General features: G+C 40.3%; 4 protein-coding genes, 2 long non-coding RNA genes, 1 other non-coding gene and 2 pseudogenes across 14 annotated transcripts in view; 4 read left to right on the top strand and 5 right to left on the bottom strand.

Annotated features, from left to right (window-relative positions):
* Emx1 (empty spiracles homeobox 1) overlaps nucleotides 1–11,764 on the bottom strand; it is a 16,450-nt gene extending 4,686 nt beyond the window's left edge. Inside the window, exons 1-2 of the mRNA XM_048416620.3 lie at nucleotides 11,214–11,764; nucleotides 5,823–6,007 (exon numbers count right to left, since the gene is read on the bottom strand). Of these exons, the coding sequence (XP_048272577.1) occupies nucleotides 5,823–6,007; nucleotides 11,214–11,733 (705 nt within the window). The 5' untranslated portion in view covers nucleotides 11,734–11,764. The remainder of the gene's footprint in view (nucleotides 1–5,822; nucleotides 6,008–11,213) is intronic.
* Nucleotides 11,765–40,936: 29,172 nt separating this feature from the next.
* On the bottom strand, nucleotides 40,937–45,444 carry LOC148121690 (sepiapterin reductase). 2 transcript variants are annotated; one of them, XM_087907069.1, is made up of 3 exons: nucleotides 45,066–45,444; nucleotides 44,485–44,775; nucleotides 40,937–42,223 (listed from the first exon to the last, which is right to left on the bottom strand). In XM_087907069.1, exons 1-3 carry the CDS (start codon nucleotides 45,415–45,417, stop codon nucleotides 42,033–42,035), a joined length of 834 nt encoding a protein of 277 aa, XP_087763195.1. In that variant the 5' UTR covers nucleotides 45,418–45,444; the 3' UTR covers nucleotides 40,937–42,032. The 2 variants fall into 2 exon arrangements, with proteins under 2 accessions (XP_087763195.1, XP_087763196.1); XM_087907070.1 differs by having other exon boundaries at nucleotides 45,111–45,441.
* Nucleotides 45,445–60,085: 14,641 nt separating this feature from the next.
* LOC146894131 (sperm motility kinase X pseudogene) lies at nucleotides 60,086–61,190 on the top strand (annotated as a pseudogene).
* Nucleotides 61,191–74,907: 13,717 nt separating this feature from the next.
* Nucleotides 74,908–83,487, top strand: LOC148121688 (sepiapterin reductase-like). The gene is made up of 3 exons (XM_087907068.1): nucleotides 74,908–75,261; nucleotides 75,597–75,887; nucleotides 82,199–83,487. The coding sequence occupies exons 1-3, from the start codon at nucleotides 74,955–74,957 to the stop codon at nucleotides 82,387–82,389; spliced, it is 789 nt and encodes a 262-aa protein (XP_087763194.1). The 5' UTR covers nucleotides 74,908–74,954; the 3' UTR covers nucleotides 82,390–83,487.
* Nucleotides 76,434–80,443, bottom strand: LOC148121689 (uncharacterized). Its single transcript, XR_015738082.1, has 2 exons — nucleotides 78,100–80,443; nucleotides 76,434–77,639 (listed from the first exon to the last, which is right to left on the bottom strand). It is a non-coding gene; the product is annotated as an uncharacterized LOC148121689 (long non-coding RNA).
* Nucleotides 83,488–109,594: 26,107 nt separating the features above from the next.
* Exoc6b (exocyst complex component 6B) lies at nucleotides 109,595–569,078 on the top strand. Of its 7 annotated transcripts, none has more exons than XM_085690547.2 (23): nucleotides 109,595–109,804; nucleotides 177,072–177,237; nucleotides 182,421–182,468; nucleotides 184,286–184,376; nucleotides 184,478–184,523; nucleotides 191,509–191,563; nucleotides 277,074–277,250; nucleotides 296,281–296,349; nucleotides 326,236–326,319; nucleotides 326,724–326,770; nucleotides 328,482–328,602; nucleotides 331,261–331,332; nucleotides 332,492–332,589; nucleotides 335,026–335,131; nucleotides 338,413–338,522; nucleotides 341,583–341,694; nucleotides 350,517–350,651; nucleotides 357,974–358,153; nucleotides 391,284–391,388; nucleotides 401,197–401,338; nucleotides 449,983–450,056; nucleotides 562,402–562,514; nucleotides 566,155–569,078. In XM_085690547.2, the coding sequence occupies exons 1-23, from the start codon at nucleotides 109,695–109,697 to the stop codon at nucleotides 566,279–566,281; spliced, it is 2,388 nt and encodes a 795-aa protein (XP_085546673.2). In that variant the 5' UTR covers nucleotides 109,595–109,694; the 3' UTR covers nucleotides 566,282–569,078. The 7 variants fall into 7 exon arrangements, with proteins under 7 accessions (XP_085546673.2, XP_085546671.2, XP_085546670.2 ...); XM_085690545.2 differs by having other exon boundaries at nucleotides 191,509–191,713; nucleotides 338,416–338,522; XM_085690544.2 differs by having other exon boundaries at nucleotides 191,509–191,713.
* Nucleotides 165,430–165,534, bottom strand: LOC125388566 (small nucleolar RNA U13). The gene has a single exon (XR_007228281.1). It is a non-coding gene; the product is annotated as a small nucleolar RNA U13 (small nucleolar RNA).
* On the bottom strand, nucleotides 559,407–569,171 carry LOC125388363 (uncharacterized). The gene is made up of 3 exons (XR_015002216.2): nucleotides 569,067–569,171; nucleotides 562,635–562,768; nucleotides 559,407–559,624 (listed from the first exon to the last, which is right to left on the bottom strand). It is a non-coding gene; the product is annotated as an uncharacterized LOC125388363 (long non-coding RNA).
* LOC148121687 (protein kish-A-like) lies at nucleotides 561,050–561,300 on the top strand (annotated as a pseudogene).
* Nucleotides 569,172–576,716: the final 7,545 nt, after the last annotated feature.

Below are 576,716 nucleotides of genomic sequence, written 5' to 3'. Positions count from 1 at the left end.
CCTTGGTCAAAGGCAATCTCCTGTGAAATAGCCGGCAGGCCTACCACTTCTATATACTTGCCTTGACTCGTCTTTCTTGACTTCCCTCGGTGATGGACTGTAATCTGGAATTGCAACCAAATAAACTCTTTCCTCCCTGAAGTTGTTTTTTTGTCAAGCTATTTTAGTAGCAACCACAGAAATAAAACTAGACTAGATAGGAAATTTGTACACAGAAGATTTGAGACCAGGAAAAGCACAAGGAAGTAAGAGAGAGTGGATTAACTATTTGCTGGAGGAAGCTGGAGGAGGGAGAGCCATTGTAGAGAGAGGGGCAATGCTCACCTTGAGTCCTGTGTGATGAACAAGAAACTGTTGTGGATGGACCAACAGACCACTTCCTCAGAGGACTGGTCCCTCTACATTATGGTGAAGACATGTGTGCGTGAGTACATAAACAATGGACAGCAAGCTTAGAAATGAGTAGAAACCAGCTCCTGCTGGTGTTTCAGAGCTCATCACTGAACTTTGGAGTGGTCTGTTTTGGACGAAGCAGGGCTCGCTCAACCTTTCTCTCCATTCCCCCAGCCTCAAGCCTTTCAGCTCCAGGGGCCTATACACTTTCCAGAGAAGACCCTGTCTTCGAGAAGTCAAAACATCCCTGTCAAGATCTTGTAACTCTGAGATGGGAAGTTCTCCTTATGTTCTGCTGTGCTTTAAGCATGTCTTCTGAGTCTGTCGGTCTCAGACACAGAAAGTCCTTAGAATAGACAGCAGCTTGGAGACATCAATCAAGCCACCCTCCAGCCTGCTCTCTTCCCTGCCCTCTCTTGGGGGATCCATTTCTTGCCATTTGATCATGTCAGTCTTCCTACGCCCAGAGTCAACTCAACCCTCACTCCGCCAAGCTAAGGCCATTTCCAACATGCCCACTAGCTGTGTAGCCCTTTCTCCTCCTGAGTCAGCTTGGATCCTGCTCCCTCCACACATCCTGGATCCTTACTCTTACTCTGTTAAATTCACCTGCCCTCAGGTCTGTGTCCCTGTCTCAGCACCTCGTTTAGCTTCTCTGTAACCCACCATGTAGGTCTTCTAGACTATCAGGAATATGGAGACGTTTGAGCCAAGGCTTAGCAGAAAGGGTATGTCATCCCAGAGCCAAAACGAGTTTGTGTCAAAGGTTTTTTGACTTTTTCCTAAAATTCAAGTCAGTTGGATATCTCCCTGATATCTATCTCTCAAAAGGCAGAACATCCCACGTCAGGAAGCACCCACTCAAATGTCTGCGAGGAAATCCCATAGGTAAAGACATACTGGAGCCTCTCGAGATCTCCCACTTGCTCTCAAACCCCAAGATGGCAGCTGGTTTTGACATCTCTATCTCCATTTTAATTTACCCTCTTCAAATCCTTGTCTTCATCTTCTCACACCTATAACCTTACACATCCCTCAAAACCTTTGAGGCCAGAAGCCTGTTGAGAACCTCCTGCCTATCTGGTCTCCTCTGACCCCCTCAGCCTGAGCTTTGACTTCGGGGCACTCCAGTTGCTTACCCCACGCTTGACCTATGGGCTTGTCTGGTAGTCATGTATTCCCCATCATGTGAAGATTCTCCAAGGTCCAAGACCACATTCATGCCTTCTCCTTCACAACTCAGCAAAAGTAAAAGCAGAAACTTCTGGTCCAGTCTAGGGGGTCAATGGAACACTTAACTAGCCAGGATCAGCACTCATTCCCCTGTGTCCAGTGACTGCCCACTGGCATCCGAGGGGTACCTTAGGTATTGCCTGATGTTTTGGTGCCTGAGGAAGTCAGCCTGCAGGCGTCTCATATGCTGGGTACACATCCTCCTGGTGTTAGAGGTACTAATCTGATCCAGGTCTAGATTTGTCAAGCAGCCAGATGAATGCAAGCTTGGAACCTTCCTAGCCATACCCCAGGGCTGCACACAGGGGTGAGGAGCAACACAACACAAGAGGGAGCACTGTCTGTGTCCCAGGTCCCATCTTTCTACCTCTTGGACAGAACACTACATGGTTCATCCCAGCATGAACCACTCTCAGCTAAGGTATACATACAGCTCTGCACCAGGTAGCTCAGGCTACCCACCTCTCAACACCTCCAGATAGAGCTCTGCCAACACAGAGCTCCCCGTCTTAGACTTATCCATACGCTGCCTTTGTGCCATCAAAACCAACAATCAACTACGACAGTATGATTGGACAATTGGAGGGGCAAGACAGGGAGGAAGCAGCCAAAGCAGAAAGCATTGGAGTGATTGATGAAGGCTAGTCGTGTGTATGGGATCAAAATACATGTGCCTGCTCAGTTAGTACAGTGTTTTATTGGTTGATTTGAGACAGGGTCTCTCATAGACCAAGATGGCTTTAGTATAATCTCAGGATGACCTTGAGCTTCTGAGTATCCTGTTTCCGCCTTTCAAGTGCTGGTATATACACCAGCTTGCCTGGCTGAAAACTTTTTAAAAAAATTTTATGTGCATGAATGTTTTGCCTGCATGTGTATATACGTGCCACAAGCATGCAGTACCCACAGAGGCCAGAAGAGGGTGTTGGATCCACTGGAATTGGAGTTATAGATGGTTGTGAGCTGCCATGTGGGTGCTGGGAATTGAACCCCAGTCCTCTGGAAGCACAGCTAATGCTCTTAACCACAGAGCCATCTCTCCAGCCCCATGTCTGGCTTTTATTCAGTACACAGTCACTGAGTATCTACTCCATGTTGGGCATTGTGCTAGATGCTATGAGGAAATAAACTTGACCTCTGCGTCCTACAATCAAGATGCTAGGATCTATTGTTCACCGTAATTACCCAGGGAGCGGTTGGAAAAATGTTCCTCTCTTGGAATGCAACTTGGATGTCCTAGGAGCATCTCCTGGGTATCCCCGTATTTTAAGAGCTCCCTGGGAGATGGATGCAGCCGATCTACAGAATGACATATGGACATGACAGATAATTAAGTCATAACAGCAAAATGTGAGGCCTATTAGGAAAGGCAAAGGAGACACTGAATTCTGGGAACATGGGGGAGGGATCTTACAAACACACACACGCACACACACCCACAAATACAGGAAAGTCAGAAACAGAAAGTGGATGGATGAGCCTCACAAATTCAAGGCCAGAGAGGATTCAGTCACAGCAATGAAGCCTGGGGATAAGCCTGTGCCAGAGTTGAGAAGGTGATAGGTAATCATGGTCAGGCGTGTGAAGATATTGTTAGTTGCCGATAGTCCTCTAGGGATGGATGGTGGACATACAGAGGACAAAATGGATGAGATGATCAACAGATAGGTACATGGAGGCTTTTGTTAGGAAGAAAAGCATGTAACTTAGAGAAAACATTTACTGATTTGGGGAGAGAGTTCAATGAATGTAGACAGAGACAGGTTGCTAGATAAAAGACAATTATATGTGAGGGGCTGAGCACAGAGGCCCGACAAATGCAGGTGTCATTTTAGGAACACATAGTGGGGAGCTGATTGGAGTAACAGATACTTGACAGGCAAGTTTGCATGTTGAATACTGAGAGATAGATGGTTAGCTAATTATACAGTGTATGTTCAAACAGAAAGTTTCAAGGACAATAGAAAAGTAGCTCTGATGATGGATATTGAATGTGGCAGGAAGAACGTTGGCCCAGGGGACATCTAGGAAAGGTCTTTGTTATGCTACTAATTTAACATATTCCTTTAAGACAAGGAATGGGAATAGATGTTACTTGAGTTCATATAAGATGCCTCTAATCCTCAAATAACTTTTTCCAGAAGAAGATGCCACTGAGAGAGGTTAAGGAACTTGCCCTTGCCCGTTGCACACAGCAGGCAGCTAGGCCTTCAAAGTCACATCTGCGACTTGGGTACTCTGCTTAGCCCATCTCTACCTCAAGGGATTTACCTGGAAAGACAGGACTACAAGGAAGTTTTCCTCAGCTCCTCAGGTAGTTCTGTGACAGGAGAGAGTGCTGTTCTGTGCGTGAAAAGAACCATTCCCGAAGGAACAGGATTAGCAAGAGTCCAGATGATTGGCAGAGCCGGACACATCATATTGTTCTCTTTGGCTTTGTTCTAAATGTATGTTTGAAATGTCCCATAACAAAAAGGACAGCAGCAAGCAGCCTGTGAACTATGAACTGGCATTGTTAGAAGCCGAAACTGACAGGAAGCTAGGTTCAGTTTGAAAGAAAATTAAACATGTTCTCACTGTGCTAGAAATTGGAAAGTTTAAAAACAATGATGTGATTTCAACAAGTGCTAATCTGTGGGTGGTAGAATTATAAACTGTTTTGTTTTCTTACATTTCTGCAATTAACATTTAATAAATATTACCTTTTACATGAAGTTAATTATAAACACCATTCTTAAGTTGACACCTTGTTTTAAACAATAATTGTAAAGCACTGTTTGCCAGGAGGGAAAAGAGGTGTTATTTTATTAGCTTAGTTTTTCAACATTGCTTCCTTAAAAACGGTTTTTTAAATTAACTCTGTTCCTTGGTAAGATTTTTTTTTTCAGTTAGAGCTCTCAACCAGCAACCCCCCAAAACCTACAGGTTCTGCAGTTCTGTGGTAGCCTGGAAGGAGGCCATGTTTTTACTGTTATATAGGGTAGCAGATACAGTAGCCAAAATGCCAGGACGGGTGGTGAGATCATTATAGGAGCCTGGGGTGCAGCTTCTGTCTACCCCAGAAGCTAATGGGAGGGCACAGGCAGACCCACTACCTGAAGAGGGGTGGTGGGGAATTGTACAGCAGGGGGGAATAGGAGGAAGGAGCAGAAGAAGGCCCAGTACCAGCAGAGACCACGCTGGGCATCTGGGAACTGGCAGGGTTGGAAGGTCTATACTGGAAAGCAGTCCAGTCCATCAGCCAGCCTGAGAGTCACTCAACTGCTTCAGTCCTTGTACACAGGAATGGACCAAGCATTTGATGGCACTTCCACGCGGTGTTCTTGTAAAAAGAAAAATCCCTCATGTTTGCCTCCTTACCGTTCCCTAGACTGCTTTAATGTTTTTCCTTAAATAACTAATCACTAAACCCTACCTGGGAATTATAATGTCACCCCCATTCAAGTCCCCCAACATCAATGCAGTTCACACCCTCCCCAACTCAGGAGGCCCTGCGTGCTCAAGTCTCCTGTCTCAGTTCCTAAACACTTTTAGAGGCTTATGTCTTTATGGCGAACAGCGAATGTGCCGCAGTCCACAGAGCCCCAGCTGATGAAGGCTCCTGTTGGGATCAGGACCACTCTCACACTCCAGCTAGGAGCTGACCCGGACTCACTCATTCCTTCTGTTGTGAAGCTGACACGGGCTTTCTTTGTCCACATACCACAGGTGCTGGAGGTCAGCTAAGGTCTACCTAGCTTTGCATACTAACATCAGCGCAGGCAGGGCAGAGAAGACCTGATCACCCCCCACAGACTTTTGGGTGTAGTGTCATTTAGATTGGAGACAGGCTAGGGATCTTCGCGGGCGGTCGGGGCGCACTGCGGATCAAATTCCATCTATTATGCTTCTGGTGGGCTCCTTCGCCCTGATTATAAGACCTGGGAAAGCTCGGCAAGTTGGCTTATGTCTGTGATGCCAACACGCAGGAGTCAGAGACAGGAGGATTGCTGCGAGTTCAAGGCCAGCCTGGGCTACAAAGCGAGACTCTGTCTCATTACAAAACAACACTCCTGCAACTTATCAAACAGAAGGAAAGGGTAGGGTGGGGGGGGGGATGCGGCGCTGCAGGTCGCTCTTGAAACCCGAGGGCTAGGGAGACCTGAACCCAACCGCCTATCTCAGGCACTCTGAGGCTGCGGCAGGGGGTTGCTTACCTGTGTCTCAGAGAGACTGAGGCTGCCGGCCAGTTGCTTCCGCTCAGCTCCCACCACGTAGTGATTCTTTTCGAAGGCTCGCTCCAGCCTCAGCAGCTGCGAGGGCGAGAAGGCCGTGCGGATCCGCTTGGGCTTGCGTGCGAAGGGCCCGTGTAAAAGCAGCCCGTCCTGGGGAACGTCGCTTGCTGCAGCCCAGAGGCGATAGCAGCACACGCAGGTACAGACAGAGAGAAGGGGCGCGGTGAGTGGCCGGCCTCTGCCGCGAACGCCCTGCCACTTATGAAATCCTGACACCTCCTCTTCTTCTCCCCTTTCCTTTGCCGCTGCCCTGAAACCTCACTCCAGAGCTACCCTCAGGGGACGACAAGCAGAATCCACTCTAGACTCTGGGCGAGTCCAGGCCTGATGAAGGCCCTACCGGCCCAAATCCAGTGTTGCCAAGGGATGGCAGAAGTCCCTTAGGTCTTTTCCTGTGCCCCTGCAACTCTACCTCTTCCCGGGTCCCAAAGATTGATTAGCTTTTAATGATCTAGTCCTGAAGTGTCCCCCTCCTGGACCAACTATAGAGAGGACAGGGCTGGGGGTCAGAAAGGTGGTGGGGGAAGAGCAAGACTGACAGGTAGATCATGTAAGACTCTAAAGTACCCTACAGCTAAGGGCTCAGGCTACTACTAGCTGCTGAAAAATCTTGCTTGCAGGCCTAGGCTCCACCACGAAGGAGGTAAAAGCAAGCCAGGTCCAGCAAGCAGGCAGACTCTGGAGTTCCCAAATCTACTTTTTTTCTGCCCTTTCCTTCTCTCCTCAGGACTTAAACACTGTGAAGGCAGGCGCATAATGGAAGGCTGGAAGAATGGGAGCGCGCGCGCACACACGCACACGCACACACTCAAGAATATTCATTTCCCTATGGGTGTGTGTGAATATACACTCCAGCTTCCCCTCCGTTTTTTTCTCCCATTACTGTACAAGATTTCAGAGTGTGACTGTCCCTTGGCAAAACTCCCACACTCTGCTCCTACACTGAAAAGGACTGAGTAAGGCTGGGGTGGTGGTCAGGAGGCAGAAAAGCCAGAGCAGGCTTCTACCCACAGCTGCAGTGTGGCAAACACTACCCCCCCCCCCCCGCACTGGGCCCTCACACAGTTGTACATTCTCAGAGACCCGCAGGCACTGGTCCTCACACAGTGGCCTGCATTGGTTCCCCTGACCCTACAACACAGAGTCCTAGATGGGATGTTTTGACAGAGTTAGTTGTTGAGCTTGACTGATCCAATTAATTTCTTCAGAGATGGCTACTGGGTTGACTCAATTGGACCTACTGCTTTATTCTGAAGACAGTAATCTGGATGATTCAGATGAGGGTCCCCATTTCTGGAAAGGCCATGTAAGTGAAACAGTCACATCATGAGTGCCCTTGTTAAAATTCGGTCAGTAGACATCCCTGGGCTTTGGGGGCCTATGCCAGGCAGTGGGGTTGCTGGAATCCTGTTTGGAACACAGTTGTCTGGGACTAACCTCCTATCTCCTACCTATTTCAAGTGTTGGGTCTGCACTACTGCACAGCAGGCTGAGGGGTGGCACTGGGGAGTAAAGGATGGTCATTTGTCCCTCAGCCATTGGGGGTAAGAGCAGACCCAGGATCTCAGGCCTGACTGAAGGAGTTTCATTGGGTCCTAGAGGGACAGTTGGAGGAGGTGGTCTCCCAGAGAGAGAAAGAGGGGAAAACATTAAAAGCCTGTTCTTGGAGTGAATAAGAAGACTGGAAGTCTTGTGTGAGGACCAGTCTGGAAGTCCAGGGAAAGGTGAGAGAAATGGATGAGACGCCTTTATTGAATGAATCGCATCAAAAGCCCATATTGTAAAGCCCCAACTGGGGTTTCCTCCGAACAAATGATCCAGAGAGGAACCTGACTGACTATCTCAGCCTTCTGAGGGTTTGGTCTCAGTTGCTGTCTGGCCTAACTTATGCAGATGTGAAGTTGCAGCAAGGAACGGCCACAGGTCTGAGTAAGTGGGATGCAGAGGTGTGCAAGGAAGGGTGGAGCTGAGAAAGCAAGCCTGAGCTCTGCTGTGGCTTCCTTGATGGCTCTGCTGAGGGAGTGTGCCAGTCACCTGAGAAGTGGAGGAAAGGGCTCTCTTGTTAACCCCATAGGATGAGGATAACTGGAACCAACTCTCTTCTGATCAAAGGCTTCTTTGCCTCCAGTCCTCAGTCTTGCTTGGCTCAGGGAAACTGCATGTCCCTGTTGTAGAGGTTAGCACGCGCCCCCGCCCCCAGTATGTGTTCTCATACATGGGCCGGAACGGAGTCTTCCTGACCCAACTATGAAAGAATCAAGAAGTTAGAAAATTACCCAAAATATTGATAAATGGTAAGTTATTTGATTAAAAAACACCAAATCATTTTTCCAGTGGGAAAGATGATGTTTAGCACAAAACAAAAAATCTGACGCTATTAATCAATAGCTACATGTTTCTGTAAAGACAAGGGTGGCGAGGTGTCCGTGTACCTGGGCGCTTCTTTCCTTGACCCGTGAGAAAGGGTCCACACCTCCCTACCACTTCCAGGAGAGTCTACCCAGCTCTCAACTGGACCACGGGACGGAACAAGCTTGAAGCTGGGATACAGTCTGTTTTGACTCAACAATTTCAGGCTGTGAGAGAGGGTGTCAGTTTTAGACAACCATGGGAAAAGAACATGAATCTATTCCTCCCGGAATTAAGAGTTAGGATGTGAAATTTTCCACATCTTGTCTCTGAAGGCCTCTACAAGGCGATGACTGGGAACTAGCAATGGAGATTCTAAGAAGCAGGCTACGGGAAGCAGCGGGAGTGAGATACCGAAGCACCCAGAGCTGGAACTCCAGCCCTAGATGGAGAGGCTGCTTTAGCTAGAGACTTGAAGCCCGGCATCCCTGCAGAATGGCCTGGAGCTAGGACCGGGAGAGGGTGACGGTAAAGCGGAGGTAATCTTCCCTCCTCGTCCGGTGTGAACAATGGCGCCCTTTGAAGCTAGTACCCACAACCGCAGAGGGTTGGGAGGGCTAGGTCTCCCTTAGACCCCTTCGGACGTAGCTTTCCAGTCCAGAAAGTTCCTGATCTCTGGGCAATATCACCGAAACGACGCCAACCTCGCTCACACTTCGCGGGTTTCTCCCGTTTGGCCCGCAGTTCGGAGGTCCTGACCGTGCACCCAGATTTCTCCTCTTCGTTTAGAGGAGAAGCGGCTTCCTGGCGCCACCGGCTCACACTGCCCGAGAGCGCTGCGCACAGAACGCGGACACGGTTCCTTTTCGTTCTGGTAGGGTTTCTTGCATCAAAACGGGACTGAAATGAGCATCGCGAAGACCCGGTTCTCTAGAAAACGCGGCGCCGGAGGGCCTGGGACGGCTCAGATTTTAGCCCCGAGGCCCGGTGGGATCTGGAGGAGGCAGCGTCGTCTGCACGCAGACTTCACGACCGCCACACTTCCGAGTTGAGAAGGTCGGTCAGCGCCCATCGGATTTCCGAGTTCGCAAGCTACACTGGAATCCTTCTCCGCGTCGAGACGCGGTTCTGGAGAGAAAAAACCCCACCGTTTGTGGAACTCCACATCGTATCAGCTGGGACTGATGGCTCAGGGAGTAGCGGAAATTTCCGAGAGGGTTTTGCGGAGAATGTATTGACTTCGCCGGGCTGCGGATGCTCCGAGCCCGAAAACTGGATCTCGCAAAAGGCGCCACCAGCCCACGGCGAGGAGGATCAGCGCTCGAGTTCAGAGGTGCGAAAGATGGAGAGAAGGGCGTGAGACTCCGGACTAAGGGCGGGAAAGTCCCATCTAGGAAGCACCTTGAATATGATGAACCTCTTGAGTGTTCCTAGTTTGGACTAGGCTCGGAACCGGCAGCAATCTCTCCTCTAGGGCCCCTGATCCTTTACAAACCAGGTCCCTTCAGCCATGGTCCCTTCAGTCCAGGTCCCTTCAGTCATGGGCTCACAACCTCGAAGACTCAAAACTCCGTTGGTAGGCGCAAAGCTGAAGATAGAGCCTACCGGGGGCCTCGGGTAGTTGGCTAAATCTGAATAAAACCTCATTTTAGTAGTAAGCATTAATGTGGAGTAGTGGAAAATGTTAGTTAAAACAACTAATACCTTAGGCTTTACCCCTCCCGTTTGGAGAAAGCTTTGAGGAAAAACCTGCCCTCCTAAATCTTGCAGAAATAATTGCTCTATTGGATGAACGGGATTTTCTCGGTTAGTATATAGTGGCCAGGTGAGGCTGGGGTCATTGGTTGACAAACCAAGGCCCTCTCCGAGGCAGTCAAGCAACTAAAGCTAAAACTTCAAATATATTTTATTATATAAATAAAAGTATCAAATATCAGATTCACTTTAGCCGTGTAGCCCTGGCTTACTGTCAAAGTAGTTCCTGGAAGCAACGTGCCAACCTTGTTTCTTTTTGCTGCTGTTTCATGGACCGCTGAATTTACCTACGGAAACGCAGAAGACTGAGGTCCAGTCTATACCAAACTGGGAACTAAAGCAATTGCTATAGGTATCAAGAACAATGTTTTTCTTAATGAAAGAAAGGAAAAAAACTACAAATCCAAGGAAGAAAATGAACTGCAATAAACACAACTCTCATTTCTTTAAGAAAGTCAGACAAGTGGGGTGTGTGTGTGTGTGTGTGTGTGTGTGGTGTGTGTGTGTATAAGGCGCTTGAAGGGGTCTTAATTAGCAAACCAATTGCGGGGTTGCAGGGGGGGACGACAAAGACTATCTATGACCTCAAAAGCCCCCTTCCTCGTCCCCCACTCAAGAAGACTATCCTGAGCTTCTAGCAGCTGGGTGGGCACCCGGAGGAGGTCAGCGATGAAGAAAGCCAATTTTCTTACTGCAAGCCTTCCCCACTTTAGGTCCATGAGGCCGCTTGTGACTTGGAGGAGTGTGGCCAAGGTTGCTGAGAAACGTCCCAAGACAGCGGAGTGAACAACACTGCCCTGCTTCCCACAGAGCCAGGGAGCGCAGGTGGACTTTCCCCTGCGCGGAGGCACCAAGAGTTGTGATGACCGTGAGAGCGAAGTACGGTCACAGCTCAAAGCTCCGGCGCGGGAAGGGCCACGCAGTTTCAGGGATGGGACCAGTTTAGTCCTAAAGGAAATTAAGTTTGGCCAAGGGAGGGTCAGAAAAATCTCCTAAGCTTGTTTCCTAACCAGCCACATTCTTTAGAAAGCGTGGCGGTCCCAACCACACTTCACGGGTGGGAGACCAACACAGATCACAAGCTAATCGCCTGCGCACAGCCAAGGCTGATCCCCCCCGAGCCTTGTCCGCAACAACTTCTGAACAGCCCCGCCGCGGCACCGAGCCTCTCCTGTGTCCCCGGGTCATGAACACAACGTGGTCACTCACCCTGGAAGCGGTGGCCGAAGAAGCGATTCCGAAGAACCCAGGGGTAGAAGTGGAGAGGGTCCCGATGCTGGGCGCCGAAGAAAGAGTGAGGGGGTTGCAGCGAGGAGGCTCCCAGCTGGTGCGCCGGGTGCACCGTCAGCGCCGGATGGTTCATGGTCTCGGGGAACACAAGCTCGGGCCCTCCGTAGAGCGAGCGACCGGCGCCCGCGGCGGCAGCGGCCGGGAAACCACTAACGAAGGCCGCCTCGGCCGCACTGGGGTGAGGGTAGTTGAGCGCCGTGGGCCTGAGCGGTTCCTCTGAGGCGGCCACTGCCAGAGGATGGGAGCCCGCGCCCCCACTGCCAGGGCTCCCGCCGGAGCCACCATCCTTGGCCACCAAGGATTCTATGGTGAAACCCCGCTTGGCTGCAGGCTGGAACATGATCGCGGCCGCCGAAGCGGAGCGAGGTAGCGGGGCTCGGGAATGCGCTCGGTTCCCTGGCGCTGCCGCCCTGCGGGGTGTGCACCGAGCCAGGCACATGCACTCACGCCCGCACTCCTCACCTCCCCCGCCCGCCCGCCCGCCCGCGCTCGGCCCTTGCGGGCGAGCCAGGCGCGGAGCGGCGAGGGGCGTGCGAGAGTCCTAGCACCGAGTTGAGCCACTGCGCACGGCCGGGAGCGTGGTCCCCGCGGCCCAGTGGGCAGCTCTCGACAACCGCCCAGGCTCGGGGCTGCTTATGCTACTGCGAGTCGCTTCTGCGGTCCTCCAGGCTCTTTCCCTTACAAGTCACTCTGCGCCCGACCCCGGCTCACGACCCTCGTAGAACTGCCCGGCCTGGCCTTGGCTGCTGCTCTGCTAGGAGAGAGTTAGCGGGCACCTGCCCCGCGCTCGCCCATTGGCCGCCGCTCACCTGCCCCAAGGTGGGGGGCGGGGCGGGGCGGGGCGATGGATGGCGGGAGGGGGTGCGGTCCCCAGTCGAAGGCAAAAACCGGACTGGAACATTGGCACTCGATCTCCCCACCCAGCCCCACCCCACCCTCTCTGCATCTCGATTTTTTGCCTCGGCCCTTTAGCTGCCACCGCAGCCTGGCCTGAAGGGGACATTGGCAGAGCCCGGGTTCGAGGGAAAAAAAAAATCAACTCTTCTAGAGTGTACTGCAGTTGAACCCCCTCCTTTCCTTCTGCGACGTCGTTTCATTTCTTAGGGAACTTGGATCCCAGTGTAGGATAGGTGTTTGGGATCCAGCCTAGATTCTCCGGAGAACCTGCTCCACGTTCGCCTAATCTAAGGGAGCCCTCCGGCTCACCTACCATCGGCCTCTGGAGCTGTATTATAAAGCTGCGGTATGTTCCTGAAATTTCACGTTTTCTGGATGTTTCTGAGTACAGCGCTTCAAATAGAACGTGCATTCTTTTCACCAGGGGCCAGGTTCGCACTGTCCGGAAAGAAGCCACAGAACCTACTCCGCAGCTGTCCAGCAGCCGCGGCGCTCGAATGCAGCAGTTTTGCTGGGCCCCGCGCAGCGGCTGTCTCCCACCAGACTGCGGTCCTCAAGCGCAGAGTGATCTCGGGCTCCAGTGTTTTATGACCAGGCCTAAAGGGGTATTTGGGTCACTTTTCCTAAACTGGGGCTGGCCTTGCTGCTCGCCTGTCACTCGTGAGGACAGGCCAGCGGTCCTTCGATAGGAGTGGCATCCTGGCCCCTCAGACATTTCCCTTCCACCTGCGACAGCAGGGCAGTGCGCCAATCTGCTTAGGCTAACTCAGCCTAGAGGGCGAGAGGGCAGTTGACTATTAGAAACTGTATTCTGTAACCTTTCCACCCAGCCTTCTAGGGCACTGTACCCTAAGAGGGCTCTGATTTAGGGGGTCGGGACCCAGCTCGCGTATGGCGGGGAGGAGATCGAAGAGAATTCTGCTACTTGTCTCTGACTGGGTGAGTTCTACTGGCCAGATCATGGCCCGAGTGCTCAGGTCCGAGCTGGCCTCCTGAGACCCGAAGGGCAGTGCGATCTCCATGCTCTACAACTCTGAGGGGACTCCAGGCCAGGTCTTGGCAGCGGCCAGCCGGAATGCCAGGAGCCTTGGTCCAGTAGAGCGCTCCGGGCGCCCTCGCAGCTACAAAGCGGGTTAAAGTCTATTTTCCAGTCGACTGCTCCGAAAAGCCCCCGCTCCTGGTGCCATTCCGGCCCCCTTGGGCGAGGTGGGGAGGAGGAGGCGAGAGGAGGCTGAAAGAGGACCGCACCTTGCAGCCCCTTCCCATCCTGGACGACCCAGGGCCGGACCTTCGGACTTCCTTGGGGACCCACTCGTTTACCCGTTCCGCGCTGAGCGCCTAGTCTCTCACTGGCCGGATCTCTGCCGCTTCTGTGATGCTCCCCCCCCCCCCCCCCACAATTCTCTCGTTCCTGTCTAGGGCTATCCCCCTTCACCTCCCGCTTCTCTGTCCACGTAACGCCAATTCTTCCCCTTTTGCCACGTCCTGGATCAAAGGGACGTGCCTGGCTGATGGGGTCTTGATCACTAAAATGGCAGAGATGAGGATCTGGAAGATGGTCTTGTTGGAGCAAGGCCTGGGCAGAGATGCAAGTTCCGGTGAATAAAATTGTCTAGGCCCTATGCTCTGGGCTCTCTATGAAGACAGAATCCCTACCATTGCTGGTTTCTGGGGCTGAATCCCATCGGCCCATGTTTAGGATCCCATTTTCTATCTTCACTTCTAGCCTTGGTAGTAGCTAAAAGCTAGTTAAAGGAGGCAAATAAGGTCGGGAAGCTGGGACTGTCTTCCCCATCCCAGTCTTGAATCTAAAGTACCTACTTTGGTTCACAACGACTCCTAAATCACAGACTTTCTAGACCACAGCTTTCCTTGCAGTGCTTTTGAAATTCTATGACACCCATTGTCAGTTTTTTAAACCCCCAATCTCCTACAGATGATGAAGTAGAGCATAGAGGAGCTTGACTTGAATCTGGTTACTGGGTGGAGAAAGAAAAGCCCAATGATCCTGGCCCATGCCAGGTTCCACCCCTAATCTGTTTTCTGGGGCTATGGGGGCTGCCCAGACTCTTATCCCTAGGAAGAGACTGATGAGATGCTGGGTGCTCTGGGCAATTTCTCACTTACCCTTCCTCACTCTTCCTCTCCTGTAATTCCCCAGTTCCCTCCCCGTCAGTCTGCAGACTTTAATCCCCTGCCTGATTCCCTGTTTCTGTCCCCCTTAGGGCCTCTTCTTTCTAGCTACTCCCCTGCAGCAACTGGAGAAGTCGCTAAGGCTTCCATCCCTTTATGGATTTTGTATCAAAGTTCCAATCTTCTCTCAGTATGGCATGCTGTCTACCCTACTCTGTCCCTCCACGGATTGCAAGCCTCTCCTACCACACCTTCCATTACAAAAATACCCCTCCTTTCACCCTCGGACCTCTGCCCACTTTAGTCAAACCTGCACTCTTCCTTCCCATCCAAACTGATGAGCTCTGCAGGAGACGGAAGCACATCACACACACACACACACACACACACACACACACACACACACACACACACACACACACACACCTGCCAGGCTGTTTGCTTCTCAGTCTACATCTGTCCAACCTATTGCCATGATTTCTTCAGAGAAACTTGGCTCCTACTCTGCTGGTCAAGCCTGAACCACCTATACTAGTTCTGTCTCTTTCTCTTTCCTTGGTCTCTGAGATGGCATGGACCCAAATCCAGACTCTGCGTACTGAACCTTGAGACTTGATCAAGAATCTTGCCTTGGAGCTGGAGGAGGCAGCGCTTACCTTTAGTCCCAGCACTCAGAAGACAGAGGCAGGAGATACTCGGGAAACAGAGAAGACAGAACTGAGTTTGAGGCCGGTCTGGTTTACAGAGTTCCAGGACAGCCAAGGTTACACAGAGAAGCCGTGTCTCAGAAAAACAAACAAAACAAAACAAAACCTCGGTTGCATACCCATTAAGAGGCATACTTTCTATGGGAAGTCTGCAGAGATTAAATCTGGTAACACATGGTGCCCAGGGCCAACACCACACTCCATAGAAGCCCTGGATTAAAGTTACTATTGCTGCCCTCTTTGTTGTGATAAACTAAGCAAGCATCTTCAAGTCTTCCCTTTAGCTGCGAGGCTGTCATGTCTGGCCAAGCCAGGCAATCTCGGCATCAGAGCCTCTGCTAGTGGGAAACTCCATTCAGCACAGTGCCTCATCCATATCCCTTGCAGTTCCCATCTCCCTGCTTCCTCTGCAGCCTACCTCTTCTGCAGGTCTCTCCACCCCTCAGAAGATTTTTCTTGTCTCATGTTTCCCTCTGTTGTCTCTTGATTTTTTTCTTAATCATCCACTTTTTTTTTTTTCACTTTGAGACAAGATCTCATTTTGTAAACCTGGAACTCACTATGTAAATCAGACCGCCCTTAAACTCAAAGTGATCTCTGCCTCTGTCTCCTGAGAGCTGGGATTATAAGTGTATGACATCAAGCCTACTGACCATCCAGTTTTCTGAATAACTTTTGCCTCTGGCCAATTCTCTCACTTCCTTTGTACTCAAGCCCTTGCAGCCAGACTTCTACCCCATCATAGCAGAAGAACGGTTTGCGAGACTCCCACTTTGTGACCACTTCCTCGCAAGAGTATATGTGCTTAGGATGATGACAGGTCCTCCTCCTGGATTTATTGTGAGGCCCAATGAGTTACAGTGCCCACATAGTGGACTTGGGGCAGTGTCCAGCACATAGTGAGCTCTTGATAAACACTAGCTGCTCTCACTGCTATTGCTTTATGGAGCTATGTTCTCCAATTTGGGAGTCAAGAGCCACATATACTAACTAGGTGACTAAAATGTTGATGACCTAAATTTAAATGTTCTGAAAGTGTAAATATGTACTATACTTGAACACATAAGCAAGAAGTCCAACAGCGTAAAATAATATACACCGTGTTGGGTAATTAGGTATTGGGCAGACTTAGTGTTTTTAGAATGTAAAATATCTTATTAATATTTTCTGTATTAGTTGTACATTGCAATGAACATATCAGGTTAAATGAAATTTATTAAGATTTTTCTGTTTTCTCTTTAGTTTTGTTTGTTTGTTTTTGATGTTGAGATAGGATCTTATTATGTAACCCTGGCTAGTCTGGAACTCACAGAGATCTGTCTGTGTCTGTTATTATGCCCAGCCCTGTTTTCTTTTTAACTATCTAATATGGCTACTATAACACTCAAAAATCTGTGTCTTATATACATTTCTATTGACTAGAATTGCTACAGAAAGACTTAAAAATAAAAAGGAGAGGTACAGGTAGGGGTGGTATATACCTTTATTCCAAGCACTTGGAAACCAGGGACAGGAGAATCTCTGTGAATTCCAAGCCAGTCTGGTCTACAGAGTGAGTTCCAGGACAGCCAAGGCTACACAGACAAGGCTCTGTCTTGGGGTGGGGTGGGGGGGAGTGAGGAATTTGGGAGCAGGGAAAATGGATTTAAAATATTTATTTTTGAGACAGAGGTCCATGTATTTCAGGTTGGCCTTACTGTGTCACGGAGGATGGCTTTGAACTGTGCTCTGTCAGTAAACTGTGTTCCCAGCCCTCCTCAGGAGAGCCTTGGAGAAGATCCCCAGATGCTTGCAGTTCTTTATCTGACTTTAAACACTATGAAACAGAAAAATAAGGAGGAGGAGCTTGGTGACCCACACTTGTAATCTCAGCATCAGGAGGCTGAAGCAAGATAAACTCAAGTTCAAGTCCAGTCTCAAAGGGAGAGAACACCCCACTGGACACTTTTATAGCATGCTTCTCCATCGATTGAAAGCATATTTGCCTCTCACTAAATATTCACTGATGAATATATTTTTATTAGTTATATTTCACTAGGTTGAACTATTGTGTGTGTGTGTGTGTGTGTGTGTGTGTGTGTCTGCATTTGAATGTTTTGTGTCCCCCCTCATTTGATTGTGGATGTGATGCCCTAAAGTTCCTGTCTTGACTTCCCTGGAGCGATGGATGGACTGCAGCCTGGAAACTGTAGCCCTAATAAACCATCTCCTCTCTGATGTTGCTTTCTGTCAGGGCGTTGGTCACAGCAATAGAACGGAAATTAGGACAGCAGAGCCAGGATTCTGGACGTGCTGCTGTGCTTGTCTTCGTGGGTGTCGGGGATCTGAAATCAGGTCTTCCTGTTTGCATGGTAGACACTTACTGAGTCAGCATCTCCACAGCCCTCTATCTTGATGCAGGTTTCCCACTTTTGTAGGTTTCCCCAGATCAAATCACTAAACTGTACATGCTTGTCATATTTTCTTGGGGACCCCTCCAGCCCCTTAGACATTCATCTACTCCAAAATTGAGCTCTATGGCTCGCCTACCAAATGGGTGCCTTTCTTTGGATTCCGTCTCCTGACAGTGGGCCCTCCTTTCTGCAGAACACCAGGACTCAGCCATGCAGTGCCTGTGGGAGCCTCTTTTTCTCAGCAATGCCCTGCAAGTCCACTCCTTTCTTTCCATTCTGAACTTTCACTGTCGCTGGCCTGATTCGGACTTCTGTTTCCTTTCCCTAATGATTCCCTTATAAGAAACACTTAAGAACTTTGCAATCTCTCTTTTCTACAGTTCATTTTATACGCCACCACTAGACTCCAACATCACAATTCCACACTGTTAAAGTTTTTTCACACAGTGGTGGGACTTAGGACATTTTCATAAATAAATGGTGACTCCAATTTTTATCTGCACTGTGGAGTTGATGATAAATGCCTTCTAACTGAGTTAGAAGGAAGCAATTGATACCCATCTACATATTGCTGTTACACATTGTATGCACTCAATAACATTGACTGTTAGTGTGACTATCTTCTCTCTCTCTCTCTCTCTCTCTCTCTCTCTCTCTCTCTCTCTCTCATTTATTTTCTCTCTGGTAGGGTAGGATTTGTCTGGCCTCAAGTCTGGCCTTAAAGACATGTAGAAGTTTTAAGATTTAACTTTTTTGTTTGTTTGCTTTGAGACAGGGTCTCACTGTGTAGTCCAGGCTCGTCCCAAACTCACAGAGATCTATTGTCTCTGCCTTCCAAGTACTGTGGTTAAGGGAGCGCACCAGCACCCATCGTTTGGCCTGCGTGCATGGTGTCCATGGATGTTAGAAAAGGATGTCAGATCCCCTGGAACTAGAGTTACAGATGTGGGGGCTGGAGGCTGAACTAAGTCTCCTTCAAGAGCAACAAGTATTCAACTTCTAAGCCATCTCTCCAGCCCCCTTGTTTTCTTTTTAATTATATGTTTGCATATGTGTCTATATGTGAATGGGTGTACAGGTCCTCTCAGAGCCCAGGTAAAATCCCCTGGAGCTGAAGTTACAGGAAGTTGTGAGCTGCCTGATTCAGGTACTAGGAACCAAACGCCCATCTTCAGCAAGAGCAGCAAGCGTTCTTTGCCACTGAGCCATCTCTCCAGCTTGGCCTTAAGAACCCCCCAAGTGAGTCTTTCCTTTCTGGTCTCCTGTCCTCTGCTCCCCTGTGGGCAGCATGCACTGGAACAAGATGGTCACAGCCATAGCATTCACCCAGGAGATCTCTGCGTGTGTTTAACATTTTTCTCCTCTAAGCCGAGATCAAAACATCACACCAATCGCAGGTTCCAACCCGAGTGCAGAGAGGAGGGAATTGTCATACAGGTGTGCAGTGAATGACCTGGAAAGTCAGCGCCATGAGAAATTTTCTGTCCTGTTCACTGCTGTGTTTCCAACACTCAGCCCATGGTTGCCTGACATACAATCAATATTCAGTAAAGATTTTTTTGACTAAATGTACTAATCCAAGAAACACATTTCAAGGTTATGTTTGTTCTGAGACAGTGTGAAAATGTAACTTCCCTGCCCTGGGACATTTGCCATGAAAGAAGAGGTGTGATCTCCTGCCTCTGATTGACGGCTTCCTTTCTAGGATATCTAGGAAGAAGACTCCTCCTATAGAATTCTGGACTACTTTGAAAGAAAACTCAAGACATCTTGAACTTGGAACCTGTTCACTAAGGGACAAACTCTCATTTGATGTACTGGTTAGTTTTGTATTGTATTGTATTTATTTATTCTGTTAACTTGTTACAAGTTAAAACCATCTAGGAAAAGAGAATCTCATTGAGAACTTGCCTGTATTATATTGATTTTTAGGGAAGTCTGTGAAGCCTTTTTCTTTATTAATAATTGATGTGGGAGGGTCTAGCCCATTGCAGGTAGTGCCACCCTTGGACAGGTGTAACAAAGGTAATTGAGCAAGTTAGGAGGCAGAGTTCCCCCAATGTCTTTGCTTCAATTCCTGCCTCGAGATTCCTGCCTCGAGTTTGTGTCTTGGCTTCCCTTAGTTGTGATATGGAAGTGTGAGCCCAAGCCCAATAAAGCCTTTCCTTTCCAAGTTGCTTTTGGTCATGGTGTTTTATCACAGCAATAGAAGAGCAAACTAGGGCATTGGCGGTGAGTTGGTTCAGCCAGGACCTTGGCAAATCCAGTACCCAGTCACAGAAAGAACATGGCGTGATTATCAGAAACAATTGGGTAGGACGGGTTAGCAGGAGAGAAACGGGCAGAAGCTGGAAGACAGCATCTCTTCCTTCACCCTTCAAAGGTTGGAACCCTGAAAAAGAGAAAGTTAAAAGCAGCATGTGCGTGGGCCAGTGAAAACTCAAGCCCCTCATTGGCACTCAGTGGCAAGGGGTGTCAGCAGGCAGTCTCTACCTGGTTGGGGGTCTTCCAGCCTGCTCAATGTGCTGACGTGTCTATGTCTGAATGACTTTGTATTATTCAACACACACATTTCTTACTGGTTTCTCATTGGTTGAGTGATCTGACCTGGTGGCTCCTTTCTTCTGAAGCCTGATGATCTCAACAGAGGGTGTCAACTTTCCTTCTAATGACACAGAAGACTACATGTGAAGAGATCCTTTGGCTGCAGAACATGGAAAAATCTATTTTACTTGAGCTTTTGTAACAAGTGTTGTAGACCTATATAAATATATACAAAATTTATAAAGAACAGCCACAAACCCTGTCCCAGGCGTCACAGTTATTAATGTTATCTATTTTGCTGTATTCCTTTTACTCTGAGGTGCATTATACCCGTCATGTTTCATCCCTATAAATATCACCATGAATCTCTAGGAGGAATTTGTTTGTTTGTATGTTTTTGGTTTTCACGACAAGATTTCTCTGTGTAACCATGGCTGTTCAGGAACTTGCTCTGTAGGCCAGGCTGGCCTTGAACTCAGAGATCTGCCTGCCTCTGCCTCCTGAGTGACGTGATTAAAGGCATACACCACCACTGTTTCTATGAGGAATGTCTTTATTTTATTTATTTATACATTTTTATTTTGTTTTGTTTTTGAGAATGTTTTTAAAGTGTCCATTTTACTCCTTTCTTTTTTTAATATTGTATGCGCGAATGTGTGAATGCATGTGTGTGTGTGTGTGTGTGTGTGTGTGTGTGTACATGCATGAATGTATACACATACATGCAGGTATTAAGGAGTCCAGAAGAGGGCGTCAGATATGCTGGACCTGGAGTTACAGGAAGTTATGAGGTACCTGTTGTGGTTGCTTGGAATTGTACTCCTGTCCTCTGAAAGACCTGCAAGTGCTCTTCACTGTCAAGTCATCTCTCCAACCCCATCCTGCCCCCAGATTAACCTTTTTCTCATGGAAAACTTCAGTCATCCTTTGTAGAGACAAAGGCATAAAAGACAAACAAAAACATCTTGCCATTTAACATTAACCACCAGTATCTTCTAGCCTTAAAAGGACATCTTTTTTCCAAGATGGCTGAAGTAGTACAAAGTTAAGGAAGCCATCTTCCGTGGCCCAGGGGTTACAGAAAGCTTGGACTGGAACAAGTAGGCTCCAGAACTGGGGTTTGGCTGGGACAGAAACCCGGTGGGCCAGAGCTTGGACCTTAGAAGACTAAGAGTGAGAGAGACAAAAAATAAGGCTTTGGAGCAGCCAAGGCAGGAAGTCAGATCCAGATCCCTGAGAAGTGACACCGCAGGGAGCAGAAAGAAATCAGACTCACAGAAGGAGGTGGTGGCACTCGTGCCTGGCTTTCTCTTACTGGTAAAGGGGAGAAGAAAGGAAGACCTGGATCCCAAGAGTTTCTAGCCATACCCCCACTCTGTCTCAAATCTGGGATCAAAACTGTTAGGAGAGGAAGCTGAAAATGTAGTACTGCCATCCCCACACATAAGAGTAGAGGAAGACAGTTGAAAGTCAAATCATTCCCGGGGATAAAGTTCTAAGAAAGGTTAAATATGAGGGGCAGTGCACAAAATACACAGAGGGAAAAAAGTATCATAAGAGTTAACCAAATCCATAAACTGTGGAACCAAATTTGCAAAACTCCCCACATAATGGGGTAAAGGGGACACTCCTGCATTGCTGGTGTGAGTGCAAGTTGGTACAGCCTCTTTGGATATCAGTATAGCGATTTCTCAGAAAATTAGGAAACAACCTTCCTCAAGACCCAGTAATACCACTTTTGGGTATATATCCAAAGGATGCCCAATCATGCCACAAGGACATGTGCTCAACTATGTTCATAGCAGCATTGTTTGTCATGTCCAAAACCTGGAAGCAACCTAAATGACCCTCAATGGAAGAATGGATAAGGAAAATGTGATACATTTGCACAATGGAGGACTACATAGCAGAAAAAAATAATGATGTCTTGAAATTTGCAGGCAAATGAATGGATGTAGAAAACATCATATTGAGTGAGGTAACCCAGACAGACAAATATCATATGCACTCACTCATAAATGGACATAAAACAAAGAAAAACCAGCCTATAATTCACAACCCAGGGAACCTAGACAACAATGAGGACCCTAAGAGAGACATACATGGATCTAATCTACATGGAAAGTAGAAAAAAACAAGATCTCCTGAGTAAATTGGAAGCATGGAGACCATGGGAGAGGGTTGAAGGGGAGAGGAGAGGCTAGGAGGGGAGCAGAGAAAAATGCATAGCTCAATTAAAATTAATAAGAATAAATAAATAAATAAGAAGGAAAAACTCACCACATAAATTAGAATTTAAAAGGCTGGTGCCTTAGCTCAGGGGTAGAGTATGTGTCCAGCCTTCATGGGACCTTGGATTTCAGTAGCCAGTGTAGAAGAAAGGAGACAAGGGACAGAGAATATTGGATATCCTATTTTATAATGCAAAAAAGAAAAGCCTGAAAAGTATATTAAAAAGAAACTTAACGGATTAGCAAGAGATCTTAATGGGTGGGGACCCTTGTGGCAGTCCAATCCCTTGAACCTACTGAAGGAAAGAACCTACTCCTGAACATTGTACTCTTACTGTAGTTAGTAGAGGGCCAGCTAGGCATGCAGAACTGCATCAATTGGGTTTGGTGCTACACACCAGCAACCCCAGGAACCAGGAAGGTGGAGGCAGGAGATTCAGGAGTTCAGGATCGGTCTTGACTGCAAGAGATCCTGTCCCTAAGCACCACAAATAATCTAGGACAGTTAAGTAAAACAAGACAAAACAACAACAAATTTTACACACACACACAAATAATACCAAAGAGAAAGAGGTCTTACAAGAGGCAGAGAGAAATGATGGGTTCTTAGGAAGTAAAGACATATTAACTCTCAACAGTGCATGCTGGGAGAGAGCAGGGTATGTCATCAAACCACTGAGAGAAAATTATTTACAGCCTAAAACTGTATTTTAGCAAATGGTGTCTTTCAAGAATAAGAAATAAATAAAGACATTTCAGACAAATAAAAAAAACTAGAAATCTCCATCAACTGAACATCAGTGAAGAAATTTTAGGCAGAAGGAAAATGGTTGCAGAAGTCAACACCTGAGATGGAAAGTCAATGGCGAACGGCAGAGGAGCGTGATGCTCCCTAGGAATTTACACACTACAGCAGTACACAGGTGGGGGTGGTGGAGACCAAAGATAAGGCACAGCATATCACACATTCTTCTGAAGGAAGGCTAGGACAGTAGCAAGCTACACATTTGTGGAAGTTAGGGGCCAAGCCAGATGACCCAAACTCTATCCCTGGGACCCACGTGGTAGAAGGAGAAAGTCAAGTCTACAAAGCTGGCCTCTGTCCCCCGTGTATACACATGAATAGCCAAATATAACAATAATTTAAAAAGTGAAGGGAGTTAAACATACTTGATCAAATGTTCGGGGCCACCATCAAAGGGATGTACACAGAGTGTTTCTTCCAAAGCAGTAAAGGAAAAAAGCAGGGTGAAAGGAGTGGGATGGTAGACAATTACATACCAATGAAGCCTTTCCTAGTGAAAATTATAATCAAGAATACTGGAGAGTGGTGCGAGACAATTCTGTATTCTGTCAAGTATGTTGTAAATAAATGTTGATTGGCCAGTAGCCAGGCAGGAAGTAGAGGCAGGGCAATGAGAACAGGAGAATTCTGGGAAGAAGGAAGCTCTTTCTCCAGTCCTGTCCAGACACAGGAGAAGGAAGATGTGACCTGCCCCGCAGAAGAAGGTACTGAGCCATGTAGCTAACATATACTAGAATAATGGGCTAATGTAAGTTATAAGAGCTAATAAGAAGCCTGAGCTGATGGGCCAATCAGTTTTATAACTTATGTAGACCTCTGTGTAATTCTTTGGGACCTAACGACTGTGGGAACCGGGCAGGACAGAAACCCCAACAAGCAGGTCCTCATGTTACAGGAGAGACTGTCCCTCTGTTTGGAACACTTGCTGCTCTTGCAGAGGACCTAAGTTCTGTCCCCAGCACCCACACCAGGTGGCTCACAACTGCTTCTGACTCCCAACTTCAGCGGATCTGAGGGTCCCTTCTGGTCTTTATAGGCACTGCACTCACATGTGCATACCCACATATAGACACACATGTATGCATACAGTTACTGCACTCACATGTGCATACCCATGCATAGACACACTTGTATACATACGCTTACTGCACTCACATGTGCATACTCACACATGTATACATACACTTACTGCACTCACATGTACATACTCACACATCTATACATATGCTTACTGCACTCACATGTGCATACCCACGCATAGACACACATGTATACATACACTTAAAAGAATAAAACCTATAATAAACAGAAGGAAACGCATAATAAACCTATTTTAAAAGAAACCTATAATAAACAGAAAGCCTCGCATTCAAGGTTTCTAGAACAGTGCAGGAGTTTGTCACAAGGCTGAAGGAGCCCCACTCGGGGACACTGATCTGCTTAGAAAACAACTGAGAAAACATGGAAAGCATCTTAACAAGAAGTGTTAGAGAATCTGTCACTGGCATTCTCTTCCCGGAGACGGAACACAATCGCTGAGCGACTCTAAATAAACACTTAAGTCACAGGAATCTAAAAATTGATGTCAAAACAAAAGTTTGACTTTCTCCTTCTCACACACACAAAAAAATTTCCAAGAGTTTATCATCAAATTACAATGTCAGTAGTAGTAGGGAGGGTGAAGGCAGGATTTCTCCAAAGTAGGGAAGTTGGGCAGACAGGAGGGTGGGTATAGGTGATAGCTCGACTCTAACCAAGGCTCTGCATGTAAGCGTGACCTGAAATTGGAGGGGAATTAACGATTACTGATCACTGGCAGCCCCAGCAGTCTCTGAAGAGCAGAAAGCTAAAGGCGAATGCACACCGCTTTTGGTTTGCTTGTTGTCATTTCTGTGTGTGCACGCAAGCCTGTGGAGGTCAGCGGTGACCCTTGGGTGCCGATCCCTAGTGGCCATTCATGTTGTTTTTGTTTTGTTTTCATTTTGTTTTTGGACACATGGTCTCCCACTGAGACTTTAGGCTAGGGTTGCTAGCAAGCTTGTGAGCCCCAGAGATCCGCCCATCTTTTCCTCCCTGGAGTTAGGATTGCAAGTACAACCCACCGTGCCTGTTTTTGATGTGAGTTCTTGGGACCCAGCTAGGGCCCTCAGGCTTGTACAGTGAGCATTTCATATCATCTGCATTATCCCTCAGGCCAGATTTTAGTAACTAGTTGAATATGGTAGGACAGGCCTGCCCTCTCCGATTTTGAGGAGAGTAGGAAGATCAGGAGAGCAAGGTCATCCTTGACTACAGTTAGTTCCAGGGCAGCCTGAGCTATGAGACCCTGTCTCAGAAACAGACGCACATGAACCTTGTTGAGTTGTTCACAGAATAAAGCACTATAAACGGTGTCCTTGTTCTGTCAGCCGTTCCCATCCTGCTGTTCAGGGAAGGGAGAACAATCACAAACTTGGGAAAAGTCCTGGAAATTTTCAGAAAACCAGGAAATACATATTGATGCTCACTTTGTGACAGCGCAGTTCTCGTGACGTTCTCTTTTGCAAACTATTTCCTGAATTATTATCTTTTTTTTTTTTTTTGAGACAAGGTCTTGAACTCAAAGCAATCTTTCTGCCTCCACCTCCTGAGCACTGGAATTACAGGTCTAGCCACCACTCCCACCTTAACTGACTGAGCGATGCCTAAGGAGTAGGAATTGTCTGAATTGACAACATTCTGTTCCAGCGAGGTGTGGAGGCAGAGGCAGCCTGGTCTGCAGAGTGAGTTCTAGGACAGCAAGGGTTACACAGGGAAACCTTGTATTGAAAAACCAAAAATAGAAAGAAAATATTCTTTTTCATGGAAAATCGTTTCTGTCACAAGTATTGGAACCCAATTTATGATTGTACAGATTGGCACTGGTGAGCCTGACATACACTGGAGTCAGTTGGGAAGGAAGAACCTTAACCGGGGGATTGCCTCCACCACATTGGCCTAGGGGCACGTCTGTGGGGGCATTTTCCTGATGAAAGACTCATCTGGTAGAGCCCAGATCACTGTGGGTGGGGCCATCTTGTAGTAGTATTTTCTTGTTGCAGACCACCAGTCTGCAAATAAAGACAAAGAGACTTCTTATTAATTATGAAATCTCGACCTTAGCTTAGGCTTGTTCCTAACTAGTTCTTATAACTTAAATGAACCCATGTATATTAATCTATGCTTTGCCATGTGGTTTGGCTACCTCACCTCCACACTGCCCAACCTGCTTCCTCTGAGCCTGGCTGGCTACTCTGTTTTGCATCTAAATTCATCCCCACTTCCTCCCTTTGCCAGGAAGTCCCTCCTAATCTTTCCTGCCTAGCTACTGGCCTTTCGGCTCAAGCAAACCAATCAGAAGGCACCTTGGCAAGGACACATCTTTACAGTGTAAATATCTCACACCACCACCTCTTGGAAGGTGGTTCTGGGTTCTATAAGAAAGTAGCATGAGTGAGTCCTGGAAGACAGGGCAGTAAGCCTCATTCCTCCATGGCCTCGGCTTGAGTTCCTGTTCTGACATCACTGACGGTGAATGGTAATATGAGAGTTTAAGTTAAAGAAACCCTTTCCTCCCCTAGTTGGTTCTGGTCAGTGTTTTACCACAGCAAGAGAAAAGGAATACAGCAATTGGTCCCGAGTGTGGGGTGCTCCTCTGATAGATCTGACGGTGTTTTGTAGGAGGACTATAGAAAGATTTTGGAGTTTGGGGGCTAGAAAATACCATTGAGTGCTTAGCCTTAATGAGCTGTTATGAGTGCTTGGGATGTAGGAAATGTTAAGAGTGGTGCTGCTGATGGAGTCCTGGTTTGTCACGGTTCAGAGGGCAGCAAGCACTCTATCAGGGACTCATGGGATGATTTGGATTAAGATTCTGCAGAAGTGAAATCTTTGCTTTGCTGGGACATTGGATGTTGGTCAACGGGAGCTGAAATTTCAGCTGTGGTTAGAAGAGGACCACCATCACTGAGGAGAAATCATCTAGGAAGTTGTGATGGCTAATTTTATGTCAAGTTGACACATGCTAGAGTCATCTGAGAGGAGGGAACCCCAAGTGAGAAAATGCCTCCATATGATTGGGCTATAGGCAAGATTGTAGAGCATTTTCTTAGAGATCGATTGGAGAGGGCCCAGCCCATTGTGGATGGGATCATCCCTAGGCTGTTGGTCCTAGGTTCTATAAGAAAGCAGGCTGAGCAAGCCAGCAAGTAGTGTTCCTCCACTGCCATTCCATCAGCTCCTGCCTCTAGGTTCCTGCCCTGATGATCCTTTGTTGATGAACAGTGAAATGGAGGTGTAAGCCACATAAGTTTCTCCCCAACTCACTTTTTGATCATGGTATTTCACCACAGCAATAGAAACCCTAAATCAGAAGTGTTACCCAGGGTCACCCACAGAAGTGGTGGGCCAGACAGGGTAAGGGCTTCATCTAAAGCTGGCACCTGAATTTGGAATTGTGTACGAGTCTCCCATGTGACACTGGCTTTGAAAGCAGGAAGGGTGCATTTTCTTGACAGCAGCTGGGGCTTGGCACTGCAAGAGGAGAAGACACTGGCAAAGGCCTAGCCTCGGTTACAATGGAACCCCCAGGGTAGAAAGGGTAATAGAGTCTGAGGCTTGGGACCATGTGGTAGATTTGGAGTCCCTAGAGAGAGGTCAGGAGGCCATAGGTGCAACATCAGCTGCAATGGAGATCCCAATATTGGGTTGCCACAGTTGTGGTAGATCCACCAAGGGTCACCGTGGAGGTGGCGTGGAACCAGGAGACAAACTGGGCCATGAATAGCAGATCTGGGGAAGGGGAACTGTCCAACCCCTTTGGAGCTCAGAAGATCATGAGTGAGTCCTGGAGATTGGATATCAATCTATTTATACCACTGGACTTTAGTTTTGCTTTGATCTGATTGTAACTGTTCCCTGTTTCATTCCACTTGGAATAAGAATTATTTAACTTGTTTTTAATTTATAGGCACCCACAATTAAGAGACCATGGACATTTAAGAGACATCAATATTTTTCTAAGATGACCTCACTGTGTATCCCTGGCTGGCCTGGAACTCACAGAGATTCTCTATCCTCTGCCTTCTGAATGCCACTGCACCTCCTGACCTTGAACTTTTAAAATGTTGAAAAGCTGTAAGATTTTTACAAGTTGGATTATGTTTTATATTATGATATTAATCTGAGATCTTGAAAATAAGCAAGAAAGAAAAAGTTATGGTTTAATAGTGATATATTTGTATGTCAGGGACAATTCCACTAGTTAGTTTTTGTCAACGCCATACAACCCAAAGTTACCTGGGAAGAGGGTAGCTCTGTTGAGGATTTACCTCCTGCTGATTGGCCTCTGGGTGAGTCTGTGGGGCATTTTTTGATTAAGGATTAATGTAGGAGGGCCCAGCCCACTGTGGGAGGTGCCATTCTCAGGAAGATGGTCCTGTGTTGTATATTAAAAAAATTAGTTAAGCAAGCCAGTAAGCAACAGTTTGAGGCCTCTGCCTTCAGGCTGCTGTCCTGAGCAGCCATCCCTCAGTGATGGACTACAAACCAAACCAACCCTGCCCTCCCCAAGCTGGCTTTGCTTGGTTGTTTTAGCACAGCAGCAGAAAACACATTAGGACAACCAGAAGCAAATGTTTTGAGTTGGAAATCAGAGAAAAACTACAATGCAGTTGTTGGTTTCTGGAGATAGTGCAACTTGCAGTGAAGCTTGGGCAGGTTACTTAACTTACATGGCTGTTTCCTTATCTGAAAAATGGGTCTGAATCATGGAACTCGCCCAGTATTCGGCTGTCAAGAGTCGGGGAGTAAATGCAGAAGATGCAGTCAGACAAGTGCCTGGTGCACAGCAGACATTTAGAATTTATGTGTTATAGTTTGTGCTTTGTCTTTTGTGTGTGAGAGAGAGACAGACAGAGAGAGGCGGAGACAGAGAGACACAGAGAGAAACAGGGAGGGAGAGAGACCGAGACAGACACACAGAGACAGACACGCAGACACACAGGCAAACGGACAGACAGAGAGACAGACCCAAGGAGAGACAAACACACGCACAGAGACAGACAGAGAGGGAGAGAGACAGAGACAGGCTGACAGACACACAGAAAGACAAACACACACAGACAGAGAGAGGGTATGTGCTAGTGTGTGTTTGTGTGTGTGCACGTGTGCTCACCATGGCATGTATGTGGAGGTCAGAAGACCACACCTGTGGTTATCCTTGCCTCCACCTCATTTGAGACAGAGTCTTTCGTTGCTTACTAGCTCACAAGCTTTTAGGAATTCACCTGCTTCTGCCTCCCATCTCACAGTAGCAGCACTGTGATTATAGGTGCGATTGCAGAGACTTGAACTCATGTCCTTACACTTGCTCTGCAGGTACTTTATCTACTGAGCCATCTCTTCAGCCCATAGATTTAGGATACTTGCTATAGGTATTGTTTCCAGGGGTTCCTCACGAGCGACACGGAGACACGGAGACAGCTGACGGTGTCCTGAGGCTTAGCTCTCAACTCCACCATACAGCTGAAGGCAGTCTTGAACCTTTGACCCTTTCTCCTCCTTCTACCTCCCAGGTACTAGATCCCCAGGGTAACACCAGCACTCCTTAATTATGCCAGTACCCGCCGGTGCCCAGGTGTGATGAAGATCACCAGGGAGGCTCTTCCACTTGGTTCTGATGAGAGTAAGTTTTACAAGACACATGACTCGGTCTACACTGGAGCCCTTCACCACTGGAAGGTTTAATGGTGTTTCTGCATCTGCAGAGGTTAAGCCAAGAGCTTCTTTGTACACACGTTGTCATGCACATAGTGGGGGATTCAAAGGTGCTGAGTTTGTCAGGATAGGAAAACTCCAAAGCCATCGCAGTTCTGTCAATTCTTTGCCTGACACTATTCAAGCATCTCCGAAAAGCTGGCAATTTTTCAAAACATTTGTGAGCGGAGTGAAGGCGCAACACATAGAAAGCTCAAGGGTTGCTGGAAACGTGCTAGATTACTGTTTGTGACTGAGGGCCTTCTGCAGATTGTTTAAATCCAGGGAAGCTGGCTCAGGCTATTCTTGACGTGCACAGGTGGCCAGGGCAGACAGGGCTTGGCTGATTCTGCCTTCCAAAACTATCTTCACCTATTGTTGACGAAGATCCAAAACAATGGGCTTAGCATGGCAGCCATTTTTTTTCCTAAAGAGCTTCTAATTGAAACTACAGACATTTTTCTCTCTGTCGTCAAAGGCTGAAGCAAAATTTCATGGCTTGTCATCTGAGAGAAGCGATAAATATTTCAAAACCAGTTGGGACAGAACAGAGAAACCATGCCAATAAGCAATCCCCCAGGGGCTCAAAGTGGGAAAACTGTTTTTCAAGGAAGAAAATGTTCGTGTTAATTCAGGTAGTACACGTTTAGAATAAATGCTTATTTCCAGTAAATTCTGGCCACAGTGCTTTTCAAAAACTATTGCTTTTCAAACAACAAAAACAGTCAATGAGAGTGCACATCTTTAATGCCACACTCAAAATGCTAAGGCAGGAGGATATTGATGAGTTTGAAGGCAGTCTTGGTTATGTAACAAGTTCAAGGCCAGCTTGGGCTGCAAAATGAGATTTGGTCTCAAAAACCAGGCAGGCTGGGAGATGGTTCAGCTGACTGTGTAAGCAAGAGGACCTAATTTGGATTCCCAGCACCATGTAGAAAGTCAGGTGCAGTGATGCATGCTTGTAATCCTAGTGCTGGATGGGTGGAGACAGGGGGATCTCTGGGACTTGTCAGCCAGCCTACCACAGTTGTCAAGGTCCAGGTTCAATGTGAGACCCTGTCTCAAAAAGAGACAAACAGAAAAAATTTGAGGGGTGACACCCAGCATCAACTTCTGACTTCCACGTGCATATGAACACACACACATAAAAACAAACAGGAACAGGAAAATGAAAGGCACCCAAGGAACTATGAGATAGTGTATAAGATGAAAAAAATATAAACATTCAAAAACTTTCAGTGTCTTTGCCAGTTATGCCCACACCTACACACACACACACACACACACACACACACACACACACACACACTGCCATGGCCTCTGGTGGACCCTAAGGCCTTCCTTCTGACCACAGCTGACTGTTGGAAAGGTCTCTGCGGGATTCACCTATGATTTTGGGCAAGGCTCAAACAAGGAGTCTCTCTCATAGGCCTCTGAAACTAAGTGACATTAGAAACCACATAGATAATGGGCAAGAGGGCCTGATGATGAGGGCCATCAACCAGGGAGTCAGGGTGGCACTTGAAGCACTGAGGGTTGGCCCTTGGAACCTATGGCAGCTCTCCTTCCTACAGTGCCAACCCTGCTCAACCAGGGCTTGCCTGCCCCACTCCCACGTGCCAGCATTCGCTTAGCTGGTACCCTTCGGGTCTACAGACCACAACTCATGTTTGGCATTTGTGTAAGTCAGGAAAGATGTGTGGTAGGGATACAGGGCTCCTGGAACCACCGCTGGGTGTGGTTCTGCAGGACTCCAGTCCCATCACTAGGTGGACGTTGAGTGGTGGTGGGTGGCGCCAGAACAAGATGCTCAAAAACAAGATGGCTACATGTGAATTTGAAACTTGTCTGGGCTATGAGTCCCTATCTCAAAAAGCACAAAAGGCGGTGGCGGAGGGAGGCAAGGTGGGTGACTGGAAGGAAGAAGAGCGAACAGGCCTCTTCCCCTTTCTGTCTCATTCATCAGAACAGGAATCCAGGGGGATTCTGGCTCCTAGATCTAGGGTCTAGTTTCCCATCATCTATCCAGAGGCCATCCTCTTACCATCCATCCCCATGAAGGCATGAAGATGCACCCACCTCCAGCAAGAGCCCTCTCTACCCGTCCATCTCTGTCACCCTCCTGTTATGATGCCAGGCTCCAGCCCCTGCACCTTGCTGCCAACCTCACCTTACCCAGCACTCATGATCAGGCAGGAAGGGCACAGGCATCTCAGCAAGCCAGGGCAGCTCCTCCTCATCCTAGTACAGCGGCTGAAAGCCCTTCTGGAGACCCTTCCTTCTTCACAGACATAACAAATTCTGTCCCATCATCTGGACCCTGTGGTGGTACCCTATCCTCCCCACCAGGCTATTATTTGTAGCACGACCTCAATCTTGTTGGTCTGGACTCTTGTTTTCTGGACCCCACCCCTGCCACCCTATTCTCCATTCTAACAATGGGGCCACAACAAGAACCACAACACGGGCCAGCCAAGCCTTTCCCTGCTGCCATGGAAGCTTCTCTCTTCCTTCTGCTGCATTTGTTTTTTCCTTCAGGATGCTTTCCATAGCCGTGCTAAGTCAAATTTAGCCAGGCTACCCAGTTCTAGACAGAAAAGTCTACAGCCCCCAAATGGCTCTGTCACATGGGCTTGCCTTGCGCATCCCTACGAGACCTCGGTAAGGACACGGAGGAGTGTCGATATAGGCTACACTTCCCAGTGCTCAGTGGAGACTCACCCAGCACCTAATCTCTGCCAGATATTGTGCTTGGGCTTGTGGACAGAGCCATGAGCCTGACAGAAAGAACATGGTTGCCTTTCTCCTCACAGAACTTATCACTGACGCTCATTGACTGTAATAAGACAAGCAGGGTGATAGCAATATGGCGTGAATGGTACAATGGGGGCAACGGGTGTTTGGAGGACACACAGTAGGAGCATGATATAAACATGCCAGTCATTTCTTATCTCCCATTAGAGCCCTGTCTGAGAAAATATCCTCCCAGACAGTTATTTTCTGCATCATGGGAACCCAGCACCAACACCCAACCACTGCATAATTTATCAGTTTAAGCATGGACACATGATCAGTAGAAGCCACTCCACAATCTAGCCAGGGACCTACAAAGGCTCTCCAGAAGAGACCTGGGCCAATTGGATTCCCACTCTTAGAGAGGAGAGCAGATTGGGGTGTGGCTCAGTTGGTAGATTACTTACTTAGCATGCATGAAGTGTTAGGTTTCATCCCAGGCCTGGTGTGATAGCCCACACTTAAAATAGCAGCTCTCAGGAGGCTGAGGCAGGAGGATGACTGTTTGTTCTATTTATCAAGTGCTAGTCCAGCCAGGTTACACAGGGAGACCCTGCCTCAAAAACAAAACAAAAATCAAAACAAGAAAATCTAGCAAAACTATGTTCTTGAGAAGGACTAGTACATCTTCCCTTTCTCCCTCCTTTCCTACCTCCCCTCCCCCTCCCCATCATCCCTACCTTCTTTCCCTCTCCTGATTTTCCTCCTCCCTTTCTTTCCCACTCCCTCTCTCCCCTTTCCCTCATATCCCTCCTACCCCTCTTCCCAATTATATTATCTTCTATTGCCATGTAATCCATGCTCATTATGGAAAAAAAATCAAGATATAGAAATCCAAAGAGCTAAATAAAACTCTTCTAAAACCCTATCGCCCAGATACTATTATTTTATAACCTTGCTGTCACTAAATACCAGCTACCATTACCTGGGCTCCTTCTATTTACAAGACACTGTTCCTGGATTTTCTGTGCTTATTCTACCAACTCCTGGCCACCCTGAGAGATGAGCAGCCTTACCTTACCTATCAGATGAGGATCTTACAGAGCTGGAACAACTGAAGCCGGGATTCAGCTAGGACGACTCCAGCGTTAAAATTCTGATGAATATATTGCTAACCTTTAAAAAAATGATTATAGACCAGCAGTGGTGGCGCACGCCTTTAATTCCTGCACTCAGGAGGCAGAGGCAGAGGCAGAGGCAGAGGCAGGCAGATCTCTGTGTTTAAGGCCGACCTGGTCGACAGAGGGAGTTCCAGGACAGCCAGGGCTACACAGAGAAACCCTGTCTAGGAACTCCCCCCGCCCCCAGTGATCGCAATATTTTTGTGATTATAAGGAGGTTTAGTCTTTTCCTTTTTTTAAAAAAATTAAAATACATTTATTTATTCATTTATTTGTGAGTGTCTGTATATGTGAGGGTTCACATACCATGGAGCATGTGTGGAAGTCAGATGACAACTTTTGGGTACTGGTTCTTTTCTTCGACCAAATTCAAGTCGTCGGGGTTGGTGACAACTATCTTTATACACTGACCCATCTCACCAGCCCCTCTATTTGTTTTTACAGAAACAGATTTGAAAGAACTTCAGGTAAGAAGTAGTCACACTCGATGTGCTGTGCATTGCTTAAGTAAGGTGTGAGTTTTCTTTTCATTATTAAATTTTTAAAAATTATGAGTGGGGGTGCTGAACATGCCGTGGTGTGTGTGTGTGTGTGGATGTCAAAGGACAACTTTGAAGCGTCGATTCCCTCCTTCCACCTTTGTGTGGGGTTCCAGGGATAGGACTCCAGCTGTCAGCCTTGCACGGCAAGCGCCTTCCCCCTGAGCTATCTCTCGGGCCCTCAAGTAAGATGCTCATCCTGAAACACAGAAGAGATGGGGTTAGAGAAAACAAACCTTTGGCAGCCCTGCCACCGGAGAGACCACCATAGACACTGAACCACCCACCATTACTGCCTTGGATGTAAGCGACCACCCCTTACACCCAAACGTCACAAGCTAGGTCTCCCGGAGGACTTGGCGGTTAGGTGCATACTGAAGTGTGTGAATGTGTTTGAAACCAGATCACTGATGTTGACTGTTGCAAAAAGTCCTTGTTTATAACTTTTTTAAAAAGTTCTGTGGTGAGAGGTGTCCAACCCCAGGCCTGTGCACGCTAGGCAAGTGCTCTACCTCAGAGTCCTGCCCCCCAACCCTGTGCACAAAGGCGGTACAAACCTAGCTACAGTAGAGAGACAGGGAATTGGGCCCGGAGATGCCCAAGCTGGGGAAGTCACTTCTGGCCTGGCCTCAGTTTCCCCATCTATACAGTGAGCAGCTACAACTCTAAGGTGGAATGAACGTCACTGGAGCTTCATTTCTGGGTTGTCTGCGGCCTTGGGGACGATTCCTGACACAGTTCCCACCCAGCTCTGGCACAAGAAACAAGAGGCCGGGAATATGAAAGGGCTGGGGTCAGGGCACACCAAAGGCTTAAGGACCCCCAAATGAGGGTATGAGTTCTATTTTCCTGGAGGGCTGGGCCAGCCAAGCCGATTAGGGGCCCTGAGCAGCTGTGGGCCGAGGAGGCCGCTGGGAGTGAGAGGATTCAAGCAGTTCTTTCCCACCCTCTCCCCCACCAGCCTGCTCTGTGTAAAAATTCCAAACTCCCAATCAAACCCCCTTCTCTTTTCCCCTTTCATTCACCTGCCCATCTTCCTCTCCTCTTCTCTCCTTTTCTATCCAAACTCATAATTAATCGCTCAAGGCAAAAGTAATGAATGTTAATTGGCCATCTGTAGGAAGACTAATTAAAATCTACCACGCTGGGGTTTAAACATACCTATAGCAACGGAGTGAATCGGGAATGAGGCGAGGAGGGACTGAGGTAACAGCTGAAAGACTGCAAAACACCATTGGGCTTAGGTGTGAGGGAACAACGCCAGAGAGGGGCCGAGATGCTGGAGAGGGAGACATGGAGACAGAAGGAAAGCCCTCCTGGACTTGCCACGCCACTGCAGGGCCTGGCATTTTGTCCCTCTTCTGTTTGGTGTTTAATGAACACATTTGCACATTTTCTTCTTGCCGGACATAGCTGAAGGGGTGGCTAGAGTTTGTCAACACACAGTCGCTCCCCAGTCACAGGTCTGAACGCACTGAGATCTCCAGGAACACCTGCCCTGTGTAAAAATCGTACATATGCACACATGCACAGCCTAGCAGACTCCTGCTTAAAAGGTAAGACGGCTCCACATGCACAAGCACACACCCGTTTGTGAGTTGAGGTCAACCCAGGGACACAATATGTAATTAGACACAATCACTCGTAATCACATGTGTACACACTGTTGCGTGTAACGTGTGGCTTAAACACACAAACCAGAAGTTGTTAAAATTCAGATGGTGACGCACACTCAAGTAGCTTGTTATGTTCAGATGCACCAGTTGGCCTCATAGGTGCTCGAACCCATGTCTGTGTATACATACTGTTAACGGGAACATTCTGCATCCCAATGCTTACAGGTTCACATAACACGTTTCCATGCACAGGAGGAGCTAAATGCTCATACTCTATGTGACTAATAAAGGTGGAAGCCACACACACACACACACACACACACACACACACACACACACACACACCGTCTATGGGCACTCTTCCCACAATGCCATACCCTGTCCTCCCATCTAAGCTTCCTCCTTCCCATAGAACGGAACTACTTCTTTCCAGAATTGAGCACAAAGACCCGGCCTCAGCAGAACCCGCCTTAACCCCAGGCCACCATTGGAACACTCTCCGCATAGCCTGCATTCACTTTTGCCCAAAGGTCAGAACATGTAGAGGCCAGAGGGTAATGTGGGTCCCTTCTTCTGTCACCCCCTCCCCCATGCTATTTTTCGAAAGAGGCTCTCTGCCTGAACCTGGAGCTGAGCAGTCCTGCTAGACTATCTGACCAGTGAGCTCCATCTCTCTCTTGCTGTCCCTCCTCTGAGATTAGAGCTGTGTTGTCGGCCTTGGCTTTTACATAGGAACTGAGAATCTGAACTCAGATCCTTCATTCTTGAACAGCAAACATTTTACCCTCTGGGCATCTCCCCAGCTCAGGAACAGGGCCTTGGTATCTATAGGCCCCATTTTACCATACAGGGATAAGGGGAGTTTCATTGTTGTAGAATTATACTCTAATGAATTTAAAGCCAGAGAGAGGGTGAAGACAAAGGAAGATCCTGGTATCTGGGCATGAGTACCTGGAACAGGCATCCAGAGAGAAAGGCACAGGGCTCCACCTAAGGGACTCTGACAGGGGACTGCTAAGTGTTCTGGGTCAAACCTCTGTGTTCCGTGCGGCTCAGTCTATGCTTCTAAGATTTCCTGCAGTCCAGATTCAAGGGCCAAAGATCATCCACAGGTCCAGCAAGAAAAGTAGCCAAGATGACAGGTAAGAGGAGGAAAATGTCTGTGTGTCCCAGACGGGCCTGGGCGTGTCCCAGAAGGCAGAGATGAACACAGAAAGGGACTCCTAGGAAACAGGCTGAAGACAAGCCCAAAAAGGATGTGGGAGGGCAGTGACCTCGGTGGGTACAGGCACTGGCCCTGTAAGCCTGGTGACCTGAGCTCAATCCACAGAAACCCGGTGAAGGTGAAACAAAGGAGCAGACTCCACAACCTCCGTGTGCACACTCCACCCCACACACCATACACACTCAACGACAGTAAATATTAAAAATGCAAAAAAGAAGGCCATAAGGCAGAGGCCTGACATCCTACCTAACATGCTCTGCCAACCCCACGCACACACCACGAGCAAGAATAGGTGACTTTTCAGGCTGTAAAGGAGCTGACCAGACTTGGTGAGCCAGTTCCTAACTCTGAGAAAGCCCTGCGCCTCTGCCTGAAAGGGACAGGACCTGCATCCTAGGGCATGGATTTCTGGAAGGATCTCCCTCTGCTGAGGCCTCTCAGTCCCCTGGAGGGCCAGTCCCCCATTCCACTCCCGCACTCACACTCTCTCACACTCACACTCACACACACCCCTCTGACAGCTTCTACATTTGGAGCTGACAGATGTGCAAGGTAGCACTCGGCCCCGCCTGTGCAGCTGAGGCCCCAGCGTCGCAAATGAAAAGGGATTATTTCCAGCAAGTCTCAGAACGGCTGCATGAGCCGTGTGTGTGTGTGTGTGTGTGTGTGTGTGTGTGTGTGTGTGTGTGCGTGCACATGTGAGAGTTTGAGTCTGCAGCTTCTTCCATCGTCAAAATCTGTCTTACTGTATCTCCAGATCTTACTGCCTTCCTCTCTGGGCTTCCTCCACCATGGTTTTGCTGACCTGTCCGAGTCTTTGATGCTCACTGGTTTGGTTTCTGTATCTGAATTCTCCAGAGAGCAAAAGAAGTATTTCCTCTTCCCAACTTTGCCCCTCATGCTTTTCAGGTCTCAAGAAAGCCTTGGGGGCTGAGGAGCTGACTTGTTGGGAAAAGACCTGCTGTCCAACATTACAGCATGAGTTCAGATCTCCAGCAGTATTGGAAAAAACTAGGTGTAGTGGTTACACATCAGTAATTTCAGTGCTGGGGAGGTAGAGACAGGAGGATCCCTGGAGCCCTCTGGCCAGCCAGTCTCCCTCCTAGTCTAGCTGAATTGGTGAGCTGTGGGGTCAGTGAGAGACCATGCCTCAAGAAAGTAAGCAAAAGGAAAATGCCTGCCTTTGACCTCTTTCCTCTTCCCTGGTGTGTGTGTGTGTGTGTGTGTGTGTGTGTGTGTGTGTAGCGCTCACATGTGCATGCTTGCACATCACTCGAATATACACAACACATGCACACACAGAAGAAACAGCCAGTTTTCCCCTAGAAAACAAGACTTCTGTCCTGTCGTTTGCATGGGGCTCCTTTCGGGTAGGTGTGCAGTGGTTGGGATATCTGTTTCAGGGCAGGGAGAGCAAGCCTCCAGCCTTGGTCCCTGTCCTTCCAGCCTGTCTTCCTAATGAGCCAGTTCTCTCCACTATTCATCACACACTCGCAGGTAGATGAGCCCTCTCTCTCCTCCCAAAGTTTATGGTTTCCATCTTCAGATTCCCAACCCCCATGCTGACCATTCTGGCCTTGGACTGGCCTCAATCCCGACTCTGAACAACTGCTCCCCGAATTTCCTCTTCTCTGAGGGGCTGCCTCCTTAGGTACTGACAATGGCACCTGGATACCCACATAGTACAACTTACCTTTGAATACTCTGGAGCAAGTAGGGACAGACACATGGAGAACCACAGGGTTAGAGGAACAGTGGGAGAGTGATGTTTACTTATTTCCTAGGGGATTCGGACACACTGCCGCTGTCTGCTTTGGGGTGAAGGTGTGAAGGCATCCTTGTAGAAATGTCTCACAGAGGGCTGTTGGGTGGGGCTCATCCCCTTGAGGCAGGTCTGCACAGGCAGCAGGCTTCACAACCAGCCCTCTCCCGGACCACTAGCACGCACAAGCTTGATCACCCTCGTCGCCACCCATGCACTAAACTTTCACTAACCTCAGCAAATGGCGGTGGTGAGCTGGGTCTAGTCAAAGGTTATAGAATACAGCTTCTTCAGGCTGAGTTTGGAAAACACCAACCCTAGCTGCTGGTACAGCCTGAGCCGGACAGGCCTTAGCAGCCAGAATAAGGGACAGAGTCTTCTGAGGCTCTTGAGAGCCTGCCCTGGCTCTGGGAGGAAGTGGAAGCCAGGCCCCTTTTCCTTTGCTTTAGGGGAAGCAGACATAGGTACTAAGAGACTTTAAACTGCTCTCAGGTCTTTTAGCTGAGGGGTAAGAGCCTCTGGGGAGGATTTATGATGTAGGTTTCTCCAAACCAAGGAAGGAATTTCTCCTCCCACCTCTTCATTGCATATTAAGCCCAGCCTCCTAACTTCAGCTAGTGCTATTAGGCATGAAGGTTCCATTTTATTTGGGGCAAACGTTAATTTCTGGAAAGGAAGGTAACTCAGGCCTCCAACAGTGGGCTGCACTATGTCTGAGAAGCCCAGAACCTGTCCCTGCCTCCAAACTACAGAGAGGAAGACAGGGAGGGCAAGGACAGCTTCCTCTCCTCTCTTCAGCAACTCCCTCACTTAACCCCTCCCTCCAGCTGGCCCCAACAAAGGATCAAGGTTTCTCCCACTAGTTTTCCAGCATATTCTCGCGGGGCTTCCAGGCTCATGACATCCAGTCACTGAGATGAAATCCATGTTGGACAGGTGTCACCATGTGAGAGAGATGGCGCCGGTGAGAGAGATCTCATCATGTTGGACAGATGTCGCCGTGTGGGACAGATGTCACCGAGTGCTGCCCCTTCTCCAGTGGATGGGAAAGGCTCATTGCTTACTTCCCTCATCCTGGGTGAAGGACACAACTGGGCCCTCCTAGCATGTTCACAAGGGGTGTGCACACAGGCCACATGAGTCAGAATTGCTGCACACATTAGCATGTAAGACCATGTTCTTTGGGAAGGATGTGGGTGGAGGCCAGAAAGCAGAGTCCCAAGGTGCCACTCCTTGAGGTGAAACATGGGACACAGAGGGATGAAGCGCATCCTCGAAAACTGATCCAGAGACAGGGGCTGAGGAGCAGCTGACATCTCCAGGCTTTGCTGACAACGGAGCCCCTTCAGCTTTGGTGTGGGGCATGTGGGCACAGTCATGGGGGAGGTTCCTGACCACACTGACCTCAGCTGGTTCCACTCCTAGGCAGAGATACCACAGCTCTGTGGGGATAAGCCTGGAGTATTTCCCTCCCTAGTCCCTCAGGGGGCAGCTGCAGGTCCCCAGCTCAGACTACTAAACAGAGACAACAACAACCCAGTTCAGTGACAACAAAGACAGGAAAGCCCTGTTTGCCTTTTGGCTAATCCGCAGCCCTGTTCACCCGCGCAGCTGGACTCTGCAAGTGCAGGCAGGTATTTCTGTGTGCGCTTGCATGTGCTCTTGTGTGGGTTAGTTAAGGCCAAGCTAAGAACTCCAGGAGACAGATGGTTAGACCCTGGAGGGCAGTACCAAAGCCCCAGGGCTGAATGTTCTGGAGACACTGAAGCCAGGGCTGGAATTGATGCTGGGGAAATCCCTGTGGGCAGAGATGGTCGTGGGTCACTAGGGAAGCCTTGGGGCCTGTCAAGGAGAGTGGCTCTATCCCTTTCTGCCCTTCCTCAATTCTCTGAGTTCCTGTGAGTCTAGAGGACAGACCACTTACAACACCCTGAAGCCTCTGTCCTTGGAAGACACGAGAAAGTCTTGCCACCTTGTGGAGGCATGTGGTATTTCTCCCTGTACTTCTGGTCTATCAAAAATAAAAGAGGCAAAGGGGCTTTCTCAACCGGGGAGCATGTAGTGTCAAACATTTGCAAACACTAGGCCATGCACAATGACCCTTTTGGACGGGTGCAATGCTTTATTTAAGTGCATTGTAATATACAGTCATTTCAGAGGCACAAGAGCAACTTGCTGTGGGTTACCAGCTGGTCAGTGGAGCAGAAGTCTGAAGCGGCCATTTCCATTCCAGAGAGGGTAAAGACTCCACTGGGAAAGGTGATAGAAGTTACCCCCTTCCACCTTGGGGAATCCTCAACAGTTGTGGTATTCCCTGCAGAAAGGGCAAGCAAGCCCCACCTTTTCACGCTGCACAGCCCCAATGCGCCCTCTGCTGGGCACAAGGAGGACCAGCGAGTTCTTTTAACACAAACAGAAAGGTGGGCTAGAGGTCACCACAGGAGCCTGGGCCTATTTACAGAGCTTCTGGGTTGGCAAGGGGTGGAACTAGAAATCCAGGTCCTCACTGATGAGGGCTGTCTGCTGTGCATTGGGCGCTGAGGATGGATACTCACCGGCTAGCTCTAGGACCCTCCAGAAAATGGCAGGAAAGGTGAGTCAGTGTGGACAGAAGCATGACAAAGGCACAGGCGTCCTGGCATTTCTACCTGAATGACTTTGGACCTATAATAACCACTATGTGGGCCTCAATGAAAGGAGGCAGACAGCTGCCTGGCAATACTCTGGGAAGAGCAAGCAATGACACGCTCAGGACACCCTAGCTAATGACCTCTAGAAGAGGACAGCAGGCATCCATGAAGGGCAACACGCACTCTACTGCTCCTGCCTTACAACTATGTATTTGGACCAGAGTCGGGGGAGAAACGGTGGGTGTCAGAGGAAGACGGCAGCAGAACAAAGATGGGAAGTTCAAGGACCATCGCCGTGATGCCCTCGGTCCTCTTTCTGCATCAGGGCACACCCTCTTCACCCCACAGGCAAGACGCTCAGCCTCCTCTCCAGTGTCTCAGCTTCTCCTCCTCTTCCCGGCTCTAAACTTCTCTTTCTGGGGATACCAGCACCCAACAATGCTCTCTCTAGCCCCCTGCAGAAGCCTTCTGATGACTGATGATGCCAGCCACGCCCTGCTGGCTGGGTCTGAGGGCTTACGTTTGTGTTAGGCAGGGCTGGGGAGGGCACTGTGGTAGGACACGGACTTTAACTGTCATAGAAGTCTATGTGAGCTCCAGACTGGAAGGTGTCCTTTTGCAGCAAGCTCAGTAGCTTCTGGGCTGATGTCCCACAATCCACCAGCTCCCCATTCGACTTCAGCTTCTGCAGTCCGTTTCTTAACTCTGGGTCCTTGGAGGTTTCTCGAGCCAACTGCTGCATGTCTGTGTCCAGGGGACCTAGAGGACAGAAAGTACAAGAGAAGGACAGAGGTTGTAGCTCCCCGCTGTGTGGAGGGTGCAGCCCAGTCAGGTCTGGCCTGAGGTTCCATTATGTCGCCTTTTACATCTTTTTCTTTTTTTCAGTTATGTTCTCTCTATGGATTTCTCTCTTGAAATACAGGCTCCTCCTACCTTAGCCTCTCTAGTACTGCGATTATAGGTGAGGGCCACCATGACCAGCTCACATTACTACTGAGTTTTGGACTCAAAGCTAAAGTCTGTTAAGCATGGTTTAAAATCAAGATCACCCTCTCTGGTCCATGTAACACCTCTTCCCAACTTTCCTACTTGTATCCGTACATACATGGACCCTGCAGGTTCCCTACTCCTCCGACGTCCAACCAGGGCCCATGTGAGACATCCAACACGGTCTCAAGCAGGTCCATGCCATAACTTTGCTTTTCTCTTTTCTTTAACATGTCCTTTAGTTCTCTGATAAATTCATCTGGCTGTACTTTGCTGGCTCACACAGCTCTTCAAAGCCCCCACATGGGGGCTCAGTTGATAAAGTACTTGATATACAAGCATTGGGACCTGAGTTCAGATCCCCAGCAAAAAGCCAAATGTAGGGGATTAGAGAGAGAAATGGCTCCCTGTTAAGAGCACATGCTGTTCTTGCAGATAACCAGGGTCTGAATCTCAGTACCAACATAGCAGCTCACAACCATTTGTGGCTTCAGTTACAGGAGATATGATGCCCTCTTCTGGCCTCTGCTGGCACTGCATGTGATGAACAGATATACTTCAGGCAAAAATACCCATAGACATCCCCCACCCTCTCATATCTCTCAAGACCTGTAACTCTTTAACAAGTTTTCTCACCCTTACTTGAATTTGTGGAGAATCTCTCCCACGTGATAACAAACAGCCCTCAAGGAACTGTGCAGCCTACCACATTTTTAATGGTGGTCAGAGACAGAAAAATCGTGGAACCCAGGGCTCAGAAAAAAAAAAAAAACAACTTTGCCACGCCTGTAGTTCCTACACGTCTCTTCGTGCCTCTAACTTGTAGCCTAGCCAGTGCTGACCTTGCACTCCGTTCCCACACTTCAAGCAGTCTACCATGTCCAGTTTCATCTCCTTAAGGGAAAGGTTAAACAGACCTTTCTGTTTTTGGAAACCTGCTAGAACATTCTTCTGGAGACTGAAGTGAAAATTGGAGTGTTTCTGTTTGTCTTCAGGCAGCGGGGGATTCCTAGGCTCTCAGGTCCTCCATGACATCTGAGGCACCTATCTTAGCTCTGTGCCCATCTCGAAGCAGCTCCTTGCCCCCAGCTGTGCTTTACAGGTGATCACGACTGTCTGAATGAGTCTCGGCTGAGCTCAGAGTAAAACAAGCAATATCACGTGTGTGTGTGTGTGTGTGTGTGTGTGTGTGTGTGTGTGTGTGTGTGTGTGTGGAGGGCAAGGACTAGGTCACATGAGGAGACCCAACAAAGACCAAGAAGTTAGAAGCCAGTTTGGATCCTGGTCCTGCCTCACTCCAGCATTAGACAGACCGTTTTGTCTCCCTGTCTCCGGGCTCCTGACCTAGTCCAAAGGGGTACAGACACCTCCATCTCACCCTTGAGTTTTCCGACAATCCACCACATATTGCTACCTTCTAACCACAGAAATCACAAGCCTAGAAGAAAAGCCCCAGCCCTGTGGCATCTTAAGAGACTGGTCAGACAAGACAAGGAGTCAGAAGACCACACACCCTGGAATTTTCATGAGAACCGGGCCCTATCTTATTCATCCTGGCCCCTCTTTCCCACCCCATCAGTGTCCCGCACAGTTCTGGGGCCGCTCACCACGCAACAATGCCTGCCTGCTTGTCTTTGAGCATTTATTGCGGCCCGCCTCCATAAAACTTTGCTAGCTGTTGAGGATACATGGAGAAATAATACGTGGCCCTTGGGGGAGAAAAGCAGACAGCTAAACATCTAAAGGTAATGCAGTCTTTTGTTTCTTAACTTTAATTTATTTTTGTTTATGTGTATGGGTGTTCTGTCCCACCTGCTAGCCAGGCAACTCCCAACACTGAGTTCCTCTGCCCCTGGCCACTCTAACTACTTGGTGCCTGTATTTTCCCTGCAAGATGAGGAGTCATGATTGAGGGGAGCAATATATTCTTGGGATTCTTAACCAAGAATACAGACCAGGCTCCCCACCTTGCCCAGTCCCCAGAAAAGTACCAGCCAGGTCGGGAGGCATCAAGGGCAGTACCACCCACCTACCTGGAGCATAGCTTAGCACCCTCACGCCAGGTTCCTCAGCAGCTAGGACCTGGTACAACATGTCTCGGGCAGCCTTCCCGGCGCAGTACAGCGCCCAGCCCTTATAGGGCTGCAGGGCACACAGAGAGGAGATGTTAACCACCGTCTTGCTGAGGCCAGGGCTATCCGGGAAGGCATTCAGGGTGCCCGAGGTCAAGCAGAGCATGGAGGTCAGGTTCAGAGTCCAGTAATTGTTCACCTCGGCTGGGTCGGTCACGTTCAGGAAGCCTTTGGAAACATCCCCAAGAGAGCCTGAGAAAACAGGACCGAATAAATGACACAGCAGCAGGGGCTTTATTCTCAGTCTTTCACAGTCTCTCTTCATCTATTTTACCCACCTACCCCACCCAGCTCTGTTGATCCCCTAAAGCAAGCTAAGAATACACCTGTCTGAGTGCTCTTCAGAAAAGCAGAGGATTTGTTTAGAGAGCTGATGTCTTGACTCAGGCTCCCACCAGGAGGCACTGCTCAAGGCGGTCTAGAAAGTTCTATAGGAGACAACCAGGCAGTCTCCACTTGGACTCTGGACTTTCAGGTATTACCCAAACGGTGAGAGCCTGGAGCCCCAGTTTGGTCGGCGGTATCACCTGCATTGTTGATGAGCAGCAGGCGCTGCAGCCCCTCGGGCCTGGGGAGCTCGCGCACCGCGCACAACAGCTGCTGCACGCCGGCCTCGGTGCAGAGGTCAGCCGCTGCCCGCAGCACTCGCAGGCCTGGATGCTGTGTGCCCAGCTCCTCCTCCAGCTGCCGCAGCGCCGAGTCACTGCGTGCGCTCAGAAGCAGCACCGAACCGGGCGACAGCAGCCGGGCCAGCAGCGGGGCCAGGGCGCGGCCGAAGCCCCGGGAGGCCCCAGTCAGCACGCAAACGGTGAGGCCCAACCCGCCTCCCTCCATGCCTGGAACTCAATGGCGCTCACAGCTACTAAACCGGCACGGGGCGTGGCCTACCCTTCGCCTGGGTAGTGGAAGATTTGGCCACCACCCACCTGCCTCTGGATGAAGAGACCAACCAATTACCAGGGGGGCGTGGCCTGATAGGAAATCCCAGTCACCTTCCTAGAGCAGCCTGGTTCCCCCTTGAGCTACTGCCACAAGCTCAGCCCCTTTCTGGAACCACGTGTTCCAGAATTGGCTTCCTCCACCTGGGTTGGTTTGTCTTCATCCATACAGGGCATACCAGGAAAGGATCAGTGATGGCAGTGGATGAAGTCCTTCCTTGCCTGTGTAGTCTGGGGTCCCTTTGCGCCCTGGGTGACAGCAGCTTCCTTTGGAAGAGTATAGCAGCACCCCAGAAGAAAATGAAGAGGACACTGGGAAAGGCTGAGTGAGAATCGCAACAATCTCATAAACAAGATCTCATAAACCCTTCATGTTACAGTAATAACACACCTTGATCCCTGGGACCAGAGGACAGCAACCTTAGACTATAAACCCGTGTCATGCATGTATTAAACCACTTGATAATCTCAAATGGTAAAGAAAAATTTCCTTAGGAAGGCACAGTGGTACACCCTTGTAGACCCAGCACTTGGGGAATGTCGGAGGATAAGGAGTGTAAGAAACAGATTGTAAGGCTCCATTCTCAATCAGGTGAGGTAGTTGGAGTGACAAACAAGTTTAGGAAGTACTAAGCTCCTCTTCCCTGGCTAGTGCTAGCCCCTCTTTGCTTCAGAAAGCTACAAGTGGTTTGCTTGGTCTCTTAGCCAGATCAGAATAGGGAAGTCAGCAATCAGAAGAGGCCAGTCTCAAGTTCCAAATTATTTATTGGATGAGGATTTTGTCTAGGCCAATGAGATGGGAGAACTAGGGGTTGCAAGTCCTATATGCCTATAGAAGAGAGACCAGGAATGTCTCTTGATAGGTTTTTTAAAACCACTGTCATGCAGCAAATCAGTACCTTGGCCTTTTATGCCTTTCCTCTATGACAGAGTACCTTTCTGCAGAACTGTATATTTAAAACCACTTAGTTTTCACGAGTCTCTTGAGTTTATTATCTTATTTCCAATAGGAGTTGAAGGATCTTTCAGACTACATGATGAATTCAAGGCCAGCTGGGCTATATAAGACCCTGTCTCCAAACAATGAGGACACTAAGAGAGACTTATGTAATCTACATGGGAAGTAGAAAGTAAAAAAAAGACAAGATCTCCTGAGTAAATTGGGAGCATGGGAACCTTGGGGGAGGGTTGAAGGGAGAAGGAAAGAGGCGGTGAAGGGAGCAGAGGAAAATGTAGAGCTCAATAAAAATCAAGTAAAAAAAAAAAAAGACCCTGTCTCCATATCAAACACAATACAGAAAAAAGGGGGTGGGATGGGGAGATAGCCCAGACAGGGAAGTGCTTGCCTTGCTGAGTTTGAACCCCAGAACCCTTAAAACATAGGTGTGGCTGGGTGATGATGGTTCTTGCCTTCAAGTGCTCAGGAGGCAGAGGCAAGTGGATCTCTGAGTTTGAGGCCAGCTTGGTCTACAGAGAGAGTTCCAAGACAGCCAGGGCCACACAGAGAAACTATATATAGTTTCTTCATATATACATGAAGAGAGAGTTTCTCTCTTGAAAAACCATTCTAAAAAAGCTAGGTGTGATGTGTGCTTGTACTCCCAGCACTGTGGAAGCAGTGCAGATCCCTGGGCTCCCTGGCCAGCCTAGCCTACTTGGCAAGCTGCTCCACGCAGTGAAAGAATCTGCCTTTTAAAAACGTTTTAAAAGGTGGACACACATAAAGAACTACACACATTGTCCTCTGGCCTATACAACCCCCTGCCCCCTCATGTAGACACACAAACAGGCACACGTGTTTACACAGAAAGAAAAATAGTAAAAGTTCCTCATATGAAAGTAAGCATATGGAGACCAGCTTATATCTTTTTAAAAATTTTTTCAAGCATTTATTATTTTTATGTGTGTGGACATTTTGCCTGCATGTTTATGTGTTGACCATACCTGTGAAATGCACATTGGAGCCAAAAGAGGGTGTCGGGTTCCCCTGAAACTGGAGATACAGACAGTTGTGAGCTGCCTTGTGGGTGCTGAGCATTGAACCATGGTCCTCTGTGTAGACCCATATTTCTATATGGTGTGGCAGCCAGGTTCTGAAGTCATAGGCCCCACCCGAGGTGGTCACATAGCCCTGCAGACAGGCTGTCACTGCCCTAACAAAAGCTAGGAAGTACTGCTCCTTTCTCCTTTGTTAAAAATGTAGATCGCCTGGGGAGAGGTGCTTGCCAAAGCTGATGACTAAGTTGCAGGTATTTCCCTAGCCATGAGTCCCCAGAAAGAGAATTTTAATGAGGTATCCAACTTGGGTTACCTGGGGATGAAAGATGTTTTGTATGATAAATGCTGCGCGGTAGATCTTCAGGATGGGGAGAAGCCTGAGATGCCCTTCCGTGATGATGGTGTAAACTCTCTGGTTATTTTTCGCAACTCCATACCAGTCCAGAGAGGGAAAGATAGTTTCTATGTTGGGGCCTTCGGTCCCTGACACCTCTGGAAGGGCAGCAAGGTGCTATACCAGACTTTCTTTTGGGCCACCAACCAGTTCCCAAATCATGACACTGAGACATCTTACTAGTTATGAATGTTTGGCCGTATCTTAGGCTCGTTTCCGCTAGCTCTTATAACTTCACCTGTTTCTCTTCATGTGTGTTTTGCCTCAGGGTGTTTTACCTTTCTTCCCTCTGTATGTCCTACTCTGTCTAGCTGACTGGCAGCTACCTGGCTTCTGGTCCCGGATGTGTCCCTCTCTTTCTCCCTAGTTCTCTTCTTCCCTCACTCCCCAGCCTAGAGTCCTCATCCTATTTATTGTCTCTGCCTGCCAGTCCCGCCTCTCCTTTTCCTGCCTAGCTATTGGTCATCCAGCTTTTTAGACGAATCAGGTAGGTGCCTTAGGCAGGCAAGGTGAAACAAGAACACATGTTTACATAATTAAAGAAATGCAGCATAAACCAATGTAACACACCTTTACACAGTGAAAATAATATTCCACAACAAAGTGCTCTTAACTGCTGAGCCGACTCTCTAGCCCTGTTTATAGTTTGTGAACAATGTGACAGAATCACAGAGCTTAGTGAGCTGCCTGTAAGTCTAGCAGTCAGAAAACTGAGACTGGAGGATCAGGTTCATGGCCAGCCTCAGCTGCATATTAAATTCCAGGTCAGCCTCCCCTCCCGAATAAGCCCCACACAATTGCATGCATGGCTGGTAAGTCTAGCCCTACAGGATGCAGTGTTTCTTAACATTTCTTTTTGGAGTTGGAGAGTCAGCTCAGCTGTGAAGAGCACTGATTGCTCTTCCACAGGACCTAAGTTTGGTGCCCAGCACCCACATGATGGCTATATTTCTAGTTCCATGGGATTCCATGCCCCCTTCTGACTTCCACAGGCATAGACATACACACAGGCAAACATTCATTCATAAAATTTTTTAAATAAACAGAATTTGGTGTGGGAGAATTGTCTGTATTCTGTCAATCATATTTTAATAAAACGCTGATTGGCCAGGCAGGCAGTATAGGCGGGAAAGCCAGACAGGAAGTAGGGGTGGAGCAAAGAGACTGGGAGTATTCTGGAAGCAGAAGCTCTCTCGCCATTCCTGCGCAGACCACTGAAGAGGCAAGATGTAAGCTGCTCCAGCTGAGAAAGGTACTGAGCCATTATGGCTAACATAGATAATGATAATGGATTAATATAACTTACAAGGACTAATAAGAAGCCTGACCTAATGGGCCAATCAGTTTATAATCTTATGGAGTACTGTGACTCTTATGGGATTTCCCTAGTCTCTTTGGGATTTGCCGGTTGTGGGGTACTGGGCGGGACAGAAACCCCAACATGGCGGCCCCTCATGTTACAAGTATTCATTTTCATTATTTAAAAACTAGACTTATTTTTATTTATGTGTGCGTTCTGCCTGGGTGCATGTATGTCACATGTGTATGTATATTGTGTACCACATGTATATGTATGTGTGCATGCACATCACGTATGTATGTGTGCATCACATGTGTATGTATATATGTGCACCACATGGATACGTATATATATGTACCACGTGTGTATGTGTATCACATGTGTAGTACATATGCATACCACCTGTGCATATATGTGTGTGACACGTGCATATATATGTATGTGTACCACATTTGCCTGGTATCTAAGGAGGTCAGAAGAGAGCTCTGATCCCCAAAACTGGAGTTACAGATAGTGATGAGCTGCCCTGTGGGTACTGATAACTGAACTTGGGCCCTCTGGAAGAGTAGCAAATGCTCTTAACTGATAAGCCATCTCTCCAGGCCCTAAAGGAATGTGAAAATATCTCCACATGGTTCTCACACACAAACAAGCCCAAGAGCTGCTGGGATAGCAACGGACAGAATAAAGCTTAAAGGCTCGGAGGACGATAGTGGAGAATTGACAAAATGTCCGATCCCTGTGCTGGTTGGTTTTGTCAACTGAACACCAGGTAGGGTCATCTGAGACAAGGAAACCTCAGCCAGGAATTGGCTCCATCAGACTGGCCTGTGAGCAAGTCTCTGGAGCAATTTCTTGATTGACAGAGGAGAGTGCAACCCACTGTGGCTGTAGCCACTTCTGGGCAGAAAGTTCTGGGTTCTACAAAAGAAAGCAGGCTGAAGGGCCTGGAGAGATGACTCAATGGTTAAGAGCACTGACTTTCACAGAAGTCCTGAGTTCAATTCCCAGCACCCACATGGTGGCTTACAACTATCTATAATGGGATTGGATTCCCTCTTCTAGTGTGCAGACGTACATGCAGGTGGAGTATTCATATACATAAAATACATGAAAAAAGTCCTAAGAAAGAAAGGAAGAAAGGAAGGAAGGAAGGAAGGAAGGAAGGAGGGAGGAGGGAGGGAGGGAGGGAGGGAAGGAAGAAAGAAAGGAAGGAAGGAAGGGAGGGAGGAAGGAAGGAAGGCAGGCAGGCAGGCAGGCTGAGTAAGTCAAGGAAAGCAAGCCAGGAAGAAACATTTCTCTAAGGACCTCTCCTTCAGTTCCTGCCTCCAGGCTCCCAAAGTTCCTGACTTGGCCTCTGTCTTAGTCAGTGTTCTATTGCTGTGAAGAGACACCATGACCACAGCAACTCTTATAAAGGAAAACTTTAAATTAGGACTGGTTGACACAGATCAGAGGTTTAGCCCATTAGTGTCATGGCAGGAAGCATGGTGCTGGAGAGGTGGTTGAGAGTTCTACATCTGGATTAACAGGAAGCAAGAAGAAAGAGACATGGGGCCTGGCTTGAGCATTTGAAAACTCAAAACTCTCCGCTAGGGACACACTTCTTCCACAAGGCAACACCTAATAGTGCCACTCCCTGTTGACCGAACATTCAAACACATGAGTAGAGGAAAGCCATTACTGTTCAAACCACCAGAGCTTCCCTCAGTGATGAACTGTAGCCTGTGTACCAAATAAAGCTTCCCCACCCCTCATGTTGTTTTTGGCCATGGTATTTCTCACAGCAACAGGAAAGTGCTAGCCAGGTGTACATGCCTATAATCCCAGCTCTGTGGAGCCCAAGCAGAAGGATTACAAACTCAGTGGCAGCCTAAGAGCCTGTCTCAAAACAAAAGCTGGAGGTGGAATTCAACAGCAGAATGCTTGCCTTGCATGCCCACAACCCTGGGTTTGAGCCCCAGCAGAGCAAAAGCTATAGGTTAATAACTGCCTTTGTGCCCATTGGAATGATAAACTGTTCTCGACAATATTCTTGTCATGAAGAATCATGTCTATAACATATGTTTGAATGTTTCAGGGAATACAAAATAAGTAATTAGAAATGTAAATATTTAGGGAAGTGTAAATGACTTTTGTACAGGGCTTCTTTATTCTGCCGTTCAGTTTTTCCTTTTCTCTTCTCTTCTCTTCTCTTCTCTTCTCTTCTCTTCTCTTCTTCTCTTCTCCTCTCTTTTCCTCTCTCTCTCTCTCTCTCTCTCTCTCTCTCTCTCTCTCTCTCTTTCCTTTTTTGGTTTTGAGAATTTCATGTTGTCAAGGCTGGCCTTGAACTCACTATGGAATAAGGCTGGTCTTGATTTTCTTGCATCCATTTCCTCAGTATTTTGATTTCAGACATGTGACAGCAGCCTAGCTTGTGTGTGTAGGTGTATGTGCATGTGTGGTCACATGCTGTGTGTGCATATATGAAAGTGAGGTAATCTTTGGGGTGTTTTCCTCTTCTCTCCCCAGCTTATTTTTTTGAGACAAGGACTCTCACTGAATCTGGAGCTCACAGACTGGCTAGGCTGCCGGGTAGGAGCTTCAGGGATTCTCCTGTCCCCACTGTCCCCAGCTTTTACATGGTGGAAGGAATCTGAACTCCAGTCTTCATGCTTACATGCAGGCATTTTACTGACAGAGGCTTCTCCCTCGCCCCTCTTTCCAACTTTTGGAAAGTCTGAAGTTGCTTCTAAATAAGAAATTGTTTTTAAAATAAACTGGATAACTGGGTGGTGCTAGCACAAGCCTTAAATCCTAGGACTTGGGAGGCAGAGGCAGAGGCAGGTAGATCTCTGTGAGTTCAAGGCCAGTCTGGTCTACAGAGTGAGTTCCAACTGTCTCCATTGCTACTGAGAAACCCTGTCTTGAAAAAGCAAAAATAAGTAGATAGATAAAATAAAATAAAATAAAGCTACAAATTCATGCCTTTCTTTGGCATGGCTTACTGTACCATAGGAGCAATTTAGTCCTGGCAATCGCAGGAACATCTGTAATGCAATTTCTGTTGTTTGTAAGTGATACAACTAAGACATTTTGCTCGAGAGTAAAGGGGCCTAGGGTGCCAGGATACGGCTCCATGACCTATATATGTTTTCTGTGGGGTTCTGGCTGACAAGTATTTTCTCCATCATTTTGAACATATCAGAACACTGTCTTCTGGGATCCTGGACTTTGGTAAAAAGTGTCAGAATAATAGGGATCATGTGATGAATGATGTCATCTTGCCCTCAGCCCCACAGATGTTAGTCCTAGGCTGTAAGGTACCATGGAAAACAGTATTTTGTCACAGTATCTCAATGTAGTCAGGAGCTGGCATCCTAAAGGAAACATCAAACTAAGTTTAAAGAAAAATGAATTGAACACTTTGAGGGTAGACAAGATGAGCTATTACAAACTTGTCACAAAAGTTTGGCTAGGAACCAAGTGAAAAGCAAAACACTATCTACCTACTAAGGAGAGAGTATCAGAGTTCATAACTGGGAGGGCCAGTGTTTTGGAGTTCATTGTCATACTTATGATTGTTTTATTATTAAAGTGGACGGGGTCCTTGTTAAGGTTTAGGTGTCAAGGTCCCACAAAGAATCAAGTGTTTGGATAGTGTTCCCACCTCGTGACACCATTTGGGGAAAATTGTGGATCTTGGAGAGTGGGCCTAGCAGGAAAAATTGGGGCACTGGTGTTGGGGTTCAGTGCTAGCCTGGACCATAAATTATTTCTCTTGACCAGACACCAAAATAAACTATCTCTCTCTGGACCAGCGTGGAGTTAAATAAAGACACAACTCACATGGCTTTATCAGGAGGGAGATTCTCCGTGATCCCCCATATCCTGAGTTCACATCCTGAAGAATTCCTCACGTTTATTCTCCAAACAGCCTTATATATCAAAACATAAACTGAAGGGGAAATACATTAGCATTCTGTCTCCTAGGTAACTAGGTGAATGTCTTTTAGTCAGGACCACATCTACCTATCTGCTCTGTATGGTAGCTGTCCCTTATGATAGAATTAGCATCTCTATCAGGCATCCTCCAAATTACAAAGAAAGAAAACAACATCCTGACCTTTTGTTAGGTAGTGATGGACAGCCTGTCTGGAAGGTTACCTGACCACTTCAGGTGGGGAACTACGGCTTGATAGCCTGGCTGCCATACCATATGGAAATATGGGCCTACAATCCACTCTCTCTTATTAATAAAAACCTGTGCTTCTGCAACAGGACAGATGATCACGCCTGGCTTGGGCAAAGACCTCTTCATTTACCCAAATTTTCCCGTCTCTGGAACAGGCATTCATATATGCAAGCTCCTGTCTTAGGCATCTGGGAAGAAGAAGCTTCAAACCCGTCATTGACTGCTGATCTCTGTAAGAAAATAGATTAAAGGAGAGAGATACTTTTGGGCTCTGTGTTGGAGCCATGCTTTGTCAGGATAAATGCTTTATGAATAATCATGTTCCCAAAGGTTATAGTCTCCTATTTAAAGGAGAAGAGAATCACCTGAGTTGAGAAAGCTTCTTCACCTAGTTTAGAGCACTTCTTAAATCTTTTACATTGTATCAAAATCTAAAATTATTTAACATATGCATTAACTCCCAACATTTACAGGGTGTGTCAAACTTTTTTCAGCAGTTGCAAACAACAACAGGTCAATATCACAATTCTTAGCATTGTTGGTCAGTACCAACTTTTCAAAAAATATCTATAGATCAGTACCATGATTCTCAGCATTATTGGTCAATACCAATTTTTCCAAATATCTTTGTCAATACCATAATTCTCAGCATTGTCAGTCAATACCAACTTTCCAAATATCTTTAGGTCAGTATCATGATTTTTAGTATTGGTCAATACCAACTTTTTAAAAAATCTTATATGTAGTAACAAATATTACCATTTGCAATACCATAACAATGAATTGACAATTAAACATATCACAATTTTCTTAAATCCACATTAATCAAAAGACAAGAAAAGCTTTTCTGATGGGTAAGAGTACAATGATATTGCTGATATCAAATACCAGTTCCAGTTTCTGAACAGCAGTTAAGCCCTTGGTCTGCCCCCTTCTTAAGTGAAGAGGGGTTTCAGTCATTTATTATTTTGAGTCCTTCTTTCCCTAAGGGGAAAGCTTAGTTCTTAGTTCTCAGATTTAATATTTTAATCAAAATGAGTTCTGTGTCTCAAAGATTAAAACAGTCAGATGTTCAGTCTGCATCTCAATTCCAAAGCAAACAGGATTCAAACTGCAGAAAATTGTAGACATCGTCGTCAGGTCCTCTCACCAGGGCTCTGGGTCTGTGTGTGTCCCAAGTGTCTGGAAGCAGCTCAGCATCTGTTCCTCAGAGCAGCATGGTACCCTGCAGTGTAGAGTGGCGGTAGTAGGTCCTGCAATCAGGCACTCCTTTTTGTGGGGGTTGGGAAGACTGGACCATGGACTCTTTTCCAAATTCTTTCTCCAACTCCTCTACGGGGCATTTGCAGCTATGATGTCGTCAGGTCTGTCACTCTGTCACTGTCAATGCAGTCATATCATCCAGCTTTTATTTTCTTTCTGTGAAAAAAGAACATAAACACATCCTCGACCCCAAATATATATATAGGTCGGGTCTTTTTTATAATTCACCGTAAGGTCTCTTTCACCTGGCCTTAGCAACAGCACCTCGGTGCCGCCATGCCAGATCTGTCTGCAACTTTTATAAGTGTTTTCAAGGAGCCATGGCACGCTCCACAATTCCTTTTCATTATTAACCATATATGCAGTTCTTCCATTGGAAGAGCCATTTGTAAAATCCAGCATAACATCCTTTAAGGGATCTTTAGCCATAACATTAGCAAAATATAGTTGTGTGAGCAGCAATGATCATCTGGGAAAAAATTATTACTCTAGCCTTTGAATTGAACAAATATTGTCCAAGAATTAATATCTCAAAATTATCAATTAATTTATTGTTTAGTGTAAGAAAACATTGATCATAGTCAATTCTCTGCTAAACTGTCTCCTAGATTTCATCCTGCTCTTTTTCATTAGATAAGCTACTGCTTTAAATTAAAAGTTTAATATCTTAACTGGCAAAAAGGAGAAGATGCAACTATAAAAAGCATTTTGTTTTTTCATAAAACTGATGTAGAATAAATTTTGTACTTAATACACAGGCATGCCATAGCTGAATCGTAATTAATATACTGTACTTGCTGATTATTGTATACTTTACCTGTTGATTTGTACTTTACCTGCTTGAGTACCTGTCTGGCAGCTTCTATAAGCTCTCTATTGGAAATTGGCTCATTGCTCCCTTTAATAATTTTACTTAGTGGCTCAAGGTCTCCCATAAGAATATTATAACTAATGCTATTAACCATTGTATATCTAATTAAAAGTTTGTAAGCTATCTTCCTCTTAAGTTGCAAGTCTGCCTGATAAAAAATGGAAAAAGAAAGTATATTTAACTAATTATGGTGGCCTAATTAGACATCAACATGTAGAAGAATGAAAACAGATCCATATTTATCTCTATGCACAAAACTCAAGTTTAAATGAATCAAAGATCTCAACATAAAACCAGTCACACTGAACCTCATAGAAGAAAAATTAGAAGTATACTTGAATGCACTGGCACATCTCAAACACAGACTCAGTGGCACAAACATTGAGAATTATATAATTAAACAATTAATAAATCAGATCTGAACTGAGAAGCTTCTGTATAGCAAAGGACATAGTCAACAACACATAATATCAGCCTATAGAATGAGAAAATATCTTTACTAACCATTAATCCATTTCAAAAACATACAAAGAACTCAGGAAATTAGTCATCAAAAGAACAATTAATCCAATAAAAATATATGTTACAGACCTAAACTGAAAACTCTCAATAGATGAACTAAAATGACTGAAAGACATTCAAAAAATGCTCAAACATAACACCCTTAACCATTAGAGAAATGCAAATCAAAACAGCTCTGAGGTTCCATTTTATCCCTGTAAGAATGACCAAGATTAAAAATACTGCTAACAATTTATGCTTAAGAGAATGTGGGATAAAGAAGAAAACTCCACTGTGGGAAGTGGAGTGCAAACTGGCACAGCCACTTTGGATTCTAGTATGGCGAATTCTCAGAAAATTAGGCAACAAACTACTTTAAAACTCAGCAAAACCCCTTTTGGGCCTATATACAAAAGATGCTCAATCATACCACAAGGACATCTGTTCAACTATGTTCACAACAGAATTACTTTGTCATACACAGAATCTGAAAACAACCCAAAATGCACCTCTTCTACACATATGATAAATGAGAGCCATCATTCACAATAGCCATAAATACCATAAAATATCTTGGAGTAACTCTAACCACACAAATGGAAAAACTGCATAAGAACTTTAAATCTTTGAAGAAAGAAATTTAAGACATCAGAAAATGAAAAGATCTCTTACTCTGTTGAGAAAGTAGAGCCAACACAGCAAAATTGACAATCTCACTGAAATCATTCTACAGATTTAGTGCAAATGCCCATTAAAATTATAGTAAAACTTTTCACAGACCTTGAAAGAACAATCCTCAACTCTGTAAGAAAAAATAAAACTCAGGATAGCCTAAACAATCTTAAAATCCTGAACAGATCAAGGAACTTCTGAATGCATCACAATCTCTGACTTTAAAACTTTACTACAGAACCACAGTACTGAAATCAATCCACCTTGAATACTGATTCACATGCCTACAAACAGCAGACTTTTGACAAAGAAGCAAAATTTGTGAAATGGAAAAGCATATTTAACATCCTTTTTAATTGTCTGAAGCTGCAGCTCTCTGAGGCTACCTTATTTGCAAACCTGCCTTGCAGCTTCCAGTTGAAGCTGAGCCACACGGCAGGGGATAGGACAGAGGCTCTCTCCTGCCAGCCTGCTGTCCCAGGCTCTGGCGGGCAGATTTTTAACTATCTTTTTTTTTAATTTTAATGTGTAAATCATAAAATTAGAAGAATTTCTGAATCCTCGCCTCTGTTTTGTTGACTGACTCTGGGGCACTGACTGTGTAAAATTTGTTCTCTAAACTTTCTCCTGCCTTTTCCCGCAGGTGGGTTAGATTCAGCTAGCCATGGTGGTCACGGTGGTCAAGTGGCGCCTCAATCTCAGCAGTAACCTAGGCGATTCCTTCACTTTTCCTACCCATTTAGCAAGTGATAAAAGTTGTATTTCTGTGACTATCACAATTACAGAATCTAAATATCTCTGCCATTGTTTCTGCTCCACTCTAATTTAAGCTACCAACATATATACCTTTTCCGTAACCCATATATATACATATATATATCTTATTTACAAATTTTTACTCCCGATTTAAATTTTGTCCGGCTTCTCTACATTTCTTTAAATTCTGATCTCTACTTCTGAGCGTTCAATACTCACGTATCCAGCTGTGCTGAAATTTTCTCTCACGGGTTCCTCAAGTCTGGTCACTTCTTGTTTTTTAGAGTTCGCAGATCAGCCTCACGTCTGGGCACCATTATGTCGGGGTCCGGTGCTAGCCCGGACCATAAGTTATTTCTCTTGACCAGACCCCAACATAAACTGTCTCTCTCTGGACAGGCATGGAGATGCGGGAATAAAGACACAACTCACATGGCTTTATTAGGAGGGAGATTCTCTGTGATCCCTCGTGATATCCTGAGTTCACATCCTGAAGAATTCCTTACCTTTATTCACCTGTTTCCTAGGTAACCAGGTGAATGTCTTTTAGTCAGGTCCACATCTACCTATCTGCTCTGTATGGTAGCTGTCCCTTATGCTAGAATTAGCATCTCTATCAGGCATCCTCCAAATTACAAAGAAAGAAAACAACATCCTGACCTTTTGTTAGGTAGCAAGGGACAGCCTGTCTGGAAGGTTACCTGACCATCCTCAGACACTGACTATGGCTTTAGAGCCTGGCTGTCACACCATATGGAAATATGGGCCTACACACTGGGCAACACTAGGGACGTCATTTGAGTATAACGAGTGCTGCTGCCCCACTGACAAGAGGGAGACAAATTAGCGAGAACTCAAGTAACAAGTGATTGAGAGCACCATGTGTGCTGGGCATCAAACTGGGGTTCTATGAAGAGCAGGAGGTGCTTTTAAACACTAACTCATCTCTCCAGAACCTCTGTATTTAGTTTTACTTCTTTATTTACTTTTGTTATGTGTTCCTTGGTTCGTTTCTCTTTTCTTATTACATGCCTTTCCTTGGCATGGCTTACTGTACCATAGGAGCAATTTAGTCCTGGCAATCGCAGGAACATCTGTAATGCATTCTGATCACATGATCATGTGATTAACCCACGCTGCTATGCTTTCTTCTCCCACTTCCCCCTCTACATTCCTAGGAGCCCCCTCTTATGTTGAGGACCTTCTCCTGCTCCCAAATTCCACATATGAGAGAAGAAAAGTGACACATTTGAAGGACTGGCTTTTCCGAAGTAGAGCGATCTTCTCCAGTGCCAACCATGTTCTCGAGAGCCCCACAGTTTCGTCCTGTATGGCTGTCCTTCTGTATGTCTGTGGCACTCTTGCCCTTGATTCTGTTTCAGTAGTGTGTTTTCAGGCTAAATATGTAGAGCTATCCTTGCAAGGATCCTTATGAGCTTATTTTAACCATGTTGCATGGCCTGACTCATGTGAATTTGGTGAAAAGTATTAAGTACTATTATTAAGGACTTTTACATCTATGTTCATCATGGAAATAGCCTCTATTTTTCTTGTGTTTCCCTGGATTTGGAATGAATGAGTTTCAAACTGCTAAGTACCTATCTATTTTGTGGAGTATTGAGGAGCACTGACATTTTAAGAGACCGGATTCATCAGTAGGTTTGCCTCATCCTGGGCTTTTCTATGCAGATTCTTTTCTCATAAATGTTTCAATCTTGTTCTTTATCATACCTACTTAGTTGAATTTGCATCAAGAAATTTCTCAATTCCATCTACATTTTCTAGTCCATGAGGATGCTCATGGTCTTAAAACCAGATTTTTTGTGGGATGGGTTAGGCTGGACAGACAGCCCAACAGTTAGGAGCATGTACTCTTCTCGCAGAAGACCTAGGCCTGCCTCACAGCAATCCCATGACATAATAACTTCCTGAAGCGCCACACCTAGGGGATCTGTTGCCCTCTTATGTCCTCAAGGTCACAGAAATAAAATTATACAAAAGACTTATATCACCATTTTAAATTATATATAGTACATGTGACTATACATGTAGGCAACCTCAAGTGTATGTGTGTGTTTGTGTGGGTGCACTTGCGATAGTGCATGCATGTGACCTTCAGAGGTCAGAGGTTTAGGATCTCCTAGAACCGGAGTCAGTGATCCACCTGTGGATCCTGAGAACCAAGCACAGGTCCTCTGCCAGAATAGTAAACCTTCTGAACTCCTAAGCCATCTCCCAACCAAGACACTCTGGGCTTAGGGGGTTTCTGTTGTCTCATCTACTTCTCTTGCATATGATTTTATTAGTATCTTCTCTCTCAGTTAGTGTTCAGCTCAAGTAAGAGGATGATTCTCCTTCCTAGTTAAGGGGCTTGTAGCTTCAGCGACCCTTTGTTTTATCCTCTCAGTTTCTGAGTGAATCTGGCCAACCTGATCTGTGTTATATTCTGCTGTCTACTGCTTTGGAAGGTACTTACTTCCCTTCCTGAGCATTACATACCTGGTTAGGTTGCCTGAAATATCTCTAACTTTTTTCTCTTTGGAATGTAGGAATTTATAGTGATTAACATTCTCATTGGTGTGATTTGAACTATTTTTTTAAAATTACCATTGTTTGTTTCAACGAGAACCCAGCCATGGAGCAGGGAAGAGAGACCTGCTACTGTGACGAGGAGACATTCACCAATGACTTTAAGATAATGACAACGCTGGGATGAGGAACATTCGCACAGGTCAAACTAGCTTTTCATATACCCACTGTAATGTATGTGGCTGTAAAAAATTCTTCAAAATATGAAGGGGTAACTCCCCACGTGTCAACAATGAAGTCAACATTATGAAATTCCTTGTCCATGTACACATCATAAAGTTGTTTCACATGGTCCAAACAAGAGAGATAACTTATCTCATCATGGAATATGCATCAAAGGGAGAACTGTTTTATCACATCCGCAAACTGTGAGACGTACAGGAGTATGAGGCTCGAGGGTTGTTTACTCAGATACTGCCATGACAACTATATGGCACAGAGACATTAAAGCCAATAATGTTCTGATCGACTACACCGGTAATGCCAAGCTGTGAGACTTTGCCCTGGTAGTTAAAGTTGTCTCTGGGAAGAAACTAAAGGATTTCTGTAGCACTCTGGCCATCTGTGCCCCAGAACTCTTTGGAGAGGAGCCATATAATGGCTGCGCCAGCGATATTTGGAATTTAGGTGTGCTTCTCTTCTTCATGGTGGCAGGGCATGTTCCATTCCAAGATAGCTCTTTTGTGGGCATGAGAAAGCAAATTCTGGCTGCAAACTTTAACATTCAATGTTTCAATCATGTTCCAATTGACATATTCAGTGTCATCGTTGAACTGCTGATGATCAATCCTGACAGGAGGCTTACCATCAGCCAAATCCTGAGGCGCTCCATGATCAGGGATAGCCAAGCATGTGCACCACATAATTCCACACAGAGTCTCCCAGGCACCCTGAGCCTAGCATTGTTGGGATCATGAGAAGCATGGGGTACAAACCTGAAGAAATTATTGAATCTCTAAGAGACCAAAAATACAACCAGGAGATGGCCACTTACCTGATTCAGTAACACCAGTCACCCGGGGGAGACTTGTACCATCACCAGGTGAAACCCGATAAATCCATGCAGTTAGGCCTTGTCCTCAACCTGGCAGATCTTCACCCTTTTCCTGGGACCCTCAGGAGAATTACTGAGCCTATTCCCCCAACCTTCATCTTACCATATGAGCCTCAGGAGAAAGAAGATGAGAAGAATTCCAGGTAGGGTGGCAGAAGGCATAGCATGCCTGCCACCCTGTGCTGCCAGCCTAGGAGGATCCACCTTGCCCACCTATCCCACCTGTGCTGTCCTGCTGATTCCCTCATGAGCAGCAGCCTGGACATCAGTGAGAATTTTTCACAGTCTAAGATCAGGTTGTGTGGCAGCCTGATGGGGAGTGCCCAGTCATCCCACTCTCTGTACACCTCTTCTAAGTCAGACCAGAATGAGACTGTACATGACACAGGCAACATGTCCTCATGTCCAAAAGAATCTCTGGAGCTCACTGGAGACAGCTCTGAGTGTAACCCCCAAAGGCTCCTCCCTTGGGGATACACTGCAGGAAGAGACCATCGCACAGGAAGTGACTACCACACCGGAAGAGGCCATCACCCAGGAGGTGACCATGACCCAGGAAGTAACCAAAACACAGGAAGCCACCATGACCCAGGAAGAGACCATGACTCAGGAAGAGACCTTCACACAGGAAAAGGCCATCACCCATCAAGTGACCATTACCCAGGAAGCAGTCATGACTCAGGATGGGACCATCATGCAGAAAGCGACCACGACCGAGGAACTGACCATGACCCAGGAACTGACCATGACCGAGGATGAGACCATTAAGCACGAAGCAGTTTTGATCCAAGAACAGACCACCACGCAAGAAAAGACTACAACTCTGGAGGAAGTGACCATCACCAAAGAAGACACCATCATCCAGGAAGACACCATCACCCATGGTCGGCCCCAGGATGCCGGGCAGCTTCCTCCCAAAACTAGAGGCACCACGGCTCGAAGAGGGTCAAGAAAACCACTATGAACTGCCTCAGATACCTGTGTTGCTAACTGCCACCTGCAAAGAGAAACCATGCCTCCTGTAAGAACCAGGCTCCACAGAAAGGGGATCCTGGAGGCACCCACAGAACCAGGTTCATTTTATTTGTACTTTTCTTCCTGTCCTTTGTGATAAGTGATGCCTGTGTCCACTCGTGGCACACTGTGAGCTCAACAACCTGTCACTTCAGAAAGACCAGGTGTCCCCTCAAGTGTGACCTCAGGCTTGTTCAGCAACAAGTGGACAGCAGAGATGCTAAGCCAAGCAGGGAGAGGTGTGGGCAAGGCCAAAGAGAAAAGATTCCTTGAAGTACCAGTCAGGTATTTGGACACTGCAGGGCAGTGCACTAAGTCTTGTGTGTTTTGAAGTCACTAAGAGTCTCCTTCCTGTGTCTTTCTCTTTGAAGCCCTGAAGAGCTCAAGTTCCAGCTCCGCGGCTCACGGGTTGAGGATTGGCCTGAATAAGATTTGACAGTCCCTCTGGGGATCCAGGCCAGATGCCCAGGACACAATCTGGCCACAGGCCCCTCCTGCAAAGGAAGAGCTGTCCACCCCAGAGAACATCTCTCCAGGAACAATCCCAGGCAGGAAGGGTAGGCTTCCTATAGGGTCTAGCTCAGTGTGGAGGGCGGAGGTGCAAAGGTGCCCTATGTTGTCTTGTGTAACAATAGCCTCTTACCCTCTCCCCTGCCTCAGGAAAATATCAGAAATTGCACTCTGGGCAGTGATGTTCTTTGCCCTGTTTCTTGGCAGAGAACATAATCTTCTCCAATGGGTGAGACTTCTCTCCCCAAGGAGAGTATTCCTAGTCAACCTGCCCTAAGTTGGGTTGAGAATGTGTCCTGAAAGCAGCCCTGTAGGACTCCTCTAGAGGGTGGGGTCATGGAAGAACCTTTTGCAAGAATCCCTAAAAGTCATCATACAAGTTCCATTGCTTGAGTCCTCAGATCGAAAGGTTGGAAAAATCTGAGCTGGGGAGTGACTCCAGGGCAGGGGAATCCCCTCTCTCCAATTCTGCCCTCCAGCTACTCACCTCCTACCTTTGCCTGCTTGCTCCTGCTCACCACCATGTGCCACACCATGAAGTGTGATAGGTGTCCTGATAAGGAGGGAACCAGAAAACCTTATGAGGGGTCAGCAACCTGCTGTGGTCCCTGCCTCGAGCCTGCCTAAGTCTGCACTCACTCAGCAGTAAAAATCCTTAAGATTACTTTTATTTCTCTGAGCCTTGCAGAATGCTTCTTACAAAGATAAGCAGGCTTTTCCACTTCTTTGGCGGGGTGGGGTGGGGGGGAGGGCTTCCAGGAAGCTGCCTTGTTCATGCCACAGTTACATTGGTAAAATCTCATCTCGTGTACTTTCTGCCTAGATCGTGTCACCATGTTACAGCATGAGACACAGAGAAGACTGTGACTGATGTGGTGTCCTTCTCTCCAGCTGTCTTCCTAATTAGAACACATGATGACAAGCATCCTATGATAGTCATCTTGCTGGGATATCTTCCCCACTGTGAGAACACATTTATGCCTCTTCTCTGTCCTCTGAGCAACACTAAGCTTATAGGACAGATATTTTTTGTACCCAATCTGAGAGGTATAGCATATGGTAATCCCCAACTAAGGCAGAACCAAAGTAGTGAAGGATCTGTGGGCTGGCACAGTTCAGCGGAAAAGCGCTTGCTGGCACACTGAGTTCCGTCCCCAGCGCCACAATAAATAAATGAATGAATGAATAAATAAATAAATAAATAAATAAATAAATAAATAAATAAGGGGGGGAGAAGCACAGGAAGAAGAAGACGGAAGAGGAGGAGGAGGAAGGAGGAGGAGGAAAGGCAGGGTCTGGGCTGGGAACTAGAAACCCATTTTTCCTCCCCTGTGACCTTGGACGAGTCACTTCACTTCCCCGCGCCCCGTCTGCTACAGGAGAACAGTAACTGTGTCCCAGCGGTGGGACTGCTCAATGGCTTCCATAGATGTATTAGCACATCAATTCGCACAATGCCTTGCTTTGCTCTCTGTGTAACAAGTGCCAGGTAATTAACCAGGTCCGTTCTGGCGGCTCCACGGGCAGCGCCGGTGGAAGCTATCGGAGAAGGAGGCAGGGCAGGGAGAAGAAGGAGCAGGTCCAGGAGCCGGCAAGGTCCCGGGGCTGCACTTGGGCGAGGTCATCCTCACTAACCGCGCTCTCAGGTGAAGGAAGGTGGGAGAACTCATCCCCCAGGACCGACCTCACCAGGACGCTCTCAAAGGAGCTGTGATGGGCAGTTCCACTGCGCGCAGAGCCGGCGCCCGCTCCTGACTGAAGAGCTGCTGCCCGAAGCGAGCGGCGGCCTAACAGAGCCGAGCCTCACCCTCTCTCCAGACAGGCTCCCCAGCAGGGCCTCGCCCAGGACGCGGGACACCCGCCCCTCTGCCAGCCACCGCACTCCGCCCGCTCCCGCCGACCCGGCCCCGCCCCGGTGCCTGAGCGCGGGCCCGATACAGGCCGTGTCTGCGCTCTCGATCTCCCTCAGGAGCCACTTGTGCTCTGCGGCCGTCTTCAGGCTCTCCTCCCCATCTTCGCCCGCTCTAACGGACGGCGCGGCCGCGCAACCCTCACTAACCGTTGACCCCTCGCGTCCGCAACCTAGGTTCCGCGGCCGTTGGACCACCACCCCGCAAAGCGACCCCGCCCTCAGATGCCACGCCCCCAGCGTCAGCCCGGGCGCGAGCGTCGTGCACAGCCGCGTGGGATTTGTAGTTTGCTGAGTCAGGCCGAGCTGGGTTCGTCCATTAACTCAGCAGATCTGCACTAATTGCTGCGACCTTGATATATATAGGCCCAGAGCACTATACGACACCTGTATGCAGTGACATCAACTCAGGCAGTGATATAAACTCTGCACAATTTTTTAAATGTGTAAGGGTATTTTGCATGCATATGTGTCTGTGCACTACAAGTTTGCCTGGTACCCCAGGAAGTCAGAAGAGGATGTGCCATCACCTGGGATTGGAGCTACAGATAGTTGTGAGGCGCCCTGTGGTGCAGGATATGGAACTCCAATCTTCTGGATTGGATAAATGCTCTTATCAACTGAGCCTTCTCCCCAGGCCCTCAATATGAAACCCAGGTTGTCCTGGAACTCAAGATCCTCCTGCCTCCATCTCTTTTTTTTTTCCCTTTGAAATTATAATATAATTACAAGGTTTCTCCCTTTCCTTTCCTCCCTCCAAGCCTCCCATATACCCCTCCCCACTCTCTTTCAAAAAATGGTCTCTCTTTTCACTGCTATCACATGCATACATAAATACAGACATATATATATATATACATATATATATATATATATGTATGTATGTATGTATTACTAAACATAACGTGTTCAGTTTGCAAAATGTAACATGTATTATGTTTGCAGGAATGACAGTTTCTGCCCACTAATATTCCTTAAAAAATACTGACGTGACCCCAGCGGGCTCGCAGAGCAACTGCTAGTCTGGCAGAGACAGCTGTGGGTCCCTGCAAGTTCCCCAGGGGCCATGTCAGAGCAGGCGGGAGTGCGTCCAGGGCAGGCTGGCTGTGGGCAGGCAGGCAGGAGATGGAGACATGGATATGTAAAATGTGATTAAAATATTTATTTGGGGTTATGGAGGAAAAGGGGAGGGGCAGAGAAAGAAAGGGAGAGGGAGAAGGCGAGGGAGAGAAAGAAAGACAGAAACAGAGAAAAGGTGAGAGAGAAAAGACAGAAAACATGTGTGCACAGCCAAGAGAAAGAAAAAAAGAGGTCAAGATGGCGAGGAGGGGTCAGAAGTCGCTGGGAGTGGGCGTGGCTTGCCCCTTAAAGGGACCAGAGATCAAAAGGAATAACATCCACCTCTTTTTTTTATCTATTTATTTTACATCCGACTCCATCCCCATGTCCTCTCTCCCATTCCACTCCACTTCCATCCCCGAATCCCCTCCTCTTCCGTCTCCATCCAGGAAAGGGCAGGTCTCCTAGGATCATCAATAAAGCATGACATATCAAGTTGCAGTATGACTGAGCACCTCCTCTGTATTAAGGCTGGGCAAGGCCACCCAGTATGAGAAGTAAAGTTCAAGAAGCCAGTAAAAGAGTCGGAGACAGACCCTGTTCCCGCTATTAGGAGTCACACAACTGTAGAATATGCAAAGTGCCTATGTTGGTCCCATGCAGGCTTCCTGGTTGCCGGTTCAGTCTTTGTGAGCCCTTATGAACCCAAGTTAGTTGACTCGGTGACCCTTCCCACGGAGTCCTTGATCCCTCGAGCTCCTACACTTCTTTCTCCTCCTCCTCTGCAGGATTCCCGGACTCCACCTGATGTTTGGCTGTGGGTCTCTGCATCTGCCTCCATCAGTTGCTGATAACACCTCTCTGATGACAACTGGGCCAAGCACCTGTCTGATCACAGGAGACAGTCAGTTCAGGCTACTTATCCACTGTTGCTAGGAGCCTAAGATGGCATCCTCCCCATAGACTCCTGCGAGAGTCATCAGTACCAACCCCAAAATGCCACCCCTAGCAAACCCCCTCAGCACTCTCCCTCCTCATACCCCCAACCTGATTGCTCAAGTTTCCATCTCCACCTTCTCTCAGTCCACTCATGAAATCTCTTCTGTTTCCCTTCCCAGAGAGATCCATGCACCCCCATTCCCTTCCACCCACCATGAACTCTTCTTGTTAACTAGTCTCTATGGGTCTGTGGATTGTAGTATACTTAGCCTTTATTTTACAGCTAATACACACTTATGTGTGGGTATACGCTGTGTGTGCCTTTCTCAGTCTGGGTTATCTAACCCAGGGTGGTTTTTCTTTCTAGTTCCATCCACTTGCTTTCAAATTTCCTGGCTTCCTTGCCTAGCATACACACTGGCTCTGGCCCTGGCTTCTTTAGCATAAAATAAAACCAGGTGGAGCATGCTGGGAATCCCAGTATTGGGGGACAGACACAAGAGGATCAGGGAGTCAAGGTCATCTTCCAACACAGAAAGTTTGAGGCCTGTCAAGGAGGAATGATACTCTATTTTAAAAACAAACAACACCTACCCCCAAATCTTAATGCCCCAATCTGAGAAAACAGTGACATAGCAACCCATTACAGCCACATATTCCTTGTGAATCAAAAGATCTTTTTGAAAGAAGAAAATCGGGCATCCAAATGTGCAGGGCTATTTCCTGTGACTCACATCTGGAATTGGCCTGAGCATTGAGTTCATTCTTGTGCACAGCACTGAGGAGCTGTTCTGTACTTACTCCCTGCTGGCCCTGTGGGAGGAACTGACAGGAAGGTTTGGAGAGTATGGAGACCCCCACCTGTGCCAATAAGAAAGGCAGGAGGGCTGGGGGGCCGTCCCACCCGTCAGAAACTCTGATGTTGTGCTGCCCTCTTGTGGCACTTCTGTAGCAGTTCCGTGTTAGTGCACCTGGTTTTCTGGGGTCCCTGCTTCAACTCCTGCCAAAAACTGGGGTGACTGGGTGTGCTGGGAGGTAGGGTGGGGGGAGGCTTCCATTGCTCTGTACCCATCTAACGTGATTTTATCCTTCTTTACTTCATTCCATTTCTACATTATCCTAATAAAAGAACAAATAGCTTTCATAGTTGTTCTGCCCAGGTGATGTCCCTGAAGAAACTGCATAGACCACACTGCTTGTTCTTCCTGGCCCTGCTGCCCCTAATGAGAGACGACTGGGCAAGAAGCAAGATTGTGAAATCTACATCCTGGGCGAGGTTCAGAAGCACAAGAAGCCTGAGACAGTGACTGTCTGTCTGTACAATGCCTGTTAACCTTGTTTGATGTGAGTTCATTGTGCAGAATGCAAGGAAAACAGCCAGCAGGCTTGTTATTGCGGGCCACCCCAGCACCTGGAGATGGAGACAAGTGAATCTCCATTTTTGTTTTGTCATTGTGATTTTTTTCTTTTGGAGACAGTTTTTCTGTTTGGCCCTTCTTCTGTAGACCAGGCTGGCCTTGAACTCACAGAGATCTGCCTGCTTCTGACTCCTGAATGCCAGGATTGTAGGTGTGTGCCACCCTTTGAGACAGATGCATCTAGACCTCACTGGCCTTGAGAAAGCCTGTGTTAAAACAGAAGGTGTACAGCACCCGTGAATTGACATTTGACACTGAACACTTGTGATACGCACACATAACTTGAGCTTGCATGTGTATGTGTTTACAGACACTGGTGCACATGTACACAAGTGTAAACATATACTGTGTGAATGTATGTGCACACACTTAAGTCAAAATAGTGGTTTAAAAAAAAGCACAAGGTCAGCCTGGAGGTGGCATAGATTTTTAATCCCAGCACTTGGGAGGCAGAGGCAGATAGATCTCTGTGAGGTCAAGGTCAGCTTGATCTACAAAACAATATCTAGGAATCCTGGGATACCCACAGAACCCGCTCTATAAAAAAAGAAAAAAAGTACAATAAAGAAACTTCTGGGGGCATCACAATCCCTGACTTCAAACTCTACTACAGAGCTACAGTACTGAAAACAGCCTGGTATTGGCAAAAGAACAGACAGGAGGGCCAATGGAACCAAATAGAAGAAATGGATATCAATCCACACATCTTCAAACACCTGATTTTGGACAAAGAAGCAAAAAATATCAAATGGAAAAAGAAAGTATATTTAACATGTGGTGCTGGCATAACTGGATATCAACATGTAGAACAACGAAAATAGATCCATATCTATCACCGTGCACAAAACTCAAGTCCAAATGGATCAAAGACCTCAACATAAAGCCAGCCACACTGAACCTTACAGAAGAAAAAGTGGGAACCACTTCCTAAATGTAACCCCAACAGCACAGACACTGAGAGAAACAATTAATAAATGGGACCCCCTGAAACTGAAAACCTTCTGTAAAGCAAAGGACATAGTCAACAAGACAAAACGACAGCCTACAGAATGGGAAAAGATATTCACTAACCCCACATCAGACAGAGGTTTGATCTCCAAAATATACAAAGAACTCAAGAAATTGGATACCAAAAGAACACATAATCCAATAAAAAATGGATTTTTTTAAAAATCCTAAGCAGAGAACTCTCAACAGAGGAATCTAAAATGGCTGAAAGGCACTTAAGGAAATGTTCAACATCCTTTGTCATTAGAGAAATGCAAATCAAAACAACTCTGAGATTCCATCTTACACCTATAAGAATGGCCAAGATCGAAAACACTGATGACAACTTATGCAGGAGAGGTTGTGGGGAAAGGGGAACACTTCTGCATTGCTGGTGGGAATGCAAGATGGTGCAGCCCCTTTAGATGTCAGTGTGGCGATTTCTCAGAAAATTAGGAAACAACTTTCCTCAAGACCCAGTAATACCACTTTTGGATATATATATCCAAAGGATGTTCACTTGTGCTGCAAGGACATGTGCTCAACTATGTTCATAGCAGCTTTGTTTGTCATAGCAAGAACCTGGAAACAATCTAAATGCCCCTTGACCAAAGAATGGATAAGGAAAATGTGGTACATTTACACAATGGAGTATTACACAGCAGAAAAAAAATGACATTTTGAATTTTGCAGGAAAGTGAATGGAGCTAGAAAACATCATTTTGAGTGAGGTAACCCAGACCCAGAAAGACAATTACCACATGTGCTCACTCATAGGTGGGTTTTAAACATAAAACAAAGAAAGCCAGCCTACAAACCACAATCCCAGAGAACTCAGACAACAATGAAGACACTAAGAGAAACTTACATAGATCTAATCTACATGGGAAGTAGAAAGTAGAAAAAGACAAGATCTCCTGAGTAAATGGGGAGCATGGGGACCTTGGGGGAGGGTTGAAGTGGGGAGGGGAGAGGCAGGGAGGAGAGCAGAGAAAAATGTAGAGCTCAATAAATATCAATTTAAAAAAAAGGAAGACAGACAGGGTACCAGGGAGTGGGCTATTGCTGTGAAGGGCAGTTAAAAAAAATAAAACAAAAACAAACAAACAAACAAACAAAGCAGCACTAAGTTAGTTGAAGAAACAGGTAGCATCCTGGTGGCCAGACCTAGGAGAATGAGACAGGATGCTGCTGCTGAGAACACTGGGTGGTCCTCTCTGGATGCTAGATGGTTGGCAGAGACCAGCAAACTAAGCTTTGGAGAATCTTATTACTGCTGAGTAAAATTCAGTTGGTGGGCTGACAAGGTGATCCCAGTTTGGTTAGCACTGTTGGGTCACCCGGATGTCTCACCTCTCTGCCTCTCTCATGTCATCTGAGAGACTGGGTGCTTCTCAGAAGCCAAGGCAGAGGGCCATGCACTAGGGAGGAAAGAAGGCCACCTTGATCAATTCTACTGGTGTTAACCCACTTCCCCATCATTGAAATACATGTTTTTTTTATGTTGGAAATAAAAAGGCATTGATAATGAGCTTTGGTTGTTTTCAGACAGGGCCTTTTCTATAATTCGTCGTTGACTGAGCTGGTACTGTGTACCCCATGTTGGCTTTAAATCTGAGGTCGTCTGCCTCAGTTTTCTGAGCTGCTGGGACTATAGCTGTGCCATCTCTTTCCTGTAATACACACTTCTTCTTCTCTGTCTCTATGCGTGTGTTTCTCTTTTCTATGTCTCAACATGTATTTCACACACCCCAGCTTATCATTGAACTTGTGATGTAGCAGGAGGTGCCCTTGAATCCTGAGCCTCCTGACTCACGCACTCACAGCCACGCTAGTTTTATGTGTTGTTGGGGTCAAGTCAGGGTGTTATGCACACTGGATGAGCGCTTTTCCCACTAAGCCAGACCTTCAGCCTATAATGTTCCTTTTTCTTCTGCTTTTCACAGTTCACCACCTAACTTATTTTGACTACTATCTTTTTCAAAAGCTGATTCAAAATGTAAGTACAGGAGGGTAATGCGGAATGGTAATTCCAGTGGGCAGGGTACCGTTCATGTTTCCTGTGTAGGCAGGCTCAGCCTTGGGTAGCCATGTGATGCTGTGCCTGTCACGTTTCAGACTCAGTGGGCCTTGTCAAGTGATAATAGGACCTCATCCCTGTGAGAAACTCTGCACTTTGTTCCTGTCTTTAATGCTGTTTTTTGTACATGATTAATGTTAGGTGCACAGGAACGCCAGGTGGGTTCTTTTCCGGTGTTCACATGGGGCACAGCATTAGAGACTATGAAGAACTTTCACTTGTACTCCATATTCCTCATTGCTCTTTAAACGAGGAAATGTGTCTCACGGTATTGAAGTGCTGACTCAGTGCTTAAGTGCGCTCACTGCTTTTCGACCCTTGTTCAATTCCCAGCAACAAATCATGTGGCTCCCCTGTAACTCCAGCTGCCATGGAGAGATGCCCTTTGCTCTCTACAGGGACTCATATACGCATATGAGCATGCACACAAACACACACAGATGTAATTCTTCTTTAAAAGGTGGGGGTGGGGAGTGTGCTTGAAAACTTCCAAGCCTGGAGACCTGGATTTGATCCTCAGGACCCACATGGTGGAAGTTGAGAACAGACTCCTGGCACCCTCCAAACACCCTTCTCCCTCATAAAAAAAAGAAAAGAAAAGAAAAATCAGGAAAAACAGCCAGGCAGTTGACATGCACTTTTCTTTCTTTCTTTTTTTTTCTTTCTTTTTTTTTTTTTTTTTTTTTTGGTTTTCCGAGACAGGCCATGAACCTGATCCTCCAGTCTCAGTTTTCTGACTGCTAGACTTACAGGCAGCTCACTAAGCTCTGTGATTCTGTCACATTGTTCACAAACTATAAACAGGGCTAGAGAGTCGGCTCAGCAGTTAAGAGCACTTTGTTGTAGAATATTATTTTAACTGTGTAAAGGTGTGTTACATTGGTTTATGCTGCATTTCTTTAATTATGTAAACATGTGTTCTTGTTTCACCTTGCCTGCCTAAGGCACCTACCTGATTCGTCTAAAAAACTGGATGACCAATAGCTAGGCAGGAAAAGGAGAGGCGGGACTGGCAGGCAGAGACAATAAATAGGATGAGGACTCTAGGCTGGGGAGTGAGGGAAGAAGAGAACTAGGGAGAAAGAGAGGGACACATCCGGGACCAGAAGCCAGGTAGCTGCCAGTCAGCTAGACAGAGTAGGACACACAGAGGGAAGAAAGGTAAAACACCCTGAGGCAAAACACACATGAAGAGAAACAGGTGAAGTTATAAGAGCTAGCGGAAACGAGCCTAAGATACGGCCAAACATTCATAACTAGTAAGATGTCTCCGTGTCATGATTTGGGAACTGGTTGGTGGACCAAAAGAAAGTCTGGTATAGCACCTTGCTGCCCTTCCAGAGGTGTCAGGGACCGAAGGCCCCAACATAGAAACTATCTTTCCCTCTCTGGACTGGTATGGAGGTGCGAAAAATAACCAGAGAGTTTACACCATCATCACGGAAGGGCATCTCAGGCTTCTCCCCATCCTGAAGATCTACCGCGCAGCATTTATCATATAAAACATCTTTCATCCCCAGGTAACCCAAGTTGGATACCTCATTAAAATTCTCTTTCTGGGGACTCATGGCTAGGGAAAGACCTGCAACTTAGTCATCAGCTTCGGCAAGCACCTCTCCCCAGGCGATCTACATTTTTAACAAAGGAGAAAGGAGCAGTACTTCCTAGCTTTTGTTAGGGCAGTGACAGCCTGTCTGCAGGGCTATGTGACCACCTCGGGTGGGGCCTATGACTTCAGAACCTGGCTGCCACACCATATAGAAATATGGGTCTACACAGAGGACCATGGTTCAATGCTCAGCACCCACAAGGCAGCTCACAACTGTCTGTATCTCCAGTTTCAGGGGAACCCGACACCCTCTTTTGGCTCCAATGTGCATTTCACAGGTATGGTCAACACATATATAAGCAGGCAAAACGCCCACACACATAAAAATAATAAATGTTTGAAAGAATTTCTAAAAAGATATAAGCTGGTCTCCATATGCTTACTTTCATATGAGGAACTTTTACTATTTTTCTATTTCTCTGTGTTAACACATGTGCCTGTTTGTGTGTGTAGAAATGAGGGGGCAGGGGGTTGTATAGGCCAGAGGACAATGTGTGTAGTTCTTTATGTGTGTCCACCTTTTAAAACGTTTTTAAAAGGCAGATTCTTTCACTGCGTGGAGCAGCTTGCCAAGTAGGCTAGGCTGGCCAGGGAGCCCAGGGATCTGCACTGCTTCACAGTGCTGGGAGTACAAGCACACACCACACCTAGCTTTTTTAGAATGGTTTTTCAAGAGAGAAACTCTCTCTTCATGTATATATGAAGAAACTATATATAGTTTCTCTGTGTGGCCCTGGCTGTCTTGGAACTCTCTCTGTAGACCAAGCTGGCCTCAAACTCAGAGATCCACTTGCCTCTGCCTCCTGAGCACTTGAAGGCAAGAACCATCATCACCCAGCCACACCTATGTTTTAAGGGTTCTGGGGTTCAAACTCAGCAAGGCAAGCACTTCCCTGTCTGGGCTATCTCCCCACCCCACCCCCTTTTTTTCTGTATTGTGCTTGGTATGAAGACAGGATCTTTTTTTTTTTACTTGATTTTTATTGAGCTCTACATTTTCCTCTGCTCCCTTCACCGCCTCTTTCCTTCTCCCTTCAACCCTCCCCCAAGGTTTCCATCCTCCCAATTTACTCAGGAGACCTTGTCTTTTTTTTACTTTCTACCTCCCATGTAGATTAGATCTATGTAAGACTCTCTTAGTGTCCTCATTGTTTGGAGACAGGGTCTTATATAGCCCAGCTGGCCTTGAATTCATCATGTAGTCTGAAAGATCCTTCAACTCCTATTGGAAATAAGATAATAAACTCAAGAGACTCGTGAAAACTAAGTGGTTTTAAATATACAGTTCTGCAGAAAGGTACTCTGTCATAGAGGAAAGGCATAAAAGGCCAAGGTACTGATTTGCTGCATGACAGTGGTTTTAAAAAACCTATCAAGAGACATTCCTGGTCTCTCTTCTATAGGCATATAGGACTTGCAACCCCTAGTTCTCCCATCTCATTGGCCTAGACAAAATCCTCATCCAATAAATAATTTGGAACTTGAGACTGGCCTCTTCTGATTGCTGACTTCCCTATTCTGATCTGGCTAAGAGACCAAGCAAACCACTTGTAGCTTTCTGAAGCAAAGAGGGGCTAGCACTAGCCAGGGAAGAGGAGCTTAGTACTTCCTAAACTTGTTTGTCACTCCAACTACCTCACCTGATTGAGAATGGAGCCTTACAATCTGTTTCTTACACTCCTTATCCTCCGACATTCCCCAAGTGCTGGGTCTACAAGGGTGTACCACTGTGCCTTCCTAAGGAAATTTTTCTTTACCATTTGAGATTATCAAGTGGTTTAATACATGCATGACACGGGTTTATAGTCTAAGGTTGCTGTCCTCTGGTCCCAGGGATCAAGGTGTGTTATTACTGTAACATGAAGGGTTTATGAGATCTTGTTTATGAGATTGTTGCGATTCTCACTCAGCCTTTCCCAGTGTCCTCTTCATTTTCTTCTGGGGTGCTGCTATACTCTTCCAAAGGAAGCTGCTGTCACCCAGGGCGCAAAGGGACCCCAGACTACACAGGCAAGGAAGGACTTCATCCACTGCCATCACTGATCCTTTCCTGGTATGCCCTGTATGGATGAAGACAAACCAACCCAGGTGGAGGAAGCCAATTCTGGAACACGTGGTTCCAGAAAGGGGCTGAGCTTGTGGCAGTAGCTCAAGGGGGAACCAGGCTGCTCTAGGAAGGTGACTGGGATTTCCTATCAGGCCACGCCCCCCTGGTAATTGGTTGGTCTCTTCATCCAGAGGCAGGTGGGTGGTGGCCAAATCTTCCACTACCCAGGCGAAGGGTAGGCCACGCCCCGTGCCGGTTTAGTAGCTGTGAGCGCCATTGAGTTCCAGGCATGGAGGGAGGCGGGTTGGGCCTCACCGTTTGCGTGCTGACTGGGGCCTCCCGGGGCTTCGGCCGCGCCCTGGCCCCGCTGCTGGCCCGGCTGCTGTCGCCCGGTTCGGTGCTGCTTCTGAGCGCACGCAGTGACTCGGCGCTGCGGCAGCTGGAGGAGGAGCTGGGCACACAGCATCCAGGCCTGCGAGTGCTGCGGGCAGCGGCTGACCTCTGCACCGAGGCCGGCGTGCAGCAGCTGTTGTGCGCGGTGCGCGAGCTCCCCAGGCCCGAGGGGCTGCAGCGCCTGCTGCTCATCAACAATGCAGGTGATACCGCCGACCAAACTGGGGCTCCAGGCTCTCACCGTTTGGGTAATACCTGAAAGTCCAGAGTCCAAGTGGAGACTGCCTGGTTGTCTCCTATAGAACTTTCTAGACCGCCTTGAGCAGTGCCTCCTGGTGGGAGCCTGAGTCAAGACATCAGCTCTCTAAACAAATCCTCTGCTTTTCTGAAGAGCACTCAGACAGGTGTATTCTTAGCTTGCTTTAGGGGATCAACAGAGCTGGGTGGGGTAGGTGGGTAAAATAGATGAAGAGAGACTGTGAAAGACTGAGAATAAAGCCCCTGCTGCTGTGTCATTTATTCGGTCCTGTTTTCTCAGGCTCTCTTGGGGATGTTTCCAAAGGCTTCCTGAACGTGACCGACCCAGCTGATGTGAACAATTACTGGACTCTGAACCTGACCTCCATGCTCTGCTTGACCTCAGGCACCCTGAATGCCTTCCCGGATAGCCCTGGCCTCAGCAAGACGGTGGTTAACATCTCCTCTCTGTGTGCCCTGCAGCCCTATAAGGGCTGGGCGCTGTACTGCGCCGGGAAGGCTGCCCGAGACATGTTGTACCAGGTCCTAGCTGCTGAGGAACCTGGCGTGAGGGTGCTAAGCTATGCTCCAGGTAGGTGGGTGGTACTGCCCTTGATGCCTCCCGACCTGGCTGGTACTTTTCTGGGGACTGGGCAAGGTGGGGAGCCTGGTCTGTATTCTTGGTTAAGAATCCCAAGAATATATTGCACCCCTCAGTCATGACTCTTCATCTTGCAAGGAAAATACAGGCACCAAGTAGTTAGAGTGGCCAGGGGCAGAGGAACTCAGTGTTGGGAGTTGCCTGGCTAGCAGGTGGGACAGAACACCCATACACATAAACAAAAATAAATTAAAGTTAAGAAACAAAAGACTGCATTACCTTTAGATGTTTAGCTGTCTGCTTTTCTCCCCCAAGGGCCACGTATTATTTCTCCATGTATCCTCAACAAAGTTTCATGGAGGCGGGCCGCAATAAATGCTCAAAGACAAGCAGGCAGGCATTGTTGCGTGGTGAGCGGCCCCAGAACTGTGCGGGAACACTGATGGGGTGGGAAAGAGGGGCCAGGATGAATAAGATAGGGCCCGGTTTGTCCCGCGCTACCGTCTCGCCAGCAAGAACCACGCGGTACACATAGGATTCTTCTGCAGTAAAGCTTTAATGCCCCTTGGGAGAGCGGGCATCAGCCAACATGGCGGAGACCCAGATAAGATGGAACCCATCCCTTATATAGGAAACAGACCCTGCTTTGGACGTGTCACTCTTTGATTGGTTCACTGCCCATTATCCCAGATGATGCCTCGGGAGTAGGCAGGGACACAGCGGTAGAGAGTTACCAAGCACGTGCGCTGGGATTAAAGGCGTGTGCTACATCACCTTGAACTCAGAGATCTGCTTGTCTCTGCCTCCCAGGCATCAGGACTAAAGGCGTGTGCCGCCACACCTTGGGGTCACAGAGGTCAATCTCTACCTTTGTTCCTAGAAGCAATGGAGAATGTGGTCCGGCCCTCCACATATCCCCCTTTTTTTACTTCTTTGCAGAAAGGCAACTCCCTAGGAAGGTAAAGATAGAGGTCGCACTTCCCAAAATGAAAACATTACGATGGGCTTGCACGGAATCTGTCCCTAGGCTCATGACACCTGGAACCTATCCGGCCTGCCCTCTGCCAATTTTCTGGGAAAGGGAATATACGGCAGGAAACCCTTAAGCAAAGCGACTTATCTCTCAGAGAGGGCCATTCTCTGTGCGATGCTCTTCAGCTCGACAACCTTTAGGGCTAGCTAAGCCAAGCACTCCACCCTGTGCAATGGACCACAGTCCTAGGGGTGCAGGAGCTGGTTGGCTTAAACCTTACTGCTTTAACATAAATAACCACACATCAGTAGAGGCCCCCTGTTCCAGGGCAGCCAGCGCTTGTTCAATAACCACTTTGTCCCTACGATTTTGGGATTTGAGTCAGCAGACCATCCAGAGGAGAAACACTAATCCATAGCATAGGACTGTTCCAAAACATTTCCACCCCCACCCATTCTTTGAAGTAGGGGAAGAAAGATACGACCCAGGACTGTAATCCTATGGCCAAGCTTATAAATCATCTCTAGGACGGTAGGGGGAGGGGGCCCAGAGTCATATTGGTTGTAAAAAGTCAAGGAAACACCGCCATCCTATGGCTGACTGGTAACAGCTTCGGGAAAGCTGAGAGTGTCCTCCATCGGTGCTCTGTCATCCATCTGCAAAATGGCAGGAGGAACAGCAGCCAGGTCCTCAGGCGAATCCGTGTGTTGTAGATCACTCTTCACTGTTCGGGTCAATCGCTCTGGCAGCCAGAATGGGCTTTCTTGATCCTGTGGGAAGACACAAACAGCTCCCCTGGATCTCAATAAGATGGGATCCGGGCCTTTCCATTCATTAGAAAGCACATCTTTCCACTTAACCAAATCTTTGGGCCGCTGCGGATCCGAACAATGTCGTGTTGCAGCATTTTGGCCATTATCATCCAAATTTTAAAAATTTATAATGAACAGAGCCATGGCGATGGCCATTCTTGGCATCAGGGGCAGTTCCTTTATTATTCCCCCCTTTTTGTTTAAATAGATATTTATCCAATTTTTAATTTAAATAACCATGGCATTTTGTAACCTATCTTGAAGATACCCATAGTGTTTAGCAGAAATAACTGACAGGATAAGGGAAACTGATAGCAAGCAATAACTGACAAAACAAGGGGAAATCTAGCAGCATAGCAATGGCACAGCAACAACAACATTGCAATGTACAACAACAACATAGCAATAACTGACAGACCAAGGGCAGGAGCTGGACCATCCCTCAGGAACCCGCCAGCTCCGCAGCAATCAGGCCAGACAGCTCCATAGCAGAGGCTTTGTCCTCAGGCCTCTGGACAGATGAATCCACAGCATGAATAGTAGTACTTCTAGAAAAAAAAAACATAAACTCTTCTCCCAAAATAACATTTAAGAGTATTAAAAAACTCAGTGTAAAAATTTAGCACAGTCAGTACTGGAAGTAGGCTGGTCTTGAACTTAGAGATCTACAGGTCTCTGTTTTAAAGAGCAGATCTTGTTTGTCTGTGCCATTACAGCAGGCCCTGTTTGTTGATATTAGATTTAAGATTTATTGGCTCCCGTATTTCTTGCCAGTATGGTGGCCTCGGGCTCCAGAGCCCGCCCACCATCCAAGGGCTGTGTGCGCTGTGTGTGGCCCTGGGCCTGTTCACTGCGCGGCTCCGTGTGTCCCAGGCCAGGAAGTGGCGGCTCCACCCCCAGGCGCCCCTGCCTTCCTTGCGGGGCTAGCCTAGTTCTCTGAGGCTGTGTTGGTGGCGGAGTGTGGCGGGAGCCGACACTCAGACCGAGGCAGCACAGGCGGCAACATCTCAAGGTCCGCGCCAGAGCCTGCGGCTCAAGGGGCCGATGGGAGAGGCGGCGAACAGGGCCGCTTCCCTACTAGCCAACTCTCAACACCTGTGCCACAGCAAAAGCGGCTGTAAACTCTCACAGATCCAGCCAACGACCCAATCACTTTAAAAATCTAAGGGCTTTTTGTATCTACCTCCCTGTGGATCCTGAAACATTAGATTTAAAACCAAATAGTTGTAAGCTGTCATGTGGTCACTGGGGAATTGAACTCACGACCCTTGGAAGAGCAGGCAGCATTCTTAACCCCTATGCTATCTATTCAGTTTCTTATTTAGATGGAAAATCTCTCGGGCTAGTAGCCAGCATTGTTTGTCCCGCCCGTTGCCCCAGGCTGTTACCTAGGATCAGCACAGCTCAGCTCAGCCAAGCGGAACAGAAGCCATTCCAGCCTCAGAGCCCCTCACAGTTTCAGGCACATTGCAAGCCTTCTGACCTGGCAGCTTGTGGCACCGTTCTCATTCTCGGTACTGCTGTGATACCCTCCAGGCCAGGCACCAACTGAGCCTGCGCAATATGTCTCCCACCATAGCCACAGAGCAAAGCTCCGCTCCAGCCGCCCTCCAGCCCCAGCTGCACCCACTCCGAGCCCAAACCGGTGCACGGAGCAAAGCTGAACTCAGAGAAGCAGGCTTGAAAGGACCTCATTTAATCTTTAAGGGAATTTGGGCGTCGTTTAGTCTCTTTGGCTGCTTCCTGCTGTTATTGGGCCGCTGAATTTTAGGGGTATACATTACAACATTTCAGGAGGTCTCGGTGATTCAAACCACATAAATCCCAAGTACACCCTTAGGCTCTCCCCCTCCGTGGAGACGAAAACAGAACCTCTCCCCCACAACATCACACTCTCAAGCCCATGCCTTAAATCTAAACTACCTTTTTTAGCAGCTCCCAAATTCAAATATCCCTCTCCTGTCCAGTACACAAAAAACAACACGAACAACACAACACAAAGCCTTCGACCCTGCAAATCAGCCTTCTCCCCCATCTCCACTCTCCCAAAATCACCGGGAGGTCCTTTTTAACTTATTTTTTCTTTTTTTCTGTCTCCCCCATTCTTTACCGGAGGGTCCTTTTTAACTTATTTTCTTTTCTGTCTCCCCCATTCTTTACCGGAGGGTCATTTTTTAACTTATCTGGGTGCGCGCACAACCTCCCACTGCTGCTCAGTTTCTGATATGCTCTCTGTACTTTAGAACGTACCTCTCTAAGCTTGCATGCCTGCAGTTCTGAATCCTCCTTGTGTCCAAGGGGTCTCCGGCGGTGCAAAGTTCTTCTTTTTCCCGGGTATCAGCACCAGATGTCCCGCGCTACCGTCTCGCCAGCAAGAACCACGCGGTACACATAGGATTCTTCTGCAGTAAAGCTTTAATGCCCCTTGGGAGAGCGGGCATCAGCCAACATGGCGGAGACCCAGATAAGATGGAACCCATCCCTTATATAGGAAACAGACCCTGCTTTGGACGTGTCACTCTTTGATTGGTTCACTGCCCATTATCCCAGATGATGCCTCGGGAGTAGGCAGGGACACAGCGGTAGAGAGTTACCAAGCACGTGCGCTGGGATTAAAGGCGTGTGCTACATCACCTTGAACTCAGAGATCTGCTTGTCTCTGCCTCCCAGGCATCAGGACTAAAGGCGTGTGCCGCCACACCTTGGGGTCACAGAGGTCAATCTCTACCTTTGTTCCTAGAAGCAATGGAGAATGTGGTCCGGCCCTCCACACCGGTTCTCATGAAAATTCCAGGGTGTGTGGTCTTCTGACTCCTTGTCTTGTCTGACTAGCCTCTTAAGATGCCACAGGGCTGGGGTTTTTCTTCTAGGCTTGTGATTTCTGTGGTTAGAAGGTAGCAATATGTGGTGGACTGTCGGAGAACTCAAGGGTGAGATGCAGTTGTCTGTACCCCTTTGGACTAGGTCAGGAGCCCGGAGGCAGGGAGACAAAACGGTCTGTCTAATGCTGGAGTGAGGCAGGACCAGGATCCAAACTGGCTTCTAACTTCTTGGTCTTTGTTGGGTCTCCTCATGTGACCTAGTCCTTGCCCTACACACACACACACACACACACATGATATTGCTTGTTTTCCTCTGAGCTCAGCCGAGACTCATTCAGACAGTCGTGATCACCTGTAAAGCACAGCTGGGGGCAAGGAGCTGCTTCGAGATGGGCACAGAGCTAAGTTAGCTGCCTCAGATGTCATGGAGGACCTGAGAGCCTAGGAATCCCCCGCTGCCTGAAGACAAACAGAAACACTCCAATTTTCACTTCAGTCTCCAGAAGAGAAAGCACGTTTCTAGCATGTTTCCTAAGATAGAAAAATCTGGAAAGATAGCAACTGGGTGTGGTAGACTGCTTGAGGGGTGAGAACAGGAGTTCAAGTTCAGCACTTTCTAGACAGCCAGTTAGGGGCTGCAAGAGCTACACAAAACTATGGGCGGGGCACACTAGAGGACCTTCGAATGAAGCAAAGTGATTCTTCTTCCAGCCTTGGTTTCCATTTTTCTGTCTCTGACCACCATTAAAAATGTGGTAGACTGCACAGTTCCTTGAGGGCTGTTTATTAGCAGGTGGGAGAGATTCTCCAGAAATGCAAGGAAAAGTAAGAAAACTTGTTAGAGAGCGACAAGTCCTGAGAGAGAGAGAAACGGGGTTGGGGGATGTTTGTGGGTGTTTTTGCCTGAAGTATATCTGTTCATCACATGCAGTGCCAGCAGAGGCCAGAAGAGGGCATCATATCTCCTGTAACTGAAGCCACAAATGGTTGTGAGCTGCTACATTGGTACTGAGATTCAGACCCTGGTTATCTGCAAGAACAGCATGTGCTCTTAACAGGGAGCCATTTCTCTCTCTAATCCCCTACATTTGGCTTTTTGCTGGGGATCTGAACTCAGGTCCCAATGCTTGTATACCAAGTACTTTACCAACTGAGCCCCCATCCAGGGACTTTGAGGAGCTGTGTGAGCCAACAAAGTGCAGCCAGATGAATTTGTCAGAGAGCTTAATGGGGTGTTAAAGAAAAGAGAAATGGCAAAGTTATGGCATGGACCTGCTTGAGACCGTGCTGGACGTCTCACATGGTCCCTGGTTGGACGTCAGAGGAGTAGGGAACCTGCAGGGTCCATGTATGCAAGGATACAAGTAGGAAAGTTGGGAAGAGGTGTTATATGGACAAGAGAGGATGATCTTGATTTTAAACCATGCTTAATAGACTTTAGCTTTGAGTCCAAAACTCAGTAGTAATGTGAGCTGGTCATGGTGGCCCTCACCTATAATCGCAGTACTAGAGAGGCTAAGGCAGGAGGAAGCCTGAATTTCAAGAGAGAAATCCATAGAGAGAACATAACTGAAAAAAAGAAAAAGATGTAAAAGGCGACATAATAGAACCTCAGGCCAGACCTGACTGGGCTGCACCCTCCACACAGCGGGGAGCTACAACCTCTGTCCTTCTCTTGTACTTTCTGTCCTCTAGGTCCCTTGGACACAGACATGCAGCAGTTGGCTCGAGAAACCTCCAACGACCCAGAGTTAAGAAACGGACTGCAGAAGCTGAAGTTGAATGAGGAGCTGGTGGATTGTGGGACATCAGCCCAGAAACTACTGAGCTTGCTGCAAAAGGACACCTTCCAGTCTGGAGCCCACATAGACTTCTATGACAGTTAAAGTCCGTGTCCTATCACAGTGCCCTCCCCCAGCCCTGCCTAACACAAACGTAAGCCCTCAGACCCAGCCAGCAGGGCGTGGCTGGCATCATCAGTCATCAAAAGGCTTCTGCGGGGACTTGAGAGAGAGCATTGTTGGGTACTGGTATCCCCAGAAAGAGAACTGTGGAGCCGGGAAGAGGAGGAGAAGCTGAGACACTGGAGAGGAGGCTGAGCGTCTTGCCTGTGGGGTGAAGAGGGTGTGCCCTGATGCAGAAAGAGGACCGAGGGCATCACGGCGATGGTCCTTGAACTTCCCATCTTTGTTCTGCTGCCGTCTTCCTCTGACACCCACCGTTTCTCCCCCGACTCTGGTCCAAATACATAGTTGTAAGGCAGGAGCAGTAGAGTGCGTGTTGCCCTTCGTGGATGCCTGCTGTCCTCTTCTAGAGGTCATTAGCTAGGGTGTCCTGAGCGTGTCACTGCTTGCTCTTCCCAGAGTATTGCCAGGCAGCTGTCTGCCTCCTTTCGTTGAGGCCCACATAGTGGTTATTATAGGTCCAAAGTCATTCAGGTAGAAATGCCAGGACGCCTGTGCCTTTGTCATGCTTCTGTCCACACAGACCCACCTTTCCTGCCATTTTCTGGGGGGTCCTAGAGCTAGCCGGTGAGTATCCATCCTCAGCGCCCAATGCACAGCAGACAGCCCTCACCAGTGAGGATCTGGATTTCTAGTTCCACCCCTTGCCAACCCAGAAGCTCTGTAAATAGGCCCAGGCTCCTGTGGTGACCTCTAGCCCACCTTTCTGTTTGTGTTAAAAGAACTCGCTGGTCCTCCTTGTGCCCAGCAGAGGGCGCATTGGGGCTGTGCAGCGTGAAAAGGTGGGGCTTGCTTGCCCTTTCTGCAGGGAATACCACAACTGTTGAGGATTCCCCAAGGTGGAAGGGGGTAACTTCTATCACCTTTCCCAGTGGAGTCTTTACCCTCTCTGGAATGGAAATGGCCGCTTCAGACTTCTGCTCCACTGACCAGCTGGTAACCCACAGCAAGTTGCTCTTGTGCCTCTGAAATGACTGTATATTACAATGCACTTAAATAAAGCATTGCACCCGTCCAAAAGGGTCATTGTGCATGGCCTAGTGTTTGCAAATGTTTGACACTACATGCTCCCCGGTTGAGAAAGCCCTTTTGCCTCTTTTATTTTTGATAGACCAGAAGTTCAGGGAGAAATACCACATGCCTCCACAAGGTGGCAAGACTTTCTCGTGTCTTCCAAGGACAGAGGCTTCAGGGTGTTGTAAGTGGTCTGTCCTCTAGACTCACAGGAACTCAGAGAATTGAGGAAGGGCAGAAAGGGATAGAGCCACTCTCCTTGACAGGCCCCAAGGCTTCCCTAGTGACCCACGACCATCTCTGCCCACAGGGATTTCCCCAGCATCAATTCCAGCCCTGGCTTCAGTGTCTCCAGAACATTCAGCCCTGGGGCTTTGGTGCTGCCCTCCAGGGCCTAACCATCTGTCTCCTGGAGTTCTTAGCTTGGCCTTAGCTAACCCACACAAGAGTACGCGCAAGCGCACACAGAAATACCTGCCTGCACATACAGAGTCCAGATGCGCGGGTGAACAGGGCTGCGTGCAGCTGCCCCCTGAGGGACTAGGGAGGGAAATACTCCAGGCTTATCCCCACAGAGCTGTGGTATCTCTGCCTAGGAGTGGAACCAGCTGAGGTCAGTGTGGTCAGGAACCTCCCCCATGACTGTGCCCACATGCCCCACACCAAAACTGAAGGGGCTCCGTTGTCAGCAAAGCCTGGAGATGTCAGCTGCTCCTCAGCCCCTGTCTCTGGATCAGTTTTCGAGGATGCGCTTCATCCCTCTGTGTCCCATGTCTCACCTCAAGGAGTGGCACCTTGGGACTCTGCTTTCTGGCCTCCACCCACATCCTTCCCAAAGAACATGGTCTTACATGCTAATGTGTGCAGCAATTCTGACTCATGTGGCATGTGTGCACACCCCGTGTGAGCATGCTAAGAGGGCCCAGCTGTGTCCTTCACCCAGGATGAGGGAAGTAAGCAATGAGCCTTTCCCATCCACTGGAGAAGGGGCAGCACTCGGTGACATCTGTCCCACACGGCGACATCTGTCCAACATGGATTACATCTCAGTGACTGGATGTCATGAGCTTGGAATCCCCGAGAGAGTATGCTGGAAAACTAGTGGGAGAAGCCTGAACCTTTGTTGGGGCCAGCTGGAGGGAGGGGTTAAGTGAGGGAGTTGCTGAAGAGAGGAGAGGAAGCTGTCCTTGCCCTCCCTGTCTTCTCTCTGTAGTTTGGAGGCAGGGACAGGTTCTGGGCATGTCAGACATAGTGCAGCCCACTGTTGGAGGCCTGAGTTACCTTCCTTTCCAGAACTTATCATTTGCCCCAAAGAAAATGGAACCTTCATGCCTAATAGCACTAGCTGGAGTTAGGAGGCTGGGCTTAATATTTAATGAAGAGGTGGGAGGAGAAATTCCTTCCTTGGTTTTGGGAAACCTACATCATAAATCCTCCCCCAGAGGCTCTGTGACCCTTCAGCTAGGAGACCTGAGAGCAGTTTAAAGTCTCTTAGTACCTAGGTCTGCTTCCCCTAAAGCAAAGGAAAAGGGGCCTGGCTTCCACTTCCTCCCAGAGCCAGGGCAGGCTCTCAACAGGCTCAGAAGATTCTGGCCCATATCCTGGCTGCTAAGGTCTGTTCGGCTCAGGCTGTACCAACAGCTAGGGTTGACGTTTTCCAAACTCAGCCTGAAGAAGCTGTATGCTATGATCTTTGACTAGACCCAGCTCACCACAGCCGTTTGCTGGGGTTTGTGAAAGGTAAGTGTGTGGATGGTTCCAAGGACCATCAAGCCTCTGAGTGCTAGTGGGTCCGGAGATGGCTGGTTGTGAAGCCTGCTGCCTGTGCAGACTTGCCTCAAGGGGATGGTCCCCACCCCAAAGCCCTCTATGAAACATTGCCTGTATGAGCCCTTCCTGTGTAAACCAAGCTGGCCTTGAACTCACAGAGATCTGCCTGCTTCTGCCTCCCAAATGCCAGTGTTTTAGGTATGTGCCACCCTTTGAGGCAAATGCATCTCAACCTCACTGGCCTTGAGAAAGCCTGTGTTAAAACACAAGGTGTACAGCATCTGTAAATTAACATTTGACACTGAACACCTGTGTTACACATATGTTCTACATATATGTACTACACATGTTTTACACATAACATGAGCTTGCAAGTGTGTGTGTATAAGGACACTGATGCAAAAGTACAAAAGTGAAACATATACTGTGTGAATGTATGTGCACACACTTAAGTAAAAATAGTGGTAAAAATGCACAAGGTCAGCCTGGAGGTGGCGTAGACCTTTAATCCCAGCACTTGGGGGCAGAGGCAGATAGATCTCTGTGAGGTCAAGGTCAGCTTGATCTACAATTGTAGAACTTGTTGTTCCAGGAATCCCGGGCTACCCACAGAACCCAGTCTATAAAAAAATAAAGAAAAAAAGAAAACAAAACAAACAAGGAAACAAGGTGAAGGGAAAAGAGGAAGCAACACAAAGTTAGTTGAAGAAGCAGGTATAAGATCTGACCTCCTCTGCAGGAGCATCCCGGTAGCCAGACCTAGGAGAATGAGACAGGATGCTGCTGCTGAGAACACTGGGTGGTCCTCTCTGGATGCTAGATGATTGGCCAAGCTTTGGGGAATCTTATTACTGTTGAGTAGATTTCAGTTGGTGGGCTGACAAGGTGATCCCAGCTTTGTTCGCACTGTGGGTCACCTGGATGTCTCACCTCTCTGCTTCTCTCACATCACCTGAGAGACTGGATGCCTCTCAGAAGCCAAGGCAGAGGGCGATGCACTTGGGAGGAAAGAAGGCCACCTTGATCAATTCTACTGGTGCTAACACCCTCCCCCTTTCACTTTCCACTTGGTCCCTAGCCTTCTGCGACAGGTTTGTAATAACTCCCGTCTACACTCAAAGCGTCCTGAGAGGTGGGGTGATGACTGTGGGGCCTCAGGACACAGGTGGTATTTAAAATACCAGTAGATTCAGGCGCAGCCATTAACCTGACAGGAAAATAACTGAAGTATCAGTGATCACATGGCAATTGTTAAAGCTAGGAATGTGGAGGCAGGGGGACCAGCAGTTGAAGTCTTCTTTGGCTACATGGTGGTCTTGAGGCCAGCCTGTGCTACAGCAGAGCCTCTCTCACCAAACCAAAAAGTAAAAGTAAAATCAAAGAGGAGAGCAAGGACTGCTTTTGTCTTGTACAAGACTGAGGGCCCCAAGGCTTCAAAAGTAACATCTGCTGTGAGACACAGGGCATGGGCACAAGTGAGTGTGGCAACAACTGAGGCGGGAGGGCTGCGATCAGCCTTTCCTCATTCTTGAAGCTTTGCTGCCGACACCTCCCAGAAGTAGTCATCAGATTTACACTTTAAATGGACCTCACAGGACCCACCCAGAACCAGCTATGGGGCCTAAGTCAAAGAAAGTGGATCAAGAGTTCAAGCAGGACGTTTTCTGATGGGCGTGGTCGACCGGCAGTTAGAATTCACCAGACCAGCTCAAAAACAAGTAATATAATTTAATAATTGGAAAACAGAGAAAACTCACACGACCGGGATATCCAGCGAGCACAGGGTCAGCCGGGAGAGAGAGAGAGAAACAAGGGGCGGGCACCTGGATTCCCAGGTCCTTGTTCCTTGGCCCCAGGCGGCCGCACCCTAGCCAAATGTGATTAGCTGAGCTTCCCCATCAGTTTTCTGTCAATAAAGCATTCACACCCCTGAAGGCAACACATGTGCGCACACACGTCACACACTTAGCTACTGGCTAGCTGTTCTAGCAAACTAAATCACCACACAATGAAAGGGAGACATGGGTACTGTTCAGCAATGGGCACCAAATCTCTACTTGCCAGTTTTCTAATGAGACTTTAGATTTTTGAAAGTCACAATGGATAGGCCCTCCGTCATCACCAACACCTGGGAAAACCAGGAAGGAGACTGAAGGTTTTTGTTGTTGAATCATGAAGGATCTGTTGCCCCATGCCTCTCCAAACACATGAAAAGATTATGGTTGGAGGTGAGGGCACAGGCCTTTAATCCCATCACTCAGGAGGCAGAGGCAGGCAGATCTCTGTGAGGTCAAGGCCAGCTTGGTCTACAGAGAGGGTGTTCCAGGACAGCCAGAGCCGCACACAGAAACACCCTGTTTGGAAAAATAAAGACAAGATTAGACGAAGGAATCGTATTTTAGCCTAGGCTTGGGAGAATCAGGTAAAAACCATCCTTGTCAAGAAAACGTCCTCCTTTTTTTCCAAAGGGATAGGTATTTGGGGTGGGTCTCTGGAGTGCTGGGCAGAATATTCCAACACTAGGTAGTTTTTGTTCCAGGACATGTTCTTTGAGGTCTTTGGCCAGCAGAACCAATCCTTTGCTTCAAAATCATTATTGCCCCCACCCCTGTGCCTGATAACACACTAGCTTTAGTACTGTAATCGCCCCCCACAAGATAGAAAATGAAATGTCCCATGAAAGGCCCACTGCAGGCAGACAGAAGGGCAGAAATATGTAGAGGGACATGGTGTGCTATGTCCCACCAAGGAATGTTCTTTTCTTCCTCAAAGAACAGGTTCTTTTTATGGTGTGGGAGAATTGTCTGTATTCTGTCAATCATGTATTTTAATAAAATGCTGATTGGCCAGGCAGAAAGTATAGGTGGGTCAACCAGACAGGAAGTAGAGGCCGGGCAATTAGAACAGGAATATTCTGGGAAGCAGGAAGCTTCCTCCGCCACTCCTGCGCAGACCACCAAAGAGGCAACATGTGAGCTGCCACGCTGAGAAAGGTACTGAGCCATGTGGCTAACATAGATAATGATAATGGATTAATATAAGTTACAAGGACTAATAAGAAGCCTGACTTAATGGGCCAATCAGCTTTTTAACTTATAGAGATCTCTGTGTGATTGATTTTCTCTGGGACTTGCCGGCTGTCGGGTACTGGGCAGGAACAGATACCCTAACAAGCAGGTCCTCATGTTACATATGGCACCCACGTGGATAACTGAATCCACAGAAAGCTTGAGAAAGCTTGGAAAAGAATAGAGTAAAGCATGTTTTTTTGGTAACAGCAATTTCTCAGGTCTGCTCTGCTTGCTATAGAGGCAAGCAAATACTCTCATCTAAGAGAGGCTTTCTGACTCAGCTTTAACTGCAAACTCCTGCAGCTCTTTTAAGAGGTCCTGCCACGAAACACTTAAACAGTGTTGATGAAAAGCTAAATGCATGCTTTTCGGGTTTTCAGCAATAGCAGGAAAAAAGCTGTGCCGTTTTAAAATGCCGGCTTTCTGGGCTGTCCTGCCAGGACAAACTCTGACTCTTGCAGGCAGACAGTCTGACTGATTTGTGGTCTTGTGAGCAGAATGCTGCAGCTTGCTTGCTGGCAGGGACCTTGAAATACTGTAGAGTTGTGACGATAAAAATGGCTCTGGCGGCACCTCTGCCACAAGGCTGGAAAGCTAAGGAATGGGCTAGATCTAGCTGTCAAAGCCACGGCTTAGTAAATTAAAGGCTCATGTGATCAGAAAAAGAGAGATATACAGTAAAGAGAGATTCAAAGAGGAAGAAAACTTCTAAATGGTTTACAGTGTGTTAAAAATATATGCAGGATAAAAGTTAAAGTTCTTAAAGTAAAAAGAAAGTAGTTGGGTGTGGTGGTACACACCTTTAATCCCAACACTTGGGAGGCAGAGGTACATTGACCTCTGTGACTTCAAGGGGCAGAGGTACATTGACCTCTGTGACTTTAAGGTGTGATAGCACATACCTTTAATCCCAATGTCTGGGAGTCAGAGACAGACAGATCTCTGTGAGTTCAGGGTGTGGTAGCACACACCTTTAATCCTAGCACTGGGGAGGCAGAGACAGGTTGATCTCTGTGAGGTCAAGGACAGCCTGGTCTACAGAGTTATTCCAGGACAAAGATATACAGAGAACCTGTCTCAAAAAGTAAAAGTAAAAATAAAAGAAATAGAAGTTAAAATAAAGCCGCATAAAGGTGGAAAATACACAGAGAATCTTGATACTGTATGCTATTATGCTCTCTTTGAATTGTTTGAATGCTGAGGAAGGAGCAACAGCTGCTAAAAGATATTTGTTTATAAATGCTGCTGAACTAACCCAAGATAGGTATTATGAAAATACCTTGGCTTCATAACTAAAGTCAAAAGGTATGTTACTTTGGAGAAGAGATTTTGCTTTTGTTTCCACAGGAAATGAGAGGCTGTGGATTCATTCTTAATTTAAAAAAATCAGGTTCAATCAAGGAAGACCACCTGAGAAATCTCCGGTAGGAACAGATGGCCTGGATACAAAGTTCTACATCCAAAACAGATTCAGGACTGCTGCCTGTGGTGATCAAGACTCACAGGTTACTCCAGTCAGGACTTGATGATAATTTTCTTTAGTTCCCCATAAGATTATCAGCACCCCCAACCAGCAGGAAGTAGCCTGGAATACTACGCCCACATTCCCAACAAATGGACTATGGGTATTTTGTTTGTTTAAAAAAAAAAGAGGGAAATGGTGTGGGAGAATTGTCTGTATTCTGTCAATCATGTATTTTAATAAAATGCTGATTGGCCAGGCAGAAAGTATAGGTGGGTCAACCAGACAGGAAGTAGAGGCGGGGCGATGAGAACAGGAATATTCTGGGAAGCAGGAAGCTCCCTCTGCCATTCCTTCCCAGACCACCGAAGATGCAACATGTGAGCTGACAGCTGAAAAAGGTACCAAGCCATATGGCTAACATAGATGAGAATAATGGGTTAATATAAGCTATAAAAGTTAACAAGAAACCTGAGCTAATGGGCCAATCAGCTTTATAACTTATAGAGATCTCGGTGTGATTGATTTTCTCTGGGACTTGCCGGTTGTGGGGTACCAGGCGGGAACAGATACCCCAACAAGCCGGTCCTCATGTTACATTTTTAGACTTTCATTTATTCTTTTCAGCTGCCCTGTTCCATACATAGTATCAAAAAAAATGGGATCTTGTCTCTGACTCTTGCCAGTCAAGATAACCACCTATGAGGACCATTTTTGCTAAAGCCCAGGGACACATGTGTGCCCTATTTTAAGACATCAGCTAGGTAAGCTGTGGTGATGCAGGCCTTTAATACCAGCATTTGGGAGGCAGAGCCAGTCAGATTTCTGAGTTCAATCTGGTCTACAGAAAAAGTTCTAGAATAGCCAGAGCTACACAGAGAAACCCTGTCTTGAAAAAAACCCACCCTCCTCCCACAGAGAGAGAGAGAGAGAGAGAGAGAGAGAGAGAGAGAGAGAAGAAAAAAGAGAGACCATCCAATGATCCCATGTCCAATGTGGCTTTTCAGTCCTCGGAATAGGAGTCTGCATGACTTGTCATATAAATATAAAGGAAGGGGCTGAATGGAAAAGGGGAACTGAGGGACTTGGAATCAGTGGGCTGGAGTTAGTGAGTTCAGAAGGAATGTATTTCAAGTTCATGTACATGTATGGAAATGTCACTGTGTGATTTCTTACTGATGTTGTGTAGTTAACATAAACTAAATCATTTTTAACTGTAAAAAACAAGAAAATCAAATGAAAATGACATAATAAACAAAGAATAAAAGTGGAAGATCATGAAAAAAATAATAAGCACAACCATTCCTGAAACCAATAAATGAGTAAAACATGAAAGCCACAGTCTCAGAAGGAAACTCAGTCTGCTGAGATTCATAGCTCTTCAAAGTCCTCGTGGAGCTCACTGGTGTAGGGATTCATCAACCAACAGCTACCACACTGTATGGACAGACACCAGCCCTAGTGTGTTCTGTGTATGGCCAGGTGTCTGCCATTCCTCGCAAAGGCTCTTTGTGACATCATAGCACATGAACTAACCATGTCTGGGCACAAACCACACTAATTTCCTCAGTTTCTGCACTCACAGAGAGGGAAGGCGTGGTAGCAGGAAAGGCAGGTAGCTAGGGCAATAGGGAAAACTGTGGAGGCTGGTTACATCCAGTTCTCCCTTGTGGCCAGTGACTCACTTCTGGCCAGTCTTAAGGTCCATACCTTCCCCAAACAGTGCCACCTGCTGATGCTCAATGTTCAAACTCATGATTCTTTGTGGCAAATCTACCATCAAAACCATAGAAGGATACTGTACACTTTAATAATAATAGAATAAATGGGGGTTTGCCAGCAACAGGCTCCAGAGTGCTGTCCTTCAGTGGGTGTGGACGCTGATTTTCACCTACTAGTGGACAATTAGCAGGGCTCCCTTTTCATTAGCTCCCTAATGCTCTAATAACTATCTCCTTACAAAGCTCATCATAGGCATACTCGAGAAAGTCAATTCCTTCTCATTAGACTCAGATTACGGGGAAATGGATGGTGGTCTCTGGCTGACAATGGGATGCTGTGATGGCTAATCTTTGTTGTCAACTTGAGCATGTTAGGAATTAACTGAAACCCATGCAGTTGTGTGCACCTGAGAGGGATTTTCTTTGGTTGAATTAGTTGAGGTGGAGACTCTGCCTAAATCTGGATCATCTGAGTCAGTGGATCCACTCTGAAACCGGGTTTCACCTTCAGGTGGCAGCCCACACAGAAAGACATGGAAAAAGGCAGTTGGTGCTTTTTCTGTCTGCTTGCCCTCACGCTCACTGGCAAGTTTATCTATTCTGAGCCCTTCCTTAGCTGGAGTTAGAACCCACTTCTTCCGGATTCCTATGTGGACTGAAAACTGGAAGCTCTCTAGGATCTTCCTGCAATACCAGCACCAGATTGGGTCTGTTAAGTCACCCAGTATCTTAGTTATTGTTCTATCTCTGTGAAGAGACACTATGGCCAAGGCAGTTTGTAAAAGGGAAGCATTTACTGGGGACCCGCTTATAGTTTCAGAGGATTGGCCCAGGACTGCCATAGCAGGGACCATGGTATCAGGCATGCATGGCATTATGGCAGATTACATCTGACCTGTAGGGGAGAGAGGTGGAGGGGGGAGGAGAGAGAGAGAGAGGGAGACAGAGACAGAGACAGAGAGACAGAGAGAGAGAGAGACAGAGAGAGACAGAGAGACAGAGAGACAGAGAGACAGAGATCAGGCCTGGCCTCACTTTTGAAACCTCAAAGCCATCCCCAGTTACACACCTCCTCCAACAATGCCACAGCTCCTCGTCCTTATGAAACACTAACTTGGAACCAAATACGAAAACTCAAAACATGCGAACCCCTGGTGGGCACCTGTGCTCTCATGCATATAACCAGTTTCAGTTCTCCAGAAGACAGTGAGTTGATATACTGAAAATGAGCAAGAAAAAAGTTGCTGGCTGGTGGTGGTCCTCCCTTTAATACCAGCACTTGGAAGCCAGAGGCCAGCAGATCTTTGAGTTTAAGGTCAACCTGGTATATAGTTTGTTTGTGGACTGCCAGGTCTACACAGAGAATCCTATATTGAAAAACCAAAAAAAAAAAAAAAAGTCAATCAGAATTGTCTATATATCTTTTCCCATAGCTGTGGGTGATAGAGCCACATCCAGGCATTCTGTTTTCTTCCTGATCTCCAAAAATTCCTCACTTGGTAAATTATAAAAAAATGGAAATTGATTACTTGTGGTCCTGGAAGTTGGCAAGTCAGGATTAAGGCTCCAGCAGATTGTGGGTGGAGTGAGGGCTGCTTTCCCACCTACTATGGTTCTGTGTTGTGTTTTCCCACATGGCTAAGAGAGTAATTGAATTCAGTCATATGAATATAATGTTTCCCTGTCTCAGGCCCAAATCTCCCTCAGGAGGTTCAATTCCCGTGACCTAACGCTAACCCTGAACATAGGAGCATAGGAGCCTCTCTACTCACTGCAAGGGTATTCCTGATCTTCATGACCCCAGCCATAAAACAACTCAGGGAATTTTTATTTATGGAGGATCTTCTGAAATCTGTTGTCTCAGCTCATCATGGCAGCTAAATTCCTGTATGAGCCTTGAAGAAACCCAAGGATGAACCATTAGATGGAACCCCAGAAACTGACACAGGTCATAAACCTCCTAAGACAAGCATATTCCTGCACCCCAATGCTGACTTTACTAAACCCTTTCTCCGCATGTGTAGGACTGACAGGGGCTAGCACTGGGTGTTTATTATTTTTATTGTATGTGTGTGAGTTGTCAGGTCCAAAGGAAACTCCATTTCCTCAAATTCCAGAAGGGACAAATGGCTATCTGAAGTGCCTATTAGCATGCCAAAGTGCATGCTGGCCTTCAGGGTCCCTCAGTATCATAAATACCCGTTACACATTTCAGAGTCCATGCATTCTCCTGGCCTTTTCCACTTCCTCCCCTTCCCTAAACTCCTTCCAGCTCATGGGTCTTCCCTCAGCTACTCATTCACTTTGAGACACGGCTATTTTGCCCCTCTTCTCTTTCTCTCTCCCTATCTCTCTCTGTCCCTCCTCCTCTCCTCCTCTCTCTGCTTTCTTTCAGTTTCTCTCTCTCTGTTTCTTCTTCTTCTTCTTCTTCTTCTTCTTCTTCTTCTTCTTCTTCTTCTTCTTCTTCTTCTTCTTCTTTTCTTCTTCTTCCTCTACTTCTTCTTCTTCTTCTTTTCTTCTTCTTCTTCTTCTTCTTCTTCTTCTTCTTCTTCCTTTTCCTCTTCCTCCTCTTCTTCCTCTTTCTCCTCTTCCTCTTCCTCCTCTTCCTCCTCTTCCTCCTCCTCCTCCTCCTCCTCCTCCTCCTCCTCCTCCTCCTCCTCCTCCTCCTCTTCTTCTTCTTCTTCTTCTTCTTCTTCTTCTTCTTCTTCTTCTTCTTCTTCTTCTTCTTCCTCTCTCTCTCTCTCTCTCTCTCTCTCTCTCTCTCTCTCCTCTCACGTACAATAAACACCTTCCCCTTAACCATACTATGGAGTAGTCATGTTGTCAGTTTATACACGAGTGTTTTTCCTACATGTATGTGCACCATGTGCACGCCTAGTGCTTGTGAAGGTCGGACAAGGGTGCTAGATTCCCTAGAACTGGAGTTCCATGGTTGTGAGCCATCATTGTGGGAATTGGGCCTAGGACCTCTGCAAGAACAGCAAGTACACTTAACTGTTGAGCCATTTCTCTCCAGTTCCATAGCACTGGACATTCCAGCACAAGTTTTGGGGCCTCCCAGCATCAGTCACTTACTGTTCTTAAATACTAAAGATTCCTTTCAGGCTTAATAGAGAAGCATTAATGGATCTCAGAAATGTTCTGTAGCCAAATTTGAAAGGGCGGAATCTCTGAACTCAGCAGTTTGGTTCAAGATAAGATATCAAGTTACAGCTAGAATTACTTTGTGCCTGATTGGCAGCCGATCTGATTGTACTGCCCTACCTTAGCACTACCATGAAGTAGGAGTTTAGCTGCTTAGTGAAGTTACAGGGCAGATTATAAGTACATGACTCTAGTTGCCTTAAGCCAGGGATGGAAGAAGCTGTGGAGGAGCATGACAAATCCCCTCTGTAGCTGCAAACACAGCACTTACGCAGGAATTTCCATGTGTTCAACATCTGACTGCTCCCATAAAATCCTGTCCTCTTGGGTTTTTACAGAGGCTTTGTTACATTGCTGTGATTATCTAAACTGTTGTTTGCTGAAGATCAACTTGACCTTAGACATTGGCCTGCTCCCCTAGGATTGGCTGAAAGTCCTAACTCTGTTTTCCCTTGAGCAGCCCCATCCTGAAGCTCCATGGGGCTGCCAGCCCTCAGTTAGCTGATAAATATACCTAAAAACACATCTCTGCAGGTTCTAGGAAATTGAGCAGTGATTAGAGCAGAGAAATACTTGACAATATCCTAAAGCACTTTGAATTTCCAGCACAAAACAGGGACAGCCTTGTGAAGGTCAGATAACTGGGAAAGATGACAGGCCGTCCTAATTTCTTTCTGTTCAACTTTCCCTCTAACAGTCTGATAAAGATCACTAGAGAATTTTTTTTTTAAATCCCCTGTGTTTCCTAATTTAGACTGGCTTGGCAGATTCCAGGCAGTTTGCTAGTGGAGGAAAGTACAGAGCGAAGCTTATAATTTTAGGGCAAGGAAGTCAGGGTGAGACAGTGAAAAGTTACTCATACACGAATAAAGATTCTGAGGACTCTCCATATTCTAAACACGGTCATTGCCTCAGGCAACGGCATGTGGGTTGAGCCCAAAGCAACAGGGGTGATGTCAGTGTGGTTGGGGACTCATGCTCCAGGCAGAGCAACAGGTGACATCACCACCCAGAGGGCCCAGTGAGGTCAGACTCCAGCGAGGCCTCTTCGTAGTCCCTAGACTACATTGCCTGCTAGAGCAGCAAACACAGAAAGAATGGCCAGAGTTCCCTTCAGGGTTCAGTCTGTGTTCTTTCCAGTACCTCCTGCCTGCACAGACCCTCCCAAGATGTGGGAAGAGCCCGCAGGAAGGAAGGGTGTTGATAACCCAGGAGGTTTAGGCCTTGTTGGGGGCATATGTCTCCCCCTAGGAACTCTTCCACTAGGGCTAGGTGTGGTGTCACACTTACTAGACCAGGAGTCAGAAGCTGCTCAGCAGGACAGGGACCCAAACCAGCAGTTCTCAGATGGTCTTTGCTGGAGGCCAGGGTGTCTGCACAGAGCTCTTGTTTCCTCTAAATGAGTCCCTCTGCCTGGAGGCTGTATGCGGCTAAGTGACTGACACTGGCAGAGGCACCGGGAAACCTGAGAGGGACACTGAATTTACCAGCAGTATTGCCCCTCCCCCAAGCTAACCTTAGTGTCTTCGGGCTGCCATGCTGCGATGAGACACCATGACCAAAGCAATTTCAGGACGAAAGGATTTGTTGACTTCTGCTTCCACATTGCTGTTCATCACTGAAAGAAGTCAGGATAGGAACTCAAACAGGGTGGGAACCTGGAGGCATGGGTTGATGCAGAAGCCATGAAGGAGTGTAGTTTACTTACTATCTTGTTCTGCACAAATTGCTCAACCTGTTTTTGTATAGCACCCAGGACTACTTGCCAAGGAGTGGCACCATCCACAATGGGCTGGGCCCTCCCTCATCAATCAATAAGAAAATGTCCTATAGGCTTGCTTGCCTACACCCAATCTTATGAAGGCTGTAGAAAAAAAAAGAAAAGAAAAAACAATAAATAATAAAAATAAATATCAACAGGGGCTGCACAGATGACTCGGTTAAGAGGATGTGCTGCTCTTTCAGAGAACCCAAGTTCAGTTCCCAGAACCCAGGTTGGATGTCTCACAACTCCCTATAATTCCCTCTCTAGGGTCAAGAATGGAATTGAGACCAAGATGAAGAAAAGGTGGGGTGTGGCTTGTTGGTTTGTATTCCAAATTTCTGTGTCACTTAAAAGACCGTTGCTAAAGTGGTAGAGCCAAGCAGGTGAATAATAATAGGATCATTTTTTTTTCTGTCAGGCAGTGGTGATGCATGCCTTTAATCCCAGCAGTCAGGAGGCAGAGGCAGGCGAATCTCTGTGAGTTCGAGGCCAGCCTGGTCTATAAGAGCTAGTTCCAGTACAGGCTCCAAACCTACAGAGAAACCCTGTCTCAAAAAACCAAAACCAAACAAACAGATTATTTTTCTTAAGTACTTTGCTTCTACCAATCAGTTTACCAATATAAGCTGGACACCATCATCAAATTCATAAAATGGGAAACTCTATTGAGATTAACAATTACCAAATCACAGGACTAGAGCCATGATAAACACCTAAGAGGTAAGCCTTGAGAATACCTGTGAAAGGTTGTCTAGATTAGGGTTAGCCTCTGGGAGTAACTGTGAAGGGTTGTTTTATTAGGTTGACTGATGTGGAAAGACCCATTAACTGTGGGTGGTACCATCATCTTGGCCTGTACAAAATGGAGAGGGCAAATTGAGTCCGAGCAAACACGTGCCAATTCATTGCTCTCTTCTAACTGTGGGTGTCATGTGACCAGCCACTCTCAAATCCCATTGCCTTGACTCCTCCTCCACATCCCACTTTGTCTGCTGGGATGGTCTGTAGCCTGAAACTGGGAGCCGGGACAAACCCTTTCTCCCTGACGCTGCTTTTGTCAGTATAATTTGCCACAGTAACTGACAGGGAAACAAGACAGGGACCTAGTAGAATTGACAAAATCTAGACTGCTTGACACCAGTCTGTGCTCTCAGGCCCTCTGCAGTAAAGGACAGAGCTGACCTAATGGTGGAGACAGTAAAAATGTCACCTGGGAGCTTCTGGGTAGACACAGGAGGCTGAGCCAAGAGGGAAAATTAGATCATAGGAAAAGACAGGCAGAGGGAAGGGTGACCCTGGAGAGGAGTCTTACAGAATGAACAGCAGCAAAACAATGTCAAGAACAGAGGCTGAAGCTGGAGAGATGGGCCAGCAGTTTAGAACATACACTGCTCTTGCAGAGAACCTGAGTTGGTGCTCAACACCCACATTGGATGGCTCACAACTGGCTATGACCTCAACACCCGGGGATAAAGACTGGAAACATGCCTTCGGATGGGCACTTGGAGGGTTTAAGATCATCTTTGCCAAGTAGTTTCCTGGGAGTGATTTTCTTTCTTCCTACTGAGTATTGAACACAATACCTTGGGGTGCTAAATGCACTTTACCACTGAATTTCATAACTCAGTGATTCTAATTTCATAACTCACTATTTCTAATTCTTAAAACTACCCAAGCTGTTGACGTGGGTCTTTGAGAACGATGGCACTTTCCTCAACTCAGATGTGCAAGACTTAGGATGCTAGACACTCACTGATCACTGTGAGGTCTCAGAGAAACCAGGGACAAACGGCTGAGGTATCTATTTAACATATCAAACGCTGGCCACCAGTCTCTCTGGGCATCACAAGTACCTATTACAGAGTCCTGGCTCCTCTCAGCACTTCTCACCACCACCCCCACTTTAAACCACTTCAAAGTCCCTGAGCTTTGTTTCCCTCCCCCCACTTTCTGATCCCTATATAACAGCCATTTGGTTCTCCTGTTGGTCCTTGGCTACTCTCTGTCCATTTTCCCTCTTTCTTCGTCCCTGTCTCTTCTCTTCATCTCTCAATCTCTTCCTTCTTCTGTCATGGCCATGTTCAGCCTGAACTCTTCAGATGCCTCTGACTGTTCTCTGCCTTGTACCTACAATAAAAACCTTCTCAACTGACCAAAGAACAGCCATGTCCTCATTTTCATTCAGTCACCAGAAGTGAACCTGAGACTGACTCCCCAGCTCATGGTTTCAAGCAGCTGAAGATTGAAGACATGACCTGGAGTTAAGCGCAGTGAGTGCAAAGCCTTATTAAGGAGCATGAAGGGAAAAATGGAACCCCCAACCGTGGGAGGGGATCCAAGAGGGGAAAAGCCCCTGAGCTGCTTTCCAAGGGTTTTTTTTACAGGACTTATGAGAGAAGTTAAACAAAGATTCAAGTGATTTTGGTAGAGACTGGTTAATTCTCTGGGCTTATCATAAGTCTAACCAATGGAGGACCCAAGGCTCTGGGCATGTTTTCCTGACCCAGCCAGTGAGATGATCATAGGTCCCTCAACCAGCATGAGAGGTAGCCACACTTTGAAGCCCCCTCTGCCCTTCTATGACGTTTTGTTCGTCTTGATTTTCTGCTGACCATCTGTCTTGGTGGGTGTTTTACTCATCTGGCAGGTGCTGCTGGTCTTAGTCTTTCGATGGAGTAATTAGACTAACCTCTCTTTGTTTCAAGTTTACATAACTAGTTTGTCATTTACCAAGGAGCTAACTCCTGTCACAGCTACTAAACTGCAGTCTTTTCTTGGTTTCTTCCTCTTTTGCTCCTAATCCATGGTGAAGTCTAGGTGGTTTCTTTTCAGGAAGAGGGGGAAGTGTTTTGTTAAAAATCATTATTACTTATCATTTAGTTATTGAATTTAGATATACCAAAATAAGGCAGCGGTTCTTCATATATGTTCTCCAGGGAAGGAGGCTTTGGGGGAACCAGCTGGCTTGCTGACACTGGTTCTGCCCCTGGAGCTCTGTTCTTCCTCTTCTCTGGTCAACTTGACAATCTCATACCCAACTGCAAACCCTTGTATTTTTCACCTCCAGTGTTCCCAATAACATGCTTCTAACTCCAAAATTCCTCTTAATACTAATATCTGTTCATATTGCTCAGTATAGATTTTAATTCTATTTTACGTAAGAGAATGCTGCAGCCATGATTTAATCAGTCTAGTCCCCTGATCAGTGGAGGACCAGGAAGGCAGAAGGAAGTTTTCTAGATGCCATAGAAATTGGGAGAAGGATAGAATTAAAGTGCAGATTCCGTAGAGATTAGACAGAGGTAAAGGTAGACAGATGAGAATCAGAATGAGGGACCTAACAGTTTTCTATCCCTGTAGGTAGATGTTTATGGCTTTTTTTCCCCTTAGTGTTGGGAGTATACATGGCTAATGAGGTGAAAAGTCTGGTCATGAACACACTGAGTATCCAGCAGGAGCAACCCAGTCAAGGCAGAAGGGATTCATGCAGTTTTTATTTTGGTTTGTTTTTTGAAGTTGACATAAACTAGAGGCATCTGGGAAGAGGGAACCTTAATAAGAAACTGCCTTCATCAGACTGCCCATAGGCAAGCATGTGATTCATTTTCATGATTAATGACTGATGGATAGGAGCTCACAACCAACTGAAACTCCAATTCCAGGGGGTCTGACTCTCTTTCAACCTCTCCAGATACCCCACACATGTAATACACACACACACACACACACACACACAGACACACAGACACACACACACACACACACACACACACACGAACACACACAGGCACACCTAACCTACAGAGAAAGATAAAATAAATCTTAAAAATAAGTGAATTCAGAAAATTGTTTTAAGTTTCTAGATGTGTCTGATATCATTGCCTATTGGATCAGTGGGAACCTTAAAATAAAACACAAATTCTCTCCAAGTTATGTTTCCCTTCACCACACTAAAGGAGCGGGCAACAACATCTCAGAAGATGGGGTGGAAAAGCAGTGGCGGGTGGAGAAGGGTGCTGTGAAGTGCTGTCTTCTGGAAGTGACCCACAGCCACTAACTGAACCCGCACAAGATCAAGTCAACAATACAGGTCAGCATTGCAATAGGCAGCACTAACTGGACACTGTATGTCATTAGCAAAGAAAAAAGGAGAGGATGTGAAAGGTTGAAGGGATGTGTTGGGTGCCTTGGAGCAAAGAGATAGCTGGGAGAGCATATGATCAAGGCACAGTGTTTTTATGTATGAACTTGTCAAAGAATAAATATATACTACTCTATTAAAAACACAGTGTAGAGACACACACTTGTCATCCTATCACTCAGGAGGCAGAAGCAGGGGGTTCACTATGAATTTGATGCCAGCTTGGGCTATTGAGAGAAATCCTATCTAAAAGTATTTTTAAATATTATTGTTCTATGTATCTAAGTATTCACCTATCACTTACCTATTTATTTATTTAGCAACATGTAGTTCAGCTTGACCTTTGACTTCATATGCAGTGCAGGCTGACTTTGAACTCCTCCTAACCCTCCTGCTCCACCTCCTGAACCCCGGGATTAACGCATGCGGTAGACTCAGAGATTTGAATACTTGATCACCAGGGAGTAGCATTATTTGAAAGAAGTAGGAGGTGGAAGTGCATCAGTGGGGGTGGCCTTTGAGGTTTCAAAAAGTTCATTTCCAGCCAGGAGTCTCTCTTCCTGCCCTCTGCATGTAGATCAGGATACAGCACTCTCAGTTACTTCTCCACCGCCATGTCTGCCTGCATGCCTCCATGCTCCTCACCACAATGGACTAAACCTCTGAAGCTGTAAGCAAGCACCAATTAAATGCCTTCTTTTTATAAGAGTTGATGTGATCATGGTGTCTTCACAGCGGTGGAACATTGACCAAGAAACCCAATGTGTATAGTGACAGGAACTGAATCCAGGTGTTTATGCTTGCTGGGTAGGTGAGCATTCTACCAATTTAAGTACACTTTAGTCCTATCTTTATCTTAAAATTAATTCTTTTTCCTCCTTTACAGTGCTGGTGATTAAGCTCAGGGCATTATGCATGCTACGTAAGTACCCTACCACTGAGATACACCCTCTTAAAAATTAATTTGTTTAAATTGTATTTGGTGGTACACACCTTTAATCTCAGCACTCAGAGGCAGCAGGTGGATCTCTGTGAGTTCAAGGCCAGCCTGGTCTACATGGGAAGTTCTGTGACATTGAGAGCTACATAATGAGACCATGTTTCCAAAAAAAAAATGTATTTAGCAGAGCTGTGGATGGAAGTTAGGCTTCAGCCATGCACAGTCACCTGCGCTATATATGTGCCATATCACTAAGCCATACTCTCAATTTTATAGTTTGTAAAGCGTAAAATAAAGGTGTTATGGTAAAAATAAAATGGCACCGTTCCCCGAGTGGTGGCAGTGGGCAGTGGGCATGAAACCACAGCGGGCCATGAAAGCAGCCAGTCCCAGGCAGGGAGCCGTGTGGCAGCGGGTGAGAGACAGAGACACGCCATGCAGAGAAAGTGGATATTTATTTAGTAGGTTATGGAGAGGAAAAGGAAAGGAGGGGAGGGGAGAAGGAGGAAGAGAGAGGCAGAGAGAGAGAGAGACAGAGACAGAGAGAGAGAGAGAGAGAGAAATAGAGGAAGGGAAGGGAAGAAGTGGGAAGAAGGGAGAGAGGCAGAAAGGAAGAAACTCAGGCTGGAAGCAGAAGGAAGACTTGCCTCAATGGATAGAGGGAGTGGGTGGGGCTTGTTTCTTAAAGGGACAGGACAAACCATTTCAAAAGTTATCACAGTTGGATCTTCTGGTATAGATATCTGCTCCCTGCTAATGTTGAAAATGACTCACAGTATTAGTTCATACAAAGTATTTACCCAGTGCATCTCTGTTTTTGAGATAGTCTGGCCTTATATTCGCACACACACACACACACACACACACACACACACACACACACACACGACTTTAAATTCTGTGTTTTAAAGAATCAAATCTCTATCTATCTATCTATCTATCTATCTATCTATCTATCTATCTATCTATCTATCTATCATTTTCCCATTTATGATCTGTAGTTAAGGTCTCATGTAGCCCTGGCTGGCCTATAACTCCGTAAGTAGTGGAGGGTGACCTTGCATTCCTGGTCTTCTGGCCTCTACCTTTAAGTGACTATGCAGTGCTCAACCCTAAATGCAACATCTATGTCAATCCTCGCCTTACCAAGGCTCAGGGAGCATAGCAGAAGAAGGGGTGAAAAGAGTATAAGAGCCAGATCTTTGACAGACATGCTGTGAAATGCAGTTTTCTGGGCATGGCATGACCATGTGCTCATGAACTCACTGAAGGTAGAGTTCTGTATTAGCTGCTAGGAGGCACACACCCTTGTTAATAAGATGCTGTACCTCTGACCTCTTTGCTATCTCAAACAAATGAATAAAAACAAGCAAAAACAAACCCAACTAAACACAACAACAAACAAACAAAACCATCCAACCAAACACAAAATGTACATTACCATACACATCTGGCTTATCTGGCTTCCAGATCAGTTTGCTTCCTGGAGGAAAAGATTTTTGCTGAGTAAAATGCTAAACTGGGAACCAAAAAGTACCCTGTGACATATATTTCAAGAGATCTTTAGAAGTATGAACGACTCCAAGTCCTTAATCTTCGCACTGGGTTGAAATGTTTCAAGCATGAGTAATGGGCTCAAATGAGGACAGCCAGGGAGTGTGTGGAATCTGACAGGTTTAGCAGCTTGTTTCTTCCTGCAAACTTGGAATGCTTTTTGCTGTCTGTTTACTGTTACTGTATTTCTCGTTAAGAACCACCATGTTCTAGAGGAAGCTGAGTATGCGCGAGAGAAATAAAGTTGCTGTCCTTTTGCCTTGGGCTGTCTGTTTACTGTTACTGTATTTCTCGTTAAGAACCACCATGTTCTAGAGGAAGCTGAGTATGTGCGAGAGAAATAAAGTTGCTGTCCTTTTGCCTTGGGCTGTATCTTTCTAGTACTCCTTACTGCGACCTCTGCTCACAGATTTTTGGGTATTTTTCTGGAAATATTTTACCTCTAAAATGTTGAATTTATATATGTATACATATGACTTTTTATTTGCCCTTTTACAACAGGCTCTCATGTAGCACAGGCTAGCCTCTAATTCGCATTCAGCTCCCAAGAGCTGGAATTACAGGCATGTGCTACCATGCCCAGCTATATATGAATATTTTTTTTTTCTTAAAAAAAGGAGAGAGGTCATGAAGAAATGGCTCAACAGTTAACAGTTAACAGTTAACAGTACTTATTGTTTTTGCAGAGGACTGGGAACCTGGGTTTGGTTCCCAGAACTCACATGGCAGCTTATAACCATCTTTAACTCCAGTTTTAGTGAATCCAACTTCCTCTTGTGACCTCTAAGGGTACCAGGCATACCCATGGTACAGACATGCATTTGAGATAAATGTTTATTTCATAAAATAAAATAAATCTAAAAAACAAAAATGAGCAGAGTCAGGCATGGTGGTGCATATTTTTAATTCCAGCAGAATTAGCTAGATCTTTCTGTGTTTGAGAGCAGTCTGGTCTTCATAGTGCGAAAACACAAGATAAACAATCCAAAGGAGTGGGAACATAATCTTGTTTCATACTTTGCTTTTTCTCTTTGAACTGTGATTTAGAAATAAATTTATATCTGACTGTCAAGTATCTTTTTTATATAAAGACTCTTTTTTGTTTGTTTGTTTTATGTGACTGTTTTGCCTGCATGTATGTACATGCACCTCTTGTGTGCCTGGGGCCTACAGAGGCCAGAAGAGGGCACTGAATTCCTTGGAACTGGAGTTACAGATGGTTGTAAGCCAATATGTAGGTATAGGAAATCTAACCTGGGTCCTCTGCAAGACCAGTAAGTGCTGTGAGCTGTTTCTCCAGCCTCAAGCGTCTTTCTTTTTTAAACGAACAGTTAATGCAGTCCTATATCTGTGGCCCAAGTTCTGTGCTCTCAACTATCCCTTTGCTTCTCACATGCCTTCTTTGATTGACAAGAACACTGTTCTCTGTAGATGTAATATCCGACCTGCCTGCTCTCTAGTAAGCTTTCCAAGTACTTCTCTCTCTCTCTCTCTCTCTCTCTCTCTCTCTCTCTCTCTCTCTCTCTCTCTCTCTCTCACACACACACACACACACACACACACACACACACAGTAAAACTATGCAAAGTTTCCAGAGGTAGGACCTTTAATCTGTATTTAAAAAGCATAAATGTGTTTTTCTAAATGCTTCTGATAAACAAACTGTTAGAGCAGTGGAACTTTAGAATAAAACACAAATGCATTCATTCTGTGTCAATTTCTCTCCAAGGTATATTGGTAGTTTTCTTTCTTCCCTTTCTTTCTTTCTTTCTTTCTTTCTTTCTTTCTTTCTTTCTTTCTTTCTTTTTTCTTTCCTTTCTTCCTACCTTCCTTTCTTTCTTTTCTATTTCCTTCCCTCCTTTCCTTCCTCCCTGCCTTTTCCTTCCCTCTATCCTTCCTTCCCTTTCCTTCCTTTCTCCCACCCTCCCTTCCATCTTTCTTTTCCTTTATTTCTTCAGTATGGTCTCACTCTCCCACCCAAGCTGGCATGGAACTCAGCACGCACCTGTGTTGGCCTCCAGCTCACAGTAATCTTCCTGTCTCACTCTCGTACTGGTATTGAGATCTGCCTACCTCTGCCTCCTGAGTACTGGGATTAATGACACGTGTCACCAAACCTGGCTCCTAAGGATGCTTACAAGGCCATGAGGCATCATATTTTTCATTTACCCAAAAATAAACATAATACAAATATGTGTATACAAACGAATAAATAGCTTAAATGAGATTAAGTCACTTGGACTGACAATGTTCCCCCTCAAGAGCTATAAACTACCTAATAAAGAACCCCAGTAATGAATATGAAAAGCCCTCTTTTGAGTGTTAGTTAGGGTTGTTCAAGAGACTCCTGAAACCGTACAGACTATTGTCATTGCCCTTGATTATCAGAGGTTGGGGCTCAATTTCTATTGCTGAATACACTATGCACTTTAGACATTAGACTCAGAGCTGGATCTGTCCTGAAAATCTCCTCCCCAAGGACTAACTTTCATAGAACTGGAAGGTATTTTTCAAAATACTGAGATAATGAAGCAACCAATAGTCCTACAAAGTAGCGCAAACACCAGCATAGAAGATCTCTGTAAAGGTGCATTCGCGACACTCTATATTTTGGTGGTAACCAGAAGTTGTCTAATGGGATTTAAAGCCTACTTTGGGGGTGGGGGGGTGGGGAAAATCATGCCTGGTACTGAAACTTAGTCACCTATCGGGCTAGTGAGGTTATGGATCGTAGAGGAGCATCTACTACTGCTACCTACTTTATTAAACCAGTATAATTCCAAATGCCTTCTAAATACCTTATAAGTCGCTCCCAACCTCACCAAAGAACTTCTCTTTGCAACAGACAGTAACCATTACAGAACACAAGTGGCCAAAATATAGAGAGCAGCTGATTATGGGTGCCCAGACCCAGTAGTTTCATCTACAGCACAACTCCTGTACCCAAGACTCAGGGAACATTTCAGAAGAGAGTGTCAGAAAGATTTCAAAAGCCAGAGATGAGGAATTGTGCTATGAGTTTGTGTCTCCTAGAAGCCACAGGGAAGCTAAACCTGTGATAATGCAACTGTATGACTGCTTAAACAAGACCTGAATGAGGAAAACAACAATAGACAAGCTAATGCAGAAGCAGGAAACACATGGTGCCCCAGCCATAGAAAAGAACTACAAGCAACTAAGGAATGCTGAGAAAGAGAGAGAGGAAGAAGGAGTCTTTCCCCATGGGAGACTCCAAGTTGGTTCTCCAAAACCAAGTGGCCAATCTCTCTCTCTCTCTCTCTCTCTCTCTCTCTCTCTCTCTCTCTCTCTCTGTTTTTCAAGATAGGGTTTCTCTGTAGCTTTGGAGTCTGTCCTGGAACTAGCTCTTGTAGACCAGACTGACCTTGAACTCACAGAGATGTGTCTGTCTCTACCTCCTGAGTGCTGGGATTAAAAGTGTGTGCCACCATGACTCGGCTACCAAGTGGCAGTGTTGTATCTCTCTCTATATTTGTACACACCCACCCACCCACCCACCCACACACACACACACACACACACACACACACAAAGGGTGTTAGGGTAGTGCGTAGATGGAGTGGGAAGAAGGAAAGAGAAATGATGTGATTTTATTTTAATTAAAAAGAACAGGTGTGGTGGTACATCTTTAAACCCAGAGCTTGGATGGCAGAGGCAGGTTGGTCTTTATGAGTTCAGGGCCAATGTGATCTATATAGTGAGTTTCAGGTCAGCTAGGGCTACATAATGAGACCCTGTCTCCAAACAAAACCAAAACCCAAACTAACTGCTTGTGGTGGGGCTTGCTGGTAGGATATGGTTAAAGGTGGAGGCAGTGTTGTCATAAAAACAGACACGTGGAGCAATGGAATCGAATTAAAGACCCAGATGTAAAGCCATCTATGGACATCTGATTTCCAACAAAGAAGCCAAAAGTATACAATGGAAAAATAAAGCATCTTCAACTGGATGTCAGCATGTAGAAGAATGCAAATAGATCCGTATTTGTCACCCTGCACAAAACTCAAGTCCAAGTGGATCAAAGCCCTCAATATAAAACAAGTACACTGAACCTGATAGAAAAGTGGGAAATAACTTCAAATATATGGCACAGGCGGCAACTTTATGAACAGAATACCCACAGCACAATATACAACAGACAATTAATAAATGGGACCTCATGATATTGAAGTTTCTGTAAGTCAAAGGACACAGTCAATAGGACAAAATGCAGTGTATAGAATGGAACAACAACATCCGACAGAGGGCTGATGTCCAAAATATATAGAGAACTCAAGAAACTAGGTATCAACAAACCAAATAGTCCAATTAAGAAATGGGGCACAGATATAAGCAGAGAATTCTCAACAGAAGAACTCAAATAACTGAGAAACACTTGAGATGTTTAACATTCTTAGTCATCAGAGACATGCAAATCAAACTGACTCCGAGATTCGATCTTATACCTGTCAGAATGGCTGAGATAAAAAACAAAAGGGACATGCTGAAGAGGATGTGGAACAAGGGGAACACTCCTCCATTGCTGGTGGGAGTGCAAACTTTTCCAGCCACTTTGGAAGTCCTCAGAAAACTGGGAATCAACCTACCACAAGCCTCAGCTGTACTGCTCTTGGGTATATACCCAAAGGATGCTCAACCATACCACAAGGACACTTGCTCAACTACGTTCATGACAGTTTTATATGTAATATTCAGAACCTGGAAACAGTCTTCATGTCCCTCTACTGAGGAATGGATAAAGAAAATGTGATTCATTTACACAATGGAATTATTACTCAGTTGTTAAAAATAAGGAGACCAGGAAATTTGAAAGCAAGTGGAAGGAACTAGAAAAAAAAAAAAAAACCATCCTGAGTTAGGTAACCCAGACTGAGAAAGACACACATGGCGTGTGTCCATGCATAAGTGTGTATTAGCTGTAAAATAAAGGCTAAGTATACTACAATCCACAGACCCATAGAGAAAACTTAACAAGGAGAGTTCATGGTGGGTGGAGGGGGATGGGGGCACGTGGATCTCCCTGGGAGGGGAAACAGAAGAGATTTCATGAGTGGACTGAGAGAAGGTGGAGATGGAAACTTGAGCAATCAGGTTGGGGGGGTATGAGTGCTGAGGGAGTTTGCTAGTGGTGGCATTTTGGGGTTGGCGCTGATGACTCTCGCAGGAGTCTATGGGGAGGATGCCATCTTAGACTCCTAGCAACAGTATAAGTAGCCTGAACTGGTTGTCTCCTGTGACCAGACAGGTGCTTGGCCCAGTTGTCATCAGAGAGGTGTTATCAGCAACTGATGGAGGCAGATGCAGAGACCCACAGCCAAACATCAGGTGGAGTCCGGGAATCCTGCAGAGGAGGAGGAGAAAGAAGTGTAGGAGCTCGAGGGATCAAGGACTCCGTGGGAAGGGTCACCGAGTCAACTAACTTGGGTTCATAAGGGCTCACAAAGACTGAACCGGCAACCAGGGAGCCTGCATGGGACCAACATAGGCACTTTGCATATTCTACAGTTGTGTGACTCCTAATAGCGGGAACAGGGTCTGTCTCCGACTCTTTTACTGGCTTCTGGGACCCTACTTCTCATACTGGGTGGCCTTGCCCAGCCTTAATACAGAGGAGGTGCTCAGTCATACTGCAACTTGATATGTCATGCTTTATTGATGATCCTAGGAGACCTGCCCTTTCCTGGATGGAGACGGAAGAGGAGGGGATTCGGGAATGGAAGGGAGGTGGAATTGGAAAGAGGACGATGGGGAGGGGGTTAGGATGTAAAATAAATAAATAAAAAAGAGGTGGAGGCAGAAACTGTCATCCCTGCAAACATACTACATGTTACATTATATAGACTGAACAGGTTAAATTTAGGAATGCATACATACAAACACACATATATATGTGTGTGTGTATATATATATATATATATATGTTTGTATTTGTGTATGCATGTGATAGCAGTAAAAAGAGAGACCATTTTTTGAAAGAGAGTGGGGAGGGGTATATGGGAGGCTTGGAGGGAGGAAAGGGAAGGGAGAAACCTTGTAATTATATTATAATTTCAAAGGAATAAAAAGAGGTGGAGGCAGGAGAATTTTGAGTGCCAGGGCAACCTGGGCTTCATATTTAGGGACTGTGGAGAAAGCTCAGTTGATAAGAGCATTTATAGCTCTTCCAGACGATTGGAGTTCCATTCCCTGCACCACAGGGCGCCGCACAACCAACCATCTGTAGCTCCAATCCTTGGTCATCTGACATCCTCTTCTGGCTTCCTGGGGTACCAGGCAAACTTGTAGTGCACGGAAATACCCATCCACATTAAAAAATTTGTGCAGAGTTAATACCACTGCCTGATTTGATGTCACTGTATACAGGTGTCATAAAGTGCTCTATCTATATCAAGGTCGCAGCAATTAGCACAGATCCGAGGAGTGAATGTACAGAACCCAGCACGGCCTGACTCAGCGAACTACAAATCCCATGCGGCAGTGCGCGACGCTCGCGCCCGGGCTGACGCCTGGGGGCGTGGCATCCGAGGGCGGGGTCGCTCTGCGGGGTGCTGGCCCAGTGGCCGCGGAACCTAGGCTGTGGGTTCTGGGGGTCCCTGGTGAGTGTGGGCCGCGCGGCTGTGCCGTGCGATGGAGCGGGCGAAGATGGCGGAGGAGAGCCTGGAGACGGCCGCGGAGCACGAGAGGATCCTGAGGGAGATCGAGAGCACAGACACGGCCTGTATCGGGCCCACGCTCAGGTACCGGGGCGGGGCCGGGTCGGCGGGAGCGGGTGGAGCGCGTCGGCTGGTTGAGGGGAGAGTCGCGGGTGTCCCGCGTCCTGGGCGAGGCCCTGCTGAGGAGCCTGTCTGGAGAGAGGGTGAGGCTCGGCTCTGTTGGGCCGCCGCTCGCTTCGGGCAGCAGCTCTTCAGTCAGGAGCGGGCGCCGGCTCTGCGTGCAGTGGAACTGCCCATCACAGCTCCTTTGAGAGCGTCCTGGTGAGGTCGGTCCTGGGGGATGAGTTCTCCCACCTTCCTTCACCTGAGAGCGCGGTTCGTGAGGACGACCTCGCCCAAGTGCAGCCCCGGGACCTTGCCTGCTCCTGGACGTGCTCCTTCTTCTCCCTGCCCTGCCTCCTTCTCCGATAGCTTCCACCAGCGCTGCCCGTGGAGCCGCCAGAACGGACCTGGTTAATTACCTGGCACTTGTTACACAGAGAGCAAAGCAAGGCTTTGTGCGAATTGATGTGCTAATACATCTATGGAAGCCATTGAGCAGTCCCACCGCTGGGACACAGTTACTGTTCTCCTGTAGCAGACGGGGCGCAGGGAAGTGAAGTGACTCGTCCAAGGTCACAGGGGAGGGAAAATGGGTTTCTAGTTCCTAGCACCGACCCTGCCTCCCTAGTCTTCGTCCTTGTCCTCCTTGTCGACTTCGTCGTCGCCGTCCTCCTCCTCCTCCTCCTCCTTCTCCTCCTCCTCCTTCTTCTTCTTCTTTTTTTTTTTTTTTTGTTTTTGGTGCGCTGGGGACGGAACTCAGTGTGCCAGGCAAGCGCTTTTCCGCTGAACTGTGCCCAGCCCACAGATTCTTCACTACTTTGGTTCTGCCTTAGTTGGGGATTGCCATATGCTATACTTCCTGTTGAAAATTGTTCACCAAGACCAATTTTGAACCCCCGCAGTTTCCTGGTATCCTAGAACCATTTTCTCCTCGTTCTTTCCTGTGGAGCTTTCTGGTCTCCGTTCAGTCTGAATGGAAAATCGCTTTACCACTCCTTGCACAACATTGGGTCCGCGCTCCTCCCTCCAGAAGGCGTCACTAGTCATTTCATGGGGAGACTTGTCCCAGTAAAGAGTGACCGAAGGCCCGGGACTTTTGCTTTTAGCTTCACTTGCACAGCTTTCTTCTCCAGGCTCCAATGTTAGTTTCAAGCAAGTTTTCTCAATATCCCTTCTCCTGGAAATGACTGTCCTTAGTAGTCTGTACCTCTCCCTCTTTTTCCTTCTTTTTTTTTTTTCTTTTCCAGTGCTAAGGTTTGAACTAAATAAAGCAACAATGCCTTACCACTGAGTTGAATCCCCAGTGCCCTTTTAGCTCCCCCCTTTTTTTTGTGCCAGTTCTTTCACACAATTGCTCCCCTGTCCTCTTTGTATCATGATCATGCTCCTCTCGTTCCCTATTTTCTTGTGCTGTGGAAGGCCAGTGATTTTCATTTCATAGTCCTTTATAAAGGCCCGGGGCCCCTCCCTAATCCTCTCCTAAATGCGTTATTAGTGGCTTTTACTGTTTGTCTTTCAGTGACTGAAAATGTTATGTTCTCGTCTGTTAGGAAGTCTGGCTGCTGAATTGAGTATTTAGGACCAGAGTTTAGGCAGGATTCCTTATTAGAGCAGCGTCCGTGTTGTCTTGAGTTGTTTGTGGTTTTTAGTTGCTGTTGTTTTGTACAATAAATAACTTAGTACCATAAATTTAGTTTACTGTGATTAATATGTTAACCCTCAGTGTAAAACATTTTATTGTTTTACATGTGAGATGTAGTTTCCTGTATCCCAGGCTGTGCTCCTACTTGCTGTTTAGTTGAGAATACCTCATCAAACCCCCATTTCCTAAGTGCCGGGATTATCGTCTAGCACCACCATGCTTAGTTTTATGCCATGCTCAGGATTGAATTTATGACTTGCTGCCTGTTAGGTGAACATTCCATTAATTGAGCCAAATGTCTAGCACCAGTAATATATTTGTATCAACTGGATTTTGGTGTTTGATTTTCTGGCATCTTGGTTTTAGTAATGTATATGTTATAATTTAAACATGTTATCCATTCTCCCAAGATTTTCTCATTATTATTACTGAATTCTTTTTCTTCTGGTTCTGTGCTTGTGCATGAATTACGAAGTCTTTACTTCATGGGAACACTGTTAAAGCAACAACAAAAAAGAAGTTCAGGAACTATCACATGACCCTATATGTTTTAGTTGTTTTTCCTGACTATATTGTTAGAGGATTTGGATTAAATTTTTACAAATTATTTTATTTTCATTCATGTTTTGTCTGCATGTATGTTTGTGTGAGGATGTCAGAATCCCTGGAACTGGAGTTACAGACAGGCTTGGGTGCTGGGAATTGAACCTGGGTCCTCTGAAAGAGCAGCCAGTATTCTTTTAAAGATTTATTTATTTATTATGTATATAGAATTCTGCCTGCATGTATTCTTGCATGCTAGAAGATGGCACGAGGTGTTACTATAGATGGTTGTGAACCACCATGTGGATGGATGCTGGGAGTTGAACCCAGGTCCTCTAGAAGAGCAGTCAGTGGTCTTACCTTCTGAGCCATTTCTCCAGCCCAGCGTGGCCATGTCTATCATGCTGTCCTTGAACTTGCAGAAATCTGCCTGCCCTTGCTTCTCCAGATGGGATTAAGGCCTGCACCAATTATGCCTGGCTGAGAGCTTCTTTTGAGGCTGTGGCATAAAAATACAGTTACACTTCAACCCTTGGCTGAAGAAAGTCAATTATCATAGAGGGCCTCCTCTTCAGTGCAGCCTGAGAAGGTCACACTTAGAACAGTGACGAAGGAAGGGAACACCTGCCTAGCTAGCCATGTCAGCCTGGTCAATCTTGGTGATCAATGTGATGCCACAGCCGAATTACCCTTACATCTCAAGTACTAACATTCTTATTCCAAGTAAGTTGTGAACAATAGCTCCGTTTTTTTCATTTTTCAAATCCCATGTCTGTATTTCTACTCTTATTTATCACATTATTTAACTAATAGTCATTTCCATGTTTTGTTTGGTGGGTCAGAGCAATTGGCATTCACTCTAATTGTACTTAAAATTTTGTTTTTAAATTTTTACCTTGAATAATAAAATAAAATACATTACCATTTAAAAAATAGCTTTACAGCCAAGTGTGATTGTTCATGCCTGTATCCCAGCACTTGGTTGGCGACAGCGGGAAGATCGGGAGTTCAGAGTCATCTTTGGCTACATAGCAAGTTCCAGACCAGCCTGGAGTATATGAAACCCTATCTTTAAAAAGTATCTTTATTGAGATATAATTCACATAATAGCATATGATCTACATATTGTTTAAAATGTGTAACTGCCTAGGTGGTGGTGATGCACACCTTTAATCCCAGCACTCAGGAGGCAGAGGCAGGCAGTTCCCTGTGAGTTCTTGCACAGCCAGGACTGTTTCACAGACAAACCCTGTCTTGAAACCCCTCCTACCCCCCCAAAAAAAGTGTAGCTGAATGGCTTGCAGTATATTGATAGAGCTGTGCAGTAATCACCACAGTCTAACTTAGGACTATTTTATCTTCCCCAAACAAACACATCTTCTTTGAGAATCACTTTTCATTGTTTTCCTCTCTTCCATGCCATTCTTCCTTTCCTCTTTTGTTTATTTTTTCATGGCTGTTTTTGAACTATGTGTAGTCTAAGATAACTTTGAACTCTAGATCTTTTTGCCCCCACCTCCTAAATGCTGGTATTACAGTTGTGCACCGCCACGTCCAGCTTCCTACTTGCTGCTTTGGACATCTGGACATTTTGTGTAAATAGATTTATACAGGAATTATTATTTTTTTGTTACTTAAGGAAATGTTTTCAAGGTTTATCCATATGGCTATGTATCTGACTTCATTTCTTTTTATTGCTAAAACTCCACTGTATGAATGTACTTGTCTCTATAACATGAGGGCTGGCTTGTTGGGGTTTCTGTCCCGCCCGGTACCCCACAGCCGGCAACTCCCAAGGAAAATCACATACAGGACTCCATAAGATTATAAACTGATTGGCCCTTAGCTCTGGCTACTTATTAGCTCTTATAACACATATTACCCCATTATCCTTATCTACATTAGCCATATGGCTTGGTACCTTTTTCAGCTGTCAGCTCACATGTTGCTTCTCTGTGGTCTGGGCAGGAATGGCAGAGGGAGCTTCCTGCTTCCCAGAATAATCCCAGTCTCTTTGCTCCACCTCTACTTCCTGTCTGGTTTTCCCGCCTATACTGCCTGCCTGGCCAATCAGCATTTTATTAAAATATGATTGACAGAATACAGACAATTCTCCCGCATCATGTCTCACATTTTATTTGTCCATGAAGTTGGTGCATATTTTGATCATTTCCATTTTGGGATTGTTACGAACAATGTCCTATGTACTGTTTTTTTGTGTGGACTTATATTTTCATTTTTGGCGATTAGAGCAAGCAGTTGTGATCGTTGTGCAGCTTCCCCAAGGCAGTTGCAGAGTGTTCCAAGTCTCCAGTGGTGTAAAGGAGATTTGGTTGTTTGCTTGACTGACATCCCCTTTGCTGAAGGCACTTAGAGCAAGGGAGTGTGTAGCAGCTGCCAATTAGGAGATCAGTTTGCTCCATTCTCCAAGATTTTTACTTATAAAAAAGTAAACATCAGAAGAATGTTTCATTTTTATCTTTACTTTTTTTAAAAGATTTTTTAAAAAATACAGTCTCCTCCTTTTACATAACTATCTTCGTTCCCACCCCCTCCTCTCCTCCTGCTTCCCTCAACTTCCCCTACCCCACTCCTTCATTCACTCTTCAAAAAGGGTAAGGCTTTCTGTGGAGAGTCAACAAAGTCTGACACTTCACTTTGAGGCAATACCAAGGCCCTCCCCTTATATCTAGGCTGAGCAAGGTATCCCTCCAAAAAGAATGTGCTCCTAGTAGTAGTTCAACTACTAAGGATAAATCCTGGTCCTATAGCTAGTGGCCCCACAGACTGCCTAAGCCTTACAACTGTCCCCCATATTCAGTGGGCCTAATTTGGTCCTATGTAGGTTCCCCTGCTGTCAGTCCAGAGTCAGTGAGCTCTCACTAGCTCAGGTCAGCTGTTTCTGTGGGTATCACCATCATGGTCTTGATCCCCTATGCTCATATTATCACTCCTTCCTCTCCTGTTCTGGTCTCAGGTAACTCGGTCTAGTGCTTTGCTGTTGATCTCTGTATCTGCTTGCATCTGTTTCTGGTTGAAGATTCTATGATGGCAATTAAGGTAGTCATCAATCTGATTACAGAGGAAGGCCAGTTTAGGTGCCCTCTCCACTGTTGCGTTGAGTCTTAGCTGAGGGCATCCTTGTGGATTCCCGGGAATTTCCTTAGTGCTATGTTTCTCGATAGCCCTTTAATGGCTCCTCAATCAAGATATCTCTTTTCTTTCTCTCCCTCACTGCCCTTTCCTCTACTTGAGCATCCCATTCTCTTCTGTTTTCCTCTTCCCTCCTCTTCTCCCCTCCCTCTCTCCCTTTCCCCTGTTCTAATTTTCTCAGAGTTCTTGTCTTTTTCCCTTTCCCAAGGGGAATCCATGTATGTCTCTCTCAGGGTTCTCCTTGTTGCCTAGCTTCTCTGGGATGGTGGACTATAAGCTGGTTATCCTTTGCTTTACATCTAATATCCGCTTATGAATGGGCACATACCATGTTTGTCTATCTGGGTCTGGGTTACCTCAGGATGTTTTTTTTCTAGTTCCATCCATTTGTATGCAAATTTCAAGATGTCATTGTTTTTTATCGCTGAGTAGTACTCCATTGTGTTAATGTACCACATTTTCTTTATCCATTCTTCAGTTGAGAGGCATCTAGGTTGTTTCCAGATTCTAACTATTATGAACAATGCTTCTATGAACACAATTGAGCAAGTTCCTTTGTAGTATTAGTATACATCCTTTGGGTATATATATATTTGGGTATATATCCAAGAGTAGTATTGCTGGGTCCTGAGGTAGATTGATTCCCAATTTTCTGAGAAACTTTCATACCGATTTCCAAAGTGGCTGTGCAAGTCTGCACTCCCCAAGCAATGGAGGAGTGTTCCCCTTACTCCACATCCTCTCCAGCACAAGTTTGTATCTTTGAGAAGGGTCTCTGGTAGCCCAGACTGACCTCAAAATTGCCATGTAGCTGAGGCTGCCCTTGATTTCCTGATATATTCCTACCTCTAACTTTGAATTCCTGATATACTTCCACCTTTAACTTCCTTCAATAAGAACCAAAAGAATCTATCATTAATGCTAATAATGGTTTTTAACAGGTTGGTAGTGTTTTATGGTGCCCAACACCTGGTCAGCCAAAGGAGGGCCTGTTGTCAATTTTATTAGGAAAGAAGTATATGAAAGCCTTTTAGTGAATTCTGATTAAGTCTATCCTTGGCAGTCATTGAAGGAAAAAAATCATTCATTACAGATTACTTATTTTTATAATTATAGCTTTTAAATAATAACATTTTATATTGTAAGTGTAAGTATAATATGATGATTGAAATGATTATTATTATGTGTGTATGATAGATATGGGGGTGCATGTATGCCATGGGGCTTGTATGGAGTCAGGTCAGCTTTGTAAAGTTAGTTTTCCTTCCTATTCCAGACATTGATCTCCAGCCATCAAGTTTTCTTCAAGTGCTTTTAACCCCCTAAGCCATCTTACCCATCTGCTTTAAAAATATATTTTAAAATTGCATTTTATCTACTTATTTTGTGTGTATGCCACACAAAATATGTATGTATGGATATGTGAAGATCAGAGGACAACCTGTGGGAGTCAGTTCTCTGTTTCTACCATGTAGGTTCTGAGGATTAAACTCTGGTTGTCAGGCTTGGTGGCAAGTGCCTTTAAACCCCATCAAACCATCTCAATGGCCCTGAGATTTTTTTTTTAAAATTTTTTTTTGAGCTAGGGTTTCTCTGTGTGTATCTCTGGCTGTCCTAGAATTCACTTTGTAGACCAGGCTGGCCTTGAACTCACAGAGATCCGCCTGCCTCTGCCTCCCTACATCACCACCACCTGGCTGGCCCTGAGAATTTTATTTTATTTTTTAATTTTATGTCTATATGTATTTCTGTACCTCATGTGTTCAGTGCCTGTGGAGGCTAGAAGATGATGTTGGCTTCCCAGGAGCTGGAGTTACGGACTGTTGTCACAAGGTGCTGGGAATTGAACCCCATTCCTCTGGAAGAGCAGCCAGTGCTCTTAACCTATAGGCAATCTTTCCAGCCCCTCCCTGACTTTCTAGACAGGTCTCAAAGTTCAGGTTGGCTATGTGAACTACTGAGAGGCTGAGGATGATCTTGAACTACAGGTCTTACTGCCTTCACCTCCCAAAAGGCTGGAATTAAAGCCCTGTATCACCCACCATACCTGGGATTTTCTTGGCTCTGAGTTTAAGACCAAAAAATTGTTTTCTCCACAAATCCTGACCAAGATGCTCTGTATGACGTCAACATATTTCCATATGGTAGATTGAGCAATGTGTTCTGAGTAAGGTTTTGTGATCAGTTTTGTTGAAAGCATAAAGTATAACCGTGTCTTAGTTACTATTCTATTGTTGTGAAGTGACACCATAACCAAGGAAACTCTTATAAAAGAAAGCATTTAATCGGCACTTGCCTCCACTTTTAGAAGATTAGTTCATTATCATCATGGTGGAAAGTGTGACAGTTTGCAAACAGACATGGTGCTGAAGAAGTAGCTGAGAGCTTTACATCCTGATAGTAGGCAGCAGGCAGAGAGAGTGAGAAACTGGGTCTTTTGAAACCTCACAGTCCATCCCCAGTGGCACACTTCCTACAGCAAGGCCACACCTTCTAATCCTTCTAAACAGTTCTTCAGGTCGGAATTAAGCATGCAAATATATAAACCTATGGGGGGCACTCTCACTCACACCACCACAACTAATGTGCAATTTGTGAAAGCAATAGGTGACTTCCTTAGTGCAACATATATCCAGTCTCCATGGTTTCTAATATTCCTATATGTATATGTATATATAGAGTATATGTGTGTGTGTTTTTTGTTTTTGTTTTTCAAGACAGGGTTCCTCTAGTTTTAGAGCCTGTCCTACTGCCCAGCTTGTGTGTTTTTGCTTAAGTATATATAGCCAATCTTTTTTTTCCAATAAATGAATATCAGTAAGTTTAGATTATATATTTTTCTTACTGACTGTATCATTTCCCTGTTTTCTTGGTTAAGTATAGTGATACATGTTTAAAAGTGAACCAACTGTGAATATAACTAGTACTTTTTATGAGTTTGAAGAACCTGAAGAAGTATTTTATGTCTCTAAAAGAATCAGAATAAACTGGGTGGTGGCTCACACCTGTGATCTTAGCATGGAAGAGCTTGAGTTCCATGACTGGGCTACAAATTGTGACCCTGTTTCAAAACCTACAGATAAACCAAATGAAAGAGAGTACCAAGGACAGGGTCAAGGTTCTTCTCATTTGGGTGTGCCATAGAATGGAAATTAATTCCATCAGTGCCATAATAATTTTGTTTAGACTAATTTAAAAATTGAGGCTTAAAAAAAAGCCAGTTCATCTTTACTGTTTGAAACTTTGCCAATCAAAATAGCAATTGTAGATATTTTATGTTAAGATATGTTAAGATAAGTAATTTAGGGGCTGGTGAGATTGCTCAGTGGTTAAGAGCACTGACTGCTCCTCTAGAGGATCCGGGTTTAATTCCCAGCACCCACATGGCAGCTCGCAGCTGTCTATAACTCTAGTTCAAGAGAATCTGACATTGTTATACCAATGCGCATGAAATAAAGTTAAAAAAGATAAGTAATTTAGAAATTATGCTGGCTGGAACATTTATTTCTGACTAAGGAAATAATTTAGTTGAAATGTCTGGACTTATCCTGCTCCAGATAAAGTTTTTTTTTTTTTTTTTTAAGAGTTTAGATAATTCTCAATGAGTGAGTGATAAATTTAATCATGTAATAGATATTTGCACAACTAATTTAGGACTGTAAAATATAAGCTACATATTGAAACATCTAAGTGGTCTAGAATGCAGTTGTTTGCCTCAATGTTATTTGTTTTATGTTTTGAGACAGGGTTTTGCTACATAGTCTTCTCTGGCCACGAACTCACTATGTAGAAGAAGAAGGTCTTGAACTCATAGGGATCTGCCTGTCTCTGTCTCCTGAGTATTGAAGGCATGGGATCAGACACCCAGCTTCAGTGTTTTTTGTAATGATACATATAGAGTTAGGACTCTGTAAAGTGCTACCCACTGTTCCTTCTTGAAGAGTTAACATGTATCTTGCATTGTATTACATTTGTTTCTTCATTTAGCTGTGTGCTTTGAGAATAGATTGATGATTTTGCAAAAGCAAAACCAGTAATAATAGCCACAAATAGTTCTAAGTATTTGGGTATTTAGTTTTTCTATTTATTTATTTTTTTCGATAGTCTTACGTAGTGTTATGTAGCCTAAGCTGGCGTGGAACTCATGCAGTTTAGGATGACTCTTATTCCTGCTGCCAATTCCACCTTAATGCTGGGGTTATGGGTGCACATCACCGAACCTGGGTCATTTGAATATTTCCATTCTTTTGGAGTTTAAGACTCCAGGTAATTGTTATATTGTATGTTAGATAAGTAATGATGTTCATTTGTCAAAAATGATGACTTTAATTAAAGTATTAGCTCTTTTGCTTTATATAAAATTTTAAAAAGTTACTTTTTTGTGTGTGTGTATGTGTGTGCATATGTATGTGTGCTTTGATGTGTGTGTAGTCATTCTGGGGATTGAATTTAGTTCAGTAGGCATGTTGTTGTTAAAATTGCAGAAGAATAGACTTTATAGACCTGGTTTTGTAGGAGGTTTTATTGGCCTGATATGATCTCAAGCATGTTTGTTGTTATGGTATTACAGAGTGGAATACCAGTTTCTTCATACATATTCCCTGTCTAGTCTCATTCTTTCTATTTGCAGCATCTGTATTATTATTATTATTATTATTATTATTTTGGTTTTTTTGATGCAGGGCTTCTCTGTGTAGTCCTGGCTGTCCTGTAACTTGCTCTGTAGACTAGGCTGGCCTGGAATGCAGAGCTCCTCCTGCCTCTGAATCCCAAGTGCTGGGATTAGAGGCTGTCCCACCACTCCAGGTAGCATCTGTATTTTTAAAACTTGTATTTTTCTTCTCTTTTGAAAGTTGTGTCTTTACTTGTTTCTTTACATTGGTGCTTGCCATTTTTTAAAAATCTTCCTCCTACTTCCTGTAATTTAGAACTTTAAAACACACATTGTTTGGTGAAATAGTCAAGCAAGTGAGCAAGCATCACTGCTGTGAAAACAATGTCTGTTTCCTGGGGAGCTCTGCTGCGAATATATAGTAAAATTCTAAAGGTTCTGTATGGAATGTGATCTTGTCAAGCAATATGGATATATAAAAATAACAGACTCTGGACCTGATTGGTTTTTAGACGGACTTTGATTTAAGGAGTGGCTTTTATGGATCACATTTGGTAATAATAGAGTTAGCCAAATGTTTGGGTTTGTGTGAAGTGAAGGACTTTATGACATCTGTAAAGAAGAGCGGTCAGTGGAGACCGTTAGCATTGGAGAAACAAAGAAGAAGGTGGGGTGAGAACAGCTCTTGAAATCCAAAGGAAATAAAATTGAAAGCATTCAGATAGTCATGGTGGTGCAGTGCAAGCCTGTCATCCCAGAACTTGGGAGGTGGAGGCAGGAGAAACTCAAATTTGTATGCAGCCTGACCTGTGTATCAAGTTCTAAGGTAGTCTTGGGTACACAATGACACCCACTGGCAAGGAAAACATTTAAAATAGATGTGGATCTGTGTGAATGTATCTTTTAGGTTTTGAATCATTTTTGGATGACTATAAATTCACATGTAGTTGCACAAAATAATACAAAGATTCCTCTGTACTCTTTACTCAGTTTTTCCCATTGATAACATTTTATAAAAACTACAGTTAACAATGTCAGGTCCACAGTATTGATATTGTACCTTGATAGTCAAATTAGCATACTTCATCATCACAAGGAGTGCTCAGGGTACCTCTCTAATAGCTTGGCCCATTTCCCTTTGCCTGTATTTTCTCCTCCAATCCTGACAACCAGTCATGTGTTTTTGTATCAGGTTTTCAAAGAACCATGACTTATATACCCTACCTAACATTCTAGGATTGACTTTTTCCACTTAGCACTGAGATTTATCCTTTTGTTGTAATGTGGCAATAGTGTGCTTTTTTTTAATTGCTGAGTAGTTTATCACAGTATGACTGTACCACAATTTATCATTTACTCATGAAGACATCTTGGTTGTCTCTGGGTTTTGGCTATTATAAATAAAGCTCTTATATAAACATATACGTATAGATTTTTCTGTGACCATCTGTTTTTCTTTTCTTTATTTTGTTTTTTATTTTGTTTTGTTTTGTTCTTTTCAAGACATGGTTTCTCTGTAGCTTGTGGAACCTGTCCTGGAACTACCTCTTGTAGACCAAGCTGGCCTCGAACTCACAGAGATCCACCTGCCTCTGCCTCCTGAGTGGTGGGACTAAAGATGTGTGCCACCACTGTTCCGCTGCATATCTGTTTTTGATTCTTTTAGCTTATCAAGGAGTAGAATTGCTAGTGTTATAGTAACTAACTTGCTTGCCAAAGGATTCTAATTCCTTCATATCATTACCAGCTTTTGGTGTTGCCATCTTTAGAAATTTGGTTAGTCTGTTATATATGTAACAATTTTTCATTGTAGGTGTTTTGTGTTTTGTTTTTTTCCAACTGGTTCTTAGGTAGCTGAGGCTGCCCTTGACCTCCTGATGTTCTCTTCCATTTGTGCTACCACATCAGGTTTTATTGTAGTTTTACTTTTAGTTCTTGTCATTAATGATGTTGAACATCTTTCATGTGCTCATTTGTTTTGTATATCACTCAGGGCTTCTTGCACTCAGGGACTTCACCACTGACCTCTATCTACTACTTTTTTTTTTTTTTATTGAGGATGAGCAGAATTTTTTTTTTTCTGAAAGTTTGAGTTGTTCTTTTTTTTTTTTTTGAGAAAATGGTGTGTGTTAAGGAAAGGGGCAGTTATACACACAGTACTAAGGGTGGGTATGGACTTCTCAAGATAGAGTTGCCTGCAACACACCATTCTTTGCAATAATGTATCAGGATCAGCTTTCCAACTAGAAAAGACCACTTTTATGGAGCAGGGAATTGCCCAGTGTTTCTTGCATAATTCTAGAGGAAGAACATCTTTCTAAGTAAGGGCTTTATTTTGATTGAAGTTTTTAAGTCAGTCTTAAACTATAAGTACTTATCTGTGATACTAGTGCTGAATCAGAAAGTGGCTTCTTCTTAATAGTTCCATGAAAAAAATACTCGATATCACTAATCATCAGAGAAATGAAAGCAAAAACCACAGTGAGATATCATATTATTACCTCTTCTCTGTTCAGATGGTCGTTGTGAAAAAGACAGAAGAAGCAAAGCTTGTGGTGCATACTCTAATCCCAGCACTTGGATGGACACCCTTGGCTACATAGTGCATAGTGAGCTCAAGATCAGCCTGCAGTATACAAAAAAAAAAAAAAAAAGACAAAGTCATGTTGGTAAAGATATAATAAAAAATCTCTGTAGGCTACTGGTGGAATTGTGGCTTGGTACAGCCATTATGGAAAATAGTATGGAGATCCCTGAGAAAGTTAAAAGTAGAAACAATCTGATCAGCAATAGATAATGCTGGCATGGTGTTTACAGGCATGCATGTATACACACAGTGGAAGACAACTCATACTTAATGAAGGGAATCCCATCACTTTTTACATGATTTAATCTCAAAGACAGCATACTAAATGAAATAAGCCTAGAACTGAAAGACATGGAAGTACTGATTGTTTTAACTTATAAATACAATATAAAAAGTTGAACTCAGAGACAGAGGCTAAAATGGTGGTTATCAGAGGCTGCCTGGGGAGAGGGAATAAGGAGATGTTAGTCCCAGGGTATAAAGTTTTAGTTGGGCTGAAATGTTCTAGAGGTCAATTATGCATCACAATTACTATAAACAATAGTGTAGCTCTTCAGAATGGTCCAGTGATTGATGTACCATCACACTTTCTACAAACTGCCTCTGACAAAAACTATACTGTAGTAGATTGGAGTAGAAAACCCTTGTAATAGAATTGTTTACCTTCATACAAAGAAGGTTGAGAAAACACCAAAATCTGCATGTGGTGTATGCCCATTCCATCTTTAAGGGGTTTGTGCGGTGAGATTCATGACACCATCTAAATCAGAATGATTTAGCAGGGCCTGTGTTGAATCCATGTATGCTAAATTTGTTCATGACAAGATCCAGCATGCTTTCCTTATTGAAGATCAGAAATCACTGTGAAAGTATTGTAGCCCAGAATTATAAAGTTAAATAAATGTAGTCTTTTTAAGGAATAAGAAAAACCAATATTTGAAAATTGCAAAGAGAGTGAATCTTAAATGTCAACAATAAAAAGTGATAAGTAAGTGAGGTGATAGCTGGTTACCTCGACTTAGACATTTTGTAATGTTTATCTGCATTAAGATACTTACCCTGTAAATTTATCTGTTGGTTATACTTTAATAAAGCTGGGTAAAATTGAAAAAAAATGAAAGTATGCACTATCATCATTAGAAAAAAAAGAGACATTGCCTCTTTTCAATAAGTTAAATTCTGACAGATTGCTAGGGTAGGAAAATTAAGCCTTCAGTGTTTTATCAGCTGTCAGCTGTCATGCTTTGGACATCATGGCCTAGAATCTGTTCTTGTTATAGGTTTATTAAAGTAAGCTAGGGGTTTATTATTAAAGCTAATTCTGAAAAAAAATCTCATGGGCCATCTTTGTATTTTTTTTATATCCTACCCTCACTATTTTGGCTTGGTAAGGAATTTTATTTTTGTTACCTGACAGTAAACTAGGTCCTGAAGCTCAGTTTTCCTACTGCTCAAATTAGTTTTAATTTACAAAGTTTGTTGATAAGAGGGGAGAAATAAGAGGGGAAGATATTTGAGACAGAGTCTCAGAGATTTCTATTTCCTTCTTTTTACATTTTTTTTGATTATTTGGGAATCTCACATCATGTGCCTTCATGGTGCTCACCTCTCAGTCTTCCCATGTCTACTTCCTGTCCACCATGATCTCCCCACTTCAAAAAAGACAAGTCCATTTTATATTGACTGTATATTCACTGATGTAACATGAGAGCTGGCTTGCTTGTTGGGGTTTCTGTCCTGCCCGGGTACCCCACAGCTGGCAAGCCCCAAATAAAATCACACGGAGTCTATATTAGGTTATAAACTGACTGGCCCTTTAGCTCAGGCTTCTTGTTAAGTCTTATAGTTTACATTAACCCATTATTCTGATCTATGTTAGCCATATGGCTTTGTACCTTTTTTAGCTGTCAGCTCACAGGTTGCTTCTTTGGTGGTCTGGGCAGGAATGGCAGAGGGAGCTTCCTCCTCCCTAGCCTTCTCCTATTCTCATTGCCCCGCCTCTACTTCCTGTCTGGTTGACCCGCCTCTACTTCCTGCCTGGCCAATCAGTGTTTTATTAAAATACATGATTGACAGAATACAGACAATTCTCCCGCACCACACTGAAATATGGTAAAATTCTTAGTGGCCAACTTCCCAAAGGGAATGAGTCTTTCTCAGCCTATATTCATGCTGGAAACTATCCATCAGCTGAGGAAAGCTTTGCAGTGGCCAGAATGGGGTGGGACTAGCTGTCCTGCACCCATACTACTTCCTGTACTGCCTGCACTGAGGGGCGGGGCAGGCTCTCCCATACCCACAGACATTAACATGGCTTCAGACATCAACTCTGACCATGGACTTCCTCATGGACTTTGGTGGTAACTTGGACCACAGATATCAACATGGCTGTTGGCCATATCAGGACCTTAGTGACTGCATGGACTGTGACCCTCAAACATGGTCTCAGGTGGTTACACATGCCACTCACACCAGCTTGGCACACCAAGACAGCAAAGCCTGAGGAGAGGACATCACCAAGGCATTGGACAGCAGCACAGACTGTATAGGTCCATATGGATCTCAGGCTTCATCTCTGTCTGGGGAAGCAGCATGAACCTCTAACACCAACATAGCCTCTTGTGCCATCGCAGACCACACTGGTCCTTTGGGGAGGTCCAATCCAGAAGATGAATGTTGCCTCACGTCAGGCCTCCATTGTTGCCCCGAGCCAGTAGGAAACTGCGGCCTGGCAGCAGCGTCAGCACCTGAGTCTGTGTCTGCCTAAGCTCAAGGCTGTTGTACATTATGCTGTATTTGAACCTTTTGTGCCTACCCTCCTCCAAACAAAGCATCCTCCTGCCTCAGCCTCTCAAATGTTGAGATTATAGATACGACCCACCATATCCAGCAAAGCAGACTGGTCATATTTTCTTCAGTTTTAAGGTAGAACCTTGATCTTAAACATACTAGACAAACTCTTAGCTTCATCCTCAGACCAGAGAATTTGGTTTATTTTATATATTGATTTTATTTTTATTTTATGTGTGTGACTGTTTTACCTGCATGTATATTCTGGGTGTAGTGCCCAAAGACCAGAAGAGGGTACTGGAGCCTCTGGAACTGGAGTGATGATTGCTAGCCTCCATTTAGGTGCTGGGAACCAAACCAGGGTCCTCTGGAAACACCATTATGTACTTTTAACCTCAGAGCCATCTCTCTAGCTTCCAAGAAAGGTTCTTTTAATCGACTTTTCTGTGTTTAGTTCATTCGCAGGTTAGTAACTCCAAATGAAAAACTTGCTTTTCTGAGATGACAGTGCTTGAATCCAGTTAATATAGTTCATTGTATGTTGAACCATCCTTTTTTTTTTTTTCCAGAGATTTGAGTATTACTGATTCTATCATTGTGTGGTTAGCAGGAATTTCAAGTTTATTATTGTTCAGAGTTTTCTGCAAGTTGTCCTGAGTATCACTGGGCTTTTGATGCCTTGTACTATCTTGGGGATATTTCTACAATTAGGTTAAGAATTTTATTTGTTCTTTTGAATTACACTAGGTAGGGCTGCTTACTTTTGATAACTTGCACTATTTGGAGATGTTTCTATAATTAGGTTGGGAATTTTATTTGTTCTTTTTGAGTCACACTAGGTGGGGCTGTTATTTTATTTACGATATTTTAAGTATTTATCTCTTAACTATTATCAGCAAACAGTACATTATTACAACTTGGCTTTCATTTTTGTTCTACTAACAGTACCAAGAGGTGTTTAATAGGCCTTTTTTCCTACATGATGCAGTATGGATCCAGGCTGTGTGCTGACATAAGTGTTTTGTGTACAGCTAGTCACTTTGCAAGGGGAAGTCACCAGCTTTTGTGTGTGTTTTAAAAAGTGGGTTTTAAACTTTACTTATTTTCCATATATAGGGCTACCTCTCTGATTTGACCCTATAGTTTCTACTTCAGTATACCTGTGGTATAGCCACAACTTGTTATTTCTTTTTCTGTAAGTTTATACCACATAGCATCACTTGAAAGGGAAGTCAGTTGGTTAAGTCAGTTAAGGCATGGTGGCATGCCTAAGACACTAAGCAATAGAGGTAAGGGGGTCCAGTCTTGACTTGCCCTGTAATCAGACTGATGATTATCTTAAATATCACCATAGAACCTTCATCCAACAACAGATGGAAACAGAGGCAGACACCTGCATCAGAGCACTGGACTGAGCTCCCAAAGTCCAGTTGAAGAGTTTAAAGTCGTTTTCTTCTACTTCTTCTGAGTCAGGATGATTAAGTCTTCCTGTTGTGTGTCCGCTGGGTTCTGGTGTTACTATGTTGCTTTTTAGGTTGTTGGAGGAATTCTTACTTTGGCCCCTACCCATCTCTTCCTTCAGATGAGGCCTGCAGTATCTTTGCGTCTTGGTCCAATCCTTGCAGTGGCTGTCTGAGTGTTTGGGAGTTTTTCTTGGTCTGCTCTGAACTGTCAATGCCTGTCTCAGAAAGCCTCTGAGGTCTCTCTACACCTGCTCTCTTGGTGTTCTCTCTTAATCCCCTCAGTGTTGTAGCAAGCTCTTGGTCCCCTCAGCAAGCTTTCAGCTCTTAGGTGGGGTGTGGCTAGTACCTTGTGGTGGTGGTGGTGGGGTCTAGTGGATAGGTTTGAGTTTTGAGGGAGCCTAGCCGCAGGAAACTTCCTGCTGGCTGGCTAGAAAAGCCTAGGGAGTTGGGGAGGGGCCTGGGGTTTTGTCCCACTGGGGAGGTCCTAGAGAGTGAGGTGTCCTGCTGTGTGGCTCTTAAGTCCCCTCAGTATTGGAGCAAGCTGTGTTTCAAAGTTCCACCCAGGTTGCAGGAGGATAGCCTTTATTATTTTTAAAAAAGAGTATTTTCAAGAAGATTTATTTTATTTGTATATGTGTCTTGAGTATGTGTACCAGGTGTGTGCTGGTGCCTTTTGGCATGGTGAGAAGAGACCTGATATCCTGGAACTGGAGTTACATGTACACGAACTTACTGATGGGGCTGCTATGATCCAAACACAGGTCTTTTAGAAGAGCAGCAAGTACTCAGTGCAAAGCTATTTCCTCAGCCCCACCTTGAGTACATTGTTTTTTAAAAAAGTTAAATTGTAATCTTTAGTATATTGGTAATAAATTAAAGAACTAGAAGTTTTTTACATTTATTTGCGCGCGCGTGTACACGCGCGCACACACGCGCGCACACACACACACACAGGGAGAGAGAGAGAGAGAGAGAGAGAGAGAGAGAGAGACTGTGACTAAGCTAACTTATAAAAGAAAGCATTTAACTGGGGCTTGCTTACAGTTTCAGAGGGTTAGTGCGTGACTGTGACTATGGCATCTCCAGCATCTTGGATCTTTAGTACAAATCCAAGCTTCGTGTTCTTAGTTTTATGTGATGGCCTCTCTGGGCCTGCATGCCACATGCCGTCAGGGCTGTAACATTTTTTTCTGAACTAAGGAGGAAGATTTCACAACCTCTTCACTCCAGTATTCTGGATTCTAAAGTCAGGCAAGTACTGCTGTACATTTAGGATGGAATATGGCTCTCTCATTGGATTACATTTATATAACCTTTGATCTCCTGGTGTTTTCCTTTGTTGAATAAGCTTTACTTTGTTTTTGGAGTAGATGCTCTAGGGATTTTCTTTTTACAAGTTGCATGGTTAGCTAGGTGGGATCTTTACCTTCATTCCATTTCTCCATACCTCTTTCAGCACAAACCTAGGTGTAGGCATTTTATTTCCTGGTCTTCTTTTTTTCTCCTCAGATTGTGCATTTGTATTTCTCTTTGCCCTGCTTGTACTTTTCTTTCTTTCATTCTTCCTTCCTTCCTTCTTTTTTTTTATTTTATTTATTTATTTTTTTTGAGACAAGGTTTCTCTGTAGCTTTGGAGCCAGTAGTTGGGATTTAGCTCAGTGGTAGAACACTTGCTTAGCACTTTTTCATTGTAGAGCTGCATTAAGAATGATTACTAATAACCATGAGTCAGTACTAGGCTGTCTTGAATGAAATCTCTTCCAATGATATTGTTACAAAACTCTTCAATTTAGCATCAAGCAAATTCTTAGGATAAGGGCCAAAAGCAGCCACATTGTTTGCTAAAACATCACAAGAATTGTCTTTATTCCAGTTTCTTTTTTTTTAAAAAAATTATTGCTTTATGAATAATACCATTCAAAATTTCCACTCCCTCCTCTCCTCCCATTTCCCTCCCACTCCCCCACTTCCCCTCCTCCCTCCCCCTCCAGTTTTAAGAGAGGGCAGGGTACCCTGCCCTGTGGGAAGTCCAAGGCCCTACCCCCTCCATCCAGGCCTAGGAAGGTGTGCATCCAAACAGACTAGGATCCCAAAAAGCCAGCACATACAGTAGAGACAAATCCCAGTGCCATTTTCATTGGCTTCTCAGTCAGCCCCCCGCCAGCTGACTTTGGTGAGTTCCCATTAGATCAGGCACACTGTGTCAGTGGGTGGACCAACCCCTCGTGGTCCTGACTTCCTAGCTCATCTTCTCCTTCCTTCTGCTCTTCAATTGGGCCTTGGGAGCTCAGTTTGTCTCTGTCTCCATCCATTGCTGGATGAAGGTTCTATGGTGATACTCAAGATATTCATCAATGTGACTATGGAACAAGGCCAGTTCAGGCACCCTCTCCTCTACTGCCCAAGGATCTAGCTGGGGACATCCCCATGGACACCTGAGAATCCCTCTAGAGCCAAGTCTCTTGCCAACCTAAAATGGCTCCCTTAATTAAGATATTGTCTTCCCTGCTCCCATATACGCCCTTCCTCCATCTCAACCATCCCACTCCCCCAAGCTCTCCCCAGTCCTTCCCTTCTACCTTCTCTCTCCCCCTCTCCCCTTCCTCCTCGCTCCGTCCCCACCCCCATGCTCCCAACTTTTGACGGGCAATCTTGTCTGCTTCCAATTTCCAGGAGGATCTATATATGTTTTTCTTTGGGTTCACTTTATTCCAGTTTCTAATACTGTTTCACTCTGAAACTTCTTGAGCTGGGCCTCCATAGTCCACACTGCTCTCAGTACTACTACTGTCTTCCAGGCTCTTATAGCATTCTTACAGCCCCACTTAAAACATTCAACCACTTCCCTCATGCAAAGTTCCCAAGTCAACATTCCTCTAATAAGCAGCTTGACCAGGCCTGTCAATACCAAGTAACAACTTTATCATAGTTACTTTTCTATTGTAAAGAGACACCATGATGAAGGCAACTTATAAAAGAAAGCATTTAATTGGGGGCTTGCTCATGTTCAGAGAGTGCGTCCATGACCATCATGTCATGGGGCATGGCAGCAGACAGGCATGGCACTGGAGAGTAGCTGAGAGTTTTAACCTGATTTACAAGTTGGTGGCAGAGGTGGTGGAGGTAGGGGCTGGACCTGTCTTGGGCTTCTGAAATCCCAAAGTCCACCTCCTGTGAAACACCTGTCTAACAAGGTCACATCTAATCTTTCTCAAAATGGTTCCACCAACTAGGGATCAAGTATTTAAATGTAGGAGCTTTTAGGGGGCCATTCTCTTTCGAACCACCACATTAATCAAAATACAATTTTAGGACCCAAATTGCTCAATATTATATGATTAAGAAATAGCAAAGCAGATTCGGAGACTACTAGAGAAAAAAAATATATATATAGTGATCATAGTTTTACTTTAACTGTTTCTGACTGCCATTTTAAAATATTAGATCTTTGGGTTTCTACAAACCATAATGCATTCCATTATTTCAGCAAGTGATAACTAAAATATTTATTATCTTATACATTTTGTTTTGACTTAGTTTATGATTTTTTTGGTGTGTTTGTTTGAGACAGGTTGGCTTTGAATTCCATGTATATATGAGGGTGGGTTTGAACTTTTTATCATCTAGTTTCTACCTCCAGACTGCTGGAATTACATTATCTGCCACTATGCTGGTTTATTTGGTGCTGGGGGTCAAATTCAGGGCTTCATGTGTGCTAGGTATAGCACTGTGCCAACTAAACTACATTCTAGCTCCTGTTTGGGTTTGTTTAAAGATAGGGTTTCACTGTAGTCCATAAAGAACTAGAATTCACTATGTAGTCAAAGCTGGCCTCAAACTCAAGGCAATACTCCTGGCTAGCCTACTGAGTACTAAGATTACAGAGCCACCACACCCAGATCTATTTTCAATTTTAAAGACTGAGTCAGAAAATAGAGAACACAGGCAAGGCTGCCCAATATTTATTAAACTTGATTTTTTTTTCATGATGACATATATCATAGTAGAGTAGGGTATGGCTTGCAATCCCAGCAATTGGGAAGGATGGAGAATCAGAAGTTCAAGACCATTCTTGACTACAAAGTGAATTTCATGTCAGCCTGTGTTACCTGAGACCTTTAACTTATGTGTTTTACTTAGTCTTTTCCCTTTACTTCATTTCTAACTTATATCCTTCCTTTTATATAAAGTCCAGATTTCAGACCATTTCAGGTTTATCTTTGTATTCTTTTAAAGACTCTTAAATTTTCTTAAAAAACCCTTTTATTTTATTATTACTGTGTATTGTATAAGCATATGCAATGGTGTGCTTTGGGAGGTCAGGAGACTATTTTTTAAAATATATATTAATTACAACTCTGTTTGGCCTATTAGCTCAGGCTTCTTATTAAGTAACTCTCACATCTTAAATTAACCCTTTTCTGTTTGTGTCTTGGCTCAAGGCTGTGGCATACTGGTAAGTGTCCAGTGTGCGTTTTCCTCCTTCAGTGTCAACATGGCATCTCTTTGACTCTGCTTACTCTCTCTTGCTGTTTCTTCCAGCCTGACTATATTCTGCCCTGCTACAGGCTGGTAGTAAAACATATTCACAGCATACAGAGGGAAATCCCACATAATTTCCCCCTTTCTGTCTAAATAAAAGGGAAGGTTTTAATTTTAACCTAGTAAAATTATATATAATAAAACAGGTATCAAGCAAGAATTACAGTTACAATATTTATATCTACTTTATCTTTTATCAGAAAAAGTATAATTATAACTTATCTGTTCTTCAACTCCATCAAAGACCTCAGAAGAATATAATATTACCTAAGTAAACAGGAAGTGCATTATAAGCAACTTCCAAAACTCTAGAATTAACAGAGATATCTTGCTGCCTGGACAGTAACCCAAAGTTCTGTAACATTGGGGCATCCATCTTCAGCCTACAGGCCCATAGTATCTGGTAGACTTTTCCATGAAGCAGTAAATTTGAAAGACTGTTTTGCCTCTATTGGCAGTTTGTCACATTCTTCTGTGTCCTGCAGAATATCTGGCAGACTCTTTCATGAAGCAGGAACCCTGAAGGTCTCAGGAGACTTTTTTATGGTGTTGGTTTTCTTCTTCTACCTTTATGCAAGTTACAGGGATCAAACTCAGGAGGCCAGGCCTTTGTGGCAAACACCTTTGCCTGTTGAGCTCTCTTATATTTTCATTTATCTTTTTCTCACACTGGACTAAGAAAATAGACTTCCTCCTTTTTTTTTTCTGAAGAACCAGAGAAAAGGCCTTTTTCTTTTAGTGGGGCATGAGAATGTTAGCAGTTGGAGTATGGAAGGATGTTTTGCACACATTTCTCTTGTCTCTTTAGAAAACTGCCCTTGTTGAGGAACCAGGTGTATGCCAAGTTTGCCTGTTTAGTATTGGGAGTGATAAGCCAGAGAAAATGAGTTTCCTGTCTGAGTTTCCTATTGGACTCAGGCATTGAGATCCAGTATGGTGTTTTCCAGCAGAAGTTTCTTTTCAATTCAATTTTGTTTCTAAGTGCCCTTCCTTGAGAGGTTGCTTCAGGTACTTAATGCTCTCTGGACTTTCCCTCCTGAGAAGTACTTCATATGTTTATTATTTGTTTGTTTTAAAGTTTTTCTGAGGTCTGTATTTGAACTTAATATGCAGCCCAGGCTGGCCTGGGACTCAGGATTCTTTCCCCTCAGTTTCTCAAGTGCTAGGATTACAAGCATGTGCCACCAGTGTCCAGCCCTGAGCAGTGCTCTAGCCTGAGATGTATTGGAACAGCATCAACTTTGATCCACTGGGAAGTGTACTTTGTGGTATACTTTTTCCCTCTTGGTAATTGCCTCCTTCTTGTTCATGGGTGATCTCTTGAGACTGAGTGAAACTGGTGTGGTTGGAGACTGAGTCAGTGGAACTGAGGGGGATGCCCAGGAGAGCTCTTCCTCCAAACTGTAACTACCCATTGATGCAGAGTGCCAGGGAGAGGACTTGTGTGTGTGGCAGTATGCTGAGACTTACTGCATAGGAAGATAGGTTTTTCTCTTTCATATTCAAAAACCTCTTAGTGCTGGTAGAACAAGAAACCTAGCCACACTCTAACCTAGAGTTCTCTTACTTTTAATCCATCTCTAAACTCAGTAATTTGTGTTTATTTTATCTCAGTATTTCTCCAATGTGTCTGTAACTCAGAATAATCCAAGTGATACATTGTGCAACAGAGCTTTGTCTTTCTGCCAGGGTTGAGAAGCACTGATGTTGCCATACTGGGCTAATGGTTTTTCTAGAAAAGTACATGGATTTTATACTTAATGCTGTTATCTCTGCTGGCTCTTGCTTGAAATTTCATCTCCTTCTTTTGTCTTTATTGAACAATCATGGTACTTTAAGTTCTTGATGAGATGGCAGCTTTTCTCTTAATGTTTTGCTGTTTTTTTCCCCCACTAGAAGTTCTGTTAGTCAGGTGTGGTGATGCAAACCTGTGATCCTATTATTCTGTGCTGGAGCGGGGGAGGACTTAGATAGTGACTGGGAGAGATAACTTGGTAGGGCAAAATTAATACTGATTCTGATAACCAAATGACTTAGGAAAACTTATTTAACCCCATGGCATCAATTTCTTTGGTTGTAGGTTGGAATAATATAACCATTTTGTGAGTGTAGCACGCAGCACACAAGTACACATTATTTGATTTATTTTCCGTGTTCTGTTGTGACTCACCATGACTTAGAGTGTATGTATACACACACACACACACACACACACACACACATACATACATACATACATACGCCACAGGCTTTTGATAGAAAGGACAAAGTTCAGTAGAAGTGGATAAAAATGAAATGAGAGGCAAAAATGGAAAAATGACAGTGACAGTGACCAGCAAACTACTTAGGGTTGCTGTTGTGTTCATGTTATTTATGATGCTGTAATAGCTGGGTGTATGATCTAATCTTCTTAATAAATCTGAGGTAAGACTCAGTCATAATAGCTAGAGCCAACCCATGCCTTTTTGCTTTGATGGTGTTGTCAGTATTTTATATGCTATTAATTAGATAATTTGACCATGGTTCTTCAGCAAAGAAATTGGATTTGGATAAAGATTTTTTTCTGCTGTTCTTAAGTGGTGAAACTTGACTTGTAATTCATCATAAAAGAACTGCTAGTTTATACCTAGTAAATATGTTCAGGTGCTATCAGATACAGTAAAAAGGTTCTCTTGAAAAACACTGGATTATGTTCATTGCCAGAGAAAGACTCCCACCTTCGTGACCATGCAGAATGGATACACTCATTCACTCAGTGCCAGGCTTTCGACATTAATTTTGCAGTCTGGACTGAAATGCTTAGGCATGCATTTTGAGAAATTATTTGGAATCTAAATTTCAGCGAAGTCAAGATTATAGGCCGAAAGTTACAGGGTTCGTTGCTGAATTATACCTCATGTTAGTTTTTCTATGTTCACTGTTTTTGATATTTATTGTGGTAAAACTGGATTTGATAGTTTGCATTTAGGATTACAGTATACTCAAAGGATTAAAACAATGACTTCATCGGAGATTGTATATCCACTAGGTGTTGAAGAGAGGAATCCTTTGGGCATTGGTTCCTTTCCTCTTGTATTTATTCTCATGGTATTACTATGCTAATTGGCATTTATGTAGCTTTTGACTTTATTTTTAATGGACTTATTTTCAATTCAGAACATTTGACTTATTTTCCTTTTTAGCGTATACATGTAGTCAGTTGGGAACTTGATGTGATGGCACATGCCTGTAATTCCAGTAATTGGTAGGCTGAGACGGATGATTGAAAAGTTTTAACCTAACCTGGGCTATGTAGAAAGTTTCAGGCCAGCCTGTTCTATATGTGGTGAGGATACGTCTTCTAAAACAAAACAACCACCTAAGCGAACAAACAGAAACCACGTAGGGAGGTTGTGGTGAAATGACAGTTGATATTCTTAGCCTTTTGACTCTGATAATAATAATAATCCCATATTCTTAATTTCTACACTCTTGTTCTCTATGAGCAATTTCATTTTAAGTGGACTACTTTTGCCTTTCATCCAAAATTACTTAGGAGGAAATAGTCAGATGTGGTTTAGCACTCAGAAAGCAAAGGCAAGAGAATTACTGCTAGCTCCAGGCTAGCCTGATGTACATTTTAAACTTCAGGTTCCAACAAGCCAAACTACATGGTAAGACCTGTGTCAAACTTAGGAAATCCAGAGGAGGCAGAAAGCATAGCTTTATGGGGCTGCATTAGTTTCCAGAAATTAGTTGAAAGATCCTTTAATAAATGAGTCACTGCTCTATTTAAAAAGTCCTTATTTTATATTATTTTAAGTTTATTTCCTAAAAAGAATGCATTACTAAAAACACCTCATTGCTGATTTTATCATCCCCTCAAAATTGAAGTATCAGTGGGATACTAGAAACAGATTCCTGATTTTTATGTTGATGGAAACACTTTGCCACTTAGGGTATAGAACGTTCCACCTTTCACTCACTACATCTGCCACATCTGCCTTAGTCTTTTCATTGTTCTTAGGTTTCGTTAATAGAATTCACCATTTTACTTTTTAGGATGTTTTTAAGACAGTGTCTTTCTATTTAATAGCTCAGGCTAGCCTTGAACTTGATTGATCCCCTTGCTTCAGCCTCATTTTTGCCTCTACCCCCGAATGCTGTGATTTTAAGGGTGACCTGCCATTACCTGGTTGGAATTAAAACATTTGCATTTTTTTCTCTCAGTGAAGGGTTCTGTGTTAGATGGAGGTGCGTTTTGTATTGAGAATACACTCAGACATCCATTCAAGAGGAGTGATGGACAGTGGGGCATTTATGGTTGTTAGATGGGCGATCCCTTTCCTAAGTGGCCCTTTACCATTCCTTTGCACATGGCAGCCTTGTGGGAGAGGATCTGTGAGCATCTAGGTAGACTGGTGTAAGACTTATAAATGGTTATAAAGAAAGGAGATGGCTTTGCTTTATGTTAGTGACTGTGATCAGTAAATTGTATGTGTTTTTGAATTTCAGAATGTTAGTATCAAGTTCTGTTTTCTTCTTCTTCCTCCTCCTCCTCTTCTTCTTCGCCTTTTATAAGAATAGTTTCTGAAGCAGGTTATGGTGATGCATACCTATAATCTTGAACTCTAGTCTTGGACTAGCAGAATTCTGTTTCAACAAGCAAACAGGCAAGTAAACAAACAAAAGGGCTGATGGTAAAATGTTCACATAACATGCACAGGCCTTGAGTTTGCTGCCTAACAGCACCTATTAAAACAAAACAAAACTAACTTGCAGAATAGAGGTGACCACTTAGACTTAGTAATTTTATTTTATTTTTTGTTTGTGACAGAGTCTCGCTGTGTAATCTATGCTGTCCTGAAACACTATATAGACCAGCCTGACTTTGAATTCATGGAGATTGGCCTGTCTCTGCCTCTGAATGCTGGGATTAAGGGCATAAGCCATTATTCCCAGCTAAGACTAAGTAATTTTATTAGATATTTTCTTTAGTGTAGTTTTTAGTTTTACTCTTTGGCTCTTTTGCTCTTTGCTCTTTTGGGGACCTGCCACCCAGCTCAAAAATAAATCACATGCAGAGGCTTATTCTTAGTCAGGAACACCTAGCCTTATCTTAGTTTGTTTCTAGCCAGCTTTTCTTAACTTAAATTATCCCATCTACCTTTTGCCTCTGGACTTTTTCCTTTTCTTACTTCTGTATATTTTACTTTCACTTTTACTCTGTGCCTGGCTGGGTGGCTACATGGCTAGCCCCTGAAGTCCTTCTCTCCTTGTTCCTTTTCCTTTCTGAAGTCCTCTTCTCACCCCTCCTTAAAAACCCTTCTTCATGTGGCTCCTCCCTACCACTTCCTGTCAGCTAGTTGCTGACACAGCATCCTGGTCATAGGTGAATTTGATTTATTTAAACATATATTTGCATCATTAAACAAATGTTCCAGAGCATAAACAAAAGTAGCACACCTTAAAATAATATTCTACAGCTCTTCAGATTATTTTTCTTTAGATACTGTGATAAATGCAACTAAAGAAGGGAAGGTTTTATTTTGGCTTATGGTTGAGAAGACATGAAGTCCATAATTGTGGAAAGGCATGATGACAGAAGCATAAAACAAACCGCTCCTATAGCAACTATCTTGTCCAGGAAGGGGACAGAAATGGAGGGAGGGAGAGTGGAGGAAGAAGGTATTACAGGCGTATAGCCTCATGTCTGGCCATGTTGTTGTGTTTAATCTGTTAATCTTTGGCTTTTAGTTAAGAGAGTTTTGTCAACTTTCATTTACTGTAATTCCTTTTCTGTCTTTCTTTTTCTTTCTCTCGCCCTCTCTTTCTCTCTTTTTCTTTCTCTCTTTTCTTTCATTCCTTTTTTCTCTTTTTTCCTTCCTCCCTTCCTCCCTTCCTTCCTTCCTTCCTTCCTTCCTTCCTTCCTTCCTTCCTTCCTTCCTTCCTTTCTTCTTTTCTTTCTTTCTTGCCAAGGTCTTTTGATAGAGTCATATAATCCTGACTTTTCTGGAACCCACTCTGTAGGACTAGGGTGGTGTTGAACTCTTAGATTTTCTCCTGTCTCTGCCTTCCATGTGCTGTTGATTAAAGGTGTGTGTCACCATACCTGGTGATTTATTTTAATTCTGATAAAGGTGGATTTAGTTTTATTCTTTTATTTTGTAATTCCTTAATTTCTTCATTATTGCCACCTTTTGTGTTACATTGACTCCTCTTTTAAAAGCACACACACACAACACACGATTTATTTTGTCTGTATGAATGTTTTGCCTGAATGTATGTATAGTCTGCCTGGTCCCCACAATTGTCAGAAGAGGGCATCAGATTCCCTGGAGCCGGAGTTACAGATGGTTGTGAGCCTCCATGTGGATGCTGTGAACTGAATCTGGGTCCTTTGCAAAACAGAAAGTATTCTTAACCACTAAACTATTTTTCAAGCCCTTTTTTGTATATATATTTTAATATATACTTAATATATATATATTTTGTATATATTTTTAATCATTCTTAGTGATTACTTTGAGAGTTATATTTAACATTTTAATTTGTGGCAGTTCAGTTCAGTTAACAGCTTGGTTTCAGTATAGAAAATCATTGTTTCCACAGAGCTCCATTCTGTCTGTCTATCTGTCTGTCTGTCTTTCTCGCTCTGTGGCTCTGTAGTCTAGCTGACCCTGATCTCGAGTCTTCCGATCTCAACCTCCTATGAGCTATGTATGGCTCATGATAGGAGCCACCATGTCCAGTTTAAAATTCTATCTTTGTATAGTGTCTTTATCTTTAAAATCATATAGAAAAAAGGCATTATAAACAACAATTCCTTAATACTGGCTTTTTATCTAACCTTTACTATGTTAACCTTTACCATGTTCTTGTGTTGGTACAATTAACATAGAAAAATGGCAGTCTTACCAAACGCAATCTACAGAGTCAATACAATGCCCATCAAAATCCCAGCAAAAATTTTCAGACCTCAAAAGAACAGTACTCAACTTCATGTGGAAAAACAAAAAACCCGGGATAGCCAAAACAATGAAATACTGTACAATAAAAGAACTTCTGGAGGCTTCACAGTCCCTGACTTCAAACTCTACTACAGAGAACAACTTCTGTCAATCAACTCTTGCCTTTACCTCATTGAGGCAGGCAGGGTCTTTCTTGTTTTTGCCATTTAATTGTGTACCTAGTCTAGCTGGTACATGAGATTCTAGCTTATCTTCTTGTCTTTGCCTTCTATCTCTCAGTAGTAGTGTTGGGATTACAGATTTTCACACTGTACCCTGCCTATTACAGGGATGGGATTGTATTGGGGGCATGGGAGAGAGTTTAGCGGATTGAACTGTCTTTTTACCTGATGTGCTATCTCTCTGGCTCCACACTGCTATTTATTTATTTATTTATTTATTATATATACAATGTTCTGCCTTCATGTATGCCTGCAGGCCAGAAGAGGGTACCAGATCTCATTATAGATGGTTGTGAGCCACCATGTAATCGCTGGGAATTGAACTCAGGACCTCTAGAAGAAGAGTCAGTGCTCTTAACCTCTGAGCCGTCTCTCCAGCCCCCACACTGCTTTTTAAAGGACACTTGAAATTAATGTGAAAGTGCTCAGAGTGATTTAGAAAAATAAACATTCAAGTTCATATGTATTTAGAAAGAATAATGAAACAAATATGGTAAATGCCATTAATTGAATTCTGCAAAAGACTTTGCCAAGTTGATGGTCTCAAAATTCAGAATTACTTACATAAAATGTACTTCAGATTAAATTCAGATTCACTTCATGATAAACTTAAAAATTATAAAGCGTGGATTTTAGAAGCAATTTTAACACACGAATTTGTGCTTTATTTGCTTGTAAATGGCTACAAGGAATCCTCTGTGCTCTGCTCCCCTCTAGTGGCCTTTTTGGTCATAAGCAGCTCATTTGAAAATGGAAATTTAGAGCACAGAGGTAAACCTAAGTATCAAGTAAAAATTTTAAAATGGTGGTAGTGATGCTATAGTGCCATGAAGCCAAACCTCGTTTTTCCTGTCTCTCCTTTTATGCTAGGATTGTCCCTAGATGTACGGTGTACAGGCTACATCTCTGAACTAAAGCATCAGCCTGCTTGCCAAACCACCCCTCTCAAGAAACTAGATTTGTTGAGTCCTCACTTCAGATGAGCTATCAAAAACTGTATACTTGTCACTTTCTTTTTCTTCACCACCAAACATTGCTTAATAGAATTATCATAGTGTTTTATTTTGTAGCCAATCATACTGGATTTGACCCATAGTTTCTCATTATTGATTCCCAATTTATAAAAGCACTGAATACCGTTTGTTCTCAAAACCTTCTTTAATTTATTGGGTAAGAAAATATGACCTGAGTTGACATGATGTTTTTGTTGTCTTTGTATTCATGAATATTCCTAACTTAGTTCCAGAAATACCAATGCGCTTGATTAGTCAGTACATCTTAAGACCTCAAAAAGGGTATCCATAGTGTATGGCAGCGTGCACAAGCATATTGTATTGCTAAATCTGCAGAATTTGGTGTAATGATCCAATCTGGGCATGAGGATTTTATATAAGGGGTTTTATACTTGTACTTGGTGTGCTTGCTGTGGTTTCAGTTGCTAGGCATGACAGTCAGCTAGCTTATTCTGCTCTTATGCCTTCTCTTGCTTTTGTTGTTGCATAATTTTTATATGCCACATTTCCAGTCTCCTCTGCCTCTAGTTTTGTTTTCCATTGCTCTTCACTTTTCACCTTTGGTCTTTCCTGCTGCACTTTCCTGTCATGTAGTTTGGATTGGGTTCCCCCTTTAGGCATTACCTTGATAAAGACTTTTATGTATGTAGAGGAGTCATTTGAGTTAATTTGCTATCTATATATTCAGAATGGTTTCTTCATACCCAAAGAACAGTTTGAAATGAAAAATGTGGCTCAGTTTCTTTGTCTTTAGTGTTCAGTGTTTCATACATAGGTTTAATGTCTTCCAGGGTCTTTCAGCACTTTCTGAAGTGCTGCTGTTTTGTTGTTGCTGTTGTTTGTTTGTTTTTAAACTTTGTTGATTCTTCTTTTCAGTCTTGATTCTTAAAGAATTTCAGCCCACATCTTTAATCATTAATATTAATACTTTGATCATTTTGTTGACAAAGCTAGGATGAGATATGCTAACATTTTTGTTTTATCCTTTTCCTATTGCTTGAACAATATCATGCATAGTAATTTACATGTTTATTTTGTAAAATACTCATAAGTTTTTAACCTTTGAGTTGGTTTTTCTTTCCTCCTGTGTCTACCCTCCTATAGAGATTACTTCTTTTGTTTGAGGAACTCCCTTCAGTGTCTTATCTTTCTGTTAGTGTGTGTGCGCGTGTATTTTCTTGCCAAATGAAGTCAAGCAGCTTTTGATAACAAACGATTTTCAAAGGGATTTGGGAGTTGATAATCAGAGATCATAGGTAAATTCAAGTATGCTTGGATTTAAAATAGAAGGCTAACTTTGTGTGAGAAAGTCACCATAGTTTCCTTAAAATTATGGAAAATTAGACATATTACTTCACCATTCTTGCTGTATAGATGAGGCTGGCTTTGAACTCTAAGAGATCTGTTCGCCCTGCCTCCTGAGTGCTTGGATTAAAGATTTGTGATACTACTTCCAGTATATTCTAACTATTTAAAAATGTACTCCTTAATAATGTTAGACATTACAACTGAAGGAGATCCTGAACAGTGCCCTGGACCCCATGATTAGGGGTCCAGGACAAACCACACCCAAACACTAGTTGTCACAGGAGAGCCTTTATTAAATGGGGAGGAAAAGTTCAAGTGGCTTCTTTCTGACTCAGGCAGAAAACAGCAGAAAATGATTTTAAGTGTAATTTTTAAGAAACGGAAAAGGGAAGTTCTGTGTTAGAATGGGCTAGGATGTGGTGGTAAAGGAGATAGGGGACAAGGGAGTGGGAGGGGGGAAGGGGACAAGGGAAAGGAAGGGAATGGGTATTTGTCCTGGAGGGACAAAGGACTGCCTCTGGATAGAGGGGAGACAGACATTACACATAGGCAATAGAGGTAAAGGGGAAAACCCCATGTTAAGATGAGGTTTTTAATTTTTTTTTGTTAACAACTCTTCGATTTATTCAAAGCAATTCAGTTTCAAAACTTAAGTTACAACAGTCAGAAAAAAAAAAGTCAGAACACATAATCAGTTTGCCTGTCCTTATGTTTAACACTGCGGTAGCTTTATTCAAAATGCAGTTGCACAAAGGCAGTAATTTCAGTCTCTAAGGACTTAAGATACTGTGTACACAGGCAGTACAGAGTGTTAAAACCAAACTCAGAACTACAGAACAGAGAGCCCACCCTTGCTTATTTGCGTGAAAATGCCACCCACAAAGCTAAATAAGTAGTAATAGTTATTTGGAGGCCCTAGTCATTGTTTTTAAACCCAAGAACTCTAATTTTGATTGCACAATAGATGATTGATTAAAAAAAGTCAATATATAGATTTCCTTTTTAAAAATAAGCATTTATTGTGAACCTGGCACAGTGTGCCAAGAGAATTCTTAGGGGCTGGAAACAGGCGTCCAATGACTGAAATGAGGAAAATGTTAGTTCTTGGAGATCCCAGTACCAGCATGGAATCTATCACATGTTTATTTCAGATATACAATTTTGTTAGCTTCTCTTTTACTAGGGATTATAGATCTATTTAAATTGTTTATCTGATCTTGATTTAACTTTGGTAAGTGGTACCTATTGAGAAAGTTATCCATTTATTATATATTTTTTTGGTTCAGTTTGGTAGAGTGCAGGTTTTAAAAGTATGTTCTTATAAGTCTTTGGATTTCTTCCATGTCTATTGTCATATACCTCCTTCTAACCTTTTCCCCTTGATCTTGTTAATTTGGATATTTTCTTTCTGTCTTTCAGTTTGTTTGGATAAGGATTTTTTTTGATTAGGTTTAAAGTCTATTTTGTTAGATAGTAAAATGGCTACACCAGTTTGTTTCTTAGATCCATTTGTTTAGACTTTTTTCTAACCTTTTTTCTAACCTTTTACCCCGAGGTAATATCTATCCTTGATGTTCAGATGTGTTTCTTGAATATAGTATCTATTCTGTTAGTCTGTGTCTTTTTATTAGGGAATTGAAACCATTGATATTGAGAGATATCAGTTGATTCTTGTTATTTTGCTATTGGGGTAGTATCTGTGTGTGAAAGTGTGTGTGCTCTCCTTTTTTGGTTTGACTGGTGTGAAATTATTTATTTCCTGTATTTGTTTTCATGAGTGTAGTTAACCTCCTTAAATTGGAATTTTCCTTCCAGCACATTCTGTACCTGTAGGTTTATAGATAGATATTATTGAAGTTTGATGGAATAAATTTTTTCCCCATTTATGGTCATTGAATTTGCTGGTCATAGTAATCTCGACTGGCATCTGTGTTTTCTTAAGAGTCTTTAGGACCTCTAGTCCAGACCCTTCTGGCTTTTGGAGTCTTCATTGAAAAATCAGATGTAATTCTGATAGGTCTGCCTTTATATGTTACCTAAACTTTTTCCCTTACAGATTTTAGTAGTCTTTCTTTGTTGTGTATGTTTAGTGTTTTGAAGTAAGGGGACTTTCTTTTTCTGGTCCAATCTATTTGGTGTTCTGTGTGCTTCTTCTTCTTCTTCTTCTTTTTTTTTTTTGTTTTTTTTTTGTTTTTTCGAGACAGGTAGCTTTGTAGCCTGTCCTGGAACTAGCTCTTGGAGACCAGGCTGGCCTTGAACTCACAAAGATCCACCTGCCTCTGCCTCCCAAGTGCTGGGATTAAAGGCATGCGCCACCACCGCCCGGCTTTGTTCTGTATGCTTCTTGTAAGGCATTTTCTTTCTTCCTTTTTTTTTTTTAAATTTTTTTATTTTTCGAGAGAGGGTTTCTCTGTATAGCTCTGGCTGTCCTGGAGCTTGCTCTGTAGAGCAGGGTGGCCTCAAACTCACAGAGATCCAACTGCCTCTAACTCCTGAGTACTGAAATTAAAGGTTTGTATTACTAATGACAGCATCTCTTTCTTTAGGTTCAAAAAATTTCTTCTATGGTTTGTGGAAAATATTTTTTGGGCCTTTGAGCTGGGATTCTTCTCCTTTCTCCATTCTTAGTAATTTTTAATTTTAATTTTATTTTTTTATTTTAGTTTTTCAAGATACAGTTTCTCTGTAACTTTGGAGCCTGACCTGGAACTAGCTTTTGTAGATCAGGCTGGCCTAAAACTCACAGAGATCTGCCTGCCTCTGCCTCCCGAGTCCTGGGATTAAAGGCTCACGGCACCACTGCCCGACTTATTCTTAGTATTCTTAGATATGATCTTTTCCTAGTGTCCTAGAGTGTGTGGATGTTTTGTGTCAGGATTTTTTCTTAGATTTAATATTTTCTTTGACTGATATATTCATTTCCTCTCTTATATGTTCAATGCCTTGAAATTCTCTCTTTCATCTCTTGTATTCTGTTGGTGAAATATGCCTCTGTAGTTCCGACTGAAATTCCTAAATTTTTCACTTTGAGTATTCCCTCAGTTTTTGTTTTCTTTATTGCTTCTGTCTTAGGGTTGCTGTTGCTGTGGAGGAACACTATGACCTTGGCAACTCTTATAAAAGAAAATATTTGGGGTGGCTTTCAGAGGTTTAGTCCATTATTATCATGGTGGGACATGGTGGTATGCAGGTAGATATGGTGAGAGAGAAGTAGCTGAGAGGCCTACATCTTGCAGGCAACAAGGAGTGAACTGAAGCACTGGGTAGTATCTTGAGCATATATGAGACCTCAAAGCCAACCCCCAAAGTGACATTCTTTCTCCGAAAAGACCACACTTAACTCCAACCATACCTCCTAATAGTGCCACTTCTTTTGGGGCCATTTTCTTTCAAACCACTACAACCTCTATTTCAAACCACTTCAATATCTATTTTGAGGTATTGAACGGTTTTATTCATTTTCTTCAACTATCTTTTTTTCTTGGCTTCCTTTAAGGGATTTATTAATTTTCTTCATTTTTTCTATGTTTTCCTAGGTTTCTTTTCTTTTTTGATTTTTTTATTGCTTTATAAATAATACCATCCAAAATTTCCACCTCCTCCCTTTCTCCCATTTCCCTCCCATTTCCCCACTCACCCTCCCCCTTTCCAGTCCTAAGAGAGGGTAGGGTACCCTGCTCTATGGGAAGTCCAAGGCCCTCCCTCTTCCATCCAGGCCTAGGAAGGTATCCATCCAAACTGACTTGGATCCCAAAAAGCCAGTACATGCAGTAGAATCGAATCCCAGTGCCATTATCATTGGCTTCTCAGTCAGCCCCCTTTGTCAGCCTCATTCAGAGAGTCCTGTTTGATCACATGCTCGTTAAAGATTTTATTTCTTATGTACACAGTGTTTTGCTTCCATGTTTGCCTGCGGACCAGAAGAGGGCACCAGATCTCATTGTAGATTGTTGTGAGCCACCGTGTAGTTGCTGGGAATTGAACTCAGGACCTCTGGAAGAGCAGTCAGCATTCCTAACCTCAGAGCCATCTCTTGCCTTCTTCCTTTCTTTCTGTCTGTCTGTCTGTCTGTCTGTCTGTCTGTCTGTCTGTCTGTCTGTCTTTCTTTCTTTCTTTCTTAATTAATTAATTAAAAATTTCCACCTCCTCCCCGCCTCCCTTTTCCCTCCCCCTCCCCACCTCCTTCTCCCTCTCTAGTCCTAAGAGCAGTCAGGGTTCCCTGCCCCGTAGGAAGTCCAAGGTCCACCCCCTTCATCCAGGTCTATAAAGGTGAGCATCCAAACAAACCAGGCTCCCACAAAGTCAGTCCATGCAGTAGAATCAAAACCCAGTGCCAGTCAGCCCTCATTGACAGCCACATTCAGAGTGTCCATTTTGATCACATGCTCCATCACTCCCAGTCCAGCTGGCCTAGGTGAGCTCCATTAGATCAGTCCCAGGGTCTCAGTGGGTGGACGCACCCCTCGTGGTCCTGACTTCCTTGCTCATGTTCTCCCTCCTTTTGTTTCTCATTTGGATCTTGGGAGCTCAATCCAGTGCTCCAATGTGGGTCTCTGACTTTATCTCCATCCATCGCCAGATGAAGGTTCTATGGTAATATAAGATATTCATCAGTGTGGCTATGGGACAAGGCCAGTTTAGGTACCGTGTTTTCTGCTGCCCAAGGAACAAGCTGGGGACCTCTCCTTGGACCTGGGAACCCCTCTAGAGTCAAGTCTCTTGCAAACCCTAAAATGGCTCCCTTAATTAAGATATTTACTTCCCTGCTCCCGTATCCACCCTTCCTCCATCCCACCCATCCCATTCCCCCAAGCTCTCCCGAATCCTCCCCTTCTCCCTTCTCTCTACCCATCTCCCCTTACAACCACCCCCACACCCCCGTGCTCCCAACTTTTGCCTGACAATCTTGTCTACTTCCATTATCTAGGAGGATAACTATATGATTTTCTTTGGGTTCAGATTCTTATGTAGCTTCTCTAGGATCACGAATTATAGGCTCAATGTCCTTTAATTATGGCTAGAATCCACTTATGAGTGAGTACATACCATATTCCTCTTTTTGGGTCTGGGTTACCTCACTCAGTAAAGCATTTTCTATTTCCATCCATTTGCATGCAAAATACAAGATGTCATTGTTTCTTTACCGCTGAGTAAAACACTAAAATGTATACGTGCCACACCTTCTTTATCCATTCTTCTATTGAGGGGCACCTAGGTTGTTTCCAGGTTCTGGCTATTACAAATAGTGCTGCTATGAACATAGTTGAACAAATGCTTTTTTAGTATGATTGGACATCCCTTGGGTATATTCCCAAGAGTGGAATTGCTGGGTCCTGAGGTAGGTTGACTCCCAGTTTCCTGAGAAACCATCACATTGATTTCCAAAGAGGCTGCACAAGTTTGCATTCCCACCAACAATGGATGAGTGTTCCCCTTACTCCACATCCTCTCCAGCATAGGCTATCATTGGTGTTTTTGATTTTAGCTATTCTGACAGGTGTAAGATGGTATCTCAAAGTTATTTTGATTTGCATTTCCCTGATCACTAAGGAGGTTGAGCATGACCTTAAGTGTCTTTTGGCCATTTGAATTTCTTCTGTTGAAAATTCTCTGTTCCGTTCAGTACCCCCATTTTTTAATTGGGTTAATTAGAGTTTTATTGTCTAGTTTTTTGAGTTCTTTATATATTTTGGAGATCAGACCTTTGTTTGATGCGAGGTTGGTAAAGATCTTCTCCCAATCAGTAGGTTGCCTTTTTGTCTTAATGACAGTGTCCTTTGCTTTACAGAAGCTTCTCAGTTTTAGGAGGTCCCATTTATTCATTGTTGCTCTTATTGTCTGTGCTACAGGGCTTCTACCTAGGAAGTGGTCTCCTGTGCCCATGTGTTGTAGACTACTTCCCATTTTCTCTTCTGTCAGGTTCAATGTGGTCAGATTAATATTGAGGTCTTTAATCCATTTGGACTTGAGTTTTGTGCATGGTGATAGATATGGATCTATTATCATTCTTCTACAGGTTGACATCCAGTTATGCCAGCACCATTTGTTAAAGATGCTTTCTTTCTTCCATTGTATAGTTTTAGGTCCTTTGTTGAAAATCAGGTGTTCATAGGTTTGTGGATTAATATCTGGGTCTTCAATTCGATTCCATTGGTCAATATCTCTGTTTTTGTGCCAATATCAAGCAGTTTTCATTACTGTAACTCTGTAATAGAGTTTGAAGTCAGGGATGGTAATGCCTCTGGAAGTACTTTTATTGTATAGGATTGTTTTGGCTTTCCTGGGTTTTTTGATTTTCCATGTAAACTTGATTACTGTTCTCTCAAGGTCTGTGCAGAATTTTGTTGGGATTTTGATGAGGATTGCATTGAATCTATAGATTGCTTTTGGTAGAATTGCCATTTTTACTATGTTGATCCTCCCAATCCAAGAGCCTGGGAGATCCTTCCATTTTCTGGTATCCTCTTCAATTACTTTCTTCAAAACACTGAAGTTCTTGTCAAATAGATCTTTCACTTCCTTGGTTGTAGTTACCCCAAGATACTTCATGCAATTTGTGGCTATCATGAAAGGTGATGTTTCTCTGATTTCCCTCTCTGTATCTTTGTTCTTTGTGTATAGGAGGGCGACTGATTTTTTGGAGTTAATCTTGTATCCTTTCACAGTACTAAAGGTGTTTATCAGCTGTAGGAGTTCTCTGGTAGAGTTTTTGGGGTCGCTTATGTACACTATCATATCATCTGCAAATAATGAAAGTTTGACTTCTTCCTTTACAATTCGAATCCCCTTGATCTCTTTATGCTGTCTTATTGCTATCGCTAGAACTTCAAGCACTATATTGAAGAGGTATAGAGAGAGTGGACAGCCTTGTCTTGTTCCTGATTTTAGTGGGATGGCTTTGAGATTCTCTCCATTTAATTTTCTTAATATTTATTTATTTATTTATTATGTATACAATATTCTGTCTGTGAGTATGCCTGCAGGCCAGAAGAGGGCACCAGGTCTCACTACAGATGGTTGTGAGCTACCATGTGGTTGCTGGGAATTAAACTCAGGACCTTTGGAAGAACAGGCAATGCTCTTAACCTCTGAGCCATCTCTCCAGCCTTCCTCTCTCCATTTAATTTAATGTTAGCTGTTGGCTTGCTGTATATTGCTTTTATTATATTTAGGAATGAACCTTGTATCCCTAATCTTTCCATGACCTTTATCATAAAGGGGTGTTGAATTTTGTCAGATGCTTTTTCAGCATCCAATGAAATGATCATATGGGTTTTTTTTCAGTTTATTTATATGATGGTTTTCATTGATAGATTTTCGTATGTTGAACCAGCCCTGCCTCTCTGGGATGAAGCCTACTTGATCATAATGTATAATATTTTGAATGTGTTCTTGGATTCTGTTTGTCAGTATTTCATTGAGAATTTTTGCATTGATGTTCATGAGTGAGATTGGTCTATAATTCTCTTTCTTGGTTCAGTCTTTGTGTGGTTTTGCTATCAGGATGACTGTAGCTTCATAAAAGGAGTTAGGCAATGACTCTTCTGTTTCTATTTTGTGAAGCACATTAAAGAGTATACGTATTAACTCTACTTGGAAGTTCCGATAGAATTCTGCATCGAAACCGTCTGGTCCAGGGCTTTTTTTGATAGGGAGGTTTCTGATGCCAGCTTCTATTTCCTCGCAACTTACAGGCCTATTTAAACTGCTCACCTGGTCTTGACTCAATTTTGGTATATGGTATTTATCTAAAAATGTGTCCATTTCTTTCACATTTTCCAATTTTGTGGCATACAGGCTTTTGTAGTAAGATCTAATGATTCTCTGAACTTCATCTGTGTCTGTGGTTATGTCCCTCTTTTCATTTCTGATCTTATTAATTTGCATGTTCTCTCTCTGCCGTTTGATTAGTTTGGCTAGGGGTTTGTCAATCTTGTTGATTTTCTCCAGGAACCAGCTTTTTGTTTCATTGATTCTTTGTATTGTTTTTTTTTGTGTTTCAATTTTGTTGATTTCAGCCCTCAGTTTGATTATTTCCAGTCTTCTACTCCTCCTGGGTGAATCTGCTTCTTTTTTTCCTAGAGCTTTCAGGTGTGCTGTTAAGTCTCTAATGTGTGCTTTCTCCGTTTTCTTTATGTGGGTACTTAGTGCTATGAACTTTCCTCTTAGCACTGCTTTCATAGTGTCCCATAGGTTTGAGTAAGTTGTGTCTTTATTTTCGTTGAATTCATGGAAGACTTTAATTTCTGTCTTTATTTCTTCCTTTACCCAGGGATGGTTCAGTAGTTGACTGTTCAGTTTCCATGAGTTTGTAGGCTTTCTGGGGTTAGAATTGTTGTTGAATTTTAACTTTATTCCATGGTGATCCGATAGTACACAGGTGATTAGCACAATTTCTTTATATCTATGGATGTTTACTTTGTTACCAATTATGTGATCAATTTTTGAGAAGGTTCCATGAGATGCTGAGAAGAAGGTATATTCTTTTCTGTTTGGGTGGAATGTTCTGTAGATGTCTGTTAGGTCCATTTGGTTCATTACATCTGTTAGTTCTCTTATTTCTCTGATAAGTTTCTGTCTGGTTGACCTGTCCATTGGTGAGAGAGGAGTGTTGAAATCACCCACTATTAGAGTGTTGGGTTTGATGTATGCTCTGAGTTCTAGTAATGTTTCTTTTACATATGTGGGTGCTTTTATATTAGATATTCAGGATTGAGACTATCTCCTGATGAATTGTTCCTGATATGAGATTAAAGTGTTCATCTCCATCTCTTCTGATTGATTTTAGTTTGAAATCAATTTTGTTAGATATTAGTATAGCCACACCCGCTTGTTTCTTTGGTCCATTTGATTGGAAAACCTTTCCCCAACCCTTTACTCTGAGGTAGTGTCTGTCTTTGTGTTTGAGGTGTGTTTCTTGTAGTCAGCAGAATGTTGGATCCTGAGTTCATATCCATTCTCTTAACCTGTGCCTTTTTATAGGTGAGTTGAGTCCATTGATATTAAGCGATATTAATGACCAGTGCTTGTTGACTCCGGTTATTTTTCCTGGTGGTAGTGTTTGTGTGTTTCCCTTCTTTGAGTTGTGCTGGTGGAGGGTTGTCAGATGCTCGTGTTATTATGGGTGTTGTTGGCTTCCTCGGTTTGTGATTTTCCTTCTCGTATTTTCTGTAAGGCTGTGTTTGTGGCTATGTATTGTTTAAACCTGTTTTTGTCCAGGAATATCTTGTTTTCTTCATCGATTGTGAATGCAAGTTTTGCTGGGTATAGTAGTCTGGGCTTGCATCCATGGTTTCTTAGTTTCTGCAGCACATCTATCCAAGACCTTCTGGCTTCATGGTTTCCATTGAGAAGTCAGGTGTAATTCTGATAGGTTTCCCTTTATATGTTACTTGACCTTTTTCCCTTGCAGCCAGAGCCATCTCTTTAGCCCCTTTCCTAGGTTTCTTTAAGGAATTTATTCATTCTCTCTAAGAACGTCTACCATCTACATGTAGTTGGTTTTTCTTATGCTTCAGCTATATTGGAATATTTAGGGCTTGCTGTATTATGATAGCTATGCTCTAGTGGAGACATTCTATCCTGGCTATTATTGATTGTATTCTTCTGCTGTCATCTTGGCATCTGGCTTTGGGCTGATTATAGGTGCAAGTGCTGATTTCTGGGTTTGTCTTGTTGGGTGGGTGTTTTATTCTTTGGTTTCTGTTTCCTCTCTGGATTTTTGAGATGTTGTTTTGCTGTTTTGATAGACTAGTGTGTTCAAAGGCAATGTCTACTGGTGTTGGATGCTGGGATGCAGCCAGGAGTCAGGGGAGGAGGATGATCTGTGGGATTCACAGGAGATGTGGAGAACAAGGAAGGGAAGCTATAGCTATAACAAAAGGTGTTCTTTTGCAGATCTAGGAATGAGCCTGAGTGTCACGGGTGTTGTGGAGCAGGTGTGGGTTCATGCATGTTTGTGAAATGAAGACTCAGAGACACTTGATGGCTACAACAGCAACAGCTGGAGTACTGGTTCATAAAGAAATCCAAACTGCTAAATTCATTAGAGACTGGTATAAACATTCATCAGAAGTTTGGACTGAATAAAATAAAATTGATAATGAATTAGCTGAGTTAAGGCAAGCTGTTATATTATTAGAAGATCAGTTAGAAATTTTGAAGCAGCAGATAAAATGAAAATATGATTGTAATATTTCTTCTTAATGTATTACACCCTTAAGATTTAATAAAAACAAGTGTGATGGGATAAGGTTAAGATGCATTTGATGGGACACTCTAATTCTTCTCAAATGGTGATGTGGAAAGTCCTTCTGTGTATGTGTTGCTTTTATTGGCTAACGAATAAAGCTGTTTTGACCAGTGGCTTATTAGAGTAAAGCCAGGCTGGAAATCCGACCAGAGATATAGAGAGAAGGTAGGCAGAGTCAGGGAAATGCCATGTAGCTGCCAAAGGAGACAGACGCAGGATCCTTACCAGTAAGCCATAGCCTTGTGTCAATACATAGATTAATAGAAATGGGTAAATTCAAGATGTCAGAGCTAGCTAGAAATATGCCTGAATCATTGGTCAAATAGTGTTGTAATTAATTTAGTTTCTGTGTGATTATTTGGGTCTGAGCAGTTGAGAAACACATGAACAGTCTCCGCCTACAAAATGGTTTATGATTTACAGAAAAAAAATTAAAGAAACTTTTGTAAAAAGGGTGCCTAATATGACAGGAATGAATATTCTGGATCTTGCAGATACCATAGCATCATTCAACCCTATGAATTACTTTAATAGATTTCTTATTTAGCAGGTGTTGTATAAGCAGTCTCTTCCATTCCCCAGCTGCCCAGACTCAAATAATCACACAGAAACTACATGAATTACAACACTATTTGGCCAATGACTCAGGCATATTTTTAGCTAGCTCTCTTAGATCTTACGTTACTCCATTTCTATTATTTAATATTTTACCACGAGGCTCATGGTTTGTTACCTCTTGCTTCTTGGGTGACTATATGCCATCTATATCTTTTGACAGCTACATGGCATCTCCTGGACTCTGCTGACTCTATATATCTCTGTTCAGATTCCTTCCTGGCTTTACTCTGTTAAGCCATTGGCTAAAACAGTTCCTTTATTAACCAATGGTAATAAAACATAATCACAGCATACAGAGGGGAATACCACATCAGTGTTTCTCCGGTTTTAGCAAGAGTATATTTATCATCCTTAATGTTTTTCCTTCCCACGCCTTAAGAGGGTGGAAGGCATGTGCCAGTTTCCACAAGTTAGTCCGAATTGAATTGCCAAATTGCAGGAGGGGACCTGACATTCCAGCTCCATGCCTTCAGATAGGTTTATTAACATAAGCACTATTTTCTACAGTTCCATTCCAGCTATATCATTTCCATCTTAACTCTGAGTGAGAATATTTTCCTTTAAGTGAGCCAAAAGGGCTCCAGTCAATGACATCTCCTTGGGAGATACTAATTAACACTTGAGACGTCTTACTCTTAGACTGTTGCCAAGGTACTCAAGTAGATTCCTGATCGGTAATCCACATCCCACAGAATGACAGATTTATGGAACTAGTAACATTAATCTCTTGCCCTTTAAAACCAGATATTTGAAGCATATAAAACTTGTTATGATAATTTTGGGATGTATTAACTATGGTTAGCCATACTTGAGAAGTTATATTTAGGCATTGAGTTCTATTTCCCATGCAAATAGGAATTATTTGTACTATCCACAGTGTAATTGTCAATCACTCTATCCTTCTCCATTGACTGAGAAAGACCTCTGTTGTCATATGGACCAGGTAGCCATAAAGATTCATTAACCATTACAGATATATATATATATATACATATATATATGTATATATATATATATATCTTTTCAACTCATTGCTATGTTAATTGGAGGATATGGATAAAGGCCCTATACATATAGTTTGTCCCTGTCACCTGTATAATTACCACAAATGCATATTTCAAGGAACAGATCTGTAGCATTTAGAGGTTTCTGGGTCATTTGCCTCCCCTTTGTTACAAATTCTTAAGCTGTTCCCAGGTGGGAGGATTCCCTGTCTTCTCCAAAGGCCTATTGTTTCCTAGAGGCCTCTCAGCAGCCAAAGCATCGGAGAGATTTTTCTTACTCATGTTGGTTTTTTATCAATTTTGATCAGGTCCACAATCTTTTACCTCCTGTGGAAACATAAGCATAACCTTGACCCTAACTTAAAACTTTCCCTGGATTATTTTAATTTTAAAACATTTATGATACATGGGATGACTTGATTTAATGTTTTTTCCCATAATCCAATGTCTTTCAACATCTGTTGTCCCTGTTTCATTAGTATTTAAAAATTTTAAATTTAAAGGTTAGTAAAACTTTATGCAGTCTGTCTCTGGGGTACCTTTTATTCCCCTTTTGTTTAACAAGCATCTCCCTTAGAGTATGATTAGATTTTTCCTGATATGCATCTTGTATTGGATCTTGATAAAGTAGTCCCACACTAGCTCAGAGTTGAGTATAATTACGGATTCTTTATTTAGGAGTAGACTCACAGATCAGTAGTCCTCTGCATGAGTGGGGAACAGAAACCAAATCCAACTTCCAAGAGAAAGAGTGCACATTTCTGCATCTGTTTTCTAGTACCCCAGGACCACACCCAAAGTGGTCCAGCATCTTTTCATCATTTTTGGCTAAAGAAGTTCCCACAGCATCTCCCCCTTTTGTCTCAATAAGAGAGTTCCAAACCCAATACAAAACTATATATAATAAAAACAGATATCAAGTATAAAAATTAGAATTACAAATAGCATAAACAATATTAAGCAAGAAACATATGCTAAATGTTTCAATAATTATCCTATCCTAAAGAGTCTAAGTCTTATATTAGAAATGGCTTGGCTAAGTCATGAGAAGAAAGTAACTATGGCTGTCTAGTCTTCAACTCCATTGAAGACCTGAGAAGGGAGATAACATTACTTGAGTAAACAGGAATTCCAATCAAGCAACTTTCAAAATGTGCAATAAATGACAGAGATAACTGGCTACCTGGGCAATCACCCAAAGTCTCATTTGCAATGTTGGAGCAACCAACTTTGGCTAAGACCTAAAGTAAGTGACAGACCATTTTCAGAGGCAGGAAAAACTTTAAAACCATCTTACCATGTCTTGGCAAGGTTTGACAGTCTTTTTTCTTGTATCCTGCTTGTCCAGTCCGTACATTATGCATTTTGTCAGTGGTTGAGGCTTGGGCATTTCTTTGCCCTAAGATCAGTTTTTCCAAGAAGAAAACAAGTTCCAAGTAGAGTATCTTCAGTGCCCAACAATCTCTTGGGAATAGGTCGGTGCTGCCAGGAACAATTGTGTCTCATGACAACAGACCCCTAAGTTATTTAAATGCCATATTCTACAGTTCTTTGATGTGGTTGAAGGTTACCTATCTATGTGGAATACACTCTCTATGTATCTAAAAGAACCTGATTAGTCTTGTAACATGGGGGCCAGGCTGCTTGTTGGGGTTTCTGTCCCGCCCAGTTCCCCCAGCTGTTTAGCCCCCCAAAAAATCACACAGAGGACTCTGTAAGTTATAAAGCTGATTGGCCCATTAGCTCTAGCCTTTCACTGGCTAACTCTCACATCTTGATTACCCATTTTTCTGATCTATGTTAGCCATGTGGCTCAGTACCTTTATCAGTGGGGCAGATCACATCCTGCTGCTTCGGTGATCTGGGCAGAAGCGGCAAGTGGCCTGGGCAGGAGTGGGAGGAATCAGCTTCCTTCTTCCCAGAATTCTCCTGCTCTCCTTGCATCATTTCCACTTCCTGTCTGGTTTTTCCACCTGCACCTCCTGCCTGGCCAATCAGTGTTTATTTAAAACGTGATTGACAGAATACAGATAATTCTCCTGCACCAAGTCTAACTATAAGTATGACAAACATGATGACTATTGACTTATAATTTTTAATACCCATATAACTTAAAGACTGGAGCTTCATAGTAGAATATTAGACAGACCTTAAACAACTGTGCAGCAAATGAGGACAATAACCTCAAAATGTAAACAGTTTATAAGTATCTTGATCAGAGGTAGACATGTATAGTACAATATGATAAATATATCCTAAAATTGTATTAATATACAAAATGTCTTAAGCAGAGGTGGAAACATACATACACACAATATGACAAAATAACTTTGCATAGGAGTACAATATTATAAACAGAAATAGGAGAATATTCAACATAACAAATATAATTTGAATTTGTATCAATATACAAGAATCTACACCATTGTAAATTGTCTATAAATAGTAGCTCACAAGTATTCATTCTATTACTATTATTATTAGTGTAAGCTCATATTAATCTACTTATTGTCCCATTCAATTTCCTTTTTTTCCCCAAAGATATCCAAGAGTCTACATAATTTCCACCCCAACTCCAGCCCTATAATAGTTATAATCAATCCCTAATTGATGTCTCTAACCCTGAGGACAAACTTTGTTGGGAGAGGGGACGTTGTCTTCTAGAATTACTTCCAGGTATCATGGGGTGATATTCTTTCTATGGGATTCTGTAAAACTAAAATGATGGTTAAGTTTTAAGATTACTGTCTGGTATGATTGTAAATAGTCTCTGAGTAGTTGATAGGGTTTTTCTGAAGTTGTTATTTGAAGTTCTGGCCAGAATATTGCAAAAAGGTGCACCATTTCAGCTAACCATGTTGGAGTCATCTTGAGCAGCAAGTACCAAAACTGATCTTAAAGTAGTGTTGTCAGCATCATGATGGTATGTCAACCAGGTAGAACCAGTGTTGTGGGGCCCCATCTTTTTCCTGGAAACTTAAAAGATTATTGCAGGAAAATTTATTGTTCATTATGGAAAATATAAGCATTATTCATATAGACATATATGCAATGAAAGGTACGATAGAGACAAAAATATTTATGGGGGAAAGTAAAATCTCTTAGGGGTAGACTCACAGATCAACAGTGCTCTGCTTGAGTGGGAACAAGAACCGGATCCAGTCGCCAAGAGAGAGAATGTGCATGTTTCTACATCTGTTTTTATTGTACTTCAAGACCATGCCCAAAGTGGTCCAGCATCTCAAAAGCCATTGGCTAAAGAAGTTCCCACAGCAACATCTTTTGCGACTGAATACCCTGTTTACTTAATTTAAATCCTAAATAGTTAAGAGAATTTCCTCTTCGTGTTTTTTTTCTGGAGAAATTTGTAATCCCAAACTGTGTACCACAGTTTTTTTGTACCACATTGAACATTTTTCCTAAGGTATCTGTATCAGAAGCAGCCAATAAAGTATCATCCCTATAATGATAAATAATATACTGAGGGAATTGTTTACATACCACTTCCAGTGGTTAGTTTACCACATATTGACATAAAGCTGGGCTATTTAACAATTTTTTTAAGGAAATACTTTTATTGATATCTCTTTCCATGCTAAGCATTATTATAAATAGGCACTGTAAAGGCAAAATTTTCTCTGTCTTGTTCTTGTAAAGGAATCCAAGGCTGTAAAGATCCCATAGATTGGATTATCTTATTAATAGCTCTTAAATGAGTGAATAGTCTCCATTTTATAGATTCTTGTATTACAAATAGAGGAGAATTTTAAGGGCTTGTAATTTCCTTGATATGCTTAACATCTAACTGTTCTTTTATTAGCTTTTCAAGTGCCTACAATTTTTCTTTAGTTAAGAGGCATTGTTTTGCCCACATAAGCTATAGCATCCTTTCTTGTTCTTCAGGTCCTATATACATTTAATCCACTTCACAGTTTGCTCCACCTGAGATAAGGTTTCAGTGTTAAAAGCTGAGTGGAGACCTCTTGCAAAGGCAATTGGGATTCTATTCTTTTGAAAATTTTCAGATATATCAACCTTACTGAAAAGTAAAGGCCTGAAATCTCAATGCCATTACTTGCAATTTTAGTTTTGTCATCGCATCATTAATAACAGTTTTCCAAAATACCCTTTTTCCAGTAATTTTAAAACCTTTTATTCTACAATCAGAGATGTTTTACTTTTAAAATATGGGAACAACAATTGAACAATTCTATCTCCAGCTTCTATCTGCATAGTCTTTTATAATAAGCCATCTATAAAAGCATTAAAGACAATTTCTATAGGATTTTAAGAGGTAACTTAGGCAGTACTCATGGAACATTTTTATAAAATCTTAAAAAGAGGATTTTTCTTTCTGTTTTTGTTCTTGTTTTTTTTTTTTTGAGACTATGTTTCTCTGTAGCTTTTGGAGCCTGTCTTGGAACTAACTCTTGTAGACCAGGCTATTCTCAAACTCACAGAGATCCACCTGCCTCTGCCTCCCAAGTGCTGGGTTTAAAGGTGTGCACCACTACTGCCCGGCTATTTTTTTATAGGTCCCAAGTAATACATTAATGCAACTTGCCAATTATTAACAGTAACCCTAACACATTTCTGACAGATGTTTTTGTGCTGCTTATTTTTATTTTATATTGGTGTAACACCTACGTGGACAGACAGATTTAAATACTAATTTAAATACTAATGTAATTGCTATTAATTGTAGTTTCTGTATACTACTTCATTAATTACAATATAGGTTCTCTCAAAGGGAAACATTTTAAACACCTTTTTGTTCTTAGTAAATGCATATCAATAGAAACATATGGTTGGGACTTGCTTAGGTCATGCAGTGTTTCCAATATTCTTAAATTTTTGAGAATAAAATTCTGTTACTTTTCTGGACCAATTTATTTTTTATTTAATTATTTAATAACCAAATTTCTCTACCCTTTTAAAAACTTATTTTTTCCATTTTTGTGCAGTTTAAACACTAAAAATGTTGCTCATCATTAAACATTTAAAAATGTTTCTTCATATTAGTTGAATAGCTGTTACTCTATTCTTTGAAGAACTAGAATGAGATGGTAATATTTCATAGCTTTTAGAGTGTCCTAAATATGAATTTTTGGAGAAGCAATATATTTCTGTCTTTGTTTCTTAGGTGATGATTGGAACTATGTCAGATCATCAGTGTTTTTAGTTTAGGGTTTGTCTGTGTAGAGTATCAGCTTCCATATAGATGTAATGTGACCTCCACCAGGTTGAATGATGACCATACACCCCGGGACAAAGGTAGGTTTCTAATATATTGCAGTCCTAGATTTCATGACCCTTTATAGTTTGTTAGTTCCTGTATTGGACTAATCACACAGCTTTGGTGACTGCAGCTTTTTCAGAGAGAGGTCTCTTACCATATTAAGCTTCATGAAAAAATTTAATATTATTGAAGTAGTGTTTCTTAAACTTTTATTTTCATCTTAGTTTTAGTGTTTGAATTTTGTTAGCATTCATTCTTTTCAGTTTTATTTGGTTTATTTTAAGACCTTTCTTGACCTAAATTTATGTACGTAATTTTTCCCAAGGTTTGATTATCTTACACAGTATTAAGAATAAAATCAATTTTGTATCATTTCTGTAGTTGACCATATATTTGGTTTTTTGGTTCAGGTATTAATAAAAATTATTAAGTAGAATGGATACCAAGATATCTCTGTGTAAGATTGATCACAAAACTATTATCATGGTCACTAACCTAACCTGATCTTGGAACAAAAGGGGCCATCTAGGAAGATTGTGTACTAGAGCAGTTTGTTGGGAATGTCATCCAGTTATGGGGTCTGGATGCTGACATTTGCAAATGATTTCTTGGTGGAGCATCTGTGATCCCAAAGTTATGAATTGTCTTAAAATTTCTTTTCAAGGCAAGACCCATATGAGAGGGAGGGTAAATAAAATATTTTGTTTATAATTTGCTGTAAAGATGATTTATTGCAGTTTAATAGTAAACAGCTCTGTAGGCCCAAAATTTATCTCACTTGCTTCTAACTGGTGTTTCTCTCTGACACATGGTGTGAATCAACTGTCCTTCCAACTTGAAAGAGCAGAGAGTTCACTGACGCAATCCTTTGTTCTAGGGAATTGTTTCCATTGTGCCTTCAAAAGGGAGGGACATGAAAAGCCTTGGCTCACGACAAGTTCTTTCCAAGTTAGACACAGTTGGGGGCTGAATGCTGGCCTGAGGAAGTGAGGTCTATTTCTTCAACTTTCTTAAAAGTTGAACATTATTAACCTTTTCACATCTCTCTTTTAACGAATTGCACACCAGAAACTTTCTACTCACATGCTTCTGCTTTCCAGGGTTCTTTCTTAGCTCCTAGAAGTTGCTTGAGTTTCTTTCCTTTCCATAGTGAATCTGCTTTGAGAAGGTTGAATGACAAGAATCACTGCCTGAAAGGTCTCACATATGATAAATAGCTGGTAAATTATAAGTTCATGATAACAGTTGAATGTATGTAACAATATATAAAGACATTAAAAGGTTTCTTCTGACTATAAGTGCCTTATATAGCATGATGTGACAGTGAATAAACATGTTAAGTTGTTGGTTTTAGTAGAAGCCAAGTAACCAGGAGAGGGAAGTATATTCCTAGTCTGACTGTGCTTTTTTTTTTTTAAAATTTGCGGGTATTTACAGGGTGCATTGTGTACCTGCCATGTTGTTACTGCTTCATTTGTATTGAATTATTAGCTATTTTTAATCCGCATTTCCCTGAGCTGGAGTTTGAAGTATACAAAAGTTCAGTAACTTGCCCATGGTCACCAGCTAATAAGTAGCAGAAAGAAGACTTGAATCTAAGATGTTGGACTTTGTAGCCTGTGCTATTTATTGTTGATCCTCATGGCCCATTTTGTTATACTTTAAGAAAAAACCCTACTGAAACTTGTCCTGAGACTGGAAACTTGCATTGAATTGTACTTATATATAGGATATTTGAATAATTTGAGATGGTTTACCATAGACTATGGAAGAGAAGGATCAGGACCTAATCTTTGTAGTTTTTTTTAGTACAAAAATAAGACAATGATGATAGTTGTAAGAAAGAGAATTTTAGTTTTAAGAACTTTGCAGTTGCTGTTGATAAAGAATTGGTTGCAGTGTAGTGAATGAACTTTTGACTAAATGTGTAAGCAGAAACTGGACTAGTAGTTGATGGAGAGATTTGGAAAACTTGTCATACTGTGAAATTGGACTGTATCACTTTTGAGATCTATTCTTTTCCTATACATTGCTGTGTTAAACAGAAATCATTAAAAATAATTATTCTTTGTGTTGTCCTTAAAGGGGGGAAAAAAGAAAAAAAGAGAGAGGCATATTTGATATCTTATGAAAATGTATGTGTTGGTTTAACTTTGGTCCAAGCCATGAAAGTTTATTTATTTATTTATTCATTTATTTATTTTTTGTTTTTCTTTTTTTCTTATTTATTTATTAAAAATTTCCACCTCCTCCCCTCCTTCCATTTCCCTCCCACTCCCCCTATTCCCCTTTCCCCCTCCCTTCCAAGTCCTAAGAGAAGTCAGGGTGCCCTGCCCTGTGGGAAGTCCAAGGCCCTCCCCTCCATCCAGGTCTAGGAAGGTGTGCATCCAAACAGACTAGGCTCCCAAAAAGCCAGTCCATGCAATAGAATCAAAACCCAGTGCCATTATCATTGGCTTCTCAGTCAGTCTTCATTGTCAGCCACATTCAGAGAGTCTGGTTTGATCACATACTCGTTCAGTCCCAGTCCAGCTGGCCTTGGTGAACTCCCATTAGATCAGTCCCACTGTCTCTGTGGGTGGATGCCCCCCTCGCTGTCCTGACTTCCTTGCTCATGTTCTCCCCTGTTCTGCTCTTTTCTCTGTAGCTTTGGAGCCTGTCCTGGAACTAGCTCTTGTAGACCAGGCCAGCCTCAAATTTACAGAGATCTGCCTGTCTCTGCCTCCCGAGTCCTGGGATTAAAGGCGTGCGCCACCACTGCCCGGCGAAAGTTTAGTTTTTAGAAACTTTGAATTCCCCACTCCCTCCATATGCACTCATGTGTTTTCTGTTTGAGATAGACACACTTACTGTGTACCCCTTATTAGCTTTGACTTTGTAAGTCTTTTGCTTCTGTCTCTTGGGTTCTGGGATTACAGGCTTGGTCCACCATAGCCCATGAAAAATTTTAAAATAGTCTTATGTTGCTGGTGTAGGGAGTTTTTTTTTAAAAATACAATATGAATGAACTAGGAAGCAAGAGAAAGGCCTGCTTTTTGAGTTTACAACTTAGTTTTCTTAGCAACAGTCAAGAGATTCCATCATAGCAACCACTGAAGCGCTTTCTTTCCCCACTCCCCTTTGAGGGATAATGAAAACACATGAATTCAGTTAATTTTGAGATTATGATCAACAATAAGAGGAGAGTAAATGAAAATGATGCTTTATTTTTATTTTGTATTTCTTAGTTTATTTCTTAAGACAGAGTCTCATGTATTCCAGGCTGGCCTTAAACTTAGTCAGTAACTAAGGTTTACCTGATCTTGATATCTTCACCTCTCAAGTGCTGGGTTATGGGAACTTGTCACCAGCCTAGCTTCTTTTGTGCTGGGCAACCCAAAACTTCATGCCTACTACATAAGCACTTTTTAACTTACAGCCAAAAGTGTTACAGTTTAGCTGTATCATCTCCCATCCCTGAGATCAGTTTTGTAACCCTGTAACTTGTAACAATCTTCTTGGGATCTGGGCTTACAGGTGTGTGCCACTACCCCAGGCTGCCATTCCATATTTCTTATTTTTATTTTATTTTGGTAATTGTTTAAAATTAGGCCTCACATTAAACCCAAAGTGTTTATTCTTGTTTCTGTTCACTTAAATTAACATCTTACCTGCATTTACTGTGAATCTAGTACTGTTCTAGACTCTTCAGATGGATTTTATTTGTTCCATTATAAAAATAACACTTGGATATTTAAGTAAAATAATAGAAACAGAGAAAGGCTAAAAAAATAAGACTTACAGTAGCCTTGGTGATGTACACCTTTAATTCCAGTATTCTGTTGGCAGAGACAGATGCTAGCCTGGTCTACACAGTGAGTTCCAGGCCAGCCAGGGATAAAAAAGCAGCAACAAAAAGCAAGAGTCACATTTATCTAGATATTATTTTTATGTTTTTCTTACTGTCCTTTCTAGTAATGTAAATGTAGATATTTGGATATATTTACTTTGGTTGTTGAGTGTGTGTATGGTTTAAATATCTTGTTGTTTTCCATATTGCTTCTTTTTTTCTTCTTTCCCCTCACCTTTTATTTTTCATTGTTATTCTTGATAAAATTGTGGTATTTTTAGTAGTAATAAAGGAAATTATTTCTGTGTGGTAGTAGTTTTGGAAAGATTGCTTCATGTGTAAGCTGATGATAATAACTACTCCTGGAGGGTTACTGTCTTAGTGTCCGGTGCTGTGAAGAGACACCATGACCATAGCAATGGTTATAAACAAAAGCATTTAATTTGGTCTTTCTTACAGTTTTGGGATTTAGTCCATTATCATCATGGCAGGGAGCATGGTGGCATGCAGATAGACATGGTATTGGAGAAGTAGAAGAGAGTTCTACATCAGGAGCTACCGAGATATACAGATAGAGGAAGAGAGACTCTGGACTTGACGTGGGCTTTTGAAACCTCAGAGTCTACCCCAGGGATACATTTCCTCCTACAAGATCACATCTCTTAATTCTTTTCAAATAGTGCCACTCCCTGATGACTAAAGATTCAAATATATGTGCCTATTTTATTTTAACCACCACATTTGAGGCATAGCTGAGTTACTATATGTAAGATGTTCAGTTGACATCTTGACACAGATTTAAAAGATACTTCGTTTTGTTATGGTTTAGAAATGACGAGTTTGGTATATCCTTTTCAGTTTGAGTGGCATGGAAAAAGTAAGATTGCCTAGATTTAATTTCTAGATAGTCATATGATTAGTTTTTTTTTTTGTGTGTGCGTTTTGCATGGTTAGTAATGTAACTCTTGTCACCTTACAGCTGTTACACACTTACTTTGAACAAGGACACACACACACACACACACACACACACACACATGCCCACCCACCTATGCAAACCTGGTTTTCAATACCACTTTCAGCTGTGAGTTGATCTAGCTTTCCCTTATAACATGAGGTAAGAGTTTTGTGTATTCTTACAATGATAGAAGAGCTTAATAGAGCCTTCAATCCAGGCCAGACTAAAGTAATAAAAATTGGTAGGTGACAGGATATTGAGAGTTGTCCCTGTCCCCTTTGTATGTCTTTGTTATGTGGGGCTGGTTAGGTACTGATCCTTATCATTATGATAGAGATCTTGACTATTTCCACAGTTTTCAGATACAAATCTTTAATAAACAACACCCTGCCTTTCCCCTTAAAAAACACAACTAAACTTTGCCCAGGATTTTTTTCTCTCCCTTCTGGGAGTTAATGCGGTAATTTGGAGCATATTACCATGCTGTTTGGAAGCTGTCTGACTGTTTCCATTGTTGCAACCTGATTGTCCATGGTTTAATCATCAGTAGTTGTGAAGAAAGGTTAAGAAAAAAAAAGGCTGCGGACTGCATAGTACCATAAAAAATTTCCACCTGGAAGCAATTTTTCCTGAAAACCCTTAGGGACTACTGTCACCCTCCGCCTGGATTGGCAGCAACACTCGAAAAAACACCAGCTACCCTTAGAGCCAGGCTTTGTTGCTCCCAACTTCTAGAAGGGCTAGAGGAGAGCTAGGGTGATAGCAAATTATTCCCAGACACTCTTCTGTAATAAATTCCCTTGAGCCTTCTTTCCTCTTTTCCTCTGGTTCTTTCTGTATTAGCATTTTAACTAAAGTACAGATTATTTGTAGTAATATGACTTGAATTTACTCTTAGTGAGTGTGTTTATTATCAACTCTAGTGCTTGTCCTTGTGGAAAGTTGAAGACTCTTTGGGTCCTGCCATAGGCCCTTTATAATGCCTTCTCTGTCAAATGTAGGCCTTGTTTCAGGTGTGAACTCCCAAGGAACTCAAGGTCTTGTGGGAGATATAGACATGTAAATAAATCATGTGCTATCCACATGATTTGAATACCATATCGACATTCAAAGATAGAAGCAAATAAACATTTTCAAACAAAAGAATATTAACCTTCCACCAGTGAATGTCCTTAATGGTGCCCATCATTCTTAGGCCTTTTATCAGTGTTACTGGAGGATAGAATGAGGTGTGTGTTTAAGAGCTTTAGGGTAATGGGAGGGTAAGTACTCTACTTTGTTTCTTTCCTAAGGTCCAGGTCAGTATAGATTTGTAATGTCAGTATTAGGGTTAAGTGTAAACTGTGATACCATGGCTGTGAAGAAACAACTCACCTATACCACTCTGAAGCAAGAGTAACCAAGTTTTCAACAGATTTTAAAGTATATTCCTTCAAAAATGGACTATTATTGCATTCTATAACTTTGATTTTTCAGTACATTTATTAATATGTGTCTTTATATGTGTAGCGTGGTGGAGGTCAGAGGGAGACTTGCCATATTCAATTCTTTCCTTTTATTATATGGGTTCGAGGAATGGAATTCAGATTGTAAACAGCAAGTACCTTTTACCTGCTGAGTCATCTTGCTGGCCTGACTATTTGCTTTTTGATAGTAATTTTGCAATTCCCTTAGTTTTGGAATTAAATGTTTAATATTTCTTTTAGTTTTGGTTTAAATGTTTACCATTTCTTTATAAATATCAATGTTTTTAATTTGTACTTATTAGTTTAAGGCTGGGCAAATCTTGATCCATAGTTTTTGTGTTTTGTTTTTATTCTTTTTAAGCTTTTTTTTCTGTCTATGTTCTAAGATTTCTTTTTCTTTTCTTTTTTAATACTTAAATTTTACTTTAAAAAACTATTACTTCTCAGAAATCTTAGAAGTATGGGTTAAGGTATATTTCTCTAGAGAAGATTTATGTTCATTCAATCAGTTATCTGTGAACACTGGGAAGGAGTTTGCTTCTAAAATAAATAACAGTTATTACTCTTGAGATGATATTTCACTATGTTTCCTGGACTGTACTTGAGCTGAGCTCAAGTGATTGATTCTGCTTCTGACTTTCTTAATCCTGGCATGAAAAAATGTATCTCCATACCTGACCTTAAAGAATTTGACATTTTTCCAGACTTCATTGATAGTAATAGTATGAATATGGAATTGTTTTTTTGGTTTAAGATAATTGGAAGTGTTTCCCCCCCCCCACCTTCCTGCAACCAGAAGAGGGAAGTTTCTTTGTAGGCTCCTTTTACCCTATACCGAGACATCTTGACTTTTTGGTCCCCTTATTTGAGGACTAGAGGCTGTCTGTCCTGTATTTAGCAGAAATAGGAGGGTATAGGTGGTTAGCAGAACCTTGATTTCTTTCCTTTTCATTCCAGCAACTGCAGATGTTCTTTATTTTCTTTACTGAGAAGTCATACACTAATGGTCTAGAACCTTAATTTAGATTAAGACTTATGAGTAGAAGCACTTTTCATTGTGTATCTAATGCTTTGCTTTGCTCACGGGGAGCATCATCTTATTTTGCTGCTTTATTCTCTATCATGTTTTTTGGATGGAAACAACTTTACTATCTTTCATTCATCCCGTAGGGTCTTCCAATGCTATGGACTTAATTATGGAGTTTTAAATTGTTCTAGTTGGTTTGGACTCACTGTCGAGACCAAGCTGACCTTGAATTTGTAGTGTTCCTCTTACTTATGCCTTTGGATGTTGAGATTCAACCACCCTGGGTTTTTTTTTTTTTCCGTTGTTGTTAATTTTTATTTCCTTAAAGACAGAATCTCACTGTATCCCAGGTTGGCTTACTATGTATATAGCTCAGGATTCTTTTTCTTATGTCAGGTGAGTGATGTATCCAACTTCATAACAAGGTTTGAGGGAGGTACGTGTCACATAATAATGTGAATACTTAATCATCATGCTTATGAATCAAAAAAAGATCCTGCCTCAAGTACTCTTATTTCTTATTTTATAATTAGTAACATTTGTGAATCAGCTAAAAAAAAAGCAATGAAATGAATCTTTTTCTTTTTACACAAATTTGTACAAAGGAGAAAAATAAAGCCACTGACAAACTTTGTTGAACCTTTGTATCTTCAGCTACTATTGGTGATGATTTGTCCCAACAGGGTATTGCCATGGTATTCGTTATGACAGTCTCTGTTTCCTTAATTTGGACTGTCCTTGCTTTCATTAGTTTATTTCCTGTTTGATTTCTGTTGTTGATTTGTCTGATATTTTGTGGCAGATTTTCTTCTTCTGAGACTTTCTAGTTGTATTTAACACAAGTCACATTATTTAATAGGTTCTTTGGCTAGATGCCACCTGAGGCTGCTCCATCCTGTTTGTAGCCTATCCCTTTCAAAAGAAGTGCTTCCCTTCTTGCTTGAGGCAGGATTCCCTCACAGCATCCTCTTGGTTGTCTGGGCTGTCTGCCAGTCAGGTACTTGGGATCTGCAAAGATAGAGAAAGGGTTGGAATATGTGACTCTCATGAGGTGTCACCAAAGCACTTGGATATTTTATTAGTTGTTTTTTGTATTGCTTTCATCAAATACCTGACAAGAATTAACTTCAGGAAGGAAAGATTTATTTTGGTTTACAGTTGAAGAGGGCGCAGTCTATCATGTTGGGGAAGGCAGGGTGGCAAGAGTAGAAGGCATTTGGTTGCATTGCATCACAGTCAGAACATACAGTAATGAAATGGTAACCACTCAAGTTGGTGGTGTAAACCCAGGAGAGTGGAGCCTAAAAAATGAGGCAGACTAAAGCCTCATGCAATAACCAACTTTATTCAGAGCATCAGACAGTTTATATTCTGAGGATATTCTTGAGGGTTCAGCAGGGTTGTATGAGCAAAGGTCACATGACTTTAGGCTGTCTATAGTTAGGAAGGCAAGTCAAGCTTGGAAACATCATTTTGAATAATAATGGGTAAGATGATGGCTTATCTAAAATAAAACCCACTCCTATTGTTACACCTGAGAGGAGCATGAAAGCACATTCCAAGAACAACCCATTGTTACGGAGAAAAGAAATTACAAGACTTGTCTTGTTTACTTGGAGTTTTCTCACAAAGTCTCAGGAATCTCCTTAACAAAGCTTCATTCATATTGCAACAGTGAGATGCTGGTGTTCAGCTTGCTTCTTCCTTTTTATTGTGTCTTAGACTCTGGATCAGTGTTTCTCAACCTGTGGGTAACGACTCCTTTGGGAGGAGTCACCTAAGACCATCAGAAAACACAGATATTTACATTATGATTCATAACAGAAGCAAAATTAGAGTATGAAGTAGCAACAAAAATAATTTTATGGTTGGGAGTTGTGGCGTTTTGAAAAAAAAAATGGCCCCCAAAGGGAGTGGCACTATTAGGAGATGTGACCTTGTTGGAGGAAGTGTGTTTTGAGGTCTCCTATGCTCAAGCTACACCCACTGAGACAGACTATTTTCTGTTGCCTTCAAGTCAAGATGTAGGGCTCTCAGCTACTTCTCTAGTAACATGTCTGCTGCTTGCCACCATGTTGCACCATGATGATAATGGACTAAATCTTTGAAAATGTAAGCCACCCTATTAAATGTTTTCCTTTGTAAGTATTGCTGTGGTCGTGGTGTCTCTTCACAGCAATAGAAACCCTAACTAAGACAGGGGTCACCACAACATGAGGAACTATATTAAAGGGTCGAAGCATTAGGAAGATTCAGAACCACTGCTCTAGCCCTTGTAAAGTGAGTCTTTCCATATTGGTTAATCTAATCTAGAAACTGCATCATGCACATTCCTAGGTGATCCTAGACAAGTTGACAGATCAACAGTATTAACTGTCACAAGTTTTGTGCTTAGGTTAGATTTCATTAATTACTTTATGCTACTCCAGGTTCTGAGAATGATAAACAATGGTTTATTTTCTCTTGTACCCAGAGCATCCAAATTGTAATGCTGAAGTTTGAATATAATCAATAGACATATTGAAGTAAGGAGAAAGGATATAAACTCCATTTGACCTCTTGTAGCCCTCTTTCAACATCATGCTCAAATCTGTTTTCCACTTTATTTTTAACTTTTGGAATAAACAAAATTGCTAATGATGCTTTTATGGAGTTTAATGAGAAGAAAATGTTTGAGGGCTAAAACCATGGCAAGTTAAAAAAGATACGAAAAAGAAAAGACCAGAATGAACTCTGGGATTTTTTTTTTTCTGGATAATCAAAACCAAAACCCCAAACTAAAATGCTTCCTTAATGCTTTGTGTTTTAAATTTTCTTTAGTCTCAAGACATCTCAGCAGATATGTTTTGTCTCCTGCATTTCTCATGCACCCACCTCTGAAACATGGTTAAATCTACTTGCATTGTCTTCTCTTCCCTCTTTGCACATTTTCCATATGCATGGTAAAATCTTTCTACTTCCAGGTCCTATAATCTGGAGTAAACTGGGTAAGACAGTCTTTGCCCAAGGGGAAACTAATGTTCTAGAATGAGGAGATTGATTGTTGAATAGGCCGTCACAGTATAGTTTGTGAGGGCAGTACTTACAAACAAGGTGGCCATGGAAAGGATTCTGGTTCCTCGGAAGAAGTTAATTGTGAGCTGTGGTTGTAAGAGTGGATGAGATTTACTTTGAAATGGAGGAAAGGGAGAAGGATAGTTGAGGCTGGAGACTGAAGTTCTTCTAAAGCAGTGGATACTAATTGTCTGTCCTTTGATTTGCTTTCTGCCTTTGAAAACTGCACAACATTCTGTCATTTAGGATACTTTGCTATGCAAATAACAAAATATAGAGGGAAACTGGCTTAAATAATTGGTTATTGACTGAGGTATAGAGTATCTGGAGACAGCTGTTCAAGATTTCTCCACAGTCCAGGACCCATATATTTCCCATTTCTCCTCCTTTTAAGCCCAGATTATTGACATGATATTCTCTTTCTTTGGGTAGTTGTTTCACCTGCCTATGAGTGTTTTATTTTTACAGGAAAGTCTTTAAGGTAAGAAAAAGCAATCTCTTTTCCTGCATTCTCCAGGGGCATATAACATTCCCGCCCCCAACTTTGTTTGACCTTTCACTAACAGATTTCCCTTCTCATTGGTGAGAGTTGTTTCACACACCCTCATGTTAACTGATCACTGACGAGGTAACATAGTGTTTACCTTTTGTGGTAGAATAGGAAGTTAGAATACCAGAGTTGGGACTCCTTAGGCAAAAAAAAGTCAATAGTTGCTATGTAGATGAAGCTAATTTGCAAATGAACTAATTTGCATCCTGCAATGAAATCCCCCCCCCCCCCCCCACCGGGTCTCTCTTCTTACCCCCCTGGCTGTTCTGGAACTTGCTCTGTAGATCAGGCTGGCTGGCCTCAAACTTAGAGAAATCTACCTCTGGAGTGCTGGGGTTAAAGACTTGCATCACTACAGTCTAGTTTCCCTTCTGTCTTCTCAACAAGGTCTTGCTTTTTAGCTCTGGATAACCTCAGTCTCTGAATGCAGAGGTTATGAGTGTGTATCAGCCTACACCACTCCTTCTGTGTCTTTGGGAAAAAAACCAAAAAAAAAAAAAAAAACCAAAAAAACCAAACCAAAACAAAACCCCAAAACAGATTGAAGCTGATTTTGGCTTCAGTAAGTCATGTAATTCTGTAGTAGTTTAGTGTAGGAGAGTGGTAAATATTTGTTGAATTCAAATTTTGAGTGCCACTTTATCAGTTAAAAACTTGTAAAATATGCTTTTGAATCTAGGTGACAGAGAGAGATGGAATCACTATGATGTATCAAAGTGTATTATTAGCAATGTACACCAGGATATACAAATATACTTTTGTAAAATCCTTTGGTTTATTAGGAGGTTTTTGAAATCAGGCTCTTTAGGCCTCCATTTTACTTGAGTCAAACTTTAGCCGATCAAAATCACTGTTAATTTCTAAGCATTTCTTCTTGTTTCCTTTTTATAGTACTAGAATATTCTTGTAATGACATAGATAAGCAACCACATGACTGTTTGTTCCATAGTCTTGTTTAACTGTTATGCATGTATCTTGGTCAGAAGCACAGAGAAGTACAGTAAGAGTTTCAAAGAGTCAACCTTTTTAAGATTCTACCTTCCATTTATCTATTTATTTGGGGAAGGTAAGGTTTCCCGTAGCTCTGGCTCTCCTGAAACGTGTGTAGCTGAGGATAGATGGCCTTAACTCCTGATCCTCCTGTGTTTGTCTACCCAGTTTTATGCAGTTCTGGGGCTTTCTGTATGCAAGACTTCACTCTACTGGTTGAGCTACATCCCCTGCCTTGGACCCACAGATTTGATAAAATGTACTTTTTAGATTTTTTTTTCAACAGTCTGTTTTATTTGGTTATATCAAATTCATGTTTTGAGGAATATTAGAAATTGGTCATCACTAGATGGCAGTCTTTCTCCACTTTAAGTCATTTCTTCAGAAGAGAAAATAGTGCTATACTTATTTAAAAACAGTCCTGATTGCTAGTATAAAGGTAACGTAGTAGATCTCTAGCTATTCTAGAGTTTAAGAATTGTTTACTTGTTTTCAACATTTATATCTGGTAGGTCTGTTGTTTCTTGATGGCTTATGTTGAAATATATTTGAAATGCTGAGTCAGTGTGAACTATAGGTTTGTTCACATTTCCTTTTTATTGTGGTAGAAGCAGTTTGTAATTAAGAATACAAAATGCAATTGTGTTTTCACCTGTTTTATAGCCACATGGAAAGTGTGTGTCCTTTCACTTGCATATACACAAAAATTCACACAAAGTCTGGTAGTTGTGGATCCTATACATTTCCACAAAATGCAAAATACAGGGTTCTCTTAGCAGTGTCTACTTTCCTTCATTTAGATGTGTGTGTTTTAGATTAAAACTCTACTGTGCTTTTGAGATAGCTCCCTGCTGGCTTTGTACTAATCACTGTGTTGCGCAGGCTCTTGCCTCATTTTCCAGAATGCTAGCTAGAATTACAGGCCTGGGTACCACACCCCAACCAATTCTTATTTTAATTTTTAAATTTTTTATTCTGAGGGTTCACTGTAAACCTTTAAAATCAGTCAACATCATACTTGAAGAGAGTGTTAATTCTGAAGATCTAAATAGGAACTCTGTGACACTAATAAGGAGATTAAAACTACCACCTGCTGACTGTTCTCAAAATGTTTGCTCTTTCTCATTATACACCCGAATTGGAAAGCTTAATGCTCAGTTTGTACTTCAGGGAAATTGTAATTGATTGCTGTTTCCTATTCCGTAAATGAGGACGCTGTAAAGGTCAGAGATTAATTGAATTGGCCTAAGATGTAACTTACTACAGTGCCAAGACCAAGGCCTCACAATCAGTCAGCTAAAATCTATATTTTCTTACTTTGATTTTTAATAGGAAATCCAGGGAGACATTATTTATCTAAATAAATTTAAGTTCTAAATTTCTTTCTCCTCTTCTTCTTCTTCTTCTTCTTCTTCTTCTTCTTCTTCTTCTTCTTCTTCTTCTTCTTCTCCTTCTCCTTCTCCTTCTCCTTCTCCTTCTCCTTCTCCTTCTCCTTCTCCTTCTCCTTCTCCTTCTCCTTCTCCTTCTCCTTCTCCTTCCTCCTCCTCCTCCTCCTCCTCCTCCTCCTCCTCCTCCTCCTCCTCCTCCTCCTCCTCCTTTTTTTGAGTAGGCCTTACATAGTTTAGGGTGACCTCACACTATGTAGTTTGGCTTGCCTTGGGTTTGTCATCCTCCGGCCACCACTTCCAATTGCTAGAATTGTGTTCAGCTATTACGATACTTGGCTCCTGAGTTTCTGAATGTTGGATTTTTTTTCCCCACTCAAGTTTTCATTTATCTTTGGAGAGAATGAATGAAAATGTTTCCTGGTATAACCTACCGTAGAGTTATTACTGAGACAGAATATACTTAAATTGAAGCCAAAAATTAAAAAAAGTTGACTAATACCAGCCTATGTCTTTAAGTTTGAGAATTTTTCAACGATCCCACAACCTGCATTCCAGTTTTCCACATAACAAGAAATATGAGTTCTTTACTTAGAAGATTCCTTCCCTTTTTTTGAAAGGGAAAAATAAGCTAGAAACTTACTGAAAATCAGTGGTAGGTTCTGTCTTGTGCATTCTAGATAGCTCTTGCCATGATATCATCCACATGGAGGACTGTTTATAATTTTTTTTCATCTTTTTTCCCAAAGAAGGGGAATGAATCTTGATTGCTGGTATTATGGTGTGTGTGTGTGTGTGTGTGTGTGTGTGTGTGTGTGTGTATTTGTGTGTGTTTCTTTGTGTGTGACACTTAATTTTAGGTAGTGGAATTGACATACTGAGGAAACTGAATTTTCCTATCTACAGGATAAGTGCCTGATGATCCTGTACCACACATCACTCCAGAGGCAGAAAGCCTGGGCTGTGAGCAAATAATGTATGTGCTGAAGGAGTATCAGGGGTCAGAGATAATTTTGGTTTGTTCTAATCAGTGTGTATTTACTTAACCCACCACTTTGGTGAATGTGAAGACTAAATTTTTTGGCCTTGAATATGTAATCTAGTCAGGTGGATTATAGGAAGAATCAGAATAAATCATGGGTGATAATGATGAAGAAATTATTTAAGGGCATAAAGATAACTATTAATTAGCTCAGGAATAAAATCCTTGAGGCGGGGAGAGGCTTCAAAATAAAGTCATTGCCAGCCTACAGATTGGGAAAAGATCTTCACTAACCCCACATTAAACAGAGGTCTGATCTTCAAAATATACAAAGAACTCAAGAAATTGGTCATCAAAAGAACAACATTAAAAAATGGAGTACAGACCCAAACAGAGAACTCTCAACAGAGGAACCTAAAATTGCTGAAAGACACTTAAGGAAATGTTCAACATCCTTAGTCATCAGAGAAATGCAAATCAAAACAACTCTGAGATTTCATCTTACACCTGTAAGAATGGCCAAGATCGAAAACACTGATGACAACTTATGCTGGAGAGGTTTTGGGGTAAAGGTAACACTTTTGCATTGCTGGTGGGAATGCAAGCTGGTATAGATCCTTTGGATGTCAGTGTGGCGATTTCTCAGAAAATTAGGAAATAACCTTCCTCAAGACCCAGTAATACCATTTTTGGGTATATATCCAAAGGGTGCTCAATTGTGTCACAGGGACATGTGCTCAACTATGTTCACAGCAACATTGTTTGTCATGGCCAGAGCCTGGAAACAACCTAAATGCCCCTTGACTGAAGAGTTTATAAGGAAAATGTGGTATAGTTACACGATGGAATACTACACAGCAGAAAAAAATAACATTTCCTGAATTTTGCAGGAAAATGGATGGAGCTAGAAAACTTCATTTTGAGTGAGGTAACCCAGACCCAAAAAGACAATTATCACATGTACTCACTCATAGGTGGTTTTTAAACAAAACACAGAAAGCCAGCCTACAAACCACAATCCCCAGTGAATTTAGACAACAATGAGGACACTAAGAGAGACTTACATAGATCTAATCTACATGGGAAGTAGAAAGTAGAAAAAGACAAGATCTCCTGAGTAAATGGGGAGCATGGGGACCTTGGGGGAGGGTTGAAGTGGGGAGGGGAGAGGCAGGGAGGGGAGCAGAGAAAAATGTAGAGCTTAATAAAAATCAATTAAAAAATAGAGTCATTCCTGGAGGGCTGGATGGATGGCTCAGCAATTAAGAGCACTTAGTGTTCTTGTAGACTACCTTGGTTTGGTTCCCTGCACCCATGTGGTGATTCATAACTATTCACAGGCATGCAAAGGCACACACACACACACACACACACACACACACACACACACTCACACAAAGTACTCATACACATAAAATAAAATCAACCTTTAAAAACTGGCATTGTAACTGGAGCATAGTGGAGGTAGGTCAAGAATGGGAACTGGAGGGAAAATGTGGCTTATATGGGGTCATACCCATAATAAAAATTCAGACTTTCTTTTCTTTGTAAAGGGAAGCTGTGATGACTATACTCTAACTCAAATGGCTGGGCACACCTGTGAGGGATATTTTTCTCCTTCCTTCTTCCCTCCCTCCCTCCCTCCCTCCCTCCCTCCCTCCCTCCCTCCCTCCTTCCTTCCCTCCCTTCCTCCTTCCCTCCCGCCCTCCCTTCCTCCCTCCCTCCTTCCTTCCCTCCCTTCCTCCTCCCCCTCTTTCCCTCCCTTCCTCCCTCTGTCCCTCCCTCTCTTCCTTTCAGTTTTTTTTTTTTTGATAAGGTTTCTCTGTTTAGCCTTGGCTGTCTTTGAACTCGCTCTGTAGACCAGGCCAATCTTGAATTCACAGAGATTTGTCTGCCTCTGCATCCCTGAGTGCTGGCATTAACCGTGCATGCTACCATACCTGTTGAGGAAATTTTTTCTTAATTAAATCATTTGAAGTGGGAAGACTCATTTCTAATACAAATCTTTGAGCTGGGATGATACACCTTTAATCTGGGACTTAAATCTACCACAGTTCTGCTGGCAGCCCATATAAAGGGCATGGAAGAAGGAAGCAAGCTCTCTCTTCCTGTTTGCTCTTGCTCTCACTGTAAGCCCATTTCTTTACTGGCATTAAAGTCTACTTTGGGATTCCAGCACATCTTGAAGACCTTCTGAAACATCCAGTCTTGGACCTTCCATTCATAGGCGGCCAAAATATTGGATTAGCTGGATCACAGCCTGTAAGCCATTATAATAAATTCCATATATAATATGCTATAATTATAATATGTATAATATAATAAATTCCATATATATTTATTTGTTCTCTCTTTCTCTTCATTCTATAAATTATTTTCCTCTAGAGAACCCTGACTAATACAGAAACCTTTGGAGAGACTAAGCTGGAGTAATGGAGTAATGTCTGGAGTACTGCTTTAAAGAGTTTTTTTTTTTTTGTTGTTGTTGTTTGTTTTTGTTTTTCAAGGTAGGGTCTCTCTATAACTTTGGAGCCTGTCCTGAAACTGCTCACAGAGATCCGCCTGCCTCTGCCTCTGCCTCTTGAGTACTGGGATTAAAGGCATGTGCCACCACCGCCTGGTTTAAAGAGATTTTTTAAACTGCTCTGTGGAGTATATACTTGGTGTGGGTGGGGATGGGGAATGCATAATGAGATTTTGGAGTTTGTTGAATTGCTTTGGTGTGCCCTTTTGGGCAAGGATTTAAATAGAAATGGTGGATGTGTTTAATTCTAAAACATCTTTTGGAGGTTGAGTTGTCATGTTTTAGTAAGTTTGATGGGTGAGAGTTTGGACAGACAGATGAGAAATGATTATAGATACTTGGCTTATGTAACTGAATAAGTGTCATTAATTGTAGTGGTGTGCGAGTGTGTATTGGGGGTGTTGGAGGGAACCGGTTTGGAAATGGAGATGGGTTGATAAATATTCTTTTGTCTTCACTACATTTGGATGACTTTTAACAATCCAATTAGAGTAGTGGAGTAGTAAGGACATTTGAGTTTAGAGTTCAGGGCAGTGCTTGGTTTGTAGGTTATAGATTAGAAAATCAGTTCTATATGAGTGGTATTTTTGAGCCATTAGATTGCTTGGTGAGAGAGCATAGAGAAGTATGATAGAGAAGGAGGCTCTAGAAGGGAGATTGAGTAGGTGTGCTAGTGAAAAGGTAAATCCACGCTAGTGTGGTTACTGTTTATATCTCCTGAAGAGAGTGCTTAGTGCTTAGTTGAGTGCCAAGCCTCAACAGATGCTATTAAAGGAGTAAAAGGAATACTTGATCAAGTGGGAGGTGCAGAAGTGGAAAGGTGTTTCATTAGAATGGAGAGTAGGAAAACTAGATGGTAACTAGGAAGAGATGTGTAGTTCAGGCAAGCTTTTCAGTGACCTTTATACAGATATGAGAATAAAGTGGTGGAGAGTGAAAAATATATGATGTAGAACAGAAGAAGTTTGTTTATTTTTTTCAAGTCAGGGTTTCTCTGGGTAACCTTGACTGTCCTAGAACTCACTCTGTAGACCCAGGCTGGCCTAGAAGTAGCAAAGTTAGCTGCTAGAAGAGGAAGTACAGATGTAAGCAGATGGACTGATTTTTATGAGGGACTAGGAAATGGTTAAGTGTATGCCCCTCCCTCCTTTCTGAGAAGTGTATTGTTAGAGCAGTAGCTGAGTAGAGAAGTGAACATTGAGGCAGGAGGAAGTGAGATTCCTACACTGTGAGATTTTGGAAAATACAAAGTGATGTTCTTTGAGGTGTTAATCATTACTTGGGTTTATCATTCCTAATTTAAAAATCTCACATATGAAGCCGGGCGGTGGTAGCACACGCCTTTAATCCCAGCACTCGAGAGGCAGAGGCAGGCGGATCTCAGTGAGTTTGAGGCCAGCCTGGTCTACAAGAGCTAGTTCCAGGACAGGCTTCAAAACTACAGAGAAACCCTGTCTCGAAAAACAAAACAAAAGCCAAAACAAACAAATCTCAAATATGAAATGCTCATAAGAAATACATGACAGCTGTCATTAGTGGAAAATGCCAGGTTGGCCTTGTGTGTGGCCTGTTGTAGTCAAAACACTAATTCACTAAGACATTCCATAGGTTTATCTTCAGGCTGTAATATGCCATATAACTCATACAAATATTCCCCTAATTCCTTCAATCAGAAACATTCCTGTTTTCAAGGATTTTGGACAAGGGATTTTCCAAGGATTTTGTAGTGGTGTTGAATGACTCTTAGATTGTAGCTATGTAGTTACACTGAATCTAGCCAGTCTGTGTGATTTTTCAGTAATCTTCAGCTCCTTGGGTGGATCATGGGGTAACTGGATAGTTAAATTTACTGAGATTGAGTATTTCTAGATGAGCTAAATGGAGACAGGGACAGGAGCTGTAATTCAAGTCTTTGACGTCGTTACGACAGTCCTCTGGTGTGTGTCAAATGTTTTTAGGTAAACTATTTATTTATTTATTCATTTATTATTTTCTCAAAACAAAACAAAATAAAAGACTCATTTACCACGGGGACAGTTGGTAATTTATGTCTTCTGGTTATCTAGTTTCTGTAGAAGTTTCTTCTGGGTTTGTAATTCTCTTCTCTGATGGTGCGGGAGGATTGTCTGTATTCTGTCAGTCATGTTTTAAATAAACGCTGATTGGCCAGACAGGAAGTATAGGTGGGTCAACCAGACAGGAAGTAGAGGCGGGGCGATGAGAACAGAGGAATTCTGGGAAGGAGGAAACCCATTCCTCCCATTCCTGCCCAGACCTCCGTGAAGCAAGGTGTAACCTACCCAGCTGTGAAAGGTACTGAGCTGTGTGGCTAACATAGATAAAAATAATGGGCTAACATAAGTTATAAGAGCTAATAAGTAGCCTGAGCTAATGGGCCAATCAGTTTTATAACTTATGGAGATCTCTGTGTGATTTTCTTTTGGGCTTACCGGCTGTGGGGTACTGGGCGGGACAGAAACCCCAACAAACCGGCCCTCATGTTACACTCTGAAGTGCTGTAATCCTCATGCTATTTTCTCCTTAAAGGTCTGTTTATGATGGTGAGGAACATGGACGATTCATGGAGAAGCTAGAAACTCGCATCCGCAATCATGACCGAGAAATTGAGAAAATGTGCAACTTTCACTACCAAGGCTTTGTGGACTCTATTACTGAACTCCTGAAAGTACGAGGGGAAGCCCAGAAACTCAAAGTAAGGAGACGCTGCTGGACTTTTGCTTCTCTGTCCTCTTCTGGGGTTCTGATTAGTTCTGCTTGAAAGAGTAGGGGCCATACTGTATGACACGTTCCCCTTCCCTTCCCTTCCCTTCCCTCCCCTCCCCTCCCCTCCCCTCCCCTCCCCTCCCCTCCCCTCCCCTCCCCTCCCCTCCCCTCCCCCCCTTTTTTTTTTGGTTTTTCAAGACAGGGTTTCTCTGTTTAGCTTTGGAGCCTGTCCTGGAACTAGTTCTTTACACCAGGTTGACCTCAAACTCACAGAGATCTGCCTGCCCTTGCCTACTGAATGCTAGATTAAAGGTGTGTACTACCACAGCCTTGCTAGCTCCCTCTTTTCAAATGTAGAATTGAGGTGAGATACATGGACAGCCTGATCAAAACCACAAAGTTTGGTATGAAGTGATCACATTAGATAAAGTACATGGACAATTGGATATGACTACTTCATTTTTTTGGTTTAAAACCCTGCATAGCTTTCTTTGGTTAGATTTAAGAGAACATAGTTCAGCATTCTTAGTATAAAACTTTAGGTGCCAGGCAGTGGTGGTGCATGTTTTAATCCCAGCACTCAGGGAAGCAGAGGCAGGTGGAGTTCTGTGAGTTAGAGGCCAGCCTGGTCTACAGAGCTAGTTCCAGGATACCCAGAGATACACAGAGAAATCCTGTCTCAAAAAACCAGCCAGGCAACCAACCAACCAACCAGCCAATCAAACAAACAAAACAACCAAACCAAACCAAACCAAACCAAACCAAACCAAACCAAACCAAACCAAAACAACCAAACCAAATCAAAACATTTTAGGTTCCATTCATCTGGCTCTGCATCTCTTTACTTTCATTTTTTGATTTTTCCTAAGATGATGATGATGATGATGATGATGATGATGATGATGATGATGATTATTATTATTGAGGTAGATATCTCAAACCTATGTATCTCAAACTGGTCTCAAACTTATGATCCTTCTTCCTCCACTTCCCAAGTGCTGGGATTAAGGGTATGTCTCACTGTTACCTGGGGTGTAGTAAAGATTTTTATGAAATAAGGAAAGGAATTTATACTTAAACCCACATAAATAAGATTATGGCTTTTTGGCTCTAAGGGATATTCTTTTAAGTTAGTTTAATTTGGATACCTACAAGTGAATTGGAACCAGCAATCAGTGACTGATTTTGTCAAGAGATTGCTCTTGAAGCCACCAGCTTCTTTGCTGGATGAAAGCCACCTCCCAGGAGTTAAAGCACAGCTCTACTTACTTGAAAGACCTGTGGTGGCTGTGGAGTGCTGCCTACAGGGTGAAGATTCATGTTCAGGAAGGAAGCTGGTCACAGAAGTCCCTTCTCTTAGACAGGTGACTTTGCTTGTTGATCCAAAAACTTTTCTTCTAAATTTCTCTTATGTTAGACAGTTTAGATTTATGATATTTTCTGTGGAAACTTATCTGTTATATCAGTAATAATAGTTTTATTTTCTTCTCTCTAGTCTTTATGCTTTTGTTTTTCTTTTTGGAATCCTAATTAGAGTCCATAATAGGATTTTGTTTTCTGCATGGGGTTAACTTTGCTCTGAGTATAAAATACATCTCAAAGAATATATTGCTGAAAAAAATTTTCAAATGGCTAAGTAAGTTATAAGATACAAAATATAGTCTAAAACTGCAGTAGTTAAAAAAAACCATTTGCCTGAAAAATATGACTTAAAATTGGACATGAAACCATTAAATTTTGCAACTTAATGTACATTTTTGTGTTTAACTACAGAAATATTGACATGTTTGAATATAGGAGCTATACTGTTTCCAGCTGTGGGATATTATATAACATACTTAGAATGCAATATGTTATATAAAATGTCATCACTTATATGAAAGTTTCCAACATTTTGAAGTCTCAAACACATTTTATCCTAAGGTTTCTATGATAAAATTCATCTGTCTTAAGAAACATGGTATTGCCAACATCATTGAATAATTCTGTCTTGTATGCATATAATTAGTTATTTTTCATATTTTAGATATTTTGATTTGTTGCTAATGTGCTGTTTGTCCTCACTCAGCCCTCACAGCTTCTATCACAATCTTGATTTTTCTTTTTTCATGTTTCTTCATTCTTGTGTATTGCAAACTTTTCTCATAGAGTTTTTGGATCCTGTTACACAGTGGGCCAAAGGATATAAAAGATATAGAGTCTGTTTTAGGCCAGATAGTATAGAATATTGTCTAGAATCTCACCAATTGCTGACCTTAATTGATGATTGATACTCACTTTTGTTCTATTTTATCCTCTACTTTAAATTGATTCAAGTTGCAAATTCTTTCAGATTAGTCAGAATGCCTCTGAAGGAATATATGACTTCATTTTTCAAGTTTGATATGTTTGGTTGCTTCAGACTCTAACCAGTTACTCTGAAGTTTGGGAATTATGTCTAGCTGTACAATTGGTAAACTCTGCTTTAGGGGACCTGTTTGATCTAGGTGAAGAATGTTGAGATTCTTAAGTCTAGAAAAGAATTTAGAAGTGGAAAAGTTAAAGTATTAACCACTTATAACACTAAATTAATACAATGACATTACACTTTCCACGATGCCCATTATTTTGTGTATATAGCATCTATATATGAGTATATATACATGTGTGTATGTAAATGCACTTCCATATCTTTGTTTTTGAATTAGAAGTGTCTTTCTACACAGTTTATATAGCCTCTTTTTATTGTAGTGTATAGAACAGTTATTAGCTAGAATTAAAATACCTATTATCTTTATTACCAGTAACATAGGTTAGATTCCTATGGATATGTTTTTGATGATGGTTTGAATGCAATCAGTTTAGTGGACATCGATCAACATTTTTAGTAACACTTCAAATTAAGTACAATAGACTTGAATAGAAAATAAAAGTATAGTATATCAAGTAAAGATAAACATTGTTTCTTGAAAGTTGTTTCAGTGTTTGCATTCATGTGTTTGTATATGAGTCTCTGGGTACCTCTGGTGTATATTTCTTTCTGTGTATATGTCTGTGTCTCTATGTGTGTCTCTGGTGTCTTTGTATATGTGTCTTTATTTCTGAGGCTTAATGTAAAAATGTTAGTTTGAGGTTAGAAAGAGTGAGAAATGATGAAGTGAACAAGATTATTTTAGTATGAGCAATAGTGGTGAATGTAGTTATACTGGAAATTTTAATTTTGGGAGATCTCTAGAATAGAATAAAATTATCCAATTTATTATTGAATAAGTACTTTAAAGGTGATAATGCTGTCATTGCTTATAACCATGCCATTTTTATTCACATTGTTTGAAAGCCTTCTATTACTTTGAGCTGAATCCTATTTTCTGGTTACAGGCATTTATTAGGAGCAGCCCTTCTTTTGCTAGCTCTTAAAGATATTTGAGGCAGCCATTGTTTAGGTGTAGGGTGTAGTGTACAGGGTCCAGGTATAGTGTGTAGTGTCTCCAATTGAACTTTCCATTATCTGTGAGATGAAATATCTTCATTTGTTTTTTTTTTATGTGATACACATTTGGCTCCTAAAGCTTATTTACACTTAATCATGCTGCAGTTTGTCAGTGGCCTTCATGACACATGATATCTGATGTCATTCTCATCATTTGATCTGCTCTTATTTTAGATCAGAGCAGCTGGGAACAGCAGCTCTGACTTGTAGACCAAATCCATTTTGCCTCTTATTGTTGTAAATAAAGTTTTATTGGGACCTAGCCACCCCAGCACATAACATTTTATTTATGGCTGCATTCCTGTCAGTGTTGATTAGTTACTGCAGAGACTCTATGGCCTGACAAACTGAAAATATTTGTTGTTTTACTGTAATGGAAAGAGATTGCTGGCCCTATTGAGGTGATGCTTCAGTGAATGCCTTAGATTTGCATTTGTCACCTACATTCCATCTTGCCTCTCACTGAACTAACAGTCTATTGGTTAATGGTATTTTTCACATATGGTGCTCTTAAGCAAAATAATAAATAGGTAGTATGAGTATTTATTGCCTCTTTTTCTCAGATTTTTAAAATCTATTTCTGGAAGAGGTAAGACTTTATTTTGTCTTTGAAAGTAAGGGGTGTATGCTCTAATTTGCTGTGGACTACATTATCCAGGTATAGTGTATAATTTAAGATAAGAATTTAAAAAATGTGTTTTCTGAAAAGTTAGTTTTTGGAGATGATGTTGAATCAAATAAGTTTGTAAACATTCCATATTATTTCCTGACCATTTATAGTGTTTTTCTCCTCTGTGTGTATATATATGCAGTGCATGTGTGCCTATATGTTAATAACACCAGCTAACATTTCTTGATGCTCTAAGGGACATTGTAAGAAATACTGGGTTGATGAATGCAATAAAAGTATAAGGAATAGCACTCACCAGCAGAAGCTAGATAGTCTCTCATTTAAGAAGTTTAGAAGTTAATATTACCTATGTTTTGATAATGTCTGAGATGATAAATTACTATTCTAAAAATTTATTTTTTATATTAGTGGAAACATCAAAAGTAGAAAATTGAAAAGGTTTGTGCTTGTTTAAATTATAAATTGTAAATCATAGCTTATTTAAGGCTTAGTCACATATTTTTGACAGTCTGATGGTGAGATTAATGGGGATATGGATGTATTAGAAACTGTTATGAATTAATGACCCCAAAATATTAATTAATTTTTTGTAGAATTAAGGTAATAACTAGTAAAAATTTGACTTGTTACAAAGTTGAAATTATACCTAGCCTTTTCAGGAATACATTGTGAATTAAGACATGTCTGTGTTAACATTTGTTTTCTAGACATTGTACCGATGGTAAAGCTCTTTGGATTACTTTCTATTTTATTTCTTTCTTCGTTTTTATTTTTTCCTTTTCTCTCCAAAGTTACAGTATGATCTTGGGACACTATTGCATCTTACTTTGTGTTCTATCTAAATCAAACATGTCTCTTGGTCAGCTTTTCTTTTTCTTTGCAAAGGTCATGGGAATGCCTAGAAGAAAGGTTGATAAAGAGTCTAAGTTGCAGAGAGAGCAGCTGTAACCCCATGTGCTGGAATATAGAAAGTATCTAGAGATACTCCAGTATTTTCATATTAAATTTTGATCTTTATCCAACTGTGTCCTAGTGTTTGTTTTTATGAGTTTAAACTATCTTCTCTCCACAGAACCAAGTGACGGATACTAATAGAAAACTGCAACATGAGGGCAAGGAAGTAAGGCCAGTTTCCTTTTAACAATACTTTTTTCTGTTTTATGCTGTTCTCTTTGAATGACTGGTCTTCACTTTGTGGCTTAGAATAATATAAGCAGTGTATTGGAATTGTTGCTTCTTATAATGTTTACCTGAATAAATACAGACACCACAGGGTTCAGTGAAATAAAATGCAACCTGTCTTGCCTGTGTAAAATCCTTACAAAAATCCTTAAAAAAATCCTTGAGTAGTCTGCCATACCTCCTGGAATGTTCCTCTTCCATTTTCACCTGCCTCTATCCCCTTCTCTTATAGTTCTTTTTTTTTTTCTAGTAAGGATTTTATGTAATTTAAACTTTCTTTGAACTGATCCTTCTACCTCCACTTTCCCAATGTTGAAATTACTGGCACAAGCCACCATACCTGGTTTATATTTCTCTCTCTCTCTCTCTCTCTCTCTCTCTCTCTCTCTCTCCCTCTCCCTTTCTCTCCCTTCCTTCCTCCCTCCCTCCCTCCCTTCCTTCTTTCATTCTGTCTCACTCTTTCTCTCTCTCCCTTTTTTTGTTATAATTATTTTATTTATTTCATGTTTGATAATATTCCAAAAATCTGTATCTTTTTTGAAACAGGGTATTATTACTATGTTGCCCAGGCTAGTCTCGAACTCACTCTGTAATGTAGACTAGCCTTGAACTTATAATGATCCTTCTGCCTCAGTCTCCAGAGTCCTGTGGTTATAGGCATGTGTATCCCACCTAGATTTTTCCCGAGGACCTTATTGGAAATTACAGTCTCATCCTCATTCCCTGCATTCTTTTTGCTTTCTCTCATTCTGTTTTTCTCCACTGTACTATCCTACTTTTGATATACATTTTTTACGTATGTAGTTGTTTTTGTTTGTCTCCCTTCATTAGAATTAGTTCCATATCGTTAGGGAATTTTACTTATTTTATTTATCATTGCATCTCTTCTGTCTCTCTAAACAGCAGCTGTTGCAAAGTGAGTGCTCAACAAATATTTCTTTTAAAAAAGAATCATTTATTCTATTAATTGACAAACTTACTTAAACTTTTCCAATTTGTACTTTTATTTACTTCCATTTATTTATTTGTTCCAAATCCAAGTCTGTTATTTCCACTATTTTATTGATGGGAAAAAAATAGATGATCTGAAATTTATGTTAATAATCAAAACAAATCTGAGCACAAAGTCAGCCTTTTCTGACCTGAATTACATTCCTTTTTTGAGTCATCCACCTTTCTTCTCTTTATATCTAAGGATATAATTTGTGTGTGTGTGTGTAAGATGAATTCTGTAAATAGATAGGTAGATTTTTTTTCATTTCACATAGTTCATATTCTGATGAAATAGTTTGTTACATTGTAAGATGATTACAAGAAGAGAATAAATTAATCTTCAGTAAACTGAATTGTGTTCAAAAGCCATATCTTCTAAATATGGAACTTGCTTGTTAAAATCAGAACCAAGTTGAAGATTAGAAGGACTGCCTATCACTGTAAAAGAAATGTAAATCATGGAGTTTGTATAGGGTTTGGAGACAATGGGCAAATGTTTTTTTTTTTTTTTTTTTCCTGGACGGCCTTTCTTTAAGGCTCATTTTACATAGCCTGTTTTAGACATGTGAGCAGGGTGGGGAGAAAGGAGGAAGCCATGTAGGAATGTTTCACTGATAGAAGAAGACAGTTCCTTAGCTTGCATTTTAGGTCTTACTAGGAAACTGACATTCTTGAATGCATTGAATGCAGGGTAGGAAAATGTAGCTGAAAACTTATTTTTTATAGTTCTTAACATAATTCTATTTTCCCCCTTTTGCCAAGCTGGTAATAGCAATGGAAGAGCTGAAGCAGTGTAGACTACAACAGAGGAATATTTCTGCAACTGTTGATAAGTTAATGCTGTGCCTTCCAGGTGAGAAACTGGGAGTGGAGTAGGATTCTTGATGTATTTCCTTTAGCTAAGTTAGTTATTTTGCTTAAATGATGCCTGTGTGATCTGTTTTCTCTTTCAAGTCCTAGAGATGTACAGCAAACTGAGGGACCAGATGAAAACCAAAAGGTAAGATTTTTTTTTTAAGTTGGACAGTCAAAAGAGATTTGTTTTCTTATTTATTTATGTGTATGTAAGTGCGTTTATGTGTGTTTGCTATGTACAGAGACCAGGAAAAAGGCATTGGATTCTCTGGAGCTGGAGTTCAGGCATTTGTGGGTTGTCTGATGGGGTTGCTGGAGGCTGACTGTAGGTCCTTTGTGAGAGCAACAATGCTCTGTCAACTCCCTACCTGCATCTTGAGCTGTCTTAGTCTTTTATTGACTTCTATAACCTCATCAGGTTTGAGGGGTATAGGCTTATTATTGTTCTTTTTTTTTCTGTTTTGGAGGTAAGAGATAGTCAGTGTATGTTACCATACACTCTCGCTATTTTTTTTTTTTAAAGGGACAATCTGTTTTTTAGTTGAGATCCTTAGATCTTTTATGGCTGATAATCTTATCTGTATATGACTTTCAGTCTAACTTATTTTCCATTTGTCTTCACTGTTCCTTGTTCTTCCTCTCTGCATCTGCTTTCGTCTCAATCAGTTAACTAGATATTTGGATTCTATTGTAGATTCACTAATGCCTTATCATCCATACCTCTTTATTTCTTTAAAATGATTGCTTCTAAGCTTATAATAATCCTTTTTAACTTATAGTGAATCTTGAAAAATTATGGCAAATAACACATAATGCAAAGTTCTTGTAATAGTAATACATATTTAAATGGAAATGCTTTATAGATTTAATCATTATCTGTTATATACATGAAATTATCTCACTGTATCCCATGTTTATATGTAATTATTACTTATCAATTCAAAATTTAAACCTGTACCTCTGCTTAACTTCACTTCCTTGGTGTTATTGTTGTCATTGCTCTTATTTCAGAATATGGCTTAGTGCCTATAATACACTTGCATTTTTGCTGTAAACTTTTACATTAAAATATTTTAAAAGTAAAATTTTAAAAAATCTTCCTTTAGCTATCTATTTTAAGTGATTCTGGCACTCTTATTTCTTTATATAGACCTGGATTCATTGTCATCTCTTTTTTGGGTTAGTGTGATAGCTGTAAATTCTTTATTAAAAAATAAATTTATTTTAAAATTTATTTTAAATTTAAACTTAATTTTATTTAAATAAATATGTGAAATAAAATAGAATTAAATAATTTAAATATTAAATAATTGTTTTTCATATTCAATAGCATCCACCATTTTATGAGTACAACTTAGTGTTGTTTTAGAATATTTCCAAGGCTGTCACTATCTTCACTTCCTGACTGTAGAACATGTCAGTCACCTCAAAAATAAACCTTGATCCCATTCTTCCTTCCCTTAGACTGAGGAGCCACCACTTTGCTTTAATCTGTATGTTTGCATATTAAGACTATCTCATATAAAGGGGGCACACAGTATGTGGTCTTCTACATTCTACATGCTTTCGTGTGAATCAATACTTCATTCTTTTTTTTTATGGGGGTGCTTTTCCACTGTGTGGATGGACTGCATTTTGTTTTTTTCATTATTAGACAAACATTTGGGTTATTTTCACTTTTATGTTATGATGAATAAAGCTATATAGCTACTTTTAAGTTTTTACATGAGCTTAAACTCCCTAAGTTCTCTTAGGAATATACCTCTGAATGGAATTGCTAGGTCTTGCTATAGTTCTGTGTTCTACTGTTTTGTGAAACTACTTGACTACTTCTCAAAGCGGCTGCATTGTTTTAATCTACCTAACATCATCAAGTGTTAGTGCTTATTATTATTTAAAACTTTCAGATTTATTAAATTTATTCATTTTATTATTTTATGCATATGAGTATTTTTCCTACATGTGTGTTTGTGTATAGTGCTTATGAAGGTCAGAAGAAGGCTTTGGATCCACTGGGACTGGAGTTAAAGATGGTTTTGCGCTAATATATGGTTGTTGGGAGTTGAACCTGGTTCCTCTGAAAGAGCAGCAAGTACTCTTAAATTCTGAACCAGCTCTCTAGCCCCAGTGTGTATTATTGATTGTCTTCTAGTTATAAGCATTCCAGTGGAAAATGTTATCTTGTTTATCTCCCGAATAAAAAACCATTTTTTTGGGTGGCGTGAAGAGATGACTCAGTGTAGAATGCTTGTTGCGTATCTGATGACCTGAGTTCCATACCTAGAATTCATGTAAAGGTGGAAGTAGAGAACTGATGCCTCAATGTTGTCCCCTTGACCTTCATGCATGCACTATGGTACTCACTTCTACCATAGCTATATATACACAATAAGATATTAAATTAAAAAACCAAAGCATTTTTTTTTTAAGATAGAGTCTCACTATGATTTCCAAGCTGGCCTTGAACTTATATGTGACTGAGGATGACCTCGAACTTCCTCAGAACCTCAGCCTTTTCCTCTTGAATGCTGTTTGAATTATGTTGCTGGGGATGGAATTCAGGAGGCTTTGTGAAGGCTAGAAAAGCACCCCGAAGTGCAGAGGCCATAGCCCTCCATTGGTTTTTGATGTTTCCTTCTTCTCACACTTTTGTGTTTCCCTTTAAGCACATATACATGGATCTAATTGCTATTTGCATGCATTTGCTATTCTGCCACTTTTGAATCTACTTTTGAACTAATTTTATTTTTCTGTTTATAGGTCAAAAATACTTTTTTGAGTGGGTAATTGACATTATTATGTTGATCAGTATCTGGAGTTTGGGAGAACTTGGCTTTTTTTTGGAGTTTTGGGTTTTATTTTGGGAAGTAGTAGTTTGCAGATCCCGTTTTATTTTTATTTTTTACTTTTTAATTAATTTATTTATTAAAAATTTCCACCTCCTCCCCACCTCCCTTTTCCCTCCCCCTCCCCACCTTCCCTTCCCTCTCAAGTCCTAAGAGCAGTCAGGGTTCCCTGCCCCGTGGGAAGTCCAAGGTCCTCCCCCCTCCATCCAGGTATATAAAGGTGAGCATCCAAACAAACCAGACTCCCACAAAGTCAGTCCATGCAGTAGAATCAAAACCCAGTGCCAGTCAGCCCTCATTGACAGCCACATTCAGAGTGTCCAGTGGTGTGGGAGAATTGTCTGTATTCTGTCAATCGTATTTTAATAAAACGCTGATTGGCCAGGCAGGAAATAATAGGCGGGTCAACCAGACAGGAAGTAGAGGCAGGGCGATGAAAACAGGAGTATTCCAGGAAGGAGGAAGCCATTCCTCCAGTTCAGCTCAGGCCGCCGGAGAGGAAAGATGTAAGCTGCCCCACTGGAAAAGGTAATGGGCCATGTGCTAACGTAGATAAGAATAATGGGGTAACATAAGTTATAAGAGCTAATAAGTAGCCTGACCTAATGGGCCAATCAGTTTATAACCTTAAGGAGGCCTGTGTGTGATTTTCTTTGGGCTTGCCGGCTGTAGGGTACTGGGCGAGACAGAAACCCCAACAAGCCTGCCGGTTGTGTTACAGTCCAGTTTGATCATATGCTCCATCACTCCCAGTCCAGCTGGCCTAGGTGAGCTCCATTAGATCCGTCCCAGTGTCTCAGTGGGTGGACGCACCCCTCGTGGTCCTGACTTCCTTGCTCATGTTCTCCCTCCTTTTGTTTCTCATTTGGACCTTGGGAGCTCAGTCCAGTGCTCCAATGTGGGTCTCTGTCTTTATCTCCATCTATCGCCAGATGAAGATTCTATGGTAATATGCAAGATATTCATCAGTGTGGCTATGGGACAAGGCCAGTTTAGGTACCGTGTCTTCTGCTGCCCAAGGAACAAGCTGGGGACCTCTCCTTGGACCTGGGAACCCCTCTAGAGTCAAGTCTCTTGCAAACCCTAAAATGGCTCCCTTAATTAAGATATTTACTTCCCTGCTCCCGTATCCACCCTTCCTCCATCCCACCCATCCCATTCCCTCAAGCTCTCCTGAATCCTCCCCTTCTCCCTTCTCTCTACCCATCTCCCCTTACAACCACCCCCCCACACCCCCGTGCTCCCAACTTTTGCCTGGCAATCTTGTCTACTTCCAGTATCTAGGAGGATAACTATATGATTTTCTTTTGGTTCACCTTCTTATTTAGCTTCTCTAGGACCACGAAATATAGGCTCAATGTCCTTTAATTATGGCTAGAATCCACTTATGAGTGAGTACATACCATATTCCTCTTTTTGCAGACCCCATTTTAAAACTCTGCTATGGCCAGCCATGATAAGCTCATGCCTTAAATCCCAGCACTTAGGAAGCTGAGGTAGGTAATCTCTGAGTTTGAGGCCAGTCTTGTCTTTATAGTGAGTTGTAGGTCAGCTCGGGATGCATAGTGAAACATTCTCTTACACTAACAACAAAAATCAAGTCTCTGCTAGGCCAAGTGCAGTCAACTTTACAGAATATTTAATCTGGTCTGGTTGGCACAATTGTGCCTATGTACCTTGCCATTCAGCTGTTTGGGTTTAGGGGATTTCTCTGCCATTTCTGACCTCCCTAAAGTGTTTATCTTATACCTCACAGTTAGTTTACCCCCCCCCCCCCCCCACTTTCCTCCATCCCTTCTCTCGCCTTTTCCTCACCTCACATACTCTGGTCTAATGCTAAGCAAAGATTCCATGAAAGCCTGTGCAGATTTCTCCTTTCTCCCTCCTTCTTTTCCTCCCCTACAGCCTTTTTGACCTACTATATGATGCCTTAAGTCAGCACATCTTCAGGTTCTGTGAGGGTATTCTGACTGTCCATGATGGAGAAATTACCTTCAGGTAGAGAGCCCACCTTGTTGGTTCTCTTTTCTTGGACCGAAAACAGTTGTTTTGGGTATTATCCAAGATCTATCTACTTGTTTATAAAGTGGAATTTCGTGGCTGAAGGACTGGTATTTTTTTTGGAGTTATAAAAATTGATTATATTATTGGGTTTTATGTTTCTAAAGAGTTTCTAGCACATATCTTTGTTAATAATGTTTTTCTATTAGGAAAGGAACTACTGTTTTTCTGTGGTGAAAGCTTATTTTTCATATTTTATTGTTATGAGTGAGAGAAAAAAAATTATAGGTAATTATTATTTAATTTCAGGAACCTCTAACTAGAAGTTAAAAATAAATCTTGAAACAGCCCCTTCACAGTAGTATTTAACCACTTTATCTCTATTAGGAAACCTCCTAGAGTAGTGGTTCCCAACTTGTGGCTAGTGTCCCCTCCCTAGGGGGTGGGAAGGTATCAACCAACTGTTTTACAGGGACTGCCGAAGACCATTGGAAATCACAGACATTTATAACTTAAGACAGCAGCAAAATTAGAGTCATGAATAAATTTTGGTAGGGAATCACCATAATGTGAGAAACTGTATTAAAGGGTTTCAGCATTAGGAAGGTTGAGAACTATTATCCTCAAGGGAATATAAGGGGGTGTAAGCACATATGTAAATGAATTGGAGCAATTGGCTTTTCATTTTTTTTTTATATAACTTTGGCTAACTTCAAACACACCGTGATCCTCCTGTCTCTGTCTCCTGATTAAGGATATGTGCTACCATACCCAGTCACATTAGTTATTTTTATACCTTTAAAGATTTTTTTAGAAATAATTTTTTGATTATATATGTATGTGTATATATTTATTATGCATTTGAATACAGGTATCCCCAGAGTTTAAAAGAGGGTGTCATTTACCCTGGAACTGGAATTATAGGCAGTTGTGAGCTGCTTGATATAGGTGCTGGGATACAAACTTGGGTCCTTTGCAAGAACCTTAAGACCCAGCTTTTTAAAATGTTTTTATTAGTATTATCTTATAATTGTATATATTATATTATACAATATATGTGGTATATGTACTTGTCAGTGTGGGTGTGTAATTGTGTATGCGAGTTTATATAAGTGCATGTGGTGGGCAGAAGTTGATGTTGGGTTTCTTTACTTGATCACTCTCCACCTTTGTATTTTAGATAGGTCTGCCAGTGAACTTCAGGGATCCACCTGCCTGTATCGCACAGAACTGGGGTATAGGCATATTCACCATACCTGTTTTTTATATGGTGTGGGGATCCAAACTCAAGTCCTTATGCCAGTGCAGCATTACTTACTGACTCAGCCATCCACAGCCTGCATTCAGTTTTTTAAACTTTATTTATTTAATTTTATGTGTATGTGCTTAAGTGCATACATGTGCAGCATGTGCATGCAGGCACTTACAAAGGTTTGAAGAGACAATTTAAAACTAATTCTTGCTTCTTTAGTTTAAAATCTTCCTTTTTATCCATTTCTATGTCTCCCTCTTTCTTTTCAGAATAGATTCAGTACTATCATATCTATATACCCTGATTATAAGAACCTGTTTATAACCTATAAGAACCTGATTATAAACTCCTTTATTCAACTTTTTTTTTCTGACCATTACCAACTTCAACTTGTAACCAATAAACTTGTAACCAATAAACAATGAGAAATATCCAGAACTCATTCAATGACCAAAAACCACCCATTCCACCTCTTGGGGATGTAGGTGTCATGTTCTTACGTTTCCTTCTGTCTGGGGGTGATAGCATCTCGAGGGGATCCTGAAAAGAAAAATTTGGGTTAGTTGTCCAGTCCTGGGAGAGGTAGCTGTTTCATTTGTTGTCCAGTCTCTGTGTAATGGGAAAGTGCAGAGCTCGTCTGAGGTCCTGGCTAGAGTAGTCTTTGAAGCTGACTCATCTCCGCTAACAAACTTGTGTGCATAGTTTTCAAGCTCTTCTTTCTGTTTTCATTGGAAGACTAGCTTGGGGTATTTCATTTTATAGCATGGTCTTTTGACACTGAGATAATTAAAAAATTATAATAGTTAATTTTATTGCTATTCATGTTTATTCTTTGGACAGATTTTTGTAAATTACTAGTCTTTAAAGCATTTGTTAATTTTTTAATAGTTAAGAAGTTTTGATTAAAACACTACCTTGAATTTGTCTAAATGTACAGTTAAAGCTAATTGAGGTTTGAATTTTTCCTGAGTAATTTATTTGTGCCCCTAAGGAAGATTAATACCTGCTAAGGTGTTTGATTTCTTTTGTAGGCATTATCCTGCACTGAAGACTCTGGAGCATCTGGAACACACCTATCTACCCCAAGTGAGCCACTATCGATTCTGTAAGGTGATGGTGGACAATATCCCCAAGCTTCGGGAAGAGATAAAGGATGTTTCTATGTCTGATCTCAAAGACTTTCTGGAGAGCATCCGCAAGCATTCAGATAAAATTGGAGAGACTGCTATGAAACAAGTAGGTTCTTGGTTAGTGACAGATTTGCCCTTGGCTTTCCGAGGATTTGCTTATACACATAATTTCTCCTTGCCAAGTGTCTTAATTCTTATCATTTTAGGAAGGTCCTTCATAAATGGAAATAGTATTATCTCAACAGAGTGATGGATGGGATGTGTTGTTCACTCTGTGGTGGTTGAGCAGTGACTGACTGTGATGGTCTGTGTCAGTCTGGAGAGAATTCAGTTTGCAAAACAAACATTTCCCTTGACTTGTATAGTATTTAAAGTCTAGAATTCGTAAAGCTTTCCTTTTAGTCAACAACATAAATTGCATTACATGTGCCGTTGGTTGGTTGATTATTTACTATTAGGAAGGTGTCATGCCATGCAAAATTTTTTTTTGACATTGATGGGTGTTAGTGACAGAATGGTCTGTTGGAGTTTGTGGATTATGATTGCAGAAAGGGAAATATTTACAGCTCAAAAATTTAGCAAATGTGTTAGGAATATTTATTTTATTCAAATATCTTCATCTCTAAAATATAATATACCTTGAGGAATGTTTTTTGTCATTGTGAATGAAGAAACAATAACGATTTGCAGTAATACTTCCTCTTGAAATTTAAGTTACATTGATGTTATACAGATGTTTAACATACTTGATATAGCCTGCAATAATAAATAGATTTTAACTATTTATGGAAAGTGTTTTATGATTTTGTAAACAAGTATTCTCTAGTAGATTTGTATAATATTGGGGGAAACAAGGCACAGTAAATAACATTTGGAAGCATTATTTTATAGTTCAACTAGCATTAATAACCTTAGTTCAAATGTTTCTCTGATACTGCAGAAGAGTTTTGCCAATTAATTTTTCATAAGTCATGTCTTTCTTTTAAAATCTCCTTTTAAATTTTATTAGTGTTATACTTTAAGAAGTTCAAAGTATAGGCACCAGTTCTTGTCTCAGCCTCTCAAGTGCTGTAACTGTAGGTTTGTGCCACTAATCCTTAAGTTCTGGACTTAAAGGCACATGCTGCCACATGCTGCTGGAAGCTGGCTTTTTAAAGGCTCCTTTTCTAGGCCTCTGCTAGATAAATTCACAAGCCTTTACTGAAAGAGAGGTCTCTTATAATTATTATCACTTCATTTAATTTGAGGATAGTTGTTTTCATTACTGAATTATCTGAAGAATGAATGCCAGGGAAGGAAAGAGACTTTATTCAAATGCTAACAACTTGTCAAGGTCAGACCCTGTAGTTGAAATCAGATAAAGTTGCAATGGATAGGTTAACTAGCTTGGATTAAAGGTGTGTGCCACCATGATCAACTCTGAATGTATTTTTTAATACTTTTTTTTCCTGTTAGAATATGAATAATTGGTTTATTCAAGGCATCTATTCATCTATTCCTTTATTTTATTTTCTAACTCACTTAAGAACTCTTCCTCTTTTCTCATGATTTCCTTTCTAGTTTCATTGCTTGTGCATACATATGCATGCATGCATGCATGCCTGTGTGCAGAGGCGCATATTGAATCAAAAATTTAAATTGCACATTGAAAACATATTTGTCTTTTTGGATCTGATTTATTTCATGTAATGGAAAGATTTTACTTCATTCAGTGCGGTATACTTACCACAGTTTTCTTTTTCCGTTTGTTTGTTGTTGTTAGGCTGGTTCCATTTCTTGGTGGTTGTGAATAGTACAGCAGTAACTGATGTGCAGATGTCTCTGTAGAATGCTGATATAGAGGACTTTGGTTGTTCCCTAAAAGTGTATGATTAGGTCATATGGTAGTTTATTTTCAGTGCTTGACTAATTTACATTCTTGATGGTTTTTCATCCCATGTGTTTCATCAAAATGAAACTCAGTGACTTGGAGACTGAGAATTAATCCTTTCTCTATGCCTATGAAGACTTTGGTCAGCGTAACTGGTCTTTGTCACCTGCTGGTCAGTAGCTGTGTGTCTTCAATCTTTCTCCCATCCATAGATCACGTTCACCCCACCCCTCTGTGTTTTATCCTGTCCATTTTTCTTGATGCTCTTCTTGCCTGTTCTGGGGCTAAAGAAATGTATGTGTATTTTATAATCACATGTTGTTACTTGGAGTGTTTTTTTTTTTAAAGTGCCTAAAGAACGTCTTTATTGATTGTCTATTATTTTCATTTTGAAATTGATTTCTTGTTATAAAATCAGTCTGTGTAGGGAACATTTCTGTAATTCTTATTTTGATTAGTTTGCCTTAGGCTTTGTGGACCTGAATGACATTTATGAGATTAACATTCTTTGTTAGACTTATTTTGGTTGTGAGGCCTTTAACTGAGAGAAGGTTTTACTTTTAAAATTCTGTCTTGCCTTTGCTAAATTATGTGGTTGTATAACTGATGTTAAGAAAAGAAGCTGTCCTTTGCATATACATTATGGCTTCCATGTTAGTGTTTTTATGGGATTCCTGAGTGTGTGAATGAGTGGGTCTCTGATTCTGATGCTTTCTCTGGAACTTTTTTCCTTTTGTTTGTTTTGTCCAATTCCAGTGTACTGGTTTTTGTCTTATTTCATTTCATTGTTAAAAAAGAAAACATACCTTTATGAAAGTAATCTAAATGGAGCCACCAAATAATGGGGGAGACAATGCCTGTACTGGATACTTTATGCCACTACCTGAAACCTCCAGTTCCAGGAATGGGTTATATCTAGTTGAGTCATTGACCATAGGGTCTCCATGGAAACCCCCAACCATCTTAGGCTATTGCCAAGCCTATTGGTTGCTCTCTGCGAATTGGTGTATTAAGACCTTATTACTGAAGACAACACTTACATATCTCATTGAACATGGAGAAGTCAAGCTGGTGCCTAACTAGAGGCTTTATTCCTACTGACTAGTGTTCCTGGTACTGGAAGGTATATTGCGTGTTCCAAGAAGAGAAAGGTAATCATCAACCCCAACTACAAGCTCTACAACTTACTACAATGACCTTTCTACAAGATATCCTGGTGTAATAATGGCACAAGTGTGGGATTAACACTCTCTGATTTGATGTAAGGTCTTCTCCCTGAGATGGAACAAAGACTTGATACTGCTCAGATAGCCAAGAACCTGAGATTAGATAACCCCAGGGATCTGGAGGGAAACCTAACTACTACTATTCTGCTAAGGGAACATAGCAGCAAAATGGTTTCTGATGACTTTTTGCTTTGCTCAGCTATCATCAGAGAAGATCCTTTTTGAAATATAAAGAAAATAAAGAGACTTACAACTCGATAGTGTATATAGAGCGAGAGACTTAGGAACACAGTCTTAAATGGGATGTTTTCATCAAACCCCTCTTCAGGTATCTCTGCAAAAGAGGAGGCAGAAAGATTGTAAGAGCCAGACATGATGGATAACTCGAAGGAAGGTCTAGAAGTGTCTTCTAGACCTGTGAAGGTCTGTGCATACTGCTACATTTCTTGTGAGTTCATATGTGTGTTAGTCCTGTTGTGTCTGCAATTGATACTTAGAAAAGAAAAATTGCTTTCTCCAATAGAGTCTTATTAGGTATATTAACCACACTTTAGGGTAGGCCCTATATTTAGGGATTGTTGGCCAACACGAAACAAACTCAGTGGTATTTTTTTTTACTTTTATTGATTATTTGTGGATTTCAAATTATGCTTTCTGAACCCACTTTTCTCCTGTCCCATTGCATCTGCCCTCTGCTCTTGAACTCCCCCCAAAATAAAGCCAAATTTAAAAAAAACATAACCATACAAAACAAAGAACCAAGACAAAAATAAAATTAAAAACAACAAAAAAGAAGAATCTAGTCATGGAAGCTATAGTATGGCCTGGTGAGTCACACAGTTTACCTGTTAGTCCATATATCTTGTAAGTGTTCATTGTTATGAGTCCTTGGTCTGATCTGAGGCCTCTGGTTTCTGCTACACCACCAGTAATAGGCTGTCACTGGGGCTTCTCTTAGATATCCTTAGATATCCTACTGAATCATGGAGATCCTGATGTTTTAGTTTTATAGGTTTGTTCCTTTCACATGCTCTAACAGTTGATAGATTCAGTGAATGCTGGGGTGGGCCAACTCATAGCCCTGATTCTGGGCCTGGGTGGTAAGTGGGTTGGTCAGCTTGCTAGCTTTCCCTCATTGTCGCTATAACTCACCCAAGACAGTCAAAGCAAGCAGTGTGGCTAGTTCTCCTATTCTCGGGCCCTCAGATCTGGGTCCCCCTTACTCATATTGCCAGGACCAGCTCTACTGTTTTGTCCAGGCAATGTGCAGGGAGGGCCCTCTCTTCCAATTGCTGGTAGGGGGCATACAGAGGTGGGGTGGGGGAGAGACACTGAGTCATGACATTATTCGGCATATATTTAATCCTTAATAAATGAAGGCTGCAATGGTGTAGTTGTTTTTACTCATTTCATTCCTTGGAAAACATGGAAATAAATCTTAACTTTTATGGGCAGTGTTGTTCCTAGCAAACTTCTAGAAACAGTTAATATCACACTTAGTTCTTAGTTATTGCCATAAGCAACAATGTCACAGAAAATACCTTGAGGAACACCTGAAATGTAGGGAAAAAAAATGTGGTACCTAACATTTCTGAATAGCAGCTCAGGCCTGGATGCCACCGTGGGCCTGGTAGCAGCAGCACAGACCCCTCAGATCAGCTTGACATGGTCCCAGGTAGCTGGCCATACCCCAGGCATCCACAGAGCTCTTGGTTGCAACTGGAGCCATGAATACCACCCTGGACTGCAGGCTCCATGGAGCCATGAACCCAGACATAGCCCTAGGCAGCAGCCTGTGCCTAGAAGTCTCTATGGCTCCAGGTGACAACACTGGTCACCCAGATCAGCATGACTCTTGGCATGGAACAGTTCTCAGACATGTAACAGATTGTGGCCCAGACTCTAGGCATCCATTCTGCTAGGTAGACTCTAGCAGAAACACGAGTCAGGGACATTAACACAGACTTTGGCTGCAGCAGGACCACGGACTTAGACATTGTCCTCTATGGGGTCTTTGGTGACCATGTAGGCCATCCAGATTGGTATGGCCCCTGCAACAACATGGCCTTCTGACACCAACATGGCACCAGTACAGGTCCCTGTAGAGACCCCAGTGACAACAGGAGCTATAGACATCAACACAGGCCCCCTTCACTGCTTGAAGGCCCCGGATTGAGGCCCAGACCAGGCTTCTCCCTGGAGTTGGGTGGCTAGTTGGCCATTCACATCAGCCTGTTACTCACCACCCTCTCCTCCTGTATCTACCTCATTTCCTACCCCACAAGCCATCCTACCTTTCTTCCAACCTCCCTCTCCACACTGGTGTCCAACTGCCCAGTGCCAAGGCTCTTGATTGGGTTACAGGTGGAGCTTGATTGAATACTACCCATCACGACCATGAAGGATAGTGCCTTTCCTTTTTCCTGTGCCTGGGCCTAGAGACCTCAGGTAGTATTTGGTATGATGGAACTGAATTGCTTGGCACCAGAGGCGCCAGGCAGGCTTCTGTTGATTGAGGCCTCTACATACCCAAAAGTCTACTGGGGTGACACCTGTGTCCATCATTGATTCACCACTCAATGGTATTTCTGTAGACTTTTGTCTCACATTTCTTTGTTTGGGCATATCCTTTGCTTGTTTTTTTTTTTTTTTTTTCTATTTTTGTGTTTTTGTAGAGGTTTGTGTGTATTTTTGTTCTTCTCTCTGTTTTTGTTTGTATGCTTGTTTTTTTTTTTCTCTTAAAGAGAGAGTGAGGAAAAGGGCATGGAATTGTGAATGAGGAGTTGGAGGAGGGAAAAGCATGATCAGATTATACCATATAAAATTTTTTTTCAATAAAAAATGTAAAAAAATAGGAAAAGTAGCTACTGGTAGCCTGTAAAAGAGAGGGTGCCTAGGGATTCTTTTTAGTAACTTTTTAAAAAAATATTTATTTATTATGTGTACGGTGCAGGCCAGAAGAGGGTACCAAGATTCATTACAGGTGGCTGTGCACCACCATATGGTTGCTGGGAATTGAACTCAGGACCTTTGGAAGAGCAGGCAAAGCTCTTAACCACTGAGCCATCTCTCCAGCCCCTCTTTTTAGTAACTTTTGAAAATTGTTTTTATTGGGCTATATTAATTATTCATAAAGATGGGTTTAATTACATTGTTTTCACACATTCATAAAATGTACTTTGATATTATTCAATTCCCTTTATTCTTTCTTATTCCCTCCTTATATGTTATTATTCTCATTTATCTCCTTTCTTTCCCCAGCTAGTCCACTTCTACTTTCATATTCATTAGACTTGTTTACAGGAACATGAACATCTCACCAGTGGCTATACCACCGAAGAGAATGTCTTTCCCTTCCTTGGCAACCATTAACTGCGTATAGATCCTCAGGGAGGTCTAGGCCTTTCAGTCCAACCCTTTTATGAACTGTTTTTTTCAGAACCTACCTTGGAAAAGGACTAATGGTCACCATGATGTTTTTCAACTTTGGACTGTGTTGGCTAAGTCTTGACTAGAACAGGATGAGCCCTTAGATTTATTGAACAGAACATCTTTAGATTTAATTCTGTCACAGTTTTCCCCACTGAGTTCACCCAGGTCATGTAATGACCATCATGCAAAAAGTATGGTTGAAATATCTTTTGTGCTGGATTCTAAGCATAACATCCACAGAATAAATCCTTTGAAGCCAAAGAAGTTGTTCTTAGTTTTATTTTCTATTCATGTAGCTTTTGGTACTTAGCAATTTTGAAATAAAATTTTGGAAAGACAAGACAGAATTTTAAAAGTAAATAAGTCATCCTCTCAGTTATCTGAGTTAACTGAAATCAAACCTGGCCAAGAATATTTATCTCAAAAAGTATATGATTTTGATACTTAACTAATTATGTGTTCCTTTTAAAAAAATTAAAAATTATATTTATGTAGTGTGTGTGTCAGAGAGAGGGGATGTAATTTTGAAATTCATAGTCAAACCACTTGAGGATTCTGAGTGTGATGAGCCCTTAAAACAAACAGTGTGGTGGCTGGAGGGATGTCTCAGTCAGTAAAATACCTGTCAAACAGAGGTGAGGATCTGAGTTCAGATTCCTAGCACCTATGTAAAAGCTGGACATTACCAGAGAGGTGGAGGCTGCATGATCCTGGGAGTTTACTAACCAACTTATTGAATGAATTGGTGAGCTTAGGTTCAGTGACTCAAAAATTAAGATGGAGAGTGCCTAAAGAAGTTACTTTATGTTTAGGTTTTTTTCCTATTTAATATGTAAAAGTTGTATGTACTAGTGGATTGGTGTTGCATAAAGATTGGGTCAAACTTAATTATTTTAGAGAACGTGTCTAAATGATGTAGAGCAGGTCCTTATGGTCCTGGTGTATATGATTAGTGTCTACCCTGACATGCGAGTCAGCAGGATGCACTTCTGCTGCTCTGAACTAAGCTTTAGAGCACTCTTTAATGCGCAGTCTAGGCCGGTCTTCATGAAAACTTTATAAGCAGCACATGAGGCAAAACCCATTTGATTCATTGGTCATGAGCACTCTCTTTAGTTGTGGAATAGGCTTGATGCTCACACAGTTCAGAGTTCAGAGTAGACATTTTAGGGACGTGTGTGTTTTATTTTCTCTCTGTATACATGTGTGTGTACAATACACATACATACACATACACATACACATTTTGGGACTTAAGGGGGTTGGGGGAGATTCTGGGATCTTTTCACTTTTATTAAGTTTTCTTTTTCCTTTTCAAATCTATCAGTGGCATATTTCCTTTGGTTTCTGTATTTAAGGAATATCTTTCAGAGTATTTTCATTATGTTTTTAAGTATATGGTGTTTGCTTTGCTCGTCTTGGTAAAATTCTCTTCACAGCTGCCATGTGCTGATGTGTGTATCCTCCTACTTGACCTATTTATCTTTTCCCACAGGACTGGCCTGTTGCATCTCAGAAGGCTTTGCTTTTCTTGTTTTCACTCCTGAAAACATTCTCAATTTAGTGCACTCATGCTACTCTTCTATCTGTGCTTTTCTGTGGTCTGCAGCTATGAAGAATGCTTCCTCCTTGTAGTCAATAGGATTGACAGATGGTCAGTCTGAACCTCAGAGCATCCAGTCTTCTTTCCTGTTTGACCCCATAACCTCTTCCCTGTTTGGCAGTGTGCTGGTGTTGACAGTTCTTTTGGTTCAGCCAGAGGTGAAAGATAATTGCTTGTGGAATAGCAGCTGGGATGGTATGAGTTTCTGTAGCAAGTATCTAACCCCCACCCTCAGGCAAAACTTTGGATCTGGTGCGTATTTCAAAGCATGTGTTAAACTTTACGTGATGCTGATTAAAATGGAGAGCTGCAGGGTGAATTGGCGGCCCCACAGCTGCATCTGCCAGATGACATACAGAGAAAGGCCCAGGACAAATGGAAGGCTGTAATCTGCCTATCTTAGCACCATACAAACCTGTGGAGGAAAGGTGATCCTCAAGTGTCTCAGTCTACGCCAAGGCACATATGATTCATTGGTAACTCCTTTGTTGTAGTAGTATTTTTCTTTTTCATTTTCCTCAATTTTAAACAACAAGAAGAAAACCTCCCTGTAAATACTAATTTGCAATTATTATTTCCTTTAGTTCTCTGTTGTTGAAAATTACACCAGTAGATTCTGAGATGTTGAAGCTTGATTTGCAGGTTGTGGAGCTCAGATCTGTGAAGTGTATCCTAGGAGAATAGATGCTCTTTATAAAGCCAGAGAAATTTCTATCCAGGACTTTGGTTTTAAGGTCGGCTTAGTATGTATTTCTTTTAGAAGGAGTTATGTATTTATTGTAGGCATAGCTCAACAGTTTCTGAAAGAGAATCTAGAAATATTAGTGTGACTTCTTTAATTCCACAGGCAAAGAAAGGCATCATTGAATATACAGTGGATCCTGATTGCAAAAACCAAATGCTCTTATTGTTCAGAACTTACTTTTACAAAATTTGTTTTCTAAGTTTTAAGTGGAAGGATCTATCCTTGTTCCTAGGGGAGATATTGTTTCATATGTAAGTGCTTCCTGTGTCTTTTTGTGCCTCAGATTGCTTCTCTTCTACCTCTTCTTCCTTCCGCCTCTGTTCTCTGTTTTTTAAAATGAGGGCAAGGAATATGCTGGGAACATAAAGAGGAAAAGTAGGCTCCTTACATGACATTTTGGAACTTTTATTGAATTTTCATATAGCTTCTATTTCACTAAAAAGCTCATTTTGACATAAAAATTATAAAGTGTGATTTGGGGTTGAGTGCATAGATGATCTACTTTTCTTGCTTCTACTGTGTGGGTTCATTTAGATTGGATCTGCCCAAGGATACTAGTAATGACTTCATAGATTTCACATAGATTCCTCTCCTATAGAATATTTTATATATAGAGAAAAATATATCTTGGATGCTGTCAGCCACTGAATCCTAGTGAATCTCACTTCTTTTTAAGGATCATTTAAAAAAGTGCCAGGTGGGTAGTTTACCCAATAGAAACTTCAAATAGTGTAAAACAGTTTTAATTGAAAAAAAAGGGAAGATTCTGTACACTTCCTTGTGCAGTGAGGGTTATAAAAGTAAATAATATAGAATTTGGAACCTGTCCATAACCATGTCGTTTAATTTCTTTATTTAACACTTTGATCCCACTAGTTTGCTGTATGCCTGAAAGACTACTCTAGTTTAGTTTTTCTTAATTTGAAGACAATTTAAAGACATGTCCACACAAATTATCTTGATTTCAACTTTATTTTTTTAGTCAACAAACAGTGTGTTTGTTGGATATATTGAAGGATATGTTGAAAACAAAGTCACTATGTTATGTTGGATGATAGTATTTGCTAAGAAAAAATAGCAAAAGGATTAATATTGTTTGTCTTGATTAAAGTATTTACTTCTTTGATAAACTAGCTAAATACTTAAAAAGTGGAGGTACTGGTATTTTCTAGTGGCCTTTTTGATTGGTTGATGCTAATAATTCGTTCACAGTTAGGCTAACTTTTAACGGGACTTAATGCTTCTTCCTCTTGGGGAGGCCCTATCTGATGAGAAATACCTATATATTAAATTAATAGACATGCAATTTTGTATTTATTTTTTGGTGTCTTTCCCAGTATCTTTGATTAGCATATCAGGTTACTAAATAATATATATTAATTCCATCTCTCTATATATCTATTTCCATCTCTATATTTCTATAGCTATCTAAATCTTCATATATGTCTGTCTTTTTCTATCTTTATTTCCACTGATATGTCTGTAGATCTCATCTATATCATATTTCTCTCTCTATCCATATCTTTATATCTTTTTATGGCTATATCTTTGTAGCTGTATCTCCATATCTGTATCTATCCTCTCTCTCTCTCTATGTATTTTTGTCTCTCTATATCTCCATCTGTAGGTGGCAATTCTCTGTGTCCTAGCAACTGCTTTCAAATAACCACAAGAGACTTAATGCTGTACAACATCCTTCTCTATCTAATCTATTTCAAGGCTAGAGAGATGGCTGAGTAGGTAAAACACTTGAAGGACCCAAACTTTGATCTTCAGAACCACTTAAGTTGCTAGGCTTGGTTGTACTGTGATCCCAGTGATGGTGAGATAGGAAGCAGAGATAGGCAGATCCCTGAAAGTTCAGGGGCCAGCTAGTCTGGCGTAAGTGGTAAGTGGTGACTTAGTGGCCTCATTTCAAATAAAATGTGGAAGACTCCTGAGAACCTATACTCGAAGTTGCCCGTTGACCACCATTTGTGACATGTGTATTTGTATACTTACACACGTGCAAAGTATTTACAACTCTAAGATCAAAGTTTGTATTCATTGTACACTTATTTATGAAGTAAAGAAACTGATTGAGATGCTTTCCATATTCTTGGTGCAGTTGGTGCCTTTGAGCCAACTCTTCTTCACACAGGTAGGTGATAAATATAGTGCTCCATTATTTAGATGCATATTGCACAATCTTCCTCCTCCTCCTCTTCCTCCCTCCTCCCCCTCTTCTTCTTCTTCTTCTTTTTTTTTGAGACAAGGTTTCTTTAGCTTTGGAGCCTGTCCTGGAACTAGCTCTTGTGAACCAGGCTGGCCTCAAACTCACAGAGATCCGTCTGCCTCTGCCTCCCGAGTGCTGGGATTTAAGGTGTGCACCACCACTGCCCAGCTTTAATATTAGGATAATAGACAAAGGGGATATTCTGGTTGTACTTAACTCGCAAAAGCCTACTATTGTAACCTGGTACAACTTTTAGTTTGCTGACTATGAAATAACATGTACCTTTTTTATCTAGTTGCTCTGGACTAAAATTCTTAGAGCTGGGGATTGGAATAAGAAATGTGAACATGAAAGTTTATAAGCATGCAGGGATTGAAAGTTTCAAGAGGTATCCACAAGTTTAGCTTTTATTTCATCTACTGTGGCACTTTGTTGAATTTGACTCATTTTCTCATTGACAAAATAAGGATCACTTGTAGGTGGAGAATGCTCATTTGTTCCCAGCAGCCCAGACCCAAAATAATTACACTGAAACTACATTAATTGCAATACTGAAATTAATTGCAACTTGGCCAATGGCTCTAGCATATTTTTAGCTAGCTCTTACATCTTAAATTAACCCATTTTTATTAATCTGTGTATTGCTATATGGTTGTGGCCTACCAGTAAGGTTCTGTCTGGCATCTAGTGTTTGTCCCCTGCGCTGGCTACATGGTTTCTCTTTTATTCCACCTACTCTCTCCTCCTCTATCTGCTTGGAATTCCCACCTTGCCCTATTTCATGCTGCATTAGGCCCAAAGCAGCTTCTTTATTAACCAGTGGTATTCACAGCATACAGAGGGGAGTCCCACAATCACTAATGTGTATCTGCAATGTGAGAGTGATGAGGTTCTCAACTATTAGCTGAAATGGTGCATGACTGAGCTATATGTCTGTGTAAATGTTCTTGATAGCATAGCAACCTCTATCATTTACCAGTAAATATTAGTTTTGTTAAGGACAGAAAAGAAAGTCATTTAAGAGTGAGTTTGTAAGAGACTAGTTTTACAGTGGTTAAGCTGGTGACAAAAATGAGCTCATTTTCATGATGACTCCTAGGCCAGTGTCTCACAATCAGTAACTCTTTCAGGTTGCTGTAAAAATACCCAAACTACCTTGCCCATCAGATCAGAGCAATGTACAAAACATTCTGAGGCAGGTAGTGTTATCATTCCTGAATTCTTTGTGAAATTACTTCTTAAATTTAAATTCCTTGCTAACATATCCTATACTGATTTCCTCTGCTTCACTTTCTCATATCCCTACTAGTCTTTCCTGAGGTGTTTTACTAAGTAGATTCTTTGAACTCAAATCTTAGTTTCAGGTTCTATGTCCGCTGAAACTTGTTAACAGCAGTGAAAAGTTCGGGCATAGGTTCTGTGCATATTCAGTGGATCCAAGCCTGTATACTTACATTGCCACTTAACTCTTCATGTTCATGTCCCCCAACCCTTCTCCCAGCTTAAAAGGTTGTCATGGTTGGACAATCTCTTGGGTGAAATCTCATTTGTAAGTGACTTTTAGGAGCTAGTCTAATTATTTCAAGAAATAACCTGTGGATTTTTTCTTGGTTGCCATCATCTAAAGGATTCCGAGTGAGAGGAAAGACGAGAGTAAAGGGTTTCAGTATTTAGTATGTGACCTGTTGTTTTGGATTCTCATTTTCAGAATTGTACTCCTTGCCCTAGTTGTGTTAGACATTTTGTAGTCATCTTCTTTATGTTCTCTGAAGTCGTTTAAGGTGATGCTAGCGAAGCAGTTTCTTGGTTGGGTGAAGTTGGAGGTTTCCAAGGCTCTAACTGCTTCCATAGAAGACCTTCAGCTTAGTTCTTAAGGCTTCTCTGTTCTGTCCTCCCTCCCAGAGTCCTTACTCTTCCCACTGGGATGTTAGTCCTGTTGCCTCTTGACTCCCTCTGTTACTTACTTTTTCTTGTTACTGATTGATTAAACTTCCAAAACTTTGTTGCTGTGTTTCTTTTTCTTCTTTGCTTTTGGGGGGAGTTTGCCCTTTTTAAAAATGGCTTTTAAATTTTGTTTTAGTGTAATTTTAAGAGAGGAATTCAGTTCAGTGTACATGTTCAATCTATCATCTTAAACTTAAAGTCAAAGAAAGTAGTGTTACATCAAAGGAAACAAATGAGTCTGTGTAGATAGAGGTATTGATAAAAGTGGTAGATGGTGTAGAGTGCCCCAAAGTTAGCTACTTACTTCCCTGAGAATCTGAGCAAAAACCACTGTGTGTTAGTCAGGTTTCTGTCGCTCCAGCAAATATCCAAGGATCAACTTATCAAGGTGAAGATTTCTTTTGGCTCATAGCTTTGGAGATTCTAGCCATGATTGATTTGCCCCATTGCTTTTGTGCCAGTGGCATGGTAGCACACACAGTGCAATGCATAGCAGAGCGAAACCCTTTACTGCAGAGCTGTGGAGCCAGAGAGGAAGGGACGGCATACAGATATACCTTTTAAGATTCTAAGGTCTCACAGTAGGCTGCATGCCTTAAAGATTCCACCATTTCTCAGTAAGATGTGAATGGCTATACACTAAGGTGTGGACTAAGCTTTAAACAAACAGGCCTTTGGAGGGATATTTAAGATTCAAATAATAGCAGATACCAAGTGATTATTTAACAGACTACTCAAAAAATAACACCTTGAAAGAAAAATACAGAAGTGAAAGTTGGGGAGGAAATGAGAATTTTCACTTTGGTGTATATAGAATATGAATTCCCTACTTGTGTGCATTATTTTGTTGTGAATAACATCATTTGGGGATGAGCGCTCTTTATATGCACTATACAGAGCATCATTTTTCACCAGAAGGAATGAGCCTTAATAACATTCCTTACTGTTATGTGAGGAGGTCAAGCCTTTGACTAGCAGCAGAGAGTTTGGCTAATTGTGTAGATGGTATAAATAAGACTCTAGAATTTGACTCAAGGGTTCTAGAATTTCAGAATATAACACTAATTCATTATCTTTGAAACTTGGCCTTTTTCAGAGATTCCTTGAACCCCGGCGAAAAAAATTCTGGGACTTCTTAATAGGTTGTTTTGCTTTAGTAGTATCATCAACTCAAAATGCTGTTAACTTTAAGAGAGAATTTTCCTCTTACCCCTTGGCACTACCTATTTGAAGACGGTATGTTTGTTAAGTTGTATTCTCTAGGTGGCTTTTTGGTCATGAGTCTTTAACTTATCAGACTTCAAAGACTGAGGCTACCTAAGGAAATCCACTTCTGCAGATTCCAGGCTTCATTTCTGATGGAACTCAAAAGGAAAAGTTTTGGCTAGACCTGAATGTTGAAAACCAGTTAAGTGGTTTTCTCTGTCTGGAGAAAATAGAAAAAAGAAATTATTAACCCCAGCAAATGTAATTGTTGATGGAAATGCTGACAGATGGATCCTGCCTGGTGCCACTGTCATAAGAAGTCAGTATCAGAAGAACTGCTCTGTGTACAAGTGGTATCTGGTCAGCCTTGACACATGTAAATAAACCTTTTAAAAATGTTAAGTGATTTCAATAAAAAAATTATTTTGTCTTTCTTATTAAGCCAGATTCTTGTTGTTTATGGCTTCCTGTACCCAACAGTTCCTGATCGTCTCAAAAAGTAAAACATGTTCTGTGTGGATCAAGCTGCTGAAATGCCCTTCAGGCATTGTTTATGAGTCTGTGCTCTTTATTTTCAGAGAGAAAGCGAATACTTTAATGTCTTCCATATTTCATAAATCTGTCCCATGCTGCAATTCAAAGCTGTATGTGTTTTTGTTAAAAGGTCCTTCTGGTTGTGCTTAGAGCAGAAAAGCTGCCCAAGAATGTTAAGGACTGTTTGGGTGTTGGTAGCAGACTCCCCTAAAGGGGATTTAGTACTGGTTAGAAATGCTTTTGGTTTTTTGACTCAAGCAAGCAGTCAGGGAAGGTACTCTGACAATAAGAACTAGTGTAACCATTCTTTGATGAGTTTACCCCAGAGAGTTTCCTGTCTGGCTCATCTTTTGAGACTAGTCTGCCCTCTGTGCATGCTTACTAGTTTACTACTTCAGACTCCACTGCTAAGAAGCATAGAGTGTGCCTATCTGGTAGTCAGAGACGAGGGAAGTTGATTTTGCCTGTCACAGATGAGACTCTCCCTGGAGATCCAGCAAAAGTAATTTGAGTTGGAGATCAAAGTTTACTATTTTCTTCCTAACATTTCATTTACAAAAATTTTTAACATATGGAAAAATTGTATGATCAACATGCACATTTATTTACCACCTACATTCTATAATTAACATAATACTTGCTTTATTTTAGATCTATCCATCTATCAACCCATTGCATCTTTTTGTATGAATTTCAAAGTAAATTTGAGACATCTGTACACTTTACCTCTAAGCACTTCCGCATGCATGGCATTAGAGCTTAGTATTTGTTTGATCATTTTTTTCTTTTAAGATTAAATTGAAAACCACAATATGTACAGATCTGAAGTGAGTTTTTGAGAAATGTATACACCTGTTTAACCTAAACCTGTATTAAGGCATTGAACTTAACCATCACCCTGGAGAATTCTTCTCTACAGTCCTTTGCCCAGAGGCAACCAATGTTCTGGGTTTCCCCCAGCATAGATTAGTTCTGCCTATTACAAAACTTCATATGAATGGAATCCAATAGTTATGTATGCCTTTATATAAGGCTCCTTTCATTCAACATTAAGGTTTTTGAAGAGTATCTTTGTTGCTAGAGGCTAATTCCTTTTCACTGATAAATAGATTCTCTTGTCTGAATTTCATATTTTAAAAACTCCATTCTCATACCGACCCATACCTGAATGTTCTGGATTTTGGCCATTTTGAGTAAACCTGTGAACATCCATCACGATCTTTTTGTGGGCATATGCTTTATTTCTTGAATAAATATGTGCAGAAGTAATATTCTGTGTCAGAATTGTATGAGATACTCTAAAATAATTTTTAAAAAGTAGTTGCAACAGTTTTAGGCTTCTTCAGTTAGTCTCTGAGAGCTTTCGTTGCTCTACTTTGTTGCCAACATCATTGCTATTTTAGCTGTTCCAGTCATAAGTATAGTACTTTTGTTAGGTTTGTTTTTTTTCATTATTTTGGCTTGCTGTGGAAAATGAAGGAAACCTGAAAACAAATTTCAGTGGCTGAAATAGTGAGTTTTTTGTTCCAGTGTTGAATATGAATAAATCAAATGGTAAAGAAAAAAAAAAGCAAACTGGGGTTGCAGACACCAGGTTGATGTGACTTTTAAAGCTTTTCCGTGGATGCTGAGGACTGGATCTCAGGTCTTCACTGAGCTGTTCTCTCCCTAGCTCTCGAGTATTTGCTTTTTAAATGACTGTCATTTTGACTGAGGAAAGGCAAAATCTCAGTGTAGTTTTAATTTGCATTTCACTGATAGCTAGTAAGGCCCAACATTTTTCCTTTGGCCATTTGTGTTTTATCTCTTGAGAACTGTATATTCATTTGATTAGCTCATTTTTTAAAATTTTTTTTGAATTCTTTGTATATTCTAGATATCAGTCCTCTGCCAAATATATAAACAGTAAAGACTTTTTCCTGTTTTTACATTGCTTCCCTGCTCAATTAGCTGTTTCTCTTGAGTGCGAAATAAGCCATTTATTTTCAAGAGGTCCCCATTTGTCATTTGTTGATATTATTTTTGAGCAGCTTTAGTTCTAGTCACCGAGTCCTTAACTAGGCCTCTCTTGTAGTATTTTCCCTCTGAATTTCCAGAGGTTTAATTATTATATCAAGATCCTTGATGATGATGATTTTGGTGTTGATTTTGTACAGATGAGAGATAGGTATCTATTTTTATTCTTTTACATATAGATTTGTCACATAGAAATTTTCTTTCCCCCAATTTTTTTTGGTCAAAAAATTGAATGCTAATAGTTGCATGAGTTTATATTTGGGTCTGCTAGTCAATTTAACTGATCTGTGTGTTTTTCTGCCAGCTGGTGCTTGCTCTCAAAATAGTTAAGTCTATTTTAGTTGCCTCTGTCATACACCTAAACCCCATGGGCATACTATAACCATTGCATAGGCCAGTGGTTCTCAACCCTTCTAATTCTATAGCCCTTTAATATAATTCCTCATGTTGTGGTGACCACTAACAATAAAATTATTTTGTTGCTACGTCATGACTGTAATATTTCTACTGTTGTGAATCATAATGTAAATATCTGTCTTTTCCAGTGACTGTAGGTGACCTCTGTGAAAGGGATGTTCAACCCCCAAAGGGTTGTGACCCACAGGTTGAGAGCCACTGGCATAGACTGTCATGGAAGATTCTTCTTTGACTTTTAAGTCTTTGAATCCCAAACACAAAACCTGAGATAATACATGATTTCACTTAGTTAAGTATATGAATCTCTTGATAAGAAAACAATGATGAATCTCTGCCCTCATATATACCCTGACATATTCCTGAAATTCTAGTGTGTATATGTGCAGGATAATTGCATAATGAGTGAAAATATTTATGAAATGGAAATGGTTAATGTCTAATATAACATTATACTTTTGAGAAAATTTATAAAATGTTATCTAGGACATTTTAATCATTAAAAACGAACACTAATAAAGCTTGTATTCATGCTTATAAATTTAGAAAAAGTAAATGGGAATATAGTTGGTAAGTAGGGAAATCCCCCAAACCATGTTCATGGATTTCCTAAGATACAAGTCACAGCAGTGTTTTAGTTTTCATTTGTTATAAAGCAATATAACAACTAAAAATATATCTGTTGCCAGAGGCATGCACCACATAAAATGACAGTGCTTAGTTCATTCTCTCTATTAGCCATGAAATAGCAGGCCCAATTTCAGTTCATGAAGTTATTTCTAAACAGCATATTAAAAACCTTAGTGCAATCTGTCTGAGAGGCTTTTAATCTTGCTAGTCTTGATGGTTGGTTAATTCCTAGAATCAAAGTCTTGACCAGAGTTCCCTTTCCCCACTATGAGTTGGGCAAAACACATGGCCAAATAAAAAAGGTGCTAGAAAAAGGCCCTTGAGCCATATTAAACACAATGGAAATAACATTAGAAAACAGTAACCTTTCCAGCTGGGTAGGAAATACTGTGGTTCCAGCCATCTGTTCTTTCTTCCTAGAATTCCTTTTTCACAAATGGTTGGAAAGACCTTGATCCCATCTAAGAAATAAAGTCTTGTAAGTTGAGAATCACAATTTAAAGAGAATAAAATTCAGACTGAGGTACAACTTAAAAATGCACAAACAAGGTTGGGGTGTTTCACTTATAATCCCTTCATGAGAAAAATTAGCAAGAAGCTTCTTCAAAGAAAGCATATTAGAATACCAGGATGATCATAGGCAGTACAAAAGAAGTATAGAGAAAAGCAGACTATTGAATCAATAATTTTCAAAGATTTAAGTTTTCTGGTGACAAAGTTGCTAAGATTGGTATTTTAACCTCTTGGGTTCTACATTAATAAGTGTAATTAAAAAGAATAGCACAACAGGAAAAAAAAATCCATCTTAACCCCAGACATAAAGAATAAACATAGTCAGGTGTGGTGGCACACACCTTTAGATCCCAGCACTTAGAAGGCAGAGGCAGGCAGATCTCTGAGTTAGGAGTTCAAGGCCAGTTGGTCTACAGAGTGAATTCCAGGACAGGCAGGATGACACAGAGAAACCCTGTCTCAAAAAGCCAAGGTGGGATGGAGAAGAAAAAAAAAAAGGAATAAACATTGTGAAGCTATTCTATGGCATTGAATTTTTTGCATTTGTTTATTTCATGTGTGTGTGAGGGAGTATATACACATGCTATGGTGGGCATGTAGAAGTCAGAGATAACCCGTGGGAGTTGTTTTTTTCAGACTTGGTGGCAAGCACCTTTCATCTGCAGAGCCATATGGCTGATCTTATTCTGTGGTATTCTTATTCTGTGGTATTCCATATCCTACTGTGAGATTTTATATAATCACTAGAAAAGTAATTTTTTCATTATTATTTTTTTTCATCGAACTCTTATTGAGTTCTCATGCAATTCTAGTGTTTCATAGAATGACATTTGAAAATCAGAAGGATATTTTTCTGTTCCCACTTTACTATTATATATATATAGTATAGTTAACACTTTACTATTCTTAGAATATTAAACTCTACTTAAATGAGCAATCTTGCAAGGGATGGTGACAAAGCCCTTTAATTCCAGCACTCCAGAGGCAGAGAGTTTTTGTTTTTTTTTAATGAGTTTGTGGACAACCATTTCTATGTCGTGAGTTCTAGGCCAGCCAAGGCTACATAATGAGACTGTGTCTCAACAACAATGACAATGAAGTTGATGATGACAATAATGAGGAGAAATCTTGCTGTCCAGATATATTAACAAAGGACTGGCTGGTACCCGTGTCCTGTTATCTGACTTGAAAGAATTTTTACACAAACAGCCATATACTTTGTATCTCATTCAAAAGACTGATCTTGATAGCTCTCAGCATCTGTTTCTTGCTTGCTGGTATGAGTTCTAGAAGACATTATAAGATCATTTTTATTTTGGATTTGCAGTCTGCCTTCCCAGAACTTGATACCTCGCAGATGCTTAAAGGGCTCATTAAAAAACAAAACAAAATAACTACAGCAACAGAATAGTTAAAGTCTACCTGAAATGTGTATCAAAAGGCTGTCATTTAGAATCAGCAAGCCTACTTTTACACATATGTATATATCAATATGCATAGATAGATAAATTATTTTCATCGATTTTTTTAAACTCCAAAGCCTTTTCTCTTTAATATTAATATTAATAGTGTTTATATGTGAGTAGCACAGTTTTGAGTAGTTCTTACATTCTTGTTTACATCTACCTTTATGTAGTATAAGACCTCTGCCTTTTACACATGTGCTTATGCAAACACACTTGGGCATCTACTGCCATATATGCACACACTAAATGCAGAAGAAAGAAGTAATAACATATGCTGTTGAAGACTCAGGCAAAGGAAAATGTGGTTCACTTCTGGTAGGAGTGCAAACTAGGCCGGCCATTATGGAAATCTATATGATGTTCCTTTAAAAAAAAAAAAACCAAAATAGTGCTTCCTTAAAAACTAAAATGATGGCCAGTGCCTTTACTCTCAGCACTTGGGAAGCAGAAGCAGGAGGATCTCTGTGAGTTCGAGGCCTACCTGTTCTACAGATTGAGTTCCAGGACTGTTACACAGAGAAACTCTGACTCAGAAAACAAAACCAAAAAAATTAGAACTACCTTTTAACCTAACTATACCACTCTTGGGCATTTACCCAAAGGACTATAAAAGCAATATATCACAGAAATACTTCCACATTGGTCTTTTTTGTGGCACTATTCACAATAGCTGAATTATGGAATCAAACTAGGTATCTGACAACAGAAGCCTGGAGAAGAAAAATGTGGTATATTTGCAGTAAGAATTTGTACAGCTATAAGGAATGAAATTAAGTCATTTGCCGCTAAAAGGATATAATTAGATATATAAGGAATGAAATTATGTCATTTGCCGCTAAAAGGATATATTAGATAATTATTTTAAGCAAACTATTCCCAGTTTTGAAAGACAAATGTCATATGCTTTCTCTCATATTTTGTTTGTTGATATTTGTATAGATATATACGTATGTGGATACATTGTAGTAAGAGACTGCTCATTCATTTCCTGGTTGCCCAGAACCGAATAATCACACAGAGACTATATTAATTGCAACACTGCTTTGGCTATTAGATCAGGCTTCTTCTTTTTTTTTCTCCTGAGAAAGGGTTTTTCTGTAGCTTTTGTGCCTGTCCTGGAACTAGCTCTTGTAGACCAGGCTGGCCTCAAACTCACAGAGATTCGCCTGTCTCTGCCTCCCAAGTGCTGGGATTAAAGTTGTGCGCCACCACTGCCTGACTTAGATCAGGCTTCTTATTGGCTAGCTCTTACTTATATCTTAAATCAACTCATTCCTATTAATCTATGTATCATCACGAGGCTCTGGCTTATCGGAAAGGTTCCAGGGCATCTTTCTCCTTTGGCAGCTACATTGCATCTCTCTGACTCTGCCTACCTTCTCTCTATATCTCTGTTCAGAAATCCCACCTGGCTTTACTCTGCTAAGCCATTGACCAAACAGCTTTATTCATCAACCAATAAAAGCAACATATATATAGAAGGACATCCTACATCAATACATATATGTCATATGTTTATGACATAAGAGTGGAAGCCAAGCTATCTGGAGAACAAAAGGGACTGATGGTGAGAGAGGAGGGTGGACAAAGAGGATAGAAGGGAGGTATGGGGTGGTAATAGTCAATATGTAATATGCACTTACAAAATGTTCATATGTAATACAGTACCATGTGGAAAAATTATATAATGCTGAAAAGGGAGAAAATGCAATCTTAGCCTTTTAAGAGTCTTTCTTGCTGTTTAGTTATGAGACTGGCCTTTAGTAGTAGTACTTTCTCACTGGGACCACCTCAAATAAGACATGGAGACTTCTTATTAATTATGAAAGCTTGACTTTTAGTTTAGATTTGTTCCCAACTAGCTCTTATAACTCAATTAACCTGCTTTTATTAATCTACATTCTACTATGTGGCCTTTTGCCTCTCTTCCATTCTGTATGTCTGATTTCCTCGGTGCCTTGCTGGTGTCTCCCTGCCTGTCTTTTTCCCAGAGTTCTCTCTTTCCAGAAACCCTGCCTATTCTCTCCTGCCTAGCTATTTATTCAGCTCTTTATTAAACCAATCAGAAGGCACCTTAGGCAGAGTCACATCTTTATAATGTACAAAAAGTTTATCTCACAATTAAAGGCTTGAACGATTTCTCCAGCCTTTGAGAGTCTTTCTTGAGGCAAGTCCTAAACTGACCTCTCTTTACCTAGTGAATTTTGCGAGAAGCAGCACTAAGTAATGTGAGCTTCTGAACAGAAGATGTTGAAGTGAGATATGAGGTTCACCCACAGTTTATCCCTATAAAAGTAGTGAAGGAAACATACCCATAGGCTTCTGAACTCCTTGCCTTTTCAAAGGCAGAGGCATGCTTAAAACAGAGCACACCTCATAATCATGGCACCTAAACATGGTTATAGCACAGTTCTGTGTGAGTGTGACATATTCATGGGGTTTTGGCATGAGCACAGAGGCATCACCATCAGACTTAAAGTCATTTTGAGGGTGAACGTGGTTTGGCTTGATGTAGAATGGGTGAAATGCTGTTCGGGATAGAACAGGCAGCTTCTAGGCAGACTTCTGTGTTCACAGAACTAACAAGTAGTTCATTGAGGCTTCTGTAAAGGAAGGTCTATGGATCAGAACAAGGAAGCTCATCGTGGTCCTTATATTCTCATTGAAAAGAGTTGGATTTCCATCTATAAAGCTAAGAAAGGTTTTGATTTACTATAAATGCACGAAGTTCACAGATTTCTCTAACAGCATCTGGATATAAGGATAAAAGAGGATCCTAGAGTCTGGGACCCTGCACCTGTAGCCTGCAGCTAAAAATATAGAACATTGATGCCCACCCCCATTATCTGTTTGCTTCTGTCTCATTGTCTAGGGTTGACTTGATCTAAGACAGAGTAGTCAGATGAAATGGGGAGGGATAGTGTTACATTTGAAAAGGAATGTCAAGAAAATGGCAAAGATGGGGTTAGTGTCTTGCACTTTTCTAAATACTTCATATAAATGATCTGATCTTCATTTATTTACCACAACAACTTGAGCTAACACTGTTATTGATCTTTATTTTATTAAAAACATTTTACAGATTATTTTATATGTGAATGTTTTGTCTGCATTTACATAGGTCCATCATGAGGGTATGGGCACCACTTAGTGCCCATGGTGTTCAGAAAAGGACATTAGTTCTACTGGAACTGGAGTTATGGATGGTTGTGAACAGTCGTGTAGGTGCTAGGAACTAAACCCAAGTCCTTGTCAAGAGCAGCAAGTACTCTTAATCACTGAGTCATCTGTCCAGTCCCTAATCTCTAGTTCCAAATAAGAAGAAGAGCATACAGTCATTACAATACTGGTTTCTACAGGTCACATAGCTTGGAAGTGGTAGAACTGTGACATGAACATCTGTGCCCATGCCAAAAGAAACAAAACCCAACCCTTTCTTGAAACAGTGTTAGGGTCCCAGGGAAGTTATGAAACCAGCAAAGGGAAAAGCAAGTGTACTTCATTCAGCTTTATTGAGATGATAGTATTTACTATGCTTGTTATGGCCGTTCCTCTTTACATATAATTATACATTTTTTTTTTTAAATCTTAGACCTACTTGTGGACATAGTGAACTCTTAAAGAAAAACAATTTTTCTCAAAAATCACATTACCAAACCAGGTCATTATTATTTATCCAATTTATACTTAAATCATTTTTTTTTTATAAAGGAAAGAACAGCACAAAAACACTTGACCTGGTTCGGGATTCCATCCAGGATTGCTGTTAAGAGTCGGTGTCTTAAATCTGTGTAATGCTAGCCGCTGAAATGCTGGGGGCCTCTTGGCTACACTTTCACAATCCTCATCTCCAGGCATGTGCAGACTTACTACTATTATGTTCCTTTTTTCCCTTCTTGAATATTTTCTTCAATTATAAGTACATCCTTTACGTTTTCTGTTACAGCCTTCTGTTATTTTTTAAACAGCTTTTATGCTATTAGTGAAGTCCTATAAATTGTCAGTTTTAAAATCAGAAATGTTTTATTCTTTCTTTTTTTGCCAAACCTTTCTCATTGAAAGTATCCTTCTTAAAACCAAAATCTTGATAGGTTATATGTGTGACTCACATTTCCTTTGTTTCTTTTAAGATTTGTTTTACAACTAGAGCCGGTTGTGCTTATGTGATCATGCATACACATGCATATGTGATCATGTGTGTGCAAGTGTATGAGTTGAGTGTGTGTTTGTATACATGCATACACATGAATGATTGGAAGGTAAAGGTCAAACTTAGGTAGTATTCCTCAGGAATGCCATTTACCTTGTTTTTTCAGACAGGGGCACTCCGAATTTGGACTCCCTAAGGCCAAGGTGACTGGCCAGTGAGCCTCAGGGATCTTAACTGTTTCATCTTTCCCAGGAGTGGGATTAAAAATGCTTGCAGTCACACCTTTTTTGTTTGTTTGTTTGTTGTTTGCTTTTTGGGACAGGGTTTTTTCAATGTAGTCTTGACTGTTCTGGAGCTTGCTCTGTAGACCAGGCTGGCCTTGAGCTCACAGAGATCTGCCTGCCTCTGTCTCCCAAAGGCTGGGATAAGGCTGGGCTTAAAGGTGTGCACCACCACTGCCCGGCCCACATCTAATTTGGGCTCTGGGAATTGAACTCAGGTCTTTCTCCTTGTGTATTTAGCTCTTTCTGACTGCTGTCTTCCCAGTCCTGGAACTGGAGTTGTTAATCTAGCCCTCAGTGCCTAGTTATTGTTCTGTTGTTGTAAAGAGACACCATGACCAAGGAAACCTAAAAGAAAGCCTTAAATTGGTGCTTATTTACATTTTCAGAGGGTTCTTTAAAGTAACAGAACTGATATAATAAATATCCACTCATCCATCCATCCATCATAGTTACTTACAGGCTGTGGTTCGGCTAGTCTAACAATGGCTGTCCATCATCAGAAATTTAAGAATCCAGTAATTTTTTTCAGTCCATAATATTTGATGCTTTATTTGATCTTTTGTATATGCTGGAGTCCTGAAAAAGGCTAGAATGCCAATGAGAGAATGAATTTGCCAACAAGAACAAGGGCAAGCAGGCAGAGACAGAGACACTGGATTTAGCATGGGTTTATGAACTCTCAAAGCCTACCTCTAGCAGCACACTTCAAACAGGGACATGCCTAATCCTTCTAATCCTTCTCATAGTTTCACTCCCTTGTGACTAAACATTCAACTATATGAACCCATTGTGGTCATTCTCATTCAAACCATCACAGAACTCATAATTTTACTAGAGTTTGGAACAATTGATAACCCCAACAGTTTCAGAGTTGCCTTGCTATATGTTTGCATCTAACAAAGTGTTGCATCATTTCCCTGCATTATGAAATCTTAGCAGGTAACATAATAGTAGGTCCTTGCAAATTTTAACAAAGTGCACTTAGTGAGAATTCACTTAGTACATAGTCAATTTACTATATCTGTGTCCTAATTAAAACAGGCTGGTTGTTTGTATTTTAGTGACCGATCTCTTTCAGTTTCTGAATGAATGGTGCTTTTTTTTTTTCCTATCCTCTTCTAGAAAATGATTGCCAATACAGAGCCACATTGCTTATCTGTTGGGCAATGAAATCAACACACTAGTTGCAGCAGCACTTACAGACATTGAGCCAGAAACTGATCATTGCCACAGTTGTCCAGCAAGCCACATTTAATCACTAGCATTGCAAGACAAATCTATAGGCATGCATAGCTGTAAGTGAATCACATTTTCATTTGGGTTTCAGAGGCAGATAATGCTTTATTAGCTGTGATAGCTAGATTCCTAAGAGTTTGATCTAGTTCCACAAGGCATTTGATGATGCATGATGTTGCAGACTTTCAGTGTACCCTTGAGAACTGTGTCAAGATCCTTGTTCCTCTCTGTTCCCCCACTTTGTTCTTTTAGATCTAGACAGTCCTACTGAAACCTAGCAATCCAGTCACTAAAAGAGCTGTTGACATAGGAGCTCCAGTGGTGGCTTGCCCTTTCACGAGGCATGCTGACAACTATTACGTAGGCAGCTTCCTCATGGAGCACTTATTTTTTTTTTGTTTGTTTTTAAGAGACTTCAGTTCTGCCTCTCAGTGTCTATAGCTCTTGTCCTCCATTTTGTCTTCTCTGTGCCTGCTCTTGTGGGTTCCAGATACTGAGAGCAGAGTTAAACCTTATTGATGAGATTACTGTAAGCTCACCTGTGATAATGTTTATTATCAAATTGCTTGCCCTCCTTTTCTCTATCAGCTGTGAATTAAACTTACAAATAATGTGTAGTTGTTTGTCTCTTGAGCTTCCTGAAGCACAGTGTTGAGCGTTTTAGAAACAGTCCAGATGAAAATATTAAACAAAATTACAAATGTGCCTTGTAGACTTGACGATGATGGATGTCTGACACTGGAAGAAGTTTTGGGAAGGATAGGAAAAACTTAGTATTCACCATTTGAGCAGTTCCTTTACAGTCAGTGTTACTGTCTTTCAGCCATTTTCCCTTCCCTATTTAACTATAGGAAGGGAAGTCTAGGACTTATGTTCTGCTTGCTGATAGTGTGTCCTAGTAGAAGTTAAGACAGTGTTGATTCTGAAACTGAAGTGAATTCTAAGACCTAGAAGATTTTTAGTACATTAGTATTAATAAGGAAATCAATTTATGGCTGAGATGTAGCTCAATGGTATAGTGCTTTGAAAGAATTGTCCCTCTCCCATCCAAAAAAGGCAAACTATTTTTTTTTCAGAAACAGAAGTATATCAAAAGACTTTCAAAGATCTTTAACTCAAATACTATATGTATTTTCTTACATATAAGAAAGACTTACAAAGTGAGTTTTTGAACTTGGTACTAATTCCGTGTTTATAATAGTATAATGCAATTTGCTAAAAGATACATAGAAAACAAAAATATAAACATAAAAGGCCATCTTTTGAAATTTAAAGATAACAGTTGAACGTTCATTCCCTTAGTCTGACGGAAATCATCAGAATCTTCTGAAAAGCCCATCATTAAAAGCTTTCCTCCTCAAACCAGGTCATTTACTTGAATACTTTTATTGTTGAATTGCTATGGCTCATGGGATACCTGAGGAGATTTCAAGCAGCTAAATGCTTTAGAAAAGCTCAGCAAACATAAAAAAGAAACAGAAAAATTTATCTGTCTACCCTGCTGCTGCTTTAACATACGTTCAAAGTGCTAGCCTCTGTGTTCTGATGTCACCTCCTCCCTCACTGCTCCTCTCTCCCTTTCTCCTCTCTTCTCCCCAGGGCCTTTGTTAAGGGATCTGACATGACTATGCAATTCTGTGAACCATTATGTGAACATCCCATGTTAGTTTAAAATGATGCAGGCTTTGAGTGTTAAAGGGAAGTCTGTTTTGCTACAAGTCATTCTTACCCTTGAGAATGCATGGGCTATTTTGTTTCTGTCCACCCAGAGCTTCAACCTTTGAAAGGATTTTTTTTTTAAAGGTTCCAACACTATAAAGCATCTGATTTAGTGAAAAGCACTCTAAATACTTCTCCAAGTACTCCCTCCTGGATTAAAACGTCACAGAAACGTTGTAAACACTCCCAGCCATGTTCCAGAGTACAATTTAAACAAACATTGTTTTGCTCTTTTGTCTGGAAAAGTAATTTCTGAAGTGAAGAGTTCAAAACTTTCAGCCCTACACACTATGTAGTAAGGAAAAAAAAAACATCTTTTAAACATCAGAAGCAGAATACACAACAGGCTTTGTCTCATTGAACAAAAGAACATGCTTTTCTCCTCGATCATTTCCAGCTGTATGATCTGCCTTCATGGGATCAGAAATTAACAGCATATGGCATCTGGCTACCTGCACAGACTGCATATAAATCAGAAGTCTTCAGTAAGATTAACGGGACTGATGGTTGAAAGTGGAGAGGGAGTCACCAAATTCCACTTCTTATACAGAGGCAATAACCCCAGCTAAAGAAGTCAGGAGAAATCACCTTGTCTAATCAGATGTCAACTCTATTCTTGAGAAATGACTTAAATCACAAGACTATCCCACCCGCTACACAGCTGTAGAGCATAATACCACTGATAGAACTGGTTTGGATCTCAAGTAAAGAGGGAATTCCTATAAGGGAGGGGAAAAAAGAACAAAAAAGTCCTGGATTAAACATATTAGAATGGTGTTCGACCAAGCAAGCCAGAAACAAAGAAAATCCAAATGACTGTCATTGTTATTCTAGATCTCACTGAATCAAGGCTATGCATTTTCTTATATGTAAGAAGGAAGCTTACTAAATGTTCAGAGAGCATTGGTTCTATGACCAGTAATTGACAAAACTCTTTCTAGAAGAGTGAGACTCTGGGTTTAAAAGAATGTAGAAGTTAGTAAAAATGACCATTTATAGGAGATGGGACCTTATTAATTGTAGAGACCCACTTGAGAGAAGTCCCAGGGATGGTGTAATCGAAGGGAGATCAAGAGCATGTGTGATCTTCTGGGCTGGTCTAGAGCATGGATATTACATGTTCTTCAGAATTCTGTACATGAGAGGCTGTAGCCCTTTATTTGACCAGGAGTCTTATGGGTCAATAGACCAATGGAGGTATGCCCTTAAAAGAGATTTGGGACACTATTTCCTTTTTCCATCTTCCTGCTTTCTGGATGTTGAGATGAGTGCATTTCTCATGCTCCCATCATTGCCATCTGGTTTCCCCACTAGAGACTGAAAACACCGGGCCCACCTGATCTTAGATTAGAGCCTTTACAACTGCCTTAATTAGGGTTTTATTTTTGATGAGACACTATGACCACAGAAACTCTTTTGAAGGAAAACGTTTAATTGGGGCTGGTTTATAGTTCAGAGATTTGGTTCATTATTGTCATGGCAGGAAGCATGACTGCACAGGCAGACATGGTACTGTAGCAGGCATCAGGGAGAGCAAGTGATCCACTGGGCCTGACTTGAGCTTCTGAAACCCCAAAGTCCACCCAAGTGACACACTTACTTCAAGGCTACACCTCTTACTAGTGCTATTTCTTATGAGCCTATCTTGATTCAAACCATCACATTCTTCTCCTTGGCCCCTGTAGATTTGTAGCCATATCACAATGCAAAATACCTTTAGTTTAATTTCAAAAGTCCCTATAGACTATCACAGTGTCAACACTCCACAGTTCAAAGTCTCTGATACTTAAGACAATCTCTTAACTATAACACCCACTAAGATAAAAATCAAAAAAAGCAGATCACATACTTTCATTGTACAGTGGCACAGAATATACATTACCATTCCAAAAGGGAGAAAAGGGAGCATAGTGAGGAAATACTAAACCAAAGCAAGATGGAAAACCAGGGAAACAAACTCCAAACTGTGCATCTCCATGTCTGATATCAAAGCGCTCTTCAGATTTTCACCTCCTTTTAGCTTTGTTGACTACAACACACTTCTCTCTCTTGGGCTGACTCTACTCCCTGTTAGCAGCATTCCTTAGCAGGTGCCCCATGACTCTGGTATCTCAAACATTTTGAAGTCTCCTAGGTAATCCAGGCTTCATCTTTACAACTTCAAACAATGACCTTCTGTATGCGGGGACATCCCTGACATATGCCTGGCCTCAGCGGCTTTTCTTAGCCAAGGAGGGAGATTCCATCACCCGTTTCTCGTTTACTTAATTCTTAAGCCATAACCACATTACTCAAGCTCCAAGTTCTGCTTGCTGGGGCTGGAACATGACTCCCCTTGTTCAAATACATTTTCATCAGCTTTCTGTTTTTGATGGTTTCTTTCACTGCCAAAGCATGGCTGTCTTGGAATTCACTGTAGAACATGCTGACCTCAAATTTAGAGATTGGCCAGCCTCTGCCTTCTGTGTGCAGGGACTAAAGCTGCACACCATCATGCTTGGCCCTGAGCATTTCTTTAATTCCTTCCTTCCTTCTTTCCTTCCTTCTTTCCTTCCTTCTTTCCTTCCTTCCTTCCTTCCTTCCTTCCTTCCTTCCTTCCTTCCTTCCTTCCTTCCTTCCTTCCTTCCTTCATTCCGTTGGAAGCTTAGCTGGATGGGTCTTGCTCTGAGGTCACTACTCCCTTTTTTCCAATCAGCATCAGCCTTTTCCTTAATCTGTTTATACTTCTTGGTGCCTTTTCACAAACTGTACATTTTGTTTTTTAATTGTTCAGCTTTCTCCTTTCTTTATAGGTCTGTATATGACTGGTCACTAATAACAGGACACAATCAACACTAGGCTGTTTTGAAATTTCTTCCAAAGTTGTTAATCCATAACTCTTCAATTTAACCTCAGGCAGATTTTTTTTGCACAAGAGCAGAAAGCAGCCACATTTTTCACAGACATATCACAGGAATGATCTCTTTGCCACATACTAATATTCTTCTCCTTTGAAACTTTTTGAGCTGGGACCCCACAGTTTTCACCCTTGCGCCATTATCTTCCATGCTCCTATTAGTGTTGCCCATTAAGGCTCACTTAAAGCATTCAACTGATTTTCTAATCTTTACTTGCTGATTTTGTGTGTAGTGTGACACAAGCTAGAGTCATCAGAGAGGAAGGAGACTCAGTTGAAGAATTGCCTCCATGAGATCCAGCTGTAAGGCATTTTCGAAGTTAGTGATCAATGTGGGGAGGGCCCAGCCCCTGGTGGGTTGGTGGTCCTGGGTTCTTTAAGAAAGCAGGCTAAACAAACCATATGGAAGCAAGCCAGTAAGCTGCACCCCCTCAATGGCCTGTGCATGAGCTTCTGCCTCCAGGATCCTGCTCTGTTTGAGTTCCTGTCCACCTTCAGCGATGAGCAGTAATGTAGAAGTGTAAGCCAAATTAACCCTTTCCTCCCCGCCTTGCTTTTTGGTCATGGTGTTTCGTCACAGAAATAGAAACCCTAACTAAGTCATAATCCAAAGTTCCCAAGTCCACATTCCTTTAAACAAAAGCATGGACAGACCTATCATAGCAATACCTCAGTACCTGGTACCAACTTCTGCTTAGTTGCTTTTATTGCTGTGATGAGACACCATGACCACTGCAACTCTTATGAAGAAAAACATTTAACTGAGGCTAGCTTACAGTTCAGAGATTTAGTCCATTATCATCATGTCGGAAAGCATGGTAGCTTGCAGGCAGACATGGTACTAGAGAGGTAGCTGAGAGTTCTTCATTTGGAGCAGCAGAGAGTAAGAAATAACAAGTGATCCACTGGGCCTGGCTTGAGCTTCTGAAACTTCAAAGCCCACCTGTAGTGACACACTTCCTTTAACAAGGCCACATCTTTTAATAGTGCCAATCCTTATGAGCCTATGGGGACCATTGTATTCAAACCATCACAACTGTGAGTTGAAACTACCCTTATTTCTTTATAAGTGTATCATCTTTATTGTTTCATCTTGGTGATATAGGTAGGAAGGATTAACATAGGGAAACAGAGGGCATTTTTCAGACTTTGAAGCTCACTTATATGAAAGAATCATAGACTCATAAAATCAAGCAGATGGTTGGAGAGAATGTTCATGTTTAAGAGCATGTTCTATTCTTCAGAGGGCTTGAGTTTGTTTCACAGCACTACCATCTGTAACACTAGCTCTAGGGTATTTAATGTCTTCTTCTGACCTACATAGGCATCTACACTCACACATATGTATATGCATTTAAAATAAGCTTTATAAACCAAAAGGAAAAGACAGCTTTAATGTCACAATTTCTGTCTTTTCTGCCATGGAAAAAAATCTCTTCATTAGAAGTATTGCTTCTAGTGAATGCAACTTTTAAGTGTTAAAAAAAATGCCTTATTTGCTCCCTTGTAAACAGTTTATTTGCCATGCGTCAGAAATTCTGATATTAGGACAGGTGATATAGCTCAATAGATAAAGGCAGTTTCTCTACAAACTTGGTGACTTGAATTTAATCCCTGTATCCACATGAAGGTATGAGGAGAGAACTGATTTATCAAAGTTGCACTCTGACTTCCACATGCATGACACCACACATAGCTCCCATCATGAAGACACATATATAATAAAAAATTATGCTGTTGCTATCAATACAGTTGTGAAGAAAATAGATAAAATCTCTTTTCATGGGTTTGACTAACTATCTAGCTGAGGATTCATAGTGATAACAGACCAGTTTTCAAGGGTTTGAAAGCTATACATAATTGTCCCTTGGTTTCCATAGGGAACTGATTGTAGGACCCCTGTAGACAACAAAACTCATGAAATTATTAAAGTTCTTTGTGTAACAGGCATAGATCATACATACAATTTACATTCTTCTGAATATGTTTGGTATCTCTAGACTTTTTAGTATTCCCTATACATGCAAAGGTATGTAAATAATTATTGAACAAAGTCTGTGCACATTCAGTATAGAGTTCATTTCTCCTCCATTTCAAGGATCCTCCCATCAGTCCTGTCAAGAGTCTATAAACAGCAGAAAGATATTTGTTTTAGAAAGGCTTGATGGCAAGAGCAATTTAAACAGAAAAGGGGGAAATGGTGTGGGAAGTCCTTCTGTCTGTGTGTTGCTTTTCTTAGTTAATGAATAAAGGCCTTGGCCTGTTGATAGGCAGAACTTAGGTAGGCTGGGAAGATGTAATTGAATGCTGGGAGGAAGAAGCGTGGTGTAAGAGAGAGATGCCATGGACCTACTGCCAGAGATAGACGTGCTGAAGCTTTGCTGTTCAACCACAACCTCATGGTGATGTCCAGATTAATAGAAATTGGTTAAATTAAGATGTAAAAGTTAGCCAATAAGAAGTTAGAGCAAACAGGCCAAGCAGTGATTTAATTAAAAAAAAGAAAAGCTTGGTGGTAAGCAGTGTATAGCTTGACTAGATACAAAGGGTCCTAGACAGTATATCCCTGTAGAATATCTCAGGAGAGAGTATGTATTTCAAGGAAATGAGTGATTTATGTCAGAAAGACATCTGTACATCCATGTTAAATGCATCATTAGTCATGGAGTGAAAGATGGACCCAGCCTAAGTGCACATTAAGGGATGAATTCATAAAGAAAATATGACACACACATTAAGTAATATATCTTATCTACGTACACATACACATGTCTACTATCTTGTAGAATATCATTCAGCCTTTTTTCTTGATTGTCTCTTCATTTTTTTTTACATCAATAGTTTCTTTCTTTAATGATTCAAAGTATAAGTTAGAAGGAACAAGCTGTACTTGGAGGTTGATAATGGTCCTTTGATTGTTGGATCGTTTCTTTCCTGATTTGGATAAATGTAAATTTATCATATTGGAAAAGCTGGGAGACCTTTCAGGTAACCATAGGATTTGGGTTTATACACAGAGAGCTACATTGTAGGGTTAGAGAACTGATGATAAGTGCAGGGCACACATAAGCTATAAGGTCATATGAACTCAGTGGCTTATTAAAAGACTTTGCTGTGACTAAGTAGAATTCATTATGGAATTGAGTCCCAGCATTTAAAATGAAGATGATGTGGCCTATCATTATCAGTGTTCAGCCATTGGTGAAATTCATTTTAGTTCAGTGAAAATTCTCTTTCACAAAAGTATGAAGTGAGTTATACAAGCAAAGAATTAACTTGCTGGATAATAATGCTTACAGTTTAAGGAAATTAATTAAAAGCAATTTCAATTAATAAGGTAAGATGAGGGAGTACTGTAAATACACAAATTCAATGAAAATAATGAAAAATAGAAAACAAATTAGTGTGGAATGATGAAGGGGAAACATGAACAAATTACACCAATTGTAGATATGTGGAAGTATGATAATAAACCCCATTGTCTTCCCACTAACCAAAACTTTAATTGAAGAGGTTTCTGTGATCTCAGTTTGGTTTACTATGACTAAGTTGCTGGTGTTGGTTCAAATATGGGGAGTCTGACCCTGAGTAGTGCATTTTAGGCATATTTAAGCATAGCATAGTTTGGTGAAAACTTTTCTGGTGATAATTAACACAATCCTATGTATACAATAAAGCATATGTAAATCTCCTTGAGGAACAAAGTAAACTAAATAAAGATAAGATGTGACTGTATTGTAACTACATATACAGTACATGTAACACCTTCCATGAAGATGGGTTTTGTGGCTTGATTAAGTAAAACAAGCTTATGATAAGTGTCTGGGGGAGGATTAACCATGTCTGCTCCTTGCCTTCTGGGTAGATAACAGGTTATGTGTTCCCATTTGAAGGAACAGTTCTGTATGTTTAACATTCCAGATTTGCGTAGTGCTTATCTGTGAGCACAAGGACTTCCATGCCTCCTACATTTAATAGAATGGAAAAAAGATCCTAGACATGAGAGCACTGACAAGTGAATCTGATTCAAGCACATGTAAGACTGAAGAAATCATCAAATACACAGTCACCTATTAAGCACAGCATCAGTGAAGATGACAGTTATTAATTTTGAAAGATCAGACTTGAAAAGTGATTTCATAATTCACTTAGCAGAGGAAGTTTAGTTACAGTACCAAGAGTAATGGCATGGTACTGTTTGTGTATCTATTTGTGATTTGGTGCAGGTATTGAGATACATAAAGTAGCAAGGTACAGTAGTGACAGAACAATGAACTAGAGCAGGGAGTTCGTAACCTCTAGTAAGTATGAGAAGTTGATATATGATAAATGCAACATCGTAAATAAGCAGAAAGACTAAAGGGTTTGGTGAGATAAACTGTAGGTGCATTAAAAAAGTGTCAAAACACATCAGTATCAATGCACTAGGCAATATGATTCATTATTTTCCTAATCTTGTGGCCAGTAGGGATCTCAAACAAAAGTGTAGCAAAGATGGAAAAGTTTGGTGATTTCATTATAAGAATTAAAGGATTGTGTTTGTTTGCAAAAATTACGAGTTTTTGCAAACTTGTACAGCCTTGGAGAAAGTATTTTATATCAGATAAAGCACATGTACTAAAAATATGAAAGAAACTTAAGACAAGAGTGAAACATAACTTGATTAGAAAGTGAACAAAATTTTGCAACCTTTGGTGTCTCAGCAGAGTCACAGGTTGGAAAACCTATGTGAGCATTGTGTGTCAGTAGAGAATTGCAGACAAAGACAACAAGGAGATGCAGCACATTTCTTAGAATGGCTGATGCCCATAGAACTAACATGGTGCATGTTGGTTGGAATATACAATGACTAGGCCTGTAGTGGGAATCCAAAGAAGTGTAGACTGTGTAAATGAGAGTGGCATTTCCTGTATAGCTAAACACAAGACTTCAGTAGTCCCCATGTTGAAACCTAAAGTCCAAACACAAGTCTAGACAGGAATGTTCAGAGCCACTATGTGTATAATTTTCAGATGTTGAAAACAATCAAGATGCCATTCATCAAGAATACTCATGAATGAGTTGTGACAGCCATTCAGGGAAACATAATGTAGTGGTAAAGAGAAATGAAAAGATCAAACCAGAAAATATATGAAGGAATTCTAAATGCGTATTACTAAGAGAAAAAAGTCAGTCTTCGAAGCTACATTTATCTGATTTTAACCATATGGACATTCTGGATGATGCAGAACTGTGGTGACAGTAGCAAGATTGCCAGGATGCTGGAGTGATGGCTTAGTGGCTACTCTTGCAGAAGACCTGAGTTCAGTTCCCAACACCAACATCAGACAGTTGTGAACTGCCTGTAACTCCATCCCTAGGGAATCTGACCTCTCCATCCTTAATAGCTATCTACATATATATATATATATATTTACAGATAAGCACTTATTAAAAGAATAAAAAATAAATCTTTAACAAGTACTTTATAGGTTTTTAATTCTCAGTATAAAATCCAGACTTATACCTCTTTTGCCATTATTCAAAAGTTTCCAGATATTGTTTGCTTTTATAGTGGTTTATAGTAAATGTGTTTTAGTTCCCTAGCTTGCTGAATTAAAAAATTCTTTTAATTTTTGATATTATAATTACATGATTTTCCTTTCTTTTCCTCACTCCAAACCCTCTCATATATCTCTCTGTACTCTCTTTCACATTCATGGCCTTTATTTGACTTTCATTGTTATTATATGTATATAATACATATTCATAAATACATATATAGACTCTGCTCAGTCTGTATGTTATTACATATATGCATGTTTCAGGGCTGATTATCTGGTATTGTGTCATCCGTTGGTGTGTTCTTTCCTGGGGAAGACTAGTTTTCTTACTCTCTGCGATCCTTAGTTGCCTGTTATTCTTTTTGTAGGGTGGATGTGTCTTAGTCTTTCTCCTGTCCACTTTAGCATATCTATTGTTGTCTTTATTCTGCTCATGTTTACATAGGCATGTTGATAAGATTTTATAGGCTACCTTCTGACATTACTAGGAGTCACAGTCTCACAACTTTCTGACCTGGCTGTTACACCCACTCTTTTGCAATAATCCCTGAGCCTTAGTAGTGGGAGTTCTATCCTTTGGCCTGGACTCTACAACTCTGCATTTCGACTGATTGTGGTTTTCTGTAATGGTCTCATTTAGTTACAAAGAGGAAATTTTTTTGATGAAAGGTGAGGACTACACTTACCATACTAGACTCTGGAGAAGGATCCTGTCTGAATGTTCCCCCTTTATTCTTTGTAGGGTTTATTATCCTCCTTCATGGCTGATCTGGTTAATTCTTGTTAACTTGAATATAATTCTCATTTTTTCTGGGGAGCTTTTTCTAAGTCCTCATTACATTCCTATTCTTGGTTAAGTTCTCTGTGTATCCACCTGAAATCCTATATACTATACTTCATTTGTATATAGGTTGTATTGTCCATTGGACAGTATATTCTAGAGCAGGAATGTGCAACCTTTTGACAGCGCAACACAATGCCATTGTCTATAAAGCTTATGCTTCAGAGCTTCACAGTTGAGTTATAAAACAAAAAGCTAAAATTTGCATAATATTTAAAGTAAGTTTTCTCCCCCCCCCCGTTTTATTGAGACAGGGTTTTGGTTTTTTATTTTTTTGGTGTGTGTGTGTGTGTGTGTGTGTGTGTGTGTGTGTATCCCTGAGTGTTGTAGAACTTGCCCTGTAGGCCAGGCTGGCCTAGAATTCACAGAGACACACCTGCCTCTGTCCCTGAGTACTTGGATTAAAGATGTGCACCATTACTGACAGGCAAATTTACCTATTTTTGTTGGGGTATATTCTTAGGTATTCTGAGGTGTATTTGGGCTGCAGGTTAGGCACACCTGCTGGAGGATACACAGTAATGCCTGGCCTAGTGGGAGCTTCAAGAAGACTGAAGCTGCTGCCGAGTTGCTAATGAGCAGATGATGAATGAAAGGAAAGGACATGAATGTGTAATGTGGTTCGCTGTTTTGTGGTCTTAAGTGTAACTTATGTGATCTGTTCTGCTTACACTATAACTCCCTTTTCTTTTTGTGTTCTACCCAGTAGAACTTTGAAGGATTGCTATAATAGACTCACTGTGATGATTAGGGACTGTCTTAGTTGAGGGTTTCTATTGCTGTGAAGAGACACCATGATCACAGCAACATTTAATTGGGGTGGCTTACAGTATCGGAGGTTTAGTCCGTTATCTTGGTGGGACATGGCAGCATGCAGACAGACATGGTACTGGAGAAGGAGCTGAGAGTTCCACATCTTGATCCACAGGAAACAAGAAGTGAACTGTGTCCCTGGGAATAGCTTGAGCATAGGAGACTTCAAAGCCCACTTCCACAGTGACACCTTTCCTTCAACAAGGCCATACCTACTCCAACAAAGCTACACTTCCCATAATGCCACTCCCTATGGGAACCATTTTTATCAAACCACGATAGGAACCTAGAAAGTTGAGCTAGCGAGTCAGTTAATAGAGTTAAGAAGATTACGAAAATCACTTGCAAAGTAGCAGGATGATCTAATAACTAGTTTAAGTGTTTGTGCATGCAGTAAATTTTGAAAACTACTGATTAGTTGTTTTCCATTATGTGAGGAAAAATAGTTCTGTTAATCCTGTGGCAGAATTTAGAGTCATTTTGGATGGAGACATTTTCATGTCTGCAAATAATTCTGCAGTTATTTACTAAGCAAGGCGATGGCAAAGAGCTGACTTTTGTTTGCTTAATACAGGAGAATGGTACCAACCTTCCTTGGAAAATGGTTTCCACTTTGTTAGTTGAGAAATCTAAAGAAAATAGATAAAAGCGATTTCTGATTTCTGTTTTGTTAGTCAGTGAAATACAGGAAACTGTAGTGCCTCAGATACTCGGGATACTAACTACAATTTCTTTTCCAAAGGAGGCCCTCAGAAATGAACACTGGTGACAAAATGTGCTCTTCAGACTGGGCTCACAGTGTCCTCTCACATTTAGGAAAACTGCTAATGTGTGGAGAAAATACTAATGTCAGAATCTGACATGTTGATAATCAGTATTCCAAGAGCTATTTTTGGCGTAGTGTGAGCCTTGCAATGTTGACTTGAATGAGTTGTGTATATCCTACATAATCAGCAGAACGTTCAGCTTTGGTTTCTGAGCAGCTGCTGGAGACACATATAATTAATACTGAAACAATTATCTTGACAAGTAAGTCAAACTCAATTAGTTCCCAATTAGAACACTTAACATTTTCTCAAATATTATGTGGTTGCCAGATGGCTCTGCTTGTTTTTGTAGACTCCTACCTTTCTTTAGAAGGTTTACTTTTCTGCTACTGTGTATATTGTTTATAATCACCCAACTGTTTTTTAAGTTTTTGAATAAATGATTAAAGTTTAACACATTCTTTCTTAATTCTCTTGCCTAGATGTATGACTTTATTTTATTGAACTCTGGGAAAGTTATAAAAACAATTATAAGATTAATAAATTCCAGACTATACAACATGTATCATTGTGGAAGAGACTTTTGAAGGTGTTGTAATCACACCATTTAAGAGACTGGCTGAATTACTTGTAGATGTATGTGTCCCTGTGCTATCTAGAAGCATCCGTCTCTGTGGGTTTTATAAGTGTCAGCACTCCAACAAAAGACTGCTATTCATACTAATATGATCAATTAGAAAGAACTGTCAAATCTGAGGCATATGTGGAACAAATGTGTCTTTAGAGGTTTTCTTCTCAATCGCCTTTTCAAAAGCCAACTATTATCAATTAAGTTCCCTGTTGCCTCAATGCAGTCTTACATTCAATTTACTGAATTTTATTTGGTTGTTCCCTTACAGATAAGGGTGGAGATAGTAATAAATCAGTGATCAGTGCTGCCGGTTTTGTGGTTATACTGTCTGAATTTTGAGTCTTGACTGTATGGTTTCATAACAGGCTCTGAATATAGACTGTGTAAGGTAGCTTCAGTCTAATTAAAACACAAGGAAACAATGTAACTCCTGTCACATACAAGACCTCAGATTTTGCTTTTATTTTTGTTACCATTCATTTACTCAGTTTTAAAGTGTCTGATTCATCTACTTTTTCAATGACTACTTTAGTAATACATTTTCATTAACCTGAATTCTGAATTTTCATGAGTCCATATTTTGTTGTCTAGCACACATAGATGATGAGACAGTCTCCTTATTTATTTCCTTCTATTTCTTTATAGTATTTGTGATTCACAACCATGACTTCAAGTCTTTTGTGTTTGTTATGTTTTCTGTGGTGATTGAAAGGATTCATTCTGCTGTAGTCAGGTCTGCTCCATAAATGTCAGTAATTGCTTAGTTCCTCCATATTCTTGCTGTTGGTTAATTTTTCTGAATTGTTTCTACTTTTGATTGTGGATTTTAGTTTCATCTTGAAACTTCTAACTACTCAGTATACTGTAGATACCGAATCTATCTATCTATCTATCTATCTATCTATCTATCTATCTATCTATCTATCTATCTATCTATCTATCCATCTATCTATCTATCTATCTATCTCAACTCTTATTCATCTTTGGAACTTTACACATAACACTTTTCTCCTCCCTTGGATTATTCTTGTCTTCACTGCCTTCCAAGAGAGTTGTTTATCCTTTAGAGTTCTGCCTACATATCTATTTCCTATGGATTTTCTTTGACCCTTTGGAGTTAAGCTGAATCTATATCTTTGCTTCTTTCCAATCCTCTTCTCTTTTATAGTATTAATCAGGGTATCTTCTTCTAAATTTGTTAATGCAATTTTTTAAAAGCTTTTTTTTTTAAATTTCCATTGGAGTACAGATTCTTTAGTGAATTTGTTAATGCAATTTTTTAAAAGCTTTTTTTTTTTTTAAAATTTCCATTGGAGTACAGATTCTTTAGTGGAAGAGAATTTATTTTACTCAGGATAGTGAGGCCTTTGTAATTAAGTTTTTAGCACAGGGCCTCATACCTCAACACTATGGTGAAGGGAAGTGACTATTTAGTTAAATCAGCCTCATGATGTTGGTGTAGGTGCTTTTGTTAGCACTGGGCATTGAACATAGGGCTTTGTGCACGGTAGGACGTGTACTCAAACTGAGCTACAGGCCCGGTCCCACTGTAGATGTTTTGCTTATACTCCTGTATTTGCTAAGCTAATGTTTGTAAAACCTGTAAGACATTTTTTTTTGTTATTCTCCTTTTAGGTAGTCATGCCAAAGTTCTAAGACCTAAAGTAATTTTTTAATAATCAGGAAGTTCTAGAATCTGATGGTTGCTTGAATCCAAATTAATCTTACTTTAATTATATCATATCTTGTCCCAGGGGCTTCATTTGTGGATAAAGGATCTCAAGTGATTAAAACAGCAAAAGCAGTAACCCCCAGCCCAGTTCCAAGCTATCCTGTGTTGTAAGGAGCGGGGGCCCTTTGTTTGTCCCTGCTGCCTGGCTAGCTTACACCCGAAATAACCACACAGAAATTGTATTAATTAAATCACAGCCTGGCCAATTATCTCTAGCCTCTTATTGGCTAACTCTCACATCTTGATTTAACCCATTTATAATCATCTATATATCACCATGAAGCGGTGGCTTACTGGGAAAGATTCAGCATGTCTGACCTGGCAGCTCCATGGCAGCTCTCTTTCTTTCTCCCAGAATTCAGTTCTGTCTTTTCTGTCTACTTAGGTTCTGCTCTATCAAAAGGCCAAGGCAGTTTCTTTATTCAACCAATGAAAGCAACACATAGACAGAAGTACCTCCTACACTAATCTTGTGCTGCTCCCTGCCTCTTCCCCAGTGTTCTCGGTGGGGTTGATTCAGGGGTGGGCTTGAAATATGGGTGCACCAACAAAGTGGTGCTTTTAAAAGAATTTCTGTATCTCTGCCTCAACAGTACTTTTTATTAGAGGTTTAATTGATATTTGGTAAATATCAAAAGCAAAGTTTATAAATTTCAGTGAGCTGTCCTGTACAGCAGGGAAAGGAAAACACTAATGGAAAGTCAAAGCAATATCGTTGGACTTGCCAAAGTCAGCAATTAGCCCCAGCTGGACAGGGACAGACATTTGCCCACATCTCATCCTTTTATGGGGAATTAGGGGGTAGATTAAGAGGCTGATCTGAAACTTACTTCCTGATGTCAGTCTACCAAATGCAACACTGGGTCCTAAAAAGCAGGCAGCTCCATAGAATTGTCGGAGTGCTATTACTAAATTTAGTCTGCTTGTTTTTCTGTAGAACTCTTACCTCTCATGGCTGCACTTTTAATGTATTCTTATTCTTAATCATATGGTGTGTGCATTTTTATACTCATTTCCTCTTCGCTCACAGATGTTTCCATATTATATTTTCCATGTAAACTATGTAAACTGTCCTTTTTTTTTTTTTTTTGACAGGATCTCAGGTATTCTTTGTTGCCACTCAGTTCTGTATATAGCAAGGCTGAATTTGAATTCCTGGTCCTTCTGTCTCTATCACAGTTTGTGCCACTGTCTGCAGTATAAACTTCAACCTGATTTTAAAACATTTATTTATTTATTTGTGTGTGCATGTGCAAAGGTGTTAGTGTAGAGGTCAGAATCAGTTCTCTCCTTCCACCATTTTTCAGTGAGAGTTTCAGGGATTGAACTTTGTTTCCCAGGTTTTCAGGGAAAGCACCAAGTACTTTTATCTGCTGGACCATCTCACTGACTCATAAACATTACTTTCAATTTAAAAATTCTTCCAGACAGTTGTCTTAGGCTTTCTAATGCCGTGATGAAACACCATGACCCAATGCAAATTAGAGAGGAAGGGTTTATTTTTGCTTACACTGACACATCACTGTGAAAGGAAGTCAGGACAGGAACCCAAACCCTCCTGGAGGCAGGAGCTGATGCAGAGATCATGGAGGAATGCTGCTTTTTGGCTTGTTCCTCATGACTTGCTCATCCTACATCTTTATAGCACCCAGGATTACTAGTCACCCAGAATTACTATCACCCACAATCAATTAGTATTTATCAAAATGCCCTACAGGCTTGCTTACATTTGATCTTATGGAGACAGTTTCTCAATAGAGTTTCCCTCCTCACAGATGACTCTGGTTTGTGTCAAGATGACATAAAAACTAGCCAGCACAACAATCATGTTATATGCTAGTTAAATATTTTTAGTAAGTGATGAACATTTAATTTATCCCCAGATTTACAAAAATATTACTGTACCAATTATGTGAGTTTTTCTACATTGAAAACCACTCAAAGATTGATTTTGGGTAATGGCATCCCTGGACTTAGAACACAAACTTTCTTGTCACGTATTAAATATTAAATATGATTTTCCAAACATTTTTCATTTACCTTTTCACTGCTACTTTCAGAGATTTTCTGGTTGCCACATTCTGGCCTCATGTGTTATTATTTCCCTCAAGTGTCAACTACACTAATCATTAGTAAGTCAAAAACATTCAAAGGTATTTATTGAGAACTGTTTCTCTTTTGTGTATTGTGTTCATTTCCCTTGTTCCTTCTGCTCTACTGGGAGACTGAGCCTACTGTTTTTTAACTGTCTTTTGTTTCCAGTCCCATGTATATAATCTACTCCTCTTGAAAATACATTGTTTTTATTGTGGTTTATTTGTATTTTATGTTTTTAGTAGTTTGAGTGATTTCCTCCTTCAGTCTTTAATTAATGTGAAATTTACTTTAGTGTGTATATGATATAAAAATCTAAGTTGCTTACTAGCTAGGCATCACTATGTGTGGATGATCCTTGTCTTCTGCTGTGACCCTGTGACTCTTCCAGTGCCCAGGGATGCGTGCCTGGGTTTTACAGGTTTGCGTTCAAGAATTGTGCATTGTGATGGGATAGGGAGCAGCTGGAGTCCTGTGTAAGGACAGTGATAGAGGATTAGACAGGTGGATGCCTTATTTGACTTATTAAAAATTTAAATTGTTTTGTGCAAAGGACTTCACATTTCCATACATGCACACCCCCCTCCCCCATATATTTTAACATTTCCTATCAGGGACACTCATAGCACATTCATCCTTTATCGCCTGGCTTTTGCAAGGTGATCTACTTTTTGTGCATGTTCTCATAATGCAGAGTCATGGTGAGTGCACTGTTGTGCCATTTGTTATTTAAGGGCACCACTGTGGGATTATTTAGTTAGGTTGGTGATTTGTTGCAGTGCCACTGTTTTTTCTTCAACACTGATTATTGTGGCTTTACATTGCTACTCATAGTGCTACTTCCTCCTTAGATTTTCACTTGAACATTACATTTTTTTTCCAGAACAAAAATGTAGTTAATATCTTTTTTCCTACTATAATTGTTTAGTTAATTAAACCAGGAATTCTTTTCTTTTTATTTAGCTTGAGGAATAGTTCCATATTTTTTAACTTCTGGTAGCATTATTACTTCAAAATTATAAAATGATTTGTTTATTCATTTTTGTTTGGGAAAATGTGTATTATATAAAGGATATATAAACATTTAGTGATATTAGAATGAGAAGACAGAGGTTACATTAGGACAGATGCTGCATGGTCAGGTGACTCCAGGCATTAATTGGGGTGTATAGCTAGACCGTGTGGCTACGGACTTAGCTACCACTCAGATCTAACTGGTGATTTCCACTGGGAGTTTAGACATAGTGCAGAGACTGTGAATTGTTTGAAGAGACAACCTTGGGTTTTTGTGTGAATTTTCATTTTAAATACTGGAAGAGTGTATGATTGTGTTCTTCAACTTAGGAGTTTTCGGAAGCATGTGGAGATGATAGTCAGAGGGTGAAACATGATTAGAGGACTAGACTTCCATCACTGACGTACTTGGATGTGATCCACAGTGCAGTTAGTCCTCACAGTGGAAGAAATGATGATGAGTCTCCAGAACTCTTGCTTAGCTTTTAAGTCCCTCCTTTTGGAATTCTTGGCTCTGTGAGGCTTTTCTTTAAGCACTAGTCATGACTAATGGTGCTTCCCAAAGCTTGCAGTATGTTAGTTTTAAAGGCAAGAAGAAATTACAAAAACGGGAACCGAGTCTCATAATGGAAATAAAAAGAAATTCTGAATCCGAAGAGAGAGCTGTCTAACCTAGATTCTGTGATCAAAACTTTCCCCCAAATGTAGTATTTTAGCTGAGACAGAAGAGGTTGATATAGGTCAGTGTTATGGGGTGACATATTGTGGGTACATGTTGGAGCTTACAAAGACCAAAGGCAAGAGAAATGACATATTAGAAACTGGAAAGTAACGAACTGTTAGCAACTTTTCATTTTAGCATTGTTTTATTTATCATTGTCATCTGAATCACCCACCCACCTACCCACCCATCTACCCATCTATCATTTGTCTGGAAGATGGGAACCTTGCTTTAAATTGTTGATTTGTGCAGTAGCTCTAATGTGGAAAAGGAAGGGCTACTATTCAGATCTAAGTGAGGGTAAAACAGAAGGCAGGGGCAGTTTATAGAAACTTTGAAGGACAACCAGTACAGAGACTGTTAGTATCTTTGAAACCATGGAAAAGTTACAGTTTTATTAAAACCACAGTAAATTCAGTTCAAAACCCTCAGTGTAAATGGTGACCAAATGTGCATTGGAGGTGAAACTATTCCTAAGTTAGGTCTGTGATGGGTCACCTGTGGTGGTCTTATAGCCACAGAAGAATGGACTATACGCTAGTATTCATACTATTCAGAACACTAACAGTCTCTAGGTAGTGCATGACATTTGAGATCTTGCACTGAGTGTAGGAATTTGGAAGTAATTGGTATAGCCTGGAGCTTTGCTTGGCATATGTTAGCAAATTTGGGAGGAAAGGGAGTTTTGTTTCCAGATGTGTTACATGGGAGCATTTCACAGGAGCTGCTGGAAGAAGGACAATAGGGGAAACGAGAAACTGATGTTTCCTTGCTATCCTCACACACAGAAGGGGCTGGTCTGTCTCAGAGTCTGGCAGGGATTCTGTGTAAGAGATGATTGACTGCCGTGGGTGCTGCAGTGCTGTCATCCATTGGCTATGGAGTCACAGGCAGATTTTAAAGACTGTTTCAGTCTCATTTGGAATTTTATTAGTAAACAAATGTCAAACAACTTTGAAAGCCTTTTTATATTTCTTCTTCTTTAAAGGAAAATTAATACCTGTATTCACTTTTGAGTATTTTGAGTAAGAAGATATGGATTACCTGGCTTTTGTCACTGGAGGGTGAATTCTATATGAGACATTGTATCAAATTCTACTTTTGTACTTGGAGTTTCTGTGACCTTGTACCATGGGATACCTGTGTGTTCCCCATCATGCTTTCCTGACATTCCCTTACCTGGAGAGGGAGAGCACCTTCTCTCTGCCCTTATACAGCCTCTACAGACACTGTAGGGAGGATGCTTTGGTCACTACTGGATGATGAATAGTTCACTTTCTTGCTAGCTCTCTTCTGTCAGCACCATAGTTTGTATGTGTGTTGGTCTGTGTGAGTATGTGTGTGTCTGTTTGTATGTCATCATCTCTTTTCCACTTCATTCTGGATATTGGCGTCTAGGACTCTCATGTAGCATCCCTTTCTTACCCCCCACCCCCACTCTTCCTTGGTGAAGGCCCTCAGTACTGCCTCAGCAGCATAGTGCCTTTTCTACAGGAAACAAGGTGAACTGCATGGTATTTGGCAATCCAGTCAAAAGCTTGTCTTACTGGTTTGCCTCTTTTCTAGCCCTTGGCTCAGAGGAGTCTTTTCCTGCACCCTGTTATCTTTTCCTGCCTATTGGCTTCTTTTGCATCTGCTTTTGGATACATGAGGCAAAAAAGCAAAAGCAAAACAGAGCAAAATAAAAAAACAATCATCATCAACAGCAACGACAACAACAACAACAATAACAACAACAAAGCCCATAAAGGAAAAAAGGAAATCCTTGCTGTGTTCCTTGTTTTTCCATGGCCTTAGTCCATCTCTGGATTTACTTCTCCCTTTCAGAATTTTCTTATATCTGATTTATATATAATGTGCAACATTTTTAACTCTGCTTAGTTGGAGGAAAGGGGAGAAGTGCAGTCTACTTTATTTTACATTATTTAGTCCTTTAAAAATCTTAAGCTGAGTGGTGGCGGCACATGCCTTTAATCTCAGCACTTGGAGGCAGAGGCAGGTGGATCTCTGTGAGTCAAAGTCAGTCTGATCTACAGAGTGAGTTCCAGGATAGGCTCCAAAGCTACAGAGAAACGCTTTTTTGTTAAAAGAAAAATAGCGTTAATCTTATGTTTTTTATGTGCCCTCTTGCTTGGTCCTGATATGGATATTATTAGCTACATTTAAAGTCAGGCTCAGATATAGGATCAGAAAGCTAAAGATTGTGCCCAGTTTTCCTATGAGTTACTCTAACCATAAGTCAGTCTTCTCTCTGCATCAGTAGAGTCTTCGTGGGAGCTTCTAATTGTAACTTATTTCTTTATATATTTGTCTTAGCTCTGAAATAACATTTTAACTTCTTGAATGAGTGGTTGGATCCTACTTGTTTCACTTTTGGTTAGTTATACAATATGATTTGAGTGTTTAAAAACTCTGCATATGATGTGTTACTGTGCCCCTTTACATTGCTGCTTCAGATTGGCTCTGTCTATCTTGGGGAGATGAAGCATTTGGGCCCATCCTGAGGAGGAAAGTTGGAAAGACCAAAAAGATGTCTGCGGAAGGGTCTGGGAAGTTGAATGGAAATCATTATGGACAGAAGTGGTCTTCCTTTATCAACTTCAACTTCCCGTCCTTTTTCTTCCTAATCTCAGCATTGTGCCATGCAGCTCTCGTCTTGTGCTACGTTCTTCTTGTTATTCTTCTTTCTCTGTGTATAGCTGCTGGGTGTCCTAGTTTTCATTGCCTTTATCAGTTTTTCCTAATCTTAATGAATTTTTAGTACTTCAAGGTTTTCTAAAGCCAACTGTTCTGAGAAATTTGGTGGTGAGTTTTATTTTCTTAAAAAAACTCTACTCAAAAAACTTGAGAATTGCTTTGTTTTGTTTCTAACGTCTAAGCTCTGTCCTTGAACATTATTTTTGTTTCTGCTTGAAATTTTCTGCTTGGAGAAACATAAAAATTTTAGGATTTTAGCCACTACCTGTGTCTATTGACTTGTCTGTGGATTTTCGTGCCCTCTGTAGTTCCACTCCCTCATTCTGATTGTTGACAGTACAACTTGTATTGGGTGTTGCTTAGAGTGACACTCACCCTTTTTCACTTAGTAGCTGCTTTATACAGTCTTTCAAGTTAAGGCCCCAGGAATTGTTTTTGACTTGCTCTCTCTCTCATTTTCATATGCATTTCATCATCATAACCATCAGTGTGATTGTATTGCTGCCTCTCTGTGTATCTGACAAGCAGATGTTCAGAAATGGCTGCTACTATTTTGAACTCTTTACATGTGTTGACTCACTTAATTCTTACAGCATGTCTTTCAGGTGGTTACTGATAGGTTTTTCCTGTTTTATTTTTGAAGAACTGGAGGTACTAAGAAATTATATTGCCCTAATCCACACCGCCAGATCATGGAAATGCCTGTCAGGTTTTGACAGTTTGTGGAATATCCACCTTGAAGATACTTTAAAATCTGTCCCTATCCATCTCTTCTTTGGATGCCTCAGTGTAAGCCCTCTGTGTCTGAAGTGTGGGCTGATAATATCCCAGCCCTTTGCTTTTTCCTTCAAGTCTGTTATCTACATAGTCATTGGAATGACAGTGCAAAGGTCTGTTCTTCTCTCTCCAGTAACAGTAGCTTCCAAGCACCTGGAACGAGCTTTCCAGATACTTCCACTTCTGTCCAAGGGTGTCCATTGCTCAGTTCACATCAGGCCTTCTGGTATCTAGTGTCTGTGAGCTCAGTGCTTTCTGAAGTCATTCACTGTAGAAACTGCTCTGTGTTTCCCTCCCTAATTTCTTCTTTGTGTTCCTTTTTATTTTCTATTTTTGGTGTTCAAAATTTCTTTCTCTCTCTCCTATCAGTTTTCTCATATTTTTTCTTCTTGATATATATCAAAAGAAGATTATATGTCTCTCTATATTTTTTCTTTTCAGAACAAACAATTTGGGTATTACTGTTGTTAGTGATCTCTGTCTGAGTCAGGTGTTTCTATGTTCTTAGTGTCTTTTTCAAAGAATTGAAGAAGCACACACAATAGCAAATGATTTTATTCAGAGGTAAAGTGAAAGTAAAAGGTAGAAACAGTGCTAGGGAGAGTGAGCTACCTGAGCCAGAGTGCTCAAGAGTACCTGGTTAGTATCCAGGGCTTCCTTCTGCAGATCCAGGAGAAGCAGGAGCTGGCTGCTAAGAGAGGAGTGTAGGCAGTTTTCTGTTTTGATATATCACCTTTGTTCACAATGTGTGTTTTCCCCACAATGCATCTGATTGTAATCTTATGAACACCTTGTCCCGACTGGTTCTTATTTCTGGGTCCTTTTCCTTTTCCTTTTCTTAGGGTGGGGGAACAGTACTAGAGGTTGACCCCTCAGGCTCACACATGCTAGGCAAGTGTTCCACTCCTGGACTATAGCTTCAGCATTTTATCTTAAAAAAATTCCTGGGAATGATTTAGCCTATGTTTTCTTGTGACTCATTCTATTTTGTAAACAGAAAACTGTTGCTCTTTTGTTAATTTCCTACCTCTGCATTATTTCAAGACTTTTTATTCTTGTAGTCTAATAAAACTCCTAACATGTTCTGCCAAATTCTGTGCTTTCCAACATTTTGGATTTGTTTGAACAATATGAACTTCATTTTTTCAGCCTCTGTATTTTGTTGCTTTTGGCATTGAGGTCTCCCCTATCCTGAACTTTAGCATTCATTACACAAATGTGATCCTCTAATGTTCCATGTACTTTGCATGGACTGTTAATCCCAGTAATTTCTTTATTATATTGATCAGGATAATATAAATGATTAGATTATCCCTTGCCCTAGTTTTCTTTCTGATACTGTTATAAAACACTGACCAAAACTAATTTTGGAGATGAAAACTTTGTATGGCTTATACTTTTCAAGTTATAGTCCACCACGGAGGAAAATCAGAGCATGAACTTTGAGGCAGGAACTGAAGAAGAATCCATAGAGAAATGCTGTTTACTGATTTGATTTCTTGGCCTATTCAACTTTTTTTTTTTAAATAGAACTCAGGGAGATGGCACTGTCCACAGTACCTAGTGCCCTCCCATGTCAGTCATTAATCTAGAAAATGTCCTATAGGCCAATCTGATGGTGACAGTTCCTTAATTGAGGTTCTGTCTTCCCAGGTGACTCTACTTTATGTCTGTTGATGTAAAATATCCAATATGCCTGTGATCACTAAATTTGTAGATAAAAAAGTACCTTATAGCTGTTCTTTGAGTAAATATGAAGTAGATTTCTATCATATTAATCCATTTTTATTTACTGTCATTTCCATTTTTATTCATAGTGAATTATATTGACATGTGTGAATATGTCTAATAGAGAAGATGTACAAGTCCCAGCAGCTTGCTAGCACTGGCTTGTGAAGAATTGTGTAGGTGCACAGTGAGAGACAAATTCAAGACCGCTGTTGAGACCTAAAACTGAGGAGTATTGACCACAGTGTATACTGTTCTTTTTGTGCATCCATACCTATGATAAAATTGCTTACATTGCTTATAGTTCCAGCACTTTGGAGGCAACGTGGGGAAGGTTGCTGTAAATTGAGGCCAGCCTGGGCTATATAGTAAGTTCTAGGCTAACCAGGGCTAAACAGTAAACAAAACCTAGTCACAGAAAAACTAAAGATAAATAAGCAAATAAACAAGAACTGCAACAGCATCATAATTATAACAGAATAATCATAACATTTTTTTCTATAAAAATTATGTGATTAGAGCCTATCTTCTCAAAATATCTTGATTCTCAGCCTTATGATGAAATAGAAGATATAGTACCTGTATCAAGGGATGATCTGTGATGATGTCCTTGCCCTTATCACTCAGTGTTAGCCATAGTTTCTGCAGTTGTCCTTGATCACACATGTATTACGTATCATCTTCCTTCCTCTTGGTTTAATGATGAAGATTCACTGCCGCCATAGATTTTGGTAAATTCACATGCATTTTTTTCTGTTTTAATAAATTGAGAACTTTTATCTTAAAGATGGTGTTTATGTGGGCATTATTAAAATTATAGACATTGATAGCAAAATCAGCTGCTATGGAAATGCTTGTTAAACCCCCAGAAAGTATAAGAAATCAACTGACCTTTCTATGTTTTAGTAGTAGATTTTAGTGTAAGCCATTAAGCTTACTTTTACCCACAGTAGACTGTGTTATATTTGCATGTTTCTCCTTATTACTCACACTTCACTTATTTTTTTGTGGTTGATTTTTCTAAAGTAACAGATGCTTGTGTTACTTGTGTGTTTTTAGTCCTTCCCCAGATGTGAGAGTAGTAGTACACTGGTGATAAAGAGAAGGAAGAGAGGGTAGAGTCCTCAGCTTTCCCTTCTGTCCCTTGAGAATGGCTTGACTGTCTAAGTGACCTACCTGTCTGTTGACCTTTAGAAAGTGGCTTATGTAGGTAAAATTGGTGGACAGTTAATTATCATTTCAATCATATAGGTTTTGGCTCATACGGTTTTGGTTTGTCATCAACAGAAATAAAAGCTGAGAATATTTCCTACATGCATTTTTACTGATGATATTTGTAATATTTTGTTACCCACATATTTTTATTTTTGATGAGGCTCTTGGACTGGGAATGCTGTGACCATTTCAATATTCTACTGTTTCTATGAAGTGACCGAAAGGATGCATTATTGGAACTTTACTTATGTAAAACATAAAAGTATTGTTATTTTTTAAATTATAACCATGTCTGTTTATTAGAATCAGTTCCAAAACAATAACACCATAAATTTTTCAAATGTTTGCCTTGAGTTGTTCTATTTTTAATTTTATGGAACTAACTTTTTGATTATAAAAGTAATATATTTTAATTTTATAAAGTTTGGAAAAATGCTAAAGCATAATGAAGAAATGTGTATCACTATGCATTATTACTTTATCACTCAGAATAAGATTCTTAGCAGTTTAATAATTATTGCAACTTTCATTCTTGTATTTCATCATGTACTACCTATACATCAAAATGTATGAATGAATTATATACCAAAACGATGTATAAATACATGCATTTATTAATAAAACCAGTACCATTATTTTTTTTTAATTGATTTATTTATTAAAAATTTCCACTTTCTAACCACCTCCCTTTCCCCTTCCCCTCCCCTCCTCCCCCTCCCTCTCCAGTCCTAAGAGTAGTCAGGGTTCCCTGCCCCGTGGGAAGTACAAGGTTCTTCCCCCCCCCCCTCCATCCAGGTGTATGAAGGTGAGCATTGAAACAAACCAGGCTCCCACAAAGTCAGTCCATGCAGTAGAATCAAAACCCAGTGCCATTGTCCTTGGCTTCTCAGTCAGCCTTCATTGACAGCCACATTCAGAGTGTCCATTTTGATCACATGCTCCATCACTCCCAGTCCAGCTGGCCTTGGTGAGCTCCCATTAGATCAGTCCCAACCATCTCTGTGGTGGACACACGCCTCGTGGTCCTGACTTCCTTGCTCATGTTCTCCCTCCTTCTGCTCCTCATTTGGACCTGGGGAGCTCAGTCCAGTGCTCCAATGTGGGTCTCTGTCTCTATTTCCATCTCCATCCATCCCCAGATGAAGGTTCTATGGTGTTATGCAAGATATTCATCAGTGTGGCTATGGGACAAGGCCAGTTCAGGCACCCTCTCCTCTGCTGCCCAAGGAACAAGCTGGGGACCTCTCCTTGGACCTGGGAACCCCTCTAGAGTCAGGTCTCTTGTAAACCCTAAAATGGTTCCCTTAATTAAGACATTTACTTCCCTGCTCCCATATCCACCCTTCCTCCATCCCACCATCCCATTCCCCAAAGCTCTTCTGACTCCTCCCCTTCTTCCTTCTCTCTACCCATCTCCCCTTATACTCACCCCATCCCCCACCCCCATGCTCACAACTTCTGCCTGGCAGTCTTGTCTACTTCCAATATCCAGGAGGATAACTATATGATTTTCTTTGGGTTCAGATTCTTATGTAGCTTCTCTAGGATCACGAATTATAGGCTCAATGTCCTTTAATTATGGCTAGAATCCACTTATGAGTGAGTACATACCATATTCCTCTTTTTGGGTCTGGGTTACCTCACTCAGTAAAGCATTTTCTATTTCCATCCATTTGCATGCAAAATACAAGATGTCATTGTTTCTTTACTGCTGAGTAAAACACTAAAATGTGTACGTACAACACCTTCTTTATCCATTCTTCTATTGAGGGGCACCTAGGTTGTTTCCAGGTTCTGGCTATTACAAATAGTGCTGCTATGAACATAGTTGAACAAATGCTTTTTTAGTATGATTGGACATCCCTTGGGTATATTCCCAAGAGTGGAATTGCTGGGTCCTGAGGTAGGTTGACTCCCAGTTTCCTGAGAAACCATCACATTGATTTCCAAAGAGGCTGCACAAGTTTGCATTCCCACCAACAATGGATGAGTGTTCCCCTTACTCCACATCCTCTCCAGCATAGGCTATCATTGGTGTTTTTGATTTTAGCTATTCTGACAGGTGTAAGATGGTATCTCAAAGTTATTTTGATTTGCATTTCCCTGATCACTAAGGAGGTTGAGCATGACCTTAAGTGTCTTTTGGCCATTTGAATTTCTTCTGTTGAAAATTCTCTGTTCAGTTCAGTACCCCATTTTTTAATTGGGTTAATTAGAGTTTTAATGTCTAGTTTTTTGAGTTCTTTATATATTTTGGAGATCAGACCTTTGTTTGATGCAAGGTTGGTAAAGATCTTCTCCCAATCAGTAGGTTGCCTTTTTGTCTTAATGACAGTGTCCTTTGCTTTACAGAAGTTTCTCAGTTTTAGGAGGTCCCATTTATTCATTGTTGCTCTTATTGTCTGTGCTACTGGTTCTACCTAGGAAATGGTCTCCTGTGCCCATGTGTTGTAGACTACTTCCCACTTTCTCTTCTATCAGGTTCAATGTGGTCAGATTAATATTGAGGTTTTTAATCCATTTGGACTTGAGTTTTGTGCATGGTGATAGATATGGATCTATTTTCATTCTTCTACAGGTTGACATCCAGTTATGCCAGCACCATTTGTTAAAGATGCTTTCTTTCTTCCATTGTATAGTTTTAGGTCCTTTGTCGAAAATCAGGTGTTCATAGGTTTGTGAATTAATATCTGGGTCTTCGATTCGATTCCATTGATCAACAACTCTGTTTTTGTGCCAATAACAAGCAGTTTTCATTACTGTAACTCTGTAATAGAGTTTGAAGTCAGGGATGGTAATGCCTCCGGAAGTACTTTTATTGTATAGGATTGTTTTGGCTTTCCTGGGTTTTTTGATTTTCCATATAAACTTGAAGGTCTGTGAAGAATTTTGTTGGGATTTTGATGGGGATTGCATTGAATCTATAGATTGCTTTTGGTAGAATTGCCATTTTTATTGTTGATTCTCCCAATCCAAGAGCATGGGAAATCCTTCCATTTTCTGGTATCCTCTTCAATTTCTTTCTTCAAAACCTTAAAGTTCTTGTCCAATAGATCTTTCACTTCCTTTGTTGTAGTTAACCCAAGATACTTTATGCTATTTGTGGCTATCATGAAAGGCGATGTTTCTCTGATTTCCTTCTCTGCTTCTTTGTTCTTTGTGTATAGGAGGGCGACTGATTTTTTGGAGTTGATCTTGTATCTTGCCACAGTACTAAAGGTGTTTATCAGCTGTAGGAGTTCTCTGGTAGATCTTTTGGGTTCGCTTATATACACTATCATATCATCTGCAATTAGTGAAAATTTGACTTCTTCCTTTCCAGTTCGAATCCCCTTGATCTCTTTATGCTTTCTTTTTGCTATTGCTAGAACTTCAAGCACTATATTGAAGAGGTATGGAGAGAGTGGACAGCCTTGTCTTGTTCCTGGTTTTAGTGGAATGGCTTTGAGTTTCTCTCATTTAATTTAATGTTAGCTCTTGGCTTGCTGTATATTGCTTTTATTATATTTAGGAATGAACCTTGTATCCCTAATCTTTCCAAGACCTTTATCATAAAGGGGTGTTGAATTTTGTCAGATGCTTTTTCAGCATCCAATGAAATGATCATATGGTTTTTTTTTTCAGTTTATTTATATGATGGATTTCGTTGATAGATTTTCGTATGTTGAACCAGCCCTGCCTCTCTGGGATGAAGCCTAGTTGATCATAATGTATAATATTTTGGATGTGTTCTTGGATTCTGTTTGCCAGTATTTTATTGAGAATTTTTGCATTGATGTTCATGAGTGAGATTGGTCTGTAATTCTCTTTCTTGGTTCAGTCTTTGTGTGGTTTTGTTATCAGGGTGATTGTAGCTTAATGAAAGAAGTTAGGCAATGACTCTTCTGTTTCTCTTTTGTGAAGCACATTAAAGAGTATACGTATTAACTCTACTTGGAAGTTCTGATAGAATTCTGCATTGAAACCGTCTGGTCCAGGGCTTTCTTTGGTAGGGAGGTTTCTGATGACAGCTTCTATTTTCTCGCGACTTACAGGTCTATTTTAACTGCTCACCTGGTCTTGACTTAATTTTGGTATATGGTATTTATCTAAAAAAAGTGTCCATTTCTTTCACATTTTCCAATTTTGTGGCATACAGGCTTTTGTAGTAAGATCTAATGATTCTCTGAATTTCCTCTGTGTCTGTGGTTATGTCCCCCTTTTCATTTCTGATCTTGTTAATTTGCATGTTCTCTCTCTGCCGTTTGATTAGTTTGGCTAGGGGTTTGTCAATCTTGTTGATTTTCTCCAGGAACCAGCTTTTTGTTTCATTGATTCTTTGGATTGTTTTCTGTGTTTCAATTTTGTTGATTTCAGCCCTCAGTTTGATTATTTCCAGTCTTCTACTCCTCCTGGGTGAATCTGCTTCTTTTTTTTTTCTAGAGCTTTCAGGTGTGCTGTTAAGTCTCTAATGTGTGCTTTCTCCGTTTTCTTTATGTGGGCACTTAGTGCTATGAACTTTCCTCTTAGCACTGCTTTCATAGTGTCCCATTGGTTTGGGTAAATTGTGTCTTTATTTTCATTGCATTCAAGGAAGACTTTAATTTCTGTCTTTATGTCTTCCTTTACCCAGGGTTCAGTAGTTGACTGTTCAGTTTCCATGAGTTTGTAGGCTTTCTGGGGTTAGAATTGTTGTTGAATTTTAACTTTATTCCGTGGTGATCCGATAGTACACAGGTGGTTACTCCAATTTCTTTATATCTATGGATGTTTGCTTTGTTACCAATTATGTGATCAATTTTTGAGAAGGTTCCATGAGATGCTGAGAAGAAGGTATATTCTTTTCTGTTTGGGTGGAATGTTCTATAGATATCTATTAGGTCCATTTGGTTCATTACATCTGTTAGTTCTCTTATTTCTCTGTCAAGTTTCTGTCTGGTTGACCTGTCCATTGGTGAGAGAGGAGTGTTGAAATCATCCACTGTTAGAGTGTGGGGTTCAGTGTATGCTCTGAGTTCTAGTAATGTTTCTTTTACATATGTGGGTGCTTTTATATTCGGTGCAAAGATATTCCGGATTGAGACTATCTCCTGATGAATTGTTCCTGATATGAGTATTAAGTGTCCATTTCCTTTTCTTCTGATTGATTTTAGTTTGAAATCAATTTTGTTAGATATTAGTATAGCCACACCCAATCGTTTCTTTTGTCTATTTGATTGGAAAACCTTTCCCCAACCCTTTACTCTGAGGTAGTTTCTGTCTTTGTGTTTGAGGTTTGTTTCTTGTTGGCAGCTGAATGTTGGATCCTGATTTCGTATCCATTCTCTTAACCTGTGCCTTTTTATAGGTGAATTGAATCCATTGATATTAAGTGATATTAATGACCAGTGGTTGTTTACTCCGGTTATTTTTCCTGGTGGTAGTGCTTGTGTGTTTCCCTTCTTTGAGTTGTGCTGGTCGAGGGTTGTCAGCTGCTTGTGTTATTATGGGTGTTTTTGGCTTCCTTGGTTTGTGATTTTCCTTCTATTATTTTCCGAAAGGCTGGGTTTGTGGCTATGTATTGTTTAAATCTGTTTTTGTCCAGGAATATCTTGTTTTCTCCATCAATGGTGAATGCAAGCTTTGCTGAGTATAATAGTCTGGGCTTGCATCCATGGTCTTAGTTTCTGCAGCACAGCTATCCAGGACCTTCTGGCTTTCATGGTTTTCATTGAAAAGTCAGGTGTATGTCTGATAGGCTTCCCTTTGTATGTTACTTGACCTTTTCCCCTTGCAGCTCTTAATATTCGTTCCTTATTCTGTATGTTTTGTGTTTTGTTTATTCTATTGTGAGGGGATTTTTTTTTGATCCAGTCTATTTGGTGTTCTGTATGCTTCTTGTACCTTCATAGGAATATCCTTCTTTAGGTTGGGAAAGTTTTCTTCTATAATTTTGTTAAATATATTTTCTGGGCCTTTGAGCTGTAAATCTTCTGTTTCTTCTACCCCTATTATGCTTAGGTTTGGTCTTTTCATGGTGTCCCAAATTTCCTGTATGTTTTGTGTTAAGAACTTGTTGGATTTGTTTTGTTCTTTAATCAGTGAGTTCGTTTCCTCTATAGTATCTTCAGTGTCTTAGATTCTTTCTTCTATCTCTTGTATTCTGTTGGTTATACTTGTCTCTGTAGTTCCTGTTCGGTTACCGAAATTTTCCATATCCAGCCTTCCCTCTGTTTGTCTTTTCTTCATTACCTCCTTTTCATTTTTCAAGTCTTGAACTGTTTCCCTTACCTGTTTAATTGCTTTTTCTTGGTTTTCTTGGTTATCTTTGAGAGATTTATTCATTTCATCCACCTTTTTGTTTGTCACCTCCATTTCTTTACAGTAGTTTCTCACCTCCTGTTTTAGTTCCTCTATCATTTTCATATAGTTCCGTTTAAAGTCGATTTCTTCTATTTCTTCTGCAGTAGGGTGTTCAATTCTTCTTGTTGCATGATCCCTGGATTCTTGTGATGTCATGTTGCGTTTCAGGTTGCTGGAGGAATTCTTGCATTGACGCCTGCCCATCTCTTCCTTCAAATGCAGCCAGGAGAGTCTTGGCGTCTTGGTCTAATCTTTGCTGTGACTGACTCTGGGTGCATCTCCTCAGTGCAGGAGCAGGAATTGTTCCTGGGCCAAGGACCTCGCAGACAGTAGGACAGGCTTGGGGGTGGGACAGGGATGTGTGGAACAAAGAAGCCCCTGCAGCAGGAGCTAAAGGGGCTCCGTGCTCCTTTCCACGATGTTCCCGCCCTGCTCCTGGATGGCACCCACTCACCAGTCTGAAAGGTTGTCCTCAGCACAGGGACAGGACTCTTGTCGGTCAAAGGACCCCGCAGACAAAAGCCACCAGTACCCCTATTACAGAGGAACTGTGAGATGTAGTTTGAATGTTTGTATTTTTCTCCAGGCGGTGGTGGCACATGCCTTCAATCCCAGCACTCGGTTGGCACAGGCAGGTGAATCCCTGTGAGTTTGAATCCTGCCTGGGTATACAAGAGCTAGTTCCAGGATGGCTAGGACTGTTACAGCGGGAAACTCTGTCTTGAAACAAACAAAAAAAGATGTATTTTTCATTTATTATAACTTACTTTATACATTCAAATAACTAACATTTATAAATGATAAAAGAAAAAATTAAACATCTTTGCTTTACTATCCAGATAGGCATCAATTAGTAGCTGTGAAGCCTTCTGCCTTGCTTCATGTTTATTATGTTTATACTTCCTTCCCACATCCCCTGGAAATGAATAGGACTGTACATTCTGCATTAATATTTTGAAAAAGATCTATTTTTTCATGGGTCTGATTTTTGCCTCCCCTCCCCAGTGTATGTGTGCGGCATGTGTGTGCAGCATACTGTGGGCCGTATAAGAAATGAAGAAATCAATTTGACCAAGTCATTCAAAGCAGACCAGTAAACACCGTCACTCAGTAGTTTCTACTTCAAGATTCTGCTTCGTGTTCCATTCCTGTTTATTTTTTTCTAATAGTGGATAGTGAACTGTAACCTGTAAACTAAAACAAACCCTTTCCTTACCAAGTTGCTTTTGTTTGATGTTTTTATCATAGCAAAAGGAACCTAACTAAGACACCTATCTTTTTATTTTTTTGAACAATTTTCTCAATTTCTGATACCTTTAAATATTTCAAGCATGCTTTTTAGTTTCTTGTCCGTGCCTAGGAAATAGCAATTTCTTATCCTATATAGCACTGGCAACTATATCACTGGTAAATATTTAGAACCCATGATTTCGCTTCTAGGAGTGCTCATTACTCCTGAGTTATTATTGCTTTTGGTCCCTCTCTTTGAACAGAGTGGGGTAATATGTTATACTAGCCATGAACACATATACATATTTAGTTTCGATTGGCTCAATTAGTAATTTGATGGTTTTATCTTGAGAAGTACCACTTTGTCTCCTGTTAAACATTTATTTTCTGATGTTATTGTAGTAGTATCAGTTTTAAAAAATATTACATACTGTCGTTGTCATTCTTAATACTTACTTGCTCGTATGATGGTTTTGAGGAGAGTGAAGTTGCATGTTGCAGGTAAAGAATTGAGATTTTTTTTTAATTATCAGGGTCAGTGATTTCTGGTTCTTTTTCCTGCCATTGTTCCATTCTTGTTTGAATTTTTTTAGGTTGAAAATGACAATAATCATTATTGGCATTAATGCAAAATATGAAAATTTTTGAGGAACCTCTTTTACTCTTGGATTAATCCATCTGATGACCTGTAGAGGGCAGTGCAGGTATGGTAAATAAGGTTTTGTGGTTTCAGTTTTTAGATAAAGTCTTAATAAAGATGAAAGAGGTTATGACTTATTATTCATATATCCAATATAGGCAATCACTATCAAGATGGTTATCTTTAGTGATGTTGGGTTTATATAAAATATAGTTATGAAACTAAATTAGTTATAATGACTTTTCCTCACATCAACATTTTCTTTAACTATCTTTTAATTTTTTTATGAGAATCAAAGATACTATAAACTTTTTAAATGTATTTACGCATGGATCATTGATTGATTGAGACGTATTGGGGATTGAACCAAAGGCCTTGCTATTACCACTCAAGAGTTCTACCACTATAGCTGTAGCCCCAGGAAGAAGTTAGAGAAGATACGAACCAGCCTTCCTGAGAGTCATTTGCTTGCAGTGTGAAGCATTCATGTATGGAGTGGTTTGTCTTTTTTGGGATGCTACAGTAGTGTTTTTTTCATACTCAGCAAACAAAAGGTCTCTTCATGCTATTGATGCTTTCTGACCTTAAAATGCAGAAAAGGTGTTTTGGCTTCCATTATCTTTGAGACTGGTTGTTGTGAGATATCTGTATTTGCAAGATTTTATAAAATACTTTTCCTTTAGATTGAGAGGATGTTTATGAAAGGTGAGAATGGGCAGGGACTAGTCTAGAAGTTTTGAGGCCTCCAGTGTGTCTAGTGTTCCTCTGTGGAATCTGGAGAGTCTTAGCTATAACCTTTACAGATGTATTTTCCTTCAAGTCTTATGGGGTTCATCGGTGCATAAAAGATGCTTATGTTTTGTGTTTATTATAGAATAGGTAAGTGAGAGCATTCTGTTTAATGATGTTTCTCAGAAATGGGAAATACTGACTAAATTATAGTAAACAATTCTGAATAATTTATAGAAAGATGACCTTTCTAGGAAATGTATTAACTAGGGACATCTATCCAAGATTGTTTTAAATATTTCTTTCAGTTTTTGGCACACACCTACAGTCTTGTCACTTGGGAAGCTGAGGTTTAAGGATCACTTGATCCCAGGACCTTGATACCCAGCTAGATAACATGGTAATATTTGTTCTCAACACACAGGCACAAATGCACACACACTCAATAGCCCCTTCCCAACACACACACACACACACACACACACACACACACACACACACACACCAGAATTCAATAATTTTAATATAGCATGGCCTGGGTTTTATCAGTAAGAAAGGCTGTTAATATCATGAAAGTGTAATTGCACAGATTAAGGTGTGGCACTTTCATTAAGATTTGTTTAGATCTTGGTCTGTAGCTCTGGGATTTGTAGCCTGTGGTGACTTAATATATATTTTTACATGTTAATTTCCCCTTCTCTAAATTGGAAATAACAAAAGTATTTCCCTTATAGAACCACTTGAGACTTAATTCAAATAATCCAGATTACTGTGCTGGGTACACAAAGTCCAGGCATAGTTTTCGTCATCATCATTGCTGTGGTATTCTTATTTGCAGTGTTCTGAAGGACTCGGAAGTATTCAAGGATTTTCCTAATTTTAAGAGTGAAGTTTTTTCAAAGTGTCTTTGAGAATCTGAAATCATGGTTTATTCATAGTACTTACTCCCCCTCCACTCCCAATGAGATTCACACTATGACTAACACCAGCTTTCAGAGAGAACCTTTAGACTCTCTGAGATTTATTTCAATGACACCAACTTTGGATTTTGTGTTACCCTTCTTCATAAGGTGGTTAAAAGCAGTAAATCATTTGGAAACTCTTAGAAGATCATTGTGACAGCAACTTTCATCAGCATCAAGTGACCAGGGACTAATAAATGGAATTTTTTCCTCGCACAGTTAATAATCATTATAGAAGATTTTTGATGAAATATATATAAATGAAAAGCATTCTACCAGATCAGGCCTGATACTAAATAGAGGAGGGTGCATGTTGGGAATGTGGCAGGTAGGCAAGACCTTGAAAAGTTGTTAACTTTAGGAAGGAAAATATCAGATCTCTGTGGTTTTTCAGGAGCAGAAAACATCTTTTGCAGAGTGCCTAGGGTTTGAGCCAAGATTTAAAGTGACCTTCCAGACTGGCTGACTCACCTTCCCAGTTTCCTTGGGAGAGTAAGTCACTGCCTCAGTATCTGTTCATGGCCTGCAGAGCATTCAGTAGTGGGAAGTAAGGAAATGATGGTCGAGGCAAGGAATGACTGTTATTTCTCTCTAGCAGATGGGTCCACAGCACCTGGTGAAGCTGAGAGCTGTGGGACTGTGTGGAAATGTGGGGAGGCCAGGAGGGGCAGCTCTCTTAGAATCCTGCTGGGGCTGCTTTCTTCCCTTTGCTCTGAATCACAAATGACTGTTCTTACTGGTGTTCTCTTCCTCACTCTAAATCCTACCCTCGGTGTTCCTTTGCTATTTGCAAAGGTATTTAGACAGCAGCTGGCTGAAAATTTAGGTGCTTGGGTGTGGGAAGTGGAGAGAGGGCAGTTGTTTCATCTGGCCCATCAGTATGAAAGGTACTTCCATCTTTTAAAGCTGAAGCTATTCTGTTCCACTCTCATTCCCGGACAAAAACAGGCCTCTTGGTCTGGATCTTTTCTTTTTAATGATTTCCATGAAAAGGCTTTTATCCAGGCTCTGACATGACTGTCAGAATACACATTTCAATGTGAGAGTGCTTAAAAGGCTATTGATATTTCCCTGTGGAAAAGAAAAGTACTTAAAAAATCCATCTGCCCATACACAAGTTAACCCTATTTCTTTCTTTTCTCCCCTCCCCCTCTTTCTTCCTTATTCCCTCCATCCTCTTTTTTTTTCTTATCCCCTTCCAGGTTAAAGCCATAGTCTACCACAAGGTTTGTGTGTTCCCCATCTCCCATGAGCTGTTGCTTTGGTACATTGATGCCTCTGATTAATTTAGTTTATTTTCAGGGATATTGAGTGAGGAGGAAACAAGCTTAATTTTGATTGTGTGCTACTGTTGAGTTTCAACATGCTGCTCTTTTGGAATCTGGGGCTCATTTCTCTGTCTCTGTGTGTATCCTTGATTTGTGAGCAGAATGAATAATCAATATGATTAGAGAGCAACATGTAGCATTCCTGAGCAGGAGCACACTTTGCCATGAATTTATGAGGTGTTAGTAAGGACTCGGGTTCATGTCAGATTGCTGTGCTCTGTAAGCAAAAGGGTTCTGGAGCAAAGGAGGATTTTGATTAATTTATGATTATGTGACTATGGAATTGTCAACATAGTTGATCTGTTATTTTGGTGGGAGAAAGTTGTATCTATTAACCACTCATTGCTTTCTCTTGTTATCTGAAGTGTGATGATTTTATTCAAGGGGGGGGGTGGAGAAGAACACAAACAGTGACTTCCGTAGCAACAATGGAAGGAACTTCTGTGCATTAATGTTTCTTTCAGGATGAGTGACACTGTCCTCTTTCTTTTCTTTGCTGTAATCATGCTGCTTACAGATACCTTTGCCACCTCCCAAGTCCCAACCACTCTCTGAGTGATGGTTAGATTTTCCTCCTGTTACTATCCTTCTCCCCCACCAATTTACTTCTAGTCTGCTTCTCAGCAGATGTTTTATCTCATGAGATAGAGTTTATAAGCAATTGAGGTCATTAGAATAGCCTTCTCAAATTTCTTTCGACCGTTTTCATTTTTCCTTTTGGGTAATCAGCACCCCCTCCCTTTTTTAAGAGGAAGAAGTGTTTTTGGCTTAATGCAATTAATAGCTATAAACTTTTAAAAACTCTGCTCTTGTTCCAGAATTTTCTAAAAACTTGTTTCACTTAGTTTCATCCATCTATTTAGTTTCTTGATTGGCTCTTTGACTTCTCCAAACCATAATCTTATACTTTAAAATAAAAGCAATACAAGTTATTCATTTGGATATGCTTCTATTAAATTTTAGCTTCATTTAAAAATATAGTTTTAGAGTTCTTTAGTTATTTACCATTAGTACTTTTGAAATTTTCTAGTTCGGTTCAGTATTTTCTGAGGCTTTCTCTGCTTAGTAAGAAAATAAGTCAGTGATGGCCTCTGTCTTCTAACAAGTTTCTACATGTTTCAGTTTGGCCAAGAAGATTCGTCATATATAACTCAAGTGATAGATTCTTTTTTGATGTTGAATGTTTATGGCTTCCCCAAATTCTCATGATGTAATTCTAACCCACAAGTGCATATATTAGGAGGTGATGCCTTGGGAGGTGTTTGAGTCTTGGGAGTGTAAAATGCATGCATAAGAATATAAATCTTAAGAAAGGAAAGGGTCCAAAAGAGGCCTTTTCACCACATGATGGCACAGTGAGAACCAGGAAGCTGTCCTTCATGCTGAGTTTGCCCACTCTTAGATCTTGGACTTACCATCTTTGAGAATGCTGAGAAGTAGGTAACTATTGACAATCTGCCTGATATGTAGATGTTGCAGAATATTATTTTAAGATGTGTTACATTTGTTTATGCTGTGGAATATTTGTCTAATGATGCAAAGATGTATTGCATTCTTTTATGTTGCTTTTATTTAACTCTGTGAAACTGTGTTATTTTGCCTGCCTAAAACACCTGATTGGTCTGATAAAAAGCTGGATGAATAATAGCAAGGCAAGAGAAAGGATAGGTGCTGGCAGGCAGAGAGAAAAAAGGAGGGGAAAAAGAGAGAAAGGAGATCAAGGAATGAGAAGCAGAGGAGAGGAGGATGCTAGGAGCCAGCTACCCAGCCACACAGTCAGCCACAGAGTAAGAGTAAAAGCAAGATATACAGAAGTAAGAGAAAGGTAAAAGCTCAGAGGCAAAAGTTAGATGCGATAGTTTAAGTTAAGAAAAGCTGGCTAGAAATAAGCCAAGCAAAGGCTGGACATTTATAAGAAAGAATAAGCCTCCGTGTATGATTTATTTGGGAGCTTGTTGTCAAGTGTCCCCACCCCCAAAGAGCAAATAACAAAGAGAAAACACAACCAACAACATGTAGCATCTTTTTATAGAGTCTGAACAGACTGATATGGATGCGTTAGTAGATATACAATACGTGCTCTGTGCAATTGGAGCCTGTCCTGCCATTCACAGGGTACCCTCAGCTTGTCCTTTTCTCTTACTTCCTACTGAATGCCTGGCTTTCCAAACAAAGAAAAGAGGCTAATGCCATCATGGTGTATCATTTATGCATATATTTTGGAGGGATGGTGAGTTCTGACTGGAATTATAATTTTTACATGGAAAAAAATCTTAGAATTTTTTAGATAAGATGAAACTTTTTCATATGCTAGTTGTACAGAGTCAGCAGAACCTTAATAAGTGGGTGATTGTTAGCCTGCCTTTGCACAGGAGGCAGGTGTGCTTTCTTTTGACTCAAGGTTAGTCACATTTTTAAGTTAAATTGCTAGTTCATGCAGGGTTATCATTGTTAAATGCCATTTTCCCTTGAGCACTTAAAAGCTATAAGAATATCTTGAACTTTTTGTAATAGAAATATTTTTCTTAAAACAAATAGTCTTTTGTTTTTTATTAGACTTTAGGTTATTTAATATAGTACTTTTGAAACATACTATATATAACAATGGGTTCATTATGACATTTTCATACATGTATATAATGTTTTTGGTCATATTCAGTTTCCAGTCCTTTCTTGTGCCTCTCACTTTTTTTGCTCTTCCCCTTCCTTTTCCCATCTACTCTTCTCCTGAATTGCACTGTAAGTTTTAAGGGAAGTTTTAGGTATATAGAAAAATGGAGCAGATAGTTTCCATATGCCTCCTCTACTCTCTATTCAAAATTTCTTCTGTATTTTGTGTGCGTGTATGGTGTGTGTGTGTGTGTGTGTGTGTGTGTGTGTGTGTGAGAGAGAGAGAGAGAGAGAGAGAGAGAGAGAGAGAGAGAGAGAGAGAGAGAGAGAATGTGTGTGTTGGGATCAAACACTGGGTTTTAGGCATGGTGAACTTGTCCTGACCTGCTGAGTTACACACAGCCACTCCTTTAGTAGATAGTGTTTTGTATTAGTGAGATACAGTAGTTGTAACTGATAGTCCAGTATTGAACTTATTACCAACTTAAGTTCATAGTTTCTCTTAGAATGTACCTTGTGTAGTACTGTAGGTGTTGATCTGCACACTGCCACATGTCCATCCTTGTAGCACTATGAAGAACAGTTTCAGTTTCTATAACCCCATGTTCTTCACACATGTACACTCATGTACACAAATAACCAGTGTATTTGTTCTCTATTTCTCCCAGGCTGTTATGGTGTGAAACCTTTCTCTACTCAGCAGTGTATGTTCTTGGCTGTTTGTTTTTATTTTGAAGGAATAGTCTGTTTTATGAATGCTCCTTAGCTTGTCCATCCATCTTGGTTGCTTCAAAGTTTTGGCCAGTAAGATATATAGGTACTATAATCATTTGTGCAGAGGTGTTTTGTATGGTTTCACATTTCCGAATTGTCTTAGTAAAAGTTTCCCAGCACAGTTACTGAGTCATACAGTTAGGTCATATTTAAATTTGTAGAAGACTGCCATTGAAGTCTTCTTCTATATTGAATCACACACCATCCCAAAGCACACCAGCTTCTTACATTACATATTCATTGGCATTTTACTGTCTTCACTGCCTTTTTGGATTTCAGTCATAAATGTTTGGAATGCATATCCTTTTGGTTTTAATTAATGAATGATGTTTTTAAAATTAATTAATGGATTTTTTTAAAGGTCTTTTAACCAATTTGTAATGGTAGACTCCCTTTTCATTATTTTGTTTTACAATCCAAGGTATAGGTTGTCTTTTTATTAATTTTAGTAAATTCTAGTGTAGTACTTTTTAAAATTTTATGTTTTTAAAATTATCTTAAAACTAGTAGGTTCCATAAAAGGTGTTTTTACACACACACACACACACACGCGCACACACACATACACACACACACACACACACACACACTCTTAGTCTTGGTTAACCGATCCCCTACTTTTCTTCTTCCTATACCTCCTGCCTGTGGCACCACCTCACACCCATTTTCAGAGCACATGTGCTTTTCTATCCTTTTTCCCTTTAAGGCAAGGCCCCTCTCCATCTTCTGGGCCCTTTCAGGCTTCCTGACTTCCACAGATACTCCAAATTGGACACACAAATCTAAAAATTCAGAACTGAGAATGAGCATATGCAATGTTTGTTGTTCTGGGCCAGGATTGATATTTTCCAGTTCTGCCCCTTTTCTTGAAATTTCTTGATTTCATTTTTCTTATATCTGACTAAAATTTCGTTGTGGATATGCACCACATTTTTATTATCTCTACAAGTTGATAGACACCTTGACTGATTCCGTTTTCTAGCTATTGTGACTAGAACAGCAGTGCACATGGATGGACAAGTGTCACTCTAGTGGGCTATGGAGTCCTTTGTGTATATGCCTAGGGGTGATATAGCTGAACTATATGTGAATAAAAATTTAAAACTGGAAATGTTTTAAAAATAGAGCTATTTTTAGCTTTTCAAAAAGTTCCATACTGGTTTCTGTAAGTTTTATCTTTGAAACTCTGTTTGTTCAACATAGGTACCAATAAAGTAACTGCCTCGTAAATAGTCATCTCTGTTGTTCTTATTTGCTAGAATCTTCTATTATCATGTTGTGCGAAATTGTGAGTTTCCTTCCTGATCATAGTGTGGATGTCTGTATTCTTCATCATAAGCAAAATGTGCCGTAGGTTCTCCAAGGATGCCTTTCATTATTTAGTTTACTAGACTAATTTATGATGAAGGGTATTGAGTTTTGTCAAATACTTGCTTTGCATCTCTTGGTAATGATCACGTGTTGATCAACTGTTGATGTGAAAAATTGCATTGATATTTAAATGCCAAACTAGCCTTTTATACCTGTAACAAGTCTCACATGTTGTGGTGTATAATTCATTTGATACACATTATTATGTTTGTATTTGGTTAAAGATTTTTATATTAATTTCATTAGATATTGGTTGTATGTTTCCTTTTTTGATATGGTAATAATGCTAACTTAATAGAATGAGTAGAAAGTAGTCACAATACTATTTTTTTCCACAAAGATTGTAGAGAATTCTATTATATCCTCTTTTTTTGTTTGTTTAGTTTTTTTTTTTTTTATTTTTTTGAGGCAGGTTTCTTTGTGTGTCAGTCCTGGCTGTCCTGGAACTCACTTTGCATACCAGGCTGGCCTCAAATTCTCGGAGATTCGCCTGCTTCTGCCTCCTGAGTGCTGGGATTAAGGGCGTGTGCCACCACCGCCCGGCTTATTATATCCTCTTTAGATGTTTAGTAGACCTCACCAGTGAACTCAGTGAACTGGTACATTGTGATTTGGGAACTATTCATTATTGGTTAAGCTTTTTCAGTAGATACGGACTTTGTCAAATTATCTTTTTTATTTTATTTTAGTTTTGGTTTTTTGAGACAGGGTTTTTCTGTAGTTTTGGGACCTGTCCTGCAACTAGCTCTAGTAGACCAGGCTGGCCTCAAACTCTCAAAGATCTGCCTGCCTCTGCCTCCTGAGTGCTGGGATTAAAGGCATGTACCACCACTCCCACCACCGGCTAAAATTATATATATTTTTATTAGTTAGTTTTTATAGATTGCATCTCTGAAAGAATTGCTTTGTGTTTATCTAACTTATAAAAATGGATTTAGATTTATTCCTAATGTTCTTTTGTTAGTGTGCACGGGCTTAGTATTGGTGATCTCTCTTACATTTCCGCTCTTTGTAACTTATGTCTTTCTTCTTAACCCCTGATTGTGTTAGCCTGACTAGAGAATCACCAGTTTTCCTCAAAGAACCAACTTTATTTCTTGTGTTTTTTGTTTTCATTTTCACTGATAGCAATTTGAGTATAATAGTAATAGTTTTGTTTTGGCTTTTTGTAGGTGTGTCTTGCTATCCTCTCTTCAGTTGCCTTTAGACTACCTTTCTGATGTGTGCTGCCAATATTATTAGTTCCTGCCAGCACTCACTGCTGTGTATGTTCTACACTTTCCAAGTTGTCTTTTCAGTTTAATGTATATATTATTTAGTTTCTTCTCAAAGCTTCTTTTATTGTATAGTCTTTAAATGGGTAAACTTAGCATCTTAGATACTAAAGTTTGAAATTCAGAATGCTCCAGGGTCTGAAACTTTTTAAGCATCAACATGATATCTGGCCTGTGGCTACCACAGATATGCATTCTGTCTCCATGGGCTTACCTTTCTCGAGAGTCCATCTCACATGTGTGCACCTGCCTGGCATCTTTGTTAGGGCATGAATGCCTAGCAATTTCCCATCCTCTTGCTGGATAGTAGCCCATTTTTTAGTTTTCACATGATTTCTTAATCTATTTTATCTATTTATCTATTTATTTATTAAAAATTTCCACCTCCTCCCTGCCCCCCTTTTCCCTCCCACTCCCCACTTCCCCCTCCCCCTCTAGTCTTAAGAGCAATCAGGGTTCCCTGCCCTGTAGGAAGTCCAAGGTCCTCCCCCCTCCATTCAGGTCTATAAAGGTGAGCATCCAAACAAACCAGGCTCCCACAAAGTCAGTCCATGCAGTAGAATCAAAACCCAGTGCCATTGTCCTTGGCTTCTCAGTCAGCCTTCATTGACAGCCACATTCAGAGTGTCCGTTTTGATCACATGCTCCATCACTCTCAGTCCAGCTGGCCTTGGTGAGCTCCCATTAGATCAGTCCCACTGTCTCAGCGGGTGAACGCACCCCTCATGATCCTGACTTCCTTGCTCATGTTCTCCCTCCTTCTTCTCCTTATTTGGACCTGGGGAGCTCAGTCCAGTGCTCCAATGTGGGTCTCTGTCTCTATCTCTATCCATTGCCAGATGAAGGTTCTATGGTGATATGCAAGATATTCATCAGTGTGGCTATGGGACAAGGCCAGTTCAGGCACCCTCTCCTCTGCTGCCCAAGGAACAATCTGGGGACCTCTCCTTGGACCTGGGAACCCCTCTAGAGTCAAGTCTCTTGCAAACCTTAAAATGGCTCCCTTAATTAAGATATTTACTTCCCTGCTCCCATATCCACCCTTCCTCCATCCCACCCGTCCCATTCCCCCAAGCTCTCCTGACTCTTCCTCTTCTCCCTTCTCTCTACCCATCTCCCCTTACATCCACTCCCGCACACCCCCGTACACCCAAGTTTTGCCTGGCAATCTTGTCTACTTCCAATATCCAGGAGGATAACTATATGATTTTCTTTGGGTTCAGATTCTTATGTAGCTTCTCTAGGATCACGAATTATAGGCTCAGTGTCCTTTAATTATGGCTAGAATCCACTTATGAGTGAGTTCATACCATATTCCTCTTTTTGGGTCTGGGTTACCTCACTCAGTAGTGGTTGATAAATATTTAGTTTTTTCCATTTTGTACAAAAATCATTAGTATATTTATAAGTATTTGTGTGGGTAACTGGCTTAGTAAATAAGTGAAAGTGTTCTTACTGGCCATAGGGTAGTGATATTTAGCTTTTTAGTTGTTATTGTATACCATTTTGTAGTTCTGTCATTAATATAGTGTAACAATATAATTATTTTTATGGATTGCTGGTCTTTCATTGTTGTTTTTTTCTTGAGTTGTTTTTGGACATTATTTTATTGTTTTCAAGGTTTGTTCCTCTTAGTTTTAGCTGTAACCATATTTATATTCTCTTGGTGAGGATAACCCACTTCTTTTTGTATTTTGTTCTGGCGTTTTTCTTTGGCTTCTATCATTGTCTTTGCCAAAGGTTTGACATATTCTTCAGCCTTCTCCTTGTTTTTATTAGTGCATTATTTCTTCAAAGTATTGGTGTGGCAGGGCACATGGAGTAGCAGATGCTGAATCTTGGGTGCTTTGGTTCCTGGCTTCTTTGTTTATGGACTTTCTGACAACACATTGGTGAACATCATCTTCTTCAGAGAGCTTGAAAAGTTTCCAGATTCTTCTAGCTATTTGCCTGAAGCACAGAACTAACTGTCCATCTCGAAATATTGCTCCCCCTTTCTCTCTCTAACACAATGAGAACCCCAATAAAACTCAGATTGGCATCCACAAATATATCTGTGAACAGACTTGATCCTTCTCTCTCTTGTTCTTCTTGGTCAAGAATACCCCTTACTCGGAAATAGAAAGATCTGCTGAGAAAATTGATAGCATGGGGGTGGGGGAGTAGAAGGGGAAGAGGATGGGAGAAGGGGAAGGGGAGTGAGAAGGAGAACATGAAGGAACAGAATGGTTGAGATGGGGGAAGGACAGTGAGTGAGAGCAAGGAAAGAGTTATCTTGATAGAGGGAGCCATTATGGGGCTAGCATGAAACCTGGCTGCAGGAAAATTCCCAGGATTCTATAAGGATGACCCCAGCTAAGACCCTATGTAATAGTGTAGAAGGAACCCGAACTGGCTTTCCTCTGTAATCAGATTGATGACTTTCTTAATTGTCACCATAGAACCTTCATCCAGCAACTGATGGAAGCAAATGAAGAGATCCATAGCTAAGCACTGGGCCAAGCTTCCAGAGAGCAGTCCTTGAGAGGGAGGAGCAATAATATGAGCAAAGGGGTCCAGACCATGATGGGGATACCCATAGAAACAGCTGACCTGAGCTAGTGGGTTCTCACTGACTCTGGACTGACAACAGGGGAACCTGCATAGGTCCAAACTAGGCCCTCAATGTGGGTGACAGATGTGTGGTTGGGGCAGTTTTTTTTTGTGGCTACTGGCAGTGGGACCAGGATTTATCCCTAGTGCTTGAACTGGCTTTTTGGAGCCTGTTCTTTTTGGAGGGATACCTTGCTCAGCCTAATTATAGAGGGGAGGCCTTTTGCCTCAGAGTGGTATGTCAGACTTTGTTGCTTCCCCATGGGAAGCCTTACCCTCTCTGAGGAGTAGATGGGGGGATCGGGTGGGGGAAGTGGCAGGAGGGGAGGGATTGGGACTGGGATAGGTTTGTAAAATGAGAAAAAATTGTTTTAAAAATAAATTTTAAAAAAGAAATGAAAATTAATTAGCTAATTTAAATATCACAATGAACTTTCAATTGTGGGATTCAACTTAAGAAATGTCACAAATACTTCAGCTATAATATGTAAAGACCACAAATGAAACAGTTACATTAAAGTTGAAATGTCTTGATAATGGGACAGCTTTTCTCATGAATTACTAGAAGGAACACTCATAGAACTGGAACGAACTGGAGTTGTCATCAACATCAGTAAAGATGGAGCCTATCTTTGCCATAGTGAACATCAGTGAATCATCACTCACTGGGATTTGTCTAAAGTCTGTGACACTAGCAGTGGAATTCTTGGGATCATAACCTGCAGGGTCTCTTAAAGTTGAAGGAGGAGAAATTCACTTATTGCCATCCATCTCATAGGAACCATAGCACTCAGCATGCTGCAGATGAGGCTCTCTAAGTCTGCGCTCTCATAAAACATCACTGAAAAGACAATGGCACTGGAAGATCTGAAATTGAAACTTTGCTTATGGTACTTCATAAGTCTGTGTTCGTAACAAATGTTCACAGTAGAGAAGTGTGTATTATTTGTGGAATGTTCAAAGCAGCAAGAAGAGGTTCATGGAAACTGCACTCTCATAAACAAATGAAGACTGACACTGCAGTGCCAGTACCCATGGTTTACAGAAAGCTTCTAAGACCTAAATGTGGATTTTTATTTCTGTGAATATGTTTCAAGTTTTTTTCATTTATAGTGGTGTTGGCTATGGGCTTGTTGCACACCGATTCTATTATATTAATCTGTGTTTCCTATATCCCTAGATTCTCCAGGATTTTTTTTTTAATCACAAGCAGTGTGAGATTTTGTTAAAGGCAGTTCCTGCATTCAATGGAATAATAGTATGGTTTCTGTCATTGTCTGTGTAGTTGGTTACATTTATTGATTTAGGCATATGCTCTATCTCTGCATCTCAGAGATGAAGATAACTACACCAGGATGGGTGACCCTGTAGATGTGTTATAGAATTCAGGTGGTTCGGTTTTATTGAATATTAATACGTTTATATAGATCAGAAAGTTTAGCACATAAATCCATTTTCTCTGGTCTTAGTGTGACATTGGTATTGGGGTACTACTGGCTTCATAAAAACAATCTGGAAATGTTCTTTCTGTTTTATGGACTAATTTGAGAAGAATTGGTGTTAGTCCTTCTTTAGAGGGCTAGTAGATTTCATACTGAATCTATCTAGTCCTGGGATTTTACAGGCAGGACATTTTAAATAGTTGCTTCTATGTTGGTTGTTAGGGTCTTTAAAGATTATTTGCTTCATCTTGACTTTGCTTTAGTATGTATATCCATCTAGAAATCCATTCATTTTTTATATTTCCATTTTAGTGGGATATAAAATAGAAATACATGTCCTTATGAGCCTCCAAATTTCCTCAGTGTTTATTGCAATGCCTCACTCTCAATCCCTAATTTTATTAGATTGACTCTCTGATTACTTCCTTTTAGTTATTTTAGTTTAAAGATTTACAATCTTGTTAATATCTTTAAAGGACCAAATGTTTGATGTGGGATGTACTTCTGTATATGTGTTGCTTTTATTGGTTGATAAATAAAGCTGTTTTGGCAAATGGGCCAGCAGAGTAAAGCTAGGTGGTAAGTCCAAACAGAGATACACAAAGAGCGAGTAGGTGGAGTTGAGGTGATGCCATGTAACTGCTGAAGGAGAAAGATGCCAGAACATTTATTTTTGTCTTTTTTAATTTATTAGATTTTTTTATAAAAAATACCAATGCAACTTTCCACTCCCTCCCTTGCTCCCATTCCCTCCACACACCCTCCCACCCCACCCCATCTAATCCTCAGAGAGGGTAAGGCACATTGCTTTGTGGAAGGTCCATGGCCCTCCCTACTATATCTAGGGAGAGCAAGGTATACATCCAAAGAGAATAGGATCCCAAAAAGCCAGTACATGCAGTACGGATAAATCCTGGTGTCACTACCAGTGGCCCCCCCAGGCCAGAGCATCTTTACGGTAAGCCACAGCCTCATGGTGATACATAGATGAATAGAAATAAGCTAATTTAAGATGTAAGAGCTGGCCTTGAATATGCCTAAGCCATTGGGCAAACAGTGTTATAATTACAAAAAAAGAATACCCCTTTCTAATCAGCAGGTGCACTCTGCCATGGTTCTCAAAACACCTCAAATTATGGGAAAACCTTGTTTGCTATTCCCACCACTGAGTCAGACAGCATAACCCTTCCAGTCTCCACCAGAGCATTGGTAACTAGTTCTGTGGCCATGTGTTTCTTATAGAAAGTGGGAAACTTGCGTAGATCATCCATGTCAAAGTGTTTTTGGTAGATGATGGTTAATAAGGAGATACACAGCTTCATCTTGACCCAGCCAACCACCTAGGTGGTGCTATGAAAAAGAGCTGGTCACAATTCTCAGACTGCATGAGAGTCACAAAAAAAGTGTAGTTGTATTCCATTCTTCTTTTCCTCTTCATGAACCTTGGAGCATTTGCATTTATATAAGCTAGGAGCTTAATCTTTATAGAAATTTGTTAGCTAATTCTAGAACTTATTAGATTTCCTCAGTCTTGCCACTACCATCTTTCTTATGTTCCAAGATCCAGTTGAAGACTCAGTGGTATAGTTGTCATATCTCTGTAGGCTTCTCCAGTCTGAGTCTATCCCTTAGTCTTTCTTTTCTTCTATGACCTTGATACCAGTCCATTGTTTTTGAGAACTCCTAGTTTGTATTTGTGTGAAGCTCGTTTCAGAGTTGGATTGAGGTTCTACATGATTATAATGGACATAGACTAATGTGTCTCAGTGCATCCTGTGAAGCCTACACAATATTGACCTGTGTCACCAGTCTTGATTACTTGTTTATGTGGTATCTGTCAGATATCTCTTGTGTAAAGTTATTATCTTTAATTTTGGAAATCTCTAAACCACCTCTTGGCTGGATATGTTAGTTCTTCCTCTGTACTGTTTTGCTTTTTTTGTCTACACATCTGTCTGCTATACCAGCACATAGTATATGGTCTTCTTGTACTTGTGCAGTGAGTTTCAAAATCAAGTTGTGTAGACCCACTTTGTTGTTATGCATATTTGTTTTGTCTCTTTACTACACTTTGCGTCTCTATAAATTTGAGAATGAGTTTGACAGTCTCTGAAGAAGTTTTTCTGTGACTTAGATCCTCATGCTTCACAGCAACCTTTCCTATTCATGGAATCACCTCTCCAGTTCCTATTTTTAATTTTTTGAGGGGTGGTTTTGCTGTATAGTCTAGGCTAGCCTTAGGATTTTCTTGGTCATATTAAGGTTTGCCTTGAACTCTCTCCATCCTCCTGTGTCAACTTCCCAAATGCTGTAATTAAAGGGGTGTGCCATACAACTGGCTTATTAATTCAAGGGATTTTAAGTCATGTTGTGCCAGGAACTAGGGGTAAAACTCAGTAATAGAAGACAGTGTTGTTGCCGTTATCATCCAGGACGTTATAAGGGATGTAAAAGTTTTGTGCTAGCTGCTGGAGACAATGATCAAATGGGTAGGTTTTTTTTTTTTTGTAATCATAACAGCATTTCAAAATTGTGTTTAGGATCCTTTTAAAAACTAAGGTGATGGTGTATTTTCTTGGAAAAATAGCATTTTAAATATATGTTTTTGTTGTTCTGGAAATTGAACTTAGGTTCTCACACATGCTAGTTTCATTCTATATTACTGAGATGTATTTCCAGCTCTCATGTTTATTTTTCTTAGACTTGATATGACACTAGAATACTGAGGGGTGCTAGGGCTTCATGATCAACGTAACCTGACCTTGACATAGTATGAATCCTTCGTGATCCAGTCTAATCCTGCTGTTCCCTTTTCAGAGGTTGAAGTTGTTCATACTTCTGACTCCAAATCAGGGATTTACCAAGGCTATTCCTCTTTGTATGAATTTGACTTTTTCCTGGTCTTTAGTCTTTTATTGCTCTCAGAAGAGACATTTAGCCATGTCTTATGTTGGCAAATAAGAGCTACCAAAAGAAAAAGAAAGGAAAAGAAAGAAAGAAAGAAAAAAAAAAGAAAAAAAAGACAGGCTACCAACATTGATCTTTTGCTCATGCTGCAAGCATTTGGAACCTATCCTGTTTTGTTTTCACCATTTTTTAGTTATATCTGATGCCTTTAAAAGATGACTTTAATACTTTGTTCATTTTTTGCTTCTGAATTATGTGTCTACCATTGCCAGAAGTGGGTATCTTTCACAATTTCTTATGTTCACATATGCTTAATTGAAGTTTGATCACATGATATATAAATTACATTTTGATTTTTACAAAGTTAGTGTAAGTTTATTTCTTGATACTACTTCAAAATATGAGTTTTCAAATAAATTGAATAACACTTCTTGATATTTATGTTGCATAATTTCTCATTCTTTTTATGAGTTAATTTAAGTAGTTGACACTTCCTGTTCCTACTTTTATTTTTCATTTTTGTTTGATACATAACAATAGTTTTAGAGTCAAAATTATTTAGAGACCCTCTAGTCAAATTTAGTTATGAGTGTAAATTTGGTCATTCTTGATAGTCTAGAAACCTGTGATAACAAAATTAAGTTTTAATTAGAGGATGAATAGAAACCTTGTACGTATTGTGAAACACCTGGATTTAAGTTAAAACTGGGAACAGAAGCTTTTGTGACTGTATAGTTTTACACCTAGTAAGAAGAAAACATATGTCCATCTGATCTTAGGGAGATTTTATAAGTTTCAAATGGGTCTCTGGCCCTAAGCCATTCTTGCTGTCATATTTTATTAGCTTAGTTCTTTTCTTCTAATGGAAAGCCTGCATTTTGTAACATTATTTTGAAAGAATAAGACACCGTTCAAGTGGATATTGCAGTCAGTGTCTTAAAATTGTGTCTGAGTTCATGAAAAGGATTCAGAAAGTATCACAACAGAAAATGTGCAGTGAGCAGTCAGGCCAGAGTGGACAGAGAGAAGCTGCCCTTGAGCCTGTTTGTTATCACTTCTGAGTCTCAAGAGAACAGCAAGTTAAACTGGTTTCTTTTTGAAACATATTTTACTAGTTTCTTTGCTGGGTAACAGTAAAGCATTTAAAAATCGCATTTATAGACAGGCAGTCCAAATTGGAAATTTCAGTGACTTTATTTTGATTGAACCTTACAGCCTACCCTTTAATTTTTATAAGATACTTGTGTCAGCAGCCTTTTATGGTTTTTTTTTTTTTAGAAACTAAACCTTAATTGTAAAGCCTGATATTTCAGATTGGCCTCATTTTACCTTTTCTATGTGGCTATTTATTTATTTTTACAAGAAGTAGGTAGTAGAGATAGGTGCTTAGTGTTCTCTGATAATTTTCTAGGTGTCTGCTATTATTCATAAAATTTTAATTTCTGTGAAAATTTTGATCATTCTTTTTGGTCATTCTGCTAGACTTTTCATAGTTTAACTAAATAGCAAAGATGATATTGCATTGTCTCTGACTGCTTAGTAATTTTGGGGTAGTAGAGATTTGATCTCTGTGTCATGATATTCTTCTTTCCAGACTTGTATTGTCCATGGCTGGGTAGGGGTAGGGAGACCTTCAATGTTATTAGAAGCTTTTGATAAAACAAGAAAACATTGGATTGTTATGTAGTTTTTGGAGTTTGTTCTGTGTCAGCCAGTGCTCAGAACTCTCAGAGAGTGAGATCATGAAATGGATGAGTGATATTATTTTAGTTTTTAGAACAATTGTTTGTAGTCAGGCCCGACCTTGAAGTAATGACCTCTACCTCTGGCTCTCCAGCACTGTCATTACAAGTGTGTGCGTCTAAGCTTGGTTTTGAATTTTTGATTATTTGATAGAAACTTTGAATGTGGTCAAAGTCAAGCTTTGGGATTCTTATCTTTCAGAGTGCTTTCTTTTTCACTTGAGCTGTTCCAGGAGATGCCTGGGACACATGGACACATTGCTCAAGCCCAGCATATCTGTTCATATTGTTTTCTCATTGGTATTTCTTCTGTTCTATACAGGATGCATATCTTTAGACCCTTTCTCTAAATACTGTATGTTAATATGTATATAAGTTTTATATTCTCATCACTGCAATATATATATATATATATATATATATATATATATATATATGCAAACTGCTTTGTTATCAGTAGCTTATACAGTGAAAGACTGAACCATGATCACTGTTTTTTCCACACAGAGACTTCTCTCTATCAGTTGCCTTATAAGCAGCTGAATTCCCTCTTTGGTCATAGTAGCAACTTACATTGCAATGGCTTATTCCTCAGCTTCTCTGGAATCCCAGGATCATGCTTCATCGTCAAGGTAATTCATAGGATTTACGTGTGTCCTGGACTTTTTAGTCAGCCACACTAAAGGTACATGCTTTCTCTGCCAAAAAGTGCTTTTCTTCACTTTTCTCCGCTAGTCAGAGGACAGCTTGGATTATTGTTCTTCACTTTGATGTCGTCTTGGAATTTTTTCTTGTCATTGGACTTCTTACAGAGGCCTTTATTTGAAACAGAATGTTTAAGTCACAATATGACTTTCTCTCTCATCATTTTTTTTCATTCAATGCCATGTCCAGTAAGTTGTGTGTGATCTGATATATCATTTTTTATGTAACTGTATTAGGAGATACCAAAAGTGTAGAGGACATGAAGAAGTTGCTGGTGACTCATCAAGCTTGCAACACCTTGTTTTCTCTTTAAGTTTGCTGAGGAAAGTTGCTTGGTACACTTTACATACTGAGCCCGTTTTCTTCATGCTTACATGGTCCACAAAGAGAAAGCGTAATTATTAGTTATGTTCCCTATAGGTATGGTGTTTTGTTTCCCCTGTGCTCTTCCTCAAGTTTTTTATTTTTTATTTTCTTGAAGTTTACATATTAATTATATGCCTAAGTGTAGTGGCTTTGATTTTGTATTGCTTATTGTATAGCATGGCCTCTATTCTCTTGAATCTTGTTTGGTGTGGAGCATCAACCTGTGGAAACTCTCTGTTATTGTCATTTGGATTGCTCCTGCTTTCCCCTACTCTCCCAATTCCTCTGGTGTTTCTCTCACATGGTGTTTAGCTTTTGTTGATGCCTCACAAATTTTGATCCTTTATTCTTGAATATCCTGTTGATTTTTGTAATACATTTTTTTCTGTTCGGCTTTTAGTTTTAAATTTTTTGTTGTTCTATCTCAGGCTCAGGATTACCCTCTGCTTGTGTACTGTTTGCTAACAAGCTCATCAAAGGCATTCTTGTTTGTCTTGATATTTGTGAACTCTGGTCTTTCTCCTTTGGTTATTTCTTAGAATTTCTGTCTTTCTGCTTATGTTAGCCTTCTGTTCTTGTGTGTTGCCTGATCTTCAGTTAAAGCACAGAAGTCATAGATTCAAAACATTTACAGCCAATATTTTTCTTGTATTTAGTTCTGGATCTATTGCTTCTTCATTCCTCTTGAACCATAAATTGCTCTTATATCATGCCAGAAGATTTCTTTAATCTGTAAGGTAGAATAACAGTATTGAATTTATATACCATATTTCTTCTTTAGTGAATATTACTATTATCTTGTTCTCTTGATTATTGAAGTATATGTGATCCTGTGATCCTGATATAAATTATTTTGTATACATTCTTCTGATATTCATTATTTTGAGGAGCTGCAATGCTATTTCCATAGGGGATATGTTTACCTTCTCACCAACAACACATGTGATTCCGCTTTATTCACCTTCTTGTCCAACACTAGTCATTTTTATTATTTTGTATAGTGGTGGTGCTATTGGGTTTGAGATTATGCCTCTTTATGGCTTTGATTTATATTTCCACAGTGATTGGATTATTAGTTATTTCTCATTGATGCAGTATAGTGCCTGACATGAACCACTCAAAACAGAAATTATTCACTTTGGCTCTTAGTTGTAGAGTTCTATCTGTCATTGTGGGGATTTTATGGAAGAACAGAGATATTTTTTTTTTTGTAACATAGTATCTAGGAAGCAGAGAGAGAAAGTACAGGATGAGATTGGGGTAGGATATGTAGCATCCAAGAATATGCCTCAGTAACTTAGGTCATCTAGCTAGCCCTCAATTCTTCTTTCACCTCCATCATGCAATGAATTGGTCTAGGAATAAATCCACTTATTATGGCAGAGCTCAAGATCTACTTCTCTTTGGGAATACCATCAGATGCACCCTAGATGTGTGCTCTACTAGTCCTTTAACTCAATCAAGCTGTCAGTCAAGATCACTCAATGTAAGTAATGATTCGAGCATCTTTTATATACTCGTTTGGAGAAGTTTTTATGCAGATTTTTTGTTCATTTTCCTTCTTTTTTGTTGTTGAGCGACAGGGCTTTCTTAGGTTGTTTTTGTTAATCCCTATGAGATGCATGAACTACAGGTATGTCCCCCACTCTCTGCATTACCTTTTTATTCCATTAGTCTTTTTTCCTAATGTTTGATGTTTAGTGACTAATTTAAAGCAGACATTGAATGAGCACCTTTCTTTATATAAAGACAAAGGTGCCAAAGCATTATATTCACACTTTCCTTCAGACTGATGAATATCCTTTGTGATGAATGGATCCTTACAAAGATGGCCTTAGATATGACACAAATCACACACTTCTGTGCATAGTCCACAAAAGTAGTTTTTTATGATCACCTCGCAACACTTTTTTATCTTTTTTAATAACTGTTCTTTTTTTCCTCTCTCTTTTGTTTCAGTATGACATTGGAGATGCCAAAGGAAGCTAGTGTCTAGATGAAGTCCTGAGAGGGCAGAGAACTCTCTCAGATAGAACCTGCAGCTGCTCTGCAGTCCTTTTCATGGTTGTACTGGAGTCCTTCTATCTTGACTCCTCTGTTTCTTTGTGTTATAGACATCAAATAGGCTAACAATTATCTTTCTTTGAAGGAATGAGGGAATTGAGATGAGATTGATCACTCAGCAATAAGATCCAGTGAATTGGGAATAAAGGTTAGAAGTGAAAAGAGAACATATGACTCAGTGTAAGTACTAGTTTTAGGGGTATCTGGATCCTTAATCTGTGAGACTTTGTGAAAAGCTTTGTGGAACCAGTAGCACATTGGGGACAACTGTTTCTTTCCTGAATGGGAGTTGCCTCACATATAGGTTGCGTTTTGTGAATGCCAGTCTCTTTTCTAAAGTGTTAGAAAAGCCCCAGGGTTGGAAGTTGGAGATGTCCTGAGTCCCTGAGGTTATGTTCTGTTTCTTCTGGGTTTGTAAGTCCAGGTTGCTGATAAAGCCAGAATGAGAGAGGAAACCTAGAGGATCTGTAGCAGTGCTGTATACATGCTTTGTGCTTACTAAGCTTGTATTGATGTTTGAGTTCTGATGTGTATCAGCAGTAGGTGCTCCAGTGACTGTGCATCTGAACGTGGCTAGGTCTCTGCTTCCACAGTAGACAGTGATGTAGGTTCCTGTCATTTTCAGAGGAAGGAATTTGCGGTATTTTGTTTTGATGCAATTCAAGCTCTTTTCTATGCACTATTTTGGTTGGTCTTGCTGACACTCCTATGTATATTTGTTTGTTAGTTTATCATAGATGAGATTATTGCAGAGAAGCAAAGCAAACTCACCTTGGTTATGGAATCAGTAAATTTCAAGGTTTTGAAGTAAAGACCTTTTATTCCACAAATCTTAAAAAGCATTTTCATTTATTACTCAGCCTTTGTGTAGTAATTATAAGAAGTCTCCAGCTTCTAAGATTGAAGCTCCTTCTTTCAATTAGTTTCTAAGGGTCATGTGTGTATGTTCTAAACCACTAGAGGTCAGTGTTGTGTTGATAAACAGAGGTGTCTTTGAGTCTTGTGTTTTGAACTCTGAATCTTATTGATAGATGTCTTGGGAGCTGGGACTAGCATTCCACAATAAATTTTTACTTAATGGTGTGTATAGGATGCTTCGTAGGCTTTCTGACAGTTGACAGTGTTAATAGTCATGTCCTAGGTTCACAGTTCATATTAGGTTAATGCTTGTGGCTATGTGCACAACATCTACCTCTTTCTAGGAAATCTTTAATTTTAGGGGCCAGATCCCATTCTCACACAGACTCCATTTATTAATGACTGCACTACTGTACTAAACTTGTATCTCAGTTTAGTCTATGTATGTTAGGTGTCTAGATTAGGGATTCCTACAATGGCAATTCTTACTATGAAAATAGACATTTCTTAATTTTAAATTGTGTTTTCATGCCATTTTCACCTGAATGTCCAGCAGGCTTACGGTCTTCATCTTAGTGATTCTTTGCTTAGTCTATGATTTTCATGGTCTCTGTTCTGGAGGTTGCTCCACTATCTAGCCATTAAGTCCAGAATACTTTGAATTATTCCCATTTCTTTTCCTTTCGTGTTCAACAAGCAGGTCAGCAAATCAATTGTCTGCTGCTACCATACTTCAGTTCTCATCATTGTTGTTTGGGTTGTTAGAATGATCTACATTGCTTTTCCTGCATTTAGTCTAGTTCCCCACAATTGACTGCCCCCTGTACCTAGATGACTTGTCTGGATTGTAAAGCTGACCTTCTAATTTTCTGTTAATACTCCTTCACTGTTTCTCCCTTGCTTCTTTAGCATTGAAATTGCTTCACGCAGCATCCAATATGCATTCCATACATGTTTTATTGAAAGCAGAAATACAGAAAGTACCATTTGAGTTATATATAAGGGACACTGCTTTCTTTTTTCTTCCTTCCTTCCCTCCTTCCCTCCTTCCCCCTCTCCCTTCCTCCTCCACTCTCTCCTCTCTTTCTGTTCTTGTTCTCCTTTTTTATTTGTATTTTTTTTAAAGACTGGAACTTATGTATCCTAGCTTAGCCTTGAACTTACTATGGTCCTCTAACTTTCATCTTCTAAGTGCTGGATTTACAGGTATACACTATCATGCCTGGCTATAGAAGGCTTTTTATAGGAAAAATTTGTTTTGGTTTTGGATAAAATGTTGAATTTAGTCATATTATCAGGTAGAGAAATAATGTGAGTATAAAAGTGGAAATGTCCCTAGTGTCTTACTTAGAATGCGGTTCGACCTAAGTGGTAGAGACTAGTGATATTTCTATTATGTGGAATGTAAGTAATTGGTTTTGGAGCTTGAACTTGTACTTCTATGCTCTTTACTTCTAATTTGCATATACAGTGAAAAAGAGCATTGGTTGGATAGTGGTGGAGGTGATGGGTTCCACCGTGTTGGAATCCAAGTGATATCAGAATATACTAACAATATAGGAAACGGGAGATGTGGCTGCTGGGTCTTGAAGTGAGAGAGTGAGAGAGAACAAGAGTTGAGGAATTCTCAAGGAAGAATAGATATGAGATGATAAAGGAAATATATATTACCAACCAAAAGAATCAGCAGGAAGAAAGCAAAGACACATTGGTGCTAACATCTCACTGATACTATGTGCTTTGTATTCCTTTCCTCATAGCCCAGGCTAATTCTCAGAAATTTGTTAGTTAGTGCTGCAACAGTTCTGAGTATAATTGTTCTTAGTAAAACTACTTGGCATGTTAGGAAAGAGCTCTGAATGTTCTGAGTGGAATTTTTCATAAACTTTAATGCCACATTTTCATGATGATCTCTGTTGTATTTATTTATATGGATATTTTGTCTACATCACCTCCTCCTAGTCTCATATTTTGAAAGATGGTGATTTGCATGGACATCTATAATGCTAATATCTGAGTATTTATGTGATTGTTCCACATGAAACTTTGTGTTTACATCTGGGCTACTTCTTGCATGGCAGGTTACCTATGATGGAACTTTTACAGATGTGGAGAAGCTGTGAACGCTTGAACCACAAGAACCAACACTGGGACTTTAGAATACAACACAAAAGCCTGTGACTTGTACTCACTAGCTCACTCACTACTTCAACATAGTCACTGGCACAGACTGCCTTTTATTCTGCTAAATAAACAGGAAAACCATAGGTCAACAACAGCCATAATAAAACCAAAAATAAAACTAAACAAACAAAAATAAAAATTACTGAAAAACCTAAAGTTACTTACTTAGGTTACTTCCTTTTTCAATTTGTATAGTTTCAGGTTTAATGTCAGTATCTAATGTGACTCCTCTGGATTGCTTCTGTGAAACTGGCAGTATTTTAATGTGAAAACACATTAATTTGCTTGGGATTTGATGTCAAGACATACTTATGGACAGCTTTAACTTCAGTGTTCTGAAAGAAGGTAGAGAAAGAAGCGAGCAAGTAGTCACTCTGCAATTGAAGATCTGCTCTTTGGAATAGAACTTCCATGGGAGTTCCCCATTTCTTATGCCTCCTGAGTCATTGCTCCTTGGTTTGTAGTCTGCAGTAGCTACAGTGTAGGAGGCTGTCTCATTGAAAGGTATAGAAAAAATGATGTACTTAGTGAGATCATGAATGCATTTCTTTTGTATAGGCATAAATTGTTTGTGGGTGTCTGTTCTAGGTTTGTTACTGAAGCCATGGATTTGGATGTAAGTGAACCCAGAATGTCTGGATAATATGCAGAGACAAGTTTGTGCATTGATTCAAATCTCTGGAATGTAGATTCTTTTCATTTTGTTTTGCCTGAAGCTAGCCCACGTAGTTCATGTTTTTCTGTCTTGTTATAGTTGTTTCATTTGACCAGTGCCTTAACTAACTTCTAATACTGAAGATTGCCCTGAATTCCTTAATCTCATGCAGATTTAGTGACACTTATTTTCTCATAAACTGATTTCTACTTGACATTAAGGAGGAATATATTGAATAGTTTATTGATTTTTAAGAAGTCACAAGATCAAATCTTGTAACTTGGCATGGTACGGAAAAACAAAGTTCCATGGAATGTTTCTGGAACATTCTGAGTTTAAACAAATTATCAAAGTTTCTTAAGAACAGTCATTTCCAGATTCTTTCTTTCCTTTTCTTTTCTTCTTTCATGTGTGTGATATATAAGCATGTTTACATATGCCTGTGGAGGCCCTGCATTGGCGTTGGGCTTTTTCCTTGATTACTCCCCACTGTGTATGTTGAGTCTGAGTTTCTCACTTGAACCTAGAGCTTGCTGACTTGCCCAATCTCGTTGCTTGAGGGATCTCCTGTCTCTACCTCTCAAGGATATTCAACATGCCTTGTATCTGTTGATATGGCCGCAAAACCCTTATTTTGGAAAACATTTGCCCTGCTCTTGGGCTGTTGGTATAGTGAAGGATGAATGGTTGGAACTTTGGAGATCATACTTTGAGCTTCTCTACTTCTTTACTTTGAGGGAGGGCCTGCTTTTGATCCTGGCCACCCGACTATAATACACCTGAAATAACCATCCAGAAATTATATTCTGGTTGGCCCATTATCTCTAGCATCTTATTGGCTAACTCTCATATCTTAATTTAACCCATTTCTATTAATCGGTATCACCACGAGGTCATGGCTTACCGGGAAAGATTTAGCATGTCTGACCTGGCATCTCCATGGCAGCTCTCTCTGACCCTGCTTTCTTCCTCCCAGAATTCAGTTCTGTCTTTTCCACCTACCTAAGTTCTGCCCTATCACCAGGCCCAAAGCAGTTTTTTTATTAACCAATGAAAGCAACACAAATACAGAAGGACCTCCTACACCAAGCTTTTCCTAATTTCTCATTGGTATTTTGACTCGGAACAAACCTTTTGTCTTACAGCCTCAATTTTCTGAGAGTGGCTAAGGTCACTTGTAGCTATACTGTGTAGTTAGAGGTTTTATTGTTAACTCTGGATGGGACATTCTCTTTCTATTTGATTCTATTTAAAACATACTGTCATTTTACTTAATTTTGTTAAGTTGAGGGTTTACTTTAATTCTGAAGAGGAAATCTTTTAAAGCCTCCCTCCATAGGCTGCATTTACAAGTTCAGAATACTTCCTCAGAAAATATCAATTTAAGATAATTTATCCTCTTGATTATATTTTACTGGTTTTATATTAAAATAACTTAAAAAAAACTTTCCCCCTACTTAAATTTATCACAGCTAATTCCAAGTTACTGTTCCATCTTGTACTATCATTTCTCAGTATTGCCTTATCTATGTAAGAGATAACCACTAGACATTTGTACCACATTTTTGGCTATGCAAATGAAAGTGGGTTGTAGAGTTGTTATTGGTTGTTTAGCCAATACTTAAAAAGGCCTATGATAATAGCACCAAATTGTCTTTTTTTTTCTGTGTTGACTTTGAAAAATAGATTAATACAAGATAACATCAGGTCAAAGGGGTGTACATTAAATTGAATTTGGAGATTCAAACCTGGAATCCCAGTACGTTGGAGGAGGAGACAGGAGGATTAGGATTCAAGGCATCCTCTGTGCCATAGCAAATTTGAAGCCAGCCTGGCTGCACAAGACCCTGTTTCAAACAACAACATGTATGCATTACTATGTTTAATTGTACATTTTAGTATACCTTTAAGTCTAAATGTTTAGATGTTAAGAAATCTTGTTTTTTCCTACAAGATAATGTTTTGTTCAAAATAAGTTCATTGGAGTCTCGGTTTTTTTTTCTTTGTTTCATTATTTCCTGTATTTTCCTTTTATCCTAGGCCCAACAGCAACGAAACCTGGATAACATTGTCCTGCAGCAGCCTAGAATAGGTAGCAGGAGAAAATCTAAGAAAGATGTGTGTACAATCTTTGACGCAGAGATGGAGAGCACAAGCCCGAAGTCTGAACAGGACTCAGGGATTCTGGACGTTGAAGATGAAGAAGATGATGAAGAGGTAAGTAATCTTCAAGTTGTGGAAATGAGGTAGTTTTTCAGTTCAGTATTTTATGTCTGAAATGTGCTTATTCACATAATAGCTGTGTGACTTTTAGAACATTAGCTGCAGCCTTAAAGTTAATTGAGCCCAGACTTAAAGAAATTGAAGCTGCACAAAGGTATTTTTTTTAGGTTTCTTTTTTTTTTCCATTCAAAATTTACACTTCCTCCCCTCCTCCCCTTTCCCTTCTCCTCCCCTACTCACCTTTCTCCCTCTCCCTCCCTCCTTAAGAGAGGGCAGGGAACCCTGCCCTGTGGGAAGTTCAAGGCCCTCCCCCCTCCACTCAGGTCTGGGAAGATGTGCATCCAAATAGACTAGGATCCCAAAAAGCCAGTACATGCAGTAGAAACAGATCCTAGTGCCATTATTGATGGCTTTTCAGCCCGCCCCCATTGGCAGCCACATTCAGAGAGTCCGGTTTGATCACATGCTCGTTCAGTTCCTGTTCAGCTGGATTTGGTGAGCTTCCATTAGATCAGGCACACTGTCTCAGTGGGTGGACCAACCCCTCGCGGTCCTCTCTTTCATGCTCGTCTTCTCCCTCCTTCTGCTCTTCTACTGGACCTTGGGGGCTCAGTCCATTGGTCTTATGAGGGTCTCTGTCTCTATCCCCATTCGTCGCCAGATGAAGATTCTATGGTGATAATCATCAGTGTGATAGTGGGGCAAGGCCAGTTCAGGAACCCTTTCCTCTGCTGCCCAAGGACCTAGCTGGGAACATCTCTGTGGACACCTGGGATCCCCTCTAGAGCCAAGTCTCTTGCCAACCTTAAAATGGCTCCCTTAATGTAGATATCTTCTTCCTTGCTCCTATATCCTCCCTTCCTCCATCTCCACCATCCCACTCCCCCAAGCTCTCCCCAGTCTTTTCCTTCTCCCTTCTCACTCCCCCTCTCCCCTTCCCCTACCCCCACCCCCATGCTCCCAACTTTTGCCCTGAGATCTTGTTTGCTTCCAATTTCCAGGAGGATCTATATATGTGTTTCTTTGGGTTCACCTTGTTATTTGGCTTCTCAAGTTTTGTGAACTATTGGCTTAATGTCTTTTGTTTATGGCTAGAGTCCACTAATGAGTGACTGCATACCATATTCATCTTTTTGGGTCGGGGTTACCTCACTCAGGATAGTGTTTTCTATTTCCATCCATTTGCATGCAAAATTCAAGATGTCATTGTTTTTTTTTTTTACCGCTGAGTAGTACTCCAATGTAAAAATGGCAATTCTACCAAAGACAATCTATAAATTCAATGCAATCCCCATCAAAATCCCAACAAAATTCTTCACAGACCTTGAGAGAACAATAATAAACTTTATATGGAAAAACAAAAAACCCAGGTTAGTCAAAGCAATTCTATATAATAAAGGAACTTCCGGAGGCATTACCATCCCTGACTTCAAACTCTATTACAGAGTTATAGTAATGAAAACAGCTTGGTATTGGCATAAAAACAGAGACGTTGTCCAATGGAATCGAATCGAAGACCCGGATATTAACCCCACAAACCTATGAACACCTGATTTTCGACAAAGGACCTAAAATCATACAATGGAAGAAAGAAAGCATCTTAAACAAATGGTGCTGGCATAACTGGATGTCAACCTGTAGAAGAATGAAAATGGATCCTTATCTATCACCATGCACAAAACTCAAGTCCAAATGGATTAAAGACCTCAATATAAATCTGACCACACTGAACCTGATAGAAGAGAAAGTGGGAAGTAGTCTACAACACATGGGCACAGGAGACCACTCCCTATATAGAATGCTAGTAGCACAGACAATAAAAGCAACAATGAATAAATGGGACCTCCTGAAACTGAGAAGCTTCTGTAAAGCAAAGGACACTGTCATTAAACAAAAAGGCAACCTACTGATTGGGAAATGATAACATTCTTTATGGCATTTTTGTAGAAGTCTTTTCTATACTTTTTCTATACATTGTTCATACTCAGCCCCTCATTATCCTAGTTTGTTTGCTAACACCCTTCATTGGTGCCTTATTTTTCCAAACAGGTCTCCTGGTAATTTTCATCTTACCTATATGTGTATGTTTTAACGTCTGGGTTTTACATCTGAGAGAAAACATGCAGTGTGTGTGTGTGTGTGTGTGTGTACGTACATACATATATGTACACATACATATATTTTTGCATGTATGTATATTTGTGTGTGTATGTATATATGTATGTATGTCCTAAATACAAACACCAATCTAACCCAGATTAGATTTTGTTTGTTTGTATAGTGATTGGAAATATGAACTCTGGTGTCAGACTATTCAAGTCCTGGTCCAGTTTCATTTCACTTAAAAGTCTCAACAGTTGTTTTATCATCCATTCTGAAGTGGCCCATGCACAAGGAACACTCAACCTGTGCTCAGTGCCTGTGTGTCTCTTTTCCATTATTTCTCTAGGTAAAACAGGGACACTCTGTATTCAACGCCGCTGTCCTCTCTTACACCATCCTGTCTTTTTTTGCTCTGCTTTCATCTCTGAACTGTTCAAGAATATGTCACTCTCTAGCTTTGTAATCTTAGGGAATAATTAGTATGTTAATCTGTCAAATAAAGGTAGTTGTTTCTAGTCTGTAGAGGTATATAAGTATGTGATGCATAAAAATTAGTCAGCAAATGCTAGCTTTTGTTCTGTTTTCATTACTTTTTCTTGCTGGTTCCTATTGTGCTTCACCATTATTATTCCTTATATACTTAAAAAATCAAGTTGGTCTGTTTAAGCTGTTTTGAATGTAAAAATTAATAGCTAAGTCATCTACAAAATATTAGTGTTGAAGTTTGAATGTCTCAGGGACTATCTCACAAATGCACAGGAATGCCGCCTATAGCCCTATCAAGGATGATGAGTTAGTCTCAAGTGTTTCAGTGGTTCAGAGTGCTTGCAGTTCTTGCAAAGCCTGAATTTGGCTACCAGCATCCACATACAGTGGAGGTTCAGAGTGGGGTGGGGTGGTTAGCTTGTTACTGCTGACTCTAATTACAGCTCTTACACATGGGTAAAAAGGGTTACCTCAACCCTTTTTAATATTTTCAGTATTGATTAATGGAGTGAAATTTGCACTGTGGCTCATGGGAACAGAAACTAGTCACAATCTGTACTCTAAGAGAATATATACCCAGAAGAAATGACTGTAGGGTAAAAGCAGAGAATGAAGTAGATACCTAGTTCTGATACATCAGCTGTCATTCTTCTGTGTAGGAGCCAGTCTTTATTACTAATCCTCTGGCATTCCCAAGGTCATACTTTTGAATCTGTGTGCTATGTTCCTTTGCTTTAGCCCGCGAGGTTCAGAAAGAATGAAGAAGGTGGGGGGTGGGGGATGAAATAAGTTGGCAGGAGCCTCATTGTGAAAGTATTAAAAGAATGTACTAGGAAGGTAATATTCTAAAATGACCCCACATCCCTGTCAGACACCAGTCCACATTAGAGATTTGCTGATTGAGCTCTTAGAAGAAGAATTCAGCACTTCACTGTCTAATGGCATCCTATCTTAAAAAAAAAACCCTCCCTACCTTATATTTATTTACTTCTCAGTTTGAATCTTCTTCAAGTGCACATTCTTAATCTCAAACCTCATGTAGAGAATTATTTGTTTAGATGTCTCCAAACTGACTTCTTGGCATAGTTCTTGCATGTTGTGAATAAATTCTTCAGATAAGGTCTTTCATGACCTACTGTGACGTTCTGACCTTCATTCTTGTCGTTCTTCAGCAGACCTCATTGAGAGCAGCATAGTTTTTGAAGTAACTTTGAATCTAAGAGCAGGGTGGCTGTGGCATCTTACAGGGCAAATTCTTACTCTATTTTTGGTCATATATTGTTTTGAGAATTTGATTCACTTAGAATCTTTTCCTAGGAAGATGTGTTTATTCATGTGAGAAAGTATGTTCAAGGATTTAGGAAGTTCCTTTGACCCCAGGCATCAAGTTAAGAACCCTTATTGTAGAATAGCTCTACTTGAACTTATGTGTACTTAGAACTCTCCTGGGAATCATATTAAGATGCAGGTAGTAATGAGTCTGGGAGAGCCTGTATTCTTACCATGGTTCTATGCGAAGCTGTTGTCTTTGGGCTCTGGACATGCTTTGAATTATAAGGCTGGAGAGAACCCCAAGGAAGTTTTTAAAGTACTGAGAAGTGCTTGAATTTTGTTTTGACTTTTCTATTAAAATGTTTTAATATTTTTGTGGCAATAAATTTAGTATTTAGCCATGCTGTATGCTTATATCTGCAATCTCAACATTTGGGAGATGAAGACATGGTAGATCAGGAATTCAAGGCAAACTTTAGCTATATAGTGAATTTGAAGCCAGCCTATGCTACAGGTAGCTTTATCCAACAAAACCAAACCAAACCAAACCAAACCAAACCGAACCAAACCGAACCGAACCGAACCAAACCAAACCAAACCAAACCAAAAGAAACCCAAAAAACAAAATCCTAACTAACCAACTGAAATGACCAAACAAAAAAGAGTAAATAAATGCACCAAATGGAAAAAAGGAAAATAACATAAAATATCAATGGGCTTAAAAGAGAAATATATTTTACCTTTTAAAACTCTATAACTTATAACACACTATGAAGATTTTAAAAAAACATTATATAGTTCTAATTTAATAAGTTTATGTATTTTTCTTGTGTGTGTTAGTGTATGTGTGTGTGTGTGTGTGCATGCATATGTATGTGTGTACATATGAAGCCAGAAGTTGCCAATGCATGCCTTTTTTAGCTGCTTCCATCTAATTGTGGAAACAGTCTCTTGAGTGATCATTTATTCTGCTTTAGTTAGGCTGGCTAACCAATAAGCCCCAGGGATCCTTTTGTCTCTGCCTCCCCATCACTAAGAGTATAGGCATTCATTACTTTAGTACTTTAATGACAGAGCCATCTCCCCAAGCTCTTTCCTATGCTTTTACTGAACATGTGTTTAATATATTTTTTGTGAGTAATGACAACTTAAGGTATTTACTATACCTTTGCCTAATGGTGTCTAATTAGAAATTATGGAATAAGTTTAGTAGGAAAACTCAAACACCTACAACATAGCTGTTCATATATGAAGCAGATAGTTAAATTTTTAAAGTTAATTTTCTGAAGATGATAAAAGCTGGATAGTTTGGGAAAGTGAAGAATGAAGCCTCAATTTGTCATTGTGAATGAAAACCGATATTCTTGACTAAACCAGCTTATGTAGTCAGTCTCACTCTTCCCAGTTTATTGATCTGTGATGGAATTAGCCTATTATGACTGAGCAGGGTTGCAAAGAAAAGTATTTCCTAGTAACACTTCTTTGTGTGTGTTTTAATATTTTGGTGAAGCTAATTAATGGATAATTATCAAAATGTATTTTATTTAGCCAGTCATATCTGATATTTAACCATTTTTTAAAAATGGAATACTTTTAGTTAAATTGATTTTTGTGGAAATCTGTGATGTAGAGAGATTGCTTTGAACCTTCTATAGACTATGATATATACGTGGATATTAATTCTTCTCTAAATACCCATATGAAACTTTTTTTAAAGATTGAGAATGTCTTTATAATCCTAGATATACTAGTAATACCATTATGGGATCACTTGAACATAAAACATGATGAAGCTTGAAGCTGATATCATACCTATGCAGAGGTCCACAATGTGTCTCCTGAGAATAGGGCTGCTGTGAGCACAACAGTAACTTATGACAATATAATTATATGCTTTAAAAATAAAGCTGAACTGTAAGTTGATATTCTTCTTGATAACTTGTATTTGCTTGAACCACAAGACTTTTCTGAATTAGGGAAGCAGTGAGTATGCAATAGCTTGAAAGAGCAAGGTCTAGGATTTCCTTTTTTTCCAGGTTCTCAGTGCTTCAGCAATCTCAGAATGATTTCTTATTGCCACACATATGGGACATATTCCATATTCTAGTTTGTAGCTCTTGTCTTTTGTTCATAAACTATTAAGGATCAGGGTTACCATGACATCCGTACCAATGGGGGTAAACCAACCAGAATAGAATACAGGTTAAATTAATGTTGTCTGAGTGGTTTAAGTGTTTTCAGTGGTTAGCTCTTGCAATATCCTACATTCCCTCCACCCCTCAGCCCAAAGTTCAGAGTTAGCAAAAAGAAACTGCAAATTTGCTTACAAACATTCAGTGAGAACCCTTAGGGATATTCTGATTGTGGTGAGATGGTGTGGGTGTTAACACATGAATGCACTGAGCAATGACAACCAGACATTAACTTTTCCAGTCCTGGAGGACAGAAGTCAAAGATGAAGTTTCAGTAGGTGCTTCTCCTGAGGCCTCTTTCTAACTTTTAGAAGCTCTTGAGTTGTGTCCTCACATTGCTTTTCTTTTTGTAGACTTGTTCCCATGTCTCTTGCTCTTTTCATAAGGATAGCACTGTGACTCCCTAAACCTAATTTGCCTCTTAAAAGCTCTGTCTCCAAATATTCTTATTGGGAAATAGATCTTCAACATGGTGATTTGGGGAGACACACAGTTAAATTTTTAATACAGCTCCACTGCAAAGTGTACAACTACATATCTAGGAAGTATAAGTCCTATTAGCTTTGTGCTTTTTATACAGAAAAATTATATAAATTTATTCTTTTTTTCTTCTTTTAAAAATAATGATACTTTACTGGGTAGTGCTGCTTTTAATCCCAGCGCTTGAGAGACAGAGGCAGGTAGATCTCTCTGAGTCCAAGGCCAGCCAGATCTACAGAGCAAGTTCCAGGACAGCTAGGACTGTTAACACAGAGGAACCAGTCTCCAAAAAACAATAATAATGATAATAATGATGATGATGGTGATGGTACTTCAGTGTTAACAGGTTTATTGTAAATACACAATTGAGAGGAAGGTTGCAGAAAATAGGCATCATTTGTCAGTCAGTTAGAGTGAAATATGGGACACTTAATGTTCAGATCAGCAGCCATGAACTAGTTCTTGGCCTACACAGAGCTTAAAAAAGTTTAAATTAATAGCTGTGTTAACTCACTATTGACAAAATATCTTGATAAACAGTTTATAAGGATGCATGCAGTTTATTATTTTGGGACCTGTGGCATGGTAGTACTTAATAGGAGGTAACATATGATAGATCACATCAGCTCCTCATCAGAGAGAGGGAGCAAGAGGGAACGAGTTTAGATAGAGTGCACATAAATTCAAGGGGCCTGAGTCTTTAATATCTACTTCAGAGGCATGTCTCTAGTGACTAATATCCTTCTATGTCTCAAAGCCTAACTGCCATCTTCTAACAGTGCTATCGGCTGGTGCCTAAGTCTAAAAGAGCATACAGGTTTTTGATGAACATAAAAGATCTGTATCATATCAGTTGGCACATTTAAATTAAAAATTTAAAAAATGTTTTTATTGGGTTGGAGAGATGGCTCAGAAATTAAGAGCACCTGTTCTTAAAGACCATGGCAACCCAAATCTTTCTGTAGCTCTTATTCCAGATGATCTGATGCCCTCTTCTGGCTTCCTCAGGCACTGCGTGCATGTGTTGCACATTTACATATGCAGGCAAACACCTATGTACATAAAATAAAAATAAATACATCATTTAAAAGAATAATATTTTCGCTGGACAGTGGTGAGATCTTTAATCCCAGCCCTTGGGAGAAAGAGGCAGGAGAATCTCTGTGAGTTTGAGGACAGCCTGATCTACAGAGCAAGTTCTAGGGCTGCCAGAGCTGTTACACAGGGAAACCCTGTCTCCAACACAACAACAAACAAAATAAAACAGAATTTTTTTTCTTTGGAGAATTTCATAAATATATCTTGATCATATTATCTATCCCCCTACTCCTCTCAGATTATCCCCCATCTCTCTGTCTAGCCAACTTCATGTTTTTCTCTCTTAAACAAACAAATAACTTTAATCATGGAATATACTTCTGTTCCCTCCTCTTCATGTCTAAAATATACTATTCTACTTTTTGCAGATGAATCAGCTTAATTGTATAGATTTTTTTCTCTTAGAGTTTCAGACTGTTAGAGAAAGCACATGTGCATACTGATCACCTAAACCCTTCAGTTTCTAAAATGTGCTGCTTGTCTTCTCTCTGTTAAAGCATATTGAAAGAAGTGGGCATGTACATTATCTTCTTCTCCCTGAACTGAGCCATTCACTAGAAAATGAAAGGCTTTATTGCATTTGATATGTTTCTTGAGCACGACATTTCTTGCAGTACATTGACCATGTTCTTCAGCTTTGGACAGTAATGTCACTTAATAAGCCACTCACATGCAAATCCCCCATTTGTTTCAATCATGCCCTCCACAGATTATTTTTGCATTTTCCTTGTTTTTCAGTCCCACATTCCATTTAATTTTTATATAGGTTTATTCTGCCTAAAGGTATTTTAGGGTACTTATAGTCTTAGTAGTTTAAACTTTTGAGTATAAACCTGATTCAAAAGGCAAAATTACATGAGAGGATATATTGAGTGAAATCCTATCTCTATTCTTTGTCCACTTCTACATAGCCTTTACATTATCAACATTATTAGTTTGTCTATGTATTTTTAATTATTTCTAATGCTATGTAGCATAATACATAAAAATTATCTCATTTCAAAATGTAACCTGAAAATTACCCCATGCTGGTTCATGGAAACCATTCTCATTCTGTCTTTACTGTTGGATAGGAAGGGCTCCTTTTTGGATGTAGTTTAGTTCAGTTCAGTAAGTCAGTTCACAAATGGACACATAATAATTTCTAACATTTTCTTGTAAAAACTTTGTTTCAACTTTACACTTATTACATTAGGTATATTTTTAAAAAATAAAGCAACAACAGTACTGGCAAGGATGTGCTGTGGTGCATCTGTCAGTCAGAGACACTGGTGTGAAGATGTAAAATGGGGCGGTCATTGTAAAAGACACTTTGCACAATTATCCTGAAGTTGTCATACCATTACTGTCTGGTCTGGTGTCCTCCCTAAGGTGTGATTCTCCATACATCTATTTCCTGTTTACTTAATAGAGAATTTTAAAATCTTCTCATTTTTTTCTTATCTTAACAGGAAGAATGACATTTTGGTATGGTTTTTATTTTTAGCCCTGGAACTATGGATGATGGTTGACTTATTCCTGTCTTGCTCATTTTGACAATGATTTTCTATTTTTTATTATTAAATTTATTTTTTAAACAGTCTTTTTTCATTTAACATACCTATCCCATTTTCCACTCCCTCCTCTCATCCTGCTCCCCACAACTTACCTTGTACCTCAGCTCCCCATCCACTCCTCAGTGAGGGTAAGGCTTCTCAAAGGGGGGTCAGCAAAGTCTAAAACATCACTTTGAGGCAGCACAGGTCCTCCCTCTGTACCTAGGCTGAGCAAGTTATCCCTCCAAAAAGAATGGGCTCTAAAACACCAGTTCAAACACTAGGGATAAATCCTAATCCTACTGCCAGTGACCCCACAGACTGCGCACGCCACACAACTTACCCACATTCAGTGGGCCTAGTTCGGTCCTGTGCAGTTTTCCCTGCTATCAGTTCAGTGTTAGTGAGCTCTCACTAGCTCGGGTCAGCTGTTTCTGTGGGTATCCCCATAATGATCATGATCTCTTTGCTCATATTATTTGCTCCTCCGTCTCTTGGACTGGTCTTCAGGAACTCAACCCAGTGCTTTACTCTGGATCTCTGCATTTTCTTCCTTCAGTTGCTGGATGAAGGTTCCATGATAAAAATTAAGGTAGTCATCTATCTGGTTATAGGGGAAGGCAAGTTCAGGGACCCTCTCCACTATTGGGTAGGTTCTTATCTGGGGTCATTGTTGCAGATTCCTGGGAATTTTCCTGGTGTCAGGTTTCATGCTAGTCCCATAATGGCCCCCACAATCAAAATATCTCTTTCCTTGCTCTCCCTCTCTGTCCTTTCCCCCATCTCAACCAAACTGTGCTCTCATGTTCTTCTCCTCCCTCCCCTTCTCTCTTTTTCTTCTCCTTCTGCTATTAACCACATATTCCCAATTTTCTAAGGAGGTCTTGTCTAATTCTTCTTCCTGGGGGATTCATGTATGTCTCTTAGGGTTCTCCTTGTTACCTAGCTTCTCTGGGATCGTGGACTGGTTTTCTTGTGCTTTACATCTAATATCCACTTATGAGTGAATACATATCATGTTTGTCTTTCTGGGTCTGGGTTCCCTCGCTCAGGATGTTTTGTTCTAGTTCCATCCATTTGCATGCAAATTTCAACATGTCATTTTTTTTTTTACCACTTAGTAGTACTCCACTGTGTAAATGTAACTATGTAACTTTTTTTAAAATCCGTTCTTCGGTTGAGGGGCACCTAGTTTGTGCCCAGGTTCTGGCTATTACAAATAATGCTGCTAGGAACACAGTTGAGCAAATGTCCTTGTGATATGAGTGTATATGCCTAAAAGTGGTGTTGCTGGGTATTGAGGTAGATGGATTCCCAATTTTCTGAGAAACTGCTGTACTGATTTTCAAAGTGGCTGTAAAAGTTTGCACTCCCACCAGCAATGGAAGAATGTTCCCCTTACTCATGTCCTCCCCAGCATAAGCTGTCATCAGTGGTTTTGATCTTAGCTATTCTGACAGGTGTAAGATGGTATCTCAGAGTTGTTTTGATTTGTGTTTCCCTGATGGCTAAGGGTGTTGGAGCAGTTCCTTAAGTATCATTCAATCATTGGCAATTCTTCTGTTGAGAATTCTTTGTTTAGATCTGTACCCCATTTTTTGGATTGGATTATTTGGTATTTTGATGTAGTTTCTTGAGTTCTTTATATGTTTTAGAGATCAGCCCTCTGTCCGATATGGGATTAGTGAAGTTTTATTCCCATTCTGTAAGCTGCCATTTTGTCTTATTGACTGTGTCCTTTGCCTTACAGAAGCTTCTTAGTTTCAGGAGGTCCTATTTATTAATTATTGCGCTCAGTGTCTGTGCTACTGTTGTTGTATTTAGGAAGTGATCTCCTGTGCCCATGCGTTCAAGGCTGCTTTCCACTTTTTCTTCAATGAGGTTCAGTGTGGTTGTATTTATATTGAGGTCTTTGATTCATTTGGACTGTTGTTTTGTGCATCGGGATAGATAAGGATCTATTTGCATTCTTCTACATGTCAATGTTCAGTTATGCCAGCACCATTTGCTGAAGATGCTTCCTTTTTTCCAATGTATAATTTTAGCTTATTTGTCAAAATTAGGTGTTCATATTAATAACAGGGTTTTCAGTTAGATTTCATTGGTCTTTCGGTTTGTTTTTATGCCGATACCAAGCTGTTTTCATTACTATAGCTCTGTAGTAGAGCTTAAAGTCAGGGATTGTCATGCCTCCAGAGGTTTCTCTCTTGTACAGAATTGTTTTGACTATCCTGGATTTTTTGTTTTTCCATATGAAGAAATAGATCCATCGATGTCTGTGAAGACTTGTGTTGGGATTTTGATGGGGATTGTATTGAATCTTAGATTGCTTTTGGTAAGATTGCAGTTTTTATTATGTTGATCCTGCCTATCCAAGGACATGGGAGATCTCTCCATTTTCTGATATCTCCTTCAGTTTCTCTCTTCAAAGACTGAAAGTTCTTATCATACAGGTCTTTTATTTCTTTTATTAGCATTATCCCAAGTTATTTTATGTTGATTGTGGCAATTGTGAAGGGTGATGTTTCTCTGATTTTCTCTCAGTCCTTTTATCATTTGTATATAGGAGAACTCCTGATTTTTTGGAGTTGATTTTTGTATCCTGCCATGTTACTGAAGGTGTTTATCAGTTTTAAGCATTCCCTGGTAGAATTTTTGGGGTCACTTATATATACTATCATATCATCTGCAAGTAGCAATTTTTTTTTCTTTCCAGTTTGTATCCCCCCCCTTTTTTTTTTCGTATGTGGATGCTCTTGTATTTGGGGCATAGATATTCAGAATTGAAACTTCGTCTTTATGGATTTTTCTTGTGATTAGTGTGAAGTGTCCTTCTTCATCCCTTTTGATTGATTTTACTTTGAAGTCTGTTTTGTTCGATATTAGGATAGATATCCTTGCTTGTTTCTTAGTTTCATTTGATTGGAAAATCTTTTCCCAACCCTTTACTCTGAGATAATGTCTGTCTTTGAGATTGAGGTGTGTTTCTTGTATGCAGCAGAAGAATGGATTCTATTTTTGTATTCATTCTGTCAACATATGTCTTTTTATAGGTGAATTGAGTCCATTGATATTAAGATATATTAATAACCAGTGGTTGTTTATTTTCCTGTTATTTTTCGGTGGTAGTGTTTGTGTGTTTCCTTTCTTTTGGGTTTTCTGGTGTAAGATGTGAGATTTTCTTTGCCTGTGTTTTCATGAATGCAGCAAACTTACTTGGGTTGGAGTTTTCCTCCTAGTACTTTCTGTATGATTGAATTTATAGATAGGTATTGTTTAAATCTGGTTTTGTCATGAAATACCTTGTTTTCTCTGTCTATGGTGATGGAAAGTTTTGTTGGGTATAGTAGTCTGGGCTTGCATCTGTGGTATCTTCGTATCTGTAGCACATCCATCCAGGACCTTTCAGAGCTCACTTTCAGAGCTCTATTTGAGAAGTCGGGTGTAATTCTGGTGGATCTACTTTTATATGTTACGTGGCCTTTTTCCTTTGGAGTTGTTAATATTATTTTTTATTCTGAATGTTTAGTGTTTTGATTATTATATGGTGAGGAGTATTTTTTTTCTGGTCCAGTTTATTTGGTATTTGTCAGTTTCTTGTATCTTAATAAGAATATCCTTCTTTAGGTTGGGAAAGTTTTTCTCTATGATTTGTTGAATATATTTTCTGTGCCTTTGATCTGGATGGAGTTCTTCTCCTTCTTCTATCCCTGTTATTATAAGGTATAGTTTTTTCGTGGTATCCCAGATTTCCTGGATGTCTTATGTTAAGGATTTGTTGGATTTAACATTTTCATTGACTGATGGATCTATTTCTTCTATCATATTTTCAACTCCTGAGATTTTTTTCTTCCATCTCTTGTAATCTGTTGGTTATGCTTGTATCTGTAGTTTCTGTTCATTTACCCAGATTTTCTATTTCCAGAATTCTGTCCGTTTCTGTTTTCTTTGTTGACTCTATTTCAATTTTCAAGTCTTGAACTGTTTGCTTCACCTATTTGTTTTTTCCTGATTTTCTTGGCTTTCTTTAAGAGATTTCTTTCAATTTTTTTGTTTCTTTTCTTCCATTTCTTTAAGGGAATTTTTTCATTTCCTCGTTAAGGGTCTCTATCACCTTCATAAAGTTATATTTAAGGTGATTTCCTTCTGCTTCTTCTGGGTTAGGGTGTTCAGGTCTTTCTGTTGAAGAACCACTAGGTTCTGGTGGTGCCATATTGCCCTTTATGGTGTTGGATGTGTTCTTATGTTGCCATCTGCTCATCTCTTCTTCCAGTGGGTGCAGGTGGGACTTGTGTTTTATGGGGTCCATCTCCCTACAGTTGTTTAAGGTGGGATTTGTGGATTAGGTGGTTGTTCTTCCTCCAGGTGCAGGCAGGTTTGTGCATCTAGTGGACACTGATAGGGTTCTGGGGCTCCTTCAGATGTAGACAGAGCCAACGCTCTCTACATAGGCAGTCAGGGCCAAGGCTCTGATGGTCAAAGATGTGGTGGGGAATGGTTACACATGTGGGGAGGCTGCTCCAGGGTCTCTGGGATTTGGTGGGTGGGTGTGGGGCATGGGATGTCCCTTCCAGGGCTAGGGCTAGAGAGTAGAGCCCTCTAACCCGGAACCCAGACAATTACCTCTCCAGGGGCAGTCTGGTAACAGATGCCTACATTGACTTTTAGATTACAGAGTTGACCCATGAAAGTATAGTCTCTTTTTCTCTTTTATTGTTATGCCCTATCCTCTGTCCTCCCCTGCTTTCTGCTTTTTCCTCTTCTGGTTACTCAGTCTATGGTGTTTAGTCTCTCTTCATGAGATCTTATTTTCAAATGAATTCTATACTTCTTTTCTCTGAACTTGTGATGGCAAAGTAATTCAGAAAGCAGCCTGGTGAAAAATGTCTGCCAGGTATTTTTTGGCTTCCAAACATAATACGGGCAGCTTCAGTTGAATCTCTGAATACAGAAGCTGAGTCTCTCTAGCTAATCATTTATTGTTCACTCCCTGCAGAAAATGCATGGTACATTTTAATGACTTCAGATCCATCTAATGATTAGAAATGAACCACAATTTCTGCATTTATTTGCTAATACCAAGAAACTGCTTTGTATGAAGTGGCAATTACAAGGATTTTGAACGTGGAAAATGGCCCAGATAATGAGTAATAAACATACCTAAATTCCTGCAAGCCTCTATTATATTCTTTTTGTTCAAACTATTTTGTTCATCTATTTTGAAAGGTTTCTTAAGAGAAAAATAAATGAAGAATATGTACAAGGGTGAGTGAGAGCAAGTTTTGTGTATGTGTTTGTCCTCTATGGCAAATGTGTGAACAGCAAGACTGGAGTGGAGTAATGTTCTGTGTTTATAAGCAGTGTAGGAGACTCATCGTCTATTTGTTGCTTTGGGTGGAGGGAGGAAATTAACTCTCTCTGTGTTCAGTTTTTCTTGTATAAGAGTATGCTTATATAGCAACAAAAGAACATTTATCAGGTTAGATAAGTTTGTGTACAGATTTTTTTTTTGTTATTAGACAAGGTCTTGAAATATATTCTAGGCTGATTTCAAACCAAGGTCCTTCTGCCTGAGCCTCCTGGGCATGCTAGGATGTCAACCTTAGTGAGTCTTTTAAAACAAAGAAAGTAGACTCAGTCAGACTCTTTGAGTGAAGGGAAGTTTAGCACCTGCTTGTTGAAGCTGGAGTGGCATCACTTACTTTACATCAGGAATTTTCTTTTATGTGTGATAGTACCCCATTATGCTTGAGGAGATGAACCTCCATCACTCATTTTCCATTCTCAGAGACCCCCTTTTTCCTGAAGCAAAGTTTGTTAAATAAGATCGTGTTTAAATCAGATCCTGGTGTTTCTCAAAAATTTTTGTGATCAGAAATGTGAATTCTTTTCTTCCTAACTGTGAGATAGTCCAAGATTATTCTAAATCCTCAAATTTTCTTCAAGAAGTAGTGTCATATAGATATAAGGTCATTTTCAGGTGCTGTTTATCTCATCTATACATGTAGTTTTCTTAACCTGTATTCTCTTCTGTCCTTGAGTCACTTTTGTCCTTTACGAGTAGCTTGTGTGATGACTGCTGATGCACGTATCTTATGTAAATGCCGGTTAACAAATAGTCTATAGATGAAGATTGGACTGCTTTGGCTTGCCTGAAACTGTTACTGTCTTTGTGAATGTGAAATGGTAATAGCGTGCAACACTAACATCCCTTTTAATAGCTACCATTTGTTTTGTTAAAAAATGCTTGTGTTTCTTACTTTATATGATGTTCTCTAGGGCCACAAATTGTAACTGTACCATCTGAAATTTTACCAGCCATGGCTTCTTGAGAAAATCCTGAGTTTTTGGCTGATTGGAAGCATTCACTTTGCTCTTGGAACTGTTCAGACAATTAGGCAGTTGCTGTCCTTGGTGATGAAGTGATTTCATATGAATTCTTAACATTAGACACAAAGCAGGGATGTGCACTGTGTACTGTTTGTGGTCACTGCTGGTCTCTTCCTAGGTCTATTTGAACTTGTAGAAAAATACAGACTCCAGGGTCTTAATGCCTTGAGTTCCTGACTGCCAGGCAAAGGAAATATTTAACTATTTTAATCATGTTGTTGTAGCCCCAAAGCAAGCCCTTATAAGAGGAAATGACAGTGTTCCACCACAAAGTTATCTCTTATCAGTTCCAGTCTCTGTGGATAATGATTTGTCAAATTTGGACTTGTGTAAAATGCAAGGGCTCCATTGTTTACTTTGGAAAGGAAAAATTAGATGAAGCTGATAAAAGAGTCATGGCTTTTGTTAGGAGACAGAAACCATTAGAGACAGTCATTGTTAGCTTAGGAACGTGTACTTGGGCCCCTCCCTGAAGAAACCTAAGTCTGCTTGAGTCATATTTGCCATTTGAAGGGAGAGGAGGCAAAGGAGGGGAAGAAAATATGAAGCCTGCACTGCCAGAGCAGAATAAAGAACAGAATGTGGACCTTAAAGCAGACAGGTTGCTGCCAGTGTACCAGGGCAGCTGCTTTTGTCCCAGAGCCCTCCACCTCGTGTTTTTAAGATTTTAGAAACTACATTCCATCTTGCAGAAGGGTGACATTCCTTCACGCAGTGCTTGTTGCTTTTCTCCTCTTGCTTTCTGTAGATGTAAGTGATTCTTTTTCATTAGTAGAAGCAGAGAAAACACATCCAGCTCAAAGCAACATGAGTCAGTGCATACTTGTCATGCCTCTGTCCTCTCAGCACTCTCTGCTTCCTCACAGTGCTCACTCCTAGTGTGCTCTCAGAGGGGAGCAAGGGGGAAGAAGGGTTTCTAAATATTGGGCTGTTTGTGGAGGGAGAGAGAGTCGATGAGCTGGAGCCTCTTTTTGTTCCTTTAGTTTTTGCCGAGCACTTTTTGTGGTGCTTTCAAAGCAGACAGTAGTGCTTGTACTCAGGAGAATTTATCTGTATGTTAGGTTTGGGGCATAGAAATAGTAGATCTAATATCTATTCATCAGGACACTGTAAATAGTCAGATGATAGTCTTGCTGCCAATGACAGGAAAGAACTTTTTCACCTTTCAAGATACACGTTTTAGAAAACATTAGTGGAGATAGACCAATCCTAATCTATTAGCAACAAAATGCCTTTTCTGGTTGCTAAGGGGCTATAAACGTATTTGTCACAGCTCCCTAGGGAAATGCCCCTTACTATTGATGCTTATTCTGTAAGGATGGCTCTGACAAGTCAATGGGCCAAGGTTCAGTCTGAGGAACGGCTTTCAGTGGTTTCCTTTTTGAGTGAAACCACTCTGTGGTTTTGGCTCTGTGACAAAAGTGAACCCAAATAAATAAACTGTGTGAGGAACCTGTGAAACAAGGCTGTGGTTGAATTTGCTGGTCAAAATTAGGCAAGAAAAACTCTCTATACCTTTTATACATATCAGTAACCATAGTTATTCTAAATAAATAATTTCATTTTCTGTATAGATTCTTTTTTACTTTATACTATTTCCTTTGTCTTTTTCATGCGTATACATTGTTTTTTATGTAGTTTAAATACTATTTTAAATCTTTAATTTTTTTCTTTTGATGTTGTGTTTTATATAGCTTTAAACTCTTGTTTTCTGGCAAGATAAATTTCCTTAAACCTTTCATGCTGCCTTCATATGGAGGGGATTGGTCACTTGGCATAAGAGACCTCATGACACTGAGTCTTTTGGCTCCCATAGCAGCTATTTTGCCTGCACTCTTAAAGCTTAAATAGGGAAACCTAAAAGTTGCCTGGCAGAGTGAAACAAAAGGTAGAGTGCTGGGTGGTTCCAGCCAGGGAGTAGTGCAATATGATCTGTAGGTCAAAGGCCATTTTCATTATGAGAAGAGTCTTGGTTAGAGAATCTGTGCCCCGAAGAAGAGGTAGTGTTTACTTTATGAAAGAAAGGGAATCAGCACTGTAACCATGAGTCAGCCTAACTCAGCTTAGATGCATCCACGGTTTTTATGCTTGTGTTTTACATAGTTACCATCGTGACAGGAAAAACCAGCAAGATCTTTATTGTACTTTTATACTTTTCTTCTTTTTGTTTCATTTTGTTTAACGTGTATTTGCAGGTCCCCTTTTATTCTTTGATTTTGTGTATGACAAATGATAGTTTCCTTTCTCATGTAAGGAAATTTAGATCAAAGTTCATTCCTTGTCAAGTCACCTAGTGAATTCTTATTAGTTCTGAAAAGTGATTTCAGTTCTTACCTGATTTTTACTTTTTATTTTGATGTTTAAGTTTAGTCAATACATCATTCATTATTCACTAAATTATTATTACAATTATTCATTACTCATTAAAGTCTGTTGAGTAACTTCTTGGTTTGGCTTTTCCATTTCTCAACTCACTTTTAATACAGTGTACCCTCCTTTTGTATCAGTTTTGTATTTTGATGAAAAAGACAAGCACTTTAATACTCCCTTTAATAACTGTCTGGCCATTAAAAATCGTCATCTTGTATAGCACATTTGTCTTTAACCACTCAAACTTGGCTTTTATGTAATCTCTATGCATTTTAGAAGGTGACTCAGGTCACCAAAGTACAGCCCCATTTTTATACTTTCTCTGATGATCCTTGGCTCAGGGCTCAGTGTCTCTGAAGACAGTGAAAGCAGTTTCTCTTCTCATCTCTCTGGGACTGTGCCACTTGGACCCTATCAATACAGCTTGTGACTAGAATAACAACTAAGCTTTTGGGAGCATCCCCCCCCTTCTGTGTCTCTGTCTCTCACTCTGTCTCTCGATCTCTCTTTCTCTGTCTCTTTCTGTGTCTTTGTCTCTGTCTTTCTCTCTCTCTCTCTTTCTCTCTCTCTCTCTCTCTCTCTCTCTCTCTCTCTCTGATATTTTTGGACAGAATTTCATCTACCTAAAAATGACCATGAACTCTTGATGTTCCTGCCCCATTCCAAGTTTTAGAATTACATTACAGATATGTGTCTTGCTTGGGAATGTGACTTTTTTTTTTAAAGGTTTTCCTTTTTTATTTATACGCATGTATGTGTGTCTCTGTGTATGTATGCCACCTGTGTGTGAGTGTTCATGGAAGCTAGAAGAGGGTGTTGGATCTCTTGGAACTGAGATTACAAGTGATCGTGAGTTATATCTTGTGGTGCTGGAAACTGAACTCAGGTCCTCTGAAAGAGCAGCAAGCACTCTTAATTGCTGAGCCATCTCTGTAATCTGAGAACATTATTCTTATGTTTATTTTGAATTTTCCTCTTAGAATATAGAGCTGGCTTTGAAAGCAAACCACTGTTTGTGTAGTAAAAATAAAGTTAATACAGTTTTCCATTAATACTTGATATTAATGTATTGATATTTTTGTAATTGTATGCTTCTAGGTACCTGGGGCTCAAGACTTGGTGGATTTCTCTCCTGTATATCGGTGTCTGCACATATATTCTGTTCTGGTGAGTCCTTATATGACCTTCCTAATAAAGATATGTATTGAACCCAAAATTCTGATTTATTATTATTTTTAATTTGTTTTTAAGTAAATTTTGTTTGATGAGTATTAACTAATTCCTTCTGCTCTTGCTTGAATCTTGTTTATATTTGCCTTGTTTATATTTACTATATAGCTGATGATAGCTCAAACAGCTATCAGTAGATTGTAGGTTATAAGCAGAATAGTTACATGTATTCAGATTACTCTGTTTCTAAGTTGACATATTCAACCTAGAATAACTTGCTTTTTAGACATTAAAGTGTTTATGAAAATTATTTACATTTTTTTAAAATTCCTTTTCTATAAAACACTAGTAAAATAAATTTTTCAAAAGGACAATTCTATGATATTAATAGAGTCCTAGGAAGTGGTTGTGTCCCTACCGTGTCCATGTGCCTGCATACAGAACTATGGGCAGACAGACCCTGGTGGGTCCTGAGTACAGTGTTCGTATATTTGCATTTCTCTGAGTGGTGGTATAAAACTGTGCCTTTATTTTTTTTTCTTTTCCTAAATTTATTTATTTATTTGTTTATAAAAATTTCCACTTCCTCCCCTCCTCCCCATACCGTCCCATTCCCCCCACTCCCTCTCCCCCCCCCCTCCTCTTCCCTTTCCAGTCCTAAGAGCAGTCAGGGTTTCCTGCCCTGTGGGAAGTTCAAGTTCCTCCCCTCTCCCTCCAGGTCTAGGAAGGTGAGCATCCAACCAGACTAGGATCCCAAAAAGCCACTACATGCAGACAAAACAAGACCCAGTGCCATTGTCAATGGCTTCTCAGTCAGCTCCCATGTCAGCCACATTCAGAGACTCCGGTTTGATCACATGCTCATTCAGTCCCAGTCCAGCTGGCCTTGGTGAGCTCTCATTCGATCAGTTTCCTTCTATCAGAGGGTGAACGCACTTCTCGCGGTCCTGATTTCCTTTTTCATGGTCTCCCTCCTTCTGCTCCTCATTTGGCCCTTGGGGGCTCAGTCCAGTACTCCAATGTGGGTCTCCGTCTCTATCTCCATCTATCGTCAGATGAAGGTTCCCTCTGGTCCTGCCTTTCTTGCTCACGTTCTTCCTCCTTCTGCTTCTCATTTGGACCTAGGGAGTTAAGTCCAGTGTTCCAATATGTGTCTCTGTCTCTATCTCCATCCATCGCCAGATGAAGGTTCTATGGTGATATGCAAAATATTCATCAGTATGGTTATGGGCCAAGGCCAGTTCAGGCACCCTCTTCTCTGATGCCCAGGGAACAATCTGGGGACCTCTCTTGCTTCTTACCCTCTTGATTTCAAATTCTGAAGCATGTTTTCGTTGTCATCCTTTCTGCATACTAGTCCTTCTACCTCAATCACCACTCCCATTTCATTGTTTTTCTTCTTTCATTCTGTTTCATTTTAATTTTCTGGTTCTTACTTATTTTGTACCTGTACTTGAGCAAGTTTTGCTAATATTGCAGACTGAGCTCAGTGGATCTGTATTCCCTAGGGCTTGATGTGTGTCTCTGTCTCTGTGTTTATTGCATTAACCATCATATTTAGTTGCATTCTTCATCAGTAAATGGAAAAGCCCTTTTAGGACAGGTATAGTGTTTCTTCTTCTTCTTCTTCTTCTTCTTCTTCTTCTTCTTCTTCTTCTTCTTCTTCTTCTTCTTCTTCTTCTTCTTCTTCTTCTTCTTCTTCCTCTTCCTCTTCCTCTCCCTCTCCCTCTCCCTCTCCCTCTCCCTCTCCCTCTCCCTCCTCCTTCTCTTCCTTCTCTTCCTCCTCCTCCTCCTCCTCCTCCTCCTCCTCCTCTTCTTCTTCCTTCTTTTGCTGTACCACTTAGTATTAGCACTATATAATAGTCAGTGCTGGCTTTTTTATTGTAAAAGATAGCCACCCTTCTTTTAACCCTCAAGAAAATCCAATAATCTCATCTCAGGACATGCTATTCAGTGTCAGGGCTTTATACAGGATAAAACAGTTCTATTGGTGTTCAACGGAAGAATCATAACACAAGTAACAAAAAGTTCTAATATTTTGTCATTTACAATAGTGTTTATCTGAACTTTTGGCCTGGAACATAACAAGGCACACTTTGAATAAACATGGCAATATTTATTATTTTTAGTGAAACCGACCTTCCATTCACCCCCCTTTATGGCTGTGCTGCTTATAAATTCCCAAAGGATTATTTGAAAAATCCTACTTATATCTGCCAGCCTTATCAGTAGGGCAGAAGTTCATGTATTGTAACAGGAGGTCAGATTTCGGTCATGGTCTTATAGATGGGGCCAAGCACCTGTAAATTCTTCCTTTGGTGACTAAAGTGAAGTACAATATCAAACAGGCAGTGAGACTTTCCTAGGAAGTGCTGAACTTTGGCAGGAAGGGCAAAGTTTGGTGGGTGGAGGGGAGGGAAGAAAGTGAACAAGGGTCAGATAGTGGCGGAGACGTGGGTCTTGATGTAATCATACAATGGAAGTGTGTGGGAGCAAAGGTAGATGCATTGTGTAGAATTGTTTTAAACAATTGATATGGTTTAAATCTTCAATTTACAACTTACAAACATACAGTTTAGAGATCGGCAGGTGAGGAAATAAAGCGTCACAGTCATTAGAGAAAAAAATTAAAAAGGAAAAAACAAATTCAAAGTCCTCCTGTTAAGGAAGCGATGGATAATAATAACTGGGGTTGTTGTACATTGTGCATTGTTCCTGTAAAGATGGATGGACTGTCTGTCTAGTGAATAATGAGTTTGCCTTTCATATTTTGTGAAACCTTTATTGACCCAAGGTTATCTGCCATGTTTATGAGTTCCAACTTTTAAATTAACTTCAGTACAGACATTTTCATATACTAAGCTCCTTTATATACTGAAGCATCTTTCTTAGTCATCTTGAGGTTAACTATGCTAACCCATCCTGTGAACAGTATGTAAGAAGAAGCTTGGGTGTCATTAAGGGTGCAGAGAAGAGCAAGCCTGTGAATATAGTCAGACCCCTAGTTCCTGGGTTTCGTTTACGATCTTCCCTCCTAGTGGCATTGTGGTCTCCAATGAACTGTATTATATGCTCATTAACAATTTAAATTCCCACATTAAAAATGTTGATGATATGTACAACTTTGATTTATGTACTTTTTTGCCTGTGTGTTTTCTTATAATAAAAAGTTTACTTTCTCTGACATCTTGGGTTAACAATTATAGCAGTAATCCAGATGTTAATGCACACAGCAACCCCTTAGTATTACATGAATCTTAAGAAATGTAGTTCTGTCCTTCAAGAGCAATAGGGGATTGTAGTCGAATATAGGAGAGAGTATTGCTCTGTAAAGTAACATTACTAATGAGCTCTAAAAGTGCAGTTTTCCTGGATGGGTGAGTCTGAAAATTGAATGAAGTTGTGATGTCTTTAACCCAAGTGAAATGCTCATGTGTACATTTAATTTTTTTTAAAATAGAGTTTATGTAGTCAAGGAGCCTTCCTCTTGAAATCCTCTACCTTGGCCTCTGTGCTAGATTATAGGCATATATCAGGATGCTGAACTGTACATATAACACTTTGATTAAACTGTCAGGCTTCTTCATCTCCTTGAGTCTTACCCACAGACCTCAGAAGAGCCCATCAATGGTTGAGTCGGGTTGCAGCTGACTGCAGAGTATGAGCTAGAATAGCAAGTGCTAGGTCTTCTTGAGTACCCTCCGTGTTAAGCTCCTGGACAGCTTGGTTTTTCCTTAGATTCAGATGTCTTGTCCAGTCTAACTGTAAAAAAATAATTTCAAAGTGAAATTTATGTGTGACAAGTTGATGACCTGTTTGTCTCAAGAATATGATCGCCTCTGCAACCTAGCTAATAGTTGCTTTCTGATCACTTGTATTAGAAAGATTTAGAACAGAGGTTTGTAAATAATGATGAGAAATGTTAGTAAGTAAATGTGTTAAGTTTCAGCATATTTTTTTCAGGGACCCTGCTGTAATTAGAAGTGAATCAGCTTCAGGGTTACAATTTATCCCATTTCTACCCCTGTGCTAGCAGCTGAGAATAAGATAGAGTGGGATGGGGAGGAACTTCATGGGAACATGTTTCTACCATTGTCCCATGCTTCTTTTTCACTTGGGTCAAGATAGTATGTGACCTCCCAGTCTTAATCTGCAGATTTCAAGTGGCCTACAGTGGTACCTGGGGAACTGACAAAACCATGGGCATGTACCAACCGGTAACAGCAAGGAAAGAATTGGGAGACTAGAAAAAGATATCGGTATGAGTAGTTCCAAGTGACACATCTTCTTAAGTGTTAAATTTCTTAAGAAAATTTGCTAATGAATTTTGATACAAGTTTATTGTTATGCTAAAATGCCTAGGAAAATAAATAATGGAAGAGTTCATGACACTATTGAAGTTTTAGTGAATGAAAGGATTAGTTTAGCAGTATCACGTGTTCTTAAACTCTTGATTCTATAAAAACCCCAAGACAGCAATAAGTGACAGATGAGGCTCAGCTCCCAACAAGTCATTTATAATACCACTTCTAAATTTAGGGAACACTGTGGATGCAAAGGATGTAAGAGCTGGAAGAAGGGCAGTGAAATCCCACCCGCTAGATACTACACAGGCAGTGTAGCCACTGACTCAAAGCAGCTCCTGTTACTTGTTCTGGTCCTATACAAGACAAGACTCCTGAATAGCCAGTTGTGAATAGGGGAGAGGCTCATGGAGCCGTACCTCTGCTGCTGAACTGTAAGCTACTGTTGGACTCTGGGAAAGGGAGAACTGTTGTCTTTAGTTTTGTATGCTCTGTCATACCCACCAGCTTTTAGTGAATTCTTCCAACCTCAAGGGCACACAGAAGGCCCTAGTTAAGATCAGAGAAATACTAACAAAAAGATATGAATGTGGGAAGGAGATTAGTAGGATCGACGATGGGAGAGTAGGGGCCTGGGGCTGGGATGAGAGCAGTCAGAATGTGGTATATACATGTATGAAGTTATCAAAGAAGTTTAGGTGCTAAAATTATCTACTCTTCAAAACTATGTTTTCTAAAGCTAGCATATGTGACCGATAATGCTGAAAGATATAAATATGATAAAGAACATATATAAATATATGATATAAATATGATTAGAATAACTTTACAGAAACCTTATAATGTAGTTGGTCTAGAGGAAAACTACTTTATGAGAAACAACCTGGAGAGTTCTTTTAGAACAGCTTTGCTTTCATCTGTTTATCTACTTGAACTTTGTTTTTAAGAACTCTGGCTGGCTTTCTAAGCTTTAGACCCTATTCCACTTTGTTCACTTTGTAATTATTTTATTTTAATTTTAATAGACTTTATCTTTCACTCTGAAAACATTCTTCTGCATTTCCATAGTATCTAAAACACACAGGAGTTGCAACCCTAAGGAACGTACTTAGAGAAGAAAGAGATGCATTCTGCTTTCTTTCCATTTGTGAGCTTGTGTACATCTGAGTAGTAAGAACACATTTTATGTATTTTTTTCCTGTGAAAATTTTCCCTGAAAATTTATCAGCTTAGAGTTTATTTCGGACATCTTGCAGGTTCCTGTCACTCTCCTACAATATCTCAGGACCTCAGAGAGCCACTGACCCACCAGTGCCTGGTGGAGTTAGATAGGAGTAAACACTGCATAGATCATAGAGAAAGAGCTGAGGGTAAAATACTTTGTGCACTGCATTGATAAGGACACAGGAAGAACATTTCTGGTGATAACTTTCCTGCAGTGTAGACTAATGGGCTTTGGTTTGTAGTAGCTGTAATCTTGTTATAATTGTCATAATGCTCTTTTAACCCAGTGACCTTATTACCCAGGGGCATATCTATCACTTGACTTTGAATAAAATAACAGACAAAGAAAAAGAAAAAAAGAAAAATGAGTTAAACCAAAAAAGCTTATTTGGAGATAATTAAACATCTCAAGGGTGCTCACTTGTGTGTTTTCATGTATGTTAAACAAGGATCAGCTTTAGACAGAGCATTATGATACCTTTTCAGACTTGAACAAGGCACACAAGAAGTAATTCATTTTATATATGACACCTAATAATGCTAAATACAGTTTAATCTTAGGCTTAATGTAAATTTAAATTGTAGTTTCTCATTATTTGCAGAATAAAGTAACTTTCTTACCTAGTCTGAGTAGTCTGTATTGGATCTTTGCCTTATCTCTCCCTTCACTTTTTCTCCTGGCTGCTCTTGTTATGTGCTCCCCTAGCCTGTTTGTTCTCCCATGATGTGCTCCACAGGGTGTTACGTTTTTTTCCCCTGAATGCAGTCAGAACTATCTCTCTTCCATTTTATCATCATCATCATCATCTTCATCATCATCATCATCATCATCATCATCATCAGTGCGTGTGTATCTGTCTGTGTGTTTGTCTGTGTTGGTTTGGGTTTGTGCATAAGTGCATGTATGTGGAGGTCAGAGACTGAAGTTTGTTGTGTTCCTCTGTTGTCATTTACCTTTTGAGACAGACTCTGTCACCGAATCTGGAGCTCTTTGGGTTGACTACTCTGGCAGGCCAGGTCTCCAAGGATCTACCTGTCCCTGCTTCCCTTGTGCTGGAACAGCCACATGCCACTATGCCAGACTGTGTGTGTATGCGTGAATGCTGGGCTCAAATTTAGATCCTCGTGCTTATGAAATAGGTACTTTACAGACTGAGTCATCATCCCAGGCCCCACCTTTTATCTTTTGACAACTCTTTGAAATTATACTGCCTTTATACCATCACTCAAATTTGATATTTATCCCCATCTCAGATAGTCAGTGAGAAATCTGACATTTTCCTTCTTTTTCATATTCTATTTTTTTTCTTACTGTGATCTAGTTAGGTTCTGTCAGATTTCTTCGAAAATTTTAAATTTAAAAAAATTTTTCTTATGTTTACCATAACTAAGGTATTTTCTTCCTGGATAGTGATTTTTATATTGCTGTGGCAGTTTTAATATCATGGGTGAGGGGCATCAATCACTGTAGCCAAAGCTTGTATTGTAACCCACAAAAGCACATAGGAGACAAAAGGAGCATCCTTTTGTCCTATGGGAATTAGTTTATTGAAGGAGTTATGTAAGTGGCATCCATCACAATGGATCTTCTTACCAGAAACAAAATCCATAGCTAAAATTCATGCTTATTTTTGGTTCATAATAGCTGGTGTCATGGAGAGTGTTTTTTAACTTACAGATAGAATGGGTTTATTTTAAATTTTGGGAGCATGAAAAGTCTATGTTTGAGACTTAGTGGATTTTGTACTTCCTTAGAATTACATAACTCAAAGAAGCCACAGTCTAGCACAGTGTGTCTCAACCATCCTAATGCTGTGACCCTTTAATACAGTTCCTCATGTTGTGGTGACCCTCTGACTATAAAATTATTTCATTGCTACATCATAACTGTAATTTTGCTACTGTCATGAATTGTAATGCAAATATCTGTATTCTCTGATGTAATACCTTGTGAAAGGGTCGCTTGACTCTGCAAAGGGTTCGTGACCACTGTTGTAGAAGTTGTCATTTAGGACTTTTAAAACTAGAGTAGACTGCTGAACCCAGACTTCTCCAGAAAGAATATGCATAGTCCATCTCATCATACCTCTGTTTCTTATTTAGAGCTTCTGGACTTCTTAAAGTCTTATGTTCTCCATATTGTAGCATAAGCTAATAAACAGCTGTGAGTAATGTGTAAGATACCTCAAGAAGACACTGTTGGAAAAAGCCATACAGACCACACAAGGGCTTGAGGTAAACTATTAGCTAAGAAACTGAATTGCTTTTTTGTTTCAGGTTTACATAGTTTTTTGATCTGTTATATGGAGAGATTAATTAAAATTAGGGTTTCTTGCTAACTCAAAGTATAAGAAGTACTTTATTTTATTTTTAAAGTACTGTTTTTTTTTTTCTTAATTTGTTTGTTTTTGAGATAGGGAAAGTATGTCTTGGTCAGGCATGATGGCACACACTTGTTGTGCTGGTACTGGTGAAGAAGTCAGAAGGAACCAGAGTCTAAAGGCAATATTAGCTACATAGCAAAACTGTCTCAAAAATTTAAAAGTGAGGTTGTTTATGAAATTCGTACCTGTTCAGATTGTATTTAAGTGCATGTAACAAAAATTATTTAAACTGTGGATTTTGTTTGTGTACTTTCTTGTTCTTTTTACATTTATTGAGTATGAAGGTGCTAGAGGTCCAGCATGGATGTCAGGTGAGAAATAAGACACTTTTGGATGTTGTGAGAAAGCAGAGCATAGTGGGATGGATGACTAGTAATGGAGAAAGGGTTGAGTTTTCTTTATTTATATTTGTCTAATGTCTAATCTGGTTGTATATTATCTTCTCAAACTTATCTTTTTTTATGATGGAAGAATTCAGAATCCTTTCTTCTAGTGGTTTGTTTTGCTCAGACATGATCTTGCTTTGTAGCTCAGATAGACTTAACTCACTCTATAACCCTCACTGGCCTCAAACTCACCATCACCTTGCCTCCCTCTGTTAAGTACTAGGATTACAGGTGTAAATTGCCATGCCCAGACTTGGATCCTTTTGAAATGTGTAATTCTTAATAATATTTTATTCATTACTGTGTATTAGCACCCCAGATCTTCCTACTCTTATTGATTGTAGCTTTAGTCCCCTTTGGTCAGCCATCCTGTCTCCTTGGCCTCTGGTAACCACTGTTCTTCTCTCAAGCTCTATGGGATCAGCTTTTTATACTCTACATTGAGGTGAAAGCAGGATGTACTGATGCTTTCTTCCTGGCTTTTCCTCATTTAATGTGATGATCTTAAGGTCCACCCAGGTCAAAAAGTAATAGATTTTCTTTTTTATTTTTATGGAGGAATAGTTTTCTATTGTTTATCTATCATTTATTTCATTGTTTATCTCTCAAAAGAAAATTTCTTTATTAATTGATGGGCAATTAATTAGATTGTGTTAGTTTCTTGGCTATTATGAATATTGCTACATAATATGCTGGAGAACAAACAACTTGTCAACATTCTGGCTTAATTACCTTGGTTATGCATCCAATAGTTAGATTGCTGGAAAAACCTCCTTACTGTCTTTGCCCCATCTGGGTACAGGGCGTAGTTTCTCGTGAAATGTGACTAGGCATGGGAGTGAATGGGAATACTTTTTATATTTTAGGCTACCCTTGTAAAATACTTCATTTTAGAAAAATTGCCTTTGGTGCAGACTTTAACTCTCTTATCCACAGTCTGTGGAGGGCAAATGAATGTACCACTGTGGAGAGAAGGGCCGGATTTTCTTTCTATTCCTAGCCTCTGAGATCAGTTTCTTTTGGTCTGTTGGAGGGAGCTGGCTGCTTGTTTGTCTTGGCTGCTCGGCTAGCTCAGCCCCGAAATAACCACACAGAAACTGTATTAATTAAATCACTACTTGGTTCATTAACTCTAACTTCTTATTGGCTAACTCTTGCATCTTAGTTTAACCCATGTCTATTAATCTGTATATCGCCATGGCAGCAGCTTACCAGCTAAGTTTCAGCAGCGTGTCTTACTCTGGCGGCAGATCCATGGTGTCTCCCTGACTCTGCTTTCTTCCTAGGTGACTTTAGTTTGTATCAAGTTGACAAAAAAAAAATGTAACTCATTTAGAATGAGATGTTTTGAAAGGGAGCAAGCATTGCTTTTGTATTATCACATCTATAATGTGTCACTTCACTTCAGTTTAATTGTAAGGAGATAACTATCACAAGTCAACAAGCTGGTTGCTTGTTGTCAACTTGGCACAACCTAGACATGTCTGGGACGGGGTAATCTTAGTTGAGAAAATACCTTCATAAACTTGGCCTGTAGGCAACTCTGTGGGTTGTCTTGATTAATGAATGATGTGGGCAGGCTCAATTCACCATGGATGCTACCATCCCTGGGCTTGTGTTCCTGGATTGTATAAGAAAGCTGGCTGAGCAAGCAAGTAAGCAGTGTTCCTCTATGCTCTCTGCTTTCATTCCTGCCTCCTTGTTCCTGCTCTGACTCATCTCAGTGATGGAGTGTAACCTGACAGTTATAAGCGTAAATAAACCCTTTACACCCCAAATTGTTTTTGACCATAGTGATTTATCATAGCAATAGAATCTCTAAGACAAACCCCAAAAGGGGACATTACATTAGTTGAGAAAAGTGCATTTTTATAAAAGATAAAAGAAGCTGAGGAAGTATTTTTTAGATGAAAAAAGCTAGAGACATGACAGCTGAGCTAAGCCATTACTTAGACCCATAATTAGCACTTCAGTGTGAAGACTGGTTAGGAACTGTGTTAGGCTTTTCATGGCCATCAGTTTTTGTGATATCCACCCTCCTTCACTGCTCTACTTTAGGAGCACACAGCCCAATAGGTAAATGTGTAAATAAGGTACACAGCGGACAGTGGGAAAGGGCTGACTCTTGTTCTAGACTGAATCCCCTATTTGAGGGGAAATTTGCTATAAAAGACACTGACAAAGTTGGAATGTGAACACTACTCAGGAAAATGTCAGATTTTCTAACTTTGGTCTTATTTTGTCATGATAGAAGACATCCTTATTCACAGAAAGTGAGCAATGAAATACTAGAGGTACAAGAAGCTCTGATACATGATTTAAAACAATCCTAGTCTGTGTGCAGTTGACCCTTGAAGTCTGTGGATTTTACATCTGTGGATTCAGCCAGCTACATATCTAGAATATAAATTAAAAGTTATGTCTGTTTTGAACATGTCCAAACTCCTTGAGATTCTTTATTCTATAAACCAGTCTGTATAACAGTGGTTAACAATGCATTATGTTTTACGAGTAATGAAGTGATGATTTACAGTATATAAGAGAATATTCACAGGTTCTGTATACATACTGCTTTAGTGTGTATAAAAAACTGGAAGAGCTGTGGGTTTTGATCTCCATGAAGGTCCTAGAGTAAATTTTCTGTCATACTGGACAATGACTCTGTAGGAATACATAACAACAAGCTAATCTGGATAAATGGTACACGGAGCGTTTATATCATTCTTGTCCCCCCCCCCCCCCGTAAGTTTCTATAAGTTGAAATTATTTCCAAGTAAAAATTTAAGTATTGATTTAAAAATGTAAATTTTCATGTATATTAATAACAATTCGGTTGGAAAATATTTAAGAATTTGTAGTTCTATTAAACTCTTTTTGATAGGTACCTACAAAGAAAAAAAGAGAAATTAACCATTTGAGTTGAAAATGAAAAACTGATCTATGTAATAAAGGATGCCTGCAGACATCATCCTTGGCCTAATCTGAACCACTTAGCTAACAAGAAGCTCAGGTCTAGGAGCTGGAAGTTCCAGTGCGGTCTGGAAATGAGATTGGGAGCCACATTTTCCAGTCTGTGAAACACAGGGTACCTTGTTTAGTCAGCACAGTTTAGGTCAAATGTGGTTATGAAAAACAGATGAATTCTTGTGATCAAGTTGTACTTTGACAAATATCCCATTGTTTGAACATGCAGTAATTTCTGAAAAATGTGAACCAGCCCACTCTGCCTAGATTTAGCTCTCTCCTTAACTCTTTTGCCTGCTCACAAGGTCTTGTCATCATGAGGAATAGAAATAACAGGGCAGAGAAGTGTGTTCGATGCTCTACTCCCCTTCCTTTTTGTTCCCTTTCTTTTGCTCTTCTGGCAGTCAAATTCTGGGCAGGCTGTTTAGTCAGCGGGAGGTCTTGCATTACCCTGACTCTGGGAACAACTCCTGAGTCTTAGTTTTGTGAGTGGATAGTGATGTGTTTTTATGAATTAGATACTTTGAGTTTATCCATCAGTAGAAAAATGTGGTCTGAGTCATGTTTTTATCTCTGCCCTTTCAGTTCCTACCATAAGAGGCTCATGCCTAGATTTCTGTTATTAAACCTTAGAAACCACAGTCATCGAGTAGGAGGCTAGAGGTACTTGATGCAGACCAATCACATTGATTCAGCCTGGTTGGTGTAAGGGTAAAGCACTTATGTTGTGCTGTTTTCGTTGTTTTTGCTGAATCTGTGTTACTCATCACTTTGTTCATCTGACTTAAATATTTATTGTGTACTTAAAGTTTACAGGTTGCCTGGTCTATACTGGTGCCTTTGGGTGCAATTTCTTTCCTGGGTAGTTTAGCCTTTTGCTGTCTATTTTGTAGCCACTAGCCGTATGTGGCTTGGGGCCTTTGAAACAAAAGTGACATGACTTGACCTATATTATAGGAGGCACATCAGATGCCAATCACCATAGGTCTGTGAAGTATTTATTTCATGCATTATTTTTATATAAAGTACTTAATAAATGATAGTATTTTACTATAGCAGGTAAATAAAATGTTAAATTTAGTGCCACTCATTTGCAATTCTTTTCTTCTTTGGCTGTGATTCTTTGAAAACTTTAAACTTCACTGGTGATGGACTCTGATTTCTAACTTGTAGGCATGTGTGCTGAATGTGTATCTACTTAGCAGATACAAATTAGTACCTAAGTAATTTCCTGGTTATTTCTGGTATTAGAATCTTGGTTATTTCCATAAAAGAGTATTAATTGTGCTCATAGTGCATTTCCATTTTTTAAAAAAAATTTTGATGATAGTGAGTACATAAAAATTGCTATCAGTTCTTGTCATTTTAGTATATCAGTTCTGGATGATTTAGAACCTTCATGAATATCTCTGGATAACTAAGTTAATTAACAGCAAGCTGGAGTTGGTATTATGGCTTTAATTCTATAAGTACTGCTAGGATTTTCATGTATGTTACTGATACTTGAGCTAAGTTCTTCGTAAGGAATCGTTTCTAGTTAATTTTTATGATTACAGATGGAAGATGTTGTGCTCATTGCATGATACAATAATTCAGAAATAGGAAAGAAGAACTCATCTTGGGCATTTAGTCACTTGTGATTGGTAGGAGTCCTAGTGATACTGTGTATTTTTTGGTCCTCATTTACAAAGGCTCCTTTCCATTGGTGAAACCTGCAGTGCATTCCACTCAGAGGAGAACAGGTTTGATAACATTTTAGTCATTTCTTGGTTGTTCCTTTTGGAAATGTTGGTTTTTAGTGCTCTGAGCATGTTAATAAGACTTCAGAATTGGTACCTGTAGATTGCTTCATTCTCTAGAAACTTGAAATTAAATCTTTATTGTGCACCTCTTTTTTATCATTCTAGCCCCAGTATTTAAATTTAGTTTGTTTCTTTATGAAGATCATATGTGGTATTGGTAACATGCATGAGCTTGGGAATTTTTGTATTTTTAGGTCTGTCATGGTGTGGTTATTTTTCTCACTATCATTTTGGACCCTGTCAGGGCAGTATTAATGAGGAATGAGGTATTAACAGCCCTAAGAAGAGGGAACAAGAGGCAAAAAAGACTTTTGAGATAGAGATATTTAGGTAGGAGTCCGAAGGATGAGTTTTTACTAGGAAGAAATTATGTATTCTAGACAATGCCAGCTCCATAAGAGCAATCCAGAGTGGGAAATACCCCTCCCCCCCCGCGCGCGCTTACTCCTTCCTTTTCTCTCTTCTTTTTTCCTTGTCTCTTTAGAAACAGGCCAGCTGTAGCCCAGCTGACTTCTTGTCTTTGCCTTATAGGTACTGGGGTTGAAGCCCGAGTGGGCCTTGCCTGGTATGTTTGTTATTTTTTGTTATTTTGTTCTCTCATGGCATTGCAGTGTATTTATTAGGGAAAAAAACACTCGGTTTGAAAATGCTTATTTTCTAGTATGTCTTTTCATACACTGAAGAGATAAAGTTTCCATATTTTTAGATTAAAAATTGACATAGGACATGAGATGGCTACCATAATGAGTGGAGGTTTCTTTCTTATTATTGAATTATTAGGTTTCTTCATAACATTTCTGTCCATATATCATTATATTTTGTTCTAATTTCCCCCTCCCTCATACCTGTATAGCCCCCTGCTCTGTTTTCTTATCACGTATATCTCATATAGCTGTTACTTTTTATTTTTTGTAAATCTGGAATTTTTAAAACTTTTAAAATTATTTTTAAATATTTTTACATACCAACACTGGTTCCCCTTCCCTCACCTCCTTCCGCTCCCTGTCCCCCCTCCCATCTTTCCCCCACCCAAGCACCCATACACTCCTCAGAAAGGATAAGGCTTGCCATGGGAGTCAACAAGGTGTGGCACATCAAGGTGAGGCAGCACCAAACCTTTCCCCTCTGTATCAAGGCTGAGAAAGGTATCCCTTGCTTCAAAAAGCCAGTTCATTCTTTAGGGACACATTCTGGCTCCACTGCCAATGGCCTAGAGACTTATGCACTAGGGACACATTCTAGCCCCATTACCAGTGGCCTAGAGACTGCCCAAGCCACAAAACTGTCACCCACATTCAGAAGACCTAGTTAAGCCACATTCAGAAGACCTAGTTAAGTCCTATGCAAGCTCCAAAGCTCTCAGTTCAGAGTCAGTGAGCTCCCTCTAGCTTGGGTCAGCTCTCTGTGGGTTTCCCCATCATGGTATTGACCGTTTGCCACAGCAAATACCCTACTTTTTAACTAAACTTTAGCGAGATTCCCAGCAAAGTCAGGAAGTTCGCAATACCAGATGCTAGGACAGACTTGGCCATCTAGATCCTCATTCCCAAGGTCTTAGGATGAGGAACATAGAAGAGAAGAAAATAGAAAGAATAAAAATACAATGCGGTGTTCAGGGATCTATGGAGATTTGATGTCTGGTATTATTCATTCTTCATCTTATTTTCTCTAGCCTCTGTGAAATACCCTTTGTTTTATCAGCAAGCACAGACTGTTCTGTGTATGTTTTAGTTTTATATCTGTGTCTTGAGTTCTTGAAAGAATGAAATAGGTAAGAACCAAATAAATCTTCCCTTAATTTCAGAGTTTAGTAACAGCTCTAGGTTTTATAGTCAGCATCCCCCACTGCTATGCCTGTTCACCCTTAGCAGCTCTATGGTTTTCAGTAGCACTTTCACACATGGTTAATCCCAACGGAGCTTCCTGGCACCAGCTTGTGAGCTGATTTGAGGGCTGAGAGGATTGAGGGTTAGTAAAACCAGCTGAACTGCCCAGAGGATCACAAGAGTTAATGACAAAACTGAAGCCCAATCTTTAACTTAGGAGTTAAATTTGAAATATACTTTTCTACTGTATCATTGATGTTTCCATTGTAGAGAAAATGCTGTATGGTTGGTTAAAAAAAAAGGCTTTTTGATAATAATATATTCTGGGCTATCCCTGAAAAATAAATCCATGGTATATTTTGCATTAATTCTTGTCTTTGGAGTTTGAGAAAGTTATTTATAAAAGTCATAAAGTAATGCTCTCAGTAGTTATGGAAAGACTGAAAATAATTGTCATATCCTACTCTCTAACACTGGCAATGACTTGGAATTCAGATGTATAGAACTAGAGAAAGGCAGTCCAGTAAAGTATGTCGGTCTTGGCATAGAACAGTGAATGGGTAGTAGGGGGGGGTGCTGAGCAGAAAGAATATGTTGAGTTATTTTCTCCTAAGATTGGGAGGGCTGCCTGATGAGGACGCTAGTAATGTGCTAGTGTTGATGTAGTTTTGGGCTTGTCAGGATGATTTTTAATTGAAATTTATGTTTCTCTCTGTTGCTCTCTCTTTTTGTCTGGCTTGGGAAAATCAGGTGGGGAGTTTCAGGTGCTATTTTAAGAATGTCACTGCCAGCCCAGTTAGTCAGGGCCAGAGTTGTTCTGGACTACTCTTAGGGTAGAGCTTCCTTTTACAGCTTGCCAAATGGTTCTTTATTATGCCAGATTAGTGTGCAGTTTGTTCCAGGCTCTTACTCCAAGTGGACCTTCCCATTCAGAAAAAGAGCAAAAATTTCCCTTCTTTCCAGGCATAGCTCTGTTATTCTTTTAGTAGAGCCCTTTAGATATTTGGCCATTTAAACCATGCCCTTCTGCGCCCCCCCCCCTTTTAAAAGATTTATTTATTATGTATACAGTGTTCTGTATGCCTGCAGGCCGGAAGAGGGCACCAGATCTCATTTTAGATGGTTGTGAGCCACCATGTGGTTGCTGGGAGTTGGACTCAGGACCTTTGGAAGAGCAGCCAGTGCTCTTAACCTCGGATGCATCTCTCCAACCCCCTAAACCGTGCTCTTGTTGAAAATTTCTACTGTGTGCCACTTAATGATCCTGGAGTTGTGTGTTCAGTACTTTCTGGGTTGGGGTATTGCTTGATGGCCAGCTACTGTGTTGGTAGTGACAAAAGGATGTTGATCTCAGGGTACCAAAGCTCCTAGGACAGGAAGCTCTCTTCCTGCTACCAGCTCTGCTAACACTAGACACAGTACAGGATCCACTTCAGTGGCCACCTATCAACTTCCAGGAAGCACTTTTATTCCTTTTCTGTGTTCTTTAACTCAGTATTAGGCACAGTGTTTGCCAGTAACTACCCATTATCTCATTTAGAGTCTTTTGATCCCAATCCAGTGAAATTAACCAGTAGGCATTTCAATGACTGTGAGATGGATCCTGTGTTACAGAAAAGGTAACTAAGGAAATACCTTCATGTCTTTTCTATATGTCCTTGTTCATTGTTTTAAAACAAAACAGAAAAAATTTGAAGAAACTAAGTGACAAGAGTTTCACCACAGTTTCATTGACTTCCTGATAGTCATTGTTTCCAGACACATTTGATGTTCTTTTATAAGCAATTAATTGTAATAACGTCATACTTAACTACACATACCACAAATATTTCTTTGTACAAATAGATTCATATTACTGTCTTTTTTATATTTATATGATGCTGCATCAAGAGGGAAGGAAAGATGCTAATTATAAGAGCTTATGATGAGGGTGATGCTAATGACTCTATTTAGTGAGAAATTCCTGAAGGCTGTATACAATAGCATGTGGTTTGTATCGGTTGTATTTTTCCTTTATATTATTATTATTTTTATTAAATTTATTCATTTATTTTACATCCCCACTGAAGTTTCCCTTCCCTCCTCTTCTCCCATTCCCTCCCCAACCTCCACTCTGCCCATCCCCCAATCCACTCCTCCTCTGTTTCTTTTCAGAGGAGCAGACCTCCTATGGGTATCAACCAAGCATGGCATATCAAATTGAGGTAGGACTAAGCTCTTCTATCAAGGCTAGGCCAGTGACCTAGTATGGGGACTAGGTTCCCAAAAACGAGCCAAAGTTTTAAGAACAGGTCCTCCTCTCACTGCTAGGAGTCCCATAAGTAGACCTAGCTACACAACTGCCACATTTCTGTAGAGGGTCTAAATTGTTCCAATGCAGAATCCCTAGTTGTTGGTCTAGACTCTTGTGAGCACCTATGAGCTCAGTTTAGTTGTTTCTGTGGGTTCTCTTGTGATGACCTTGATACCCATCACCCCCTAACCTACTGGCTTATACAGTCCTTCCTTCTTTCTTCAACAGGATTTTTTGAGCTTTGCCCAGTGCTTGACTGTGGGTCTCTGCATCTGTTTGCATGAGTTATTGGATCAAGGCTCTTTGATGACAACTGGGGCAGTCACAAATCTGATTACAGGAGATGGCCGGTTCAGGCTACCTATCCAGTATTGCTAGGAGTATTAGCTGGGGTCATCCTTATAGATTTGTGGAAGTTTCTCTTGCACCAGGTTTCTGCTGGACCCCAAAATGCCCCTCATATAAAGACATCTTTCAGTATTCTCTCCCTGCATCCCCACCACCGGATCCCTCATGTTCCCGTTGCTACCCTTCTCAAGTCTACTCAGGAGATCTCTTCTATTTCCCCTTCCCAGGTAAATTCATGTATCTCTCTTTGTTCCCTCCTCGTTACTTAGCCTCTCTTGGACTGAATTGTCACACGGTTATCCTTTACTTTACAGCTAATATCCACTTATGAGTGAGTACAAACAATGTTTGTCTTTCTGGGTCTGAGTTACCTCACTCAGGATGATTTTTTTTTTCTAGTTCCATCCATTTTCCTTTAAATGTCTTGATGTTATTACTTTTTTTTTTTTTTTTTTTTTTTTTTTTTTACTGCTGAGTTATACTCCATGATGTAAATGTACCACATTTTCTTTATCCATTATTTAGTTGAGGGGCATCTGGGTTGTTTCTGAGTTCTGTCTATTATAATAATGCTGCTATGAACACAGTTAAGCAAGTATCCTTGTGTTATGATTGAGCATCTTTTGGGTCTATGCCCAAGAGTTATATAGCTGGGTCTTGATTATGGGTTCCCAATTTTCTGAGAAACCGCCACACTGATTTCCAAAGTGCCTGAACAAGTTTTCACTCTGATCAGCAATGGAGGAGTGTTCTTGCTCCACATCCTTTCCAGCATAAACTGTCATCAGTGTTTTTGACTTTGGCCATTCTGACAAATGGAATCTCAGTCATTTTGATTTACATTTCCCTGATGGCTAAGGATGCTGAGCTCGTTTTAAAGTATATCTTTGCTGTGTGAGATTCTTCTGTTGAGAATTCTATGTTTAGATCTGTGTCCCATTTTTAAATTAGATTATTTGATTTTTGATGCCTAGTTTTTTGAGTTCTTTATATATTTTGGAGATCAGCCCTCTGTCAGACGTAGGATTGGTGAAGATCTCTTCCCATTCTGTAGTCTGCCATTTGTGTAGGTTGTACTATTTAATCTTCAAAATAGTATCATTTTACAACCCTGACAGTATATATTTTACAGGTGATACAGTTGAGGTAGTTTTTTCTTTTAATTTATTTTTTTAAAAAAGCTATCTTTTCTCATTTGACATGCCAAAAGGTAGTTCCCACTTCCTCCCTCCTCCTGATCCCTCCACTTCTCCCCTACCCCCTTTTCTATCCTTCATCTACTCCTCAGAGATGGTAAGGCTTCCCGTGGGAAGTCAATAAAGTCTAGCTCATTGCTTTGAGGTAGGACCAAGGCCCTTCTCACTATATCTAGGCTGAGTAAGGTCCCTCCAGAGAGAATGGGTTCCAAAAAGCCAGAACAAGCAGTAAGACTAAATCCTGGTCTCACTGTCAGTGGTCCCACAGTCTGCCCCAGCCATACAACTGTCACCCTCATTCAGAGGTCCTAGTTTGGTCCTATGCTGGTTTTCTTCCTGTCAGTCCTGAGTTGGGAGTTGAAAGGCTTCCATTAGCTTAGGTAAGCTGTTTCAGTGGGTATCCCCAATCATGGTCTTGACCTCTTTGCTTGTATTCTCACTCCTCCAGTTGAGGTACTTTTGAGATATTAAATAAATTGCTTACAATCATGTAACCAGGGCTTAAACCAGGCTTCTAATTCAAGATTGGAACTGGAACTCAAACTCATTTAGCTATGGGTATTTTAGATATTTTTCTCTACTCACTACTTTGATGGGTATTTAGTTGGAATTATTAAAGCCTTTTAAAAGGCGCGCACATTTAAAATTGTCTCACATGTAACCCCTTAGAAAAGGTAATAATTATTTGACATTTCTTAAAAAAAGAAAATGGGAGCTGACTTGTTTATTCCTAACAGTTCTGGGTTAGGATTAATATTGTGTTGTTTTCACTTGAAATCACTGTTGCCTGCAGCTAGGGGTTAGACATCACTTTTTATTTATGCAGAAAATGTTTATACTGATTGAGGCCAATATTTTTGGTTGGGATGCATGTTTAGCAATTCATGCCTCTTGTTGCATGTCTCAGCAATTTGCTTCTTTTTATTTTTGTGAATAGTGAGGGATATTGAGCTATTTCTAGTGTAAAGTTTCAGTATCGTTCTTATTCAAGCAAATCTTTTTAATGGACCTAGATACTACTTTGTCTTGGTAAAATACTTAGAACTGGGATATCCTGCTTAACTTTTTGTTAATGTTATTGTTGATTCATATAGTTCTACTAAATTTATATAGATGCCATGTATTTTAACTTTGAAATTCATGGGAATTTTCCTTATGGATGAATACCTAGTATAATTTTTAAGATTTTAAAAAGGTGTACAGTCCATACTTCCCTGAAATTGGTAAATGTCCAGTATGCAAAGTGCCAATATCCTATGCTATGTACAAATTATGTATGGGCAAATTCTGGCAAAGATTATAGTGGGGATTAAATGATATAACCACTCTGGAAATCAACATACCCGCTTTTCCAAACTTAAAGTATAATCAAAAGGCACTCTTGGTCATTTATCCCTTCTGGACTACCATCTTTACAAGGATATTTATAGCAGCATTATTCATAATTGATTCACACTAAGTAAGTGGTAAATTAAATGGTGGATTATTCCTCAGCAATAGAAAGAAAAGCACATTGACATGTCCTCGACCTGGAGAATTTTGCAGGTGAATAAGGCAGTCCTAGAAGGTAAAAATCTCATAATTCTATTAAAGAGACATTATAGTTTTTTGGCATGTGGTTATATGTAGTGTACATGCTCCTGTGTATGTGTATTCATGTGTGTGGATGGGCACAGCCTGTGCATGTGTCGATGTATGAGTGCGGAGGACTAGGCTGACATAAGAACCTTCCTGTATCACTCTCCACTTTCAACGAGGCAGGATCTCTGGTTTGAGTCCAGAGCTTATTTACTTTGTTAGTCTGCCTAGTTGGCTAATCCCAGAGATTCACTATTTGTGAAATTACAGGTGAACCACCATGTCCACTGGACATGTATGTGGGTTCTGGCGATTCAGCCCTCATACTTGCATAGAAGGTACTTTATTTGCTTATTCATCTCCCTGATCCATAATGTAAATGACAAAATTCTAGAATTGAGATGAGGTTAGTGGTTGCCAAGAACTATGTGGTCAGAGGGCAGTTAGAGCTGTAAAAGGGAACTCGAGAGATCCTTATACTTTTGAAAATGTACATCATGACTATGTGATTGTAAATATCCTTACTTGATGTAATAGTTCTCTAAGATGTTTGCTGATGAGGGAAACAGGTGAAGTGTGCTGGTGTTTTGTTTCTTTTATTGCAACAGTATGTTGATGTAGAATTCTCAAGATAGGAAAGTACAACCAAAGTGCCAGTGGAACACTTTGATCAACTTTTACCTCTATTTTTTTCTTATTTCTTATATTATTTACCAATTATAAACATATTTCCATTTGGTTTACGTTTAGTCATTCTGCTTATTTTTTAAGAGCCATTGAATCTCAGTATGACAGATTATATATTCTTAGATTCTAAATTTGTCTGTTTCTATATATCTTCTCTCTGTATGTCAGGGGATAAGATTTATTTGAACAAAACTTTCCAATCCTCACTTAAGTATACAAAGACTGTGTGTATGTGTGTGTGTGTGTGTGTGTGTAATGTGTTTTAAAATTTCAGGAGGCACCATGTGTCTTCAATAAAGGATACATTACATACATTTGTGCATCATAATAATGTGTATAACTTTGTTTATAATGTACTTTGAACCTCAGATTTTGTGTTTCTTCTAGCATTAACTTTCTTGTAGCTATCTGGGGAGTCACTTTGAAGCTGTCTGACTCTTTGTATAAAATGTTTGTGTTGCACCTTCTATGTTAAAGCCTTTACTTTTCATTTTTGAGAACTGTTGCCAGTCTTTCATTACCTTCATTTATACTAAGATGGTTATTTATTTATATTTTTAAAAGCCACATTTCCCAATTAGCTCTTAAGCAGAGGCTCTATTCATTTTTTACAAATGAAGCAGAGTAGGAGACTTGTTTGGAGAAGTTTCAACTTTCACATTGTAAAGCACCTTAACATTTTAGAAGATTAACACAAATGAGTTAGGGTATAAGAGACTGTCCTTAAAAATTACACTGTGCTGCCTGGTGGTAGTGGCACACTCCTTTAATCCCAGGACTCAGGAGGCAGAGACAGGCAGCTCGCTGTGAGTTCAAGGCCAGCCTGGTCTACAAAGCAAATTCAGGACAGTCAGAGATACACAGAGAAACCCTGTCTCAAAAAACAAACAAGCAAAAAAAAATACACTGTGAAATTAGGTGTTTATTTAGTCCTTTTGATGATTATCAGCTTTGGGAATAATTCCTTGGAGAGACTGCAGAAATGCCCCGTTTTCTTTTAGATACATTTCTTTCTAATGGAAAGAATGACTATCCTTGCTTCTTGTGTATGGAAAATTCTCTTAGAAATTTTTTGTGTCTTCTTATTGGTCTAGCAGTTTAGCTTAACCCTCTTACATATCGTTGGTTGTTCTGATATGTCAGAGACTATGTAATAAAAAGGTGGGAATTGGGGTGGGGGCAGGTTAACTCATATAATATTGTTTTTAAAAGTATAGAGTAACTTAAGTTTTAATTGTTCTGCATTAATTATGTCATATACTTAATTTTTCTTGTTAATTTTCCTGAACTGAATTGGCTCTTACTCTTTAGGTCATTAGTATATAAAGTGCGCAGTTTTATACAGATTATTCAGGTTAGGGATTCTGTAGCAAAAGGAACACTTACCTTATAAGTGAAATTCAAATCTTTGCCTGATCAATTCCCCTAATCACAGAGGAAGTCTGCATTTTTGCTCTTGCCAGGTAAGTAGGTTGTAATTCTAAGCGGTTTGGTTTACTGAGCATGATTAAGACACCCTTCCCTTTGAGGTTTACCCTTTCACTTTAAGGTACAACTGTTTATCATCTTAGGTCAAAGGTTATAAAAAGCAGTCATCAATTAGAGCTTTATTGGTTGTAATTGGTAATGCTCTGAAAGGAGCCAGCTGAACTGAATCTGATAATAAAAGACTCTTTGTGAAAATATTTAATAAATTAACACTCTGTCGTGGACCGGGGAAGCTAATTATAAAGGCCAAGATTGTTAATCATGATGTTTACATTCTTCAAAAGCACAGACTGCTCCATAATCATTAGACCTCAGGTTTCTTTCTTTTCTATGTTTAAACCCCAGAGGGGATGCTCTTCCGTGCCTCCTGCCTGGGTATCGCTGCAGGAGGAAATGCCAAGACAAACACTGGTTATATGGGCATCTGAAAAATAAACAGGACTCTGCCAGAACATCAGACTGCCTGTGCTCTTTCCTAGAAGGGTCAGAAGTTTATGTAGATTCATTTTTGAATAAAATAAAATTTATTTTGAATAAAATAAAATGTGGAAGCATTTGGAAAAAATGTTTTTAATGATAAATTATCTTGAAGAGAAATTACCCTTTCTTCATAGCTTATTTTCTAAGATGTTTTAACATTGTGACATTGTTGTGGCTTTTGAAATGAAGGCATTTTTCTGACCTTTAAAGTAGGTTCCCAGAGTTGTGACACACACCGTCCTGACTCCTGAATGACCTTGCTGGGGGAACACTCTGAATGGGTTTTTACATCTGGGAACAGAATGTTTCTCGATTTAAGCAATAGGGGGCATCTTGGGGTTGTTCTTTACATATGTTCCTGCAGTCTGATCTTTAGGGCAGTTCTAATGAAAGAAACCCTGCTTTGGGCCTGCTGTGCAAATTAGCCATCTGGTGAAGTGTAATATCCCGCTGAACATCATTATGGGGCCCTAGGAAGAGTGCTCCCCTTTACAGATGGACACAAATTAAAATTGCCCTTTAAGTTTTTTTTTTTTAAACTCTGAATAAACCTGTCTACACTTGGTTGCTGTGACAGTTAAAAGAGTGTTCCAGCTGCAGGCAGGGTGGTGAAATTACAGGCTTTGCCCAAATGGAAATATTGCTTCCTGTAGACAAGCCGGAAGAACAATGGTGTGCATTTCCCTTCTTCTATTCACTTCTTTGTTCTTTGTTTAGGTGTTTTGCTATTTCTTATCTGAAGGTTATTTTCTTTACAGTGATTAGTAAAAATGTCTTTCATAGTCGGCATACCACAGAAAGAACTGCATGGTTAAGACTTGTGGAGTCAGCCAATGACTGTCAGTATGCCATTGAAGAGGATATAGTGTTTGTCCTCTTTTGCATACTTTGTAGAATTATTGCCCGCAGGAGGCGGCTTCTTGATGTCAGCTTTTTACCATTTCTATAACACTACACAAAGATTCCATTATTATTTTAAGACATGAGACTCAGTAACTTCATGAAATAGGTGTTTGTACTTGGTTGTTCCATAGGCTCCATGGGGTATTTTCCCTGCCTTACTGTCAAAAACAGTCTCTGTGGCTTTGTCTGTCACCTGTGCATATCCTCCAGACACTATAAGTGACTTCCAGGTTAGTCATGGTGTCTAACACAATGCAAGTCTTCATAAGGAATTGATATACTTGCTGTTTAGGGAATAGTGACATGGGAAACAGGCTGCATATGTTATGTGTACAGTTCTGTGGATTTCTAAATATTTAAAGAAAATATTATATTTACTTATCTCCCCCCCCCCCCGCTTGTATGAGTGTGTAGACACATGCCACAGTGTTGTATGCTCTGATCTTAGGACAGTTTGGAAATCAGTTCTCTCCTTCCTGCATGTGGGACTCCAGGGATTGAACTAAAGTTGTCTGGCTTAGATATAACCTACTGAGCCACTTTACCATTTACCATTTACCTCTTTTTCATTTTGGAATATTTGTGGCCCATACTTGGTTGAAACTACAGATGCAGAGCCCACATATATGGATGATTAACTAGATATGGTATACATTTTATCAATATGAGGAAAGGCATCCATAGAAGGGTTCTTTGTTTGACCTTTCTTTCTTTTAGTCCTAGGCCCACATGATCCCAATTGTTTGATGCTGCACATTTGTAACCTGTATCTGCAGAATGTGTGTTTGAACTTGGTTAGAAACTGATTTTCCTGCTCCTTTATACCTAAACACAAAGCCTCATCCATTTGTCCACATTGGATGGAAATATTCATTGATTATGTTTTATTCCTGTCTAGGCAAGTACTTAAACACATGAAGAACTTAGGCTTTTTACTTGTATTTTATTTTCAAATATTTAATGTGATTCTAATATTTGTGTGTTTGGAGAATATGTCTTTGAAGATAGTTGTGTGGATAAAAGATGTTGAAGGATGTTTTACCGTGGGACAGTGATCTTTAACTATGTAAAGATTTGTCACTTGTATTAATTTAATTAAACACTGATTATCCAGTAGTGAGGCAAGAAGTATAGATGGGGCAACCAGAATAGGAGAATTCTGGAGAGTAGAGGCTCAGTCTGCAGTAGTCACCCAGCTGCAGAGCAAGCAAGATGAGAATGCCTCACTGATAAAGGTACCATTTATCACATGGTACCACATGTTTAACACAGACCACAATTATGGGTTAATGTAAGATGTAAGAGTTAGTTAAAAAGAAAACCTGAGCTGATAGGCCAACCAGTTCATAATTAATGTAGGCCTCTGTGTGTTTCCTTGGGACTGAATGACTGAGGGACTGGGCAGGACAGAAACTTCTGTCAACATTGTTTTCTAGGAAGAGTTCAAAAATAGGAACATATAAAGTGTGCTGCTACTTCTCTGTGGGGCATGTGTGGGTGAGCTTCAGGTTTCCAGGGGGTTAAATTTAGAGGAAAGCACACCAATGAGTGCATAGTAACTGTTACCAAGTGTGACTGTTGGTGGCCATTTCATGTTTTCTAATTTTTCTAAAAGTAACATTTTACTTTTGTAATTAATAACAATTTAAAACATGATAGTTATAGTGGAAAATACAAGTAGCAAAAGATTTTTTAAGAAAGAATCATTTCCATCAGAGTGTCAAAGTGCTTTATTTCCTGGCAAAATCTAATGTTGATGATTTGGTTTAGGGAACAATCATTGCCAATTATTCCAGGCTTATCTCAGGGTATAATTTAATACTAAATTATTTAAATGAAAATTGACTTTCGTAAATGGAATACCAAGTGAGGTGAGCTGTATAACAGCTTGAGACTGAAAGGCAAAACACAGAATCAGTGAGTCCTGAGACCTTGATCTTAAGGAAACGTCCTGTTAGTTTCCTGGGGGCTTCTGTCACATCGTAATCAGTTGATGACCTTGTTTCTAAGTTATTTATTTATTTACTCTTAAGAGATACCTTATTTAGCTGTGTTTGACACCTAAAAGGTGGGGCCAGGAAGATCAGTTCAGGGCCATTCTCAGCTACATGAGCGCGTATGTCAAAAAAACACCCTCTCTACTACGAGCAAAACAAAGAGCTATCTTCTTTAATATACTGTCCGTGTCAGTGTATTAAATCATATCAGCCAATTACACTATAATAATATTTGCAGAAAGCTTATCTAACACACAGGTTTTCTCTATAAATCACGTTGTAAGCCTTTTTGAGCTTAGTAACACTGGATAACATTTTATTGTTACAGGTAAGAGCCATTTTAAAGGGCAGAATAATGAATAAAAGGCACAAAATGCATACATAAAATGTGGCATTGAATAGGCCATGAAAGTGATACAGGTTTACAGTGTTTGACTGAAACAAAAGATGGTGTATTGCCTTTTTTGACCTTAACTAAAGAACGTGTGTATTGGATAATTTGAAGTTTTAGAGATTCTTCACATAGCTATGAATATTTTTGAACAGGCTCTGAGTATTGATTTTGTAGTTCAGCTAAGTTTTAACAAGTGATGAATTTGCAAGTTCAGAGTTTTTGCATAATGAAAATGCACTGTATCTTTTCCCCTATGTTCCTTTCTTTAAATGAGATGCCATCAAACTGTTAACCTAAGATAGAAATGGTGTGTGAGCTCCTGTTCTTTATCACCACATCTACTTTGTTCATGTGCCTTTAAATGCATCTCAGAACTGTCCTCCCTCCCTCCCTCCCTCCCTCCCTCCCTCCCTCCCTCCCTCCCTCCCTCCCTCCCTCCCTCCCTCCTTCCCTCCCTCCCTCCCTTCCTCCCTTCCTCCCTTTCTTTTTTGTTTTTTTTGAGACAGTGTTTCTCTGTGGCTTTGGAGCCTGTGTCCTTGAACTAGTACTTGTAGACCAGGCTGGCCTGAAACTCACAGAGATCCCGCTGCCTCTGCCTCCTGAGTGCCACCCGCCAGTTCTAATTCTTTCAATTTGTATAAATGTTACGTCCCACCTGCTCCCCAAACATTTTCTGTCAATAAATTAACCCTTTCTGTCCCTCCCTTCTCCCCTCCTTCAAAACTATAGAATCTGTTAGTGATTCTGAGTTTGGACCTAAAATGAAGCCCCTTTGTTCATCTAGTGACCTATTTCTGAATAGGGAAGTATTGTACCAGTTACTCAGACTAAACTGAGCAAATGCCTGCTTCTTGAATTTGCCTTTAGACATGAAGTGGATAAAATTGGCAGAAGGAATAGACTTATTAAAGGTGAATTGTTTAATAGCCACCAGGGCTAATCCAACTCACTTCTGTAAACGTGGACCCAGACTTATTAGATAAGTTGTTCCTCTTTCTGTTGAAGGAATATTAGACAGGAAATGAATTTGATTTTTATATAGAATTTCCTCTTGTATATTCTCTATCATTTACAAGAAAGAAATCAAATTAGTGCCTGATGGTCTAATTAGAATGGAGGCTTTCTCTAAATTCACAGCTAAGTGTATCTTGGCTCTGAAAAATGTTAAATATGTAATGTCACACTAGGATAATAAAGGTCATTTAGGGCTGTTAACCTTAAAATGAAAAGCCCTCCAGTGTATACAGCATGTAATTGACATTTAACAACACCAGTATCCTATGTGTTGGTAACAAGTAGGGAATAACTTTAGCAAATCAAATGGCAGTTTCTACTTGTTACTTAATAATTTGAATAATTTCCTTCCTCATTAAATGGTGGATGAATAAAGTGATGAAACAGTCATGCTAATATTTGATTTCATTTTATAGATAAGAAGTACTTGTAGAGAGTGATAATCACTTTGGCAGTTTAAGGTGTTAGTTTTTAAGGTCACAGGGCTTAATAGCCATGATCCAGGGACCAAGTTCATCTTGCGACCTGTATCTATTGATCCTGTGGACTGAAACTGCATTTGACATTCTTAACATAAAAAGTAAGACTGCCTGAAATGTAAAAAATTATAATATCCCTATTTGGGTTTCTTCAAGGAAGGTTTTTGGGTGCATGACTCATTTCTTTATGGTTGTCTGCAGCCATCTCAGCAGTAGAATGAGTGAAGCAGCTGCTGGTCAGCCGGGAGAAGCTGTTGTCCTCTTTACAGAGGGTATTTGCCCAACACCCACCCCAAGCTGTGGTATGTTTGTTTGATTGTGACTTCAGTTAGTGTTCTCAGTTCAGGTAGATGATAACATAACAAAGAAGTCATGCCGAATAAGCTTCAACTTTTTAGGTGGTGGAAGAAAACACCCTAGATAATTGCCCGAATAGAGGCTGCTTTCTCCTTACCACTTAGTTCATCTTATTTATCTTAAAACAGTAAGGACGTGTCTAAATGCTTGTTTTTGGTTAGGCACTCTTTTAAGAGCTTCATATCTCATTAAGTTCATATAGCAGCTGCACAAGGTTGAAATTTTTTGTGGTTTTAATTTTTAAACTTTAATTAATGTTTGATGGAGTAGAGTAGGCATTTTCTTGTTTGATGATTGATGTGGAAGGACCAGGATCACTGCTTATGGTCTCACCCGTGGACAGGTGGTTGGTTCTGGGTGGTATCGGAAAGCAGGTTGAGCAAGGCATGGGAACAAGGTTGAAATCTTTACTCATGAAAAGGATACTGCACAAGTGCAAATGAATAGACAGTGAAATTTAAATTATCAGCAAGGAGTCAGAGCAGTTACATTGGTAGGATGGGCAGAACCATAGTTAGAATGTAGTCACCTGGGTCTAAAATAGTGCTCTTAGTCTCTGTGGGATCTTTCTGCTTCTTTTTACTGATTGAGAAAAGGTTTTGGTTAAGAACATTTAGTCACAATGGAGCATATTATAACAAACCCTCTCAGTTTGTACTAGTTGTCTAGAGCTGCTAGAGCAACTACCACAGACTATATGGCTTACAACAACAGAAGTTTGTTCTATCCCAGCTCTGGAAGCTTGAATTACAAATTAAAAGCATCTTGGCATCTTGGAGCCCACACTCCGTTTTGAGACTATGGGAAGAATCTTCATTTCTTTCTGGCATCTATGGGTCCCAGAGTTGTAGGTGCTCTTTGCTTAAGTCTGCACGGCCCACCTCTGCCTCTTTCAGCACACACCATTCTCTCTCTCTGTGCCTTTCTGGGTCTTCTTGTTTGGGGATTCCAGCCATAGTATACCAGGGGCAACCCTCCAGCAGGCATGATCACATAGTTGGATTGAGCACATCAGAATTGCTCGTTCCAACTAAAGTGCTTAGAGATTCTTGGAAGGAAGTGGTTTGGGGGAGATACTGTTGGACCCAGAACAGGGCTTGTGAGTGTAGCACTCATGAGCCAGATGCTGTTCTGAGCACCACTCATGTTGAGTTCAGAAAACCTATCCAGTGTGCCTCCCAGGGGAGCTGTGAATGTGGCCAAACACATTTGTCATGTCACAGTGTCAAAAATTTGGACACCCATGCCTGGGGGAAAACTGAAAATTATATATCAAGAATATTGAGGGATTGTCTCTTTTGTTCTTGTTCTGTGTCTTCTTGGTAAGACTTCACCTGAGGAAAGGATTTGTCATTCTTAGATCTTGCCTTTCTTACTTTGAATTCTATCTAAACTGTTTTTCATTCTGGGCTGTTTCCCTTCTGGAATGTTCTATTTGTTTTTGAAGGGACATTTTCTTACTGTAACATTTTAATGTTGTTTTTTTACTTTCATTTTAGTGAACTTGTAATTACTGACTCAGAAACCGGCCATGGTATGCTGAAGCTTTCATTGTGACCATGTTGTTTTAAATGTCACTCCTGTCTATGCTTCAGGGTTTTGTGATTAGGTTCAATAAATGGTCATAGTTGCTTTTATTATTTGTGATTATCATTGTTACAAGAGTAGGTTTTGAGATATATGGTGTTGTTTAAATTCTATACCTGAAGTCTGCTCAATTCTTATTCATTTCAAGGATAATTGGTGCAATTATATTATTTCCTCTTGCTTGTTTTACAGGGTGCCCGAGAAACATTTGAAAATTACTACCGAAAACAGAGGCGAAAACAGGCTCGTTTGGTGCTCCAGCCTCCGTCAAACATGGTAGGCTTGCTACCTGCACTTTCTGTACTTTTACTCTTTTCTTCCTGGTAGCTGACTGTGTATGCATGTGTATGTGTGTATTTGTCTGTGTCTCTATGTGTCTGTGTACGTTTATGCATGTGCACCTGGCTATATGTGTTTGTTGTCATTCTGACACAACTTTGGCAAATGTGCCTTGAAGTAAAACTGGAGGTAAATGTTTCTTGACTGTTATGTGCTATCCATTATTTTATGTTCTAGGTATGTATCAGGTCACTCATTTCCATTGTTAATTTGTAGAACTGTGGCATTATCATTATACTTATCTTATGGTCTATGAGATTGAGCTTCCCAAGAATAAGTAACTGGTTTTCACATCTAAAAGTAATAATACAGAAACAGTAATTTTGCTTTTTTTGTTGCAGCATGAAACTTTAGATGACTACAGGAAGTATTTCAATCAAATTGTAGGGTAGGTACATATTTAAGTTTCTATACTTCTTTTGTAAGACTTATAAAAGATATGCCTTTACTTTTGAAGTTTTTCCTATTCTTTTTGGTAAATTCAAGAGAAAAAATAGATTTTTATTTTCTTATAATTTAGAAGGAACATCTTCTGAGTCAAGGTAACACACACCTGTCAGTCAGTGCTTGGGGAGGTTAAGAGACAAGTATCATCCTGGGCTGCACAGAGATATGCTATTTCAAGCACAAACAAACAATGAAAGGAACAGCTTACTGTTTTTAGCATTATATTTTTTTGAGGATGCTTTTATGAGTAAATAATTAAAAATGGACTCATAATGTTATTATACTTGATGTTTTGTTTCTTCATTCTTTGTTCCAATATGGAATGAGATAATCAGCTGCATTGAAAGAATTTTTTCAGACAGTAAAATATTTTAGACCTAGAAGAATTTAGCAACTTTTTCACAACAATTTGGTTCTGTGCTAGTCTGAAAACAACTGTGTATGATTCAGAAATCTGTGAGTAAAACGGTTACATTAAAATAGCCATTGTTAAACAGATTGCTGCCAGGCTGATTCCACAGGAGGGCATGAAGCAGTTGTTCTCATCTAGAGTGCACATAGTAGTGTTGGGGTTACTGAATGAAGACCTCATAAACAAGCTGCCTTTTCCGACTATGAGATGGTGACCATGGTTAGAAGAAATGCAGCAGAATTTGATTATTTCATTGAGCTTACTTGCCTACTTCTTCCTTCTCTCACTTTTTCCTCTAGCTTTCCTTCTTTCCTCCATTGCTTTCTTTCATCAGATTTATATTGCTTCAGTGTAATGAGTAACCTCCATTATGCCTATCATTGAGGGTTGAAGAATATAGCTATTGTTAGAGTGCTTGCCTAGCATGCGTGGGTTTCATCCTCAGCACGGCATAAAAGAAGGTGTGGTGGCACACACCTGTAATCCCAGCACTGGGAATGTGGAGGATCAATAGTTTAAGGTTAGTTTTTGTTATATAGGCAGTTTAAGGTCAGCCTGAATTACATGTGACATGAGACCTTGTGTGTGTGTGTGTGTGTGTGTGTGTGTTTTAGTAATTTAAAAACCTGCTGAGTTTTCTTTAGATTTGAATGAGCAACAAGGTAACTGAAGATATGTTTTAAATGCACAATAAGCTAAAACAAGGAAATTCAAAACAAGTATTTAATTTTAAAAAAAATCTCAGTCTGAGTTTTCATTTCAAGATAAAGTTTCATAAGGTTACTTTTAAAACCATTCTGTAGCTTAGGCAAAGCTTGCTTTAGCCTCCTGAGTTTCTGGAGTTATAGACCTGATTAGGGGAATTTTTTTGATGTGTTATATGTTTAATTCTTAAAAATCTATAAATTTCTACTTAAAATCAGCTTCTTGAAGTGTATTAGATTTTAAAACTACGTTGGAAGTAGGGTCTACAAGCTGTATATACTTTCCTCTTTTAAATTGTTGGGCTCGTGGTTGATAGAAATGATCCTTCCGTCTTGGTAGAGTGTCTAAGATACTAATATGATTGTAGACACATGTTCAATATGTTAAGTAATTTTATTTATGATAATGAATAGCTTTCTTCAGAAGGAAGTATTTCCTTTGAAGTAGATGGCAACTGCTGATGTCAAAGCTTCGTAGTCAAGCTATAGCAACTGTGTCCTCTGACATCTGTGTTTTCTTTTCTTCCTAATCTCAGCTTTTTTGTAGTTGAAGATCACATTTTGCATACAACCCAAGGCTTAGTGAATAGAGCCTACATTGACGAGCTGTGGGAAATGGCACTTTCAAAGACCATCGCAGCATTGCGCACCCACTCGGTATGTATGTATGTAGGGCACCACAGGAGTGCTTCCTCACCACTGAGAATCTGCATAGTGTTTGCTGTTGCACTGATTTCAATTCGACATATATCTCTTTGGCAATCCCTGTCTGGAGATTGTGCAAGTGATTAATTTATACTTCTGTGTTCTGTAACACTGAGCTTGCCTTGTTGATGCTATCTGCAATAAGAAACAGCCACTCATGTCTATCCATAATTCTTTGTGTGTCAAGCAGTGTTCTCTGTATTTTATATACTTCATTCTCACTGTCTACAAAGCAACATATTATCATTAGTACATTGTTATGTGCTTCCTATTTATGTGCTTTTCACATTTATACATATTGCTAGAGAGTTACTGTAGTGAATGTTACTCTCCTTGCTTCTAGCTCTACAATTGGCCTTCCTCTCTGCTCGCCTAGGCTGAGACCTCTAGGCTTTTGCTGGCCAACTACCTGTTAAACTTAACTCAGTGGAGGCGTTAGAGGCAGGATAGTGGATAACTTACTAAAACTTTAAAATGTCAAATTTTCTTGTTGCTGACTGCTCATCACTCCTTGAACACTTGTCCATGGTAGTCCTTCACTATTCCTGTTTCTTATGCCTGGAATACTACTTTATTGATATTTGCATAAAGTACAACTTCCTTAGTCCATTAGTTTAACTTATAGTCAGTATCTCAGTAGTTTTATTGCTGGCAGGGTGTATATCTTACATTGAATGAATATAATGTATAACGTGGAAACAGCAAATAAGAACTTAGTAACTTTAAAAAGGAAGTCTATCAATTAAAAAACTGCAAGTGAAAAACAAGGAAAGAGAAGAAAACGATTGTCATTCAAGTCATAATGCTTTCCTGAGCGGGAGTGATGAGGTTCCGATGAGCATGTCTGAGAGGCTCTTGGCAAGAGCTAGTATTTCCCGGGACCGGTACAACTGCAGTTGCAGCTATTGCCTTTTTTGTATATGTTCTATTCATAACATGAAAGGATATTAAGCAGAAGAAAATAGTGGAAAGATATCAAAATAAACTTGAATGTAAGATATAAAAATAGTTCTTTGGAAATTTAATTCAAAGATAAGACTACATGTCATTTCATGATCAAGAAGACAAAGTTGAAGTCAGAAGTTTATCCCATAGTCACAAAGAGGTGGAAAATATGAAAGGAATACTTAAAAAATAGGGATTGTAATTGGAAAATAGCTGATTGAGACTGAGAAAATACAGTGTCCAACCTGGTGCCTGTAGTAATAGAATAGTAAAGTGGAAAGGGTTCATTGAGTGACACTGAGGAAACTGACAGCCAATCCAGTCGGACAGACACACAGACTCTTCATCATGGCCATCACATTAATTAGTCCAGTAAAAGGTGAGTTACATTCAGAAATATTTAATGGACACGTTAGATTAGTTCAAATAATCTTTTAAATAATAGGCTTTAGTGTCCACTTCAAGTAATTGAAAGAACTCATACAATAAAATACATGGAAGGAAATTTGGGGAAATTAGAAACTTATAAATAGAAAACTTAAAATAAGATGACTTGAGTAGGTCCATTTTTGTCAATAACCCAGAAGTGTGGGAGAGCTAGACCATGACAGTGCCTGGAGCAGTTTTCACATAAGGAACAGTCTAGAAAGCAGAGAAAGAAGGGATTCAAGCAAGAAGATTGGAACTATTTTGTATTGATATTAGTTTTGACATCAAAAAGACAAGGGTTCTTTAGAAGTAACAGAGACATAGAGAAAAAATACATGGTAATAGGAAAAACTCAAATACATCTTCATTATGGGGACATTGAACATATTACCATCAGATCTTGAGAGGTTAGATGGAGAACAAATAATAAAGTTATAACTGAGGAAATTGGAATATCAGAATTGATGAAATTTTGAATTAATAGCATATACTCTTTAGTCTTCTTGTGGAAACTGTCTTCCAGGTCAAGTAAGTAATCAGATGTGTGCAGTCAAGGTTATATGGTACTTATTTACAATTTTTGTTTTTATTTATTTATGCGTATATTATATCCCTTGTACTGTTTAATGTCTTTTTTCTTTTTGTATAATTAGACTTACCTAAGTTATCTGTCTTACCGATTCTATGTTTATCTGGTTTAAATCATCAGATCGTTGTCTTTTTCACATTATTTTGTTTTATTACATAATTATGGTTATTTGTCATTAGTTTTCATAGTGTCATCGGCGCAGTGTTTGGTCAGGTTGTTTTCAGTATTTTGTATTTTCTAATGTTTACATATAAAGATAAATATTTATTTTGAAAATGGCTTTAGATATATACCACAGTTTTGATACAAAGTGTTTTATTGTTGCTCATTTTAAAATAATCTATCCATTTTGATTTCTTTTAAAATTTTTGTATTTTAGTTTATTGATTGCTGAGCCATCTTGTTGACCCCAGTTTTTTCTTCTTTAAAGAATTTTAAAATGTGTTTTCACACGTTAAAGATATAGATCTTTTTACTGAACTCTGTCTCCTTAGTTCTTCTCTGGTTGAGACTGTTGTTCCCTTGTGCCAGAAAATGGTTAGACCCCTCTAATAAGTGCCTTTACCAGCTGGTGTGTTAAACCATGTCATAAGTAAAAATGCAATGTTTTATGAGATATTTCTCTCCCTTTTGCCCATTTCCTTTAGTCCTACTGTTCTGATCCAAACCTTGTGTTAGATTTGAAGAACCTCATTGTACTCTTTGCTGACACACTCCAGGTACGTGCATGATTGACACTTGCCTTTCTAGAGGAGGATTCCATCAGCTATGAATTTCTCTTCCAAGCCTGACTCACTCCATTGAGTTTCTAATGTTTATTCTTTTTCTAGAGCTAGATCTTTCTACTTCTTTATAACAGTAATTAAGGCTTTATTTTGACCAGTTATGCTCTTTTAAGTAGCTCCTATTCCTTTTTTTCTCTCAGAGGAAAAAAAAATTCTCGCATCATTTGAAAATTTAGAATTTTAAGTGTTTGAATTCCAACCATAGCACCTATGTACCTTGTAGTGTATTCCACTACCATCTTTTTAGTGATGGTTAGTTTGAACCACATTAGAGTAGTATTAGATATTAGTGAGATAGTAGTAGCTGCACTTTCTCTCTGTTCTTGAAGAATTCTTTGGACAGTAAGTTACCATGGGAAGAACTTATCTAAGGGTATATGTTGGTTTAAATTTTTTTATCATTTTCTTTTTATGGCTGAACCTAGAAATTTTGATAGGTGTCTTTGACTTTTTGAGTGCTAAACACTAAATATAAGGGTAGAGATGAACAATTCTGATGTCATTTTTCATTGTTTAAATAATGAGACATCTTTTAGCAATTAATCTTACTTTTGTTTATTTAAAAAGTCTGGGGAATGGTGAGGGAGGAGGAGAGGGAGTGGGGGGGTTGGGGGAAGCGGGAGGGTATTGGGAGGAGGGGAGGAAGTGGAAAGAGTGTTTTCGGATACTTGAATAAACAAGTCTAACGGAAAAAAAAAATAAATAAACTGAAAGAAAAAACCAAAAAAAAAAAAAAAGAAAAAGAAAAAGAAAAACCCATTTCGCTTTCCTCACTGTTCCCACATCCCTTACATCTTGGTTTGTTTGAGAATGAGCTTTGTCCAGTATCCCTGCTTCTACAGACATCTCTTCCCATGAGCGGACCAAGGGCCCCATTTATTTTATTTCACATATTTCCAACATCAAGTCCAATTTCAGAGATTCAAAATTATTCAAATATATGAATGTTTAATTCGCTAATAACATATCTGACCCTGGGGCTTTATTCTTTTGTTTTATTGTGACCCATAAAGTGAAATCTGAAAACCAAAAAACAAAACAAAACAAAACAAAAAAGTCTTCTTTGAAAACAAATTAAATTACTTTCTTTCAGGTGTATGGTTTTCCTGTGAATCAACTTTTTGATATGCTTTTAGAAATCAGAGACCAGTATAGCGAGACTCTGTTGAAGAAGTGGGCAGGTGTTTTCAGGTAAGGGGCTAAAGGTTCCATATTCCTTCCCTTCCCTGCCCTATGCATTCGCACCTTTTGGGAGATAAGCAAGACTTTACAGATAAAATGAGCATCAAGAGCATGTGGCTTATTTTTTTTTAAATGCTCCAGTTTTACAAAATTCTAATGATTTGTAATTATTTGTGAACTGACCTTCCAAGGCATCCTATATCAATATATTAGTACCTGCTGTGTTGGGAAAGCCCCATAGTCTGTTTGTTATATTTGTTTCCTTAGATAAAGACAGACTTACTGGTTCACACCAAATTATCTAGTCTTCTTACCTTATTTTATAGTTTTTGCTTTTCCCAAATGCTGTGCCAGCACGGCCACTGTAGTTTTTCTGAGCAAGGGACGTCGGGATTAACACACAAGATAACTTCAGGTTCTGCAGACAAGCCTTTATTCCACTTTCTCACACAGCAGGGGAGGCTGAGCCAGCAAAAACAAGAAGCTCATCATAGTAAGGGTAAACATCTTTAGAAACATTGCTGAAAACAACAGATTGTTTTGTTCTTCTTTTTGCTCTTGTTTTCAGAACAACCAACCACAAGAGTGCAAAGCAGATCAAGTGGGGGTGTGAAGGTCTGTCCTCTAGGGACCCAACACCGAAGATCATACTTAGTTTGGCAGTAGTAGTTAAGCTGTCACGGATAGTAGTAGTCCCTCAGGAAAACATTTTATTTTATAAACAGAGTCTCCTACTTCCAGGATGACCTTGAACTCCTGATCTTTTTTCTTCACCTTTTTAAGTGCTGGAATTATTGGTGAATGCTACTGGATTTGGCTTACTTTTTTGAGCTATTCACTATTTAATAACTCATATTATCTCTTATCATTAGTTTTCATAAGCAGAGAACTGGCTTATTGTAGTTAATATCTGAAGCATGCTGTTTAAGTAGTTATTCCAACATACATACAATAATGGGAAATTCTTCCGGAACATTTCCTCCCAGCACAGGCCTCTTGGGAATAGTTCCTTAGTACACATCTCTTGTCATTTCATTTAAGTTTCTTCTTGTTTTGAACCTGTCCTCTAAAAGAAGAATGATAAAGCTATCTTGTTTTAATCTTAGTTTAGTGCTTGAAGTTTTAGCTACAGCAATACAGCAAGACAAAGAATAAAAGGAATACAAAAAGGAATACAAATAGGGAGGACTAAAATTATCCCTATTTGCAGATGATATGATTCTCCACTTTTAAGACATCTAGACTCCACCAGAAAACTCCTAGAACTTTTGAACCCCCTCAGCAAAGTTGTAGGACATAAATCAACATACAGGAGTCAGCAGCTTTTCTATATTCTAAGATCAGGCATGCTGAGAAAGAACTCAGAATAACAATCCCATACATCATTCATTGTATCCACAAATATATATATAACAAACAAAAAATAAACACAGGAATAAATTAACCAAGGAGGAGAAAGGCCTCCACAATGGAAAGTAAGGTCTCTGAAGAAGTTGAAGAAGACCCTAGAGGTTAGAGGACTGCCTATACTCCTGGGTCTCTGGGACTAGTATTATGGAAATGACTGTATTACCCAAAGTAACATACAGGTTCGGTGCCGCCCACATTGGAGTTCCAGTCTCTCCTTTACTTCAAGAGTTCTCCTTGCCCATTGTTTGTGTCTCCTTGTTAGCTTATCTTGTTTTCAACTTTATTTTTAAACCTTCACCCTCATCTTTTAATCTTACTCTTAACAGTTCACGAACATATCATTATTTAGTTCAATTCATCCATTTATTAGTGTAAATGTGTACACTTCTAGAATCCTGATGTAATTAGTGCTGCTAATTGTTTTCATGGTAAGGTTATCTCTGCAGGTAGTAGAGACAGCATGGAATAGCCACTTCATTCTGTGCTTTCATGGGTTTCTGTTTGCATTTCATGGGAAGTTTTCTGCTTTCAGAGAACTCTTAATGTACTCAAGGAGAGAGAACTTATTACTGGAAAACAACATTTGTGATTAGTACAAAGCAAAAGATAGAGGAGAAGGAACATAGCTTGGATTATTAGAAGTTATTTTTTTTCCCTCTGACACTTTCTTAAGTTAGAATGCGTTGTCTAGTACATAATTAAAACTGTGATTATGAATCAATATATCTTACTAAAATAATCAGCGCCAATATTCTCTTCTCATTTGCTTCCCAGTTACCCTTAATTTTCTGCCTATTTGTAAATCACAGACACTAGAAGGCCATGTTATAGCTGTGCTCCACGTGTTTCAGAGCTTAGTTTCTCTCTGATTTCTTTTTAAAATGCCCAAACCAAAATGTCTGAATTGTAGGAATGTAGTAAGGACTGGAAAGTGTTTATCTGAAATTGTGGTAAATGTACAATTATTAAACTGCCTTGGAAAAGTCTCTGTGTTTAACCCTCCTCTCTCCCTCCCTCTCTTTTCATTTTTTATAGAAACATACTTGATTCTGACAATTATAGTCCCATACCAGTAACGAGTGAAGAGACATATAAAAAGGTTGTAGGACAATTTCCATTTCAAGATATAGAACTGGAAAAGGTAAGGGATACATTAAGGTAAAATTCTCTCTCTCTCTCTCTCTTTTCAATTAGATTAAATTCTCTCTGAAACTGAGATAGTCCATGTCAATAGATTTTAAAACTTTCAAAGACTTTCTTCTGGCTCTTGATGTACAGAATCACTTCATTGGAAATTTGAAAAAGGCTTTGAGGTCCTACACATCTTTAGAGTTTTTCAGATCACTTGTGTAATGTAATTTGATTAAAATTTGAAATTTTTAATTTTGCTGTACTATTCAAATAGTTTCTTCTAAGACCAGACATTTAAATTTGCTCCCTTTGGTATAACTCTATTGTTTTGACAGTGCATCAGGAGCTTTCTCTCCACCAAAGCTAGAGTGCAGAGGAGTTTTTCTTTAGCAGCCCCTTTCTACCCAAGCTCTCTGCTGCACTTAAGCCCTTCACATGAGAAGTAGGAAAGTACAGATTTAAGTATTGTCTTGCTGTTTACGAAGTCACAGACACTTTTCCAATGTGGTTCCATGGCACATTTGTCACTGGGGGAAGTCAGGGCAAGAACTCATACAAGGTAGGAACTTAGAGGTAGGAAATGATACAGTGCAACTTACTGCCTTGCTCATTCATGATTTGCTCAGCCTGTTCTAACATCATCCAGCACCACCTTCCCAGAGGTGGCATCACCCACAGTGATCTGGACTCTCCCATATTAGTCATCAATCAAGAAAGTGCCACACAGACTTACCTGTAAGCCAGTCTTATGGATTAATTTTCTCTATTAAGTCTGCTTCTTCCCATATGACCCTAGTTGACATCAAGTTGACTTAAAAGCCAGCCAATACAGTTGGTCCCTTGTCAGCTTGACACACAAACACATTGCTTATCAAGACATAACCTTTCCTTTCTTGTTTATTTCCCCAAATCTCATAATAACATCAGTATCACAGTATAAAACATCCCAACTTTTAAAACTTCTACAGTCTTTTTAAAAAAATCAGGTGCTTTAATATTTTATTCTCTAAAACATCTAATGTCTCAAGTTCAAAGTTTCTCTAGACTAGCCAACGTTTCTTTAAAATGTCCAAAACATCTATAAAATTCCAGTGTCTCTCAATTGCTTGCACTTGTAAAATTGAAAATAAGTTAAATACTTTCTTACTCTAAGAAGGAAGATCCAGGGCACAGGTATAAATCAAATCAAAGCCCAAATTTAATAATATAAAAAGATCAATGCTTGATGTCTGAGACTTATGATCCTCTGGTCTCCACAGGCCCCCGGAATACTTTTTTGGCTCTGCCCTGGGCAGTATACGCAGTTTGTTTCCTTGGCTCAGGCTAGCTCTACTCCACAGTTGTTGCTTTCCTTGGTGATTGGCCCATGGTGGGACAGCCCTAAAATTTTGGTTTCTTTTCTGAATCTAGACTCTTTCCTGCAACCAATAGGCTCCTCTGGGCTCTCTTAAGGGAACTCTGACCCTGCCATATGTTGCCAAGCTTTTGTGTCTCTCCGTGGCCCCTTCAGTCCTGAGTCTTCACATTTACCATTGGCCTGTTTTGACCTCTCATGTCAAACCATAGCTGCTCTTCGTTAACCTTTGTGTCTTAAAAATCAGTACCACCTGGAGGACTCTTAAATATTAACCATGCTCAGCTGCCAGCATGATACGTAGCCTTGGATCCCAGTGGACCACAGCCTCTATGTGCTTTAGTGAGTTTTTCTAAGTCCCTCCAGCTTGTTCCCAAATATGGCCTATAGCTCAGGCTTGTTACCAACTAGCTCTTATATCTTAAATTAACCCATTTATATTAACCTACATTTTATGCAGCTTTTTACCTTTCCTTCATTTTGTGTGTCTGACTCCCTCTATGTCTTGTTTGTGTCTCTCCTGTCCATGTCTCCTGCACACCTACATTCATCTCCTCATTCCTTTCTCTCCCTAGAAATCCCAGCTATACCTCCTGCCTAGCTATTGGCCATTTAGCTTTTTATTATACCAATCACAGCAATATACCTTCACAGTGTATAGATATCCCACAACAATGTGCTGACCCTGAAAAAAATACTTCCAGATTTATGTCCTCAGTGATACTGGTCTCTTCTTAATCATCATTAGTTTCTAGACTCTAACTAACCAACACCAATTGTCCTGGTAAAGTAAAGTCTTTACTTAAGCAGTTCTGGTCTCTTTTTAAATACAGCTGATTCTTCAGCCCCAGCTGACTAGAACCACAGATTCTTAAAGCTCAAGATATCAAATTGCCCTATTAGAGTCTTGAAGGGACTCTCAATCTTCCCTTTGAAACCATTTAAGTTAGGATTCCATATTCTGCATTACTTTCAACATTCTTAACTACTAAGTTTCACAATAGCTCATTAAGCCTCAAATACTCAATAACTTTTCTAGTCCAAAGTTTCAGAGTAATTCCATGGTTCTCTTAATAACATGTGTTGAGGTCTGCTGCAGACTTACCCCATAACCCAGTACTAGTTTTTGACGTAGGATTTGTATGCTGTGGTGAAACACCATGACCAAAAGCAACTTGGAAGAGGAAAGATTTATTCCAGCTTACAACTCTCAGGTCTCAGTGCATCCTTTGGAGAAGTCAGTAAAGGAGCTCATGGCAAGAACCTGGAACTTGGAACTGAAGCAGATACTGTAGAGGATGTTGCTTAATGGCTTGCTTGCTTTGCTTGTTTTCTTATACCATCCAGAACTACCTTTCCTCAGTGAGCTGGGCCTTTCCACAACAATCATGAACCAAGAAGTGCTTTAGAGCTAGGAAGATTGCTCAGTGCTTAAAAGCACTGTGGCCACTCTTGCAGAGGACCCAAGTTCAGTTCTAAACACATACCTGACAACTCACAATCACCTGGAATTCGAGTTCCAGGGTGTCTGACACCCTCTTCTAGCCTCCTCAGGCACTGAATGTATGAGGTGTGTATGTATAAAAGCAGGTAAAACACACATGTATATAAACTAAAATGATAAATAAAATAGAAATAATTAAAAAATAAAATGTCCCACAGACTTGCCTGCCGCCCAATCCTATGGAGGCATTTTCTTGATTAAGATTCTTTCTTCCACATTCACTTGTTTGTGTCAAATTGACATTAAAAACTAGTTCGCACACTTGTCTTATTCTTTTAAGTATTAGAAATCTCTTAGAGTTTTCTTTTAACATTTGATACTGTTAGATCTATACTTCACAAAGTAGGACAAAGTTGGTTTTTTCATTTTAAGTATTTTTCAAGTGTCTTCAATGGATTTAGTGACTTTCTTTCATTAATTCTTACGTTTACAGCAGCCATTTCCCAAAAAGTTTCCTTTCTCTGAATTTGTGCCAAAAGTTTACAACCAGATTAAAGAATTTATCTACGCCTGCCTGAAGTTTTCAGAAGATCTTCATCTAAGGTATAACAGAAGACACTGGGAACCAGTCCAGTGCTAAATTTATTACTTTCTCTAAAATATATACCATGTAAAATGTTTCCTATTTCTTTAACTATGAGTTTGGAAGCCTTAGTATACGCTTTTTACTGTAGGATACTGCTTTTTATAGTTATGGTGAATAGGAATAACTTTTGAATGATGTAAAAAGATATATTTTGCATTTTAAACAATATCAGCAAAAAATTACAGGAAATTATCATTTAACCTACTCTACCATTCTACTAGATAAAATTTTATAGTGAGAATGAAGCAATAACACAGTCTTTGGAAACAGTATTATTGCTCTGCTAGTGTGTTTATCTTAACCACAGGCTTCTTTGTTTCTTTGCTCATTCATTGACTTAGTCTGTATATCTTTTGGCAAATATCTAGTTAGGTGCTGTTTAGTAGTAAAGACATTAAGAAGCTCAAAGAAGGCCTTTATCTCCAAGGAGGATTTTACTTACCTGGGGACCTAAATGCTAATAGTAACTGCTGCAGTAAGTCAAGATATGCACAGCAGCCACCCTGCTCAGACCAGCAGTGCCTGGAGAGACTCCACGCTCCATCTGTACCCACGCTTGGTAACTTTACAAAAAGAGTGAATGAACAGAACATATTTTGTGTCAGGCTTTTCTGAAAATAAGTGTAATTAGGAACTGGTTTGAGTCACCTTTTTATTAACTGTTCTACTAGTTTGGGTTTTACATAGGTCTTCTAGTATTCTAGACAAGTTCTCTACCAATGAGCAAGTCTCCAGCCTTTGTTTCTTTAAGATGCTAAGGCAAGATCTTTCTAAGTTGCTCAACACAACCTTAATTCTCATCTGTAGTCCACACAGGCCTTGAACTTGCTGTCTTCCTGCATCAACCTCCTGTGTAGTGTAAAAAGCTCTGTTAATTATTGTTCTTACTTTGAAAAAAAAAACTTGGTGATTGTACAATTTTTTTGATGAATTTTATAGAGAAGCCTCCTTTTGAAATCAGATTACTTTTGAAAGGTAAATACCAAGTTTTTTTTTCTCCATGGTTTCCATGCTTTGGTTGTAGCTCTACAATACACCCTAGAGATAGGATAACCTCACATCAGAGGTCAATCTCTAAGATCTTATTATGTATGTTTTTGACAGGAAATTATTTCAAGTCAGTTACAAAATGGCCTATTGTCACTTACTCTTTTGGAGAGATATAATATTGGGAAGTATATAAATTATTTAGATATTTTTCTTCTTATTTGTATTCTAAGTTTTTGAATGAAACTGTTTACTGTTTTCTTAATGTTATATTAGAGTGTTTTCTTCCTCTTTTTTTCTTTGTTTTTTTTTTTGAGAGTTGATCTGTGTTTATTGAGTTTTTGATCCAAAACTTCATATGATGAGGTTCACATTGACAATTTAAAGAAATATTTCCTCAACTTGAAGGAATTCTGCGCTTTCTTTCTAACACTGTGCTGACATTTGCCATTCACCTCAGAAGACATTTACTTTGTAAGCTGGAATCAGAGGCCACTGCTTCAGCTTAGAGCTGTCTCAGAATAGACTTAGTTGGGCAAGTGGGAAGCCTGGGAAACAGTACTCTCAAACAAAGGTCACCAAGTCAGAGAAGTGTTAGATGGAGATTTCTTATGCAGCTTTAAAAATAATTATTAATTTTTTGAATATTTTCCTTTCCATCAGACAGACAGTGGTAGAAATTATTATATATTGTGAAAAGTTGTGTTATCCATAAATTCTGAGGCCATGCAGCTATTTTGAAAGCTCTTATCAGTAGCAGGGGCTCCTATAATAAAGTGATATTCCAACATTTAATTAAAAGTACAATGCACAGATAGATTTTGTTTTTCTGCACACTGTGAAAGTAAATCTTTGTATAGAATTTTGGGGTGTTTTATCTTTCTAAACTTAAAAAAATAAAGAAAAGAGTTTGGAGGCTCTGTTGTCTGGGTAAGTACTTCAATTGCTGTGTATCTCTGAGGTCACTCAGAGAAAAAGTATTTTAATAGAATATTGAAATTATCATTCCACCTTACCTCAGTCTCAACAACTGTCATCAAGAAATCCAACAACAAATGTTGGAGAGGTTATGGAGAAAGAGGAACCCTTATTCATGGCTGGTGGGGTTATGAAAGTCAGTTCAGAGGTGCCTCAAAAAATTAAGGATAGAACCGCCATGTGTCCCAACTATACCATCTTTATTTATAATAAGAGAACTCCACATCCTACTTCAGAGATATTTGTACATCCATGTGCATTGCTGCTCTATTCGCTATAGCAAGGAAATAGAACCAGCCTAAAAGTCAACTAACACTTGAGTTGATAATAAAAATCTGGCACATATAAAATAGAATGCTGTTCACCCCTAAAGGAAAATAAAATCATTGAATTACAGGAAAATGGGTCTGTTTACACTGTTTAAGTGAGGTCACTCAATCTCAGAAAGAAAAACTGTGTTTTCCTTCATATACAGATTCTAGCCTGTAATGTTAACATTCATGTTTGTAAACAAATACACATGTGTGTATTATAACATATAAAAGGAGACTAAAAAAGTAGTTTTAAGTGATGAGGATGATGAACACAGTTAAATAAGATGTACTAATTTTTTTTTTTAGTTTTAACTCTGTCATAGATGTGTGTTTGCGTGTGTGTGTGTGTGTGTGTGTGTGTGTGTTATGTGCATAATGTTATAACTGATGGTGGAAGTATAAAATCCAAAGTGAAGTTACATGGCTTCAGAATGACTTTTTCTAAAACTGTGCAAGTTAACCTTCACTTCTTAAATTATTCAAATGTGAAAAAACAATCTAGGCAGAGTTTTGTAGATAGATTTTTTTTAATGAAAACTCTGCAGATAACTTGTTAATGTACTTGAAATACTTTCTGATACATAGTACACATTAGCTGTTTACTCCTCCCTTTACACTGCTGATGCTTCTGTTTCTACTAATTCAGCTACAGTTGTTTCTACTGCAAGACCTGCTGCACTTGCTCATTTCCCAAATCTAGTCACCTAGGATGCAACTGAGTTCATATTTACATTTCAGCTCCACGGAAGTTGATGACATGATCCGTAAGTCCACAAACCTGTTACTGACCAGGACTCTGAGCAACTCTCTGCAGAATGTCATTAAGAGAAAGAACATTGGCCTTACTGAGGTAAAGTAGCTCTTTGTAACGGTGACCATCCCAGATGTCCTGTGCATGCACTTTTCCTACATCTATTATTGATGCCAGGGATATTAGCCCTTGGTTCTCTTGGTTTATGTTAGACTTACTTGACTTTTCTTGCTTTTGATGTCTTCTGGATATGATTGGTAATTGCTCTATCACCATGTTACCTGCTGAACAAAAGCCTGATGATCTGTGATTGAGCCTGAGAGAGAAAGTAATGGTTAACCACCTCCCCTCGTAAAGGGGAAAAGTATAAACTGAAGATTTGGCTTGCTGATATCTAGTCCTAAAACTAGAAAGTTATGAGATTTTCTTTCCTTTGTAAATTTAGGATTTTATGGTCACATCTTACATTGCCGTTCACTGAAGGTACTGTGCTCAACCTGAGAACTTAGGTTAGGGGAAATTTTTTCTTCAGGAGAGAAAGGCTGCAGGCCATCTGTTTCTTACAGATCTGGTACAGATTCAGTATCAGTTCCTCTAGAATAATGAACATTTCTAACTGCATAGTGTCAAGAATGATGATAAAATTCAGAAAATGGTAATGATAATATATGTGCATGTATGTGTATATATATATATGTTATACTAACCAAAGCCAAAGACAGCTGCAAACTAGATGAGCACTGTCATGGAGACTTTCTTTCTCTATGTTGAGATAAAGAACACCATGCTATATGACACTGGCTGTGATAGAGCTATGTTACAACAGTTTTTAAAGTTGGAAGTTCATGTAACCATAATTTAGAATCTTCTCCTTATTCTCCTGCACTTTTTTTCTATTGCTTAGAATAGAATTGTCATGGATTAACTTTCTTGTATCTGAAAATGGCGTAGATTTTTTTTTCCTTACCAGAGCCCTAGAAACAAGGAAAAGTGGAAGTAAGGGTCAAAAACCTCTTTCATTGTCATTGTATTGTATTTTTTTTCCTTTTTGAATCTCAACTGGGAGAGAAAGTTTATACTTTGTCAGCTCTATCTTCATGATTATTCTTCTCCCAGAATCAACTAATTTAATTTTTTTATGCCAACAGAGGTAAAGATTTTATCATTTTGGGTAGAAATGGTTTGGTGTTACAGAACACTGAAGTAAAAGAAAAGTGTTGAAAATATATACTTTATCATCCTCCCCAGCATGTCAGGTCATTCAGAGTTTAAAACTCCATATAAGCTATACCTGTCAATCTGACTTATCTTGCTTTGGGGCTACACAATGCTCCTCTCTCTATGTTCTGTCTCTGTTCTCTTTTCTCCCTGGCCTTGCTGCTTTCATGGCTACTTTTCTTCCACTTGTTTCATACTACCTTCTAGGAGCTAGAACTAGGTGTCTCAACCTTGAATGACACCTACTTGAGGTGCATCTATTCATAAACTACTTTTTCCAGGTCTGTAGAAAAAGCAGCTGATGACTATGCATGTCTGCCTTTACACAGATTTACTGGGTTCCAGTGCTGCCCCTTTGTTCAGTAGTGTGTTCTTGGGAAATGACTGAGATTTATGTTTAAATGAGTACAATGGCATCACTTTTCATTGGATTATTTGAGCATTAAGTGGACATGCTAAGTATTTAGAATGGTGTTTGGACCATAGAGAATACCAGTGCACACTGATTGTTATTACTGTATTTTCTGGGCATGCATACAGTATCAGGTCTAGTATAGAATGTATTTTTTTTAATTAGGAGAAACCAAAAGTTTAGAACAAGATGTCTATATCAAATGTGTCTATATCAAGATGTATTCTCAGGAACTGAGTACAAGCTATACGTGATTCTTTACTACTTATTTTTTGGAATGTATTCAATGTATTTTTGTATCCATATTGATGATAATATCTATTTTGAGCTAAATAAACAATGAACATGACTAATTTTAAGCTCTGTATCAGCAATTAGTTCAGCATAAACTTTGAGATAACATTTGAAAAGGATTTTCTTCTAAAAGACACAGTGAAATAAGTTTTGTTCTTTGCTCTTTCTGAAACTGGAACCACTAGAATCAAAGTCTGGTTCTGGCAGGCTTAGCAAGTGAGGCTCAGCTACACATACTCATTGAATCAGTCACAGGGACAAGTAATAGTGAAAAGCAGAGAAAGGAAATTGATTCAATTTTCACATTGGAAAGAGGAGCAAATAGATCCAGTGCCCTCCAGGTTCATCTTCAGGGCCCTGCCATGAGGGTTGTGCATTCCTAAGTATTCCTGGTCAAGATTTCATCCTGCTCCTCATGGACCCCCTATTGTCTGAGTTCCAGTCTCCACTGCAAGAAGTTTGAAGTGGTCAGATTACAAGAAATCTCTTTGTAGGAGACAAGGTCCCCCTCTGGCTGGCACCAGCCTTTTCCTTCCCGAGCATGTCGTTACTGGGGGGACGTTCTAGTGTTTTAAGTCCCATTGTCTCAGTAGTCTGATAGCTGAAAGCAAGATACAAGTGTATCCTTTAGAGTATCTTCCTTTCGTGATGGGTACATTTTCACAGTAAATTAACTTAAAATACTGTAACTGGCAGAAATGGCGATAATGTAAGGAAGTAGACCCAGAGGTGTGCTTTTAGGTCATAGCTAACATCTAGACTTAGAGTTGTGATTATTTAGCCCCCAGCAGACCTGAAGCAACAGCTGCTGCTTTTATTTTGTTGTGATTTAGACAAATGATCAGAGCTGTGGCCTGTTATGTCTCTCACACACCATATACCTCCCACCCCTATTCCCAACAGCAGTGGCAGGGCATATGTTAGTTACATTAAGATACTTTAAGTCAAAAACTTGAACGAAACCTTGGAAGTTGGAATTAGGAGTCCATTTTTTTTTTTGTAATTCCATTGTTTAGGTCCTGAAGATGCACAAATTGAATGGTGGCTAAAGAGTGAGAGAAAGTCTCTCACAGTCCTAGGTTAATTCATCTTGTGAATGAGACCAGTGTTTCATTGCTGTTTAGTTTTTGTCTCCTTACGGATTTAGCAGCTGGGAATCATTAAAAGTATGTGACTTCTCACCTTATTGCTTTGGCTCAATTTCTGAAAGTTTTGGGATGGTAAATTTTCTGCTTCTGTAAACAAGATAAAAGCAGATCTAAGAGAAATCGATACATAAAATAATTTATAGTTGAGAACTAAAACCTGCTAGGTACATATTTATATCACTATTTAAGTGATGGCCACATTTCTTTTCTGCAGTTGTCCAGAATAGAATACCTGCTTTAGTGCCTTGGGTCCCTTAGAGATTTAGAGGAAGTGCTGGTACAGTGATTCCCCACAGGGCGTTCTGTGCCACAGCTCTGTGGTCCCCGCAGGGCAAGCTGTGCTGAGGCTCTCTCACATGTACTTTCATACCAACAAGGACAGGTGGAAAACCTTTTTGTTCCTAATGGGATTTTGTTCGTTATTTTCTTCGTGTGAAGTTTTGTTTGTTTGTTTGTTTTTTGAGACAGGGCCTGGCTATGTAGCCCAGGCTGAGCTCAAACTCTCAATTTTCGTGTTTCAGCCTCCTGATGGATTCTTAATAAAGTGACTTCTGTCATTTAGTTATTAGTTGCTGTTTACACTATAATTTTTCTTTGCTTGGCTGTTCTCATAGGACTTTATATGAGAGATAATTAATATGGTAGTTTGTTGGTAATTGCGTGTCCTTGAAACAATGTCAAGGATAGTTTGAAATATGAGTTGGGTTTAATGGTACTGTGGAAGGTGCTCGGACTTTGATGATAGTCTGATCTCAGGATACTTCATTTCATCTTTCAGTGCAAAAGTTAGCCTCCAAAGCCTCTCCTTTTGCAAACATTTCGGAAGCTGTCATTCAGGAATGGAGATCATCAGACCTTACTAACAGACAGTTCCCTCTGAAAATGACATGCATGTGTTATAATCCTGGAATGTTTTAATAGTCTATTCTGTGGTTGCCAGTGAAACATAAGGGGTGACTGACAGCCCGCTGATGCAATTCATGGTGATCTCTTGTGTTGACAGATCTTTTTAAAGTCATGATAAATTACTACTGTACCCAGCATAGCCGCCTCCTTTTTCTTTTTTTTTAAACTGCCAAAATCCTGCAAAACAGAACAATTTTCTCTTTGACTGCCACTGTGTTTTTTTTTTAAATTTTTGTAGCATGACATGTTTCCTCTTATTATTAGAATTTCTTTTGATAGACAGAATATGTTCCTTATAGGTAATGCTGATTTTAAAATGGAAATCTCTAATTCTCCAATTTAATTCCTTTCCATTTCTGACGCTTACATCAAGACAACCTTGCCACTCTCTATACCTTTAATCCCTTTCCTCCTTTTTGGGGGACTGTTGAAACCTTGTAGTTTTCGGGAGAGGGGTACCACCTTCTTTAGTGATGTAGCTACCAATAAGTTGTCCTTGCTCCAGTAAATTACCTTAACTGGGCAGGAAACTAATTAAACTCAGCAGGTCACACACAGACAGAAGACAAGGAAGTAGGAGGGATCTATTTACAGAAGGAGATAATGAGGGATTGAAGGGGTGAAATGCCTAAGATTTATTATATAATTGTGTGAAACTCAAACAATTTAAACTTTTAAAAAGAGTAATTTGATTTAGATGATCTAAGTGTGATTTTTGTCCTTTGAAAGAGAAACAGAACCAACAGACTGTAATGCATTGCTCATTTTAAGGGGTGTGCTTTTCTTCCAGAGTAATGTTGGATTTGGGGATAATTTATAAGAGACAGGACAATAGCCTTGTATCCAAAATGCCATCTCTGAATTATACTTTGATGATTGGCAAGAGTTTCCAGACAGATTTTCACTGTCTGGTGATTTCTGAGGAGTAATAGAAAAAGTTAGTGTTGGTGACAGTTCATCTTTTCATCTGAGAGAATCTCATAGCTGCATCTTGGTACCTTTTGTCCTTTGCTAGTGCCTCAGAAGTAGCTGCTTGCCCAGGTTCTTCAGGCAGTACAAGTAAGTAGAGGGCTTTGTTCTTTTCATTACTGAAGAGTTATTGGTAGAAGCTAGCATAAATGTCCTGAGAATAATGTACTGTGTACTTTGGCCCAGGAATGGCTGTTACAAAGGAGGTGAGCGTGCACTTTCTGATTATATATCCATTCATAGTTTGTTTAATATTCCTCAACATCATTCAGTGATCCTCTTATGTAGTGGTATATTATTTGTATTTTGATAAATAAATCTTGCCTGAAGACTAGAGGCAAAGGTAAAGCCACTAGAGGTTAGCAATGGTGATACACCTTATATCCCAGGATTTGGGAGACAGGCAGATGAATCTCTGTGAGTTCAAGGCCACCCTGGGCTGCACAAAGCTCAATGCAGAAACAGATCCAGGTGTTGGTGGCTCACACCTTTAATCACAGCCCTAGAGGGAATATGAAATGAGAGGAGAGAAAGGTTTAGGCTACTTAGTTTGCAGTCACCCAGCCTTGGTAGAGGTAAGACTTCTCCAGTGGTTTGACTGCTTTGCTTTTCTGGTTTTCAGATTGAACACAAATTTCTGTCTCTGGGTTTTTATTATTCATGCTATACTCTTACTTTTTAATTTTTAAGTGAGCATGAAAGAACCACCACAGGACACACCAAGGACCAAGTTCTCAGCACAAGGAGAGTTGTTCGCCCCAGAGGGACAAAAGGCAGGGAATAAGAGTCAAAGTTAGGAGACAGAGGACAAGGGAAAAGAGAAAGGAACAAGATGCAGGGAAGGGTGTTTGCCCCAAAGGGACAAAGGATTTCCTCTGAATAGAGAGGAGACAGACATGGCACATAGGCAAATGACCATTTTCTTTCTTTTTTTATGTGTATGTGTGTGTGTGTGTGTGTGTGTGTGTGTGTGTGTGTGTGTGTATAAACAAACTATCCTTCACTATACATACCAATCCAAGTTCTCACTCCCTCCCCTTCCCCCACTGCCTCCTCAAACTCTCCCTTCCCACCCCCTTCCAATCCTCAGAGAAGGCAAGGCACACTACCCTGTGGAAGTTCCAAGGCCCTACCCACTATATCCAGGCCTAGCAAGGCATCCATCCAAAGAGAATAGGTTCCCAAAAGGCCAGTACATGAAGTAGGGATAAATCCTGGTGCCACTCCAGTCTGCCCCAGCCATGCAAATGTCAACCACAATCAGAGGGACCAGTTTGGTTCCATACTTGGTCTTTCCCAGTCCAACTGGAGTTGGTGAGCTCCCACTAGCTTAGATAGACTGTTTCAGTGGGTGTACCCATCATGGTCTTGACCTCTTTGTTCATATTCTCATTCCTCCCACTCAACAACTGGATCTCGGGAGCTCAGTCCAGTGCTCTGATGTGAGTCTCTGCTCTGTTTCCATCAGTTCCTGGATGAAGGTACTATGGTGATATTTAAGATATTTGTCTGTCTGACTGCAGGGCAAGTCAAGGTTGGACCCCCTCTCTTCTTTTGCTTGGGGTCCTAGCTGGAGTCATCCTCGTAGATTCCTGGGAATTTCTCTAGAGCCAGGTTTCTTCTAACCCTATAATGGCTCCCTCAATCAAGATATCTCTTTCCTTGCTCTCATCTCTGTTCTTCCTCCATCTCGACTATTCCATTCCCTCAAGTTCTCCTCACCCCTCTCCTTCTACCCTCTTTCAACAACCTTAGCCATCAGGGAAATGCAAATCAAAACAACTCCGAGATACCATCTTACACCTGTCAGAATGGCTGAGATCAAAAACACCAATGATAGCTTATGCTGGAGAGGATGTGGAGTAAGGGGAACACTCATCCATTGCTGATGGGAATGCAAACTTGTGCAACCACTTTGGAAATCAGCTTTCTGGTTTCTCAGAAAATTGAGAATCAACCTACCTCAGGATCCATTTGGGGGCATATACTCAAAAAATGTTCAATCATACTACAAAGGCAATTGTTCAACTGTGTTTATAGCAGCATTATTTGTAATAGCCAGAACCTGGAAACAGCCTAGATGCCCCTCAACCAAAAAATGGATAAAGAAAATGTGTTATATTTACACATTAGAGTACTACTCAGTGCTAAAAACAATGACATCTTGAATTTTGCATGCAAATGGATGAAATTAGAAAACGCTATCCTGTGTGAGGTAACACAGACCCAAAAAGATGAATACAATATGAACTCATTCATACGTGGATACTAGCTATAAGCAAAGGACATTGAGCCTATAGTTCATGATCCTAGAGAAGCTAAGTAATAAGGTGAACATATATAGATCCACCTGGAAATTGGAAACAGACAAGATCGCTTGATAAAATTGGGAATGTGGTGGGTGGTGGGAGAAGGGAGGGTGGAAGGGGAAGAAGAGGCAAATGACAATTTTTAAAGTGAAAAAGTGAAACCGTGCATTAGAATAAGTTGGTTTGTTTTGATTGGACATCTTAAATAGGTCAGTCAAATGGGGCTTCTGATTTCTGGACTTAAATACTTTGATAGTTGTACGTTAGTAGTCAACCTCAAGAGGAGGAAGTGGCCAAATAAGGGGATAGACGTAGGGTGCTAACTTTATCAATGTAATCTAACAGCTTAGCCAGGCAGAGGGAATGGAGAAAGGGCAAGGTCTGCCAGAGCCATTTTTGCCATACTTGGGTCTACTTGAGCTCTTTAGAGCATATACAAAATAGAAGGTTTCATTAGACTAAAAGGCCCAAAGTCACCTAGTCCTCTATACTGACATTCCCCATCTATTCCAGCCTTGCTACCACACATATTCTTACAAAAAATGTAAAATAAAATAGAGAAAGAAAGCTTCTCTCCTATAGACTATGAGGAATATAAATAGTTTCAGAGTTAAGAAATAGTAGGAAACACCTGTCTTTCTCTACCTGCCCTTTGCCTTGCTTTCCTTTTTCAGAGAGTATCTACAAAGCACAGAAAAGTGAGATCAGACATTCAGATCAATACTCAGAAACAAGCCATACTCCAGGGCTACCGTCCTACACGTCTGATAAAAGGCAGATGACCTGATTCAATATTAGTTCCAGTTAACTTACATAATTGAGAAAGTTGCTTTCTTTTTATTTCTTTTGTAGTAACATGGGAATTATTATTATGCTCATTTAACCTGTGTCTCCAGGTTTTGAAAAGATGGTACACAAAAAAATGTGTGAAATTCTTACCTCATTTCTCTTCCTTCTCCATCTCTAGAGTAATGAGGATGGTTTTTATTTAGTAATACTTGTGATTGTGAATGTGTGTGTGCTGGGAACAGAACCAGGGCCTCATGATTTCAAGCATGTACTCAACCACTATGCCCTATCTCTAGTTCCAGAATGAGCTTCCTCACAGATCTGTTGTATGAGAAGAGGGAGAAACTACCAATAGCAAATAATGTAATGTTCATAGTGACTGTCTGGCTTCGAAGTTACTTCATACATTTAATCTGAGGAAACAGATTGAGAATATTGGGAAAACTGTCAAGTTCAGGGGTTTTGTCTTCTCTGCCTTCTGTGTTCAGGTCCCTTCTCTTATGAACTAAGGTTGCTTGTTGGCTTCTCACACTGTAGTCACACATGTGTGCTTTCCTTAGGCCTAATTTTGAAACTTGTGTTGTCTTTTCAGTTATGCTTATTGCTTTACTGGCTTTTTATTTGTTTGATTCACTTGGCAATTATATTTCTTTTCTAGGCCCTAGGACTAGCAGCTTTTATCTTAGTTTAACCTTAAAAAAATAAATAAAAGAATATATTTGCTACATAGTGACAAGTGTTGCTTTAAATGGGAAAATGGAAGATTCTCCAGGAGGTTGACATGTTTTCTTGGAGTACTCTTCCTATAAGGTAGCCTGTGGAGCACCCTGCTGAGATCTCAGGTGAATTAGCATTACATGTGCTTTTGTTTTCTAGCTTGTTCAGATTATCATCAACACAACACACTTGGAGAAGTCCTGTAAATACTTGGAGGAATTCATCACCAATATCACTAATGTTCTTCCAGAGACGGTTCACACCACCAAACTCTATGGTACCACAACTTTCAAGGTGAGGACACATTCGTTAGCATAGAGGGGACAGTCATGAGCACACTCCATGGACATAGTCTGGAACATTTCATATGTGGCTTCATTTCTTCAAGATGATTTTTGACATGTCTTAAAAATAAGGGAGATTTTGGTTTGCTATTTTTTTCTAGAAAAAAAATATAGATGCCAGGGTGGTGTGTGTGTGTTCAAAATAACCACTACATTTCAACTACATTGTCTAGATAGTGTGCTTATAGCGGGTACAATATCAACTGTAAATTCTGTATTTGGTAACTCCTTCCTTTCCACGTCTAGCTTTTTAAATCTTAATTTTTAGTGACAAGTCCTTATCCCAAATAGTTAGCCATTTTCTAATTATTTTTCAAGGCCATGACTTTAGTTTTCACTGACCTTAGATGAGAGAAAATGACACCTTTGTAGAACAGAAGAAAGATGAATGGTGGGTGAGTTTCTGGAGCATAAAGACTTTCTATTAGAAGAAATCTGTGAGTCTTAATAAAATGTTGTCCATTACTGTGTGAATCTTGTCATAGGTTTTAGTCAGAAACATGTTACAATTTTAAACATTAGAAATACTGAGTTTGATATAAAAATGAACCAGAGTGGAGATCAGGCCTTGTTACGTAGCTCTGGCTGGTCTAGATTTCTGTGTAGGCCAGGCTGGCTTTGAACTCACAGAGATCTGCTTGTCTTTCCTCCTGAGTAGCTGGGATTAAAGGTTGGCACCATCACACTCAGCGTGGTTTTTTTTTCATGATTGTTGTAGTTTTAAACATGTTGTATAACATTCAAAAATCCCAAAATGATGACAATTAGATAAATAGTTAAAGAGATTTAACCATAGTCCATGTCCCTTGTTGTTTCCCTTTTTCTATCCTTTTATCTTTTCTCTGTTTGTGGGTACCATTTCTCAAAAGTTGCTGCCAATGAAGAAATCAGAATTAATCTAGTGATTAGAATCTATGAAAGGGGGACTTTTGGAAGAATTTAACTGTTCATCATTGTTAGAAATATGTGCAATGTTGAACATGACCCAGTCCTTCCATCTCTGTGATAGCTGCCAGACTGAGTGAGGTGTTTACAAGATGACCCCGGCATTCTTCATATTACCAATAAGATTACATAAGATAAATTCATTACCAATAATCCTAAATTCATGCCATCCCTTTTGTATTGCTCAGTAATGTCTGATTACAGCAGCCATGATATTCATGGGCAGTTGGTTCAACAGTTCTCACTGCAAATCTCTAAAAGATCCTCCCAGATCACTTCTATATTACTTGCAACATTTTGACAATGTAAATGGTAATGTTGTCATATATATTGTTTAGGAAATGATGACATGATAATAACTATGCACAAGTTCAGCCCAAGCTCTGTTTTTTTTATCTTGAATAGTTTCAGTCTGCTTTTGATTAAATTCAGAGATGAGAAAACGACAGCCACAGAGCACTGATCACATATTGATACTGACGCCTCTTTAGAGAAGACTTCCATAATAAGGAGACCCTCAGAATGGCACGACAATGTGATCAGTGCTCCGAGAGCTTCAGAGATTTCACCAAGGCATGTTAGTGGGAGCCAAAATGATTCTTACGTATTATCATTCTTAGAGTATGGATAGAGACTTTGTTGTAGAATGTTTCTGTTTGCTCCACTATGAAAGCTAAAACTTTTCTTCAAAGAAAATGTAGGTGTAACTATCATTCAATGTTTGGCAGAGAATAAGGTGTGAGACTCAGTAGACTGTCTTCCAGATGGCGAATATGCTGGATCTACTCATGCTCTCCTCAGCCTGTCTCATTTGTAAAATTTCAATGACTTTTCAAATTATATTTTGAAATCCATTTAAAGGATGCTTGATACTGTGTTATATTGGGTTTTAGAAAGGAAGTTTTCATTTGTTTTTGATACAGAGTTTCACATGCTAGCCCAGGTTATCCTAGAACTCACTGTTTAGTCTACCTTCTGAATGTTGGGAGTGCGTATGTGAGCCCCCACTCCTAGCATGTCTAGTATTTAGAATGCTGAGGGGAATGAAGAGCAGGTAGGAAATTGTGGAGGCTGAGCAGCCAGTTAAACACTGAGCAGAGGAGTAGTGCAGAGGACATTAAAGGTCATGCTTGCAGCGCTTTTATTAGAAACATCGATCACTCAAAGCATGCTGAAAGCTTACTTTTACCAGGGCTATTTCAGATGAGCCAACCCAGAATTCAATGTAAACATGGCAACTAGGAAAGCTCCATGTTGTGTGTTTTCCTAAGCTACTGTTTCCTGAAACCTTTCCCTTACAGATGGAAATCTTTATGCTGGAAAAGAGGCAGACACACTCAGAAGGTCTTGAAGGTCCCTCTTGTTTCTTCTGCCAAGAGTGACATAATCCAGCTGGCATGCTTGACTTTTCCCACTCAGAAGGTTCTCCTGTCTGTTTTAAAACAGAGACCAAAGCTATTTACTAATTCACTTTATCATAAGTACTGTTTATATTCCTATTGTGTGGCAATATGGTAGGAGAGAATTTTGTAGGAGAGAAAAAGTCTGTTGACTTAGAGCTTCTTTGAGGCACAGGGAACACAGACACTGTTACCTTTTGGAAAGAGCTGTAGAAAGTACTAGAATAAATACATTTGATACCTTCAGTCTATTGTCTATCCAGCAGGTTTTAATAAAGCATCTGCTGTGCTTCTGGTAATATTATTAGCCTGAACAATGTAAGTGTTGCTTTATTTTATGGAACTTATATTCTAATGAACTGATAGCTGATAAGTAGATTTAGCTAATGATATGAACTAGTCGTTGGGATGGTGGTGATGACCTGACATCATATTCAAATCCAGAATCCTTTAGATTTCTTTAGATGTGCATTTTCATTAAAGGGAATAGTGAGGCAGTGGATTCTAGTATATTCAGGGATGGTAAGTGGCCTATTTACAAGCAATCACTGGTGGAAGTGTGAAGCGTCCCTGTGGTAACAGGCTATATGCTTTCTAGCCCTTCAGGACTTAATAAATACTGTAGTTTTTGTTCTGAAGTTAAATGTGAAGTTTCTACATTGGGACTGTGGTATGATGATCTAATTTCTCTTTTCTCATTGTAAATTAAGTGTGGAAGATGTTGGTTCAAGTTGGATGTCATTGAAATAGTCCAGATAAACAATAGGACTCAGATGGAGTGGTAGAGCTAGAAGTGGAGAATGTTTTGAAGACAGAAATGGCAAATTTTTAGTAACTTTTTAAAGTAAATTTTTTAGTAAAATTTCTTAAGTAATTCCAATAACTGAGAAAGGAAGCATTATTTTCAAACTTTAAATGTAATTATTATCTTATTTCCCCTTCTTTTTCTTCCTTTTTATCTCTTCATGTGCACCCCCTATTAATGGCCTTCTCTTCTTTAGTCATTGTTGTTGCCCATATAAATGTTTGTATATGTGTATATGTATGGCACAATACATGTATATAGGGCAAGAATTTTTGGGGAAGAAACTGCCTGCTCCATGAGGTGGCCAGAAAGAAAAAAAAATGACGTAGAAGGGAGCCAGAGTCCTCATACCCTCTTTATGCACCTTGTGACCTCATTTCTTCCCAGTAATCCCCAACTACTAAAGGGTCTACATTTTCCTGATAGTCCGAAATTCACTGGTGAATTCTGTAAAAAAATTAAGGATGATATTATACCCGTTTTTTATAATGTATTTCTAGAAAATCATAGCAGAGAATCCTACCAGTTTCATTTTATGAGGTCTGCTTACCCTAATATCAAACTCACACATAAGATAGGAAAGTTTCATGGGGGTCACAAACATGAACAAAACTCATTATAAAGTAGAAGTGCACTGTAGCTAAGTGCTACTCATTTTAGGTCTGCAAATGTGCGCCAGCATTCAGCCATTAGTCAATGGAAGTCATCATGTCAAACCAACTAAAAAAAAGAAAAGCTGTATATCAGTAGGTAAAGAAAAATACTTATTTATGCTAAATTCTCAAAAAACAGTAATCAAGACTGGGATAGGGACTTTTCCTCTACCTTAAAAAAATACCCATAAAACCTGCACAGATAGTGTCATATTTAATGGTGAGAGGCCAGATGTTTTCCTACTAAGATCATGAACAAGGAAACAGAGCTGCCCTCTTTTAGCACTCTGCCCCATCTAACAACAGAAGACAAGGAAAGCTGTGTGGAGAGGGAAGAAAAATAAAACTCTTTGTTTGTAAATATCAGGAGTGACTGTAGAAGATCCTAATGAAGCAACAGACTAATGAAAAGAACAGATTATATTAAGGTTCAGGTTACAGGTTAGCATTAAAGTCAGTTTTTTCTTCCTATTAATAGTAACCAACTAGAGTTTGAAGTTTGACAAAAAACAACAGCTACAAATTCTATATTAGTAACCAGAAGTAAGACAGATTACTTAATCTGGCAAAATGCAATTCCTATATGATGAAAATTACAAAACTCTGATGAAAAAAACCAAAGATCTAACTATTTTTCATGTTTATGAGTGGGAGGACAATGTTATCTGTCTTGGTTTTTCCTAACCACGTGTCTGTTTACTACATCCTCTTTCAACATCTCAGCAAATTATTTTGTGGATCTTTAAAGTAAATTTGGAAAGGTAAAACACACAGTTTTAAAAAGTACAGTTAGAAGATTGAGTCCTTGAGTTCATGCCTTACTGCCCTGCGCTCGGCCTCGCCTGCAAGAACCACGCGGGACACAGGATTCTTCTGCAGAAAAGCTTTATGCCTCTTGGGAGCTAGAGCATAAGCCACATGGCGGAGACCCAGATATGATGGAACCCATCCCTTATATAGGAAACAGACCCTGCTTCGGACGTGTCATTCTTGGATTGGTCAATTGTCCATAATCCCAGGTGAATGCCTCGGGAGTCGGCGGGGACAGTAGTGGAAAAATACCAACACGTGTGCGTTCACCTGGCGGTGAAGCCGGATGTCAGCGCCATCTTGATGATGGAGAATGTGGCTGCGGCCTTCTACACCTTACTATAAATGAAGATACAGAAATGAGATAGTATAACATTGGCAGGAAAATACTCAAATAGATGAATAAAGTGAACTACCCTCCCTAACACTAGGCATATTCATTGGTATTCAACTCATCTTTTGGAAAGAGTAAAGGCCATGTAATAGATAATGGAGTGGAATTTTACTTTTCAACCAAAGATTCTGGACATCTGTGAAAACAGCAAAACCTACAAGAATTCCAGATGCACACCTTACATCTATCTAACATTAACTGAAAACGTAAACTCTAAATAAAATGTACAATACTACAACCCTTTGCAGATAACTTAAGAAAAAATGTAGATGACCCTGGATTTGGCAATTTTTTTCCCCAGTACAGAGGTAAAGTTTAACTACTTAGGAAAGCAGTGTGGAAGATCTTAAAAAATTAAAAGTAACAATTTTATATGATATAGTAATCCTGTTACATGTTCTTATAGTGCTGGCCATGATAATCAAGATAGGGAATCAACCTGCAATCAATCAGTAGATATATGGAAAGGGAAATGTGGTGTAGAAACTCAAGTGAATCCTGTATATTGGCTTATGAAAAAGAATTTTTCGTCATTTTTAGCATCTTGGATAATCCCAGGAGACATTATGTTAAGAGAAATAACCATAGTAAAACCAATATTGATGATCTTACTTCCATATTGAATCTAAAAAGTTGAACTTGCATAAGTAGAGCAGAGCATGGTCACAGAAGACTTTGATAGTGGTTAGGCCATTTTGGTCATAGAGCACCACATTTTTGAAGCAGTTCAAGAGCTCATTTTTCAGCAGATAGTTAAAGTTAATAAGTGTATTGTATCTTGAAAATTTCTGATAGAATCTTTTTAAAAATTTTCTACACAAAAATAAATATTTGAAGTAATGCATGCCATTCTGAGCTTGATTTGTATATGCTAATTATCTCATTATGTTACTGTATACATTATGTCATTTACAATTATCTATACATTCAAAATACCTTGTTGAGCATGACAAGTATCTATAACTTTGTCAGTTAATAAATTTTAAAGCATTCTTCATGTAAATAAATACTGTCTTTAGCTATATAATGAACTCAAAATCATGCAAAATTTGAGAAAGAAATTATAGAGAAGAAAAAGTTAAAGACGAATTTAGCAATTGGAGGTTGCAGAACTCTGTTTCTGACTGTGAAAAAAAGATTCTAGTTATTCCTTATAGATTTTTGCCTTGGTCTAAAAAGAGCAAGAGTATGGAAAATCCAAGTCTTGACCTCAGTCTTATGCTTCAATATTTCTGGGGGGTCAGAGGTGACCATGAAGCAATCAGATACATGGACCATGAGGTAGAATGCATTTGGAGTAGATCTGTGTTGAAGATAGACCTGGAAACCATAGAAAATAATTAAATCACTCAGAGAAATTGAGAATATTTTAGACTAGAGTGATTATACTCCATGGATGAGCCATACAGTGAAGGTCATGGGAGGTAAGTGTTAGGTAGAGCTTTAATAGAAATCAAGGAAGCTCAGACTGAAAAATGAATATCAGATATGGTAACAAGTTGTACATGGCATTTTTCATATTAGAATCCTTATTGTTCTGTTTATATTGCATATTCATTTATCCTGATAATACCTTTCCTGGAAAAATAAGTCCAAAATACTTATTAGAGAATTTAATAAGGTAGTGTATGACATGAATACAGGGTGACACAAAAGTTATGTGATCTAGGAGCTCTTTGATGCTGTTTCAGCATCCTTTTTAGGACTGTGCTGGATAGAACAGGATCTTATGGAATATGTGTATAAGTCCTTGAAAGAGCCTTATGATAAAGAAAACTCAGTTCTGACAGTAACCAGTGAAAGTAGATTAAGTTATAGCAGAGGTATATTTACAAGCAGCTGAAGGAACCAGGGGATGTAGGAAATTTGGGAATGAAGGAGCTTTTTTTTTTTGGAGTCACACAAAGAGTCAAAATGGAACCTGTTTCTGAGAGTAAATTTACCTTTTGACATAAATGAGAAAATAAAAGGAAATAGATTCCAGGGATGTTTGTAAATATATTTTCCTCATTTAGTGAGGAAAAAGATAGCTTTTCTTATAGATCACTTAACCCTACCCTCAGCAAGAGGGAGGGAGACAGTGGGTACATGTAAAATTTGATTAGAAAAGGTTCCTTTGGGATGTTCCTGGAAGCTGATATGATTCAGCACTCCAAGCTCTGTTGCTAGGAGGATATAGACATGTGGTAGTTACATGACATACATGTTTGACTTTTTTATCCTGGACATCTGAATGTGTTTTTACATTTAAGTATTATTTCCCAGGATGCTAGACATGCGGCTGAAGAAGAGATATATACAAATTTAAATCAGAAGATTGACCAGTTTCTGCAGCTGGCTGACTACGACTGGATGGCTGGAGAGTTAGAAAGCAAAGCTAGTGATTACCTAATTGACCTTATTGCCTTCCTTCGGAGCACATTTGCTGTATTCACACACCTGCCTGTAAGTGACCATCACTTCTAGTTCCTTTAAACTAGCGTTGAAAAAGATCTTTACTTCTCATTTAAGCGGACAGGGGCCTCTTTAATGTCTAAGAGCTCCTAGTAGATAAATAAATTCGTAAAGTAGTTTTCAGGCCTCCCATGTACTTTGTTTTTAAAGACTTTTACATTTTGTCTATGATGTCAGGTCTTCCAAATAAGTTCAAAGTCATTAGTATAGGACATGGCAAATACCTCATAAAGAATATCAAAGAAACTTGCTAGTTAACATTTAAGGTTGGTTTCTTTTAATTTTAGGACGTTCTTTGATTTTTTTTTTTTTATGATTTGAAATTCTTTGTTGAACCTCTTATCTTTTTATCTGGTTTGTAGTTGTTTTCTGGTTATATTAGTCACAATCATTTAAAGTTGTGTTTATTAACGTATTATTTATATACATATTGATGGGTTTGATTTTTAGTGGTATGTTCATGATTCTTTCTCGTACTTTTTGTTTGCTCTTAGACATTGCCTTCTACAGGTAGATATCTAGAAAGAGTGTTAGAAGTAGTTTGATGCACAATTAAAAATAGTTTTTTTAAGAAAAACAAACTAAAACCAAAAAACCAGTTTGTAAGGTGTTGGTGTCTGTGTACCACTTGCTTGCCTTTTAGCTTTTCCTTTACTCTGAGTGTTTGTGTGCACCTCAAATTTATATGTTGGACCTAATTACCCCTTTGACAGCAGGCTTACCCTTACCAGACATGAAGTCTGTTATCATTTGAACCTTAAATTCCCAGGTTCCAGTATGCGAGAAACAAAGTTTTGTTGTTTATAAGCTGTCAGTGATATTTTTGTTGTTTATAAACTGCCTGATCTGCTGTGTTTTGTTACTGCAACAGGAATATATTTAAAAACAACCTACCTGATATTCTTATATATTTGTCTTGAGCTGAGTTCCTATGTCTGAGCTACTGTGACACTTTGGATAATCTCACTCTACCTTTCAAAGGTTTTGGCATAAACCTTTTATTTTCCTGAGCTGTTAAGGTTTAGAATTCAGCAAATGTCATAATGGAAAATTTGGTTCTCAGATCTCTAATTTTAGCACTCTAGTTCTTTGAAAGTAAGAAAAATTGTTTTAAATATGTAATAACTATTTTCTTTCTGGGACCCTAGGACCTAATTCTGGTTCTTTGTTTATTATCTGTGCTGGAGTTTGGCCAGTGCTGCTAAGGACAGCTGATGATCCTCAGATCACATTAAAAAGATTCTGCCTTTTCTGTAGTTTTATTCTCTTTAGTCCTCCATGCTCATAGCTGGAGCTAGTTCTGTAGACCAGGCTGGCCTTGAACTCATGGAGATCTGCTTGCCTCTGCCTCCCAATAACTGGGATTAAAGGAGGGCCCTACTACTGCCGAGTATCCTGACAACTTGAATTAAAAGCGTGCCGCAATTCCGCGGAGTATGAATTTTGATGTCTTTGAAGAAAAGAATTGTCTAATTTTTTTTACTTCTAGTTGTGCTTAGGAAAATTGTCTTACAGAAAATTGTACTAGTTTATCTCACTTCACCCTAATAACAAAAAAGGACAAATCTAGCACAAAATATTTTAAAAATTCACTGGAGCTGGAGAAAACAGCTCAGTTATTAAGAGTACATGCTGCTCTTGCAGAAGACCTGGGTTTAGTTGCCAGGACATACATGGTGGTTTACAACCATCTGTGCTAGCTTTTTGCCTCTGGGTACCAGGCACATGCACAATACAGTTATATAAATATAGGCCATACATATGATAAAAATCAGCAAATCTTTAAAAAATACAGAATAAACTTACAATTATGAGTAAAAATGAATTAAAATTGAATATCAATTCTAGATGTTGAGAGACAGTAATTTAAAAACTACTATCTAGGATTTATTATAAAAATACAAAAATGGCTCTAGATTCTAAAAATATTTTAGTATTTGACTTTCCCAGTTACTATGTAAATGAGAGAATATATCTTGGTATATAGTTATAACCTATAAATTTACAAGGACATTATATAATATCTAGTGTTCATTCTTGACTTAAAAATAAAATTCACTAAAATATAAGTAGACTAATGCTTTAATAATCGGAACTTCAACAGGTATTATAAATTTAACTAGGTTATACTAAACACATGAATTTACATTAATGTCATCAGGAGGTTAAAAATTCTTATCACCAATGTTTTACAAGTTTCCTTAAATAGATAAGATTTTCTAAGAAAAAATTGCAATTGCAGTAGTCAGAAGTGTGCCTCAGTTTTACTGCTATAACATATCTAAATAATTGTAAAGAGTAGAATTTTCTTTCTGTGTATCCTTAATAAGTAATTAGTAGAAATCATAGAATTACATACAAGTGTCCTTGGGAATACTTTGTGGTGCAGAGTTTTCCAAGTCTCATCAAATTATCATGAGCACCACATGAATTTCATAAGGAAATATGTTAGTTAAATTATTCTAAAATTGACAGTAAAGCAAAATTAGACACTATTAAAAATATAATTGTGGTTCATACCTATTAGATATGAAATGCTATAGAGCAAAATAAGGAATAGTCTTTCAAACTAGAGTAGACTGACATTAAAGGAGTAGAATTCAAAAATCTGTAAGTATTTCAGGATCTGTGAAAGAACTGCTATCTCAATTAAAAAAAAAAAGGCTTTCGATAAAATTGCTACTACTCTCGGCCGGTTTGGTTGAAGATGTAAGTTTTTGCTTTTTATATGACTGTGAATCCTACACTGAATAAATATTTGAGTCTTCCTAGGAAAATATTTGGGAAACAAGATATTGGTGCATTTTCTATAGTCTGAAAATATGTCAGTGTTCTAAAGTTGACACCAATACTTGAAGTCATCAGATACAAGACTGATAGCTTGCTTGCTTGCTGCTGAAAAGAAGGTGAAATGGAATCCATGCTCATCATAGACAGCAATTTCAATGTGTGCTTTCAATAGAGCCTGTCATACAATAAAATTTACAGCTGATAGAGAGCTTTTCAAAGATCATACTCAGAAATTAGAAAATATTAAAAATATTCTATATAGTTTGAGCTGAATTTTAGTGTACATCTTTACATATTAATCATGTTCTGCGTAGTAAATGTATAGAATTTATACTTCCAGATTTAATTATACTTTTCCATGTGTAACTTTCGTGTTTTCTTTTGTTTATCTTCCTGGTTTTTATTTTTATTTTTTTTTTCTGTGTGAAACATTTGATCTCTTTTTAACTCTAGTGGAGTGAGTGGGTAGGTGATACTTAGAATTATATTCATCTGTAGAATTTCTCAGTCTCCAAGAATTAATTTTATGTATATATAAAGCAATATTTTATTGAAGAACTATTTTTCCACTGGATTTTATTTTATTTTTTTGGAGAAAATGAGGAATAATATTTTGTCTCTTGTGGTTCCTCTGTCTTTGTGTGACAATCATGTGAGTAGATCTTTCAATACCATAAGGAGAAAGCACAGAGTCAAAGGTCTGTGTAGAAGGTTAGGGCTGGCTATGTTGTATCAGTGCTTTTACACTCATTTCCCTGCATCTGAAAAGCACTCTCTCCTGTGCTCCTGGCCATGCGCTGTTTGATGCAGTGAGCCTTGAACCAGCATCAGCTCCCAGAGCTTCTCACCATGCTTCAATTAGTTTATTGAACTTTTAGGCCATTTTTTAACTCAAAGTGCAATATTTTATCACTTATGTCATGGTTTTTCATGAAGTTTCCACTTTTTTGTCTATTTTGAGATGCTCTTTCATAAATACCTTGTTGCCTCTCATTGTGTGCTGAGCTGACTGTACATTTCAGGTTATTGTTCCATTTCATCATGTACTGTTCAGAACTGAGGTAGGAGAAAATTGAAAAATCCTAATTCCTCAAGATTATGTCTATAAATGCCTTGTATCTTTCTTGATTAAAATGAATAACTAGATAGATAAATGAAAATTTCTTTCTGATATTCATTTATTAGTTTTTACATACTAAGCTTCAGTGTGGTATTTTCATACATGGCTTCAGTACACCTTGAGAGATGTCTTTCTTATCACCACACTGCTTGGATTGATCAGTCATTAGAGTCATTAGAATCAGATATGTTTCATTTTTGAAACTTCCTACTCTGGTTTTTCACAGACAGCTAATGAGATAGACTAGCATTTGTGTTCACTTTCCCCAGAATACCAGGTAATTTCTCTGTGGAATTCTGGTACATTACTAGAGAAGGAGGGATGAGGCAAGAGCTTTTTCTAAGAACAAATCCACTTTATTCATCTTATGTATAGTGTGAACATTTTCTTTTCAGACTTTAAATTCTAAGTCAAGAGAATAAATGCTGCAAAATTTGTGTGTGAAGAGAACTGCAAAGGAACAGGTAGAGAATGCCTTCTCTTAAATCTTGAGATTTCTCATTTGTTGCCTTTGTTAGGGATGCAGCACAACAGTGACATGGTGGGAAAGGTCAGTGTCTCTGTGTTTGTGTGTGTGCATGTGTGTGTGTGCGCATGCACACATGGGTGCACAGGTGTGCATGCATATATGTGATCGTGTGTAGTTAGGTGATGGAGGGTGTACTAATTATATCCATGAGTTAATGAATTTATGGGATGGGATTTTACTGGGTTTTTTTTCTTGGTGACCAAGATGTCTTTGCCTATTTTCGTGTGGTATCCTAAATGACCATCATAGTGTTTCCAAGGTAGTCTCTTAACGATTATCATATTCCTTGAGATGACTGATGAAGCAAGTACCCAAACATTTACCTCAGATTATAGTCATTAATTCACTGTTGAATGCATATTTATGCATTTTGTATACTTAGCATCAAAGCATATTTTTCTTGTCTTTTTTATTGGTTTTTTAGATTTTAATTTATTTACAATGTTTCTCTTTCCTCCTTAAACTCCCTCCCGTAAACTCTTTTCCACTTTCCTTCAAATTTATGGCGTCTTTTTTCAGCAATTGTTATTGCATTCATTTATGTATTTCTGTATACATATATTGTGGTGATTTTAATAATAATTGCTCCCATAGACTCATGTGTTTGAATGTTTAGTCATTGGGGGTGACACTATGTGAAAAGATTAGAAGGGTTTGGAAGTGTAGCCTTGTTGGAGTAAGTGTATCCATACTTTTGATATTTTGACAAAGAATTTGACTGTCTTTTGTCATTCTTCAAATATTGCCTGAGACTAAATTGATGTATTTTGGATTAGTGGATTTGACAGAGGAGATTTCAAGACAGTATAGTATTGACTGTACAGTATGTTTATTAGTAATCACTCTTATGCAGATCTCTAATGAAAAGGATGAAGCTGGGCAAAGAGAAATACAAAAACTAGTTTTAAGAGAAAAAGAACAATTAAAAGTGTAATGAAACTAAGCCCAGTGATTAGGAAGATAAAAAGTTTAAAGGAAAGCCTGATATTAAATGGTTTAAAGTGCGTTGTAACCTCAGGAAAGACCCCATTCTCTTGTAAAAGGAGTGGTGGGCTGCTTCCAGCCACCTGGCTCCAGGCCGCCTGGCTAATTCCTGAAATAATTACACAGAAACTGTATTCATTTAAACACTGCCTGGTCCATTATATCTAGCCTCTTCTTGGCTAACTCTCACATCTTGACTAACCCATATCTAATAATCTGTACGCTACCACGAGGTTGTGGCTTACTGGCATGAGTCTAGCCAGTGTCTGTCTCGGGAAGGGGAATCATGGCATCTGCCTGACTCTGTTTTCTTTCTCCCAGAATTCTGTTCAGTCTACTCCACTTATCTGAATTCTGCCCTATCAAAAATCCAAGGCAGTTTCTTTATTAACCAATGAAAGTAACACATAGACAGAAGGCCCACCTACTCCACCATTCCTGGTACCAAAATCTATATTAGGGTTTGTTAGAGTAGCAAAACTTACAGGATATATTTATATATTCATACATACACACACACACACACACACACACACACACACACACACACACGTGTATATGGTTACAGGCTGTAATCTAGCTAGTTCAGCAATGGCTATCTACAGACGGGTGGTTCAAGAATCCAGTAGTGACTCTGTCCACAAAAGTGGATGTCTCAGCTGGTCTTCAGTATATAATTGAAATCCCAAAGAAGTGGACTCTAATGCCAGTAAAGGAATGGTACTTGCTAGTGAGAGTGAATGCAAGCTTACTTCTTCCATATCCTTTATATAGGCTACCAGCACTAGGTGAGATATAATTGAAGGTATATCTTCACACCTCAAAGATCAGATTAGAGTGTGTACTCAGTTGTTTGGATTTTAATTAATTTCAGAGGGAATCAAAGTTGACAACTATGAATAGCCATCACATATACATATACATATATATAATATCACACATATATGTATATTCATATATGTGATATGTATATATATATCCTGTTGAGTTCATATACTGTTGCTTGCTTGTTTATATGTTTTTATGACTGATCATTTTGTGCTGGATAACAGAGCATATTTTTACGGATTTATCTTTTAAGCTGGGCAGTGGTATACAACTTTAATCCCAGCTCACTAGAGGCAGAGGTGGGTGGATCTCTTTGAGTTTGAAACCAGTTTGGTCCACAGAGTGAGTTCCAGGACAGGGCTACACAGAGAAAACCTGTCTCCAAGACAAAACAAAAAGAAAGAAAAAAGAATTTATCTTTGTTATTCTGATACCTGCCTCTTAAAATTGCCGGAGAAAGATTGGGGTGGGGCATTGTCTCAAGTAGCAGAACTGGAGCTAAAGGATCCAGATTTTGTTTCCTGTCTGCTGTCAGTGTGTATGTGTATAACTCAGGGCAAAGTCTGCCCTAACTGTTGATACTGTGGTTTCATGTTCCATGCTCTTAATTTGTGTCCAAATGCAGTGCTACCTTTCCTTGGCCTTTTCCTGCCTAGAAGCTGTCTCTTAAGAGAAAGTTATTTTCTATTCTTTCCATTGGAAGAAACTCTTCTAAAACTCACATTTTTCATTTTCATTCTGCTTAACTTTGAGAACTACTGACTTTCCAAGTAATTGTCCACTGATGAATCATCTCTGCCTCTTGTTGAGAATCTTCTTTATGACTATTAAGACTTTCTCAACTAGGAGGCAGGGAGATGGCTCAGCAGGTAAATCACTTGCTATACAAGTGTAAACCCAAAGTGTAAGAGTTTCAGTCTCTAGAACTCACTTAATCTCTGTTGCCAATGTTACAGAGGCAGGGAATCTCTGAGGCAAGCTAATTAGAGTTGTCAAAATGGTGAACTCTGGGATCAGTGAGAGACACTGCTTCAATATATAAGGTAGAGAATAATGGAAAGACACATTACATCAACTTTTGGCTTCCACATGCACATTCACAATTGTGCCTGTACACATGTGCCCACACACATTCAGTCATCATACTACCCACACACATATATGCAAAAAACAAATTTCCCCAGCGGTACCCCATATTCTCTTCTTGTTTAACAAAGATGCTCCTCTCAAACCAAAGTAGTGCTGCTCATTTAGCACATCCAGAACTTTGCTACCCTAAGCCTTTGTACCATGTCTTTATCATCTGCTTTTACTACCCTATAGTATATGTAGTCCATTTACATCCATCAAATCACATTTCAAAGAACACACTCTGGAGGTTTCTCTAGTTCTAACCATTACCCAAATGGGGCGTCTTCCTTTTTAGGCGCTTCTTATATGGCAAGAGCTCATTTTGACTTTGGGTAGGTATGTTGCCTCTGTGTCTGAGTCAGGAAGGGAAAGGGTGGCAATTACAAAGTGGATGTTTGCTTCACCTGCTTTCTTGCTTTCTGTCGTTCTAATCCTTGAAGACAGAAGCCTCCCCACTAGAAAAGTGTGGGCAATATGTGCAAGTTATGGCAATATGAACTCAAGAGGGAGTGCGCTTTGCAAGGGGCAGGGCCGGGGCCAGGATTTTGTTCCTCTGTACCATCTTACTGATTATTGCTGCCTGGGGATAAGACCTGGTATTGTATCACTGTCTGTGGATAGCAATGCTTTGCATTAATGATACACAAGTTTTTGTGAATTTTGTTTGCTTTAAATTATAAATTACATGCCTTTTGCTCAAGGATTAAAAATTAATTTTTAGATCTTATGTATAATTGAAAGTAATTTGATTATTTAAAAAAATCAAGCTGGGTGGTGGTGGCACATGCCTTTAATCCCAGCACTTAGGAGGCTGAGGCAGGTGGATCTCTGTGAGCTTGAGGCCAGTCTGGTTTACAAGAGCTAGTTCCAGGACAGGCTCCAAAGCTACAGAGAAATCCTGCCTCGAAAAAAAATAATAAATCATAAGTTACTATGCTGAGATTATGAAAAAAAAAACCCAAAACATTGGGTAAAAATTCTAATTTCTTTCCCTACATATTTCTTGTGTTTCTATAAGCTGGAAACAATTTTTAAATGACAGAAATTTTTATTGGTAAAATGCCTTCCATTCTAGTATTTGTAGTATTCAAACTCTGTGTACCTTACATTATCTCATATGGCTTCTTAAAACAACTTGTGTGATAAATGGGCAGTGAGTATTTTCTTTACATGTCAAATGGAGAAAGAAAAGCCTAAAGTAATCTTGCCCTGGTTCAAAAGTAACTGTTACTCTTCTGTCTTGCATAACAGTGACTACCACTATTTCAGAAGATGCTAGATACCAAGTCTTGCATGAAAGACCTTTTCATACCTCTCTACCAACTCACAGCTATCTCTGAGGCACACTAAACTATGTTGAACATTGCCGTAATTTAAATGACTTTTCCTGTGGGATTCCCTGGATTTCTATTTAATATTAGTACATAAAGTTTTGGTTATTATGACCAAAACATTTCCCAGTAGGGAAAATAAATTATAGTAATGTCACTATAACGTATGAACTCAGTCAGTGGAGATTGTGTGTGTGTGTGTGTGTGCATGTGTGTATATGTGTGTGTCACTTGTTAGTGAGTTACTTATTTCTAACTGCGGTAACTCCTTATCTGACAAATTATGTGGAAAGTCTCTCATCTCGCAATAATGATTGTCTAAGTGGACCCACTCCCTGTGGCTCTCTGTGAACAAAATAGGGAAAGTTCTAGGGTCCTTGTGAGACAAACAGGCATAGCCTTTAGGATATAATAATAATTTTCTTCATATTAATTACATGGGGAACCAATGTCCAAAGAATTTTCTTTTTTTTTTTTGATGGGGTTAAATAACAGATTTTCTAATGATATCTCTGCCTGTCAATAAATTGGTTTATGTTTCCTGTTTCTGCACTTTACCTAGAATTCATTGAGCAGCAGATTAGCTCCCTGTCCACGTGCTGCTAGGCTTCCAAGTTTAATCACTCACATTCCTTAGAGGGTTTGTGTTTCTTTACAGAGACTTATGTGTGTTGTGCAATTACTTAGCAGTGTTTTCCCAAGAAAATTCCTGTTACTAACAGTAGTTTCTGCTGTTTCTGGTAGTTTACAGCCAGTAGTCTTTGGCCTCTTTAATGATACCAACCTTTAAACCATACCTTTTTCTTAGAGTTCATTTAAAATAATTTGACTAATCTTGACTTTGGTCATGATATATGGCAGAAAATTAGCAGAGCATGGAGTTTGAAGTAGATTCCTGTAGCTGTAACTTTGTGTCAGACAAGCAGCTTCATTGAGAAGGCCCAGTAGGTGAGATAACCTCAGCCACTTTAGTATCTCTGCTGACTGATTGGAACACTGGGATGCTCCTCAAGGTGCTGATGTGCCAGGGCTCTGAGTGTTATTTGAGAACAGGACACTGGGGCCAACATTACTGATAAAAGTAATGTAACATTACTGATAAAAGTTAAAAACCTTAACTGTGTAGTAATAGGCACACAGGTCTGTTGACTGAGTTTTCTGTCCTGCCCGGTCCCTGCAGTCATTAAGTCCCAAAGAAATCACACAGAGGTCTACATTAATTATAAACCGATTGGCCCATTAGCTCAGGCTTCTTATAACTTATATTAGCCCATTTTTGTTGTCTATGTTAGCCACATGGCTTGGTACCTTTTTTTGGTGAGGCAGTTACATCTTGCTTGCTCTGTGACTGGGTCAGGACTGCAGACCAAGCTTTCCTCTTCCCAGAATTCTCCTGTTCTTGTTGTCCTGCCTCTACTTCCTGCCTGGTTGTCCTGCCTGTACTTCCTGCCTGGCTACTTGTCAATCAGCATTTTATTAAAATATAATTGAAAGAATACATACCATTGTCCCACACCACAGGTCCATAAATTATAACACTATTAATCTGGATAGTATATATTTGTGAATCTTCTTTTATGGCTTTTGCATTATATCCTTGGAAATACTTCTAATATGATGTCAAGAAAAAGCAGAACAAGCTTTATAAACAGATTACAAATGTATGAGGTCCCTCAAACTGTAATTATAGAAAATCTCTGCATGAAGTATAAAAAGGTAAGATATTGGTGGCACATTTTCTTATTTTTCTTTAAAATTTATAACATATATATGTATATATATATGTATATATATATATATATATAGTTTGTTTTGAGACAGAATTTCGCTATGTCATCCTGACTGGCTTCAATTTACAGATATCTACCTTCTTCTGTTGGAATGTACCACCATACATGGCTTATATTTCTTTATTCTTGGAATTCAGATATTTACACATTTACATTTTTAAAAAGTTACAGATTTTTATAGTCCCTCTCATTTCAGGTTTTCTTTTACTCATACATCATTTGAGTGAGAAGGGAAAATATCTCCATTTTCAACTCTGTCAGGTTCCAGCCTCCTACATTGAGCCCATTATTGTCTACTAAGTAAATCGTTGTTGACACACAGACTTTGTAAAGACAGATATATCATTGCTTAAGATAATGTAAACCATGTATGTGGAAATAGAATTCAAATAGAATTTTTCTAGTTCCTGTGTATGCAGAGGCCATTCTCTTTTTATATGGCAGACAAATTGCTTTTCACTAAAATTTAAGATGTTAGAAACTAGTATGGTGATGTGTGATGTGAAATTGAGGTTTCCTAGCAGATTTCTAGAGGGGGGTCTTAGAAACCTGATCTGTAGTACAGTAAATGACAGCTGAGGACAGCTGGTGTGTGTGGTGATGTGGATGAGATCTTGGAAGAGTTGGAATCATTGTCACTCTTCTAGTGTAACACCCAGATGTTCTAGATGGGTCTCTCAGAATCTCTTCAGAAAGCAGTGGCTTCAGCAGAGTGTATCTGTTAACTGCTTGCAAGAATACTATGCTTGTGTGGTGTGGTGTGCTCCTTTTCTTTAAGGTCACTTTTTGTCTCCTTCACCAACTTTTGCTTTTTTAAAAATATAATTCAAGGCCCATTTTCCCTATAAAGTCTTTCCCAACCTCTTCCTTTTAAATTTATATATATTTCAGCAAGTGGTGATAATGTTTTTTTTTTCACTGCTGGAAACAATATATTATCTTTCTCCCTGTAGTAATTACCAGAGTTGTAGAAATTCTTTGAGAAAATGTGTCTTAGACTTTTTAATGTACCCAATATAGAGCAGGTACCCAACAAATGTCACAAGACTGGATGTGTCTCACCGGGAATATCGTTAGCTACCATCATTTGATGTTTTCTACTCTAGTTCCACCTTTTTTTTTTTTTGCCAGTTTATTTTGCCTTGCAGTTCTATTTCAATGTGAGGGGACTGGAAGAACACTGAAGGGTATTGCAAGTTCTATCTAATGGAAGAAAATCTTGTTGCTGGGAACATTGCTAAAGACCATATTTTTTGCCTCTTTAATAAGCAGTAAATGGGAGTGATTAGGTTGGCTCTGGGGTGGCGGTGCACTTCACCGAGCTGCAGTGAGAGGAGCTTAAAGTTATGAGAACGAATTTGGCTCATGCCACTGTTCAGCTGCTCTCTCAGGGCTTATAGTTAGTTTTAATGTGGATTACTAAGTATTTAGAATACTTAGTAATCTAAACATGTAAGATACACCATTTGTAATCAGCACAGGGTGTGCAATCTCCTTTCTTGAATTATCAGATGAGGGCTCTTTGCACTTCAGCTTTTGTCTATGTATGCGGTCCAAGCTCTTTTAGGTAAAAAGTATGAAGAAAGGTAGGTGAGAGAGGGATTTTTTTGCCCTGCTGTACATCCCGGAAACTATCATGTCTTTTTTTTTTTTTTTTGGCTTTTTGAGACAGGGTTTCTCTGTAGCTTTAGAGCCTGCCCTAGAACTTGCTCTTGTAGATCATGCTGGCCTTGAACTCACAGAGATCCACCTGCCTCTGCCTCCTGGGTTCTGAGAATAAAGGTGTGTGCAACCACTGCCCAGTATGTAATACCATATTTTAAGAAGAGTTTATGTGAGGACATGTATTTGATATTTTCATAAAATGTAGTATAATCTGATTGCCTTTAAAGGATTCTTGTAAATGAATGATTTGTTATCTTTAACTGTTCTAAAATGATGGGAGAAAAACCCAAGGTATGTAAATGGAGACTGCTTGTTCATTCCCGGCTACCCAGACCCAAAATAATTATACAGAAACTATATTAATTACTGCACTGCTTTACCAATAGCTTAGGCTTTTTATGAACCAACTCTTACATCTTAAATTAATCTATTTCTATTATTCTGTGTATCTCCACAAGGCTATGGCTTACTGGGTAAAGTTCCAGTGTCTATCTCCTTCAGCAGCTATATGGCATCTTTCTGACTCCACCTTCTATTCTCCTCTATCTCTACTTGGAATTTCCACCTTGTTCTAGTCTGTGCTGCACTAGGCCCAAAGCAGCTTCTTTATTATCCAATGGTAATAAAACATAGTCACAGCATACAGAGGGGGAAATCCCCTCTGTTTTTTTTATTTTTTTTTATTAAAAATTTCCACCTCCTCCCACTTCCCTCCCCTCCTCCTTCACCTTCCTCTCCCCCCCTCCCCCTCTTCCTTCAGGCCAAAGAGCAGTCAGGGTTCCCTACCCTATGGGAAGTCCAAGGTCCTCCCTGTTCCCCCCAGGTCCAGGAAGGTGAGCATCCAAACAGACAAGGCTCCCACAAAGCCCGTCCATGCAGTAGAATTAAAGCCCAGTGCCATTGTCCTCGGCTTCTCAGTCAGCCTCCACCATCAGCCACATTCAGAGACTCCGGTTTGATCACATGCTCCATCAGTCCCATTCCATCTGGCCTTGGTGATCTCCCATTAGATCTGTCCCACCATTACAGTGGGTGAATGCACCCCTCGCGGTCCTGACTTCCTTGCTCATGTTCTCCCTTCATCTGCTCCTCATTAGGACCTTGGGAGCTCAGTCCAGTGCTCCAGTGTGGGTCTCTGTCTCTATCTCCATCCATCACCAGATGAAGGTTCTATGGTAATATGCAAGATATTCATCAGTGTGGCTATGGGACAAGGCCAGTTCAGGAACCCTTTCCTCTGCTGCTTAAGGAATAAGCTGGGGACATCTCCTTGGACACCTAGGAACCCCTCTAGAGTCAAGTCTCTTGCCAACCCTAAAATGGCTCCCTTAATTAAGATATATACTTCCTTGCTCACACATCCACCCCTCCTTCATCCCAACCATCCCATTCCCTCAAGCTCTTCCCATCCTCCCCTTTTCCCTTCTCTCCCCCCATCTCCCCTTATCCCCACCTCACCCCCACCCCCGTGCTCCCCACCCCTGCCCAACAATTTTGTCAACTTCCAATATCCAGGAGAATAATTATATGTTTTTCTTTAGGTTCACCTTCTTATTTAGCTTCTCTAGGATCACGAATTATAGGCTCAATGTCCTTTAATTATGGCTAGAATCCACTTATGAGTGAGTACATACCATATTCCTCTTTTTGGGTCTGGGTTACCTCACTCAGTAAAGTGTTTTCTATTTCCATCCATTTGCATGCAAAATTCAAGATGTCATTGTTATTTACCGCTGTGTAGAAGTCTAAAGTGTATATGTGCCACACCTTCTTTATCCATTCTTCTATTGAGGGGCACCTAGGTTGTTTCCAGGTTCTGGCTATTACAAATAGTGCTGCTATGAACATAGTTGAACAAATGCTTTTGTAGTATGATTGGGCATGTCTTGGGTATATTCCCAAGAGTGGAATTGCTGGGTCCTGAGGCAGATTGACTCCCAGTTTCCTGAGAAACCGCCACACTGATTTCCAAAGTGGTTGCACAAGTTTGCATTCCCACCAGCAATGGATGAATGTTCCCCCTTACTCCACATCCTCTCCAGCATAGGCTATCATTGGTGTTTTTGAGTTTAGCCATTCTGATAGGTGTAAGATGGTATCTAAGAGTTGTTTTGATTTGCATTTCCCTGATCACTAAGGAGGTTGAACATGACCTTAAGTGTCTTTTGGCACTTCTGTTGAGATTTCTCTGTTCAGTTCAGTGCCCATTTTTTAATTGGGTTAATTAGAGTTTTAATGTCTAGTTTTTGAGTTCTTTATATATTTTGGAGATCAGACCTTTGTCTGATGTGGGGTTGGTGAAGATCTTCTCCCAGTCAGTAGGTTGCCTTTTTGTCTTAATGACAGTGTCCTTTGCTTTACAGAAGCTTCTCAGTTTCAGGAGGTCCCATTTATTAATTGTTGCTCTTATTGTCTTTGCTACTTGGATTCTACACAAGAAGAGATCTCCTGTGCCCATGTGTTGTAGACTACTTCCCACTTTCTCTTCTATCAGATTCAGTGTGGTCAGATTAATATTGAGGTGTTTAATCCATTTGGACTTGAGTTTTGTGCATGGTGATAGAAATGGATCTACTTTCATTCTTCTACTGGTTGACATCCATTTATGCCAGCACCAGTTGTTAAATTTGCTTGCTTTCTTCCGTTGTATGATTTTTAGCTCCTTTGTCGAAAATCAGGTGTTTATAGGTTTGTGGATTAATATCTCGGTCTTCGATTCGATTCCATTGGTCAACATCCCCGTTTTTGTGCCGGAAATCCCAAGTTTTATATCATGTTTGCCTACATGTGTTTGGTTGTAGTGAATCTATCTATCTATCTATCTATCTATCTATCTATCTATCTATCTATCTATCTATCTATCATGTTTCCTTTAACTGTTGTATATCTCGATAACTCCTATGGAGTATAATTTTAGGATTAAGAGGGGACAAGACCTTTAAATGGGAAGCTGTCCTTCATCAGACAAGTAGGTCCTAGTTCTACCTCTCAGGAAATTTACTGTAAGCCCTTTGAAAGGATGCCTTCTTCCATGTATCTTTCTTAGATATGAATGTAGATTCTCAGTTGAATTGTGCACCATCCTGTAGTACAATTAATAAAAACCCAGAAATAGATACTGGGTTTCAACCTGAAGATCTGAAAAGCAAAAGAGGTAAAGCCACTAGAGAGCTCTTACCTCTTTGAAATCTTCAGACTGAAAGAGAGCAAGTTCCTATCTCATTCCACCTTTTATTTTTCTCTAGTGCTGGGATGGAAGGGGCTCACCACTACACCGAGTCTTTATTTCTAATTACTGTGGCTGCTAGGATTAAATGTATGTGCCACTACTGCCTGGCCTATATGGCTGACTAGTGTAGCTGTTTTCCGTTCTGATCTTCAGGAAAGTTTTATTTACTAAAATGCAAATGAATAGTTTTTTATCTTAAATAAAAAAGGTTATAACTAATATAAGAAAACTATATACAATAAGTACAATAACTATACACAGTATATACAGGCAGTAAATATGTCAGTAATGTCTAATCCATTTGCATTTGTCAAATTCAGGCAAAATACTCCATATCTATCCTATCTTGGTAAGTCCAAAGTCTTGTGCCTACTTTACTTTCTATGACAACTTACTTTCTGCATCAGGTAAACCAGGAAAACTATAACTATCTAGTCTTCAACTCCCTCAGAGACCCATGAAGGAAATAATACTAATTGTATCAGCAGGAAGCGTGAGCAAATGACTTCCAAGAAATGTGAGAAATGACATAAACAGTTGGTTGCCTGGATAGTCATCCAAAATTTCTCTGCAACATTGGAGCATCCATCTTCAGCTTACAGGCCTAGAATATCTGACAGACTTTTCTATGAAACAGAGTTTTTAAAGTTCTGTCTCGCCTTGTCTGCCTGTCACTTTTTCTTTGTGTCCTGCTTGCCCGTTATGAGAACATACTGTCAACCATCGAGGAAAGGGGACTTTCTTGCCTAGTTGCTTACTTTTTCAGCAAATAAAGCAAATTCCATTGATATGCCCATCATTTTCTCTGAAATAGATTGGTGCTGACAGGAGGCAGGCATGTCTCATTTCATAAGAAAAAGTATTATTAGAACATCTTAAATGATATTCTGTGGACCTCTGAGGTATTTGAAGATGACCTGTTTGTTAAAATATGCCTTTGTTTGGGTGCTGAAAATATACCTAATGTGGTAACAAGTTCAATTATTTTAGGCGATTAACAACTAACCTGCATTTTCTTATTGTCTTAAACAGTTGATAATAATGATTTTCAAAGACTAAAACATTGCTAAATGAGTTGTATATGTACAATACCTTGAACCAGAGTAGAAATGTACCGTCAGGGTCCTGTGGCAGCCTGGACCATAAATTATTTCTCTGAACCAGACCCCAACATAAACTATCTCTCTCTGGACCGGTTTGGAGGTGTGGGAACAAAGACACAATTTACCTGGCTTCATCAGGAGGGAGATTCTCATAGATCCCTCATGAAATCCTGAGTTCTCATCCTTAGAAATTCCTCAAACAGCTTTATATATCAAAACATAAACCGAGGGGCAAAGTCATTAGCATTCTGTTTTCTAGGTAACCAGGTGAATGACTTTTAGTCAAGTTCACCTCTACCTAAGTCTCCTCTGTCACATTTTCCTGTTCTGTATGGTATCTCAATCACTTAGGCTTGAATTAGCATCTCTATTCAGGTATCCTCCAAATTACAGAGAAGGAGCAGAGCAACATCCTGACCTTTTGTTAGGTTAGCGACAGCCTGTCTGGAAGGTTACCTGACCACTAGATAGATACTGACTATGGCTTTAGAGCCTTGCTGCCATGCCATATAGAATATGGACCTACGATGTATGTACACTATATTCTAACAAAATTACTCTCAATTTTGTATCAACATACAAAATTTATATATAATATGCAAAATTCAATCCAGTGTAAAGCATTTAAAAGTAATAGTTGAGTCAATATAAAGCCAAAAGATTATGAGATTGGTAGCAATAAAATAGTTCTTAAATTTTTGTTTTTCTTTTGTCCTGTTTCAGGTGGCTCTTCTGACATGAGACAGAGATTTTGGATTTTACTTTAATAATCATGCTTGGGTTTAGAGAAGGAGAGAGCCACACTCCAACTCCAAAGTCAGCTTTACTATTTAAACTGGGACTACAAAAAAAGTGTTTGCATTATATGGTTATAAAGAACAGCAAATAAATATTTGGGAAGATTTATGAAATTTTACCCTGTTGAAAATGTGATATACCGATAGGCCAATTTTTACTTTTCCTTGAGATATTTTTTTGTGAATGATTTGTCCTTTTTCTTCAGATGTCTCATTTGCCCAGTAGTCTTCAGATTCCTTACCTGGATATCTTCATTCTCCTATAAAGATAAAAACAAAACCCTTCCCCAACACTAACTTTAAGGAGATTCTCTTTTGGCAAATTATTTCTGCTCAGATGAAAATCATTTGTTAGTTTTATATGTTATTTTAGATTGAACAGCCATAATCTTTAATCAACTATCATCTGTTCTCATTATTAGGTGTCTCTTGTTCAAATAGAATCTCTATCAATTTTGATGGAATCCATAGCTTTTCTTCTGTAGAAACAAAAGCAAAACCCCTTTCCCAATGTAATACATGTCCTTGTTTCCATTCTGAGGTCAGACATCTTTAAAGTATATCAGCTACTTTAATTCCATTGTTTTTTTTCTAGTATCCAATGTCTCCTACAGCTATTGTTCCTTTCTCATTAGCATTTAAAAAAATCAAAGTTAATAAAGCATTATGCGGTCTATTTCTAGGGGTATTTTTCATCCCTTTCTGTTTATTTTGCATATCCTTTAGAGTTCAATTTGATCTTTTTATAACTGCCTGCCCTGTAGGATTGTATGGAATACCCGTGATATGCTTTTTATTATAATAAGCAAAAATGATTTTATTTTGTTAGAGACATATGCTGAAGTATTGTCTGTCTTTATTTGTACATGTATACTTATGATGGCCATAACTTGTAGCAAATGTGTGATTATTGAATCAGTCTTTTTTGAACTCAAGGCAGTTGCCCATTGAAAACCAGAATAGGTATCAATGGTGTGGTGTACATATTTTAGTTTTTCAAATTCTACAAAATGGAACACATCCATCGGACAGATTTCATTCCTTTGAGTCCCCTTTGGGTTATTTCATACAATAGTAGTATTTGATTGTATAAAGAATAAGTTGGACATTTCTTTATAATTTCTTTGACTTGTCATGTAATCGCAAAGAATTTTCTTAAACCTTTGCAATTGATATGATGTTTTTTAAATGAAATTCTGAGACATTCAGCACATTTACAATCAAAAGTTGATCAGTTTCTGCATAATCTTGTGCTAGAGGACCTGGGACACCTGTATGTGATTGGATGTATGTTATGTATATGGGATGATGCCTATTTTTGATGATATCTTTTAACTGAATAAATCGTTCAGCAATCTCAGTTTGTAAAACAACTCTTTCTGCATTTTGCAAATTGGTATTGAGAGGTTATTTAAAATCTTTTAGTTCCATTAGAATAACATGTAATTCTGACTTTTGGGCAAAATCATAAGGGCTTTAATCCACTTTACTTAAAATTTCTTATTTGTAACTTGCCCTTTATGATTTATTTGCATTACTTACAAAATATTGACACAGGGTGGGGCTGTTTAACATTTTCTGTGGTTATAGGAACCTTTCATATAGATCTTTAGCAGACTGAGAATTATAAGTAGTCACTGTTTAGGCAAAATTTTCTCTTTTTCTTGTAAAGGTATATTGAAGAAACAATCTTTTAAATAAATAAGAGGCCTTCTTTTAGGCAATAGAGAAGGCAAACGAGTGTCAGACTGTAGAGAGCCCATTGGATGAATCACCTTATTAACAGCCCTTAGATTTGTTACCATTCACCATATTCCAGATTTTTTTTAATGGCAATACAGGAAATTTCCAAGGACTGGTTGATTCTTAAATATGCCCAGCATCTAGTTACTCCTATACCAGCTGTTCTAAAGCTTACAGTTTCTCTGTTGTTAAAAACCTTTATTTAATCCATACATGTTTGTTTGTCAGCCTTAGAAATACCTGAAACTATTATGCCCTGTTTTTGTACAACTGAATGGTCGCTCACTGTTCTTTTTAAATCCTTCTCATATTTTCCCCAGAAACATACGTTAATTTATGGCTCATTTATAAGATTGGGGGAATGTTAATCTGAGTATTTTGTTGCCCTAACAAATCATGTCCCAAATTCATTGATATGTTAGCCACATGTGGTTTTAATATTCCTCTCTGTCCTTCTGGTCCTATACATTCAATACTTCTCATGCTCTGCTTTACCTGAGATAAAATTTTTGATTCTAAAAATTGAACATTTACATTCTGAAGAGACCAATTTGGATCCTTAAATTCTGATGGCATTATTGTTAAATCTACACCTGTGTCTACCAGACTTTCAATGACAAAATCTTTTATTTGTATTTTTAATTTTGATCTTTGTTCTTTTATAGAAGTTTGACAAAATATTTGCTTTATGATTTCTCCTGAATTTTTTTGTTCTCTCTTTTATATTTGTTCAATTATCTAGTGCAGTATGGTTTCTTACTATACGCATTAGGTTCTTTAATTGCTCTGAGAAGTTTTCTCTTCGAAGGAAGGAAACAACTGAACCAGATTTGGCATGGTGCCGGAGAGAGGGAAAATATAGTGGTATATTGTTTGTGTTTTAATAAATAAAACTTGCCTGAGGGTCAGTGCAAAGCATCCATATAGGCCAGGCAGTGGTTGCACACACCTTTAATCACAACAGCCATGCTAGTTAGCCATAGCTGCTGAGTTGTTGTGGTGCATGTCTTCAATGCCAGTACTAGAGAGGAATATAAGGTGGGATGAGACAGGAACTCACTGTCTTTCAGTCTGAATATTTCAAAGAGGTAAGAGCTCTTTAGTGACTTGACCTCTTTTGCTTTTCTGATTTTCAGGTTGAACCCCAATATCTGTCTCTAGGTCTTTTCTAATCGTGCTATACCAACCATGGGTTTTCCCCCCAAGACAAATATTGTTGATGCTATGTTGACCAACAATGTAAAGTTTGCCTGTTACATACCTCTTATGTCCCTTGTAGTTAGTTATAGTTGAGTCCCCCCCCTCAAAAAAATGTATTGTGGTTTTTGTTTGCTTTTGCTTTAACAAAAGATTTTTATTGTATGTGTTTATGTATGAGATAGGGGTAGGGGGCTATGTACATGTGCATACAGGTCCTATGGAGGTCAGAGGCATTGGTCAAAGGAGAGAACTATCTCCACACACTCCCCTGCCCCCCCCCCTCTCACACACACACACACACACACATTCACGAATATTTTAGTTATCTCATAGGTATATCCTTTATCTACTCTTTCCTTTTGCATAAGAATAGGAATAATTCTTGCAAGTTATTTATGTCCATTTCCTTGAAAATGTCCAGAATCTTTCTAACCATCTGATGCAGATATCATGATATGTGACTTCTATTATAAGTTTTAGGAAATTTATTAGAAATTTGCAGTCTCATAAAGAACCAAACAAAGGGTAAAGATACCTTGCTTGCCTATTTCTTAAAGCAATTATATTAATACATTACAATAAAACAGTCTTGAGTTCATCATAAAATTTAAATGTCACTGCCACAAATTGCTAAGGTCTTTTATTTGATATCTTTCGTTTAGTTTTATATTTTGTTTGAAAGCATCTGAAATTTGTATACAAATTAAAATTTGAGTACTCTTGAGACATTGTCTGACTGAGCTAATCATGTTCCTGAGACGTCTTTTGAAAGGATGTGAAGAGCCCAGAACTACTGTAACCTTCAGCACCAATGTTATATTCTGTTCAGCCTAGACTGCTGGTATATATTGGCAATTTTTTATACAGATTAAAGTTGAATTTCAAAATGCTGATGTGTATATTCTCAGATCGTTTAGGATTTTCAAAGTAAGTGAAAAACAATCAGAAAGATGTGGAGGTTACATTTAACCAGGAAATAGCTTTAGAAACACAAGTGGTAAATAGCAGTTGTGTCTAGTTTTAATACTTCAGACACAGAAGAACAGAGATGGATCTCTTGGAGGCTCATGTCATACTGTCTTTAGCATCTAACCAACTTGATTCATAGCCAGTAGAATCTGATCAGGGATCATACTTGCCTTATAATCCTCAGTGATTTGGGAGTTGTTCATTATTGTAGTTTCAGTAAAGTTGAACTTGATTTCAGAATGGTTCGTTCTATTGTAATGAATACATGTACAACAGATACCTAAGCTATATGGTGTGGACTTTGTGGCTTAGTCACAAGCAGATGGTTTCTAAGATAAATCTTCCATGATATTGACACCTGCCTTAACTAGAATTCAGGTCATAGGGTATGTGGTTTCAGGGAAGGAATTTTGGAAATCAGTGGTTATTAGTGTTATTTATTTGGTTACTGTGTATTTCCTTTGACTAGTTATTACAGAACAGAAATGAGCCCAGAAAAATAATTTACTGGGTTGAACTAGGATATAAAAGACATTTTTCATTGGATATCTTAAGAATTTCAAGACATGAAGGGTTAAAGTTTGCAGCTGTCGGTTTCAACTGGATAGATGTATAATTGAAAATTTATTTGAATGTACAAAAGCTCATTGTATATGAGCCATCTATCAAAGACAACATTAGAGCTAAAACCAACAAATTTAGTTTAAATTTTGGAATCAATTGAAGTTCATACTTAGTAAATCCTTTCATTTTTGTTTGAAATGTCTCAGGAAGGGGTGGGGGTAGGGATAAACTGAGAGTAAATCTTCCCTCACACCCAGGAACTTGCAGCTAAATTTAAAGTAAATCATGTCTCAAATTCATGATAAGTTTTTGGAATAATAAATGACTGTAATCAAATAAATAAAAAGGTAGAGACCATGAGAGCTGTACTATCAGTAAATGTGTAGTGTGGTTAATGGGGCTGTGTCTGAGGAACATTTGTTTCTTTTCAGCCTCCGGAAAACAGTAAGCAGCCTGAGAAAGGGCTCAGCCTTCTGAAAGGAGAGAAATAAGAGAGGGAGGAGATAAAAGGTATGCAGAGAGGATGGGAAGAGAGAGGAAGGGCTTCACATATTTTATAATCTCTGTTGGTGGATCCAAAGATGGTCAAGTATAACAAATACCTTCCTGTCTAAATTAGGTTTTATTGTTATGAAACAACACTATGACCATGGCAACTCTTACAAAGAAAACATTTAATTGTGGTGGTTACTTTATAATTTCAGAGGCTCAGTCCATTATCATCATAGTAGGGAGCCTGGCAGCTGTAGGCAGATGTTGTGCTGGAACTGATAGTCCTATATCTTGACTTGGAGGCAACAGGAAGTTGACCAACAGTTTCTGAGAGAAGCTTGAACAAAAGAGTCTTCCTCCAACAGGACCACACTTCCTCATGCCACTTCTTTTAGGGGCTATTTTCTTCAAACCACCACAGGAGCCATTTTCTTTCAAACCACCACACTTTCTAAGCAATAGAACCAACCGTCTCTGAAAATAGTGGCCTACAAAGTTTTTGAGAATTAAATTAAGGAATATCCATGCATTGTAGCTTCTGCACAACAAAATTTCAGACATCTTAGACATGATTCACTATTGTGTGTTTTTTCATTCCTTTCAAACTCGAAATTTATTCCACTTATTTTATTCCAACTCTTTTATAATATATTGGTTAAATAGTAGGCAGTTCAGTACCCTTGGAAAAGAGGCTATATCATTTTGTTTGTTTGTTTTTGTTTTTCGAGACAGGGTTTCTCTGTAGCTTTGGAGCCTGTCCTGAAACAGGCTCTTGTAGACCAGGCTGGCCTTGAACTCACGGACATCCAATTGCCAACCAAGTGCTAGGATTAAAGGCGTGAGCCATCACTGCCTAGCAAGGCTACATCTTTCTTTTAAATGACTTGTACTTGGGGCTAGAGAGATGGTGAAGTAGTAAGGAACACTTGCTCCTGCAAAGGATTCAGTTTCAATTCCTGCATCACAGTTTACAGCCACCAGTAACTCCATTTCTAGATCTGTCTCACCCTTCTAGGCTTCATTGTACCAGGCACACACAGTGCACATACATACATGCAAGCAAAACTTTCATATACAGTAAAAACAAAAAACAAAACAACAACAACAACAAAAAACCCTCTGAAATCAAATTAAGTAAAACCTGTGCTTTATAAATCTTATGAATGAAAATAAATTGAAATTTATTCCCGGGCAATGCTAACGCATTCATTGGCAGCCCGTGATGGCAGTTCTACTGAATTTGTCCATATTGGGTTTCATGGTCTCAGTAGATGAAGACAACTGACCAGGTGTCTTCCTCAAGAGGGCACCAGATCTCATTACAGATGGTTGTGAGCCTCCCCGTGATTACTGGGAATTAAACTCAGGACCTTTGGAAGAGCTGGCAGCTCTCTTAACTGCTGACCTCCATAAAATTTGCATAGGAATTTAATGTTATCTCTTTAAGGGAATAGAAAGTGTATGCCTTTCCTGCTAAAAATAACCACTCCTAGCTACCAATAAGGTTGAAAGGTTAGTGTGAAGGAAAGACTGACAAGCTATGAGCAGCTTGCCAACAGGCTAGGCCTTTATTTTCAAGGAAATCTACAGAAGAGGACCACGTTAATACCAGAGCCTGTTCCCTTACAGGCTGGGTAGAAGGAGGAGGAGAAGAGGATTGAAATTTTTACTTTATGGCATGCAGTTGCCCATTGCCAGTGATTACCAGGGAATAGTGAGTTAAAGGTGACCAGGTCAGGCTGGCTTATCAGTTTAGTCACTTCACCTAGAGTCAAAGGCCTGAAGCTCTTTGAATTCAAGGCCAACCTGGTCTCTTGGGTGGATTCGGGCCAAGGTCACACAGAGAGACCCTACCTAAAAAGGTGTGTGTGGGGGGGAGTTAGCCTTTACTTTGCTCCGTGGTGCAGGGCAGGCAAGCAAAGAAGATACTTTAGTTCTGTAAACCAAATTACTGTGGTTATGGGAACAGTCTTCACAGTTCATAATGGCAGAGCTGTGCTATTGACAGGGCACTGGCTAACATTCCTGACCTTCGTTTTTATTAGATTGGTGTAAAGGGTGGGCATAGTTGTCATCCTCATAAGTATTATATTCTTGACAAGAGTTATGTCCTCATAAGGGCACTTAGGACATTGTCTGATAACAATTTTTGGAGGAGAAAAATGCTGTAAAGAGGGTCTGTCTTCAATGGCTTCCAAGCTTGCTAATATGCATATAGTTACATAATGTCCTTCTCCCAGGAATTGAAACCTATAAGTCATTTATGAGATGGACTTTGAGTGAGTCTAGCTGTCCCAGGTGACAGTGGGAGTGTGGAAGTTTTACACTGTCCACTCTTGATGATTATTAGATGTAGAGGACCATCAAGGGGACCCAGATAGACAGACTTAAGATTGTCACAGGACCATTTGAGTGTGATCAACTGTAAAGAAAAGGATACAAAATTAAGACAGCTTTTGAGTCTTGTGGTCCAGAGAGGACTAGCATCCCTACTGCGATTATTTTAGGTTTGATCCATTTCTTTGTAAAGGTCCAGAGGTCCAGTTTTAAAGCTGTCCACCAATAGGGTGGTGGTCTTTGGCATGATCTTACTCTGATTTTCTAGGCCTTATAAATCAAAGGAGATATGAGCAGATTTATTAGAAATACACAAAAAGTAGTATGTTTTTGTGTAACAAGATTTCTCTCCCGCCCGTCAATTCCCAAATAACTACTCTGAAGCTTACTATTAATTACGAACTGGCCTATTAGCTCACAGTTCTTAATGACTAGCTCTACATATAAATTAGTCTATTTCTAATAATCTGTATAGCACTATGTGCCCATGGCTTACCAGTAAAGTTCTGGCACCTGACTCCTCCATCAGCTGCTGGTGTCTCCCTGACTTTACCTTCTTTCTCTCTGTATCGTTTGATAAAAATTAAGCAAAAACCAAAATTTTAAATAAACTTTTTTTACATGTACATTTGTTTTTTGAAGCTGGATTTGTAAATAACGATCAAAGCAGTTCATTAAGTTTAGAGAACTCCATTTAGTTAAGAAAGCTTTTATTTAAGAGAACTTTGTTTTCATAGAGGTATACTCTGACTTCAAATATTTTAATATCATACATATGTCAACTCTAAGTCTCATTAATTATCTTACAAAACTTACTCAGACCTTTGTGAACTTCTAGGCTTTTCAGCTTTCCATTTATCTTTTCCATTGTGGGAACATCTGGTGTTGTGGTCATTTGATCAGGAAGCCAATGAATTGTATTGGGGAGGTTTGGCCCAATGGGCATGGTCTTCTGTGGGAATATATGACCAGATAAGAACAAAGGCAAAGGGTTATGTGCTCTCTTGGAATGTGTCGGAGCTGGCAGACAGAGTCACAGCTTGGAGCTTCCCTGTCCTCATTTGGGAACGAGGTTATGACAGCGGCTGCAGAGAGCTGGTCCCCCAGTGGGGACAGTGGAGCAGCTGGTGACGCGACCCAGATTCCTCATTCTATCATTTTCAAATATCTGACCATCTTGGGCCAAAGTCTTATCACACAGAAAGCATTTACTAAAAACACTTTTATTCTTACATCCTTATTATACTTCCTTTTATTAATAGTTTTCTTTCATAATACCAGAAGACTTAGTAATATTAGGAAATAAGTGTACCATTTTATTAAAATAAAGTTGGATCTAAATGGCATTTGTAGCGTATTATAAGTATATATGTATGTATTGCTTAACTGAGCTTTTGTAAGTTCTCAGGAAAATGCCATAAAAAACACAGACATCCAAAAATCTTTTGTGTTTTTTTTCAACTCATAGAATTATCTACTATACCTGTACTTTTGGTTTTGAATTAGTGCAAATAGCAAATTGAAGCAGCAGGTAAATAGCAAAGCATCATCAGATTGATATTCATAACATCTGCCAGAATTCCACTGAGGAAGCTGTATGCTGTAGTCATTGCTTGAGGTTTTTAGCAGAGAGCCCTCTTCATGGGAAGATAACAGCGGGACAACAGCAGCATTGCTGCCTGAGACAGCTCACCTTTCAGGGTTCCCACAGGCACAGTTCTTTCACTTTGCTCTGTTTTCTTGCTGATACGGAGTCAGAGGCCAAACTAAATCAGAACACGGAATTTGGAGAACACTTTGAAATACTATACTGGGGTCTGACGTGGGAGGGTCAAATCCTAGTACCTAAGCCAGCTTCTCTGTGAGTTTTAAAGGTATATGATGATTTACCATTATTACGTATATTTAAAAAGTCATCTAGCTCCCTGAATAACAGAAGATAAGCAGGGGGTTACTTTTCTCCTAAAGGATTAGAGAAGAGGAGGAATCCAGTGGTATGGGCTGGAAAAGAGATATTGTTGAGTCCAGTGATAGACCCAGAATATTTAGCAGAAGACTTAAAAAAGTGTGGAGCAAAAGAGCTTTGGAGTATGGTGGAGGAGAAAATGTTCTTTATTAGCTAGAGAAGAAGCAGACCTGGAGATGCTGGGCAGAGAGAGCACACATTTGACCTGGTGGAGCTGCCATCTCCAGAGTCCCACATATGTCTGGGTGAGCTCTATGTTTCTTTTAGAATTCAGTAAACACATTTTGTGAAAATAAAGGAATCAACTATGGAGGTTAGGTAATCATTCATGGATGGCTGGTCTGATGTAAGAAATGTATTAGCCTTGCTACATGGTGTCTTAGTGTTCTATTGCTGTGAAGAGACACCATGACCATAGCAACTCTTAAAATGGAAAGTATTTAATTGGGGCCTGCTTACAGTTTCAGAGTTTTAGTCCATTATCAGCATGGCAGGAAGCCTGGCAGCACCTGGGCAGGTATGGTGTTGGAGAAGGAGCTGAGGGTTCTATATCCAGATCAGGAGAAGAGAGACACTGGTTCTGGCTTGGACTTCTGAAACCCCAAAGCTCACTCCCAGGGACACACTTCCTCCAGTAAGGTCCCATCTACTCCAAATAGGCCACACCCCCTAATCTCTGTCAATCAGCACCACTCCCTAATGACCAAACATTGAAATATATATGCCTGTGGGGGGCATTCCTATTCAAACCACCACATTCTATTTCCTGTCTATAATGGTCTGTCCTGTCTCTTTAAGAGACAAGCCCCACCCACCCACACTCTTCTGCCAAGGAAGGAAAACTTCTTTCTTAGGCTTCCAGCCTGCACTCTGACTCTCTCTCTGCCCCTCTCCAGAAGAGGTTTCTTCTGACATGCCTCTTCTCCCACCTTCTCTTTCCTCCCATAACCCACTGAATAAACTAAACCCAAAACCCTCTCTCTGCATGGCATGCCCATTTGTCTCTGTCTCTCACCTGCCATGACTCCTTCTGGGACTGTCTGTTCTGTCAACAACAGGCCAAGGTCTCTCACCAGCCTCCCTCTTACTTAGGACCCACAGAGACCTTGGTTGGTGGGATCAGGGTGCCACTTGTGGCCTGTTGCCCTCTGCTGCCCCCTTGGGAACTGTGCAGCATTTTATTTAAACCATTACACTGCCCCCTCTTAGGTCGTAGCCATACCATAATGCAAAAATACATTCAGTCCAGCCTCAAAAATCCTCATATTATGTAATAGTCTCAACACTGTTTAAAGTCTCTTCTAAGACTAATGACAATCTCTTAACTGTACTGTGTATAATCAAAATAAAAAAAAATCTTATACTTCTAACATACAATGGCACAGAATATACATTACCATTCTTAAGGGAGGAAAGAGAGTATAGTAAGAAAATACTGGGCCAAAGCAAGATGGAATACCAACTGGGAGAATTCCAAACTCTGCATCTCCTTGCCTAACTCTTCATAATGTTTTCTAGCTCCATCCATTTTTCTGCAAAATTCAAGATGTCATTATTTTTTCTGCTGTGTAGTACTCCATTGTGTAAATGTACCACATTTTCCTTATCCATTCTTCCATTGAGGGGCATTTAGGTTCTGACTCTTACATCTTAACCCATAATTCTTGTTTATGTTAGCCATGTGGCTTGGTACCTTTTATCAGTGAGGCATTCTCATCTTGTTTCTTCTGCATGTGGGTGAAGACTGCAGACTAAGACTTTCCTCTTCCTAGAATTCTCCTTTTCTGGTGCTCCCTGGCTACTGGCCAATCAGCATTTTATTAAACCAATACAAGTGACAGTTCTTTATAGGGTACAAGACAGTATCCATCTCCTGAAAAGCTGCTTTCTCAGCATATTAATATCTTTGCATAGAGTGCCTCTGTCCACACTCTGTAGATAGGGCACGGATCTTTGCTCTCTTGTCACTTTTGCTAGCTGGAGTCAACACTCAAAATTGATACTAATTCCTGTTTGGTTGTGAGTAAGTATTTATAATATTTTTAATGAATATCTACTAATTGGACAATTAGATAAAGTGTTCATGCAGATGAGAAGAGCCACTGGTCATTTGTCAAGTGTGGTTTTGGAAAGCATCATGTTGCTGACTCACTCACTGTTTTTTTTTCCTTAACTTTGTGTTGTTGTTATGAGATTTTAGAAAATAATTTGCAGAATACTCCATGCAGAGCCTTTGAGTTTTCTTATTGTCAGCACAGGGATCCCAATGGATCTCAGGAAGTGATTGACTTATTAAGTAGGGGCAGTGGAAGGCTGGAATTCCTTTTATCTCATGAATTGAAGCTAAAATAAAAAGAATAATATGTCTATTTTATATATGACTATTTGATTAATGATTTGCTCATTTATAGCATGTTTGTTGATATCCTCAGTGTGCTCAGTAAAGAAGAAATGGAAATGTTAAGTAGGATATTAAAATAAATAGTTTCTATATTAAAAAGAGTGGAGAATTTGAATTGGCTAAGTTCAGGTTTAATCAAGAAGACTGTGTTCTCTCAGAAAGCTAAGTCATATAGATCAAGCTAAATAAAAATTAGATTCTATAACAGAAAAATATTATCGACCAACTTTCTAAGTGAAGCTTCTGGAAAAGTAGTGGAACTTTCCAAGCCAGAAGCTCAGGCTTTATGGAATCTGTATATATGTGTTTTTATAGAAAATCTGGGAGTAGTGACACATACGTGTAAGATCAGCACCAAGGAGGTGGATGTAGGCCAGCCTTACCTACTGCTGATCAAGAACAAGGTCTTCTCTTCCTCTGGGCTAGTCAGAGCTTCTCAGGCCATTTGCTACTATTGTTTAGTGTGAAATAAAGAACAGAAGAATTTACAAATGAAAATTTTATGAACAGAAGTTGCTAGAAACTAAATCGTCTATAAAATGAGTTCTATTTTATTTCGAAGAAAATTTGCTTGATTTAGTATAGGAAGAAACAACACAGTAAGGGCTAACACTTGAAATTATTGTCCTTCACTTGAAAGCTGTCTTAGCTCCCATGTGACAAGAAGATAGTGTGCTGTGTGTTATCAGTGTCATTCCTTGCAGGTGTTTGTGTCAAGCTGTTGGTGTTCTCTTTGTGAAAGTGCTAAGGCTACTCATGAGGTTACTCACAAAGGCTGCCACCTAAGGGCTCTTCAGAATCTGTGTCAAACAAAGTTGTTTGACACTGTTCCTAGAGCTGTGTGGATCCCTCTTGTCTATGAATGTTTATATCACATCTCTGCTCACTTCCAGTTAGCAGTTAAGAGTTCTGAACTCTCCCACTCAGTTTCCTTCAGTTCAAGATACTATTTTATTATCTTCAGCCCATTGCATTTTTCTGTTAGTCTTACTAGCTATACCTTTGTAGGCAATGTTTTTTCTTTCTTGCTATGTTTTATATTTCTTATTTATAGATAATTCCCCAACTCTCTCTCTTAGCCTACTCTATTGTATATGGCCCATTGGTATGTTTATTTCTTTTATTATTTTTTTAACTTTCCTTTTATTTATTCATTATGTCTTTCACATCACGCCTCCCGATCCTACTCATCTCAAAAATAAATAAATAAATTTTAAGAGAAAAAAAGAAGGGGAAAATCTTGTCATGGAAATTGTAGTGTGTCACAGTGAGTCACATAGTAAACCCCTTTTATCCATACATTTTTACATACAGGTGCTCATTGCAAAAAATCATTGGTCTGGTTCAAGGCCCTTGGTTTCTGCTACATCATCGATACTGGGCCCTCATTGGGACTCTTTCTGGACATCCTTTTGAGGCCTTATATTGTTGAGATTCTGCAGCTCTGGGTCTGCAGGAGCATCTCCCCACCCACCCCCACCCCCACTATGCATCAGCAGATCATAGATTGGGTGGATGTTGTTGTGGATCAACACATAACCCAGGTTCTGGGTCTCAGTGGTTACAGCATCCATCAGTCTGCCAGCTCTCCCTGTCTTTTCCACTATGATGAACTCTGCAGCATTGCCAAGGCGAGTTCATCCCAGGCAGTGAGGAGCAAAGGGGTGGGGCCAGGTCTCAGGTTTTCATGTCCTTAGGGTTCTTTCTGTTTGGTTTAATCTAAAGAAAAGCCGCTCTGCTGAAGTAAATAACTCAAGTTAGACCAGATTAGACCAAATTAAAATGCTCGTATTTAATAAATGCAGCACTCTCAGGTGTACTGAGACAGCATGGCGGTGAGAGGAGCCCACGTAAACCCTGGAGACCATGTGTTCCTTTTCCTGGAGTGAGCCTAAATAGTCTGTGGGAGTGGTCCTGACCCTCCCCGGGGGAGGGGTCAGCGCTTGGCAAGCTGGGAGTTGGAGTCTGGACCAACACAACTACCCGACCAGGGGCTGGGGTGAAGCTTCCAATCATTCAGGTTTTCCCACACCTACGCCTTCAGGGCCTGCTCTAGTGTGTTGCCCAGGCGAATTATAGGGAACATTTTCCAGAGTGCTACAGCTGATGAGGGCAGGGACAGCTCTCCTATTCTTATGGCCTCAGGACCAGCTCTTCTACCTGCCTCAGGTGTTGATAGGCCGGGGAAGGGGTGGGGGCCATCTCTCCCCTATTCATGCCGCCACATGATAGATGAGTAATGGGACAGTTCTCCCATGCTCACATCAGGACTGGCTCACACACACCTGGGCCAACAGGGTCTACTCTACTGTGTTTCCCAGGCAAGGTGCAAAGTCCTCTTTCCTAAGTGCTGCAGCTAGTAACGGGGAGGATCAGCTCCTTTGCCCACCGCAGGTATCTGGCACAAAGGGGGGAAGGGCATCTTTTTCTTGCCCTCACTGACACATGACAGATATATGACAGATAAGGGGGATATTGTTTGTTTGCTTGTTTATTTATTTATTTAACGTGTGTTCTCCCTCTGTAGCCCAGTCTAACCTGGAACTTGCTTTGTAGCCCTGACTTTTCTCAAATTGTACTGGTCTTCCTGCCTCAGCCTTAGGGGTGGTGTGAACTAGCATCATCACTGCTGTCACCCATTCTTTTTCAATTTCAGCAGCAATGTCTTTCTGTAAGTTCCCCCTCCCGCTGCAGTGTTTTATTATTTCACTATGATAGAAGTACCTTTGTATTATATGAGCATATATTCATTGAGCTTTTTAAAAATTCTTTATCTCAGGTTTCCATGCTCCTTATTTTCCATGGAAGGGTTTTCTCCTGAGCAGTTGTTCTTTGGGCAGATTTAACTTTTCTGATCTTTATTGGGAACAATCACACACCCCATGAAAACTCGTGTAGCTGCTTTGCACTCGGTGCTCCCTCGGCGTCTCACCAGTCTGTATTCAGGGTGCAGCTTGGGGATTCCTCTACTGCATGACCACCATGAGTTCCAACATCAAACCCATACTTGCAATTAATTTCTTTTGTGTGAACCAGCTTTCCACTACCATCAGCTGTACAGAGGAGACAAAGCCTCATGTCGTCCTGTTCTGATCTCTTTTCAGTGACAGGACAGCTTGTCAGGCTCTTTACCACCCAGTTCCTAGAACTGCACTGGCATCACAGTGTGGTCTGTAGCTCTTAGACAGTTCTGATTTCATGTCCTGCTAGCTCAGAGACAAACCAACTTAGGCTCTCACTCCTCTGGTTTTTGGTTTCCTTGTTCATATCTAACACCCAAAGACTGCCTTTCTTTTGAGCATGCTTTTATTTGTGTGTCGATGTGTGTATTTAAAATAATATACCTAATTCTTAATTTCTGTGTTTTAGATCAACTCAGTATGTCTCATTTCAAAAGATAAAATTTTAATTAAACTTCGTATTTTTAGTAGTATTACCCATATATGTATAAACATGAAGTAGGCATGTATACCATATAAAGGTATTCTTATACAATAATATAAAGTATACAAATAATAAATAGACAACTGTACAGTTATGAAGCTATAACACACTTAAACATTTACAGCCAATAAAATTGAAATGAACAACATTGACTTAACAGTTTTAGTGTTATTGTTTTGCTAAGTGAATCTCTGTATTTAATATGGGTCTTATACTAAATTACATGAAGTTGGTGTGATTTCCTTCACATTTAGCCCTCTGTGAGGACTGTTTTTGTACTGTTTGACAAGCCAATTTGACTTTAACTTCATACAATTTGCACAGAAGTCTCTCTCTAAGTAATAGCTTACTTGTGCTAAAAATGATCCTGACTTGCTACAGGCTTAATCATAAACACAAAAGCAAGTTGAAGTACTGAAATCACAAGAGCATTATTATAATAGAGACAACCTTATTTTATGATCTCAGATGATTACATAAAAAGAAGATGGTATTTTAGAAAGGTCCCATCCAGAATTGTGAGGACTGTCTCTGGAAATGAAATTGAGAATCTGTGATTCGTGTGGCATGTGTCACTAACCTTAGGTGTTCATGGGAGACTGGTTCTAGCCTCCTCATAGCCATTAGAATCTGTGGGTGTTCAAGCACCCGACCTTAAGTAGTTTCCCATTTGCAAATAACATGTGCAGCACTGCTGTGTTCTTTCAGAAACCTGGAGATGAATTTCCTAACACAATGCAACGTCATGCACACAGTGTGACTGCTGCTTGGGACTTGTCCTCAGTGGAAAGTACCTGGACACATGGAGAACAGGTGCAGTTTCAGTGTTCCACAAACATTTGGTTTTTGCCAATAATTCATTGGCAGTAGGAACTATGGATCTGGCTCGCTGACTTTGTCCCATGACTGCTGAAATTCAGAAGAGTAACTTCTGGCAATGTTGTTTATAAATAGTCTCGCAAGTGCACTTACCTGCTGAGCTACCTCATCTGCTCCCATTGATTTATTTATTGTTTGTTTTTTTGAGTCTCATGTAATATAGGCTGACCTGTATCTTCCTGTGTGACTGAGATTTAACTTGAATTCCTGATCTATCTGCCTACACCTCCTTAGTGCTGGGATTATAGGTATGCCATACACAACTGTTCTGATGTGGTGGGTTTTTTTTTTTTTGGTTTGTCCTTTATCTATACGACCATGTATATGTTTAACTTTGATGAACTACTTTTTAGGTATATTAGTATGGTTTTTAAAATCTTTTTCTAACTTGCTATCTTTTTTATGGTCTATTTAACTTTATTTTATGTGCATTGGTGTGAAGGTGTCAAATCCCCTGCAACTGGATCTTCAGACAGTTGTGAGCTGCCATGTGGGTGCTGGGAATTGAACCCGGGTCCTCTGGAAGAGCAGTCAGTGCTCTTAATCACTGCGCCATCTCTCCAGCCCCCCTTGCTGTCTTTTTTTATTCACTTATTTATATTTGAGATGGAGTCAAACATAGCCCATATTGTCCTGGATCTCTCTGTGTAGCCCAGGCTGACTTAGAATGTTGTGTAGCTCAGGATGGCCCAGAACTTGTGATACTTCTATCTCAAATACCCAAGTATTTTGAGATTATGAGCACATACCACATAACATGTTCTATATAATTCCATTAAACTGGGGGCTCATAGTATGTAGTTTTTTTCTTTTGTATGATCTTAAAACTAATATCTGGGTTCCATTTATTTTAATTTCTATTTTGTTTCAAAAATAAATGTGTTCAGCTTTTTAAGAAATTGATATATTTTTTGAAAGGTGTTGTGCTGTTAAATTTCCCCAAGAGCAGAATATAAGGGAAACAACCATGGAAAGTTCTTATCAATATTACTTATGCCATTTTTAAAATTGTAGTCTAGTGAGTATTTCAGTAACGTACACTGGTATTTTTCTGAGTGTTTGCTTTCTATCTCCCCAACACTTGATTATGAGGAGCGTTTCTAAGATCTCGTTGGTTATTCTGTCATATGCCTGTTAAATCTTCACCTTCATTTTAAATTGGATTGTTGCTGAGTTGTAAGATTAATGGTATATTGTTAACCAGTGTTATTTAATCTAAATATTTTTCTTAAGGCTATTCTTTTCATTTTGTTAGTCAGGTAATTATTAACAGAGAACTTTATTTTATTAGATTCATTATATCATTTTTAAATTTTCTGAATGTATATTTACTACATAGGATAAATCTGCTTAATTTTTACATATATTTTGTAGGTGGAGAGTGCTCATTCATTCCCAGCTGCCCAGACCCGAGTAATCACATAGAAACTATATTAATTTCAACACTGCTTGGCCTATTAGCTCAGGCTTCTTACTAACTAAATCTTACATCTTAAATTTACCCATTTCTATTAATCTGTGTATTGGCACAAGATTGTGGCTTACTGATAAGGATCCAGCATCTGTCTCCTTTGGCAACTACATGGAGTCTCTCTGACTCTGCCTACTCTCTTTCTATATCTCTTTCAGCCTGGCTATATTCTGCCCTGGTATTGGCTGAAAAAGCTTTATTCATTAACCAATTAAAAACAACACATACACAAGGATGTCCCACCTCAATACTTAGAACTTTGAAAAGCATAAATCTTGTATTTTTCCCAAATATTCTTCAATGTAGAATTTTTAAAATTTTGAATTTAAGTGTTAAGTGCATTATTTGTGTATTTTAATAGAAATGTCTTATCTTCCATTTTTATTCACGTTTACTTCATCTATTTTCTAGTATTTTAGTTCAAGAATACAGTTATTAAATCATTTTCTTATGTGTTTTCAGCAATAATTACTAATATCTATATTCATTTTAGGCAGTTGTTAAAGTTAACCTTGTGTTTAATTAGGTTCTGTGCTCTTTTGAGTGTATCTTTCAAAGTGTGTTTTCAAATGATGTTATTCAAAAATGGGCAAGCTGGTGGACCAGGAGACTTGGAGCTCCATGTTGGAGCTGAAGACCTTGCAACTAGAAAGACTGTTCTTTCTTCTTGCAGTAGTTTGTCTTATGCCCTGGTTATCCTTCTGTGTTAGTTTTTCATGACTAAGACAGAGTATCTAAACATACAACTTACAAAAGAAAAGATTTATTTTGTGTATGATATGAGAAGTTTCAGTCCATCCTGCCAGAGAGAGTGCTTATATCATGCCAGCCAGGAAGCGAAGGAAGAAAATGCTTTGCTCACCAGCTTGCTGCCAGCCATTTCTCCTTTATTCTTTTAATTTCATTCTAGTCTTTAGCCTCTGGGATGTGCCACCCACATTCTGGGGAAGTTACCCCTTAGTTAATCTTTAGAAATGTGATGATAAACACACCCAGAGCTGTGATTCATTAACATCTTCGTCTGGTGAAGTTGAAAGTCAAGATCGTCCAGCATACCTCCTTCCTTGTCCTCAAACATGTAAGATCTTTGCCGACTTTGTCCTAGCAGAATATTTTAACAAAGATGCTTAATTTGGTTTGTCCTTCTCCTTTCAACTCTCCATGTTCAGATAAGAAAGAAGCCTAGAAGAAGGGAATAAATGAAACAGTCCTCTGATGAACGAGGAGAAACAGCAAAGTATAGGCCCATCTTGCTTCATCGGATCGTCCAGGCTGTGTACGAATAGGAGACAGCTTTAGAGCATGCCTCTTGTTCCACACTCGCAATTCAAGGGGAATTTTCTTCCCGTAAGCTTCTGACTTTGTCTCTAGTTTCATTGATCTTCACTTTAACATTTTGAAGGTTTTTGGAAGTACTGGAGAAAAGGTGCATTGAAGAGACCATTAACTGTATGGATTGTGAATGTTTATTTCACTAGTTATTAGTTTCATTGCACTTTCATGAATTATGTGATATTAAATTCCTAGTGAATAAGGCTTTTTCCTACTCTCTGTCAACGTGTTTTGGAGCCTTTGTATAATTCCTAAAGGAGTTTCCTCTTCATGACTCCCTTTTCAAGCAATTCAGACTGGAAAATGAAAGGAATGGAGAGAATATGCTCATCTTCTTGATATGTGAATATTTTTCTTTCTCAGCACTAATTTTTGCATTTATCTGTTTCCTACAATCTAATGAACTCAGAATAGATTTCTTGGTGCCAGAAGGTTAATTATTGATGAGCCTAGCTTATGTTAGCATTTTATGTTGAATTTTTCTGTAGCTACTTTTTATGAAATATAGAGTATTTTATTTTGCCTAGGAAATCCAGGCCATTTCACTTTAAATTTTCCTTAAATTGTGGGATCATATTTAATTGACAATGTGTCTTGTAACAAAGTAGCTACCCCTCTTCCTGTTACAGGTTGAACAGCTCTGATTCTATTTTCATTCATTGCACCCAGTTAAGACTGACATTGTTACCCTAATTTACTTGTCGGGAACTGCTAAGGTCAAATGACTGAAAAGCTAAGATTCAATCGAAAGTTGATGGGAGCCAGAACCTTCTCCTCTTTAGACTTGTCATGTTTTACTGTGGATTCTCATAAATGGACATACTGCTCATGTGCTGTTCTCCCAGAGTAAGATTAATTAAAGATCTGCTTAAATTCACATAAAGAAGCTCTTAAATGAGTTTCTTCTGAGAATCACCTCAGGGTTTTAAGTATTCTGAAGTGAAGCATTTGTTATTGGCAGAGCATAAAGAAGCAGAACACCTACAGGATACATTAGCTCAAGAAAGCAAGAAGTCATGGCAGCTAATGAGGTGTTTGGGAGGAGAAGTAGTACTCTTACGCAGGAACTGACCAGTTAGGAACTGAGTAATAAGTCCTACATTGGAGTTAAAGGGACTGGCTGGCAGACAGGCAGGCGTCGGCACTATTGTGTTTTGTAAACCTTTTCCTATGGCTGTGGTGTGTTTTTTTCCAAATCCACTTAATTTTTTTATGAGGTTTGTAAAGGTCTTGAATAAACAATTGAGATTATACAGGTTTTCCTGGAAGCTTTGGTTAATATTTTAATGTGTTCTGCTTTGTCACTTTATTAAATAGCTTATTGGAAAGTTTGAAAGAGGGGTTTCTTATTTTCCTCCCCTTACCCATGTTCTAGTAGTTAAAACTCAAATTTCAAAATCGGATTTGGGTTTTTGTGGGTTTTCCCCCTGTATTTGCCGGTCACCCTTGCGTTGCTATCTGGCATCTGGGAGTCCCCCACTTAAAACACATTTCAAGTGAAATTGCAGTCCAGAGCGTGTCTCTTGAAAATGAACCCGTGATTGCCAATGTATGGAGAAAGAGGCCTGGAGAAAGGGCAAGGGGAATTGGATAGGGTCAGAGAACAGGAACCAGTAGAACTTTGGAAATTACCTCATCATGACCTTTTACTCATTAATATTTGAATCTGATTTGTTGGCATCGAGGTTGCCATCTGGTAAAATGGCAAGCACGACAGAGACTGAATACCTTCAAAAACATTTCTGTGTTAATGGGCAGGCTGAATGAAATTGACCTGTAACTTGAACAGGAATTATAGAGAGAAAAAGGAAGTTTTTGTGTTTTGCTAAGAGAGTTCATTCTGTGGAAGCCCAGAGGGCAGTAGTTGTTCTTTTTAAAATACTTCGTTACCTTTGTTTTGACTTGTAAGGCAGTTGAGGAAATGTCCAGTTGCTGTGCCGTAAATGTGGTGAGGCTCACCCAGTGATCCCCATCAGTCTTGGGAAGCTTCTGTAAATATTACAGCCTTATAACCTTTCTTCTAAAATCAGATAGGGCTTAGCATTTACTCTGCTCAATTTAACATTTAATTGCATGCTTCCCTTGATTTGCTTCAGTAGGAAGTGCACTTTTACTTCTTTCTGTAGACAGAATTACTTGGGTTAGAAGAAATTCATGTGATTCTGTAGAAGATGTGAGCAATAAAATATTCTGTATTCATAAAACATTTTGAAAACATGTACCCAATGACTTTTTAAACCACTTTTCCATATTTAGCATGGTAGGAATAAAAACTTTAAATGTATTGTACTTGCTGAGCACTTAATGCAAGCTAGGAACTGTGCTGCATAGCACTGGTTTTTATTCATTTTTAACTCAGTGTTTAAAATAATCCTAGTTTGCACATGGTAAAATGGAGAAAAGGGTAAAAATCAGTGTTTTAGGTCATGTTTATATATGTGCACTCATTAATGGTTTCACTCCTCATCCTTTATTGTCAATTTTAATTCAAAAGACCCAGATTTTTTTATGAAGCAAAAGCGTTTGCCAAGTGGTAATGGAAGTGCTGAGTGCTTAGTACTCAGACACAGGAAACTGTTAAATGTGAAGACTTTCTTTAAATGACTCTTACAGGGTTGTCCCCCCCCCAATCCTTGTTTGATATATATTGGTAAATTAAAAGGATTCTGAGCCAGGTGTGGCGACACACGCTATAATACTAACAATCAGGAAACAGAATAGAAGGCTGACAAATTGGGGACCAGCCTATGCTTGTCGTAGTTGGGATTTCTATTGCTGTGAAGAGACACCATAACCATGGCAACTCTTTTACAGAAAACAGTTAATTGAAGTGACTTGCTTACAGTTTCAGAGGTTTAGTCATTTATCATCATGACAGGGAGCATGGCAGTATACAGGCAGATGTGGTACTGAAGTAATAGTTGAAAGGCCTACATCTTGCTGTCAACAGGAAGTCAACTGAGACACTAGATGGTATCCTGAGCATAGGAAACCTCAAAGTCTACCCCCACAGTGACACACTTCCTCCAACAAGCCACAACTCCTAATAGTGACTCTCCCTATGAGATTGTGGAGGCCAGTTATACTCAAACTACCCAAGGGCTGTATAGTGAGACCCTGCAATTACCTATAATCCTATTGCTCAAAAGGGCCAGGCAGAAGCATTGGTGCAAGTTTGAGTTCAGGCTGGGCTACATGGTAAAAATCTGTCTTTAAAAAGAGACTAAAACAAAATTTAAAAAAGAAAAAGAAAATTTTTTTGGAGGTACTGGTTGTGTAGCACTAATGTTGAACTTATCTTCTCTAGTCACAAACTACTGTAAATTTTGGAGAAAATGTGAAACTGTAGCATTGTCCAAGGAAGGAGGTACTTCAGCCAATGTTTGTTTTATCAGTAGAACTATAATTAAATAAGCAGAATATAAGATAAGTGAGAAAAGAGAATTCTCAAAAAAAAAATCACCAAACCTCATTAAGTTACCCTTGGTTGTTGGCTAGCTGTTAGGCTACACAGGCAGAGAGGCACTATGCAGGATTGGAAGACAATTGTTGCTGAAGACTGTGAACTGAACAGACATTCCAGAAGTTGCCAGACAGATTCATAGAGGATTGTGTCCCTGGAGAGAACTGGTGAAAACTATGCTGTATAGCTGAAATTTCAGGAGGGCAATGCACAGGAACTAACAAGGCTCCCAGAGTAAAGGTAAGATGAGCATAGATCCATAATAATAAAGTAAAAAGCAAGTTTAACAAAACCAAGACAATCCGCCTGTCTAGCTGCTTGCTAGAGCAAAATTTCAAACCCCATTGAGGCTGAGAAGTTTATCTGAAGACTATATAACATCTCACCTGCAAGGTATGCATACAAACCAAGACTTTCTAAAATGCTATTAAGGAAAAACTGACTTACAGTAAAAGTTCACATAGTTGATATGTCCAGGTCCTGAGATGATTCACATGTTGGTGTTAGCATAAGAAAACCAAAGAAAGAAGCAACAGCAAATCTTCAGGGTAGGTGTCTTAAGGTTTATGTTGCTGTGAAGTGATACTATGACCAATCTTATAAAGGAAAACATTTCCTTGAGGTGGTGGAGTACAGTTTTAGAGGTTTAGTCCACTTATCGTCATGAGGGCGGGGATGTGTGCACATATGACTAGGATTATGGCAGTGTTCAGACAGACTGTTCTGGAGAAATAGCTGAGAATCTTACATCTTGCAGGCAACAAATAGGAAGTGGTGTGTGTGGCACACTGAGTGAGCCTGAGCATATTTGAGACCTCAAAGCCCACCCCCCACAGTGACACACTTCCCCCAACAAGGCCATACTCACTCCAACAAAGCAATACCTCTTAATAGTGCCTATAAGATTATGGGGGCCAATTACATTCAAACTACCACACAGAGTCTACGTGGACACTGTGGGCCTGTCTACTCTCAGTGTTTTAGGAGAAGAAGAGAAGGCAGTACAAAAGCATAATTCTAGGAAGTTGTGCTCAAGATGCCTCCATACCAGAGAAGATGCCGTACTGTACTCCATATTCTGCAAGGTCATAGAGACATGTAGTACACTGAAAGAACATTTTTTTGTAGGTAAATAATGGTAAGGTTGCTGATGCTGAATGTAGAGAAGAAGAAATGTTAGTGGATTTGGGATGTTGCTCAGTTGGTAGAATGCATACCTAGCACACATCAAGCCCTGGGTTCATTCTTGGCACTGCCTAAAGTGTGAGTACTTGGCCAGTAGAGACATGAGGATCAGGAATTCAAGACCACTCCTCAGATTAATAGCTAGTTTGAGGTCAGCCTAGTCTACATGTAACCCTGTGTTTAAAAAATAAAAAGACTATTTTATTATTTATTAAAAATAAGTTACTATTTATCAAAATGAATAATTTATCATTTATTTAAAATAAATTATTATTTGTTAAAATAGACAATTATTTATTAAAAATAAATGATAATTTTAAAGTCCTTTATTATGTATTAAAAAAATTAAAGGACTTTCTTTGTTCTCTAGAACAAAGACACATTGGACGTAGCAAGAATAACAGTCGAATTCTTATAGATGTGGTAGGGCCAAAGGACAATAATTGAAACTTGAGAAATTTTGGAAGAAAAATAAGATTATACTTATATAGTTATCAGTATATACTTAGCATAAGTATATTACACACATACACACACACACACACACACACACACACACACACACACACACACACACATACCCACCCCAAATGAGATGTGATAAAGTAACTGGAACCAACCTTGACATTGAGCTCTAGACTAGATGCTTTCTGTTGGACAGTTGGCAACAGTGCACTCAATGCAGGGTGGTGATCCCAGAGAAAGAAGATAATCAGAACTCCACAGTCTTCGGCTGTTGAAGCCTGAAGAACGTCTGTGCTGTTGTCCTAGGAAGACTGTGGCCAGAGCTTGGGACAAAGTGACTGATGTGTTCAAGGAAGTAGTTTAGTGTTGAAGAAGCCATCTGAGGAATGGTGTGGGAAATGAGCATTGGGATTCTTGGGAAGTTGCAGCTCATTTTTCCACATGTGAAGTAAAATCTATGAGATCAGGCAAACAAAATAGTAATAAACAAACACAAAACTACCAATGTGCAGAAGGTGAGTAGTTACCAGGATTCATACAACGAGGGGAGATGTTCAAACTCCACTTATTCCCAACCTCCAGTAAAGACACCAAAAGAGTAGCAAGTTAGGACCTATGTTTTAAGCATTGGCCTGAGATGATTCAAGCCTCCACATTCACATGTTGGGGGAAAGAAGGGATGATAATTTGCTGTTTAATGAGGAAGAAAGCTTAAAGATGTGATTCAAAAGAATCTCATTCCGTGGCAGGCTATGACAGGTTCCATCATAAGGGAAGTGTGGCACACGTGTGACTACAGGTGGCGTGAGTATGGCTGCAGGTTGACCTGAAGAATGGCCTGTTAGATATTTATCGTAGCACCATTTCTTTTTCTTTTCTTTTTCCTCTTTGTGGTACTAGAGATGGATCCCTAGTACAGTACTTACAGTGTACATAACTTAATACCAATAATCTCCACTTCTGATGCAATGTAGGACAGCAGTTAATGGTGTCATCCAGGAGCACAGACTGTGTTTGTAATATTAGTGCTTTGAATGCTTTCATAAAGATAGTTAATTATTAATTTTAAATTTGTTTTTAAAATCATGTTAGAATTAATTTATAAATCTCAAATTTTTTAAGAAAACAAAATTCACCTTTTTAATTACATTTTGGAGGCCATTTTTGTTTTGAGTTTACTGACAAATCATAAAACAGTAAGTACTGATTTGTATCTAGAGACTATTGCTAGAATTTATAAAGAATTTTTTTGGAAGAGACTTTTTCAATTTTTTTCTCTGTAATATTCTTTCTCAGCTCATTTTTAAATATTGCTTCTCTACTGTTAATTTTTAAAATATTCTTCTTGGCTCTATAGTTGGGTTTTGTGAATATAGTTTACAGTTCTAATTACATTACCAGTTGAATTGGAGTCAGCATTAATTGCTGTTAGCATATGTTTAATTCCAAGGCTGTTAGATTTATGAGTATTATGATAGGGAGAAATTCTTAATTTAAAGAAATTCTTAATTGAAGAACAGAATAAGTTATTTAAATTTTCCTATCTGGGGATGTCCACAGTTGGTGCTTGCCTAGAATGCACAAAGACCTAAGTTTGACTCCCAGCTTAGCATGGTAGTGCGTATCTACAACCCCAACATTTAGGAGGTTGAGATAGTAAGATTAGAAATTCAAAGTAGCAAAGTCATCCTTAGCTACATAGCAAGTACAAAGCCATTCTGGGATATGTGAGATACTGTCTTAAATAATAAACAACTAAATAAATTGATTTACATGGCATTTCATTTTAATCCACTAATTTTCTGGTTTACATGTTTGTATTTCAGGGAAAGGTAGCCCAGACAGCCTGTATGTCAGCTTGCAAGCATTTAGCCACATCCTTGATGCAACTGTTGCTTGAAGCAGAAGTAAGGCAGCTTACTTTGGGAGCATTACAGCAGTTCAACCTGGATGTCAGAGAATGTGAACGTAAGTCAGTGAACCCTTTTTGCTTCCTTGTTTTATAAACTTACATTGCCACTGGTGTAAAGAAAAACCAAAAAGTTTTAGGTCTGTCACGTCAGTGTTCCTCATGGTGTCAGAAAATATCTGGATGAGAAAGGTATCTTACAGGACATTTTGTTTTTTTTTTTTATTTTTTATGTTGGATTTTAAAATATGTTTTAAATTGAAATATAATTACATCTCTTTCCCCTCCCTTTTCTCACTCTAACTTCTCCCAGCTTCCCTCCTTTGAAGCCCTGCCATGATCCCTACAACTCACAAGTTGAAAGCCTCTTTTTTTAAATTGTTATTGTTACATACATATGTGTACGTATATACAAATATGTATAAATATATTTTGCTGAATATGTTTTTGTTGGTGGTATATGTATGATTTCAAGGCTCCCCGTTCTGTACTGACCAACCAATAAGAGCGCTCATCCCAAGGAGAGGCTAATTCTTCTTCCAAAGATCATTAGTTGCCTATAGTTCATTGTTTGAGTGTGACCTCTAAGATTTTCCCCATTCCTTGTTAATATGTATATTTGATATTGCTATTGTTTTGGTCCTGTTTATGCAGCTATCTCTAGAAGATACTTTTCACAGCAGTCTCCCTAATATTCTATCTCTCACAATCTTTCTGCCCCTTTTCCTGCCTTGTTCTCCGAGCCATAGATGCATGACCTATTGTAGGTGTATCCCTTTAGGCTGTGCTCCCCAGGAGCTGTTGATCTCTGCATTATGTCCAGTTATGGTTTTCTGCAATGGTCTCTATTTGTTGTAAAGAGAGGCTTCTTTGATGAGAGGTGATACATTTATCTGTGGGTATAAAGATAAGATTTAGAATGTAGTTCAGAACTATGATCTAGCAAAGAAGCCATAGGAGAGTCTTTTCTAAGGTCATTGACGTTACTAGCCCTATGAAGCTGCCTAGGTTTCCAGTATCAGGCATAATTTCCCTTCTGTTGAGTGGGGCTTAAGTCTAATTTGACAACTGTTGGTTACTACCAGCATGCACCTTTTTATCCATGTTGTGTCATGCTGGGAATCGTAGTGGCTCATAGGTGTTGCAGGTGGGTAGGGCTGTTTAATTGCTTCCCTCCTTTAGCCACTAACATTAACTGCTCAGTTGTTTCCTTTGGTCTTTTAAGTGGCATTCATAGGGATTTCTATTTCCAGCCCTCATGAAGTATTGTAGGAGGAGGGAAGCTGCTTGTCTGTCCCAGCCGTCCAGTACCAAAATAATCACACAGAAATTGTATTAATTAAAACACTGCTTGGCCCATTAGCTCTAGCTTCTTATTGGCTAACTCTTATATTAATTTAACCCACTTCTATTAATTTGTATATCACCACGTTGCAGTGGCTTACCGGCAAAGATTCTAACTGGCATCTATCTCAGGCTGAGGATCCATGGCTTCTCTCTGATTTTGCCTCTATTATCCCAGCATGCCATTTAGTTTTCCCTGCCTACCTAAGTTCTGCCATATCAACAGGCCAAGGCAGTTTCTTTATTCATTAACCAATGAAGGTAACACATAGACAGAAGGACCTCCCACACCAAAGTATCACCATAAATATCTGTAAAATTAGTTAACTGTATAAAACAGCTTTGTCCATGAACTGTACAACAGACCATATAGGTCATGGTCTTTCAGATAGTAGCAGCACAGAAGCCGCTGAGTTTCCCTTGGCTTCTATCTGCGGACACTGTTTAACATCAACACAACAGCATTCTATCACCAGGAAAAAGAAGAATAGAAACCCCAAGAGATGTGGGGTGTGGGGCTGATGAGGCAACTGGGATGTCAAAAGAGGGGCTCTGGAAATCCACAGTGGGGCAACACTGGTGCCTTTGGTCACCAGTAAGTTGCCATATGCAGGAAACCTATGAAGCTTGACAGACAACAGAGCAGCCACTGGAGTCTGTAAGATAGCTAGGATTCCAGGGATCATCATGTCCTCCAAGACCTTGAGGTGTCAGCTACCCAGTGAAAAATTTGTGTTTCAAAAGACAGCTGGTTATTCAGTTCAGACTCCACAGAACCTGTCAGCTTATTTCTCAGTTGTATATAATTGTCACAGTGTGTTTTAAAGTGTGTGTGTGTGTGTGTTGTAGAATGGCCAAATTGAGTTGAGACTCATTACATTACTGTACATTACTCCCCAGATCTCCCGTGAGCAGTTTTTCAGGAATATAGCACATTGCTATAGTCACCATGTTGTATCGGAAACCTCTTCAACTTGCTGCGATCAAACTAGAATTTTTAATCCTTTGATCTCTACTTCTCCAGTGCCTCTGCTCTCCTAGCCACCATCCCCTATCTTTCCCATTCTTCACTTTTGAGTTTGGCTTTTCCAGATTCACACTCAAGTAAAGTTATGTAGTATTTGTCTTTCTGTGCTTTGTTTATTTCACTTAGCATCGTGGCTTCCAGGTTTTCCTTCTTGTCATAAGTGTCAATGTTTCTTTTTTCTATGTACAGAAGTCACAGTTTCTTATATACTCACCCAGTGGTGACAGAGCTAGCTATTGTGTACTGTGATAAACAGGGAAAATCGTTGGAAAAGATTTCATTTTCTTTGGAGTAGATCATAAGGTGCTCTTTTCAGTGTTGAAAGGAACTTCTGCACTCTGCTTCATCACTACTGTATTGGAATCCACATTCTGCGAACAGTGTACCTTCATTTCCTTCATGTTCTCTCTAATGCTTATCTGTTACCATTAAAAAATTAATGTATATGAATGTTTTGCCTCTCCCCCCACACATACCCCTCACGTATATGATGCTTGGTGCCCACTGAGACCAGAGAGGGCATTGGATCTCCTGGAACAGGAGTTACCTATGGTTTAAGTCACTGTGTGTGTACTGGGAATTGAACGTGAATCCTCTGGAAGAGCAACCAGTCTAACTTGCTGAGCTAGCCCCTCCAGACTGTTCTGATAATAGCTAGTTCCAGAGTGTGCACTGATAATTTCATTGTGGCTTTAATTTGTGGAACTCTGACCAGTTTTTAATGCTCATTAGTCATTTTTTCATCCATATCATCTTCTGAGAACTGTCTTTTCAGATCCTTTGTCCATTTAAAAACCACCACCACTACCAATAACAACATCAACAGGAAAACCAAAACCAAGCTCACTGTTTACTTGTTACAGAGTTATCTGAGTTTCCTACAATTTTTTTTTTTTTAAATTCGCCCAGAGGTAGTCTTGCCCCACTCTGATCATGTCTAGGAGCAAGACATGATGAGATACAGCTACTCGGCAAGTAAAATAAACATTCCCTGGGATCCTCAGTCAGTTTGCAGGAAGAAGACACATAACACACTTTCACCATGCAGCACCCACAGTATAGCACACACACACACACACACACACACACACACACACACACAAAACAAAACAAAAGGCTCAACTCACGGGCAAGAAACTGTAAAGAAATGACATCTGACAGGATTGGAAGCAGGTAAGAAGGAGAAATGAGCCTAATAGTGACACGGATGTGGGAATGTGTGTTAAAGGGGCTTCAGGAAACACAGTGTAGTATAGTCAGTAGTTTTAAAAGTAAGATGGCATAATCCCAGCTATCAGGAGATTAGAGGCAGGAACATGGTGAGTTCATATCCAACCTGAGTTGGAGTACATAGTGCACTTCAGGGCAGTCTGTCTATGTAGGAAAAACTTGCCTTAAATATATTAATAATAAAGAATATATAATACTTGACTGATAGAAAAAAATTCCACATTTAGGAAAAGGTACTGACCTGTTTTTTTTTTAACCAGGTTAAACACACACACACACACACACACACACACACACACACACACACACACAATAAAAACATGGTCAGATTACTAAATAAACAATATAAAGTTTTAAAAAATTAATCAAAAGGAAAAAAAGCATGTGAATTTTTTTAGCCTTATCATCAGAAACATGCAAATCAGAACACTATGTAGTGACATTTTCAAAGTACTGTAAGAAAGAAAGGAACCTGTCAACCTAAGTAAAATTCTGAATATTAAAAGCTATAAAGGAAAAAAGGCCAAGTAACTTATAAAGGCAGACCTGTCAGAATTATACCCAGTTTCTCAATGAGAACTCTAAAAACCAGAAGAGCCTGGACAGAGCTCTTACAGACTCTAAGAGACCATGGATGACAGCTCAGACTACTATGCCCAGCAAAACTTTCAATCACCATAGATGGAGAAAGCAAAATATTTCACAACAAAGTTAAATTTATTCAATAGCTCCACAAATACCACGCTACAAAAGGTACTAGAAGGAAAACTCCAACCCAAGGAAGTTATCTATACCCACAAAAACACAGGCAATCAATAATCTCACACAAACAAAACCCAAAGAAGGGAAACACATGCACACACATATATATATACATATCACCACCACCATCAACAATGAAATAACAGTAATAATCACCAGATATTAATAATTAATATCTCTCAATATCAATAGACTCAATTCACCAATAAAAAAGACACAGGCTAACAGAATAGACATGAAAACAGTATCCATCCTGCTGCGTAAGAAACACACTTCAACTTCAAAGATAGATATTACCTCAGAGTAATAGGTTGAAAAAAAGATATTCCAAACAAATGGAACTAAGAAGCAAGCTGGTATAGCTGTCTCAATATCTAACAAAATAGGCTTCAAAATTTAATCAAAAGAAGTAGAGAAGCACATTTCATATTCATCAAAGGACAAATCTACCAAGATGATATCTTTATTATGAACATATGAGGCCCAAATACAAGGACACCCACATTTATTTAAAAAAAAACAAGCAACAACAATAACAAAAACATTGTTAAAGCTTAAACCACATATGGAATATCACACATTAAAAGAGGGAGACTTCAACACCCTACTCTCACCAATGGACAATTTGTCCAGACAGAAACTAAACAGAGAAATAATGGAATTAACAGTTGTTATGACTCAAATGGACCTAACAGATATCTACAGAATGTATCACCCAAACACCAAAGTATATACCTTCTATTCAGCACCTCATGGATACTTCTCCAAATTGACACCATACTCAGTCACAAAGAAAGTCTTAACAGATTCAAAAGACTTGGAATAACCCTCTATATTTTATCAGATCATCATGGGTTAAAGTTGAAGTTCATCAGCAATACAAACTGAAAGCCTACAAACTCATAGAAACTGAATAACTCTCAACTGAATTACCTTTGGATCAAAGAAGAAATAAAGATTTTCTGTAATTCAATAAAAAATGAATGCACAATATACCCAAAATTATGGGACACGATAAAAGCTAACAGTAAGGTTCATAGCACTAAGTGCCTTCATAAAGAATTTGGAGAAATCCCATATTAGTGACTTAACAGCATGCCTGAAAGCTCTAGAACTAAAAGAAGAAAACGCTCTCAAGAGAAGTATACAGTAGGAAATAACCAAACTGGGGACTGAAATCAAAACAAAGAAACAAAGTGTTGGTTCTTCAAGAAAATCAAAAAGATAGACAACCCCTCATCCAAACTAATTACAGGGTGGTGAAAGAACATCTAAATTAACAAAATCAGAAAAGAGAGGGTGGGATCTAACAACAGACACTAAGGAAATCTAGAGAATCATCAGGTCATGCTTCAAAAACCTGTCCTCCTAAAAGCTGGAAAAATCTAAAAGAAACAGAACAATTTCTTGATAGATACACATACCAAAATTAAGTCAAGATCAAATAAACAATTTAAACAGCTCTATAGCCCCTAAGGAAATAGAAGCAACCATTAATAGTCTCTCAAGCAAGAAAAGCCCAGGACTAGATGATTTCAGTGCAAAATTCTACCAGAGTTTCAAAGAAAAGCAAATACCAGTACTCCTCAAAGTATTCCACAAAGTAGAAATTGAAGGAGCATTTCTAATTTTTTTTAGGCCACAGTTGCCCTGATATCCAAATCATTCAAATACTAAACAAAGAAAGAGAATTACAGACTAAGGTCCCTCATGAACATTGATACTCAGTAAAATACTGGCAAAATGAATCCAGGAACACATAAAAAAAGACCATCCACCATGATCAAGTAGGCTTCATCCCAGAGATTCAGAGATGGTTCAAGATATGGAAAATCTGTCAGTGTAATTCACCATATAAACCATCTGAAAGAAAAAAAAAAAACACATGACCATCTCATTAGGTACTGGAAAAGCCTTTGACAAAACACCCCTTCATTATAAAAGTCTCAGAGAGAGATCAAGGATACAAAGAACATGCCTAGATGTAATAAAAGCAACAGACACCAAATCAACAGTCAACACCATATTAAATAGAAAGACACTCAAAGCAATTCCACTAAAATCAAGGATCAAGACAAGACTGTCCATTCTCTATGTATCTATTCAATATTCAATATAGTATTTGAAGTTCTAGCTTGAGCAATAAGACAACAAAAGGAAATCAAGGATATATATATATATATATATATATCACATATATAGAAAAGTATAATATATAGAAAAGTAATATATATTATTACTATATATTTACATACTAAATATATATTTTTCTATATATTTTATTACTTTATTTACTTACTTATTATATATTATTTATATATTGTTTTATATATTTATATTTTTATAAATAATTATATATATTTATTATATAATATATATAAAATAAGTAAGTAAATAAAGAGAGCTAAAGCAGAGATGGATGCGAGCAAAGCTCAGTGTGGACCGGCTCCTAGCATGGACAAAGCTCAGTGTGGACCATCTCCTAGCACGGACAAAGCTCAGCATGGACCATCTCTTAGCACCGACAAAGCTCAACGTGGACCGGCTCCTATCACAGACAAAGCTCATGGGTTCTAGTTACAACCCTATGAACAAACACAACAAACACAGAGGTATCAAGAGAAGTACTAGAAATGAGAAATGAATATAAACTAATTTTACTGTAGATTAGAAACTACTGAAAGACTACCAATGAACCTGAAGCATTCAAAATGAAGTATGTTAAGAATAAAAATGCTTAATAAATACATAGAGCATGGAAAACTCAAGGGATACTGGAAAACTGAAACAGGGGTACAACGTTTTGGAGTATCTTCTTTAAAAAAAGATGCATACAGTGTCTCTTAGTTAATACTGACAAACTCCAATAAATAGTAAACAAGGAACTAAAGTTAATAATCCATAAGTCATACAAATTTAAGAAAAATCAGCATAAAGGAAGACAATGGCAGAAAATAGAGACAAGAAAAGAAAGCAGAAGGAAACATACAGCATAATCCTGAGATATACAGTAAACTGTTTATGTCTGACTGTGGCTCTCTGCACCTTTTTCCATCAGTTACTGGATGAAGGCTCTTTGATGATAATTGGGGTAGTCAATAATCTGATCACAGGGAATGGTGTAAATGGAAGACTGCGCTTTCATTAACCGGACGCCCAGACCCGAAAAATCACACAGACACTATATTAACTACAACACTGTTTGGCCAATGGCTCAGGCTGTTTCTAGCTAGCTCTTACATCTTAAATTAATCCATTCCTATTAGTCTATGTATTGCTGCATGGCCATGATGTTACCTCATTTTCAACATGTCTTGTTTCCTTGGCAGCTGGCAGGCTGGCATCTGACCTGACTTCACTTCCTTTTACTCTGCATCTTTGCTGATTTCTTCCATTTACACCATTCCCTGTGATCAGATTATTGACTACCTGGCCTTACTCTGCTAAGCCACTGGCCAAAACAGCTTTATTAATCAATCCATAAAAGCAACATATATACAGAAAGACATCCCACATCAGGATGACCTGTTCTAGCTTCATATCCACTATTGCTAGGAGTCTTAGCTGTGGTCATCCTTGTAGATCCATGGAAGTTTCCCTTGTGTCAGGCTTCAAACCTGACCCTGAAAAGCCTCTCTCAGCACTCTCCTCCTCCACCCATGCCCAAATCCGATCTCTCAAGTTTCCATCCCCATCAGCCTCTAGTCCACTAGGAGAACTATTCCCCCTTCCCAGGGAGATCCATGAGTCCCCAACTTGGGTCCTCCTTGTTACCTTACCTCTCTGGAGCTGGAGAGATGGCTCAGCAGTTAAGAACACTAACTGCTCTTCTTGGGGACCTGGGTTCAAACCCCAGCACCAATATGGTGACTCACAGCCATTTGTAACTCCAGTTCCAGGGGATCTGAAACCCTCTTCTGATCTCCACAGATGGTGCACACACATGCACCCAGGCAAAACTCTCATACACAATTAATAATAATAATAATAATAATAATGGTCATTTGTGTTTTTAATCTTAGCCATTCTGATAGGTATAAGATAGAATCTCAGAGTTGTTATGATTTGCATTCCCTAGCGGCTAAGGATGTTTAACACTTCTATAAGTGCTAGATTATTCTGCTAAAAATTTTCTATTTAGGTCTATACCCCATTTTTTTATTTGATTATTTGGTTTGTTGATATCTAGTTTCTCTTGGTTTGGTAGAAGGCTTTTTCAGCATCTAATGAAATTATCATGTGGGGTTTTCCTCTTTTAATTTGTTTATATCGTAGATTACATTTCCATATGTTGAATCATTCCTGCATCTTGGGGATGAAGCCTTTTTGATCATGGCAGATGATTTTTTTTTTGATGTGTTCTTGGGTTTGGTTTGTCAGTATTTTATTGAGTATTTTTGCATCATTGCTTATGAAGGAGTTTGATTTGTATTTCTCTTTCTTTATTGTATCGTTATGTGACTTAGCTTTCAGGGTAACTGCAGCCTCATAAAAAGAGTTTGGCAATGTTCCTTCTGTTTCTGTTGTGTAGCACAATTTGAGAAATATTGGTATTAGCCATTCTTTGAAATTCTGGTGGAATTCTGTACTGAAACCATCTGGCTCTGGGCTTTTCTTGGTTGGGAAACTTTTAATGACTGTTTCTTTTTTTTTAGGGGTTATAGGTCTATTCAAATTGTTTTATCTGATCTTGATTTAATTTTGGTATATGGTACCTATCCAGAAAATTATCTATTTCTTTTAGATTTTTTAATTTTGTGAAGTATTGGTTTTTGAAGTACAACCTAATAAATCTTTGGATTTTCTCAGTGTCTGTTGTTATGTCCCCCTTTTCATTTCTGATTTTGTTAATTTGGATATTCTCTTTCTACCTTTTGGTTAGTTTGGATAAGGGTTTGTCTATCTTGTTGATTTTCTCCTAGAACCAACTCTTTGTTTCATTGATTCTTTATATTGTTCTCTTTTTTTCAACTTTATTGATTTCAGCCCTCAATTTGCTTATTTCCTGTCTTCTACTCCTGCTGGGTTTGTCTGCTCCTCTTTTTTTCTAGAGCTTTTTCAGGTGTGCTGTTAAGTCACTAGTGTGAGCTTTCTCCACTTTCTTTATGTGGGCATTTAGTGCTATGAACTTTTCCTCTTAGCACTGCTTTCATAATGTTCCATAGGTTTGGGTATGTTTTGTATTCATTTTCATTTAATTCTTGGAAGTCTTTAATTTCTCTCCTTATTTCTTCCTTGACCAAGTGGTGATTCAGTTTAGCATTTATTAGTTTCCATGAGTTTGTAGACTTTCTGCAATTAGAGTTGTTGTTGTGTTCTAACGTAAAGCCATGGTGATCTGATAAGATATAGGGCATTATTCCATTTTTTTTTAATCTATTGAGATTTGTTTTGTGACCAAGTATGTGGTCAGTTTTAGAGAAGGTTTCATGAGGTACTGAGAAGAAGGTATATCTTTCTGTGTTTGAGTGGAATCTTCTATAGATGTCTGTTAAGTCCATTTGAATCATAACATCTGTTAGTTCCCCATATTTTTTTGTTAAGTTTCTGTCTGGCAGGCCTGTCCATTGGTTTGAGTGGAGTTTAAATCTCCCTCTATTCGTGTGTTGGTTTTGGTGCATGATTTAAGCTTTAGTGATGTTTCTTTTATAAATGTGGGTACCCAATATTTGGGGCATAAATATTCAGAATTGAGACTTAATTTTGATGGATTTTACCTGCGATGAATATTAAATGTCCTTCTCCATCTCTTGACTAATTTTAGTTTGAAGTCTATTTTGTTAGATATTAGGATAGCTATGCCAGGTTGTTTCTTAGATCCATTTGATTGTAAAATGTTTTCCCAACCCTTTACTCTGAGTTAATGTCCATCTTTGAAATTGAGCTGTGTTTCTTGTATGCAGCAGCAGGATGGATCCTGTTTTTGTATCTATTCTGTTAGCCTGTGTCTTTTTATAGGTGAATTGAATCCATTGATATTAAGGGATATTAATGACCAATGTTTGTTAATTCCTGATGTTTTTTTTATTTTGTTGTTAGTGGTGGTAATGTATTGTGTTTTCCTTTTTTGGAATTTGCTGGTGTGAGATTATCTATTGCCTGTTTTTTCATGGGTATAGCTAATTTCCTTGGATTGAAGTTTTCCTTCTAGTATTTTCTGTAGGGCTGGATTTGTGAATAGGTGTTGTTTAAACCTGGTTTTGCCATGGAACATTTTGTTTTCTCCATCTATGGTGATTGAATGTTTTGCTGGGTATAATAGTCTGGCATCTGTGGTCTCTTAGTGTCTGCAAAACAAATGTCCATGTCCTCTGGCTTTCAGTGTCTTCATTAAGAAGTCAGGTAATATTTTGATAGGTCTGCCTTTACATGTTACTTGGCCTTTTTCCTTTGCAGCTATTAATATTCTTTCTTTATTCTGTATCTTTAGAGTTTTGATTACTATGTGATGAGGGACTTTTTTTTAATTCCTTTTGTTTGGCGTTCTGTAAACTTCTTGTTTCTTCTTAGGTGTGTCCTTCTTTAGGTTGGGAAAGTTTTCTTCCATGGTGTAGTCGAATATATTTTCTGTGCCTTTGATCTGCTGCTGGGACTGGGATGGGGGGGGGGCATGGAATGTGTCCTGGTGTCTAGGGCCTAGAGACCAGGGCTATGATACTGGAAAACCAGTCACTCACTTTTTCCTGTAATAAATGCAGGTGGAGCCTGTGTGGTGAGGGTTGGTTGGCAAGGGCATGGATGGAAGGTGTGTGTGTGGGGGTCTTCCCATAGGAGTCCTACCTATCATCCAGCTGCTGCAGCTGCAATGGGTGCGGCTCTACTTTATTGTCTCTATAGTCTAGTTCTCTTCCCACAGTAGGTAGAGGTGGTGTCTGTACCCCCTGGGGCACTGCTGACTGGCTGCTGAGGCTCTTCCAACAAGTGCAGGTGAAGACTGTGCCTCTGGGAGGCCTCTGGTGCTACAGGGTTGGTTGGCTGGGGGCGGGGAATTGGTGGCTGAGGTGGTGGAGGGGTCTGCCTGTTGGAGTCTTACCTATTGGCCTGAGCTGGGGCTGGGATGGGTGGGGGAGGGGCACAGGATGTGTCCCTCACTCTAGAGCCTAGAGACAAAGGCTGTCCAGCTGGGAGACCAGTCACTCACTTCTTCCTTCAGCTATTGCAGGTAGAACCTGTACCTGAGGTTGGGGGTGGGGGTTTTGATGCTTGGGGGTTAGTTAGCAGGGTAATGGGTTGGGCAAGGGAGGTGTAGGTTTCTGCCCACAGGAGTCTTACCTTCTGGCTAGCTGATGGGGCTATGATGTGTAGGGCTTTACTTTAGCTGTTTTTTGTCTCTCTTCTAGTTCTCTTCCCACAATTCTTATGTTCTTTTATGCTTTTTGACATATGGAACATTTTTCTAATAGCTGTTCACATAGTTCCTATTAATGTGTGTTTTTCTGAGCACTCTTTCCAGATTACTTTTTCCTCTGGTTTTGAGTTACATTTTTTTCTTTTTGCTTTATGTCATTGTTTATTGAGTTCCTGAGATTTTAAATTTCATGTTGTTTGATGTTATAATTCATTGTATTTTAGAAATTTTGTTAGATTTTGCTCTTATTTTCCTTTAAAGTTCTACATTTAAAGGCTTTCCCCTAATGATCTACTTCTACCAGCCTCAAGTTCAGTGTCTCATAGGATAGTGTCACCGTCTGAGGAACAATAAACCATGAACCTGTAGGGGACATCGAAGATTAATACTGTACCAGGTACAAAATTGTCTGTTTAAAATTAAAAGATTAAAACTCCATATAAATCCCTTGGAATTGGTGGAATACATTCGTATTCATAGAGTCAGTAGTAGCCTTTTGTCTGAGTCCAACAAGTACAATTCCAAAGCAGAGCCCTTTGAAGGATTCTGTCCAGTTTGCTAAGTATACCTGGCTGTTCAGGAGCTTTCACAAATTATTCTGTGTATTAGTGGTAACTCTTTCCTCAACTTGGGAAATTCTTTCCCATAAACACACAGTTTGTATCTGTTACGGTTTTAATCTAACCTGTCCTTTATGGACTCATGCTTTATTGCCTCTCAGATGATAATGCTATCCTAAGAGACATTGGACATGAGGCCGGTAGAAGTAGATCACTAGGACAGGCCTTTAAAGATTGTAAGTTGACCCTTGATTCCAGTATTGCTCTGCTTTTGGGTCTCCTATGAGATGAGGGACCTCTGTCACATGCATCTGCTGTTGTGAATGCTACCTTGCTTTCCCAGAATGAAGGGTAGAAAACTCCTAAATTGTAACCTCAAAGAAACCTTATCTCCCTTAAATTGGTTGACCTAGGTATTTTGGTCACAACAAGGTTTCACCAAGTATCCAGTGAGACACTTTTCATTTTCAGCATCAGCTTTGTTCCTTTCCTGTCTAGTGACTTGAGTTTTCATCACCCTTTGCATTGTTTAAATGAAAGTGAAATTTTGAGTACTGATTGTATTTCCTCTAGTGCTAGTTATGGAACCCAGGGTCTTGTTTATGCTAGGAAAGTGCTTACTATTGAGTTGTAGCACTAGCCCCACCATGACCCTTGTCTGATACTGAGTTTTAAAGAACCATGGCCATTGCCTCCTGGACTCTAGTTTGTGTCTTCAACTCAGTAAGACAGTCATGCTTTGTTTAAGTGCCCTTTCTTTTCTTGCTTTATAAAATGACCTGAAATCTGTCCCTAGTAGGTTTTCGTAGATCATTTTCTTTCTTTCAGGATAATAGTTCTGTGAGAAAGTGGCCTTGCTTTACCTCTTCTCTAGTATTTAACTCCGTTCTTATAGATATTTTTGTTTTTGCCTACCTTCTTTATAACATTGGAATGAATATTCTTCTGTCTACAAGTCCCTCGTAGACAGTTGTAGAATCATATAAATATCTTTTCAAGACTTTTTAGAGGTTTTATTTTCCCTTTATAGAAATACCACCTCTTCATTGTTGAAAACATTTGAGGAAACTAAAGTACATAAAGTAATTAAGGGCTAGGTAGATGACTTAGTGGTCAAAGTACTTAGCATGCAAATGTGAGGACCTGAATTTGAGTCTTTGCAACCAGCAACGTGTATCTATAATCCCTACAGCAAAATTGAAGTCAGAGACAGGAGAATCCTCAAAAAGACAGTTAGTTTGATATATGGAGTTATCAAGAGACCTTGTCTCAAAAAAGAAGTTAGGACCAACACCTAAAGGTCCTTTGTTCTCCACAAATACACTGTGGCATACATGTGACTGCACTCACACATGAATATGCATATGTGTGTATACACATATACATCATACAATTTTTTAAAAGTAAAACTACTGCATTCTCACAATTCAGAAATGAGTATAATTCTGGTGATTTAATTCAGGTGTGATAATATTCAGCAGTGAGCAACTCTTTCTAGAAGGTACCCATCATATTTTTTCATCTAAGTAGCCACAATTCATTCACATAATTATGTCTTAACCAGTTACTTGCTAGAAGAATACTTATTGGCTAGATTAATCAAAATTGATTGCTGGAGCCAAGTACAAAGCCATCCTCTTGCATTGAAGAAAGAGTGAGTAGAAGCTTGTTGTGTTAGGAAGAAAAGAGACTTAAGTTAGATGCCAGTTAGTTCCACAGGGAAGCAAAGTGTGATGAGTGATAGGAAATGACCTATTGACTGTGTCACTGTGTTTTTCTAAAGCTAAGAGGCACAGAGGGTAGAGGGAGAGACAGTGGAGCATAAGTACTAAGGGGAGAAATGTTCTGGGAAGAGCAGTGCAGAGTGAGAAAAAAATGTCACTCTTCAAGTATTTCATACTTAGACAAATGGACAGCTTCATTTAGTGGAATTTTCAGGTGTGTCCACATCCTCAGGACAGAGGTAACTCTCCTTTAAGAGTTCAGAGATCATTCATTTAAGAGCTGGGAACACATTCTTTTGGTCTCTATATTAAAGAGGTTTCAAGTTCCCAAGAGCTGGTATTTTAGGTGGAGGGCTATGCAGTATTGGAATAGCTTCAGATTTAGTTCTGGTACAGGGTAACCACTCAAGGGCCTGACAGTCTTAATAAAACTAGCATCTGCACTCAACTTGAGGCTACTTATGGTGGTTTGATTGAGAATGGCCCCCATAGGCTCATATGTTTGAATATTTGGTCCCCAGTTGGTGGAACTGTTTAATAAAGTTTAGGAGGTGTGGCCTTGTTGGAGGAGGTACGTGACTGGGGGTAGATTTTGAAGTTTCAAAAGCCCATGCCATGCCCATTTAGCCCTTCCCTGTTTGGTGATTATGAATCAAAATGTAAGCTCTCAGCTACTGGCCCAGTGCTATGCCTACCTCCCTGCATGGCAAGCTGTTAGCCATGGTGACTGTGCACTCTAGCTAACCTTTGGGAACTGTAAGCCCCAGATAAACTCTTTCTTCTATAAGCTGCTTTGATTATGATGTCTTCTCACAGAAATAGAAAACTAACTAAGACAACACTGAAGGGGCCTGACAGTTTTACTAAAACTTACCATCCGTCTTCAACTTGAGACTAACCATTGCACAGCCTGACATCCCCACTACTAAGCCTAGCATCAGCTGTAAAAATCTTTTCTATATATTGACGAGCCACGGAGCTTCATTGATTTAGGATTTAACATTTCATTTCTGACTGGCAGTAATTTATCTGTCAAGAAACTTTCCATGGACATTTATTTCACTTGAAAAGAAAGAAGAAATTCTATTCTGTGCCTATTCCTATACCACCCCCTTCATTTTTTACTTCAGAGGCTCAATGGTCTATAAAAAAAATCTTAAAGATTTGATACATAAAATTCAAATAGTTAGACAGAGGCGTATAAAGGCAGCCCAATGACAAGTTAATTAGTACTTGCATCTTCCTACCCATTGGTGTATGTGAGAGATAGTTTCTTCTTTTTGTCTGTTAGTCCTTGGAGGAAGTATCTAAGTCCTAAAAGAAAACTGTGGGCATGATGAAATGTGGTGTGCCTGAAATTTTTGACCCTTAACGTTTGTGCTGCCATTTTCATAGATCCAGATCACAGAGAAGAGTCAGGCATGCTAGTATGAGCTGAGATACTTTGGTCAGATAATATCATCTTGGTCAGCTTGACAGAATAGATAAAGTTTGTCTCTTTCTTTTAGATTGACCACATTGGCAAATTACCTAGCACCTTACAATCTCTTTTATAAAATAGGAATGATTCCTAATATTGAGGGTATGGAGTTAGAGTTAAATAAACTAATACATGACAGACTTACTTCAGTGGATGGTAAATTCTTTGTTACCCATCTTCAGTAGAACAGTAGCAGTAAGCCTAGATTTTGTCCCTTGGAAAGTTTTCTGCAGATGGTTTGAAATTGTCTGGAACTCAGGACTTAGTTAAGTATAAAGATGCTATTTAATTTAATATAAAAATTCACTTGTAATTCTTGATAATTGTCTTCGAAACTGCTTGGGTTGTTTTGTAAAGTGTGGTTCATAACTCATGGCTTTCTGTTTCCCAGCTTAATGCTTTTACAAGAAATCACCCAGTAGCTCCACTGTTCTCTAAAAGCAGTAACTACTGCCTAGGTTATCATCCTCTGATGTTATACTGATAGATAATTCTTATTGCCAGAGCATCAATCCAAGTACCTATAAGGTAGAATTGTTAAGAAGGCAGGAGAAAATTATCCCTGTACTTTTAAAAGTTAACAGTAAAACCTGGATTTTTCTGACTTGTATAGATTTCATTGTGCATGTATATATTAATTACTTTCCATTTTGCTATAATCAAATACCCAACCTTAAGGATTGAAAGGGCTTATTTTGACTGCAGTTTAAAGTAATGTAGTCCATCATAGCAGGGGAAGGTGTGGCCACAGAAGTCTGAGGCTTCTATTCATATTGCACCTGCTGTTAAGAAACAGAGAGTAGACAGGAAGTGGGACCAGGCTATCAGATCTCAAGCCTCCTCCCATTACCAGCAAGACTCCACAGCCTTCCTAATCAGTGCTCAAACACAAGAGCCATAACAGTCTTCGCCATTGTGAGCTGAGATTTGGTATTAGAAGTTAATTCAGTAACCTGTCCATTACCCAACAAAATGTGTGTGAAGCTCCCATTCCCCAAGTACAGTGTTAAACACTGGGTAAGAGCAGAGGTAAGTATCTGAACAAGAAACTTACAGAATAAATATATCACTCTGAATTGTCTTGGATTTTGTTCATTTTATTTTTTGAAGGCTAGTTAAATTTGGGTTTGAGATACTATTAGAAAAGGACAAAGTCCCCATTGTCATCCATATAATCATTCTTACCATAATAACCCTTACTCTGCAAGCCAGGGAGTCAGCGTGGAGACTTTCTTATTTCAAGAGACAACATCAGAATAAATTTAAGATCTCAGAGAACCCACTATGCTATAAAAGAATAGCAGAAAACTAATTGTCATTTGTGCACTTGAACAGAAAAATAAAGTTTCTAACTCCATAAAGAATTCATTTGGGTGAAATATCAGTCACCAGGTGCTCCTACAAAGCTTTGACTGTTTCCATCTCTTCTTCTGTATTCACTAAAATTAATGTGTTCGAGTATCTTTGTTTCAGGTGAAATTGTCACTGTGTACTAGTAAGGCAAACTTTAAAAGATCTGCTTGTTTGGGATCACTCTACTGGATGTTAGAGACTAAGGATCCTTTATAGAGAGAACCCTGTGAACTACAGCCACTCTGTCTAAATCTGTGCCAATTGCTGTAACTGTGCTCATTTTTAATTTTCTCCACTACCTGTATAGAGCTGTCCTTAACTTGTTTCTCTTCTGCAATCTCCCCAAGAGTCTCTGGACTTTACTCATTTGTGACCTATCTAATATATTCCTAATGTGAGGAAATGGGGGAAGGAGAAGCCATGTTGCATTCTTTCTCTACAGCCTCTGATGCTTGCATTAGGTGGAGGGAATTCTAACCCTTAAAAACAGCTACACCAGAGCTAGGTCCAAGTCTCCCTCAGCCAACCAAGCAAACGATGAAAGTAACTATCAGTTTTGTATCATAAATAATACCTATGCAGTTGCGTGCCCTATAATAATTAAGTTGTCAATCAAAATTATGTTAAGTCATGCAGAATACATAACCACCCAGTTTCCCCTGTTTCTGTTCTGGTTTCCTAGACAACCTGTATTTGCTTTTAGATATATTCTTTCTTACTTTGCTTATTACCCCAAAACCCTTTAGTTTAGATCTTAGTTGCAGGACAAAATGCCTAAGAGATGATAATGAAAATCCATGTTTTTGTTCTCTAACAAAAACAACACAAGGGAAAGCCTTGTTGGGGAGGTCAAAGGATCAAGAATCCACGAAAGCTCAGTCCCCATGCATTGGTCAAAGGAACATGGTAAGTTTGTGAAGGTATCTCTAGCCAGATCTTCACTTCATCCTCTTTGATTTTAGATTTCTCACTAGCCAATTGCAGGAGGCCATACTGAGGCTCCTTAAATTTTTGCTGTCAGAGTTCTGATTAGGTTCTTGACGTAGGTTTTCTAGAAAGAACCAAGATTTGCTGTTTTTATCATGAGCTGTACCATTTTGTTAAAAGCAACCACAATTCATATTGCTTTGCCTTTTACAATCCATAGATGGCCTCAGAATCTCTGTGCTCCACTGCTCCTTCCTCTGTGGAGATATGTCCATGTGATTTAAGGTGATACCTTGGGGTATAAGCTTGGGTACCACTTGTGTACCAACACAACTTAGTGTTCATTGAAAGCTTTATCTGCCATCAACTGCTAGCCAACTCCAGATTCCCTGCTTTGTCTTTTGTTTGTTACGTCATTCTCCAATAATCTCTTTGATGTATTATTGGAGTATGTTTTTTAATAAGTGTTATTAATGACTGTGGTGTGATACCAAAAGACCTGAATAGTTTACAAACATCAGGAATGTGTTTCTTAAGATTCCCCAAGATAGAAGGGTCAATATCAAAGTGCCAGAAGGTTTGATTCTGCTTCCAGTAAGGCCAGGATGAGCCTCCCCAGTGTTTTCTCTTTCTTTTGTGTTGACTGAGTTTTCTGTCCTGCCTGGTTCCTACAATTCTTAAGTCCCAAAGACATCACACAGAGGTCTACATTAGTTATAAACTTACTGACCCATTAGCTCAGGCTTCTTATTATCTATTTCTAATAACTTACATTAGCCAATAATTCTTGTCTGAGTTAGCCACGTGGCGCAGTACCTTATTCTATGAGATAGTCAGATCTTGCTTCCTCTGCATCTGGGTCACGACTGCAGACTGAAACTTACCTCATTTCAGAATTCTTGTTGCCCTGCCTCTACTTCCTGCTTGGCAACTGACCAACCAGCATTTGTAACAGGATAAAAAGTCGTTGTCCCACAGCACTTCCCCCACCCTATTTAAAAAAAAACAAACAAGAACTCTGGATCTAATATCCTTTGTTTAGCTTTTCTCCTAATCATTATCCATAACAACTTATAACCAACATTCTAAACAGAGGAAAATATTCATAGTCCATTTTTTGGGAATGTGGACGTAGTTTTCCAGACTACTGCCTGCTGATTGGGGCACTGCTAATCTTATGGGGACCTAAAGAAAATTTAGAATTATGATCAAGTCATGACTGGAGTATCCTCTGAGGCTTGATCATCTTAGGCAGCAGTCTTGGATTTGTTCTGGATGTAGAACTCAGATATCTTGGCCATTCATTTCTACTGGAGATTTCTCAGGTGGTCTTCTTTGATCAAATATGATTTTTCTTAACTCAGAATTAATCCACAGCCTCTTATTTCCTGTGGAAACAAAAGCAAAACCTCTTCTCCGAAGTAACATGTCTTTTGACTTTCATTTTGAAGTCAAGGTATTTTCAAAATACCTATCTTGGATTAATTCATCAACATTTATAAACAAATATCTTTTAGCAGCTGTTGCCTCCCAAGTGTTGGGACTAAAGGTGTGTGTCACCATACCTTGAACTCAGAGATCTGTCTGCCTCTGCCCCTCAAGTGTTGAGATTAAAGGTGCGTGCCATCACACTCAACTACTCCCTCTCTCTCTCTCTCTCTCTCTCTCTCTCTCTCTCTCTCTCTCTCTCTTTCTCTCTCTCTCTCTCTCTTTTTAAAGGACTTTGTCTCCTTTTTTTTCAAGCCTACATATATTTTTAAATACACAATAAACCGTTTAGAGGTTTTCTTCGTCTTTGAATCTGTCTTTACTGTTGATCTCTCTTTTTCTGACCTCACGAGTCTGTAATTTGCTAAACAATCTGGCCACCATTTAAAGCTGTGACTTTGACAGCTGGATCCAGCCCATTCCTTAGCTTTTTTCTAAGAGTCTAGCCTCATGGCAGGGGTACTGGCTGGAGCCATTTTTATTGCCACAACTCTATGACTTTTCAAGGTTCCTGCCACCAACAAAATGCATGCAGTCAGCTTTTCATCAACATCATTTAAGTGTTTCATGGCAGGACCTCTTAAAAGAGCTGCAAGGATTTGCAGCTAAAGCTGAGTCAGGAAGCCTCTCTTAAATGAGAACACTTGCCTTTAACAAGCAGAGCCCACCCGGGAAATTGCTATTATCAGTGAGCTATGCTTAACTCTATTCTTTTTTGTCTAGAATTACTTCCCAAGCTCTGTCAGGCTTTATGTGGATGCAGTTGTCTACATGGGTGCCATTTGTTGACTGAGTTTTCTGTCCTGCTTGATTCCCACAGTCGTTAAATCCCAAAGAAATCACACAGAAGTCTACATTAGTTATAAACTGATTGACCCATTAGCTCAGGCTTCTTATTAACTAATTCTTATAACTTACACTAGCCCATAATTCTTGTCTGAGTTAGCCATGTGGCTTGGTACCTTATTTGGCAAGACAGTCACATCTTGCTTCCTCTGTATCTGGGTCACGACTGCAAACTGAAACTTCCCTCTTTTCAGAATTCTCATTTCCCCACCTCTACTTCCTGCCTGGTTTCCCTGCCTCTACTTCCTGCCTGGCAACTGGCCAATAAGCATTTTATTAAGAATAATACAAGCAATAAGGATAAAAGACCATTGTCTCATAGCACTTTTGTGAGGTTGCTAATCCCTTGCCTAAGAATTAACCCCTTAGCTTCATGCTGTGGCTCTGTGGCTCAGACTCAGTGAATGTGCAGACACACAGCAGGGAACTGCACAGCAAGAAACACATCTGAATTTGGGGCACTTCCAGAGCAAAGGAGGGAGAACTTTAACATATAAATTTCACAGAACCAAGGAGAACAGCAGACTGTACATTGTTTAGGCCAAGGATCATGTTTGCCATCTCTATCTTGACCCTTTGATGCCTGGCATAGGGTCTGATACATGATATTTGCATGATAAATGATAGTTGAATTTGCCAAAATGATACAGCTTCAGTTTCTGGGGTTCCCTTCTTTCTGCTCTGAGGTTGGGAGTGAACTGAGGTGTGTAGTCCCTCTCTGTGGATGTCATATGATGTGAAGAGCAGGACAAGGAGAGATGTGGCTAAAACCCCAGATTATGTAAGTTGGTGAGTGATGCTTTTGGTGCTCATGCCCTACCATTGTCCTGTGGGTTAAAATATTTCCCTTGCTCTAATAGGTAGTTCCCAATACACCAGGTACACTGTACTTAAGAATTAGAACTCAACATGACACAAGCACATCGTCCTTTGATTCTTAGGTGTTCAATGAAATAGATTGGCCATACTCCATTCCTGGGGATCCCATTGTGCTCCTTTGTGAAAGTGACTTAGTGATTTCCATTCTAGAACGTAGGGAATTATAGCAGCCTTTATGTTCCTGCCTCCACCCTCATTGCAGAGACCTGAACTGAGACTGATTAACTTCAGTTTTGACATCAAGTAGCTATATGGTCTTTGTTATTCATTACTTGTGTTTGATCTTTGGTGTCTTCATTTTAGGAAAGTTACAGTAGATTATTTCAGAATTTATATATACTTCTAAAATAGATTTATCATGAGGAGACAGTATATATTTTAATATCTATGGAGAGGGAATAGAGAAGATAATGTAAAAGAAATATTTTATAGATCAAGAACATAAATATTTGTAATTGCTAAATACATATTAAATATGTAGAATTTTTGGTTTCCTGTGCTGTCCTGTGCTATAGGGGATTTCTATCTGAGTATATGCAGTTAGAAAGCAAGCTTTGCGTGACCAGGAGCTGTTTTAAGTTCATTAGCCAGTGGAACAAGTCATCTTTTTTCTTTCCTAAAGAGAAATCTTTCATATAATTCCTTAAGAAGGGGACGTCTACTCGTCTTTGGTTAATGATGGTTCAAAGCAGCTAGTCAAGAAGACTGTGCTTTACACCCTGGTAGAGATGTCTGTGTTGTGGGTGAGATCACAGTTGTTACACAGACATGTCGACTAAAGCAGTTCCGAGTCTCAGAGGATACTACAGAGTGGATTTCTTTTGGACACTTAGGGTCCTGTACATGCATGGAGAGAATCAGACTTAAAAATAAGAAGTTTGCTCTCTATGAAATTAAGTAAATTTTGGAAATATTCATTTTCTATAACTGACAGTGTCACTTCATGCTATGAATAGTTACATTTACTGTCTTTCTAGACAGTCTGTTTTAACTCTCCATCCAGAAGATGCTTCTGAAATCACAGCTGAAGTGAGTGTTCCTTCTTCACCTCTTAAAATAGATAAGGTTTGTAGAGAGCCAAATGGCTGAAGTTTGGCCCAGTTCGAATGTAAGCCTCATTTACCAGGTTTATAACTATTTAGAGAGGCCCTTTTTATTAAAGAAAATGCAGAGCTTGGAGATGCAAATCCCTGCAGTAGCCTGCTGGGACATCCAGTGAGTTTCAGTTCCATTAATTCCAATCCCCTTAGCTGCTGTCCTCAGCCTCACCATGCAAATTAGAATTCACAAACACACTTTAACATTCTGCCCTCTTCCATCAGAGAATTATGAAGGTCAGAAGATTGATGATCGTCTTTAAGTTTGTATGCGGAGAAATAAACTTGGTTTTTATAATTTGCAGTGCTCTGCACATGTGAAAATCTAAGGGTAATTAGTTGTTATTGCTTTAACATGATGAAGACAATAATGTCTCCATAAGAAAAGCTCCATGGTTAATAAATTTTGTCTTCTGGTTGATTGGCTGGTTAATGGAATAAGAAATATTTTATGCCAGTGCTTTACAATACTGCTTCACTCCCTACTTGAAGCTGGTGTTTGTTTTGTTTTTTATCATTTGTTTTGCCTCTTCCTCAGTTTTATTCTGTATTATTTCTAATTCTCATTTTAATTACTATATATGTTGAAACTTAAAGTTTTGCAGGGCAGAATCGTGATGCTGGTGATGGTGTTTGTATATAACCACTATCAGTGTATTGATTCATTGTGTCATCTTCTCCATCGGTGTTGTACATTGAATATTCTATGTTAAAATCCAGACCTGTAGTTTAAGTGCAGTGGAAATGCACAGTAAAATGAAAAGGGGTCTAACATCTAACATTGGTTTCCTTAACTGTGTAACTTTTAATCAGCTGATGCAAAACACTTCTGTGGAAACCTGGCCTATTTGACTTTTGCCTGCCTCATGAGCCCCTGCCATAAACCTTTTGTTTGCTGTTGTCTTTCCATGCATATATGACTTGCTCCTGCAATACTTTTATGGTTTGTCTTTCTTAGCCATGTGAGCCCAAATAGAAGACCTCCTTGCCACTAAAAGGACTATGTCACTTCTCTTTGACTGTGGGTGATGGACCCTGTGCCCTCTGGCAAGGCCTGACTCAGACATGGGTCAGTGAGTAGTGCCCACTCAGCAGTTATTTTGGTTTGGGGCTGAAGTTCCTTGAATTCCAGGAGATAAGGCCCTCTTTGTTTCTCTGAATCCACTGCCAGACACCCAGCCACTTAATAGTAGATGCTGCCAACCTGAGCAGTGAGGGCAGGCAACCTGCTCTCCCTCAGCATGGCCTGAGATGCCATTCTGTCAAGAAAATAGAGACAGATCATCTTGCTCTAACCTCATCATATATCACTGTCAAGCAAGCTGCTGCCTTCCAAAGATGGGCCAGCACAGACAAAGTACCTTTTCTGGTGGCAGATGTTACCTTGGATTGCTTGTGGGGATAGTAGTGATGGGGGGAGTACAAAAGGCCTACTGCATGAAGGGTCTTAATTTCCCAGTAAGCTGTTTATGTGCAGGCTCTCCTCGGACCTGCATATACTGGTTGGCTGTTGGGCCTTTGTGGTCATTATCCCATCTCTGAAGATAGTGACTGATTTCTCTGTGAAATTGTTTAGATATTGTCTTTCTTGATTTAGTGAAAGGGTTCCTGAGGCAGACAGACAGTGGCAGTGCAGATCCACTTACTCCATTGACAGAAGGCCATCTTCCTGCTCCATGATTTGAAGAGGAATAGGCAGGATTTCAAAAGTTGTCATTTCAGTCTTAATGCTCCTACCTTCATTCCCTGCACTTTCCAGTCCAGCTCTCCTAGTTTTCTTTCCCTATTTTTTTCTCAAATTTGAGACCTTCTATACTTTAGAAGTGTCAGATACTAGAAAGTTTACAAAACGCCACTTCAAAGAAAAAGAGATGGCAGGCATAGTATGATTGTGATCACTTTCCTGTCCGTAGCTAACTGTGGTCCTGCATTGGCCAAAGTACATTTCTTATAGTTTGGAGAATATATAATGATAATCAATGTCTCAACATTTTTCATTGTTTTCTATTAAATAAATTAAAAGTAATTACTTTAAAAAATCATAAACTTCATAATTAGCTTGAAAGCAGAGAAAATAAATTTTCACTAAAATGCCAGTAGATGGTAGTGCATGTGAACCATCTTAGCCAGGGTGCTTACCACTGACCCAGAGCAGAGCACAGCCAGTCCTCTGCAAACTTCGCTCTGCTGAAACTGTCCTTTCCGCAGTGCCGCTGCCCTTCCGCCCAGTGGATATGATGTCTTCCTCAGGCCAGAACTGTCTTGCAGGGGGCAGGCCAATCGCCTAGGAATGTCTCATGTGTCCCTGTTCTTATTGTCTCTTGCTGGCTATGTGGCCACAGTTTATGCTGTGTGTATTTTCTTTGGTTTCACCTAATATTGTTAGGGCTAATATCAATCATTATTTATTTTAATTGGGCTGTTTTATAAGATATTAACTAGGGCATCATATTAAATATCTTGCCTATTAAACATTCATTTTAATTGTTAAAACTTGATAGACTTTTGCTCACATATCAGAAGATTTCTGTGGCATTTTCTTGGTGTTTTTTTGTTTGTTCTTTTGGAACTGGGAAATCTAATGTAGGGCCTAGGCTTGCCAGGCATCTGCTCCAGTAACATTACAGTCCATCTATGGGTTTTCAAGAAACCAAATCATGTCTTGCAGCAAAGTATCCATGTGTAAGATATATGCATATAGAATTTTACAAGAGATTTTTAAAAAGGAAAAATTGTTCTTCCTTTTCACTGTTACCTGTTCTAGGTCTCAGTGTTTAATTATCTCATTTCAGATCTTCTGTGTCATCTGCTTATATCATCTGGTCAGTCTGCTGTTGCTATTAGAAACACTTCTCTCCTAGTTTCTCTTAGACTATTTCTATCTTCCCTCTTTGCCCCCCGTGTAGTAAACTACCTTAGCATTTTCATTCTCATAGTTCTAAGATTAGAAGTTATAAAATGTTAAGAAAATATCATTGCTAACAGTTTAAACAAGTGAAATTTTCCATAATGTTTCATAGTAGTAGATGGCCTATATTTTGCTACTGTTTTCTACTGCTTTCTTGGTCTGAAGTATGTATAATAGGGTCACTGATTAAATCAGTGTCATGGCCTGTGCTATTTCCTTGTTTAATCAGTGAGTTGATGTATATTTTGAAGAGTCATTGTCTCCCTTAGTCCTTCTGTTCACTGGGTACTCTGAATGGGCTTGGAAATAATGTTTAGCTACATTAAATGACTGTGAGTTAGACATTTACCTGGAAAGAGGTAATTTGGGAATTGGTTCTAACGGGAAGTGAAATGAATAAACTGAGAGGAAATAAAAGGCTTACTGTGTTAGACAAGTTCATTGTAACCACAAGATGGCTAAAATGAACTCAGGTAGCTGGAGGAAATGATACAACCCAAGTTATTGCTAAATCTTGTAAGACTTTGGAAGAATTGGGTACTGGATTTTGAGAAACCGAGAACTGTTGTTTTAAATGTGAGATTAACATGAGTATCCTGTTTTCAAATACCACACTGTGGAAAGGTGAGAAAAATGCAGGAGGCAGCATTAGAACAGAAGCAGAGCCACTTAGAAGTAGGATTATCAGTTAAAGCCAACCTGCTATCTGGGCTGCTTGAATTTCAGATAAACATCAAGGTTTTTTGTTTGTTTTAGTATAGGCTGTAAGTATCCCCAGGACTGTTTGGTTTTGAAATATTTGCATATATGTGTGTGTGTGTGTGTGTGTGTGTGTGTGTGTGTGTGTGTGTGTATCTTAGGAGTGAAATCCAAGTCTAAACACAACATTGATTTGTTTCATGTGCACCTTACCCTCCAAGCTAAAGGGATCTTTACAGTATTTTTGATACAGCAGACTTTTGATTGCAGCTGTCATATGAGGACAGGGTTATTCTTCCATTGTGTTATGTTAGAAGCCAGAAGTATTCAGCTTTCTGAACATCTCAGATTCCTATTTTCCAGTTAGTGATGTAGGTGGATCTTCTGTATTTCTGTTGCTTTCATTGATTAATTAATAAAGAAATTGCTTGGCCTGATAGGTCAGAACATAGGTGGGTGGAGTAGGCAAAACAGAATGCTGGAAAGAAGGCAATGAGGCAGACACCATACAGCCAGCCGCCAGGTCAGACATGCTGAATCTTTCCTGGTAAGCCACCACCTTGTGGTGACATACAGATTATTAGAAATGGGTTAAAGTCAAGATATGAGAGTTAACCAATAAGAGACTGGAGATAATGGGCCAGGCAATGTTTAAATGAATACAGTTTCCATGTAATTATTTCAGGGGTAAGCTAGCCGGAATCCAGGCGGGAATGCAGCCCACTGCTCCTTCTACAAGTTAGAAATGCTGCATGATTATGTCCCAACTAAGGAAGGATTCATGTAGAGGTTCCAAGGACTGCAGATACATTGTTTTAGCAAGAAGGGCAACAAAGACGGTTTGAGAAAGAACTTGTTCTGGAAGTATGATAGAAAGGAGAATTTCTAGAGTTGCTTGACTATATGAGCCACAAAAAAGTGAGTATGTGCTGTAAAGAACTCTCACAGCTTTTGTGGCTTCTCAGACTACCAGTGTTCATGTTGTCCTCCCTTACACTGTCATTGTTAAACCTGGTGATGCTGGACTGTTGGAATAACACTAAGTATTTTATGTACAGGACCAAGAGGAACAGAGACATAATTCTTAACATTTTGAAACATCAATAATATTTGTGTAACAACTTGACATTTCTTTCTGTCTTTCTTTCTTTTTCCTTTCTGAATAATGCACTTTTTCAGGGAGGTTCAGTTTCCCTTAGTTCTGTGTTGTGTTTCACCTAATCCCAACAGTCGACTGTCTGAGGTCTGCCCTTCCCTCTGACTCACTGGAGTCCGTGTCAGATGTCTCTTGTCAATGGTTGGAAACAAGATGTAGTATAATCCCCTGTTCTGGCTACTAACCAGGAAGAAGCGTGAGGTTCTCTACTCTACCCTACAAAAGCATTTTTGAAGACTTTTTCAACAAGGACCATTTTAAAGACAGAAGTGCTGTTAATACTTGAAATGCTCATTCATCTACTATGCCTCCTACTACTTAAAGACCAGTCTGTCGTGGGAAGAAATTGCTGTGTACCTTTTTCTTCAACTCTAAATGCTCCCTAAGTGCAATTGCTTCTCTTTCAGTAGCCCTTTGAGTGCTGATATCTCCCGCCTCTCCAGGGCTCCTGTACCTCTCAGCCACCTCTGGCCCCTTGCTGAAAACTTCCAGCCCAGAGCATTTGGACCATGGAAAGAGATTCTTATCTTCTTGTCTTTGTTTTTATGTTGTATTTGTTTATTTGTTTTCATTTGCTCCCTGATGTAAGAAGGAAAAAAAAAGAAAAAGGAAACTTGCATTCCCAGATGGATTCCTGTGCCAGTTGTGTGTTCTAATTCTAGCACTTACTTCTAAAAATATATTAACCATGGATACATGACAGACAGTGTTTCTGCTGATACTGCTCCACTTTGAGCATTTAACATGAATATTGGGTCACTGTAGTAATACCGGAAATTAAAATTCTCTAGTGAATATAATTCCCAACTAATTGTAAAACAATGCCATGAAACAAAGAGAGAAAATTAGAAAGCATAAGAAAATGTTATGTTCTAGTAGGAAAGATAGGGCCTCTTTCTATAACACCTCAGAAATTACTTCTGCCAACAAAACTTCTAACATCTTGAAGCATTTTGGTTCATTGGAGGAAATACTGTTATCAGATTGTTTCCAAGTCCATTTGTTTTCATATTGCTTTTGCTAGAACAAATGTGGCTACAATTTCAGTGTTAAACATGAACACAGTATCCAAATGTGCTGCACTTAATCTGGATCAAATTTGTACTCTGATTAGAATTCTCTTAATACTGCTGGATGACTCATGATACAGTGCAATTCAGATATTCAGCAGCAAGTATTAACTCAGATCCCACAGACTGAGGGCAATTCTTACAAGATTGCCCATGCTCAGACTGTCTAGGCAGTCTTCCCTCACCAACCTGCACTTCTAGTGACCACAATTACAAAGCTCCCTTGACATTCTCCCAGGTTTAATAAGCTTTTAGAACTTACTAGAAGTCCTGTACCACTTAGAATTACAGCATCCTTATAGGCACAACTTAGAAAGAGGCCAACTAAAGAAATGCAAAGGACTGATTCGGTAAGGGTCCTGTGAATCTTCCAGGGCCTCTTTTTTTTTTTTTTCAAAAAAAAAAAAAAAAAAAAAACCTAGCCAGGAAACTATGCCGAGTCTCAGTGTCCACAGATTCTGTGTGAGTTTGACTGCATAGGCACAGTGTGTTAAAAAAAAAAAATTACCCACATAATTGAGCTTAATCTATAATCCCAGTTTTCTCACTAGCACTCTGGGGAAGGGCTGAGGGCACATTGGGAAGTCAGATAGTTTTCTGATATAGTCAACCCTCCACTTAAAACTCACCAAGAGTTCCTATAAGCACACAGAAGAATAAACTGTGTACCTCTGTCCTGGTCTGACAGGACAACTTCACAGTTACAGTTCTTACTGAGAGAAAATTCTTCTACTGGGAGCTGAGCAGACCTTCTAGCCATGCTCTGAATGTTTGCCATCTCCCAATTTGTCCATAAAAACCCTAACCCGATGGGTTTAGCAGGTGGGGGTGTCAGGTGTACAATTGGAACCTAAGAGCAGAAATGAACATAGTAGGATTTAAGTATTTCTAAAAGCGTCTCCAGAGAACTCCTTTGTTCTTGCATCTTGTGAGAGCATGCTGAGAAAGCTGTCTGTGCAGCACAGGTCAGGCCCCTACTGGGTGTTGAGTCTGCCTGGGCATGGTGTTAAACTAGCCAGATTCTAGAACTGTGGGAGTAAGCTTCTGTCGTCCTGTCTCCATACTTTATGAACTTTGTCACATTGGCATGAGTGGAATTAGGCCAGAAACAGTTTTGAACTATCACAAAAAGCATTCGCCTCAGCTCTGGAACCCCAGCCAAAACAGAAGCTGTTTGTTTATGCTGCTCTCAAGTTTGGTTGGATTTGCCTTCCTGCTTCACCGTCTGGTCATTGTTCGCACACTTCATTTTGTCTACATTTGTCACCACTAGGGTCTAGAGCTGTGTTGCCCACTGTTATAAGTCCCAGCATAAGTGGTTATTGAGCATCAAAATATGACTAGTCAAAGATGATAATTACTAATATTATAAAATACCAAAGTTTGAAAAACATAAACTCTCTATTTTGAAAATACTGATTTTATTTCAAAACTTATTACATGCATTTAGTTAGACAATATTCATTCTTTATTTTAAAAATTAGTTTTTATTTGCTCTTTTTCTAATATATCTACTAGACAAAATTAATAGGGGCTCAGATTTCTCTTTGGTGCCTTTTCTGTAGAATCAGTTTTTATTATTATGTTAAATGGTCTACAGAATCCCCTCTTAATGTTAAATTTTACAGGACTGTAGGTTTGGGAATGTGTTCATACAGCAAAATAATCAGCACTGAGCAAACACATGGATAACATTAAGTCCTTAAGAGCACAGTAAAAAAAATATCAAGGATATAAAGTTACGACTTGAACGCAGTCTCTCTCATCTCTCAGGAAGCCCACCCTTTTCATGGCCGACCTTCAGCTCTCCTAAGATTATACACAGAAGCACTATTGATTGCTAATTTAGGAAGGTCTCTTTTCACCCTAATTTATAAAGGTCTATTGTGAATTTTGCCCATATTTTATTAGATTGTGAAGCATTCAGAAACTTCAGAAGAAAATTGACTTTATCCATATTTGCGTATTTTATGATTTTCATTGTTCCCTAAGGAAATGGGAAAGAATATAATATGCATACAGAGGAACAGATAAAATGTCTTTAGACATCCTAGGGTGGGAGATACATCCTGAAATAATAGAGGGGTAAGGTTTTAATGGTTTCACTGAGTTAACCTTCTTGGCCTCAGTTTTTCATCTGTTGTATGTTCTCAGAAATTACAAGCTCTTCTTTCATCTTTTTGCATTCTAGGGTTATAAATTTAAGACCTAGGACATCACCAGTAACCTTGACTATTATTTGTCTATGCAATATGGAGGGCATACCCAGCATGGGTTTGCATGGGACATGCATGGCCATAGCTTTCCTTAGTTCATCTTTCTTCATAAGAAATGATTCAATGCAAAAGTCACTAAGTTAGTTTTAGTGATGTTTTCTAAGGCACTTAGGGTACCCAGTTGCCTGGACTTCATGACCTGGGAAGAACTTACATTTCCTTCCTTCAAATCTTGAAGCAAAATTGTTTTCTAGTTTGTTTTATGAGAGCTAATCTACTAATTTCCTTAAGTTTTTACTGAGTATTCTGTATTATGTGAGACGTGTAGGTGGCACCTTCATTGTTCTCAGTTGGTTCCTGTTGAATGGTTTCTGTCCCGGAGTGAAGGTGTCTTTTGGTAACAACAGTTACCGAGTTGCTTGGCCTCTTGCTTCTTTAGCATACTACATGCAGCTTGGCCAGATGAATTTGTTGACTGAACACCCACATGAAAAGCCCCTGTATGCTGTGACTTTGTCTAGTTCATGGGGTAAATTGCTAATTAACTGAAAGGCCATGTCTGTCTATCCTAGTACTCAGTTGTTGTTTAGAACAAAAGAAGTTGAGAAAAATCTAACTTAATTTTTGAATCCTTTTGGAGTACTAGTTTGACATTTTCTATCAATTTTAAGCATATATTTCCTGCAAAGAATCACTGAGGATAAGTTATTGTTAACCTTTACTTTCCTCCATTCTTAAAGAGTAGATATTATTGTTTCAAGCAGTTTTAGATTAGCAGCAAAATCTATTTCCCACCCCACTACACAGAGCCTCCTCCACAACTAATATTTTATAGCATATCAATGCTTGCTGTAATCATTGCACCCACATATCCTTACCTAAAGCCCATATTTTGACATTCAGGTCATTCTTCATGTTACAAATTCTGTGAGTTGGGATAAATGCATAACAACATGTGTCTACCATTGTCCTGTCATAGAGAATAGTTTGCCTTCTGAAGATTCTCTGTCTTTCATCTGTGTGTACTCTCCCATCTTCCTATCTGACATCATTGGCCATTTGCTGTTTTCATAGTTTTCCTTGTCCAAAATGACATGGAGTTGGAACCATTCAGCATACAGCCTCTGAAGAGTGACTTCTTTCACTCAGTAATATACATGTAAGGTTCCACCATGTTTTTTCATGACTCTGTAGCCCATTTCCTTTTAAAAAGAATAATAATCCATTGTTTGAATATAACAGTTTATCCATTTACCCATGGAAAGACATTGTGGTTCTTGCCAAATTCTGGCAATCATAATCCATATTCTGCTCTAAGCATCTACCTCATGATTTGTGTGAATAACAGTTCTCAATTCATTTGATAAATACTAATCTATGTATCTCAGTTTCATTTCTTTTGTATGATAAAATACTATAAGAAGAAGCAACATAAGGAAAAGTTTATTCACAGGTTTTATGTCCTTAGTGGTGAGGAAGGTATGATGGTAGGAACAGGATGCTGAGAGATCACATCTTTATACACATAGGGGAAGCAGGAACTAGAAGTTGGGTGAGGCCATAAAACTCAAAGCCCACCTCCAGTGATGTAAGTGATTTACTTTCTCCAGCAAGGCTCCAATTTCTAAAGGTCCCACGGCCTCCCCAAGCAGCACCATTCACAGTGGATCAATTGTTCAAATGCATGGGCCTGTGGGAAATATTTCATTTTCAGAGCAGCACCGCATACAATTTCTGGGTCATGTCACACAAATAAATTTAGGTGGTGTAGGAAGCAACAGCAATCTGTCTCCTCACTTAAAAAGAATTGTTTCAGGAGAATCTATCCGGTATGTTTTTGAGCTCTGCAGTGTTTGAGGCTTATAGGTTCCAGCTGAACACTTTAGTTAATTTTGATCAATTTCTTCTTAGCATAATAGTAACTTCCAGCTCTAGTTCACAGCCATGCTCACAGTTGTGAGCATGCTCTCATAGCAGTTAGGAGCCAGTGCACACAAAGGAGCCCTCTTTTCATAGTGCCAGCTGTTGTGTTCTGATGCTGAGATTGAAAGAAAGGCTGTGGCCATTGTTATAACTTCCTCTTCATCATGTCCCGAGATGTCTCTGTAAGCTTTAATAGATTGCTGCGTTTTTCTTCAGTTCATTTCCCCGCCCCTGTATCAAACATTAAAAAAGAGATCACATCTGTGATCATATCTCTATCCACATGCAGGAAGCAAAAACTAGAAGTTGGATGAGACTGTAAGATGAAAAAATCAAACATTTAAAAGAGGCAATTTAAATTAATTATATAATTGGTGGTATGGGGCGGGGGAAACCAAAGTAACTAGGAAGTCCAGAAACACACAGACTCAGAAAGACAGAGGTCTGAAATTTACATATAAGGGAACTTGACCCCCAAATTAACTAAACAAAAACAATAGTCAAGAATAAAGTAAAAGTTTGCCAACTTTAGCAATGTAAAAAAATCAACCTTCTAAAATTATCACATTGTTGGGTTCAAAAGTCTAATTTCAGAAACTGTAAGATATGAAAAAACAAGAGCAGGAGCAAGGAACAGACTCAACAGAAGCTGCTTCTGACAGGCCTGCTGTCAGTCACGTGTGGGCAAGCTTTAAAAGAACTGTTCTAGAGATGTTCACAGAACTGTGGGGACGTGTTGGAAACATAAAAAACAACGGTGTGAGTAAAATCCATTTACTAATACAAAGAGAGAAAGATAGAGGGGAACAACAAAGATTTCCTAGAGCTAAAACGTATAGTAACTGAAACAGAAAATTCACTGGAAGGAAGGATCAGTGACCATGAAGACAGACAGAAAGAAAAATAAAGAAGGGTGAGCAGAGCCCAAGTAGGGTGTGTCCACGGAAGTCTCCTTAGAGGGGGTTGTGTCCACAGAAGTCTCTCTCAGAGGGGGTGTGTTCATGGAAGTCTCTCTAGAGGGAGTGTGTCCACAGAAGTCTCCCTTAGATGTGTTATGTCCATGTAAGGGGTATGTCCATGGAAGTTTTGTGGTTCTTTTGTCTCTTGGTGTCCTGTACTGTCTCTTCTTTTGTTAATGTTTTTTTTTTTAATTTTAATCCCCTCCCGGTCTCCAACTGAGGGTTTAATTTTCTTCATTTTTAAAAAAATATCTTGTTTTACTGATCTTTTTTATTATTTTTATGGTGTTGCTTTCTAATTTTTATTTCCTCTTTTCCCCCCAATTTTGAATTTTTGTTGTCCTTTTTCTAGTTTCTTTAGGTGCAACTTTATTTATTTGGCAATATGATTCTTTTTTGGTAAGATAGCACACTGCCCTTGTGGTCAACAGCTATATGGGTTGCCCTTTTTATTTCTTTAGTCTATTTATATCCTTGAAGCTAAAATAAATCTCTAGTACCCAACATGTTGGTCTTTTTTGCGGAGTTCAATCTATTTACATATAAAGCAGTCCTTGATATATAAGTACTTGCCTAGTGCTTTCCTGTGGTCTGTTGTTTCACCATTCATTGTTTCTTTCTTTTTGTTTTACTGTAATCCTTGGTGATTCGTTATGATATTATGCTTCGAGTGCATGACTCTTCTTCTTACTGATTTCATTTTTTGAGGCAGGGTCTCATGTAACTCAAATTGACCTTGAACTCCCTGTGTAGTGGAGGGCAACCTTGAAGTTGAACAGCTAAACTCTCTACTTGTGTCTGAGTGTTATGCTGGGATTAAAGGCCACATATGCACTACTGGTTTCAAGTGGAATCTGCTAGCTGTTTTTACTCTAAGGTTTCCATGGGGCTTACACGAAACATTTTGTAGTTATGATTTTCTGTTTCAGAGTGATAACAATCTCATATGAATACACTTTACTCCTTTCCTATTTTTCCTTTGTGCTGTGATGCCACCTTTCTTTTTATACTTTTGTACTCACTGATAGATTACTGAAGGAATAATAATAACATCTAATGGTTTTGTAACTTTTACACCACATTTGAAGTGCTTTCCACCTGCTCTAATTGTGCTAGTGGTTCCACACTGCTGTGTTCTTCATGCTGTTTGTTAGTTCCTCTTGTTTTTATTGCGCTTTCAACATTTTTTTAGACAGATATTATATTGATGTACTCCTGTCTTTGTGTGTGAATGTCTTCACCTTCCTTTTATTTCCAAAGAACACCTTTGCATGGTTTTGGACTCTCAGCTGGTGAAGTTTTTTTTTTCTCTTATTTCCCCCTTGAGCACAGTGAGTATATCACTTTACTTATTCTTGGCTTGTAAGTCTTTTGTTGAAAAAGTCCAATATGGCTACAAACATTTCGTTTTTTGTGACCAGTCTCTCAAATCTGATCTTGCCTTTTATTCACATTTTAAAAATTATCTTACGTGCATAGATGTTTTACCTGCATGTGTATCTATGTACTATGTGTATGCGATGCCTGTGGAGGACAGAAAAGGTCAACATATCCTCTAGAACTGAAGTTATAGACAGTTGTGAGCTGCCACATAGGTTCTGGGAATAGAACCCAGATCTTCTGATAGAGCAGACAGTTCTTTAAATCAGTGAGCCATCTCTTCAGTCTCTGACCTTTGCTTTTATTCTTTCTTTTGAACTGGTGTGGGGTTGAGGGTCTGTGTCCCATGGTTTCTAGAGGCCCTCTTGCTTCCCAAGATTTAGGACTTTTTGGATAATATTTATTTAAGCTTTCTTACAGTTTTCCCTTCTTCTTTGTGACTCTTATACCTTGTTCATTTTTCTTTTTCTTTTTCTTTCTAGCCCTCTATCTGGCCAGTTTTAAGTGTTTCACCTTCCTCTTTACTTATCTTACTCTTGCATAGTTCGTCCTGCAGGCGATGCTTTGTTGAATTTTTCAACACTGTCCTATTGTTCTTCAGTCTCCACCTTCTTATTTAGCTTTTTTTGTTCTCTTTATGTTTTCAACTTCTTTATTACATTTCTCATTTTTCTAGTGTATTGTTTTCCTAATTCTGTTTAGTTTTTTATTTGTGTTTTCTACTTACCATTGAGCTTTTTAAAGATGATTGTTTTCTATTCTTTTTCAGCAGATTGAAGACCTCCATTGCTTGGACAAGTATTAACAATGTTTGTGTTTCCTTAGATAGTGTGTATTTGTCTCTTTTGTTATCTGGGTGGCTCTGCATTGCTGTCTGTACATTTGAAGGAACATACATTTCTTTTGGTCTCTACAGACTTTTTCAGACAGATAAATCTTTTCTATTTGTGCTACTATAACAATATTCCTGAGATTTGTAACTTATAAGCAATAGAGATTTATTTCTCACAGTTCCAGGGTCTGAGAAGGCCAGGGTTGAGACAGCGCAGGGTAGGTTGTTTGGTGGGACTGCCACTTTGGAGTTTTCACCTTGCTTCTGCATGCTTTGGAGGGAGGAATCCTGTTCTCTAGTTGAAGAAAGCAGGACAGTTTCTCAGGTTGTTTTGCAAGGGCACCTAACCTCATTCAGAAGGGTGTAATATGACTCAGCAGTCACCTTTTATTTCTTTAGATTCTGGGCATTGAATTCAGGGCCTTGCACGTACTAAGCAGACAGTCTTCAGTGAGCTACTCTCTATCATTTCAGTCCTTTGTTGGATAGTCACACCTCTGCATACCATAATGTGGGGAGGAACCTTCAGCATGCGTTTTGGAGGGAGAAGAAAGCATGCAGCTAGGGAAGTGATCGAGTGGACTGGAGCTGTCCATGTGGTTCTCAGAGGGGTTCACAGCTGGAGGCTTAGTTAGATCCGTGTGGTCACCAGGTGGCTTTAGCTGATGTGTTTCATTGTCTAGATGTCAAGCCTATCCTAGGTGTGTTGATGACTCCTCCTAAGTTAATGACTGAGTCTCTGAGTTGTCAGTATAAACCTCTGACTGTGACCCAGCCACAGATTTGCTTCAGGGTTCACTTCCACTACCCAAGTCTTTAGATACACTTCTGAGGCACGACTGACCTTGTCTTCTTCGGGTTCTGTTTGTAGTTGGGACTGCTGTCTACCAGTACCTAAGAGGGTTTGCCCTCCTTGCCAGAGCTTCTACAGGGTCTGCTGTAGTACTGTGTAGTAGTGTCTATGTAGTACTGTGCCTGCCCCACATTCTAGATCACTGCTTCCCATTTCATATTTCCTAACTTTCCGTTTCTCTGTGGGCTGAATTCTGAGTATAACTGCTTCAGACCATTGATGAGAAGACCAGAGTTAACCCTCAGGGGTGGCTCTAGAACCACACACAAGAATAAGATCAGCAGTCACATCACCCAAGACATACATGGCCATGGCTCCTTCAGGTTTCTCTGGTTTTGGCACAAAAATCTTCCAAAGCCAAGTAGGTTTATAGCCACATCCACAGGTGTTTGGATGTGGGGCCATTTCTAGGTCTAGGGCTGGAAACAATGCTGTTGAGTTTGCCCCCAATACACAGTTCTGTCCTCTCAGTGGACCCTGCTCCTTTGTGGTCTGTGCCAGGCCTTCACCACATTCTCTGTGAATCCCAGTGCTCTCACAGAAGCACTTCTGTCCATAGATGGCTGTGTACTTATTATGTGGCCACAAGTAGAAAACCACCTATCCCACCTTTGTCGGATTTACTGTTTTCTTTATGAGGTGTCTGCCCTGTGTATGGCTGTATCCAGTACTACTACCATTGAGTTAACGCTTTATTACATGTTTTTATTACAAGTTATTATTTAAATACAAGATATGTTTTTTTGACATTTAATTTAGATCTTTGCATTGTGTTATTTTCTATTCACTCATTCACAGTTTGGTAAAAACACATACATGTACACTTTTTCAGGTGTACAATATTGTACTGGTAACTGTGAACACATTGATCTATATCCTACCCACCCCTGAAGTGAGCGATCTAATTAGTCTAGTCTCTAGGAGCCTTCTCCTTCCCCCTTTCCCCCTCCTTTTGTTTCTTCTTGACATGATTTTCCCATGGAGTTCCCTTTCTGTTCTGGCCAGTTTCTTTCTGACCAGCATGTCCTGGAGTGGGTTCCCCAGGGAGTCCATCAGTTCCTCTGCAATTAGCCTCCTGGAGCCACCTTGAAGTGATGCAAGAGGGCTTGGCTTCCCCAGAGCCATCCTCTAGTCTACCGCTCCCCTTATCTACTGCTCCAGGGAGACAGATACCAGGAAACCATTATGTTAAGACATCAACAACAGCTTCTATTTTTTTCAATCCCACAAAAATAAAATACCATCGGTGACCTGATATGATCTTAAGATGCAAACAAGCACCAACATAGTTTATTCTGTGTCGTGCTGAGAATCTTATTAGCACTGGCCTAAACCTTAAGCCAGTCATGTAAGAATGTTTTTGCGTCTTATCTGAACTAGGTACTTCCTGGAACAGTGCTGTACTGATGCTGCCTAGAGGCCTTTGTGTAGTTTGTCTTTTAACTTCCCTCTTCTCCAAACATGTTCTGTTTTCTTCCCACAGTTACTCTTTCATCCATTTGTTGGATGCTATTAATTTTCCTTTTTGGAAATACATTGTTCCTATTACTCATCTTTCTTTAAAAACTGTTCTTGTTTTATGAACAATGTGTAAAGAATCAGTGTTATGTTGAATTTTTCAGACTTGCTTTAGATCAATTTCTGAATTTCCTGTCTAACTTATTTTAGCTTTACCCATATGCATGGGCACAAGCATGCTTGTGTACATACACGCACACACATAGAAGAAAGCATGTAGCTAGGAAAGTGACTGGGCAGGCTGCATGGATCACAGTGGGATCAACAGCTGGGACCTTGGATCCTTGTGGTCACTGGGTAGGCTTATTTAATAACACTCTTTTCCGAGACAGTGAGAAGAAGAAGGCAGAGCTAAAGAACACATGGAACATGAAAGCAGAAAGGAGACTCGGGGGGTTACATGAAAAAATGGGAGACAGGGAGGAGTGTCACTAAAGCACACTTGGTTTGGGAATGCTATGATGATATCTAATATCTCATATGCTGATTTAAAATAAGTTCATAAAGGAAGTACATGGGAGACATTTCTTCACCTATAAAGTAATACATCATTTTTAATACTGGTAAGCCTGAAAGAACTCCAGTATCCTAAAATGTACCAGGATCATTTAAGATGAGCACAGTTCCACATTTTGTACCAATAGTGTTGGCAATGGAGGGGAAAGAGTGGATATATTTTTAAATGTTCTGTTTATAAATAGAGATTACAGACTGCTGTTCCTTTGTTTTCTTTTTAATTAATTAATTAATTTTAAACAATCTTTTCTCATTTTACACACCAATCCCAGTTCCCACTCCCACCCCTCCTCCTGCTTCCCCCACAAACCCCCCCACTCCACCCCCATCCACTTCTCAGAGAGGGTAAGCCTTCCCATGGGGAGTCAACAAAGTCTATCATGTCACTTTGAGGTAGGACCAAGGCCCTCCCCACTATGTCTAGGCTGAGCAAGGTTCTCCAAAGAGAATGGGCTCCAAAAAGTCTCTTCAAGCACTAGTGATAAATCCTGGACCCACTGCAAGTGGCCCTACAGATTGCCCCAGACATACAAGTGTCACCCACATTCAGGGGCCTGGTTTGGTCCTATACTAGGTCCCCTGCTATCAGTCCAGAGTCAGTGAGCTCTCACTAGCTCAGGTCAGCTGTTTCAGTGGGTCTTTACCACCATGGTCTTGATCCCTTTACATAATTATATTATTGCTCCTCCCTCTCTTTGACTGGACTTCAGGAGCTCGGCCCAGTGCGTCACTTTGGATCTCTGCATCTGCTTCCATCAGTTGCTGGATGAAGGTTCTATGATAACAGTTAAAGTAGTCATCAATTTGATTACAGGGGAAGGCCAGTTCAGGCACTCTCTCCACTATTGCATAGGGTCTTAGCTGGGGTCATCTTTGTGGATTCCTGAGAATTTCCCTAGTGCTAGGTTTCTTGCTAACCCCATAATGGCTCCCTCAATCAAGACATCTCTTTCCTTGCTCTCTCTTTCTGTGTCCTTCCCCAATCTCGACCATCCTGTTCCTTCATGTTTTCCTCCCTCCTCCCCGGTTCTGACTTCCTCCTCTCCTTCCACCCTCCCTTCTTCCTCCTTCCCCACACTCCCAATTTTCTGATGAGATCTTGTCTGTTTCCCTTTTCCAGCGGCATCTATGTATGTTTCTCTTAGTGTTCTCCTTGTTACCTAGCTTCTCTGAGGTTGTGGACTATAGGCTGGTTATCCTTTCCTTAACATCTAGTATCCACTTATTAGTGACTACGTACTGTACTGTACCATGTTTGCCTTTCCAGGTCTGGATTATCTCACTCAGAATGATTTTTTTCTACTTCCATCCATTTGCCTGCAAATTTCAAGATGGCATTGTTTTTTTTTTTCCACCACTGAGTAGTCTCTATTGTGTAAATGTACCACTTTTTTTTTTTTAATCCATTCTTTAGTTGAGGGGCATCTAGCTTGTTTCTAGGTTCTGGCTATTACAAAGAATGCTGCCATGAACACAGTTGATCAAATGTCCTTCTGTTGTGATTGAACATCTTGGGCCCAAGAGTGGTATTGCTGGGTCTTGAGGTAGGTTGATTGACCATTTTCTGAGAAAGTGCCGTATTAATTTCAAAAGTGGCTGTACAAGTTTGCACTCCCACCAGCAGTAGATTGTTGGGGGAGGGGCCACTTGTTACTTCCTGGGCCGCCCGAACCCACATAATCACATGGAAAGTGTATCAATTAAATCACTGCTTGGCCCATTAGCTCTGACTTCTTATTGGCTAACTCTTGCATCTTAATTTAACCCATTTCTAGTAATCTGTCTATCAGCATGAGGCTGTGGCTTATCGGCTAAAGTTTCAGCATGTCTATCTCAGGCAGTGGCAGCTCCATGGTGTCTCTCTGACACTGCCTTCTTTCTTCCAGCATTCAGCCATCTTTCCCTGCCTACCTAAGTTCTGCCTTGCTCTAGGTCCAAAGCAGTTTATTTATTCATTAATAGTAATCACAGCACACAGAGGGGACTCCCACATCACCTCCCCTTTTCTGTTTAGATAAAAAGGTTTTAACTTTAACATAGTAAAATGCGTATAACAAAACAGTTATCAAACAAGAATTACAGTTACAACATTTATATCTACTTTATCTTTTATCATAACTAAGGAAAACTATAACTATAAATTCTTCAACTCCATCAAAGACTCCGGAAGGATATAATATTATCTAAGTAAACAGGAAATACATTGTAAGCAACTTCCAAAACTCTGGAAATGACAGAGACATCTTGCTACCTGGATAGTCACCCAAATTTTTTCTGTACCGTTGGGGCATTCATCTTCAGCCTAATGGCCCATAGTATCCAGCAGACTTTTCCATGAAGCAGGAAATTTTAAAGACAGTTCCACCTATACTGGCAGTTTGTCAGTCACTTTCTTCTGTATCCTGAAGAACGTCTAGCAGACTCTTTCATGAAGCAGGTACCCCGAAGGATCATCTCACCTTTAGACAAGTTTAGCAGTCATTTCTCTATGGGTCCTGCATGTCCAGTTCAGCAGTCCAGGCAGAAACAGTTTCTTACCCAAATGGCTAGAAAACTACATATGGAGCCTTTTTGATGCCCATATTCTTCTTGAAGTAATTGCTGATGCCAGGAGCAGATGTGTCTCATTGTCATGAAAAGTCCTAAGTTATTAAAACATTTTAAATGCCATATTCTGAAGGTCTTTTAAAGATTTGAAGAATACCTATCTAACTGAACTATATCTCTATACAACTAGAAAATCTAACTAACATGACTACAAGCTTGACTGTTATAGATGAGTATCTATTAACCTATATTTCTTAATTACATTCCTTTTTTAAATGAACTACACAATCCTAATACCCTAATCAAGAGCAGAAATATACATATAACAAAATTGACCTTAAATTTGTATCAATAAACCAAAATCCATACCATTGCAAATCTCTATAGCATATCCCCCTTTACATATAAACATACATTTATCGACAGTATTTGGGAATATGGGCATAGTTTTGTCCATATTGCTTCTGCTGTTTGGGGGTGCTGTTAATCGGGTCTTTCATGGTGTATCTGTGTGCTAGGTTCATCTCAGTCAGCAGTTGGTTGAAGTAAGTTTTTGAGGGTGTGCACTGTAGCTTTTCAGTAGATTGTGCTCTATCAAACCACACCAGTCTGAAAGCAATCCACAGGTTCTCATCCTCTGTGGAAACAAGAGAAGAACTTCTTTTTCAAAGCAATATATCTTTAGACCCAAATTTGGAAGTCATGATACCTTTATAATATACATGCTGGTTTAGCTTAGTAGCCTATACAATTAAATGTCTCTCTGTACTTAGCTCATTCACAGTCAAAACATTTAAAGAAAATACAAATTATACATAATCCAGACTCTCTGTATATATTCCATCATTACATGACTTATTTTTCTTTACTCCTTTTAATCTTTGACTGTCTGTACTCTGTCTCTGTAAAGGCTTTGTTTTTTTTAAAAAAATTAACTTCCTTTTATGACTCTCTATACTCTTTTTCTTCTTTCTCCCAAGCCTCCATAATTTATCCAGCACTATGACTCGTTTAAAGTTCTTTTATGTCTGAATACGTCCTATTGTGAATATGTAATTCCTTACTGTCCAGGAGCACTTCTTAAAATGCTAAGCACTTATTAAAAACTTAAGCTGCTGCATTACTAAGGTGTATATGGTACTTTCTGCTTGCCCTGCTCAGTCCAGCTTGGTGGAGTTGCTGGCACCTCTGAGCTGCCCCACTTCCAGGCCGGTCCACGTTGCCACCAAGCAAGCCGCAGCACTCTGCTCACAAACCCTATTCTAATGCTCAGTTTCCCGAAAGAGCCAGAGTTCATGCTAATAGCATGGCCCATAGCCGGGAAGCTCCTATTTTGAAACTGTGTGACTGTTATTGCTGAATCAGTAAGACCTCTCTTTAAGGAGCTGTGACAGCCACCAGCGAACAGCAAGAAGTTGTGTTAGACTCTGTATTTTTGTGTCTTTTCAAGCTCTCTCAAGTTTTTAAGTGGATTTTAGTTGGCCACGTTGGCACCAGTCTGTTGGAGGAGGGTCTACTTGTTCGTCCTAGCTACCCAGAACCAAAATAACCACACAGAATCTATATTAATTAAAACACTGCTTCTGGGCAGCCAGGAACCAAGTGCCCCTTCTTCCAACAGTAGAGGAGCGTTCCCCTTACTCCACATCTTCTCTAGCATAAGCTGTTTTTAGCTTTTTATCTTAGCTATTCTGACAGATGTAAGATGGTATTTCAGAGTCATTTTGATTTGTATTTCCCTGATGGCTAAGGATGTTGAAACAGTTTCTTTAAGTGTCTTTTGGCCATTTGAGATTCTCCTGTTGAGAATTCTCTAATTCTCTGTTTAGATCTGTACCTCACTTTTTAATTGGATTATTTGGTATTTTGATGTCTAGTTTCTTGAGTTCTTTATATATTTTGGAGATCAGTCCTCTGTCTGATGTGGGGTTGGTAAAGATCTATCCAGTAGACTGCTTCTTATTGACTATGTCCTTTGCCTTACAGAAGCTTCTCAGTTTCAAGATTCCTATTTATTATTATTTATTACACTCAGTGTCTATGCTACTGGTGTTATATTTAGGAAATGATCTCCTATGCCCATATGTTCAAGGATACTACGCACTTTCTTTTCTCTGAGGGTCAGTGTGACTGTATTTATATTGAAGTCTTTGATCCATTTGGACTTGAGTTTTGTACATGAGGATAGATAAGGTTCTATTTTCATTCTTCTGCGTGTTTATTTGACTTCTTAAATCCCTCTTAACTCTAATTCTATTGTTTCAAATTTAGTTTTCTGTAGGGATTTTGTGTGTGGCTGTGCATATATACCCATGCACTTATTTCTATGAAAGTTAGCAGTCAATCTTGAGTTTCATTCTTTAAGTACTGTCCCTTTGTTTATTTAGACCAGGTCTTCCTTTGGCCTGTGTTATTGGAAATTTTGGGGTATCCCTTTGTAGTCACCAAATGATAGCATGGAAATTTGATTACCTCTCATTAATAAAAGAATTTAAGAATGGAAAAACTCCAGGCAGATAAGCTGTGCATCTTGACACCTGCTCAGAGGAGGAGAACGAAGAGATGAGCAACAAAAAGGGCCTTGCTATTTGAGTGAAACCTGCCTGCAAGTAAGCCACATGGTAACAGGTACCCATAAAGTGAGGAGGAGAACTTTAGAGATAAGGATAAGAGAAAACATGCTTTAAAAAATAGAAGAAAATGAAAAATCCTTTTCTGAATACTTCAGAATTTCAGCAGACTTACAAAGGTACATGACTGTGGTCCTGTAGTCTACTGGGGGTTGAAATCTGGCAAGGAAAGCATATTATCTCATTAAAGCTAGGTATAATTATACTGACCATTTCTTTAGTACAATTTAAGGTGAGCCTGCCTTCCTGAGGGAAGGTCCTTAACCCTGCTCAACTGAATTGTGAGGTATCCATCATAGCCAGAGATTTCATCCTTTTGGCAAGAAAGAAATCGTTTTCCCTTGAGGGACCTTTACTGCTGGCCTGTCACCTGGAACTTAGCAATTGATCTGCCAAGCCTCAAGGATCCAATTCCCCAACTCCTGGATAACAAGAATGCACCATCATACCTGACCCTTTTTTTTCTCACCTGGCTTCTGGGATCAAACACAGATCCTCATGTTTCCAAGGCAACACTTTACCTACCTACTGCATCCTTAGTATTCACCACACTTTATACTAAAGTATTGTTTTCTTCAGCCAAATGGGAATGCACCAGATAAAATTTGAAGCCTTTGTTTTCTTCTCCCATGAAATAATGGACTTTATAATCATCAACATCTTTCTAAAAAGAAATCTAGAAAACCTTTTGAAATTAGCAATTCTTTCTTTTATCTTTTAGTAACCTTATTAGACTGTGAACATTATTCAAGTTTTAAATTTATAGAATATTTTGAAAATTAACAGTTCTTAAAATGATGACCAAATCTCAAAGGTGTGTTTAGAATGTCAGAAGTTAATGTCAGTGGTTTCCTTTCTCCAAGGATTCTTCTCTGCCTATGTGCTGATTTTGCTGTAACTTTGTGAACCTCCTTTTAACATGTCCTACACATCTTTCAATTAATTAGCAGTTTCTTCACTAAGACTTTTTTTTGGATTTCTGAATTGAATCTCCGAGTCCAGACTTGGTACCATATTACCCTCAGTGAGTCTCTCCTGACAAGACAGGGCACAGGTTGGAGAGAGTGTATTCCGTGAAATGAGTTAATGCTGCTTGCAACTAGTATAACTTACCTTGCAAACAGATGCCAACTCACCAGAGTTTGGCTCTATCCCCAAGCAACAGGAACTAATAAAAGGGAGGATTTGGTTCTTTGTGAAATGAAGCAGGATTTTTGATTTCCTGGATGGTACTGAGACTACCCTATAGAACTCCAGGCTGTGGACACTTTCTTGTTGTCATAAGTCACTGAAAGCCTGCAAGCCTACTGTCCAGAAACAAGTCCAAGAAGGACCAGTCCATGGTTGTATCTGCTGCTTCCAATTGGCTGTGATTCATGATGTCAGAAGTCCATGGCTCTAGGGACCTTACCATGTATATGTGATATTGGCTTGTCCACACATCAACTTTCCTTCCCACCTGTCAGGCAGTGTTTTTGAATTTGTACATTGTAAGCCTGTCCTGCTGTGTCGCTTATCACTAGGAAAAGTACTGCTGGTCAGTGCTGTTTTACATCACCATGCCTACACTCTTGTATTTCCTTTTCTTGGGTTATGACAGTTTATAATACAAAGAAGAGATCACTGTCTTCTCTGTAGCAACCTTGAGTAAAATTGTGAGGTAGGTGCTTATTAGCATAAGTCCCATGTATATTATATTTACATAGTTGAAATTGGTCTCTGCATGAATTCTTATTTTTCTTTAAAGTAGTCACATTTCATACTAATTTTTCATATATATATAAAGTTTTTACTCTAGGAGATCATATTTCTGAGACTGTATTTATTTATAGTTATAGAAATTTTATTTCATACTTTCTTTAATTTTTTTCTAATAAATGAAAATTTCTGTGTTGTGGCTAACAGACTAGTCATATTAACTACCTCAAAACAAAACAATTATTTGCCTATATTTGTTGTTTTAAATAAATATCTGCTCATTGAGTCATCCCTGGTTCAGCTCTATTTCTTTTTGTGTTTTGTCATAAGTTTAAGACAATATTTCTTGGCACTGGTTTGCCAAGCTTCTGAGAATTCAGTAAAAGCTATGAACCTTCCTTTGTGGAGAAATGCATATTCACAAAAGCAAAAAATATAATTATAAGGATAGTGATAATCAGTTATGATATGCCTGTCACTCTGCCAGCCGCTTTATATGTGTGACTTGGCTTACTCTTTGTCACTACATTATAAGAAATAATCTTGTATTCTGATTTTTATTTAATGATTTTTAAGACATAAACAGGTTAAGTAATTTGTTGAACTCAGGAGTTAGTAAGTGGAGAAATGGAGCTCCGGTTCTGATTTTTATGACCCCAAATACTGTCTCCCTAAAGACATTGCGCCTATGATTTTAGGGAACTCATTAGTTTATAAGCCTGCAAATTGACACCTTGGTTAAGGACCTTATTTGTAACAACCCAGAGACTTTTGTTACCAATTATGTGTCTATGTATCTAATGAGTCTTGATTTTTATGTAACCTGCTTAATTGAAACATAATATTTTTGAACATCTACTATTTTGAATAATTGTTAAGCTTTGTGATAAGGTCCTTATCTCTAGGGAATTTACTATCTTCGTGGGATCGTAGGTATTATAGGAGTGCAATTCAGTAATAGAGGACTTGTCTAATACAAGGCCTTTGATATGATGGCCAGAACTGAAAAAAGAATTATATATGTGAAACAATTAAAAAAAACTATAAATATGAATTCACAATAATTAGATGTTTCCACAAGTGATTTGTGGAGATTAATCTCTTCACTTTGTTGTACCTGGCATAATTACTATTATCTGGTTATCTTTTATTATAAAGGTGTAAATCAAAGGCTACCATGTCTTTTGGAAACCTGAGGATTTGATGTAACTGGAGGTTTCTCTCCCGTCCACCAGTTCCCAAATAAATACTCAGAGGCTTTATATTAATTATAAAAGTTTGGCTGATGGCTCAGGCTTATTATTAATTAGCTCTTACAACTTAAAATAACCCATTTCTGTTATTCTATATTTTACACAAGGCTCGTGTCTTGTTATCTCACATCTTCTCCAGCAGCTGCTGGCATCTCCCTGACCCCGCCTTCTTTTTCCCTTGGATTTCCCACCTGGCTCTATTCTGCCTGACTATTAGCCAATCAGCTTCTTTATTAATCAGTGGTAATAAAATATATTCACAGCATACAGAGGGGCATCCACATCAGTTTGATGTGTCATAAAAATCAGGTTGGTGAAGTGACTGAGAATTCAGCATATAGCACATCCAGACTCTTGAGTTGGTTTAATCTGTTCTCCAGGGAGCATGTTCAGTGAGAAGTGACATGAATACAAGCCTAGCTCCCAAGCCTTCCAGTGGTGTTCATGGGAACTTCTGTTGAGTTGTACATAGACAGGACAGCAGGAACATCTCAGTACCTAGGCATTTTCACTCAACCAGAGTTCTTCTTGATAAGGAGGACTTGAAATAATGCTTTAAATGAGGCAACTCTGGCTTAAATGGTATAGAACCACTCAAGGCAGTCTGTCAACCTTAGAGGACGTGTGTGTAAACTGACCACTTAACAAGGCTATTGGGAAAAGAGGTCATAGCTATAATTTAAAGAACTTCTTTCAATATGAGCATAATGTGAGGAAAATGTACATTTGGGATACACAGTTCCTGCACACTAGTTTGTCAGATATGATTTTTTCTATTGCTTATTGCATACCATTACTGATATACAGGGTATACTGTGTCAAGCTTTCCTTTAACGTGTTTGTCACTAAATGTTTGTACTCTTTTAAAACTTGGGTCCTCCTTTGGATAATGTTGGTTTCTAAGTGGCATGTGAGTTTTCTTCTTAAAGCAAGCTAACTTTACTAAGATACTATATTCAGAGTCAGTGTCTTTTTTATGCATCCTCTTTGTTTGAAATGCTTACAATAAGAGTATTTTGTATGTAGTATATAGTACATTTATACTATATTTAAATTAGTTTGACGTATTGATTTATAATCCTTTCGTATAATGTCCCCTTGTTGCTACAGTCTAAGTTATTGGCATTACTATTTAAAACCGGGGCAAGGAATATTTTGAATCTGTTACAGTTTCAAAATGGGTGGAAAGAGAAGACATAGGCAAATAAATGAGCAGTGATTATTGTTCATACATCATCTTTTGAATATATCCCGTGTAGAGAGTCATCTAGTTTTCTAGCTATAAAAAAGAAAAATATACCAGTTCTATGAGTTCTCAAATTCCAACTTGGGTGGGGAATATGTGTTTGAAAAGAAAACACTTCATGTATTTTTAAGTACTCGAGCTGGTGCTAATGTAATTAGTAGATGGATATGAAATGTTCATCATGCTTTGACTTCACAAGAAGAATTGAAGATACAGTAAATACACAGACCTGTACATGTGCTTGTCAGTGTGGAGGGGACTTCAGACCTTTTGGTTTCCTAATAAGCAGAGCTCAGGGACAATAAAACTTGATATTCTTAACCAGTACTAGCATTTGTCCCTGTAGCCCTAGGTAATTTTTTTCTTGTTAATGACATGGAAGCCAGAATTATAAGGGATCATGGTCTCAAGGTGCTACTGTAACTACAAATAGCATCCATGTGGACCTCTTCAGCCTAAGAGGAAACAGGTGGAGAAAAGAGAAGATGGAATTTTTATTAGCATGAAAATGAAGTTAAGGGCAAAGACTGCAATAGAAGGACAAGCATATGCAAATGTCCCGTAACATTTGCAGTAAGTTTCATCCAGGTGGGCATCTTCATATCTGCCAATACTTCTTTGCTTTTCTAAGCCAAACTCAGATCAGGGCAGCAGCAGCAGCAGCTACTGCTTCTGCTAGTGGTGTGCGTGCGTGTGTGTTGTGTAGGAGGTTGGCACTCATGAGATAATACAAATAATCAGTGAGGGAATAATTAATGATGTGGCAGGGAATATTTTTGATAAATGCTTAGGGAATGAGGTGACAAGCGTGAAATTAGAAAATTCCTTCAGCGATCTGAAATATAAATAGCTTTCGGAACTGAAAAGAGTTTCTCAGCTGAAGATTTTATTGTGTTGAGAGGAAAAACTTTTTTCTTTTCCCCCCTCCCTTCCTCCTTTGCAAGTTGTTTGTCCATTCACAAAACAAATACTCTGAAGCCCAGTGCGGCTCATGGGAATAAATTTCAGGTCGAATTAGTACAGTTTCCTTGCTGTCAGGATGCTGGAATTAATGGTGTTTTGATGACACGAATTTTGAAGGGCCAACAAAGAAGCTGAAGGGAGAGAGACATGACTCCTTAGAAGCTCAGTCCTCCTCTCCCCCAGCCTCTCTTGTCTTCCCTGTCATCCGTCTGCCAATCTCCCTGTCCATGGTTAGTTAAAGGCGCTTTTTATCCTCTTTTCTTTCCCACAGAGTTTGCCAGATCCGGCCCGGTGCCTGGGTTCCAGGAGGACACGCTGCAGTTGGCCTTCATCGACTTGAGACAAGTAAGTCTTTGTGTTTTTGTTTTTTGTTTTTCTTTTAAGATGTGTGACTGAAGACCATCAGGTCTTAAGGAAGAGGGGAGGGGAGGGGTTTTGGCATTGGTGATTCACACTGGAGACCTAAGGGCTTTTCCCTGTGTTTGAGGCCACCTCTTTTATTTAGCTATCTGAGATCCTTAGCTATGGTGGAGTAAAGGTTTTGTGGGTAGAAGGGAAGGCAGGGGGTGGGAAGAGGGATCCACAGAGTAGAGGGACTCAAGTGACCCTCAAGTGATGTGGTCCATTGTGTGGCCATTGACTTCTGCAGACACAGCGAAAAGATGACTCGTCAAACCCATGCTAAGCAGGTGCACTGATGCAGAGACTGCCCGCCTGGAGAACTTTGTGTGTGGATAATGTGGCCAGCAGTGTCGAAAGAAAATGAAATGTTTTCCTTTCTGGGTTGCTAGTCCAGTTTGTTGACTTTTTTCCTGCTGCCTCACACCTTCTGTTGCCTCCTGTGTAAAATGTGGTCAGCCATCAGTAACAGAATGGTAGTGCTTGAAGATGGTTTTCTAAGGTTCTGACCAGACATGCTAGCCAGATGGGAAGTCCTGTTACAGTATCATGATAGAGGCTAGCACTTAGGTCTACCTGAGCTTTGGCAAGTCCACAAGAAAGAAAGGCCACCCATAGTGCTGTTCTTGCAGGCTGGAAAGGGTGGGTTGAGAGGCCTGGTGTTTTGGGTATAGTAGAACAAGATGTGTGGGGGCCAGAAGGGAGAGCTGTAACTGTGCTCTGTCATCTCTTCACTCTGAAGATGGATGGGGTTGGATAGAAAGTGCAAATGAAGTAAGCATCAATGACTGATGCTTCTTTCCTATTAAAACAATCTTTTTTTTTTTTTGTCTGTTTTAGAAGGGGGCTGGCTTTGTTTCTCCTGCCATAATGATGCAGTGCCTCTTGTTTTCAGAGCTGACATAGTTTGCATTCTGAAAACTTGTAGATGCCCAGGGTGTTTCTTAAAGCTGTAGAACCCCTTGTCTGGGTAACCTCCTTACCACTGTGACTGGATTCCTGCCGGAATAGCTTTTAACCCATAATGGATGGCCTGAGCTAGTCCTGGACCCTTGTGGATGGGCAGTGTAATCTGTCATCACTGACAATTCCGGAAAGCCCTGTTCAGCAACTCATGTGCCTATAGACCTGCCAAGGTTTGAGGATTCAGAACACGTCCCAGAAACGTGTGTCAACTTCATATATGGGGGCTGGGTTGGGGGTTCTCTTTTTCATAATGCTTTCCTAGCATTGTCAGATATGAGCTATCTCCCTCCACACTGAACACCTTCCACCTATAGATTTGAGGTACCCAAGTTTTAGCCTTTGATCTAAGATGGGAAAATTGAGATTTTGCTTTAGAGTTCAGTGGGGATCCATTCCTTCCCCTGCCAATTTTTTCTCTGAAACCTCTAAGCCAATTCATGCTTCTTGGACAACAGAAAGTGATTTTCATTGGAAGAATATTTACTAGAAAAAGTCTTTCCTTTTCTACCATTGATACAAAGGAAATATTGTCATTCACTAGTTTGTGGTTTGGACACCTACGGTATTCACAGAAAGTGTGATCTGAGTGAGAAGTGGGAAAGCACATCCAGAGTGAGGTGCGCCGAGTCGGTGGTGAATGCTCCAGTACCTGTGAGCTCCAGGTGAGCCGTGGGGGTGTGGATGCTGAAGTTCCTATTTGTGCTGCATCCCTACACCCAGAGTTTCTTTTATGATGCTTAAATGATAAAGCCCAAACTGCAAAATTTTACTGACCATGACAGACTGTCTCTTCCTCTTCAACATGTCATTCATCTAAAGTCTACTCACACCTTTCTCTGTTATAGCAGTAGGAAAGGGACAATTTCCAGCCTAGATAATTTGAACCACGTCCTTAGTTTAAGGCTGTGTTAGCAGATAGGCTGACATAATGCAAAATGATTCTTTCACATCCTGTTCTGAAAACAGCTTTCTTTTCATTCATCTAGGCCTTCTTAGATGTTCAAACTACAAGGAGACTTCCTATTTGTATGTTACTGTAGGAGTAACTTATGTTACATAAGATGAGACATGGTTAAGTGTCCTGCTGTTTGATTTCCTCACAATCCTAAAGCAGAATCTTAAATTGGGGATGGAGGCTAGTCCTAGAATTGTACTATAAGAACTTGACATATTCCTTCGTCTTTGCAGAACACCCAACCCAGACTGTGTTGTGTCCCCTTTGGGGAGAACTCCACCCAAAGCAGGAAGTTCACCTTCAGGCAGTCTTATTATCATGAAAATGACCATAGCCTATCTCAAGGATAGCCCTTTGAGTCTGTGTTCATTGTCTGCAAGTTTTAGAAGTTGTGGCTTTGACTTTCTATTCTTAATGCTACCAGGTATCCCCTTTCCTGGTGCTGGTGTCTTTTCTTCTTGCAATAGTGCTTCCTGCCTGACCTGTAGATGGTCTCATGACTGAACCTGGAGGTGGGGCTTTCCCTAGTCCTGTTCTTCTTTGCCGTGTATCAGCTCAGATTCTAGCATTCTCACAGCTCTCTATCTAGCCCTTTTTAGGCTCTGATTTCATTATTTAACTTATTAACAGATTTCATCATTAGGCTTTACAAGTCAGAGATCAAAACAGTAAATGGAATTAGCAGGCACTAGAACAATGACTCAGCAAGTTAAGCATTTGCCATGAAACCTGCCTGAGTTTGCTTCCTGGAACCCATATAAAGGTAGAAGGAGAGAACTTATTTGACTTCACAAATACAGTTATTCTCTGACCTCCATGGTGGTAAGTGCACCTACTTAAACACACACACACACACACACACAAATAATAATAATAATAATAATAATAGTAGTAGTAAATAAAAATTTTAAATGGTAATGTAAACACCAGAAGTGAAAATTAAAACAAATGATGTATCACTTCTGATCACATGTGTGTTTACCCAAGATAAGACACACACAAAAACTATTGTTCTTTAAAAAGATATGGGTTGGGATGCCCCGAGTGGCTCGCAAGCCAGGCAGAGGCTGCCAGAGCAGTGCAGGTTCCCCGGGCAAGCAGCAGAGTCAGGCGGCTGGATGCGGTGGACGGCAGAGTAAATGGACATAAGGCTATACATAAAGCTAAACATTTATTACTTAAAGAAGACGGAGACATTTATTACTTAAAAAGAGGGAGATAGAGAGACATGGAGACAGACATAGAGAGAGAGACAGAGACACGTGTACACACACCAAGAGACAAAAACAAGAGAGAGGGGAAGATGGCGACTAGGGAGGTCAGAAGTGGCTGGGGAGTGGGCGTGGTTAGTCCTTAAAGGCACTGCAAAGGAATAACAAAAACCCCCACTACCATCTTGCCACAAAACAAAACAATCCCTCCCAGGTCTGGCTGGAGTTACTTACAGGAGAATGAATGTGGGTTTGCTAACAAGCAGCCTGGGTGACTTTAGAGCAGCTAAGCCAAGTCGCCCCCACCCCAGCAATTATTAAGTACTTACATACCTTCAGAGAGGAGAATCATAAGCCCTCCTCCACTTCCAGGAGGAATGTACGTGGGCCCAGTCTTGTGAGGGTTTCCTATAGGCAGTCACAGGTGCTACGATTTCTCGATAGCAGTAACTATGTCAGACAACAGCTATGCCTGGCCCAAGCAAAGCCACAAAAGGCAGAATGTATGGTGAATGTCCATGTGAGAAGGGGTTTGGCCTGGTGTCCTGTAAGGTGCATGCTCTCCCAGTGCCTGGTACTGGTTGTTTGCCTCTCTGGCTTCTAGTAGTGTCATGCTGATCGTGTGCTCATGTTCTCTTGTGTCAGTTAGACTTTCAGATGCAATTAGGTGAATGCTAATTTAATACATATTCAAAACATGAATGTTGATGAAAAGGTCTCTGTATAGGCTATAGTGGCAGAGTGTCATTTAAAAGCTCTGCAATTATATTAGAAAGAAAATTAGATGTGGATCATAAAGCTGTTTATCCTTTTCACTTACTTTATTTTCATTTTACTACTTCTTAAGGTACAAAGGGAAATGACATTTTGGATTTACAAGCTTTCATGATACTTCAGAGGTAAAATACATTGACATACACTTTTCATTTGTTAAGATTCTAGGATTAGAAAATCTGCTGTTAATAATAATAAACTACACAGTACAAATTGAAAGGTCTTTCTTTTTAGCATTTTGTACTTACGTTATAAAAGTTCAATTTCAGTACAATTTTCTTGCAAAGATGTGTGTATATTTATTTCCATTTCCAAGCTTAGGTAATGTTAAAGTTTGAGGACAAAATAGACCCTCGTTTAGTGACCTTTTTTAAAGTGGCATGTACACTCCCGGAATTAGTAGCCTCTAGTTATTAATCTTTAGAAATTGTAGGGGGCCAACAATAGATTCTTAGTGACGCTTGACTTTTTAACAGTTCTGTAGCAAAACATGAAGTAAAAATGCTGTTGAACATCAGCATTTCAGTTCATTTCATCAGACTATGAGTGCCTGCTGTGCACACAGCTTGCGTGGTGAACAGCAGATACACAGTGACAATGACTATGACTTCTCCCAAAGGAGCAAATGCTGATTGCCAAATCTTTAATTCTGATATGGACATGTTGTGATAAGTATTGTCTTAGAGACATAAGAACATTGTATGTATTTCAGTTGTTTGCCTCCCGTAACATATTTTCTTGAACCATATGTAAAGCCCAGGACTCTTCTAATCAGTAATTCTGAGTAGTTGAGCAAATCTCCGTACTGCAGTCAGCTGCTGGACTGAAAAGATTGGGCAGTGCAGAGGCTCTTGGTGTCTACAGTCAGCTCTTCTCTGCTCCATGTGATGTACAGGCAGCCTGATCAAACTGTTTGGCAAGTGTTCCAAGAGAGGAAGTGGGCAAACCCATTGAGTCTATGCTCAAAACCAGCAGATCACCACTTCTGTCACACCCTACTACCCTCAGCTGGTCTCAAGGTCTGTTCAAATTAAAGAAATTGGGACATAAGATACGCCTTATAGTCTAGCCAGAATGGAATACTTATATATGAAAAGTGCAAATCAGAGGCAGGATTGAATCTCTAAGTACAAAAGAGGGTCATTATAGGCACAAAGAGCTGCAAAATACTCATTTAAAGGGTTAAAGTGGAAGAAAATTAAACTATATGTGTCTGTCTGTCTGTCTCTCTCTGTGCGTGTATGTGTGTTTCAGTGTAGTGTGTATTGGTTTAACTAAAATATAGACTCTATTCCTTTGGATATTAGAATTTTCTTTAACTCTTATCCCCTAAGTTTTCTTATTTTGTCTTTATTCTCTGCTGTTCCATTTCCTTGAGAATCTCTCTTTAATGTCCCATTTATCCTCCTCCTTCAGTACTATAAATTGTGCCACCCTAAACTATTTGGCACTGATGTAATGTTATTCACATTCACTGTGAGGGCATCTAACTCCCCAAAGATGTGTTTGCTTTCTTTATTTTAGTTTACAGTATTCGCCGTCTATATCTGACCAACACTTAACAGTTTGAGATGTTCTTTCCCCGGTAATAATCACTGTATCCTCTGCTTCTTAGCCCCAGCAGTTACTTACTGTTAAATTTTTGTAAAGCTGAATGAACAAGCCTATGACATTGCATCAGATCTACTGAATGAAACTTGTTGGCAAGGTACTTTCACACTGAGCTATCCCAAGATATCTGGGCTTTTTTTAGAATGAGCTGCAGATATTCCCTCTAGGGCACTTATTCCCCAACTTCTTGCCTGTGTCTAAAGTAAACACAGTGCATTTCCATTGCACAGCCAGGCCCTGCCTTGAAAACAACAGTGTGCCTAAGGAGATGCCTGTCCATTTCTTTGTAGCTGTGGAACAGACTATGATGCTATTTTTGTTAAAGTAAAAAGGAACCAATAACTTTAGTTAGAATGGGAGAACAACTCAGAAACTTTTGTCCAGTATCACCTCCTATTTTCTCTTATGTCTTGATTATACTCAATAAAGGTTTTTTTTAAAATCGAATGTCTATGTATATTGAACATTATGTGTTTCCTAAGATGAACCTTCCCTCTATTAACCATTTGAATGCGAGTCTTAGTAGAAAACCCACTTACATCAAAGGCTGATTCTGTGATCCAACACACATTAAAATATCCTTCTGATCCACAGAATAACCATTCTAAACTACTGCCTAACTGGGAGACTTTCCCAGAGGCAGGTAGGAATGAGACAGATGCATATCTCAAAAGGCCCAAGGTCCCAGTTATCAGTTTCTTTCTTATAACAAACAAGAAGTTGCTAGCAGGAAGCCACCTCCCACAAATGCTTCTTCATATTAGTCCTGAACCTGCTGGAATGTGAGGGACTTTTAGACAGTTTCCAAAATTATTATTATTTTCATCATCATTCTTATTATCACTGTTGGCAGGCCCTCACTGTGTAGCCTAGGTTATACTTGTATTCTTGATCCTTCTGCCTCAAGCCCCTGAGTTCTGAAATTATGGAAATTTTTCATCATATCTGGCACAAAGATTCTTAATGGAGAACAGTACTAGGGGTTGGGTAAAGTAGGGGAGTGAGTACATGAAAGAGACATTCTTGGTGGAGGGCATCAGCGAGAAGTGTTAAGGTCCTTTTATCATGTGTCTCAGTTATTTTTCTATTGCTGTGAGAAGACACCATGACCAAGGCAACTTATAAATAACTCACTTAACTGGGACCTTGCTTCTAGTTTGAGAGGGTGAGTCCTTGACCATCATGGCAGGCACCATGTCATTACGCAAGCAGGCCTGGCACTGGAACAGTAGATGAGCATTTAGAACTGACCTACAAGTAGGAGGCAGAAAGAAAAGAGGCTGGACCAGGCATGGGCTTTTGAAATTTCAACACCCAACCATAGTGACACAGCTCCTCCAACAAGGCCACACCTCAGAATCTTTCCCAAAACAACTCCACCAACTAGGGACCAAGCATTTTAATTTATGAGCCTATTGGGGGCCATTTTCATATTCATTGGAAACTGTATGGACCAATACACACACACACACACACACACACACACACACATATTTTCCACAGACGCTTTTGCTAAGCACTGTTGCTTGGAAGGGGCCCTTTTCAATTTTGTGTAAACCGACAGTCAGAAGACATATAGGTTGATAAATTGTAGACTACAAGACTCATGTGGATAGTAGGGTTGGAAGGAACGGTCCTGCTGTGTGTAACCCATGGCCCGAAGGCCACAGTGGTCCGGGACAGTTCTGAATGTGGCTCAATAAAATCATAACTTACTTAAAACATTATGACAGTTGCTTGCTACTGTTTATGACCCAAAGGTACAATTCTTGTACTTGAATTTTCTAGATGGCAACACTGTGTTTTAGTATCAAAAGGATGGGCACCCATAGACCTTAAAGCAACCTGTTCTGGTAAAGACAATCTGTCCCACTAAGGTAGTGGCATGACTATATGGGGAAGACAGAGCAGGCATGAAATACAGATTGCTTGTGTTTTGAGGCATTTGGTGGTCAGAATAGGTATACGGTGATATTTTATCTGACTACCTGCTCTGACTTTCATCAAAAATTCTACAGGCCATGTTTTGTTTCTTGACATAGGCCCAGCACACACTTGGATAAAGAAACCAATATCCAGATTCAGGAAGCATTCTCTTCTTAGCATCTTGCCCAACATCATTGAGGGGTGGATAGAATATAGTGAAGGAGATAGGATCCCTACTGTATACTTACATTCTTAAATCCAGCTCTGCGTGTAAAACAGGCCTTTCAGCTTTCTGCTCTTCCTTTTGTCACTTTTCGGGTAGTCCTGGTGCTTCAAGGTGCTTCAAGCTACTCTCCTTAACTATTTTGTGTGTGTGCTTCCACACTATTGTTCAGTTTTAGGCACAGTTTGCAAAATCTTCAAGACCCCTGAGACATGGACATTATGTTATACACTGATACCCAGGTTCTCAGAAACTTGAGTTGATAGCAGTCTGGTATAAAAATGGTCATTAACTTCAAAACTTCAAAAGGTGGTCTTAGGCCTTTGGAAACAAAGGTTTGTTTTTTTGTTTTTTTGTTTGTTTGTTTGTTTGTTTTGATAAAGTAATATTTTGCCCACTTTGTTTTACTGACACCTGTGCCCTTCATGATTATACCTCCTCCATCAAAGGAAACTAATAGGAAATAACTCCTGTTCTTCAGTTGGTAGATCTAACATTGCTCTGTGAAAAGACAGATAGAAACATTTACTAAACACGACCTCCAACCTTGTATAAGCTATGGTTGGATCAGCATAGGTCAAGATAGGCACAGTGAATACAGTCTTTTCAGTACCAGAAAAAGACCACCAGAAAATGTTCATAGAAACCCTTTCCAAGCACTGTTACTTGAAGGGGCCCTTTTTAATTGCTTGTAAACCTGAGGGTCAGCATGCGAGCTCAGGAGTTATCTGCCCAAGTCAGAAGCAAATAGGTTGATGAAGGAGAGCTGTTTTCTCCTCAGTATCATTTCATCATTTAGGAGTTCTAATTACAGAAGTCTTTATGGAATTGCTTTAGGAGTCTAGGAGTCAGAGGAGAAAGACTACTAGCAGTAGAGGACAACTGCATAAAAGCCATGGAAATTTTTACCAGGGGTAGACCATTCATTCATTTATTCACTCATTCATTCAATAAAGGTTGGGTCCTTGAAGGGAAGCTGGAAGGTCTGATGAACTCTGCTGTTTATTTTCTAGAGTCTTTGACTTCTTCAGACAAAGAAGACACCTAGTTCATGACAATGTAGGACATAAGCCCTTGGTTCTTTGTGTGGCAGTGCTTGGTAGACCATTAGCTTTTGGCTTGTTTGATGGCCCTTTCCTGTGAATTGTGTGCTTGGCAGAACTACATATGGATGTCATGTGCTGTGGACCTTGCTAGGGTGCTTATGGTGTTTAAATGGAAAATATATGAAGACAGAGAACAAAGTTCTTTTGTTTAGGTAGGTCAGAGCCCTTTTGGGTACCCAGGAGCAACACAGCAGATTTTTGACATATTTTCCCTTGAAAAATGCATTAGGTTTGTCCTTTTAGCTAATGGGCTTCTCAGGTTTTCATTGTCTGTTATTACTGTCAGCCCATCTGGCCACAGCCAGGAGTTAGCTTGACTGTCCACATGTTTTACTGTATCTTGGAAGAGTACTGAAGACCTTATCTACTGCAGGGTAGAACAGCAGTTTCCACAATGGGTCTGGTCTGCCACAACCCTCTGCTCTTTTCACCAGCAGACCTGCCATAACTTGCTGTGGGTGTGGTGCCAGCATCACTCTCCATAGTTTCCTACCATGTCTGTCAGCTCAGAAGTCGGGGCTACATTCTGTTTTAGACTGTGAGAGGAAAGCCCTAACAAGTATAGTATAGTGGATTGCTGGTGCTTTCCACCTTTGTCCATAGATTGTATCACTGACCTCCTTTTGCTTCATCTTAGAGGCCTGAGAAGCCTGCCAGATAGCCCAAGGAGCTCCACTGTGCTTTGCCACCTGCCCACACACACACCAAGCCAATCCAAGAGCTCTGTCCTGTATTCAACACCTGGCATGTGTTGTATGCATACCCACAGCATAAAACCTGGAATTTAGGGGTTTCTGACACAGTCCCATCTTTAGGAGCAGAGGTGGAGAATCATCACAGATTTCTTCACTGCAAGCAGCCATACTGTTGGAAGGTGTGTTGGTGCTAGCGGAGTGACAGCTTCTGGTCTCTGAGCACTGACCTCAGGTGTGTGAGCTCTACTAGAGTACATTCATTCCATCTAAGAAGGCAACTGGACTAGGCCTTGGAACTGATGTTCCACACCTACATCACTGACAGTCACCGAAGCAGCAACAAGTGACAGCAAAGGTACAGATTTAAGAAATTGGAGTATATTTCAGTTTGAAAAACACACAAGCAATAAAACTTGACTATAGGCTATCCTCAGCTACCTGGACTCCTGGGGAGCAAGTGCCGCCCCCCAAAATCCAGAGTCCTAACCTAAAGATTCCTTCTAGGCAAGTTCAGGATGAGTAAAGGAATAAGATAGGACTGATGAGAAAGGAGAACCAGGACAGTCTGCATCAAGTCCTGACGGGTAAGCTGAAACAGAACAGCACCAGGGTGGGAGCAGCCAGAGTGTGAGTTGAGGAGCAAAGGCGAGTTACAAAGGTTGGTTCTCCACATTGGAGCACTGGACTGAGCTCCCAAGGTCCAGATGAAGAGCAGAAGGAGGGAGAACATGAGAAAGGAAGTCAGGATCTCGAGGGGTGCGTCCATCCACTGAGATAGTGGGACTGATCTAATGGGAGCTCACCAAGGCCAGATGGACTGGGACTGATGGAGCATGTGATCAGACCGGACTCTGTGAATGTGACTGACAATGAGGGCTGATTGAGAAGCCAATGATAATGGCACTGGGTTTTGATTCTACTGCATGTGATGGCATTTTGGGAGCCTAGTCTGCTTGGATCTACACCTTCCTAGACCTGGATGGAGGGGTGAGGGCCTTGGACTTCCCACAGGGCAGGGCACCCTGACTTCTCTTAGGACTGGAGAGGGAGGGGGAGGGAGTGGGAGAGAGGGTGAAAGGGAAATGGGAGGAGGTGGAAATTTTTAATAAATAAATAAATTAAAAAAGAAATGACTTAAACCTATATATTCATTGATGCACCAAAGTTTTTGCTTTTTCCTTTTGTCTTTAGTGGTGTCTTTCTTCTATCAGTAGTATTGAATTATTGTACTTACATTGAAATTCATTGCATGTAGCCTTGGTATAGATTTATATTGCTGCTTCTAGTTGTATTACTATTATTAGCTATCATATATTCTCATTACATGACCTTGCTAAGAAACTAGAGTATATAAAAATAAGCCCAACTCTTCTAATTACTTAAATTCCTTTTAATATTTCCAAGAATGCCAAAAGGGCTTTTAACAATACTTGTTACTTCTCTGTCACTGTAAACTAGCATGAGTGATACATGATTTTATCTGTTCAGGACATAATTATAAGTTTCTTGGTAGCAGAACCTCTTAAATAAATGCTTCTGGAACTTTCAAAACAAACAAAAAAACCAAAAAACAAAAGCAAAGGTTGGTTCTCTGGGTCAGTGGTACCCAGGAAGAAGTAAGTCTCCTTCCTGAGAGAAATAAAAGCAAGCAGGAATCTACAGAGTCAGCAGGCTCATACAGAAGCAGCCATTTGATGGGTGGCTCATATCTTACAGTAGATCCTTCTTGATTACCTTCAATTTCATGGAACTATAATTTTTTCCAACAAGATGTATGTTCTTTGAGTTTGGTAAGTGTACATTTCTGTGTGACCATTGCCTCTGAGAACAATTTTATTATGCACAGAATCCCTTTTGCTTCTCTGAAGTTAGAATCATTCATCTTTCTACCATTATAGTCAAAAAAATTCTAGAGTTGATGATCTTTGGTGTATTCTGTCTGGCTTCTTTAGTTCACACAACATTTTGAAATGTCCTCACAGTGATAACCATTTCAATAATTCATCCTTTTAATTGATGAATTATATTTCTACACTGATCTGTTCATGTTTGCACCTATTTTATTGTTTTAATTTGGACTATGGTAGTTTGAATTAAAAATATTCCTAATAATCTCTGACATTTGAACTCTTGGTCCCTAGTTGATGGTTCTGTTTTGGGGAGGTTTGGGTGATGTGGCCCCATTGGAGGAAGAATGTCATGGGGGTGAACTTTCAGACTTTAAAGCCTTTTGTCACTTCCAGTTAGTTCTCTTTCTGCTTCATGCTTATGTTTGAGGGTATGAACTCTCAACTTTCTACTCTGGGCCCTATGCCTTCACTTGCCGCCATGCTTCCTACCATGTTGAACTCTTCTCCCTCTGGAATTACAACCCAAAGTAATTTCTTTCTTAAGTCACTTTTTGGTCATGGGGTTGTATCAAAGCAACAGAAAAGTAGCTAATACAGGCTATTGTAGAGAAACCTACCTGGGTTGTTAACATGCCAGTGTTCATGTGGACATAGGTTTCATGTTTAACGTTGTTCTTTTAAAATGTCAAACTGCTTTCCAATTCAATTAGAATATTTTCCATACCTACAAGTATGACTAAGAGTCTAGGTCATTCCCTATTCTGATCTTCACTTCTGATCTATGCTGCGATCTTGGACATCACAGTTTTGTCTTTTTCAGAATGCCATATGATAAAGTTATATTTTTAATCCACTCAGCACACTGCCTTTGAAGTTTTTGCACACTGGTGCCTATGTTAGTTATCCATTCATTGCTATTGTCAAATAGTATGTCATTGTATATGTTATTTGCTTTCTCATTTACCACCAGTTGATTAGTATTTGGTTTGTTTCTTGATTGGGAATCTAATGAATAAATCTACAATAAACAGGAATGTATGGAGTTTTAGGTGAACATATATTTTCATTTCTCCAGAGTAAATACTTGAAAGTAGAATTACTGAATCAATAAAAGTATATTTTAATTCTATGAGAAGCCTTTTATCAAACTGTTTCTCAGAGAGACATTACCATTTTGCAACCCCACCAGCAATACACAAGGGCTTTAGTCATTCCACACCTTTACAGGTGTTTGACAGTGTCAGGGTTCATTCTGACACTTTAAAAAGTTAATATTCTCTCTCTCTCTCTCTCTCTCTCTCTCTGTGTGTGTGTGTGTGTGTGTGTGTGTGTGTGTGTGTGTGTACGCACGTGCGCATGTGTGGCTGTCAGAGGACAGCTTCTTGGAATTGGATTATTCCTTCTACACTGTAGGTCCCGGGACAGAACCTACAGTGGTTATCAGGCTTGAGAGCAGCACCTCACCCACTGATCTATTCACCTGCTCTTATAGTGTTAACTAAACATTTCGTCTAGTTCTGAAATTAACTCTTAACTGAGTTCTGAAAACATTTTATATCTACATACCCATTGTTGGAAATATGTTTAATATTTTTTCTTATTTTGTGTCTTTTCATTTTCTTAACAGTATCATTAAAAACTAATTTAAAAATAGCTTAATGACACTTTGTTTACAGTGATGTTAGCTTATTCTTTTCAGTCTGTCCCTGCTTTATGTTTCCTCTCTTAACAACAAATCTTCAGCTAACTCAGGTCGCAATAATTTTCTGTTTTTTACTCGAGATTTTAAAATGCTGGCTTCTAGGTTTAGGTCTGTGTTATATCTTGTATCAGCTTTTCACTGTAATGTGAAGTGCAGTACAGGTTCCACCACAATTTATTTAAAAAGCTGTGCTTTATTGATATGCTTTGACAGCTTTATCAAAAATCAGTAGAGGGGCTGGAGAGATCTCTTAGCAGTTAAGAACACTCTTGCAGATGGCATGAGTTTGGTTCCCTGTACTCATGCTGTGCAGCTCACATTTGCCTTATAATTCCAGCTCCAAGTGATCCAGTGCCTCCTTTTCAACCCACATGTATGTACATAGACACACATGTACACATAATTAATAAAATAATTCTTTAAAAAATTAGCCACACCCTTCATAGAAGAGCTGCCCGCAAACTTGGAAAAGCTGGTTCCACCCTTCACCACAGGTGTGGGAGAGCAGATTCTACCCCTCCCATGAGGGGTGTGGTCCAAGCAACCTGAATAGAATAACCCAGCTATGGCCCAGGCACACTTTCAGGGCTTTGAATTGGTTCTCCTAAACATCTACCCTCATCTATGACCTGCTGGACTGTGTTGAAGGGACTGACCCTGCAGAACAAAGCTGCAGGATCTCCATGACTCTGGGCAACAGCAGGATATCCGAGAGGAGATTTGGTGAGGGTCTAGCACTGACGGTGTACCAAAAACCAGAGGACTTGAACATGACCAAGAAATACTTTGCAATAAACATTTGCAAGTAAAGCTGTTTGAACCAAAGAGTATATATTGCATGATACACCGCAGCTCCCAGTGCCACTAAGAATGAAGAGGCGAAAAAGAGGTGGGAAAGACGGAGGGGTGAAGTGTTTTTTTTTGTTTGTTTTGGGGTATTTTGATTATTTTTTAATATTTTTATCTGTACTTATTATTTCCTTTCTTTTTCTTTATTTTTTAAGTTTTCCTTTGGGTAGGATTAGGGTGCATGATGTGAAATTCCAAAAGAATCAATTAAAATTATGTTTAAATTTTTTTAAAAAATTAGTTGGTCATAAATGTGTTGATATCTTTATGGATTGCCTGTAGTTTTTTCAGTTGTTCTCTATAGTAAGGAACTGCGGGCAGGCCTGCTTTTTATCCTGCCCAGCTCCCGCACGGCTAGCTTAGCCCCAGAAGTAATAACACATAAGTTGTATTCATTTAAATATTGCCTGGCCCATTATCTCTATTGTGGGAAAATTGTCTGTATTCTGTCAATCATATTTTAATAAAACGCTGATTGGCCAGGCAGGCAATATAGGCAGGAAAGCCAGACAGGAAATAGGGGTGGAGAAAAGAGATTGGGAGTATTCTGGAAGCAGACGCTCCCTCAGCCACTCCTGCACAGACCACCAAAGAGACAGCATGTAACTTGCCCAGCTAAAAAAGGTACGGAGCCATTATGGCTAACATAGATAAAAATAATGGGTTAATATAAGTTATAAGAGTTAACAAGAAGCCTGACCTAATGGGCCAGTCATCTTATATTCTTAAGGAGTCCTATGTATGATTTTCCTTGGGAGTTGCCGGCTATATGGTACTGGACAGGAACAAAAACCCCAACAAGCCGGCCCCCTCATGTTACAGTTCTCTGTGCTTACCCTTTAGTTTTCTCTTGGTCTTTGTGTTAAATCTTGATAGATTAGAGCATGAGTTATCCAACTTTATCTTCTTCAACGTTGTTTGATTATTCTAAATCATTTCAATATTTGTGTGTATATATGTACACACACACACACACACACACCACACACACACACACTCACTCACTGGCCTGGCAAGAAATGAAAGACTTACTTTTAACCATGAAAGATCACTTTCTGGAGTTTTGATCAGGGTTATTTTTGATTTGTAGATCTGTTGGAGAAAATTGTCATTCTTACATTTAGCATTCTCCTTCATGGTTGTTGTCTCTCCATTGTCAATCTTGGTGCTGTGTAACTTTCAGCAAATCTTGCCTGTTTTGCCAAAGTGATTCCATATCACATGTTCATTGCAATGCTGTTACTGTTTTACTGTCAGTGTTTATTTCTTCCTTTGGAGCACATGGAAATACAGCTGTGTTTTGTATATTGGCTTTGAATCTCAAACTTGATAAAGTACTTACTAGGTATAGTCACTTGGAGACAGTAATAGTTTTGACATCTGCAAACACAGATGTCATGTTTGTGCAGCAAGTACTCTTGCCTGCCATCTTCCCAGCACCATAGTTTGTATTTTTCATTTTGACTCTATAATGGATGGTCTTTGCTATCTGATTCAGCGTATCTCGAATTTAATCTTAGCTTATTCTAATCAAGCAATATAGGCAGGACTAAGACTTCTCAAAAGTTAACTCCTAGTAGAGGGTAGCGTGTGAGGCTCTGAAGTGTGAACCAGAGGCCCATGTGTTACAGGCTCACTTTGTCCGTTTGGGGCTATTGGAAAAATATAGAACTTTCAAGAGCTAGGGGCTTGAAGCCAAGCAAGAGATGGCAGGTTAAATGTGAGACTAGCCTTCATTGAGGAATCCTGTCTCAAAACACAAAGTAAACAAACATCAGCAAAGATTAAAACAAACCAAACATAATACCAGGTGGGGTGTCGTGGGAAGTCTGTAGATCATTGATGGGGTGCCCGTAGAAAAGATAGTAGACCCCAGATGCTTCCACCTTTCTCTTCTTTTCACTCCTGTCCATGAACTGAGCAGCTGTGCTTTGCCAGGTACTTCCATCATAATGCACTGCCCACCCCGCCAGCTGATGGCTGACACGTCTCAAACCATGATCTAGAATAAGCATTCCCCTTCCCTGGTTATCTCAGTATTGGCTGTAGTCCTGCGAGGGTGATTGGTTTGCTTGTCACACAAACTGTATATGGCTGTACATATTTCCTTGCCTTCTGAATCCAACCAGGATCAGTTCCATAGGACACTTTTACTTCTTGCCCAGTGACTTCCGAGTCAAATAATTAAAGAGAAGTGTAGTTTTCCATGTGTCTTCTTTGAAGGCCTAGCCACCTTTCTTCTTTCTGTGTGACCTTTCCTTCTTTGACTGCACGCTTGGATGGCTTGATAGTGAAAAGAGACAGAATGACAAGGGGCTACAGATATAAGCGTGTCCCTTGTCCTTTCTGAGAAGTATTAAACTCAACTTTAGTTTTTCTTGATCTTACCATGTTCTTACCACCGTGAGTCATGTCATTTCCCTACTTTACAATGAGGCTGAGAGCTCTCTGTTGCCCAAACAACAAAGAACAAACCACTGTCAAGCAGGTGCGGTATCTCCTTGTCTTTTTGTTTTTCTCTTCCCGTTGTCTTTCACCATATAACCACCACTCAGACCTGCAATTGCCTCTCTCATTTGGGAAAAATTTTGAGGCTCCCCTTGCCTGTCACTGCGTGTTTTATCTCAATGGATTCACAGTTTGGCTCAAATGTCATCTCTTTATAAATTTTCTCCAACCTTCTCAGGTAGTTAATTGTTCCCTCTTTGAGTCCCTGACATTTTCTATGTCCCTTCATTACAAATGCTTTTATAATTAGTTGTTTGATCACCTGCTTTCATTAGATTCTGCATTCATCAAGAGCAGGCACCCTCTTTTATTTGCGCTTGATGTCCCCTCCCCTGATAGGTCTCATAGTCCTTGCCTGTGCTAGGTCTTTATAATTATTGCCCTAATGCATCAACTTCATAATGTTTTGTGACATCTCAGAAGTGAGTGGAACTAGATTGCATTTCTGAATCATAGTTGTTCTCAAATACTTATTAGTAAATATAGTTAGTCATCATTGTTCTTCACTCTGTGATCTTCATTTTTCCTTTTATGTGATAGTGTTAAATGGAATTTAGATGTCATGACCATAGGCAAGACAGGCAAAGAGGAAGAAAAGACTTCATAGTAAGAGTCAGGAAGAAGGACTACCAGAGAGCAGGGTACAGGTGGACAGCTTCCCCCCCACTTCTGTGCGCTGCTGCTTGCAGAGGAAATGTATTTTCAGACAAGCGCTTGGTCCTGTGTTCTGAGCCCTCTGGGCACCTGCATCCTGTCAGACTTTGCCTTTTCATTTTTGTGCTCCCACAGAGGCATTTCTCAGTGCAGATGTAGCCTGAAACCTCTCAGTGTTACTCCTGTTACTCTGTGGTACTGGTGGCCCACTTAGAGGCACTCCAGAAACAGGTCAGAATTCCAATACCTGCAGTTCACCAAGACCAGCGTGCTAAAATCTTCAAAATGATGTTTAAATCATTTTGTTATATCAAGTAGTTTACCCAAGATTCCTGCTGAGCAACAGAAAGTATTGGGATGAGGGAGCAATGTGTTGAAGATCGAACACATTCTTCATACTCACCACCATCCTGTGTGGCAGTACAGCATACCACGTGTATCCTTTTCTGGCAGAGCATAGAATGCTCCAGAACTGGCTCCTCACTGTGTCTTCTACAGGTCTCCTTACTCAAGTAATGACTTTGTTGTATCTTGCATACAGTCTGCCAAAAACTTGTGTTTTCTCTCTCATAAAGCATATTCAGAACTCTGTGTCTTTGCAGTGTCTTTCCACTGGTCTCTCTACAGACTGTTCTCAGTAGAACAAGAAACAGGAGAAAATTAAAGTAAAACTTAGATCCTATCACTCACTGCCACAAATCCCACAGCGGCAACCTGCTTCACTCTTCAGTAAAAAGCCAGAGGCCTTTTATTGTTCTTCGAGACATTAAAGATTAGACACACACGTGCCCACACACCTACTGATGCAGCCCTCTTCATTGCTGCCTCTGAGAGTATTCTTCCTGTTTCTCAGATCTCTCTCTCTCTCTCATAGAATAGAAAAAGATTTATTGACTGAATCCAATGAACACGTTCATAGAAAGAGAAGACACTCTGTATTGAAGTCCATTGTTATTAATTTATAGTACAAAGCATACAGAAATCTGGATGATTATTAAATCATTAAAGTCAGAAAAATTAAGAAGGTAAAGAAAGAAGATCACATTCAAATTGACTTATAATTAATTATTTAAATGCCACTGATGCCATTTGAAATTTCTTTCCTGTTTTATTTCAAGCAAAATAAAGTTGTAAGGAAAATGTCAAAACATATTTGATTGTGATGGCTGCTTTCTTAGATAAACTAATGTAATTACTGAGGCTTCATATTCTACTGGGGTACACATCATACCATCTACCTGCCTCATTGATACATAAAAGCATGATTAAAGGAAGCAATAAAGCAGCTGCAATCTTACAGGAAAAAAATATGGTATTCACTTTTGGTTTCTTTCAAAACTGTGTTCTCAACAATTGTTATTGGTTCACAGGACCAGCGAAGGTATATTAGAAGCCTCGGTGCTCTTACCATCATCTCCCTTCCCTGGTACTTATCTAAGAAGTGAGTGATAAGCCATAGTAGGAATAAAGTACTGATGCTCTGGAAAACATACTTGGGCAGTCTCTTGTTAGTATAAAGGAATGAGGTGACAGGAATGTGACAGCAATGCCAGTCTTCAAAAACATCAGTCATATAAGGAATTCCAGTTATATTTGTATGTATGGTGGTCTCTAACCTTGTGAAGATATCCGAGAATTCGGTGTGACTGCATTTCTTAAGAACTTTCTCCAGACTCATCTTCGCTGCTCACTTCTAGTTACGACACAGCTCAAGGAAGGGTACTGCAGCTTTGCTTCCGTAGAGTGAGCCATTTAAGGTAAAACTGCCCCCAAGTGTCCCTAGCTTGTGGGAAGCCAGAATCCTCTGCCTGAACTTCTCCACTGTTTATTGACACATAGCCAACCAGACACTGGCACATGCTTCTGTTTTGTCTTGTTGTGTATGATGAATATTCTCTAATTACTGCTGCAGCTCTGCTGACTTTACTTTGTAATATACTGCCTGTTCTAAAACAAATGATACTGTTTTCAGAACCAGGTGAAGATCTTTTTCTCTATAGAAAATGCATTTTGATTATACCTGCTAATAAATGCCCCCCAATACCACATCACTTGGTGATATTCATTTTCGAGAGAAGCACCATGAGCCCAAAGTTCTTGTCATAAGTTGGCAGTGAGAATTATGGAAGAGCAGAGTGTTAAGAAATGCAGAAATCACTTTAAAATGCTTAGGGTAAACAGAACATTTCCAAGTGCGAAAGGGGCTCATACCTGGAAATGTATGTTGTGAATTTCAGTACTCTGTAGGTTCAGGACAGCCTCCTATCCAGCAGTGCACTAAAGTGTGAAGAGATGCCTGGTCATTAGAACAGCCTGGAGTGAGGGATGTCAGCACATGAGGCAAAGGTCCTCCTGACAGATTGTCAGATGTGAGTGCAGTGATAAAGAGGACATTTAAATCACATCACCTTTAGCCAGATCCACCATTCAATAGACCCTCCTGAAGAGTGGAAAAGAAATCTGAGTAACGTGATTCAAGAATAATCAGGCACCTGCTGTTGTTTTGCTCTGGTCCTTTCTCTCCATCCCCCTTCTCAGTATCCTGCAGGCCATAGGTCCTCAGAAGCCTGGGCTGAGGAATGCCCCATTGCTTCTGTACCAACACTTGGAATGGTTCGGCACATCACTTCTCTGGTAGCACATCACTTAGGTAGGGATTGTAAAACTTCACTGGAACTTAATATGGAACCCCTGAATAGGTGGTCCTGGAGTATATAAGAAAACACACTGAGCAAGTCTGGAAGAGCAGGCCAGTATGCCGCATTTCTCCAGGAAACATCAACTTTTGCTTCCAGATTCTCACCCTGTTTGTCTTCTTGCCCTGGCTTCCCTTAGCAATGGAGTATGACCTAGTTGTAAGCTAAAATTAAACCCTTTCCTCCCCAAGTTGTTTATGGTCATGGTATGTAATCAGATCAATAGAAGAAACCTTGACCAAGACACTCCCCTCTCTAAAGGCTTCTAACAGAGCTAGTGAGCCCCAAGGTATATACTGTCTATGACATTCTCAACTCACTGGCTTCTGAGAAGGAATCAAAGCTCATTACTTTTTATATATAATTTTGTTACATGTAGAATTCCCATGAGATTAAACCTTTTAATTTTTGTTTGACAAGTGAACTATAAGACAACCAAGTCAGTTAAACATCTTGTTTAGTACTTTTTAGCTTCTGATTGTGGAGCCTTTATTATTCTCTAGCAGGTGGCCTTCTTTTTGCTGTACTGTCTACATTTGTGAAAAGGTCATTTGTACTCTTTACTTGAAGTCGTTCTTGTGGGGGCAGACTGGGCTTGTGCATGTCAAAGGTTCAGTGTAGTGCTCACCTCCCCCTGTGCCAAGCATGCTGAGTGTCTGCTGTTATTACTTCCTGCCTCTGCTCTTCACTCATTTAATTTATTCTAGGGGAGTGATCATGTGACTGCTTAAAGGGGAATGCACAAAGAAGCTTGTCATAGAATTGTTCAGTGACAAGGTTGGAATTTTGATCAATCACAATTTGATTTATTAATCTTGTTAAATAAAGGTACATATTTCATGGACATGTAGTAAGCATTGGCTTCATGTTAATAAAGCACTGAGAAAGTGCCTAGTTTATGGCAATCACTGTGCTTCTAAAAGTGGTGTGAACCTACCATGGGCTGTTTTACTTGTTAAAGACAGACAAATCCAAATTTATGTTCAAATTGTTCACAATGTGACATTATGACAGAAATAGGTTACAGCATGTTACCAGTGATGTCATCAAACAGATCTGAAGAGATATATTAAAAGTCTTTTTACTTATATTTTTTTTCAAAGTTTATTAAATTATGAAAGTTTCCATTTCCGCCCCTCCTCCCAACACCCTCCCACTCCCCCCTCCCTCTCCATCCCTAAGAGCAGTCAGGGCTTCCAGCCCTGTGGGAAGTTCAAGTTCCTCCCCTCTCCCTCCAGGTCCAGGAAGGTGAGTATCCAAACAGACTGGATCCCAAAAATCCAGTATATGCAGAGGAAACAAGTCCCAGTGTCACTGTCAATGGCTTTAAAAGTCTTTTTAAATTGGGTGAATTAAGCGTTCATCCTGGTTTTTTTTGATGTTTATTGTTTTATGTATTATGTACCACATGTGTGCATAGTGCCTATGGAGGGTCATAAGAAGGCATTGTAACTCCTGGAACTGGAGCTGTGAACTTCTGTGTGGATGCTGGGAATCAAACCAGTGTCCTCTTCAGAAGCAGGAAGTTTCTGTCCCACAGCTGCTACCAAATAATCACTCAGAAACTTAATATTAATTGTAAATGTTCAACTGATAGCTCAGGCTTATTACTAAATAACTCTTACATTTTAAATTAACCATATTCCTTATCTATACTTTGCCACCTAGCTTGGTACCTTTTCTCAGTATGGCATGCCAATCTTGCTTTTCTCTGCATTTGCTCACCACTCCTCTGACTCTGTCCTTCTTCCCATCATTCTCAGTTTTGCTGTCCCCCCTTAACTTCCTGCCTGGCTAACTGGCAAGTCAGTTTTTTATTAAACCAATTCGAGTGACAAATCTTTACAGTGTCCAAAAGGATGTATGTATGTATATACATATATACATATACATCACTATCATTGTTAGAAGATATACATAATCATCTGCCTCATATTTCCAGTGAATTGATTGAAAAGTGAGATATAGTCAGTGATGACCAGATAGGAGTGATACATAGAACCAAACACCTTTCCCTATTCTTATGCTAGAGACAGCATTTCAGGCTTAAATGCTAACTTACTCAGAAGCAAAAATATTTAATGTGTTGTTATTTAATATCCTTTAGAATTGATCCATACCTCTGTGTTCATATGACCACTTTCACAGAAGTTCATTGAGAAATGGGGCAGATGCTTAGGCCTGCTCCAGTATTATAATAAAGCCAAATTTTCTACTTGATATCATGAACATGTCATAAAAAAATACATCATGATTAAAGCAGTCGTGGTCTTCAGTGAGAGCACATTTGGGTCACTCTAGTTCTGATGTATTCTTGAAATGCTAGTTTCACTTTTACTTTCTTAAACCACAGTAAATAATGACTTCCTATATCTTAGAAGTGTCACCAAGGCTTAGAAGAGTGTACTCTGATTTTCTTGTTTTCAACAGCCTCTTGACACTACAACTTCAGAGCTGGAAATCTGCAGCAGAGAATGAGTTGTAGCCAAAAGCCTAAAGTTTTTACTATCTGTTCCTTTCTCTCATAAGAGTCTCTTCTGCTGACATTAAATGCAAGAAAATGAAAACAAATGTAAGCATTTAATGGAAAAGAATCTAGAATCAAGTTGTTCTTAGGCAATAAGATTGCATGAATGAATAGATACAGTATATTAAATTTTTTGTTTGATTTTGAGACAAGGTCTCTCTGTGTAGCCCTACTTATACTGGAACTTTCTGTGGTAAACTAGGCTAACCTTGAACTCACAGAAATCTGCCTGCTTTTATGTCTTGATTACCAGGATTAAAGGTTAAACATGCTTAAAGCATGTTGAAATGTAAATAATTTTTGAGACATTTCAATGTTTAAAATAGTAATATCCTTTGTGTAAATATTTTGAAAACAGATAACTCAGTTGGAAATATCTAATTTGTCAAACTAGGAAAGAAATGTGCAGTATGCACATGGTGCCTAGACATATATGCATACAATACATCCATGCCATTAAAACATTAAAATGAAAAAATAAAAATGTGTAGTAAATAGATCCTTCTGTATTTTTGATACTGGTAAATTATGTAAATTCGTATTTTTTCCTAAGTTGAGATTTTTCACATACATTCTTAATATTTAGCAAAAAGAAAGTCAAGGAAGATGTCTGTGCAGTTAATAAAAGTGAAGGAAGTGTGAAGAAGGACGCAAGGCAGAAATCACAAAACCAGTGATCAGGTGTATACTCATTGTGGTAATGTAAGGAAGACTGTGTTGCTACCAAAAAGGAGGCAAAAGGAGACTAGATATTCTGACGTTGAGTGTATTGATGTGTCTGCAATCATTGCACCTGGGAGGCTGAAGCTAGCCTGGGCTACATAGCAAATCTACCTATCTCAAATTCCCAAATACATTAAAAAACTAAAGAAGAAAAATGATTTTGAAATGTTAGAAGACTGAAGGCAAAACCATGAAGGCTGATGCAGTTTGAAAGGAAGCAGAGGCTGTAATGTTGCAGTGGGTAGCCCCAGTGGAGCCAGCGCACTGATTGTGGTTCAGACTGAACTGCAATTTCACTGAGTCTCACTAAATGTGATGTTGTCAAGTGATTGATCAAGCAAGGTCATCCTGGCCAATCATTATAGAAACACATACATACTGCCTGGAGATTATTAGCCATTAAACTCTGCATGTGTGCATTCAAGGGAAAGACAGGCTGGTGAGGAGCAGGAGGATGCATTCCCGTTTCTGAGCAGAGACAGATGTTGGCGATTGTGGCCTGTTCTCCACATGTGCTTTCCTGATTCCACATGCCTTCAAATTAGAGTCATATTGGTCAGAAGCTTAGAGCTGAGCAACTGTATCAGGCTCTTGATGGTCTGCTTCTGCTGTGAAGAATGAAGTTGAGAATAGGGGAGCAGAAGGGCTTCAGTAAATGTTCCTTTTGGATGGGAAGACATTTGTCAGCCCTGTTCTCCTCATCCAGCTCTTTGCTTTCTAATTAGGCTTTTATTATCTAACGGCTCTAAAAAGTTAAGGTTGTACTTTGGACTCACTGAACTGCTGAAACAGTTGTTCATTACCAGCACCCATGTCTGATGGAGAGTCCACTCCTGCTTGCTTTTCCTCAGTTTCCACACACCCCCACCCTGTCACTATTGACTTTTGCATCCTTACATTCTATTCTACTAATACAAAGCAGTTTTCAAAAAGTTTCCTTCTGATTTTTATGGTTGTCTTTTTCAAAAGTGTGTTTCTCCTTTGAAATGATTAAGGGTAATAGTGTGTTCTTGAGTTGTATACCCCTTGACATACTGTATTTTACTCACCACAGATGATGCTTACTGGAGTTTGTGTGCCATGCTGCGTTCTTGGAACACCAGAAAAGCAAAGCAAAGAAAACTCTTGTGTCCAAGTGAGGAGTTAGTACAGTAGTGTGGCTTCTTGGGCTCAGAGGAGAGAGCAAGGGCACTTGGTCCTCAAGCCACTTATCTCATGGTGTGTGTCTAGGCCCACAGTTCCAGTGCTGGAATTTTCATTTCAAAAGCTGTTTTTGGGTGCATATGGCCAACCTAGACCCACAGGTCGTGTCCAAGTCTCCACTTGATGTCCATTGTTCCTTTCTCTCATGTTCATGGGCCAGATGAATAGAAAAACTGCTGCCCTATCACGTGGTGATCTTAGATCTCATCCATGCCCATATTGTGGCTTTGTGATGTTTCAAATTGATGCCTCCGATTTTCTTGCCCTCTGTCATATTATCTAATGTGTATGAGTACTAGGTAGGATGCCTATTAGATAGGACTAGTACTAAGCAAGATAAGTACTAGGGAGTATAAGTACTAGATAGGATAATTACTAGGTAGTCTAAGTACTAGGTAGTAAGTATTAGCTACTCTAAGTACTAAGTCGGGATATAGAGAAAAGATATTCAGCTTCAGGAATCTTCAACTGCTTTGAGCATGCCGAACAAGTGTTGGTAGGCATCAAATGGCACTGACACTTAAGAAAACAATCCAATAGTTTCTTATAAAGTCAAGGGTATACTTACCACACAAACACCCTGGATATCTGTGTAAAAGAAAGAAACTTATGTTTATCCAGAGCCTGGCTATGTGAGACCACAACCCATTTTTACAGATTTGATGCAAACCAGGAACTTAGTTACAGAACTTTATAATGCATGATTCTGAATCCTTCAATGTCACCACAGACCTACTGACTTGCTCGCTTAGAAATGGAATCAAGGGAGCTAGCATTTGAAAATATTGATCAAAGTTGGAAACCATTATAGTCTAGGTTCTCAGCTAGGAGTAGGAGTAAAGAGATGGAGGAAGGGGCATTTATAGGAGCTCTTGGCTGTGGTTCTCATCCCTGTTCCAGTTTTGTTAGTGTGATAGTCCTCAGTTTGATCAGTAGTTATCATTTTAGATCTCAGCTCTTTCTTCTGGATTCATGGCTGCTTTGGTGGAAGGGTCCTTGAGCCACTCATGAGCTTCATCTTACGCCAGAAGCAGGGCAGTAACACTCTTTAGGTGGACCTTATCTTTACCACATTCCCATGCCCAGCAGGACTGCTGAGTTCTTTTCTGCATCAGGTTTTCACATTGGTATGGTGTCGACATAAATCACGTTTCCCACTGATATTTGCTAGTGAGTGGAAGATGGCCAAGGCAACCACAGCACAAACGTCAGGAAAATTACATCCAAACCTGAAAGTACTGGCCCTGAAGATTTTGCTTATGAAAATTGGGAGGGTTCTCCTCTTGCAGCCACTGACATCCCTGATTTATTGTTTCTCTGCTGAAAATTATCCAAAGATGTTTTTCAGACAGGAACTGGTGAAAGCTTACTATTGAGGGTGGAGGAGAGAGTAAAGTGCCCCCATGTCTGTGAATTGCTGTCAGCTGTAGCATCTCTTTAAGGGCTACAGTTTCTTTTTGTGTGTCTGGAAAATCAGCCATGGAGCTAAGATGACCCATAATGCAAAAGAATAAAGGTGTCACAGTGTCAAGAATGTCTGACCTGTTGTCAGGAAGCTTATTTTCACCCTGATGTCATGACTAACTAAAAATGTATCCTTGGTCCAGTGACCTAGTTGTTATGGACCTCAATTTCTATTATATAGCTATGGCTAGAGCTTTGTTTAAAAATAATGCTGCTTTCAAATACCTGAGAATTGAAGCTATAATGAAAATAATCTCATGATCACTCATTAGAGCTTTAAAATAATAGTTTTATGTCATATAGATAACAAAATTCAGATTTTGCATGATTTTAGAAGTTATAAATATAATTTTAATGTAACTTTCAATGTATCAATTAAAACATTTTATATTTTGCATTTAAAGATTATAGAGTATGTAATCTTTCTTAGACTAATTATATATAAAAGATATACTTTACTGACTAATTGGAGATCAACTGTATGTTAAAGTATTACTCCAAAGAGTCAGGACCAGGCAGGAGGATCACAAGTTTGAGGTCAGCTTGGGCTGTATAGAGAGACCTTATCTCAATGATGATGATGATGATGATGATGATAAACCAAAAATTAAGGCAACAGAATCAAATCCACTTGTTTGGAGATTTTTGAGTATTAAAAACCAATTTTTATAATTTTCAAATTTAATTTCTTAAAAGAAAGGAAATTTCTCTAAAATTATAATATAAATAGGAATAATTTGAATCCTAATGAATAAATATGTCATGTTGACTGTAAATATATACCTTTCAGTTGTCAGTTTTGAAAAGACTGAAGGTGTATAAGCTTGCTTATTTTTTCTTATTGTATATTTAGTATTTCGAGGATCTTTAATTACATATTTTATCTCCAATCCTCACTTTGGGTATTTTGTATTCTTTTCTCTGGTGTTTTTGCCTGTGTTCTGCCCATAGGAGTTGCATTAACAGCAGCAGCAGAATGGTTTTTAACCCTATGAGGAGGATTTTAGACTCCACCATTATCTTCAGCCTTCTTTCTTTTCTACATATGCCTGAGAATCCTAATCCACTATTAGAAGTATGTTAAAGATTATCTCGGAGACTTAGTTAAAATTTTCAATCATTTTTGTGATGTTCATTTATTTTTTTCTATTCTTTCTGTGTTCTGCTAGTAACAAATAGTCAATAATAAGCAAAAGCTTAGCAATGCTTGTGTCTGATAGTCATGGTTTTTAGAGAGAGTTCACATGTGAGAACTTCATGTCCAATCTGTCCAGATTACCAGGAAGGACAGAGGTATGTAATTCCATTCTTGATTCTGGCCTGCAAGCAAGAGGTGGTTGATGTTCATCTTGAGCCTGAAGGAAGGTGAAAAATGAACGTCTAAGCCCAAAGCCATCAGGTGGTAGGACTGTCTCATAGGAGCTGGCATTTGGCCTGTCCTGACCTTCAGCTGCTTGCTTGAGGCCCACAGTACTAGGGAGAGCAGTTTACTTCTGTTACAGATAACAGGTCCAGCTCATCAAGAAACATTCACACAGACACACCCAGAGTCATGGTAGATCACACCATGATTCTATGAACCCTGTGGCCCCGTCCAGTTTTCACATGAAATTTACAACCACAGTGAGTAAAATGAAAACATTTTCTTTTTTTTATTGATTTTTATTGAGCTCTGCATTTTTCTCTGCTCCCCTCCCTACCTCTCCCTTCCCCTCATCAACCCTCTCCCAAGGCCCCCATGCTCTCAATTTACTCAGAAGATCTTGTCTTTTTCTACTTCCCATGTAGATTAGATCCATGTATGTCTCTCTTAGGGTCCTCATTGTTGTCTAAGTTCTCTGGGATTGTGGTTTGTGGGCTGGCTTTCTTTGCTTTATGTTTAGAACCCACTTATGAGTGAGTACATGTGATAATTGTCTTTCTGGATCTGGGTTACCTCACTCAATATGATGTTTTCTAGATCCATCCATTTTCCTGCAAAATTCAAGATGTTATTTTTTTCTGCTGTGTTGTACTCCATTGTGTAAATGTACCACATTTTTCTTATCCATTCTTCAGTCGAGGGGCATTTAGGTTGTTTCCAGTTTCCGGCTATGACATACATTACTGCTATGAACATAGTTGAGCACATGTCCTTGTGCCATGATTGAGCATCCTTGGATATTTACCTAAAAGTGGTATTCCTGGGTCTTGAGGAAGATTATTTCCTAATTTTCTGAGAAATCGCCACACTGACATCCAAAGGGGTTGTACCAGCTTGCATTCCCACCAGCAATTAAGGAGTGTTCCCTTTTCCCCACAACCTCTCCAGCATAAGTTGTCATCAGTGTTTTTGATCTTGGCAATTCTTACAGGTGTAAGGGGGAATCTCAGAGTTGTTTTGATTTGCATTTCTCTGTGTGTAGCAGTCATGTGCACCCACATACTCCCTGCTGTTTCAACAGTATGCAACTTGAACCTCTAGACACCAACACAGTCTTGTAGCTCCCACTGGCTGCTGCTCACTTCTTTTTCTGTAATTGTCTTTTCAGGTCCAATACAGATAACTGGGAAGGATTTTCTCATTTTGTGTTTAAGAAGGAGTTTATATAAAAGATTGCTGTGATTAGGACGTTTCTTTGTAATAAACTTGCTAATTATAGGCCTGGTCCTCTCAATATACTACCAGTCAGGCCTTCTGCTTACTCTGTCTTTCTGTTTCAGTAAATTATGTTTTTCTAAGAATTTGTCTCTTTCAACTAGGTTTCCTAATCCTTTGATGTAAACTTGCTTATTCCTGGTGTATTTTTACATGCTTTCTTAATCTTAGCCTTGGGTATTTTTAGCTTTTTTTAACCTGTTGTTGATATCTTCCCATTTGGGGCTTTGTTGATGTCTTTTTTCAGTTTGGTAGCTGCTTTAACAGCAGCAGCAGAATCATATCTTTAACCCTGTGAGGGGAACTCTTCTTTTCTACATCTGCATTTGGGACCAGGAGTTTTTTGAGGCACTGCCATAGTTTCATAGGTCATATTTTCCATAGCATTAAGCTTAACACATTTTCTGATTTCCATCTTTATTCTTTGGCATCTAGAAGGGTTTATTTTCCATTTGGGGGTTTTGTAAAAATCATCATCCTTTAAAAAAAAACACATGTATTATCTGTTTAGAGTAGTTTAAGATTTACAGAAAAACTGAAAAGAGGATAGATATCCCATTTATCTCCTGCTTCCTAGAGGCTTAGGCCTCCCTTCCCTTTTATCCTCATGCCTACCAGAATGGTGCTCTCATTACAAATGATAAAGCTGTGCCCACACTCTCACCACTGAAAGCACATCAGCAGCTCTTGTGAAGTTAGACTCTGGTGGCTGGGACAAGCATATTATTATTCTATAATGCATACTATTTGAATTGCCCCAGAAGTCCCAGTAGCACCTATTCACCGTCACTGCCCACCATGGAATCTTTTTCTTGTCTGTGTATTTCTCAATGTCCTAAATATCAGTCATCAGTATGTTGTCTTTTTAGATTGATTTTTTCATATAGCAATATGCATTTTAATTTTTCTCATGTCTTTTCTTTGCTTAATGGCTCATTTCTCTTTAATGAGCCAAATACTGTTTCTTTATCTGAATGTACCACATTTACTCATTCATCTGCAGAAGAGCATCTTTGCTGCTTCCAAGTTCTTTCTTTCATGGGTCATGTCTTTAAGTTGTATCTAAAATGTCATTGCCAAGTCCAGGTGCATCTAGATTCTCTCCTAGTTTGTCTTCTAGAAGTTGAACTGTTTTTGAACATTTAGAACTGTTATGAAACACTAGTATTATTTTTTAAAATATAGGAAATATTTGCTAACCTACTTAGTCTCTCTTACTGCTTTTCACATTCTTTTTAACATTCCTCTTAGCATAGGCTGCCACTGCTGCTAAATTATCTCAATTTTTGTTTGCTTTGAAATGCCATTTTATGGCCTCGTAACTGAAAAATGAAAGCAATGACATTTTCCTTAACTATTGTATTAGTTACTTGTCTTGTTGTGACAAAATGCATGATAAAAGCATATTAAGGAAAAGCTTCTTTTGACTTGCAGTTTAGGGAAACAGTGTATTGTGGTTGGGAAGGCACAGCAGCAGGGACTTCAGGCAGCTGTTCACATTGCATCTGTGAGCAGAGAGAGAGAGAGAGAGAGAGAGAGAGAGAGAGAGAGAGAGAGAGAAATGCCCATATTCAACTTACTTTCTGCTTTTCATTTGGTCTCAGGTCCTAGCTGCTTATATTTATGGTGGATCTTCTTACCTCATTTAGTTCAATCTAGAAATTCTCTTATAGACATGGCCAGACTTGTCTTCAAGGTTTGACAGTCAATATTAACCATCACAGATATTGAGTTCTAAATTGCCTGTTATTTTCCTTGAGCATTTCAGAGGTGCAGCCCTATTAGCTTCTAATGTCCATCATTCAATCATGTTCATTGTTGATGTCAATTTTACTGTTTCTTTGAAGGTATTTTTTTAAAAAAAATATTGTCTTTGATTTTTTTGCCATTTTTAATTCTAATATGCCCTATTCTAAATCTCCCCCACAGCTCTATGTATATGTTTTCCAAATTAGCTTTAAAATTCCTCTTAGACCTGTTAAGAAAACTAGTAGTTATTTTTTTCTTTAGGATGTCTTTGACTCCTCCTTGGCATTCAAAGTATACATGTTTGTACTGGCATTGTTCACTGTGTCCTATGTATTCTGCCTTTCTGTTTCAGTTTAGGTGTTTGCCTCAGTTTAGACATTTTGTTTGCATGCATTTTCCAGTTGGCCAGTCCTCTTTTCAACTGGATCAATTCTACTCCGAAATCTATCAACTATATTCTTAGCTCTTTTTTTTCAAATTTATTTATTTATTTGTTTGTTTATAAAAATTTCCACTTCCTCCCCTCCTCCCCATACCCTTCCATTACCCCCACTCCCTCTCCCCCCCCCCACACTCCCTCTCCTCCTCCCTCTCCAGTCCTAAGAGCAGTCAGGGTTTCCTGCCCTGTGGGAAGTTCAAGTTCCTCCCCTCTCTCTCCAGGTCTAGGAAGGTGAGCATCCAACCAGACTAGGATCCTAAAAAGCCAGTACATGCAGACAAAACAAGACCCAGTGCCATTGTCAATGGCTTCTCAGTCAGCCCCCATGTCAGCCACATTCAGAGACTCCGGTTTGATCACATGCTCATTCAGTCCCAGTCCAGCTGGCCTTGATGAGCTCCCATTCGATCAGTCCCCTTGTATCAGAGGGTGAACGCACCCCTCGCGGTCCTGATTTCCTTTTTCATGGTCTCCCTCCTTCTGCTCCTCATTTGGCCCTTGGGGGCTCAGTCCAGTGCTCCAATGTGGGTCTCCGTCTCTATCTCCATCTATCGTCAGATGAAGATTCCCTCTGGTACTGCCTTTCTTGCTCACGTTCTTCCTCCTTCTGCTTCTCATTTGGACCTAGGGAGTTAAGTCCAGTGTTCCAATATGTGTCTCTGTCTCTGTCTCCATCCATCGCCAGATGAAGGTTCTATGGTGATATGCAAAATATTCATCAGCATGGTTATGGGCCAAGGCCAGTTCAGGCACCCTCTCCTCTGCTGCCCAGGGAACAATCTGGGGACTTCTCCTTGGACCTGGGAACCCCTCTAGAATCAAGTCTCTTGCAAACCCTAAAATGGCTCCCTTCGTTGAGATATATACTTCCCTGCTCCCATATCCATCCTTCCTCCCTCCCCCCCCATCCTATTCCCCCAAGCCATCCCCAATCCTCCCCCTCTCCCTTCTCTCTAACCATCTCCCCTTACTTCCACCCCCCACCCCCCGTGCACCCAAGTTTGCCTGGCAATCTTGTCTACTTCCAACATCCAGGAGGATAACCATATGATTTTCTTCAGGTTCACCTTATTTAGCTTTTCTAGTATCACGAATTATAGGCTCAAAGACCTTTAACTATGGCTAGAATCCACTTATGAGTGAGTACATACCATATTCCTCTTTTTGGGTCTGGGTTACCTCACTCAGTAAAGCGTTTTCTATTTCCATCCATTTGCATGCAAAATTCAAGATGTCATTGTTTTTAACCGCTGAGTAGAACTCTAATGTGTATATGTTCCACACCTTTATTAACCATTCTTCTATTGAGGGGCACCTAGGTTGTTTCCAGGTTCTGGCTATTACAAATAGTGCTGCTATGAACATAGTTGAACAAATGCTTTTGTAGTAGATAGGGCATCTCTAGTTCTAACTCTTAGATTAGTTATCCCTTTATCATTGAAATAAAATAATACCTGATATAAATACATAAAAGTTGGAAATGTTTATTTTGGGCTCACAGTTTCATAAATTTAATTCCACAATTATTTGATCTGAGTCCTGTGTCCCAGTGGTAAGGCAGACCATAATGGCATGGAAGCCATACTAGAAGAGAGAAACAAAGACCCAGTGACTCACTTCCTTCAGTCAGACTCACCTCCCAATACTGCCATCAAATTTTGCCTTTCTTAGGATCCCAAATGATGGTAATAAATATCTGGTTGATTGTTGATTGGAAAGGAATACTCTCCTAAAATGAAGATCAAGCTCTGTATTATTTTTCTTGATTTGACACTCAATCCAGGGGTTTTTAGGTGTATCAGGAATGAGGATAAATTAGACTTGAAATATTTAGGAAAATTAAGGCCTTGATACATCCACACAAAGTGTTGGGTTTTTTTTTTGGAAGAATTGTGATAAAATAGAATTACAAAGCCCTGAGCTTTCAGAGTATCAGCCATAGGAATGACATCCCTCAAGTCTTACAGCAGTAAATACTTGTAACATTGACCTGGCTTCTCCCTTGACATTGTCTTGGCTAGATTTACTCCTTTTGTCTCACTTGCCAGGCTCTTGCCCCTCCCCAGTACTTTTCTATCTCCTGTACTTTGCCTGATCTCTAAATTCTCAAAAGAAACTTAAGTGATGTGAAATAATCTTAATGTTTCATCCATACCTATTTAAAAGGACAAATTCTGTGCCCAAAGTAAGTTTTTCCTATCCAGATAGTGTATTTGTTGAGTTTGTCTATTTAACACCTAGTATAAGCTAAGTATTGTAGGTCAATAACATAAACCAAGCTCCTGCCCTCCAGAGATCCTAGGTGCTATGTGCTTGGCTTTTGTAGTTTCTACTCAACACAAGCATTTAATGCTAAATATGGAGTCCATGAATGTCTTAGTACTAGGCAAGCACCTGTCCATTTGCATTATTTTTTTTTTCATTGTGAGAAAATGCCCGATAGAGGGACTTAAGAGCTTGTCGTTTCAGGGAGTTTCAGTTCTCAGTGGTGAGGATGATGACACTGCTCAGCTCCCAGCCATGGTGCAGGCTTGAAGATGCCCTTCACAGGGCAGTAGAGAGAAGTAGAGGTACAGCCCACCTCTAGTAGTTCTGCTAGCGAGGCTCCAGCTTTCTCACAGCACTACCAGCTGGGCCCAGTGTTCAAACACATGAGCCTGTCATGGTCATTGCACACTCAAACCACAGCACCACCACTAGGCTCAAGATGATAACGTAATGATAGAGTGTTCTGACACGGTTATCCATACAGTTCTGTGTTTGGATATTCTTGCCCCATCTGGCTACCTTCTGTCTGCCCAAACAAGCATCAGATCCCAGTCAGGACCACGAGTGGTGCATCCACCCACTGAGACGGTGGCATTGATCTAATGGGAGCCAGTTCACCAAGGGCAGCTGAACTGGGAATGATGGAGCATGTGATCAAACTGGACCCTCTAAATGTGGCTGGCAATGAAGGCTGACTGAGAAGCCAAGGACAATGGCACTGGGTTTTGATTCTACTGCATGGACTGACTTTGTGGGAGCCTGGTTTGTTTGGATGCTCACCTTTATAGACCTGGATGGAGGGTGGAGGACCTTGGACTTCCCACGGGGCAGGGAACCCTGACTGCTCTTAAGACTAGAGAGGGAGGGGGAGGTGTGGAGGGGGAGGGAAATGGGAGGCGGGGAGGAGGTGGAAAATTTTAATAAATAAATAAGTTTTAAAAAAAAGAAACTGAGCTCTGTAGAGGAGGGCTAGAAATCCAGGGTGGGGAAGGTTGAAGAGCTAAACTGAGAGATCTCTGCATGGTTTAGACCAAATCTGTCTTAGCAACTTTGATGCTCTGTGTTTTTTGTGTGGGCTTCTTTATAAAATTCTTTTCAAGGAAGAGAAAACAGGATCTACAACTGAAAATTTAAATCAGTGGCTTATACAACAAAACATTCAAACATTATGTGTGGGGCACCTAACAAGAACCATAAATGACCTTCCTGCTTTGAAAAAAGCAGTGTTAGGATAACTGTGGGCAAGCTTGAAAAAGGAAAGATTTGTTACACTCTTACAAGAAAAGAATCCTCAAAAGGAATGGGGAACGTTGTCAGACAGGATTGACAGGACACATTGCATTGTAAAACTACTACAGCCCAGCCAAGGAGGAGTCAAAGTTCCTAAAAAGACTTCTAAGCAACCTGAAGCAAAACCCCATGCCAACCATAGTATTGATGTGGATCTCCAGCTAAGCTACAGTGTGCTAATCAGCTTTGTGCTTATTTTTAGTCTCTTAAGTCAACTTATAAAATGATCTGCTTCACACTATGAGCATCTGAATTGCCGACAGCATGTGAACAGAGATCTTTAAAAAAATAAATAAATACAAACAAAAATTAAACTCTGTGAAGTGGAGAATAAGATATCATGTAAGGGCTGGTGGTGACTCACCTTAGTAAATCCTAGCTTGGGAGACTTCAGACAGAAGGATCAGGAATTCAAGATAAGCCAGGGCTACATCAGACCCTGTCTCAAAATTTTTTTTTCATATGAGGAGTGATTAAGTATGGAAAGTATTCTTTTGCAGTTTTTAATATTCATTTTTTATTTTTTATTTTGAGTGTATGTTAATGTACATGTATAGAGAGCATCAAATTTTGTAGAGCTATAGCTATAAGTAGTTGTGGGTCGTTTGACTTGGATGCTAGGAATTTAACTCAGATAATCTGCAAGAGCTGTAATTATTCTTAACCACTCATTGTCCAGCTCTTCGGCCTCAGAAAGCACATTTGGAAAAAAATCTTTGGGGTTTCTTGTTCAGGGTTTGGGGTTTAAGGTTGAAAAATGGATCAGTTGTTTGTAGAAACAATTTCCACAAAACTGCTGTTTTCTCCTGTGGTACAGGCAGTCCTGGCAGAAGAAGATGGCAAGGGTTTATCCAAGCCAAGACAGCTTTCTTCATTGATGTTCGCTGCTCTCAAGCCTCACTGCTAGGACAAAGAGCCCTTCCTTGCCCAAAGTCCCTGTTCATCTATGACTTCCTCTTCTGACCCTCTGCAGAAAGCAAAAGTGAGCTTTGTACTTGCTGTTCTTCATGCAGGGTCAAGCCTCCATGTTCAGATCACTTCAGAATGTAACATGAGGCTACTTTTAAGCCAGTTTTGTTTCTGATATCTAGAGGCTCTAACCTCAAAGTGCAGACCCTTCCTCTTGAGCTGTTGGCACTGAACCCCTTGAAGCTGCAGATCTTAGCTGCTGTCTTCTTACCTTGTCACCCTCCTGTCCCCATTTCTTCCAACTTCATCCCTGTTCCTTCCTTCACAGCTACTAAGGTCTCTGTGGAATTTGTGGAGGTGGAGATATAGGTCTGGGCAACCAGTTAAAAATATGAATTGCTACTGTGAACTCTGAGTGGCCTTTCAATTTGCTGACAGAAATATACTCCATGTAGACCCCCCCCCCCCGAAAAAAAGCAGGTAAGGTCATTTGGAGTTGAAACAAGCATGCTGTCGGTGTGTTTGAAAATGAAATTATAATTAACCTACTGATGGCTGTGAGGTGTTACCTTGAACTCTGTGTGGCCTCTTGGCACAGCGGCTGAACTTGCTTTATTGAATACCCAGAGACCTGAACAGGTGAAATCAGGATATGTCCAGGGCCAATTGTACTTTCAGAAAGAAGATTACATCTGTTAGTGCTGACTGTGAAAGGGTTGAGGATTAACTGAGCAGCACTAATCAGAAAATAAAGATGAGTTTTAACCGCCCACGCCTGTATGAATATAATGCATGAAAACTGCTAAGAAAAATGACTCTGCTTGCCTGTTCTATGAATCCATTCCTGAAGTAAAGGCACCTAAGATTATTGAAGTTGGAAATCAAATAGCATCTACATGTTTTAAAAAGCACTGTTATTACCATAGAGAGATATGAGATGCTGCCAGACTCTAAGTGGTCCATGAAGACCTAAGCTGAACAAATTTCTGGAAGCATTCCACATGGAGAGTAGGCAAGGGCCTGTATGGTATAGAATAAATGAGTCTCCAGTAAACTTCCTGTCCCCTGTCCATAAAAATTATATTTTAAAGTGAGCATGTAGCTTGCTTCCCCCACTTAGTCAACAATCCAGTAATGATGCTCTAGATACCAATGATTAAGGGAACACTTTGTATAGTTCATTACCAGAGTCACTTCTGACACCTTGTCACTGCCTGAGACTGAGTTTATCTTGTGACTTGTCACACAGAACAAGGATAGAACTGCACTACTCAGTTGCAACTGTCATTGCCTCCATTCCTTCTAATTATATTATATCATCCTGTGATAAAGTCATATTTTATAAAAGCAAATTCGGGGTCCCTCCTTGTTTTGGCTGAGAACATCCATTGTTAGACTAAACAAACTGTTTAGTTTCACTCTGTGCTTTTGACAGGCTGACTAGACCGAAAACTCCTGTTGGTCCAATAAACAAAGAATAATCATCCAAAATGGATTTATTACTGGGTGAAATTCCTCTATTTATAGCATCAGAATGATCTAAGTCTACATCTCAGCCTCATCTCATCACCATGTGTGTAAAGAACATTGAGGTTTTCCTGTTTGAAAAGGAGTTCCAAGGCTAGAAATATAGCTCAGTGGTAGTGTAGCACGAATAATAAGAACCCAGAGTCAGATATTGGGGTTCAACCTAAAAACCAGAAAAGCAAAGCAGTCAAGCCACTGGAGAAGTCTTACCTCTCCCAAAGCTGGGTGACTGTAGAGTAAGTAGTCTAAGCCTCTCTCTCCTCCCATTTTATATTCCCTCTAGTGCTGGGATTAAAGGCGCATGACTCCCTAGGACTGGGATTAAAGGTGTGGGGCACCAACCACCACATAGATTTGTTTCTGCATTCATCTTGTGTAGCCCAGGGCGGCATTGAACTCACAGAGATCCATCTACCTCTGTCTCCCAAATCCTGGGATTAAAGGTGTGTGCCATCACTGCCTGACCTCTAGTGGCTTAGCTTTGCCCTTCTGATATTCAGGCAAGCTTTATTTATTAAAACATAAATAAAATATCACTATATGGAAGAGTGCGCTTTATTTCTATGGCATGAAGCTACTTAAAGGTTTGAAGGAACACGATTCATTGGGGAAGGCCTAACAGTAGGAGTATAGAGTAGTGGTCACTGTTGGCAGTCATGAAGCAGCAAGAAGTGAGTGTACATATCTCGCCTTTGTCCCTTTTTTATTAGTCCAGGACCCCAACCTTTGGAATGTTGAAACCCATTTCAGGGTGGATGTCTTAATTAGGGTTTCTGTTGCTGTGAAGAGACACCATGACCATCTTTAAAGGATAACATTTAATTGGGATGGTTAACAGTTCAGAGGTTTAGTCCATTATTATCATCATGGCAAGAAGCATGGTGTCATGGAGGCAGACATGGTGCTGGAGAGGTAGCTGAGAGTTCTGCGCCTCGATCCACAGTCAGCAAAAAGAGACTAAACAGCTTAGGTCTAGCTTGAGACCTTAAAGCCCACCTCCAGTGACACACTTTCTTCAACAAGGCCACACCTCCTAATAGTACCACTCCCTTTGCGCCTTTGAGGACCATTTTCTTTCAAACCACCACAGTGGGTCTTCCCTTCTGTTAAGCCTCTCTGAGAACAGTACTCCCCAGACAAGCCCAAAGGTATGCCTCATTAATTCCTAAGGTGTTTTTTATCCAATTACAGCTGCCATAGTAGCTTTACTAAAGTACAAATTTGATTACCTCTCTCTTCTGCCCTGCGAAGTGCCCTCCTTAGGAGGCAGGTACTTTATGCGGTAGGCAGACTCACTCAGGATTCAGGAGCATTTAAGAAGATGGGGTTTAACTGTTACTTCCAAGTAACAGTTGGAACATTCCCTGTGACCCATGCCTACTTCAGAAAGAATGCAGGCTAGTATAGCAATAAATCAAGGGTTGACTTCTAGGGAAGGCTCTTGGCCTTTCTGTACTTTTACCTTATAAGGGACTGGGCATCTTCCCCAGCATCAGACCCTGCCTCCTTATAGGTGCATTTCTTATCATCCCAATGGTTGTCCTACACAGATATATTGTAACCAAGTTTCTTTCTTTCAGTATAGTACTTGCTTCCCTCACAAGCATTTACTTTTCCTTTAAAATATGAGTCTGATTGTTGCCCACCCCTTCCCACCCCACCCCCACTTAAGCCCACACCTCTTAGTACCAACAGAACTTGCTGTCCTAACACCTCAGATGATACCATACCCACTTTTCTGTTTCTCCTCCTCTAGGCTGTAAACTATGTAAGATAAACAGTGTTCTTTTGCTATTTTTATACCTTTGGCTTGGTTCTTGACACAAAATAGCAGTTCCATGCTTGTTTGTTCACTGAATGAACAAAGAAATGAAAAGGTATTTTGGGGGGGAATTAAAAGGAACCGAGGTAACTTATGATGGGAAAGATGCTTAGAAGTTAAAGTATAGCATGTTAACATAGTGTTTGCATTTTAAACTACTGGCTGAACGGCCTGAGCGCACAGTGCATCTCAACACTGAATCCACCACATTAGTGAGCACCTACCTGGGTGTGAGAAACTCTTCTAGTTGGGTGTAAATGAATGCTGCCACTGTAATTGGTTGATTTAGACTCCAAAGTCAATCACGCCAGAGCAATCTGCAGAGTTTTTACTTTCATCTTACACTTGCTCTTTAATCCAATGTGAGTTTCAGAAAATAAACTCTTTTTTTTAGTATTTGCAGTATTTAGGACTAGACTTTTAGTAGAAGAGGATTAGTATTTTTGCCTGGTTTGTGCTTTAACTCATTCTTTTGAGAATGCCCAGTTGTATAAAATTAGCATAACAGAACAATATTGCTTTGTTCCTGTTAGGGCCAGTCTTAGGGTTCCCCCTCAGCTGAACCTCAGCCCCCAAATATAGAAGCACAACTCTTGAGTTTAATCTTTGTTTCTTTTCCTGTCATTAATTCTCTGGTATCCTCCTCTCCAGGGCTCTGGAAATAGGCAACAGAAGCAACTTAGAAGTAAATAGGACTACCTGTTTATAGGAGATAAACACCGGACATGCTGAACTGAGTCTGTGAGGTGATGCTGGGTGGGTTCAGGGTCAGGCCAGTGAGGTGGTGAGAGAGCAGATAGTGACTATTCCACCCTGCACAGTTTAACCCCTGCCAGTGACTTGAGGATTTTCTGAATGAATTACCATAATTGGATTTCATTCAGAAAGGAGAAGTTTCCTGATGCACCAAATATGCTCTGCAGTTGAGACAGGGAGAGAGAAACCCAACAGGAAATAAATCTCTGTAAAGTGGGAAAGGTGATGAGCTGAGTCCTGCAAGCACTGGGCACTTTTCCCAGGTGACCTCTTCCTAACCCCTGGCACCTTGGCTCACCTTACTTCACTTCACAGCCAGAAGCTCACCAGGTGGATTCACTTTCTTTCCTCCCTGATAAGGCAGGGAGGAACCTTGCCACACCCAGACTGGTATCCAGTCTCCTTTCCTGTTTCCCCTGACCCTGGTCAGCTCCAATCCTGGGTGATAGTGCTGCTGAAGCACAGGCAGTAAACCATATCTGTCACATCAGCATGAGGGGAGGCAAGGGGCGAGAAAAGCAAAAAGCCCAAATGGAGAGTTCAGCTTCACCTCTCGCTGACCTTGGCAGTATGTGAAGTATAAGAAAAATTGCCAGGACTTTGCAGCCTATTCCTATCCAGCACTGCTTTGACTTAGCTTGGCTGTAGAGCAACTTTTAGGAAGTTGGGCAAAATATAGTTCTCTGTGAACTGCAAGTGTCATTTGATCTTGAACTATAATGTGTTGTGCTGCAGAAACATTGATCAGAATGAGCATGCAACTTTTCCCTATGGGAACATACATTATGTCATATTCATTTTTATTCTAAAATCAGAAAATCAAGTAGATTTTGTATGTATGTCTTCTACCACTGTCTCCTCCTTCCTTCTCTCTCCTTTTCCTCCTCCTCTTCCTGTCTTTTTCCTTTCCTTCTTACTCTCTTCTTTATTTAATCCCCTGTTCTCTCTGCTTCCTTCTGTTTCACTCTTCCTTCTTCCATTTCAGTAAATAAAATATCTTTTCTCAGCTCTTACCCTCCCACCTCCTCCCCGCCCAAGGAGAAGCTGTGTAACATGTGGACACTTCACCCCAGGACCCAATGAATGCAAGACTCCCCGTAGTCTTCCAGTTCTTGATGGAAATTTTTGAAAGAATGCAGAGCAGTCTACAGAAAGAATATATCCCACAAATCAGTGGGGAAGACTTCTAACACCCTTATTTTGGCCTCAGTCCTGGCACTAGATCCCACCATATGCTCCCATTTTCTTTTTTCCTCATAATAAGGGATGCACATCACCAACTCTGGAGTGGGAAGCTGCTCTGGAGAAGAGTGATGCTCAAACACTTTCATACTTGGAAACTGCTGATGAACTTTGTGTAGGTTTCTGAGCTCTCTCTTCCATGCCGTTCCATGCACATAAAAATGAAGGAAGCAGAGGTGCAAACGTCAGTATGAGATTCACTTTGAAGTACCCTCACCACTACACCGTCCAAATGTAGCTTCATTTTTTGACTTCTGAGTACTGAAGATTAGTAATTAGGGGACATAGATATCTTCTACTGATACTCTTGAAGAAGAAACTGCTGATAAGGAAACAATTTTATTATGTTTTCAACAGAGGCTCCTAGTGAGTTCTGGATAGTGAATAGGGGTAAAGGGGTAGATGAGGGAATGGATGGCCCCACTAGTGGTTTCTTCAAAATCGGTGGTTTAACATGTCTCAAGAGTTCACATTTCAGTTTTTTTTATTCTGAACACTTACTGTTAGCAGTAGGAAATTGACACAGCCCACTACTCTCTGTAGAAGAAAAATGACACTCTTAGGAGACATGTGGTCTGGAGCAGCCTGCTAGCCTTTGCTTGGGATCCTGCTGTGTGATTCAGGGTAGAGTCCTTCCAGTACCACAACTTTTGCCTATCCAGGGCTTGTAACTCCTGCCAACAGGAAGTTTCCTGTTGCTGTGACCTTTAGAACCTAGACTTCTGGAAGGTGCAGTGGTCCAGTGCCTCCACAGCTTTATCTCTGTAGTCTTTGATTCCGAAATTCTAGCCTTATTTTTCCAGGTAAGAACAGGCCTGACAGGATGGCAAGGGAGGCCAGGGCATATTTGGAAGTTCCCTGCCATGTTCACCCTAACTCCCCTGATGTTCTGATGGGTCTGGGTCATGCTCCTCAAACGTAGTACCTTAGCAAATGACTACAGAAGTTTTCAAAGCTCTATGAAAGATGCGTCTCCCTTCTGTTTGCCTCATGCCATCCTTTAGAGATTTGCAGTGCACTAGGCAAACACTAAGTAGTGTATTTACATATTATCCCAGGTCACTCTTTTAAGGCTATGTAAGATAAAAATGATGAATATTTTATTAATGAGAAAGTGAAAATTCAAAAAAGTTAAACAAGTTAGCCAAGTCACACTAAGTAGAGTAGCTAAGCAAGGAATCTAAGCAAGGCCTTCTGGAGCATAAGATATGGGAGCCCTGTTCTAAGTCTGCTCTTCTGTGGCCTCATTCAGAAACTCAGCTGATGACTAGCTACTGCACATCTAGAACAGCAAATATTCAGATCGCCATGGACTCTGTCGTGAAGTTTTAGAGAAATATCAGTAGTGCTGCCTTTATCTGAGTTTAGGGTTTGTACACACAAGAGATGAATTTCTATATGACTTAAAGTAAGTACAGGTAGCTCTCTGACCCCATTTAGACTTAGTATTTTGGGGAAATTTATAAAAAGAAACAGACACAATATTTCCACTGTGTATACTTAAGAGTTATTATTTTATTTCACCTTTATTTTAAAATCTGTAGAAATTGTAAGAAGGTAAAATTGAAGGAAAAGAAGGAACATCTGTAGTCTATGTAACATCAGACTGAGGCAAGACACTCCTAACTTGAGTTAGGCACTTATCTTTCTTTTCCTTTTCTCTACTTGTCTGTGGGTGATATGTAATACCATACTGTGTGTTCTCTAGATCTGTGCATATGTATTACACTAGGAATAATATGGCAACACTCTCCATGCCTTAATACCATCTAGTTTTTCCTTTTATCTGCTGTGTGATCTTCTTTTTTTTTCTTTATTTATTAAAAATTTCTACCTCTTCCCCACCTCCCATTTCCTTCCCACTCCCCCCACTGTGTGGTCTTTTTACATCAGTAGCTGAACTTTGCTCTTTTAGCCACAAACATTTAAGTTCCTTTTGTTGTCATAGAGAGCACCTTTTGTCCATTTTCATTGTTTACCCCTGCTCATACATGTTTCTTAGGCATTTCCAAGCTGGGGCTCTGCCTGGGAATAGAATGATTTGTTAATTGAGTCACTTTTTTCTTGATGTACATGAGATCTTCTAATGTGGGGGAATAAAAAAGTAGAAGGGTGGAAATGTTTGCAGTCAGGGAAGAGGATGCAGATGACATTGGGGTTGGGTATAGAAGTGACTGCGTCAGTGTTCCATTTAGCGAGCAGAATGGTGGGCGTTAGCTCAACAGACAAGAGAGAGTTCATTATATATCACAATTCCTCTTTGTTTGATACATTATCCTTTTATATGCCTTCAAGGATAGGCCTACTCTTTAATTCAGAAAAAGGAAATAAAATAGCTTATGCCCAGAATTCAGGATCCGCCAGTTCCATGGTATCCCAAGCCAACTACTTTCAGGATCCTCATGGCATTTTGACTGTCAGAACGCTGTACTGTGAAGCCTGAAGGAGGACCTGAGAGAAGGAGAGGGCTTTTGTTTTCTTTTGTTTTATTAACAGGAGTGTCTGGGTGCAGCGAGCCTGTACATTGTCTGAGCATTCTACTGGTTGTATAAAGTATTGGTTTACTATAGTTAGTGGCTGTGGCTGTGACTTTATCTTCTTCTAGCTCGTTTTCCAGTGTAACAGGATAAGACCACTCCTGCCATTATGATTTACCATGCAGTAAACAATGAGGGCTTTTGGACTGCATTTTATAGAACTCCTTTATTCAACCTCTCCTCCCAGCTCCTTTGGGAAAGAATTGACAATTGATATTTCTCTTTTGATTTCTCAGTAAATTCTGTGTTCCTAGATTTGGTTTCTGTTTGTGATTTGACTTATAAAATCCACTTCTTTGGGGATGAGACTGGCTTGCATCCAGCATAAAGTACTCTGCTAACTTGTCTGCCCAGTGGCAGGAAAGGAAGGATAGCATGGCTTTCCCAGGACCATTTGTTGTGTTCTTACTTTCCTGCAACCACATCAGTGACACTCTTCAAGGATTGGTATCAGTTTTGACCATGAAGCAGAGTATCTCCCCAGCAACTCATCTTCAGTCTTGAAGTGCTCAGGTACAACAGAGACCACACTGAGACAGGCAGGTCATTCTTGCTCTATGAGTCAGTTGTTTCATAGGGACAGTTTAGTTCATCTATAGGAAGGCCTCTAGACCCCGTGGGGCCTTCTCTTAGCCCAATGCCGTGTGATTGGGCCCCAATCCAGATCACATGTTACTTCACTCTGGCTATTTGTATTCTCTGCATGCATGTTCTTTGATGCCCATGTGCTTTGTTCATTGTCTGGGAGCTCCTTCCTGTCAGGCCCTCTTTTGTGTGAATTTCACTTGTTGATGTCTTTTGTATTGCAATTTTCAGTAAGTATATATTAAATTAACTCCATATGTATTTTGACGGGTGAATTCAGAACTTTTAGGAGGTAGGAAAGTTATACAGTGAAAGTATCTGTGCCAATTCTCAGCCATTATGCAGCGAGAAGGCTATTTTACCAGTGCTCCCAAGCTTAGTTATAACTCCTGTCTGAGGTAATGTCACTTCCTTCTGCACCTTTGTATACATACTGTGTATCAAAACTCTGATTAAATATGAATGTAGTCTATGGGCTAGAGTTTCTTTTACTCTGCTCCTACCCACACCAATATTTAGTCATTTTTCACACCATTCTCATTACTGCCTTTAACTTAAAGGATGCTATTGCCTGGCTAATTCAGCATTGGCAATTTAGTTAGCAGGTCCAGGGAATCGTACTGAACTACTCTGGACCTACTAAACAAAGTCTGCAGCTGCTCATAACCTTCTGACCCTCTGCACACTCCATCTTGTTGAGCTTTTGCTCAGAGAATTGCTTGAGAGCACATACTCTTTTCCTTTCCAGGCAGTGGTAAAAACCCAAGAAAAGCAAATAGTGTGGCCTAGCAGAAGTGTTTTTGTTGTTTGGTTTTGGGAGTTTTTGTTTATTGTTCATTTTTGAGACAGTCTGATATTGTCCTTCTCAGGCTGCAGTAGAGAATAACCTTGAACTCTTGATCCTCCTACCTTCTAAATTAGATTAGAGCCCTGAGCTACCACTCTGGCTCAGAAGTGATTTATGGTTCTCAGATTCAGTGTTTTTCAACCAACGTTTCTTTGCCATCCCCTACACTATGGTACCATATGGAAGAAGCATTCTGATTTTTGGACTAGTGGATTATTTAAGTATGATATAGACAGTGAGGATCAGGAGATAGATGTCATATTTCTATCTCTGCTACCACCTGCTTAGGTATGTGTTAGCAATTATTGTATCATTTCTGGGTATCTCATTCACTGTAATAGGAGGCCATTAGCTATGTTAAGTAATAAGCCTATGCCTAAGACCTGGCATTTCATAGAGAGCCATAGTTTAAGAAGAATCCTAGCAATGTGCATTTAGAATAAAGTTAGTCAGGCTAGTAAGAGTCTAAAACCTTGTGTAAAACACTGGATATTTCTTGGGAAAGAGAAGACTCAGTGCTTCATGATCTCTAGCTTCAATTATGAGTAGGACTTATTTACAGAAAATTGTGCAGTACCTACTTCTGTTGCTAATCAAGACCTGTCCTGGAGGTTCCAGGAAAGCACATGGCCTCAGTGTAGTAGAAGCTTCTGTCAACAGGTTGCACCTCTAAGATTGAAGCCATCTGCATTTCGGCCCACTGGAGTTATGTGTGCAGAAATGAGTTAGGTTTATAAGAGGTATTTCTTACAAGTTACAGCCAGTGGTCCATAAGGTATTTTTCAAAGGTCAAAACCTGTGATATATTTTGAGTGAACATACTTTTTCCAATTCTCACTTCAGGATCCTAAAAGAGCTCTAAGATTTCTAAATCATTTCTTAAAATCCTCAGAATAAAGATAGATGAGGCATATAGCATTGTTTTCCACCGTGGCGGACTTAGTCTCTAATGCTGGTATATCACATGTTCCCTGGAGGGGGTGCTCCAAGCATACATTTTGCTTACTCCCTCCTCCAAGAACATCTGCTGCCATGCTCTTTTTTTCCCTCCTCCTAAGTGATTTTTGTATTTCTTTGAATCTTTACAGGTGGTAGCAATTTTGGTTCGTCTGACTTGATGGTATGAAATTCTAAATAGTTGGGGGTCATTTGGAATGATTACTGTTGCTTTGTGCTCTGGGAGCCTGGGGGTATGTTTGGAGCTGCTTAGTTTATAGTCCTTGTCAACATCAGCTTCATCTTCTTGTCTCTAACAGACATTGGAGGGTTCACATGGTGGATGTCGTGCAGATTATAACAGTCTGTGAACTGACTCAGTGGCTAGCTAGAATTCCATAGATTATCACCAGACAGAAGTGAGGTTCCCATGTTGTGGGGGCATTCTCGGTGGGAAAGCCCTTGGGATGTACTCTTGTGTGTGGGAATTTCTTCACCTCACCCTCCATCCCAGGATTAAGTTACCAAGAATTGCAGCTATTACAAGGGAATTGCCAGAATCTTCTCTGTTCTCTTATCAAATGATCTAGATGGCTCTTTTTTCTTTCTCCATCTCCTTGCTGAAATCTGGAGCCTGTGTTGTCTATGAAATTTTCTTCCTATTACATTTGCAGGGTGTTTGAAATCCTGTCTAGATTTTTTGCCTTGTGGGGCAGGCAAAAGGGATCTTTATCTTTGAACTTGATATTTGTGATGACATTTTTTAAAGAATAATTTTATGATTTCACAGAGGTCAAATTCGTGATTCTCTATACAATCAAAACCTTTTGTTTTCTTATGTCAACTTCTAAAAGTAGATCACCATTCTTTTCTACCACCCTCATCAGCTCCACTTCAACTGTGATGTAGTTCCAGATGTAGCAGGGCTCACAGGCAGTCTCTGTCCTCTCATATGTATACACATAGCTTTGTTTCTCTCCAGATATCTATGTTAAGATGCTGTGTAATTAAAGTGCTGTTTTATTTTCATAATATAAACATGAAGATGGAATATAGCTTCTGCAAAGAACACAGAATAACATGTTGGGCTGACACTAACTGTGATTCTATTATTTAGGCAAAACTTAGGCTGATTTCAGTGGCCAGAGTTCCCAAGCATTGTCAGTGGGAGTATGTTGTACAGCCACAGTGAAAAACAACTTCACAGTTCCTTATGTAACTTCCAAACCTACCTTAAAACCCATGATAAAAACATTAGTTCTTAAACTCTTGGAAAATAATGCTCACAGTAGCTGTATTTCCAACTATAGAAAAGCTAAAGCATCCTGAGAGTCCACTACAGATGAATATATATAAACTGTATTATATTTTAAACAATGGAATATTGCCCTCTAATTAAATAAGAATAACTGCTGATATATAAAACAGTATGATTGTGTTCTAAAATAGTATATGGAACACCAAATCTTAAACAAGAGAAGTATATTTTCATCTTCTTGCCTCTGTTAAATCTTGCTGGAAGTGACTGGAATTCTTACGAATGAAGCAAATTTATTCACATTCGAAAAATCAAAACAACGACTGCCACTGAAGAGTTGGGAGTGATGACAAAAAACCTTCTAACACAAGTTTGTATTACAGCAGTATATGCATTTGTCAGAATTTATCTAACTGTACACCTAAGAGTTGAACATTTCATTATTTGTGGCTTTGACCCTCCAAGTAATAAGTAGAACTATAAAAAATGTTGAACCAAGGTAATAGTGTGTGTGATGAAATTGTCTATAATTTGAATGTCTGAGAAATATCAAGAAAGAACAGTTAATGAATCTATATGTTTTAGAACAAATATAATAAAACATAAACTGTGGAAGCTAGGTATTATGTGTGTGTGGACATTCACTATTAAGTTGTTCAACTTTCATCTCCGGTATCTGATAAGCTAGACATGGTGGTGCATTACTGTAATCCCAGCATGTATGAAATAGAGGCAGGAGGGTCAGGAATTGGACATTATCCACAGCTACATAGCAAGTCTCAGCCAACCTGGTCCACATAGACCCAAATACAAATAAATAAACAAATAAATAAATAGTTCAGTGTTTCTGTATGTTTAAAAATATTTGTAAAATGTTGATGGTGGCATGGGGTTTGGAAGTAGTAACAGCCACAATGACCAGAAAAGCAGAATTTCTACTCTGTACTGAGGCCTTCTAACAACATATTTCATTATTGTTACTCATTTATTTAGTGAGCTTTCTTTGGTCTTGCTCTGAGCTCAAGATAGACATAAACCGGTTTAAGAGGGGAACTTTAATGCACACAAATTTAATATATGCACACAGCTTTAAATTACAAAAAAACTGAAATTTAAAGAATAATACAGCTTCCTGATTAAAAAAAAACTCAGGCGTGACATTTCCAGGTGGTGCTCACTGAGATACTTCCATGTTTATTTCACAGCTGCTCCCCAAGACTCTGGAATTCAGGGACCATAAAATGTCTGCCACCCTGTGTATTAGCTTTGCACTATCCTGTGACTGTGTAGTAGTCTAGGGTGATTAGCTCAGGACTGTGGAGATGGGTGATTTGGGATAAACTGACTCCTGCTTTGATCTCCATGAGGCAAGGGAGGTGTTGGTGTCTCATTGGTCCTCCTTCCCTGAGTCTTCCCAACTACACACTCACAATCTGCCTCCATTGGGACCTTCTAGGAGTTGACAGACATGTAATTCAAGCTTTGTGTGTTAACAGGCAGTGTTAGCACATTTCATTCAGCTGCTGGTAAACATCAGAATAAGTTGTCTTTGATTTAAAGACCCCCAGACTGGTTTTTTCATTCTGTTAAGCTTGAGTTGACTCAGTATCAACTAATTTTAATGATTAAATCTCAGCACTAAAACACATGACATTTATCCAACCCTAATATTGTCAGAAATCAAATGCAGGGAAGAAAAAGGTTATTCTAAAATCCAAGAAGATAGTTCAAGCCTAGGTTTAAAAGCAAAATTATGTGTTTAGTCAAACTGGCCCTTTCCTAAGGAAGATGCTGTTTGTTTGTTTGTTTGTTTGTTTAAGCTGTGTAACTTCTGAAAGATGGAAGCGATTTTGAGAATAATACTATCAGATGTGGTAAGTCCATGCTGGCAGGCTTTACTTACGTACAGACACTCTAAATAAAACCTGCAATGCCTGGCCTGTAATGTGTTACAACTGTGCTTTCCATCTGTGTAGAGAACTCTTTGCCACTGTCATCTTTATCTTAGCCGCCCCCCCCCCCCAGGTGAACAAAGGGTCCAGATTCCATGTTCCTGAGCCTGGAATAAGTGGATTTCAGATACTTTAGTCTGTTTGTGTCTTTAGATTATGCACAGTGCTGTGCAGATAGATAAGCCCAGAAAACTGTGGAATAGGTCTTTAATCCATTGTAAAACTCAGCACCTGAAGAAAGTAGTGGTCATTTAGACCTGTGCTTCCCACACTCAGGGGAATGTCTTTAAATTAGATAAGTTTCAGGGGCTTTTAGGAGGAAAGTTAGGGGCTGGAATATGGTTAAGGAAGTATAGAGGTCCATTTCCTAGGTTTTCTTTAAATTTAAATCACTTAGGTTTATAGATTATAAAGTTTATAGCTTGATAGTGTCTTAGCTGCTGTATCTGTCTGTCGCTCCCATAGCAAACAAGCTACTACCAACACAATGTCTTTTCTAACAGCTCTAGATCAAAATCAAGCCATCAGGAGGACTATTTATTGCTCTGTCCAAAGTCTTGAAGGAAAATCCTTCCTGGCCTCTGACAACTTCTGGTAGCTTTAGGGGTTTCTTTTTGGTGTCTATGGTGCTTTGAATAAGAACGGTCCCTACTGACATATGTGAATACTTAGTCATCAGGGAGTGACATTATTTGAAAAGGATTAGGAAATGTGGCCTTGTTGGAGTATGTGTGGCTTTGTTGGAGGAAGTGTGTCACTGGGAATGGGCTTTGAGATTTCAAAAACTCATGCCAGGCCCAGACTCAGTCAGTCTCTGTCTCTCTGTCTCTCTTTCTCCCTCCTCCCACTTCATGCCCCCTGCCCCTTAGTTCTTTTATTTGAGTACTTGGTCCCTAGTTGGTGGAACTCTTTGGGAAAGGATAAGGAGGTGTGGCCTTGTTGGAGGAGCTATGTCATTGGGACTGGGCTTTGAAGTTTCAGAAGCCCTCACCAGGCCCTGTCTGTCTCTGCCCACTCCCCACCCCATTTGTGGATCGGGGTGTAACTCTGCTGCTTCTCCAGCACCATGCCTGCCTGCCATCATGTCCTATGCCATGAGGATAGTGGACTAAGCTTTGAAACTGTAAGCAAGCCCCCAGTTAGATACTTCTTTTATAAGGGTTCCCTTGATCACCGTATCTTTTCACAGCAATAACACAGCAACTAAAACAGCACCTTACATAAGTTTACCTGCCTCCTTCTGTACTTGACTTCTTTTCCCTGGAGTGTGTGTTCCATCTCTTAAGAGATTTGTCATTGGATTGATTCACAGTGATGTGATTTCCAGATCCTTAACAAAATTAGACCTTCAGAGATCCTCTTTTCTATAAATGCCATAGCTATGCGTACTAGGAGTAATTAAATGTATCTTCTGAATCACCATTCAACCTACTATAGTTCACCCTCTTTCCAACAAAGATCACAACCATCTCATGGACAAAATATATTCATCATTTTCCTCCATGATAATCTTGTTATGATGTTGTTGTAGCAGCTTGAAGTTTAATATCACATCTAAGTATCACTAGTTTTATCTCACCAAAAAGACCCTTGTTTTATCATTTAGTGATTCCATGTTATCTACACCATGTGTGCTGAAAATCTGGATGTAGTCAATCTTGGTGCAAAAGCTCTCTCAGTCTATGAACCTGTGGACATAGGAAGTAGATTGCCTATATCCGAAATATTATGTGGGGACAGAGTAGAGGAGACATTTCTGTTTCAAAAGGAAAATTAAGGGAATTAGAGTCACCATTTCCAAGGAAATTTAAATCCAGAGTTGCAAATTTCTTTGGATCTCAAGGTCAAGCCAGTCTTTTGAAACTCTTGGCTGTCTTTTGCACCAGTGGTTCTGCCTTTGATGCCTATTTCAGCCCTATCAGTCTCTGTTTTGATACCCATGTCTCTGTCTCACATATTTGTAGCGCATACTTACAACTAAGTAGTTCCTTTAAGCCGGTTTTCTGCTTATAGAATGTTGAAATTCGACATCTTTCCTTACTTTGACCTATCTCTGTCCCCTTCCGTCCAAACTGGCAATGTTTTTCCAATGCATCATTGAAAAACTCAATTCTCATGTCACAAAGAGTGTTCTATAGATCTTTTTTTAGGGTCTCTGCTGAGACAGCTTAGTTAATCAGGATGTTCTTATTAAATTTCCAAACCAGAGGCTTGCCCATCTGGTTTTATCATTTTATCATACCCTTAGCTTTATCATCTTAGCATACTTAAATTAGCAATTCCCTAACTTTGGTACATTTGGACAGACTAAGAGTCTGCCAAATTGCCAGTTGCTCGTTCTTTTCTGCTCATTATTTTCATCTTTCATTCATCTCTTTTCGAACATTTTTATCAGGGCACGCTCTTAACATTTGGCCTGGATGTTTCCTCTTCTAAGCATGCACATATTTTGCTTGCCAGTTCTACTTTCCACTCAGCCATGGAGTGCAATTTGGCCATGTATTCTCCCTCTCTGTAATAGGGGTTACTTTATCTTCAGTTTCCTTAGATGTCATCAAAAGCACCTTAATGTTTGTCTTTTTTCACCTCTGTGGTCCATATGATACATAAATTTCCTAAGGCAATGGAGACTTCATTTACCAGGTTTCTTCTAGATTTCTGATCCTTTCTTAAAGTTAACTTTTAATGCTTCTCTCTATAAACAGTCTTTTCATGACAATTCTAGGTGGTTTCAGTCATTTAGCTCAAAACTTCTTCTTCCTGTAATCAGTTTCACAACTACATCTAGGATATTTGTTAAAATAACATTTATCTTTCAGATACCAAAATATATATTAGTTACCTTGGACTATTGTAACAAAATCACCAGAAGGTTGGTGACTTGAAACAGTAGAGATTTATTTTCTCAAAGCTTTGGATGCCAGGTCTGAAGTGAAGGTGCTGGCAGAGCTGTGCCGCACTGAAGGCTCTGAGAAGATTCTCCCTGCCCTTCCAGCCTCCAGTGCTCCCTGCAGTCTTTGGCTTGTGTCTGCCTGGGTCTTCTCCTCATGCCTTCTCTTCTAAATACTATCCATTGGGTTTAGGGTCTAGCCAACTTGATTTAAGGGATCAAGATGATCTCTCAATAAGGCCATGGCATCCCAGTTGCATGCAGAAACTTGATTGGAGCCATATCTGCCAAACAACAGAACTGAAGCTTTTGCTCTGCATATTTCCTCAATGTTTGGGTTTTTTCCCCAAACAGAGTATTTGTGGATCAGTGTATCACTTTTGTGATAACACTAGACACTGGGGAAATATATCCCATGAGCTCTAGATATATGCATTCATATGTAGTCGTGAATGAAGAATTTCTGTGTATGCAGTAAGGCTGCTACCTTACCTTTATTTCTATAAATACAACTAAATAAATATGTATAATATCCCCCCACAATAACCATAACACTTTCTATGGCTCCAGTGCCCACCTCCTCTTTTTTTTCTTAATATTACTCAGATTTATTAAAATGGAAATTAGGTGATACATGTGTGGTGATGGGAACAGTTTGATATAGGAAAAAGTTGTCGGTTGTAGTGAGGAGAACAAAGTCCTGAGAAAGCAGGAGTGGGCTCAAGGACACAATGAAAGGAAAGGGTGGTTCCTGCCTCATGACGGGAGAAGGGGGAAAGATGTGGGCACAGAAGATAGCACTGGTGGGTCTGATAGTGATACAGTCATGGAAACTAAAACAGCTGTGGACATGTGATCTTGCTTAAGCTTACACAAAGTGATTGTTACAGTTAGGCTGTTTATGATAGGACAGAGAGTAAACAAATTTAAACATATGTAGAACAATGTAAAGTTCCTCAGGTGCAATGACTCCTGGGACATGCTTTTATATGTAGAAAGACTCAAAGGAAAATATATTTGTCTTAGACATATTGTCTCAAGTGTTATGGAGTTATGGTTTGAAACTTTTTTGTGTCATTTTTCTACTTCGAAAACTTAAAATTGGAATGTTGCATTCAAATCCCCAGGTATTGTAAAGCAAAAGCAATGCAAATGGGAATAACTATAGGTATGGGTCTGTACCTGCTCCTACCACTGAGTATCAGGAACCCAGCCACCGTGCCTGTGACAGTTATTACATAATCATACCCATTCCTTCAAGATAAGGTATTTAAATGGTCATTTATTTGTATTATAGTCTCATGGGAACCTAGTTCTGTCAATTTCTGAACACTGTGTCCTTTGAATGCAGAACACCTAGAAAACATGCTTCATATAGCAAAAGCTTAGAACCCATAAAGGGACAGTCATGATAGAACAGAACTGGGGCAGAACACATTATCCATATGGTAGACACTGGGGGCAAGGAAAACCATTTGGACAGCGGGGCAGGCATCACCATTATAGCATAGGCCATAAACAGGTGAATAGTAAGGACTCTGATACCTCCATTTGCAGGAAACAAATGGAAATTGAGTTTTCATCAAGAATTGAGAGGAACGGGAAGTATAATTTTTTAAATCATAATAGATTTCAAACCAAGTGAATTTATTAGCTTACAGAAATCTGACTTGTGCCAAGTATGCTTGTGTCTAGACAGTGTTGTCAGAATCAGGAGGGAGCCAACCAGTTTGGTCCAGTATTAGAGAGGCTATGGTGCCGTGCCTATGCAAGAACAGGAGACCTTAATCTCCAGAATTAGGAAAATGATTGAAACTTAGTCATGGATCCCTCTACTCTGTTTTTCAAGCTTTGTATTACTTTCTGGTTCAAAGATCTCCCTAAGATAACTCAAGGAGCAAAAAAACCATTTTCAGCAAATTAATTACCTTGTGCCAGGTGCTAAGGAGTCAGCAGTAAACAAGATAGACAATGGGAGATGGCTCAGTGGATAAGAGTACATGCTGTACAAATAACTAGGGTCTAATTCAAAGCCCCATGTAAAAACTGGACATGGCCTCGAGGGCCTATAACCCCATCTTTGGGTTAAAGACAGTCAACGCACAGGAGATTTACTAGTCAGCCAGTATAACATAACAAGTAGGCCCTAGATCATGGTTAAGCCCTGTCTCAAATGATAAAAGAGGACACCCAGTGTCTTCTGGTCTCAGGAGCATACATAGGCATGCATACATGCACACATGCATCCATCACACACATCAAGACTGAGCTTCCTTACCTTCGATGACCATCCTAAAGAGCTTGTCAGTGCCATTTCATTATGTTGAAGCCCATAAAACTATCAGTAATTAACAGTCTCATGCAGTGCAGCCAGCTAGTAAGCTGGGTAAAGTTTATGTCTTTCCTTTCTGTGTCATCATTAGCATTGTTTTGTTGTTGTATACCATGAAAACAGCAAAGCCATTGGTTAATGTTTTTGCTCAACACTTGCTTCATGATGATTGTTTATTCAGCCAGCATTTATTGCACACTCTTTCTGTGCCAGGCATTTTTTTGAGCTAAGAATTCAGTGTTGAGCAAAGATAGGCAAGGTTCCCAATCCATTTATAAGCTGATGGGATCACCATATAAATAAACAATAAATTACCATGTAGTGAAACTTTATGGAGGAACTAAATTATACACATTCTACTTCTATAAATGCTGGCATTAGAAATGCCTGTTTGAAAGAAATTTTACAAACCTTTTACAGAGTTAAAGATACATTATTTTAAAAGTGGGCTTTTTTATGTTTTGGTCTCTCATCATTTTCCTATTCATTTTTTCCTAGAACTTATTATCAGGAAAATGATAGTTTCTTTAAATGTACTTTATTGAAGTAAAAAGTATGATCTGGTTTTTTTTTTTTTCTACTTGGTTGTCAGTATTCACTGTTCAGTATTCCACTGCAGTGGCAAATTTACCTGGAATCCTGCTTCATTTGCCGTTCTCTTCCTCTTGTGTGTGTGCCTGTGTGCCAGCAGGTGGAGGTCAGAGGATAGCCTCAGTTGTTGTTCTCTGGCTACCATCTACATCATTTTCTGTTTTTTCTGGGGTTTTTGTTTGTTTGTTTGTTTGTTTTTCTGATTTAAGGTCTTTTACTGACCTGGGACTTGAAGTAGACTGGTCTAGCTGGCCAACAAGCCCCAGGAATTTATTTACCAGTCACCACCCCCTCATCACTGGGATTACAAATTCATACCATCACACCTGTTTTTGTTTTTGTTTTTTTAATGTGGGTTTAGGAATAATTTACATCCTATGTTCTTAAGCACATTACTAACTGACCTGTTTCCCCAGTTCCTCCTTCATTTTTATAAATTCAGACTTCTCTGTTTTGTTTTAGTTTTTTGTTTGTTTTGTTTTGTCCTTTTTTTGGTAATAGGATAGGTGTGAAAAATACTGTAATTAGATGTTAATGAATAACTCTTTGTTATTTCTTCTACAAAAGTTATTGAACACTGACTCAATAATATCTCTGCTGGACACCAAGGACAACAAAATAAATGAGATGGGTGTGGTCATTTAAGGTGCAGATGGATTTGGCATTCCTAAAGAAAAGAGCAATTCCAGGTCCATATTTTGATGGAGTACTAGATATTCTTTAAGTTTAGTCAAAATAAAAGAAAAAGAGAAAGGAAGCAAGTCAGCTAGTTAGCTGAGTTGCCTTAGGTTAACAGTCTGAAAAAACCTACACTGCACATAGTATGTGGCAGAAACTGGAATAAAGTAAGCTGGAATTCTTCTGCCTACTGACATTTGAAATTCTTTAAGTCCAGATAATGCTAGTATTTTGTGTGTGCATCTCTATTAAGTGCTATTTGAAATAAAATAATGACTTTATTAAGTTACACTGTACTTCAGTGACCTTCAATCTTGCTGGTAAACTTGAAATTTGTGTTGAGAACCACAACTGTAGAACAGGTACATATACTTGTCATAGGATGTGGTCATCATGTTCTGTTAGTGGTTTGTGTTCTGGTGGGGAAATCAGGTGATAAAAAGAGCTGTGTCCAGGATGCTAGAGAACATATCCCAGGACCAATGGTCACCATAATTATCATCAGCATGACTGTGAGATAAGCTTATATGTATTGCAGAATCATTGGTGAAAAGCTCCCCAAGAGCAGCCCGTTTATTTTCCATTCTCCAATCATCCTCCACCTCTGCTCTAAAAAGATAGATGACTGCTTCTCTAACCCTCCACGATTGTTAAGTTCAGAGCATCTTAATATGTCTTCTAAACCTCGTCAGAAGGTAAATCGAAGAAAATCATTAAGCACCCAAAGTATTCACTTTGAAACAAATACCAAGTTCCCTACTCCTCTTCTCTCAGAAAAAAACTCAGCAGTACCGTCATCATCTTCTAATAAGATTGCAAATTTCCCATGTGTACCTTCCAGAGCAGCTGTAGAAAAGCTGCTAGGAGTTTACATGAATAGTTACACTCAGAAATGTCAGCCTGCCAAAAAGTTTATTTCTGGGATGGAAAAGGGAGGACTTTTGGCATCTGGAGGGAGCTGGAAAAGCCAGAAATACACCATTAGGTCATTATGGTATCTTATCCTTGGAAAACCCTAGAAAAAGAAACACTAAGCAAAAGTGTCAAACAGCAGTCCTGGTTCCTTCCCTTGTGTAGGAGTCACTGTTGAGTCTCTACCTGGACTGCATAGCTGTCCTGTTGCTGCCTCATCCAAGATTTCTGGTTGTCACTTCTTAGAATCATGTCTTGGACACATGGTAGAATCAGCAGTACCCATGTTGTGTCATTCCTCATCGTCATTCCTGAGATGATTGACCAAGTGACTGTCCCCACAGAACAGCATCATTGTTCACTGCATAAATGAAAATTTCACATTTAGAAAGTCTTTTATGTATTCTTAGTAAGAGGTATTGATCTCTCAACACAAATTCTTGCCTCTTTTCCAAGTCATAGGGGGAGGGTTGATACCCTCTTCTAGAAGTGCATTTTGGTACCTGTAGGCCTCTTTCTATATAGCAAATAGCTTTTAAGCTGCTAAAAATGGATCATAGCATGTGGAACTAGAAGGTAGAAACTTAAACCTCTCAACCTCAGCAGATTCTTAGGGGATAGATTATCTCTTTCAGTGCCTTGCCTTCATAGAGTTACCACCCCCCCCCAAAAAAAAATCTGCTTGAGAAATGTGGTTCATCATCTTACCTGGTGTTCCAGATATGCTTAGCTTTGTCAGTGAGTAGGATAATCACTTCCTAAATTAAGGATGTTAGTCACTTAGCTGATTCTGGAACCCAACCAAATGCCAGGAATTGCAGACAAAACAGCAAAGACATAGGCCCTGTCCTCGTGGATCTCACATTCTAGAAGGTTAAGCAGACAGTATGTTGCATGGGGAAACACAGGGTGTACAACTGTAATATAGGAGTCCTCACCTTAGCTGGAGGAGTGGGGCAGTGTCAGAGCAACTTTTCTGTTGCGGTGATAGAATTACATGACCAAGGCAACTTAAGGAAGAGTTTATTTTGACTTATGATTTCAGAGGGATTAAGACTATATGATATTAGAACAGAGTTATGGTGGCTGGGTCAGGAAGCTGAGTTCACATTCTCAAACCTCAAGCAAGAAGCAGATAGTAAGCACTTGGAATGTCACGAGGCTTTGAAACCTCACAGCCCACCCCCAGTGACATAGTTCTTCCAGCAAGAGCATACCTTCTAGACTTCCCCAAATAGTGCCACCACCTCAGGACCATGTGTCCAAATACATGAGCCTTTGGGGGATATTCTTGTTCAAACTGCCACAGACAACTTTTGTGAAAAAAGCATCATCTTTAAAGTGAAATTTGAAGAATGATAAACCAGTATACCGAGGGACTAAAAGAATCTATTATCCTCAGAACTTAGGGAATGAAAAAATAGGCAGTTTGTGATAAAGGATGGACCAAGGCTCTGTAGACTTAGAGTTTTTGTTTTTTAAAAATTTTATCTAAAGAACATTGGCCAATTATAAAGTTGAACAAGTACTTACATAATTAATTATTTTTAAATGATACTGACTACATACTGGAAGCAAAATCATTGTAAGTAACCAGTCTAACAGTTTTTGCAGTAGCTTAGGTTGTGTGTGTGTGTGTGTGTGTGTGTGTGTGTGTGTGTGTGTATGCGCGTGCACGCACGCACACGTGTGCTTTCATATGTGTGTGTGTTCAGTGGTACCTTGAAGGGATGAGGGACAGATCAATCATTAAAATGCCTGCCTTGCAAGTCTGGCGAACTGGATTCACTCCCTAGAACCCATATAAACAAGAGAGTGTAGTAGTATGTGCCTCTATACTTGGCACTTTGTAGGTGAAAACAATAGAATCCCAGAGGCTCACTGGCCAAGAAGTGAGCTCCAGTATATTTACTGCATAATTCTAATGACCTGAGTTCAATCTTCAAAATTTTCATAAAAATGTAAGGAAAGAATCAACTTCACAAAGTTGTGTGTACATGCGCGCACGTGCACACACACACACACACACATATTGATATTCTGAACTGTTCAAATAGCAAAAGGAATAAAGATGGCGTTTAAAAGAAATAGAACCATTAATCTGTCAATATTTGAAGAAAACTTAAGAAGCAAGGGAGAAGAAAGAAGCAATGGAGGTATATTGAATAAACCATCAATTCAGAGAAGGTTCTTCATAAAAATATGTTTTGGTTTGCTTCTACTGTAATGTGAATATGTTATGAGGTAAGTTTCACTTGAATGAATGAACACATACCTAGGTTTTTACCTTAGCATCGGGATTGATAGTGCTGATACTTTCTTAAATATAAAACAGAAAAAGAAGAAACAATACAGATCAAAGGAGCAATAGTAAATATAAAGTGTAAATGCTTCACATTTTTAAAACATACTAAACTATTATTGACAATTTATGGTCTACAGAAAAACAGATTAGGAGATACAGAGTTCTCATATGCTTACCCCCTCACCTCTGTTCTTTATGGACATCCCGTGTTATAGTACAATAGAGTTCTTAAAGCAAATATTAATACCTCATTGGTTAAATAAATCTCATAATCTCATGCACTAGGGTTTGCTTTGTATATCATATATTTTATGGGTTTTTGACACGTCTCATGACCCTAAAACTACCTATACTCCATCCAACCCATCCTGAGAGCTCATGCAACTGCTATTCTTTATACTGCCACCATGACTCTCAGTCCCTTTTAGTATACCCTGTATTGAGAGCTATGCAGCATGCAGCCTTTCCAGCTGCCCTTACTTTCTCTCTTTAGAAAACAAACTGTCAAATAATAACAATAACAGCAACAACAACAACAACAACAATCCCACAAACCAGAAGAAAACACAAGAAACATTCACAAAAAAACCAAAAGCATAAAATCAGGAAACATAATATATAAACAAAAGACCAGTAAGATAATGAATGAACAAGCAAAGCAATATGAGACAAAAAGTCTACAAAAATACCATTGAGTTTGTCATATATGATCCTCTGTTGTTGGACATGGGGTCTACCCTTTAACTGTGGTTAATATACCCAGTGAGACTCTATGGGAAAAAAACCAACAACCTATTTTTTCTATTGCAAGTAGATTTTAATTAAAGATAGCTTCTTGGTTAGGGGTAGGAGCCAATGTCCACTTCCCTTTCTCAGCACTGGGACGCTATCTGGCTTGAGCCTGTGTAGACCCTGTATGTGTTGTTATTGTCTCTGTGAGTTCATATGTGCATCAGTCCTGCTATATCTGAAAGATGCTGTTTTCTTGGAGCCATTCATTCCCTCTGGCTCTTTCCACCTCTTCTTCAGTATAGCTCTCTGAGCCCCAAGGCCATGAAGACATCTCATTTAAGACTGGTTCCATTGGTCCCAAAGTTTCTCACTACACAGTGTCCAATTATGGATCTCTGTGTTAGTTTCCAATCTCCTACAAGAAGGAGCTTCTCTGGTGATGACTGAGCAAGACACTGATCTATTGGTCATGTCATTAGAAACCATTCTGTTGCTTTATTCCTTTAGTAGAACATAGTATTTGGTTTTCTCCTTGTCCCATGGGCTATCAAGTCTCTGGTTCTTGGCTACTGAGACACTGTCAGGCATGAGTTCCATCTTCTGGAGTAGGCCTTAAATCTAATCAGACTGGTTGGTTACCCTCACAATGTGTGTGCCATTATTGCACCAGCATATTATACAGGGAGGTTACTATTGTAAATTGCAGGATTTGTAGCTTGGTTAATGGTTACTTGTCTTTTCTGAGAGCCTGTAGAATACCCTGTAGTACCATGAAGACTAATTAGTAGGGATGAAGCCTCTAGTTAGGCACCAGCTTAACTTCTTCATGTTTAATGGAATATGTTAAGTATTGTCTTCACAATAAGGCCTTACCATCCATTTGTGGAGAACAACCAATAGCCTTAGCAATCACCTGAACTGTTTGGCAGTATCCACAGGGCCCCTTTGGCCAACAACTCAACTAGATATAACTAACCCATTCCTGGCACTGGAGGTTTTACTTGGTGGAAAAGATGGCTAGCTAGGACATTCTCTCCTGTTATTTGGTGATTCCATTTAGATTTTTTTAGTATATATGTATATTTCAGGATGCTTGTACAGTAGTAGGTTTCCATATTGCCCCTCAAATGGCCATAAGCATTAGTTGTCCCTCCCCATATTTCCTCCTTTACCCCTCTTTTCCATCCCCCTCCCCATATAATCATCCTACTCCAGTCTCCTTTCTTTTTCTCTACAACTATATATTCTATTTCCAGTTTTTTTGGAGATCCTCCTCTCTTCCCTCTAGTCCCTTACATGATACCTAATGTCTGTGATTATATGGATTGTAGCACACATATCAAAGTCTTAAAAGTTAGTGTAAGAGAATACATATAATGTTCCTTTTGGGGCTTGGGTTACTTCACTCAAGATGATATTTTTTCTATTTTCATCCATACTTATCATGTAAATATCACATTTTTATTATTTATTTATCCATTTATGGACATTTAGACTGTTTCTAATTTCTGGCGATTAGGAATAGATTAACGATGAACATGGATAAACATGTATCTCTGCAGTAGAGTATGTTATCCTTTGGATATAGACCAAAGAATGGTGTAGCTGGATTTTGAGGAAGGTCTATTCCCAGCTTTCTGAGAAACCACTATGCTGATTTCCATAGTGGCTTTAAAAAAAGTGTCTCAAGTTCCTAATTGAGAGAAAAATCTGTCTCCTTCTTTCCTCCCATCTTGGCCCTCCCCTGCCTCTTCTCCACTCATACTTCAATCCTCCACAGAGTGCTTGACTTTCAGCCCACACAGTGCCAGATTTGGTGATAGACCAGAACTGAAGCAGGTCACAGTGTGTGAATTATAGCTCAAGCTGCAATTTGCACAGATTCAGAGGTCAGGCAGGAGGGTAGGTAAGGAAGGTGTTTCAGTCTAGAACTGGGGTTTATTCTTCTTGGGGCTTACCTCAATGTGTCACTAAGACACTCCCATTTCCTCTAGAATCAGCTTTCTAGTTCCTTGTCTGTTGGTTTTCTGTAATTTTACATAAATTGTCCACTCTGAGTTCCCTGAAGTATGTAACCCTCTTTTTTTATTAGAAAAATTTATTTAGAATTTGAATATGTAAATTTTTGCCTTCCTCATAAAAATGCAGAATTCCAGATAGATACTGTGACACAGGCAGTACCCTAGCTTAGGTGCAGCTCACCCTAGAAGATACCTGTCTGTGACAGAACACAGCCAGCTTAGGGACAGCCCACTTTAGCAGTTGCCTACTGTTAGGAGTTCAACATTCTCCATTCCTAATCCTTGAACAATACTCATCCGTTCATTAAGGGCTTTGTATTTTACAAATGAATGGGCCATGAATGAACAACCTGAATAGGCTGAGCCTGACTCTAGTGTATCCATTCCTTTTTGTTCTGAAAGAGCTCCTGTGCCCTTTTATTTTCCAAAGCTTTCCTTCATGAAGTCTCAGGAAATATTGACTGTGTTGGACTTGAGAACCACCTGAAGTTAGGCAATAGAGGCTGAGACTGCTCAGAACCCCTAGGCTGGCAGTGTCCGTCTCACTAGGTCTTCATTAGGTCTGGCTAGATGACAGTAAGTCAGAGAAGAAAAGGAAAGAAAAGAAAAGAAACATGTCTGTTAAAAGCCTTTTGCTGAGTCACAGGAGCACCAGCATCTCTGCCTGTGGAGCATCATTGCTAATTGCTGAAGTCATTATGGGCCTAACATGTCAGAACAGTTCAAAGGCAAGAACAATGCTGGAATGTAGCTTCTAGAGGATTATGCAAAACTTAAAAATACTTAAATTTTCTGGTGCATAACACTGAGGAAAGTGTGTTGAATATATTGACAGATCAAATGGCTACTGATTGTGAAAGTCCAAATTCCTGATGGTACTGAAAAGCCAGAGCCAAGATTTTATCTTCTTTTTGCCCCCAGAGAAAACTATCCAAGAGTTCATTTTCTAAGTTCAGAACAAGTCAGGATTCAGACTGTTTCAAACCAGCTTCCCTCCTCTGGTTGAACTAATGGCTCAATGCCCTGTTCCCTACTGCTATGTTCCTGAAATTATAAATCAAAGCCAACCATGCTGGTCAGTCACCAGCTTGTGTCACTAAAAGATCATGTGCTTTGGTTTGACAAGAAGCTGCCTGATTTAGAACTTCAGTTCATTTTTGCTCAGCTGGAGAACATGCTGCAAGTGAAAAAGTTCTCTCAGGTGTCCATCTTTACCTCTGTCCAGTGTAAGTAGGTGTCTCATCGTCTCAGGCATGGCCAGGATGATTAACAAGATATTGTTGATTTGGGGAGCTCTGTCATCAGCTGGTGTCTGCTGAGTGATTCCATGTGACTCTATTAGCCTTATAGGACTTATAGGCCCCTTGAATGTGGGGTGGGGGTGGGGAGCAAAGTATACCTGTGAAAAGATAAGCCATACTTCAAAGTATGTATCTAAATGTCACATACAGTCATATAGCAGTGGAGGCACGAAATGGGTAGAGGCTGCAACAAGGCTGAAGATGCTGAGGAAGACCAAGGACTTAACCATGTGGTGGAGAGAAGGGCAGCACCATGCCACCTATAGGGAACAAAGCTTATCAAGAGGAATACAGCAAGGGCAGGGGCGATGCCCTGTTCTGGAGCACTAGTCTGGTAAAACGGTCCTGTCTAGGACTAGGCTGCAGCTTGCAGCTGGAAAACTTGTCTGACCAAAGACCAAAGCTAAGAAAGAAGCCTGGAGAGAGGAAGACACAGATGGGAAGTTCTGGCTTCCTGTGAGGTAAGACATTAGGCTTCAGTTTCCACATAGCACCGTTTAAAGTCTTTGTCAAATCTGTCTAAATTCCCTAGTCTTCTGTAACTAATTAAGAAAGTGTGAGTTTACAGATAAGTAATTTTGAAATCCTCCATTCCTTTGGCAGCTTGTATGAAGGTTATTGAATTTAGAGGGGTTTCCTTCCCTGACAATAAAAGTAACATCTTAAAAAATATTAAAAAGTAAGAAAATGATTTGACTAGGAAAATCTGATAAATGTGGAAAATTTTAACCTTTAAGTAAGGCTAAGACTCTGTGTGTAGACTTGCATCTTGATTTCTCACTTAGTGTTTGTTGTCTTCGGAGCATGTCTACATAATATTAAAAGCCATACAGACATCACTTTTTGTATTGCATATCATGAAATAATCATTTTTCTGTGGTTAGGCATTTTGATAACACTGTTGTGAACATCCTTTGTCTATGTCCTTGTTTAGATTTCCTCAGGAATTCCTCACGATCAAATCCTAGCAATAGGACAACTAAATTAAATCATGATTATGGCTCCTGGTGTTAATTAACAGATGCTTCCCAGAAAGGCTTTGCTCATTTAAGCCCTTATACTAATGGTTCTCAGCCTGTGGGTCACAACCTCTTTGGGGTCAAACCCTTTCACAGGGCTCATCTAAGACCATTGGAAAATATAGATACTTACATTAAGATTCTTAACAGTAGCAAAATTACAGTTATAAAGTAGCAACAAAATAATTTCATGGGTGGAGGTTCACCACAACGTGAAGAGCTGTATTAAAGGGTTGCAGCATTAGCAAGGTTGAGAACCACTGCATATGACACATGACCAAACCCATTTTTTTGTCTTTTAATTTTTTTAAGTAAAATATAATTACATCATCTCCCTCTTTCTCTCCCTGAAACCTTTTCATGCCCCACCCCTTCTCAAATTCATATCCTATTTTTCTTTTTTCCTGTTTGAAGATAATCTCTTTTTCCTTTTTAAAATTGTTTTTATTTTTCTCTACTCCCCTCCCTCCCTTCCTCTCCCCTCCCCTTCTACTCTCTCATATGGTCCCCATGCTCCCAGTTTTCTAAGGAAATCTTGTCTTTTTCTACTTCCCATGTTGATTAGATCCATGTATGTCTCTCTTAGGGTCCTCACTTTTGTCTAGATTTTCTGGGATTGTGAATTGTAGGCTGGTTTTCTTTGCTTTATGTCTAAAAGCTGCTTATGAGTGAGTAGACGTGATAATTGTTTTTCTGGGTCTGGGTTACCTCACTCAATATGATGTTCTCTAGATTCATCCATTTGCCTGCATATTTCAAGATGTCGTTATTTTTTTCTGCTGTGTAGTACTCCATTGTATATATGTACCACAATTTCCTTATCCATTCTTCAGTTGAGGGGCATTTAGGTTGTTTCCAGATTCTGACCATGACAAATAATGCTGCTGTGAACATAGTTGAGCACATGTCCTTGTGGTACATTGAGCATCCTTTGGATATATACCCAAAAGGGATATTGCTGGGTCTTGAGGTAGGTTGTTTTCTAATTTTCTGATTTTCTAATTTTGCCACACTGATATCCAAAGGGGCGGTACCAGCTTGCATTCCCACCAGCAATGCAGAAGTGTTCCCTTTTCCCCCACAACCTCTCCAGCATAAGTTACCGTCAGTGTTTCTGATCTTGGCCATTTTTACAGGTGTAAAATAGAATCTCAGAGTTGTTTTGATTTGTACTTTTTCTGATGGCTAAGGATATTGAACATTTCCTTAATTATCTTTCAGCCATTTTAGATTCCTCTGTTTTCTGTTTAGGTCTGTACTCCATTTTTTTATTGGATTATTCGTTCATTTGTATATTTTGGAGATCAACCCTCTGTTCAATGTGGTGAAGATTTTATCCCATTCTGTAGGCAGTCTGTAGGCTGTCATTTTGTCTTGCTGAATGTGTCCTTTGCTTTACAGAAGCTTCTCAATTTCAGAAGGTCCCACTTATTAATTGGCAAACCCATTTTTTAAAAGAATTTTTTTAAATGTGATTAAGTGTTTGTCTGCATGTATGGCTCTGTACCACTTGCCTGCCTAATGCCCTTGAAGGCCAGAAGAGTTCCCTGAAACGAGTTACAGACAGGTGCAAGCCACCATATGGGTGCTGAAAACTGAGTTTGGGTCCTCTGCAGGAGCAGTTAAGTACTCTTAAATGCTGAGCCATCTCAACAGCTCCAATAGTGAACCCATCTTAATTATACCAGTAAGGATATTCTACCCTCTCTACCAGGTCCCCGTGAAGGCACTTTGAGCAACTCTGTAAAGCAGGTAAATAAGGCATCCTCGCTTCGCATAAGAATTGCAACACATTGGGCTACTTGAGGCTGCTTATTGCTTAAAGATGTTGCTCAGATGTCAGATCTCCCAAGCCAGTCTCCTGGTCTTTCTATTTGTACTCTTCCTAAAACTACACCAGTATCATAGTTTTCCTTTACATTAATCTTGTATTCTCAAAGTGCGTTCAACAGAATTTTTCATAGTTCTGTAGTGTGCCAGTAAATGACTTACCCTGAATGAATGCCAGAGTAAGAAAGATCTGGGGCACACTAAGCTGAACAGGTATGCCAGTGCACACTGTGAATCCAACTCAGAGAGCCTCTGAGCATACCTCAGAAAGTAATGCTATTCCTTAACTTTCCTTCTGCATTTACTCTTCTTTCCTGCTTCTGTTCTTTCTTTGGTTTTCAATCTAAATACATTGAGCAATACAGTGCTCCTATCTTTTAAAATGCTTTCACATGGGGCTGTCTGTGCTTTCACATGTTTGCTCCTCAACTCACACTCTGGCTGCTTCCCACCCTGGTGCTGTTCTGTGTCAGCTTACCCATCAGGACTTGATGCAGACTGTCCTGGTTCTCCTTTCTCATCAGTCCTATCTTATTCCTTTACTCATCCTTAACTTGCCTAGAAGGAATCTTTAGGTTAGGGCTCTTTAGGTAATGTTTCTTTTACATATGTGGGTGCTTTTATATTAGGGGTGTAGATATTCAGGATTGAGACTTCCTCCTGATGAATTGTTCCTGATATGAGTATAAAGTGTCCTTCTCCATCTCTTCTGATTGATTTTAGTTTGAAATCAATTTTGTTAGATATTAGTATAGCCACGCCCGCTTGTTTCTTTTGTCCATTTGATTGGACTTTTTCCCAACCCTTTACTCTAAGTTAGTGTCTGTCTTTGAGGTTGAGATGTGTTTCTTGTAAGTAGCAGAATGTTGGATCCTGTTTTCGTATCCATTCTCTTAACCTGTGCCTTTTTCTTGGTGAATTGAGCCCATTGATATTAAGTGATATTAATGACCAGTAGTTAACTCTGGTTATTTTTTCTGGTGGTAGTGTTTGTGTGTTTCCCTTCTTTGAGTTGTGCTGGTGGAGGGTTGTCAGATGCTTGTGTTATTATGAGTGTTGTTAGCTTCCTTGGTTTGTAGTTTTCCTTCTAGTATTTTCTTTAAGGCTGGGTTTGTGACTAGGTATTGTTTAAATCTGTTTTTGTCCAGGAATATCTTGTTTTCTCCATCGATGGTGAATGCAAGCTTTGCTGGGTATAGTAGTCTGGGCTTGCATCCATAGTCTCTTAGTTTCTGCAGCACATCTATCCAAGACCTTCTAGCTTTCATGGTTTCCATTGAGAAATCAGGTGTAATTCTGATAAGTTTCCCTTTATATGTTACTTGACCTTTTCCCCTTGTAGCTCTTAATATTCGTTCTTTATTCTGTATGTTTTGTGTTTTGATTATTATATGGCGAGGGGATTTTTTTTTGATCCAGTCTATTTAGTGTTCTATATGCTTCTTGTACCTTCATAAGAATATCCTCTTTTAGGTTGGGAAAGTTTTCTTCTATAATTTTGTTGAATATATTTTCTGGGCCTTTGAGCTGTAATTCTTCTCCTTCTTCTACCCCTATTATTCTTAGGTTTGGTCTTTTCATGGTATCCCAGATTTCCTGGATGTTTTGTTTTAAGAATTTGTTGGATTTGTTATTTTCTTTAATCAATGAGTTTATTTCCTGTATAGTATCTTCAGCATCTGAGATTATTTCTTCTATCTCTTGTATTCTGTTGGTTATACTTTTCTCTGTAGTTCCTGTTTGTTTACCCAGATTTTCCATATCCAGCCTTCCCTCGATTTGTGTTTTCTTCATTACCTCCATTTCATTTTTCAAGTCTTGAACTGTTTCCATTACCTGTTTGATTGCTTTTTCTTGGTTTTCTTGGGTATCTTTGAGAGATTTCTTTCACCTTTTTGTTTGTCTTCTCCATTTCTTTAAAGCAGTTTTTCACATCCTGTTTAAGGTCCTCTATTATTTTCATGTTACGTTTAAAGTTGATTTCTTCTACTTCTTCTGGAATAGGGTGTTCAAGTCTTCTTGTTGCATGATCCCTGGATTCTGGTGATGTCATGTTGCCTTTCAAGTTGCTGGAGGAATTCTTGCATTGGCACCTGCCCATCTCTTCCTTCAAATGCAGCCAGGAAAGTCTTGGCGTCTTGGTCCGATCTTTGCTGTGACTGACTCTGGGTGGATCTCCTCAGTGCAGGAACAGTAACTGTTCCTGGGCCAAGGACCTCGCAGACAATAGGGCAGGCTTGGGGGAGGCAGGGTCGTGTGGAACAAAGAAACCCCTATAGCAGGGACTCCTGGTAGTCCAAGGACCCCTGCAGACAAAAGGGCGAACTTGGGGGGTTAGGAGGGTCGTGTGGAACAAAGAAAACCCTGCAGCAGGAGCTGGAGGCGCCCTGCACTCCCTTCCCGGGACCTTCTGGCCGGGCAGGCAGACACTCATCCCTCTGGGTGGATAGCCTCTGGTATTTATTATTTATTTCTCTGAATATGGGCAGATTTTCTGAAAGGAGTATTTTGAGTTATTATACTAAAGGTTTTTTTGGGGGGTGTTTGCTTTTTTGCTGATCAGGATCTTCATTGATTAGTTATTTAAATTTTGCTTCTGAGTGTCTGCACTGCACTTTTCCCCTAGCATGGGCTATGGTACAGAGAAAAGGGCCTTCTGTGAATTACTTCCTCTCTCTCCCTCTGGAGAATGGGGAACTCCTTGTCTGTCTCCCTCTGATAAATACCTGGCTTCTTTCTTCCAGATTTGGAAAGAGGCATATTGGCTATCACTGTAAATATAAGTTATTAGACTGAATGTGTCCTGCTGCCACAAAACCCCAGCTTTAAAGGAAGAGACTCCCTGATTCTACCCGGCAGATGGGATCTTTCTAGTTCCCTATTGCCCTTGCTTCCTATACTCCTGTCACCATCAAGTCAGTTGAATCTCCTTATGGAACACTTTCGTCTTGAAGCCTACCCACTTTTTCTCTTCTCTTGTATGCCTGTGTTTGTCTTTTTTAAACCTCCCTGCCTTTCCCTTACCCAGGCATCAGTAATCAGTGAGTCACCCACACCCAGCACTGTAGCTTTCTCTGCAGTTCCTTCTCCCAGTCAACTCATTGCTTTAGCTAGACAAACGGCTCTGCCAGTAACATCTCTCACCACCCACATGTAGACACTTTTGGTTGTCTCTTTTTGCTTAAGTAACAAGCTGAAGCTTCCTTCCCCTAGGAACCCTATGGTTTCCAAGTCTGTCTACCTTGACAGTATCTTTGCTACATTTTCCTTCCCATTCGTGTCTCCCCACTGCCTTATTCTTTCCTGTCTTTTAACCTTTGCACACCTCACCTCTACCCTTGTACTTCTTGGACTGTCAGTATAAGATGTATGAGGCAGAGAACCAAGGTCTCCTGTCCCCCAGATTTGTTTTGAAAGTGAATAAAAATTTAAGTTTTCTCAGGAAAGAGTGTCTTACTGTGAGAGTGGGTAGTGTGAATGTTAATTTATTTGTCATTTTGTTGCAGTGACTCAGAGAATGCAGTGTTTAAGATTTGTTTTGTAGCATCTTTGGGCCAGTTCTTTTAAGCTCCTTACCCTCAGGTGTTTAAAAGGATGTGTGTTTGTTAGTAACCAATATTAGGCTCTGGAAGAGCAGATCACAGGGAATCATTATGCTGTTCATATCTTCTGCATCCTTACTTATTGCATGTGTGTGCAAGTGTACATGTATTCATGTGAGTGTGCCTGTGGAGGCCAGAGGTCATTTACATATGTTCTGCAGGAGCCATCCACCTTATGTTTTGAGACAAAGTCTCTCACTGGCCAGTTTTTAATTCCCCAGTGTTGGGATTATAAGTGTAAACCACCACACCCAACTTTTTTATGAAGGTTGCTGGGGATCAAACTCAGGTCCTTGTGCTTACAAGCCAAGCATTTTAATGACTAAAGCATCTCCCCAGCCCTTCTTTCATTTTTAAAATGCCCACTCTATCAATTATTGAAAGTATAATATTTAAGTCTCCCTCTTTAATTCTCTTTATACTATCAGTTTTGGTTTGGGAAAGTTTTAAAATTTGAAATGATGCTATTAAGAGTGTAAAAATTTAGAAGTTTTGTTACTTGGCAAATTATTCTGTTATCAATGAGTACTGGGTGTTTTATTTCTAGTAATGCTTTTTGTGTCGTAGTCCATGTGCACCAACTTACCCTCGTTTTGTGTGTTGCTCATTGTCTGTTTCCATTACATAAACCTTTTTGACTCCATGCTTATATTTCAGGTTTTGTTTTTTTTCTAAAGTATCACATAATTTAATTTGTCACTGAATCCAAAGACCTTTACTTACTGAATAACTTACACCAACCATTGCTACCTTATTTTTTTAATTTCTAATATTTTACTTGTGTGATTTTCCGTGTCTTGTATTTTTTCTGTCTTCATGTCTCCTGTTCTCAGGCTTTAGATTTTAAAGTAAGCATTACAAACATGAGTGCATAGAATACAACTATATTTCTAGGGTATTGTGGCCTGAAATAGCCTTCTTTGACTTACATATCAAAGTCTATTACTTCTTTTTCTAGTCTTTTGCTTTTGTATAGTGTTTGTCAGTTCCATTGCTTCCTATTTATTTGACAAATATGTAGACGTTTTGCTTCTAGTTTAAGGGAAGAAAACATTGCCAGTTCTCTCAAAGCATTGGTTTTTGCTTTAAATGTTATTTAACTGATTGACAATGATGTCAAACTTACTTGTAATCACCACCTCTTGGCTGTTCACATGTTTCGTAAACCAATTCTCAAATGTCAGATCTGCTAACTTGTGGAGTGAAGATAGTCACTTCCAGGTGCTGCTAGGATAACAGTGTTAAGTGACACTATTGCTAGTCAAGAGTATCCAAAGATGACAACCCAAAGTAATCTTGGTTAAGATATTTTTGAGGGACATTAGGTGAAAAGGAGCAGTTATAGTGCTTGTACATAGGCACAGCTTTATTCTTCAGCAATAACAAACTGTCTGTAGTTCCTGAGTGGGTGGACCCATCTCCCCAAGGCCAGTGCCCCCAGCATGCTGGCTTCCTCTCCTGAAGAGCAGGACTTCCCTATTACTCTTTTTCTCTCTCCCTCTCCCTTTCTTGTCTCTCCTCTAAAATTTTTTCTGAAGTAGATTTTTGGGAATAATTTTAGATTTGAAGAAAGGCTATCAAGATAGTACACAGAGTATGTGCGTGGCCTGTGTATTTCCCCTAAACGTCATTTCTGTTGTGATAGCTACATGTGGCACAGCTATAAAACTAACATTGAGCCTTTATTGTTCAAGAAGGCTTCATCTTAATGTCAACAGTGTGTCCAAGAGTGCTCGTTTCCTGTTCGAGAGTGCAGTCCAAGATACCACATTGTGCCTTGTCATACCTGCCTAGTCTGTTTTCTGTTTGACTGCTTTTTTTAAAAAATAAAAAATTTGGAAAAAAAAAACCTTTCCCCTCAGTTCCTATTACATTGGTGGTTTTACGTCCCGTTTTTATTCTCTGTGGTATTGCCAACTCACTGTGTTTCCTAGGATGCTTGTCACACACATAAAGTGAATCAACTTCTAAGAAGGGAGTATAACGCGTACCCCTTTCCAGGAATCCTTCCAGCATTGAGTCTTGAAATTTTACATGCTTGTGTATACACACCAGTCTTTATAGATGTGTGATAGAGTGCTGTGAAGTGCTTTGCACGCTTACAAAGTGAAGTCAGAGAGTGGAGTCTGGAATAGTATATGCAGTGTGCTGTGGCAGATGGGTCCCTTTTACCTCCTGACCCAAGGGTCTCTCACTTAGGCTCAGCTCTTGAATCCTGTCTCCACACAGGCACCTCTGTACTAACCTTGATCCATGGGCAAGTTTGAGTCACTACCTCATTCTTCTTCTGCCTCAGATACCAGCCCGCCTTCCAGAAAGTTCAAATAAAGTTTCCATGCTGGTGATTCTGAAAATGACTTTTAAAAATCAAAGAATAATGTCTTCAAAGAACAACACAATATCTGACATATAAAGTATTCAATAAATATTAATTCAGTTGGGGTATTTTATTGTAATTTTATGTAGCCGGGGATAACCGTAAACTTTCTGCTTCCCAAACAGTGAGGTCACAGGCTGACCTATGCCAGGAATTTCAGTGTTTTGCTTACTGCTTTATTTTCTGTGCTGGTGCTGGAGCTGGAACTCAGCCTTGCATATGCAAAGCATGTACTCAGCTATTGAGCTAGGTTTCCAGCCTGGCCTGTAACTAAGTAGGCTAGGTTGACTAGCCCCCTACTCCCCAGGATCAGCCAGTCTCCGCCTTCCTCACTAGAATTCCAAGCATACACTACCACATTCAACTTTTTTGAACACCAGTTCCAAAGATTGAACCCAGGTTCTTGTCAGGTCAATAATTTATCAGTTGAGTTTCATCCTGGCTTGCCTTCAAGTTTTCTTTATGTATATGTAGTGTGGGAAGCCCTTCTGTATATGTGTTGCTTTTATTGGTTAATGAATAAATCTGTTTTGGCGTATTGCTAGCTAGCTCTTATATCTTTGGTTAACCCATTTTTATTATTTTATATTTTACCATGAGGCAAGGTTCCAGCTGCAGCTCGTGTCTTTCCCCTCTGGTGGTTTGTTGATGTTTTTTTGACTCTGCCTTCTTTCTCCCAGCATTCAGTTTAGTTTTCCAGCCTAGCTCTATTTCTGCTAAGCCACTGGCCAGATTTATTCATTAACCTATAGAAACAAAACATATACAGAAGGACTTCCCACAGCATATACCTTTTAAATTTTTTTCATAAATTTATTTGTGAGAGTTGATTGTATTATGTTTGTTGTATTGTGTTGGCAGAGTCTTGCTACAAAGCCCAGGGAACTCCCCTGTACCAGCCTCCCTTGTGCTGGTTTTCAGGAGTATACTTCCATGCCCCACTCTCATACCTGTCTTTAACAGACATAAAAACATACCCCATCAAATATTATTTTAAACTTATAAAACAAAGTCTTTATGTTTAAAAGAAACAAAGATGGTAATTTTCAGTGCACTTTTGCAGACTACACATGTCTTTGTTTCTTCCTTTAAGAAAAATTCTGATATGCATTCCTCCCTTAAAAAAGGACGATGGACCCATGTGAGTTCCTTTTTTCGACTTGTTTCTGACTTTATGCTGTGTCCTTTCAGTCCTGAGGATTCTACACCATATACCTTTATGCACATTTTTCTGGTCTAGTTAATTGATTCTCTTCAGGTGGATTTCCATGGGTGGAATCTATACCAAGAGAGTGTCTGGTTTATGTGATTATAATGACTGTCTTGCTGCATTACTGTTGACCTTGTAGAATGTACTATTTTCCAGCTCTGGAGACAACTTAATTGATTTGCTAATTCTCACATGTAAAATAGCATACCTTTTAGGTGCTGTCAATTCCATCTTGGTTGCAGGTAAATGTAGGGCAGATGTTTGTAGAGCATACATTACTGATACCTTTTATTGCTTTAATTCATATTTCCAGACCTTAATCTCAAAAGTTTTATTTTAGGCTCTTGTTCTTTAAAAAGATTTGGAGTTTAAACAAATCAAAAAAGTAGAGGGATTCACCTCCAGAAAGTGGCTATGTTTATAAACAAGCAGTCTTGAAATACAAGACCACTGTGGTGATTGGAATGGTGTGCATTTCAGAATATCCTGCTTACTAGATGCCAAGTCCACCAAACGGCTGGGGAAAGCCTGAGCAGTATATTTGCCTCAAGCTGCTCACATGGTGCCAATCTGAATTCCTGAGCACTAGGATTGCTCTTCACCCCAGATCTCAGGGTGTTCCAATCCACCCATCCAGAAGTGTTTGCATCCAGAGTTCTGTGTCTCATGATCTCTGCCAGGATTCTTGTTTGTTTTATAAAACACACACAGAGACACACACAAACAAAACAGATTGCCACCAGGTCTAAGAACATTTTCTTTCTTTATAAGCGTATTTAATAATAAAACAGAAACACATGTTCTTTTTCCAAACACCACACTAATTCAAAAAAGCTTGTTCACTAGATGAGATATACAGAAGAGCTACGAATTACAAAGGCAGAAATTAAATTGTAAAGTATGCTGGGATACTTTAGAGAAAGCCTTAACAGGGATAATCAGAGAGGCCAGCCCTCTCAGTTTGCTCTGCTTGCGTTTTGTCCTGTGTAGGAAATGCGTGGGGGAAGGGAAAGAAACTGGGGCTTTCATAATCTGTAACCACAAAGGGATGGCTCAGATATTTATCTTCTATAAACTGCACTCATGAGCTATTGTTTTGCTCACTTTCCCAATGTCTTAAGTGTTTTGAGCCCAGCAAAAAAGGTGTGTGTGTGTGCATGCACATGTGTACGTGTGTTTGAACTGTTGTTTCCACTGCATTCTCTAAGTAGGCGCCTAAATGTTATTAGCTGTTAAATTCAGTTAACTCTCATCATTTCGTCTACCTTTTGAGTGCTTTTCATTAGAGTAGAGCCTGGTATTGGGGACAGATAGCTGTGTTTGGGGTGAGATAAGGAAAGGTACAATATACACCGCCATCAAAGTCGCCGAGCATAAACGTTGACCTTCATTTTCAGAACCAATGCCTCATGTACAGACCTTGTAGTCACTGAAGACAGAGTACTGTCCTATGAGTCTGAGTCCACCCCATCTCCTCCAGTCTGAGACATCAGCCTCGCCATACTGCTTCAGTTAGTGAAGATGTGAGATCACTGCAAGAGGCTTTGCTTTACCTGGTTAGGGTTGAAAGTAGTCAGAGTCATTTGGAGGGCTGGGATTTGAGTGTTACACATTCTGTGCATTTTGGGGGCATTCCCTCATGCATCCTGTATGACCTGCCTCCACACAGACTAGGGTTGATGTTTCTTGTGAGGGGTACCAGTACCTCATATAAAACCTTATATCTTAGGAAGAACAACTGTGCACTTTCTCCTTAGCTTCTGGCCCAAGCCTTATGTTCCTTTTTGAGATTATACATAAGGAAACACAGTGACTCTCAAATATACAATGACATTTTTCAGACTGAAATAATAATCATAATTGTGTGTGTGTGTGTTTGTGTGTGTATCTTTGTAGGTGTGTGTTTATGTGGAGGACAGAGGTCCATATGTTAATCACGCTCTACATTATTTTTGAGGCACAGTCTCTTGCTGTGCCTGGAGCACACTAATTCATCTAAACTGGCTAGCATACCTCAAGGATCCATCTGTCTCTGCCTTCCCCACTATGGGATTAGAAGTATGAACAACCAATCCCAGCTTTTTTAGGTGGATACTAGGGCTCAAACTCAGATCCTCATGCTCATGGAACAAGTACTTTACTGACTATGCTATCTCCTTACCTCTTCTAACAACCTCTGTACCTATGACTGACTGGGTAAGCTCTTCCCCAATTGTGCTTTCTCCAGCAGGTGCAAGTGTTCATCAGCATAGTATAGCCACCCCACACACATTTTTTGGAACTTCAATATAATCATTTTTCTGTTGTAGCTCTTAGTAGTCCCTATATCTCACAGGACTCACTATGCTAGTACTTGGAAGAAGGGAACCTGGCTGATAGCGGATCAGAAGCAGCACATATTGTGAGGAGTCTCCATCCTCACTGACTGCTTTAGTCAATCACTTAGGCTCCAGTGAACCTGTGCTGTCTTCTGAGTCCTCTGACTACTTCTCACTTCTAACTAGAGCTTCCCTTTGTGCCCCTTGCCTCTACTGAGCTTGACCCTTTCACTGATATGCTAATCAGAAGGATTTAGGATATGCAAAGGATCACAAAGCAAAGAGAAAACCAATAAAAATAATTCAACAACAGTGTTTGTGCTTGTCAGATATACATATCAATCAAGTTTTTAATGTCTTCTTATTAAACCATAAGCTGTCCATAGTGAACATTCAGAAGCAGTTAGCTCCTTGCCCCTGGGTAATTCAAATATGAATTGTAGCTAAAGGATCATTTAGCAGATATTCTGTTAGCCTCCACTGTGTGCTAGGCACTTCAGAGACCAAGATTCCTAGCATTCTGGTGAGTACAGTTCAGACAAGAAGAAATAGGCAAGCAATGCACCCATTCATAAATGTTCTAGTAACTGGTGAATGATGAGAGTGTGTGTTGTGGGGGAAGGAATTAGAAGGGAGATGCCATGCTTGATGAGGTAGAGGAGACCTCATCACCTTTAAATCTGAGTAATATGGAGGCAGGTAGCAGAATTTTATATAGTTTCTGAGAGAACATTGCTCTAACACAGATAATTATTTTTCCTAACTGGACTGGTACGGAGGCGCAAGGAATAACCAGACACAGCTTACACCATTATTACGGAAAAGGGCATCTCAGGCTTCTTCCTCCTGAAGATCTCCCCTGAAGATCTCCAAACATCTTTTATACCAATACATAAACTGGGCGGGAAAATACATCATCATTCTGTCACTTAGGTAACCAGGTGAATGGCCTTTTGTCACGCCCTCATCTACCTGTCTGCTGAGTATGCTAGCTGTCACATAGACTTGAATTAGCATCTCTATAAGGCATCCTCCAAATTACAAAGAAAAGGAGCAGCAAACAGAGACAGCCTGTCTGCAAGGCTACATGATCACTTCGAATCGGCCCAATGGCTTCAGAGTCTGGCTGCTATACCATAAAGAAATATGGACCTACAGAAAGCTAATTTGACGTGGATTGTTTGATGGTTATTTCTCAAGTGAACATTGGATATCCCCACTGAATGTCTGCCTTAGCTTCAGGTGGCTTTCAGTAACAAGCTAGTTTGAAACCATTGTATTTATTTTACATATTAGAATGGATAAGACAAAGGAAAGAGCAGTAAAGTGATTTAGTGCTTCAGAACTGGATATCTTCACCTTCTTTAGGTTGAACAATGGTCTGTCTTGCTCAAGTTGACTTCCTTGGTCTTAAGTGTTTCTTTTCTTATAAAGTAAGTTAATTTTAGATATCATCTTGAATAAAAAATTAAATTGCCACCAGGTTCCCTATGTGGTAGCATTTAAGTTTTATAGAAAGAGAGTTAGGTGAATTTCTGTGAAATGAGTTCCAGAATATAACCTACTTCAAGAGACATACGGCAAAGTCATTTTTTGGTGGCCAGTACTATACGTATATGTTTGGATGTTATAAAGATTCCTAGGCTATGTTCTGGAGGACAGAGTACTCATATGGAGGGTCTCTAGAAGGCTTGCAATGGGAGCCTACTTGTGGTCTATGTCAGAGACCCTCAACATGAGCCAGTCTTCCTTTCTGTTGACTAGAAAGGGGCAGCCAGTCTGCTTGGGTCCAATGCAGGATATATGCAGAGACAAAATTTGCAAATCACAGACTTCATCAAGCACACCACCAAAAGAGCTAAGCATAGTGCCTAAACCAGCTTAATCTAGCTTGAGTTCTCTTCCAGACCCTGGGAAATATGAAAGCTGGCAAAGAAATTCACCTCATTCCACCTCTGAACACCTAATGGAGCTTATTAAACTATTTATGAAATATTTAGAACTTTCAAATGTCTTTATAACTCTATTGGTCAATTAATCTCTGCAGCTTCCTTGGTAACAAGTTGGTATCCCGACCTCCATTTTGTAGATTAGACTCCAGGAGGTCTAGTGATTTCCCCAAGTCTGTCAAGTCTTCCAACACTGTAACATGGGTAGGGCCTGCTTGTTCGGGTTTCTGTCCTGCCTGGTTCCCACAGCAGTTTAGCCCTAAAGAAAATCACACAGAGGTCTCCATAAGTTATAAACTGATTGGCCCATTAGCTATAGCCTCTTACTGGTTAAGTCTTCACATCTTGATTAACCCATTTTTCTGATCTATTTTTGCCATATGGCTCGGTACCTTTATCAGCTGGCAGATCACATCTTACTTCTTTGAAGTCTGGGCGGGAGTGGGAGGAATCAGCTTCCTCCTTCCCAGAATTCTCCTGTTCTCATTGCATCACCTCTACTTCCTGTCTGGTTTTCCCACCTATACTTCCTGCCTGGCCAATCAGCGTTTATTTAAAACATGATTGACAGATTACAGACAATTCTCCTGCACCATATCACTCCATAGCATAGTAATAGTATTGAGCCATGCCTTTACCAGAATAAATCACTTAAACTATCTGAACCTTTGTCTCCTTCATGTATACATGAGATACTAATTTTCACTGTCTTCCCTGTTTTAAAAATGATTGTAAAAATAAAATAAGGCAAGCTGGAAATGCTACATGCAGGTCACAGTTGCAGTGAATTAAGGCAAAGTAAGTAACAACCTCCTTATTTCACATGTAAGGAGTGCCATTTTTTCTAAGCCAGAACAGGAAAAAAAATAAAGCAAGGCATCTGTGGCTGACCCTCTAATGAAACCAAGCCTCTTCATTTGACTAGGCTTAGAGAAAAGAAGAAAAACAGGGACCAGCAAACAGATGAGAGGGGTAAAGATGGCACAGAAAGAGATAGAACTGGTTAAGTTGTGTACTGTCCACTCTAGCATATACTTATAATACCGACTTTGGCATAAATAATATTAAGAACTCTGCAGCATGCTGAGGCTTCAACCTCTAGATCAGGGGATGCTTCAGCATCTACAGTCTGCCTTCCAAGCTGTTGATCTCTATCCAGGATCTATAAATGATTACTCAAGATTTTGGGGTCCTTCCCTCCTCCTCTTCCCGAGCCTCCTACCTCCTATTATTGTCTGAACCAAGCTTTAGAAAATGAGATCATAAATTTGATTGTCATTGCCCACACAGTGGCTGGCCACTAACCACTGCAGGTCTTTTCTGGTCTTGAGAATCACAGATGGCCTTGGCTTGCTGCTTATCCCTGCTGAGGAACATGCCTGGAGAACAAGGTCCCTAATGCAGACACTACAGGTGCAAACAAAGCACCAGAACAGCTGGGACATGGAGATTTATACCCATGATCCTAGCACTTGGAAGACTGAGACAGGAGGATCACCCACAAGCTCTCAGGCAACTTGCAGACTACATAGCAAGTTACAGTTCTGCCTAGACCACAGAGTGAGATCCTGTCTCAAACAATAAAAGACTTACCAAGCAACATGGTTTCTGTCCATTCTATCCAGGTTGATCCTTACCCCCTTTTTAAATTGGACATATAGAAGTAGAATTGAAGGATAAAAAAAATACAAAAACTAAAGCAAGCAGTGAGGGATGTATGCTGACAAAAAAAAAAGTCCTGGGAATAAAAATGCCATTAGATGTATATACATACATTTACAATATTCTGGGAGCCTGGTTGGACATTCAAGAAATTCACTGTAGTGAATGTACTCTCAAAGTGATACATTCCTTGGTATTTTATAGTTGACAAACAGTAATACTTTTCTTCTAAGTTTGAAAGAAATATCTTGTAAGGAAGTCTGCTTGTTTGTTCCTAGTTGCTTAGCCCCAAAATAATCACACAGAAACTTTACTAATTAAATCACTCCTTGGCCTGTTAGCTCTAGCTTCTTATTGGCTAACTCTTACATATTAATTTAACCCATTTCTATTCATCTGTGTATCACCATGTGGCTGTGGCTTACCAGCTAAAGTTCCAGAGTCTGGTCTCCTGTGGGGCTACATGGCTTCTCTCTGACTCCACCTTCTTCCTCCCAGTATTCAGTTTAGTTTTCCCTGCCTACCTCTATTCCTTGAGAAGGCCCAAGACAGTTTCTTTATTAACCAATGGTATTCACAGCATACAGAGGGGATTCCCACATCACCTCCCCTTTTCTGTTTACATAAAAAAGGTTTTTCTTTAACGTAGTAAAATTACACATAACAAAACAGGTATCAAGCAAGAATTACAGTTAAAATATTTATATCTACTTTGTCTTTTATCATAACTAAGGAAAACTATAACTATAACTGTAAATTATTTGACTCCATCAAAGACTCCAGAAGGATATAATATTACCCAAGTAAACAGGAAGTGCATTGTAAGCAACTTCCAAAACTCTAGAATTGACAGAGACAGCTCACTGCCTGGATAGTCACCCAAAGTTCTTATGTACCATTGGGGCATCCATTATCAGCCTAAAGGCCAATAGCATCTGGCAGAATTTTCCACAAAGCAGGAAATTTCAAAGACAGTTCTGCCTATATTGACAGTTTGTTGGTCAGTCTGCAGAAAGTCTAGCATACTCTTTCATGAAGGAGGAACCCTGAAGGATGGTCTCACCTTTAGGCAAATTCAGCAGTCATTTCTCTGTGGGTCCTTAATGTCCAGGCAAGAGCAGTTTTTTGCCCAAATGGCTAGTAAGCTCCATAAGTAGCCTCTTCAATGCCCATCTTCCTCTTGAAGTAATTGGTGCTGCCAGGAGCGGATATGTCTCATTGTCAAGAAAAGTTCTAAATTAAATGCCATATTCTGAAGGTCTCTGAAAGATTTGAAGAATACCTATTTATCTGAAATATATCTCTGTCTAGAAAATCTAAATAACATGACTACAAGCTTGACTATTATAGATGATTATTAACCTATATTTCTTAATTATACATTACATTTTTAAATGAATTGCATGAACACAATATCTTAATCAAGAACAGAAATACATATACACAGTATAACAAAACTGACCTTAAGTTTGTATCAATAAATTAAGATCCATACCAATGCAAATTATTCATATCTATATCATATCTCCCTTTAAATGTAAACATACATTTATAGACAATATTTGAGAATTTTGGTGTAGTTATCTAGAATACTTGCTGCTGACTGGGAGTGCTGTTAATCAGGTCTTTCATGGTGTATCCTGTGTGCTAGGTTCATCTCAGTCAGCAGTTGGGCAAAGTAATTTTGGGGGGTACTCATGGCAACTTTTCAGGAGTCTTGGTCCATCAAACCATATTGGTCTGAAGGCCATCCACAGGTTCTCATCCTCTGTGGAAACCAAAGAAGAACCTCTTTTCCAAAGCAACATATCCTTAGACCCAAATTTTGAAGACAACGTATCTTTAAAGTATATATGGTGGTTTATCTTAATAATCCCCCGAATCAAATGTCTCTCTGTAGCCAAAAAAAAATCAAAGAAAACACAATAGTATACATAATCCAGATTCTCTATTTATATTCCATCTTTATATGGCTTATTCTTTTTTACTTCTTTTAATTTATGACTGTCTGTACTTTGACTTTGTTTCCTTTTTTATAAACCATTTACTTCTTTTTATAACTCTCTATACTCTTTTTCTTCACTTTCCCAAGCCTACATACCTTTATCCAATACTGTAACCCATTTAGAGGTCTTTTATGTCTGAATCTATCTTATTGTGTATCTGTAATTCTTTACTGTCCAGGAGTGCTTCTTAAAATGCTAAGTGCTTCTTAAAAACTTAAGCTGCAGTGTTACTAGGTTATATACAGTACTTTCTGCTTGCTCCGCACAGTCCAACATGGTGGAAGAGGTCGTTCCCCACCTCTGCAAGCCATGCACATTGCCCAGTTCCAAGTATGCTGCAGGTCTATGTCAAGCCATTAAGCAGTTTGTAAATTAAGCAGTTTGTAAACATAGTACTTACAAACCCCATTTAAATGCTCTGCCTCCTGATAGAGCCAGAGGTCATGCTGGCAGCATTGCCCAGAAAACCACCATTTTAAAGCAGTGCAGTTTCAAAACTGCTCAGCTTTTTTTTTTCTGCTACTGATGAATCAGGAAAACCTCTCTTAAAGGAGCCATGTCTCTGCTTGCTTCTAGCAAATAGAGCCCACCCAAGAAAATGCCACTACCAAACCATGCTTAACTCTGTTCTTTTGTGCCTAGGATTCCTTTTTAAGCTTCCTCAGGTTTTAAGTAGATTTTAGTTGGCCACGTAAGTGCCAGTTTATTGTAAGGAAGTCAGCTTGTTTGTTCTCGGCTGCTATCAAATAATCACATAAAAACTGTATTAATTAAATCACTGCTTGGCCTGTTAGCTCTAGCTTCTTATTGACTAACTCTTACATATTAATTTAACCCATTTCTATCAATCTGTGTATCGCCATATGGCTGTGACTTACCAGCTCAAAGTTCCAGTGTCTGGTCTCCTGTGGGGCTACATAGCTTCTCTCTGTCTCTGCCTTCTTCCTCCCAGCATTTAGTTAAGTTTTCCCCCTGCCTACCTCTATTCCCTGAGCAGGTCTAAGACAGTTTCTTTATTAACCAATGGTATTCACAGCATACAAAGGGGAATTCCACATCAATATCTTCCCACAATAACTTGCATTCTTTTGTTACAAAGATTCCCTTGGTGTGTAGAAACCAAGTTATTTAACATCTCTGGCCTTACACTGCATATGTATAGTAGGTTTATTAATAAACTCCACCTCATAAAATAGCTACAATGATACATAAGATAATTAGCCCTGGGCGTGGCCACACAGTGGTCTTACTGAATGTTTAGTTGTGGACTAGGTATTTTTCGAGTTCAGGTACAAATAAATGGTAATGAAGTGTCTTTTCAGTTGCAAGGGTCCCTAATCAAAATTCCCAGATGTTTTTCCTTGAAGCAGACCTCTGTCTTCTGGGGCACCTAGGCACACTGTGACTGCCTTGTATCTTTTGCCCTGACCTCTGGTCTTTCTGACCCTTTGGGGTCATCTTTCCCCATCTCACAAAGAACGTCTCTACTCTGTCTCTAAAACACAAGGTATTCACTGGGTCAAATTGTCATCTATTCCAGCAGGCACAGGGCATAGTGAGTCTTGCAGTGCATCTCTGTGTGTGGCCGCTCTTTTTCTGCCAGCTCTCTTCTGTGACTGAGCACTGTGGGAAGCAGAAGTGGTTGCTTCCCTCAGTCTGTCTTCTTGAATCTGAAGTCTGCCTGGTTGTCCACGTGACACTAACTCAGGGGGAGTTCTGGATTAGACTCTTCTCTGCTTGCTCATTAACCTACCTTGAGTAAAAGGGAAACAAAGTCACTCAGAGTGGGAGATTGTGAGGTTTAAACATCATCACAATCACACAGTGTTCTTTAATTCACAACTTTTCCCAATCTGCAAGTGTTGGTATTATCTAGAGGGAATTCGCTCTTAAAAAACAAAGCATAAGATGGGATTCTCTGGATACTTTCTAGTGTAATCCACATATTTAATCCACAAAGGTAGGCCCATAGGAGAAAAGAAAAAGACCTTGGCATAACCTACTTCTTATCTTACAGTCATTGCAATTTTTCTTTGTGAGTCTCTGTTGCCAATCTTACTGTCTGATATAAGATCACCATGCTTACTATGCTGCTGAGAGATGAAAGTCATTACCTTCTCAAAGATCTTCCAACAAGCAGTCTTAGGTGACGTTTATTGCTTTTTGTCTTGAATGTGGACTGTGTGTGCATAGCCTACCTGTGCTGGATCAAAGGAGTGCACTGTTACATGCCACATCTCAAGAGCCCATTTTATGCCAGTTTGAGAGGCAGCTGCCAATATCAAATGCTAGTTGTCTGATCATAAACTAAAAGGTAAAGTGACCTTTCAGTGTCTCAGTTCTCTTTTGTAAAAAGAAAACAACAGAATCCCATTGCACCACTGTGAAGATTAGTACAGGGTACAAAAAACCTGGAACAGAGTTAGGCCTTGGTAAATGCTAGCCACATCTGCTATGATACCAATGCTGCTATGATTGGTGTGTTCTTCTTTCTGCTTCCTATACTTTGTGTTTGCTTCCAAGGTAACAGTTTCCCATCAGGAAGAAGCTCAGTTTCTGCTTAGGAATATGAGTAGCTGCTACAGTACTTGCTTATTAAAAGTGGGATCCCTCCTTATTTAACTTAATATTCTTTACAGTACTATAAAACTAGACTCTAGTTAAAATTGCTGTTCTCAACACTGGACCTTTAATCCCAGCACTCTGGAAGCAGAGGCAGGTGGGTTCTCTGTGAGTTCAAGGTCAGCCTGGTGTCCCAAGTTCTAGGACAGCCAGAGCTGTTACATGGAGAAACTCTTGTCTTGAACTGCCCCCGCAATACTGTTCTCTTTTTTTAAAAAAAAAAAACAAATATATGTTTAACTAAAAATTAGAAAATACAAAAGTAATAATTCAAATAAAAATTACGCGGCCATACTTACCCTAAAAAGTTCTGTAAGTATTCTGGTGCCTCTTCACGTTCTAGCCCCTTGAACTCACACAATGTGCTAGTTGTAATGCTGTATTTTACATGCTGTTTGAAGAAGGAGTTCTTCCGCACCTTTACACATGTGGTTAAGTTGTCACAGCTGTAATATAAATTATATTAGCTTTCTTACTACTGAGTCTTCAGATTTTAGTTATTGGAATAAGCCTTCTGTGATTGTTTTGGATTCTAGATTCCTTAATAGTATCATAGATGATTCAGTCCAGCAGAAAAAAAAATATGAAAGCACTGTGTCAGGAGCATCAGTCAGCCTATATGATTTGGTTTAGCATTCATTTCTTCCCTCCTCAAAAAATGAGACATTTGTTTAGTGCTGTATCTCATAATTCTTATTTTTGAGTAGTCTTTTTTAGAGATTATATGTTCAAAAAGTGAATTAAGGGTGAGGCAATGCCACTGCTGAAAGATGGCCTAGCACAAGGATCCAAGTTTGAGTAGGGTAGGGATGGTGTTGGTGAGTATGGGGCTCTTACAAAGGCAGAGTTGACTTTCCTCAGACTGCACACTTTGTAGTTAGCATCTCTGACAGGTATACTTATTCATATATACCTACAACAGTTACGTTACCCTAGAACTTTCTTCATCCAGTTTATAGTTGACCAACTTTTCTACTCCCAACCACTGAAATCAGTGTCCTTTGCCTCCATTTGTCCCTTTTCTAGGTTCTAAAAATGGAATCCTACCATAAATTATTTTGAACCTGGCCTCTTTGATTTTACTTGATACACTTGAGATTCATGTGCATGACAGCATGATCTACAATTCACACCTTCTTACTGCTGAGTAATAGTCCATTAGTGTCTTACATGGTTTTCATACATTCACTGTGTAAGCATGTCTGAGTTGTTTCCAGTTTTTACAGTTAACTAACAAAGTTCATAAGTTTGTTTTCATTTAGCTAATAAGAATATTTAGGTGTGGAATTCTTGGTTGTATGCTAAGCTAAAGGGAATACTGCTAAACTGACTTCCAGAATGGATAGACTAGTTTTGTTTTGTTGTTTTCAATTAATCAGTTCTGCTAAGAGTGAGTGGCACCTTAATTTGCATTTCTCAATTAACCAGTGGCATAAGTGCAATAAAACACATGCAATAATAATGATTTATTTTAATTTGGGTTGTTTTCTTCTTACTAGGCTTTAAAAGTGTCTATCCAATATACAAATCCTCTGTCATCTGTGTGAAGTGTAAAGATTTTCTCCTATTCTGTGTCTTTCCTTCCATTTTCCTTTACTGTGAATTATGGGTTTTTATTATATTTAGAATTCTTATATAAACCAAACTCAGAGGGTTTTCTTCTGTTGGTTTGAAAAGTTTTGCAGATAGAGGTGTTAGATCTAGATATATGATCTGTTTGGTGTTGATTTTGTCTGCTAATATATGTAGATTAGACTTTTGTCATTTGTTACCATGTTTTGTGGTATTTAGCTGTGGTGGCAGCCGAAAGGCTATGTCCACATTCTGATTCCCCAAATCTACAAATAGTATTTTATGTATCAAAAGGTATAACTGAATCAAGGATCTTGAGAAGAACAGTTTTTCTATCCTGTCTAGTAGCTTTGAATATGGTCCTAAGAAGGAAGCTGAGGAATCTTGAGATACACAGAAAAGGAGGAGGCAGTTTGTCCACAGCAGTAGAGCCTGGGTCAGTGAGCCCACAAGCCAGGGAATACTGGAGCCCTCATGCAGCTTCTCCCAAAGAGCTTTCATAGGAGCACAGCCCTGCCGAAGTTTGAAGTTTGACTTCATGTCTAGGAGGGAGCCACACAGTGTCACCCAGTGGTATACTCATGAAAGGCCCATTCATGGCTTTCTAATATTCTCAACACAGTTTGTTGAAAAGTCTCCTTTCTTCACCCTGTGTGCCTTTGCACACTTGTCAGAACAAGTGACCACACGTATGCGCTGACTCTGAGCTGACTGTTTATCTCATCAACACCACCATGTTGTAGTTACAGTGGTCATTTTAAAAAGGCAGCATGAGTCCCACTGTTGCGTTTTCCAAGTGGTGTCAGTCTTTTCCAGTCTGCCTAAAATACCTTGTGCTGAGACTAATGACAGCTGTGCTGAAGCCTTCAATCACCTAGGGAACTTTGATGTCTCCCTAACATCAAATCCTTGACCATAGTCACAATGTCTGTTTCATTCGGGCCCTTTACCTGCTCTTGTCAGTCTGTAATTTTTAATATACAGATTAGAATTCTAAGAATTTCCTGGGTCTTGGTGCTTTAAAATAATCAGTTTCTAATAGTGCATGCTAGTGTGGCATAAGGATGAATTATGGCCAAGGTCAGCTATGAATGTGCCCCCCCCAAAATCATGAAATTACTTAAAATATTGTGATTTTTATTTAAAATGCATTTATTTGTATTTGTGTATGGGCATGTGCGCGCATGCGTGCGTGCATGCATGTGTGTGTATGTGTGTGTACATGTTACATGTGCTGCAGATCAGACCAACTTACACAGTAAGTTCTCTCCTTCCACCATATAGGTACCAGAAATTGAACTCAGGTCATCAGACTTGGCAGCATGCACCTCTCTACTCACTAAGCTATTCACCACTGTAGCACAATTATGACATTATGAGACTTTTTTAGCCTCCACCCCTTTTTTTGGTAACTTGATTGCATAGTTCTCAGGTGTGAATTTAGTAGGTGACAGCATCATGTCACACTGTCAGAAGGAAATCCTGAACAGTGCCAGTTCTTCTGTTTTAGTCTGTGGAGTCTGGTATTCTTTCCCTTGTCTCACAGTCTGACCCTAGGGAGGGCTGATGCGGGGCATCTTGCGAACTCTTCTTGAGGCCAACTCAGTTGTCTGTACTTGGCAACTAGATTCCAAGAATGAGCCCAGCAAATAGAAGAGTAGAGTAGGCGTTTCTGTGTCAGGTGTGTGCAGTTGATCTTTCCCCTTAGCCTCTGAATGAAGACAAGTTCTGCAGTAATGCCCATATTCAGAGGGACGGCAACTGAGTTTCACCCCTTGATGGCTGAATAGCAAGGGCAATTTTCAGAACATGTGGAAGAGAGATTGCTGCAGCCATCTGTGTAGCCACAACCCACTCTGTCACCTGAGACTTTCTCTTGAACTATTCTAGTAAGAACAGCTTTGTAGCCAGTGTGGTGTGCAGGCCTGGAACTCCAGTACATGTGAGACTGAAACAGGAGAAGCATGGTGTGCTAAAAGGCATGCTGGGCCACAGACCCTACCTCAAACACGCTGTCATTAGCTCGAGCACTAGACGCTGCTCTCAGCACAGTCCTCCTTTTGCTCACTTCACAGTGGAGATGGAGAGCCTAGCACTGTCACCCTCCAGACATTCCCAAAAGGCTCTGCTTCGCTCTAGTAAGATGAGAGTTGTAAGGGGAAACCTGGAGGGAGATGAGATGCAGATTCTTGGCCTGTTTCCCATCATTACCTTAGTCAAGTGCATTTTGATTATTATTAAGTTGGAAGTGTTTTATTACCCACACAGGGATTTTCAGTTCAGTTAATATGCTTGATACTGACATTTAATTTTTTATTGCTGTTCTTTTATCCTTTCTCGGCCCTAGCAATTCTAAGTCCTGTTTTATAGGGCTCTTATTTTCTAAGGATGTTCTATTCCTCTGTGTGTTGGAAATGCAGTTTTATCTCTATGATATGTTACTAATTAAAGCAAACTCTTTCAAGTTATAAAACAGCCTGCTCTCTTTCTAAATGTGAAACTCCAGAAAGAGTTGAGAACTAATCAGGTTTAGCTGATAGATCCCATTGCATCCTAGAGAACACAGTTGTTACTTCTTCTATTTAGATGTTCTTCCAGTCCACTGAGGACAAAGATACCATCTTCTTACAGAGGCCGGTACCTGCTAGCCACCTTTAGAGAGCACTCATTTCACGCGGCATTCTAGTGCCCAAAGGGAGGTACACTGAGCATATGCCAAGGCAGTGGAGCTGCTTTTCTTCTTTTCCACTTCACCATACCTGAGGGATTTTCTACACGCCTATCAGCTCATTAGGGCAATGGGACCTAGAGGCTCTGAGGCTGGAAAAAGTCTACCATGGAGAATCACTGGGATAAAATGTGAAGCAGGTAAAGGTAACATTAGGTGAGACTGAAATTCAAACAAAGCAGCAGAGAAACCAAACTAATACTCAGCATTCTTTGTCCTCCACACAGCCTCCGATATTAGCCCAGCTTTCACTAGGGTCATAGTAATCGAAGTTGAAGCCACCTAGCTACCTACCAGATCAACAGAGGGAAGTGAGGAGACATGTGATAAAAGTTAATAAAATTCCTCAGGTCTCCTCTACTGACTCCACCATGCATGGGGTCTCCTGGAGCATCTCTGCAAAGCCCAGTTTAGAGTAGGGACAACAGAATGCCCACCCAAAGAAGGGCAGTCTGTGTTGTCTTCCTATTCTTTGGGCAGTACTGTATACATTTGTTTGGTGACAATTGATTACATACATACATACATACATACATACATACATACATACATATGTGTGTGTATGTGTGTGGGGTATGTATGTATGTATATATGTATAGAAATTGTTGTGCTGAGAACATGGAGAACATGGCAGGCTTCTTTTCCTGGACAATACTCTCGGCAAAGAAGGAAGGTTCTTTTTTTCCTGCTTCTGTCTCATTGGAGCATATGGCGCATGGAGAGATTTAGTTTCAGACCTAGAAAAGGGCCCTTGGAAATCAATTAGCCCCTGAACCTCATTTTATTGGAGAAATTTAACCCAGCAATATTATTACTTTTTCCAATGTCACTTCTCTATGTGGGACAGATAAAATGGTCTATTGAACAGTGGGATTTGGAGAATGCAGGTGCCTGGGCAGTTGGTGCAGATGGGGTGTGTTTACAGTAGAGAGGAAAGGGGATAAAGCTGCTGATACTTCCTGGGTCAACTCTGGCCAGGAAGGCTGTGGCTATCTGGACAGGGCAGGAAGTATACTTTCTTCCACATACGTGCTGGGTTCAGCATCATCAGCACCCGGGAGCAAAAGTTAAGTGAACGCATGTCAAGGAAATGCCTTTGTCAGTAGAGTTGTTCTCTGGTCACCAGCCACAGAATCCCCAGCTCTCCTTTGGAGTGGTACGTGTGCATTGCTGGTAATGAAGGCACAATGAGTCCATGGTCAGTTGCTCACCATGAAGGGCATATATTCCCCCACCATGCCAGAAATCTCATTAGAAGTGCAAGTCACATTCCCTTGGGTACTGTCCCCAGAGAAGCAGAGCATACTGACTTGCTAGATGAGCTGTAACCCTCTCTGGGATGGCTGCCAGAAAACTGTACAACTTTATGGAAATTGTAATGATTCAGGGGCCCTTTGGGGAAGGAAGGTGTCCTGGAAAACACCTGGTCCCTTAGCTTTGAAGTAGACAGCAGGTTGTGGGGGGGGACCATTCTATAAATATTTTTGGCTGTGTTGTAGGACATGGTGCTGGGAACTACATGCACCAAAGGTGGTCATTGTCTCCTGCTCTTCCTTGGCATCTCTCAGTGGCAATACTTTTCTTACTTATACTATCAACTCCTTCATTTTCTTTGGCTTTGTTGGAATGTTGATACTATCCCCCCAAAATTTTCTTTTGGCTGACTTAAATTGTGGATCTGACTAAACTGGAGAGTACTTGAGGACAGAGGTCACACCCTCATGGAATTTCATGTGGTGTCAAGTGCAAAGAAGATGCTAAAAGTTGATTTTATACCTGCTCTAAAAATTCCGACCACCCACCTGGGAAGACTGAGAAGAAATTTGATAACAAACAGCAGTCATTGCTGAAAAGAGCAGCACACCCTGCATGTGGCAGTTATAGACATCCACCAAAGTAAAGTGTCACCGTGGTACTGTGCACATTGCATTCCCACATAAATGGTACCCAGAAACCCCATGAAGTGCATCCTTTTTGACTGGAAGTGCAACGGAATAAAGATGTTATCATTGGCACCGAGCTTGTAGAACACTTGGCCAGCATGCACAAAGCTCTGGGTCCCATCACATATACTGCATAAACTGTACCTGGTGGTACATGTCTGTAATCCTAGCACTCAGAAAGTAGAGACAGAAGGAACAGAAGTTTCAGATCCTTGGCTTCACAGTCATCCCAATATGATATCACTGAAGACCAAAGTTAAATACACACACACACACTCACACACATAAAAACACACATATGTATATGTGTGTGTGCATGTATTATATAGATATAGATATAGATATGACAGAGACTATCTTGAGTATGACTTTTGGCAAATATATGACAACTATTCTTTGTTGTCAACTTGGCTATATATGGAATTAACTAAAACCCAAATGGCTAGATACACCTGTGAGGGATTTGTCTTAATTAAATTATTTGAAGTGGAGTGATCCACCCTAAATCCAGATCTATTGAGGTAGAAAAATCTACTTTAAATCTGGGACACACCTTCTGGTTGCACCTGTTTAAAGGACTTGGAAGAAGGAAACTCTTGCTCTTTGCCAGCTTCTCCTGCATCTTGCTAGCAAATTCCGTCGTTCACTGGTATTAGAGCCAATTTCTTCAGGATTCCAACATACACTGAAGACAAGCTGAGGCATCCAACCTTGTGAACTGAACAGCTACTGGATTCTTGGACTTTCCATTGGTATATAGCCCTTGTTAGACTAGCTGAACGACATCCTGTAAGCCACCCTAATAAATCATACGCATACATACATGCATGTGTGTGTGCGTGTGCACGCGCGCGCGCACACACACACACACACACCTATCTGTTTTATTCCTCTAGAGAACCTTGACTAATACAGCAAGTAAACTGTCAGGCATTCACCATCCTATTTCCAAAACTCTTACTTGACTGTGTAACTGTGGACACAACTTACAACAGTGATTCTCAAATGGAGACCTAAGGCTCCCATAATCAGGTGCCACCCCAAGTAGAAATACAACGATATCCCAGTGTTTTCATGAATGGTGTATTCTTTTCCTTCTGTGTGCACAGCACAGAGTCTTTGGTGGAAACCCATTTAATTTCTAATACAGTAAAACACTCAAGTTTCCTGGTAGCAAGGAAGAGAACTAAGAGGATTTTAGAAAAGTCCTGAGAATACCAGGTTTGCTTTCCTAGAAACCTGGAATTCTGAAAAAAGAAGGTTTTATTTAGAGTAACAGGAATACTTTACTATGTTTGTTAATGCTCATATTTGATGAAAGGAACAAAGTGAGGTAATTGAAAATATCTCAAGCCAACACAGAACAAGAGTGTCTCTGTAACTCATTGCCTGTGTGCTCATTCAGTAAGTAAGGGTTTCTAGAGAGAGGCAAGAAAAATCTGTGGCTGCAAGGCCAGAGTAAAGAAAATAGAGTTTCTTAATGTCTGATAGTGAAATGAAAGGTTTCTAGTGAAAGAAAAACCAAGAGATTTGAGGAGAGATGATGAACTGAAGGGTGTGCAAGTAAGCTCTGCCTCCCCCAGGATCAATTCCATTCTGAAGCTTAGAACTGAGTCTAAGGAACTAGAAAGGAATTGGGATGAAATCTGCTATTTTATTGGGTGTGGTGACACACCCCTGTAATCCCAGCATTCGGGAGACTGAGGCAGAACAATGGAGAATTTGGTTCAGCTCGGACTGTATAGTGAATTTGAGGCTAGTCTAGGCTGTGTAGCATGCAGTGAGGGAGAGCATTTAGTTACTTTGGAGCCTAGTCATCCCATTTTGAAAGTATGAAGTTTCACAGCAAATAATTTGGATGGTATTCCTACTAAAAGATACAAACATTTGAAAACATTTTACAAACCATAAAACATTGTTTTTCTACAGCAGACTGGTACCTTCTTTGAAACTCATGTGCGATACTTCCAATTTGTTCTTAGGCCTTTTATTTATATGATTATACACTTAGATTCTTCGCTGGTGTCATCTTTGCAGATTCCTGGGAATTTCCCTAATGCCAGGTTTCTCATTAACCCCATAATGACTTCCTCCATTAAGATAAATCTTAACTGTCCTTCCATTGTAAGCAGATTGATGACTACCTTAATTGTCATCATAGAACCTATATCTAGTGACTGATGGAAGCAGATGCAGAGATCCACAGCTAAGCACTGGGCTGAGCTTCTGGAGTCCAGTCGTAGAGAGGGAAGAGTGATAATATGAGCAAAGGAGTCAAGATCATGATGGAGAAACCCACAGAAACAGTTGACCCGAGCTAGTGGGAGCTCCCTGTCTCTGAACTGGCAGCTGGGGAACCTGCATAGGACCACACTAGGCCCTCTGAATGTGGGTGGCAGTTCTGAGGCTTGGGCAGTTTGTGGGGTCTCTGGCTTTGGAACCAGTATTTATCCCTAATGCATGAACTGGCTTTTTGGAGTCCGTTCCCTACGAAGGGATACCTTGCTCAGCCTAAATATAGGGAGGAGGGCCCCGGCCTTACTTCAAGTGATGTGACAGACTTTGTTGACTCCCCCATGGGAGGCCTTACCCTCTGGAGGAATGGATTGGGAGTGGGGTGGGGAAGACAGTGGGGGAAGTGGGAGGAGGGGAAGGAGGGGGAACTGGGATTGGTATGTAAAATAAAAAAAAAAATTTAAAAAGAGATTTCTATGGTGAGAAAATCACTTCCCTCCTATATTAACAAATATGCAAATAAATATCACAAATACTGCTGACAAGAAAAAAAAGATTATACACTTAAAAGATTTTTCATTTACCCTCTGATATTTCTAACAGAAATAGGTTCTTTTGGAAGTGTTTCACTTCTAAAACATCCATGATACTTGCTAATAAGAGTATAAATTGATGGGCCATTCTGGAAGGTTGATAGTCAGTGGAGATCAAAACCTTTAACATCAAGTCCTGTTCTTAGAAATGTGTCATCATTATTAGTCTTCACTGTTGCTGGCATGACATTTGTCCAGCATAGCTGTGTGAAATTGTTCCAAGTTTCACATGCACTGTTCTGAGTGCTTACATGAGCATTCGGTCCGCACTACAACCTCCTGATAGGTGTATTATCCTCCACCCTGTAGACCATGAAGATAGATCACAGAAAAGTCAGATATATTGTTGGGTATGTTGTCACCTCTCTCAGGAGACTGAAGTTGCAGAGAGGGAAGGAGTGGAAAAGGTTGGTGGCACATGCCTTTAGTTCCTGCCGTCAGGAGGCAGAGGCAGGAAGATCTCAGTGAGTTTGAGGTCAACCTGGTCTACAAAGTGAGTTCCAGGACAGTCAGAACTGTAACACAGAGAAACCCTGTTTCAAAAAAGGAAATGAGAGATAGAGAAAAGAGAGAGAGAAAGGGGAGAAGGAAGGAAGGAAGGAAGGAAGGAAGGAAGGAAGGAAGGAAGGAAGGAAGGAAGGAGAGAAAGGAAAGAAAGAAAGAAAGAAAGAAAGAAAGAAAGAAAGAAAGAAAGAAAGAAAGAAAGAAAGAAAGAAAGAAAGAAAGGAAAAAGAACGAACTACTTGCCCAAAGTCACAAACTTAATTAGTGGAAAACCCTGGAATCTACTCCAGGCTCTCTAGATCCAGAGTCATTAACCCACTGTGCTATACTGTCGTTTCTTCTGCTCCTGTGATATATATTTTTTGTGTTTATGTGTGTGCCGGCCTACAGTGAAACCAGAAATCTGTCTTTCTTGATTCCTTCACCACCTTAGTTTTTGAAACAGGGTCTCTTACTGAACTTGAAAGTCACTGATTGGCTAGGCTGACTGGCCGATCAGCTTTGGGGAGCTTCCTGTTTCTACCCACCCATATTGTCATTTCTGATGGAAATATTAAAAGAAATATACAAAGATATATTTTACATGTTTCTATCAAGGCACTAGATAATATAAGAAACAACTGGGCAAAAGTATCCATCAAAAAAGGGTGTGTTCAGTTTAGATAAGATAGCCATTACAAATAGATACCCTGAATCTTTCAAAATAATGAAGAAAGTTGATCTACGTGTGTGTGAAAGGCATCCCTGCTGCATTATCTATATGTGCATGAAAGGCACCCATGTGTATTATCTTCCTGTGAAAGGGTCCCAGGCTGCATTATCTACCTGCCTGTGAAAGGGGCCCAGGCTGCATTATCTATCTGCCTGTGAAAGGCATCTGTGTTGTATATAAGGAATCAGCTTTTGACAACATATATTATTTGCTCTATTTGGAGTAAGAAAAAAATCTTAAAAGCTAGACATGAAGTTGTTGACATTTCTTATCCCTGGAAGAAAAAATTATGAGTGTCATTTCCCATTATGTTTCTGTCTATATTAAAATATTTTCTAACTTTTTAAAAGCACATACTTTTTTTTATAGAAGTACACAAGAAAACTAATGATTTTAGTAAAAGGAAAAAATCCACAAATGCAGTAAAGTGTTGGTGTGGGAGGTCCTTCTGTCTATGTGTTACTTTTATTGGTTAGTGAATAAAGAAACTACCGTGGTCTGTTAATAGGGTAGAACTTAGGTAGGTGGGGAGAATTGGACTAAATGCTGGGAGAGAGAAGGCGGAGTCAGGAGACGCCATGGATCCTCCACCGCTGGAGTTAGACGTGCTGAATCTTTGCTGGTAGACCATGACCTCGTGATGATAGATTATTAGAAGTAGGTTAAACTGAGATGTAAGAGTTAGCCAATAAGAAGTTAGAGCTAATGGGCCAAGCAGTGATTTAATTAATACAGTTTCTATGTGGTTATTTCAGTTCTGGGTGGTTGGGACAAGCAAGCGGCCCCCTTCTCCAACAAAGTGTCAAGAGCTTTTTGTTAGTTGCTAGGGATTTAAACACAATATACTGAGGTCCCACAGTGTGGGCCTTGGCCCTCAAAGAACTGACATTTATTCTGGGAGCTACAACCATAAAACATTCAAGTTTTTCTCCATATCAACATCTGGTTTACTGACATCATCAGCTGTCCAGTTGTGAGGGACAGAAGAGTAGGAACCTATGTGACAAATTCCTGTGCACATAAGCAGTGAATGCAAATGGAGTTCAGGACACTGAGAGTGGGGTTCCTGGATTCCTAGAGGAGTTGGGGCTTTAAACTATCTCTAAAGAACAATGGGAAAATTTGCTCAGTCTGCCTGACTTCAACTCTTTTATGCATCCTTAATTCTGGTTTTAGAATTCTACTCTTAGATTTATATATGCCTCAAATTGAATATACCTGGAGTCAAATTCTAACTTCTGCTTACTAGCAGTGTAATTGTGAGCATTTGCTTAAATTGCTGACGATCAGTTACCTTATGTGTAGACAGACACAATGACAGTTTCGTCTCAGGAGTAGATGTGTAGCTGTACTGTTAACACAGCATTATACAGTAGTGATGTACCTGCTCCACTTTGGCTCTCAACAACCCAGTTTTATTGGGCTCCTTCTTCTATGTTCCTCCCTAAAGTGTAGTCTTTTTTCCTAGCTCTCTTTGGCTTTAGGTGGCCTTTCTTCCTGATGTATGTGGCTGCTAGTATCTAGCTGCCTTACAAAGCCTGTCTCCTTGCCCTTGGCTGGTACCAATGTGTTTGTGTGATTATTTGCCTAACTTCGAACTGTTCCCTTCATTGCAACACCCTACTTGCTCTCAGCCTCTCTGTGATTCCCATGTCCTCGCCTCCACCTGTACAGGTTCCTCAGAACAGAGTTCAGCCTCAGAACTCCTGCACTCAACTCAAATCTATCACTTGAACATCCCCTGACACCATGGCCATGTCACTGCTTGCCACAGCTCTGTGTATCAGACAGTGCCTGAGCACTTCCAAGGCCTGACTGAGTCCTGGCAGATTAATCCAGCAGTGATAGGTCTTGCTGAGAGGCAACACTAAGCTAAGCCATTGGCTGCCTTCCTCATGTGGATGGACCTGTCTGGGCTTTGCTACTCTAATGGACATTGCTTCGCCAACTGTAGAAACAATGAGCTTCTTTAGCATCCTGTCACTGCCATGTAAGTAACCAGAGACAGGACAGTTGATTCCAAAGGTGGTTTTGCTGGCCAGTGCCTGTCACCTCAGTCTGGGCTTCCTGGCCACTTTTTACAATTCTTTTGGATCGAATAGAGCACTCCCTGGCCTTTTCTGATTATAGTAGTCTCATTGTCTCATGGACAACACAGGCCTGTTGTAGGCGTCCCTTGGCTTTGTAATCCTAGAGAGTTTAGCAAACTTTCAGTGAGATGCCATTTTTTTTCCTACGTTAAGCATAAAACAGTGAATCATAGAAATAAGTGTTCTTAGATCATTCAGTCCGCCTTGGGTGTTTCTTCTCGAACATGGTCTAGTCTTTGTCCGTCTCTGCTGAAATGTCCCAGATGTTGGGCTTCCTCATCTTTCATGGCAGTTTAAAGAAAAAAATAGTTTTCTTGCAGCCTCCTCTCCCTCACCTGCTCTCCTGTTACTTACCTAAGCCATGTAGCAAGCCCAAGAGAAAGTATCCCTCCCTCTCTCAAAAGACCCTTCAGGACAGACCAGATTGTGTGTCACTTGTGAATTTTGAGGTTGTCTAGAAATAGGACCTGGAGCCCCACAACTCTGTTGCCAAGAGTTAGGGGAGCTCTGTAGCCCTCTAGAGCTCTGATTTCTCCCATGGCCACATGTCTCCCTTTCTTTCTGGAATACCTATGCCTTGTTTTCCTCTTTGTTCAAGATTGCAAAAAGGAACTGTTTGTTTGACTATGAACTTCCTTTTTTTTTTTTAACTCCCCCACTGATCCAAACCCATTGCTCTCTTCCTCTCCCAAAGAAGAAAGGAAAGCAAGCCACAATAATACTTCTGTAAATTTATGGCCACTCTGTAATGTTTAATCACAGCTACGTGACTGGGGCCTTCAGAGCAGGCGTACAAGTTCAGCGCAAGGTGAATCTTGTGTGAGATAATCTGAAAGTTCATTCAGAGGTGAGGGCAGCAGCCTCCAGCAGACAGCGAGGTTAACAGGAGGTCACCTGCTTTTCCCTTCTGGTCTCCTCTACAATGTGTAAACAAAAGGAAAATGTAACTTCCAATGAACCTGGCATATGTTGTGCTCACACTAATCTTGGCCTGGCCAACTGTAAACAGTCCAATCTCCCGTGACTGAGCCTTTCCACCCATTCTTTGCCTGTTAGAGATGTAAAAGTACTCTGAGAGATTGGAGACCAGTGCCTCTTGAGCCAGATCCTGGAACTAACCTTAGGAAACCAGGGGTGGCCCTGGAGGTGAAAGATGTTTGCTGCATGGTATTCAGAACTGGGCAGGAGGACACTAGCCTCCTGTGGTGCTCAGTCTGGCCTCAGCAGCCTTCACTGGACTCCTTCACTCCCTACCACAGAGCTAACATGCGAAGACAAGAATGGGCATGCCCTCAAATTGCTCACAGCTGAGCAATGAAAGTCTCTGTGATATAACTAAAACAAAAGGATGGATAGTGTGTTTGCTGGCATCAGAAAGAGCTGAGGACAGTGTCTTCATAGAGTTTGTATGGCGTTGCTTCCATTGTAGGGCTGTGCTACAGTTTCAGCCCAATTCAGACATACCACTTGGCCAAGAGAATTCTAAGAAATATATAGAGGCAGTGTTTAATACTCAGGGTTAGGGTGTGCAATAGCTGACCCTGGACAGGCTATAGGAAAACATAGGCATGTAGACAATTCTCATTTGTCATAAACCCTGTGTCTGGAAGTCTAGAACTGCTGGACCAGAACTAATCTACATGGGAGCTTTCTGCTACATCCAAGAAGTAAGGTCTGAGGTGCTAAACAATTATCTAGTCCAGATCTGGGAGTGTATTGTCCTGAGCAAGTATATTAATAAGGGTTTCTATTGCTGTGATGAAACACTCTGACCAAAGCAAGTTGTGGAGGAGAAGATTTATTTGTCTTGTTGGACACATCATAGTCCATCATCAAATGAAGTCAGGAACTTAGAGGCAAGAAATGATCCACGAGTGGGAGTGGGTAGTTCTGCTTACTGACTTGGTCATCATGACTTGCTCAGCCTATTTTCTTAGAGAACCCAGGACAGCAAGCCAAGGGATGGAACCACCCACTATGGCCTGTGTTCTTCCCCATCATTCACTGATCAGTAAAATGCTCTACTGTGGATCTTATAGGAGTATTTTCTCAATTAAAGTTCTCTCCTTTTAGATAACTCCAGCTTGCATCAAGTTGGCATAAGTCTAGCCTAAACAGCAAGTATTAATACTGAGTTGGCCTCTAGAACATCTTACTCATTGGTTGGCATACAGGAAGTATATAGGCTTTCTTCGTTTGGCTGCTATAGGTTATGGTAAAGGAAGTCAAAAGTACTGGTGATGGAAAAGGGCACACCCTTTAGCTGTGAAATTCCCTTGGAATTATGCTTGGAACCACTCTGGGATCAGAAAGTAGGACTCACACACATATATGCACTATCCTAAACTACCATGAGTACAGGTAGAAGCTATGTACAGGTAGAAACTGAGGAAAATATACTAATATGGGGTGTTTATAATCTTCTCAAGGAGACCAACCAAAGCAGTAACTGATAATTTCAGATTGGCTCTGGTACCAGCAAGTGAAACGGGTTCCAGAGACTGGAAGGTTTTTCAAGATCTCTTCAAAGTGTGAAGGAGCTGGACAGGAAAAAGGAAAAGAAGTCTTTCTAAATCAGAAAAAACATCAGTTAGGTGTGGCGCTGTGAACAGGAATGTCTGCCATATTTAGTATCTGAACTATCATCTTTGCTAATGCAGGCTGAGCTTTGTTAGATGCCAGGCCCTGCTGAGCACTTCGCCAATACAAGTTATGTTCACTTAAAAGAGAGGTGGTTAGTAACTGGCCCCAGTACATGTGCGTGAGAAAGCATCAGAGGCCTGAGCTGATTGCAGCATCTGGGCAGAGTGACTGAGATGACCTCAGAACAGCTTCTCACCATACCTGAAGGCTTCCTGGCCACCTGGCCACCCTCTGTTTCCAACTCAGTGTTGTGAGCAATGTGGGAACATAAGTTGAAAAGGTAGTGCAAAAGCTTAGCTAGGGATGACATCTTCAAGTCAGAAAAATGGCATGCCACAATATGGAAAGAACTAGAAAGGGGAATTAGGTAGAATAAGGTGGTCATTTTCAGTATCACCTCGGTCTGCACTTAGTGGTGACTTTCTTGTAGACATGGGAGAGAGATCACAGGTTAAAGTAGAGATTGCTTTTCCTCATACCACGTTCATACTGTTTAAACTTTAGGTGGTCTCTTAAAAGCCCTATACTGATGGTTGAGCACTTACTAAGGTCCTTCCTTGATGGAACTTAGTTCCCAGGACAAGTCATGTGACAAATTCTAATGTGGAAAGTATCCAGATGGCTCTGGGCCACTGGACATGGACAGGATGGGAGAAGGGAGTTATAGCTTGGGTGAGAGCCAGAGGCTTGGTTTGCTGTTACATTGAAGCAAAAGTCAAAAAGGTTCCTGTTCCTGTGAAGTTCACAAAGGGCAGTGGAACCTTTGATTAATAACAACACCTCTGTGGTGACCTTGCTGACAATAATAGCGAAGTGACATTTAAATGTGCTTTCACTTACCATACCTCTTTTCAGATCCTAATTTGATGAAGGGACCAAGTTTTAACAAAAATTCATATAATTTATGAATCAGAACCCCTTAATGATTTGCTGAATCCCCCACAACAGACCATGCTCCACTGAGAAGATAATAAACACACAGATAAAATCAAAACTCCCACACCTGCAAAGAGTAAAATCCCACTGCTCCAGCCACATAAGAAGATAGACTCAGTTCATGTGTGCAGACTAAGGGGGCGCTCTCTGCCTCTTCATACTTCTGGAAACAAGTGATTTAAAGCTCTCTCACTCCAAGTTTCCCTCCCCCCAACTTCTCCTATCCACCCAGCTCAGTTGCTGGCTGACTAACAGACACCGTGACTTCCTGGAGAATTTCAGAGGAATATAGTCAAAGAAGGTAGCCATGAAAGCAGAGCTTATTCTGTCATTCCAGGTCAGCCTTACATTCCTTAGAAAAGCCTTTGAAGACTGGTCCAATCATAAGGATTCTCAACTGGAACTGAAGCCTCACTTCCTGCTGCAGAGGAGGGATGCTTTGTGTTCATCTTCATTCTGGCCAGCACAGGCTTTGCCACTGGTTCTTTAGTATGTCTTTCTCTGTTCTCTTCCAAGGGTAGAAGGGCCCTTTCGGTCAACTCCCTAGTGTTGAAGTCTGGACTGATAGCTGCCTTCTCTCTGTGCTATGAATCAGGTTCAGAAACTACTTAAAACAGACCTGACAATTTTACATCATACATTCAGTGGTGGTGGTAAAGACTGGATGGCAGTCCTTTCTGACCACACTCACCTAGCCTGTTGTCTGCCCTGAGTACCCGCAGACATTAATTACATCCCCTTGCCATCCAGAACACACTTGGGCAACTCTCCCACAGAAACAACTGAGAAACATATTTAATATGTTTTATATTCTTGCACATTGGAGAGTAGTATTTAACAGTTCAAATGAATAAACAAATTTGGACTGACCAATATGGATAGGATATAAGAATGGTAAGTTGCATAACTTGGGCTCATAGGAGCTCACAGAGTCTGGACTGACAACCAGGGAGCCTGCATAAGACAGACCTAGTCCCTCTACATATGTGTGACAGTTGTGTAGCTTGGTCTTTTTGTGGGACTCCTGGCAACGGGAGCGGGGGCAGTCTTTAAGGCTTTGGCTGGCTTTTAGGAACCTATTCCTCTACTGGGTTGCCTTGCCCAGCCTTATGATATATTATGCTTTGTTGATACCCATGGGAGGTCTGCCCCTTTCTGAACAGAAGCAGAGGAGGAGTGGATGGGGGGGACAGGGGAGGTAGAAGAAGGGAATGGGAAGAGAGGGGGGAGGGGAAACTTCAATTGGGATGTAAAATAAATGAATCAATTTAGTAAGAAAAAGCGATGACAAAAAAGTAAGTTGCATGAAGTTACTTGCTGTGTTGTGTCTGTCTTTCTGTGTCTGTGTGTGTGTGTGTGTGTGTGTGTGTGTACATGGCATAAGAATGCATAGCAGATGCCAAGTAGTCATGAGAACATGTGAAGCTAAATATTTCAGTTCTCCTCTCAGCTATTTAAATTGTGTTCTTTGGACAGAAAGATTAAACAAAGCCAGGACATAGTCCATGGTTGTGACCCAGTCATGCGGTCTATCACAGTGTCTTTGTCTCTGGACCTCAGTCACTTCCTTTCTAAAGGAGAGGACAAGGAACGGCACTTCTTACAGCTCTTCAAAAGCCTTGTCCTTGCTAAATATGAGAGTTGTACTGTATCATCCGTTGGCTTTCTAGAGGAACTTACTAATTTTAGAATCTTAGAGCTGGAAGAGAGTCTAGGTTCTGCACTGTCAATGAAAGTAAGTTCTAGAAGAGTCTTTACCAGCAAGGGAACTTGCAATAGATAGGTCCTGCACTGATCTTCTGCCTTCTACATTAGATTCAGAAGCCATGGGATAATGTCTAAAGAGAACAAAGGAATATAAGAAGTCTGGAGTATGTTGGCTAACCAAGAGACCAGTAAAATGGAGCAAACTGAGAGCATCTTGAACGTTCTAAACATGGCAGACAAAATTCTCCAAAGAGGACAATTCAGAGAAGTGATGTTGTGACCATTTCTGGCATGAAGACAGTCTTAGAAAGAGATTCTTAGAGAAAAGGAAGGGCAGCTATGCTGATGGGGAAGAGGCCATTTGTCCCACAAACAAGATAGTTCCAAGAACATCACTTTCTGTAAGCATAACTGTCTTTGGTCACTAGAATCTTCCACAGAGCTTGCTATCTCTGCTCTGAGAATTCAGTGAATAAAAACACAGAAAGTCAAAGGTGTTCTTCTTCACTTCCTCCGTCTTCTCACACACACATATACACATGCCACATGCATACACGCACACTCCTAAAGACTCTTTAAGAAAATTGGGCCACTTAGCCAAAATATTTTGCAAACACTCACTTACTAGGTCTGCTGTGTGTACTACCTTTGAGCTGCTTGTGAGTGAATATGAAGCTAAGGTGTAGAAATCTAACCATCTAAGTCAGTTGCCCAGTAGAATCTTCAAGAAGTATGCTTTGACATTTCTGTCTCTGCTGGGGGTGGCTCACAACAGCTGTGTTGTTGTCCTCAGTTCCTAAGACATACTTAGCAGTCTTTCAGTTTGGGGAAGGATTCTTGGTTCTGCAGTGTGAGTGCACCCTGTCTCCTGTAGCAGCATTCTCCACACGTGGTTCTCTCAGTGACTTCCATTGCTTTCTGGGGGTTCATTGGGTATCCGTTCTGCTCTTGGCACCTCTCAAGTTCCAGCTCTTGCAGAGACTGGGCAAGCCAGGTGTCTATCCAGCTCTTAGCACATCCTAGAAACCTGCTCATATCAGGCCTTAAATACAGACTTCCATGGCTAATATGTCTAACTAGCTAATTCTTTTGTTGTTAACTGATAAGTTACACTAAATGCTAGCCATATCTGAAGCAAAAGATAGACGTAAAAGAAGTCAGAGACATTGTCTACTTTTCTAGAATTAGAACAGTTATGGGACAGGGAAGAACTTTTTAGCCCTTGTTACCATTTTCCTTCCAGATTATAAGTTGCATTATAGAAGGATGTCACTTTGGCGTTAGAAACGTTTAAATTAAAACTGGAGCCCTCTGTTCACTAAATTAATAATCTTGGGCAGGTCACTTAACTCTCTTTGACATCTATAAAATGGATTACTGCAAACTGTCATAGAATTGTGCAAAGACTCATAAAATTATCTAGGTACCACAGCATCAACACTTTGTAAGATCTCAGTAAACAGGTAGATCCTTCTCTTCCCTACTGATGGCCTAAGTGAACATAGCCTGAGAAGTCCTGTACTGAATGAACCTGCCAGAAGAAATGGGGAGCAATGTAGGGAGCTCCATTAACTGTTCTGGGACAGTAGCCCACTTGGTCTGTTCTGAAGCCTTTGGTTTAATTCACACTGGTATTCTAACAGTCTTTTAACACTAGTTTAAAAGCAAGATTCTCTTCACATGGGCCTTGTTTACCCATTGTAGGACTGGATCAGCACCCCAGCAAGTGGGTAGGTAGGAAGACAAGTGATGTTCTTAACACTTGATATGCCTTGCATATCAAGGACTCCTGAGGTAGCATAGCACGTGTATGGGTACCTGGGGATAGGGTTTCCTCTTTGGTCTACTTTGTTTCCCATTGAGATTTGAGAACTGTATGGAACTTTCAGACTGTTGGCCCAAGAAGTGACTGGCACAGTATCTTTAAAACATCTGAGTTTGAAGCCTTTTGTGAATTAAGAACTCATAACTCCACTGTTTGCTGTAGCTGCCTCCTTCATTCATGTCACAGGCTGGACTCTAATTCCGGCCGTGTGCATCCTTTTTGCCTTCGCTGTCCCATTCTCACATCTATTTGCCCTTGAAACCTTCCAGCTAGATCTGAGACAGTACTCATCCATTCTTATCTTGCTTTGTGCTGTCATCCTAGGCCACACATTCATTGCTTCAGATCTTCCTGCCTGAAAAATTTCAACTTGACCTATGTTTATGCCTCTGAAAAGTTTTTCTTACTTAGTAAACTGCTACCATTCCCCAAATGTGGAATCAGCACTCTCCATAGCCTGAAGCAAGTACCTCCTCAGCCTGAAGTACTGCTGCTGTACACACTGGAGAATTCCCTCTAGGTGATGTCATTTGGCTTCTGCCAGAGGAAAGCACAGGCTTTGGGAGTGATACTGTCCCAAGTTGAGTCCATTTATAGAAGATCTCTTTGTGTGTGTTACATGAATGATGTGTGCATGTGATGTGATGTGATGTGATGTGTGTGTGTGTGTGTGTGTGTGTGTGTGTGTGTGTACGCAGAGGCACATGATGGCTTGAACCAGAAATTGCCCCCATAGACTCCTATATTTAGGTAAGTATTCAGACCCCAGTTAGTAGAACTATTTGGAAAGGATTAAAAGGTGTGGCCTTGTTAGAGGAGGTATGTCACTGGAGCTGGGCTTTGAGATGTCAAAATCCAGTTAGCTTGCTCTTTCTCTGCCTTGTGCTTACATCAGGATGTAAGCTCTCAGGTTCTGCTCCAGCACCATGTCTGCCTGCTGCCGCATTGCTTCACATCATGATGGTCACAGACTCTGAGCTATAAACCCCAATAAATTCTTTATTCTGTAAGTTGCCCTAGTCATGTTGTCTTATCACAGCAATAAAACTAACTAAAACAGCATGCAACCTATCCAGTACATGAGTTTCTAGGTATCCTCCCATTTTTGCCTCCTATCTCGCTGTAGGTATATTGGGATTGTGCTACCATACCCAGCTTTTATGTGAGGTGGTAAGGATACAAACTCAGGCCCTCGTATTTATGTGGCAAGTTTTTTTACCCGCTGAGCCATCACCCTAGTTCATCAGTCTACGTTTAATCCTTCATGGGTTTCATTTCTATTAAATGCCAGTGATACTGTTAGACTGTTGACTTTTTCTGGACCTCAAATAACATAAGTAAACAAGATACATAGCCTAGCATCTGTCATGTGATAGATGTTCCCTTTAGCAGGTTTCTGTTTCTCCTACTTCTGCTCCTTGGCTTCTGGTAGTCAGTTTGCTTGCAATTCCCTGTTTTCTTCCTGTTGAATCAACAGAGTGGAGCTATTGATCTTCTGAGTTTTTGTCTTTCCTCACGGGGGATTTAGCATACAAGACTTTATGTCTGGATCTCTCCTTTGACTCTCAGGGACAGATGCTGGGCTAGTTAGAAATTTTTAGCAAATTGTTTCATCACCTGTTTCCAAAGTGAACTTGGACAGATCCACTAAAATATAATTAGTAACTAGAATTAAAAAGAAGGGAGATTTTTTGAAAAGAGGAGCAAAAATGTCTCAACTCTGTAAAGATAAAACTCCAGCCTTCCCAGGAAGTACTACTGGTATACTGCAGGTGTGAGGGGCAGATTTTTTATTAAACTGGAATCTTCACAGTGGAGACAAAGAGCAGCTTCTGGTTCTTTAATCAATCTATTGACTATTTCCACACTTCCACATTTTGGCAGTGGAATTCCAAGTTCAGTTTTATTCACCTCTACCTACTCAGATGAGTAAACAAAGGGTTGAAGAAGTTAGCAAACACTAAGCCTTCCTGCCAGACTCAACTATTCCTAGGCTACTGATACTCCAGCTTATTCTCAGCTCAGCCAGGGTATAAGAGCATTCCCTGCTTCACCATCTTATAGTGTTAAGCATGCTTTGTTAGACCTATAGAAAGTGCATGGGCTGTTGGTGCTGGACCCTAATGTCTTCCTTGGGGAGTGGGGAGGGGAAGGCGCAGTGTCAACGTCTCAGATACTGGGAGTCATGCAAAAGACACACAGCAGACTCATTTATTTAATAACAGGGAAAAACTTATGTGCCCTCCCAGCATTCAGGCGGTCCAATCCATTAACGTGGTTAATGCTAATTGCATGGTTGCCCCTCATTGGCTAGGCATGATCAGGACCTCTGACATCACCAGGCGGAGTCCAGGTTGGCTCCTCTCAGCCTGGTAGGCCTTAACTTCCTACAGACTGTGATTTGTAATTATGACCTGTAGAAGGTCTACGATTGTGTTTTCATTTACATATCTAAGAGAAAGACTGTTTTAGTTAAAGTTTTATTGATGTGAAGAGACAACATGATCACAGCAACTCTTATAAAGGAAAACATTAATTGGGACTGGCTTACAGTTAAGTCCATTGTCATCATATCCAGAAGCAAGGCAGCACACAGGCAGACGAGGTACTGGAGAAGAAACCAAGAGTTTTACATCTGGATCAGCAGGCAACAGGAAGAAAAAGTGAGCCACTAGGTTTGGCTTGAGCTTCTGAAACCTCAAAGCCCACCCCTCTACCCCCAGCCCCCCATCCCCCAACCCCACAGTGACACGCTTCCTCCAACAAGGCCACACCTCCTAATAGTGCCACTCTTTATGGGCCTATGGGATCCATTTTCATTCAAACCACCACAAGAACCAAAGCCATTCATTATAACTTTGTGATAGTTTTATAGCTTTTTTGTTTCTTGAGAAAGGATCATGTTGTGTAACCCAGCCTGACCTTCCAACTCACAGTGTCGTCCATACTAGACTTGAACCCATGATCACCCTTCCTCAGCCTTTAAAGTGTTGGAATTGCAGGTGTGCTCCTACACACTTGGTTATGATAGTTTTCCTTACATAGTCTAGCCAGTTCCTCCAAACTTTTCATTGAGCACCACTATTGGTAAAATAAAATTTGAAGATTCACCTGTAATATATATTAATGTTTATAACAGTTTATTAATCAACTATAATTAGATATGAATAGATACAAAAAGATATTCCAATCCACACCTTTCTCCCCACTGCAGTTTGACATGGAACTTTATCCTCCCCTTTAGAGGTGTGCATGTGTATGTGTTTATGCCTATGTTTGCATACACATACTAACCAATTCATATTTCAAAATGTATATTATGTATATAGGCTAAGAAAAAGTCACTCATAGCTCTGTATATGAATCATATTTCAAGTATCTTTTCTGATAATTTTAATCATAAGGGTTGATTATCATGCTGATGGATGTGTCACAGATTTTACTTTATAAAGTGAATGATGCAGAACTTATACTGTGGTTAGAGCTGTTCTGCCATTATTTTTATGCATGCTTATATTTGTATTTTTGATATTACCTTCCATCTATGGTCTCTTTGCAGAGATGCTCTTAAACTCAGTTAATTTGACCTGGGAATGTGTGATAGTTCATTTAACAAATCAGTAATATAGTCCCTAACCCAAACAATACTATACTGGAAGAAAAAAACCAGTTCAAGGCAATTGTCACCTTCTCCTACTACATCTATGGCAGCACTTCCACCCAAACTTCTCACCTGCTATCTCCCCACCCCTAAAAGGGCAGCTCAGTCAGCACCCATCAAGGCTCTGCCTTTGTCCCCTTAGCAAGATGCTGTTGTTGGTAAGAGGTGACCACAGGACAACATCATTGGAAAGTGTTTGGTACTGTGTCCCCATTCCGGAGACTCTTGCAGGCCCCAGGTGGAGATGACTGTGGTAAGTCAGCCTACCTATCTTTTCCTTACTCTGCGAATATAACTGTAGGAGTGAAAGGCTTAAATAGGCAGTCTAGAAACATGTATTATTGAGGCAAATAAATGTTTCTAAAGGTAATATTTTCTTTAAGAAGAAACTGCTGTTGCCCAGTTGTCCACTGAAACAGAGCTTCATGATGTCTGCATCCAAGTAGTAGGATTACAAGAACAGCAAAGAACCAACCACACACCCAAAGCTCACTTCTTCCCTTCCCTTTTTCCCTTCAGAGGAAAAGAGGATACCAGACGCTCCTGGAAGCCCCAGGACTGAGCTTACAGCATAGCCATTGTTGCAAGGTTTGGGTAGAGATCCAGAGAGCCCAGGAGACTTCTCCAGTCCCAGTTTTATCACCTGTGGAAAATCCAGAGGCCTCCTTTGGATTGCTGTGAGCCCTTGTGTATTGTCCATCTCTGTGCCTCCTGGGCTTCTGCTTGTGTAGTAAGCTTGCAGCTATCTAGTTTTGCTTTGAGACACACAAAGAGAGGCAGGGGAGAGGGAGGAGCCAGCCTTTCTTAAGTATCTGGAACCAGAGATTTTTCTAAACTAGACAGCAACAGCTTTGAAAAAAAACTCCTTACTCGGTATCCTGGTCTCCAGAGTTGTCCAGGCCCTAAAACCATTAGAGATTTTCTTATTAGCCCTTCTCACACACTAGTTAAATTGCATTTCTTCCAGGTCTGCCTCTTAACCAGAAGCACAAATTTCTCCTCCTTTATCTGCAGATGCCTCTATATCTTGAGGAGCTCACTCAAGCAGAAAATCTCACTGAACACTTCTCTCTCCTAAAGGAGTTCTGGTGCCAGTTGTCACAGTAATGAAGTTCTTACCACTGCCTTATGATTGAGTACTTTGCCTTCTTGCTTTCCTTTCTTTAATTTAAAAGATATGAGAGATACATCTTCACACACGCGCGCGTACATACTCTATCTCTCTGTCTCTGTCTCTGTCTCTCTCTCTCTCTCTCTCTCTCTCACACACACACACACACACACACACACACACACACACACTGCCCTTCTTGACCCAGATCTAAAGCTCGACTTCCCTGAAAAGTCGAAGAGTACAGCTTTAGGCTTTTCTGGCATGTGGTGGTGTTTGTCATAGCTACTGGCCTCAACTAAAGCTACATAAAAGCAGCCGTACATATGTTATCCAGTGAACACAGCTCTGTTCCAATAAAACTTTTTTTTAAAAAAATAGGTGGTGGTTACAGTTTTCTATCTTCTGCCCTAGAAAATATCTGGGAGCATTCTTGATAAAACAAGTAGGGAGGCTTCCAGCTGAAACTCAATACCCTTAACTTAGCAACTCAAGACCCTTTGTCCCTTGCTTCCTTTCTCCTACTTATATCCAAAGTATTCCCCCAGAGTATACCTCGTCAGCTTCCTTGTCCAGCACCCCCACCCCACCCCTGCCAGTCCCCACCTGCCTGGCCTGGGTCTATAAGCTTTTCTTGTGAACTGCATCATCCTCTTAAAGTGTCTTGGTGTCCATCACTCTAAATCTGCTCATTTACCAACCTCAGTTCAAGACTGGACATGGCATTTCACTATCTTCTCTATGTGATTCCCAGGAGTGCTTGCTACATTGTTGGTACTGTTTGTTAAAGTTCTTCGTTCCTTTTCTGACGTTTGTCCAGATGTCTGTATCAGGAAACATTTCTGAGGTCATGGAGGAGGCAAACCAAAGCTGTTGTTTGAATTGCATGGCTAAGGGCATGGGGTCAGGGGAAATCCTGGCAATAAACACAGATGGGTCATGGTCGGGTCTGCTGCTGAGCAGTTTCTCCACAGTCTTTCTCTTGGCATGCCTTCAGCTGTTGATAGAAGCTTTATCTGTGATCACACTCTCAGTTGGGGAACCCTGAGCCTGCATTTGTTCTTGTTATGCCATACTGCCTACTAAAAAGTACCTGCAGGTTGTACATTATGAAAACTGCTTTAATGATGTAATGAGTGTTATCCTGTCAGACTGTCAAAGAGCAAGGGATGCCTGCCTAGTGTTCTGATGTTCCCGTTCCCTGTGTAAGGAGACTGTACTTACAGAAGACAGCATATTTAGAATGTTGTGGGATTATATAGGTATCTCAGACATGCTACCATAATTATCTTTTACTCTATCCTGTTTAGCATGAAGAATTCATTTGAATGTATATAAGGTATAAAGTCAAGTTTTCCTTTCATCTCAAGGACATTCCTGCTTTCAGAGCAATTTCTATAAGAATCAGTGGGCCTGTTCAAGAGAAAACTTGTCAACAAATTAAGTCTATGGGAAGCAGGATGTGGCTTCTGTCAAAGTGTCCATTGCTGTGTGTACCTACCTTTGCTCCTGCCATTCTTTGTTCTCTGTGGAATCTTTGCACCATGCTAGAAAGAGAAAGTTTTGACAATGTGAGGTTGTATCAATACTACCCAGTGGAGCTGATGCAGACGTGATCAGAATCCTCTGCTTATCAGTACCTTCCCTTAGAACTCCAAAGTCACATATCCAAAACTGGGTGCCTTCCTAGCATGGATGAATCTCTTCAGTTTGATCTTCCTTTGTCCTCAGATAGTTATTTCCCTGTTGCCACCTGAAAAGACCCTAGTCTTGGTCTACCTGGCAAGTTGGTTTGGAGAAACACGATTTATAAGTTTGGCCCATTTTTATGCTGTCTCACCCTAAAGGTCTTCCCTGAAATTTTGCATTTGTCCTGTTAGAACCTGTCTGTTCTTTGCTTACATAGCTAAGCTTGGAAAAAGGGTTTTGCCTTTGAGTCCTTTGGATTTTTCCAGTCTCTCTTAGCTACAAATCAAAAATAAATAAATAAATAAATAAATAAATAAATAAATAAAAATTAAGTAAATAAAGTCTTTAAGAAGTTTGGTCTAGTTCAAGGCCAGCCTGGTCTACATAGTGAGTTCCCGGACAGCCAGAGCTACACAGAGAAATCCCTGTATTGAAAAACAAAACAAAACAACAACAAAAAAGATGTTTATCCTAGCTTCAGGGGAGCCCCTAATTCAGAAACAGAATCAGTGAAGATTTAGAAACAAACAAGGATAGGGGAGGGAAGAACATAATTTTAAAAACAAGCAAAAACAAAACTGAACCAGTTGCATTGAGTTAAACAGGAAGGGGAATTATCCGTATTATTATGACTGCGGTGTTTGATGGTAGGAGGAAGAATCGCAAACAAATCCTGAGCTCCATCTTCATTCCCCTTGTTTGGTTTGTTGGTTGTTATTTTAGTGGTATATACAAACAGTCCTGAGTCCATTTCAGATATATGTAAGGTTGATCAAATTAAATAAAGATGTTGAACGCCAGAGTTTTTACCTGGAAAACAAAAGAGAACCTGTGAGAGGGTTGAACTGTTTGTGGATGCCAGGGTTTTTAAGAGATGCATATTTTTAACCTGCATATTACATAGTAGTAGGTCGTGTGTTAAAGAATTTAGACCCCATAAGTTGTCTCCCCAATAGCAGGGAACAGAGGTATTCCAGTAGCAGGGAGCACACCTGGCCCCAAAATCCCTTTTTTTGTATCATTCCCCTTAAAAGAATATTGTTTTTAAAAAGTAACAGCTAATTGCCGCACTGAGCTGGTTTAATACAACTCCTGTTGTACCAGAAACCTTTGACTGAAGTGCTCCAGAAATTATGGGTCATAGCACAGGAACACATGCCTAATTTGCAAGGACTCCTGTTTGCCAATGCTAGGACAGTCTGAGTCCCAAAACAGTATATATAAGAATAAGCCATTAAAAGTGGGGATCCTATTGGTGACTACCCTGGTTGTCAGCAGAGAGCCTTTATCCAGTGACTCATGGAGGCAGATTCAGAGACTCATGGGCAAACATTGAGTCACCTTTGGGGAGTCCTGCTGAGGAGAGGGAGGAGGGTCAGGAACATCACAGGAAAACCTACAGAAACCACTAGCCTGGCGCATGGGAACCCACAGAGTCTGAATCAACAACCAGGGAGCCTGAATCGGACCAACCTAGGCCCTCTGAATATACGTGACAGTTGAATAGTTTGGTCTGTATGTACTCCTGGCAATGGGAGCAAGGGCTATCCCAGGTGCTTTGACTGACTCTTGGGAACCCATTCCTCATGCTGGACTGCCTTGCCCAGCCTGAATACAGGATGTGGGGGGCGGGCTGCTTGGTCTTAGGGCACCTTGATATGCCATGCTTTGCTGAAGCCCATGGGAGGCCTGCCCCTTTCTGAACAATTATGGAGGAAGGGCAAACTGGGGGTTTGGTGGAGGGGGATGAGTAGGGAGGGAGGGAGAGGTGAAGAGGGGAGGGAGGCTATGGTTGGGATGTGAAATAAATAAATTAAGTAATAATAAAAAAGTGGAAATCCCAGAGTCCATACCAGTAGGAAATGCACGCAGGAGAGAAAGAGGACCTTGTCCTAATAGCAGAATGAAAGCTGGATTAGGGATCAGTGCAGAAGGAAGGAAGGTGGTGGGATAGCCTAAGTTTGTAAACAATATTGACCATTGGACTTGGTAGTCCATTCATAATTCTTAGTTCCAGCAAGCCATAAGTACAAATCAGAATGGGATTCTGTATTGCCTTGTAGCCTAATTAGACAAAGTGTCTTTACCTAAAGTGGATCAGAAAAGTGTCTTCCCTAGATGTTCTATATAAGGAAAAGTATTTAATCAAGAGCAGTGTATTTCTGTCCATTTAAATTTTACCCAGGGCACCCCAGCCCTGAAGGGTAATGTGGCTGAAGCAGCATCAGCTTCACTATGTCTGCCATTTTCAATTTTCAGAGTCTATTGACTGTAATCTTGCTGCATATATATATATATATATATATATATATATATATATATATATATATTCTTATATCTGATCTTTGGCACCCAGCCTTCTGGACAGAAATAAAACTGGCCTATTGGGAATATTTTGGGAGTGTGCCTGAATTGGTGAATGCAAGAGTCATTATGTTACCATATACTGTATAGAGGTGGCCTTCAGCATCCTCTTCATACAGTAGCTTTGAAAACTACCAGTGTGTGATTGCCATCAGACTCTAAACAAGGACTTGCCTACAAAAAATGAAGAATGGTTAACCCTTTTATCTCTGAACATAGAATGAAATAAATTTTAAGATGCTGTTCTCTCTTTTTATGCTATTGGACCAATGAGCTATATAAATAATTAAGTAACAATTTAATACACAGGAATGTGATTGTAGTGATCAATCTCAGTTCTGTCACTTCAGTATTGCACTCTGCAAATGGCAATCTGTTGTATAGGGACTGCTTTTCATAAGGTTGTTGAGGGCATAAAGTAGAATACACAGATGGTGGATTCCACAGGCTCCTTTTACTAAGACTTGAAAATGGTGTCTTCATAGAATGAGACCTTCTAGCAACTGGCCTATTTTTATTGATGAAAAAAATGTACTACTTTAGTTGTTGTTACTGTTCTTATGAATTACATTCATATTTAAACCATTTTGATTGCTAAATAGATAAATATTAACCAGGTGTTGGAGAGATGACTCAGAGATTAAGAACACTGGCTGCTCTTGCAGAGGACTCAGGTTTGATTCCAAGCACACACATGGTGACTTACAACCATCTGTAACTCCAGTCCTAGGAGATCCAATGCCCTCTTCTGGCCTCTGAGAGTATGGGGAGCACCAGTACTGACCAACTGAGGTTGAAATTGCATTGTGGCTTTGGGCTGTACCCATTTAATTTGTTCATTGTTGAATTCTGAGTGCCTCAAGCTGATTTGGTATGCAGAAAGCTCATGATAGGCATTTCTCAAATGAATAAGTGGGTGATTGCTATGGGTCCTATATGTGAGATCAGCCCAAAATAGTTTTTCCATAGGCTGGTCTCTAAGGCTCACTGCTAGTATGGAGTCTCAGTGATGGACTTGTCCTTATGGTGGAAATTTCTCTATCATCTGACATTTACTTGGTTATTTTCCTATTTCTAGTGTGGTCTGCAGCTGTATTTGCTTTTATTACATGTTATTTCTGTGTTTCAAGAGTCAACTGGTAGTAAAAAAAATTTAGGATTTCTGAGGTCCTGGTTTCCTTTGTCTGGTTAACCCTTGGTATGGGGATTGGGGTATTTTTCAGCTATTGGACCTCTTCATTCAGTGGGATTGGTCCACATACCTTGCTGACTATGGACAACCCAACTGCAAGTACCTCCGAGTGAACCCTGTGACTGCTCTGACCCTGCTTGAGAAGTGAGTACACAGCCCTGGGCTCTATATGGAGAAGTGGGGGAAAGGGTAAAGGGTAGTTAGTATATAAGGCCATTTTCCTGTTTCCAGTGCCTTGAAAAACATACTTTTTCTTGAAGTTACCTCAGGTGCTGCCAGCCATGTTGACCATTGTACTTGGTAGTCCATTTGTAATTCTTAGTTCTAGCAAGCCATAAGTACAAATCAGAATGGGATTCTGCATTGCCTAGTAGCCTGATTAGACTAAGTGTCTTTACCTAAAGAAGACAAGGGAAGATAGTAAGATGACATAGTTTTGGTTCAGGCCAGTCTGGTAAGCAAAGGAGCATGTCCTAGTCCTTGGGGTTTAATAATCTGTAGAGCAGACCTCCTCAGAAATGTGGTTTCACTGAACTGAGTTATCTAACACCCAACATCTCAAAGCTAGCCATTGTGACACACAGGTGCCAGTGGTATGCATTGTAACCTGGCTCTGGGTTTTGCCAACCTACTGAGGACTTGACTAGTTACAAGAGTACTTGCATCAAGTGCATCAAGGCAGTGTAGAAAGTCCACATGGATGGGCAGCCAAGCCTGCTCCAGCCCTAGAAAGGCAAAGGCTAAAGTCCAAGAGGTCAAAGTAGAGCTTTAGACAAAAACAGAAATCAAGGTGTGTCTTTCTTATTGGGGTAGGGGGTGTTGGAGAACATGCCAGATGTAAGCAGAAAGCAGAGAATAGACAAGAATAGTATTTGGGACTCTTTGTTTGAAGCCAAGAGATATGCTGGGAATTGATGGTTTTATGTTAACTTTCTCCCATGGTTCTCTTTTCCAATGACTTTTTTCTCTAGGATATCTAGAGAGTAAGTATATTGTTCACTCGAGACTTTTCCATCACTTTGAGGCAAGTCCTTCCAGTTTTCTCAATGATATCAATAACTAAACTAAAATGTTGGTCCTATCAGTGGTCTCCATCCTGACAAACTAATCTTCTAAACCAGCCTGGTGCCATCCAGCTAGGCACTTCCTCTTTCTTTGTGCCTTACAGACCTTTGGTTTACTAGTTCATTTTGGGGTGGGAATGATGGCAGGAACTTTTCCCATCAGCACTAAGGAAAGCATCTCTCCCATCCAGCTTTCTGACATGCTTTGTACTCTTACTGACTCAGGGCCTGCAGTTCAGCCCTGACAGAAGAGCTCCTAAGCAAATAGCAACTCTTGGGGACAAAGGCCTATGACTTTAGGATCTAGAACCCACATCTCCCATGATGATTCCTTATCAGAGGCAAGCCAGGTCCAACGTTCTCATTGCACAGTGGAAATGGGGAGATAGTCTGATGTTTGATCTGGTACTCAGGCACTTGAGATCCTTTACTCTTCTTTAGGTATGGCCATTGGTGATATCTTCATTCTGGCCTAGCATGCTGCGCCCTAGCCATCAGTGAACCTGACATCTTTATTTCCAACATCGAAATGCAAGGGCTCCCCCAAGTCACCAAAATATCTGCATCTCCCAACCTCAGAGGAATTCCTCCTCTCCTCTGACCTGTTCCAGCTTCCCCAGAGGCAACTGCTTAGCCAAGCCTACCAGATTCTCTTTCCAAATCTGGTTCTTCCTAGTGAGGCAAGACAGAAAAACCCAGATCATCGCCTGTACTATCTTAAAAAGAAAAAAAAAAATTGGAAAGTCCGTGTGTCACTGAAAGGTGACTCAGCTAGAGGAAAAGAGAATCTGAGACTTGAAGAAGGATCAGAGAAGGAAGAGTTCACTTAGTTTTGTTCTTTCCCAAGTGGGCACAAGCTGTCATTGCCACTGTGAGCTTTCAGGACACCTGAGGACAAGATTCCAACCAAAGGCTTCAATGACCAAAAATTTCTTGCCTCTTGACTCTTCTCTTTCTCCTATACAGTACAGGGTCCTCCTCTTGAGCTACAGGCCATTTCTCGCTATCTATTTCTTCATTACCACAGGAAATTATAACATCAGTCAAGCCAAATGTCCTGCAAATATAGAAAGGTCTTCTCTGTTTCCTCTTTCCTGTTAGTTTTGTGTTGTCTGGATTTATAGCTTATCCAACAAAAGGAAAGGAGTCCTTCAGAATAATCTAAAACTGCCAGATTCACAAACAGAATTGTGCAGCTAGTGTTTAAAGTAGCAAACTCTGCTCACCAGTGCCTTAAAGGCATTGAGGAAAGCTTTCTTTCCAACCCAGTCAAGTCATCTGCTCTCCCTCCTAGCCTAGAGCAGGCTTCCACATGTGGGCAGGAGCTCCACGCTGGATGAAAAACTCTAGCCTGAAAGAATTACTCTGAGCTTAGACTGGGGAGAAAAGTCACAGTTAGCTTTGACTGTCACTGTCAAAGAGCCAGACAGCTATGCTTCCTTGATGGTCAGAATGCCCTGATGAACTCTATGCTTTCCAGTGGCTATATAAACACAGACGAGCACACATTGTACCTGGTGTGTAGCATCTATACACGATGCAAATTACCTTTCTGGAATTTCTGTCTTGATTCATGGCCTCCAACTATGTTTCTCTTCAAAAGACTCCTCTTAGAGGAGGAAAAAAGGCTAAGGATTTGCCAAAGACCTTTGGGAAGTATGCTTGGGAGTAATTTAGACCCTCTGGACTTTCCCCATGTAGCCCTAAGAACAGAAAAGCCAGTTCAATTCCAAGAACAAAGGCGCCAGCCAGCCCACCTCACCTGTGGGCTGGGAATCAGGGTGCAGAGGCTAGACCACAGTAGGTCATCAGCATTGGATGCCATGTATAACAGAACCTTTACAGAGAAGTCCTTTACAGAGAGTCCTGGACTCTGTCCTGGTGGTTTGGCTGGACCTAGAGACTGCAGTAATGTCAGTTTGGCCTTACTTTCTTTAACCCTGCCTCCTCATTAGGGCCATCCACTTGACAGAACTATATCCATTATTTATACTCCAGTAATTTCATCTGTAGAGCTTTAGCAGAACCCAAAACAAAAATCTTGAGATTGTACACAATCATTGAGAGTTCAGGCTGTCTCTCACATAAAGCCTAACTTTATTAACTGGGAAGATGCCCTGCTTTTCTCAGTTCTGTGCCCACATGGTATCATACTACTTCTCATCCATATTCCTGAAACTAATGAAGAAACTAACTCCTCATTTTTCCAGGGCCATGAAAGAGTGATCAGTTAGAGTGAGTAGGGAGTAAAGATGCACAGTGGCTCTTTGGTGACTTATGATCTCCCGCAATTCATTTTAAGACAATATTTTTCTGCCTTACCTTCCAAATTCCATCTCTTATGTTTAAGCAGGATAATGAAATAAGTGCACTCCAGATAATTTAAGGAGTCTGCTGGCCAGCAGAGCTGTGACATGTCTCAGACTCTTATAAAGGTGCTCATCTGAAGATATAAGGGTTGACCAGATGGGGAAGGTATGAGGATAAGGACCTGGCCCCTCCAAAGCTTGCTCTTTATCAAAGGCAAATGAAGTCAGGAAGGTAGTGGGTGCCTGAAAGACAGCTTCATAATGAGTAGGCAGCTAGACAATGGGAATATGCTGGGCTCTTCTACTCTGGGAATGGTTAAGATGAATATTGCCATCCATCCTACTCCCTGCTTGTTCTTTGTCTGGTACTATCTCAAACATCTTGCCCCCTTTCTCTCCTTCTCTATTTAGGATGAAAGATACTAGCCGCAAGAATAACATGTTTGCACAGTTCCGGAAAAATGAACGAGACAAGCAGAAATTGATTGACACTGTGGCCAAACAGCTCCGAGGACTCATCAGCAGCCACCACTCCTGAATGTTGGCCTTGGGCCCCCAGAGACCATTTGCCATAGCCCATGGTCCAGGATCTCCCCTGGGCCAGCCCTGCATTTGTGCATTCTTCCTCAAAGAGAGCATATGTATTTTTTTATTAACCCCTGTACAGTATTCATATAACTTTTCCTTATAGTAAGAGAGGCACAAGAATAATTAAGAACATGGGGGGCATAGTGGGTGGGGGGACTGCCATACTTTCTGTGTTATCCTGGGAAGGATACACTGTCAGTGCTAATATGATGAGCTTCCTCTTATCCAGGGCCCCACAAATTCAGTGGGTACCTGTGCTGGGAGTTGAGATGAAGAAGTAAAATATGTATCCTGTTTGCTCTCGAGTGCTCACTAAAGTGCATAGGAGAGCCTGGCAGATATAGCTATGTAGTATACCAAAGCCAGCCTCAGTTTAGGATATACATCTGCCTCGTTGGCTTACCTAATGGTCATAAGAGTGAGGCATGTGGCAAGATGACACTTTCACTCTGGTGCCATAGGTGGCAGTTTCATTAGTGGAGTCTAACCAGACCTTGTGGCTGGAGAGGGGTAGTTAGCTGAGTAAACACTTGGGCCCATGCTGAAAAGCAAGTTGCCTTACTGGGTGAGTTGTTTTTCTGTCTCTTGAAAGCCAATTTGGGTCCCCAAGGAACCCATCTTTTTTTCCATTCATCTCTGTCCCTTCTTTCCTGACCATAACACTTGGTTCATAATATAGATCGACAGTGGCTTTTGAAGGTTCCTGAGGAGAGTCTCATACTTGCCTTCTGCAGCAGCATCTAAGTGGTCTGAACCCCTGAAGCCTGAAAACAGCCTGGTGCTTTCACCTTGAGCAAAGCCCGATGACTTCTTGAGATTGTTCACTTCCATTTTAACAACAGCCTTATGGCTACCATCTCTAAAGCAAATGTCCTAAGCTCTACATGATGGGCACAGCCTCCCCAGGACTGGATGTTTCTGGGTATGGATCTGTCACCACCAGGTAGACAAGGTCAGCTGTAGCTGAGGTTTGTTGCCTCTGGCCCAGCTGTCATCAACTAAGTCACATCATAGAGACAAAGCTCATCTTGCTCAAGCCCAGGGCTCCCATCTTCTGAGCTGTTCCTTGGCCTCGCCTCATAGTGCTTTCCTGAAGTCCTATCTTTAGTCTCTGGAGCCTGGACCAGCCAGATAGACTACTGAGACAAGGCCAGGGCTTTACTGTGCCATTAGTCAGAGGTGTCTGCGCACTCAGACAGTTGTGGAAGCTGTTAGGCTAACTGCTTGTAAGAGTATAATTGCATCATAGAACACTATCCAAGATGCCACAAGTGTTCCCAGCCTCAGTGATGAGCAGAAAGACTGGTCAAACTCTCATTGCCTTTGCCACCTACTGGGACCTTCTGGGACAGCAGTACTTCTGTATCTCCCAGCCCACTGTAGCCTACCCCGTCTTGTCTTGAACACACCCCACCCTTACCATAACCTTCTTAAATACCAACAGGAGGAGACCACTGTATAGAGGTACAGCTTACTATAACGAAAGAACAAGCCACTCAGATGCTCTGAAGATGCCTGCAAGCCTCATCTGTGGGCTACACAATGGTGCAGAGGTTCAGAAGGAGAGTCTCATAAGCATATCCAAAATTTGGTTAGCCGAGGGAAGGCAGAGGCCTGTGGGAAAGAAGACAAAGTGATGTCTCCAAGCCCTGGATTTGTTGAAAAGGCTGAGAATTGATTCCACTGACCTGGAGTCCTGCTGACTGAGAAGGAAGGAATGGCCCTTTACCAGTGCTCGTCAGCCTGCAGTGTAGAGATTTCAGTGCAGTAGAACGACTGCTGGCCTGTGTCTAGACTCCACCTCTGCCTCAGAGGAACTGTCACAGAATGAATGAAAACAGGAGAAGCAGGACCACTTTGCTTCCACAGCAGAGTCCTGCTGATGGGAATTTCATCCATTCTCAGGGTGTCTGAGCATGACAGTCTCCTCCTGTCTCTGCATCTTCCTGCACTGTTCCCTAACAAGAAGCAGCATGCTACTTCTGACCTGTCCTACAATGTCACGATGATTATGAATTGATGAAGTAGTCCCTGAGGACTTGAACACAGTATGCATGCCTGTAGACCTCAGATGCCTGCAGGCACACATATCCTGAAGAGTCTCAGTGTGGTAAGACACTGCTGCCTGGAGATGTGACTTTCCGACCAGATCCATATCCGTGAAGACAGTCTGGTTTGTGAGCCATGGTTAGTACCAGATGAGCCTGGTGTGGGTTGAGAAGAACAGGGCCTGCACATGGGAACCCACAGAGTCACTGTTAGTAAAAGCAGTGTCCCCCAGTGACTCTGTCATGTACCAGGTCCAACGGTCCATTTGCTCCACAGCATCTAGCTCAGCAGGTCCCAGGCCCAGAGGTGGCACTGGCCAGGAGTTTCCTACTTAGACCTCTGAGTGCAGGCTTGGTTGGCTTCGCAGGTCTCCTCCACACTACTTTTGCTGTACCCGCCTCCCTCCACCCCTCCCTCCCTTCCTTTATTCATCTGCCTTTCAGTCACTCCTCACTGACGTGTTGGAAATAGCCTTTTCATTTTGCACAGTTCCACATTTGTGGGAGAAATGCAGTGAGATCCATCTGTACCTCTAAAAGAAACCTTTTCCTCTCGTGCTCACCAGGAAAGCAGCTCTGCTGCAGGCGACTGCGTAAGGGGGGCTCCTCTGTGGAAAGAGCATGTGTATCCCATTCCCCTGTATACCTTCTTCTTTTAACTGGCATTAAATATGAGAATCTACATACCTGTTCCAGTAACCACTATGTTTCTTGTGAGGTTTTTGTTTTTATTCCTTTGGCACAGTGTGACTCTGGTGTGTGATAAATATTGAGTGGCCGGCAATGTGTCCCACTCAGCTGACTGAGGAGCAGAGCAAGAAAGGACTTGGTATGGAGAGGCCCTATTGTGACCTCAGGTGTTGTTAAGATGCATAACAGACGCTGGCAGAGCCACCAGGAAACATACATTGAAGTGCCTAGTGTATGTGGGGTACTGGGATGGGCTGTTTACCCACTCTATGGGGGCAGGCTCCAGCCAAGCAGGAGTGATACAGGATTATCCAGAGCAAAACTAGCCCGGCAGCAAGGGGGCTGAGTAGTAGGCCCTGTAAAGAAAGGTCTGAAAGGAAGACGCACGAGAGAGCGGTTGCTCATCAGCAAGGCCTTGTGATTTAACTGTAGGACACAACAGGAGTGCTTGAGGTGCAGACTGCATTGGAGCTTGAAGTTGTCCCTAGCCTGTTAGATGCTGGGAGACAGTGAAGGCCCTTTGGGCACTTGGCTACCATGGTGAGTAGAAATGTCCATGCAACAGGACCAGCCTGCTTACCCTCAGAAGAGGTTGGAAAGAACACCAAGCCACCAGCCTGACACTGTTGTGGGCTTTGCTGACAGAAGACCTGGGCTTCCATTCCTTCGAAGCGGCCTGCTAGGTGGATCATCTTGAACAATTCATTTGCCAGCTCGCTAGTGACGTTAGAGTGGTTCCTAATTTATAGGGGTATTGTAAAATATGAGAGCTGTGGAGGTTGCCGTGCCTGGCCTGCCATAGCCGTGCACTGTTGAAGACCTTGTCATCACTCCCCTCCAGTTTATAGCATGCCTCTCAGCTGAGCATCTCACAGATGTTCCCATAGCTGCCTTGTCTCCTGGCTTCCTCGCCAAGCCCAGGACAAGGCTGGTGGGAGGTATGCACCTCACACCCCTGTGCAGGAACCAGGACCACCAGCTGCCTGGCTCTGAGTAAAGCCAGTCTTCAAGAGAAGCCTGCCCTCATTCCACATGGAGCCTCCTCTGCTCTCAGTTCTGTGCCAAAATATATACTCCTCCTGATAGCATGGCTTTCATGGGTTTTCATCCATCCCTGCTTCTTTCTTTTGGAAAGCAGTTGTGGCTTTCATCAGTGTCTAAGAAAGATGCATGACTAAAATACTCCAAATGATAACAAAATCCCTTTAGAGACAGATTTCCCTGTGAGTGAACACTGGAGGCTCTGAACCATGACTCTCTCTCTCTTTGCCTCCCCAAGTGCTGGCATATTTTGAAGACTAATGCTCACCCTTTTCAGGAAGAAGCCCAGGTCACTCCAAAAGATCAGAACAGCTTTGTTTTCACCAGTCACACCAAGATGTGTACTGAGCTTCCAGAGGACTCTGCACTTTGGGGCACAGGGTAGTGGCAAAAGGTCTGGTGTGGTCATTGGGCTGTTCCAGGCTGCTCACCCCAGAGCACCTTCCACCATCTCTGAGCACTAGCTGGAAATGTCCAGCCCAGGAAGGACCAGCTGCTCCTGTGGGACTGATTCAAACCCAGGCATGTTTTTTTCACAGCTGGGCATCTTTTTTGCTTAGCAGGCAGGGGAGAACCAGAAGAGCCTCTGAGAGATGAAGCAAGAAGAGAAAGGGCCAGGCCTTCCCCTGGAGGCCTCATTCTGAGGTTAATGGGCAGCATTTGTGGGGAATAAGAGAGCCTCCAAGCCCAAGGGACCAGAAGACAAAGGCTCTTGCGGAAGTGTAAGGAGGAGGAGGAGAGGGGCCAGGACCGGCATTGTGTGGCAGAGCTCCCCCTCTATCTATTTCAATCACTGCAGGGTTAGGGTTACCCTGCATTTGGGGCCCCACTGCATTGTGGGGTCTGACAGCCCTTGTGATGGTAATGGGGGCCTCTCCCAGGGTACCCCTTCCTCTGCCAGCCCATACCAGCTTCCAGAAAGGATTGAAGTCCATTCCCTTGGGGTGGGGCAGGTTGCAAGCCCAGAACTAGACCTAAGATAGCAGCCCCCTCCCAGTCTGCTAAGTGTACCTTCCCAGCCCAAGTCATGACCTTTCTCCCTCCAGAGCTCCAGAAAGGGAATGGAATCTGAACATCGAGCTGCTTTCCTGGCCCTGAACAATCCTCCCTTTCTCTAGTCTCAATGATGGGTCTATTCCCTCCTGTAAATGGGTCTCGCCATCTCCAGCGTTTACCTTTGCTTGGAAGGGTAATTAACTACATCTCCCTCTTGTTCTCCCTCACACTCCGCTCTCTGTTACCAGGCTCAGATAAAGCTGGGTGGATGGCTTTCTCTTCCTTTCTGTTCCGTGGGTTGCTTATTTCTAAAGCTAGTGAAGGAAGGCTCTGCTTCCCCAGCAAGCCTCTTCCCTAGAGAGCTTGCTGGGGAAACTACTTCCGCAGGCACTGGAAGGGTGCCCATGACAGCACCTCTAAATTTTTCAGCTCTAAACTACTAGTTCACCAGGTGTTTTAGGGAAGAGGTTTTCAGGAGAGAACTTAAGGAGTCAAGTGGAAGGCTACATAGGTTCTGGACACTGAGGGTAGATGTGCATTTACACATAAGGCAAAGTAAAACCACATCATCGGTGCTTCTTAGAAACAGCAAAACATCAGGTGCTGGGCATCAGAAAAGCAACCAAGCAACCAACTGAGAAGATGGGGACAGGCCCATCCAGGAACAACTGGACACAAGGCTGGTGGAGAGGCAGGTCATCTGGGTAGGTGGCCCACATCAGCAGAAAACTAAGCCCCTTGACTAGTCATTTCTTGTTACCCATGGACTTGTGTGGCAGTGTTTGGTTTGGTTTGGTTTGTTGCTGTTGTTTGCTTGCTTGCTTGCTTTTGTTTTTTTGAGACAGGGTCTTACTATTAGTCCTGGCTGGCTTGGGATCACCATGTGCACTAGGCTGGCTTCAAACTCACAGTGCTCTTGCTTAGTGCTAGGATTAAAGGTGTGCCGCCATGCCTTGTGTGGTGTTTCTGTGAGATAATGAATTCTGCAGAGGCAAGAACACTGCTCCTATCTGAAGCCCAGGCCCAGCACAGTAAATGGTGCATGGACATACATGACCCAGGAGTCACGGTATTGGAGCTGGCTAAGAACCAGGGGGAGAAGGCTCTGAGGACAACGAATCCTCAGGAGAGTCTGCCACTTGCATTCTTTGGAACTGCTACTTCATAGTAGATAATTGATAAGCAAACCAGCCTTTAAGTTCATTTCATTATGATTTTAAAATTCTCTGTAAACATGTGCTGTCCCACTTTATTTATCCCACAAGTAGAGGAGCAGGTTGAAAGCAGATGGGGTCAAGAGAAAAAGCAAGTGACAGTTTAGTTCCTGATAAGTCCTGAGATGTGCACTCATCTCTATGTGTGTGGAGTGTGGTATGGTATGGTGTGTGTGTGTGTAGCTAGCAAAATTGAGCCTTCCTCCACTGAATCCTAGTCTTCCCACATATAATGAATACCAACAGTATAATGAGATTTTTCAAATGACTAGAACATGTATGTACTGACACCCCCCCAAAAGATGACATAGTATATTGTATTACGGTTTTATTTATTACCAATCCATCTAAAGTCTCTTCACACTTAGGTAGTCCATAGCACCCTGTCTCGTGGGTAGACCACACCTTTATACACCATTTCTGAACTGATCAATATTTAGAATATCCCTAGCATGTGACTGCTAGAAAGTATTGCAAGAAGATATGTTTGTATCTTAGGTATTTTTATAGCATCAAATTTAAGTAAGACATAGATGGGTTGGTTGGTTTAAGGTTGTAAATGTCAATATAATTTTTTAAATCACACTTTATATTCTCTGCAAGATCTAGCTCTGTGTCTCTGTCCTCAGCACAAAATAACATCAGTATTTTTCATGCTTGCCAACCTTTTAATTTTAAGGATAAAGAAATAATAAATGGCATTTCTTTGTCCTAATTAACATCCTTTGATTTTCAGTGAAGCGGGCATCTGTCAGCTGCTGGCCTTGCTGTTGTTGAACTCTTCTTTTCCGTGTGGTCTGTCACTTTTTCATGTGGAGATTTCAGCTACTTGTTTGCTTCCCGTGCCCCCCCCCCCAGTCTGTCTCTGAATTTGTCCATGGTGCACTGTAGTTAAAACTTTATTTTCTAAATAACAAAAAACAATTCAGAAAGGGAGATCTAGAGGCTGAAAGGCTAAAGGTGTTTCCTAGGGAACTTAACTCAGTGTCTAAATCACATCAGTCTGTTTTCTTTCCTTCTGTCACCCTACCTTTCCTGTAATGAGACCATCCAAAATCTCACTTCTCTCAGTGGCTAACCCACAGCCACTTGGTCAACTTTCAGGTGCCAGGCTACTCTGAAACCTGACTTCAGTGGCCATCTTAGTAGAAAGGGTCACCAAGTCCTATAGCCCCTAGCATTCAGAACTCTCAATCGGAGGCCATGCCATTGGGTTTGATCAGGAATGTTCCATGGATAGACTGCCCTGACCAGTGTAGCAAACAGTATCTACAGGGAGAGTAAGGTTCCTGTCAGCAGCCAGGCCCAACTGCAGATTCTGAAGTCACAGTCAAGACCTACTCTGAACAGTACCCCTCCCATCATGACAGATGGAACCCTGAGGATCAGCCACCCCCATCTGCTTGTGAGGTTGAGTGGGGTTTTGCTGTTGTAACATCGTCTTTACGTATGATGTAGCATACGTCATTGGATTTCATGACTAATTTCTCCACCTCAGATTATAAAAATACTAAGTCGCATTTTCTTCTGCTGCTTCACTTTTTACTGCATTATTCCTTTAACAGTTTTAATTTTACTGTGTGATGAAGAATGTAACAGACCTTTGGATCTTTCTTTCATGTGACTACTCAGTGCTCTCACATCTTTATGGTGTGTATAATTCCTGTTTGACTCCTCTGGATCTGTTTCTGGATTTTCCACAGTCTCCACTCATTCTGTTTCTCTGCATGTTGTTTAATCACCATATTTTTGTGCCTGCTTCCAAATCAGGTCATTGATTTTCTGTGCTGTGCTTTTTCAAAATGTTCCAGGATAAATTCATAATTTATTAATTTCAAGTTTCAAAATTCTATAATGATTTTTGACTAAATATAGATTGGATAGATGTAGGAAACAATGAATGGGAGTTCACATTTCTAGATAGCTTAGTATTTTCTGCACTTGGATTCTTTTCTTTATTCTATTACTTAATGTCTGATTTTTCATTTAATGTTATAAATAAAATTTCCCTTTGCATGTTGTGTTCTCTCCTTCTTTTTACCTCCCTCCCCACCTCATCCCCGTGTGTGTGTGTGTGTGTGTGTGTGTGTGTGTGTGTGTGTGTGAGAGAGAGGGGGGGGATGGAGAGAGAGAGAAAGGAGGGAAGAGAGAGAAAGTTTTGCTTTGTGTCCCTGGATGACCTGGTACTTGCATAGTTCAGACTGACTTCAAAATTGTAGTGATCCTCTTGCCTCGGCCTCCCAAGTGCTGGGTTTATAGGCATAAACTCTCTTTTTTGTCTTGACTATAGGAATGAAATGTACACAACTGTCAGATTGCCAGAGCTCTTAAGGTCTACTCCTTCTGGCAAGGTTTGGAGAGCCAGTGTTGTAGTGATGAGGCAGTAACTCAGTGCAGCTACTATTTCAGGGAGCCATTCAGAGCTTGGTTTGTAGTTCCAAAAGCCATAAAGTTCTGAACTCAGAAAGCACTTTCTTGAGTTATTTGATGGCAAAAACATGGACGTAATGTGAAGCCAAGTATCACTTTCATGTATTGCTTAATACAGATAGATAAACACAACAAAATAGGTAGCGTTTGGTTATGGGCTATTTCTCAAATCTTGCTGAAGGACTATGTGGCCATCATGCTATACTATCTTTCTGAAATAAAGTCCTTAAACACACCTGGTCCCAAATAATTTGAAAAACATTGTAGACCTGAGTCTGGTAAAATAAAAAAAATATTCATATGCTAAGACTATAGAAACTATATACAAGCATGAAGGAAGCATGTCTGATAATGTCTCGTATAAGCACTGCTTACTAGGATAAAAAGCTGACATGTTGTTCATCAATGGGCTACTGGGTCTATTATGATGCATTCATCCAGAGGAATGCTATATAGCTATTAAGATTACCTATAGCTTCATGTGTCAACATGCTAAATCAAAAAGCTCTCCAATAAAAAAGGAAGCCAAAGAATGCTGGAAAATATATTACAATTTGGGTTTTGAAAGATAATTCAGGGTAATGACTATCTGAAGAGAAATGGGATTGCCTGGTGATATAACAATGGCATGTGTTCCGCATTCCGTAGTAAATGAATGCCACAAGATCTGGGATGCTTTTACAGGTCCAGATTGGCATTCTCTATGACCTGTTGATGCCTGCATAGTGTATTAAACTATCTATTCATTCTCCCCTCCACTTGGTTTGTTGAGACAGGGTTTCTCTATGTAGCCTGGCTGTGGCTGTCCTGGAACCCTCATTGTCCACCAAACTGGCCTTAAACTCACAGAGAGCCCGAGTGCTGGGATTAAAGGTGTGCACCACTACTGCCTAGTAGTGTGTCTATTTGTTCTTGTCTAATTTGCTTTCACTTGCTGATAATTGCAGACACTGCTGAAGTAAACATCTCTGAGATTATTTTACATGCATATAAATATCTCTGTAGATAAAGGGGAAATGCTTTTCTTTTTAATAGATAATGTCAATTGTCTTTCCATTTTATTTTTTTCTTTTATTGAGAATAGACTTTTTTTAATATAACATATTCTGACTATGGTCTCCCTCTACTCCCAGTTCCTCTCTACCCCGCCTCCCATATGTATCCACCTCCTTTCTGTCTTTCATTAGAAAATAATCAGACAGTGCTGAAGAGATGGCTTAGTGGTTAAGAGCACTATCTGCTCTTCCAGAGTACCTGGGTTCAATTCCCGGCACTACATGACAATTCACAACCACTTGTAACTCCATTTCCAGGGGATCCGAACCCTCACATAGTATACACAAGAAATAAAAAAAAAATGAATCATTTAAAAATACTTAAGAAAGAAAGAAAAAAGGCAGACTTCTAAGGGATAATAAAATATATAATAAATTAAAAACCCACAAAAAGAAAAGATTTAAAAAAAGCACAAGAAACAGAGATTCAGAGACCCACTCATCTACACATTCAGGGATCCCATAAAAACTAGAAGCCATAATACGTATACACAAAGGACCTGTATATAGGGTAAGACAAAGGGATAAAAAAGTCAAAGATAAAATTGATAAAAAAGAAAAAGCCCTGATACAATGTTATGAGCTAAGGAATCTCCAAAGATGCTGTTGAGTTTGTTCTTTGTTCTCAAACAGCCTGCGAGAACACGGTCCAGGAATAGAGTCCAGTGAGAATGATGAGTATGCTTGTGAGAAAACTCCAGGAAAACAAGACAAGGTCTTGTGACCTCAATTTCCTTAAACACAGACTTGGTCTTGGAATGTGTTTTTGTGTTCCAGGTAGCGGCCAGGAGTGAGTTGACTTCGCTGGCTGCTATTCATGTGCCTCTATAGAAAAACATGTTTGTCCTTGCGATTGCACACTTTACTCAGGTGACTTTTCTTAACCCTTAGAATATAAAGTGTCTTGAAAC

This window comes from Myodes glareolus, chromosome 6 (genome assembly GCF_982192425.1).
Source record: "Myodes glareolus chromosome 6, mMyoGla1.1, whole genome shotgun sequence".
Lineage (NCBI taxonomy): Eukaryota > Metazoa > Chordata > Mammalia > Rodentia > Cricetidae > Myodes > Myodes glareolus.
Note: the sequence above shows the minus strand (reverse complement) of the source record. Positions and strands in the feature narration are given on the sequence as shown.

Coding starts and splice junctions, on each gene's coding strand:
- LOC148121688 (XM_087907068.1), top strand. CDS start 74,955: ATGGAGGGAGGCGGGTTGGGCCTCACCGTTTGCGTGCTGACTGGGGCC. Junction 75,262..75,596: donor GCTGCTCATCAACAATGCAG/GTGATACCGCCG, acceptor CTGTTTTCTCAG/GCTCTCTTGGGGATGTTTCC. Junction 75,888..82,198: donor GGTGCTAAGCTATGCTCCAG/GTAGGTGGGTGG, acceptor TCTGTCCTCTAG/GTCCCTTGGACACAGACATG.
- LOC148121690 (XM_087907069.1), bottom strand. CDS start 45,417: ATGGAGGGAGGCGGGTTGGGCCTCACCGTTTGCGTGCTGACTGGGGCC. Junction 44,776..45,065: donor TCCAGGCTCTCACCGTTTGG/GTAATACCTGAA, acceptor CTGTTTTCTCAG/GCTCTCTTGGGGATGTTTCC. Junction 42,224..44,484: donor GGTGCTAAGCTATGCTCCAG/GTAGGTGGGTGG, acceptor TCTGTCCTCTAG/GTCCCCTGGACACAGACATG.
- Exoc6b (XM_085690544.2), top strand. CDS start 109,695: ATGGAGCGGGCGAAGATGGCGGAGGAGAGCCTGGAGACGGCCGCGGAG. Junction 177,238..182,420: donor GGGAAGCCCAGAAACTCAAA/GTAAGGAGACGC, acceptor TTCTCTCCACAG/AACCAAGTGACGGATACTAA. Junction 184,377..184,477: donor GTTAATGCTGTGCCTTCCAG/GTGAGAAACTGG, acceptor TTCTCTTTCAAG/TCCTAGAGATGTACAGCAAA.